At 44.7% G+C, this 499,809-nt stretch overlaps 1 protein-coding gene across 1 annotated transcript; it reads right to left on the bottom strand.

Moving 5' to 3' along the window:
* Positions 1-13,365: 13,365 nt before the first annotated feature.
* NEURL1 (neuralized E3 ubiquitin protein ligase 1) lies at positions 13,366-450,405 on the bottom strand. Its single transcript, XM_086922727.1, has 6 exons — positions 450,194-450,405; positions 325,696-325,940; positions 293,132-293,453; positions 91,610-92,290; positions 53,842-53,982; positions 13,366-15,430 (listed from the first exon to the last, which is right to left on the bottom strand). The coding sequence occupies exons 1-6, from the start codon at positions 450,225-450,227 to the stop codon at positions 15,189-15,191; spliced, it is 1,665 nt and encodes a 554-aa protein (XP_086778853.1). The 5' UTR covers positions 450,228-450,405; the 3' UTR covers positions 13,366-15,188.
* Between the last annotated feature and the right edge of the window lie 49,404 nt (positions 450,406-499,809).

Genomic DNA, 499,809 nt, shown 5'->3' with positions numbered 1-499,809 from the left:
ATCAAGCAGGTCAATTGCTTATTTCTTTACAGAAACCTTTTCGCCCGGTCACATCTACAACCAATTGTATGTGTCACCACATTTGGTGTACACACCAATAAAATTTGCAGTCTCATTACCAAACACTGGAATATAATCAAGAATATAGACCCATCCATGGAAGTTCCCTTATTTGCGTACAAAAGGGCAACAAACTTCAAAGACCACCTTTTCAGATCATTCACAGAGACAACCAAAAATAAAGGAGGTACACTGGAATCCGCCTGGGGTCTCCCACCGGTGAAGGGTCATCAAAAATATGGCAATTGCGTTATCTGTCCCTACACTGAGAACACCACCTCTTTCAAACATGGATGGCAAATGGGAGCACACTCTAGATTTTTTTGTCCAATTGCAACACGCGCAACGTCGTGTACTGTGTATGGTGTCCCTGTGGTTTACCAGACACAACAACCCCTCAAGGCAAGAATAGGACAGCATCGTAGCCACAGACGCTTGGTTGCTACTGCCCCCCTGGTCTCCCATTTCATTGAAAACAATCACACAGCTGATGAGATCAGATGGCAGATCGTTGACTACCAAAATTCCAGAGAGTGGTGGTGACATCACACAAATACTTCAATGCCGTGAATGTCATTGGATTGACAAAATTGACATAATTAATAACAGATTGAATTCCGCTGAATAATGGCGTGGGTTTGTGGCCACCCTTAGCTGATGCCCTACATTCTGTACCACCCTGGTATCCACTGACATCACTACCTGTCTTATGCACCACTGGTTCGTGACACCTTGGCACGCTTCCATATTCCTCCTTCTGGAACGCCAGGCTGCCACGTATGTACACCCTTCCATAGCATCCCAGTGCTAAGTAATATATGGTACCTGGGCGTCCATTGACATAGTAACCTAGTTCCAGCTACATGCTGTTATTGCCAGGCCTATAGAGACATGCACACTCCATTACCGCTTCCACCTTCAGATCACTCCTGTCATGCTGTCAGCATTTACCCTCAACGCGGTTATCCTAGGCTCGCCATTTACCCTCAGTATTGTTCTGTCTAGCCCTTTGAATCCAGCATACTTGAGGCTCCTGTTGTATTAGTTCACCCACTATGCTCTGTAACTCTTGTTTCGAATATGTACTTAATATATACATAGAATTGTACAGTCTGTTTTAATGTATATTGTTAACATAATACACCTTCCTGTGTTGCCTTCCATGCATCTTCTGTCGACGGCCAACTCCCTTGCTTTCACGTGGCCACCCTGTCCCACACAAGATTACTCTCAGCCCCCTGCTCATTCACAATATCCGTGCCATCTTCCCTCCACCTCCCGTACTACTGTATGATCGAGGTTGCAGCACTCTCCTTTTTCCCTGTGCACGTACTTTGGGCTGCACGGTATTTCCTCGTGTACGCCGCCTGGAGCGTTTACCCTGCAACGAACAGTCAGATCCAGTCAGACTGTCACATGCGATCGTAGCAAGTTCCCTAGGTAAGCCTCATTCCACCCTCGGACCCCCCTGTCTCCCCGCTTATCCTTCGCTTCACAACCTACCATGGATTTAAATCTACCGTTTCTATCCCAGGCAATTTCCTTGGCACCACTTTAAAATCACCTCCCCAACGTGGGTTTCTCGTGTTCAGCATGCATCCAGTGGAACTCTAACCTCCGAGTTCGGTGCTCTTTCACCAACATCAGTAGTAAGTGGCACAACTGTTTCCCAACAATTATGACGATTTTGAGGCTTAACTATAGATCGCATCTCATTGTTTTCTCTCTCATTTTCCTCACCCGGGTCCGCACCGTCATTACACAGAACCCGGCTGGGTTCACTGTGAGTAATGTTTTTCACTCTCTGTTGACACACACGGTTGGAACACCTCACCCCTCACTTGAATGAGCATTTCGAAATTCAGGTATCCACTTCTTTTGGCCACCCTACCAGTATCCTATCATTTCCACATGGTCCAGCCCTTATATCCTCTCATTCCCTAGACGTCCCCTACATTGTAGGTCCTGACGAGACCCCACATTCCAGTCGGGTCGAAACGGCGTCGAGGATTAATGGCAGCGAACCATTCACACAGCACTTATGATTTTATATGTTTGCTGTAATATTCTGTATGACTTCATTTCAAACGGTCGCTTTCCTGAAGAATAATTATTTGAAACCTTGTAAATACCTTCACTGATTGTCACTCAACTGTTGCTTTTGGTTCTTACAAATACACTTGGGACACTTCGCTCTAGCAGAGTTTTATTTTGTACATTATATATGTTATATCTTTCTTTGAACAATACAAACTTAATTGTTGTGCAAGCCTTGGTGTCACGAGCGCTCTCTCTCTCTTTGACACCCCTCTTAAACCCTTACTGATATCGCTATTATGCTGTATAGTTATCAATGAATTTCAATGTACTATTCCACAGGAATCGTTGTTTTCTATATACAGTACGCACCCTGGTTTCTGAGTGAGTAGGGCTCCCTTGTTTTTTCCTTTCGACATCTACAACCCTAGCCCGTTGGGTCAGATGGATCCTTTCTGAAGTGGGAATTGATGTCTCGTTTTGGAGCGCATTCAATCAGGGGAGCCATGGCCTCTAAGGCATTTTCTACTGGTTCTCATTTGGAAGAGATTATGGCTCCAGCGAACTGGTCTTCTGACTCTACTTATAAAGTATTTTATCACAAACCAGTGGTTGATGTTGCTTCCAATATTGTAGCACAACTTTAAACTAGCATAATCCAAAGCCTCCATTTCCTGACATAGAATACAAAAATTAAGTCTATTAAGGTCACAGAGGTGAGGAATATCCCACCCGGTGGTGGCTCAGAAGTAATTGTTATTCTTACTGATCATGACTAGATGTTATCTTTAAAGCTAATTCAGTTTTAATTAATAGAAATGTTTCCTGCCCTTTCTAATGCGATATAGAGTGGGTGAAGGCTGAACTACTGCTTTTCCTTTTTTGTTACAGGAGCATAGGCTAAAACATCCTGAAGAACGGAATGCCCTTTTGTGCTGTTCAAAGGATTGTCGAAGGAGAGGTTGAATCTTCGCAGTTCCTATGATTAACATGTTTGAAATATGAATCCAGGTTCCCGGGAGGATTCAAGTAGGAGTTAACCGAGACCTGTTGAAAATGACTTTTGAAGAATCATACCAAAGAAAGAGGAAGTGATATGGTTGCTTTGGTTTATATATACTGTATGCCCCGATGATTGGTGGAGATTGGACTACTGGGGCTCATTGGAAATGTGTTTTTTTATTTGTTAAAATGTTGATTGGCTGCAGTGTTTTACGTCAGTAAAGGAAACAGAAGCATAATCCTCACCTCCTTGTCCTTAATAGAATTGAAAATTCTTGACTTGGTAGCTAGAATTTTTTTATTGAGGGAAAGCTATTTCGTGCCACTTATGCTTAATGCAGTTAATGGACCAATGAAAGAAAATTGTGGGTTATTTCTTAGCACCTCATGCCGACCTTTGCCCGATACGTGTCATGCAACATTGCAAGTGAATTTTGGGACAGATGTCTCAATGGTCAAATGAAAAGTTTTTGCAAGAACTGATAACTAACCTCCAGCTTGATACTTATGATGGAAACATTATTTTATTGATACTCCAAGCAAAACAATGTACAGTCCGAAAATGATGATTATATTTGGATTATGAACATTAGGAAGGATATATGATCCAATTTTGGGATACTTTTATACAATTCTTTTTTGCCCACATGCTAACTCTGGCTATATTAATTACATATAAGATGAGTGTTGGGATATTTCTTTCTTTCTTACAAATGTTTTTTTCCCCATTGGGTTCTATATTTAACAATAGGTTTATGGATTATGTTGTTAGATATGACTCTTGAAAAAGTGTATTTTTAGGATATGTGATGTCAATACATAATGTAGGAACCCCTTATGAACGTAGACGGTCCTATTTCAACTTCTATGCAACATTTCACCATTTTAACATGTCAAAAATGTGGCCTAAAAGCAACAAACTAGGCTGTGGTGAAATCTTCCTTGCCGAAATGTGTGAACCCTGTTTGTTGAATGTTGTACAACTGGAGATGGAATACATTTTACCCTGGCTGGCGTTCTTCTTTCTTTTTATGCATTAGCACACTGGACTGATATATTTTCATACATACACAGACACACACACACACACAGATGTGTGAAATATCTTAAATAAATAATACAACAGATTTCCAAAAGCATGGTATACCTAAATCAACTTTATTCACAATCACAGTACTCAATTTCACAATCAAGATTATTTTGAAATGATCACAAGACACTTGACAATAAATAAACAGAATAAAAAATGCACCAACAGAGAGTGAAACAGCGTCTCATACATTTGGAGCCAACAGCCTGGAGCAGAATCCCCAAACAATTCCAATGGCTCTTATTTCCTTTCAACAGTGATAAGTGTGATACAAAAACAGAAAAACCTATAGCTAATATGTTCTAAGGATGTTCCAGTACCAGCTGACTCCAAGAGTTTGGTCCACAGCAAAAGAAAAACTACACAATCTATACACCAAAACATAGCTTTTATAGAAATATAAAACCTAAATACACAAATCAAATATCAACCCTTTTTTCAGTAGACTTCGGTGGCAATAATTAATACTATTTGACATGAAGACGCTAGCGCAGCTGAAAGCAGATCACAGAGTTTGACTACAATTAAAATTGCACACAGTTTCTTGTCTTTTGGGTTAACCTTTGAATGTTTTTACACATTGATGTTCTATATTTCAACAGTGTCCTGAACTGTGCAGTGTGAAAATAATGGTACTTTCCCCAAATATTTTGGAAAGACTTTTTTGAACCAGTGTTAGAGAAAATATAAAGCTAGTCTCAATTTATATAATAAGCACCTGGTTGTACGTGAACAATCCATCGGATGATTCCATGTACCATAGGAACTCCCAAGTAAAAAATTTCAGAGTTTGGAAATTCATCTAAATGATAATTCTTCATTGGGAGTTTCGTAAAAGCTCCTGTGCAAAACCATGGCCTAACATGCTCATTGGATTGTGAAAAAACCTGTTTATGATAAGTCCGCCTCAATGTGAGGATAGGGCTTGTGAGAGTGTTCCCAAAAATGAGCACTTGAACTACTATTGCTTCCTTCATTATACAGTGGGGCAGAGAGTGACAGCACTGGATATCTTGTAAGTGGTTAGCATCTAAGCTTGATGGCCAAACAAGGAGTATTCCTCTGTGGTGTGCTGATATGCAGAGGGCAGGTCATCTTTGAGGGGGGATAGCTCAGCAAAATGCTGAAACCAATATGAGCAATGAGCACAAGACAGGGCATGCACAAGGCTCACCAAAAGATCCTGCCTCCTCAACTAAAATGGAAATATCAGGAGATGCAGGTTTTTTTTAAACAAATTAATTATAAAAGATGTTTAAATAGAAAATTTGGTTGGGAGTTTTCTGTACTGCATCCTAATCAAAGAATGATAACATAATAGTACTTCTTTACGAATATATCATGTCTCTCTTTCCCTGTCTCTGTATCAGTCTTTATATTGCAACGGCACATTAGCATATTCATTGGATTATCACAAACAACCGTTATGTGCTCCACGTGTTAAAATTGAAACTTCCAAGAGCATAACTTGATTCGTTTGACCCTGGTGTGTTTCGATCACAAGATTTGGCTTGCACCTTCTTCAGGATTATTTAAGCTTGCTTATATATATATATATATATATATATATATATATATATATATATACATTTTTACAGTATTGCTGCATGGATGTAATCCAATAATTTGCAACATAACAAGTGCCCAAAACTCTTTATTTTTATTGCTTTTCTGGAAAAACATAGACCTTGTGAACAAAATGTTTTAGCGTTAGCAAACCCTCTGAAGCTGTTAATCCATTCAATGATTCATGAAAGGTTTTCCGATTCCTTAAATTGGAGAGTAAACCTTTACAAAATGCAAATTGGAAGGGGTATATTAAGGGCGGCCTTTACAAATACCGATTCCTTATTGTATGTATTAATGTTTGGTGACCAAAATAAAGTGGCCAAACATTAATATTTTATCACCAACTCAAAGGAGGTGGTATGCCATTCACAAATGAGAAAGCAACCCAAAGGTAATGTTGACAAAAAGTCTGCCTACTCCCAAAAAGGCTTGTGTAACTTTTCATATTTTTTAAAAGCAAAGGAAAATGGGCTGCTTTTTACAAAAAAAGGCTGCTGTATTTAAAAGCAAATCACAAACATAGCAGTCTGCTGATCCCAGCAGGCCACTATCTTCCTTGTGAATGTGTCCTATTATAGTGGGTCTTAATTTGTGACTTACCTCATGCATAATTATAAAATAGGTAATATTGCGATTCAGTACATATTAGTACATAGGTCGGTTTGTAAAATACCAGTACATTCGGTAGAAGTTGGTGCGCCAATTGGGACCACTTTTACCAAATCCATTTTAGTACATTCCAAATAAGAAATCTCAAATTGTGGATCATTATTATTCACAATTTACGATTTCTTATTTGGAATCTTTTTACATCAAGCCCATCTTTCTTTACACCATATCCTTTTTGGAGTCAGAATTCACAAAACATCTACCATCATCCACCTTTTATAACAACTCTGATCAATAAACAGGGAGTATTAAAGTTCCTGTCACTATGACGAGTAATACAAAGGAATGTTTACTGATAAGACAATGCATGTAAATAATCACAAACATACCTGTGATATGAAATACAGTTCTCTTGATTTTCGTGGCGTGCATTTTTTGTATTCTTTTCAACTATTTGCGTGTAGTGCTATATTTTGTATACCATTTTAGGTCTGGTCATGAAAAATGGACACTACTCTTATAGAGCTCGGTTCATTCCTACAATCGTTTCTGATATGCCACTTGTCAGACTCACTAACTACTCCATTATATTAATGGGAATGGTATGACGAGCGTCTTGTTACCTATACCAACTTCAGAATACTAAGGGGTTTCTGAAGCAGGGAAGGAAGAGTCTGAGTGGAAATCGGAGTAATAGTACTAAGTTGGCAGAGGTGTCACTATGCTATCACAATACTGGAAGATTAGCCACGAAAATAGCATAATTGTCAGAGCCTTCACAACCGTGAGGTGAACACCATTCTCCAATAATGCGGGTGGAATGCAATGTGCACATCTCCCCATCAGCCTCTTTACTAAGAAGCATGATAGATGTAAGTGCCATTTTACAAAGGTTCCCAGACGTGTAGCATGTACAATTAGTGGACAATTGTCCGAATTATTGAAAGTATGTGTCATGAGGGTGAAAGATGCCTGAGACAAGGAATCTTTAACCGTTATACTACAGTATCGGGAAACAGAGCATGGCCCATGCGTCCATTTCCATCAAGATGCATGCATCATTCATGACTGGTTCTAAATTTGGGGATAAACATAAACCCAAATACAACATGATGTAGGAGTCCAGGTCCAAGCCACAACTGCTAGAAGCAGTTCCATCAAGTTGATGCATGTTATGTCGAGAGGGATCTGCCTGCCTTCTATGTTGTTCACCAAGGAAGTAGAGAAGTCTTGTCGAAAGTACAACAACTCAAATATATTAATGAAAGGCCAGAAGGTTCCAATGTCTCTCAAGATTTTCATTGGTGCCAATTTTGAAAAGCAAATGTGGCAAGAACATCACAAAGTCTACTGAAAAGAAGGTGCTCATCATACATTTCTTTAAAATTGCACATGTACATTTCTATTGCTTGCTGCTCCCAGGCATATTTGTGCAGTTGTGTGTTGCACCTGATTGTCTTTTTTCATCATTTGCTTAAAGAACTTGTAACAGGGGAAGGAGCGCATGCATCAGACATAAACAAAATTGCTTTTAAATGTAAGGCGTTTCAACAATCCATCCTATGATTTTGGCATTAAATACACCACAGTCAACACTTTTTTGTGTTCAGATTTTAATCTGCTTTCTATCAGCTATTTTATCCTCCAGAGGCTGCATGTGAGCAATGTGTATAAAGGATGTAAATGATCAAGAGTAATCGAGGATGCCATCGTGTGTGGTCATCGTGTGTGGTCATCGATGACCCTAGAAGCTTGGCTTCAAAAGGTGGGCTCCTGAGCAAGAGGGAAGATACACTGTGTATTAGAACAAACTTGTCTAAAATTGAGCACATTTAGGGGGTGTAGTTTTGAGGAGGATTATTAGGTTATTTCATACTGGTTAATGTGTTTAATGTGTACTTTTGCCTATAAAACTGGAGTGACTATCTCAATGTCCTCGATCTCACACTATTGCTCTGAAGGCAAGTATGCTCTTGCTTTAGTAACAACAAACAGTACACTTTTAATATGGTGTGTGATCACCTGATCAGGGATTAGCACACTGAAAAGTCTGGTAATTCAGTGCCAACCCTGAAGCAAGAGTTGACTGTCTATCCAAATAATTTCTAATGTGCATTAAAAGTGCATTTGTGCTTAAATGTTTTTTTTATTTTTCAAGGGCAGACAATGTTTGAGGTTTTGTTAACATAGAATTGGTGAATCTTTATTATGAAAGCAATTTTTGGGATGGCAGATGATATTAACCTCGAAACTTTATGGCAAATGTACAGACTACACGAAGGACTGGGAAAGTTTCACGGACAATCCCAGTAGACCGTACCTGACAATTTGCCACATGTCTTTCATACTCCACAGCCTTTTTTGTAGTTTTATATAGGGCAAACTCCATCTGAAGGTATTTGCATGAGCACCAGTTAAATTACACATGGGCATATTCATGCTTTTTAGGCATGGTGAGATTAAGTGATCTGCACAGATTCATTGGATTCTGAGACGCCGAGAATAAAACCTGGTTCCCTAGTTCCAAAGTCGGCAGCTCTGGCCCTAACGCCACATCCTCTGCCCATAGCCTTATTCCAATAGTTAATCTTTAGGTACGCTGCCTTTTCCAGACGTCAAGAAGACTGAGGCACTGTCCTAATATGCTCCTTCTACAAGTAGGTTACCACATTTTCCCATTGAATGTCAATTTATTTAAACGTAAATGGTACCTTAATCCTAGAATAAATATTTTGATTGACCAACATGATCTGTTTGAGAAAAACAATTGTTCTTCTGGCGTTTGTAAAGTATACAGTACCGCTTGAGCAAATTCAAGTTATAAAGATTCAGATGTACACATGAGGTCTTTTCTGCGCTAATTCAATCCTGACACACAAAGTCTGAAGAGTGCACTACTCCAAGATGTCCTGCTTTACTTCTACAATATAGTAGGCAATGGCTAACCAGAAGATCTTCAGCGCTTCACAGTACTGTTACGTACTCAGCTGCTGATATTACATGTCTTGTCCACTAACCTGATTCCGAATAGCCTGTGACCTTCTTAGATGCAAGTGTAAAGCACATCCTATGGATCCAGTGATATCAGAATAATGGCCACTATTAAAATCTATGACCACAACAGATGAACAAAGAGATATTTTAATGAAAGATTGTCATATGAGGCGATAATGGCACAGAAAGTGCCTAAAGTGTTCAAGGTTTCAGGCTGAGGTAATTAAAATGTGTAATCCTATCTTTTAAAGAACGTGAAACTATTCTAGCATCATTTCTACCTTATGCCAATGGTAAACAATTTATATTTTAAATACAAGTTTGAAAATTCGCAGAAATAGAACTTGTTGACCCGTTTTTTTTTAGATGTACAGCAGTTGCAGAACAAAGTGCCCTGCTAGCACAGTTCCATAATCGCTGAAAAAATTGGTAACCGAAAATAAAGAGTGACTTCTTATCAATCTTCAGAAGCTGGTTTGATCATCCTATCTCGAGTTAACCTACCTCAACTTCTAGGTCTCCTGCAAGCCAATCTGGTAATTTAAAGAGTAGAAGTGGCTGAAGGTTCTACGCATGACATTGGGCACATTGTTAGCAGCATCATGGCAGCTGCCAAACTCTTCCAATGCATCCAGTGAATATTTAGTGAAGCAGCCTTTACACCTGACATCACAGTCTACTTCATATCTGATTTTCCACTGCTTACAACAACCAATTAGAGCAAATTATTGGCAATTCAAAATCTTTCCCAAGGAATTTTCATGTCAGATATACATGTCAAGCAATACCACGCCAGAGTGTCAATGGCCCTCATGCTCCCCTGCAGTTGCTGAGTTGCCAATACACTAGAAAGGCGACTGTCCCAACTGAGAAACTAGATCAATCGATTTATAAGTGAAAGACAACCTTTTTGCCGTGAGTCCTCACCATGGGTCACATTAGACAAACTCTGCCACTTTACATGTAAGGTTGTGTCTAACAAACACCTTCAGAACTAAAACCTGTATCGCAACTCTTCACAAATTCAAGCACATTAGAGCTTAATGTGCCACAAATTCATGCATTAATCTATGCCATTCATCACAATATGTTTCTTCATTTGTTGACCCTTTTTTAAATTCACATTACACTGTGCACTTCTATCAAACAAAGTAAATGTATCAAGACGCTTTAACACAAGCCTAGGCAACTCTTGTAACACTGCAGCTCACAACTTTTTTTGAAACCATATATATTCTCAGATACTTCCAAATATACAATATACCACTCTGAAAATCAGTGTTTTCTTCCAGGTCCCAAACTCAAGGGCATCTAGCCAGATTCAAATTTGATTCAACCATGTTCCCTATAACCTAAACTAGAATTAACCACTAACCAACTGAGTCATCCTTCAAATCCAAATTGAAACGTCTGCCACTGCTCATGAACTGTTTATTTAGTCCATCAGTAAAGTCAGTGACTCAATGTGCATGACTAGCATGTCAAACTCAATAGTGCCTACTTACAACTGAAGCCTCACCAACCTTCTATAGAAACAAAACCAGCATTACAAAAACAATTAAGAACACCTCCAGAATTTGCATCTCAAGAGAGGGACCTATAATGGAACAGCACTTGGACGGTGCTTTATATCCGATATTAAAATCTAAACAATGTATTTCAAAGTAAATATTTAAGGCTTCCTCTATTTCACATCACAAAACTATTTTGCCCCTAGAAAGCGTCCAGATCAATTGCACAAAGACTGGTTACACCACGACAGGACTTCTGTTACATATATCCAGAAGCATTTTGTGTTTACAATGAAAGGATTTGTTTTCTATAATATGCCGTGCTCAATTTTAGATGTCTTTAAATGCAGACTAACTATTTCAGTGTCTCCCTGTGAAGTGCAAAATTAATTTGAGTCTACCAATTGTCCTGTCATTCTGCCACTGTTGTGATGGCCATTAAACGAATCCACCCTCTTCCTTGTTTTCCGCTCCCTAAATCCCCCTAGGGGCTTCGGCTAAAAGTGCATTGGCCCATCAGTCCAGAGTAAGTTGGTATCATGCAAAAATGAACAAAGCAGCAGTGCAATTTGTGTTGAGGTTGCATTCACACCAATTTCTACGTAGACCGCAATATTAATTTTACATGCAATACTGAGGATAGAGGTTGCACAAGGCTAGATGTGATTAAAACTTGCAAGTTACGTCTACATTGGGAGAAATGGCTGCAGGCTTTTGTTTTACCTTTCCCCTGAGTTGGTTAAATGTTTTTTGGGGCACCACTCTTCACGAGGAAGAAGTGCAGGTAGGACTTATTCCCCTCATACTGGAAGTACAGAGTGCATTCCTTCTTCCCCAGAAATATTCCCACACTTACTAGAGGAAGGAGAATCTAAGAAGGCCACACACAATCTCGTTCTTCAAATTCTTTGCAGCAATTAAAAATAAGGTGTACATGACCAGCTGTTATATACAAGGGCGCAGAGTATGAATAAGAATCATGCTACCACTTTGCAAGCACCAGTGCCCCCTCCCTTGTACAGCAAAAGAATCCGAAGAAATGTTTTTTTCTGTCATGTCTCAGGTATGATCTCTATAAACATGCAGTGTACACTGTAGCTGCCTTTTCCGCATCATGTGGAAGTGTGGTATTTGACACAAAGTCCACCAAGTGTACTACAATCTACAAATTCCGACATAAACTGCAATGCAGCTCCTGACACGTTAAAAAAAAGCTGGCAAGCTTTCATCTCTTTGATGTGCTCTGGTTTGACATAGGTGTGTACTCCAAGCACATGCTGCAAATAGTCCCAAAGCACTGGCTGTAGATCTGCTTTTATCTACAACAGAAAAAAAGAACTCAACATATTTATGAATTGAGTAGAAAGAGTAATATAGTATCTGTCATGGAACTGCTCCACTAATGCCGATTCATGTTTACCCCCTGATATCCTTCAAAGCAGAGTTATTTCCAGAGAACACAACAAGCCGAAGAGAGTCCCAAGCAAGCATCTAGCATCTCAGGTGATGAGGGTGCAGAATTGCATTGTTCAGGCCATTACCACTAGAGGAGTTAAGCTCTGGTTTCTTCGGTCTTAAATGTATTACCACTGAGAGATTAATAAACTAAAAACATAAGGTAGAATACTCTTCTGTCAATTGTCTTGTGTCTGAAAAGTCTGCTCCCAGAAGCTCTATAGAACAAAGAAATGACCTTACAGTGAGCTTCAGGGATTCACAAAGAGGAATGTCTTTTAGTGCATGTGACGTTTACTTGACGTTGGTTTGTTTTTTGCTGGGTGCTGCATTGAATACATGCTGCACCAACTATATTACACTGGGGGTGGAGTATTAACAAGCCTTGCACTGTTGTGGCATGGAGTTAAAATGCCAAAATAGCTAAGCGAAAGTGACACAGACTTGTGCAACAGAACAAACTGGATAATTTGCTTTTACCTGTTGTGAGCAGCTTCATTTATTATAATTCTGGTTTTCTTTTCCTTGCAGTTTATTTCACTCTGTCCAAGTTAAACATGGTCCTATATTTATTGGCTCATAATTCCAAAAGGCCTGATGTGAAGTGGTATTTCTGTTTTGTAACTCTACTTCATCCGAACTGTATAACATATAAAACGCAATTACCTTGAATAATGAACAGTGATGTTCTGCCGCGTTGTTGTATCAGGTCACCATATAAAGATTTACATACACAACACATTGTCCAATCTACTAGTATGAACCCCCAGACTCTGTTTCAAGGGATACTACGAGCATCCGAAACAGGATTCAATCCTGCATCTTTCCGGAGTCAAAACGAAATGCAAATATGATTAAGACACATTAGTTTTTTGGATGATGAAAACTCAAAAAAAAGTTTGTTTTAACATTCATTTCATGATAAACTTTTTCTCACAATTTCACATTATTTTCTTAAATAGAAAGCTACAACCACCAAAAATGAGACAATTTTAAATGTACCAGTCAGTATAGGTTTCTAAAATTAAGCATCGATCAAAAGAGCAATGCTTTTATTTTAGGAATGGTGGGGAGAGGAGAGGAAAAAAGGTTTTAGGTAGAGAAATAGAAACAGCAAGGATAACCCAATCATTGACAGTGCCATTTTGAATCTCATCTGAAAACAACAGCTCATATCAATTTCACCAACAGCACCCACTGGTCATAGCAGAACATGGGAGGGCAATGCCACCACGGGCAGCACTCAAGCTAGGGAAAGGAGCAGGGATGAAGCAAAGCCAAGGATGATTTTTGAAGACTGCAGATTCAGACAACTTTGAGATTGTATCTATGGCCGCCTGGTGTCATTCTTGGAGACAACACAAATGAATCGGAACGTTGTTGCTTTCTGGCAATAAGTATCTACTTGATTCTGTTCCTAATATCTGCAACAGTAATAGATTGTGCCACTGTGTGAAACAGACGAGGCAGCTGGTTCTTGATTATTTTGAAGGGAATGCACATTAATAGTATTCACCCGCTTGAATCCATGACAGTAAAGCCATTGTAATGCTTACCAACAACATTGCCACAGTGGTAGGTGCACCTAACTACACATCACCAACAGGTACTGGGCCCAACAGCATCTAGCTCAGGGTTCTGGCAGGGTGGAATGTCAAATATGCCATCCTTAGAAGGGTCTATATAAAGTCCACACATGCAAGAAAGACTCAATTTCTGCCTTGCCTTATGCATTAAGAAACTTTCTGTGGGAACTTTGTCCATGGTGCCATAAAGGACATCCTTATCTGTGGTGGTGGGTGTTAGGAGCTGAGACCATTGGGATGGTTCAGCTGCACTCACGAAATATGTTTGGTGGTAGGGACCACCAAAACACTCAACATGAGACTGGCAAAAGAACCCCAGTTTTAAATGGGGTGCAGCCTGAAAAAATGCAAAAAATGAAAATTAGGGCTAGGAAATGGCAGAATGATCTGTGTTCTAAACATACAATTTACCAGCTAACAATCACGATTCTATAATTCCCAGTTTTGAATCAACTGTCACTAGTAGCACAACATAAAAGTAAACAAATCATAGAGGAGCCATTTACAAAATGATGTTGCAAAACCCAACAAGACATAAAATACGCAGGCATTCTAGAAACCTTATTATTGGTGAATGAGCATTAGGTGCAAAACGGGTTCCTTTTCACTGGATGGTTCATTCATACAGCCACTTCCTAGTCTGAAGACGTTGCCTAAAAATATTTCAGCTAGGATTGCTTTGTTTGTTATCCATGAGGTTTATAAAGTTAAGAAACGTTCCTCATGATTTTTTTGCTGCCAGACAGGTCCCATAAAATCTAGGTTCTCTATTGATTTTTTTGTAAAAAAAAAAATCTTTACTTTAACAAATATACAAAAAGACCTACAAAAGTACCACAATTCAGCAAAAAGGATGTGGTTGTATATGACCTCCTTTAATTATCTACTTTAAAAATGCCCTCTTTGAAATTTCTGTAGCCCTCACCTCTCACGAATCTAGCCAACCTCCTAAACCCGTGTTGCCCTCTTCACATGACTCCATGTTTGCTACCAATCAAGAAATTCATAAGAATTTGTTGGTACTGATCACAAGAGGCAGAGAGCTCAATTTTAATGTTCAAGTACAATGAAAGGAGATGGAACACAAGGTACTCGAAAACCAAGACTCCCAACATTGTCCCAGGTCCAGAAGTCAAGGGCTCCAGCACGGAAGGGTCGCAGCCTGGTGATCCGGGATGTTGTCTGGAGTTTCACTGCCAAGAAACAACAGTCGGAGGTGACTGGCATTTTAGAAAGGCATATCACTGTCTTCATAGCTGAGCGTTGGGCCGAGTTCTAGGTGCTTCTATAGGTTTTGATGATATCCTTGATGGCTCGTCTGCATATGGGACAGCAGGCATTGTCCATCTTCTTCAGTTTCAGCCCGCAGGTATAGCAGAGACACATGTGTCCACAGGAGTAGATAACCGTGTCCACCATGTTCTCGTAGCAGATGGTGCATTCGTCACCCCAATTCCGTGTGATGGGCATAGAGACTGGAGACTCTATCAGGCTCACAGGCGAATTCGGAGCAGTTCCTAAAATGCAAATAATATTTTTATGTGTCATATAAAGCATTTCCATTTAACACTAAAGTGCTGTGAAGACAAGTTTAACAATATGTCAGGCTGAACAAATAATGCTTGAGTCACATTTTTATACACCCATAACATATTGAACACATTTTCCACTTGCATGAGAAGTTACACCTAATGCCTTTCCCTTCTGTGCGACAGAGACCATTGGCATATGTATCTTTAGTCCTAATACACAATGTTAGTTCACCACTGCCAGTAAATTGCCATCCCTGTCCCAGGTAACTGCGAGCAGGAACAGCTGATCATGTGATATTCACTGTGTCACTGATGCTGTGCCTTTCATAGAATATATGGTACTGACTGCATGATGCTAAGGGTGGGCAAAGTCCATCTGCAACTTTAGAACTATATGTGCCAGCTGTGAAGCTTTAAAAATGTTTTTTTTTAAATGTGAGAAAAAGGGAACCCAGTGCTGCAGCTTGAAGGTGCATGTGGCTGTGGAGGATCAAAAGTGCACTGCTGGTCATTTGTTCTAGTGGTCCACCATCTGCCTACCTTACACACTAATCAAGGGAGGAACTTCCATCCACGGGGAAAGGACATGTCCACGCAGCGGCTACTGGGTTTTTCTGCTGCAATTCAGCTGATAACCAGAAAATAATAGTCTCTGCAGCCTTATATCTTGTCCACGTTGGTGTGGACTTCAGCGGCAAATAATTAGGTGAGAAAAGTTAAATTATGCTGGCCTCGGACAATTTTACTGAACTTCACATTGGTTAATAAAGGCAGAAGCTCCCTAACTGTGCTCTACTTTGCAGGCTTGGCAAATAGCGTGTTGAAAGAGGGCAACATAGTCACAAAGGTGTATCAAAATTATGTACCTCGCTGGTAAGTATCATAAGGCATATATCCTTTTAATGTGTGAGAATATATGTGATGCAGTTTTCCATCAGTCACCTCTTTATATTTTCCAGTTTATAATTGTGTTAATGTTTGGAGTATTTCTAAAGCATGCACTAATATCGAAGTGTAATGGTGCCAAGTATAAAAGGTTCAGTGGGATGGTGTAGGCTAAGATGAACTAATGACCTAAAGAAGACAAAGTTTCTCTAGTCCAAACAGTAAAATGATTAGTTGTTTCCTGAAATGATCATGCACTAGTTGACCGGTCAAAGTATTAATGTAAAATGTAAGCTGGGCGAGACCCTTTGTAGTGCAATGATTTGTCCTACTGTTATGTTGAATCTTGGCACATATTGGCCACAACATGTTTACCTTTGATGGAGCATGCCGTTCTGGGCTCCATCTCCATGGTTTCCAACTCCGACTGAGCCGGTTGAAGTTGGGAACTTGTGGGGAGAGAATCTTCAAGACATTGGCTCCTTTGGCTAAATAAACTTATGTTCAAGCTACATTGAATCACCTTGCTTCTTGAACGTGCTATTGGCAGACTTCACATTTGGTGATGAGCTGGAACCAGAGGCCCATTGCTGACATTATTCTGTGAATTTTGAATTATCCTGCTCTCGCGACAATTTTAATGGTGCCACAACCTTCACGTTTGTGCCACATCTTCTGTAGTCAATCGGTGTCTTTGACTGCCTGCAGCTGTGAGGACTGTCCAGCCTTAGGACCGACCTTATAACATTTAGGTTAATTGGCGTCCCGGCACGAGGTGTGCACATTATCCGTAGTGCATTTGCAGGCCCAGCCCGAGCTGCACATGTGCTCATTGATAGAGACATGCACACTATGTCAAAAGATGCCAGTCAGTGACAACAGACCACTCATTGTCGTAAGCACGTCAGATATGTGGCGGCCATCTTACCTTGGGAGGAACTATGAGCATTTATATTGAGAAGTTCCTTTTCACACGCATTTGTGTTGCACATCATTTGTTTTGCATCAAGCAGTTTTTTAAGGGTTTACCCGTCGTCTCTGCTCGGGTCACGATGCCTTTGGTGGAAATTTATTATCAGCTGCTGAATTGTGGTACTTCGGTATGTAAATTGAGTTTTTAATAATTTTGCCACAGTTATGCTTCTTTTAAACAGTTACTGCGTAAGTCTTCTCACAAGATGAGTAATTTACCTCAGTTGGTACAATTGCAGCCCTTCCTATAACATCCAGGTAAACCACAGTTACCCAGGAAAAAGTGGTTCAGATCGTTTGAAAATTATGTAATTGCACTTGAAGTGGATACATTTGCACCCAGGAGGAAAGCAGCTCTTCTGTTCACTCCTCTAGGTGCAGAAGAGCAACAAATATGTGGCAATTTACTGAATCAGTGTCAAGGCTGGAACATAAGCTCACGGAACAACCTAGTGTTCTCCTTGAACGTTTAACTTCTTCAAAAGGAAACAGACCCAAGAAGAAATTGTGGAGGAATACATTTTGGCCCTTAGAAATGTAGCTGCAAATGGTAATGTTGGCAATGCATTGAATATTTATCTTAGAGATCAGTTTGTCTACAGTTGCAGTTCCAGGAAAATTCAAGAGAGATTACTTAGTTGCCGTGATCCTAGTCTCATTGAGGTGTTGGATATGGCAAAGTCTATAGGATGTTCCATTGTATCTAGTAAACACAAAGCTAGTGATTCTGTTACATTGTTGGCATGGTTCGGGATTGTGAAACTATGATTGCTGTGTCTTCTAAAGTGATAAGCATGAAGTTGCAACAGAGAAAGGCTGTATCCCAATGTTTCAGGTGAGGTTTCTAAGCAACATTTGAGGAATTCTCGCTCTTGCCCAGCGGTTGGAAAGAGATGTGACAGGTTTCATAAAAATGGGGAACTTCCAGTGTGTTTGTACGGGGGGCTAAAGTTGATGTATGATTACACTCTTTGGAGATCAATACTCAAATTGATGAATGTTCATGTGACCTCTATGAAGTGGTGAATCAAGTGTTGAGGTTAGAAACACTAGCCTCCAGACTGGGTACCAAATTTACAACGAAAACGTAGTTTTCTTTTTGAAATTTATATGCGTTTATTAAGTTCATCCAATATATTTTGAATCAAATCATTTATGCAACATTGCATTGTCTTCCTTGCCAACATAATCGTCTTCTTATGTCGCAATGTTATTAGTGCAATAATCCACTTTATCGTGACACCCAATGCATTTCGGGTCAAACAAAACCATGACCCTTCGTCAGGGGTCTGCAAATGGAAATCAAACAGGACCAAATTAGTCACCCTCAATGATCCACAACTGTACAATGCTCTATGCCATAATATCATTAACAAAAACGGAAAGGAAAAGGAAAATAGAGTGCTGTTTCAAAAGTTTCAAAATCACCAAAAGCAAAATACACAATATAACCATATCACTGAGCAGAAGCGTACTACATCCTCATGATAAGTGAACCCGTTATATTATAATGGCGCTTACTCCCCTCCCGACTGCATTACTAACCGATGACCCACATGTAGACAACTTACGAGCATTCGGACGCGTTCGCGCCTCCGTGGATTCTAAAGTTTTACCCACATAGTAACTTCGACAGATCTAATAGGCAGGAGACTAAGTCACATGATCGCGACTGCATATTAGATCTGTCGAAGTTACTATGTGGGTAAAACTTTAGAATCCACGGAGGCGCGAACGCGTCCGAATGCTCGTAAGTTGTCTACATGTGGGTCATTGGTTAGTAATGCAGTCGGGAGGGGAGTAAGCGCCATTATAATATAACGGGTTCACTTATCATGAGGGTGTAGTACGCTTCTGCTCAGTGATATGATTATAATGTGTATTTTGCTTTTGGTGATTTGGAAACTTTTGAAACAGCACTCTATTTTCCTTTTCCTTTCCGTTTTTGTTAATGATATTATGGCATAGAGCATTGTACAGTTGTGGATCATTGAGGGTGACTAATTTGGTCCTGTTTGATTTCCATTTGCAGACCCCTGACGAAGGGTCATGGTTTTGTTTGACCCGAAATGCATTGGGTGTCACGATAAAGTGGATTATTGCACTAATAACATTGCGACATAAGAAGACGATTATGTTGGCAAGGAAGACAATGTAATGTTGCATAAATGATTTGATTCAAAATATATTGGATGAACTGAATAAACGCATATAAATTTAAAAAAGAAAACGACGTTTTCGTTGTAAATTTGGTACCCAGTCTGGAGGCTAGTGTTTCTAACCTCAACACTTGATTGATTTCTAAAGGCACGTTTTGGCTACGTGCGACGACGAGGGCACCTTCCAGTAAATTTCTAAACGTGGATGAATATGGTTTAAAGAGTGCTCGGGATAACATTGTTTGTGTTACTCTATGAAGTGGTGCTCACACTTGATGTTCAAAACAAAGAGGTTAAACATGTTAAAGGTCCGTTCCGTGAGGTTCACAGGGGAGGGAGGGCAAATTACACATTATGGCTGATTCTGGGGCACCCATCACCTTGGTTTCTGATACCTTGTTTACACAATGTTCAGCAAACACAAAAATACTAATTATCCCAGATGTTACTCCCACAGCTTATGGGGACCAAGACATTGATATGTTAGGGTTCTTCATTGCAAAGGTGCAATGTCTTGGCAGAGAAGTCATGACTAAAGTGTATGTGGCCGTCAAAGGTAAACTCATTGTTGGGTAGAGGGATCAGATAACCCTGTGGTGATTAACCAGACATGTGTGGCTTCAATTGCAGAAAACACAGATCTGGCATTCAATGGCATTCAATGTTACTATACAATTTCCAGAGGTTTTCCAGGCAAGGATTTGTACCATGCACAAGTTTGTACATCAAATTAAACTCACAAAACAGGCTGTACCAATAGCTCACAAACCTAGCAAGTTTGTACATCATATTAAACTCACAAAACAGCTGTACCAATAGCTCACAAACCTAGACCTGTACCATTATCTGTGAGGACAAAACTCAAAGTGTTATTGGACAAACTTGTACAGGAAGGTGTCATTATGTACCGCAAATTTTACTTAGTGGGTTAGTCAGAACAAAACTGGTGAGATTTGGCTCTGTGCTGACCTATGACCATAACACCTTGGCTGCTAAGCAGATTTCCCTCCTGTGCTGAAATTTTCAGAATCTCCTTTTGCATGACGAGCTCAGCTCGTCATGAGCACACGAGAGCAAACTTCTGGTGTCAACCTCTAGATCTGTAAACCAATTCCTCCACTCACCAAGTGAGATTCGATTCTCATCCTCTCAGCGTTGGTAAAACGGGGCTTCCCCATCTCCTGGCTCAGTCTCTCCTAGCCACCGATAAGGCCACATTGTAAAAGAGCAGGGCAGAGTAGGGTCTGCTCCCCCCATATACCCAATGACATCAGTTGAGGCGCTAGTCTAATACTGGTCTCCACCACCTCCGAAAGTCTCGACTCTACCCTTTGGCAATATTACTGTATAAGCGGGCATTCCCACAGTGTGTGGAGCAGTGTGCCTCTCCGCCCACACTCTCTGAGACAGAGGTCTGAGTTATATCTTCGCAATTTATATATGCATTCTCTCATAATGTACACCCTATGGAGAAGATTCAGTTGGACCAGACGGAACCCTGCCCTTATCGCCACCTCACGTCAATATTGACAGGCTTTCCCCAGGCATCGTCCCCCAAGATTCCTTCCAAGTTGTCTTTCCCAATGGTCTCTAAGAGGGGTCAGGTCGGAGAGACTATGACCCAATACCTTAGTATACACTAAGGAGATAGCATGCTTATGCAGGGGGGGCAGTAGCACCCTGTATCGCAGAAGGGATTCCTCCAGCAGGTCTTCTAGTAGGGGGCCATAACCCTTAAAGATGTGTTGCATCTGTAGGCATCTGGGATATTGGCTGCCCGACATCTTATAATCAGTATGCATCTTGCCCTTTCTCCATATATCCCCCACCATTGAGATGCCCAGGGTGTACCACTTTGTATGACCCTTAATATTCCTAAGCTCATTTAGTGCCTCAGCCTCTCATAGAGGGGTTGCCAGCGTAATATGTCCCCTTCATCCCATGAGCCTCCTGGCCCTCTGCCATATGTTGAGTTCCTGTGCCGTCGCAGCTGGAAGACCCAGGGAACCAACGCTCTCCAATCTGCCATACGGAGGGCCCTGCCTGATCTGAGAACATCCAGTCATTGGCTACAACTTATTGAGGAGTCCAGTAGTACAGCCTTAGATTTGGCAAAGCCATGCCCCCGTCCCAGGGCTCTATTTTCAGAGGCACCCGTGCCCCTCCCCCCATTCCAGAGCAGAGTTCTTGTGACTTCAACTTCCTGTGCAAAGAACCATGCCTGGTACGGCATAGGGAGTGTTTTGAAGAGCATATAGGAGCTTTGGGAGATAAATCATTTTAAACAATGGGGCTCAGCCTAGGTGGAACAGAGGGAGGTGTCACCCATTGCCCACTCCCTGCTTTTATGCCTCAAATACCCTACACAGGTTGTCCTGAAAGAAGCGCTCATGATCCGACATGACTTAGATCCCTGGTATTTAAACCCTTCTTGTCCTTAATGCGCAACCCAGTGTATTCCCCATATACCGGTAGTATTTCCAGCACTCGTCATTGTGAGTGGGTGAGTTCTGCCAGGTACAGTAAGATGTCATTTGCATATTGGTATATCACGTCCTTCTAGCCTGTGTCCTAATGCAAGGCTCTAATCTGGGCATCGCTCTGGATTCAGCTCGCCACTGGTTTCAGATCCACTGCAAGCAATATTGGGGGCAGTGGACAACCCTTTCCAGTGCCTCTCCTAATCGTTATGTCCCCTGACAGCACTCTATTTACCCTCACTCGGACCACTGGATCTTGATATGACAGTTTGACCCATCTCAGGAAGGGACACCCAAATTCCATCTTCTCCAAGACAGCCCACAGGTTTCACCATTCTAAGGAATCAAGAGTTTTTTCAGTGTCTAACGATAATATTACTACAGGCTCCCTAATCTGTCTACTGCGCACCAGGAAGTCAAATACCCACTGGAGATTGTGCCACCTCACCCTGTGGGGGGCAGAAACCCTGATTGATCTGCCTTCATCAGGGTGTCCACTACTCGCTGAAGCCAATCGGCAAGCACTTTCGCTAAAACTTTCACCTCTATATTGATCAGGGAAATCAGGCCATAGGGAGTAGAATCCTTCCTTGGTTTCCAATCCTTGCAAATGGTTACTATCAGCGCACATCGCAGGTTTCCTGGTAGTGACCCCTTCGTTTTGGCACCTCTGTACAGTTCCCCCAACTGGGGTACCACCTGCACCTGAGGCACTTATAAAACTCCCTGGGAAACCATTTGGGCCTGGGGCTCTGCATTTTTGTAATGCAGGTAGGTGCCTCAGTGATCTCTGATCCAGAGATTTCTGTGTCTGTGTCAACGGCTGCATGATCCTCCTCTGTGAGCATCGGCGCTGGGAGGTCTCGGACAAGGGCAGAAAAACTGTCCATATCCCCGGGGACCTACAAACTGTACACCTCACTCATATGGGCTGCCAGCACTGTAGCCTGGTAGTCTATGGATGACCGTCCGGTACCTCCTGCACCACCCTCAAATATTCTATCCGTGTTTAGTCCTTCCTGGGGTTCCTCTACCTCTTCTCCTAGGTGAGCGGCAGAATCTCTGTCCTCGCCACTCCGGGCTGCCGTGTAGGTCATCCTGCTCGTGTGCCAGGTATCCTTTGCACTCCAACCAGTCCCACACGTCAGCTGCTGAAACAAAGAAGAAAGTCTCTCCCCCAACTGTAACACAGAGCTTTGCAGGTAAAAAGAAAGCATACTCCTCAGGATTCTTTTCACTTTCAGGAATGTTTCCCATTTGCAATTGTACTGATGCAGTATATTCCAGAAAGATTTTCACTGGGTTACCATCCACCTGCCAGGGACACCTTTCACATGCCTCCTGCAGAATGCGATCCCTGTCCCTGAAATTAAGTAGTCTGGCTAAGATTGGTCTGGGGAAAGCCCCGGGGGTTGGAGCGGCATGCCCCGGACCCTGTGTGTCCGCTCCATAGAGTACAAGGTGGGGGCCTTGCCATCAAACACCTCCTTAAGTAGCCTTGCTCCTCAAACAGGTCCATAATGGGGCCCTAAGCATGCTCCCGGAGTCCAGTGATGAGGATATTATTACCTCTAGATAGGCCCTCTTCATCGTCCGCACATGCCGACAGGTTTCTGATTTCTGACTGCTTCTCTCTGATCCATGGGTCATGGTCTTTGACTAAAAGGGCCATGTCTGTGATAGATCTTTCTGCATCTCCTACTTTCACCGCTAATTTATAGTGATCCGGCCGCAGGAGGCCCACATACTGTGCCACAGTGCCAATTTTGTGTTCATGTGCCATCTTTGTGTAGTGGATAAATGCTAGGATATCATTGGTGTGCACCTCAAGTGGTGACCCATGTGTCCTCGCGCCAGCGTCCAACTTCACAGCGAGGGTCTCATCCTCCTGAAACCATTTAGCTAGCTTTGAGCGCACCATTGTACCTGGTCGGCGCTTACTCGCTACCCCAGCTGGGCCACTCTTGACAGCAACACACAGATAAGTCTCTTTGGCCTTTGAGCACAGTATCAGAGATTCCCTCAGCTTTCCCAGACGTGATCAAGACCAGTGACTGATAATCCCCCGCCTCTCTGCCCCACATTCTGTGGGAACTGTATGGCCAGCATAGTCTCTCCAGGTCCGATCAGGCCCTCTGGCACTCTCTGCTCAGGGACCCTCTGTGCCCTTCACGTGCACCAGCCCTCGAGTTTCATCCCCCAGGGGGGTTGTCATCCCAGTACTTCCCCCTCCGCAGTTTCACTGAACCCAGCTGATCACGTTATCTGACACTCAGTACCACAGGCAAGGCTCCTTACCCCAGCTCAGATCCGGGCAATTTCCAAAGGTCTGAGGGAATTCTCTACCAGCTCGGTACAGCCCACACTGTGCACTCCTTGGGGCAGTCTTACAGCATCACAATTTGATTCTCCTTGAAAGCTTCCAAGGGATGATCCAGCAAGGCCTTTGTGGGCGCACCATCCACCCGTGCTCGGACTCACTCACCCTCCTTGTCAGGGCTCTTCAGGAGGGAGAGGCTGTTCTCCTCCCCCTTTCTCCTCACTCTCCGATTCTCTACCCGCTATCTACAAGACCTGAGGGTGATCTCTTCTCTGCTGCCACCCGTGTGGTATTCTTTGCTGGGGGTCCAGCTCACAGAGATCCAGGTTGGCTGCTGTGCTCCACCCAGCCTATAAAGACATTAGGCCGCTGTCCAAATCAGACCCCAGGCCCTGTGGGGCCAGCCTTTCTGTTTGCCACCCTGCCGTTGGTCTGGCGGAAAATGCAATCCAGGGTGAGAGGGGTTCTACTTCTGCTGCCCCCAATGGATGGCCGGCACCCTCCACTCCATACTTTTTTGGGCACCTCCTTACTGCCACATCTCCTTGCAGGTGTCTCGATTACCTCGTGGTGCCCTTACTGGTTTCCGAAGTCCTGTCTCCACAATCAAAGGGCGGAGAGAAGTGCGAATCCCCTTATTCTCTGCACGTGGCCCCTTCTCTATGTCCGGATGCCTGGGGAGCCAAATTCTGGAAGAGCCGCTACAGGATTACGGGTTTTTGGTCCAGACCCGCGGAGTTCAGCGAGAGGCAACCACGCCTTTGTGCTCCAACCCATCTGATACTTTTGACCATCTGATGCCTCCCCGTGTGCTGCACACACAGGGGCTACCTGTCTAAACTTACCCCACTTTCAGGTTAGCTTGGGGAGCTACTCTTGCACAGCCTGGATGCAGGCGCAAGAAACAACACTAGCCCCAGAGGAGTGTTTAGTAGATGGAGTGGAGGAGCCCAGGGGCCTTTGCCCTTCCTCATTGGTGCCCCACATTACAGCGGCTACATCTAGTGCATGATGGTGAAACACAAAGGGACAAGATCCCCCTAACCACCCACATAGGACATATTGGAATATTTGGGCATGCTGTTGCGGGCGACAGATCACTGGGTCACAACAAAACTACACGGGGAAAGCACTCAGAACAGTTTGAAAGAATATTGCAGGTGATACAAGACACTAAAACCACCCTAGAGACCAAGATTGACACAGTCTCACTGGAAGTGTCTTTGCTGAGAGACGACGACTGGAAACTATCTGAGAAGGTTGACAGCACAGAATCTGCCATTACTTCACTGTGGCCCACTCTGAAGAAAATGCAGTCCCAATGCAAATCTTGAGGGCCGACATCATGTCTGCAACTGAGAGCAGTGGGCGCTGAGGGATGCTTGCGATGTAATAATGTTAGCTGCATGGGTGTCCTTTAACAGGCTGGGACACCAAACATGTTCCTCGAGCAATGGCTTATGTCTATGGTCCTAGCGGATAATGTTCCTAAATACTTTTCCATTGAAAGGGCACACTGGACTCCAAGTCAGCCTCCACCACATGGAGTGGCCCCGCGCTCTGTGACTGCGCACCTACTTAATTACAGGGAGAGAGATTTAATCCTGGACGCATTTAGGCCCAAAGGAGCATGGCACAATGAAGGGGGCTGTGATAAAATTCTACCTGAACTACAAATAGTAGGTGCAGCCATGGCACAGTTCCTATATGGCGTTTAAACTGCAACTACACTAGATGGGATTAAAATAGGCCCTTCTTTTCCACATTGAATTGCAAGAGGGGAGCCAACTCATTTCTTGAAGACACCTGAGGAAACCTGATCCTGGATACATACAAAAGGAGGGACAACCTATATAAACGGTGACCCACCTAAAGGCTGCTGGAAGAATCAGAAAATGAAGAAAAGGCATATTTGGAGACACCAGAACCAACCAACAAATGAACAAGCAGCCAAGTAGAGGGTGCAAGTGGCTGCAGATGTGCTGCTGCACAACAGAAAGCCCATCACAGCATTGTTGTTGGATCATGGCTCTGATTCTGAGACTCTTACGAATCGATCCAGAGCATCACAAGTTGGAGAGAAGGGGTACTGCTTTCACTCCCTACCTGGCAAATGACATAGCTTGAGGTGGACTGCCCCCTAGGACACCTTGAGGCAGGCGGGTGCGGGGACACTTTTCACTGCCGACAGAGGGGTTGGGCACAGAAAGAGCTAGGGACTTACTAGTGAACATGCGGCTCATTCGACCAGGGCTCTGCACGGGCCCTACGACATTCCCATTATTTCTGTATTGGACATGAACGCTATGTTAATGGTTGGTTATCTACAGAAGTACTTGTTCGATCTTGATGGTAGGATACCCAGTAATTGACCAGCCTTGGGGAGGGAGTTGGAAAAACTGTTTTATATACTTTTGATTTGTTGTAATCCACCTAACGAGGCACACCGCAATGTGTTATATATTGTATACTAAGGGCAACAAGATGACTCCACGAGGGGGACACAGAGGGAAACATGGATTCATACACAACAGATTAGAAGGGGGATAGCACTCAAGTAATGACCCCAATATACAATCACCAAATGTGGAACGTACAGGCAACACCCAGGAAGCAACAGCTAGTATGCACATATCTTATGCTCCACCACATTCATATAGCAATACTACAGGAAACACACTTGGTGACAATGGAACTGTGGAAAGTGCAGTCACGGTGGAGGGGGTAGTATATAGTACGGCCTTATTGGCCTTTGCCCATGGGGTATTGATTTGGATTTCTCTAGGGGTCCCATATGTGGAGAGGTCAAACCGAACTGACCAGAATGGCAGATATGTGGCCCTAGAAGGATTATTGGATGGGGACCCACTCTCACTAACAATGATTTATGCCCGTAATGCAAAACACTCTGACTTCCTAGACCAACTGAATCCTGCTGTCCATTTTAGCCCACAGGCTTTAAGCATCTGGGTGGGTGACTATAACTGCATTCGACAAGGACAGGTCCACTCCCCCTGCCACCCTCTGCCCCGTGGGTGGAGCAGTGAGTCGTGGGATGACAACACTTCTGACATTGGACAGAAAATATGTGAATACACGGTGTGTGGAGATTGATGCAACTGAATACCAGGGAGTACTCGTTCTACTCCCCGGTACATGACATGCACACACAACTGGACCTATTCCTCTGTAGTGACAAGATATGCCAGTGCACATTGTAGAAAGAATACCTTGCATGCACCATCTGCAACCACTGTCCATTGCTGGTGGCCTTGTGCTGGGGTAGGGACAGAACAAAAATACCAACATGGAGGTTGCTAACGGAAGCATTACAAGATGTACCATACTGTCACGCCATAGCATCACATATTACTCAATACATTCACATTAATGCAGGCTCCACCTCACCTAGAGACCCAGAGTGGGAGGCCCAGAAAGTGTTCATGTGTGGCCACTGCTTTAGCACAACATGGGGGGGTGAAGTAAACTCTGCATAGGGAACTGTTGGATACTCAGAGGGAGCTATGCTGTATCAAGAAGGAAACCCTGACATGGCCCAATTAAGTAAGGCACCTCCAAGAGCTTAAACACACTTACACTGGACTGGCTACCAGACTATAAAAAACTAGATTATAAAGAACACACAGCACGCCAACATGCGGAGGGGGAGTACGCTGGTGAATAGGTATTTGTGCCGAGGATGGGGACATATCCCAAACAGATACTAATTCCGCCTTTGCAGCATATTATCGTACCTTTTATGCAGAGCAAAATTACGCAAGCATGAACCTAATAAGGGACTTTCTATAAGAGATACCCCTCACCTGCCTTGATCCACTACAGCAAGCAGAACTAGATGAACCCATACAGGTGGAAGAGGTACGCAAGGCCATAGCACAGAATAAAACGCGGGGAACGGACGGTTTCCCTATAGAATATTACGTAAACTACAGCACACTCCTCACCTGCTAAATCTGTACGAAGAGGCACCAGGACAGTGGCATGCTCCTGGAAACTCTCAGGAAAGCCCTTATTGTTCTGCTTCCCAAGCCAGGGGAAGATCCACTGGATTTAAGGTCATACCAGCCACTCTCACCACTAAACCTGGACTATAAAACATTGAAGAAGCTCTTGGCAAATAGATTACTGCCAGTAATAGGAAACCTGGTCCATACAGACAGCACTGTTTTATACCAGAATACAAGATATTTCTGAATATCCGCCGACAGCGGTGTTCGATGGAGATGAACCCCAGGGACCTTGACACCTACCTGGTGGTGTTGATAGATACAGAAAAAGCATTCAGCACCTGGTCTGGTCGTGTCTTTTTACGGTGCTCGGGAGATTGGGAGGGGGAACGGCCTTTCCGCAGTAGAAAAAGACACTGTATATTAGGTCTATAGTGAGGCTTTGGACTGGCCAAACAATATCAGATAGATTTAAAATACACAGAGGCACCAGGCAGGGTTGTCAGCTATCCCCACTCATTTTCATGCTTGCGATGGAGTCTCTGACCAGCTGGGTGCGCTCCAGGGTACTGCTGTGGGTATACGTACGTTTGATGAATGGCATATAGTATCATTATATGCAGATGATGCCCTAATCTACTGTCATAATACCCATACATCCCTCCTGACATTGATGGAGATGCTCAGTACTGAGTTATGCCAGGCCTCAAAATTAATTGGTCCAAATCCTGCCTGTACCCGTTCGGGGGATTCTGGAGCATCAGAGAGTTTGAGATGCCCATCAAACACATGTGGTAATTTGACCCACACATTTGGGAGTGAACATTTATTACTCTGATGTTGATTTGACAGAAAGGAATCTGGATAGACGGTAGTTTTGGCTCGTCACTCCCTCCCTTCGTGACTCCCATTGCCGCTATCCTCCATAGGTCGGGTGGCCATACCCAAAATGCTGGCACTTCCCCTTTTACTGTATCTTTTCGGCCTTCCCACCTATGCTCCCTAGGCACCTATTCAATGGCCTTACTAGGATCACTGTGGGTAGCAAGGACCCCCTGATAAGGATAAATATCCTGGGACAGGGTAAACAATATTTGAACAAACACTCCCAGGCATAAACTAAGGAAAGCAAACAATAGATAAAACAAACAAACTAGTTCAGTAAGAAAGAATATTTGTAGTTTAATTTGATATAAAAAGGGATAAAAATTAGACACATTAATCACAATTGATAAAAGGACTGATACATATGTATTCACAATTTAGATAAAAAGAAGGTTAAGTGGTCTTCAGTCAGATAAAAAGAAGGTTAAGTGGTCTTCAGTCAACGCGTTTCGACATATACAATATGTCTTCATCAGGACATTAACCATGAGTAAGCTCTGTAAGACATAGGTCGGGTGGCCATACCCAAAATGCTGGCACTTCCCCTTTTACTGTATCTTTTCGGCCTTCCCACCTATGCTCCCTAGGCACCTATTCAATGGCCTTACTAGGATTACTATCAGACTTGATTTGAGAGACAGGTAAGAAAAGGGTCCGACTACAGGTGAGGTTCCGTTCTTCTGAACCCGTTCAATAAAGGTCGTCGTATCGAGACGATTTTGGTATCAGCGGACCGCAAATGACGAGTGCGGTATGTACGAGTGTTTTCGTCATAATCGATTGATGGATACACTATGTATTCAGGGATTTCTTTCGAACCTTCGGGTTCCATTTTGTGTACGGCAGCCATTTTGTGGTTGCCCTCACATAGGCCGATGACTGCGGCCGAGCGAGTCCTTAGGACACGTACACCTTTAGCTGACTTCTGAGTGACCTGAACGAACTGACTCCCTTGCCCGAAGCTGACCTTGTTGAGCCAGTTCCTTGTTAGGCAGCTGGTCAGATAGAGATCAAAGAGCAGGACATTGCTGAGTTTATGGTACATGCACACACACTTCTATCTTGCTTCTCATCTGTTTCTGTTCCTTCTTTTATGGCCTATTTATGGTTTGGGTTGAGGTCCTTTTATTATGGATTTGTCCGGCCTGTCCGAGCAAGAATGTTGAATTTTGCCTTGTCATTTCTGGTGGGCTGGACAACTGAAAGAGGGCTTGTCGTTATGCAATACTTTTGAAATGTCACTACGTGATTGGATAGTTTATAAATAATTGATGCTAGTCAGGAACGTGATTTTTGGCATAAAAGATGATGTCTCGCTCTACTAAATTGTACAGTCTCTGACGAACCACCCGTGTTGTGCTTCGTAGATCTCTGTTCCTGGTTGCAGCCAATAAATTTGGTCTTTGACGTCACCTAGAAGTGTCCTGTGTCTCTGTTTGCCAAGACAGGAGAACTCGAAGACATCGGGCGTTTCCCCTGGCGCGGCTGGGTTCTAAAACCCGGATCTTCACAGGTAGCACAAAGACTGGGGCTGAGTGTCAGCAAAGTTTCAGTGCTCCGTCCATCATCTTGTGTTTGCTTAGTTCCCCCTAAGTTGGCAGGGTATGCCCAGACGTGGGTCCCTTGCTCACTTTGCCACAGGATTCAAGCTAGCCTGGCAGATGATAGGTGTTACCCAGAAACTGGTCCCAGGATGCCTATTTCCGGTTCAGGGATGACCTGGCTTGGCAGTTCGGGCTTGACTGTTCCAATGAGGCATAGGGTCAAGACTGATTTGCATATAGCTGGGTCTGAACTGAGGTGGCGAAGTGAGCTAAAGAATGATGATGGATTCAACCCAGATCTGTGACTGGGGGTGAGTTTCTGGAAAGTTTCAGCGCTCCATCCATCATCTCCTTGTTTTTGCTTTGTTTGCCCTAAGTTGGCAGGGTATACCCAGTCGTTGGTTCCTTGCTCACTTTGCCACTGGACTCAAGCTAGTCTGGCTGATGAAGGTGTCACCCAGAAACTGGTCACAGGATGCTTGTTTCTGGTTCAGGGAAGACCTGGCTTGTGGTGAGTGTCTGAAAAGTGTAAGCGCTTCGTTCATCATCTCTTTGTGTTAGCACAATGACACTTACCAGATAAAGGACTGGGAAAACCCAAGTATGAGCTGTACTACACAGTGACACAACAGCAGTGGCCGATGCACTGGCTAAAGACCAGTCGCGGCTGGTGACATTTGAAAGTGGCGGGGCGTGATGACAGGATCTATTCCCACTGCATGGCTCAGGGACGTTGCAGACCAGCCCGATGCAATACTGGTTCAGTGCTGGCCCCAGCGCCACAACCCAAGTCACTATGCTCAGCTCCCGGCCTCCCAACAGAAGCGTCCACCGGAGCTCAGTTTCAATCGCGTGACCTCTGAGTCCAGGGTGGGAAAAGCTAAGCATATTGGCATCTGACAGGCAACCACTGCCCGGTAACAGTGACACATTCCAGCAGGGCCTATTTAGTGCAGCACAAACACAAAGTCATTCAAGAGGCACAGAGAATGTCGGTTTGACTCGACAAAAGGAACCATCTGCACAATATGTAATCCTTGAATGTGTCTGGCATACATGCGCATTGGAACAGCCTAGAAGAGTGGCCGCCATCCTCTGCCCCTTCTTTGCATGGCCCCTTCGCTGCTCATGTTCTGTGGGGATGTAAACCGCTTGGAGGCAGAGGCCCACAGCTGTCGCAGCTTTACAGAGCTCTGTGGTATGACCCTTCCTTCAATGTAGAGCTCGTAACACAGACATCGCACCACCACCCTGGCTCCTTCTGTGGCCCTCCGTCACTCGTGATGTCACCGAATGCACGTCCTTCTCGTACTTTACTCCCATGTCATTCAGGCACTCCTGCAGCAGTGCGTCATGGATATCGCACTCACACAACTCTCGGAAAGGCAACGCACCCGCAGTGCTGGGGGTGGGGTCGCCGGGGGGTGCTCGTGTAAGACCACATATCAGATCTTACTGTGTCATCCACACCGTTCCTCTCACCGCCGATAACCTCGCACACTCTCGTACCAGGCTGGTCGTCCTCTCTGCAATGCCACTCACGTGTGGATGGAGCAGGGCGCGCCTCTTGAGCATGGCCACTCAAACACGCGTGCATCTCCACAGAGGTGAACTGCGCGCCCCTATCCAGCTACATTTCACATGGGTTTCCTTCCATTAAAACACGTCAGTAATCACCCCCAACCACCTGGATAAGCGAGCCACCAATGCAACCACAGATTTATGTGAGAGAAGAAAAAACATGGAAAGCGCAGATTACTTCTCTGCATGGTCGCCCTCAAACCCGGACGCGAACCCCCACTTCTCGCCTTGGATTCCTCGTGGTTGCCAAACACTTATCAGAGAGTCTGCACGCCAGACAATGTCTAACCCTCTGCATAACACCCTAATCCACACCTGGCCACCGACACCTCTCTCTCTCCACAGACTGTCGAAGGGACACGGAGGGAAAGTGAGCATCAAAGGGCACTAGGGCAGGAAACGGAGAGGGGCCTCCCGCTTCATGTGGAAAGGTCGGAAGACATTTCAATCCATAATAAAACAACAGTCATAAGTCAATAAACTTAACTACTTACCTTAACCTTCCGGCTTCCCGCCTTCAAGTCAGCTCCGACTCCCGCCGCCGTTCAGTTCTTGAATTCGTCATCAGACTCGTCACGCAGGAAGCCAGGCAGCCTCCCTCCCCTCCGGCTCCACCACAGCACAGCGCTGTGATTGGTTTGGCCGGCTGCCCCAACACCACGTCATTTCTCTGTATGCTGCAGCATACAGAGAACAGGGAGAGTGGGAGGGGTTACCCGAGGGCAGGGGGGAGCGTCTTTCCCTGCTGTTATTAATACAGTTAATACTGTCTGTTTGGACAGCCTCTCAGGCTGCCAAACAGACAGTATTAACAACAGTGGTGAAAACCACTCCCCCCTGCCCTCGAGTAACCCCTCCCACTGTCTCAAGCAGGAACTTCTGCTTTCTCGCTGTGCGAGAAGGCAGAAACAAATGGTAGTTCTCTACTATTTGTTTCTGCCTTCTCGCACGGCGAGAAAGCAGTGGGGCGGCGCCCAAACGCCCCCATGGAGGATCCGCCTCTGCTAAAGACTGCTCCAAATGCAGAGAGGGAAGAAGTTAAACAAACCTTGCATGGTAAAAACATCCTAACCTGGCTGTTGCGAAATACCCACCCATTAACACTTAAAACTAGAAAAATGGTTGTTGCATACAGATGTTGGCTTAAATGCATAGTACTTATACCTTCCATCTGCCAATTTGCTCACTATCGACAGTAAGAGATTCTGAAGGGCGGAGCAACACGGATCCTAGGACAGAAGCAGGGGTGCTTTTCACCAAGGACCTCTATGATGAGGTAGAATTAAGGTCATTCCAAGACTTAAGGGACACAACTGGGTTACCAGTAGAGCGCTTCCTAGAGTATAACAATACAACATGTTATCTGTACCCACTGGGGCCTGGGATATTCTGAGCCAACCGCATCACTGCCCCTTCAAACTAAACTAATACACTGCAACTCGTGCAAAAGTAGTTATTGCATTGTATAACACTTTGCCTACACAACAATACACAAAAGAATTGCCTGCTGGAAAAAGGTGGCCAACCGATCTCGCCATCGTGCTGACCAACAAACGATAGGTAGGTGCGAAAATACTACTGAGAGAGATCTCCAGAAATCCATGATTCTGCGTCATAATTTAACTATCTACACAAGATCTACCTGAAGCCAAGACTTGTTCAACAAATGTTTTCGGGGGCCCCATGGTAATATCCTAGATGTTATTGAGATGCCGGTTTCTATCATATGGTCCAAGACTGCCTCGTGCTTCAACACACATGGACGGAAGTGGCTGGATCTAGTAAACCTCATTATACCATTCACCCTGAGTTCGTCCTTCTGGGTCTGAGGCTCAAAACTAAGAGGGATGGATATATCCGCATGTTCATTGACTTGGCTTTGGTACTTTTTAGTAGGCAAATAGCAATTCCCTAGGGTAGAGGATTTGGCCTAACAGCTAGAACAGTCAACATCGAAGCTAGGGAACTGCTTTCGAGTCTCGGCAGGGACGCTCAACATCCTGTGATTTTAGACAAATCACTAAATCTCCTTGCACCTAAAAAAAAATGAATGTGTCCTCTTGTAACAAAACTGGTGCTCATGTAAAGTGCTCTGATACCTGATAACTTTTGATCGAGTTTGCGCTATATAAATCTCTTTAAAGTTTTTTTAAAAGGCCAGTGCGGCGCCTGACACATAGCGCTGGTTACGGAAAGTTTTCAAATGGGCCAAGGCGGAGTCGGAAGCTAATACCAATACCCTACTGCTGAGTGGAAGGGGTCTAAATGGCGCTACTTGGGACATATATCTTAGGAAACTGGAGCAAAGTGATGAGACACCACCTTGAGAAGCTAAATAAAGCTAGTCATGATTGCTGTGTACCAAACAGTTGCATCCCTAAAACCTGCAAATACTGTAAACTTTGTTAATCACCGTAGATGAGACACTGTGTCGCCCAAGGGCAGGTTTAAGTGGGCCGGGCCTCGCCGGTGCTGAGCACCGGCAGTTTTTTAAAGGAGGCCTCGAAACGTTTCTCTATCGGGCTCTGTTTTGTTCCCTGGCACAGGCGGTCTGTTTTTTTCCAGACTGCACTGACAGCAGCCACATCGATGTGCACGTGCTCACACTGCTCATTTCTCACTAGTGGAGATGTTAGGGCATGATGTCATGCCAGGTGAGCGTTGTAGGGGAAGGGAAATCCTTGAAAGAGTCGTTTTCTCTCTGAATTTCCCTTCTCTTTTTGAAACCCAGGAGCAGCAACATTGTGGGGGTGATTGTCGTGGTGTCACCAGGGCTTTAATTGGAAGCTTTTTCAATATTATTTGTAACAAGCCTTAGTTGTTGCTTATTTATCTTATGCAACTAAGAACCATTCACAAAAGCCAATAGTCCTAACTAGTAGGTATGGTGTTACTTGTTGTATCATATATCTGGATGCAATGACTGAAACAGCAAAATACTAGTCGGGCGACACACTATGCTAAGTACAAATTTTTAGCTTACATGTTTTTAAGCCCTTAATTCAATTGACCACACCCCTTTGAGAGACCCCCAAGTTTTTTCATCCCACTTGAAGCCCTGCCCAAGGGCATGTCAATACGTGAATCTAATGCGTGTTTGAACACATTGGGGCATATTAGCAAGAACCTCGTTAAAATTATTGCTGTTTTAGTGGCAGGAAACTGCTGCTAAAACGGCGATAATGGGCTTGCTAATATGCGTTATAGAATTCCAATAGAAGCCCAGGTTAGATGTCCTGCACATCTAACCTGGGCTTCTTTTGAAATTCTATAATGCATATTAGCAAGCCCATTATCGCCGTTTTAATGGTATCGCCGTTTTAGCAGCAGTTTCCTGCCGCTACAACGGCAATAATTTTAACGAGGTTCTTGCTAATATGCCCCTTTGTTTTCATATGCTTCTGATTGGATACAGATGGCTGGAGATAATCGGTCTTTGTTCAATGGCGAGTCCTGCCAAGAACTTGTGGTTTGACTATCAATGGCGATGCCAGGGAATGAGCCCATTTTGCTTGTTGTCTTATTTTCACATTAGTCTAAAATCTAATCATGAACTACCCAAACAAGCATTTGCAATGCAATAGGTCTCGCATTTGCGAGATTTTGAGCTATTGGCATTGTAAATGACAAAGCCTTTAATTTATGTCTTTAAAAAATTTGCAATGATGAAAGGCATTGTCATTTAAAATACCAAAAGGTCAAATGCAATTGCAATTTAGTAACAGTTTGGTGCATTTCTTCCACTTGCAGTACTTTTAGTAAATGCATAACGTACTGAAATATAAAATGCAAATGCTTGTTTAAAGCTGTGTGTGAACAAAGGGGACGCCCCGGGCCTTCCACGGCTCAGAGATTACAATGCGATAAGGAAAGATCGTTAGGGCATGCAAATGAGCTCTGTGTCGCAGGGGGAGAGGTCGCGGCACCAGGATAAAGGATGTTTGTGTAAGGCACTCATAGGACAGGCGGGGAACAAAAACGAAAACAACACCTTACATCAGCTTGGTTCTTGGACTCCGCAGCCTGAGGAGGCGTGCAGGAAGTGCGAAAAACGGGGGCTGCGCAGTGTGCAGACTGGGGGGGGGGGGGTCAAGCAATTCAAGAGAGAACTAACAACCACGGCATTCCACTGATCCCGTCCCCCAAAAGCCTGCAGTGAGACTCGAGAAGCCGGTGGCATTACCGCCTCGTGTGCTTGTGAGGCGCTTCAAGGCTCCCCTTTCATTTGTTTCACAGACAATCGTCACAGTTCACGCGCCAGTCATGAGGTTTCACTGACCTGTGTGGAGCCCAAACAGCAGCGTGACAACGCATAGGTTTCAAATAGTTTGGAGAAATGAATCTGGAACAATCCTTTCCATAATAAGAGGGCACGTGGAGTAGCTGTATTCACTTAAAAGAGGCAATGAGAAGAGTGCAGTCGCAGCAGATCCCCAGACAACGCCTACAGTCGCCGCATATTCAACCTATTCAAGAAGCCTTACTCGGAACGAACTTCTTCATGCAATCACGAAGTAATACGTATGCGCGCACCCACTCGCCAGACTGCACACATGTGCATGCAATCTCCACACTGTCGACTTGATCGTATAATCTCAGAGCCCACCGTGGGTTAAGGTCACCGACCCCGTGCAATCCATCCTCTTTAAAATAAAAATAAAAACACCTGAAGCAGATCACCTTTCTTTAGAGAACAACGTTGGGAAATTGTGACATTCAGTTAAGCCTGAACGGGCGCCGTGTTTACTAAAGAAAACAGGGCGCGCGCCTCCTGCTGTGGGCTGAGATGACACAGTGTGCATCAAGTTCTACGGCATTGCTATCCCTCTTACAGGACTTCATAGGTCAAGAGAAATCGGTTCTGAAAGGATGTAGACTGTTTTTCATCTTTTTATTTTTATGTATTTTGGTTATCCACTTTAGGACCAAAAACTACCTCAGCTGTAAGTAGGGTGGCACCATTTTCACGTTATATAGCCACATCTCCTTTTGAGATAAATGTGGCTTGTATTCACTGAAGCAGCCGAGGGCGTCTTACAAGAGGAGAAACCCAAACAGGAACAAGTCCCCGCCGGGCCGCCGCGCTGCCTGCGACGACCCGGAAGCAGTTGGGCAGCCGGCCAATCCCATCGCGGCCCCAACTGGAATTCCCGCCCCATCGCGGCGAGAGACAGAGTGAGAGAAACTAATGCCCGAGGAGCCACGAAGGCTCCTGATTGAGTCCCGGTCCCGAGATGGGGGACCGGGTGAAGAGCGGCCGGGGGCTCTCATGTGGTGAGAGAGCCCCGCAAAGCGCTACCGCTGCCCGAGAGGCAGAACCGCCGCCCTGCACCGCCAGAACCGGTGAGTGTGTTGAGGGAGAGGAGGGGCGTCGGGGCACATTGCCGGTGCCCGCGTGTGTCTGTTTGAGTGTGTCTGTGCGTGCGTATGTCTGTCTGTGTGCGCGTGTGTCTGTTTAAGGGGGGTGCGTGTGTGTATGCAGTGTGTGTATGGCTGTGTATGTGCGCATGCGTGAGTGAGGCTTTCTTTGCGCATGGGAATATGAGGCACGGCGACGTGCGCGCTCACGAGGTACAATCTCGGCAAGAAAAAGCGCGTGGCACTTTGGTGTCCACATTCCCCTAAAAGTAACAACATAAGTTGTCTCGCCCTAGACAGCAAAGCTTTGCTTTGCTTTCGTCAAGGCGAGACCTAAAAACGAGCATATTCCAACATTACTGTTTAAATGGATTACCAAAGATGTTCAGCCTAAAGACTCAAAATAATTCTGATATTTAAATCTATGAAATACCGGGGAACTGCTGTGCCACAGTTTTCATGGACGTATGGTGCAGCGGCGGCCTTCTTATTTGGTGACATAATCATTAGCTATGATGATGCGATGGGTTTGTGTTCCTTGCCCAGCCAGCATGCATGTATTTTATTGAGGTGACCATACATAAGAGCCCTATTATGAGTATTGGCATTCCCTTTGTTATGGTGAACGAGCCACTGTCACATTCAGCTGTACAACTGGACTCATTTTGATAATTGTCTGTTTTTTATTTTCGCATAGGTGTCTATTTTGGTCCGCATTGCAAACAAGTCTGTATGGGTAATATGAATTAACAGACTAAGGGCCATATGTATCAACATTCCGTTTTGCGATTCCTAAATAGCGATTTTTAAGGAATCGCTATTTAGAAATCGCAAAATGGTATGTATGTAGAAAATCGCTTCTTTTTAGCGATTCCTTAAAATTCCATAATTGCCATTAGCAAATTGCTAATCGCAATTAAGGAATAATTTCCCATTCATTTCTATGGGCCAGGAGGCCCATAGGAATGAAGGGGAAATTGACAATCGCAATTTGCTAATCGCAAATTGTGAATATTTTCAAGGGTGCAGGGGTGTCTCAAGAACACCCTGCTGCACCCCTGAAAATGACATGTGTGTGCATATGGCGCACATACATGCCCTAAGGGCATGTATGAGCGTCACATGGCACCTTTTGATTTTTAAAATAATGCTTTTTTGAAAGAATTCGCAACTTACCACCAGCTAGAAATTGGTGGTAATTTGAGATTCCTTAATGGCATTTTTAAATGTTTTTTTCCTTGATACATTGCATTTAAGGAATCGCAAAATTTGCAATTCCTTAAATGCAATCGTAAAATAAAGAATGGCAAATTTAGCGATTCCTTATTTTGCAACAAAAATGTTTCATACATACCATTTAGCGAAAATGGGTTCGCAAACACCGGAATTCTGCGAATTTCAGCGTTTGCGAACCCATTTTGCCTTGATACATATGGCCCTAAGTTTTATTTTGTTTATACATTAAATATTGCATTGTTTATTTCAGAAATATTTGAGAACCTAAGTCTTACCAGCTTTGTCACGGATGGGGTATAATGAGGGACACTGGAATTAATTGATTCTGTGACGTGCTATATTCCACATAACTATGAATGTGTGGCATGTTTCACATAATCCAGCATGTGCTGCATACTCTGCAGATTTTAACAAAATAAAAATGTTGCCTCTAGCTCAAACAGATCAAATGTTGCAGTGACAAGTGTTGGTGTGCAGTGAAATGCCCGAGGCAAAATTTGACTGGTTACCTACCTTTTAATTGTTTATTGCAGTATTTGGGTGTAGACAAGAAGTGAAACCTTTGTGTTAACACGTGCAAAAATGACAATGTGACAAAGTAATACTATCACTGAATCTGTCACATTATAACCTTTTTTTTTTTTTAACTGCATAGTTCAGTCAATGCTGCCACATAATTTGGTCCTCCCATGTCACGTAAAACCAGTGGCCATGGGTAATCAACTGTATGTAACATTTATAAGTGTGGCAGGTGGACTATTCACGGACACTTCACACAATCCAAGGCCAGACTAGTAAGGCTTAATTTACGTCTAAAAGACGCACGAAACAGCAATAGTAATTTGTATGTCCTAAATATAGTCTGACGGTCAGCTTATTTTCGCTAACAAGCCTGAAGTCAAGTTCAATTACAAATATTTGGAATTGCTAGAGTCCCTTCTTCATTCAAATAAAGCATTTCCGGTTGACTAACATGGTGAGCCATTTGTTACATGTCAGTCTTTAGATGATTAAAAAGGGATGCAAAAAAAATAAATAACACATGCCTGACTAAAACAAAAGTGATGATGGGTGTAGGAAATTGGATTACTGGTTGAGGGCTGTGAGACCCTACTCAAGCAGCAACCACAATTTAGGTCAGAGTGAAACACATGTAAACCCCAAATTAATCTATAATTAACCCTCTGGTAGCGTGGCACAACAGCTGTCAGGCTCAACGTAGAGGCTATCTGTAAAGTATTTATGCAGCACTTCAAACAGTAATAAAGTGAAAACACAACACAAGAAAAATTCCACACCAACTTAGAAAATTAGAAAATTAGAGTACAACCAAAGATATGCAATTTTAAAGATTTAAGTGAAAACAGTGCTAAGAATCACAAAGCACCAAAGTGTGGTTATCTGGTCGGGCCAGCTGGGACAAAGTCACAAGTTCAGGCCAGCTGCAATGAAGCGCGGGTGGATACATGGACCAAGTTAGACCCACTGAACAAAGTACATGAAATCTGTTTTACGAAGCCTTGTAATTTCCCGCATCAAGTCATGTCATGCAATGACAGTTCCGAAGAGCTGCGGGCTGTGATGTGAGTTCCTGTGATGTGAGTTCCTTCGTCAGAGATACATTGTACAGTGGTGGTACAGATGAAGTTGTTGACGGGGCTTGCTATGCGAGGTCCTGCGTTGGTATCCAGGATGCGTCGTGCAGCGCCGGTTCGGAGGAGCTGCAAGCTGCAATGCGAGGTACTCCGTCAGGGATGTGTTGTGCAGTGGTGTTTCAAACGAGCTGTGATGTGAGGTCCTGCGTCAGGTATGTGTTGTGCAGCAGTGGTTTTGAGAAGCTGTGATGCGAGGTCCTGCACCGAGAATACTTAGTGCAGTGGTGTTTCCGATGCGGAGCTACGTTGCGCTGCGTCAGTTCTGCCCAAGAGACCACAGATGGGCTGGCAGAGCACTTACAGGCCCACTTCCAAGGGTTCAGGACTGGGATGGACCTACTTGGGGGACAGGTCTCATAGCAGACAGAGTCCAGGTGCTGGGTTCAGCGTAGTTGGAGCTTTTTTTTGTCCCTGAGGCTCTGATCAGGAGGCCAGTCAACTAGGAATTGGAGTCACTCTGGTCAGCGACGGCTCGTGGAGGGAGTTACGGTGGGGCAGGAGGGTGGGGAGGGGGAGGGGCAGGGTGGAGGTTGCTAAAAACCGGCATATGGATAATTGCAGGTAAGTAAACAATTTAATTAATAAAACGAATTTCGTAGTGCGCCTTGCATCGCAAAATGCAATGCAGTGCGAGCTACGAAATTCGTTTTATTAATTAAATTGTTTACTTACCTGCAATTATCCATATGCCGGTTTTTAGCAACCTCCACCCTGCCCCTCCCCCTCCCCACCCTCCTGCCCCACCGTAACTCCCTCCACGAGCCGTCGCTGACTCTGGTGGTCCTGGGTTCAAGATGCAGTTCCAGTCCTTTTCACTTAAGGAGCACAGGATCTAGGTTTGCCCTATAATGAATTATGTAGCATCATATTTTAATTCGTATAGGATGTATTCTGGAAAAAATTGTATTGTTTTGTGTAATCTTTTATGGTTATTCTTAACCGAAATAAAGAATAAATTAAATTAAGTAGAATAGCAGCAATCCTCCTTGTAGTTGTGAGGATCGATCGCCACTGTCCCGGTGTAGGCAGGTCATTCCTGGGTTCCAGTGGAGGTCAGAAGGTTGATTTTAAGAGAACTCCGCTCAGATGGAGCCAGCTGGTAGCCAGGTGGTTCTGTTTGCATAGGCAGTAAGTTATATCCTTTGTGGCGGAATTCTAATATGGTGCCGCCTATTAGGAAGATAGGGGTTAGCACTCTAGTTTATTTTCTGCTTGACCGTTTGAGGATTATCGTGCACCTGTGATGCAGCACACTTCAACTGTTGTTTCTGTGGGAGAAGAAGCATATTGAGAGGCGCTCCTGACAGAAGTTTCTTTTCAGCAAGGATTCTTATCGCTTGCTATCAGTTCGAGTATCCAGCTTATCAAGCTTCAGTGAGGTCTGTAGAATTTTTACTATTTTCTTCCGCGAAGCGTCGCAAGATATCCAGGTACCGCTGTTATTGGAACCATAGCTCTTGGGTCTCAGGCCATCGTATGCCATACTGTGAACATTTTCATAGAGACTATTTAGTTACCCTAGAAGAGATACCACGTCTCCTGAAAGCAGTAAGTGTGAAACACAAAGACTTACTGGAATAAGGTTGCGCTTGCCTTAGCGTAATCTCTTGGATTAATCAACTAAGCAACTAAAGTTTACTAATAGCGTGCAGTAAATTCTTATCTCTGTGCACTAAAACCTATCATCAACTAACAGAGTTCAAACTGAATAAGATGCTTATCTGCAAGTAAATATAAACATATATACATATATATATATTTTTACTTACCACCTTTAACGTCTTCGTTCCCGTTAATGAAGCAGCTTCTTAAGAAAGAGTGACTAGAAGGTTACTACAGGAACAGCTATATTCAAGACAATTATATTGCAAGAACATAATGCCAATTTTGGTAGAGAGAGAGGCAAATTCCACTGAGTACGCAGGTATAATTATAGTACATAGAATTGTTTGAAGTCCTAGGTTGTTTTAGGAGGGTTGGTCCGGAGTAATTTTGTGCTTTTGTGCAGGAAGTCCAGTGCTGGGATATTCCAGAAGACAAGCACCTCTTCCTAAGTACTGTGGCAGACTTACCTCTGTTCGCAGTGGTGTTTGGGAATTGAGAAATATACATCAGAGTAGAGGAGTCCAGCCTTCGGTCCCCGTGGAAGATCACATATGGTAGGTGCTTCTCACAGTAGTAGGGCAGCACAACAGCCCTTCTGAGTTTTCCATAGGTCCAGAGATGTACTGAAGAGTTGGATCTGAGGGTCCAAAATTTATGTAGGGTGCCAGCTCTGAAGTATGAGAATGTTCTGGCGGTTCCCGTCGGAAAGATATTTGGAATTTCCTGCCATCCTGCAGGGGACTAGTGTTAAACCCATTGTGAGTATGCTGAGGCAGAGCATTTGTGATGTGCAAGTGTTTTAGGTGACAGTTCCTCCCCCCTATCAAGTCAGAGATGGCCCATCCTGCCAACATCTAGTCCCCCTTTGTCTCACTGTCCGGGAGAGACCAAACTTGACTTCCTACCTGCTCCCAACTGAATGTTAGTACTTATTAAATGTAATAAGCCAATCCAATGTTATCCTATGGGGGAGGTATGCCTTGAAGTAGTAAAATATACATTTATGAGTTTTCGGCTACTTAGACATGTAAAACTCCAAAGTAAATGTCAAATTTTTTAATGACACTGGACCTTGTCATATGAACAATTTGGGGCTTACCCTAGGGATGACTTATATGTAATAAAAAAGGAAGGTTTACACCTGGCAACAAGAATTATTTTGCCAAGTTGACATGGCAGTTTAAAACTACACACACAAGCAGCAGTGGCATGCCAGAGCCATGTTTGACAGTCTACTTAAGTGGATGGCACAATTAGTTCTGCAGGCCCACCAACAGAATTTAATTTGCAGACCCTGGGTAAATGTAATACCACTTTAATAGGGACTTAGAAGTAAATGAAATGTGCCAATTGGGTGGAAGCCAATGTTACCATTTTATTTATTTATTTATTTAAAGAGTTTTATATAGCACTGGCTAGACCCGAAGGTATCAGGGCGCTTTACATGAGAATCAACAATGTTACAGAAAATTATCAACAATTACACAATTGCATCAAAAAATAGGCAATACAATTTGGAGAGGAGAGAAAGGAGAGAGAAAAGTAGTGGATGGGGTAGGGAGGAAGGGAGGGTAAGGGAACAGACAACAATGAGAGACTAAAAGGAAGTCTGTCTAAAGACCGACTGGGTAGGTGACGACCAAGGCGGGAATCCAGGGTCCATCTCCCCTATAGCTAAACCAGGTAGCTCCATCGGCCATCAGACAAAATAGTTCAGTCTCAATAGATTGAGAGAGGAGAGAAGGAGAGACATAAGTAGAGGGAGGATGCGGGAAGAGACGACAGGAGAGACGAAAGGAAGTCTGTCTAAAGACTGACTGGGTAGATGACGTCCAAGGATGGAATCCCCGGCCTGTCTCCCCTATAGCTAAACCAGGTAGCTTCATCGATCGAGCATCAGACAAAATAGCTAGATCTCAATTGACGAGGGAAAATTCACAGATAAACAGAGTGGGGACTAAGGGCCAGGAAAGGTAAGGGCAAAGGTCAGTAGCAGGAAAGCGAAGTAGAGCGAAGAGGGGTAGGGGGTAGGGCGAGGAGGGAAATAAGGTCAGGAGATACGCAGGAGGGTTTGATTGGGGCCGTCATTTTAGGCAGGTACAGTCAGTATTTCAGGAGCAATCACAGTGTGGGGTATCACTGTAGGTCATCTCGGCAAGGTGGGGGGACCATGCAGCAATGCGTTCCAAGCCTCCCTCAGAAGTTCCTGTACTCCTGTACTTCGAAGCAATGGGGAAATGTTTGGCAGGCTTCTGCACTATCAGGTCAGAAGTACGCGGCTGAGTAGTGTTCTCCAAAAATGCAGCTTCAATTGCTGATATCTCCAGGCTAATTCAGGTATTGCCATGTGCAACAGGGCAGCCCACCTCTAGGAGGCTCGTAAGGTGTCAGTCCGGGTGCCATGGATAGGTGCAGCAGTAAGTTCTTGATTGAGCAAGGCAAAATTGCTGACTTTACTGAGAAACATGGGCCTAGATTAATAGTACTAGTTGTTGTTACTTTAAATAGGAACATTGTTTGGGTCAGATTACAAACACAAAAGATGTGGAATGTCAGCTTTCCACTAAGTGGGCGCCATCCTAAATGCAGGAAGAACATATTCTACAATGTTGTGCTCAGATGCGATCATTGTCATACCCAGACAAGAAAAGAAAGCTGGTAAGCAAAGAGTTAATGATCTGGCACGAGTGAGGCACAGCGATATCTGCCTAGATGTGTGCACGATTGAAAAGGGACTGTCAAGGTGCGAGCGCAATTAGTGTGGTCGCCATTTTGGGGTCAGGCAGCGTTGAGGGATCGATAACCCCGGAGCTCGTTTTGAGCTTAAAAGGTAAGAAATAGTTGATTACCTTTAATAGAAGTTGGCCCTCGTTTAGGGGAGCATCTGCTCAGGATGGGATCTGGAGCTCCGTCAGGCTGTTAACACCACAGTCGGAACACCCGGGACTCTGCCAGAGCGTGTCAGCACCGGAGGAGTAAGCACACACTCTTTAACACCAGTTAGCAGTGGTAAAGTGCACAGGGTTTTAAGGCCATCAAAACTGGAGGAGTAAGGCAAAAGGTTTGGGGGAAGACCACCCATAGGCTGGCAGGAAACACAAATTCAAAGATTTTTGCTGGGTCCACAAAAAAACATTTATATGGGATTAAGATGTCTTTACATTGCAAATTAGATTAAATTGACTCCTCTCCGCCTTTCTAATTGGAGTCCTAATTCTATGAGTATTAACTCATCTAGGAAACAGCAGCCTAGTCCTAAAATATTTTTAATTATTAAGGCTAACACTGTGTTTCCCCAGTCACTGATATTAATGATTCTCCTTCTTGTAGCTATAGTTAAGGACTGGACCAAGCTGACTGCCTGTTTAATCTGTTTTATGTCAAAACAGACATACATTCCTAATCCAAGAAAAACTTGATGTTATGTGTTTTTAATGTGCACAGACTCATCCATGTAGTCCCTGTTACTGGGCTCCAGGCAGCACAAGGGAGTTCATGGATAGCTGTTTGAGTCCACGCTTTGGCAGATAATTCTACTGCAGCAGACTTCCATGCCTCATCCAGTCACAGGTAGTTCTTCCTCCTCTAAGTCAATGGTACATCTCCATCCTCTGTTTCTTGAAGCATACCCTGAAATCTATAGTGGTAAAGGAATCCAAGGAGCACCCTAAATGAATATCTTTCCACAGGCTTTCTCTCCCGAAGAAGAGTGCGGCCAAACATCAACGTGGGGTGTACTCCATCCCATTAGGCCATCAGAAGCCAGTGTGGATGGCTGCCTGACCTTAAGAAGGCAGTGGCCTGGCATTAGGCCATGAATGTGTTTCACATCAGACTGATTAGGGAAACCATGAATGCAGAAACTGCTTCAAGGTATTTACCTTGCTGGACTTGTTCAGCAGAGTAGCCTACATAGTTTCACAACAGACACTGTTTGCAGAGCTGGCACCAGTCCTCCAGATCTTCTTTAGGACATGCACAGTATGATTGACTACTGAAGAGGCAGAGTGTACTTCTTCACATCCTCCAGCGACATTTCTGCAGCATCAACTGGAACTAAGACCATGCAGAGCCAGAGGTAGTGCCTTTTCCATTCGATGTGCCACTCGTTGATGATCAAATTGTAGAATGAAAATCAACAATTCAAGGAGCATGAATATTTGACAGCTGCTTGTAGTGAACAAGCATTAGAGATGCATGCTTCCGAAGGTGACGAAGAAAAGAAAAGTAATGATGGCACTTCTAAGGAAAGTATCTCCTCTTTTTAATTTTTTTTTCTATTTTAATTTTCAATCCATAACAAGCAAAAATGCAATACAGAATTTATTAGAAAGGTGTTTCAAAACAGATCAGGTGTTAAAACAAACAGTTCATCCACATGGTAAAAGCAGAATAAATATACATGGTATAAGATAAGTATATAAAACCTTGCACCAGGAAATGCATATTCAATCTTTCATATGTTCAGTCAAAGTGCCCCATATCTGTATACCCAATTTCCGCCTATGTGACCCTTTAAGAGAGTAGAGCCTATATTCAAGATTAAACATAGCGTAAAATCTAGCTCTCCACATCTCAAAAGTAGGAGCTTCCTTCTGCAGCCACATGGAGGCTATACAAATCAGAGCAACGGCTGTGGCTAAAAAGATCAGATAACGGAACGTATGAGCTGGCCGCTCCTCCCTCACGCCATCCTCAATTCCTCACAGCATTATGGGCACTGTGATGTTTAATTCAACCCCTGTTATCTCAAGGAGAAATTTCTCAATGTGCCCCAGAAAGTGAATCAAGTGCCCGCATGTATAGAAGTTATGTAAAATATCTGCCAGCTCTGCGCCACAGCGGAAACACTTCCCATTATTAGCTCTGCCCCATTCAAACATTTTAGCGGGTGTGATAGAGGTTAACCAATGTCTGATAATGCAGTGCCTGGAAATTAGCAGACATTAAAATCCTCCCTGCAATGTCAATAGAGTGCTTCACACGGAGACCATGACACCCCAATCTATTATCCCACTTAAGATTTTGGGCATCTAGATCATCCCTCTGTATATCAAGCAAAAAGTTGTATAAAACACCAATGCACGCTTTACTCCTCTCTGCCTTTTACATAGGGAGTCGCAAATTTGTAAAAACTTAAAAAACTCTGTTTTAGGCAGATGATGTTTATCAGCTAATATTGCATAAGATAAAAGGCCCCCTTCATTATTAAAATTCACCTATTTGTGAGATCTCTTTGTTTCTCCATCTATCTACAGTCCTATCCCAAAAAACAGTCGGAAGTAAAACTGATGCAGATGTGGGTGTATAATGTGAAACCCCTTCAATCTGAAAACACCTCTGTATGACCTTCCAAACCTTAAAAGCAGTTGTTAAAACCTTAAACCAAGTTTTTTAATAATACCTATAGTCCAGCATCTTAAATAAACAGTTCTTGGCTTCAGCACCCAACAGCATCTGATAGATGGATGGGGTTTCAACGATATTGCCGACTTCCTCACCTGTTAATAAGATCTGCATGTTTTGCAGGATACAGGCATAGTAGTACAATGTAAAATCAAGGACTGCCCAGCCACCTTTCTCCCGAGATAGTGTCATAAAACGCATTGCTCTATGGGGTTACCCTTGGGCACATAAAAATATAGCACATATTGATTGAAGCTGTTGTAGCTGGCCCCGGGTAAGCTCTAATGGACTTGATCTAAAATAGTATAATAGTAGAATACTTTGGGCAAAATATTCAATTTAAGAACATTACACCATCCCACCAGCGACCCGTGTAGACACTAAAATCTCTCTAGTTGTTGTCTAACACTGGTGAGAATAGAGCCCCAGTTAACCTCCACCAGTTACTTCAAACAAGTCCTTATTCTGATACCCAGATATGTTGACTCTTTAGTCACCCTGGGATCATCACTAAAGGCTTTGATTTATACAGATAACCTGAGGTTTAGATACATTGAGGTTATAACCTGATATTGAGCCAAACCTGTGCGCAATTTGCTCTATCTCAGGCATAGCTGTAGCAGAGTCAAATGTTCTGACCGCTATGTCATCTGCATAGGCAAGCACACAAAATTGTTCTTGTCTACAGATGACAGGCTTAATCCTAGGGCTCTGATCCCGCATAGTTAAAAAGGGATTGATACATAGTGTGAACAACAATGGGGAGCATGGTCATCCCTGCATTGTGCTTCTAGAAATGCGTACCGGTTCAGACTCTAGGCCCATCATCTAATACAACACCTGAACAGCCTTAATAAAGCCAGGGCCAAAACGCAACTGTTGTAGAGCCGCCCATAAAAAGTCCCAAGCAACCCGTTCAAATGCCTTTTCCGGCATCTAATAATATCAGGCCAAACTTGTTGCCTTGAGCGTTGGCTACATCCAAAAGGGTTACAAACCTATTGATGTGGTTAACTGTGCCCCTGTCGGGTATAAACCCATATTACCATAGTAACACTAATGAAGCCAACCGGGATGCCAAGATTTTTGCATAGATTTTCCCGTCACAGGTTAACATGGATATAGGTTGATAAGATGCCAGTATCTGACGGCTTATCCTTTTTAAAAAAAAAAATAATGTTCACCTCATCCCATGATAACGGGTGTGACTCCCAGCTGTGCCTGTTGAAATATGGCCAACATGTCTCCTTTTAATTCCTGAAAAAAGGTTTTATATACCTCCAATGGCAATTTATTGGGATTCGCCGCTTTATCATTAGCTAACATATTTATGGCTTCTGCAAGTTCTTCCATGGTAATAGGTGTGTCCAGGTTAGCTACTTCTTCCTGGCCCAGTCTTTCACGGCTTAGATTTTTCAGCAGGGTCTCGCTTGCCTACCCAGCAGGGTTGTCTCCAGTATATAATCCCTCAAAGAAAGTGTGAAAAACATTCAAGATCTCAACGGGAGTATGTAATGGATTGCCCTGTATATCTGTCATAACATTAATTTTTTGCGCAGCTTACCTTGAGCAAAGCCTTTGCCCCAGGCAACGCCCAGTAACCTCGTCATTCTCATAGCTCTCTTCTTTGTTGAGTCTAAATGTAAGGGCAATTTCCCCTCTCCAATGTAGATTCATTTTAGCCTTACAGCGGGCCATCTCAGTTTGTAGTGAAATGGTGTCAATACCTGCTTGTATTGCCCGTATGAGGTTCTCTTCAGCTATGCATATAGTTCTTGTATCACCAGTTTCAAATGTCTCTGTTTATGCAACCCAAAGCTTAAAACCTCCCCCTAAACCCAGCCTTTAGGGCATCCCATACAAAACCCCATGTGGTCAAGTTACGGTTGATTATCAGGAAGTGCCTAATCCAATTATTCAAATATGCAACAAATACTTCATCCAGAAGCAGTTTCTTTGCAAACGAAAAGGATCTCAAAGTAGGAAATGTACTGATTGCATGAATATCGTAATGCTGTTGAAATTTGAAACATCTAGCCTCACTAGCTTGTTGTGTGGGTGGGAGTAAAATGTAAAACTCAAGTCAGGGTCGCACAAGGCAGCCCAATCGTCGGTCAAGCCATAATCAACGAAAAGTTGTTGTAGAGCTTTAAACACTTTGGGTTTCCCACTCTTATAGCTCTTTATGCCTAACTACAGATCCCGACAACCAAGATGTATATTAAAGTCACCACATAAGATCAAAGTGGTCGGCCATGATGCTAGTTCTAGATTAAGCCACTCCAATGTTGATACTTCATCAAAATTAGACCTGTATACTGAGCACATGGTGCATTTAAGAGCCCCTATTATACATTAAATAATGACCCATCAACCTTGTTTGTCCGCCAATGCTCTTCCCGATCCATGAATCCTGTGTTTAGCTTACACAGCTACCCATCCATTTGTCGTAGATTGCTGTATGTGTGTCAGTAACAAATTGCCTAGTTCAGCTAGGATCTTCCATTTGCCACACGGTATGTGAGTTTCCTGCAGACAAACCAAATCTGGTTGCATCACCCATAGCTCCGCAGCCACCCGTTGTCTCTTCTCACTATTATTTAACCCACACACATTGAAAGAGCAGATACGCAATCCTAAATTAAAAATCCTATCCCCCATAAAATGTCACTGCCTCTCTTCGGTCAATAACCCTACTGCATAACTGCGAACATCCATCTTCTTCAGTCTTCAACATGTCATGGATTTTTAAAACTTTTTCCTCTCCCTCCACCCCACCCCTGTGCTCCCCCCAGTGCACCTAGTGCCACTTGCTCACACCTTTTAGCCCAGAGAAGAATGCCTGTGAGGTAGCATAGATATCCTAAACAATCAGATTGCCGGCAGCCTAAGACCCCATCTATAAAGATTGCAAATATTCTTTGGCCTGCAGTTCTGAAGTAAAGAACCGAGTTTGCTCATTATGTATAACCATCAATTTAGCTGGGTTAAGCAAGAAGGCTTGAGCCCCCTTGCCTTGAAATGTGGAATTGAGCTGCCGCAACTGCCATCTTTTCTCCACCGTCTGGTGGCAGAAATCAGGTCTAACAAAGAATTCTAACTCTTTTCCAGTTTTCTTTCTATCTGGGCGTGCATATTCATATACTGCCTGACATGCTAGGAAGTTATTAATTGAAATAAGGATTGCTCTAGGTCTAGGAGTGTTTTGTCCTTGTCTTGTATGTTGTATAAATGGGAATCGATATGCTCTCCAATCCCATTGCGAAAGTTCCGTAAAAGCCTCAGAGAAGAGATCGATGATGAATTTACTAGCATCCTGTCCTTCTGCACCCTCTGGGATCTCCAAAACTCTCAGATTATTTCGCTAAATGCAATTTTCGAGGTCTGTCGACTTCCATTGTGTCTCATTTTTTGATGATCGCAATGCTTCTGTTACCACCTTTTGAGATGCCAGTTCATCTTCCGGATTAGAGATCCGGGCTTCTGCCTCATTGAATCTTTCTGCGAATTCTGAACAAGATTTTGCAATCCATTTAACAGAGTTCTGGAATTTACGACAAGCTCCTAGGGTCCATTGACTCTCAGTGCATGTCTCCTCTCTGTGGGCCATTATGGTCTGGTAGATGACAGCCAATGAAATACCCCCTGGTTTCTCCAACGTGTTCTCCCTTGACTGATTAGATGCAGACCCCCCACCTGCCCCAAGTTCGGCTGAAAAGGAGGAGTCCCATAGCATGGCATCGGCGCCTCCAACAAGCGTACTGCTTTCAGGTTCGCACCTCTTGTAAACTGTCCATGGGCTGGTTTCTGATGTATCAGTACTTAGGTCTTCAGGGTGGGTGCAGCTTGTCTCACTGTGGCCACTATCTGTGGATCCTCCCCTAGAGAGAGGCCGTACGATTGGCTCCGTCTCATCTCTTGACCAGTCAGAAGGATCGGAGAGGGAAAAGAAGTTGTCACCCGAATCAATTTCTTTAGCCATTCTCTGACATCTTTTGCACCTGTGTTGCCTACGTTAGAGGAATCATGTCTCTGCCCCTCCCCTATGGTGGTCGTATCCAGAACACCTTTACCAATGTCACCAAATCCTATGTGGCTATTCGAGGGGTCCACCATATCAGGTGTGGCACTCCTGTAGCCTTCACCTCTCCCCATATCCATTTTACGAACACTGTTGCTCCCTACTTTACTCAGGGTGTTGGGTCTGCTAGGCAAGTCCATAGCCTGGCAGACTGTATCCTCCTCCACATTTCCCTGATCTGAAGAGGAATCCAGAGATTTGCCAGCCTTCTCTAGCCTGTCAACGATCTAGGATCATTGACAGGGGTGTGTGTTGGGGGCTATGTTGTTTATTCCCTTTCCCTGAGAGAAACAGAGAGAGCACAGTGTGCTTACCGATGTTCTCTCCTGGTGCGCTCTGTCATCTCTCTCTTGCCGATTCTCCCATGCTGCCATTCTTGCCACTGCGATGTTGAATTGAGATGCTTCTTGAGGCTACAGCTAACTCCGCCGGATTGTGCGGCTTCCCTCACCCGGATTTCGGAGGCATTATCGCCATTCGTACCACCAGGTAAGCCCTGCCCCCACTCCGTGAGCATTTCCCTCCTGTAGGCGAAGCACAGCAGAGACGCAGAGACCCAGAGGAGCACCACACCAGTGCAAGGAGCCGTAGCACCGAAACCCGCAATATCTGCAGGACGCTCCAAAGCCTGCTGAGCCAAGAAGGCTGTAAGTTAGTTTACTGCATTTTGATCCAGGGGGCTTTAAAAAGCAAATGCGGGGAGAGGGGTCCGGAAGCTCGGTCTCAAGCGACCGGCAGTGCGGGCACCATCTTGTCTCAGGAAAGTATCTCCTCTTTATATGACAGTGAGGGAAAGAAGCAAAGAAAGCAAAGATTGTGGATTCTGATTCCCTCTGCAATTTATCCAAGGAGGGTTGTGGGGCTTCACTACCAGAAATGACTGGCCTGGTACATTGCGAAGCACCAACCAAGCAAACCATAGCAAAGTCCAAAACACTGAGGCCCACCTCTGCTTATGTGGTTTCTGGTGTAAATAGGAGCCACAAGTTCCTGTCAGCCATTACAAAACACATGAAATTAGTCACATGTTCGCACTTTTTAGCACTGCTGCATAAAAATGATCCATTGAAACTGTGAGCTGATTAACTGCCCTGTGCTTAAGTTTATTTGTGTGTTACCATCTACAATACATTGAAATGACTTACTGAAATAGTTTGAATTGTACTAATTGTGTAAGAAATTAGTTGTAGTTGTTAATATTCTCTCATTTGAACCTATCATCCATTTAAAAAATGGAATGAACTCTCTGCAAACTGGTTATCATGAGTAATACTTTTAAGGTTAGCTACTCTTTTAAGTAACTATTACTAAACTTATAGGGAACTCACTTTGAACAGAAAAAGACACTCCGCCTTTTGCCCTTAGAACCTAACTTCCTTGTATATTAACTTTGCACACTTCGCCTTGTTGCATTGTGAGTGACGCTGCAGGGCCGGACTTACCGTAGCGGGCACCGGGCATTTCCCTAGTGGGGCAGAGGGGTGGGGGCGGTTTTGTGGCCGTGGGGGCAGGTTTTGTTACTGGGTGCCGGTTTTGCAGCAGGGCTGCAATATCGGCCCCCTGTATCAAAAGCAGGATCTGTGTTTTTTACTAGCTGCTGGGAGTCTAAGGTGGGGGGCACTAAGTAGTAACATTTTTAAACGTTTTAATGTGAGAATTGCTGCTTAGTTAATGGAAGTCTCCAGTGCCAGGAGATAATGACAAAATTACACAGTTAATATCTCAAAAAACATTTCACGGCAAGCTCCTCCAATGTGTGACTATGAGCAACTCATGCCACCTATTATTGACCTTTATTCCTCTTAATCGAGCTTAGCTGAGTCAGACTAGCCTTAAGCTCCCGAAAGCCACTTTTCATTTTAGAAAACAGCTTTACCACACTTTTGTGACTCTTTTAGGGACACGGATATATAACCTAGGACAAACTTCAAATAAGCGATTATGCATTCTCACCAGACAAATCTTAATTTCATTTTTATGCATTAATACAGTTTCATCAATGTTGACCATTTTTCTTTGATCTCCTTGAGTGTGAACTCGTAGCCAGCACTCAAGAGTGGCTTTAAAACTTCATTTGCTTTTGGTTTGAATGAAGGAAAAATGCCTCCTACATCCAAAAGTAAGAGCAATTTTCGTAAAAATGTGGCGTTTTTTTATTCTTGCTCTAGAGTTCTCTAGTCACCAGTTAGGCAAATGGTAGATTCACTACTTTAAAAGATGTCCTATTAACATCACTGTGATCATGTAAAGGTGATACTTACCACTGCTGGAACTTCCTTGAAGCCCAGAAGCCATAAGCATCGGATCAGAACCTCCAAGGTCAATGGCTAATGGAAAGTTTGGAGCTGAGGCTGGTGACATTGGGGTAGAGGGACGTCTTAGACCAGTCACCATTGTGGAACCTAAAAAGGGGACACGTATGTATTTTAATGAGAGACATACAAGCAAATGCTAATCACAAACGTATAGTGGCTTGCACATAAAACTGTGAATTACAGAGACAAACGAATGGCTCCCTTCACCACACCTGAGACACATGTACGCACCCCAAACAGGAGGACGACATGTGCAGGTGATTATGGATATCACTTGAGAATCCATAAACAAGAGCGATCAGACATTTGCCAGGTGCCTTTTGTCAGATTCCTAACAGATACAATTCTGCCTTTTGATTATTATTTGGCAAACAAAAAGACCAAAGACACAATGCAAAACCAATCAAACATACACAAAAAAATCTACAGCATAGTATTCACTAAAAACAAATAATATTCAAAAGGACCATCATGAATGATACACACAAATTTGTTAAGAGCTCCGATGTAAATGAATTATATTTTTCATTCATGCTGGATGCTTGCTCATTAACAGAATTACACAGGTTATGCAACTGCACTACTACCAATACCAAGAGAGCAAAATGTTCAGAAACCAAAGGCCTTAGTTAGAGTTTGGCATAGCAAAAGAAATCTACCAAAAAGTGGCATATTATACAACCACTCTTTTTTAGATAATATACAGTCTCAGAACTCTGAATAAAACATATGAACATCATTTTTTGGCAGATGTCACACTTCCACCAACATGTAAAAAACAGACACAAAGTTTGAAGCAGAGCTGACCCCACACATGTTAACATGATGATGTGAAAAATAAACTGTATATGGATTCCAGATATTTCTAGACATACATTTGTGTTTTGTTGGGAGATGTGCCCGATCGAGGGCTAGGTTTAATTTCTGTGGGGTTGGGCATTTTGAACTCCTGCTGGTCACTCGGACCACTTTTAATCCCGGCCATAGTTCTGTAGAAAAATTGTTGTCTAGAGAATTCCATTTTTGATTTAAAATTTAACTTGGGTAGACATTGCTGATCCAGGCCGAATTTTTCTGGATGACATTTTTAAAAATGGCAGACGTGTTGCAGTGATGATGTAATATTTCAGGAACCATGATACCTATGTACTTCCTTTTGCTGTCAAAACATAGGTTTTGGGGGTCAAGTAGTCATATAGAGACAGAAAATAGCTCCTCACAGCAACCCTTTGTTGAAGGAGTTCCAAGATTTTGTGGTTAGCAACACTCTGTCAGGAGGTAAAGATCCTCTGCTACCACCTGCTTCGCTCATATTTACGAATTTTAATCAACGGAAAACCTGAAACAAAAACAATATTAAAATAAATTACCAATATGATGGCACATCCTTATAGAGCCACGATTTGGGAAAATTGCAGAAGGGTTGCTCTGAGGAGTTATATTCTGTCTCTATATAACTATTTGACCCCATGTTTTGACACATAAATGAAGTATACAGGTCTCATGGTTCCTGAAATATTAGCTAAATTACTTCTCTAATGATACAAAAACACAAATCAAAAATGAAAATTTCTGGCCAACAGTTTTTTTTACGGAGGTATATCAAAGGGTTTGCCCTATTTTGGTTGTTTCAAGTCATTTTGGGGCCCTTATTAAAAGTTTCAAGCGCTTTTGCATTAGTGTGTTGAAGCTGAATCACTCTAGTTATTGCAAATAGTACGTCTGTCTGCTAACATGTGCTTAATGGAAAATGTGTTTGATACACCTTTGAAAAGAGCCTGTAAGCATTCCTGTCTAATCCGAGAATGGGCTAGCATGTATTTGAAGTACATAGCTCCTATTTAAAAAAATGTGGGCCAACTACTAGAACAATATGAAAATGACACCAAATGAGCGTGCCGTGACGGATGACAAATAATAAATATACAACTGTATACTACGAGTGTGCTGAAGTTACTGTTCTCTTAAGACATGGCCTCCCCAAGGGAAGTCAAAGGCTGCTCACCAATGATCATTCCACACAACCACACAACTATGTTTACATAGTTTTAGAAAGCATGGATGCATCACTGCTTACTTAATTCGAAGCCTGTGCTGAGGTGAAGATTACGGAGGCTATGTAGTCTTAATTGTACCTCATGCCTCTTTCATTTAACACCCCATACTCCCTGCCCCTTGATCTCACTCTTGCTGGTCCGATTTCTTCCCTTCTTTCTCTGTTTATCACTGTTTTTCAGCCTTTCTTTTCCTCCTTCTTGTTACCTTATGTGTTTTTCTCTCTCTTGCTCTGGATTGGTGTCTGTTGAGGAAAATAAGTGCTGGTCCCAAAAATGAGTGCCGATGGGCCCAACCTGAAACCACTGGCTCAAATTAAGCACTGGCAATGCATGTTAGAATTTCAGGAAGGCGACTGCAGTTAGATTAATTGTACATAAATGTCCTATTTGAATACAGTGAAAGCAAGGTATGGATCCAGCTTTGGACAACCCTATCACTGCTAAGCAAGTCTACTAAATTAACACACTTCCCTTGCATCCAGCTTCCACGAGAAATGTGCACAGCAGTTACAGGCCTCCCGCATACCGTCTATACATATTTAGTAGTGATTCCCATGGGGTTTCTTACCGAAAGACTACGAAATAGCTAAGTGAACAAACGTAAGTCTCCTCTGGGGCTTGTATGTTCCACGTTTGTAGGATCCATGCTAGATTTTAATTCGAGCTTAATATGGCCTACGACAGAAATAAGACAACAACCAACAGCAAAATGGCAGCCCTCTCGTCTGAATTGGAATTCAGCAAACAAAAATCCCCAAATGACTTTGCTTTGCCATAGAAGACCCACATTGCACGATTGTATGGTACCGTTTCCCAGCGTGGGATTGGTAACGGGGGCATTCGGGCAATGCCCGAGGGGCCGGTGTCAGAGTTCCTGCTGTGGGCTGCTTTTTTTAGCAGTCTGGGGGGCGATTTGGGCGCTGTCTCTATTGTTTCAACAGCCAGCGGCCCAGTGGGTGTCTGAGTGGCCTTTCTATAGGCAGATGGGCGCTCATTACCTCCTGTTTATCAACAGGCAGAGGTATCACTCCCTTTGTCTTGCTGGCAGGTCCATTAATGTGTGCACATAGCGAGCGGGGACAGGGGCCTGAGTGGAAGTGGGCTCACTTGTTTCCCCTGTGTGCATCAGCACTGCAAACTAATGTGTTGATTTCCCCCCCACCATTGCTTTTTTTTAATAAGATTACGCCAAAGCAGTCATTTGAGGAAAGGCATAATGCAAATGTGGGCCGATTTTTTTTGGGCGTGCCCGGGCCGATATTCAATCCCAATCCAACCCTGGCGTTTCCTTTGCTGCTGCCCAGTGCCGGAGTCCTTATCTTTGGTGCTTCTCAGTTCAAGCACGAGTAATGCTGAGGTGTTTTCCCACTTCGTGCAAACGAACATATTTTAAAAGCTACGCAGCAGCAGCTGATTCACATCCTTATTACCTCTCGTGAAACAGCTGCTACGCGCAGAGAATACGCCTGTTTGTTGAGGGCACATCCTTCTTTCCAGGTATGGGAAGTCAATATGTAGTAAGTGAAGTTCCTGAGAAGTGAAATAAATTCATTTTTTTATTTGTATGTTGGAGCCTTCCGGGCTACAAAACGAAGTGCTGACATGAATTGTTCTTGTGTTTGTTTCTTCTGCTCAGATGCTTCGCTAGGGGGCGCTGCTTTCCTTTGGCCTGAGGATGCGGGCACTCTAGCATGGGCACACCCCGAGTGCTCACGCTGGAAGGGACTGAAGTGCGCCTCCCATTAGCTCTACAGGCATACTTAAAACCTGCACCGCGAAGGCCCCCGGAGCGAGGCATTATGCATTCATTAATACAGTCAAAGCTTGACATGTCTACGCATTTTTCAATTCTCCGGAGCAGGCCTCCATGTGCTCAAGTTTCTAACACATAATTTGCTTCATAAGCTATCACTGATCAGATGCCAAAATCAACCTTCCTGGCCCCGGCTTACATCAGAGCACATTCTAGGTGCATGAAAACAATATAGCAGCATCTTTCATATTCTGTGTCAGTCTTTAAAAGAAACACATGCCTACTGATAGGACGGAAAAGTCCTCTGGACGGTAAAGACATGTACCCCTGCACTGAGTGCCCAACGGTACCGTTGTCTGGATATCTAATGCTGATTTTTGTGTCATAGACGAACACAGATGATGCATGTGCGCCATTATATAGGCCTGTCTCACGGATTGTAGTCTTGTTGGACTGGGAGGGGTGCCCAAAGCTCTACCCTCATTGTGGTAGAAGTCTACCACCTTCAACAGGAGTTAAACAGCACAAGCATGGTAGTAGCATACTGTGCAATGATCAGTAGTAGTGAACAGGACATTTTTACCCTGGTCACTGTAGTGAGGCCTACAAGCGCAATCACGTTTAAAAGTTCTGCAGCTGTGTGCTTAACTCACCCTTCACCTATACCAGGTAAGTTGCGGAGTGCTGCACAGCCGTGGCCGGTAGTGGGAGTACCTGCCGGGCGGTGACGTGGGGAGGGGGAGGGGCAAGGTGGGGGGTAGTAATGTATGGATTATGGAGCGTAACAGGTAAGCAAACATATAAATAAATAACATGAATTTCGTTGCGTGCACTGCATCACCAAATGCACGCAACTAAATTCGTTTTTATTTATTTACTACATCCTTACCACTCACCTACCGAATGGGCATGGCTCATTTGCAACACTTGTTCTATGCTCGATGCTTCGATTTTTCAGTATCCCTATGGGTTCAGTAATAACATTGATGGCAGCATTCCGAGTCTGAATATTGTTCCAGCACCACAGCCTACTATGGCTACAGGAGCTCCTACATCACTGGGTGCTTGCTCTTAGCTCCGTCCGAAATCCCTCAGCTGCAGGAGAAAGACTTCATGCAACAGAACCCACTGAAACACTGCAGGAGCACTGTGAAGGCGAATTGTGCATGCACTGAATGGTTGAGTAGTGGGCACTCTCACTGTTGTAAATGCATAGTATGCCATTCTGCTACGTCTACATGCCACCAGCATAGGTCAAAGACGGAGGTCAAGTGGCAAAGCCAGGAATGATCCCAGGCTTGCTGGTTTCACATTGATTCCGAAGTGAGATTGATATCAAACAGGAACGAGATGGGATTCTGAAGTTGAATGCTTTGGCTTTCATCCTTGGTGCATGAGGTTAGTGTGTGGGTAGCAGGCAGAAGCCACATGATTACTCAGCTCATTTTGGGCTCGAGGGCTCAAGTGGACTTTACTTTAACCAAGAGGCTGGCATCTGGCTCGAGTCTTCAGTGGCACTCCCACATCTATAGTTTACCCTGTTTATTCTATTTGTGACCTATGCTTAGATGCTGCTGCCTGTGAATTACCTGTTTTGTATGTGAGGATATCTTAGCTTACACTGCTGCTGACTATCTTCAACCGGTGCTGTGTGTACAAGAAACTTATACAGCTGCCAAATGCTGCACATTTTGTGTGTGTGCTTAAACATAGGATTGGACGGCTTCTGCTAGATGCTGTCCATGTCCTGTGCATGCAGGGGAGCTTGCATTGTTTCTGGCCAGATCGGTATGTGTTCTATGGTTTTGAGGGAAGCGTGTACTCCTGCCCAGTGTGGCACCTGTTCTGAGTGCAGGAATCTTGCTATGAGTGTGAGTCAAGCTTACACTCCTACAAATCCAAATCTGAATGCTGCTTATTCAGTGTATCTAAGGGAGGCATTACATGGTGCTGTCCAGTGCCACACATGTTCCATGTCTTTGAAAGAAGCTTGAGTGGCCCTGCAGAAACAAACGTGTTCCATGTCTTTGAAGGAAGCTTGCACTAGCTGTCCCTGCAGTACCACACTTGTACCATGCATTTAAATCAGGCTTGTACTGGCCAAGCTGTGCAACACTTGTTCCATGTGTTTGAGTACAACTTGCACGGCACTGCATTACCACATTTGTTCAATGTCTATGATGGAAGCTTGCACTGACCAGGCAGTAGCACACTTGTTTCATGTCTTTCAGGGGAGATTGTGATGCTTTTGACCAGTGCTGTATGTCTGCCCGCTCCCTGTGCTCTATGCATTTTGGTGTTTCTCAGGTATAACCAAAACACCATTTTCGCTGTCTCACCAGCATCATGCTTTAACAAAACTAATACATAATTTGCATACAGAAAATCAGCTTTTGACCAATTTAGTAATTCATCAGATAGAGTGTCATTCACATGTCCACTCCAGCCATTGACTTTGTTGCCGATGTTTGGCTCTGCCAAGTAGACAATTGCTAGTCTTTAGGATGTCAGGTTGTCTGATTAGCAGTATTTTGCCTGCTTGCTCTGTATCCAGAGGAGTTAAACCTCAGGAGATATTTCCATCACTTCATCCTCCAGCAGCTCGCTTGCAACTGCAGACTAGTGCTAATTGAATAATGAGAGTACCAGAAGCTCCACTGTTAGTGTTACTGGACCTCAGTTTTCTTATGCAAAGTGCCAGCAAGCTTCAAAATTATGCCACCATCTTGAAATTTAGCATAGTGTATATTTTTTATTGCTCCAAGATGGCAGACTAGTACAAAGCTTTTATTTTTTTTATTTTTTTACTGAGACACATGCTCTCCAGATTTAGTTGGCGTATTTTTTTCACTTTTCTTTCTTTCTTTCTTTCTTTATTTTAGTGTATGCTTACACTACAAAGAAACCCCCACTACCTTGTTTTTTAGGAGGCAAGCAGAACGTTTTTGGATGCCAGGACTCTTTCCCACAAATGCTCACAAAGATCAGACTCACAAAGTCCATAGTGCTGGTCCAAGTACTGCTGAAGGGAGATTAAATAACCTCAGTGGACATTCAGGTTTCAGCGCACCTTACCTCAACAGCTTTGAATTGCACTAGAGTACCTATGTACATGCACCAGGTTACTCTACCTTGGCCTCCTATGTGACCACTTGCCCCTACTCTGCTCCTTCCTAATGACCGGTGTACTTGTGTGTGGGCAATGTGCTTGCACGAGTGCAGGATATCCACCATGTTCTCTGACTGCATAATGAGGGGTATGCCAATGTGTGACTGCGGAATTTACATTGTCTTTTGTGAGAGCAGGATTAGTGGTCTACAGGTTTTAGGGGGGTCCTGTGTAAGTGCAGAGTGAGACTTATGCCTATGTTACCGCAGCATGAGGGTTGTGCCTATAGGAGGGCAGCAATATGAGTGTGGGGTCCATGCACATTTTATTTTTGTTTGTATGCACTTTACAAGGGGCAACCCTATTGGCTTTTGTAATGCTTTTTTAGGGTTATAGCTTTAACTTTCAGAGGTGTAATGCAGGGAGTGTAAATACAATAGTGTGTGTATGAGAAAGGCAGTCAGTTTTGATTTGGCAGATGCAGAATATGTTGAAGGAGGTTGAGGAGTGTAGGAGGCAACTGACAGACTGGAATGGCACCCTAGGCATGGGGCCCCATTACATTTCTTGCGCTAGAGCCCATGGAAACCCAGCTACGCCACCACTGCTGAGGGTGCAGATCAAGCCTACAGTCAGTTCACTTTGTTACTGAATGCAGTGGCCGAGGGTTTATGAGAGATGATGCCATTCAAGCATGGACATGGAAACAGAATAATGAGAGACACAAAATGGACTACGACTCTATGGAGAGTAAGTTCTATTTAATGTCTCTGATCAGAATGAAGTGTCTGTCTGGTTTTCTTACTTAAAATGATGATAGTCCCAAGTTCAAACTTTGCCATGCCACCTACTATGGTCAATATTCTATCAACTTCTTTGTTAAAGGCACCATTTATTTGGGAGAAGAAAACTTTACATTTTATGACACATTATTCTGAAGCAAGAAGTTGGACAATCTCAACACACTGGATTTGGAGTGCACACAACACTGCAATCGAATTGCTGCTCAGAAAGAAATGAATTCATGGCATGAGCCATATGCCAGGCAACTGTGCCCTGCAGGACACCTAAATTCTGATAATAGGAACGCACAGGTAATGCGGACACTAGATGATTCCGCTATATTCACAATAAAGATATGATTTTAAAAGGTACCCAGGGTTTCAGTCCTCGTTTTTATTTTACAAACTAATGGGTACTTAGAGCTGTAGTTCTGGTTTGCCTCATTTGAGCTTTTCAGGGTTATTTTAACGATCCGGGTCAGACTGGCCCATAGGGCAATCTGACAGTGCCAGAAGGCCTGGTCTGACAGAAATGTGTTTGGGTCGATTTTCTGGCTGTTTTTAGGCCTGCTTTATTGTCTGGTGAGTACTGTTGACTTTCCTGAAATTAACACTAACAATGTCTGCTGGAAGCACAAATGCATGCATTTGCTCATACCTTGCAAAACACCTATACAACATGTATTTACATGTTCAAATCTGCACCGATTTGCAAATGTGGGCCGCTTTTTTTTCAGTTATTTGATTCCCTAAAGAGGGTGACTGTTATTTTGGTGCCCAGGCCTATTATGTATACCAGTTCGACCCTGTAGCCAGTAGATTTTCAACAGAAAGGCCAAGGACTAAAAATTGGTTTTCCTGACAACATGGGGCGAATTAGCAACCCTGGAAAATGTAGAGACATCTTCAGTAGATGTGCATTTTCTTGGCTTTGCTTGAAGATAATGCCTTCTCCGGGACGTTTCTTTGTGGCAGATGGCATGTCCAGTAGGGTCGGTAAGCTTTGCCAGCAACATCATAAAGTTTCATTTGGGAGGTGAGTTTGGGAGCAGTCAGGTGGAGCTGGCTCCGAAAGTGCAGCACTAGTGAGTTATGAGATGACTTGAGATAAGGTAAACATTTTTAACTATATTTATATTGGCCAAAAAATGACATTTATGTGCAGTACTGGGTACTACCACAATTCCTTATGCAATAAAGTATTTCCACATCTGTGATATCACGATGGATTTAGTAGGCCTCTTTAATGGCTCACCTCTACAGCAGTGCCGGATTACCAAATAGGCAAAGTAGGCACCGGCCTATCGGCCCCACTCCTTTTAATATTGATTTGATCTTGAAAGAAAATTACAATTAAGCTTTCTTGAATATTGTTTCCAAAAAATATAAAAAAATGAATCCACTCAAAGGAACAAAAACTTTACATTAAAGACTCTATAGAGAAATTACTGTATTAATGTAATGTACCCATTAACAACTTAAACTACAGAAACCAGAGACATCAGATTCACATAGCAGATTGTCTCTTAAAAGGTCATCTTCTTGCAGCTGTCAGTTTGTAAAACAAATCGGGTGCATTGGGTATTAGGAGATAATTTGCGAGGGGGTGCCCGAAATTTAGAGTTTAATCTGGCGCTGCTTTACAGTAAAAACTTTTTCGTTGGCCTTCCGTTCATGTATTTTGCCCATCTGCGCGGGTAACTGGTCATAAATGATGCTCAAGGAGGAAAAACCACCACAAAACCCTCTGACAACCATTGAATCACATTTGCAAAGAAATTTTGAATAACATGAGAAGTCCTTTTCGGAAAATCTGTTCAGCCCACCTCAGAGCGGCAGCAGTTTCCCACTTTTGGCCTAAGGCAGAAAGACCATCTTCATGTTCTATGTTTAATGCCACGTTTATTTCATTCAAATTTGCTTGCCTGAATGGGAACAGTCCCAATTTCCAGAAAACTGTTTTTTGTTTCTGAGTCTGTCAAACGTATACATTTTTACTCTCAGTGGTGACTGACAGGCAGCTCTTGAGTCAATAAACTACTGTAAAGTCGACCTAACAGTACTTTCAAAATGCTTAGCATGTTTCACTGAAAGCCAGAGGGCTTTTGTTAAGCACTCATAAATGCAAATACTGCACAAGCTATCAATTAGAGCACTACTCTATAAAATGGTTTACAAAATATTTCAGGGTAATGCAATAATCTGTACGATTAGGAAGCAACTTTTAGGGGGGTTGTTAAAATGAAATGCAACTTAAGAGCTATAAATCCTCATAAAAATGCATACAACATCGTGTTCAAATGCTCTTTTAACAAGGATTTGTCCCCCCCCAGAATTAAAGAAGACTAAGAAAAGATAGGTATTTAAACACAGATTTGCATTAGCACAGTGATAACTAATATCAACTTTCTGCAAAATCTGACTGGCCATCTTTGCGCTACGTGAAATACAAAAGTCTATGCCAAATGCATTGGATATTAAGCACGTTTTGGGACCCCCTTTTTTCTTTGCACCCCCTTGATCAAACGCAGTGAAACTTTCAGCCTTCCGACAATGAAATGGGTGCAACATGTCTGCAAAGTTGTGCGAACATTCATCAAACAGGTGCAAAGTTATTAATGGACAAACATCTATACTCAGACCTTATCGGCATTGTGGACATTCAAGCTCTAAGTACAGTATGTACAATTAAAAAGCTACGGGGCATATTATCAAGGGGGTTTATCTCTGCTTTTTTGGCTTTAAAAGCCAAGAAAGCGGAGATAAAATTATCTCTCTATTACCTAGCTGTCACTAACACCAGTTAGCGACCGGTAGTAGGAGATAGCGACCATCTTGGGCCCCACTTTGCATGTCAGTGATATTTATCACTAATGACATGCAAAGTGGGCGTGCCAAGATGTTAGCGACTGGAAACAGTCGCTAACATCGCTATCTCCTATTACCAACTTTTGGAGATATTCGTGCTAAGCGCGAATAGCTCCAAAAGCTAACACCTGCTCCAAGCAGTTCTTAGCCATGTTATCCAATGGGAGGTGGATAACATGGCTAAGAGCATTAGCTCGGTAATGCATGAATATCGCTGACTTTTCAGCGATATTCATGCATTGCGGCCGATTTTTATCGCATTTGCGATAAACCTTGGTAATACCAAGGTTTATTTGCGATAAAAATCTCCGCAGCTCAGCAGTAAATTTTTGTCTCTAACCAAGCAATAGCGATAATTATCGCTATTGCTTGGTAATATGCCCCTACATTACATAAATAGAATTGTTAACAAAAGCATCAACAGGTGAATCTGAAGAACGCAAACCAATAATCACTGTAGTGCTATGCTACTGTGCTTAACGCACAACACTTGCTAGAAAATTAACAACAACAGCTAGTGCCCTTGTCAAAGATGGCTCTGCTCTTTACATAGCAATGTAGTTATCCTGATCTCAGTCAATTGCCAAATGGATCAGCAAGAAATTAGATTAGCAGTAAGGAAGAAGGGTTGATGACCCAGCCATCCATTGGCCAAAATTCTTCTAAATGAAAACTACTGTCTGGACATTTTTAAGACATAGTCGAGTTTAGGAGCTTAACAAACTTTCAGAAGTTAACAAAAACAGTTGAAATTAGAAAAAAGGTATGTTTTACACCACCTCCTCTATGATTTGAGTAAAGACAGTAGCAACATTCAGTGTGTCAATCGGTAACTACATTTTTAATTTAGCAAAATACGTTTTTGTTTTTTATTCACGGAACGTATGTATGTAGTGCAGATCTGGCCACACTGGCAGCGTAGTGCTTCACAAATAACAACAGAAGTCTACAAACCCCATGGGCTAGAAAGAAATACCCAGAAAAGAGGTAGAACAAATAAAATGTTCAACATACTAGGTAGACTCTGAAAAGGTGACTCTTTAGGTCTTTTCAGCCAGATAGCATGTAAGGGTAAGGTCTTGTGTATTTGGCTCGCTGATTCCATAAACATCGTTTAGGGTCTTGGTTACTCTGGTTTGAAGAATTCTAAAAGAAGCTCTGATGTGCTTCCAGTATTTGATCCTCCCACAGTGCTTCTTAGTTTAAACTTCAGGCAGGTGGGTGATCTGCGGTGCAGTGTTTCATGAGCTATAGAAGGCAAGTTAAATGCAATTCTTACTTCTAGAGAATTGGGGGGATCATTAATGTTCTTTTAAAATGGGGGTGATGCGGGCTGACTTCTTGCTGTGTTGGAAAGACCTTGTTTCCATGTCTTGGAAAACAGCAGTTTTACCAAGCAATACTAAAATAGAAGGAAGTTAATAGAAATAAAAGAGCCTTTCAAAAACAAATATAAAGTGACATTTGTTCTGGTTATATCCAACATTGTTCCTAAAATCCAGACAATGACTATGATAAAACCACTCATGCATTATTGTGATGACAAATATTTACTGGGAAGAAGAAAGGGATGGGTCTAAAGGGAAACACCTCAGGCTTTAATTCATCTGACACCCTCTGATAATGATCTTATTATTTCAGAGTCGATGCAGGTTCTACAAAGGATCTTGTCCTCAATTCTTGCCCCACTCTAAAAAGTCTTGCTGGGTTTGCACCATGCTTCTTCAATTCTGAGTGAAATGCTACAAGCTCTGGTTAAGATTACAGGGGAGGTTGTAAACCAACACAACTCAACTGGAAAGGATAACGTGTCTACGCAGATGTGTGTTATTCTATCACACAGCCTATAAAGACAACAGCAATGCAAACACACAACTAGATGTATGAGAAAGATGTTAATGGTGAACAGCAAAAACAAAGCCCTTCCTCCAATGGTTGGACCAAGTGATGTAATATTAGAGCCAGGTTTAATGGCACCACTGGTATCTAGAACCCCATTATTGCACACAAAGGAATCGAAAAACACTCAAATGTGGCAATAAGCGAATGGAATAGAAAGGGAGTAAAACGCCTAGAACAGTTAAGAAAGATGTAGCACACTCACTAGAGCAACTGTTTAAGGAGCGAACAGATGACAGTAAAGATTTAAGGCCACTGGCTGTTAATATTTTCCCCCATAGATAAGATGGACACATATCCTATCTTCGGTTGGAAAAAGAAACCCACCAGAGCTGAGTCTATGGGCAATAACAAGAGGAGGAAACGTAGACAGGTTACCAAGAGGAGGGCACAAAGGGTCAGATTTGACCATGATTGTGAGGTAGAAGACCAGTACTTTGAGGGTATTGGGTCATATTTACTAACAACCAATGTGTACCGGCATAAAAAGAACAGAAGCCTTCACCCCCACCCCCTCAATTAGTTCCATTTACATTAAGACCACTTTCAGCTCAGTTTCATATGGTTAACAAAAAGGCCCCCAAGTCCGACAAGGAAGCCAAGATTCTATACACTTAGGTTATCCAAAGAAAGATCTTTGACATCAAAAACTCATATTGGACATTACTGAGTTATTTGCTGTTTCAACAGTTGTATCTACCATTGAGCAGTTCACGTGTACTTGATATTGTCTATGCATTTCCTCCTTTGACACTGCTTAACGCCAAAAATCTGTAGTTTGTGAGTCCTGTGATATATGATAATAAGTATGATTCTGTTGTTGTTTTTGAAAGTTTTCAAGTAGAAATGCATTTAAATTAGTTGAGGAACTAAGACAGGATTACAAAAAAATTAATAAACGTAAAGCAAGCCCATGCCGCACCAAATCATCTGAGAGAATGTCAAACAACCTGCAGTTGAGAAAAATTCTAGAGAAGTTTGGGTGCTTATATCCTGCGGGCTTTATATAGCTCTATGCCCCTGGTGTAATGGAGATGAAACCCCCAGAATGATGAACATGCTATTATGATCCACAAATCGGATAACGCCTCTGGTCTGGACTTTGCCCCGGCTGATTTTTTTAAAGCAGATAAAAAATTATGTTGCAACTGAGTAGCCCCCTGACAGCTTGGGTATCGACCTCTGTGAAAGTAATTAGCCAACAAGGGTTGCAACTAAGCAGATGTGTCACGTTGTAAAGTCCTGTGCTACATTATACCTGTGTCAGGTATAATGTAAGCAGGGTGGGCGGTCCCCCGTAAAAACCTTGCAGAAGTGGCGCCTTGAAATGTTTCAGATTTCACTGCTCCACTTCTATGACGCCACTGCGTCAAAACCTTATGCCTGCCTCAAAGCAGGCGCAAGACTGACGCAGGCCCTTTCACATGGAGCATGCCTCATCTGAAAGGATACATTGCTGGAGTTGCGTCTGTTTTCAGACAAACCCCAGCAATGCATCACTTTCGCGCCAACAGATATGTCAGTAATACTGACGTATCTGTAACTTCTTGCGAAATGGAGCTAAATACATTAAATGCGGCGTGTCGTTAGGAGGGCACAGTGAAAACTGTTACATCGCTGTTTTGTCACAGCGATGCAACAGTTTTCATAAATGAGGCCCTAGTGTTTGCTTGAATGATGACAAAATAGAATTAAACTAGAGTCAGGAATACCACACGACCGACCTGTGAATTAAACAGAAAGGGAGCAGGCGTACACAACATCCGAATTAACAAATTTGTCTATATTCTCGAGACAGAGATTTTCTCAGTATGTGCATTCTTTGTTCCACACAACATATTTGGAGACACCGCCAAAATAAAGTTTTATAGACCTATTTCACAGAACTGTAATGATTTAAAATTGTCAACCAAGCAAATTATCAATGGTACCAGGGGCGGCTCTAGGCTCATGGCGTCCCTGGGCAGGGAGCGTAGGTAGGGGGCCCCGGAAGAGGGGGTGGAGGAACGCAGGCGCGTAGGCCAGTGAAGAGGGGGGGATCAGGGTGTTTGGAAGTGGAACAGAGCCAGAGGCCACCAAATCCCTGCCAGGGGCCGCCACGCAAATATGTATCCATCCTGAGAGGATTATTATATTAAGGATATATATTGGCATGGTGGCCCCTGGGGTTTGGCGGCCCTCTGCAGGTGCACAGATTGCACATGCCTAAGGCCTCCCCTGATGGTACCCATGGAAATGCTATCCATTTTATAAAAATATAAGTTCTCTCAGACAAGACGTGCCTTTTTTCTCAATTAATATAGATGGGCCCTAGTGAAATTCCTAGCATGTGGAAACGAGCTGGGCATGCAAATTACTGCCTTTAATGAATGTTTAGTTTTCTGTTGCATTGCACGATGCAAAGCAATTTTGCTGATTAGGAAAATGGTGTTCATGAATGGTGACATATTGAGATTGCTGAACCACGTAGAACCTCACAACGTTCAATCCTTTTACAGTCCAACACACGTGTATTATTACTCGCCCAGATGAGGACGAGGGAGTTCATAGTCCATTCAAATACAGTTCTTGTCCTCTATGAAGAGTTTGCCAGGAAGAGGAACAATTTTGGTTCCACTATTGAAAGTTGATTTGTAATCATAAGAGATATAAGATACACGTCCATTAAAAGATAATCAGAGGAGCAGCAGTGAAAAGAATAAATAAGAAGTCCCATACATAATGTATGAGGTATGCCTGCAGTGAGCTGTACGCTCGTTTTTGAGTTCATGATCTGCATGGTTTATCCTTGGGCTTGAGATGGGTCACAATGATTTAACATCGTGCTTTTGATCAGTGATCCCCCTAAAAGTGAGCCAAGAAATGTTAGATACAATAAATGGTGATGATGATGATGATGATTTGAGCCTTGTTTAGCGCAACTTTGCCCGAAGGCGTCAAGGCGCTGAAGATGGAAAGAAAAGCTGAGTGTGAAAAAGAGGAGGAATGCCGGCTAGAGGTAGGCTTCCCTGAAGAACCACGTCTTCAAGGCCTTCCGGAACTGAGAATGAGAGGATTGATCCCTAACTTCCACAGGAAGGGCGTTCCACATCCTAGGAACAAGGGAGAAGAAAGTCCTCCCGCCCCATCTTGCCTTCAGAATTCTAGGAACAGCAAGAAGGTTTTTGTTCGCTGAGCCAAGGACCCTACTGGGGACATAGAGGGACACAAGGGAACTGATGTCTTCTGCCCCGAGCCCATGAAGGGCGCGATGAGTGAGGCACAAGGCCTTGAAGCCAATCCTGGCTTGCATGGGGAGCCAGTGCAGATATTTCCTGATTGACTGAGCCTGATGAACGCCTAGAAGCGTCAACAACGAATCTTGCGGTCGCGTTTTGCACAATTTGGAGACGCTGGACAAGTTGTTGGTAATTCCCAAATAAAGTACATTACAATAGTCCAGGCGGGAGGCTATGAGGGCTACCGTGACCTGTTTAAGGGCTTCGATTGACAGGTAATGTACGATTTTCCTCAGGATTCGCAAAACCCTGCAGCAGGTTGAGGCCGTCCTGCTGACCTGCTTGTCGAAGGAAAGCGAGGAGTCAAAGATAACGCCCAGATTCCGAGCTGACTATGTGGGTGTGGGGCAAGCACCGAGAGCAGAGGGCCACAAGTCCGCAGACCAAATCTCCTGCTTTCCTCCAAAAATGATCACCTCCGTTTTCTCCCCGTTAAGTTTGAGGTAGTTTCTTACAATCCACTCGCGACTGCCTTCATACAGGTTTTAAAATTCAGGGCAGTGATGTCAGCGTAGGATACGACTTCCAGACCAAAGGATCTGACAAGCCTGGCCAAAGATGTTACATATATATTGAAGAGCGTGGGCCTCAGGGACGAGCCCTGAGAAACCCCACACTGCACAGGCTTGACAGGGGAGAGGTGGTCCCCCAACTTGACCCTTTGTTCGCGCTGAGTCCGAAAAAATGTTAAAAGGCTAAGCGCCGGTCCGCCCACTCCTATTTCCCGCAGACGCCCAGCCAAAATGGCAGGGGACAGAGTGTCGAATGCGGCGGTGAGGTCGAGCAGGACCAGCAGGGTAGTCTGGCCACTGTCGACCTTCGCACGTATGTTATTAGCGACAACTGTCAGGGTGGACTCGGTACTATGGGCTTTACGAAAACCGTGTTGGGATGGGTCAAGAAGGCTGGCGTGATCTAAAAAGGCGCTCAGATGGATATTTAAGTGGGTTTGCAGTATTTTCGCAGGGGCAGGAAGCAGGGAGATGGGGCGAAAATTCTTAAGAATGCCATGGTCTAAGGTGGGTTTCTTAAGGAGGGGCTTAACAATGGCCAATTTCCAAGGCTTCGGGTAAACTCCCTCAAGGATTGCCTGATTGATCACCTCTAGAAAACGAGGAAGTAGGACATCCCTGCATTCCTTAAAAATTTTAAGAGGGCAGGGGTCAAGGGGAGATCCTGACTTCAGGTTGTCCAGAAGCAGATTAATTTGTTCTGAGGTAAGCAGGGGGAAGTTAGTAAAGTAACCACCCTGCAGTGTAACGGAGGTTGCAGCTGGTGAAAAAGTCTCCAGGTCAGAGGGGGGGCCCTAGATCATGATTAAGGGCTTCTAGGCCCGAGTAAATGATCGAGATTTTCTCATGGAAATAGGTGGAAATTTGATCACAAAGGTCCTGTGAGGCCTCAACAGGGTCAGGAGATTGAAGGACACACAGAGAATCCACAATTTTAAATAGCTCCTGAGGGGAGCTAAGGGAGGTGGTGATCTTGGTGAAATGGGATTTCTTTTCTACCAGCACCGCAGCTTTGTACTCCTTGAGCAGTCTCTTGTGGATGTCTTTTTCAAGGGGGTCAAGGTGGAGTCTCCAGAGCCTCTCCTGCTTTCTGCAGCCCTGAATGGTCACTAGATCACCCAAGTACTGTTCACAAAGCACAACAGTAAGCACAAACAGCAATGTAGAGATATACCCTGAAGACAAACTGATGCACACACTCTACAGAAACAGACAAGCAAAGTCCCACCAATCAAAAACACACCCTACGGAGACCCACAAACTCTACACACTGGATCGCCCAAGGGCCCATTACAAAGCTCAAAGGTAGGTCAAGAACATATAATGCACACTCAACCTGAAAATGTATAGTAACAAACCCAGCGCTGTCTCGGTAGCATACACTTAACTCCAGCACACTTATCGGCCAACACTCCCACAGCCCCAACCGTAGATGTTGCTGCCTGGATCGGGGCTCACACAAGGCAGTCAAGAGAGGAGTCACTTCCATTTGAGAAAACAAGTTAAGGATGCTTCAGCCTGCTGGAGGAGGAATGTAGCGAAAGATCTGGGGTAGAGTGAGGCTACAGACCTGCTAAATGAAGACAACCAGAATGTCTTAATCCCTGCTGCAAACTACCCCAAGGAGTTCATAAAGTTGGTATAGCACACACTGCAAAAACACATAACACTTCACAAAGATGTTGTCATAAAATATACTCACCTACTGCAGAGTCACATCTCCTGCACACCCTTCAACATAGACACACATCTCTCTTGAACAAACACACGCCCTCTACACAGTTTACATCTATATGTACACCCCCTTGAACACACACATCTTTCCCTGTATAGACACATGTGTCCCTTATACAGATATTTCTCCCTGCAGATACACACATGTATACCCCAACACAAAGACTTCCCAACAGACATACACACACTCTGTAGACAGGCACACACATCCCAACTCAAACGCTCTTTAGACACGCACACCATGAAGACACACATACCGAGCAGACACACACCTTATCAGCCCTGCCCTCTAGCAGTCAATCCAACAAATGACTTTTAGCTGTACAGAGACAGTTGCACAGAGTGAATGAGTGCCATTATGGTCATTGGGCTGAGTATGGACTGGCCTGCTGAAATGTGATGTGACTGAAGAACGGAAGAGAATGAGTGGTCTTGCAAAGGCATTCTGCGCTCCCCGCTCTAGGAAAGATTGACCATTTACTTAATCCAGCCAACCTCGAGCCAACCAACTGTATTAAAGTTTTGGAGACCGTCTCCGACTCATTTATGGCCTGTTATGGCTGCTTGAGACTTCCCAATCTGGTTCTCTCTCCGAAACCAAATGATCTACTCATTAGCATCAGCGGCTTTGGGAGAGCTGAGGGTAGTGCCAAAGAGGGCAGGGATGAGTGGACCTGTAGTGGCAGAAAATCAATGAGAGGACCAAGGAGAAGGCATGAGAGTCCTTCGAGTGCATCAGGAGCAGGCAGGAAGAGGACCTTGGAGGCGCAATGAAATTGGGATATGACTAGGAGCCAGTCATGAGAGGCCCAGGAGGAAGCCAAGAGCGGAGGCCTCCTTCATTCCCTATCATTCAACCTTTAATAAGATAGTGGTGGAGCCATGCCTTACAGAGCTGTATTGTCTTCTATACCCTTATTTATTTATTTTATTCCTAAAGTTTTAAACAGCGCGAATAAGATCCCGAAGGATATCAGAGTGCTTTACAAAAGAATGGAAGGAATGTAATAAATGTAATATTGACATAAAAAAGCATAATAAACATGAATAATTACAGTACAAAGGGGTCAGAGGAGAAAAATACAAAAATAATACATATCGGGCTAAGAAGGGTGCAAACAATGAGGTAAAGAAGAGTGGCATCAAATGAAGGTTTAACGGTTGTAGGATCAGAGACTTCGAGCCGGATGATCATAACCCATTTAAGTTAAGAACTTGTTCATTAGGAATCTTTTGGCTTCCAGTTTGAAAGCAGCCGTGGAGGAGATTCTGCGTATTTCTGATGGCAGAGTTCCAGATCTTTGGGGCAGATCCGGAGAAGGCTCGTTGGCAGATTTTCCTTTTGCTATAGATTTGTAGTTTCAGGAGGAAAGAGTTCACACTTCTTGAGGGTCTACCACCCACAGATAGTTCAACTTTTTGTGCTAGGAAACTGGGAGATTTGAAATGTAGGGCTTTGTGTACCAGACAACTCATCTTTAGCTGAATTTGAGCTTCATAAGGCAGCCATTTAAGGGATTTTGGGACTGGGGATATGTGCGCATTTCTTTTGGTACCTGTAACCAGCCTAACCACAGCATTCAGAGAAGCCCTTGGAGGAGCCAAGGTATATTTGGGGAGTCCGACGTTAGGATAGAGTTGAGTGAGATGATGTTGTTCGGGGAGGAGAGTTTCAAATAGAGTTGTGTATTGTCTGCATACATGTGGAAGAGAATGTTCATGGAATTTAGTGCATTAGCTAAAGGTTCCAAGAACAAGTTGAATAGTATAGGCGATAGGGCGGAACCTTGGGGGACCCTTATGAGTACTGGAGAGCGAAGGGAGAGAGTGTGGTTCATCTTGACTCGTTGTGATCTGTGGTGGAGGAAAGACGAGAACCATTGTAGCACCTGACCGGAGAAGCCCATCCTGTTCTTCAGAGTGGATATGATGTTATCGTGATTTACTGCGTCGAAAGCGGAGGAAAGGTCAAGGAGGATTAAGAGACAGGATTTATTTTGGTTGAGCATTTTTAACCCCTTCAATGCTCATGACGAGCTCAGCTCGTCATGCAGTACACTGCTCGTGTGCTCAAGACGAGCTGAGCTCGTCATGAACAATCGGAATAAATGAGAGTCAGCACAGAGGGGGAATTGCTGCAGCACTGATGAGGTTAAGATGTCATCAAAGACATGAATGAGAGCCAATTGAGTGCTATGCCCCTTCCTAAAGCCAGATTTATGCTTGTCTAGGAGTTGGAAGTTCTCTATGTGCACACAAAGTTGGGATTGGACGCATTTTTCTAGGAGCTTGGCTAGGATGGGGATGTTGGATATGGGGCAGAAGTTGTTAAAGTTAGCCCTGTCAGACATTAGTTTTTTTAGTATGGGTAACACCTGAGCTGCTTTTAGGCACTCTGGGACCAAGCCCTGTGACAGAGAAGCGTTTACAATCCTTGTCCAGGTGGGGATGAGCACATGCTGGATTTCTTTGAAGATGGAAGAAGGTCGCTGAAATGATTAGATGGGTTGATACTCTGAAGAATCTTGTTGATGTCTTTTTCACTGAGCAGAGTGAAGGTGCCCCATGATGCATTGTTCCTGGTGTTCAGGCTGAGCTTCTCAAAGAGGTCCGGAGGTGGTGTTGGCCCCAAAGAAGGCAGTAGAGCCTTTTTAGAGGTGAGTTCAATGTTGATGAGACTTGCTATCTCTGTGAAGAAAGCAGCCAGTTTGTCGCAAGAGGGTGAGCTCCCTCCAGAATCAGAGTGGTGTGGAGCTACCACTGATTGCTGTTTAACCAGTTCAAAGACTTTCTTGGGGTGGTTAGCAGCCTGGTCAAGTTGGTATCTAAAGTAATCTGCCATAGCGTTCTTGATTAGTTTGTTGTAGGAGCTCCTAACATCTCTAAGAAGTTTTAGTCGGTCCGAGGAGGGATTGGATATCCAGGATCGTTCAACTGCCCTAAGGTTGCAGCGCCCAGAGTTTAAATCTTTGTTGAACCAGGGTTTGGATATTTTTGTTGAATCATTTTTTTCTTGGAGTGGTGCAACGTCGTCCATGATGTTAGAGATGGTAGAGTTGTAAAAGTGAACCTCAACCAGGTCTTCTACAGATTATTTCATTCTCGAGGTGCATTGTGTGCTGGCCTCAAGGAAAATGGAAGAATGTCTATATACACACTCCTACTGCCAGTAGCAGCACACGATCCAGCCCTCTGGCCTTCCACAGCTTACTTTTCTAGCAGGAACTAATATTTTATCTGGAGCAGGCAAAGGATACCACCAGCCAATCTCAGATTAGACTCCTTATGTTGCCTTCTAGCCAATAACAATACTCTCCACACCTTTCCCATGGTGATGGGATTTGTATCTGCCTTTGTGATTGACAATTAGCACTAGAGTGCAACAGTTCTGCTCCTGCTTACAAAACTTAGGGCCTCATTTATGTTTTGTTTGCCTTAGGGTAGCGCAGCAGGCCGTGTTGCTGCACTGCCCTATGGCAAAAGAAAAGGGCAGGAATGAGCCGAATCTATTAGATACGGGCATTCCTGTTCTTTTCACCTGCGCCGGCTCTCAATGGGCTGACGAGCGATAATGCAGGCACCTTTACACCGTGGTGCAAGGGTTCCTGCACAAAAACAATCACAAGAGGCTTTTCCTCTTTCTATGTGTTCTATAGAATGCGGCACACATAGAAAGAGTAAAAACAAGGAGAAATAAAGATATTTCTCCTCATTGTACCTCCCTTACGCCTCCCCTGGGGATGCATAGGTTTTTGGTGCTGGCTCAAGACTTATGATTTCTCGTAAATCTGGGACAGCGTCAAAAAGCCATGGGTGTTGCTGGAAACGCCCCCAGCAACACCCAACTTTCTGTGTGAAAGGGGTACAAATCTATAAGGCCATGAAAAGCCACATAACATGGCTATGTGTGGCCTTATAAATATGCTTTGGCACATTGCCCCACTGGAATGTAAACAAGGTACTGATAGCCCAAAAGTGCCGGTAGGGCCTCATAAATGAGGCACTTAATGTCTAGGTGTCCATGGGACAAAATGGACATTAAAACGTCTTGCCACCAACAGAAACCACCATGCCTTGCGTGATGGGAAATACTAATTCAAAAACAGTTGATGGACAGAATGCAGAACAATGTCAAACATTCACCCCAGTACAGAGATCTGGGCCTAAATCCATCGTTTTTTTGCTCACCATGCCATTCCAGTTTGAACCTAGCCATATGCAAATCAGTCTTGACCCTGTGCCCCATGGTAACAGTCCAGCCCGAACTGCCAAGCCAGGTCCTCCCTGGACTGGAAACAAGCATCCTAGGACCAGTTTCAGGCTTTCAGCCCTCATCAGCCAGGATAGCTTCATTCCAGTGGCATGGAGAGCACAGGACTGACATCTGAGCATACCCGTCCCACTCAGGTTGACAAATGCAAAAACAGTTGACGGACAGAATGCAGAACAATGTCATACATTCACCCCAGTACAGAGATCTGGGCCTACATCCATTGTTTTTTGCTCACCATGCCATTCGAATTTGAACCTAGCCATATGCAAATCAGTCTTGACCCTGTGCCCCATGGGAACAGTCCAGCGCGAACTGCCAAGCCAGGTCCTCCCTGGACTGGAAACAAGCATCCTAGGACCGGTTTCAGGCTTTCATCCCTCATCAGCCAGGATAGCTTGAATCCAGTGGCATGGAGAACACGGGACTCACGTCTGAGCATACCCGTCCCACCCGGGGTGACAAATGCTGATGGATTAAACCCAGATCAGTTGACTGGGGGTGAGTGCTTGCAATGTTAAACACTCCGTCCATCATCCCCTTTGGTTTTGGGAAATACTAATTCCATATCCTTTGAAAAAATGGCTGAGGGGAATGAACATTTGTCCCTCTCTGGCGACCAAACTCTGTGAGACCGCTATCACTGTCTCAAGCTAGACCTAATAAGCAATGTAACAGAGCAACTGTTCTCAATTTGTTACAAAGAAAAGACTGGGTTTAAATTTGGGTGAAATCAGTTTTCAACCACTCTGATTAGTACCTGATGACATTTCTGATTTACGCATATAGTACCAGAAACTTGTGGTCAGAATATTGTTTGTAATATATATATCATGATTTAAATATTTTTCCCAAAAACGCTGCCCCATTACACTTAAATAGGCGTTACCGATGGGACAATAGTTTTGTAAAAACCATTTAGGAAACATTATTTATGTAAGATGATATATCTGTATACAATATTCCGTCATAAACCCCAGAATAGTGTTTTAACAGTGCATATGCCAAGAACAGAAAATCAGAATATCAGAATGTGAAGCAATACTGGCCTTCTTCAAGTGATCTCAAAGTTAGAAAGACGCAGCACCTAAAAATGCTCCAATTTTCCCTGACCTCTGACACTCATGGGGGTGGGACCTTTATTCAAGTCTCTATCTGGGGCTTCGACTATGGAATGGGGCATTAGGCTTCAAAAGTCTGTTACTTTTCCATTAGCATGAAGGAGCAACACATCCACCTACATACCAACAGTCACCGTCGGGGCAAACAACCTGCAGGCATCAACAATAATCTACAAGCGTCCAACAAACCTCTACTATCTGACAGACACAGGGGCAGATTTATGATGCCCTTGCGCGTCTTTGCGCCGCAATCGCGTCACTTTATTTGACGCAACGGCGGCGCAAACAATGCGTCCTATTTACAATGTGACGCATCTAGGAGATGCATCACGTTGTAAAGCCCTGCGCCATAAGGAGGCGTTCCTGCGCAGGGGGGGGGGCGTTCCTGCGCAGGAACGCCTCCTGAAAGTGGCTGAGTAAAATCTATGAGATTTCACTCAGTCACTTTCAGGCCAATGCTGCGTCAAAACCCTGCGCCTGCTTGAAGCAGGCGTAGGTTTTGGCGCAGCATTGTGAAGATGGGGCACCCCCGAGCCTTGCTGGAGCTGCGTCGCGCTTGCGACGCAACTCCAGCAATGCGCCACCTTTCCGGCACAGATGCGTCACGCATCTGTGCCGTTTTTGCACCATGGTGCGCCGCATTATAAATGCGGCGCACCATGGGTGGCGGAGCTGTGGCGCACATGAACTGGCGCATCCCTGGGGATGCGCCAGTTAACATAAATCTGCCCCACAATGTGCAAATGAGGCACACTGGTCTGGAGCCAAACGCTATGCTCCATCTTTCAGACAAAAGGAGAAACCAATTGTGATTAAAGGCGCATTTGAATATTTTAATTCCAAGTGCCATTCAGGAATTAGGTAAAATTACTCAATGGTGTAAGCAAAGTACTGCAACAGCTTTGGGCATAATTTGAGAAATATAGGTCTGAGTCCTGAAATTTCAAATAAGCTTTTCGCTGTCTGAAGGGGGGTAGTTGAGCAGTAATAATATCCGTTATTAAAAGGTCAATTATTCAGGCACCAAGAGAAAATTCAGTTTACGTGTGTGCTACAGTGTTATCTATTGCTACATTAATGGAAAAACGAAAGTTTTTGTTCACAAAAGCAGAAGCTGTTGTCCTGTTATTTGAAATGTGTTACATGAAATAGGTCCAAGAGGTTAATGGATACCAAACATGTACAGTACACAAACAGCAGCTGGGTGGCGACTGGTGATATGGAGTAATAAAACAGAAGCTGATTTACTGTAAGACACTGGGCTGATTCACTGTAACATACTGAAAGAAACACCTGACGTTATAAAGATCTTAGGCAATTTAGTGCCTTACAAAAACCTCAAATAAACAAAACTCAGATAAAAGTTAACAGATGTGACATGGGTTCCGGGATGTTTTCTTTCTTTTTTGCAGCTCAACTAAATGGCTTCTCTTTTCTGGCATGAAATATCACTTCAGTACGTCAGCCATCATTTTTGCAGGTTAGCCATCCCCTTTTATGGACCTAAGCGTAGCTGTGAAACAGAACATCACCAAACTTCTAAGAAGGATTCCTTTGTGACTGATCCCACAGGCTTTCGTTTTTGCTTTGTGGCCAAAACAAAGAGGCGGCCAAATACTGCTGGTTTTGTATGAACAAGATGGTACCGTCCTGCAGTGCTATTCTTAGCCGCGCTACACCTGGAGAGCATTCCTTATGTTTTGGAAACAACGAAGGCAGTCACCTGCCTGAAATCCCTTAATTCCTTCCCTAGTACTTCTTGATGAAGATGAATAGAATTTGTAAAGCGCAGAGATGCTCCTAGGAGTGTCCCGGGTTCTTCTGTTGATTATTCCATATTATACTGTAATAGATGAATCCATCTGCTCTGCTTCTCGTCTCAAGGGTGTGTTTACGAGCCCGTGTTTTTTGCGAGCAGCGTTCGTGAAATCTGCACCCATGGTCATTTGAAACAGCTCCGCGGCACATCAAAGTCACCGTTAAATTATTCACGCAGAGACCGGGCCGACCGAGACACGAATGCACATCTGTCAACAAAACAGGGCTGCGAAGAGCACATAACAACTATTATCTCGGATGATGAGTACTTCAGGGTGCGCATATATTAGCTGGAATTACGACCGCATTCACGCTGTCCATTTCCGCTCTCATCAAGGCCCGAACTGCGAGTTCTGCTCCGTGTACCTCCTGTGGGAGCCAATCAGCAGCTGAAGAAGCAGTAACGCGTCCTCGACGCTATGATTATGTGAAGCTGGAGGCGCAAGATGGCCGGATGCACAGCTCAGAAGAGACCAGGGGGAGTGACACGCGAAGTCAGTCTCCCCCTGGGTGGCTTCATGACAATAAATCAGGCTAGAAAAGGTCAGGACAGGAGATTGGCTAGGACAGGGGAGGAGCTAGGTTTTTAGGGACAAGGGCCCTCATTTACAAGAAAGTGGAGGGGGGAGGGGGGGGGGGGGGAATTGCAACCGCGCTCCGATTTTGCTACACAAAAACGGTCCCCAGAGGCCCAAAACCGGCCCCCGCCCTTGCGGCGCACCGGGGGATTGCCCAGTGCCTGGCGTTTGTCAGCTTCTATGTGTGCTGCAGTAGCACACATAGAAGTTACAAAGCGTAATTTTTTTAATGATTGTTTATGTGCAGGAAGGGACACCTTCCTGCACATAAACAACCAGGAGATGTGAAACAAGGATAAATTAATACATTTCTCCGAGTCCCCTGGGGAGGCGTAGTATTAAGACGCATTTCCAGGTTTACCATTTTTCGTATATTTGGAAATGTGCCAGGTTCCCTGGGTGTTGCGTGGGAACACCCACATCAACACCCATGGAACGGCCTTTTCACATAAAGTGCTGCGTGTAAAGGGGCCGTATTTACAAGAACAGGAAAATCTGCGCAAGGTGGCTTTTCATGTTGTTCTAAATGGGGCAGGAAAATGCGTCACTGATGCATCACAAATAGTGAAGCACCGGCTGCATTTAGGGACAGGAGGTCAGGTGTTTAGCCTCTTGCTGACTCCTTCATCATGTTGCAGACAGGGATAGTTTGACCGTGAGGCACCCACCCACCCTGCATGTTAAGAGGGTACGAGTGAGAGTCCAAGGTTATGCCACAATAGGACAGGGATTGTGGTCAGTTGTATAGGCAGCAGTTTGGGGGGAATGGAGAGTCACGTGCAGGTGTATCCACCCCTTGGGAGGGCAGAACGGAGCGCAGGGGAGGGGAAGAGGAAATTTGAGACTTTGGACCAGGACAAGGAGACTTAATTTAGGGATGCTTGGTAGGGTGAGAGAGAGACTGGGGAAGCAAGATGGACAGTAAATGAAAGATGAAAGAAAGAGGTTCGGGTATGGGGACTTGGTTGGGAATTGTTGGTACACCTTGAGGATTTGTTTAAGGGAGGAGGTTTGTCAGGAATTTGATGCATTAGTGATGTTGATACCATGTTACTTTTGTATTTAAGTTAATAGCTACAACTCCAAACTGTCCTAATAAAGTGGCCTTTTACACTTCATAATAGTTTGTGGTGTGTGACTATTTCACGGTTTCTCATCTAAAATGCTGCTCACTTATCTATGCATTGGTGGCGCCCAGCTAACCAGTCCTCATTTGATATTCAGTACTCTATGTGCCTCAGCAAAGCAGCTACCATTAACTTAACCTTGCTATTTCAGTGCCTGGCGGTTAGGTACAGCAGCTAATAGCATTCCCCACTGATCATCTACCATTGAAATCCTGCTGTCCTGTAACTGGCGGTAGGTTCTTCTTGCCACAATGTGGCACTGGGCACAAACCGTACTGCCATGGTGGATATAAGCCCAATTAGAGCTGGTGTCGAAGTGCAATGCAACTCCTTCACTGCTCAGCAAAGTCCATTACCATGGTTTCTAAAAATATTTTCTCACTGGCAAAGAAGCCCTTGGCCTTAAGATGTTATACATTCAAATCTATAGTGGAAGGTATTACAATCTTTTCTTTAAATCAGTAATAGTCAACATCACACAAGCTCCAGGTAAGAAGAAAGAGTTCCTGGAGCAATGGGTTGAGCACTTCATAACTACTTAACTCACAGAGTGTAATGTTTGTGTATTTGCTGGTGATTTCACCCTCCACTGTGGGTGTCCCTCATGGTCTTGTCATATACACACTCATGTTCCTGAAGAACAGTGCCTGCGCTCAACAACTTACCTAAACACACACAAGAACAATGCTGTTGTTCCTTGGATCTTATGTCCAGTAACCATGACCTTTAAGGCCATCACCCCATCCAGGAAGAATGGTCTGGCATGTTCACTTCAATTCTCATCTCATCACCTAGGCTTTCCTATCCTGCATCAGGACACTACAATTCCCCCAAAAAACTTGACTTATCAATCTCAGGTGGGGGGTGATGTGGGTTTGTTTGGGGAGGTACTGTATGGTCCGGAGTCTTCTGGGGAGCTGGGAGGAGATGCCGGATCATTCCATCAACTTCCACATGAAAGAACACCAAGGGTTTGGCTAAAGCGCAGCAAGGCCGCACCTCTATAATAATCAACAAAACAAAATGCCAGTACTGCACAATAATTTCTTAGATTTGATAAAACAATGGATCAAACAATTGTCCTGTATAGACCACTATTTCAGTCCTGAATGAATCTTCAAATGAAATTGCTTTTATTTTCATCTCATTTTACAAAAAGTTGCGTTTTTTTGAAAGGATTTAAAAACATTTTTTTTTACAGTGGAAATACTTCAAGACCTATTTACAAAGGGAGCCCCTATTATTGAATTCTAAGGGGAACTATCTGGAAGAATTTATGAAAGGAATTTTTTTTGAAAAAAGAACAAAAAGCTCATTCATACTGTAAGAAAAGCACTCTATATACACCGCAATTGTTCTGTGTTACAGTCATACTCATACAAACAAAAAACACTCACTCATACATCCAAAGAATTGAAGAAAGTGCCCCACCTAGGAAATTTTTAATGGTGCAGTACTAAATGCTAGCTATTTTGTAAAGAACTAACTTAGTCAATAACGTAGGCCATCTAACATAATTGACACTTTATCAAATAATTTGCAGAAGATGGAAAACCAGATTGGCCTAACAAAAACAGAAGGTCGACGCGTTTCGAATCCCCTTAATTGCGGGGATTCTCCTCAGGACCAAGGAGGGATATTCTCTCAAGGCTCTTATGAAGAAAAATAAGGAAAACAACAATGGAGCAGATATTTCAAAGGACACTTTTTGGAAGTGGAGCCCAACCCAACAGAAACTTTTTGAAATGTTAGGATCTGTTTAATGGACACTTAGGTGAACGTCTAGATGGAGGTATTATATTTTTGTGACTTTCACACATCTATATGCAAGTGAGAAAGTATTGAGAACTGCTGCAATGAAAGAGTATGTAAGGCAGTGAGAGAGCAGGGACTTGTTTCATCATCTGAAGTATGAAGCACTTCAGAGGAAAAAAGTTCCTACTGTCATCAGAAAAGGAGTAACTTACCAGAGTATCTGAGGCCATGTGTAAAAAAAGAACAAATCAAGACAGCACAACGAGATACATCTTCCACTGAAGGCACAAAGCCATACGAGGTTGAAGCCTCGACAAGAATAACGTTTCCTGTGTTATCTAATGTTAATCACCCTAGAGAGAAACACTGTAGTCCAACTACTGCCAGCTAAGATCTTGCCCTTATGGACTTCAGTTGTTGTGCTAAATGATTCGGAAGTTGTGTCTAGCCATCCTTCCCTCCTCTCTCTTTCTTCCATGCTCCATTTTCCTTGTTTCGGTGCTAGGACCTGTCCCACTGTTTGATAATTGTTACAAAAACTTTTTAAAGTTTACTTCAGTTTTACCTACTTTGCAGTGCGGCTTATACAGCGCAGTGTACGTTATGATTCATCTTCTTGAACGTGGTGTTGTACAAGCTTTATCTTTTCATAACAAAATGAAATACAGAACATCATGGCAACTCCTTCTCCTGGTGTATTTGTTTTCAGCATGTAGTATCGGTAACTCTGGTAACCCTTCACAATTTCCTTCGCCCTGCCAATGTATCATCAAAGGCAGATGTAGCACACAGGTCATGTGTAATGTATGATCTAATGGTCTGAAGCATACTCGTGATGCTCTTCTAAGCACTTAGAGCTCAATAGGGCTCCAGTTAGGATGAAGTCTTTCATAAAAGTAAAAAAGCTGGATAAGGTTAAAAGTAGCTGTGTGAGAAAAAAGCTGGTGTAGCTTCTGTCCATAAGATGTCACATTTTAATTTTGCACACGCTTCTGACCTGAGGAGCTCACTGGAGTGGAAGGCTTCCACTGTACTACGTGATTGGCTTCTAAGTCTAGTTTTACTGTCTGCAATGGTCGGTTGGCCCGGCCCATTGATCCAGCCCATTGATCCATCCTTGTTAGAAGGGGGTTGTTTTATATGCGGTTCTAGACAGCTCATAATATGGAGTCAAAGTCAAGGCTGGTACTGTATAGCTGCCCAATGGGAACTAATTCATGTAGCTTTTGTAGCCACATGAATCAACGTGTTTGCCAGCTCCGATGAAGACATCAGTTAGTCATCTAGAAAGAGGTGTGTTTCTAGATGTTTCAAATATATGACATCTGAAGATGATGTGCTTCGGTCAGGGTGTCATAAACGACAGAAGTAAGAGTCATGATTGGAGCAGAAGGAGCTAGTGGGCTGTTCCCTCGGGTTGGTTTTCAGTCTCTTTTTCTTGGTCCTATTCTATTGTTTGCTCCTGGGACAGCAAAGGAGGTACAGCGAGGCTCTCTAGTACTTGTCTCACGTCCACAAACTGCAACTGGAGATGGCTAAGATTCAGAGAAAGAATCTAAGTGAAGACAGATGAGATTATGAAGTTGAGTCTCTGGCCTCTAACAAACAATAGGTGCTGATTGAAATGAGGCTAATAGGAAGCAAGAAGTACACATTCATTTTGCGAAATTGTCCATCACTGAAGCTGTGGGCAGAGAATGCAAACTAGGGATCAACATTTAAATATGAAGTATTCTGGTGTGAAAAAATGTGATCCCTTGGAGTGATAAGCGTGCAGTGTTCGAGAACTGTGGTACCCTGCAAAATCAGCAACATAACATAACTGTGTGATTTAAAAGTATGACCTTGCTGACTGCTCAATTCTCCGTTGTTTCAATGCGAGCTCTGACGCTAATTCGCCCTGTAACACCCAGGAAACCGTGTCAATTTGGAAAACTGTTTTCGACAATATTCCACTTGTTAATGGAAACATGCAAGATTTAGTAAAGAGTCAGTCGATCAGGTGGTATTCTGCCACAAGTAATTCAGGAGTTTAATAGGCTTACAAGCGAAATGGTCTAAGATCTGCGCTTATCCCATTGACCCAGCATGGAATGAGAAACATAGCAATTGCATAGTTGGAGGTTCACTTTAGAACAACACACATTCAAAAACCTGGGAATCAGAGTAAGGACATTTTGACAGCAACCTAGGAGGTGCACTTTAAGCCCTGAAGGATAAAATCAACTTCTGAAATTGCTTGAAACTCTCAATGTGGCACATAGCTCTAATTGAAGTGGTTTTGCTGCCCAGAGTCACTTGTCTGGGTCCCAGCAAAGCGGTTAAAGGAATTAAAGGAGCTTCTTTGGAATTTAATATGGAGAGGGGTATAGACAAAGAGTCACCTTGAATATTCTGAAACTGCTTACATCTGAAAGTGGTTTGGGGATTCCAGACCTTGAGCTTTATTACTCGGCAGCTCAAACGCAGTTTATTGTTAAGTGGTGGGATGGCAGTCACACAAAGCTCAATCAGATTCAGGCATGGCATTGATAATGGGTAAAAAAAGCATAGACAAAGAATTAACCAAACCACGGTGGATAGCTCTGTAATGTTTGGAGGAAATATGTGAAAAAGACCTTGCTAAAACACTTCACATTCCCACCACACCACTCGTAGGAATCTCTAGAACTCAATGATTCTTTAGGGCCAAGAATGTGGCTGGGTGAACAGAAGTTGGCATCGCCACACTAGGAAATGGCTTCCAAGCGGGAGAAGTTGTGCCCTTTTTTTAACACTGGTCGAAGAACAAATGCTTCAGGCATCACAATTGACATCACAATTTTTAACATATGGAGCTATAATTCAGAACATGAAACTTAGGTGGGGAAGCAATGGTTCTGAGCTGGAAATCCATGAGGTGCTACAACTATTATTAACCGAAGGGAATGGCCTCAAATTAGGAACCTGGTTATACAGATCATTAATGCTGATGGTTTCCACATGACATGGGGTTACAACCGTATTAATGCTGCTTGGTGAGTATCACAGTGATCCTGGTGATGTTACTGGTCAGGGAAGGCTTGTTAACACCGAAGGCCTGCTTACGTGGACAGTTCACAAAACCGAGACTTCAGAAAGCAGGCAACACATTTATTGACTTATCCCTTGCATTGACGAAAAGATCCATAATAATGCCCTGGAGAGCAGAGGTGATAGAGCCAACAGAACATGGCAAAAACACATTATTGAATGTGCCAAAAGTTAAAGTATTACTTGGCAAGGGGAAGGAAACAGAGGGGTATGTAAAAAAACATTGCCCATTCACGGGATGAAAAATGCTTGCATTTTGAAGAACTGGATGTTGCAGACTTGGCATATTTTAAAGTGACTGATTCACAACAGTGCATGCGGGGACCCCCTCTGATACGTAATGAAACTCTCCAAAATGTTCTACCAAACGAGGATTTGCGGGAATGGAGCAGTTTCGATTTATTTGGTTGTTTGTACTTTATGCAGTAAAGTCTGTGAATATATGACTCAAAATTTCCGAAACTGAGACCCTTGTTGATAGATATGATGATGCATAATCTGTTGTCTGTATAAACAAACTCAATAAAACTGATTTTTTTAAAAGTCTCATGGGCACTAACGTAGGCCATGAATTCGCCCTCTGCACTTGAAGGGTACTTTAGCTTGTGGGCAGAACAGTGCCCTTGAGAGAGCTTCTGTAGAAAACAGCCTGCATTTGGGCAGATTCAGATTCGAAGGGGGCTAATGGCAAGCATCTGGTCATGCTTTGCCGTTTGTACACCGAGAGGCTGAAACACAGATCAGCCGTTTTGTTGCATATAACAGAGTTGTCAAGTCGTCAAGTCAAGTCAAAAATTTATATAGCGCGCTACATACCCAGAGGGTCTCAAGGCGCTTGGGGAGGGGGAACGGAGTTACTTGTCGAATATCCAGGTTTTAAGTTGCTTTCTGAATGCTAGGTGGTTCTGTGTGAGACGTAGGTGGGTGGGGAGAGAGTTCCAGGTTTTAGCTGCAAGGTAGGAGAAGGATCTTGTTATATGCCTGTTATATGCATCACCTAATGGTTTGAGAAGACCATAACTATTATAGATAGGGGTTTTCATGACCCGCATCAAATGTTGCAGCCGTTAGCAAGTAAATAATACGTCTCAACCTCAACATGAATACTTATTCAAACCTTTATAGATTAGAAAATGTAGCCTGCAACTGTAAAATAAATTAGAGACAAAGAAATCCTCAACTATCTTAACCGCAGCGGCAATTCCGCGGCGGTGCAGCGTTTTTTTTGAGCGGGCGGGGCCGCGTCGGCCAACGGACGTGCGCAGCACTACGGAGGTAGTGCCTGCGACGGCCGTTGGCGGACGGGCGCATCGAAGGGGTATGTAATGTTTGGGTTTATGGACAGAAGAATTCTTTTTAGCACAGTGTAATTTATTAAATGGGCAATTAAATGCAGAGAAATGTAAAACTCTCTTAACCAAGTCCTGCATCAATTACGATCACCAGCAATCAGTACTCCAGGATGTTCTGTTCTTTGATCAGCTCAACTAGTATTTTGAGCATGGGCGGCTCCTTCACTACGGAGGAGGAGCGTCACCCCACTGCTTTCTCACAGTGCGAGAAGCGAAACATAAAATGGTAATAACTTTCAGTTATTACCATTTTATATGTGGTTGCGGGTGGGCGGGGTTACTCTGCGAGCAGGACAGAGGAGGAGTGGTGTGTCTGCCCACTCCCGAGTGTGTAAAGACTGCTTGGTCAGCCCCCTGCGGCAGGCCAAACCAGTCATGCAAAATCTGCAATGCAGCCTGAATGGAGAAAATGGCCTCTCGATAAGCCCCTAGCTGGGTGCCATCTTGACCAATCATATCGCTGCTTGCAGCATTGTGATTAGCTTAGGGGAGGGACACTGGCTGTCTGCTTCTGCTTCCTGTTCCTGCTGGAGGAAGGAGAGCAGGAGCAGAGAAGACTTGGCACCCGGCCGGCGGAAAGGCACTTTTAATTTTTGTATTTTTTATTATTAAATTAACCCCTTCGACCTCCCCTCTGGTGTTTATGAGGGGCTTTGATTGAGTGTGCAGGTGCTAAGGATGAAGCCAAACAAAGTGGTGTCAGTGATGTATTCCATTTGCAACTGAAATTCTGTAGATGTATGTGTGAAGGGGTACTCAGATGTCAAAATATTTGCAAGACACAAGTAAGAGACTATAAAGTCCTTAACTTTGCGTGAGTGCAGTGTATGCTTTGGGGGAGTGAAGTGACAGGGATGCAAAGAAGTGCATTCAGGGAAGAGTGAAAAGAGGATGTTGAAGAGGAAAGAGAGGTGGTTGAAGATGTGCAAATGGACACGATATGCAGAGAAAATGAGGATACATTTCTAACATAAAGCGCACATAACTGAAGGCCAAATCTCCTTCCACAGGCCTCACTGATATTTAATTCACAGACTCACCATTTCAGACTTCAAACATTTCCAATGTTAAATATTTATAACAAATCATTGTTGTTACTCATTTATTTTAAACAGCTGACAACTTTTGACAAAGCCAATCACAGTGAAAGGTTTTAGGTTTAGATCAATTGTTATGTCATTCGTCTATATACAATTACATCTCAGAGAGAAACCAGTAAACCAAAATACTGGTCGGTTGGCACACTATGGGAATCACAGAAATGTATTTGACATGTTCCTTTATAGAGAGCCCCTACTGTTTTCAACCCACTTAAAGACCCCTCTGCACATATTTCTATATGACTGGTTGCAGCCAGCAGCTGTGGGTGCTTCCTGAAGCCTGGTGGTTAGACCATTTTTTTTCCAACGTTGATGCTGCCTGCAGAGCAAGAGAAAAAGTTGTCAGGCTGTACAATTTACACATTACATTAACTGCTCAACATAGTGATGCAGTAAAATATGGGGCTGTTTTCAATGTTTTAACATCTCAGAACTATACTTTCCCACTGCTTTATAAGATTGCTTTATTGCTACATTCATTTGCTTTGAAATGTACAATTTGGGAATCTCTTTTTCATTTCTTTATCAGGAGAGGGACCCACTCTGGATTCCAGGTTTATCCATTGAACCTGTTCACATCGCTTGCTGTATAAAAGTCATGCCCAAAGTTTACGCCTCACTACTTTCAAATGTCACCTGCCGCCATTGGCAAGATGTTTTTTATATATGGTTGCCTCATCAAGCAAACTACAAAAACTGTGTTGTGGGAAGGTTACAAATAAAGGCTATCTTAGCTTTTCCAGAAATGCACATGTTTATGCATTGTGTGAATAAGCTAAATCAGCGCGTCTTAAAGCAAGATTAATAGTCTAAAGCATTGTTGGCACATGGCACCCTTGCCAAATAACAGAACTGATGCATTAGGACAAAAAGTGATTTGTCCACAATTACTTAATATGGTCAGTAGATGTATAAGAGTCCAGGTCTTCAGATACCTTAGGTGACAGTATAGTCCCTAAAGAACTTCAGTGCCTACTAGAACACTGTCTGGTACCTCTGTCGCCGAACGTAGCTATATGGCACAAGGCGGGTACAACCATGTCTACCACAATAAGGTAACAATTTAAACCTCTTCTAAAAACTTACATTTTAGAACAAGATATTACATTACAATTTCAAATTTGGTGATTTGAGATAAACACACATACATGAAGTAAAACACAACAGCAACAGTTACTTGAAGGTTCACCCGCAGTCTTGCTTGGGATCCTTGCAAAGGTTTGTTTTAAGATAGGACCTAGGGACATTGTTCAGCACCTTTGCTGAACAAAACTGCCACAAACTGGGCTAATCATTTTAAATATTACTATCAAATAGACAAGGACTTTCACAACCCAACAAGTATCGGCTTGCGACCCACACCAGGGGTCTGGACCCACCTTTTGAAAAACTCTGTACTAGGCGATGAATTACTGTGAATTGAAAAATACATTAATAATGTTATTCTTCATAAATGAAAGCCCTGTGCGAGAGGGTATATTATGCCACCTAAATCTTGCCTCTAGAACAAGATCTATTATTCTGTAACTAAAAACACATATTGCTTGAAAAAATCTATTGACTGCCAGGAGTGTCTTTAATGGACAATCCGAGTGATTCATCCTCAATTTACCCACACAATCTGGAGAATAGTATTATTTAATCTAGCAAATTCATTGACTCCTCTAAAAGGAGAACTTTTTCGAATATATGTTATGCCTCCGACATGGTCACTTCTGAAAGGTAACTAGACATGTGTTCTTGCGAAAGGTCACATAAGAGATCCCTATAGTGATGCTTTAACTCTTGTTTAAAGGACATGTATTAGACCTTCTTCAAAATTAGACTCCAGTGACCTAATAAAAAAGGCACTCCAGAGTCTAGCTCTGCTGATGATCATAAATATAAAAAAAAACATTAACTGAACAGATGTTACTAATGCCCAATTTAAATGTATAGGAAATTCCCAAAAATATCTGGGGAATAGGCCACAAAGGGTTTTGTAAACTAAATGTATGAGCGTAAATAAAATATTTATAATTTGAAATTCCACATTATGAATTGCATAATTAAGATTTGTGGCATTTTCGAAGTCTGCTTATAATCTTCAAAAATGGTGGATTACCACCATCATAAATCTAGGGATAGGGTGCTGAAAAATGCAGTAAACTCCCGAATGCATGAATAAGTGTGGATATTAAAGAATTTACAGGTAGTTTACTACTCTGGAAATCACTGTGAAATTTCTCCAGTCTGAACTAGTTTTACCATCTTTATGATTTTGCCATTTATATTGCATTTCATGAAACTGTGATGTTGTTTATTCATAGCCATTTTATGACCAAATTTAAAGTTTAGGCCTACACTGTACTTGTGCTTCAGACACATTCAGGCTATTTTTTATGTTGGCACTTGTAAGCGATAATTCACAAATGACTTGGTCAGGGTCAGAGAAATGTATTTTATCTGTATCTTTTTTCAGTCCTCTTCATTTTTCTCATGAGAATGCCTGGGACCTGTTGAGACTACCACCCTCTGAGTTCCAATTCCTGGTACATGAATCTCTTCCTTTGCTCTCTCGGAGCAAGAATGCATTAAAAGTATTGAATTGAGAGAGAGAGTTTATAATTCCGAGCACAGTGAATTGGGGAGGCAAATCGCTGCCTTATCAAGTGCTTATTTTTGCTTTAATAAACATGTTTAAACATTAAAGTACGCATAAAGACATTACATTTCTAGTAGATGTTGGAGAAAACAGTATATGAAAATGTTCATTTGCATGTTATTCATTTTTGCAGATTTTCCACCTTTGGGTAAATAATTCTTGGGAAGAGTGAGTAGTCCTGGAAACCTACAACTGCCAGAAATGTTCGCGTGTACACCCTTGGACACTTTGTGAATCTCAAACAAGCTGAAAATATGCTGCAAACATAGGACAAAACCCGTGGGAGTAGATTAATACACTTTGCATTGTAAAATAATTTCTCCTATGAGCAAGACTGTCCATGAGATAGACTCTGAGGGGGACACACAGAGGCTGGAGAGACAAAGGTACTAGGGGAGACACTGCACCCCCCCCCCCCCAACACATCCAGTCAGCAAGCAAGCCACGCACTTGTGGGAATACAGATCCCTGAAAGCTCACTATGCAGAGAGGTCACAACAATGACTGAAGAGCACTACACAAACAATTTGTAATATTTTGAGATTAAATGAATGAATACCTTCCAAACTATCAACTATCAGATAACTAAAAAAATATGCCTCCCATGAAGGTTTGAAACTAGGATTTCCTTGTGAGGTTCCAGAAATCATTGTAAATGCCTCATGGACAACTAAATGCAATCATATTTATATAAAGTTACTACCGGCTCTAGTTTATATGCAAAATATATTTATTTATAGCTTTTTCCCAGTGCTTAGAAGCTCCCGTGGTGATGTAAAATCAATCAATTTAAATAAAAACATACAAGTCTGTCAATTGCCGCTGTATTTGTTTTTCCACATCGTGGAGCTCACCTCTTAAAACTGAGAAATATTAAATTCATACCTAGTATTCGAATTTGCGTAATTGCTCCATGGAGGCCAAAGAACATCCAGAGGGGCTGCGACGAATCCACGCAGACCTGCATGCCCGCGTTAGCACCATTGTGACTTAAATGCAGTTCGCCATCGGAATTCACCACAAATCCCAAGATGTCTCCACTCTGAAGGGGAACAGACACTCTGCACACCGCCCAGAACTCCTTCCTGTCAACAAGCGACTCCGGGTTATAAGGAAGGTCACTGGGTCGTAGGGTACCTGGGTCACAGGAAGTCACACCATAAGACAGAGTCCCTGGGCGTGAGCCGTTCGACTTGTTGATTTTGACAAATATGGTTTCATTGATCCTCAAAGGTCTACTGGTGAACACTAAAGTCCTCTCTTCTCTGGTGTGTTCTAGCCGTGCCACTGTTTGCTCATCAAGGGTTTTGATGTGGGCTCCGCGAAGCAGATGAAAATGGATGTCGCTTTCAAGCTGCGAAGGGAGCAGATGGCAATGCTGGGAGTTGAGGGAGTTCTGTGGTATAGGACACACTGCGGTCATCATCTGAAAGTTCTCTTCCTGAAGGTTGAGATCACAAAGGCTCACAGAGAGACGCGTATCTTCATTTTCACGCCGTAACGAAGGGCGCCGGATTGCAGTGAAGGATCTTGGACGAAGGCAGTCAGGTGGGATGAATTCACTATCTGCAAACCCAAGAGAAAAGAATATCAGACACCAGGCATTTGCACTTTTCTTTGCATACTATGCGAATTACTGACCCTGGTGGTCACAAAGAAGAGCCTTAGTTTTTCTAGAAAGCATTTCTATAAGGAAGAGTAGAGCGACGTACATCAAACATTTTTGCATGAACTTCATATGGTTTCAGTGCAATAAATGTATTCAAAAGCACTTCAGCATTAAAGACATTACAAGTCAAGTAAACACTGTCAGCTCAGATGTAAGACAGGAAAGACAGGCCATTTATTCACCTTACTAGCCATCAAAAACACGAGCATTACAAGTCTTTTAAAAATATTTACAAACAACAGAGCACACCAATGTATTATTGGTGCAGATAAAGACTTTGTGGCACAGTATTAAAAACACTACCAGATAATATTCTTGAATTCGGAGAGTTAAAATGACTCTATCCAACAAACTTTTTTTCTTAAAGATGTAAGCACTTTAGCCTTGCTGATATATTGACAATGCACTAAATTTTTATTTTCTAACAAGGCCGAGGTGATCAATTAATTTTCAAACTCTTTTATGGAAATCACAGAAACTTTAAATATTCAAATATCATTGATCAAAGACCATAGCACAGTTGAAGAGACACCCATAAAATTAATTAAATACTACATCATCTGTCTATTGGGTCCAACCATTCCCAAAGGTACTTGGAGGCGAATGTGGGACAACTCTACATCAAGAAAACGTTGGAAAAAATGTGGCTAATGGTGCCCCTTACAGCACAGTTCCTCTAAGCAATCATTAAAAGACAAAGGTATACTGCCACCTTTTCAGAATCTGGGCGGCATGCATCCGTCAACGCCCTCCTGAAGAAGCCCTCAGCCAAACTTGCGAACTACTAACCGATACCCCTTCTTCCATAAGCATCCAAGGTCCAGGAGAAAACCATTAACAGATGCCTCTCCAACCATCTCACCAACAAACAACTTTTGTCAATGCCACACAATCAGGTTTCAGACCAAACCACAGCACTGAGTCGGCACTCATCCCAACAATGGATGACATCCGGATGATCCTCAACAGAGGTGAAATTGCAGCCCTCATCCTTCAAGACCTTTCGGCAGACTTTAACAGCGTCTTCCATCCCATACTGATCCAACAACTTCATGACACAGACATTCAAGGACACTTCTTCTAGTGGATCTGCATGTTTCTCACCAAAATCATCAGCATGCCATCATACTCCTCGAATGCCAGGGAACTTACTTGTGTGAGTCATGCAGGGCTCCTCTCTCAGCTCCACTCTCTTCAACATATATAGGGCCCCACTGCCAGACGTCATTCGGGTTCACAAAATCAACATCCTCACCTAAGCACAAGGAACACATTCACCACATGCATGGCCTTAACCGCCACCTGGATGAAGTCTAATTGCCTCAAGCTTAACATGGACAAGGCCAAAGTGGTCATTTTTGGGGAGGATGCCTTGACGTGGGTCTCCAATTTACATTACACCTGATGGACCACAGATCTCAGACCGGCTTCCTTGCCCAGCGCACCAGCTAGAAACTACAGAAATATTGTAGCTAGCAAGCTGGACATGCCTGCTCAAGTTAATGCAGTTTCATCTTCCTGTGTTAACACCATGAATATCTTCTAGAAGATATTCAAGTGGCTACCAACTAACACAAGAAAAACAAAACCCAGGTCCTCATCATGAGCAGATTGGACTAAAGGAACACACTATATGGTACCACCCAACTTAGAAAAAGACTCAAGATCATCCAGAACACAGCAGCCAGACTAGTCCTCAATTTCCGATGTTGGGCCCACATCAGACCTCAACTAAGGGAAATCCACTGGCTCCCGACACACAAGCGTGCACACTTTAAACTCCTCACCCAAACGTACAAAGCACTTCCCAACATAGGCCATGCCTACTTGAACAGCTGTGTACAATTCCAAAAGCCCTCCAGGCACCTATATCCTGCCGGATTCTCACTAGCACACACCCAAAGCATACACAAAAGCAGATTAGGAGGTTGTGACTTCTCTTGCATTGCTCCTAAAACCTGGAATGACCTCCCACAACACATCAGAGCCTTCACAAGAAGCTAGTGACCTGACCTTTTAATTAAGCTCTCTCCGGGCTAGCCTCACAGACCAGCTACAGTGCCAGGATACCCTCAAGGGTGAAAGTGTCATGTAAAAATACAAGCAATATAACATATCAAGCATTTCAAATAACTTGTGTATGCATTTTGACGTGGGCGCCTGTCATTTTCCAAAATACATAATACATAATACATGCCTTCGCTTCTACCCTTGAATCTCTTTCATTTTACCTTACTCTCTTTTTTAGCAGTATGACTGAGAATCTAATTTGGCGGTGCATGATTAAAGCATAGAAAGATATGGTAATCTCACAATCTTAGACCTCAGATAGCAGTACCATATCTCAAATCTTACAACAGCAGAGAGAGAGAGAGTACTACAGTTCAGGTTAGAAAGACTTAATATGTTCAGAGAGTAGATCTATTCCTTAAGTTACACTGATCCTAAACGCTTGGGGGCAGATTTACAAGCAGGGCCGGACTGGCTACCGGGCAGTTTAGAAAGCTGCCGAGCTGGGGGGCGATTTCGTTCATGAAGACCTGCATGAGCTAAACGAAATTCGTTTTTCATTAATTATTTCGAAGCACACGCAGGTCTCCATGAACGAAAGCAGCCCCCACTGCAGTGAAATCAGCCCCCAGCTCAGCAGCTTTCTAAACTGCCCGGTAGCCAGTCCGGCACTGTTTACAAGCCCCTTGCGCCACTTTTAAGTCACTTTTAACATGGTAAAGGTGACGCAAAAGTGGCGCAAGGGCCTTGTAAATATGCCCCTTAGACCTTAGACAGAGTTATATCGAGCAAACCTGTAATAAAAAAAAAATCTACATCAAACATGAAGTTAATTTATGCGAGTCGTGGAATAACTACCGGTGTAGAATGCAAGTGCACACCGACAACAATGAAATAATGAAATAGCATCAATGAGTTCCACCAACTCAGCATTATTTAACAGTCAAACATAAATTAATTTGTATGTACTAAATGTACCGAAATATCAATGTCTAATTTTCTGAATGTATACTAATTCTTACCTCGAATACCAAATTTCATTGCAGTTGAAAGAAATATTTTCTGAATATACCCATATTTTGCCACCGAATATCAGCCTTTTTTCTTATTGAATATGCTACCTTTGTCATAAAATATTGTCTTCTCGTTTTCATCAAGTGTACTCTCTGCTACAAATGTCCCTCGTGGACAAATCCTGCCACAAAATATCATGTAATGACTCCTAATTCAATGTATCAAAATGTGATGCAATAAGGTGCTAAGAATGCGCCATATAGCTGAATGACCATCAGATGCCAGGGATGTTCACCCTGCTAAATAACAACAACATTCCAGGAATGTCCGAGACTTGCCAAGGAAAACGTTCAAAGGACATGACTGACCACCATATGCAATAAATTGCCACCATTGGCCATAAATGGAGTACAGACCCAAAAGATTGCCAAAAGATGCCAGTGGAGGCTATCAAATGTCTGACTCTCAAATACCAGGAATGCACACTAAATGAAAGTGACTGTCACCATATACCAGTTAATGCCATCAAATGCTCGATGTACCCGTCATAAATCATACATGGTCACCAAACGCTAGTTATGTTCAATATATTGATTGCATGGAGGACAGCAACATATGGCATCATTAAAAAGAGGCCAACCACATACCTATTGTCACTGTATGCTAGGAATGGCCGTCACTACATCCCCAGAGGCCAGGGATGGCCACCAGATGCCGCAGATGACCATCTTCTGCCAGAGACACCCATCAGATACCAGTTATGTTCGTTATATGACAGGAATGATCACCAGGGTCTGTATTATGTATTGGGCTCATTGTTCCTGTTTTCCCCACAGAGCACCTTTAAACAGGTGCACCGCCACCAAGTACAAACCGGGAAAGTGCCCCCAATTATAATATGACCCCTTATGTTTGAGATGATCAGCATATGCATGTTCTGGTGAGGTTATGCAGGAAGGCTACCAAATATCAGTATTTAAACCAGATGCCACGAATGCCCTTCTTTACCAGAAATGCCCACTAGCAAAGACGGCACAGATGCAAATGGTGCCCACCATTTGCCAGGATTCACACTATGTGTCAATGGCGCGAAATATCCACTAGGAACGTGCATTTCATACTTGTAGTTAATAACACAAGCCCATGCACTTTCACAAAGATGTATATGCTGGATGACCACATGAAAACATACACAAAGAGTGATACATACAAAAAAAAGACATGACTACACATACATGCAGGCACATACACACACATGAAATCAAGTCTTACACAGTCCATCACTTCAATGACTCACATGCATGGTGCAAAATTGACCACACTAAAAATCGTTTGCTATTTTTTGTCTTTGTGAGCACTCTTGAAACGAGTTGCCATTTCAGAATTCAAGAGTTAATTTCTAGTGGAAACTTGGTTGCCTTGCAGTTTTTTATCCGGGTCACTGGTCATATCTTCAGTGGCCTTAAGTTAAATGACATGCACCCTGCCCACGCACACACTGAGAAGAAATGCAGGGACTTGCACAGGGTCTACCTGATTTTCTTCTCAGCCAAGTTATGTTTGAGGCCTTCAGCAGGACTGCACACACTAATGTCTTATCTAAAGGCCTAAATGACACAGTGGCCTGCAGAGTTGAGAATCACTCACCTTGTCGTCTGCAACCTTCCTTTCTCCATTCCTTTTATTTAAACACATTTCTCCTCTCCGACTTCCAGCAGCTTTATCTGAAACCTTTACTTTGAAAACACGCCTCCGACTGCTTAGGCATCCCGCTCATATTTCCTGGTCTGGAGCGTTATGAAGTTGGAGAGGGCATTCAGTTTAAGGACCTTTCTGCCATCTGTACACTTGTTATATGAATGTGACTGGAACAGAGGGCCACAGACTGTCTTTACTCTGATGTGGGAGCTTTGGGCGTTTTGGCAGACAGCATCCCTGGGCTCTATACAGTGCTGGTGTGTGAGAATGAAGCTTTTGATCTTTTACATGCTCCTTAACACAGGAGTCTTGGACCTACACTGTGGCAGCACACTATATATGTAATATGTTGTGAATATTTTGCAGACTCTAATATACAATGATGATGTGACTTGTGCGAAACTATATTTTATCCTATTTTCATTTGAAGCCTCAAAATGTTTTCCCCACAAATGTGTCGTCTGCTACACAAAAGTTCTCTGTATGCTCCGTCCAGGTCGCCTAGAGCTGTTGGGTTTTAGGGAGCTCAAAATAGAATATCACAATAAAGGGATAGAGAAAATAGCTGTTGATGGAGGGCAGAAGTAATGTCCATTAGAGGGCGCTAGGTACACTACATCTATTACATTGTTTGTTTTGCACGACGTTGTGGCTATTGGAGACCAGGTATCCTTGTTTGAAAACAAGGCGTTTTTCAAATACATTCTCACAGATGCACCATATTAAATGTTTGCACATTGTTTAATGACCGTGACAAATAGGCTGTGCTTTGTGCAAATATGGATCCGAGGGGTTTGCTAGTCTTTGTATGTGATAAATACTTCCAAGACGCATTTTTTCCCAACTGTTTCAGGTATGTCTGCGTTTTTAAGTTAGTTCCAATGTATGCCGATTTGTAGCTATGTGTTGAGTTCAAGTGCCTATATTGCTTTCCACATCAGTAGACTCAAGGAAAAGTTTGCATTTCCACTACTTTTTAAAATGTTACCTTTAGCAAACCCACACACACACCTACACAGTCACTCACAAACCCACTCACACACCCACCCAGCTACTAACACACCCACTCACAAACCCATACAGATATATATATATATATATATATATATATATATATATATATATATATATATATATATATATATATATATATATATATATATATATATATTTATATATATATAAATATATATATATATTTATATATATAAATATATATATATATTTTTATATATATATATATATATATATATATATATATATATATATATATATATATATATATATATATATCTGAAAAAACAAAGGTTACAGGGAGGAAATAGAATAAACAAAATGTACAAATTCACTGAAAAGACTAAAGGGTACAGGGACGGTATTGTTAGGCTCAGATTTCACACAAAAACCAAACATAGAAATTCAGCAGTTATAGTTACCAGAGCTAACTATAACTTACGCCCCGCAATACACTGCTTATGACCTCACATATTACATCACTCACAACATGGTCAGTAATATCTCTGATGACATCTCAAATGACATCCCTGGGTCGGTTGAGTGGATGTGTGAGTGGCTCTACGGGTTAGTAAGTGGGTGTGTGAGTGGCTGTATTGGTCAGTAAGTGGGTGTATGAGTGTCTGTATGGGTCTGTGAGTGGGTGAGTGAGTGGCTGTATGGGTGTGTGAGTGGAGGAAAACTGTTCTAATACATATCGGCGTGGTTCTGCCGAAGGTCAAGCACCGCCACAAGAGCGCCGTGAGTCTCCCGCCCTGAACCAGCCTGCTGAACGGGAAACCGCATAGGGAGATTGGCGCCACCGAGGACTGAATCTCGGCATTGGTGAGGATGTCAGTTTCAAATGCAAACTGACCCACAAAAACTCGCTGCCACAACGGAGGAGCACTTTTAACAAACAAGCGCCCACACTACACAAAGCGGCAAAGCGCTCTACCCACTGGAGGGTCTTTAAATTAAACAGCCCTTCAAATTGCATTTCCGGATGGGTGTCCGAAATTAGCAACAGCCTTCAAATAACACCGAGTTGGACACGTAATTAAAGAAAGAAGACCTTGAAACAACACCGGACTGCACATTTGAAAGGTCTAGAACTGATGCGCAACCACAAGTACCACAACGCATTTCGAAACGGAAGTGATTCCTGAATAAAGGCCACTGGAGGCAAACGAAATGGATGCTGCAACATCGAGCTGTGGAGTTGCGTGAAACAGGTCAGAGAGCGAGGCTTACCCTTTGAGAAAGTTCCAGGAGGAACGAAACATGTCAGGACTTAGCCTTCAGTCGCTTGTTGTTCCATAAATAAAGCAGCCTTTTAAAGAGTTTTACAAGGTGTGACCAACTTTCTTCTCTCGGAGGAAAACTGTTCTAATACATATCGGCGTGGTTCTGCCGAAGGTCAAGCACCGCCACAAGAGCGCCGTGAGTCTCCCGCCCTGAACCAGCCTGCTGAATGGGAAACCGCATAGGGAGATTGGCGCCACCGAGGACTGAATCTCGGCATTGGTGAGGATGTCAGTTTCAAATGCAAACTGACCCACAAAAACTCGCTGCCACAACGGAGGAGCACTTTTACCAAACAAGCGCCCACACTACACAAAGCGGCAAAGCGCTCTACCCACTGGAGGGTCTTTAAATTAAACAGCCCTTCAAATTGCATTTCCGGATGGGTGTCCGAAATTAGCAACAGCCTTCAAATAACACCGAGTTGGACACGTAATTAAAGAAAGAAGACCTTGAAACAACACCGGACTGCACATTTGAAAGGTCTAGAACTGATGCGCAACCACAAGTACCACAAAGCATTTCGAAACGGAAGTGATTCCTGAATAAAGGCCACTGGAGGCAAACGAAATGGATGCTGCAACATCGAGCTGTGGAGTTGCGTGAAACAGGTCAGAGAGCGAGGCTTACCCTTTGAGAAAGTTCCAGGAGGAACGAAACATGTCAGGACTTAGCCTTCAGTCGCTTGTTGTTCCATAAATAAAGCAGCCTTTTAAAGAGTTTTACAAGGTGTGACCAACTTTCTTCTCTCGGAGGAAAACTGTTCTAATACATATCGGCGTGGTTCTGCCGAAGGTCAAGCACCGCCACAAGAGCGCCGTGAGTCTCCCGCCCTGAACCAGCCTGCTGAACGGGAAACCGCATAGGGAGATTGGCGCCACCGAGGACTGAATCTCGGCATTGGTGAGGATGTCAGTTTCAAATGCAAACTGACCCACAAAAACTCGCTGCCACAACGGAGGAGCACTTTTAACAAACAAGCGCCCACACTACACAAAGCGGCAAAGCGCTCTACCCACTAGAGGGTCTTTAAATTAAACAGCCCTTCAAATTGCATTTCCGGATGGGTGTCCGAAATTAGCAACAGCCTTCAAATAACACCGAGTTGGACACGTAATTAAAGAAAGAAGACCTTAAACAACACCGGACTGCACATTTGAAAGGTCTAGAACTGATGCGCAACCACAAGTACCACAACGCATTTCGAAACGGAAGTGATTCCTGAATAAAGGCCACTGGAGGCAAACGAAATGGATGCTGCAACATCGAGCTGTGGAGTTGCGTGAAACAGGTCAGAGAGCGAGGCTTACCCTTTGAGAAAGTTCCAGGAGGAACGAAACATGTCAGGACTTAGCCTTCAGTCGCTTGTTGTTCCATAAATAAAGCAGCCTTTTAAAGAGTTTTACAAGGTGTGACCAACTTTCTTCTCTCGGAGGAAAACTGTTCTAATACATATCGGCGTGGTTCTGCCGAAGGTCAAGCACCGCCACAAGAGCGCCGTGAGTCTCCCGCCCTGAACCAGCCTGCTGAACGGGAAACCGCATAGGGAGATTGGCGCCACCGAGGACTGAATCTCGGCATTGGTGAGGATGTCAGTTTCAAATGCAAACTGACCCACAAAAACTCGCTGCCACAACGGAGGAGCACTTTTAACAAACAAGCGCCCACACTACACAAAGCGGCAAAGCGCTCTACCCACTGGAGGGTCTTTAAATTAAACAGCCCTTCAAATTGCATTTCCGGATGGGTGTCCGAAATTAGCAACAGCCTTCAAATAACACCGAGTTGGACACGTAATTAAAGAAAGAAGACCTTGAAACAACACCGGACTGCACATTTGAAAGGTCTAGAACTGATGCGCAACCACAAGTACCACAACGCATTTCGAAACGGAAGTGATTCCTGAATAAAGGCCACTGGAGGCAAACGAAATGGATGCTGCAACATCGAGCTGTGGAGTTGCGTGAAACAGGTCAGAGAGCGAGGCTTACCCTTTGAGAAAGTTCCAGGAGGAACGAAACATGTCAGGACTTAGCCTTCAGTCGCTTGTTGTTCCATAAATAAAGCAGCCTTTTAAAGAGTTTTACAAGGTGTGACCAACTTTCTTCTCTCGGAGGAAAACTGTTCTAATACATATCGGCGTGGTTCTGCCGAAGGTCAAGCACCGCCACAAGAGCGCCGTGAGTCTCCCGCCCTGAACCAGCCTGCTGAACGGGAAACCGCATAGGGAGATTGGCGCCACCGAGGACTGAATCTCGGCATTGGTGAGGATGTCAGTTTCAAATGCAAACTGACCCACAAAAACTCGCTGCCACAACGGAGGAGCACTTTTAACAAACAAGCGCCCACACTACACAAAGCGGCAAAGCGCTCTACCCACTGGAGGGTCTTTAAATTAAACAGCCCTTCAAATTGCATTTCCGGATGGGTGTCCAAAATTAGCAACAGCCTTCAAATAACACCGAGTTGGACACGTAATTAAAGAAAGAAGACCTTGAAACAACACCGGACTGCACATTTGAAAGGTCTAGAACTGATGCGCAACCACAAGTACCACAACGCATTTCGAAACGGAAGTGATTCCTGAATAAAGGCCACTGGAGGCAAACGAAATAGATGCTGCAACATCGAGCTGTGGAGTTGCGTGAAACAGGTCAGAGAGCGAGGCTTACCCTTTGAGAAAGTTCCAGGAGGAACGAAACATGTCAGGACTTAGCCTTCAGTCGCTTGTTGTTCCATAAATAAAGCAGCCTTTTAAAGAGTTTTACAAGGTGTGACCAACTTTCTTCTCTCGGAGGAAAACTGTTCTAATATATATATATATATATATATATATATATATATATATATATATATATATATATATATATATATATATATATATATATATATATATATATATATATATATATATATATATATATATATATATCTGAAAAAACAAAGGTTACAGGGAGGAAATAGAATAAACAAAATGTACAAATTCACTGAAAAGACTAAAGGGTACAGGGACGGTATTGTTAGGCTCAGATTTCACACAAAAACCAAACATAGAAATTCAGCAGTTATAGTTACCAGAGCTAACTATAACTTACGCCCCGCAATACACTGCTTATGACCTCACATATTACATCACTCACAACATGGTCAGTAATATCTCTGATGACATCTCAAATGACATCCCTGGGTCGGTTGAGTGGATGTGTGAGTGGCTCTATGGGTTAATAAGTGGGTGTGTGAGTGGCTGTATTGGTCAGTAAGTGGGTGTATGAGTGTCTGTATGGGTCTGTGAGTGGGTGAGTGAGTGGCTGTATGGGTGAGTGAGTGGCTGTATGGGTGTGTGAGTGGCTGTATGGGTGTGTGAGTGGTTGTATGGGTCTGTGAGTGTGTGTGTGTGTGTGACTAGCTGTATGGATCAGTGATTGGTTGTGTGAGTGCCTGTATTGGTCTTAGAGAGGGTGTGTGTGTCTGGGTGTAAGAGTGTGTGTGTGAGTAGTTTTGAGGGTGTGTGAGTGGGTGAATGAGTTGGTGAGTGGGTGTGTAAATGGCTGTATGGGTTTGTGAGTGGGTGTGTTAGTAGCTGTGTGAGTGGGTTTGTGAGTGGCTGTGTAGGTGTGTGTGTGGGTTTGTGAGTGACTGTATGGGTTTGTAACTGGATGTGTGAATGGCTGTATGGGTCTATGAGTGGCTGTGTGGGTCTGTGAGTGGGCGTGCAAGTGGTTTTGTGGGTGTGTGAGTGTCTCTATGGGTCTGTGAGAGGTTTTGTGAGTGGGTGGTTGGGTGCAGCATGAGTCTATGAGTGGGTGTGTGAATGGGTGTGTGGTTGTCTCAGTAGCTGTGTGAGTGAAGGGGCCAGAACGGAACCTCACCTGCCCCTTTATCCCACAAGAATCCACAGTTTTGCACAAAATGTCTACCAAACTGAAGTACTTTCTAATGGTTAATTAGTAAGTGCTAACTCAGTTAAATGTCTAAGGCATATTCCACACTACAGCTGTGTAAAGGACCAGGAGGAAATGTCTCCAGTGACCTTGGGTGTGTTTAATTTCGGCAATGTGATTGTTTCTCAAGTGTCTTCTTCCAAAAATCTTTGATAACATGAATCTGCCTATAGCGAAAACGACAAGACTACAAAGAGGTGAATCTCCACCAAATAAGGGTACTTCCTCTTAACTACATGAAGTAAGGGGTTCTTTGTTTGGTGGAGATGTCCTCATATTTCTTGGCATCAAAAACACGTCTCCAAAATCAGCGGGAAAGGCGCTCATGGGGCCTTTCGGTAAGCTATCCATCAACATGGGAAAAGGCGGGAAGACCTTTGCATACTACTAAGGTAAACGGGGCAGAGCCAAAAGGGCAAGGCTTCCAGGTGATTTTGCACATTTGGATACTTGCAGTAATTCAAAGAGAGAACCATGAACTCTGCTCTCTTCAGGAGAGGACAAGAATGAACCCACTCATCACAGTCACTACAGATTGAGCTCCGATAGATCAGCCATGCATTTAACTCCACCAAGGATTTCGGATCATTTTTCAGTGAGGAATTGACGAGAAAACACACTTGTTTTGCCTTCGCCAAGCCAAGGAAAATAGGATCATTTGTCTTTCACAGAAGTGGAGCTTCAACTAGTGCACCTGCTATATTCATATTTGTAAGTGCTTCCTGTTCAGGTTTATTTTCTGTGAAATGAGCATAAGGGCCAGAATGGAACCTCACCTGCCAGTTTATCTAAGATGAGTCAACTGTTTTCCACAAAATGGGGCTGTGGGGGTAGCCCAATGCCCACGCAGTCCCTGCGGCCTCTCTACCTCCAGTGGGAGCCAACATTGCTCCTGCACAGAGGGAGAAGCAAAATGGTGCTCCCAGAGTGAAGGAGGAATTATTTAATTTGCTTTCCTGCCCGCTTGACAGCTGGGAGTGGACTTACAGTTTGCTCTCCCTTGGCAGGAGCTCGCCAAGCGACAACAAAACAACTATGTCTGGAGGGTGGGCACCTTGGGACATAGGGAGTCAGCCCTGGGGGTGGCAGTCCTCAGGGCCATTAATGGCTCCATGAGGGGGCCCACTTTTTTATTCTAGGGCCTGCTCCATAGAGGTTGTGGTCCCCGAGACTATAAATGGCCCGGGAGGGGACCGCTTCTTTAATTGGCTGGGCCCCAGGTAGTTGGTGGCCCCCTGGGCCTATATCAACCATGTAGCGGGGGGAGCATGCGTCCCCCTCCCCACAATCTATATATAAATATGCCTCAGGACCTGGCCAACCTGAGGCTGAAACTCAACCAAGCGTGGGAGACTGCACTTCTTTTTTTCAAATTCCCATGGAAAATCTCCCCCGTGACTTGTGCTGCAAACAAAATGCTATTTGGCCCAGTTTGGGTCCCTGGGGGACCCCAGCACCAGGTCTAGGGGGCCAGGTTATTCCTAACTTGCCCCCTTTTCTTTATTTTTCTTGATTGTAAACTTTGTTTTGGTGTGTATATATATATATATGTATATATGTTTTTGATGTTCATTATATACGTCACTATTTATTGCACCACAAGATGGCGATCTCTGTCATGATCAAGGCTGCTGTGTGCAGTCGAAATGTGTTGACCGTTTGTCACTTTTTGGCGCTTCAAAATAAAGGGGGAGATTTAACAAATCTCCCCGCAAAACAGCCTCCTGCGAGGCTACGCTGTGTTGCGCGACAGGGAGGGAGCAGGAGAACGCCATATCTTCAATGATATGGGTCTCTTCTCCCCTTTCCATTGCGCCGGCGCTGATTACAGCTGCTGTGCGCCACGCACACAGCTTAGTGCCATAGCGCTAGGATGTGTGTGTGAGACTAGCATAGGTTTTGTACAGGAAGGGTACCCTTCCTGTGCAAAATACTATTCTAGACACAAGGGAAAGCGTTTCCCATTTTGTATGCGTGCTGCACAGTGCAGCACGCATGCAAGTCGGAAAAGGAAGGAGAAATTAAACCATTTCTCTTTCCTTGCGCCTGGTTTAAAAAGGTCCAGTTTTCTCACGCTAAACCCAATCTACTGTTTTTAGTAAATTGGGTTTAGGGTGAGAAACCTTGGGTGGTTGCATGGGAACGCCCCTGCTCCAACCTTGGTATGCCCCCATGGCGCAAAGTAACATGAAGCAGCGCAATTCGCCGCTTCGCATTACTTTTACTTTATTTACAACGTAAACAGGTTTAGTGCTGAAAAGTAAATTTAAAAAAATTTTGAGTCGTTCTGCATCACTTTTGTGACGCAAACACAGTGTAAAAGCTTAGTAAATCTCCCCCAAAGTTTTCTTGAAACTTTAACTGAGTTCCTCCGTATAGCTCTGTTGAAGTGGATACATTTCTGCATATATATATATTTATATATATATATATATCGGCAGCAAGCACTAAATAAAGATTTGCAGGACATATTGAAGTGGAGTCCGTTCTATTTCTTTTACTGAATAATCAAAGGAAGGTATTTTCGAAATATTACCTACTGGCGGTCGCCAGTAGGTATATATAGTTAGGATTTTTTTTAATAGGGATTTCTGAAAATTCTATGTTGAATAACTTTGGCGTTGATGGACCGAATTGGCTGAAATTTTCAGGAAAATGGCACATTTTGTTTCTGAGCGTCCCCTGAAAGTTTGGGGGGTTTCGTCAAGTGGGGGCCGAGAAAAAAGGGGGGCCCAAAACGTGTTTTTAACATTGAGTTTTCCATAGGGCGGTTGGACTCACTTTTAGCTCGAACGGCTGAATGGATTTCCACAAAACTTGGCAAAATTGTAGGGACTGGTAGCCTGATGTGCCTTTGCTATGTCTCAAGATATATGCTCCAGTGGTTTATACGAAAATTAACTTTGAAATATATATATTGGGCTACATTGGGCTATATATATGTTAGAGCCCAAATGTAGCCCAATGTAGCCCAATGTAGCCCAAAGATGGCCATCAGAGACAAAAAAAAAACAAGTGTAGCCCAAATATCAGCCAGATGTAGCCCAACTATAGCCCAGTGACAGAATGTCCCAGAGTGTTCTAAAGAACAACTAGAGCGCTAACAGTCTTACTTATGACAAAAGTATGGCACACCTGAAGTCATCTTGATTGGAATAAAGTGTTAACACTTAAAACATTTAATTTGCAAAGGAACAAAATGAGGGGTTTCATTTTGCCATAGAAATGTTTTATATGTATATATATATATATATATATATATATATATATATATATATATATATATATATATATATATATATATATATATATATATATGTATGTATATATATATATATATATATATATATATATATATATATATATATATATATATATATATATATTGTCGCTCCAGGTTGTCCACCTCTTGAGTAGCATGCGAGCAGCAGCTTTATTTATGTGTAGGTGAGGACGGGGATCCGCTTGTAGATGCCGCTCCGTAATGGATCTGCCCGACGCGTTTCGAAGCTCCATCTGCTTCTCTTCAGGGGCTTTAACGGAAGGGGTGTGCGCACCCGCTACACTTCTCCAATTTCATATAACTCACCCGCCGATGGGAGGCTCCAATGAGGCTTCTGGGAAGTGTAGTGCGGAAAGCACACAATCAAGTCCTGTATGGACTCCACAAGTGGGCCCGTCCTCAATCCCATGTACGGCTGCTGCTTCACTGCCGTGACCCCCACGTTAACGGGGTGGTGCATACTCCGCGGCTGGACTGCCGCGTATAAATTGTCGCTCCAGGTTGTCCACCTCTTGAGTAGCACGCGAGCAGCAGCTTTATTTATGTGTAGGTGAGGACGGGGATCCGCTTGTAGATGCCGCTCCGTAATGGATCTGCCCGACGCGTTTCGAAGCTCCATCTGCTTCTCTTCAGGGGCTTTAACGGAAGCGGTGTGCGCACCCGCTACACTTCTCCAATTTCATATAACTCACCCGCCGATGGGAGGCTCCAATGAGGCTTCTGGGAAGTGTAGTGCGGAAAGCACACAATCAAGTCCTGTATGGACTCCATAAGTGGGCCCGTCCTCACCGGTAGCGTAACGGGAGTCCGCCATCTTGTATTTCGGACGAATTTAGTCACAAGATGGAGGATAAACAATGTTGGGAATGGGTTACGGGGGCACGGGAGACATATCCTGACCCCCTAGGTTTTCTGAGGGTGGCTGAGGAGGCCCATATATGTATGCACGGTTAGCGCCCAGTCCGCGCACCGGGTAGTGTTCCGGAAAGCGTAACAAGGGGAAAACCAAGGGAAATAGTAAAATAATGTTTTAGAGTGCTTTGAGATAGGGTAGTCCGCCATCTTGTATTTCGGACGAATTTAGTCACAAGATGGAGGATAAACAATGTTGGGAATGGGTTACGGGGGCACGGGAGACATATCCTGACCCCCTAGGTTTTCTGAGGGTGGCTGAGGAGGCCCATATATGTATGCACGGTTAGCGCCCAGTCCGCGCACCGGGTAGTGTTCCGGAAAGCGTAACAAGGGGAAAACCAAGGGAAATAGTAAAATAATGTTTTAGAGTGCTTTGAGATAGGGTAGCTCTGAATAGAGCTGTTGTGTTGTGTGGGTGATGTAAGTACCAACATGTAGGTACCAATGAAGAGTCTAACATTCAATGTACACCGTCTCCTCTGTAGATATTTTGTATGTTCTAATATGCGTTATTTAAATGTAAATGTGTGGAAAAGCACTTCATGCTTTAAAGCAATTGTATTTTTGAACTGATTGTTCTTTCCTCTTAGTCCTCCTCTTTGTTTTTTTTCCCCACACTCTTCTTCAGCATGATAGTTGATAAATTCGTTCCCTCAAAAAATTTATATACATAAAAAAATTATATTAAATACATATAAAATATATTTTTCCTTTAAAAGAAGAATACATTTTACAGCTTTTGATATTTGCTATTAAAAAACCATTGAAATTCACTGAAAAAACCATAGGTTATAGACCATATATAGTTAGGAATTAGCATTTACAAAACCTTATTTTACTCACACAAAACCATTGAAATTTGCATATATAGTTAGTTGCACTAACTATATATCGCGCACCCGCAATCCACTGCTGATCATGTCACATATTACATCATTCATGACATGGTCAGTGACATCACTGATGACATCACTTATGACATCTCAAATTACATCACTGATGACATCACTGATGACAACATCCAGTGACTGTATGTTTCTGTAAAGTTAAAATATGTCTTACATATTGAAGAATGAGTGGATGTATAAGTGTCTGGATGAAGGATTTAGTAGGTGCATGACTGACTGTATGAGTGAGTGATTAAATGTGTCTCACTGAGTGCATGGGTTAGTGACTAAACTGTCTTAATTTGTGCATCATTATGTCTGTTGTTCTGTAAACTGCTGCATGTGTTGATCAGTAGCTATATGAGTATTTCATTTCATTTCATTAGCTTTATTCGATTTTGAAGTATAAAATCATAAAAGCACATTGCAATATATAATCAACATTACATTACATTTCATCTCATTTTACAACTTGTAATATTATGGCATAAAAGTCTTTAAAAGAAAACAGGTACCAAATAGATCATTGCGGAGTATATTAGGTCAAGTCTGGATGTTAGTGCCCCTCACCCTGGCATCATTTCGGCCCAACCAAAAGTGTCTCTCTTCTTTAAAGTTGTATAGGGGAGAAAAGCTTCTCTGGGATAAAAGTCAGATAGACCCCAGGTGTGTATAGGCCCATCTCCTATCTGTGGTTGCCAGGTCTGGAGGTATGGGACAACATTACTGTTTCTAAACTTTATTAATACCAGGTCGCCAGGTCTCTCTTTTCGAAGCGGGCCCAGCCAACCCACCCTTCTAACACCTAGTATTCTACCGTCGATATCAGGAGGCAGGGGTCTATTCTTTGCTAACCAAAACAGTGTCTTGTTTGTTAGTTCTTGTTGACTTTCTGTTTTTCCATTAGTAAGTACTGGGACTCCAGAAAGGACGCACACAAACGGGGCAGCCTCCGGTGGTAGTTGTATGTGGTTAGATTTTTGTGGAATATTCACTGGATGGGGGAGTGATCTTTTGGATGGTTTAGTTACTTTATTCAGCCCCATTTCACGTGGACAGCTATGTGGTATTGTACGTTTTGCGGGCACATTCTGGATAGTTGGAATTAACGTATGCGATGCTACTGGTCGGAGTTGGTTGAGGTTACTTTGAGGAGTTATTTGAAGAGACTGTGAGTGATTAGAGCCGATCGTACTTTTTAAAAGTAATGAATTTGTCTTGGTCATTTCCTCAATTGCCATGATCCTCTCCCCGAGATTATTCATTCTTTCTATCAGGGGATGTATCAAAGAGTTGATCATGGTTTGCATCTGAGCCAAGAGGGTTGGTGAGGTAAGGGATACAGGGACTAACAGTTTCGCGGGATCCTTACATGTTTCCGGGGAAAGGGTAATAAGCAAAGGTGAGTTCGACGACAGTTTTTGCTGCTTTGTACCAGTAAGATCCGGGAAGGACATTATGGGATTAATGTTATGTATAGCAGGTGAAGAAATTGGCGTACCCAGGAGATTTCCATGAGGTGGAGATAATATGCAGGAATGGGGACTTGTAATGATTATGGGACGGGTAGAAGCACTAATTTGCTCAGCGGTGGTCTCGACAGCAACATACTTGGTGTTACATAAGCTATTAAGTTCCTCTAACAGTGATAAGCTTTGTGGGGCGGCAGTTAACTGTGGGGGGGAGGAGTCACTTCTGGTACAGTCTATTGACAGTTGTCTTCGTTCTGTCGTTACTGTTTTTTGGACTTTCAGTGGTGTTGTTTTAGTGAAATGGTGGACCAGCGTCCCCTTAGCCAGGTCCCTTGTCTGTGTGGAGTTATTTCGGCCCCCCTTGCGTGTCATGATCTAAGTAGCAACAGGCACCACCAGGGACAAGGGATGTTTCAAAAACAAGTTATTTTACCTCCTTCTGGTGCACGGCCACGGGGGGTGGCCCGGCCCGTCCTCCTCTGGCCTCTGATGGCCGCAGATGGCCCCGCCCTTGTCCCGGGCTTCTCCCGGCGCCACCCGCGCGCGTCCCGCGAGGCGGGAGGGACCTCTGCCTTTAGTGCGCCTCCGTGCGCGATACCCGGTGGGCGTGTCACCGCCAAGGATGCTGGGGGCTGTAGTCTCTTCGCACGGCTGCCGCGTGGTAGAGGAAGCGGCAGCCGGAGACAAACAGCAACAGAAGAGCAGCGTGACCCAAGGTAAGTTTACGGTGCCCCAGTCTGCTTCAGAGACCCCCGCTCGTCCGCAGGGACCTCTGCCTTTAGTGCGCCTCCGTGCGCGATACCCGGTGGGCGTGTCACCGCCAAGGATGCTGGGGGCTGTAGTCTCTTCGCACGGCTGCCGCGTGGTAGAGGAAGCGGCAGCCGGAGACAAACAGCAAGAGAAGAGCAGCGTGACCCAAGGTAAGTTTACGGTGCCCCAGTCTGCTTCAGAGACCCCGCTCGTCCGCAGGGACCTCTGCCTTTAGTGCGCCTCCGTGCGCGATACCCGGTGGGCGTGTCACCGCCAAGGATGCTGGGGGCTGTAGTCTCTTCGCACGGCTGCCGCGTGGTAGAGGAAGCGGCAGCCGGAGACAAACAGCAACAGAAGAGCAGCGTGACCCCAGGTAAGTTTACGGTGCCCCAGTCTGCTTCAGAGACCCCCGCTCGTCCGCAGGGACCTCTGCCTTTAGTGCGCCTCCGTGCGCGATACCCGGTGGGCGTGTCACCGCCAAGGATGCTGGGGGCTGTAGTCTCTTCGCACGGCTGCCGCGTGGTAGAGGAAGCGGCAGCCGGAGACAAACAGCAACAGAAGAGCAGCGTGACCCCAGGTAAGTTTACGGTGCCCCAGTCTGCTTCAGAGTTATGAGTAACTATATGGGTTATTGATTGGTTGCCCAAGTATTTGTATGGGAGACTGAGTGTGTGTGTGGGTGGCTAGGAGGTGTATGACTCTGTGCATAGATGTGTGAGCAGTTGATTCACTAGATGTATGGGTTCAAAAGTGCATGTGGAAACAGCTGTATGGGCAGTTGACTGTGTGCATGAGTGTATTGGTGAGTGAATGGATATCTCAGTGCTACATGTCAAAGTAAGTACATATGTAAAACACAGTACATGTGAGAGTTGACATATATAAATAACTGTGCATAAGAGCCAGTGAATGTGTGAGTGGCTGTATGGATCATTGTGAACTTGTATCAGGGATTGTATAAGAGAGTAAATATGTGTTAGTATATGTTTGAATAAGTAAGGTGTGTATAACTGTATAGTTGAGGAAATGGAGGTGTGATTGATTCTTTGCATGACTGACTAGGTGTGTGAGTAACTCCATGGATGAGTGACAGTCTGTGAGTGTCTGTTTACACTGAGTGTATCTAAGGTTATATTAGAGTCTGAAGAGGTTCATCGTATTATCACATGAATGATGTCATCAGTGATGTGATCAGTAATGTCAAATGAGATGTCATCAGTGATGTCATCAGTGATGTCATTTGAGAAGTCATCAGTGATGTCATCAGTGATGTCATGTGAGATGTCATCAGTGATGTCATTTGAGATGTCATCAGTGATGTCATCAGTGATGTCACTGACCATGTCATGAATGATGTAATATGTGACATGATCAGCAGTGGATTGCGGGTGCGCGATATATAGTTAGTGCAACTAACCATACATGCGAATTTCAATGGTTTTGTGTGAGTAGAATAAGGTTTTGTAAATGCTAATTCCTAACTATATATGGTCTATAACCTATGTTTTTTTTTAGTGAATATATATATATATACAAACACTTACATACACACTAACTATAGAAACCAGTGGCAGCTGGAGGAATTTGAAAGTGGTGAGGCGTAAGAGCAATAAATAAATTAGTGCGAGTGAGGGAAGTGAACGAGCTGGATGTATAGGAGATAGGCTACAGAAGGATTTTCTTACGAGAATTTTTTATTAATTAGCATATTTTGGTGCAATTTTCAGCACTCTTTCTGCGATAAATGGACCAAAGTTTTTTTTTTAAAACCTTTAAAACCTTTATTTAACATTTGCAATCAAGCACAAACAAGGGCCTACAACCCCCAGGGCTGGCCGCTAATCATAGGATCTTAATCCATAATGCGCATCGGTTGCAAAGGTAATTCAAGTTAGACACAGGATAAGAGGTTTTCATTTTAAAATAATAAGTAGAGAGAGTCAGGTATGGCACAGCGTCTCGGATCACAAAGTGGGGGCGAGCAAAAAACAACATATCCAAGAGAAACTCGCTATCAACTAAGTCAACGGAGGTAAGACGTAAGTCATCAGGATAAACTAGTGCATTGTGATCGTCGACTCCATCAGTAATGTCCGCCCCAGAACGCCAAAACCTCGAACAATCAAGGTACAAATATAGAGATCAGGATGTGTGAAACCGAACCCACTATACTAGCCCGGGAGAAGAAAAAGAGAGGAAAACAAGGGGAAGAGAAGGAAGAAAGAGGCCATAGAACAAAAATTAAAACGAACACCCATCCCCACACCCCCCCACCCTGCACCCCTGCTGATGACTACGGCCACCCCCTCGCAGCGTGCCTGTCGCCCAGTAAGAGAACCCGAAAAATAGAAGATGAGAAAGAAAGAAAAGACAAAGAACCCCACTAGTGAGGGAAATCGGATGAGGGCATGTTGTACGGACTCCCGGTCTCCTTCCTCCGTCAAGGCCAACCCCGCCCCGGACTCCGTTAGATCAGATAAACAATCCCCGGTAAACCTATACGACAATGTGAGATCCAGATAACAGTATCAATCCTGGCCCCGCCTATCAAATGCACAGAAATCATTAATTAAAGAAAGTCTTTTCCACGAAGCACTGCAAGAGTCCAAAGAACAGGGGCAAACAGAGAAGAAAAGTGCGGCAATTCTCGATGTGGAAAGTCGGTGCCAAAGATGCCCCTCCCTGCCTCTGAAGCCAAGCATTACCCCATCCGCCATCTTGTAAGCCCGACAGGGGAGGGGAGTCGACAAAATCCAAAACAACAAAGGATAAGGAATGGAAAGTTCCAGAATGGGGATATCTTGCAAGTGTCCACAGGATACACAATCGGGGGTTCCAACGGCTCCACAGGGTAATCGGGCACAGTACAGTCGGATAGGTCAAATATAGTAGGAGCAAACCCTGCTTCCAGTGCCGGGTCAATACAAGTCTCCGAGGCATAAATTGAAATGCAAGCTGGTTGCCGGGAAGCGGGTGTCGAGTCAGGATCCGCTCTCAGGTCTATGAGTCCATCCGTCTCAGACAGCAAGCTGCAAGTCCGGGCTGCAATGGTTCCCTTGAGTGCCATAAGTGCCTCCAGCACCGTTCGCAGTGACTGGCCAGTTCGAGCCTGCTCCGCTAGCTGCTTTTCTTCCTCCAACATGGTAGTACCCACGGAGTGGCGCCTTCTCCGGGGCAAAATTAGACGGAGCAGGAGTAAGCCAGGAGGGACTGATGTGTAACAAGCAATAATACGCAGCGAGGTACCGACCCGGGGGGATCGACGATGCGAATGTCGTACCCCCGGTCAGGGACCCCCGCGACACATCGCCGTGCGTCACTTGTCGCCTCACCTATTGTAGAGCACCAGGCAATTGGTGGTATCAGACCAATCAAAAGTCCGAATGCTCCAGAGAGCAGACCCAACCACGTTCAGCAGTCCGTTGTTGTTCAACCCGGACCCGGCAGAGCCGGCACTCGAGACCCCGGCTTCCCCACTGGGTTAAGCCTCGGACGACCATCGATGTATCTCCGCTCCACAACGGCGGAGAAACTCCGGGATTGCACCACCGGAAAGCAGGTCAAATCACACACACGGATCCGGTGCGGGTAACCAGGATAGTCGACAGGATAATAGGATGAAAGACAGAGGGCGGCGGAGCCGGGAGACTATGCGGCCATCTTGGTTGGTGTCGTAGCTCCTCCCCCAAAAATACAGTTGTAATAAATATTTACAAAGGAAAACTCATAAAATAATCCATACAATTTCTGGTTTGCCATTGCACAGCACTGGTGCACAAGTTTAAGTTAAGTTAAGTTAAGCTAAGAGGCAAGACAGAAGTCATGATGTGAACCCAGTATATGGCCCAGATTCTAATAGAGGGAGAGCAACATTTGGTCTAGTAAATCAAACACAATAGGTTTTTGTACAGTTGCCATTCTAAACTCACAAATGGCAAGCTGCTTTCATATGCAATAATAAAGAAAAATGAAGATCCATAAAATAAACTATTTGCCTTACATCACACAATTTGGTTAAGTGGGGAAGCCACATTTAATCGATTTTTTTAATGGTTTTACTTTGAACAAATCAGCCACTAAATGGATATCTGTTTTCTCATTGTTACGATAATAGTGAACGCTTTCGCCTCTGTACATGATGGTAGAGCGAGGGTGTGGATGGCAGAAGAAGAAGCCCTGTGAAAGCTTGGCTTGTTATTTATAGGATTCAATGGGGCCAGGCTTCGGAGGAGAGAAAGAGTGCCAAGAGAGGCAGCGAGATAATGCTCTGCACGTAATGGTGCTTACTTTGTTTGAAAAAAAACAAATAATACACCTCCCTGTCCCAACTCGTCACAGGTGTGAGTGGAGTCAGATAAGCTTGATGAACCCGCCCCTCCCAGGGACGACTAGGGAAAGGGCAGGGTTCTCCGAGCGTCAGAAACAAGCAGCCCCTGGAAGTACAAGGCTGATAATGTTCCCAATAGGGGACTGCCTGAAAACACTAAGCTGCCTCACGCCATTATTGGCTGGTCTTTGAGTACCCAAAACATTGCTTATCTCGGACGTTTTGGAATAATTGAATGGTCTTCATACAGTGGCAACATTTTTCTGGGGACGGTCACATATGTGTTGTTGGAAACTAATCACTCAACCTAGAATTTGGGACTTTCTGGAATATCAGACGGTGTGCGGTACAAATGTTCTTTTGCAGTCAGTTTAAATACACAACAGTTTTCTGCTGTGTTATAGGAATCTTATGGTAGAAGGTGCCTTAGAGCTAAACGAGCACCCCGACAAAAATTGAAGAATCTTATTTGACTCACACTGTATTACTATTAATGTCAATAACTTTGTTTGTTTGATTGTGCGGTTCTTTTTCCTTTCTTGGGAAACACTACTACCTCATTTTTTGTATTTCACGTCATTATTGGCTGGTCTTTGAGTACCCAAAACATTGTATGACAGGGCTCATACCATGTCCGCCCGTATTCCCCAATCACTTTTATGCCAGGCGTGGAGCAGCAACATTTTTCTATTTGACACATGCACACTAACGCATGTGTCACAGGATACCTGCCTGACGCCTGTTTCTAAGCACCATCACCCTTCAGGCAGGCAGCAGGAGTCTGACTGGAAGCTGAGTGGCAGCACTGGCAAAGGCATCCACATTTCTTTAGGAAGGCTGCTGATCGCTACAGGTTTTATTTAGCATTCTAAAAGAAATTTCTGTGGATGCCAGCAATTGCTCCTTGCAGTTACCATCCACGTGCATTAAACTAGGGTGGGCGCCACTCCAGCGCCCTTGAGAAGAAACCACCACTGATAGAAACCCAGAAAAGAAGACTCACAAAGGATAATATTAGTAAAATTGTAATGTAGCCTATGCTCCCCTTAAACTACGTGCTTGTGCGCCCGCGCACACTGTGATTTCTCTCCCAGAGGCTAATTTGGTGCGTGCATTACATAGGGCATTCAATAATGGGAGAAGAGCTACTTATGAGGTGTGAAGAGTGATAGAGCTACAACAAACTGCCTGCAAGGGTCGCAAAAGGCATTCAGTCTCCTACTGTGAAGCACTTCTGAAATGGGACCCATTCCCTTCTTAAGGAGCCACTGCCACTGGAATTTCCACTTTAGGGGATATTTCATTAGACTGGGTGAAAGAACGGCTGGTTCACCTTCAGAACTTAGTCTCGCACAAGGCCTCACTTAAAAGTAATACATACTAATTAGCTTTACCTTTGAAACTCAATTAAATCAGATGCAAACCTGAGTACATGGTGGAGCAGATTTTGGTTACAGGAAGTCTTTCACAATAAGCCTCAGAGCAATCTATACTGTATGCTCAGTAGAGTACGCTGCAAAATATTTGTGGCCTCCACCCTCTCCCTATTCAAAATTCTACTTGTGCTGACATTAATTGGTATGCAATGCATTCTTTATCTTTCACACAGTTTACATGCCCTAAGAGAATTAACCATTTCCGCATGTTGTGTTTCTGTATTTTTATGTAGCATATTACTCTTGAATTGTGTATACTTTGAACTAAGTCGACTCCAGGTGTTTATAACTGGCCATGATTGAGCACTCTGGAGCGGAAGCTGAAGTGCGAGTTTCTCACAGGGCCTGTAAGTGGGTCATTAACCGCATCGTTGCTGCAGTGATTTTTGCGCTGTGCGGCTTTTTTCTGAAAACCGCGTTACATGACGAGCTCAGGTCGTCATCCGCACACGTCACCCGTGGCTGATGACGAGCTGAGCTCGTCATCAGCATCGAAGGGGTTAAAGTTGTCAAAATACATGATCATCCAATCCTTGGCCTCCATGCAGATCGCACAGAGCAGTAATCATACATTCTAGAAATGATTGTGATTCTTTGCGAATGTTTGTCTTAAAGAGTTTCACAGTCAAAATATTGACAAGGTGAAAGCAAAGACAATACAGTGCTTACCGGTGAGTGGATGTGTTGTGTGTTTGCGAGGTGGGTGAAGTACAGGAAATGTAAGGAAGTGCATTCAGGAGAGAGTGAGAAGAGGGTGCTGAAGAGGACAAAGATGAGGTGTAATATGTAGATTTGGCAATACAAAGGGTGTAAATGCCTAACAGAGTGGACACAACGGGTGTGATTGAGACACTGGAGATTACTACCCCATTCACAGCCCGCAGTAAAATTGAATTAACAGTCTCACAATTTCCAAACTGAAACATTTTCAAAATCAATTATTTACAACAAAATCATTGTTGTTACTAATTTACCTTAAATAGCTGACAACCACAGACAAAGCCAATAGTCCTCGCTGGTTTTGAGGTGTATATCAGTTGTTATGCTTTATAAATGGAAGCAATAACACAACGCATACAGAGGAACCAAAATACTGGTCGAGTAGCACCGACATTTTGATTATGTGTTCAAGTCCCTCCCTTAATTATACAGGCCAAACTCCTTTTTAAAGACCCTCACTTTTTGCATCCCACTTAAAACCCAATGCTTCACCGGTGTTATTCTCCAGGGCTGTATGATTCCCCCTACTGGTCATGCTCATCTCTGATGCTGCCTGCTGCCCATTCTGATACTCTCTTCCGGTGCTCCCCACTGCCCCCTCGTCTCAGTGTTCAATGATGTTCTGTTCCAGTGCTCTCTGGTCTTGCTCTTCCCCAGTGTTCTCTGTTGCCTGCTCCTCTTTATGGTCTCATCCAGTGGTCTCGGCTGCCCACTCATCTTCTTTTCTAGCACTATATGTTATGCCCTCCTCTCTTCATGCCCTCTTCCAGTACTCTCTGCCCCCCTCCTCTTCGCGATCGCCACTGCTTTTCACTGCCCCCACCTCTTCACGCTCTTCTTCAGAGATGTTCTTTGGTGGTCCCTAGTGCTGTTTTCTAGTACTTTCCTTCAGTGTTCTCCAGCTTCCCCTCCTCTTCATGCTCTCCTCCAGCGCCATCTATTCATGCTCTTCATTAGGAAGTTTCTTTCGGTGCTCTCTTCTAGTGCTCTCTTCTAGTGCTTTCTTGTAGTGCTCTCCTCCAGTGTTCATTGCTGCTCTTCCTCTTCATGCTCTCCTCCAGCGCTGTCAATTTATGCTCTTCATTAGGAGGTTTCTTTTTGTGCTCTCCTCTCGTGATTTCTTGCAGGGCTCTCCTCCACTGTTCATTGCTGCTCTTCCTCTTCATGCTCTCCTCCAGTACTCCCCACTGCCTGTTCCTGATAGTGTTCTAATCACGTGCTCTCCTCTGCCACCTCCTCAGTGCTCCCTGCTTACCCTTTCTATGTGCTCTCCTTCAGTTCTCCTTGCTCCTCTTAGTGGTCTTTTCAGGTCCTGCCAACTGGAGCATGCTCTCTGGTCTGCACACCATGATAGAGACTTGCCTTTTAATTTCAAGTGAATGAAAAAATAATCTGTCTCTTGGTGCATGCTTCTGCACTGAGATGTAGGGATACCAGTTGGGTAGTAATAGCAACAGGCAACTCTTCATAATGGAGCAAACTCCACAGTCAGTTTCTAGGGTGCTCAGTTCTCGAATATTTGCTCGTTAATCAGATGGATAACCTTAAACCTTTAGTGCAGTGGTGGAGATAACGCATCAAGGCCTTATAGCTTGTAGAATTGTCAGTAATCAAATGCTCTTATTGATTACTACTAAAAGAGGTAATAGCCTTTAATCTCTTTTACTGTTTTACCCTTACAATAAACCACTTACTGTCCATAGGAAATTGAATATGGAGTCTCTGAATGTCATCCATAGGTTTATAGTAAACAATGCTGCTTATTTCCTGCATTGATTTTGTGGTGCAGTGCACTGAGATCAGGGTATTATAACTTATCTAGCTCCTGATTTATAATAATCTTAATATAGTATTTGCCAACTTGTTATATAAAGTACGAATGTTAATAGGCACACTTATTTGGGCGCATCAGGCTTTGAAAAATATCTTCATCCTTTAGAAGTCTCCCAAGTTCCATTAACTCTCAAGATTGCATTGATATATTGAGTGTGTGTAGTAAAACTGCCAAATCCTGGATTATTAGACATTCAAAGCAGGATCTGCCATCTCCTAGACAGGCCGGCCAGATGGAGGAGGGCATGGTAGCCGCCTTGTGGCCTAACATCATGATTTCTATTTTAGATCCATTTAGCTTGAGTGAGGAGTCACTCATCCAGGCATGGATCTTAGTAAGGCACTGATGGAAATGATCGGGGCATTGGTCGAGTTGCGAAAGTGAGACGACCAGTTGGGTGTCATCAGCATAGCTGACTATTTTTATCCCGAAAGGGGCGACCACATCCTCCAGGGGGGCCATATACACATTAAACAATGTGGGGCTCAGGGATGAGCCCTGCGGCACTCCACACTGGAGGGGTATTAAGGCGGATTGTGAGTTAACTTTCCCAGACCTGAAAGGTCCGATTGGAAAGGTAGGATGTTAGCCACGAAAGGGCGGACACACGTATTCCTGCTTCGGCCAGGCGCTGGATCAGGATACGGTGATTCACCGTATCGAAGGCCGCACTAAGGTCCTGTAGGATCACTGCCACTGATCCTCCTGAGTCCATAATGCGCCTAGCCTCCTCGATAACGGAGAGGAGGGCGGTGTCTGTGCCCTGGCCTGGGCGGAATCCGGTTTGGGAATTGCGCAGCCGATCGTTGGACTCCAGGAAGTGGGAAAGTTGGTGATTCACCACTTTTTCTGCGATCTTGCTGAGACCGGGGAGAAGAGATATGGGTCTGAAGATGGCCAGCTCTAGAGTGTCAAGCTGGGGTTTCTTCAACAGGGCCTTAACAATGGCCCTTTTCCAACTGGGAGGCACAGTGCCCTGTAAAAGAGAGAGGTTGATGAGCTCAGTTGCCGGGGTGGAAATAGTGGCAGCTATCTGTTTCAGGAAGCGCATCGGAACTGGGTCGCTGGGGGAACCACTTTTAATACTAGTTAAGGTTTTGAGGAAATCCTCCTCGGAGATTTGATGAAAGGCGTTCAATTGAGGGCCCGTATCCTGGGGCAGATTCTCATTCTCGTTATCTTTCTGTGAGGGGCTTTCAGTTTGGGGAAGAGAGGATAAGATGTTTTTTATTTTCTGATCAAAGTAGGTGGCTAGGTTGTTGCACTTGGACCCCGAGGGGCCTTGAGGCACCGGAGGATCGGGAAACTTCAGAAGTTCTTTCATGATTTTATAGATTTCTCTCATGGAGTTAGAGGCATTTTTGATTGTTATCATAGAAAGTGGTTTTGGCATTTCTAAGGGTGACTTTGTATGCTCTAATCGCATCGCGGTAAGTGTCTTTGCTAGCAGTATCCCAATTTCTTCTCCAGATACGTTCATGCCTTTTACAACCTTGCCTTAGGGTTCTGAGCTCGGGGGTGAACCAGGGGGCAGAGCCCGTTCTAGTCTGCTTTTTCCGCAGATTTTTTTTTGGTAGGACTAGATCCAATGACTTAGAGAGCCAGTTAGTAAAGTCGGTGTCAGCTACCATGGGGTCCGAGGCAAGGGGTAGGGTGTCAGTCCACTTCTCCACAGAAAGTCTCGACCACATTCTGTCATGGGTGGAGGTATAGGGCGTTAGGACCGGTTTGAGGTCGACCTGCCAAATGAAGGTCAGAAGGAAATGGTCTGTCCAGGGAAGAGGGGACGGGGGGCTGGTTTGGAGTGACCTGATATTAGACAGTATCGGGTCTAAAAGATGGCCTTTGTGATGTGTAGCTCCTGTGTTCAGGAGGTGGATCTCGTAGGATGCGAGATCGAGGAGCAGGTCAGCGGCTACTTTGTCTAGGGATTCGTCGAAATGGAAATTTAGATCGCCTAGAATGGTGAAGTTGGGGGCGGATGAGGCTAGGACGGTGACCGTCTCTAGGAGAGAACTGGGAAAAAGACCCGCGTTCCCTGGGGGACGATAAACAAGGAGGCCTGTAAACGAAGAGGTGGGGGAGAGTTGGAAGTGAAAATGGCAGTTTTCGGAATCCGAGATTCCGTCGTCCTTCATCCTGCCAGTTAAATGATTTTTGTACAGAATAGCTAGTCCGCCCCCTTTACCTGAGGGTCTGGGCTGTGAATGGATGAGATATCCTGGGGAAAGGGCCCGTACCATATCGGCCTCAGAGTTGGTGGATAGCCACGTTTCTGTAAGAAACAGGATGTCCAGGTTAAGATCCTGGAGCAGGAGGTTAATCTCAAGAGAGTGTTTCGGGAGGGACCTGCAGTTCAGTGAGGCCATACGTAAGTCAGTGGTTACTGGGTAGTGGTGCCGTGATGCAAACTAGTCTGATCTACAGAGATCACAGGGTATGAAGGTGTCCCATACTTAAGCACATAATGACAGTGTTTATTCTTGCGTGGTCTCAAAGAAAGGAGCTCACTTCGGGAGTAGCAAATTGGGCTATCGGGAGGGACGGGCATAGGTTCTCGCCCTGAGCCCGGCAGTACCCGGACAGGCCCAGACGGACTTGCCTCTGGTGCGCCTCCAGCGCGCCATCGGCGCGCCCGCTGCGCCCGCCCGCTGCCCAGACGGGAGGTGTGGTTCATTTTATAGTCCTCTGGCCCCAAATCGGCCGAGGCAACTAGCGCGCTATCCTAACCCTCACCCAAGATGGCGGCCGCTGATTGAGCCTGGGGAGGAGGTGAGTGTGATCCTGCTGGGCCCGTGAATCGGCCAGGGAGGACAGCAGGGATCCCAAGAGGGGATCGTTCAAGTGCTCAGGGAGAGAGAACGTGAGGGGGATTAAAAAAACGGCGATTTAAAAAATTGCACAGAAATACAATTTGCAGCTCTATCTCCCGGCTTCCGCCTCAGGAGTGTTATCTATGGTGTACATTGGCTGCCACCAGTCGACCTCTTGCATTTTGATCCCGCTGATCCCAGAAAGGTATGGTGATCAATGATCAACTGCACCCTATCAGGTGCTTTGTGTCAACAACCCATCTGACAATAAGGGGGTTATTTACTAAAATGTACTAATGATCTGTGCAGGTGCTTGCTTGGTGCAATGCACTACGTCCATTGTGCAATGCCACATGAGCATCCATACACCCTAAACAAATCTTGATATAAATTCAACCTATGTGCACAAATAGCTTGCTCCATGAAGGGCAGTGTTGTGGAAATTAAAAAAATTGAAAACACGTGCATATAGGACAGACTGGGCAGCTTCAAAGAGGCCCACCCTAAAGAATGAATGGCATATGGACCCTGAAAGCTTTCAGATTTGTATCTCTGATTTAACATCAAAGGTATGCACTGTAGGTCAATTCCTGCAAACCCGAAAAGAGTTAAGAATTATCTCTCTTCATCAATTATGTTACACTGTTATGTGCCTATTGTCTAGGTTCTCTAGCGATTCTTCCATTATCTGTTACAGGAAAGCACAGCTGTATCTTTGTGTGCAGTGTGTCCCTACACATTCCACCACTGCTCTGTAATACTTAAAGGGGGGATATTCTCAAGACCGTGGGATAATCAGAGCCAAAATCAGTTAACGCAATGTTTCTTATCGCCGTCTATCACGGGAAAAACTCTCTGTGTTAAGGTCCTATTCGCAACACAGCGGTAACATGCAATAGTTTCCCGATACCGTATCAAATGTGTGTGATAAAGTCACCGGGACAGCGATAAAAATCTAAACCCCAATGTGAAAAAAGTTGCGATGGGCCCAACCGCGATAAAAAAAATCAGGGACAATCTTCGCCAGGCCTGTAATTCACACACGTCAGGCGTGAAAAATCACTACAAAAGTAAAAAAAAAAAAAAACATTAGCAAAATCAAAAAAACTGCGATGCATGGGAACACCTACTCTGCATATCATTAGCGTTAGTTGTCGCTGTCATCCGTGGGGATGTTTTTTGCGGAAGCTATAGCTGGAAACTGCCTTTATCAGCAGTTTGCACCAGCTTAAGAATGGGGCGATAATTCTTTTGCCATTTTTGCTGAGCTAAATTTTCGATAACTCGGCGATAAGTCCTTGAGAATATGCCCCAAAGAGTATTGTGATTCCTGGAGGATAAAAGGTAAACAGTTATTTGCATGGAGCTTTAAGTGTAATGATAAGATGAGTGAGCCCCGTCTCAAGACAAATATGCATATATAATTAAATTTGCTCTAATTTAGTTAGTTTTGTAATAAAAGGCAGTGATCGTATCAGCTGTATCAATGATGGTTTACAAGGTGAAAAATTGTGAAGGCGTAGAGAATGATCTGTTAATTTTTCTGGCTACCCCTTTACATAATGATTATCGGTGTTAAAGCCCAAGATGCCGAACAGCTTATTTGCATACATAGGGAATGTGTTAAGTATTGAAAATAATTACAGCAAGAGTGTTACTGATGAACATTTACAGGTATTTTAATAACTATGCAAATGCATGGCATTTTCTGTATGGAAATTATATTCGATTTTCTATAAACGTCACTTTTTAGTGTTCAGTACACAGTCGTAAAAGAATACATTAAAACAATATTATAATATTTGTGGCATGTCTCACATATTTTAAACAGGAAGTGCGTAAAATTCCATTAAAGAGGAACAACATCACTGGAAAAGGCCTCCGGACTCCAAAGAGACTAGTCACGGGTATGCGACACAGGTTTTCTATACACATAAGACATAAATGTAGAAAACGATAAGAAAGATTGTAGAAAAGAGGAAGTTGGAGAAAGAGGAAGCCCAGAAAACCTTTCTAGAAAGAGGAAGTCGGCTGAAGAGCATAGTGAGCATCATTGTTTGATGACAGGGATTATTCCCAGGTCCAACCTCTCTTGGCACAAGTATCACTCTGACACTGTTAAAAGCTCAGGGTGCAGAAAGGGCCGGGCTCACAGTGAGAGCTATTTGGTTGCTCTTTTTGACAGACACTGCTGGGTGTCAGTCATACTCATGTTCTTCTTGTCACACTGCATTTTGCCAGATTTATGGTTTCTTAGCAACTGTTATTGCACCAGTGCAAAGTTGCAACCCCAGTTTGTCGATGGCGGACTCGAACATGAATTAAGGGGTGATGTCTCCTTGGTCGCTGGAAGCCAGAGCTGATCCTTCTGGGGGTTAAAGTGCAGCAACAGTCTGAGCATTTTCTAAGCTCCCAGTAGAATTGTATATTTGCCATTCAGACACTGCCTTTCCTCTGCAAAAAGGTTATTTCTTAACATATTTGTTGCAACATGATGGACACTTGTGGTAGCAACATTAGGTAGGTAGTGAGAGAGGTCTGAATGTAATACCGTCAGGTCAAAAGATTTCCAAAGAAGAATTTTTCCAAAGGACATGGGTTTTGCAGCAGGCCTCAAATCCAGGGATGGAACATGACATGGAACCAGACCTCTGTCAAAAGAAAAGTTCTTTACACTGGACACTGACGTTATCTTGGTCACACTTAAAGTTGTTCTCTCTATAATATATGGGTGACTTTGCTCTTGATTACTACTAGCTCTATTAATTCCCTGATGAATTGAATCAGCAGTCGGCCCTTTGCTAATGAGGTACCAAAAGGCAAAACTAAAATATCAACAGCAGCAGGTCTTAACCTGTTATGTGAATAATGTAGCACTTCTTTTATTTATATGCCCAATACATTTATATTGATATCCAAAAGTGTAACCATTTCAGGTACTTTCCTATAGTTCACACCCTGGTTAAATCTCCCATGGCCCTCAGGTAAGCTCAGGCATGTGTTGGGCCCTGGGGCTTTGGGTCGCGAATCTACCCGTGTAGAGGCAGCTCGGCTGAAAAAAGGACTCAGGACTCCTCAGGTGCGTTAAACAACTGCTGCGCCCTTCGGGTTGCCCTTATTTGTGGATTCCCTGACGTGGCAAAGACTATATCATATTGTCTATGCCTGCAAGGTAACTTGCTACTTGATGAGGGGCTCTTCCCTCTCCTGTAACGAACTACATGGTGCATACCCTTCACTCCGGGATGGCACCATATCAACGCAACATCCCTCCCACCAACGTAACAACAGGAGTTAACGTACTGACCCACAATGATCACAAACTCTCAAATCATGCATAACTCATACAGTCTCTCAGATGGCTTGGGATTTCGTATGAGACCATAGCGGCCTGGATTCTGTCTCAAGCAGACCTCCGGTGGTCAGGTTTCCTTCTTTCTTGCTGCTTAGGGCCCTCCTTCTCTGCTGGTGTTCTCTGCTTGTACCAAATTGCTCTCACTGCCTTCTCTGTAACTTCTCTTCTTGTACAGTAATTCTCGTGTCCCACTTGTGGCTACCTTTCGTGCCAGGTTAGTAGCAATTTCCAGATGAATGATACTTTGCACTTGCCACAGGTGTGGTTCAAATGGTATATGTTGTTTGCTGCCTGGGTGCCGATCTTTGACCAGAACAGTGTCCCCTGCTTGTAACCCTGACTCCTTGGCCTTGCTGCATATGTTGATTTGTGTATTGCAGACATCCGGCATCTGTAGTACTTGCCGGTCATCAATGAGTCCAAGTTGAAGGTCTGGGTGGTGAGGGTTCACATCCTGCACTATTGTCTTCATGCACATTTGGATCAGGGCTTGGCTAGTAGTTGCATAAGGTGTTCGCCAATATTCTCTTAGGAAGGAATAGATGGTCCACTCCAGGGGGTATCCACTCGTCTGCATGGTTCAAATTGTCTTGTTTAAGAGTCCTCATAAATCTATCCGCTTCACCATTGGCGTGCGGGTATGTCAAGGTTAATTTTTTGTGTGTGATGTTCAATGACCTGAGGTTTTCTGCCAGCTCTTGGCTCTGAAACAGGGGTCCATTGTCTGTGCGGAGGTCTTTCATTATTCCATGGGTGGCCATTATTTTTCCCAGTTTCAGCAGGACCTCCTGTGCGCTTAGGCTGGTGATGATTCCAATTCTGGGTATTTGGAATAGTCATCAATGACTACTAAAGTGTGTCATCCACTTGGTAGGCTGCCATAACCCATGGTTGCACACACCTATGGCATGCTGGGTCTGTCTTCGGTCACAATAGGTGCTGGAGGATCTTCACACCATGGCCTTGACAGACTTGCCTAGTCCAGGGAACCAAACTTTGCTTCAAAGCCTGCTTTTTGTTTTGACCGTACCCTGATGTCCCGCATGAGCTAACTGCACTATCCGTGTTGCCAGACTCGTCGGGATCAGTATTCTTGGGGCTTGCAAGAGGCACCCTTCTGCTCCTTGAGCTAAGTTGTGGAGGTTATTGTAAAGCACTTATATTGTTGTTTGCACCTCTGTGGTGCGTCTGGCCCAGTGCATTTTGAGATTCTCCCAATGCCCTGTGGTCACGGCTTCGAGCGCCAGTTGTAGGCATTCTTCAAGTCTTGTTGCTTCCTGAATGTCTACTAGTAAGACTGTGAGCAGTGGGGATCATTCCACTACTCATTTCACATATTTCTCAGTCTCTACTGCTTCCTGTTCTTCTCTAGCAGTTGCTGCTCTAGGATGCCTGGATAGGTATTCTAACAGGTTGGATGACTCTGGCTGGTATTTCAACTGAAAGTTGCATTCCTGTAGTGGGGGGCACCCATTTTTTAATGCGCGGAGGTGGTTGAGATGAGGTAACTTTGAACAGCGGTACCAAAGGCTTGTGGTTTCTGTATATTGGATGCCCTATTCATAATGATTACATTGGCCGCACCCCTAGTGTACTGCGATGACCTTTCTTTCTATCTGGGAATACTGCTGTTCTGTTGGTGCCAGACTGGGACATGCCTCTGAGGCCCAGGTTCCTCAGGCTTTCTGCTGTGATAGAACTGAACCCAGGCCAGCAGGGCAAGCATCTATAGTTAGTGCGGAGGGTTTTCCTGGATCAAAGTATACAAGCATTGGGTCTGCGGACAGAGCTTCCTTTGTGCATTGGAACGTGTCTTCGGGTGTGGCTGTTTTAAAGTGAATCCTTTTATAGTGCCGAAGACCCGTGTGTGAGGAGTAGTTGGTGATGTTGCGGGAGTCAGGGTTTATCAGCAGCTGATGGTATCCAGACTGAAGGTCAATTTTAGAGAACTACCCTGCTCCGCTTAGCTACCCGAAGATATCGTTAACGGTGGGTGTTAGGAGGCGCTCCTGTTTGATTGCTGTATTTGGGAGGCGCATGTTGACACCCAGCAGACTTTTCTAGGTTCTTTCAGCTTGCAGTTGGCTACTATCGTTGAAACCCAGGATGTAGGTCAGTCCCTCATTTCGATGATGCCTGCATCTTCCAGTTTTGTAGTCCTGCTTCCACTTTAGGTCTGAATTGGGATGTGATGCGCCAATATATGTCACCGGTTGTACGGAACAGTCTATGTGAAGTGAGACCATCTGGTCTCTTAAGCACTCAATGCTGTTAAAGAATTCCTGGAACTCCTGTAGGAGGTAGTCTATTGAGGTTGCATGCACTTTGAATGCAAACTGGATCGGGTCAAGGTATTTTGCTGTGGTATCACTCAGGAGCATCCCTGATGTTGTATTAGTCACCTATACTGGGGTGACGCTTCTCGTTGGTTGTTGGAGATCATGGTTGTGAATTGCCCTGCTATCACCAGGGGTACCTGTTGTCCATATGCAAAGTTACTAATCCATGACAGGGTGAGCCGTAAGGCTGGTTTTAGTGTGGCGTAGATGTCCTTGGCCATATGTTAATCAAGGCTCCTGTGTCAATGAAAGCAAGGGCTTCTGTCTCTTCTACGCTAACTGTGCATCTAGATGCTGCATGGTCATTTGTGCACTGTGGCCTATCGCCAAGAAAGTGTGCTCTGTTGCGTTGAGGTCATCATCGTCCATGTCTTCCTCTTTATTGATGTCTGTGTTCCCTAGCTCCACTGTGTTTACATTTGCTGCTTTCTTTCCTTTACGCGAGTGTCTGGATCTGCTGACTTTTGTGAAATGGTGTAATTTGCCACAGACCGCACGCTTCTTTCCTCAGGCCAGGCTGTGTGACAGGCGGTGGGCTGAGCCTCCACAGTATTCACATGGGTGCCACTGTGGTGGGCATCCTTTTCTTTTGTCTCTTCCCAGGGTCTGGAGGGGCAGGTCAAGTGTTTCTGTTTTTATTGGATTGTGAAACACTGGCTCTCGTATGAGATACTCGGGCCGTCAATAATTTCTTAAATCGCCCTAGCGTAAGAATAACCAGTACCGACTTTCCGGGGACTTCCTGAATCTGCTCCCTCAGAGATGCATCTTTGAATTATTTGAGCCTGGATCTTCTCTGTCTGATCAGCAAATCCACAGTTGCTCACTAGGTCCTTGAGCCTTGCATGAAAACTGTCCATGGACTCTTCGGGCTCTTGACAACCTTGGCAAAACAGAAAACGCTCATAGTCCGGGATCGCCATAGTCTCAATATGAGTAATGATGGCTGCAACCATCATGTTGTAGGTATAAGGTGGTCCAGCTTCATGGAGATTATGTGAGATGGCTCCCCTGTGAGAAGGAGGAGCATTGCCCTCTTCCTATCTTCTCTTACTCCTCTCGACATAAAGAACAAATTAGGGCGTCCGACCCACAACTTCCACCGGGGAGCCTGTGTTGAGGCACCTTCTTCAATGATAAAAGGTTCAACTGCTGGAATATGAGCCATGGTGGGGAGTGTGGTAGAGTACTTGTAGTCACTCCTGGGGAACGCAGTAGGTGGGTATTGCCAGTTGAGTGCCTGGAATTGATATACCACTGAGAGTACGGTACTTGCTAAGAGTGGCAATGGGGATGCTCAGGCAGCGCCAATGTTGAATTGTGGTGAGGTTGAGACAGCAGGGGCTCTTGTCTGGGTGATGTGTGTACAGCACAAGGAGGTATGGGGCCCATGAGGTCTTGGTTCAGTTCAGCAAGCGTTCTGGTGAAATGTGGGCCACTGGTGATAGGGGCGCTGGACCTTGGTGCTGGATCTGGCAGCATAGGTGCAGTGCAATGGGCGATGGCCAGTGTGGCTGGGATCCCCTGAGCAGAGAAGTCTGTGAAAATGGGTCTTTCATAGATAGGGCCTTGGGTCGCAGTCAGGGCTCACGGTTGCCATGATAGCTGGTAGTGCCGACTGCACATTTGGTTGCTGCCTGGGCGATGTTCTGGAGGGTGAGGTTGCCTCGTCACCACTTGTTGGGCCCTGGGGTTTTAGACCGCGAGTCCCCATGTGCTGTGGCAGCTCGGCCGGAATAATGACACAGGACTCTTCAGGTGCGTTAAACAACTACTGCACCCTTTGGCTTGGCCTTATTTAATGATTCCCTGATGTGGCTTAGACTATACCAATGTGTCTACACCTGCAGGGTAACTTTCAACTTGGTGAGAGGCTCTTCCCCCGCCTGTAACGAGCTACATGGTGCGTTCCCTTCACTCTGGAACGACATTATATCAGTACAACAGAATGTACCAATTTACAAGCTTGTGCGGGGAGAACAGATAAGTTATAGCCCACATATCTTGCAACTTACCTGGAGGAAATGCAAGTGCGCACACAAAAGAAACCCGCATTCTTATTTTTGAGGCCTTATTTTAAGGCAATTTTAGTGCAGAATAAATGTAACAAAAGAGCAGAAATCAAACCAATAGTAGCAAGTGAATATGAAAATTATGAAAACAGATGTTGTGGTACATCTTTTCAAGGATTCCTAAATGCCTAATTTTAACATCAAAGGTTTGCTATTTAATAAGAGCTTAGCATTTCGATATAGTCCCCCCAAATATGTGTCTAAACTTCATCTATTTTCCAGTCAAAAGCCTGTCTCCAAGACAAGGACGAATTATGTCTGTGGAAGAACTGCTATGAGACGATGACAGTAATGCAGACCCACGAGGGGCTGCTCTCTCTGTGCTTATCCTAGAATCATAGTCCAGCACTTTCTCTCCAAAACGCTGTCAACAGGTAATATATACCATGCAAATTGTTTATTTGAAGACAAATAAATATTGTGACCCATGAGTTCAGTGGGAGAAATAATGTGAGAATTCACGTTCATATTAATTTCAAAGCCTAAAGCCAGTATGCCTTTACATAAGCATCAACCATTTAAATTAAAACACACATTTATGAACTAGAAGCATGCTATCAAAGGGCACAATACATGTCAAGCACATTAGTGCACTATAACGAACATAAATACATCAACTATGGCAATGGTTTATATGGATTGAGGACAATGTGTGACACATAAGGCAAATCAGATAATAAATGTACAGGGCGGGAGACAAAAGTGGGGGAGAAGGGGGCACCAGCAGAATGATAAAGATAAGTGATTCGCCTGTTTACACTACATATATTGTAGGGTGGAAGGGAACTGTAATCAGTATATACTAATGTAGAACGGGGAAATGCCCAAATACACCTCAATCCAATTTCACTTTACAACGTACACATTGAAAGAACAATAGGTTGCACATTACCTAGCACATTGGTGAGCGAAATATTCATAGCCAAGAAGAGAGGAACTAGACATAAAGTGAAATCATATTTGGTTACACTAGGAAGCTTGTAACAAATAGCCAACTATGACATTGACAAACATTTATAAAGGCATAGCGAGAGGAAGTTGATTGGGTTCCAGATTGGGGGGGGAGATAATTGACAATGCAAATGATTATTGAGAAGGTAAATATGAAATGCAGCCACCACTGTGTGGTGAGGTCAAGGTCAGGTGGGAAAAGTCACAATCCTTCAAGCATATTATGCATCTGTAATCTTAATGCTAAAACGACCAGTGCTTTCATGTTATGTTATGTTATGTTAGGGTTATTTATTCAGCGCACAGCTGCTCCAGCAAAGGAGCGTCCCGGCGCCTGACAAGGTATCCTACACAACACAACAACCAAATGGAGGTAAGAAAGATATTAAGGTATGTAGTATGTTATCTCACATCATAGAACAATCAAAGGAAATTATTTAATCTGCGGAACACCAGTCCTCCACCATGGCAAACCCACAATCGGTCCATGACAAAAAGTGGCGTGCTCCAATGTAGGAAATATCGCCCCGTGGTAGGCTGGCTGGGGCAAATACAGACGCAATAGAAAGGAGCATTATACAAGCCTGTATTTTGATCTTTTCTACCATCCACCCACATGCCCTGACTTGGTTTCCTACCAAACCGTCCTATCTCTGTACACTTAGCCCTACTATATTTAAAGTATATCTCACACGCTTAGCAGTGTTAGCTGAGACCTTAGGGGCTAAGGTAATGTCATATGCTGATGATACCCAGTTTTTTTTCTCCTGTTGAAAAGGTGAATAACTCGATGGTAGGCTCATCGAAAACTGCCTCTATAATGTGTTTCACTGGCTATCCATCAAACAATTAAAAAGTAATTGTGATAAAACTGAGATTTTATTTTGCGGCCCTTCATCACTAAATTTATGGAGGATCTACTGGCCAAAGAACGCTCACCTCCCTGGCCCACAACACGGTACTGTAAAGAATTTAGGGATTAAATTTGACAGTGCGCTTTCTTTTCAACCACAAATCCTGCCAGTGGTTGGTTCCTGCTTTGGGCTGTTACACTCTCTGAAAAAATGTCTTCACTTGCTGTCTGATGAAGCTAAGAAAATGGGGATCCAAGCATTGATAACCTCCAGATTGGATTACGGAAATGCATTATACTTGGGTCTCCCAGAGTACCTTCTTGGTAGACTTCAAGGGGTGCATCTCAATCTTCCCCAGAGAACACATATGTCTTTGCCACTGAAGGCACTTCATTGGCTTCCTGTTAAAATAAGGATCCTTTTTAAATCCTTGTTCATAAAGCCCTGCACACTACTGGAGCCGGCTATCTGAGATAGAGGATCCGTAGTTATGTCCCTTCCATTAACCTCTGCTCTCCCTCTGAGCAATCGACTTGAGTTCCTAAAATTTGTCGGGCCAGAATGGCCGGCAGATCCTTTTCTAATTTCAGGCCAGTCGCCTGGAATAAACTCTTTAGGGAGCTACGTATCACAACTGAACTTCACACCTTTAAGAAAAGATTTAAAACATGGCTCTTTCAACAAGCTTAAAAAGCGATACCAAAGGGGATGATGGACGGAGTGCTTGAGCAAATCAAACACTCACCCCCAGTCAATTGATCTGGGTTTAATCCATCATCATTCTTTAGCTCACTCCACCACCCCAGTTCAGACATGGCCATATGCAAATCAGTCTGACCCTGTGCCTCATGGGAACAATCCAGCCCGAACTGCCAAGCAATATCTTCTCTGGACCGGAGACAAGCATCCTGGGACCGGTTTCAGGTTCCTATCCCTCAATAGCCAGGCTATCTTGAATCCAGTGGCAGAGTGAGCAAGGGACTCACGTCTGGGCATACCCAGCCAACTCAGGGCGAACAAAGCAATACCAAAGGGGATGATGGACGGAGCGCTTGAGAAAATCAAACACTCACCCCCAGTCAACTGATCTAGGTTTAATCCATCATCATTCTTTAGCTCACTCCACCACCCCAGTTCAGACATAGCCATATGCAAATCAGTCTGACCCTGTGCCTCATGGGAACAGTCCAGCCCGAACTGACAAGCCATGTCCTCCCTGGACCGGAGACAAGCATCCCGGGACCATCTGCCTAGATGCGTCACTTTATAAACCCCTGCGCCACATTATACCTGCGCCAGGTATAATGTATGCCGGGTGTGGCTTTCCCCGCAAAAAGCCTCACAGAAGTGGCGCATTGAAATCTATGAGATTACAGTGCACAACTTCTAGGGCGCCATTGCGTCAATATCATACACCTGCCTCACAGCAGGCATAAGACTGACACAGGCCTTTTCACATGGGGCTTGCTCGATGTGAAAGGACACATTGCTGGAGTTGCGTCTGTTTTTAGACACACCCCAGCAATGTGTCACTTTTGCACCTACAGATACGTCAGAAATACTGACGGGTCTTATTTCTGAGAAGTCACTCAACGCTGCCTGAAAACAGCGATGCGTTACTTCTCAGTGCGACCTCCTTGCGACATGATGGATGCGTCATATTTAGTGTATGACGCGTCATGTCACAAGGAGTTACATACAGATACTCTCTCGAAATAAACCGTCTTCAACATGATTTTACGGTCCACTGGCACGCACCCAGCACCCGTATTTTGTACTTGGTGACCACCGTTACAGGTACCTCAAACGGACACAGAGGTCGAAGGTGATGAGAGGAACAGGTGCCAAATGTATTTTAACTACTGCTGGAAGACTAAATACCAATTTTACAGAAACGGGCCAAACTGCTTTACCGCCATCTCCCCACTCGGACAGAGTTCACTTCACTTTGCTCAGCACGAGGAATTTAGGGCCGGCTAATTAGAGTTGTTACGCCTTCAGTTCTGAAATACAATACCTACTTTAAAAGGAAAGGAAAATATTTTTTTTAGTAGGTTCTAAAATTGGAGCCCACTGGCTGGATGAGTTGTAGCGTGCAAGTACGCGTTCAGTGCCCAGTGTGCTTTCACCAGGCAGCAGCTGCTGCAACACAGCCACTAAAGCAAAGGCCTCCGTGTGCAGACTCCTTTAAAAAGAAACTCGGCTAGTGATTAGCTAAACGTCAATCGGGAAAGGTAACTGTTATCTTGAATGCTGATGCACTACCTAATTCTTTTGTGTTCAACTGCACATGCTCTATAGCGAACTAATTGATGACACAACTTCTACTGTCTAATGTAAAGTGACTAGGTGCTTGTTGTCATAAATGCAGATGTTGTATTCCGCAAATAATAAAAATGTTTTATAAAAAAAAAAAAAGAAACTCGGCCATCACACTAACCCTTTGCGGGCAGAAACAAGGGAAATAACCTTCCTTTGTATTAAGCTGAGACAAGAGCAGTCTGATCAGTTCCAAAAATATCGCCGGTGTTGACCTACAAAGGGAAGAGATATTTTCTGCCGGACGTAATTAAGTGTGACATTTCGACTTCAGCAGGCAGATTAATGGGTGAATTTAGGGATTAGGGCATCTAGAATGGCATACTGCAGCCTCACTCGTGCCGAGGGCCGAGAAACAAGAAGGGTGAGCTGCACATAGCAGAAAATCCAGACCGCAACTAACAGATGTAGCATTTGGATGGTGCGTGCACACAGAGACACACAACGGACATGCACGCATTCAAAGTCCATTACACATCTATGTACAACTGCAAACACTGTAACACACACACAGACATTAACACAGACATACACCACAGAAATTCAGCTACCATGCAACCAGGCAAATAGACCTACAGGCACTCGTACACACACACCACCAAATATACAGGTACTCAAGGGCACAACACACACAAACACAGATACAGTCAGACAATGAGCAGGCAAACGCAGACACATGTGGAGATATACAGACAGATGGATGAATAAATGCATAGGTGGCTCTTTTGAAACCACGGAATAGGCAGTGATCTTCAAGTCACTAGTTTGAATCCTAGCAAGGCAGACTCAGTCTGCCACTATTCCCTGGTTGAGAAATTGAGTATTATAATATTTGGAAATAGTACAAACTCTTATTTATAGTGCTTAAAAGGCAGTTGCGGCATATGATGGATTTGAATAAACAAGTCATGATCAGCATTCTGTACATGTAATCATTAGCCGTTTGTGGAGGAAATCAAATTGAGGGTGAAGAAACAACTGGATTGTCAACGTGTCCTCTCCCCTTGCTGAACCCTTGGTCTCTATATGAGAAATCGCTTCCACCTTGTGATGAACACTTCAGCGTTCATGCCAATACAATCCTTACTATACTGGAAAAATCACCTGTTGGACACTACATAGTATTTTCTGAGAGAACATTTGATCTTTGGCCTCTCTGATACGATCATACATTTGTAAAACTGCAATTCAGTACTTGCATCTTTCTAGAACAAAGATCATTTAATGATCTACACGAAATCATACATTTGATATTTCTGATGTTAATTTCATGTATTTTTGATGTCTTGCTTTCAAAGGAATGAAATGTATTTTGGTGTTTAGTCAGGGATTGCTCAGGGATTCATCAGTATTTAATATCACATTCTATTCCTACCACCTCATACTATTCCTAAAGGAACTCTTGCATTAATCTAACAGACGCCTACCATACACTTTTCCTTTTATCCCCTTATAGCCTTTGTGAAAGCTTCATATAGGAATCCAGTAGGAAACATAATACCAAGGAAAATACTACACTAGCTTAACAGGTAACATGTCAGAGTGGGAAAAGTGATACAGGAGCAACTTATTTGAAAGAGCTGAGGGGCGGGGGTATTCCTTTATTTAATTTGTTGTTTTTTGTTTTCTTGTTTATGTTCTATGGTTATTATAACAAAAATTAAAGTGCACTGCAGTATATAGTAATCCCCTACACGAGTGGAGATGGGAAAGTAAAGTGAATAATTAGCTACAACAAAAGGATTGATACAATGTAATATATATATGATAAATATTTAAGATATGCTCTGATGCAGAGCTATCAATAAAAACAAGTTTAAAAAAAAGAGCTGAGGTGCTACAGCGGGTGGAGGGCAGGGAGAAGTGTCAGGAACGTCTTGAGGTTCAGTAACCAAAAGCGAACAGGAGTGATGCATCTCATAGAAAGGAGGACGTTGCATTGTAGATCCCACCAGAAACAAGACAGATGGGAAAATACGATTTTCCTTAGATGACCAGGGACCCAGGAAAAATGTGAACAGCTACTACAAGGAAATCACAGAATTGAATCTGAGTAAGACAGGGTCATCTTTCATTTGTAGAGACACTGTTTAATTGTTAATATGAAGGCACTCCGTTGAGACTTGAATGATATGTGCAGCCCCTTGTTTAGTGACAGGCATCTGCAGCAATTATCATAAAACATGTACTGAAACTTCATTTTGCAACAATATTTATCACAGAACCTTCAATAACCGCATGACCTACTGAGGTGACATGGCGGATCCCCATTGGGGAGAGTCTTTTTTTGCAGCTGGTTTTCTGGGGTGGAGAAACTTTGTCTCCCTGTAATTTGGGGAGATATGTGTAATTAAACAGATGTCCAGGAGAAGGAAGTTTGTGTCTTAGGTTGGAGGTTATTTCAGTAAACAGATATCTGGAAAAGTACCCATGGGCTTTGTGAAATTTAACTTAGACTTTTCATTTGAAATCCCTTTAGGTTGTGTTTTCTTCCATATTAGTGAAAAATGAAAGCCTTATGGAGTTCTCTATTAAAGCCCCTTTGTGAGTTCAGTTGCACAGCAGGTCTCAGATTTCTATTCTCAGATGAGGAGGCTTCCCTATGTGACTTCCCCCTTCTCCTAGCGGTAGAACCTCCACTGTTCCTTATCGTTCTTCCTTTGCAACATTCCAATTATTGCCTGGTCAGGTAAATGTCAGTGCCTGTCCAGGTTACCTCACGTACTGATGGCCGAGCTAGTCACAGTATCCATAAGGTAGCAGGCACCCTTTTCCACCATGCGTCTGTCTGTTCTCTCAATGGCCCAAAGCACTTTACCGACATCAGTCTCCAACTTGGTATAGACTAAGGTTTACTACTGTGCCCACTTTCTACAATCTGCCAGGGTCATTAGTGGCAATATAGTTTCTGTGAACCACAGTCGCCACCGGGCAGGTGCAGCGCCAAGGTTCATCTCTTAGAGAAGGAGGTGCTAGTCACCTTTAGGCTTCCTCCTCCCCCTGCCAGGTCGTGCCCGAAACACCCAAACCATGTGGGGAGAACTTGCTTATCTATGGCAAGGCATAGGTAACACATCTTCCCTGTGATCATTGCTGAATAGAAAAGATTGCTTTTCATAGGGGAAGATAAGCTTAAAATCAAAAGACCAATCAACAAAGTAGGCCACTTGTACTCAAACTAGGAGTCATGCGTCTCCTTTAATCAAGGCTTTTTTTCACAAATAGTACAGATATAAATATGATCTTTGTTTGCTTTCAGCTTCAATTGACAAAGGACCTCAAAGATCTTTGGAACCAGGCCCGGTCCAGGATGCTACTAGGCGGGGGCAAAATAATGTCCACGTAACTATAATATAAAAGCAGAGGCTTGAATCAGAAAGGGGTGTGACCTACGCTCTATATGGCTCTAAACACTGTTTTGAGTGAAAGCTTTGAAGAAAAAGAAGGCTAAAATAATATTTTTGCGAGTGTTTTAGTACATGCAGCTAGAGTTAGACCGAATTCACCTTCGCAGACCTGTGGACATTTCTTCATGATTGCTCAAATTCTGAATTACTCTCCAGTAAATCTGTTAGGTTAAAAAGTCAAACTGACATTTCAAAAGTACATTAACTGGTCCCTGAGAGATACCTCGCATAACTGCATAGTGATAAACGGGGACGGAGGGGCGGACTTAATCTCCACAATGAATGTGGGAAAAAGAAGCCAGAAATATGACCAATTCTAGATCTTAAAATATAAACTGTTATCTTTAGACCGAAACAACTGGCAGAATGAGCTAATCATTTAAATCTTCCACTTTAATTACCACACTTAATTGGCCTTAGCACCTCACATCTGCTGCCACTTCAGTCATGTCACCCCCCCCCCCCCCCCCTCCCTCCCCCCTTCAGCACACAAGCTGTATAGGGAATAGCCAGGACTCCATGGCACCCCAACCAATACATTCCATTATCCTGGCCAATATGCTCCAACTTGGGCACACCGTCTTAGCGTGACTTTCGAATGCATCTAATCTATTACACTAAGTGAGCAGTACAGAGTGCAACGTGAGCAGTTTCGCCAATTCAGTCATTGCACATCAGTAGTAAGTGTAGGGGGGAAATTCTCCTTCGTCTGTGTCTCTTCCACCACACAGATATGGTGAGTTGCTTCTTGTCTTATTCAGGAAGCAGAAATCAAAAAGAATGTATGTATATTTTGTGATCCGAGTGAAAAGGCCAATTTTCTGACACGTATTCATAGGGTGGAAATCATTACACATGTTGAGATTAGAAAAGACCCACTGCACTTTATAAAGTCATGTAGACACTACCTATTGAAAAATATATATTTTTGTCCATTAAGCATATTTTATGGTTCCAGAATGAAAACATAACAACTCTCAAGCTAGGGACTACTTCAGCATAGTGCAGAAAGTGGGAATTTAATGGAAGAACAAGTGAGAGGACTGATGATGCATAATCTGTCAGTGATTAACAAGCAATCATTTGGACAGGGGCCATGACTTCGTAACGAGTAGAACCAAGTGAGCCATAAATTTGAAAATGAATGCAAAGTTGAAAAGTCGGCAGCTCATCGCATTTAATGCAACTTGATGACTTGGAAGCAAGAGATTCTAACGAGCACAGTTTCTTGCAATAACCATACTCCAAGCTGTTTGAAGCGTAAAAGGCCATTTTATTAGGACAAGGTTGCAAACAGTTAAACTTTAATAAAAATGCATCACTGCAAACATAACTTTATCATAACCATACCTCTCATTCTCCCTTGCCATTCTCAAACCATCTCACCGGTTTTACTCCTCCCCTTTCACTCTGCGACCTCCTTCATACCCCATTCTCCCATGTCACTTGCCCTCCAAACAACCTCTCATGAATTTCTCTGTGCTCATTGCATCCCACGCCCCACCATCAGTCACCTGTGTACCCTTAACCCCCCGAGGGGTGGATCTGCCCGTATGTGACTCACAACCCCTCCAAAGTACCTCACGCCTATGCCCTGCAACCTGTCCTAAACTGGCACGATAGACCAAAATACCTGTAACCTTTCTTATAGCGTGTGTTTATTTAAATTAAACAGGGGTCCTACCCTCCCGGTGTTGCTAGGTGTTAGGAAGAGGCTGTCTCCTCCCTTCCTGACCCCTTCATACGCCCCCTACTCCTGCCCCCTTCCTTTACTCTCTGTGACCCCCTCCCCACCTTGTCCTTCCGGCCCTGCGTGAAGTGCCCCGGGGGAAGACTGGTCTGCGACCTTCACTTCCCCTGGTGGCCGGCATTCTGAAGCCAACTAGCTGGTTTTACTTCTATGTCAGCTGCTCTTACTGTCCTCACTAAAGTCTCACGTGCAGTCAGCTCTCTGCTGTAAAAGAGGCCCAACAGCCACTCGGCCACTGACTATCTTATGATGCCATCAGTTGCTGGGAGTAAGTAGATCCAACTTGTGCCAGTTTGCCTCTCAAATGGCAGATCCTATTCGCTGTCAGACCCTGCTAAACACAATTCTACTTACCTCTGCAGCTTTTTTTGAGTTGGTGCTAATCTTCAGTCTGACAATGTTTCAGAACGTGTTTTTTTTTTGTGCTTCATCTTGATAACAAGACGCACTGAGGACGTCATTGACCATTAGAGTTTTTGACGTAGGCTGGAGTGCAATCTTTACCCCCATAACGCCCCACAGGGTCCCATTATGAGCACATCATTAATGAAACCATCCATCAATTCCTGGCTAGTAACAATAGCCCCACTGATCAGGTACAATTATCGATCGAACGGTTCCGCTGTATTTCGAGTGTCTGCCATCAGTCTTTGCTTTAACAGAGCACAATGGTAAAGATAAACGTCTTTCTTATAAAAACGTCTTTCTTTGTGAAATAAAACCACACTGACTGTGCAAAGGTTTTGCTTGACCGTAGATCTTGATGGCTCTGTACTCAAGGCCGTGTGTTATTGTGTTTTTCTGGAGCACAGTCTGCATTTATCAGAAGAAGTACATTGTTCAGAGATCTGTTTCCAATTACAGGAAAACATGTCTTGGCTCTTTCTGGGCTCTTTCAGCACTGGAAGCACATTTGCCAAATTATTGTTTATTTTCTTAACTTTGCCAACTTCATTATTCCCTTTTATTGAATTTCATGGAGCCTTTCAGGACTTACCCTTTAGGAGGGAAATCAAATATGAAGTGGCAAAGTCTACACCATGTCTGTCGTCTCACTCGGTTCCCATGAATTGAAAACTGCTTGACTGTTAGCACTGATTTATGGACTAGAGGCTAAGGATAAGCACAGATATCGCAAATGCAATTTTTAATACACGTGTGCCATCATTAATAAACCAACCAGAGGCCTCTGGAGTTAGCACTGAAGTCTCGGTGTCTGGGACGGTACAGATGCCGACCGTCCTTTGATGTATGTAATCTCTGCATCCTTTCTTTGATTTTAAGACAGTTCACCACACAGAAATCTAACTTTAGCCTTCGCATTATCTTATAGGATCTCTATTCACTGTCCTGACGAAGACCCCAACATGAGGCATGAATAACCCTTAAGCGTACATGGGGGTCGAAACGTAGACTACGCCAATCTAACACACCATAGGATTAAAAGAAAGGAATTTATTTAACCTATGTGTGATGTAACTTGGGAACTTCTATACTACTTTGATTGTAAAGGCGTTTTTTGATTTTAACGCGATGTTCTTAAAATGTCACACCACCTTTAATCAGTCCCTCACAACTTTTGCACTTCCCTTCCCTTCCTCACTGAGAGCACTCTAAATGTAATGAATTCACAATTACATTGAAGTAATGCTGTTGAATATATGAGACACAATATGTTGAACAAACCACGGAAGTAAATGATTGCATAAATAAATGCAATTTGAAATTTGAATATTGTATATCCCTTCTTTAGAACTGCTCAGTTACATTCGGAAATTAACTTGTGGTGTTTGTCTGTATGGTGCAATACAGAACTTACCTCGTTAACCAATTGATTTATAACTCGGACCTCCTCTTTTTTGTACTGGGCCCATAGTGAGGCTACCCTCCCAGCCACCGGGAGGCAGAGCTTCCGCCCCCAGGGAGAAGGTACGGCTAGAAAGATAACAAGACCATCGGATACAGAGGTACACTAGAGCACAAATATCATAGCTGCCAAGGTTTCAGATTGCTGTGTGGGACATTTTTATAATTTCAGTGTAATTATGAGTGACATTTCAACAACTATGAGTGACACTTTCTCGTGAGCAAAATCAAGCAACGATGACAAGGGAAACATATAAATTATCAGAAATTACACCCATTTGAGCAACGAGAAGATCTAAGAAGATGTTAAAATTGCCAGAAAGCACCAGAAATTGAAGGACCCAAACGTAGCTAAGAGTCACAACCCGGCCGCAGACTGTAATTTATTTCAAAAAGACACATTGAGTAATTTAATAAAAATCCATTCACTGATTACAGCACGGCGCCACCTGCTATTATTAACCGGAGGTTGAGTGCAAGTTGCATAGCTAATCTAAGCAATTTAGATTACAATACAATGAGGCATGATTGGGGGGGGTGTCAGGGCAAGCCTCAGAAGAAGAGGCTGACTGAGGAACACATAGGCTAGCTATTTAAGCTGTATTATTTCAAAAGGCACTTTCTGTGACACTGACTGGGAAACAACCTTTACAACGCAACTTTTTCAACGCACTACCATTAAAACGAAACGTTTACAATGCAACATCCATTACAACGCATGCCATTACAACGCAACCATTACAACGCATGACACTACAACGCATACCACTACAACACATGTCATTACAACGCAGTCATTACAACGCATACCATTACAACGCATACCATTGCAACGCATAGTACCCTTACACTATCCAACACTTACCCTACTGTTGCACCCCCTGGAGTTAGAATAGTAATTTTTACCCCTACACTATCCAACACTTACCCTACTGTTGCACCCCCTGGAGTTAGAATAGTAATTTTTACCCCTACACTATCCAACACTTACCCTACTGTTGCACCCCCCTTGAGTTAGAATAGTAATTTTTACCCCTACACTATCCAATACTTACCATACATGCAATGTAATGGTATGCGTTGTAATGGTATGCGTTGTAAAGGTAGTATGCGTTGTAATGGAATGCGTTGTAAAGGTAGTTTTTTAAAATTCGTTGTAATGGCATGCGTTGTAATGGATGTTGCGTTGTCAAAAATGCGTTGTAATGGTATGCGTTGTAAAAGTATGCATTGTAACATCATACATCCCACTGACTAGCATTAATAATCCTAAAGTTGAGCGTCCGACCGCCCTGGCCGGGGTCCGGTGTGTCGCCCGCGCTATGAACTAAGACTACTTGTACCCTGTGTGTGTCATGCAGCAGTTTGTAGGACTAGTCTAAAAAAACATATGGCACAGAATTGTTTACTTTAAGACATTTCAGCTATTTAGCAGAAACATGTCCAACCGCCACTAGCCCGGGTCAGTAACCCGCGCTACCGGCTGGAATGGCAACGTACCCCAGGGAGCTCCTATGCCTGAACCAGCTGCAGTGTCTGTTGCTTTGCTAGAGAGCATGCTTGTGTCCTCAAACTGCTTGCTTCTGCCCACTGGATACCACACCCACTGAGCTGTCCTGGCTGCAGCTGCCTAGGACCCACACGGTTTGCGGGACTCTTTGTGAATTTGCCTTGCCACCTTGCACCAGCCCCTGGCTAGACTCATAGGCTTGCTCTGTTGCACTGTAGTGCAGCTCTTCACCTCTCCCACGTGAGCACCAACATTAAATATGCCTGCTATGATCCCCCAGCCATACCCTCTTGCACCTGGCTGTATCCCTGGCTGGGAATAATCCCTGAAATCATACTTTATGCTGCCCCGACTCCTGACTGTGCAACCACTGAATGCTGCCGGTGCCTGTGCTGGGGATCTGCACCCGACTTCTGCTGTCCTCCTTGTTCGGCATCATTGGAGGAGCCATAATGAATGCACCGCTTGCTGCAGCAGTACTAAAAGAAATACATTGCGTGCTCTCCTATTGTTAAATTAATTTAATTGTATTGTGACTGACTGCTAGTGGCTGGTTTACTTATATTGTTCATTCTGGCCTTCTTTGACCTCCAGGCTGAGGCAGCGTGACTCTGCACTGGTTACGGCCCTCAGTGTTAGGAATCGAGCTAGTCCTGTTTCAATGGCCATGCCTTGTTATCATGTGACCAGGGGCTGGGAGATATATAGTCAGTCCTACCTTTAGTTCATTGCTCGATATTGCCAGTGTTTGGATTCCCTTCCTGGTTGTTGGATGCTGGAGGCTGCAGAGCTGATTTTTCCTCTCTGTGGTCCTTTCCCTTGTTTGCTGAGCTGTACCCTCTCACGGGCTCGTGAGAAGGGTTATTCCTGTTTTTTACCTCGTTCCCGTCCCTTCCCTGTCTTTTCTCTTTTCTGTTAGGTATTTAGAGGTATCCTGGTAACCCCTCCCTTTTTTTCCTTTCTTATCTGAGTTATTCACTTGGGGGTTAGGTTACGTTCCGATTTATTGATAAAGTGAACCGGGGGCTCCCGGTCACTCTAGTGAGCCTGCCAGCGTTTCCCGATAGAGCTGAGAACCGCGCTACTACGTAGCGCGTTCCCTCCTCAGCGCTATCCGCCTCCTTGAATGCGGAAGTGACGTTTCGGGTCACTCCGCGGCGGTCTAGAGTAAACACTAGCGCTGATTTGAAAGCGCACGGAGGTTTCCCTTGTCTCGGCCCCATTGGATTTTTGTAGTTCCCTCACAGGGTTTTTTGGTAGAGGTTGATCGCCTTCCCAGACCTTTTTCCCCGTTTAACCTTTTAGGCGCCAGTGCCTAGCACCCTGCTCCCGCTGTGATACTGCTACAGTTTTAAAGGCAGTCTGATTCTTATCACGTTTGTTTCTTCACGTGCACAGCATCTTTGCGAAGCCAATCCTGCACAATACACAGGTGAGAGGGGACTGGTGACTAAGGCATGGTCATTGGGGGTTGATATCAGCAGGGCCCAGTGTATGTACAACGTGTTGTTTTTCCCTACTTGTGCTGCAGGTGCAAAAGCGCAAAGATCGTGGGAGCAGTGTCCTGGTGCCGTCAAGGGTGGCAGACTTGGTGTCTTCTTCATATAGCCACCCTCTTTTCTGGTCCATCGGTGCACCCACAGTGTGGTTCCTGTGGGTGTCCAGTGGGCAGGAGAAGGGGACTGGTGCATGCTACGTCCCTGCAGTGTTTGGGCCGGTTGGGGATCTAACAGAATATCGAGCCCAAGTTAATATAACACTGCCCGGACTAGCATGGATGAAGATGGGAATCCCCTGGCGGGAGGTACGGGGGGCCCCTCGATGCAGGATATAATGGGAGCTGTTCATACCCTGCAGGCACAGGTGCAAGAGTTGCAGCAGGAGAACGTAGGGTTGAAGCAGGAGTTAGTCGCCGTAAGAGCCCGAGAACAGTCACAGCAGAGGGGCACTACTCCAGTAATCCAGCCAGCTACCTTCCAGTATACCGGAGGAGCGGGTTCCAGTACTGCTAGCGGCGGTTCACCGATAGCGGTAACAGTCTCTACTCCTGTGGCAGTGCCCTTGGCCCCCCCTGAGAGATTCACAGGAGACAGTGACAAATTTGGCACCTTCATGAACCAGTGTCAACTGCACTTTATGTGCAGAACTAATGCCTTTCCTGACGACTCTGCTAAAATCGCTTTTATATTGTCATATCTGGCTGGTAACGCGGCCCAATGGGCAATCCCGTTAGTGGAAAATAACGACCGGGTGTTGTACAACTACCAGGCGTTTAAAGTCTTAATGCATGGTCTATTTGCCAAGCATGCGTTCATGCAGGCCAGCGACGCCGAGCTGTTGAAACTGCGGCAGGGCAGGCAGGATTTGTTATCATATATCGCCAACTTCAATCGCTTGGTTTCCGAGACGCATTGGCCGACTGAAAAGAGGACGTCCCTTTTTTATCAAGGGTTAAATGAAGAATTGAAGGACATAGTGTCTCAAGTGGTGGATCCTCCAGAAGACTGTGCGGCATTCATAGACTTGGTAGTGAAACTTAACCATAGGGTGACAGAAAGGCGAGGTGAGCGTAGCAGATTTCAGTACTCAAGAGGTGGTTATGTGAGACCAGAGGTAAAGGCGGGAGGCGAGAGCAAAACCACACCCGAGCCTATGGAAATAGGTGGTGTACGAGGCCCATTGACATCAGAGGAAAAGAAGAGAAGGAGAGAGAAAAATCTGTGCTTGTATTGCGGACAAGGGGGGCACTTTGCTCGTGATTGTCCAGTGAAACCTTCTGGAGCAGGGTTTGGGAAAAAGGTGGCATGTATCCAAATAGATAGGATCACGGAGAAAGAAAAGACTTTACATTATGAAGTGGTGGGGGCGATTGATCAGGCCCCTAGGCATTTTGTGATCAATGCGCAGCTATTGATATCCGCGCAGAGCCGTGTCCCGGTGTCGGTGTTGCTTGATTCTGGGGCCACCGGGAATTTCATGGATATATCGATGGCGGATAAATTGAAGGTTCCTTGTCAGCTAAAGGAACAACCGGAACCAGTAAGGGCCATTGATGGAACCGAGTTGACTTCGGGGTGTATCACCAGACAGATCGAGCCCTTGGGTTTAGTATGTGATAATGGGCATGTGGAGTCCGTGGTTTTCGATTTGATTGATGCCCCCTCGTTTGGCCTAGTTCTGGGGGTCCCGTGGTTACAAACGCACAACCCTAGGATTGATTGGGTACAGAGATTGGTCACTCTAGATTTGGTACACTGCTTAAAGAACTGTTATGTAGTGGCGGCGGAGCAGATTAACCCTTTGTCCTGTGCGGCTACCGAGAAGTGTAGAATCCCTCCACAGTATGCAGCCTATGAGGATGTGTTTGACAAAGAGTGTGCACAAGGACTCCCTCCCCACAGATCATACGATTGTAAGATCGACCTTATACCGGGTGCCCCATTGCCATGTAGTCGGGTTTATGCATTATCGGAACCAGAAGAGGCTCATCTAAAGACCTATATAGATGAGATGTTGTCGTTGGGGTACATACACCCTTCTTCTTCGCCCGTATCATCGGCCATCTTTTTTATACCCAAAAAAGAGGGGTCCTTGCGGGCCTGTGTGGACTACCGCACCTTGAATTCCGCAACGGTTAAAAATCGTTACCCTCTTCCGCTCATCTCCGTGTTGCTGGACCAACTCCGCAAGGCTACAGTATTTACGAAACTGGACTTGCGGGGCGCATATCATCTTATCAGAGTCCGGCCGGGGGATGAGTGGAAGACGGCTTTTAAGACAAAGTACGGATTGTTCGAATACACTGTGATGCCGTTTGGTCTATGCAACGCGCCCGCGGCGTTCCAGTTCTTCATAAATGAAGTACTTGGTAAATATCTGGACCGAACCGTCATAGTGTATTTGGATGATATCCTCATTTATTCGGAAAAAGGTCTTGATCACACAGAGCATGTGAGACAGGTGTTAAGGACATTACAGGAACAACATTTGTACGCCAAGTTAGAGAAATGTCAGTTTGGGGCTTCTGAAGTGGAGTTCTTGGGATTTGTTATTTCTGCATCAGGCATTCGTATGGATCCAAAGAAGATTCAGGCTATAGTGTCCTGGCCAGTGCCGACGAATGTAAAACAAATCCAGATGCTTCTAGGTTTCGCTAACTTTTATCGGCGATTTATTCTCCATTTCTCCGAGATAGTGGCCCCTATGACTCGCCTCTTGAGAAAGGGCGTTCCTTTTGTGTGGACTGGTGAGACTCAGGAGGCTTTCCGGATGTTGTTGAAACAGTTTGTGTCTGCACCTGTGTTGGTGCATCCTGATCCTGCCCTGCCGTATTTTGTTGAAACAGATGCGTCGTTGTGTGCGGTAGGGGGTGTTTTGTCGCAGAGAGACGAAGCTACTGGCCATATGCATCCCATTGCGTTCTTTTCCAAAACTCTATTGCCAGCAGAACGCAATTATATGGTGGCTGAGAGAGAACTGCTGGCGGTCAAATTAGCGTTCGAAGAATGGCGCCATTACTTATGGGGTGCGCGCCATGTGATCGCCATCTATACCGATCACAAGAATCTAGAATTCTTTCGTTCCGCAAAGGCATTAACACCACGTCAGATGCGATGGGTTTTGTTTTTTAATGAATTCGATTTCGTTATAACATATCGACCTGCAGCCCAACAAGTGAAATCTGATGCGCTCTCCAGAATACATGTGGATAAGAAGGACGAGGAATCCTTGAGTGCAAGTAGGACCATGATAGATCCGGAGAGAATTGTAGGGGCATTGACACGGGAAGACTTCCCTGCTGTAGTAAAAGATCAGTTAAGTCACTTGGATTTGGCCCCTTGGTTATCCCTGCCACAAATTGAGATGAAGGATGGTCTATTGTACAAGGAGGGCAAGTTGTTCATTCCACCTGAGCTAAGGGATGAGGTGTTGGAGTGGTGTCATTCATCAACCTTGGCAGCCCACCCTGGTATACGAAAGACGAAGGACCTGTGCATGAGGTGGTTTTGGTGGGAGTCCATGTCAAGGGATGTTCAGGGTTATGTAAGTGCATGCCCAGTGTGTGTAACGAACAAGCCTTCGCATTGCAAGCCCTCAGGACTTTTACAGCCTTTGGCAGTACCACCTGGTCCCTGGCATTCCTTGAGCATGGATTTCGTAACCGATCTGCCTACGGTCACAGGTCTTACTACGGTGTTAGTGGTGGTAGACCTATTCACCAAGATGGCCCACTTTATCCCGTTTCCCAAGATCCCTACCGCAAAGGAGATGGCAGTGGTGTTCATGTCCTCCATTGTGCGTTTGCATGGGCTACCGGAGGTGATTGTATCTGATAGAGGGGCCCAGTTCGTTTCACAATTCTGGACCGAGTTATGTCAGGTGCTCAAGACCAAGATCTGTCTCTCTTCAGCTTATCACCCCCAGTCTGACGGCCAGACGGAGCGCACCAATCAGACGATGGAGCAATACTTGCGGTGTCTGATAACATCCTTGTCGTGCGATTGGGTCACTGCATTGCCCATCGCGGAGTTTGCCTACAACAACAGTGTGCACTCCGCCTTGGGCATGTCCCCTTTTTTCTGTTCCTTGGGGTACCATCCAAGGGCCATGGCGATTCAACCCACGGGCCGCGTGCCAGCCATTGACAGCATATGTAAGCAATTGGGGGAGGTTTGGACGTTGGCGCGAACTAGTCTCTTGGAGGCGAAGGAGGCTATGAAGATTCAAGCAGATAAGCACCGAGTCCCTGCGCCTACATACAAAATAGGGGATCTAGTGTGGCTGTCTTCCCGCAACTTGAGGTTGCAGGGTCCACGTAAACTGCAACCCAGGTTTGTGGGGCCTTATCCCATCCTCCAGATTATCAATCCAGTGGCCCTGAAGCTTGAGTTGCCACAGGAGTACAGGGTGCACCCTGTGTTCCACACCTCCCTGCTTAAACCCTATGTACCAACTGATCAGGTGCTACCACCCCCCCCGGCGGTCATGATTGACGGACAGGAGGAATATGAGGTCCAGGCGATCCTTGATTCGAAGCGCGTCAGGGGGCATTTGTACTATCTCGTGGATTGGAAGGGGTACACGAAAGATGACAGGTCCTGGGAGCCTGCTGGGGAGGTTCACGCCCCGCGGTTGGTCCGGGTATTCCATAGATCACACCCCTCAAAGCCCAGACCGGTGGGGAGGATTGTCGGGGGGGGGGTACTGTTAGGAATCGAGCTAGTCCTGTTTCAATGGCCATGCCTTGTTATCATGTGACCAGGGGCTGGGAGATATATAGTCAGTCCTACCTTTAGTTCATTGCTCGATATTGCCAGTGTTTGGATTCCCTTCCTGGTTGTTGGATGCTGGAGGCTGCAGAGCTGATTTTTCCTCTCTGTGGTCCTTTCCCTTGTTTGCTGAGCTGTACCCTCTCACGGGCTCGTGAGAAGGGTTATTCCTGTTTTTTACCTCGTTCCCGTCCCTTCCCTGTCTTTTCTCTTTTCTGTTAGGTATTTAGAGGTATCCTGGTAACCCCTCCCTTTTTTTCCTTTCTTATCTGTGTTATTCACTTGGGGGTTAGGTTACGTTCCGATTTATTGATAAAGTGAACCGGGGGCTCCCGGTCACTCTAGTGAGCCTGCCAGCGTTTCCCGATAGAGCTGAGAACCGCGCTACTACGTAGCGCGTTCCCTCCTCAGCGCTATCCGCCTCCTTGAATGCGGAAGTGACGTTTCGGGTCACTCCGCGGCGGTCTAGAGTAAACACTAGCGCTGATTTGAAAGCGCACGGAGGTTTCCCTTGTCTCGGCCCCATTGGATTTTTGTAGTTCCCTCACGGGGTTTTTTGGTAGAGGTTGATCGCCTTCCCAGACCTTTTTCCCCGTTTAACCTTTTAGGCGCCAGTGCCTAGCACCCTGCTCCCGCTGTGATACTGCTACAGTTTTAAAGGCAGTCTGATTCTTATCACGTTTGTTTCTTCATGTGCACAGCATCTTTGCGAAGCCAATCCTGCACAATACACAGGTGAGAGGGGACTGGTGACTAAGGCATGGTCATTGGGGGTTGATATCAGCAGGGCCCAGTGTATGTACAACGTGTTGTTTTTCCCTACTTGTGCTGCAGGTGCAGAAGCGCAAAGATCGTGGGAGCAGTGTCCTGGTGCCGTCAAGGGTGGCAGACTTGGTGTCTTCTTCATATAGCCACCCTCTTTTCTGGTCCATCGGTGCACCCACAGTGTGGTTCCTGTGGGTGTCCAGTGGGCAGGAGAAGGGGACTGGTGCATGCTACGTCCCTGCAGTGTTTGGGCCGGTTGGGGATCTAACACTCAGCCTCTCACCGCGGTCACTTGACTGCATACTGCTTCATGTCAGCTGGCGGGCGGCGTGACCACATAGTTTTTGGGCGGGCCCCACAACGCGGGCGCCGACTGAGCAGGGCAGGTCATAGGGCCCGATGTAGGTAGGGCGTTACCGATCGGTAACGGCCGAATATACCGATTTCTGGCCCTTACCGATCGGTAAACAGCCATCGAGATGTAGGGAACAAAAAACATAAAGAATCGGAGTGAAAACCGAATCGGAATGAGTACCGAATGGGAAAGAATCCGATACGTACATACCGAAAATCGGACATGTAACGAATCGGAAAAACACCGAATCGGATGCAAAGACCGATTCGGTCCATGTACCGATTCGTTAGTGACACCGAATCGGAAAATCACCGATTCGGTCCATGTACCGAATCGTTAGTGACACCGAATCGGAAAATCACCGAATCGGTCCATGTACCGAATCGTTAGTGACACCGAATCGGAAAATCACCGAATCGGTCCATGTACCGATTCGTTAGTGACACCGATTCGGTAAATCACCGATTCGGTCCATGTACCGAATCGGTAGAAAGACCGATTCGGACATGAGCCGAATCGGAAAACATGCCGATTCGTATGAATCGCCGATCGGGAAATTCCCCGATTCCGACAGTTGGGGAGATGTAGGGAGGCACAGAAACACCGAAATCGGCTCAAAATCGGTAGAATTCACTCGGTATTTACCATGGATTGCAATCAGGTGGTAACCAACTCCAACCCATATAAACAGGCCCAAAATGCATTGCAACTTGCAGGATGGCAGCTTTCTATGTCATTGCGAGGCGGCTACGGCTACAGCAGGAAGGACAGAGGGAATGGCTAAGAAATGAACAGGTCTACAGACAGAGGATAACCCTGTTCATGCTCACAGAGGCAGAGATACTACAGAGATACAGGCTGGACTCTGACACCATACTTGAGCTCATCAGGGATCTCAAGCCATTCTTGGACCACCACACCCCAAGGGCACACGCCATCCCTGCGCACATCCAGGTGCTATGCAGCCTACACCTGCTAGCGTCTGGCAGCTATCAAAGTGGTGTAGCAGCAGCAGGAGGGGTGAGCCAGAGCAGCCTGTCAAGGTTCTTCCACACATTCCTTGACGCCATGATACACAGGATGGACCAATACATCTCTTTCCCTGCAACCCACGCAGAACTGCTACAAACCAAAGCTGACTTCTACCAGATGGCACAATTTCCCCAAATCATCGGTTGCATAGATGGCACGCACATTCCGATTTGCCCACCAGCGGACACCGAATACATATACCGCAATCGCAAGTCTACACACACCATCAACGTGCAGGTGATCTGCAATGCAAAGTGCACCATCACAGACCTGGTTGCAAAATTTCCAGGGAGTACCCATGACTCCCATATTTTCCAACAGAGCGGCATATATGCACGGCTGATGGCTGGCGAATTTGGAGAAGGATACCTCCTAGGTGAGACACATCATCAGACCCCCATAACACATAGTAGCTAGGTGGAATACATGTATGCATGTGTCTAATGTGACCCCTTTCTCTTCCAGGCGACAGTGCATATGCCCTCCGCTCATTCATACTCACCCCCTACCTCAACCCCTCCACACCCAGCCAAAGGAGGTATAACCGGGCCCACATACGCACAAGGAATGTTGTCAAACGGACCTTTGGCATCTGGAAAAGTAGATTCAGATGCCTGCACAAGAGTGGAGGTGCAAGGCAGTATACCCCCATCACCTGCTGCAAGATCATAGCTGTATGTGCAATGTTACACAACCTTGCGGTGAAGAAGGGCACTGAGGTGGAGTTGTCTGACTACGAGGACCATGACGACGACGAAGCTGTGCCACTGACACAGCCAGCTGGGGTGTGTACGCCAAGTGATGGCAGATACAGACGTGAGGAGATTACTGAGAACTATTTCTGAGTGAGTACAGATGCAAAGACAGCAAAATGTTGGTTGGAAAACACAAATTTTAATACTGTTGCAACACAGTTACAGCACTGATGTGCAACAAAAAATGGTGAATAGGAAATAAAAAAAAAGTCCAAGGTTCAGGTTGCCTCACCCGCCCTTGCAAGGCTACTTCTTTGCCCGCTTGCCAGACCCACTGGGGTGTCCCTCAGCCCCCTCTGAATGCCCAGCAGCATCAGCGGAGCGCCTGGTGCTCCTACGTGGCTCAGACGCAGCGCTGGCCGGGCTGCTGCGGCTGCTGCTGTCCCCAGCATCACCCAGGTCCAGGGCAGGATTGGAGGCGGTGTTCGAAATAATCATGGCCTCCATAGCAGTGGTGATCCGGGCCATCCCCCTTGTGAGCTCAGCCGTATGCTGACTCAGGCTAGATTCCTGGTTCGCGCTGCGATGGCACAGTTGTGCCGTCGCCGCAGCAAGGCGGCCCATGGCGCGGTTCAGCACCCGGGCATCCCGCCTGCGCACCAGCTCATGCTCCTCCTGTCTGCTAGATGATTGGGTAATGGCAGTAAACAGCCTGCCTAACCCTGCTGCCACCTCCTTGTTCGATTCCACGAAGGCCTGGAATCCCTTGACCAACTCTCCCATCTGCAGGTTGTGCTGCAGGAGCTGGCGTTGGCAGGCCATCGTGGATCTAGCCTGTTGCCTCTGAATCTTCACCATCTGTCCCTCGAGGCCCAGGAATACACTGCCCTCCCGTGCTGGTGCAGCAGTGGTGGTGATGGTACGGCGCCGGGCACTGCTGCTTCCGGCCTGCTGAGTGGGCTGGGGTGCCACTGGTGGGGGTGTGGTGCTGGCCGGTCCCTGAGCCCCTGCTCCCAGGACAGGTAGTACAGGTGGCAAGGCCATGGTTGTGGCAGGAGCTGGTGTAGGCGGAATGGTGTCCCTTGTAGGGGAGTTCTCTGGGGAGAACTGCAAGGGGGGTGTGCTGGCCATTTGTGGGGAGTTCAGTGCATCGAAGTCTATCACCAGGTCTCCCTCCATACCTAGCCCTAGGGTGTTTCCGTCCTCCTCCTCCTCCTCCTGGGCAGCCTGTCTGGTGCTCGGCCCTGCGACTGCAGTGTCAGACGGTGCTGCTCCCTCTGATGTCAATGTTGTTCCGCCTGATGGGGCCCCTAGGTACAAAGAAGCATTTGTAAACTGAGTGCCGATGTATTACAGTCAGTTCAATTTAAGCATTCCACATGTCCTTGCATCTCCTTACACTGTGTCACACTGTTTCCTGTCTTGTGATTCTGCACTGCCATGTTTAGCTAACTACTGCTGACTACATGTACCATGATGCTTGTCTCTTGTATGTTGGTGACAGTACTGTGCTGGGGTTTGCCTATGCATTGTGTCTAATGGGGAGGTGTCTGGTAGGGTGTGTCATGATGCGCATGCTTCTTACCTGTATCTGTAGCTCTTGCAGAGCTGTCCAGGGTCCCAATTCCACTGACACTCCCTCTCAATGGTGCTGGAGACCAGTTCCTCCAGCTCGGTGAGGGGTGGCGCCGGGTTCCTGCCTCCTCCAGTGAGTCCAGCCTGCCTCTGTATCTCAGCCATCTTCTTTTTTGTGAGGCTGCGGATGTCGTAGAATCTCTTTTTGAGTTCTTCTACGGACCTGGGGGTGACACCCGCAGCATTCACCTTTCGGGCGATTTCGGCCCAGATCCTCCTCTTGGTGCTGTCTGGCACATTGAGGGACAGCTTTCCGAACAGCTGGCGGTGCACCCTCACCACCTCCTCGACCAGCACCTGAAGCTCGGTGGTGGTGAACTTCGGCTTCCTCTTCTGGGAGGACTTCTGGCTTTCGCACTGCTCTGCCATGTTCTTCAGTTCAGTTGACAACCTCCTACTCCAACTGCTGCAAACTGTGAGTGTTGAGCTCAGGCTGGCTCTCCAGAAACTTCTTAATTAGCTGCACCTGCCAGGGTTGCCACTCCCTGTTTGGGTGGGGGAGGGGGAGCCACCTCATTGGTTGAATCGGCTTTTACCGAATCGGATAATACCGAATCGGTAAAATCCGAATCGGTATTATCCGAATCGGTATTATCCGAATCGGTAAAAGCCGATTCGGTTTCTTCAATGCATTCCTATGGGCTTTTTCGCCATGGGTGTGTTTTCATGGCTACGAATCTATGATTGCCGAATCGGATTTACCGAATCGGCTTTTACCGATTCGGTGTTGGCCGATTCGGTAGTTTCCGATTCGTTGTTAGCCGATTCGGTACTTCCCGAATCGGTCCGTGCCGATTCGGAATGTACCGATTCTCATTACCGATGACGACCGAATCGGTATTCATTCGCTTTTTTTTCCCTACATCTCGTTTTCCGATTTCAGAATACCGATTCGGCCCGCCTCGGTATTTTGAATTCGGAAAATCGCGTTTACCTACATCGGGCCCTTAGTGAGGTGCGAACAGCAGTGTGCTGAGGGACCGAGCACCATGATTCCCCAGCGCCCGGAAACCAGTGAGTGAGACTTTGCAGCTGGGCCAGTCCTCAGCAATGTGAGTCCTCAAAACATTTAATAACTCTGTGCGCTGCCTCTCTGGAAGCAGGATGTGACGACACACCCTCATGAGGCGCTACTGCAAGTCTGGGACTGTGCCACTCAATGAACCTGGGCCGTGCTATGACATCGCTCAGGCTGTCTAGTGACTCAGAGCCTGGCTGTGTGCCCCGCGAGAATCAAAAAAGATACATTGTAGCAGCACGGGCTGCCACTCAGTGAGGCTGACCCTTAGCTGCTAGGAGGACATCCAAGCCTACGTGAGCAGCTCGAGCAACCACTGACACAGCCAGCTGCCACACACTGTTCGCAGCATTCTTTCTGTGACAGCTCTGAGACTGCATTATGCGTGACAATGCATTTCAGTGTGGTGTGGCGAAGCACCACACTGAAATGGGTTAGTCTAACGCCTGATGCGTGGTACTTGGCAGGATTGGACACACTGCTGCAGGTCTTTTTGAGGAGAAACTGTTACTGCATCACTTCTCCCCTCAGGGTGAATGAATTCTAAAATAGCTGTTGAGGTTCAACCTATATTCGCACCCGGCAACATCATTGCAGAGGGATCAATATCAAAGAACAGAAGAATCTGCTACAGTATAGGGTTGCAGGGCGTGGATAGTCACTGTAATGTTGAGGAGGAGTTGTGTTGTTAAAGTTGTGGAGATCTGCTAGGTGCTGCCCCTGCCTACTCTGTCAGTGGGCCAAGATTTAAGTCCCCCATGAAGTTGCAGCTGGAAGCCTATAGTCGTTACGTGGCAATGCCCTGCATTCATGGCTGGACTGGGCAGAGGGATGGAAACTAAAAGGGTGCACATCCAAATCGAGAGGCTGGGTAAATTGGATAAGAAGGTACATTTGAAGCACTTCAGATTTTAGTACATGTTCTCTAAATGTTGGTGAGAGTTAAACAAGGTGCTCTGCCCGAGGTTCAAGACTTGGAGGAGAGAATGCAGCCTAACGGCTAGGGCGGCCGACCTCGGAGCTGGCGAACCGGGTCCGAGTCTCGGCAGGGATGCTCAACATTCTGTGATTCTGAGCACATCACTTAATCTCCTCACGCCTAACCAAAATGAATGTGTCTGTCTGTAACGTAACTGGTGCTCACGTAAATAAATCGCTCTGATACCTTCGGGTCTAGTTCACGCTACATAAAACTCCACACAAAAAGAATAAATACTCTTTGTGATTCCTGAATGCTATAGGTAAATGTCATCTCTACAGAATCACAGTTTGTAAAACAGGCTTACAGTTCTGAGTAATGAGAAAGTTAAAGACTCATTTCCTAACTGATCCACTCATTCATTCGTTATTCTTCTGAGGCCAATAAACGACTGCCACTACAAATAACATCTATTTTCAGTGTTGAGAGACCAGACAACTTGTAAGGGTCTGGTATTTAACATAAGTAATAGTTTTTTTCTACTTAGATGACTTGCATATGATTATTTCTGCTAAGATGCCTAGGTTGTGGTTGGATCGGAGGCAATGGGCACTATAAATGATGTTGAAATATTGATGCTTAAATTGGCGCCTCAGGCGAGTCTGTGATGAGGCACAATTAGGGCAGACCAATTCAAGAAGACTGGGAGTGAAAACTACAGTTTAAAGCTGAACTAAATGCTTTGTCACAACTGAAGTGGCGATATTGTTGTAATTTGGATGATTGTGTAATCGTCGGAGCTTCGAGCGGGGGAAGTGAGCCACAGTCAGTGTCCTGTAGCCGGTGCAAAGAGCACTTAAAATCCCACCGCTTGGAGACTCATGGTGCCAGATAGCTCTTTAGGAGCAAGTTTCTCAATGAAGTTACGTTGCAATAGACTTATAGGCACACATTTAGCTTTTTAAGAGCACTTTTCTGTAAAGAACACCCCGATAATAATCGGAAGACGTGAGTAAGGCGGGGATCCGTCACCCCTTCCTGAAGAAGAAGCCTAGCTTCGAAACATGTCGACGATGCACACTTGAGGTGTTGTACATTATCATACAAAACATCTCACAATCACCCATTTTAACAGTACCAGCACGGGGCCCCATTAAAGTTTTTTGCAGACCTCACGTGCCAGGTACTTTTTAACCCTCACGTTTATCACTTGTAAGACCTCACCACTCACATCGAAACACAAAAAACTCCACACGCACCACACATAGCCAAAAATGTAAAGTGCCCCCACGTAGACGCCGGTTAGCAGCACGCCGCATCCCGTAGAGGGTTGCGAAGACCCCAATGATGAAGCATGACACCAAGGGTCCTTTTGGTGTGTGAGGGGTATTCATAAAACACAGTGTGCTCCCCTACCTCTGCAGGCCCCTTCTCCAACTGAATCAAAGAGCACCATTTGAAGTGAACTAGACAGGGCTGGCTTACAGGAAGGCATCAATCCATAAATTTGCCTGGGAGGATCTCTCAACCTCCACTCATGCTTCACCATGCAGTCCTGGGAGTCCAAAAATGGAACCTAGGGCCCTCCATGTATTGTAACAGTCACAGCAACACATACATCTGGTGCATGTATACAACATACACACATTGCACAGTATTGTATCCTCCATGTACAGTACCATTCAAAAACACATATACATCCAGCACTTGTATTCAACATCTGCGCATTGCCCAGCACTGTATCCTTTATGTATTTTACCACTCACAGGTACACATAAACTCAGCACATGCACGTATCATGCATGCATTGCACAGCACTACATCCCTCAGCTACTGTACAACTCTCAGGCCCATGCACCTGCAGCACATGCATCCACCATGTATGCACTACTCAGTACTGCACTATCCTTGTATTGTACCTTTCCCAGGCACTCATACACCCAGAACAGATACACAACTACTGCGCCACGCAGCACTTCACACCAAACTGATGTAGCCAAGGGTGAGTTAAGCACACAGCAGCACAACTTTAAAACCTGAATGAGCTTGTAGGCCTTATTCCAATGACACGGGTAAAAAAGGACTTGTTCACTCCTATTGATCACTACATGGTATGCTTCCACCACCCTGCTCATGCTGCTTAGCTGCTGGTGAAAGTTGTAGCCTTTCATAACTAAGACAGTAGTGCTTTGGGGACCCCTCATGGTCCAACAAGACTGCAATCCGTGAGAAAGGTTTATTTTATGGCGCAAACGCATGATCCGTGTTTGTCCAGGACAACATAAATTCAGCTATAGGGATCCAGATGTCAGTCCAGTTTGGCAATTAGAGCAGGGGTGCACGTCAATTACCATGCAGAAGACTTTTCTGTCCCAAAAGATGCCATTGTTCTTCTCCTAATAATAACTTTAAAAGCCTCCTAAAATATAGTCAAGGATGGACAGAGCGCTCATTTAGCTCAAAGTATTCGGTATTTCTGTTCCTGACCCTGAGTTCATCAACTAAAGCATCATCCATGAGACACCACACATTAGATGCCACACTCCCCTCTCCCCACATTCGGTGCATTGAATTGCGGTGAAACGGAGGTTTGATGGAGGATCTTGACCACGATTGGCCGACGAGCAGCCAGGGCCTGGGTCCGAGCTGACGTTGAAAGACGTCTCCCTCCGGCAGGTGCCTGAAATGGGGCGCGGCCCAGGAAGCGAACAAGTGCCGACCTGATCTCCCAGATGTGAAGCGGCGCTAATGTGTGCTGTTGTTGGGGCAGCGGTGGCCCGGGTCGGGCCAGCTCAAGAGCTTCTGTAGGCCCTTGGCACAACTGGGCCTGCCGGATTACCTGTGCGGCAGCACCCGGGCATCTGGGGGCAGGCTGCGGCACCCTGCGGGGTTCCCTTGCCCGCATTGGTGGTCATGGGCATTGGGGCAGAGAACATCACCAGTGAAGGAGTCCGATGGTGGGTTGGCGAGATCCCGGCTCCGGCTAGGGCGTGGGACCGGAGACACGCCAGGCCGCAATGTGCCTAGCTCTTCTGCACCCAGATGACGAGGCCAGCAAGGCCCAGCGGCTAACCAGGAGGAGTCTGCCCAGGGCCTGGGACACGGCGACCGGCAAGTGGAGGCCCTGGCCGGCCCTCATTACATTGAAGTACCTGGAGTGACATCATAGACCGGGAGCAGGACCGGGCCTGGTGAAGTGCGCTGTGGACTGGGTCTAGCCCTGTTTAGGAGTCTTGGATACGCCAAGCGCAACATGGTTATGGTAAGCCCTACATAAAAGACTTACCAGGAATCGACCAGTGTGACAACACTGCTACGGCCGGCACCGCCCACATTGCAAAGTTGGGCCACTGGGTTCCTCCCTACGAATGCATTGGTGGTGGATAGGGGAACACCAACATATGAATGCCAGGTGGATGGCTGGAGTGGCATAGCCTGAGGCAGCAACTACATCCTTGGCATACAGACTCAGAAGGAGTGGCCAGTCTGGGGCGAATTACAGGCCAGGGGTCCGGCGAGTCTGAACCTGCTAGGGGTCTACTTGGCTGGCCGCTTAGGCCTACAGAAGTGGCTAAGCTAGACTAGGTGCGGCTTGTGGTCAGTGGTGAGTCAGATTCCGAGAGGCCTGGCCTGCAGTGTGGCTGCCCAGTACACCCAGCAGAACACCCGGGAGGGGATCCTCAGACAGTATCCTAGACAAATTAGTCACATATTGAAATTACACAGCCATAAGGCCATCACCGCTTGAGTGGCGAGACGCCCACTGTGGCCCCTCCCCCTCCTTGTTCTCACACCTACTGGCATGGGCAAGCATAAGCTGGCGAGCTCTAGCCCCAAGCAAAGCACCCTGGGACAGTTTACTACTGCCCCAGGTGGAGCTAATGTGGGCAATGCTGGTGGTCCAATTCCAGACAATGTGGCACTACTAGCTGCAATTACTCAAGCCTGAGATACCCTTGATGCGATGATTGGCCGTGGGGTCCAAGGTATCATTTCTGCATCAAGACCTCCGCAAAGCTGTGGACCACATCACAGAGGCAGTGACTCATGTCTCGACAGTGGAATGACACAGTAGTTTCCCTGCAAAAAAAGGTGAACAAACTTACTGTGGTCACGCAGGAGATGGCGTCCAGGATGGAAGACGTGGTGAACTAGTGTCAGCGCAATAATCTGTGCTTCATTGGCTGCACGGAGGGGTGCAAGGGCCCTCCCTGGATCGCTTTCTTATGCAATGGCTGAAAGCTCTCCTGCCAGAAGCCTCCTTGTCCCCCTGCTTCATTGTGGAGAGAGCTCATCGGGCACTGACCAAGAAGCCACCCCCAGTGGAGCGCCCGAGACTGGTGATTGCTAAGCTGCTGAATTACGCGGACCGAGATGCCATCCTACAATATGTCAGAAGCCAGAAGGACCAGTTGCTCTTTGAGTCACGACCTATTATGATATTCCCAAATTACACTAGACTAGTACAGCAACAGCAACAGTCCTTTACAGCAACAAAGCGTACCCTTAGAGATTTCAATGTACAATATATGTTACTGTATCCTGCTCCTATGAGGGTTACGTATAACTCAAAGACCTACTTCTTCTACACACCAGAGGCGTTCTTCACCTGGGCGGGCAAGACGGAGCACCTAAAACCACACACACTGCTGCCGTTGGAATCCAATTCTTCTCAAAGATCACAGAGAAACAGGCAAAAGAGGAGCAACTCAAAGAGGAGGTGCAGGTCCAGATCCAATTGGCGCTCTCAGACCCAGGACCTTGAGTGATAATGCATGCCAACCACCTTTGTTTCTCCAGCCTTTGGCCATGATAGGGTCAGTATCCTTCTGGTGAATGCAGCATTGTCTGAAGCAATATTCCAGCTTGGTGTCAATCTCAAAGAACTACTACGCCCCTGGACATTTACGTTCATGTTTTATGGGACGTTGGTGTATGATTGGATGAGGCCTCCTGGGACCCCCTGTTGGGGCCCGGGTTCTCCTCCTCTGGACAGATGCTCCTTGTTGGTGGCAGTATTGGGGTGGGGAGTTGGGGGAGGGGGAATTTCAGACTTTTCAAGTTATTATTGTTGTAGTTTTCACATATTCACAGGGCTATGCCACAGCTTTGCAAACGCAACTGAAATTACACTTCATACAGACAATAGATGACTACACACACGCATAATCCCCAGCTTGGGGAATTGACCATAGTAACCTGGACTGTAGGAGGGCTGTTTAACAAAATGGAAAGGGGCGCCGTTCTTCAAAAAGCCAAGCGCTGTGAGGCTGACATCCTTCTCCTGCAGGAGACCCACCTCCTAGGTAATAAAACCCAGTGCCCTCACTAGATTTGGGTACCACACAGTATACCATTCTGGGTTCATAAGGTGTTCCCAGAGCACAGCTATCCTTATACACTGCCGGCTCCCGTTCATCCTATCCAAGCATTGGTTGGACCCAGGAGGTCGATACACCATCATATCTGGTAGACTACATGGTGATCATATAGACATTGGAAGCATCTACGCTACCCCTCCTCTGGGACATACCTTCATTGACAGAATCACGCAACTTTGGGGGGAGCTCCCAGATGGCCTGATATTGCTGGGCCTCGGCGCGAACCTCCGACGTGCAGATCCAAATTACATCTCCTGGCTACTACACTGGGGTGATCTGATGCATGGCGAGCCTACCACCCCTCTGAGATGGGGTTTACATTCCTATCATCCATGCATGGCTCTCTATTACGGTTAGATTATGGTTTTGTGCCACATAGCTAAATATATAGAGTATCACATATCTCTATTTTGCCCAGGGGACTGTCAGACCATTCCCCGGTTTTATTCAAACTTCGTACGGGATATCAAAAGCCTCCATTTAGGTGGCGTATGTCACCTTGGCACCTCCAGGACCCAGACTACCAAGCTGTTCTTAGTCAGGCCATTTCCGACTATCTCGTGTCTAACACCGCCTCAGTCCCGTTCAGCGTTATCCTTTGGGAAGCTCTCAAACCCACAATCCATGGGGTAGATATTAGCATAAGTGCGGGCGAAAAGCATAAATGCCTCGCTCAGATTGTAGAACTAGAACACTGCCAGAGGTCCCTCGAAGCCCAACTCACCACAGGTACAAGTCCAACATTGCAACGTAACTTACTTCAAAGACAACAACAAGTACACCAATATCTCACCAATGAAGCGTGCAAGATCTGGCTAGCGTCACAACACAGGATTTATCAATGGGGTGATAAGTCTAGTAAAATGATCCATCGGCTGTGCCAGGCCGTGACGCCCCCCACCCCCGTCCTGACGCTTCAGGACGCGGAAGGAGTCCTGTGCTCATTTCCAGAGGTAGGGGCCCAAGTGTCTACAGCGTATTATCCCTCACTATATGAGCATAGACAGCACATTTCGAGCGCCCTGATAGGGGAATTTTTTACCGATATACCCCCCCAAAAGCTTTCACACCACGTATGCGACCAACTAGACAACCCCATAACTGTGGATGCACTCAGAGCAGCGCTGGTCAGCATATGCCCAGGCCTGGCACCCGGCCCCAACGGTTTCCCAAGTGATTTCATAAAGCCAAATATAGCAACATTAGGTCCACATTTGCTGGAGGCCCTTCATGGAGCCCTCGAACAACGCATATTACCCCCTGACTGGCGCCACAATGAATTCGCCATATTCCTCAAACCCAGCCGCCCCCGGGAAGACTCATCTTCGTTCCGACCTATTTCCCTCCTTAACGTTATGCCCAAACTCCTGGTCAAAGACCGTGCAGACCGCCTTCGCACGACCTAATCCATCCTGATCAGTCCGGCTTCATGCCAAATCAGTCCACTTGACAAAACATCCGACGTGTCCACAATACCATCGCGAAGGCCCCAGAGCTAGGCCGCCCCACGGCTACTCTGCTGGCGGACATAGATAAGGCGTTCAATTCCTTAAGTTGGACGTATCTATTTCAACTCCTCATATCCATTAATTTCGGCCCACGTTTTCTGGCATATGTCCAATTGCTTTACACAGACCTTTCAGCCTTGGTCCGGATAGCAGGACAAAGATTGGCACCCTTCCCTATAGGCCACGGTACAGAACAGGGATGTCCCTTGTCTTTGTTGTTAATTGCCCTAGCTGTTGAGCCCTTGGAAGCCTGGGTGCAGCAGGACCATTTATTCGAGAGTTCGAGATGTCGTAGACATTATCTGATAGAATCACACTATATGCAGATAACGTGCTATTCTTTATGACTGACCCTTGGTTCTCGGGACCCCGAATCTTCCAGTTACTCCGGGTGTTTGGGGAGACTTCGGGACTTGGTATTAATCCTTCAAAATCAGTGCTATTTCCTATATACCAGGGACGTGGAGCTTCGGCGGCGGAGCTGTCCCACGTGACCAGCGGTTTTAAATACTTCATCTCACCCTGCCCCATGACTTCGTGGAACACACAACATTAATCCACTACTCACAAGCCTACGCGAAGAGACAGCGATATGGTCCCACCTACCGCTGTCTCTGTATGGGCGATTGGAAATTTTTTAAATGGTCTCCCTGCCTCGGATACTCTACCGGTTGCAAAATTTCCCTTTTTTTTTGTGAACATTTCTTTATTAACAGGATAGATGCATTTGTAGTCAGCAGTGCAGGGTATTCACAATACATAATTTGCACATTTGTATGCTATGATCGCACTGACAGGATATATACATTTCCATTTTTTCGTTAGTTTGAAAAATCACCCAACTTGAACTCCCCCCTCCCTCTCCCTCCCCCCCCCCCCGGCACTATCCTACTCATAGTTACATCCTCTCATGGTGCCGGACACTTTTACACATGGAAATTGCGTGTGATAACCCTGCTACAGCCGTACTAGAGGCATTTAGGATGTGACACTTTTATTAGACACTATTCGTGCACCTGTGGTTGCGTGCAACGGGCCCATCCTATGTGGTGTAAGCTTTATGAGGGGCGTTGTATTTTTGGATTTGTCTTCATTCCTGTTGTCCCATATCTATGGTGTGATCTGAGTCTGTGTCATTCCCTGACTCAAAGGACCCCAGCAACGCATTCCATTCCAGGGAGATGGGGTGCTTCCTGAGCCCTCTACGTTCCTCGCGTTGCAATGTCGCACTCTTAGCCTTCCCCATCTCACTAACTCCGCCCTCCATATCTCAGGGTCTGGTGGCCTGGGTGACTTCCACCTCATGGTTATGGCACGCTTCGCTAAGATCAGGGCTAGATCTGTGAATCGTGTGCCTACACTCTTTTTCCGTTCCACGGGACCCAATCCCAGAAGGGTATATTCCAATGTGGTGTATGGTTTGGCGGGGACTAGCCTAGCCAGGTCGTTCTGTACTGTAGTTCAGTAATACCCTAGTTTAGGGCAAGCCCATAACATGTGTACTAGTCGGGCATCCTCCGCCCGCACCTTGGGCATGTATTGGGAGTATCAGGGAACATAGTGTGTAGGCGGTGGGGAGTCAGATATGCTCTGTGCAGGAGCATGAGCTGTATGAATTTGAACTTCTGGTTTCTCGATACCTTTTTAGGATATTTCAAAATCCGGTCCCATTCCTTATCCCTGAGCGGTCTCTCAATGTCGTGTTCCCACTTATCCTGTATGGGTTGCAGTGAAATAGCCCTGCCCTCTCTTATACCGTGTGTTATCCATCTGGTCAGATGGCCACCAGACCCCATCAGATACTGCATCGTGAGTAGCGAGTTTGTGGGTGGCTCTGTCCCATCCGGGGCCCATACCTGTGCTATGTAACATTTCACTCCTGCGTGTAGCAGGAACGACCCTCCAGGTGTGTGGTGTGTAGTGCGAAAGTCTTCGAATGTCATCATCCTGCCATCATTAAAGAAATCCCCTACTTGCGTCACTCCCAAGTCATGCCAGTCTGTAAGCATATGGTTCGAAAGCGTTCTCAGTCCGGCCGGTAGTCCTAGTAGTGGTATCGTGGGGGCGTAAGTTGACGAGGAGGAAGTGTATTTCACTGCTCGCCTCCAGTGTTCAATCGCTATGCGGAGCAGGGGGGGTGTTGACCGCGGGACCTTCGCCCTTGGGAGTAGCAGGGCATTGCACTCCCCTTGTTCCATTCCGAGTCAGACATGTCAATTTCGTGTAGATTGCGTCCTGCCAGCCAGTAGGCGAGCCATTGCAATTGACATGCGAAGTTATATGCCCGGAGGTCTGGGACCCCCATACCACCCGCAGTCGTGGGGAGCTGCAATTTCTTCAGGCTGATACGTCGCCTCCCGGAGCCCCAAACCAATTCAGTCATCAGGGTATCTAGTGTTTTGAATACGGTGGCAGGAATTCTCAGTGGCAGACCGGTAAAGTAGTACAACAGGCGGGGCAGGACCACCATCTTGTAAATAGTCACTCTGCCCACCACTGCTAGTGGTAGCGTGGTCCAGAATTGCACTTGTGATCTTAACTTCGTTATCGCCCTCCGTATGTTGCCATCAAGTAGATCCCTTGACTCTCTGTATATTTGTATCCCTAGGTAACGAAAGGTGTGTTCCGCCACCTGGAAAGAATAAGGTGCAAAGGGAAGGTGGGTTTCCACTCTGGTTGCAGAGAAGAAAAATCCATACGATTTGGGTTCGCTAATCGTAAGGTCCGACATGGTGCTGAAGCTATCAAATATTTCAGGCATAGGTTCTAGATCCCCTCCTAGGTCTCCGAAGTAGAGGATAATGTCATCCGCATATGCTGATACCACATGCGTCACCCCGCCTCTCCGTATGCCCCTGTGTTGCGCAGACTCGCGGAGTTTGCATAGTAGGGGCTCTAGTGCCAGTATAAATAATAGTGGGGATAATGGGCATCCCTGCCTAGTACCTTTTGCTACTTCCAATTGTGTTGATATGCATCTGTTTGTGCGGATCCGCGCCGTCGGATATGTGTAAAGCAGCTTTACCCAGCTAATGTACTCTGTCGTTATCCCGAAGTAGTCGAGTACCGCAAACATGTAGTCCCATTTGATTGAGTCAAATGCCTGTTTCAGGTCTAATGATATGCATCCCTCCGCTCCTGTCCGTCCCGGTGCATCTAGCATGATTTGGCTGAGTCGCCGCAGATTCATAGCAGTGCTCCTGCCCGGCACAAAGCCGCACTGGTCTGGGTGTATGAGCGACGGAATATATTGGGCCAGTCTAGTTGCTAGTATTTTACTTAATATTTTGTAGTCCGTGTTTAGTAGTGATAGTGGCCTGTAATTTGCTATATGTAGGCCGTCTCTGCCCGGTTTCAGCAGTGACACTATTAGGGCTTGCAGTGTGGACTGTGGGAGGCCCCGAGCTTTAAGTGCCTCTTTATACACCTCTAAGAGTCGTGACGCCAAAAGATCTATGAAGGCTCCATAGAATTCCACTGGAAGGTCGTCCGTGCCCGGGGCTTTGTTCCGTGGGAGTGCGCGAATAGCCTGGCGTATTTCTGCTACCGTGATAGGCCTCGCCAGCTCTTTCCTCTGTCGTTCCTCAAGCTTCGGTAGTTCCAACCCCTCCATGAAGTCCCCAAGAGTCCCATCTAGCATAGGGGTGTGTGGGCCGTATAACGTCCCATAATAATCTCTGAATGCTGTGTTAACACTCAACTGCGTTGTTGCCATCGACCCTCCTTGGTCAATAAAGGTCCTGCCTTATCCGCCTGAGCATGTTGTCGACTCGTGTACTCTCTGTAGTCTAGGATGCGTAGCTCTTCTAGCAGTTCTGCGTGTTGGATGTGTGCTTCTTGTAGTGGCGTGAAGGGTACATTCGTGTCGGCAGCTTCACTCTCTAACATGGCTAGACGCCCCTCCATTTCCCGGAGCCTGTCCATCCCATTGTGCCTCAGGCCCACCCGTGTGCTCATCGCTTCTCCCAGGATCGAGACTTTGAAAGCGTTCCACTCCACTTGGCAGGAACTCGCGGACCCACTGTTTGTGTCAAAGTAAGTTGCGATGGCTATCTCGAGTGTTGTGCGGAAAGTTGTGTCTTCCAAGAGATCTGGTGTAAGGCGCCAAGTTGGTATGGGTGTAGGGATCCTGCCCCACTGGAAACTAACTTCCACCGGGTTGTGGTCCCAGAGAGTTTTACCCATGTGTTCTGCCATCATGACCGACCCCAGTAGTGATGTAGTGCAAAAAACATGGTCTATTCTGGTGTGTAATTTGTGGGGTGGTGAATAGAATGTGTACTCCTTGTCTAAATGGTGTTTACCACGCCATGCATCCACTAGGTGCCAACCCTCTGCCCATTGCGCTAGCGCCTCAGCTTGTTTTCTACTTTCCGTAGCTTGCAATGGTGGGTGGGACCTATCTAGGGAGACATCCAGGACAGCATTAAAATCCCCGCCCATCAACCAAGGAAAATCCGCCCAGTCAGCTAGCACTCCGTTAAGTTTCACTAGGAAGGCCGATTGGCTCGAGTTCGGCGCATATACACTACCCAACACAACAGGGGAACCGTCCAACAACCCTCGGACGAATACGTATCTGCCTTCAGTATCTTTCCTCAGTTCCACTAGTTGAAAGGGGACTGAGTTCCTCAGCCACAGAGCTGCCCCTCTCGAGAAGGCTGAGTAAGAGGTAGCGAACAATTGTCCCTTCCACTTTTTAAGCAACTTCCCACTTTCTGAGTTCGTTAAATGGGTTTCCTGAAGGCAGGCAATTTTGACATTTCTGCGATTTAGTTGAGCCAAAATTCTATGCCTTTTGTGGACTGACCCCATGCCACGAACGTTCCAGGTGCACAACTTGTAATCATTAAGGGTCCCCATTCCGATTAGTAGCAGGTAAAGTCGGTGAGGACCGCACCATGAAACAGGTGTAGTTAGTCAGCCATAAGTCTCGTGCCTGTACAAAAAACAACCCCATAACTACTAGGTCCCCGAATAAAACCCTTCGGGATCCAAACAGTACCGCCCAACGTGGGCATGCCTTACATTGAAACATGTCTATATGGTGGGGAGCTGGGGCCACTTACACAAGTCCAGAGTCAGTTGGTAGCACTCCATTGCGCCCATAGCAAATGGCCCCCCCGATCGCCTTGCATTCAGTTCATATGTTACCATCCGATGTCTTCCCCAGTTACAGTCTTAGGTCATTCGCTTCTTGTGCTGTGATCTTGGGGAACAGTTGTAGACTATCAGCCGAACCCGACACCTCCGTGTGCGTGGCGGAGCGGCTAGCTGAGGCAACAGTGTCTTGAGCATTGTGCTCAGCCAAGGCGGCCGTTGTCAGTTGACCAATCCCCTTGGTCCTGGTCGATGATGACCCTCCTGAGGCCGTGTGTCGGTTTGCATGTCCCATGGTCGCTCCCGTCTGGCTCCGTCCTTCCCGGTGCGATGGTCCCTCATTCCGATCCTCCTCAAAGGGGTCCTGGGTGTGTCAGCGTTACCTCCATCCACTCTGCCGCTTCCTCCGGTGATTCGAAAAAGTAGGACTTGTTGTTGTACTTTGAGCCGGGCCGGAAATAGCAGTGCGTATTTCAGGTTCCTGTCTCGTAGCTTGCGTTTAACTCCCAGGAACGATGATCGAGCTCTTTGTACCGCCGGGGTGAAGTCTGGGTACACAGAAATAGTCTTGTCTTCGTACCGCAATGGGGCTTTCTCTCTCGCTGCCCTCAGGACCGAATCTCGATCTTTGTAGTGTAGGAGGCGTGCAATTAAGGGGCGCGGTGATGCCCCTGGTTTCGGTGGTCTTGCCGGCATTAGATGCACTCTCTCCACACTTTACAATGGCGTGAGGTCCTGGGGGTCTACTATCTTTTTTAGCCAGTCCTCCACAAATTGGGTAGGGTCCTTCCCCTTGCTTCTCTCCGGAATACCCAGTATGCGCACGTTGTTTCGGCGGGCCCGCCCTTCCGCATCGTCCAGCTTGTCCCATATCAGTTTAATCTGTTTGTCCATATTTTCAAGTTTCGCAGAGTGGGCTGTCTGTTGCGGGATGAGGTCGTCCAGCGCTACCTTGTGCTCTTTGACTTTCTCCGCCAGCTTCGTATGGTCCGCCTTGAGTAGTGATAGGCTCGTCGCCATGTTGTCCATTCGGGATTCCAGTGCCTCTCTGGACGCCTTAATTTCAGCCAGTATGAGGTCCAGTTTTGCATCCTGCAAGGTCTTGCCTGTTGGGGGAATCATCTCTACGTTCGAGGAAGCCAGTGGGTCCTCCGAGCCCGTGGATTGCATATCGGCGCCGGCTCCGTGGTCCTGCACCTTGGCCTTGTTTCTGCCCATAGTTCGTGTTTGCAGGGCGGCAGTCGCAGAGTGTCCTCAGTGCCACTGGGTTGGGGCAGCAAAGGGTGTTTCGCAGACAAGTGGTATGCCACCGGCGCCCCCCTGGTGTAGCCGTTGGGAATAGGTCGCTGTTCTATGGCCCACCGTGTGTGATGTAGTTAGGAGGCCTCACCAGGGCGCAGTGCACCAGTGCAACCAAGGTGGGTAGGTTGAAAATGGTGGCCCTTTAGGCTCTCCACTGACTGTTATGCCTCACTGCCAGTACGCCAGCATATAGGGGGGTGGGTGTCAGAGTCCAAACGCTGTTTCCGGAGCACAGCAGCGTGGTGTTATGCCAATGATCTCCACTCCTTCCCCCCACACCGTACCGTCCACCAGGCAGCACAAGGGGCTCGGTAGGCAGTGTCCCCGCAGGCGATGGAGGCCCCTCGTCCGCCGCGCTGCAGTCGGCGCCCGTCCCAGCCCCTCCGATCACTAGCACACGGGGCAGGACAGCGGTGGCAGCGCCTTCAGGGAGTCAGTATAGCGCGTCGGGGGTAGGCGCGTCCAGACGGGGATCCAGTGCGGCCGGCGCCGTCTCCGCTCCGAACGGGCAGGTCTCGCCGGCAGCCCACACAAGCAGCGCCCTCGCTGGTCTCCGACAGCTCGTGGGCTCCGCAGGTCTCACTGTTGTTTCCCGGAGAGCCGGCTGCTGGTATACGCCGGCTCACCTTCCTGCAGCGGCTCGGGTCACACCCGCATCGGCTCCAGCAGGCACGGGCTGTCCCCTCACGCCAGTCCGCTGCTGTACCACGAGGGCTAGGCCGCGTTCAAGCCGCGGTCCGTGTCCGGCCGCCAGTAGTCGTCTGTGATCGCAGATTGCCGTCGGAGGTTCGCATCGCCTCCCAGGGGCCAGGGGGGATATCGTGGTGATCTGGGGTGCAGGGGAAAGAAGGATATTTAGCTGGTGTTAATGGTCATGCACGGAGCCTCTCTAGAGCACGACCGCCATGTTCGGTCCGTGGCCACGCCCCCCGCAAAATTTCCCATATAATAGTTCTCGCACATAGTTTACCCATGTCAACACAATTCTGAATAAGTTCCTGTGGAATGGGGGCGCCATCCATGTAGCATGCAGTATCTGCACACAGTTGACACACAGCCGGGGAATTGCTGCGGCAGATGTGTACACCTACTATGCAGCATCCCATCTTTTGATTATTAATGAATGATAGTATAGCTCACATACAGACCCAGCTTGTGCACTGGAACACCTGACCATGGAGGGTGTTCCCCTCCCGATGCTTCTTTACAGCCAAATGAACCTAGATTTCCTACCCCCCACCAGCAGAACAGTAGTCCTGTTCTGGTAGTACACGGTCAGAAACATGGGTTGGCTGGGCCGCCTGACACAGACGACCCGCTGAGGCACGGCTCACATCTGCGCCCCAACGCTGAACTTTCTGGCTTTCACAAATGGGACCTATTAGGTATTTCCACCTTGGGCGATGTTATGCAGGGTTCTACCCTTAAATCGTTCCAGCAAATGCAAGAAGACTTCAAGCTGCATAGGACGCAGTTCTATAAGTACTTGCAACTGAGACACACTCTGACTGCCCTGACCCGTCCGATGGACGACCTACCAGAATTCCATCCCCTGGAGGGCCGTTTACTGATGGGGGACCTAGGGGCACATAAGATTTGTCAAATCTACCAGACACTGACCACCCATACCTGTACCACACTACATAGAACTATGGGGGCATGGGAAGAGGGCTTACCAGACATAACGGACGATGACTGGAAGGAGGCCTCACCAGTCCCTGCGGTGCTGCAGTCTCCACGTGCTACCGTATTATTCAATCTAAATACCTCCACCACATTTACTTCACACGTTCCCACCTGTGGAGGATGGGTGTCATCCAGTCTCCTACGTGCCTCAGATGTGGGGATGCGGAGGGAACCTTCTTTCATACGGTATGGAGCTGTGGGGCTCTGCAGACATTTTGGCATAAAATCTCGTCCTGCCTGGGCAGGGTCGTGTCATGGGATCTCCCAATGGACCCTAAGCTATTCCTACTAAATAGTACAGAGGGGATTGGCAGGGACCACTGTAAACAACACTTACTCTTTCTGGGCCTCACACTTGCCAAACAAGACATTGCCCAAGCCTGAAAAGGAACATCCCCACCAACAATAGGTAGGTGGAAGATGGCCATGGACAGATGCATGGAAGCAGAGATTGCGGTTTTTCAGGCACGGGGCTACCTACAGAAACACAGGAAAATCTAGTCCAGCTGGGCGACATATCGGGGTATAGATCTACCCCCCTGCTGCAAACAGCCCCTCCATAGAATTCGGCCTATACATCTCCCCGACTACTATGATGCCCAAGTTGTGTAGCTCTATCGTCAGCACATATACACTTAGACATTGTGCGTTCAGTGAACTTTGTGGTAGCCTGTGTCAATTTCCAGTTGTTCGGCCTGCAGGTTAAGGCTGTGTGGTTGTATAAAATAATTGGTACTCTTTATCCGATCTGTCTTTACAATGATTGCGGTTGGCTCCTGTCCATCATGTGGCATTAAAATCTAATAAAATGTGTTTTAAAACAAAGAAAGAAAGGGAGGAGAGGAAGGAAAAAAGGAAACCACTCTCCCACCATGCCCGAGATATGTAAGTCTCAGCACATTGGTGGCACTTTAGGAGTTTGGGATTATTTCAAGAGTGCCTCTTCAGAACCACCTGTAAGGCAAAAGGGCAGAATGGGTATTTTCCTGAACAATGATTTATGTATTTTTTAGTAAGATGTCTTACTGTTTGACTGTTTCCATCGCTGTACTTACTTTGCCTCCTGGAACCACCACTCGGGGGGGGGGGGGGGTATATGTGTATGTAGCTATATATACTTTCAAGAGAACACCCCTTCAGACTAAACTCTTCTTGGGTCTGTCAGACTGCCTCTCACTTAGCTCACATGGAGCTTTGGAGGTGTGGTTCACGGTCGAGGAATTTTAATTTTCTGGCTACTCCCGTGCCTGGAGTGTCTTTACTCTCTACCCAGCAGAATTCCTAAAATGTCACCTCTTTCACACAGCCTGTGACCACAGCACCTTGCATTAGAAAGCCTAGGATTCAGGATGGGAGCAGGCGAATGCAGTGTGCTTTCACCGACTTCACTATCAGAAATATTCCATGAGCTCTTCCTGTGCATTTTGGGACTACTAGACTCGAGGATTTTTCATCTAAACTTGCAAATCAAAAAATATGTTTCCACGGTTTGGAACTCATCACAATGAAACAACATATGGCTCCGGCTTGGAACAAAAAAGACTGTGCAATGCACCCTGCCATCTTCCTGATATGTTTTGTCAAAGCGCACCGAGGCAACAGAAAGTTGGAGTGGCCCTTTACACGAGACCCTTAATAAATGTACAGTTCATGCTCGGCACACACTCAAGCAGATCACATTTCAAACACAATTAAAAAAAACGATATACACCAAGCTCTCTACAAAAAGACTGCACCTTGGCTGCGACAATAATGATAGGAGCTGACACGGCCATGGACAGCTCCTTTTATTGGCCACTGTTGCTATCTCACGTTTGGCAGTATGAGAAACACATATGTTTATTTATTGGCCATTAAAACCCCAGTTTGAGTATAACTAAGAGACCGGGTAATGCATTAGGTTGCATACAAAAGGCTTTCAATTTCTAAAGGAACTGGTAGGAGAGAGCAATAAAAACTGAGCGACCACACGAAAACAAACAAACACGGGAAGGCACAAACTCGAACACCTTTTCTCGCCTCGCTTCTCTTCCTCTCGCTCTGCAATCATTGAATCGCAGCGAGAAAGCACTTATACTGTTCAGAAAGCACGCTTTCCAAGCCCATCTGCCACACACTTGTACATTCACCGGTGTTGCCATGGCTACGTGCTCGCATTCGAATATATCAAATGGGCTCTGTCTTTTCAAGCGCTTTCCTCAATTTATGCACAGAGTGCGCCTGAGCATTGTCTTAAGTACATGCAGTGCCTTATGTTTAATCATTTGCAAATGACTTGATTTATGCCTGCACCTTGAGTACCCAGAGCCAGCTGCCGTAGTGAAGCAGGCGCGGGCATGCCGGCTGGGCAGGCCCACTTGTACGCCGAGAACCTACCGGAAGCTTTGTTTGCAGCACACCTTTACTTCTGCTTCCCCAACACACAATGGAGCAAGGCAAGTGCTAACCGCTCAGGTTCCATTTGTCTCATTAACGCCCCAATCTTAACAAAAGAGGATAGGTAACAATTTCATATGAAAACTAGTTGCTTGGCAATGGCTGGCACTTTTAGATACCAGCAACGTACTATAGAGGAAAACTGCAACTGGAATAAGAAATCATCTAAAAGATTCGCCCGGCTATTGCTGCATCCTGTTACTGTAAACAGCTTGTGGCAAGAAATATAGATTAAATGAAGGATAGCTATAACCTGCACACCTGCTAAATAAGAAACTTAATTACAATGAACAAATTACACCTATGTAATCAGTGTGTGCAACATTGTGATCCTGACTGGCTCCTGTCAGGCAAAATATACAAAAATTATTGTGTACAGTTTCTGTCACATATTACAAGGTGCACTACTCAGGCCCTCGTGGTGCTCTTGATTAAATTGCTCTTTCTCTGGTAAACACAATTATTGAAACTCTTTTCTCATTTTTAACATCAATAATGCGTGATTGCCCCAGTCATACAGATGGCGAGTTAACAGATAAGTGAACAATATGACTGTGTAACAAGATTATCAATATTTCATCTACGGACAGCGTTTGATAAATGCAACATTTATTGTACAATTCATTTCAGCATCATATTCCACAATGCGTGTTCAGTGTCGTTGTTTCAAATGCATTTCGGGAGACCCTTCTTCAGGGGACACTATAAATGCAAATAAATTAACATTTAAAGTCATGATATAATATAAAGTAAGTCTGTGAGCTTTTAAGGACAAAGACCAAAATTCCAAAACGGTATCTGTATTCAAGCTGCTGCCCACAAGGCAGTGCTACCAAAGAGTGCATGTGTATCTAATGTAAATTAATAAGAACTGCCTCTCCACTCCACTGGTGACCCATTCGCAACATTGAGAGTCTGGACTAGAGCCCAGCAGAATGTATCCAGTTGTGCCTTGTAGTAAATGCTTAGTAAGTCCTCCATCTTCCATATATCTCTTTGGCGTTGGCAAAGGCACTCTGCTAAGGCGACCTGCCCACACCAAGGAAATCAGCAATCTATCCAAACATTTAAACACACCCTGATCTATGTGAAAGAAAAGGTTTTGTACCACTTTGATGTGTTGGCCTGCTGCTTCTTTCCTGGGAGTGAGAGGAGTGGACTTTACTCTCTGCATCTTGCTTTCTAAGGTTCTCCAAGACTTGACTGAGCTTGCCTCTTGTTGCTGAAGTCACAAGGACATCAAAGACTTCACCTGCATCTTGCTACCAGCACACTTACTCCTCTGCTGTGGGTCCTGTCCTGCCAACTGGGGCCAAATCCAATCCTGAGCCCTTGGACTCTAAGCGCCAGTCTGGAACCGGAGCATCCTTGTGACATCACCGCTGCCGCACTGAAACCGTGGACACCGTTTGCTAAGTGCGCGATGCACTGCCATCCACTGCCACAGCGCCTCTGAAGAAATGCCACCTAAGTCTAACATGCCCCACTACGACGCAGCCTGACCCTGTGTGGCTTTCAACCGATGCAGCGACTGCAACCCAGTGGTTCGACATAGACACTGAAGAATCAACGCAGCATGCCTTCTACATCGATACATCATCGCATCGCCTTCGGGAACCAAGGTCTCGCCACAGCATCTGACGCCTCACCTCCGCTGCGTCACGCATCATCCTTGATTTTTGACGTATCAAAGGTACTGTAACGGGGTCTGCTTGATTCCTGTATTCGGCCTGCACTCCATCACGGTCATTCTGAACTTTAGGATTTGCCCGAATCAAGCACAAACAGATTGCCACAGCGGGAGCTATAGACTTCTAAAGACTGCATTTTTATTTCATCTTTAAATTCATATCTTGACTTGCGTTTGTTGGATTTTTGTTGTTTTGGTCTTGTTTTACTCAGATAAACATTGTCTATCTGTCTAAACTGTGTTACTGTGTGTGTGTGTGTGTGTGTGCGGGTGTGTGAGTGTGTGCACAAATACTTTACACATTGCCTCTGGGGATAAGCCTGACTGCCATGTGCCAAGCTACTAAGGGAGTTATCTTCGGTATGTAATGTACTAACCCTGACTAGGATTGTGGGTCTCTACTTGGACAGGGTGCATAACTTGGCAACTAGAGACCCTATTTCTAAAACAGTTGAAGTATCCAGGCCAGGAGTTTCCGGATTTGTCACCCTTCCTGTGTAGGCGCAGCCTGTAGTGTGTAAGCGTGTAAGGGTGTTGCCCAAAAGAGTATGTGGCTTCTGCTGTGTCTCTACACACCCCTGCCTATCCTCCATCGCACTGTCTGCCTCTTCAAATGGCCTTCCAGCCGTTCCTCACATCTGGCCACCTCCCACTGTTTCCGTATGCCACATGTGGCAGCTGGTCATCTCCCTTTCGCGCGCGCCCGGTTTGGTGGCGGACAATTTCAGAGCTTGCATGCAAGAACTGGCAGCCTGGATGTCCGCCAACTGCCTGAAACTTAATGGCAGTAAAACCGAGGTGCTCGTGGTGGGGGATGTCCGTCTGTGTGGACGTCGGCGTGGTGGCCATCCTGCCTCGGAGAGACACCAGTTCCCTGCCAGGAAGCCAGGAATCTTGGGATGTGGCTAGATACCAACCTTGCCTTTGAATCACAGATTGGTCGTGTGGTGGGGACATGCTTTGGAGTCCTAAGAACTCTGAGAAAGGTCTTGGATTTCCTGCCCACTTCCGCTCGTCGGACGCTGGTGCATGCCTTAGTCACCTCACGCCTAGATTACGGCAATTTGCTGTATCTGGGGGCCACGGGAAAGGCTCTCAATCGCCTACAGGTACTGCAAAATGCTGCCGCTCGCCTTATCTTGAGGCTCCCAAGAAGATCTCCCTCTAGGGCAGCACTTCAGGCTCTGCACTGGCTGCCTGTGAGGAGTAGGGTGGAATTCAAAGCCCTTGCCACGTGTCACCGGATTCTGGGTGGCAAAGCCCCTGCCCCGCTTCAAAGTCTGGTGACCAGGTATGAGCCCACAAGGACTCTGCGCTCCTCCTGTACAGGCCTCCTGAAAATTCCTAGAATTAGGAAAGCGCGTATGGGGGGAAGGTCGTTCAGATTCCTGGCACCGAAGCACTGGAATGACCTTCCGTCTGAGATACGCCTGGAGTCATCAGAATCCGTGTTTAGAAGGAAACTTAAGACCTACCTATTCAGACGGTAGCCGGTTGCGCTTGCTGTTAACTGCTTACCCCACTTTTATAGCGCGGGGACACGCCTGTAGGCGTACACCAGGCGCTTTACAAATGCCCCTAATAATAATAATAATGCTAGCACCTCGCATTACCGCCTTCATGGCCTCTCACTTAGTGGCTTCGATAGATGTGGTATCCCAATTGTGTTTGATTTAGTCTGTCAGTGCATCTGACAAAGAGGCACTACATACTGTATTCGTGAGGACCTCCAGGCAGAGCCGCCAGCTTTTTCCAGCATTCGCTCTCGTCCACCATAGGAACCGCAGCAATACAGGAGCATGGTCAGAAAGGTACCTACCCAGGTGTGCTGCATCCCCCTAGGTGTCTTGAGTCACCAACATTTGATCCAAGTGGCTAAAGGTATTGTGCTTCAACAAATGAAAGGAGTATTCCCAATGTAGGATGTGTATCATTCTCCAACTATCCAAAAGGCCCAAATTTTGCCTGACATCCAAGAGTGACCTGGTCATCAACAGCTTTGTTCCCATACGGGGCAGATGCATATTCCTATCTCCATCCATCACACAGTTAAAGTCTCGCGCCCAGGTGATGGCGGAACCAATACTATCCTAGAGCAAGTCCTCAACTATCCTGAAAAAGTGGCGAACATCCATGTTAGGTGCATAAGTATTAAATATAGTGTTGGCCTTCCCATCTGGTGTACTCTGCACAACACATATCATTGCTCCACATCTGTCTCACTGTATGTGTGATGAAAGGGCACCCCAGGAGCCATCCATACGGGTACCCACTTAGCATAAGATGAATATGTAACTGAATAGAGCTGACCCCACCATTTTTCCCATTCTTCTGTGTTTCACTGCCCATAACGTTTGTTTCTTGTAAACATGCTATGTGGAGTTTCGTGCGTTTTAAGGACAAATGGACCCGGTACCTCTCGGTGTAACCTTCTAGCCCCCTGACATTCCCGGAGATAATGTTGTAGGTTTCCCCCATAACGGACTATGCGTATCCTCACCATCTGCCCATCTCCCCTTCTCCACTAGGGGGGAACAGATTATCTCCCCAAGCCATGGCACCACTCTGGACATTCAGCAACAACTTAGTTAAAAAGAACTCACTAGAACTCAAATGCAGAAAAGAAGTGAACAACTCCCCCACCTCTGGCAAACTATCACACAAACAACAGTTCTGGTTGTCCATGCGCGTGAAGCTGCCTGGACCAGCAGCATAATCCATCACATAACAAAGAAGAAAAAAGGCGCTTACCAATAAATGTGGGAGTGAGCTCCAGTCCCTGTACACAATTGCAGATTGGTATATTGCAAGAGTGAAAAAAGCATCTTACTGGTAGCAACCAGTAGGCAACAAATGAAATGACTTAACACCCCCTCCGCCCCTCAGATGAAAAACAAAACAGGATTGCAGCAGAATGCCAACAGGACTGAAGTTCTCCAACTGACAGTCGAAGCCACTGTGCCAGTCAGAACAGAGTGAAAACGTGCAGAACAGCAGACAAGCATGTCTGAAGGCATGGATGACACAACCCTTCACTCTACAGTTCAGCTTTGCTCCGGTTCAGCCATCCTGTCAGTGCCACCGCCACCCCCCTTAAACGTCACCGGGGCAGAGTTCAGTGCTATCACTCTGCATCACCACTTGCGATGCTTCATGACTTCCTGCAGAGCATGCGTCAGAATATTTGTATGTCCCCCGAGTATCCTAGCAGCAGCGAGGTGTCCTCTCAAGCGGTGGACGACTCCTCCAAGAGCCTACTGGCTCTTGAGGCACTTTGTCCCACATTTCTAGCCACCACCAGACATCCTCGGGACTATCAAAGAAGTGAGATTGTCCATCTGAAATCACTCGGACTTATGGTCATCCGGCACTCATTGCGTATAATCAGAATAAACTGATATTTTGTGATTGTCGTAATGTGCAGTGTCCGTTTCACATGCAGCCTTGAGGATACGGTCTCTGTCTTTGTAATTAAGAACATAGGCTATGATCACCAGTGCTCCATGTGTGAGCTCAATGACAAAAAATCTGGAGCGGTGTCTTGGTTTCAGTACCTCTTACACCCATTACTCTATGAATTGTTCCATAGATTTCCCTTCAGCACACTCTGTGAAACCCAGAAGTCTGACATTGTTTTGCGTGGCTGCTTTTCGGCATCTTCTGCCCTGGGTTCTAATGCCCCTGTTTTCAAGAGGACAACCGTCATTTGTTTCTGAAAGGTGGCCACCTCCTGCTTAAGCCCATCAATGGTTTCCTCTGCTGCATTGGTGACCTTACGCTGGTCTGTATGAAGGAGGTTAACTGTCACTGACACTTTTTCAATCTTAACCTCCAGTGCCACTTTAGAGCCCTGGATACCTGCCATTACCTCTGCCTTGGAGGGCTCTTCCATCATTGCCTACGGGCTAGATTCACAACGGGTCCCCCCAGCCTGTCGGTCTGTGCTGGGCTGCCGGAGGTGTTTTATAGAACTCAATATTGTTGACCTGGCATGGCCCCTCGGACCTGTTTTTTCTTATATCATGGGTGGTGTACCGGAAACACAGGAGCAAACCAATGTTTCACGTTCTCCAAGTCAGTGCGGCTACCCAGGCCAGTCCCGGATGCAGCATCTCCCAGGGGTTCAGCTCGGTGCAGTCTAACAGATGGCAACCAGAGACAGTGGCCGGGTGAGTGATGATTTCTACTTAGGAGGGAGAGCACTTTCATCTGAACCCAGTGGCCATCAGGCTTTACATGTAGCACCGACAGTTAATGGCACCATCGAGGAGCTTCCCAAAGAGTGCACTGGTTCATGTGCTGACAAGAAGTCTGTGCACCGTGCTGCTGTAGTGAAGATGCGATGTGGCGCAGTACCCCAACAAGAGATAGCACGTGATACATTAGGTGGGAGGAAGGATGGGCTGGGCTGCCCACCCTCAGCTTTGCATTGACAGGAGTTGGTCATCAAGCCGTGCGCTGCCCTTTCCACCAGTATTCATAACCCCAGTGCAGGGGAGCTCCACTGAGCCATTCAGCGGCCCATAACTGTGTCGGTCCCTGATCTCAAACGCAGTCCTCAGCCACAGGCCTCCCGGTATGGTTGCGCCCCCATCAGGGAAAGGGGGTTGAGGCAGTCGCCGGACACTCACATCCACAAAACTCTCTGCCCCTCTTGCCCAGCCGGCAGCAACTTGTCCAAAGTGACCCAGGATCTGCAGGCATGCTCCCCCACCACTTCTCACACTCCTCCGGGTTTTCCCACATGGATATGGGTCCTGACACAGCTCCTGCACAGCAGTCGTCAAGCACGGAAGGCCCCAACCAGGCCCTGCTCTGCAATCAGGCCAGGTAGGCCAAGCACGGCGTCCCAGCACACTGCACACAGCTTCACAGCCTAACTCAATTACGGCACCACCAGGGACCAGATTGGGTCCACAATAGTGTTCCCGTCCAGGAGTCATCAAGATTCCAGTAGTTGGCAACAGGATTGAGAAGGATATTCGGGGGGGGGGGTAAGTGTGGAGATCTTCAAGAACGAGCCCTTTCGGCCATCTTATGTGGCCATGCACCCAATCTGCAACAACTTTAGTGGGTCGCATGAATAAACTCATTGCCAGGAAGTTAAAAACAAAGTTCACAATTTTGTGATGGCTATTCAGTGAACTATGCCATGACTTCTGTGTGTTCTGGACAGTTTCAAGAGGGCAAGCACCCCCATCAGTAACACCGCATTCGAAAATGGTGTTCGCTGGCAATTTAACTGCCAATTACATTAAACCCTAATAATTTAGCTTGAAGCTGTACGCCGAGGAAAGTTGAATGAGTCTCTGCCACTTAGAGTGGCAGCAAGTTGACCATACTGCTGATCTGTGGATCTAAGTAGGGGTGGAATCCTAGGATCTAGCGAGAAGGAAGGCTATATCTCAGAGTTTCAACCAATGTGATGCGTCAACTAATCTGATTGACCGTGGGTAGGCTAATTGAATTAGCAAAAAAAAAGAGATGCTGTCTCACCAGTGATTCTGCAAAAGAGCTGTGTGAAGTAACGCAAAGTTCATTGCATAGCATTAATCTCATCAAGTTGCAGTGGACCCCGTTAACAGAATTTCACTTTCCAAGGGGATGATGCTTGCATCTCTAATATTAAGAATTTTTAAGGGCTTTGGGCGCAGCTCTTTTCATCAGTACTGAATTTATTTATTTTTTATTTATTTATAACGTTTTGTTTAGGATGAACATGACCCTAGAGGGTATCAGAGAGCTTTAAATTATAGTGTAGGTAGGATACAGTTGTAAGAATAGACACTTGTTACATATATGACAGTAGCACGGTAAAGCTGGAGTCTTTGGTTGCACATAAATGTAGTGGTCATTCAGAGCATCAGAATAATAGGCAGGTAAATAAACAATAAAAACATAATGTATCTTAGGGGAAAAACTTGTTTATTTGGATTGTTTTCATTCTTTTTTTAATGAAGAGGTAGATGAGATTCGGGAGACATCTGGTGGCGGAGAGTTCCATAACTTTGGGGCGATACCCGAGAAGGCTCTGTAGCTCATTCTCTTTTTGTGGAAAATCTGTGGTTTCAGTATCAGTGCACTTGCACTTTGTGAGGGTCTGCATCCCCCTGATAACTCTAGCTTTTGTGCCAGCTATATGGGGGTCTTGAAATTCAGGGCTTTATGAGTCATGCAAGCATTCTTTAGCTGTACTCTTGCTTCGTATGGTAGCCAGTTTAGAGTTTTTAGGGATGGAGATATGTGATCATTTCTATTTGTACCAGTTATCAGTGTGGCCGCAGCATTAAGGGAGGCCCTTAGAGGGGCCATATTGTATTTAGGAAGACCGCAAAAAGTGGAGCTTCCATAGTCTAATCTAGGCAATTTAAGAGCTTGGACCGCCAGCTTAAAGTCGTTCTGTAGTAGGAAGGGTTTGAGTTTCCTTAGTATACTCATTCAGTATTTAGCTCCTTTGGTGGCATTGCTGATATGATTCTGCATGATCAAGTGTTTATCTAGTGTGATTCCGAGGGATTTTGCGGAATCAATAATGTTAAGAGAACAGTTGAAGCTTGTTAGACGCTTCATCCAGAGGTCGATCTTGTGAGTGTGATTAGGAGGAGAGAAGAGGAGGAATTACTTTTTGAAAGTGTTAAGCTTGAGATGGTTATCAGTGAGCTAGTTTTGATAGTTCAGCAATGTATAGTTGAGGGAAATGAAGTCTTCTGGGGAGGAGATTTTCAGATACAATTGAGTGTCATCTGCATAGATCTGATAAAGAATGTTCGCAGAGTTCAGTGCATTTGCAAGTGGTTCCAGGAATAACTTGAAGAGAATGGGTGAAAGGGTGGACCCTTGTGGTACCCCCATATTGACAGCGGAGGACTGAGTGAGGGATTGATTCACCTTGACTCTTTGGGTTCTGTTGTGGAGGAATGATGTAAACCATTGCAGTACAGGCCCTGAGAGGCCCATCCTTCATTCCAGAATCGACAGTAAACTGTCGCGTTTAACAGTGTCGAAGGCAAAGGATAAGTCAAGTAGAATCAGCAGACATGATTCAGTATGGTCTAGCAATTTTAATATGTCATCCATGATGTGAGATTCAGTGCTGTGTCCTAGCCTAGAAAATATCTGTCGAAGGTTTCACATTTCACTTCATTAGTTTTAATTCATCGGCCTAAAAACTTTGTATCATACGCTTAATGTTTAGCTTGTGAAATTCCCGACTGTGCAGGAGGAGTTGCTGTGAAGCTGCATTGCCCAGTTAATTTTTTGTTTTTGCTCTCAAGTGTTTGTTTTCCACTTTGTCAAATATTCTTTCATACAGCCAGTGGCAACTGGATCACGATGACATCAACAACTGGTGACAGTAACTTGTTCCTAAAGTTTCTCTACACGTCCTACAAGTTGGTATGCGAGTCTCGAGTTGCATGTGTCTGGCCAGTAACCTGCAATTTTTTCTATTCAGCTTGCTTTTCGCAGTTAAAGTTTTTGTTACGCTTTACCTTTCAGTGAGTTTTATGTAAAGCATACACTTATCTCTTAGCGGCTAGAAGTTTAATCGAGTCTGTGGTAATCACATAACCCATGCCTATTAATGTGGATCATATCCATATTATAGAAGAAGTCTGGCACCAGAAGTACTTCAGTACATTACTTTAAATAGCTCGGAGTGTACTTAAATACTCATTTCTGGGAGGATGTAAGAATTCTGAGGAAAGAGCACTTACCCTCAAAAGATTTTAGCAGCTCAGTATAATTTTCAAAAATATATCAAAGACTTTTAAAACCATATTCCAACATCATTGGCTTGAGCAAGTAGCAAGCCCACCAATGACTATAGTGATGAGTCTATGAAGCTACAGGATGCGGCCATTAGGTGGCACCTTGGTGAAGGGGTACTGTATATTTCTATTCCAGCATAAGGCATATTAGTTTCCAGTTCTGGTCATTGGCGATAAATGAACAAGGGTTGGAAGGACTGAAGAGTGGTTTACAACCTGAAGCTTCACTGATTACTGAGAGAGAGAGAGTGTGTGTATATGTGTGCAAGTAGTTAAATAGTAGAAGTAGGGCCAGATGTAGGTAGGCAAATACCGGTCGGTAACGCCCGAAATTCGGTAATTTCGGCCGTTACCGACCGGTATTTGGAAAATGAGATGTAGGGCCACCTAAAATACAGATTCGGTAATTTTACTGAATCAGTAATTTTACCGATTCGGTAAAATTACCGATCAGTAAAATTACCGAATCTGTACTTTGCGATGTAGGTAGCACTGTAATCAGTGCTACTGGGCTTTCAGAAATCGTTATTTACCACCAACTAGAAGTTGGTGGTAAATAATGAAAAGCCTTGAAAAAGCATTTTTTTTGCTTTTCAAACGCTGCCATGTTGCAGACATACATGCTCTTAGGGCATGTATGGTATACAGTCAAAATATTGAGTTTTTGATATCGAGTTACATTAATATCGAGTAAAAAATATAGAATGGACACAATATCGAATGGACAGAATATAGACTGCAAAAATATTGAATAGAATAGCATAAATATCGAATAAAAAAATATAGAATGGACAAAATATCGAATGGACAGAATATAGACAACAAAAATATAGAATGACAGAATATAGACAACAAAAATATAGAATGACAGAATATAGACAACAAAAATATCGAATTTGAGGTAAGTTAACATTAATTTTTTAAAGTATTTTTTATGTTAGTATATGTGTGAAAAGTGTATATTTATTTTATAATTTATTTTAATTAATTAATTTAATGGTATTTTTTTGCGTAATATAATTCTGCAGCGGGTTGTGGGTTTATGGGGGAATAGGGTGGGAAGTAATGTAATTATAATTAATTAAATATTAATTTATTTATTGGTATTTATTTAGAATTAATTGTTAATTGATATTTAATTGGTAATTAATTAAAATATAATTGATAATTATTTTAATTAATTGATTAATTGATAATTATGTAAATTGTATTATTGTATTTTATGTGGCGGGTTGTGGGTTTATAGGGGAATAGGGTGGGAAGTAATTTAAATATAATTATTTAAATGTTTAAATGTATTTATTGGTATTTACATTGGATTAATTGATATATAAATTTGTAATTGTTAATTAATTAAAGTATAATTTGTAATTCATTTTATTTAATTGATTAATTGATAATTATGTAAATTGTATTATTGTATTTTCTGTAGCGGGTTGTGGGATTATAGGGGAATAGGGTGTAATTTAATTATAATTAATTACATTATTACATTTATTTTTGGTATTTATTTGTAATTAATTGATATATACATTTTTAATGGGTAATTAATTAAAATATAATTGGTAATTAATTTTAATTAATAGTTTAATTGTTAATTATGTTAATTTTATTAATTTATTTTCTGTAGCGGTTGTGGGTTTATAGGGGAATAGGGTGGGAAGTAATTTAATTGTGAATAAATACATGTTATTTATTTGTTGGTTTTGTTTTGTTTTAATTTCTAATACATATTTAATTGTTAATTGGTAAATAATTTGTATTAATAGGTAATGAGTTGTAATAAATATTTTTGTAGTATTTATTTTGATTAATTATTATATTTTATAATTTTTTTATTACTTTTAATTAATTTGTATTTGCTATTAATATTTATTTTATTTTTATTCATATATGAATTATTTACTTTCTCTACTGTTGCACTCTTTGGAGTGGGAATAGTAATTTTTACCCCTACAATATCCAACGCTTTCCCTCCTGTTGCACTTTCTGGAGTGGGAATAGTAATTTTTACCCCTACGCTATCCAACGCTTTCCCTACTGTTGTACTCTCTGGAGTGGGAATAGTAATTTTTACCACTACGCCATCCAACGCTTTCCCTACTGTTGCACTCTCTGGAGTGGGAATAGTAATTTTCACCCCTACGCTATCCAACGCTTTCCCTACTGTTGTACTCTCTGGAGTGGGAATAGTAATTTTTACCACTACGCCATCCAACGCTTTCCCTACTGTTGCACTCTTTGGAGTGGGAATAGTAATTTTTACCCCTACGCTATCCAACGCTTTCCCTACTGTTGCACTCTTTGGAGTGGGAATAGTAATTTTTACCCCTAAGCTATCCAACGCTTTCCCTACTGTTGCACTTTCTGGAGTGGGAATAGTAATTTTTACCCCTACGCTATCCATCGCTTTCTCTACTGTTGCACTCTTTGGAGTGGGAATAGTAATTTTTACCCCTACGCTATCCAACGTTTTCCCTACTGTTGCACTCGCTGGAGAGGGAATAGTAATTTTTACCCCTACGCTATCCAACGCTTTCCCTACTGTTGCACTTTCTGGAGTGGGAATAGTAATTTTAACCCTCCGCTATCCAATGCTTGCCCTACTGTTGCACTCACTGGAGTGGGAATAGTAATTTTTACCCCTACGCTATCCAACAATTGCCCTACTGTTGCACTTTCTGGAGTGGTAATAGTAATTTTAACCTTCCCGCTATCCAACACTTTCCCTACTGTTGCACTTTCTGGAGTGGGAATAGTAATTTTTACCCCTATGCTATCCAATGCTTTCTCTACTGTTGCACTCTTTGGAGTGGAAATAGTAATTTTTACCCCTACGCTATCCAACGCTTTCCCTACTGTTGTACTCACTGGAGTGGGAATAGTAATTTTTACCCCTACGCTATCCAACGCTTTCCCTACTGATTGAACTCTCTGGATGGGGAATAGTAATTAGATGGACCCGCGGTGAAGCAAGAGGCGAAACACTTGAAGAACACATCCAGTTCAAAGAAACCTTGTTGACTAATCTGAAAGCGTATACCCAAGGTGACACCGTGGTGAACTCAACAGACACAAGGATCACGGAATACGGTGTCAAAATATGCACTAATACAATGAAGCTTTGAGGGAAGCAGCAAGAACTTATGAGAACTTTAAACAAAACGATCAAATAGGCTATAAAAGAAGGATTCCACCAAATGTGGTGATGATGTCCCCAATTATTATTGTCCTGAGGAAGGTGTAACCATATCCAAGGCTAAAACACCGAAACGCGTCGACGCACTTTGCACATAGAATCCAAGTAAAGCCGAGTGGTTTCCATAAATACGCCAATCTTGGACATTGGAATACTCATACACATGAGAACAAGGCTATTGGATCTGATCATCTGGGACTAATATCTATTGTTCCATTGAAATGAGGGGTTTTCTGTCTGTTTTTTAATCAAGTTACATGTTTTTATTTTATCTTGTGACATTTGTTGTTTATGCATATCGTAATAGCTTTTCTGTATTGATGTATGTTTAATGAATTTTTATTGTATTAAGAAAGGTGTATATTCTTTGTTTTTCAGAAAAAGACTGTTTTTTCTGAAATTTTTATTTGTCTTTGGGTTCCTTATGTTAAGGATAATACCCTGTCAAGCGAGGAAAAAGATTTTTTAATAAAGAACGTATATACGTTACATTTTAGTTGGTGGCAAAAAATTCTTTTTGCATAATATGTTTGTGTCATAGTAAAGTGTCATTTAGAATATATAACTATTCTCCATTTAGTGAGTCCAGGGAAATTCCCTTTGACTTTGATAGTAATTTTTACCCCTACGCTATCTTCCCTACTGTTGCACTCCCTGGAGTTGGAATAGTAATTTTTACCCCTACGCTATCCAACGCTTTCTCTACTGTTGCACTTAATGGAGTGATTATAGTAAATTTTACACTTTCCGCTATCCTACGGTAAAAATATTGTACATATTTTATTAATATTACATTTATATATATATATATATATGTATTAACAAAATAATGTGTAAATTTTTTTTACTTACATTAATTATTTATTAATTTTCATGTTATTTAAGTAGTTTAAGTATGTTTAAGTTAATTATATTTATGATTTCATTAATTAATAATGAATTTAAAGCATTTTAAAAATTCGATATTTTGACTAATTATATTTTTTACATCGATATTTTTGATTCGATATTTTTGTACTTACCTGTTTGGAGATAGGAGGTCGATATTTTGGTATTCTATATTTTTACCTCGATATTTTAGTAACTCGATATTCTTTACATCAATATTGTTTCAGTGATCCGGCATGTATGTCTGCAACATGTGCACTCATACACGATTGAGGGGTGCAACAGGGTGTCAAAGTGACACTCTGCCACCCTTCAATGTTTCCCCCAAGTACCGAATCAGTATTTACCGATTCGGTAATTGACATTCATTCCTATGGGCACAGGCCCATAGGAATGAATGTCAATTACCGAATCGGTAAATACTGATTCGGTAATTACCGAATCTTACTGATTCGGTAATTTAAAAATATAAATTACCTACATCCCATTTACCTACTCTTAAATACCGAATCGGTATGATTCGGTATTTAAGAGTAGGTAAATCGAGATTACCTACATCGGGCCCTAAGTCAATAGGTGGATCTTAGAAATTGGGTCTCTAGTTGGCAGAGGTATGTACCCTGTTCAATTTGAGACCATAATCCTAGTCAGAGTAAGTCACAACATAATCCTAAATCATCCTGTGCTCACCCTCTAGTAGCTTGGCACAGAGCAGGCAGACTTAACTTAGAAGGCTATGTGTAAAGTATCTGCGCAATATCTCATACAACACAGTAAATACACCACAAAAGGGCTCCACACCAGGTTAAAGAAATAGATTATTATATTCTGAACAAACCAAAACAAAAATTACGAAAATCCATTATGTAGAAGTTGATATGTTGAATTTTAAAGAAATAAATGCAGAAATGCGCTTATTAGCAAGTAGCGCTTAAAAGGTTACTTTAGGTCGACCTGAACCGGGGCAAAATCAAAGATCGGGCTGATCGTGATGAAGCGTTGGCCAGTTACAGAACCCACACTGGCCCTGGTGAACAAAATACCTTTCCTGGTCGCAAGCAACAAGATGCTTGGATCTTCTCCTAGCAGTGAAGGTGATGCGTCAACTCTGAAGACAGATGCCAGAGTCAAGTGGCGAGGTGCGGTGTGTTGGTTCTGATTCATGCAGTCTGGTCAATGCGATGAAGTCGAATCTAGCAGTTGGGATATCGGATTGGTGCTGCGTCATCGCACCTCACAGTCGGGTCCTGCATCGTCATCAAGTCGCGAAAGAATGACTCCGGATCGGCACTGCGTCAGCTTTAGAGAGCACTGCGTCGGTTCTGATCAGCGCAGTAGTGACGATGCATTGATTTTGTAGCAAAACAGCTGCAGGACCCACGTTTGAGGACCAGAACATGGAGAGGGCACCTGAGGCAAGGGGAGGCTCACAGATAGCAGAGTCCAGCAGCACAAGCAGAATTGAAGGCAGTTGTGTGTGTCCATGAGACTGCAAAAAACAGGAGCGAAGCTAACAAGCCCTTGGTGATCACTTGGAGGGAAGGTTGAATCCAGCTCTCCTTTCAGAAGAGTCAGGGAGCAGTTGGAAGCAGGGCAACAGGCAGAAAAGCAGTCCATTCAGAAACTAAGTCCAGTGAGTCCTTTAAGCAGCACAGCAGGCTTTCAAGCAGCACAGCACTCCTTCTGACAGAGGTTCCATTCCAGATCCAGAAGTGTCTGATTTTAGAGGGTCACAGACCCAGTACTTACACCCAAAATTGCCTTTGATGCAGGGAGTGACTTCAAAGCAGCTCTCTGAAGTGCACAAGGATCGCTTTCAACACAGTCCTGTATTCCAGGCTATCTGTGGGGGTGGGGTAATCAGTGATTTGCGTGTGGACAGGACACTACTTATTGAAGTGTAAGTGTCAGCCCCTTCCTTTCCTTCCTGCCCAGGAAGACCCATCAGAATGCAGATGAATGCAGATGAGTGCTCACAATACAGATGACTCATGTTCTGGTGTTTGTGGCTATCTAGAGGAAATGCACAAAGTGTAGTTATCACACAAAGAGCTAAGAGCAGAGAAATGTCCCCTTTCTAAAAGTGGCATTTCTAAAATAGTAATGGTAAATCCAACTCCACCAGTAAAGATGATTTATTAAGACTGTTCCAAACATATGAAACATGAAAGAGCTAATCCTCTCTGATCAGGAGTTACAGCTTAAAAGTGTATTAAGGAATTCCCAATGCTAGACTATGAGAGGAGTAGGCCTCGCAATAGTGAACAATGAAATAGGCTGTTTGTCACTGCCAGGGCATGTAAATCATAAAAGTACATGTCCTACCTTTTAGCTACACAGCACCCTGCCCTAAGGGCTACCAAGGCCCTACCGTAGGGGTGACTTATATGTAATAAAAGGGGAGTTTAAGGTTTGGCAAGTGGTTTTAAATGCCAAGTTGAAGTGGCAGTAAACTGCATACACAGACTCTGCCTTGTCAGGCCTAAGACACGGTTCGAGGGCAACTTAGGTGGGTGGCACAAGCAGTGCTGCAGGTCCACTAGTAGCATTACAGGTCCTGGGAACATACACTCAAAACATGGACAATGGCCACAAGACAACATGTGCAGCACCTATACCATAAATTACTACTACTATTGAAAGAAAAACACAATCCTGTGTGCAGAAATCCAAATGTACCCCCTGTCCAGAGGCACCTCGCCCTCCTCTGATGGGGTAATAAATACAGAACATCCAATTTGGAACTGCACCACTACTAATAGTCCATGAATATTGTAAAATCCTAATTCAATAAAGGAAGTTATTGGAGCCACAGAATATGTATTGTTTTCTTCTTTATTTAGTTATTGAGAACAAACCATCAGCCAATGCGTTTCGTCCTTTAAACCATAGGACTTCTTCAGGCCAATATCAATAATAGCCGACAACCATTCCAATGAGTTGTGGCCAGGTACTAAGATTCCTCTTGAACAAAGGATACAATCAAGTATCTGGTCCGTGCTGTAGGTTATAATGCAAGTCACAATGTGAAGATAAAATGGCAAGATCCTGTGCCCAGTGATGAGCAAGAGTATGGTATGACAGCCATAAACAGATCATGGAACGTGCAAGAATCTAGGACTATAACATAACTTCACACTTATTCCCCATACCTCAAAGTCAGATGAGGTTACATAAATACTACAATAATTAATAAAAAATGTATACATGTCTATTTCAGCAACATCTGAAGAAGCCAAGACTACAGCTTTCAACTAGTGAAACAGAAAACATCAGTGACACACATTCATCATTATAGGCATAGGAAAACCAATTATACAGAAACATGTTCTATTGTGTTTGATGTTCACTAGTCTCTAACATTAGGGGGTATTTTGTAAGAGGGACTGGAAAAAGTATGGCCTTTTTCAATGTACAAAGAATTATAAAGAGCACAGTTTTGAAACAACCACGGGACTGTGGAATACTTTTGCAACTTATGGAGGTAAAAGGGATGGGATGTTGGAAAGAGGGAGACGAGCTAAGAAAAAGTATGATGGTACAAGAGCAAACTTTTAATGCTGTTTCACTGTTTGATGTGCCGTTAGCAGCAGTAAGAAAGAACTACACACAATTATTCAGAGTCAACTTTCGATTGACAGATCTTAACACAGTATGGAATTATCCAAAGTTAAATTGCAACAAGATATTGCAACCTTGCAGTAAAATGCACTCCAGATCAACATTCCAGTAGACTTTGGAAACAGGTGCTATGAAAGCCATGATGTGTAAAACAAATAGAAACCTTTGTTTACTTAGGTAAACGTATGTCTGCTTTGTATACAATGCAATACATGCAAACCAACTAATTTTTGGAAAGAATCCTTAAAACTGATGTGATACTTGTGCTCTCTTCTTAAGGTCGTGACTCATTTACCTAAAATGAAAGCTCCCCTCTGTTTTCAATGGCTAAAGTACAAATGTATCTGACATAACTGGGTTAATGTATGTCTCAAAATAAAAAAAACACTGACTTTGAACCGTGGTTCACTGCCAATAAAACATACCCAATTCAAAGTCATTTTTTCCTTGGTCTTGTTTTTTGATGTTGAGTGGAATGATAACTTCTCATTAAAAAAACGATAGCGGGTCAGTACGGAGCAACAGAGGAGATGTCATGCACTCTAAAGAAGTCATAAGCAACCTAGAAAGACCGTCCTGCTAGCTCGCCCAGCGAGAGCAGAACAGGAGTCGTTTAGTACTGTACGTGGCAGCAGCCGGGAACAACTGGGCGCACTAAACATGCCGTCAGTGAGCTGTAGGAGCAGCAGGGTTTCTTCTGGGCGCTTCAAACATGGCGGCTTCTACACTGCTGAGACAGCAGTGAGAAAGGGGCTGCGAGAGGAATAAGGAGGACAAACTACTTTCTGTGCAATCACCAATGCAAAGTTACAATAGGAACATCTGTGATGAGCTGGAAGCAAGATGAGATCTGGCTAAACGGCAACAGCAATCATTTCTGATGCCATAGCAGATATGTGACAAGCAACGGTGTGCCGGTAGAAATGTTACCATCAATGAAGGTGCTGCACTTGGAAGATTTTCTGGTGACAGCGGAGAAGCTACTCACCGAGCTCCTGGTATCGGCGGCGGCGGTCCTGTCAGAGCTGCAGGCATACAGGCGGCAGCGAAGGGGAGTCCTCAGCGCTCTCGGAGTCGGCAGAGCCCGCGGAGCCAGCGTTGCTTCGGGAGGCGGAGCCAGAGACAGAGACGGAGGCAGCCAAAGCAGTGGAGTCTCGAGAGCCGGGAATAGAGTCATTTTTGAGATCCCTTCACATGAGCAAGCAGAGTGGAATAGTTCGGTAGCCGGTGCCTCTTACTCCGCAAGCATGGCGCCGAAGATCACCCGCGGAGCAAAAAGAAAAGCGGCAGATGGGGAGGAACAACATAGATCGATGCCCCCAAAGGCCCCACTACAGGCAAAAGACCCGGGTAAGACTGATACGATAAAGGAGGTTGGCAAAGAGATCGCGAGAAAGGCTGGCAACACTCCAGGTGAGAGGTTTGAACTGGGGAAAAAAAATTATACCGGGAAACGAACACTGGGGGGGCTCAAAAATATAATGGGCTTTTTTCACCAACCAGCCAGATGGGCTCTCAAAAGAAAAAGGATTCACCAGCCCCAGGGAAACCCTTGATCGCAACAACCTCTGTAGCAACCCCTAAAGGAAAAAAGGCTGAACAGGAAAATCTTAGAGCAACCCAGGTAGCCTCCATCGGAGTAACACAGGACACAGCTACCCCAGAGGTTCAATGGGGGAGATGACCGAAGATTGCGAACATAATGCATATGTTGTTGAGGTGGAAAAAGAGTCAATCGAAGAACCCCCTGACCAACATGAGGCTTGTGTGGCAGAAACAGAACTCCCAAATGTGTTGATCCAGGTGGGGAGAATCTACTAACAAGCATGTTAGTGCAGGATGCCACAGCAAGCAGCGGCCCTAGTGGCCCCGAAGATACCCAGGATCTAGGAGACAACTTTTTTTCGGTTACAGACGGATCAGAAGGTTTCCCCTCGGAAGGTGAAGAAAATGAAAGCGAGAGCGAGAGTGTGTCATCTGCTCGCACCGTCTCCAGCTCGGAAGCAGGAGCTGGTACCCTACAAAAGAATAAGATACAGCTGTCAGGAAAAAAAGGCTGTCAAGGAAGCAGAGGGATTCCCACTCCCTGGAGAAAAATAATATGGCACAAAAACGGGCTAGCAGATAAGCATGGGCGGAAAATCCGTTACGCTCGCGGATTTTGCGGATTTTCGGTAAATTCGCAATCCGCGAGATTCGCGAAATTCCCGCAAAATCCGCAAATTCGCACGCAGCGGATTTTTTTTCTTTGCGGTGTAAGTTCGCAATTGCGAACATGTAGGTGCGGCGGGCAGCAACAATCTCGCACTCGCGAAATTACAAAAATTGCAATTCTGCACAAGAAATCTACTAGCAAGCAGCATAGACCTTCTGAAAATGATTATTTTTATCAGAATAACTCCTCAGGTTGACATTTGCCTGCACTTTTTTAGATTTGAGGCCTTTTGATTTTCTTTGGATAACTTTTGGATTAGAAATCAACTTTCTCATATAAGCTTGGTGGGGCATTAAAGTTGCTGTAATGCTGCTCTGCAGAAAAACGAGTTTTGCAAAAGTGAAAGCAGGTTCAAAAGTTCAAACTCATCATTAGTAACCGTTCCCTGTAGTGCTTCCTGACAAGGGCCCCTCCAGAGTTCAGTTGCTAGTTGCAACAATTGTATGACCCTGCTCTGACCCTCACAGCAGACTCATAGAATAGCTACAAGTAGGCCACAAAGGTCCTGGAAAAAAAAAGTGCACTGCAACAGAAAGCAAATTACAGATAAGGAAGCAGGTGCCAGACTGGAATTTTAAAACAGTGACACATTAATAAATCAACCCCAAATTAATTCATGTCAGTTGAAGCTGGCAGGTGTGCTTGCTTTTTCCCCCCATAATCTACAGTGATGATGAACCAGAGGGTGGCATAAGGCATTGATGTACCAGAGGTTGGCATGGGTGTACCAGAGGGTGGCATGGGTGAAACAGAGGAAGCAGGGGTGAAACAGAGGGTGCTGGGAACCTGTGATGATGAACCAGACGTAGAAACAACATAATCGTGACCATTGCGAGCCGACATGTAAGTTCGCAATTGCGAACTGTTACAAAACCCTCGCGAACTGTCAGAAATCCTTGCGAACTGGCAGAAATCCTTGCGAACACCAAAAAAAAAAAATCCACAAATTCCCAGTTCAGTTGCTAGTTGCAACAATTGTATGACCCTGCTCTGACCCTCACAGCAGGCTCATAGAATAGCTACAAGTAGGCCACAAAGGTCCTGGAAAAAAAATTGCACTGCAACAGAAAGCAAATTACAGATAAGGAAGCAGGAGCCAGACTGGAATTTTAAAACAGTGACACATTAATAAATCAACCCCAAATTAATTCATGTCAGTTGAAGCAGGCAGGTGTGCTTGCTTTTTCCCCCCATAATCTACATTGATGATGAACCAGAGGGTGGCATAAGGCATTGATGTACCAGAGGGTGGCATGGGTAAAACAGAGGGTGGCAGGGGTGAAACAGAGGGTGCTGGGAACCTATGATGATGAACCAGACGTATAAACAACATAATCGTGACCGTTGCGAGCCGACATGTAAGTTCGCAATTGCGAACTGTTACAAAACCCTCGCGAACTGTCAGAAATCCTTGCAAACACAAAAAAAATCCGCAAATTCGCGAGAATTCGCGGATTTTGCGGATTGCGAGTTCGCAAATTCGCAAAATTCGCGAACGCCAGATTCGCAAAATTCGCCCATGCTTACTAGCAGAGCAAACTCGGAAGCAGCCTTGAATTGGGATTACTCAGCCACTAAAAATGTCTACCCAGAGAATACAACACAGGGCCATGCAAAGTCAACGGCAGGGGCAGATGAGGAAGCCCCCTCACTCCGGATGATTCTCGATTCAATCAAGGAACTTCATGAAGCGACAAGAACTGAAGGCTAAAAGAATAGGTTGGCAACCAAGAATCTACAAGGGGCCGTGAGAAAGCTGGCAAAAGTTTGTACAGAGACAAATACGAAAGTGCCCCAACTGGAAAACCGGACGAGCCATCTGGAAGATTGTTAGGCAAAAGACTCAGCCAAACTTGGCACATATGACAAACAATTTGTTGACGTGCAGTGGAAGCTCGAAGATCTGGAAAATCGCCAGAGGCGGAACAACCTCAGGATTCTGGGAATAGAGAAGGGTGTCGAAGGAGATGACATCAGGGCTTATGTCCTGAAACTGATGAAAGGTGCTTTTCCGGAATTAAGCCATTGGGAGTGGGAAAGAGAAGTCCAAAGGGTCCACCGCTTTCCGATGGCCTTGTAGAAGAATCAGACAAGAGCCCAAGTAGGCACAGCAAGACCAAGAGCAATATTAATATTCTTTGGTAACTTTCTACTGAGGGAGGATGTATAATCTAAAGCTCGGCCAAATGCTAAATGATCCTTCGAGAACCAGTCCTTTTTCACCACCCCGGATTATTGCCATATAACAGTAGAGAGGCGCTGGTGATTAAGGGAGCTGGTGGAACCTTGTCGCCAGATGGTCCTACAAGCCTATCTAATGAATCCGGCGAGGCTGAAGATTATCTATAAAAATAGCACCAGAGTCTTCACATCCGAGATCCATGCCAAAGCCTATATGGACACGTTAAAAACAGAGAACGGAGGTACGGCCCTATGATGAAAGGGCGGGTGGTAGCAAAGGATGTTCACTATTAGTTTTTCTCACGCAATAGTAATCTTGTATCTACATGAGAAGGCTGAGTAGATAGAAGAGAATCTATAAGTAATTAAAAACTAAAAGGTTTGGGGGAAGGGGAGTGGCAAGGGAAGTGTAAGACTACACAGCTTAGCACATAATTGGGGGTCGGTTAAGAGGTTAAAGCACTGAGTAGGATTATCTAGCACACCACAAAGTAATAAAAGCACGAAAAATACGGCAGAGGGAAGCCGATTGTCAGACTCCATCATAGAGACCTTAGGTCTGCTTGCTTCATTTGGTGGGAGGGGCTCCAGAGAGACGGGGCTGAGGGTGGGAGCAAAATGTCAGTCATCATTCAGTAATAAAGAAAGCCAGAATGGGGTACACAGGAGGAACAAATGCGAAATCAAGGACATTTTATGCGGATAGTTACCATTAACATATGTGGATTAAATGACACAAAGAAACGCAGGGATGTGAAGGAATATCTAAGAACAGTGCGGGCAGACATAATTTGCATACAGGAAACTCACAGTGAGGGCTCTCACAAGTTTTTGTTAGAGCAATTGGGATATCAGCTGTTAGTATGTACAACTCAAGGAACAAGAACGCGGGGTGGCGATTTTAGCTCGGGCCTAGGCGGTGATAGCAAAAAAACAGCTTGCAGATGCTTATGGTCGTTGGGCTATGGTAGAATGTCAAGTGATGGGACTGAATTTTACCTTGTGCTCGGTTTATGCTCCCACAGTCGATGACCCGGAAATCTTAAATCAAATTATTATACATATGGCCAATTGGCCATTGCCAATAATAATGTGTGGAGATCTGAATATAAACGGGCTTAATGGTCTATGAAAAAATGATCCAGCTAGATTTACAGGTCGGAAAAGAAAGAGCCATAGAGCCCTGGTACAATTAATGGAAGATAATGGACTTATCGATATATGGGAACAACAGAATGCGTTGGGGGGAGGTTGTACATACTATTCTGCACCACATAAGCTGTAGCACGTTTAGACTATTTTTTGATCTCACCTACTTAAACATCCATTTCTAAGATAAAAAGGAACATCTGTGAAAGCTGATCCAAACCATGAAGAAAACACCAGACAATCATAATTGAAGGAAGCTCATCTAAGCAAACCAGAGTCTGTCAGTGTATGAAACAAAACCCTGCTCTATGTATTCCTTTTTAGGTCTCGGCCTGCGAAAGACTGCGCACATGCGCAGTTGAGCTAGCGAGATTTAATGATATTCAGTAAGTTTCACTAGTGAGGTTAAGCCCCGCCCCTCTTTTCCATTAGCTGGCGTCACCGTTTATGCTAAACGGTGACCAACAATTGGAGAAGAGGTTCTAGTGACGTTCTTCTTTCTTTTTAAGCCCCGTCCTTTTCAGACTGGCTTACTTAACTTACTGCTGGCATACAAGGTTTCTTATCTTCTTTATGGGTTCAGATGGCCCCATAAAGAAGATAAGGAACCTTTTATGCCAGCAGGAAGTCAGGCGCTTGTTCTGAGCGCTTGTTTACCGTCACATGGAAGTTTTTCTTCTTAAGCACCCGTGACTAGGACCCTGCTACCGAGGATGGTTATCCCTACATGACCCAGTGTGACCCACCCTGAGATACTGTCTGCCCCTCCCCCTTGATTTATTCTCACTGGGGACCCTCGGTCACTCACCCCAGTCTTCGCTGCTCAGCAGGTTATCGGCGAAGAAGCGGCTGTCCAGCTCGCTGAGGAACAGTTCGGTCCCCATGCTTGCTGCTCGCTGTCGCCAGGCCGCAGATCTGCTTTTGCGGTTACTGCCTGTGACAGACTGCTTGGGGCAGATCATCACAGTTTCCACCATCCCGTCATCCCGTAACAATACGTCAAATTCCACAAACCCAATCCAAGATGTATGACAATACTGACGTAGGAGGTAAACAAACCCCATTGCAAGATGGCGCCTAGTAACCAAAACACTGTCAGACATTCTAGAACTGTTTGCTGAGGTTCTCGAAGCCCAAGCGGCCATCTTATAAAGGGCTCAATTGCTTGGCGGACATTTTGCAGCAGTATATGCACATTTTTAGAAGTGAGTCCAGTGTACTGTTTTGGAAACCATTATGACGCATAGATAACATGCCAGCTACCTGTATAAAACGTATATATATGGGTAAACAGCCTGGAAATCGTCCATCCAACCATTATTTTAGTAAAGAAACGGGCCACCCAAAGTGTGGAAGGTATTTCACTCTATACGAGCAAACACAGCTCTTCGCTCTAATGACAAATTAGTTTGATCATCTTTAATTTTTGGTCTTTAGATGTTGGACCACACCCCTTTGTGACTCTATCTAAGGTATAACTGGGGTTGCTACTTTGGAGTAGATTTTTATTTTTTTTATTTTTAGGCGTCCACAGTTCTGCTTTTCATCCTGAAGATAACAAAATACGTCAGTATGTTTTATGCCTCCTTACTGTCCCTCTCAGTGCACAATACATTCTCGCATTTGCCAAATTTAGCTATTGGCATTGTAAATAACAATGCCATTTATTTATCTGTTTTCATAACCAACACATAAATAAAAATGTATTACCAACTTTGGTGAAACACTCTGCAAAATTTCAAGTAAGCATTTAAATTGAACTGCATTTACCAGGATGCAAAGGGGCGAACTGTGCTGGGAGGTGAAGCAGTGTGCTCCCATCCCCCTTCCATTGCACAAACGTGTCAGGGCTATCACCCCTCACGACACCCTCTCCCGTTACCAGTCGAGAGCTCCAGTTAATGCCAAGTACCTGTACCCCATTCCCAGTGATCTAGATGACTGTCAGTCTGCATTAGAGCCTAACGCTACTCCCAATTCTTGCTCTCAAATGAGTCCAGCACCCATAGTAAGCCCACAGCTAGGGGCTTCTACTGCACGAAGTGTGGATAGTACTACTTCCTCTCCGCCTTGTATTTCTACCTCTGCTACTGTGCTTACTAGGCGGCAAAAGTTAACCCTGGCTCCAGGTGGCGATCACCCGCAAAAAAAAGAGGAAAGCGCGTGGCACACCCAAATCTAGCCAACAGGTTTCAAAACAGGCGAAACATAAGCCCGCGGTAGCAGGGAGGGGTGGAGGTCCAGTTCAATCGCCTATGCCCTTAAATATAAACATGGGCGCTGCAAACACGGATATTACACTTATAGAGAATCAACAGCCCTATTCTTTGCAGGATCAGGATGATTTGCTCAAACGGGTTGAAGATAAGCTATTAGCGCTAATTGATCCCCTATTATCAAAACTGGTAGCAATAGATTTGAAACTAGCGAAAATTGAACAGTATATCCATGAAGCCCCACAAGCCTACTCTGGGAACAGGCAGGACAAATCTACTGATGTTAGTCAGGAGAGCAGAATAGCACTTGGTCCACTCCCACATCTAGCGGCTCGCCCTCCCCCCTCTACAGAAGTCCTCCTGAAACCTATCATAGTGTTAACACCGACACAAAGTGGTCCAATGACATATGGAAGTACCAAAAGGCCCACAGGCAAGAATGCAAAGTATGGGTGGGGGCAAACAAATTAATGTTTCCCTCCACCATCCACCTGAGGCCACTCCTTACACTATTGTATTGGAAAATGTTCCGAGACTTCAAGTCCCAGATCAGGAACACTGGCCTTCTCTTAAGAACAAGGCCCTTCATTTATTGAGTAACAGGACTGGTGTTGGGAACCATCTCTTCTCTGAGTTTAAGATGGTCAGAAGAGCTCCCTGGGTTGGACATTCCAACAAGTTTTTTGATGGTGACTATGTGGTTTTAAGTTTTAGGTCTCCAGGTTTGGTTCAGTTAATTTTGGATAGGGCAACGTCAGGTCGATTATGTCAAGATGTTTACGTACTCCAGATGGGCTTTTTTTTATCAAACAAGCATTAATATTAGAAGGGGAGTACAGAGGGTTTTTGCGAACAAACTTGGCCCTTACAACTATGCGGTCCCAACCTCCAATAGATTTGAGGTATTTGGATCTATGGAGGATATTGATTGACTTGGACCTAATTCCTGCCCCATTAGCCCTGAGACGCACAATATTAGGGAGCCAGGAGCGGACGATTCAATATCTGTCACCTAGGTGCACGGGGTATTTCCCCTTCTAATGCCAAAAGCTCAGCTGGGTGATATAAACGGGGAAGATGCAGTGGGGGTAGTTGCTAGAGCTAGTGAGTCCCCACTAGCGCCCATTGGTTGGTGTAGTGGAATCTGGCTTAGTATCTTGCAATAATTTGTTACCACCTAGTTCAAATTCAAGTCATAGAAATCCAAAGCTTCTATTAGTCTCCTGGAATATTGCTGGGTTAAAGAACAAAATACAGTTGATGGAATGGTCATCATTCGTTGAAGCCCATGACATTATGGTCTTTCAGGAAACCTGGTCAGCGGACCAGGTGTTCCGACAAGGTTATTTAAATTTTTCCAAACCTGCTATGGCTGTCTTGAGGTGGAGACCGATGGGGGTTTAACAACCTGATGAGACAGACTGATAGGTATAAGGTCCAGCAATTGGATATCGACTGTAGAGACATTTTAATAATTAAACTCCAGATCCCGAATGCCCCGGACTTGGTAATCTTCAATATTTATGCGAGAGGATTGCCTGGTGGTAAAGCCACTGGCATTGTTGCTCTTTTGGATTCCTTTCTTGATCAGAACAAAGGTGTGTGTAACCTAATAATAGCAGGCAATTTTAACTGTTCTTTTGGAACGTTAGACATAAATGATGTAAATCTTAGTTTAGTGGAGTACGTTCAATGGAATATTCCGCAACTGACACTAACCCCAATCAAAAAATGGACTAAAGCGGCACTCCAGCTAAAAGTTATATGTCTGGAATGGGGTATTAGGGCTGTAAACAGGAGGGCGGACTCGAATAGGCAGGGCTCTCCAACCTTTAGCAATGGGTTGAGAAGTAGTCGCAGAGACTACATTTTTCTCAACAAGGAATTTTGGGCATCCCTCATAGATATGGTTGTTTTGGAAAGGGTGGAAAGCGACCACAATCCCCTAGTTCTGTCTTTGCAGCTGATAGGATGCCATGCCACCGAGGATCTGGCAACTGAAAGTGCATATATAGAAGTGCAGCTTAGTAAAAATACCAGGAGAGTTAAATGGTCTAATTGCATCATCAATGACGAACGATTGGAGCTTATGAGGCAGTTAGTTGATAGTGCAGCAGCAGATCTCCTAAGATGTGTTACACAGGAGGAAATTGACACCAAAGTTCTTATCATCCATAATGAACTTTTTAACAAGCTCAAGGGCTTTTTTATAACTAATGTAAAAAAATCTAAACAAAATAATGGCCCAATGGTGGATGCATGGTATGGGAAATCATGTAGGGAAGCATATAAAGCACTAGCCAGGGCCATAAGATCTAAGAATAGGGAAAGCATTAAAAGGGCGAGGGTTGAGTACAAGCTAGTACAACAGAAAGCGAAAAAGGGACAGGGATGAGCAACATTGGGATGAGTTATTCAAAGCTAGTAAAGAAAGAAATATGGCTACATTCTGGCATTTGAAGAAATGGGGTAAGGGGAAACCAAGCCAGGCACCTGTTAATCATGTAGCTCCCAAACTGTGGGTATCCCTCTTCAAGACCCAGTTTGCTATAGTAGATCATGGTTTTGAACATGATGAAGATCAATCCCTGATTCCCTTAGCCAAACACCCCTTGCACTTTACCAGGCAGGAGGTAGATCTAGCACTAAACACAGTCCAGAGAGGTAGAGCGCCTGGGTTGGACTGTATACCTGCTGATCTGTTCTTGCAAAACAAAGCTTTGTGGGTAATTTATATCCAGTCCTTAGCGAACGCTATTGCCAAAGGCTCCCCAATACCAGGCTCATGGCAGGTAGCTGAAATTCTTCCAATTTTCAAAAAGGGGGATCGTTCGAACCCTGGCAATTACAGGCCTATAAGCTTAATTGATTGCTTACAGAAAGTGACTGCCAGGCTCATGTTGAGCCGAATCTAGGATTGGATTGACGAATACGATATTCTCTCTCCATTGCAGGCTGGGTTCTGCTCACACTCGAGCACTATTGACCAGGTTTTTAGGTTTGTCCTAATGTACTGCCGTGTGGTGATTTTAAGAGAGCGGTACATTATATGCTGCATTCGTAGATCTTAAGTCAGCATTTGACCTAGTTCCACGTGCCAAGATGTGGAGAGTATATGCTGAACAGGGAATGCCATTGGATCTACTGGCTTTTTTAATTAAACAATAAAGTGTGAGGCAGCATTACGCCACACTTCCAGTGGCACAGCTATGCGCAGGAATAGCGCCATTAAAGTTATTTGAACCATTGTATTTCTTAAATTCTGTGTATTCCTTGTACTCCAAATTTTGTCCATTTTCATCTAATTTACTCCTTGACATACACACGCAGGAATGATGTGCAATTTCCATAGTTTCCCATGTTTCAGTGTGCCCTCCGGGCCTTTAGCAAAAACACAAACTAAAGCAACTTCATCCAAGGCAGTATTTATTAAAATACCCAATGCATTTCAGGCTATCAAAAGCCTTTCTTCAGGGCTGAAACTGTAAATGACAAACATATAACATTATCTCGTTGGTCATGCTACTCGGTTTTACAAATACATTACATTTAATTTTAAACAATACATTTGACAGGACTGAATTCTTGAATGTTACAGAGCTCAATTGGATGTATATCTCGAACCTGTGTCTATTTCTCCATAAATGATACACTGTGGCGGTTGAAGCACTAATCCAGTCATGTTTTAAATCTAGACATGAACTCAAAAATAGGTCACACGTTTTCACTGCTACCATCCTTTTCGAATTAAGTATTCACACACTGACCATTCATGCTCTAGCTCGTTATTTGTAAAAATCCAGGTTCTTTTTGGAAAAATTAGCGCAATAACTATTTTATGGCTGCAATCTCAGAGTTGGTAAAGAAGTTAATCTCATAAATAACGTACCTGCCACAATGTTAAAAAACGGTCTGTCCTTAGCCAGCAACACAGCGTAATTGAACACCAATTACTCCACCCAGCTTTTCTTCGCTTTCCCTCCACCTAGTCCCTCCCTCAAGGGAATTGCCCGATTAACCTGCTGCTTAGCTGTGCAAACCCATGCTTACGTACTGAGTCTGAAAGAGACACCATTTCCCATAATCCAGTTCTGAAACGTAGTTTAAAAAAACGTAGTTTAAAAAACAAAGAATAATGTTGGCGCATATTTTCTGTGTTTCTGCATACAATGTTTGATTCATGCAGTCACCATTAAGCACTCCTTGCACTGCTAATTACCAACATATCGAATAATAAACTGTTTGTGTCCGTAATCACATAAACACCATCGTGTGCGATGAACCAAGATCTTTCACCATGCGTGTGTATCGTAGCGCTCAGTTATTTGAACGCTGCCTCACACTTTATTGTTCTGTTAACCTTGGTGCCTGGGGCAAGGCATCCGTCCAGTGTGCACGCATCCTACGGTCAATGGAGTACATGGATAACTATGAGAAACAGGTGTGCATCCGAATCTTCATTAATCTTTTCAGAACATTCGCCCAACCGAAAGGATAGCACCCGCCAGTAGAAATGGTGAAGAAGTTGAAAATTAAATGTGAGCGCTACGATACACACGCATGGTGAAAGATCTTGGTTCATCGCACAAGATGGTGTGAGAAATAGAAATTAGTGCTCGGAGGCTGTAATTAAAGCCTACCGAGTAACATCACTCGTAACAGGGGGTGCCGCCATAGGAGGTTAAAAAATGAAACAAGGCGGTACTAAGGAGGGACTACTAAGCCTATTGACCAATGAACAGCCAGAGTTTACAGTGGACAATGACACAAGCCAATGAAAAACATAGGCGGAGAGTGGGCGAAGCTTCAAGTCCCTACCTGAACACAGCATGCACCTTTAGGAATCTGTTCCTAAAGGTGAGATGGCACAGATGTATTAACTGTTGAATGGGTTACAGAAACAGAACTTAGAGAAGCATTAAAAGACATGGACCATGTTGCCACCTGCCTATGCACCAATCTCCTGGGCCCATAGTAGTAGTAGGTTCTTGCTTAAAATCATTGTTGGTATAGGAGGCTGTGCTATCAGCTACAAGTTATAACAAGCTTACAACCAGCAAATAATCTAGTTATTATGTGACTTTCATAACCGTCACTAAGCTCCTAGGTTCTCCCAAAGACAGTTTGCAAATGTAAGAGAGAGATACTAATATTTACTGTAGACATAAACATTAATTGACGATATTAGGGCCTAGACTTAAACCTAAACCTGAACACATCTGTAAATACATTGAGACACGGAATCCTGAATGATGTTCTACGCCGAAGGTACCGCCGGCATGCACAGTTGCTGCCCCTCCGTTGACTAGCTAACTAGCATTTTGCAAACTCAGCCATATTCACACCAGCAGTGGAACAGGAATTGGTTTAAAGAAGTTTTACTGTTCAGCCAGTTTGCCGAAGGGGAGAGTAGGTGTCTAAAAAGAGGTACGGTTATTTCACAGGAGATGTTCTTACAACCACATACCTATAAGTGGGAACCCGTGAAACCACAGCACATACTTGCTACATTCCTATTATTCTTCACCCATTAAGCAAGCCTGAAGTGAGAAATATGAGATACTCAGACTAAATGAGGCATCTGCAGGATTCGTGCCTTGCAAAGGGAATTTACACAACTTACAAAACAGTGTAAGTGAACCCATAAAACAAAGGGTATATCTTGAGTTTATCATACGTTAAAAGAATAAGGGTAATTTATTCTCAGTGACACAATGCTCATTTCAATAAGGCTGTAATCTCTCTAAATAAAGTTTATAATATACCGTACACCCTCGGACACGCTAGCAACCACAATGAGGACAAATTGTTATGAACCTCAGTGGCATGGTCTGGTACAGTCTGGTGATCTGCCACTCTCAATAGTCACAAACGCCAGTACTGAGGGGGGTTCAATGAAACAAACTGCTAGACAAAACCTGCAAGATTGAAACACATCCAAATAATGTATCTTCTGGTAAGTGCTACTAATCTGCAATAGGTATTGCAACTGTGTCCTCTGTTTCACTTTGATGCAGTAGTTTGGCTATACACACGACTAGAATACTGCTACTCAAACAGAAGATCTTTATTAGTCATGTCTCATTACAATCCGCACACAGTGCCTTCCAGTGATTGTTATCATGTCCCTTTCCCCAAATGCAGTTTTATGCAGCTGCTCATGACTTTTCATCCCAAAAAGTGTTTAAAAGTGAACCCCCGTGGTGTTTCTCTCCGTTTCGTTTTCACAAAAGTGTGAGACATTCATACAATTAGTCACTGATGATAGGTTTCCCTTGTAATTTGACCAACGAACAACTAGACTGTTCATCCTTGTAAACGTTCACACTGACAGAGACCTGAGAACCCTTAACTTGGCTCATTGTAGAAGTAATCCTTTCTTAAATGGGATATGCTTCTGTTCACCTGCACAACAACCAGGCTCTGCCATGACTACAGGTGACACATTTCAATTTGTCCCTCAAACACAAGCAGCATGTCTCTTGGTCAACTCCATTGCCTCTCTTCCACTGTGTGCAACTTAATTTTCTTTATTTTTTCTCAATCACAGTTAAAGATCTGGCAACATTACAAGTGTATTTATAAAGGGCCTGTATGAGTCGTATCTAACCTGCCTTCCAAGCATCTGCTCACATGGCCTTTGCCAGTGGAGCCTGATGGAGAATTCAGGAAGTCTAGTAGGACTTGACACGACCCTTGCTTTATAAACACTATGATTTCGTTCAGTGTAGTTTTTAATGTACTCATAACCATGCAGCTATTTACAAGCCAGTGGGCGTTGACAAAATATAGCACATGCTTGCTTTAACTTCATCCTTCTTAGTACTGGCGAATATACTCTTTGGAGTGATGTAGCAGTCAAAAATGCAACCCTGCTTGATCATGTCTCAGAATTTTGGTGTTGCTACAACAAGGTCTTTTCAGGATTAGTTTGAGAGTTGCAAAGACAGAGAACTAGGCCCACCTCATCCAGCTCCATATCAATCTTTACCTTTTCTCAGAAAGCAGATGAAGTCACTATAGTTTTAGGTTCTTTTGCTTCTCATATATTACCTTTCTTATGACCTCTTGGATGAGTTACACTGATGCTGACGTCCGAAGAATTGCACTTTTGCATCTGTAAAGGTGCGAGTTTTGCAAGAGGACTCTGAACTGCAGTTGAGCCCTAAATTACGATTGCCCTTTTTGTGGCCAAACTTTGAACATACCAGAGATATCTCATTGCAGCTGGTCATATCCTGATATAAGATCTCTGCCGTCACTCACTTCAATGGCCACACTTGATCATACCATACATAAAAGTTCCATATTTATCTTTTGATGTAAAGTCTCAAATAGAGCCACCAAAGATGCCCGTCCCTGCACCGGTTCAATAAAGGACTGTTCAGTAAATTAGGTATTTCCTCTTGGATTTACGTCTGCTCTTTTATGGCATTTAAGTCAAACTATCTCATCGTTGTGAGGTATTATTGTGGTATCTAATCTTTTCCAAACCATAGAACAATGCTGAGTATTTTTTAAAGATTGGATATCGAGATGATATACTGAAGTTTATTCCCATTACCACAATGCATTTTCTGTAATCAAGCGAAGGAAGCAGGTCTATACGCACTACTCAATCGGATGTGTTTTATCAATTGGCGCTCTCAATCATATTTACAATAGGAATTTTCTCCCAACACTGCACAGGGGTTGCGACCCCTATAAGCAGAGGTGTACGTCCGATTATCCTGTATGTGCTCATGCTCAGCAACACATGTTAATGGTCTACTTTTATAGTGTAATTCTTCAACGACCTTTGTAAAGTTGCATTTGGCTAAAACGACTGGTACAAAATGCAACATTTTGCTACAGATGGTTAGTGCAGACATCAGAGTCCTTCAGTGTTTACTCTCAGTAAGTGATTGATAAATGTAAATCCTGTGTAAATGAATGATTTTGTACTTTTTATAACTTCAAACCGTAATTAAGGTAACAGCGGGTTCTTTTCTTTCATAAAAGAAGTATTAAGAAATTTAGGAGAGCTTCGAACAGGCACAATCTGAGGCAGAGATGAGGGAACAGCAAAAACAAGACAAAGTACCTTGAGTGTCAGCAGGAACGGGAGCTGCAGCCATCAACCCATTCCTGTACTGGCTGTAGGTCGTGTCACAAACACGCAGCAGAGATTATAATTTATACTGCGCTAAACCGAACGGAGGAATGCTTTCTGTGGTGCATTCTCATCTGAGCCCGATTCCTTAAGTGAAGAGGAAAGGGACGGCCTTGACTGGTTGCCTCAGTTATGAGTCCAGCTGCTACTTGAAAGGAAGCTTCTAGAAAGGTTGTCTGAAAAAGTCTCACCTGGAGCAGAGAAGAACGCGGCCACGTCTTTGTATCTGTGCATATACATGGGGAATTGTCCGCAAACTATCTGCGTTCCAGTTACCTTTCTCACTGAATTTGGATGTGGGACACACACATCACACACCTTCATCTCTACAGTTCAGGGCAAAGCCTGAAGGCAATGTAATAACCAGCTGCCTTGAGAAAGGATATTGAGAAGTCATATTGCTTGTACGCAGGTGGCGAAAACGCTTCTTGGTTTCAAGCTTCTAGCCATAAATAATCGGTTAATCCCACACTGGTTATCAAGTTCAGGCTGGCCTAAAATAACTCAGGGAGTGGTAAGTACAGCCATCTTTAGTCAGAGGCAGTACAGGCTAAGCTCAGGAGCCTTAAGCACATTAGCTGGTAAAAATGCTAGTAGCCAAATGGGGAGTTCCCCACTTACTACTTGTCAGGTAATCACACTGAGGCAAAGAGAAAAATAACATATTCTTAAGAAAGATGTTGAAAAAAACAAATTGCTCAGAAATTCTCATGCCGACTACGCCAACTCGACAAAGTCTAACGAGTCTTGAGCTGATATGTAAATGTATAGGCATTTATATAGCGCACTACTTACCCGGAGGGTCCCAAGGCGCTTCGACCGCTGCGAAACCCTTCCTGGCTTCCCTGAGAGATGGTCCCTTAATGGGTATCTCCAGGGTGAGACCAGGCATCCCCGGTCTGGTGGGGCCGTTAGTGAAGATGAGGCAAGCTAATGCCCAGAGTTGCCGAGTGTGATTGCTGATCAGAGTGGGCACCGAGGCGAGAGAATTATCAAGTCCGCTGACCCTGGTCCAGAAACCTGCCACGCCGGGAATCGAACCCTGGTCCCGGGCCGTCCTTTGCTCTTGGGTCTGCCGCCTCTAACCAGTGAGCCACACTACTTCATAGCAAGGCTGCAGCATTCCACAATAGTCATTCATGCATTGATTATGAGGTGCTATTCCAGCTGCTCCGATATGTTGTAAGTGAGATAGATACCCTGTGTTATGCTGTTCAGTTGACTACGGAATACAATTAATGCAGCAAAACAATTCCTGTATACATTGATGAATGCAGATCAAGACAGAACAATGTTGCCTCAATAAAGCTAAAACATTTGTGGCAAGCAGAAATAGAGCATGTTCGTTTTGTTTTGAGGCACAATTAAGAAGCAAGGTAATTATAGTAGTAAAAAAATAAAATTAATTTGGTTGAAATAATTGTGAAGTCAATCAGAACTGCCCCGGGGTTCAACTTCCCACACCCAGTTCTCTGGGGTGCAAGGAACTAGACCCAATTGTATCATCTGGTAAGATCGCATGAGATTTTGTCTGGGAATCTCCCCCAGTCCCTGTCAAGCTTGTGCTGCTACCCCTATCCAGAACGTTTATTTTCCTTCCCAGTCTACCCTCCCAGCCCACTTCACTCTGCCCTCTGCCCAATAGGGAAGTGTAGAATTTGGAAATATTGCCATAGCGTAACTGTAATAGCGCAGTCATTTTTCTGCTCAATGCTACTAACTTGTGCCAGTCTCTGACCTGTAAAGCCTCACTGTCATACCTGGCATTGTAGATGAAAATTCTTGAATAGTATGCACAGCTCTAAAAGATTACATTGTTTGTATCAGTTTAAAGGTTAATTGTGTACTTTCCTGAATTTAGTTTCTGCAAAAGCAAAGCTCTTTTGTTTCAATTTCGTCACACTAGCTCCACTTGAGACCTGTTTATGAACACATATAAATATGATTCCTGTGCATCTGTGCTTTAGCTTTTATGCTCATGCAGAACTAGGGGCGCCCTCGTCTCCTGGTTCTGTGATTCACAGACTATACCTCCTTATGTTAATAAACATTTTCAGACTTCTGATTGTGAGCACAGATGTCTTTGACAACCTGGCGCGTTAATGTCAGAAGTGCCTGCGCATCACCAAAGTCGGGGCAACAACAACCCACGAGAACCCCAGGCGGCATGTAAGAAGGAGAATTCTATGAAAAGGAGGGGTAGGGTGGAGCGTTACAATCACCAACCAATCATGTCAGGTAGCACTATCACATTTTGAAATTCATGATACATAAAATGTGATTGCGTGAAGACTGGCAAAGCTTTAAAGGGAATTTGGAAGGTGTTGTCTGGGCAGGTGACTATGTGGCAATCTGGTTTTAGGATGGGTACTGTATAGTTCTACGATTATGAAGTTGGGGGAGTGAGTGAAATCCATGATCTGGAGCAGAAGGTTAAGGAAAAAGTGAAAGAAGGGGTGAAGGGTTGTCTAGAGCCCCATAACCAACCCCTAGCGAATGAATGCTGGCTTGAGAAAAGGATGCTAACCCAGCTATACCAAAGCCTCTGCAAGCCTCGACAAGCTGCAACTGGGGAATTTTGAAAGCAAGTGGGTCAATGCTCAGGCATGCAAGTTATGTTTCTATCTCCCTCCGTGACAGTGGACATGAAAGAGCTTTTTGACCCCACCCTCATCCTTTTACCCCTTCCACTCCATGGCATGAGCTGCAGCATGAGGCAGTCAATACCTTTATGTCTTTCTGAGTGAGGGGGTAGTCGGGGAAACTGGGCAAAGAAGTAAACATAAGAACAAGCCCCGTACTTCACCCCACATGATGTACCATCATCATGTTTAAAGCATATACAGGTTCACGAAAAAATAGAGATGGACTCACTAACGAGGGTGGGAAGAAACCCTGAATCTACCAGTATATTCTTTGTCCCTGTGGGTATTACAAGGGAAAAGACACTGGGTGCCCAAAAGTAACATTTCAGAACAAAAGCAATATGCAAGGTGGTTTCTGCCACTGAAACGTTTACAGTGGAGAGGAAAAAGCAAAGTGTGTACCATAGCACTCTTCAACTCACAGCTAATACGCACCCTCTCCCTACATGGGTGGTATCTATTTGTCGTAATGAACACACTGAAAGCAGTAATACAATCAGAGCCAGCAGCATACATAAAATGCCAAGATAGTGTGCTCTAAATGTGCTACATTCAATTAAACTACAAAAACTATGACATTTGCAAGTCAAGAATGGCCACTAATCACAAAACTGGCCAAAAACCTTTATTTCAGCCATTTGGATAAAGCATCATACTTTTCATACATTACACTGACAGTGAAAGCTACAACTCTCCTCAATTAGACCTATAAATGATGGCATCAGACTCAGAAGGAAAATTCCACATACCCTGCAAGCATCTGTTGTAGCCTGTAGTAGTTATGCAAATTCACATGCTCTGCATACTCCTGCCATGTGGTGTTATGTTATGTTAGTCCAACTTGTATAGCGCGCCAGCTGCCTCAACAAAGAGGCGTCTCGGCGCTTACTACAGGCAGACAAAAAAATATTAGAGCCTAAACCGCAAAGAAGAAATGAGTTTTTACAGCCTTCCTAAACGTCAGATAATTCTCCAGGCTACAGATGTGCATGGGAAGGGAATTCCACAACTTGGCCACTAAACAGCGGAAAGATCGTCCCCCAGCACAAATGTGTTTTACCCGCGGAACAAAAACAAGGCATGACCCCATAGAGCGCAAGTGGTGCGTAGGTGTGTATGGGGCTCAGACATTATAGCTTGTGTTTCTTAGTGGAAGGTTTGAGTCGCATAATGTGATGCGACTCTTCCCTTAGGACACAACATGCATGAGTACCAACTCCACCCTAGGTTGTAGTCAGCTCAGTGGGTGAGAGATGGAAGTAGAGTATAGAGTAAAACTACTGTGATGCGCCATGTACATTGTAAGTTGTTAAAGAAGTAAAGTGTGAGAAGGATAAACATATGTCATCACTGCCAGCTTCTGGGGAGGTGGGTGGATGCAAGTGAATCTACAGCACTACACACTATGAAAAGATGCTTAAAAGGTAAAATTTTCCACTCATATCATGTGTGACTTTAGAAACACATATGTAGCATCGAGTAAAGCAAGCTGTAAAGCAGTTTCCTCCTAAGTGGTGGCTAGCAGGTAGATGATGCAGATGTTTGGAACAATGTTCTGAACATGGTGTAGCTAACCATAGCCTGCTGATGTATTAACCAGGTAGCTATCTTGAAGATGTCTGCTATTTAGATGTTACCTAGGAAAGTCATGGTTGCCCTGCAAGGTACAGTAAGTAAACGTTTAGCTTTGACGTCGCAAGTATGGATACACTTGACAATCCATCTTGCAATGCAGAAAGGACCTAGTTTGGCAGTACAGATTGGACTGTTTCCACTGGAGCACGGTCAAGACTGATTTGCATATGGCTAGGTGGCATGGTAGTCAACAGAACGAAATGTTGGAATCCTACTCCTAGTGATTGCCAGTGGTTAGTGTCATTACAAGCATCTTCCCATCACTTTTTGTGTGTTTGATAAATAATACGTTCCTGTCATCAAAAATGAGGGCCAATGGGCCCCACCAGCAACTATTGTCTCAAAATAAGCACTGAAGGTAATAAGCCAATTCAGGATGACCAACTCCTTCTCAGTGGCGGCTGGTGGAATTTGAAAGTGGAGGGGCGTATACTGAACGAATTAACGTATGCGAGCGAGCACAGAACTGCTGCTGCTGAGCACCGACAGGGCCCGGTGAACTTAAAGCCCTGGTTCTGTCTATACATCTGTAGCTCCTTTCAAATTGTTTTGACGTTTCCTTGGAGGACACTGAACTTCCTGCACTCCTCTGGAGGGTAAGACTTGGACACTATTAAAATACTGGGATATTACAATTGCGGCTCCCTGTAATGCCAAGACCACATCTGTACTTTCTAACATATACTGCACAATGTTAAATTTGGGACCTAGGTTGGCTACGACTTCTAATTGACTAACTTGCCACAGACAACCCATTCCACCGGCCCATCACTGCCTTCTGTTAGGGGGCTTCATTATCCTAACCTACTCTTCGGGCTCCTTAAATTGCAGGCGAAGAACCACTTCCAACACCAGAGTTGCCCAAAAGGACATTTTACAGCGTTGCGTTACTAAAATGTCTGTACTTGAAAGCATGTAGGTCAACGCACTGTGAAAAAACGAACACGTTTTAAGAAAGCATTGAGCAACCAGACAGAGGTGAAATCCAGTAGCAAATCACTTCTCACGAGAAGCCTGCAAAAAAAAAACAAAGTGCTGCAGGGCCGATAATACCAGCTCCTGCAAATTGTGCGATGCATGATGTAAATACATGTTTCCTGCATTTGCGAGTGCAGGCATGCCATTTATCAGATTCGTGTTTCTTCGAACTTGGAACACAATTATAAATAGATTCCATAGCAAATTATAAAAGGAGGCACTGGATATGTCTAGCTTAATTGGCAAGGTTAGTGCACATTTAAAATCAGCGCAAATGTAATGTTTGCCATCCTTGAAATGTGACTGTGAGGCCTCTCACGTAGCTGATAGGAGTCCTTTTTAAAGCAGCTCCAATACCGTCTTCTCGAGTTCACGCTACACAAAACTGAAAAAAAAAAAATGTAAACCTACTACTTGATTGCAGCAGAGAAAGTGATATTGGTGTCGCCCTGATAGTGAGTGATGTGATGGATGCATCTCTGTCCTGCATCTCCCCTGACGGGCTACGTCCGGCTGTGTAAAATACACAAGCTTTCTCACTGTCTGAAGCTTCCTCTCAAGCGTCACATTACTTCTTATGGGGAGATGGGGAGGGGGGGGACAAACTTGCCCCGCACACTTGCCGTCTCTTTCATCAGATGCCGCAGCCTGAGGTGTGATAGACGTCACTGTTGTTCATAACAGTTGCGGGCAGGCACGCGTGTACACACACACGCGCGCACACACATGCTTGCAATACTCACACTGGTGATCACAGTGCAGAATGTTAATCTGTAAAACGAACGATTTATTTAACACATCGGTGCCGCTGATTGAAACTCTACCCAGATATCGTGTCACTTTTTATAGCACGCTTCTGTTGTTTCCAAGCACTGGAAATAACATGTTACTATTGCCAAAATTATTGGGACCCGCCTAGGGGGGGGGGGGGGGGGGGGAGGGAGTGGGGTTGGGGAATTATAAAACCAAAACTTACCTCGGTCACCGCTGGTCCGGGTCCGCGCCACCTAGTCTGCTCCCGCTCCCCTTGGCGCCTTCATATCAGGAATGGTGGCACTGGACTGGCAGCCCCTGTCTCAGCCAATCCTGGCGCAGCATTACATCGCCACTGCGCCAGGATTGACTAAAGAGCAGGGCTAATACTGCCCATAATGAGACCCGGCTCCCCCGGGTCTCTGCCTGTGTGAGTGCTAGGGGGGAAGGAGGAGGGAAGGGGCTACTGCGAGTGTGCGCATGCGTGGGCAAGTCATAAAAATGACTTGTCCTAAATGCGCACACTGCTGCTGCCCTCCCTGTCACGCTGACACTGCCAGCCTGCCACAGGCCCGCCCCCGACACCCTAACTTGATCGCGATGACGTCGTCACTATTGTTGTGACAGTACTCCGACTTAAATCATGACTTGGGCTGCTGTTGTTGTCTCAGTCATAATTGTACTTTGTGGTGCGTGCAGTCAGTGACAGTGACGGTCGTCTGGCTAGTGGGGCAACGCCCCAACGCCCTCAATGGACGAACCGCCACTGCTCCTTCTCCTCATGTGGCTAAAAAGGAGCGGATCACCAACAGTATCACTCTAACATTACTAGAGTGCAATGCCACTATCACCAGATGCACAAGGATATGCAAACAACTCTTTGCCTTGAACAGGGTCCAAACTTACATGAGAGCAGACGTGGAAACTAGGGGTACAGTACTAGAGTATCCCGGTTTAAATATCATGCTACAAAAATATCACAACCATAACATCAACTACCAAAATACCATGAAGATAAATATATCTCGGTAAGTATAGATTCACTATTCTTAAATCGACAAGTGTAAATCTTAATTAAAGATAAGTAATTGCGGATTTAAGAATAGTAAATCTGTTCTTAACTACACATCCTTACCTTCACAATATTTTGATAGATGATATTCTGGCTAAAATGCCTTTATAACATAATATTTGCGTGTGTGATACTCAACATAGTGGGGTAAAAAGAGAGCGCAAGTGCACCGGGTTATGTGCTTGTTAAAAAGAGGGAAAGAAAACTAATAAACTAATGACTAAAGACACTTTTTGATTGTGTTGATCTGTTTTGATATTTTATTTTTTGACATCTTTTTTTATGAAAATTATTTTTCTGAATTCATTCTAATTGTAATTAACTGTGTATAAAAGTGACAATACATATATACAATGTGGAATAACAAACAGTGAAATAAATTGTTATAAAAAAATACAGAAGTGCATTCCTTTTTCAACGCGTTTCGGCGTGAGCCTTCTTCAGGAAGTCTGTATTCATGCACCAATGTCTTAAGCTAAGAAACAGAGATTATATGTCATTAGTATGATGTAATGTTTTCATTCCTCACATGTTCTATATATACATTGCATTTGATACTTTGCTCGCTGTGAGTAGATCTCTCTAGTAACATCTCATGATGACAACCAGCCAGAACCCAAGATTCCCTGTCTATACACACATTTTAAAATTGACATTTTTGATCACATATTATATCCTTTATATACAAAATTGAAATAGAGAACGTCTTGAACTGATTCTGTACAACTATGTTATCTACACTATATACATTTTTGGTCTTTCAGTTGGTACATATTATACTTGAAAGAACTAAGTCGCTAGTTTGTTAAACTGTGCTATATACATTCTACACATTTCTGTGCACTTCATATATACATATAGTTAACTCATAGTGCAGGAACTAGGAGGCTCATGATTCGAGGTGAAGGATTAAAACATCCTCCAATCCATATTTGACTCACTTATACAGAGTGACCACAAAGTCATATCTGAAGATACAGAAGGGGGGTCCTGTATATGTAAGGACTAGACTAGGGAAATTACATTCCTGTATAATGGCTCTAGGTGCTGTGGTAACTTCTCCTACTTAAGAGCATGGCAATATGGGGGATAGATGTCCAGGATCTGGAAAAGAATATGTAAGCAACTATACTGGTACCTTTATCAGGGGTGACACACGATGAGATTCTGGGGTCTGATGGATAATCTATGTATCTGTCCTTCAGCTAGTTGATGGGTATAATCTAAATGACATGGATAAAACGGAGAGGAGAACTCTAATTAGTCTGGACAGGGAAACCTAACTCCAAACTGACTCCACTGATGGTAATATAGAGTACCTGTTATTGGTAGTTGGATTCCCACTTGATAAAGTCTCCTAGGTTTGTTGAAAATATAAAAAGTTGTGGGATTCCTCCAATCGGGAAGTACTGTTGGGCAAAAAGAAAGCAAAGCTTATATATAGTCTGTCAATGGTTTGTGAATGCTAGATTCTGACCTGGGCTGTGTAGACAACATTTCCTACCTGGGTTGAAGAGTATTGTCTCATCAATGCGGGGACGCCATTATTACTGGGGAAAGATGTAACCCGTCATAATTCCGGCAGGGACACCATCTAAAATAATGGTGGACTGTTAGCTTGTAGGAAAGTGTACATCCTAATTGACGACATTTAAATAAGTGCCTGTCTCTTTCCCTACATGATCACAAAAAACGGAGGTGTGGGCTAAACATGCTTGTGCTCTCCCGTTTACGCTTGAACAAGTTATTCCTGATAAACGAGCTTGCTCCAAGTGAGGGTTTACTCCTGTGTGATTGCAAACGGTACAATAGTATATCTACGAGGGACCCGTGTAAGATGCACGTACTGCAAGCGTCTTTAAGGCTATGGACCCGATGCAACCAAGAATGTTGGGCTTAGACAGGTACTGAGTAATAGCTGTGTCATGCGCGTTCTAAGGAAGTTAAATAACGCGGAAAAAGAGGAGCTCGGACTCGCGAAAGTACTTACCGATGCTTGTGGATTCTCGTCGTGGCCCGTGTGACCGTCTGTGATTCCGCCCGTGGAGGGGAATGAGTATTGCCGACTTTTGAAGTTTAGCGCTGTTGCCGGCTTTGACAACTATCGCGAGACGATAGGTGGGCTGGCGGATTGAAAGCAACTGGTGCGAGTTACTGAGGTCTGGCTAAATTGGGCGCCATGTTGGACTAGGTTACTGATATATATAAGCCAACTGGTCTCTAGAGAATGGTGATGAAAAAACCATAAAAGTCGTGGCAAAAATGCACCGAAAAGAGGGTGTTTGAGAGTGTAACTGGATATTATAAAGGACAGGTGTAGACTGATCAGTTGGTAAATTAAACGGTCCTTTATGAATGACCCTGTGTTTATACTTGTTATGCGGGCCACCCATGTTACTATGTCCGCCACGAACTTGAAATAGAACAGGACGGTGTGAATGTTGAACAATGACGAAAGAGGATGGACCGGTTATACCTAGTAATGTGATATGGCTTGCACTTACATGGGCGCCATTTTGAGATGGGAAAGCCTACAATGTGAAAATAGAGAAACATAATTCCTCTGTAGTCAGTGTTACTGTAAAAAATTAATCATAATGCCGAAAATATATAAACAGAGTCCCAAGTGTCCTCTGTAAAAACTGTACTATATTGCTAGTACAACTGGAGGAGGTGAGGCATGGAATTCTCCATGATAAGGGGAGAGCCTGATGTAAGGGGAAGGTGGGAGGGGGGGGGGGGGGGAAGGCAGGAAAAAGGGAGGGGAGAGGGAGGCTGACCGGGGGGGAGGGGGGGGCAAAAACTATGGTTATATTTGTGCCTTTACTACTCAAAGTATAGATATGCTATGGGGATAAAAGATAATTATAATATGTCCTTTGTGGTCAATATGTATCAGGAATGATATTCATGGCCCAAGTATTGAATCCTAGTGAATTTACCATTCAAGGCTATGTTTACGTATGTACATAACTATTGTTATTACATAATAGCTTGTTCCCAAGGTATCTCCGCATTTAATCCAGTCACTGCTGTTCCCAACAAAAAAATCCAATAGACTTCTCGCAGTTTTCTTACTTTATCTATGTCTATGCCTGATTTCGGGTGTATTCTTTCCAGGACATACCAAGACATTTGGTCTGGCTCATGATTCTTTGATAAGTAATGGGAAACCATGGGGGCTGTGAGTTTGTGTGTCCTAATTGCCGACCTATGTTCTGTGAGTCTTACATGTAACGCTCGGCCTGTTTGTCCCACATAGCCTTTCTGACATGGGCAAATGATCAAATAGATCACGTTGGAGCTTTTACAATTATTTAGGTCTATGGGTTTAATCAGTTGTTTATTAAAGGTCAAAGTTGCACCTTGCAATACTGTGGCACATGATTTACAGTTTGAACATTTGAAGGTGCCTGTAACTGGGAGTGTATTGACAATAGATTGTTGTCTGCTGGGGGTACCTTGTGTCATACGGGAACGTACTATATGATCTTTTAAAGATTTGTTCCTTTTGTATGCGAACATTGGTTTTGATAACTGATTCTCTTTTGGTATGTTCACATTCAGTATTGGCCAGTGGGCACAAACAGTCTGTCGGATTCGTTCATTTAGTACTGAATGTTTAGTAACAAACACCAGTTTAGGATTAGTTTTTTCTTTACTTGGTGCCAGCAGTAGTTGTCGATCATAAAAGCGAGCCCGCTTATATGAATCACAAACTATCTTGTTTGGATATCCTCTTGACAGGAATTTACACTTCATGACTACAGATTTGTCATCGTAATCGGAAAGATTTGTGCAGTTACGTCGTAACCGGAGGAATTCACCAAAGGGCACGCTGTTTTTCTGTATGGTGGGATGAAAACTGTCGTAATGAAGTAGTGTGTTTCTGGCTGTGGGTTTAACAAATAAGTCCACAGCAAGAAGCCCATCCTGATGTTTAATCAAGACATCCAAGTATTCAACCTGTGACCTGTCTATGTGGTAGGTAAACTTGATATTTCCATCACATAGATTTATCCATTGAAAGAATTGATCTAAGTTGTCCTCATTTTCTATCCAAATGAAAAATACATCATCTATGTATCGTGACCAGGAGGTCACGGATTCATAAAATGGTGCAATTTCATTGAAAATGAATTGGTGTTCAAATAAAGACATGTAAATGTTAGCAATTGTGGGAGCGCATGAAGCGCCCATGCTAACTCCCTGCTGTTGCTTGTACAGGTTGCCATTAAATTCGAAAATATTGTCCATGAGGACAATTTTCAGACATTCTAGGACAAATACCGTTGGACATATGATGTTATACCTTGTTATAAACCAGTGGGTTGCTTCCAACGCTCCCATAATGGGGATGTTACTGTATAGTGCTTCTATGTCCATAGTGACTAACAGTTGGGAGGTGGTACAAAAATGTGTGTCTTCTACTAGATTAATGATATGTCTGGTGTCCTGTACGTATCCTGGTATGCGGGAGATGTGAGGGCATAGGATAGCGTCTACATATTTTGCCAATGGCTCTGTTACTGAGCCAATGGTGGTCACTATAGGCCTTAAAGGCGGATCTAAACTGTTCTTATGGACTTTCGGAATTCCATAAATGCTTGCTAATTTAGGATTCATCACATTTAGGTATTCCCATTCTTTTTTACATATTTCTCCATCTTTGAAAGCTTTGTCTGTGATTTTTTTGATTTTATTTTTTGTCTGGGTTGTGGTATCTCTGAATATCGGGGCATAGAAGCGGGTGTCGCTTAGCATGTCTTCCATTTTAGATACATAGTTCGGTGTGTCATAGACTACAATGCCCCCTCCCTTATCACACGCTTTCACGGTGACATCTTTATCTCCTTTAAGGTTGTTTAATGCTTTGTGTTCAGCTATGGTTAAATTGAAAGGTGTTTTAGGGATATGGCTGGTGATGTTCATGAATTTATCGTATATAATACGTTCAAAGATGGCAACTTGAGGGGGTAGTTGGTCTATATTGGGGGTGAAAGTCGATTTAGGTCGTAGACCTGACCGATTTAACACCTCAGATGATTCTTCTTGCTCTAGGAAAAACATTTTGAGTCTAATCTTCCGAAAGAAAGACTGTAAGTCTCTGAATAAATCAAATTTATTCAACCCAGAATGTGGTGCAAATGTCAGTCCTTTAGAAAGGACAGAAGTGGCAGGTATAGTAAGTTTTTTAGTGCTTAGATTGAAAATGGGAAGTTGATCTAATTTCTCCAGTATCGGTTGTTTCTCGTTTCTAGATACTGGTTGTATATCATAGGTTGATGTGCTGGGAATTGGCTGTAGTCTGGCATCGGGGCATTCTGAAAACGTGGTTGATAATGTGGCCTCCAATTGCCCCGTCTCGTGTGGCGATTCCCTAAAAAAGGAAATCTATTTTGGTATCTGGTGTTACGTCTGCCTTGTTGGTACGAGTCTTCATAGTATGCTCCATCCCCATCGGATCCTGATGATTCTGAATAAGACTCACAGAACATAGGTCGGCAATTAGGACACACAAACTCACAGCCCCCATGGTTTCCCATTACTTATCAAAGAATCATGAGCCAGACCAAATGTCCTTGGTATGTCCTGGAAAGAATACACCCGAAATCAGGCATAGACATAGATAAAGTAAGAAAACTGCGAGAAGTCTATTGGATTTTTTTGTTGGGAACAGCAGTGACTGGATTAAATGCGGAGATACCTTGGGAACAAGCTATTATGTAATAACAATAGTTATGTACATACGTAAACATAGCCTTGAATGGTAAATTCACTAGGATTCAATACTTGGGCCATGAATATCATTCCTGATACATATTGACCACAAAGGACATATTATAATTATCTTTTATCCCCATAGCATATCTATACTTTGAGTAGTAAAGGCACAAATATAACCATAGTTTTTGCCCCCCCCCCTCCCCCCCGGTCAGCCTCCCTCTCCCCTCCCTTTTTCCTGCCTTCCCCCCCCCCCCCCTCCCACCTTCCCCTTACATCAGGCTCTCCCCTTATCATGGAGAATTCCATGCCTCACCTCCTCCAGTTGTACTAGCAATATAGTACAGTTTTTACAGAGGACACTTGGGACTCTGTTTATATATTTTCGGCATTATGATTAATTTTTTACAGTAACACTGACTACAGAGGAATTATGTTTCTCTATTTTCACATTGTAGGCTTTCCCATCTCAAAATGGCGCCCATGTAAGTGCAAGCCATATCACATTACTAGGTATAACCGGTCCATCCTCTTTCGTCATTGTTCAACATTCACACCGTCCTGTTCTATTTCAAGTTCGTGGCGGACATAGTAACATGGGTGGCCCGCATAACAAGTATAAACACAGGGTCATTCATAAAGGACCGTTTAATTTACCAACTGATCAGTCTACACCTGTCCTTTATAATATCCAGTTACACTCTCAAACACCCTCTTTTCGGTGCATTTTTGCCACGACTTTTATGGTTTTTTCATCACCATTCTCTAGAGACCAGTTGGCTTATATATATCAGTAACCTAGTCCAACATGGCGCCCAATTTAGCCAGACCTCAGTAACTCGCACCAGTTGCTTTCAATCCGCCAGCCCACCTATCGTCTCGCGATAGTTGTCAAAGCCGGCAACAGCGCTAAACTTCAAAAGTCGGCAATACTCATTCCCCTCCACGGGCGGAATCACAGACGGTCACACGGGCCACGACGAGAATCCACAAGCATCGGTAAGTACTTTCGCGAGTCCGAGCTCCTCTTTTTCCGCGTTATTTAACTTCCTTAGAACGCGCATGACACAGCTATTACTCAGTACCTGTCTAAGCCCAACATTCTTGGTTGCATCGGGTCCATAGCCTTAAAGACGCTTGCAGTACGTGCATCTTACACGGGTCCCTCGTAGATATACTATTGTACCGTTTGCAATCACACAGGAGTAAACCCTCACTTGGAGCAAGCTCGTTTATCAGGAATAACTTGTTCAAGCGTAAACGGGAGAGCACAAGCATGTTTAGCCCACACCTCCGTTTTTTGTGATCATGTAGGGAAAGAGACAGGCACTTATTTAAATGTCGTCAATTAGGATGTACACTTTCCTACAAGCTAACAGTCCACCATTATTTTAGATGGTGTCCCTGCCGGAATTATGACGGGTTACATCTTTCCCCAGTAATAATGGCGTCCCCGCATTGATGAGACAATACTCTTCAACCCAGGTAGGAAATGTTGTCTACACAGCCCAGGTCAGAATCTAGCATTCACAAACCATTGACAGACTATATATAAGCTTTGCTTTCTTTTTGCCCAACAGTACTTCCCGATTGGAGGAATCCCACAACTTTTTATATTTTCAACAAACCTAGGAGACTTTATCAAGTGGGAATCCAACTACCAATAACAGGTACTCTATATTACCATCAGTGGAGTCAGTTTGGAGTTAGGTTTCCCTGTCCAGACTAATTAGAGTTCTCCTCTCCGTTTTATCCATGTCATTTAGATTATACCCATCAACTAGCTGAAGGACAGATACATAGATTATCCATCAGACCCCAGAATCTCATCGTGTGTCACCCCTGATAAAGGTACCAGTATAGTTGCTTACATATTCTTTTCCAGATCCTGGACATCTATCCCCCATATTGCCATGCTCTTAAGTAGGAGAAGTTACCACAGCACCTAGAGCCATTATACAGGAATGTAATTTCCCTAGTCTAGTCCTTACATATACAGGACCCCCCTTCTGTATCTTCAGATATGACTTTGTGGTCACTCTGTATAAGTGAGTCAAATATGGATTGGAGGATGTTTTAATCCTTCACCTCGAATCATGAGCCTCCTAGTTCCTGCACTATGAGTTAACTATATGTATATATGAAGTGCACAGAAATGTGTAGAATGTATATAGCACAGTTTAACAAACTAGCGACTTAGTTCTTTCAAGTATAATATGTACCAACTGAAAGACCAAAAATGTATATAGTGTAGATAACATAGTTGTACAGAATCAGTTCAAGACGTTCTCTATTTCAATTTTGTATATAAAGGATATAATATGTGATCAAAAATGTCAATTTTAAAATGTGTGTATAGACAGGGAATCTTGGGTTCTGGCTGGTTGTCATCATGAGATGTTACTAGAGAGATCTACTCACAGCGAGCAAAGTATCAAATGCAATGTATATATAGAACATGTGAGGAATGAAAACATTACATCATACTAATGACATATAATCTCTGTTTCTTAGCTTAAGACATTGGTGCATGAATACAGACTTCCTGAAGAAGGCTCACGCCGAAACGCGTTGAAAAAGGAATGCACTTCTGTATTTTTTTATAACAATTTATTTCACTGTTTGTTATTCCACATTGTATATATGTATTGTCACTTTTATACACAGTTAATTACAATTAGAATGAATTCAGAAAAATAATTTTCATAAAAAAAGATGTCAAAAAATAAAATATCAAAACAGATCAACACAATCAAAAAGTGTCTTTAGTCATTAGTTTATTAGTTTTCTTTCCCTCTTTTTAACAAGCACATAACCCGGTGCACTTGCGCTCTCTTTTTACCCCACTTGCTTTTCCTTGCTAGGGTTCATCCTATTAGGCAGGGGCCCCATTCTTCCTAAATTAATATACTCAAGGCTTGTCTTTGAGGGGTTCTTTTTGTTACAATTTATTGATCCAAAGGACAAGTAAAACATCACCTAATCAGATAGATTGGATCTCTTCATGTTCACCTAGGTGCAGCCAGTCCTTGAGCTCAGATTTCCCTTCGTTGAGATAATCTTGTACATTAGTGTTTCTTTTATCTAACTGTTAGTATTATAATCACAATCATCATGGCCAAACTACCCACGTTTGGTTTTTCAGACGAACAATTTGCAAATATGGTCGGCAGCACTGTATCTTTCAGTGACTCCACCATCACAAGTCAAAATAAAAATGACGATTTAAACACCCTATTAGGACTCAGAAAAAAACTTAAACGAATAGAACAACATGGACATTTCATGCTCCAGTATCTGAAAGCAGGTGTAATCCCACAGGGCCTTAGGGTACGCAATATACCAGGCCTGTTTGTACACATCAAAGAATTTTTGGAACGCTGGGCATTGATATCTAATCGCTGTTCTAGGGATTACATGATGCTAATTGTCGAAACATCAAAAGGCATTTTACAAGAACTAGCAAAAGAAATAGCGGACCTGGAAGAAAAGATCAAAAGCTCAGGTATAGTGGAAGATGTAAAAAAGAAACTTGAGGAGATAGAAAAAGATGTCAACTCTTATTCAGAATACTTGATCAAAAGAAAAACAGAGAAATTACAAAAGGACATTCACTTTTTCAGGAAAGACACCACATACCCTTATTTAGCAGATCAATATTTTGCTACTTCGGATGGACTAGCAGACCACTGGGGTAATACACAACCCAGGTATGGCAAAAGGGTTAACACTTTTTCAGAATCATCAGGATCCGATGGGGATGGAGCATACTATGAAGACTCGTACCAACAAGGCAGACGTAACACCAGATACCAAAATAGACCTCCTTTTTTAGGGAATCGCCACACGAGACGGGGCAATTGGAGGCCACATTATCAACCACGTTTTCAGAATGCCCCGATGCCAGACTACAGCCAATTCCCAGCACATCAACCTATGATATACAACCAGTATCTAGAAACGAGAAACAACCGATACTGGAGAAATTAGATCAACTTCCCATTTTCAATCTAAGCACTAAAAAACTTACTATACCTGCCACTTCTGTCCTTTCTAAAGGACTGACATTTGCACCACATTCTGGGTTGAATAAATTTGATTTATTCAGAGACTTACAGTCTTTCTTTCGGAAGATTAGACTCAAAATGTTTTTCCTAGAGCAAGAAGAATCATCTGAGGTGTTAAATCGGTCAGGTCTACGACCTAAATCGACTTTCACCCCCAATATAGACCAACTACCCCCTCAAGTTGCCATCTTTGAACGTATTATATACGATAAATTCATGAACATCACCAGCCATATCCCTAAAACACCTTTCAATTTAACCATAGCTGAACACAAAGCATTAAACAACCTTAAAGGAGATAAAGATGTCACCGTGAAAGCGTGTGATAAGGGAGGGGGCATTGTAGTCTATGACACACCGAACTATGTATCTAAAATGGAAGACATGCTAAGCGACACCCGCTTCTATGCCCCGATATTCAGAGATACCACAACCCAGACAAAAAATAAAATCAAAAAAATCACAGACAAAGCTTTCAAAGATGGAGAAATATGTAAAAAAGAATGGGAATACCTAAATGTGATGAATCCTAAATTAGCAAGCATTTATGGAATTCCGAAAGTCCATAAGAACAGTTTAGATCCGCCTTTAAGGCCTATAGTGACCACCATTCGCTCAGTAACAGAGCCATTGGCAAAATATGTAGACGCTATCCTATGCCCTCACATCTCCCGCATACCAGGATACGTACAGGACACCAGACATATCATTAATCTAGTAGAAGACACACATTTTTGTACCACCTCCCAACTGTTAGTCACTATGGACATAGAAGCACTATACAGTAACATCCCCATTATGGGAGCGTTGGAAGCAACCCACTGGTTTATAACAAGGTATAACATCATATGTCCAACGGTATTTGTCCTAGAATGTCTGAAAATTGTCCTCATGGACAATATTTTCGAATTTAATGGCAACCTGTACAAGCAACAGCAGGGAGTTAGCATGGGCGCTTCATGCGCTCCCACAATTGCTAACATTTACATGTCTTTATTTGAACACCAATTCATTTTCAATGAAATTGCACCATTTTATGAATCCGTGACCTCCTGGTCACGATACATAGATGATGTATTTTTCATTTGGATAGAAAATGAGGACAACTTAGATCAATTCTTTCAATGGATAAATCTATGTGATGGAAATATCAAGTTTACCTACCACATAGACAGGTCACAGGTTGAATACTTGGATGTCTTGATTAAACATCAGGATGGGCTTCTTGCTGTGGACTTATTTGTTAAACCCACAGCCAGAAACACACTACTTCATTACGACAGTTTTCATCCCACCATACAGAAAAACAGCGTGCCCTTTGGTGAATTCCTCCGATTACGACGTAGCTGCACAAATCTTTCCGATTACGATGACAAATCTGTAGTCATGAAGTGTAAATTCCTGTCAAGAGGATATCCAAACAAGATAGTTTGTGATTCATATAAGCGGGCTCGCTTTTATGATCGACAACTACTGCTGGCACCAAGTAAAGAAAAAACTAATCCTAAACTGGTGTTTGTTACTAAACATTCAGTACTAAATGAACGAATCCGACAGACTGTTTGTGCCCACTGGCCAATACTGAATGTGAACATACCAAAAGAGAATCAGTTATCAAAACCAATGTTCGCATACAAAAGGAACAAATCTTTAAAAGATCATATAGTACGTTCCCGTATGACACAAGGTACCCCCAGCAGACAACAATCTATTGTCAATACACTCCCAGTTACAGGCACCTTCAAATGTTCAAACTGTAAATCATGTGCCACAGTATTGCAAGGTGCAACTTTGACCTTTAATAAACAACTGATTAAACCCATAGACCTAAATAATTGTAAAAGCTCCAACGTGATCTATTTGATCATTTGCCCATGTCAGAAAGGCTATGTGGGACAAACAGGCCGAGCGTTACATGTAAGACTCACAGAACATAGGTCGGCAATTAGGACACACAAACTCACAGCCCCCATGGTTTCCCATTACTTATCAAAGAATCATGAGCCAGACCAAATGTCTTGGTATGTCCTGGAAAGAATACACCCGAAATCAGGCATAGACATAGATAAAGTAAGAAAACTGCGAGAAGTCTATTGGATTTTTTTGTTGGGAACAGCAGTGACTGGATTAAATGCGGAGATACCTTGGGAACAAGCTATTATGTAATAACAATAGTTATGTACATACGTAAACATAGCCTTGAATGGTAAATTCACTAGGATTCAATACTTGGGCCATGAATATCATTCCTGATACATATTGACCACAAAGGACATATTATAATTATCTTTTATCCCCATAGCATATCTATACTTTGAGTAGTAAAGGCACAAATATAACCATAGTTTTTGCCCCCCCCCTCCCCCCCGGTCAGCCTCCCTCTCCCCTCCCTTTTTCCTGCCTTCCCCCCCCCCCCCCCTCCCACCTTCCCCTTACATCAGGCTCTCCCCTTATCATGGAGAATTCCATGCCTCACCTCCTCCAGTTGTACTAGCAATATAGTACAGTTTTTACAGAGGACACTTGGGACTCTGTTTATATATTTTCGGCATTATGATTAATTTTTTACAGTAACACTGACTACAGAGGAATTATGTTTCTCTATTTTCACATTGTAGGCTTTCCCATCTCAAAATGGCGCCCATGTAAGTGCAAGCCATATCACATTACTAGGTATAACCGGTCCATCCTCTTTCGTCATTGTTCAACATTCACACCGTCCTGTTCTATTTCAAGTTCGTGGCGGACATAGTAACATGGGTGGCCCGCATAACAAGTATAAACACAGGGTCATTCATAAAGGACCGTTTAATTTACCAACTGATCAGTCTACACCTGTCCTTTATAATATCCAGTTACACTCTCAAACACCCTCTTTTCGGTGCATTTTTGCCACGACTTTTATGGTTTTTTCATCACCATTCTCTAGAGACCAGTTGGCTTATATATATCAGTAACCTAGTCCAACATGGCGCCCAATTTAGCCAGACCTCAGTAACTCGCACCAGTTGCTTTCAATCCGCCAGCCCACCTATCGTCTCGCGATAGTTGTCAAAGCCGGCAACAGCGCTAAACTTCAAAAGTCGGCAATACTCATTCCCCTCCACGGGCGGAATCACAGACGGTCACACGGGCCACGACGAGAATCCACAAGCATCGGTAAGTACTTTCGCGAGTCCGAGCTCCTCTTTTTCCGCGTTATTTAACTTCCTTAGAACGCGCATGACACAGCTATTACTCAGTACCTGTCTAAGCCCAACATTCTTGGTTGCATCGGGTCCATAGCCTTAAAGACGCTTGCAGTACGTGCATCTTACACGGGTCCCTCGTAGATATACTATTGTACCGTTTGCAATCACACAGGAGTAAACCCTCACTTGGAGCAAGCTCGTTTATCAGGAATAACTTGTTCAAGCGTAAACGGGAGAGCACAAGCATGTTTAGCCCACACCTCCGTTTTTTGTGATCATGTAGGGAAAGAGACAGGCACTTATTTAAATGTCGTCAATTAGGATGTACACTTTCCTACAAGCTAACAGTCCACCATTATTTTAGATGGTGTCCCTGCCGGAATTATGACGGGTTACATCTTTCCCCAGTAATAATGGCGTCCCCGCATTGATGAGACAATACTCTTCAACCCAGGTAGGAAATGTTGTCTACACAGCCCAGGTCAGAATCTAGCATTCACAAACCATTGACAGACTATATATAAGCTTTGCTTTCTTTTTGCCCAACAGTACTTCCCGATTGGAGGAATCCCACAACTTTTTATATTTTCAACAAACCTAGGAGACTTTATCAAGTGGGAATCCAACTACCAATAACAGGTACTCTATATTACCATCAGTGGAGTCAGTTTGGAGTTAGGTTTCCCTGTCCAGACTAATTAGAGTTCTCCTCTCCGTTTTATCCATGTCATTTAGATTATACCCATCAACTAGCTGAAGGACAGATACATAGATTATCCATCAGACCCCAGAATCTCATCGTGTGTCACCCCTGATAAAGGTACCAGTATAGTTGCTTACATATTCTTTTCCAGATCCTGGACATCTATCCCCCATATTGCCATGCTCTTAAGTAGGAGAAGTTACCACAGCACCTAGAGCCATTATACAGGAATGTAATTTCCCTAGTCTAGTCCTTACATATACAGGACCCCCCTTCTGTATCTTCAGATATGACTTTGTGGTCACTCTGTATAAGTGAGTCAAATATGGATTGGAGGATGTTTTAATCCTTCACCTCGAATCATGAGCCTCCTAGTTCCTGCACTATGAGTTAACTATATGTATATATGAAGTGCACAGAAATGTGTAGAATGTATATAGCACAGTTTAACAAACTAGCGACTTAGTTCTTTCAAGTATAATATGTACCAACTGAAAGACCAAAAATGTATATAGTGTAGATAACATAGTTGTACAGAATCAGTTCAAGACGTTCTCTATTTCAATTTTGTATATAAAGGATATAATATGTGATCAAAAATGTCAATTTTAAAATGTGTGTATAGACAGGGAATCTTGGGTTCTGGCTGGTTGTCATCATGAGATGTTACTAGAGAGATCTACTCACAGCGAGCAAAGTATCAAATGCAATGTATATATAGAACATGTGAGGAATGAAAACATTACATCATACTAATGACATATAATCTCTGTTTCTTAGCTTAAGACATTGGTGCATGAATACAGACTTCCTGAAGAAGGCTCACGCCGAAACGCGTTGAAAAAGGAATGCACTTCTGTATTTTTTTATAACAATTTATTTCACTGTTTGTTATTCCACATTGTATATATGTATTGTCACTTTTATACACAGTTAATTACAATTAGAATGAATTCAGAAAAATAATTTTCATAAAAAAAGATGTCAAAAAATAAAATATCAAAACAGATCAACACAATCAAAAAGTGTCTTTAGTCATTAGTTTATTAGTTTTCTTTCCCTCTTTTTAACAAGCACATAACCCGGTGCACTTGCGCTCTCTTTTTACCCCACTTGCTTTTCCTTGCTAGGGTTCATCCTATTAGGCAGGGGCCCCATTCTTCCTAAATTAATATACTCAAGGCTTGTCTTTGAGGGGTTCTTTTTGTTACAATTTATTGATCCAAAGGACAAGTAAAACATCACCTAATCAGATAGATTGGATCTCTTCATGTTCACCTAGGTGCAGCCAGTCCTTGAGCTCAGATTTCCCTTCGTTGAGATAATCTTGTACATTAGTGTTTCTTTTATCTAACTGTTAGTATTATAATCACAATCATCATGGCCAAACTACCCACGTTTGGTTTTTCAGACGAACAATTTGCAAATATGGTCGGCAGCACTGTATCTTTCAGTGACTCCACCATCACAAGTCAAAATAAAAATGACGATTTAAACACCCTATTAGGACTCAGAAAAAAACTTAAACGAATAGAACAACATGGACATTTCATGCTCCAGTATCTGAAAGCAGGTGTAATCCCACAGGGCCTTAGGGTACGCAATATACCAGGCCTGTTTGTACACATCAAAGAATTTTTGGAACGCTGGGCATTGATATCTAATCGCTGTTCTAGGGATTACATGATGCTAATTGTCGAAACATCAAAAGGCATTTTACAAGAACTAGCAAAAGAAATAGCGGACCTGGAAGAAAAGATCAAAAGCTCAGGTATAGTGGAAGATGTAAAAAAGAAACTTGAGGAGATAGAAAAAGATGTCAACTCTTATTCAGAATACTTGATCAAAAGAAAAACAGAGAAATTACAAAAGGACATTCACTTTTTCAGGAAAGACACCACATACCCTTATTTAGCAGATCAATATTTTGCTACTTCGGATGGACTAGCAGACCACTGGGGTAATACACAACCCAGGTATGGCAAAAGGGTTAACACTTTTTCAGAATCATCAGGATCCGATGGGGATGGAGCATACTATGAAGACTCGTACCAACAAGGCAGACGTAACACCAGATACCAAAATAGACCTCCTTTTTTAGGGAATCGCCACACGAGACGGGGCAATTGGAGGCCACATTATCAACCACGTTTTCAGAATGCCCCGATGCCAGACTACAGCCAATTCCCAGCACATCAACCTATGATATACAACCAGTATCTAGAAACGAGAAACAACCGATACTGGAGAAATTAGATCAACTTCCCATTTTCAATCTAAGCACTAAAAAACTTACTATACCTGCCACTTCTGTCCTTTCTAAAGGACTGACATTTGCACCACATTCTGGGTTGAATAAATTTGATTTATTCAGAGACTTACAGTCTTTCTTTCGGAAGATTAGACTCAAAATGTTTTTCCTAGAGCAAGAAGAATCATCTGAGGTGTTAAATCGGTCAGGTCTACGACCTAAATCGACTTTCACCCCCAATATAGACCAACTACCCCCTCAAGTTGCCATCTTTGAACGTATTATATACGATAAATTCATGAACATCACCAGCCATATCCCTAAAACACCTTTCAATTTAACCATAGCTGAACACAAAGCATTAAACAACCTTAAAGGAGATAAAGATGTCACCGTGAAAGCGTGTGATAAGGGAGGGGGCATTGTAGTCTATGACACACCGAACTATGTATCTAAAATGGAAGACATGCTAAGCGACACCCGCTTCTATGCCCCGATATTCAGAGATACCACAACCCAGACAAAAAATAAAATCAAAAAAATCACAGACAAAGCTTTCAAAGATGGAGAAATATGTAAAAAAGAATGGGAATACCTAAATGTGATGAATCCTAAATTAGCAAGCATTTATGGAATTCCGAAAGTCCATAAGAACAGTTTAGATCCGCCTTTAAGGCCTATAGTGACCACCATTGGCTCAGTAACAGAGCCATTGGCAAAATATGTAGACGCTATCCTATGCCCTCACATCTCCCGCATACCAGGATACGTACAGGACACCAGACATATCATTAATCTAGTAGAAGACACACATTTTTGTACCACCTCCCAACTGTTAGTCACTATGGACATAGAAGCACTATACAGTAACATCCCCATTATGGGAGCGTTGGAAGCAACCCACTGGTTTATAACAAGGTATAACATCATATGTCCAACGGTATTTGTCCTAGAATGTCTGAAAATTGTCCTCATGGACAATATTTTCGAATTTAATGGCAACCTGTACAAGCAACAGCAGGGAGTTAGCATGGGCGCTTCATGCGCTCCCACAATTGCTAACATTTACATGTCTTTATTTGAACACCAATTCATTTTCAATGAAATTGCACCATTTTATGAATCCGTGACCTCCTGGTCACGATACATAGATGATGTATTTTTCATTTGGATAGAAAATGAGGACAACTTAGATCAATTCTTTCAATGGATAAATCTATGTGATGGAAATATCAAGTTTACCTACCACATAGACAGGTCACAGGTTGAATACTTGGATGTCTTGATTAAACATCAGGATGGGCTTCTTGCTGTGGACTTATTTGTTAAACCCACAGCCAGAAACACACTACTTCATTACGACAGTTTTCATCCCACCATACAGAAAAACAGCGTGCCCTTTGGTGAATTCCTCCGATTACGACGTAACTGCACAAATCTTTCCGATTACGATGACAAATCTGTAGTCATGAAGTGTAAATTCCTGTCAAGAGGATATCCAAACAAGATAGTTTGTGATTCATATAAGCGGGCTCGCTTTTATGATCGACAACTACTGCTGGCACCAAGTAAAGAAAAAACTAATCCTAAACTGGTGTTTGTTACTAAACATTCAGTACTAAATGAACGAATCCGACAGACTGTTTGTGCCCACTGGCCAATACTGAATGTGAACATACCAAAAGAGAATCAGTTATCAAAACCAATGTTCGCATACAAAAGGAACAAATCTTTAAAAGATCATATAGTACGTTCCCGTATGACACAAGGTACCCCCAGCAGACAACAATCTATTGTCAATACACTCCCAGTTACAGGCACCTTCAAATGTTCAAACTGTAAATCATGTGCCACAGTATTGCAAGGTGCAACTTTGACCTTTAATAAACAACTGATTAAACCCATAGACCTAAATAATTGTAAAAGCTCCAACGTGATCTATTTGATCATTTGCCCATGTCAGAAAGGCTATGTGGGACAAACAGGCCGAGCGTTACATGTAAGACTCACAGAACATAGGTCGGCAATTAGGACACACAAACTCACAGCCCCCATGGTTTCCCATTACTTATCAAAGAATCATGAGCCAGACCAAATGTCTTGGTATGTCCTGGAAAGAATACACCCGAAATCAGGCATAGACATAGATAAAGTAAGAAAACTGCGAGAAGTCTATTGGATTTTTTTGTTGGGAACAGCAGTGACTGGATTAAATGCGGAGATACCTTGGGAACAAGCTATTATGTAATAACAATAGTTATGTACATACGTAAACATAGCCTTGAATGGTAAATTCACTAGGATTCAATACTTGGGCCATGAATATCATTCCTGATACATATTGACCACAAAGGACATATTATAATTATCTTTTATCCCCATAGCATATCTATACTTTGAGTAGTAAAGGCACAAATATAACCATAGTTTTTGCCCCCCCCCCCCCCCCCTCCCCCCCGGTCAGCCTCCCTCTCCCCTCCCTTTTTCCTGCCTTCCCCCCCCCCCCTCCCACCTTCCCCTTACATCAGGCTCTCCCCTTATCATGGAGAATTCCATGCCTCACCTCCTCCAGTTGTACTAGCAATATAGTACAGTTTTTACAGAGGACACTTGGGACTCTGTTTATATATTTTCGGCATTATGATTAATTTTTTACAGTAACACTGACTACAGAGGAATTATGTTTCTCTATTTTCACATTGTAGGCTTTCCCATCTCAAAATGGCGCCCATGTAAGTGCAAGCCATATCACATTACTAGGTATAACCGGTCCATCCTCTTTCGTCATTGTTCAACATTCACACCGTCCTGTTCTATTTCAAGTTCGTGGCGGACATAGTAACATGGGTGGCCCGCATAACAAGTATAAACACAGGGTCATTCATAAAGGACCGTTTAATTTACCAACTGATCAGTCTACACCTGTCCTTTATAATATCCAGTTACACTCTCAAACACCCTCTTTTCGGTGCATTTTTGCCACGACTTTTATGGTTTTTTCATCACCATTCTCTAGAGACCAGTTGGCTTATATATATCAGTAACCTAGTCCAACATGGCGCCCAATTTAGCCAGACCTCAGTAACTCGCACCAGTTGCTTTCAATCCGCCAGCCCACCTATCGTCTCGCGATAGTTGTCAAAGCCGGCAACAGCGCTAAACTTCAAAAGTCGGCAATACTCATTCCCCTCCACGGGCGGAATCACAGACGGTCACACGGGCCACGACGAGAATCCACAAGCATCGGTAAGTACTTTTGCGAGTCCGAGCTCCTCTTTTTCTGCGTTATTTAACTTCCTTAGAACGCGCATGACACAGCTATTACTCAGTACCTGTCTAAGCCCAACATTCTTGGTTGCATCGGGTCCATAGCCTTAAAGACGCTTGCAGTACGTGCATCTTACACGGGTCCCTCGTAGATATACTATTGTACCGTTTGCAATCACACAGGAGTAAACCCTCACTTGGAGCAAGCTCGTTTATCAGGAATAACTTGTTCAAGCGTAAACGGGAGAGCACAAGCATGTTTAGCCCACACCTCCGTTTTTTGTGATCATGTAGGGAAAGAGACAGGCACTTATTTAAATGTCGTCAATTAGGATGTACACTTTCCTACAAGCTAACAGTCCACCATTATTTTAGATGGTGTCCCTGCCGGAATTATGACGGGTTACATCTTTCCCCAGTAATAATGGCGTCCCCGCATTGATGAGACAATACTCTTCAACCCAGGTAGGAAATGTTGTCTACACAGCCCAGGTCAGAATCTAGCATTCACAAACCATTGACAGACTATATATAAGCTTTGCTTTCTTTTTGCCCAACAGTACTTCCCGATTGGAGGAATCCCACAACTTTTTATATTTTCAACAAGCCTAGGAGACTTTATCAAGTGGGAATCCAACTACCAATAACAGGTACTCTATATTACCATCAGTGGAGTCAGTTTGGAGTTAGGTTTCCCTGTCCAGACTAATTAGAGTTCTCCTCTCCGTTTTATCCATGTCATTTAGATTATACCCATCAACTAGCTGAAGGACAGATACATAGATTATCCATCAGACCCCAGAATCTCATCGTGTGTCACCCCTGATAAAGGTACCAGTATAGTTGCTTACATATTCTTTTCCAGATCCTGGACATCTATCCCCCATATTGCCATGCTCTTAAGTAGGAGAAGTTACCACAGCACCTAGAGCCATTATACAGGAATGTAATTTCCCTAGTCTAGTCCTTACATATACAGGACCCCCCTTCTGTATCTTCAGATATGACTTTGTGGTCACTCTGTATAAGTGAGTCAAATATGGATTGGAGGATGTTTTAATCCTTCACCTCGAATCATGAGCCTCCTAGTTCCTGCACTATGAGTTAACTATATGTATATATGAAGTGCACAGAAATGTGTAGAATGTATATAGCACAGTTTAACAAACTAGCGACTTAGTTCTTTCAAGTATAATATGTACCAACTGAAAGACCAAAAATGTATATAGTGTAGATAACATAGTTGTACAGAATCAGTTCAAGACGTTCTCTATTTCAATTTTGTATATAAAGGATATAATATGTGATCAAAAATGTCAATTTTAAAATGTGTGTATAGACAGGGAATCTTGGGTTCTGGCTGGTTGTCATCATGAGATGTTACTAGAGAGATCTACTCACAGCGAGCAAAGTATCAAATGCAATGTATATATAGAACATGTGAGGAATGAAAACATTACATCATACTAATGACATATAATCTCTGTTTCTTAGCTTAAGACATTGGTGCATGAATACAGACTTCCTGAAGAAGGCTCACGCCGAAACGCGTTGAAAAAGGAATGCACTTCTGTATTTTTTTATAACAATTTATTTCACTGTTTGTTATTCCACATTGTATATATGTATTGTCACTTTTATACACAGTTAATTACAATTAGAATGAATTCAGAAAAATAATTTTCATAAAAAAAGATGTCAAAAAATAAAATATCAAAACAGATCAACACAATCAAAAAGTGTCTTTAGTCATTAGTTTATTAGTTTTCTTTCCCTCTTTTTAACAAGCACATAACCCGGTGCACTTGCGCTCTCTTTTTACCCCACTTGCTTTTCCTTGCTAGGGTTCATCCTATTAGGCAGGGGCCCCATTCTTCCTAAATTATGATACTCAACATAGAACCAATCTATGACATTCAATTGAGTTTGGCCTGAACTGAATGGGGCTTGAGGGAAGGATTCTTGAGAACAGGATAGACAATCCTTGGTTTGAGAGCTTGAAAGAAAAAAACACAAGTAGTGTTAAAACAGTAACAGTGCAGGAGTGTTGAGGGAAGAGAGGGTATCAATCTATTGGATATACAGGTTGGGTCTGGTCTAGAAGAAAACCCCTATATATGGTTTGTGCAAGTCATGAGTGGTCTGGATTTTCCTATGGTTTCAAAGACTGGTGAAAACACATCAACCCGAAAAACATGCTTGTCACATATTTTCAGAGAAGAGGTATGTGAGCTGACAGCAGGAGCAAAGTTGTTTATAAACTCTTCTAGAATTCTGAATATTTCCTTAGAGAATTAGATCCAGCGAATATTATTTTCGAGTAACAAGAGCTTTTCTGTTACCCTTTGCGTCATAAACTGGCATGGTAATAGAAGTTTCCTCAGGTCAAATTAATTTCCACAAAGCTTTCTCCAACGGGTAATTACAGCATTTCGCTTTTTTATAGTTGTGGGTAAGCATTGTTTGCAGAGATAGGAGAGAAGGCAGCTAGATGCAAAGGGAGCGGCTTCTCTCATTCAACCTCACTGCGTGAATTATGGTCACCCACCCACAGAACTATCCATCCTCCAATTACTAATGGATCGCCTTTCAGGAAGGGGTGCTGTGTCACCTCTGATGTAACCCTCAAGAGTTCATGCCCAGCAACTATGGCCATTCTATAGCACAAAGAATATACATTTCTTGCAGGATAGCTTGACAGTAATATGTCCTTCAACTCTCCAGCTCAACATAGACACATGGAATTATTATCTCCATTTCAACTATATAAAGCAGCTAGGGGGCCAGATTAATCCCTATAACAAAGGAGAGGGTCACAGTGCATGAGAAAGACTTTCCAAATGAGGATGCTTCCGCACACCGCAGATGTCATGGAGCCTAGTGAAAGGTGAGCCGCTGACAACCAATGCTCCCTGGGACAAAGGCAGCCATCTGTTAAAGGGCATTAGGATGAAACAGGGTTGCCATACAACCCTGGGATCATTATGTTTGATGCCCATTAGAACCACAGTCACACCTTGTGAAAAGCAAGACTTCTATAGCAGTAGGGCATAGTAAGCAACCATATATATCAATGGAAAGGCCTAGGAATTAGGAATGAGGAGTTCTAAGCTTCAATGGAAATGAGTCAAAGTCCTCTGCCCTAAGTTACACAGCTTCACACAGGCAGCCACAAACCCCAAACGAACTGAGGGGTCTAAAGGCTGAAAGTCAAGAAGGTCTGTAGAAAAAAAAACGCAGGTGGAAAAGCTTAGTGTAGGAGCTCCCCTTGGGAGGATCACAATCTGAATAACAAATATCAGAAGTTCAGAAAGCAGTAAAAAAAAAAAAGCTAGGAAAATCATCGGAAAGAGGATGATTTAACATGTTTAATTTTGAGATTTGAAAGGAGGGTGGAAGAACTGCAAAATATGGTCACAAAAGCGTATCTGCAGGACCTCCTGAACAGAAACCACTGTAGTACGAGGTTGAGATATTGGTTCCCTTAAATTTGCTTAACTGGGAGGTGTGTTGGTACTCCATACCACAATGTTCATTTCTGCATTTCTGGATGACTGTCTTGAATGCATCTGTCTCTCTCTGGTCTCGTATTCCTCCCTTTCATACAACATAAGCATATTCCTGTACGCCCAGTGTGCCTCTTGGAACAGGCATACCCATCTACAGCACCACATAGAGGTTGCTCAATTGCACTCTAAGACTCTGGGTGGAGAACACAACTTACATCCCTTCCATAGTCTGTACTGCCAGAAGCGTCTGGGTTAAGAAGAAGGTTCATCAACATGCAAACATGATATGGACTAGAATGTGGGTCTTTCAGATCAACTGTGAGTTTCTGGGGATAGAAATAGGTCTAACTTTTAATCCATGTTGTGTTAAACTGACCCATTCGGTACCTAGAAGTCTCCCTTATGTTCTCACTTTACCTCATATACCTGAATCTGTTGCCACTGACTTTTTTTTAACGCTAGACCACAACGACAATTAAAACGATTGCACTTCCATGTATCTACTATTTTCAATGTATTTCCTGGTGCTTTTGCGTACTATAATTAATTGAACATGTTTAATAACAAATATTTGGACCTTAATCTCTTTAATCTCTTAACTGTACAGGATTTTGAACTGTGGGTGAGAAACTAGAATGATGTATTCTGTCCCATAGTTCCAATGCTTTATTATTAATGCTTTATTGCATGTGTAGGCCCCTGTGTGTTTTAACGTGCATCGATATATTACATGGCTGAATGTTTATGTCATGCTTATATTAAGAACGCACATCCTTAACATGTCTGCAAAGTGTCATGTTTCTCTGAGGCCTATAAGCCATTTTTTCTGTGCTGTACAACTGCACATTTCCCTTGCATCTCATGATACGTGCTGTCTCACTCTGGAAATTAGCAATAAGAAGCGTTCTGCACCACCTGCCCCTCAAAGTCTTCTTGCATTCCTCCTCATGAGAGGGCCCTGCCTCTTGCTCATTAGTTGTTTCGTTAAGGTAACCCGTTTTTATCACATGATCACGTTTTTATTGACTTGCATTGAAAGAAAAATGGAAACAAATGCGACAGAAATGTATGGATTTTAGCATTGTATGCGCCAACTGGATTTTGAGCTGATGTTCTGGTCCATTGAAATGTCACTATTAGTTCGCTTGCATGTTTACTATTTTTGTACTAAGCATGTTAGACTTGTGTACCTCCTGAAGTGTGTTATACTTGTGTTAGACTTGTGTACCTCCTGAAGTGTGTTATACTTGTGTTAGACTTGTGTACCTCCTGAGAGTCGTTGGCACCCCCAACGCCTCTCTAAATGTATGGATTTAGCTTGGCGCACTTTACTAAAGGATGAGAAAAGAAATATTTGGCTTGTCTGACTGGACACTTCTTGGTCCTGGTGTTGTGGGAGCGTAACTAAACCACTTCTAGGAGTTTCTAACCGATGCTAGATTAGAGGTGTTCCTTACTGTCCACTTTACAGGTGTTTTTACAGACTCTTTCTTGCCAGGGACCATTCTTGTTTCCAGGTGGGCATGTATCCTGCCATGCCCAGTAGATTATATTTTCTTTTAATAGTACATATATCTTTCTTTCACTCTGCTTACCAAGAGCTGAGGATGAGTCAATAGAGCACTTACATGTTCTATGGAGATCATTGGCTCACAGGAGATGGTATTATGAGTTGCACAAAGAATCCCAGGGTGCCTGTCATTCTCTGGTTCAATGTCAGACTGTTTGGCATCAGGGCTCACTGAGGCCCTTTGTTTCTCAGTCAGACATTATACAAAGGTCTTGCTTTGATATTATTGAAACCTCCTCACCCAACACAATGGAAAATACAATAATAACTTTCATGTATTTGTAAGGCAGCCATGCTGAGAGTAAGTCTTCTTGGGTCAGAAGAACTAACTCCCAGCGCTAGAAATATGGAGGATAAATTACTATCATGTTATATATATTTATACAGTATGCATTGCTAAGGCTTCCAAGTGCTGATGCAGAAATGATAAAATATCCTGTTTTTATATTTTTAATAACATTTATAAAGGCTACACATGTTTTTCAGGGTAACACAGAGTTGGAAATTGGCATGAAGAAAGGATGTACAGTTCATCCTAAGTCCCACTTCGGTTCAGGCAACAGCATTATTCTACGTCTCCATCTCCCTGAGGGAATTCCCTTTCTTTAGCCCAGGGAGAGATTAAGGCCTGGTTTGAGGAAAACGCGTTTGAGGCACTTTGTCTCAACCTGCATGTAAAGGAAAGCGTCATGTGAAAGGCTCATTATGTTCGACTTCAGTTCATGGTATGGAACTATAATCTTAGCGATTTTAATAGTATTATCTCAAAAACAGAATGATTTCTGACCATGACCATGATATTTATAAAATATCCCTCTTCTATGCAATTATCTCCAACATCTATCAAATCTGTTCAAACTAATTTTGAACAAGTTTTCTTCTGCCGGTGTTGTGGTGGAACAGGAGTTAACAGCTATGTTAAATTGTAGCACTTCTGGACATTAGCACTTGCTATTGCCTTCAAGTGCAGATGAATCATACTTTGAGCCGAAAGGTGAAGTGGTGTTGAACTTGTTAGGTACATGCCTCTTACTTGGTGCTGACAGCTTCAGTAGGAGTGCCAATGCACCCAACTTCTGTCAAGCATTCAGTTGAAGCGGGTGGTGCACAGGAGTTTAATGGTGTTCAAGAGTCACCAAACTTCCCCAAAGTGACATGGCTATGGCTCCTGCATCTCTGTGGTGAGGAAGCTAGGCGGCGCGCGCTCTTCCGCATCAAGTGGAAAACTGGGATCACAGAACTGGATACACCTCGCAGTGTACACAGTTCTCAAGGTGTCCAATGGAAGTTCAACTGCAATTGCATACTGGTGAACTTTAGATTCCCCTCTTGAATCCTGCTGGAGGTTTACATCCCTTTAGATTATGCTATGTAAAAAGATCTGCATACGAGGACCTACTATTAGTATGGCCCTGCAATGCTGTTGATTTCAAGAATGTTCATGCGTATATATAGAAGATTCTATCACAGGTAAGGTTCTTTTTTTCTTTATTTTAGTTGGCTCAATATTAGTGTTGGTGCATGTGGCCCTCTCACTAGCATCTCAGAGATTGAGTAGCATCAGCAATCTGGAGAAACCTCCCGGCATATGTTATCCTCGCCTCAGAGAGTCGGGCCTGTGACTGCCACTTCACCCAACTCGTCAATATCTGGAAGCCAGCAAACTCGGCTTTTTCATACAACGGGCTATAATCCACCAGCTCAGGCACCCCCTGCCTGCCCGAAGAGGGAACCCTCAGTGAGACAGTTTCTGACAGTTCAGGATCTGCACTCTTTTTGAAGCTTGAGGCTTCAGTTGACGGCCCAGGGACAATCACTGCAGTTGTGAATAATGCAAATTCTTCTGGAAAACGCATTACAAGTAACTCCCCTACGAATACAGTATTGATTCTTTTTACATTTTGCAGTTTATTGCTTTCCATGGTATATTTTATCCCCAGAATAAATTTGTGGAGCACAGCTCAGAGCGTTAAATGCTCACTTACAGCCTCTCACAGTAAGTTACTTTGAACTGTAAGAAGAGGACCTATATAATCACAAAGCAGGATCATATTCAAACACAACAAATCCACACAAATGTTATACATAGATGACCAATGGAACAAGACGAAGGAACCTGAAAACAACTGGAAAGAACCACGGAAGAGGAGCAAGTACACTTTGTAATGATTAGGCCTGTTCACAATAATTTAATTCTTGCATTTTAAGGAATTTCCTATTATGCTTGCTACATAAAATTCACAAAATTCCACCATTATGCCACTGCGTAATTATGTACCATCTACAGTAAAAACGTAATGCAAATGTGACTACTGCGGTAACAATTTACTGCAAACATACAGGAGCAACAGCTTGAGAGTGGCTGCGTTCGTGGTGCTCTCGTTTTTTGCAATGTTTTAGGGCAAAATACGTTTTTGCGTCGTAAATGTCAGCAGGAACACATTCTGCACTTAAATATAGCAATAAATAACAGATTTGCAATTTGTGTAATTATATGTAATTTTGCAGAAATTTGGTGTATTTAGGTAAAAGCAAATTACACGAATTTTGCGCACCATTTTTAATGATGTGATGTGTGTCTACTTGGCAACTTGTGTGAGGGAGCCAAAAGCTTTTGAATTCTAGTTAACAAAAAAAATAGGTAGTGAGATTGTCTGCGTGTATATAGTAGAGAATACTTTGAAAAAGAGGCAATATTTTATTCTCTTACATAAAATCTGTTTATTTTATGATCGCTTCCAAAAATGCACTGTGTGATTACTCACATTTACATTAAAAGACACTTTTATGTACCTCAATCTTTCTTATCCAGGTCTAGGCGTGTAATAAAAACCATACGCTTACTTTAACAGCATGCAATCAACTAAAAAAGCAATACTTGTCAACTGCCTTGTTTAAACACATTTTTAAAATTGTACTCAATTACTTTTATTGCCGAGCAGAACAACGTGATACATACTTGGTATGAATAAATTGAATAATGATGCTCTCCCAGAATGTCAAAATCTTGTTTTATGTATGACTTGCTACATTTAAGTCAATATACATATTCAACAAAAGACTTGACTGCAAATTATCTTCATGTAATCACGTCTTAGTGAGGAGTGAAGACATCCACCTGTGCATAAGTACACACAATGCTGGGTACTCATTCTCTCTGGATATACATCCTCAACGTATATAACAGCGGTCAAGGATGTAGGGACCATTAGATAAATAAAATTAGTCTGATGTTGTGGCTGCTTACTGAGAAACGTTTAATTGCATAGAATTGATGGCGAATGAAGAAAAATTAGACATTATCTGACTATCTCTGAAAAACATATACCTTGGTGCGCTATGTGCAGAATGACTAGATTGTTGCTGGATCATCGAATGGTAAAAGTGATATGTCCTTTTCAAGCAGCCGCGGCCCGTGCAGGTAAGAGCAGTGGAGGGGGGGGGGGGAGGGGGGGGGGACTTTTGACATATGACCATGAGGGAAAATTAATTATTTATTTCATTTTCCCTTGTGGTCGTCAATTAAATACCCCCAACCCAGCCCCACCGCCCGACCACTCTTACCTGCACGGGCCGCAGCTGTTTTCAAGCAATACATTGTGGCATAGAAGCATAGTACTGTTAGTTCAGAAATTAAATCATAAAATCTACACTACATTAGAGTTCTAGCTGCAGGTGAGGACTAATCTAGGATATGCGCAAACCGATTTTGGAGTCCCCTCCTGATGAATCAGGCCTTTATGTCGAACTGACAACTACAGTGTCTGTCAGAAGTCCCATTTAGAGACCTTACTTGAATGCAGAAGAGGCTGTTTTAGATCCAGTGTAAAGTACATTCACATTTTCTCTCAATAATTTTCATTCATAGAAGTGGTTAACAGCATTGCAAAGAATAATGCATACAAATATCCTGCCAGTGAATTGCTGGCATACACACATCCTGTCAAGGGCACATTCCCACCTTCCCACACCAAAAGCATTTTGTCCCTGTCCTGGGAGCAAGTTCACACCTCATTCACTCTTACCGAAATGCTAATTACTGACTGGCAGAAGAGGGTAAGCAAATGCAGGTTTAGCTTCCTGGGATTTCAGGAAGGGCAACGATAACTTTTTAAAAGTAATTTTTCCAACATATTTATCACAAATCAGAATAAGCAGTGAATAGGGTTTCTAGCAATTTTTTCTAAAATTCCAAAAAGAAAACTTGTAACAGTTTTCTAGGTGAAGGTAACATTTATTAATTTAATATTGTATCCCAATGTTTTCTTATGGGACAGCCAGCCCTGCTTCAGTGAAAATAGCTTTTAGGGATTTTTCACTGTAAGGAAATGTTTAACATTAAACTTTTACAGGTCCTACTTTTAAATACCAGGCACTCTGCCTTGAAGTAAGGCCTAATTGGGGTGACTTCATAATATTTAAAAGGAAGGTTTAAGCCTGTCAAAAGGGATTATTTTAACAGGTCTAAATTGCAGTTTTAAATGTGCACAGCCAGTCTATATTGATAGGCCTGGAGACATGTTTTAAGAAACCCCTGAAGTGGGTGGCACTATGTATACTGCAGTCCACTGGTAGCAGTTAATTTACAGGCCCCGGGTACACTAGGTATCGTATACTAGGGACTTATAAGTAAATTAGCACTGCCAACCAGGAGTATACCAACTGCATGATGTTGAAAGGAGGGGCCCAAACTCTTTACCAGTGGTTAGCAGGAAAAATATGCACAGAGTTCTATAGTCAGCAACAAGGCAAAAAAACCCAAGCTGACCCTGCAAAAAGGGCAAATATCCAACCATTAGTAAGTTGGCTAGGATTTATAAAATTTTAACTCATTCCATATTATTAATGTATCAGGGCCTTCTGACAACCCCTCTATTTGAAAGTTGCCCCTCAGCTTTCGAAACTCTGTCAAGTGTGAGTCAACTAGCGACATCATCAATTTAAGTACGATGACAAGTGGTGGAGCAAGAACTATGTAACAATGTTGATTGTGGATTTTTTTGTATTAAAATACATTATTAATGCTTTTATTAAAGATTATTGTTGCTCCATATATGCCATTCAATTGTACATTGAGAGACCAGGTTGAGACACACTGTGATGAAATAAAGCCGGGCAAAGCAGTGATCAAGATAGAAGTGTTTGGATGACATAGATGCATCGCCAGAATGGATCCATGAGGAAAAAGCCCAAACTAGGCATTTTACTGCTTTGCTCCAAGGGTGTAGCAGGAGCGTAACACAGGTCCCTATAGCCCCCGCGGTGAGTGGGGTCCCAAGCTCCAGGGGGTCCCCTCGGCACTGCATTCTGTCCAGAGAGCTCCTGATTTAGCCTGGAGGGGCCCCCTCAATTTTCGTTAAGCCAGTGGGGTGTAGAACTCCTTTCCAGTTCAAATCCACAAAATATAATACATCTTCCGCTTTATTAAACCTTAATACCCTACTCTGCTCTTCAAGCAACACCCCACTGATGACCAAGGCACTGGCGACTGGATGGCTCTGAAGAATGCCACCCCAGAATCCCCACTACGACCTTAGCTCACTCCCACAACATAGTCCTCCGCACATTGGTATACCACCTCCTCGGTTACCAACTAACTTCAGCCCTCTCCTCTTCAGGCCTTCCTCCCCCAAATGTAACCACTGTCCTACATTTACTCTCTTCTCCTCCACTTCATGTTTGTATACCAGCCCTCTTTACAGTGCACCACTTTGCACCTAGGTGTGTGCTACATAAAGCCACATTCATCCATAAGAAAATATAAATTTAAATATCAGCGAAAGATTAGCTAAAAGTAAAGATTTGTTAAAGCAGGGGAATGCCAAGACTATGAAAGACATTTTATAGATGTTTCGACATATGAAAAATTTGATGTGAAACTCATAAATGTTAACACTTTTTTTACAAATATTAGAACTACACGAGAAGAAAAATAACTACACTTAGGTCATATGGCCGGGATGCCTGTCACCCCCTCCCAACACAATCCCCAAGAATGGGAAGTCGGACGCAGTTGCTGAACTTTTGGAAGGCGGGAGGGAGTCACCCTCCCGGCCGTATTTATTAAAATATGAAACAAAATTAAAACATTAAATAAAAGTTTCATAACAAGTACAATTTTCATTTATTACATTTCGATGAAGACATGTTCATTGGCTAACCTTAACAGATCTCTAATACAAAGGTTTCCTAGCCGAGTCTAACATCCTCCAAATGCATACATTTCTAAATTAAAATTGTACATCCTAGCATTAAGGGCCAACGGCAAGGTCGCAACCGGTGTCAGATCCCTACTACCAAAAACTCTCGCCCTCACGGTGTGAGTGGCGGCCGCGCAGAGGACTGTACCCTCTGTGCCAACTCCAATTTCCCTTGTCTTGTTGGGGGCCCCCATTTCCGCTCAACGCCATCTTAAAGGTCGTCCGAGCACCCGTGTGAGGTATCTGTAGGAAGGCAGCGTGGACTCCCCCCCCCCCCCCACCCCACACTCTCTATCACATCCGCCGTCGCGGATATCCGGGCCCCGGGAAATTCATAGGGGGGGCATATAGCCGCCTCCTCCCCTGGAAGGGGCCTATGGCCGTCTCCCCCTTGGCGACCCATTCTTAGTGGGTGCCGCCTCCCAGTGGGAGGGGCCAATGGCCGCCTCCCCCCGGGCGCTCCCATCCATAGTGGGTGGCGCCCCCCCCTCTAGGGACCTTGAAATTACTGCTCACCGATCATGACCTTACCGCCCGACCAAAAAATAAATACGACATTTGTTCACCTACTAAGGAAGAAAATATCAGCATACTTAATTGTATCAAGCTGTTTACTCCTGAAAGAAAAATAGACAGAAAAAAGTCATATAGTCCATCTAGACATTCAATCTCCTGCTATACGGAGGGAAAAAGATGTTATCAGAGAAAAACTTTATTGCAAACGAACATTGCCATAAGGGGCTGGTGGGTGGGTCAAAATGGCTCCTTGTTCCGTCGAGGGCTCACGTGTAACGAGTGGGTGCAGCTTCCAAGCACAGGAACAAGAGGACGCTTCTTCGGGTTCCCGCTCTCTTTATTCCTCTTCAGGAGGGCGTGAACCCTCCGCCGGTACGCCTACTAGGCGTGGCCATCGGTGTAGGTGTCTAGGACAACCCCTCTTGGGCGGGAAAAGGCGCGCCCCGGCTACGCCACTTCGGGCATACCAGCCGGGACACGCCCACCGCCCAAAATGGTTTCCCGGGAGGATCGGGGCCCCCCACCATACGTTCGGGGAGACCGAGTGGTCGCCCCTTTCCATATGGCCGGGATGCCTGTCACCCCCTCCCAACACAATCCCCAAGAATGGGAAGTCGGACGCAGTTGCTGAACTTTTGAAAGGCGGGAGGGAGTCACCCTCCCGGCCGTATTTATTAAAATATGAAACAAAATTAAAACATTAAATGAAAGTTTCATATCAAGTACAATTTTCATTTATTACATTTCGATGAAGACATGTTCATTGGCTAACCTTAACAGATCTCTAATTCAAAGGTTTCCTAGCCGAGTCTAACATCCTCCAAATGCATACATTTCTAAATTAAAATTGTACATCCTAGCATTAAGGGCCAACGGCAAGGTCGCAACCGGTGTCAGATCCCTACTACCAAAAACTCTCGCCCTCACGGTGTGAGTGGCGGCCGCGCAGAGGACTGTACCCTCTGTGCCAACTCCAATTTCCCTTGTCTTGGGGGCCCCCATTTCCGCTCGACGCCATCTTAAAGGTCGTCCGAGCACCCGTGTGAGGTATCTATAGGAAGGCAGCGTGGACTCCCCCCCCCACCCCACACTCTCTATCACATCCGCCGTCGCGGATATCCGGGCCCCGGGAAATTCATAGGAGGGGCATATAGCCGCCTCCTCCCCTGGAAGGGGCCTATGGCCGTCTCCCCCTAGGCGACCCATTCTTAGTGGGTGGCGCCCCCCTCTAGGGACCTTGAAATTACTGCTCACCGATCATGACCTTACCGCCACAGGCCGGATAGTTGACCGGCTATCCGGCCCCCCCACAAACTCCTCCTAAAGGTCATACTTCTTCAAACCCTTTAGCCATGCTATGAAGTCTCCTATGAGTAAGACATTCCCCTCCCGGGACAGGTGAACCCCATCATTGAGATACATGTGACCACCCCGAATACACCCATGCGGAATGCTATGCAACTGCGCAGAGCGAAACAATCTACCAATTTTGTTGTTAACCTTCTTCACGGAATGGTTTAGAGCTGATACTGAAAGGCCCCCCCGCCAAACCCTTCTGGGAATAATGTGGGACCAGGCAATTGTGCACCCCGGGATTCTTTTCGCTAACCAGCTAACGGCCGACAAAACTCGCTCGAGTAATACTCGTCTACCGAGTGTCACCAAGTCGTTGCCCCCCAGGTGTACTATGATTACAGATGGCGGTGACCTCTGCCGCCCTAAGAGACCCTCAATAAAAGATTCGAACTGGTCAATACAGAGCCCGCCCCTGCCGTGGAAGGCCACTCTGTACCCGTATTCCCCAGCTGCGTGAGTCACGTCACCTGCCTTGAATACGTCCCCCGCCCACCTCACGTATGAGTGGCCCACGACCCACACCACTCGCTCCTCAGCAGGTGATCTCTGACCGCTGGTCCCCTGGTGCAGGATCGACTGCCAATTCCGCCCCGCATGACATGCTCGCGAAACTGTAAATCAAACAGAAGACAAGAAGCGTGAGTGCATGTAACTTGACTTCACAACATGTGCAATCGCACATACCTTTTAAAACAATTCGAGGACCATCGTCCTAACTGTTTCACCTCTTCCGCACTCTGACCCCTGGCTGTAGCCTCAGTAGCAGCCCCTATCCTAAAGGAGTGGGTCCCAAAATCGCACGGGTCCATGCCCGCCGCCGCGATTGTCAGTGTTAGCACCCTCTGGAACTGAAACCTTGTCAGTGGGGTGGCATCTATGTGCCTCAGCAAACTCCCCCCCCATGTATCCACCCTCAGTGCCAAGTATTTTTCAATGCACCTTATCGGGCACGTGGGGGACCCTCGCATGCGTTGGACAACAACACTGTTTCCCATAGCTCTCTGGTCTGTCTTGGACCTAGCTATCGTGACTACCATCGAATCACCCCTAATTAGGATGCGATCCCTGCACAAGCCTCCCTCCACATCTTTCTTATTCTTTGCGACCAGTTCGCTCACCCACATAGCCCCATGGAATGCTAATGCGAAAGCTGCCCGGAACAGAACTGCTTCGAATTGGGAGGAGCATGTCGTGGGTAGTTTCGCCATAAGTAGGGACAACCTTTCTAAGCCAATCGGGCGCCTCTCGTCTTGCTTACGGCCCTCAAGGCGCTGCCAGCCACGAAGGGCTTTTCTTGCCAAAAAGGAAGCTGTTGGGTCTTTGAGGCCATGCACCTGCGCCATGAATGAAATGGCGGCCCTGTGTCTATTGGCTGTTGCTGCTGATCGGCCTTCCCTGTGCAATGCTACTAGGAACCCCAAGAAGGAATCCTCCTGACCCCATTTCTGATTCCCTGCCGGACCCAAAAATGCACAATAGGAACAAAACGCTCCTTCGTATGCCTTCCTCGTCCTGGGGGCTAAACTTGCTGCCACGAGGTCTTGTAATCCGGGGCACCGAGTAGCCAGAGTGCTTCGGGGAATGGTGCCGCCGCTAGGTCCGCTGTAGGTAGATAACCCCTGAACGCCTGCATATGTGAACGAGAGAGTGCATCAGCCGCATGATTCAGTACACCCGGCACGTGTTTTGCCCTGAACTGTACATTCAGTCTCATGCAAAGCAGCACAACTTCCTTCAACAATCTCAAGATCCATTTGCAGCGTGCTGCCTGATTGTTAATATATTCGACAACAGTCATATTATCAGACCAAAATACCACGGAGCGGTCTCTGAACTCGTCCGGCCATGCCATCAGAGCGACAAAAATAGGGAATAGCTCGAGGAACCCTATGTTACCTGTGAGACCGCTGGTGTGCCACCACGTCGGCCATGTTTGCGCCGACCATCGATTACCAAAGATGGCGCCAAATCCCACGCTACCCGCCGAGTCGGTCCACAAGCCCAGCTCCTCTGAAGACGCTGGCGGCTTGTTCCACACTACTCGACCTTTGAAGTCCGCCAGGAATGCCAACCAAATGCGCATATCCTGGCGAACCTCTGCAGACAGTCTCGTGCGGTGGTGTCCTTCCTTGAGACCAACCATAGCTTGTGCAATAGAGCGTGAAAAAGGGCGGGCCATTGGTATTACTCTCAAGGCAAAGTTAAGCTGACCCACTGCTTGCTGTAACTGGTGCAGGGTCACTTTCTCCTTACTAAGGCACAGTTCCAGGGAAGCCCTAAATTTCGCTACCTTTCCCGCTGGCAAACGGAAACATCCCTCCACAGAATCGAGCTTAATTCCAAGAAACTCCAGTGAAGAAGATGGTCCGACCGTCTTACCTGGTGCCAATGGCACTCCAAATTCCCCCATGAGGCTGCAAAAATCCTGTAGCGCCTGAGCACATTTCGTGTCGCCGGCTGATCCCAAGAACAGAAAGTCATCTATGTAATGCATAACATGCCTATGCCCTGTGGCCTCGGTGAAAGCCCACTCTAAAAAACAGCTGAATTTTTCAAAATAAGCACAAGAGATGGAGCAACCCATCGGCATGCATCTATCCATGTAGTAACGTCCTTGGAACACAAAACCTAGCAGACGCTGATCCTGTGGGTGTACCGGGAGCAACCGGAACGCCGACTCAATATCTGATTTCGCCATCAGCGCTCCGGGGCCCAGGCGATTCAACATGGTGACGGCATCATCGAAGGATGCGTACCGCACCGAACAGACTTCTGGGTCAATCGCATCGTTCACTGAGAAACCCCTTGTAGCTGACAGATTATGGATCAGCCTAAATTCCCCCGGGTCTTTTTTGGGGACCACTCCTAATGGGGAACAGACGAAATTCGCCACTGGCGGGTCCTGATATGGGCCAGCGACCCGGCCTAGGATGACCTCTTTTGCAATCTTTTTCTCCACCACAGCTGGATTATGTTGTGCCGAAAGCTGGTTTTTACAAAACGGTTCCCCACGAAAATCCCCCGCCGGGATGTGGAAGCCATATAGGAATCCCTTCCTCAACACCCCAGCGGAGACATAATCAGGGTATTTGTTTAGCCAAGGAGTCATAGCCATGATATCAACGGGGGTAGGCAACAGTACACAATGATCCCCATCAGTCTTGTTTGGACCCTCCTCTACCTCCCGACCTGCTATTTTTTGACCTGCATGAACTCTCCGGGTGCGAGGAATTCCCACAACCCGCACACGCATGTTTGAACTTACATGCCCCTTGCGGTCTGGTACAGTTGCCTCTATTGAAGCCCCAACAGACCCCCCGCTTTCCCCCATTCCCGCCGGTTCTCGGCTGGTGATCACCACCGGCGCCCGCTCGAAAGGGCACCGCAGGCTGTTGGCGGAAAACCCCTGATCCACTCCCACCCGGCGAGGACGTCCTCGCCGCACCAGGCAGGAGCTGCTTTTGCCAAGAAATCGAGTCGAGGCAATCCCATGTCAGAAATGAATCGTACTCTTTCGCTTTACGGAATTTCATGTCGTAACCCATCCATTCATTCCCCTCATATGTTTCATAAAAATCCATTATACGTGCCTGATAACAAGACAGTTCGGGCAATACCTCGGGCTTACGCTCGCCAATAATCGCAGTAAACATTGCAAAGGCCTTGGCCTAATTTGTTATCGTCTCATCCACCCTGAATCCCCCATTTTGGCTCGCCAGACACTCAGGTGCCACAAATCTTTCTGCGTTTTAGCATACTCCATCTCGCGATGGTCAGTCAACAATGAAAACATATTAACATACTTGTCTGCCCATATCAATTCTTTTGTGGCCAACGGGATATGTTGAACCACTCTCTCCCGTCTAGAGGGCAATGAGCCCTCCCCTGCCACTGGCAAAGCGAGCTTACCCGGTTCGGTCGCTGTTCCCGCCGTTTTCTCGATGCCAGCTGCCAGTCCTTCCTGGGTCACCTGTGGGGGGACAAGAGGGAGATTCGCCTTAGCGGCATCTCGCGACTGCCGCAACTGCTTTATTAGTAACTTGGCCTCCTCGGCCGCGTCTCCGGGCGCCGTAGCACCCCCTGACTTTTTGTTGAGCCATGCGGCCAACTGGGTGGCCAATTCGGGAGGCATGTCCTCGTCGCTGGCGGGCGTAATCACAACCGGAATCGGTTGACCTGCGTCTGGGGTTGGCACCGGGGTATCAGCTGGTACGTCCGGGCTGACCGGGGGCACCTCAGGGACCGGAACCTCCCCTGCCGCCCTCCTCTTGACCCGTCTCCCTCTACCCTCGGGGACGATTCCCGGCAATGCCGGGCCTATTACCTTCTTCGGGTTACCAGGCTTGTTCATTGCGGCCAGTTGCTTCTTAATGCCCGCCATATCACGACCAAGCTCTGGAACTTGACCGAGGCTTCGTTCTATTCTCGTCATTCTGTTCACCAGCATGCGAAGCACCTGGTCATTCTCGGGACCCTTTCCTGCCTTCTTGCCAGACATGGTTATCGATTATCCACTCCAAGTCGATCAAGACGGTCCGGGACTCTCCTCGCGAAGTCACTGAAAGAGAAACACAAGAATTACAAGTTCTCAAAATGGCTCCTTGTTCCGTCGAGGGCTCACGTGTAACGAGTGGGTGCAGCTTCCAAGCACAGGAACAAGAGGACGCTTCTTCGGGTTCCAGCTCTCTTTATTCCTCTTCAGGAGGGCGTGAACCCTCCGCCGGTACGCCTACTGGGCGTTGCCTTCGGTGTAGGTGTCTAGGACAACCCCTCTTGGGCGGGAAAAGGCGCGCCCCGGCTACGCCACTTCGGGCATACCAGCCAGGACACGCCCCCCCCCCGCCCAAAATGGTGTCCCGGGAGGATCGGGGCCCCCCACCATACGTTCGGGGGGACCGAGTGGTCGCCCCTTTCCATGAAGATTATACAAACAAGAAAATTATATTTAAAAGAAACATCGAATATAGACATGAAAATAAGAGTTAAGACAAAAATAAACTATCCTGAAAATTAATTCTAGGAACAACATGAATACATTGCAGTTTAAGACAGGAAATTACCCCTAACCATATCACAAAAGGCGAATGTGTGTAAGGGAAGCTCCAAAAGGCTCGCCAGCTCAAATCTAGCCTATAATCTGTGAACTATACTGTACTTGTTTATGCACATGACAGATTGTCTAAAATAAGATGACACGAATTACACGAATTCTCACCACCCTCACTGAGCATACTTTTCCTTACTGCCAGCCCACAGGTCGAGCTCAGGGACATTGTTATGATGGCTGCAAATAGATAAGTTTGTCTGGAGTTGTGGAGGTTGTTAACTTGGAACAGCAAGAGTCCTAAATGCAGTCATAACAGAAAAGGAAGTCCGAGAATTAAGGACGGATAAGCAAAGTCCCTCCAATGATACGTAATAGAGACACTGAAGTAGTCACCAACATGACAAGCAATCTTGTGATTGATTGTTGTGCTGCAACATGACCGTCCTCTGGTGGCATTGACAGACCACTTGACTTCTTCTGTAATGTTCTGAAACTGTATAAATTAGGACGCGACCCATGTACGAAGGCTTTGTGCATCACCAAGACCTGGCACTATGCGTAAAGGATAGCCAAGGAAAGCCAAACTCAACCGTTATACAACTGCCCACCGCTATCTTAGGACAGGGCACTGCTTACTGGGGTCTCCATATCTTCTGTATCCATATTCATAGTCACGCAGCACACACCGGCATAAATGTAAATCTCTGCAAAGGTTACACCCACAATTAGAGACACACTCCTTTCTCCCTGCTAATGCACCCCGCCGGCGATCCATGAATTTCACTTAATAGCAGACTACTGACAGAACCTCATGGAGGCATCTCTCACCTAGGGAAGGCTTCACATGGAGAATTATGGGGGGAGGGGCAGTAAATAATTGCCAATCAAGTCTAAAACACACTCGGGCAATTTATTCCATCCATCCTATGCTTAAAGCAAGACCTTCTAACATCCATAGAAAACTCAGGTCTGCCAGCAGGCTCCCGCTGCCTGTGCTCACTTCTCAATGCAGTGCTTTTAGTCGGGAACAAATCGTAGGTTTATCGGGACAAATCATTGGAGGGTTGATTTAGCGGCTATGTGGCATAATCAACCGCTCAGCGTCCCCACGACGTAAACCACAGCAGCCTGATCGAGCGGCCTCTCCCATCACCGTTTTTATTATCTCAATCCGATTGGAGGAAGAGGATATTAATCCCGCAGATAGCATTTCGATTTACACCAACTTCATTCTCTATCCCTGCTGCGGGGGGCCTTCGCCGCTAACAGAAGGCGGGAGACCACAGGGATGCTTTCGAGATTTAAGCCGCAGTTATTTTTAGAGGCCAGCATTTGAAAGAGCACTTTGAAAGAATGGATTGAGAGCTTAGTGCAATCATACCGCCAACAAAGTGCCGCTTTTTGGACACCAGCGTGAGGCTGTGTTTTTATCCCCGGGATATTGCAATTAAATATAACTCGCTGGCAGGATAGGAATGTGCTCCAAGTACAATCCAAAATTACTACTTCATATGGATTACTGAAGTCATCTAGATGCTTTGTTTAGCAGCGCAAAACCAACAACGAAACAAGATACATTACTATCAGAAACAGCAATAAGTAAATGCATACACAAGAAACACGCAGTAACAGTCAAAAAGCAACAACTGCAACTCTCTTTACGAAGGAAACCATCCAAAGCAAATGAGTATATGTTTGCAGAAAGGACGCATAGAATATGTTTTACACATATGTCTAAAAAGCTCAACCTTATATTAGGGACGGATTCTTACTTTGACTGGGAGAAGCTCCATATCCCATCTTGAAACCAGATCAACGCCCTAACCCAGATGCATAGATGAGTTTGTCTGCAGCTAGCCCCAGTGTGGCCAATTGCCTTTACTTAACCCTTTCCATGCTGATGACGGAACCGCTCCGTCATCAGCTGCGGGTGCGCTGTGCTGATGACGGAGTGGTTCCATCATGGCCCGCCCGCCGCTCATGCGCGGCGCGAATTCCGCGCCTGCGCTGAGCGTTCTATTGAGCGGGCGGGGCCATGACGGAACCGCTCCGTCATCAGCACAGCGCAACCGCGGCTGGTGACGGAGCGGTTCTGTCACCAGCATGTGGCCGCCGCGCGGCCGCCCCGCCCACTTAGCGCTGCGGCGGAATAGCCGCCGCAGCGATGTGGTTAATTCCCCAGCAGGCTGGGGCATCTTCCAAAATCCCTGTGAGTCCTGCACTAAAGTAGCAGCCCCTTCAGAGTTTGGACTTGTGTTGGGGGATTGTACCTATTGCCACAGAAGTTTGAGGAAAAGTCCTCAAAGGAACGGTGGTTGGCTGTTGTGTGTAGGGTGAGAGCAGAGGTGCCACTGTGCCTAGTGCAAGTCCAGACGCAACCATCATTCTCCAAAGCCCAGGAGTGGTACACAGATCACAGGCCATCAAATATGTCGGTAAATGCCTGACAAGCACTTTTCTCATGGGCACTGAGCAGCTTTGGGGATGTAAGGGGATCTATGTAGCGAATATTCAGAGGGAAAAGGCCTTCCAATCAGGGATGGAGATGCATAAATGGATGTCACACCTGTCTTCCGTCTACCCCAACAGCCCAAAACAACTTGGCTTTATTATTGCCCACAAAATGTCTATACATATCCAGTTACAAGGATCAGATGAGAAGGTAGGAAAGCAACATACATAAGCCGATCAGGAGAAACAACACAAGTTTCCATGATTCTCTTTGATAAGTTGCCACCCTATTCCAGCCCATTCACAAGGCTGGAGAAGGTGATGTATGAATTTCGGTTTACTGAGTGTTTGCAAAAACTCACACAACCATGATTGGCTAATTCAGGCCAGGCTCCAGGTTGGGTTTTGGAGTTTGACTAAGAACAAGACTCCAAGTTTAACATAATCCTCCATTAGATCTTAATCACATAAAATGGACGGTGTAGTTGCAAGCGAAAGGAGACTGGAAATGGAACCTGGTTGGACAGGAAAGTCAGGAGATAGAATTACTTCAAGAGTGAGAGATTTATCTCTGAGGAAGGATGGCATGTGGTGATGGTCAGGGTTCAGTCACATCTCTACTCATTAGCTGGCAGCCCTTCCACTTTTATGTAACTTGTTCCAAAGACCATTGTTGGGTAACATCATTAAGCCAGTCTTTGACGCTTAATCTAGATTTGTTCTTCCATGTAGGAAATAGGTTTCACCCATGTAGTCCCCCTGGAGTGTTCACATTGTGAATACATGTTTTTGGACATTGATTGTGAGTGGGCCTCACTCACAATAAATATGGTGGAAATGGACTGAATGCTAAGTGCCAAAGTGTTTTTTAAGATAAGTTCACTGCTGCACAGCTAGAGTAAGAGGCTCTGGGCTGGTCACATACTACCACATGAGCATACGCATGTGTGTGTGGGCTAAGCATATGAGAGCACCATCTAGCTCAGCCCGGTATCTGCACACAGAGTGACGCAGAAGGGACACTTAATGGATTGGTGCTGATCTTGTGTAGGCGTATAATATGAGTGGACATTCACAGTGTAGGTCTATAGAGCTTACTGAAAAGCTGTGGGTTCACTGTATTACACTTTATGGATGAAATCAGCGCCAACGCATAGTTCAGCCAAACTTGGGCTTAGAGATACTAGTTAGGTATGAACCTCAGGGTAACCATGTACCTCGGGTGCAGATCCATTGTCACTTTTGTGATAACTGTACTCCTTATGGCCCTTTGAGAATTTCAGTTCCCTGGCTGAGCTATGATCAGATTTCGTCCCCCCTGTTGGGCGAAGTTATTTATCCGGCTTGTCACCAGAAAGATCAAATGCCTACCCGCACAATGGAGCCATTTGACAGTGCTTGGCCTCGTTTCCAGGAAAGGAAGTGGTGGGTAGGAAACAGCATGCACTAACTAACCCTTTGCAATGCACCTGGTTTGAGGATACCCCTGCCCATGGAAAGAAAATAGGAAGCAGGAAGGCAAGACCTCTGGAACCAACCACCGGAGAGGCTTTCCTCTGAAGGTTTGATGGGAAGGAGTCCTTCAGCTGTGTAATTTGAGGCAGGACTGAGGGTCCCAGGGAAGGTCTTTCCATAGACCACTTGAAGTCGCCATGTTTAAATATCCCAGAAGAACGTACAGGAGGGGGCAAGGGCGGAGTGATGATGTGGCACCCTCAGATTGGGCAGAGGTTCCCACCTTTTAGAACTTTCCACCCCCACTTGAAAAACACTGCACAAGGGAGAGACACTTGAGAAGATACTGGACATGGTGCTGCTGCACCAGAATAATGCCCAGCTCGAAGGAAGAAATCCCTGAACTTCAGCACTGGGTGGGAAAATGAGTTCATATTGCTCTGTAGCATTTTCCAAATATGTAAATGTAAATGTAAATTGATACTTGTATAGCACACTACTCACCCGCAAGGGTCTCAAGGCGCTTGTACGAATACCGCTGTGGAACCCATCCTGGCTTTCCCTGTGAGGCATCCACTCCTGGGCACCCCCAAGGTGGAGGCCAGGCATCCTTAGCGTTGTGGGGGCCGTTGTGGAGATTAAGCAAGCTATTGCCCAGAGTTGCAGAGTGGGACTCCATGATTGGAATAGGCACCGAGGCGAGAATTATCAGGTCCGTGGAATTTGAGCCAAAGACCCGCCAAGGCGGGGAATTGAACCCTGGTCCCAGGCTAGACCTCTGCATCAGGGTCTGCCGCTCTAACCATTGAGCCACACTTCTCCAATATTTCCATGGTGCGTGCCATGACCCAGACGTGGCAATACCAAAGGGGATGATTAAGGCCCAGATCTCTGTACTGGGGTGAATGTATGACATTGTTCTGCATTCTGTACATCAACTGGACCTCCCCATTGCTGGGTGTGTTTTCTTCTCCCATCCCTTTGCATGGCAGAAGGCATCGAGACCACAGACTCCAGCCCATGCTGCTCGCTGCTGGGGAAAAAAGAGGAGGCCAGTTCTGTGCCAGCACACTACAGCTGGGCCGACGACAGGAGCCGGTGAGCAGTGTAGGAGTTGGCTCTTAGGTGAATATTCCAAATATTAAAAAGTGCGGTGAAAAGCAGCCTGTGTTCAAAAAAGTTGCAGCTTCCCAAATCAAATACGTACATCCTGGGTTGAAGGTGTACCTCATAAGCACCAGACAGGGGCTAAAAATTAGCATAGGCTGTTTTTGTAGTACCCCAGGAAGGGCAGGGGCGCCAACACTAATTAATGAAAGTCTTTGGGGGCTGGCAGGAGTGCAGCAACCCCGCACCTGAGCAACCCAGATTATATGACCCAAATGTTGCATTAAGTCTACCAGAGAATTAAATTAGGAAACGTTTGTTTCATTTTTAAGCACTCCTGGAGCCTGCCCTTTTGTACATGGGCTCTGGGGTTTGGGGGCCACTGCTGGTTGGTATTACTGCACCGGTAGCTAGTTAAAGATAAAAGTAAGACTTTGATACACCTTGAACTGTTATAAAAATGATTACTTCAACAGTGCTGCATTACAGATATATGGTTAGTTTTTGCCTTTTTATTAATGTGGTGACATCCTGACAAACAAGTAAACCTGACTTTTTTTTTACAGTTGCTGCCTATGATTTTGCATCTAGGCATAGTGTAGGAGTACGGTCAATTACGTTTGTGGTTTGCTGTGGTGCCAACTGCTCCACCAGTATCAACAAAGTTGTTTTCAACTACCTAATTATAAATGTTTTTAAATTAATGCATAGTATTTAGTAGTGTGAACGTAATAAAGTACTTTTCCTTTTTATAAGGAAAAAGCACTGAGTGGACATGGATTTATCGAGTGTGGTTGCATACCAGTGAGCTGGGAGTACTATCCGTCATCACCTACCTTGAGTAGGCTTTGAGGTGCTCTGCTTTGCTACCCTGAGAGAGGTGAGTGTTAAAATGGGGTAGCTGGTCCCCACTAAAGAGAAAGTTGTAGACGTATTACTTATGAAAGACTCACATTTCTTGCATTCCAGTTGTAGACGACAATCCTGCTCTTAATTAGTAATGCTCTTGCAAAACATTGTAATGGCATAAGCGGTTGATCTTTGCTTTGCGATTCAGGATCAAGGAAAGTTGGGCCCAGAAAATAGAGGTTCCTTTCATCAATACACAGAGATACCTAAAAAAGATTGTGATTTTACTCTGCTTAATTTACCCAGAAAAGCTAAGTTACCTTTCTCTAGTGCCACATGGCCCGCATTTCTCCACTCCGTGTTAACACAATATCAGCTTCGCCCCACCGTGGGACCAAATTGAAATTGTCATTTCTTTAGGCAATCATTGTCTGTCCTGAGGATGAACCAAAATGTTGTACGGTTCGAAACGTCGTCGACCAGAAATGCACTAATTGCATAGTTGACAATAACTGTTCATGCATATGTGTATATTGTGGATCATCTGCTTATAATTTATGATATTCAGATGACCTTTCTTTGCCTATTATTTGTGTATGCTTTGTACGTTTGTCTAGTGGGTTAGTCGGACATCGGCTGGTGTCCCACTTCCATCACACCCTGTGTAAAATTTCGTTGTGATTATTTTTTATTAAGACATTAAAACTGTCCGGCTGGACACGTCTTAAAAGAATATAGTTCTATCTAGTCTATATTTATTCCCTTAAATATTCTTTCCTCTGTCTAAGGACCACTGTTCTTTTTAAAATAAGTACCTACCCAAGGTCCTTAGCATATTGCGCCCTGGGTTCCCTTGTTCTGTTTACCTAAACCTTCAACTTGAACCTAGTGAAGGTTGCCCTTTTCGGATTGTTTAGATTTTGGTTTCAATTAAATTTGGGCTTCAAGTACAGCACAAATTTGTGCAGGAAGGAAAAAATCCACCTGGATAGTCAGAACCCTCTCCGTGGTCAAAGCGGGTTTGAGACTAAAAGAGGTGGAAATCTATGCTTTGCCTCCTCATCTCAGGTGCATACAACTAGGATTTGGGGTGCCCAGTTTCCCTTCAGTATCCTGGTTGTGGCTTCTTGTGGCGCTGCAGATAGTGTTTCCCTCCAGCCAGTTTATTGTTTTTGCTCCTGGGCCACACCTCCTAATCACATCCTGATTTTAAAACTAATGCGCATGCGTGAATGCTCTGTGTTTGTTTTCCCCTTGTCTCATTTCTCCTGTCCTCTTTCTATAGTGTTGATTTTGAGCACCTCTTACCAGTTTAATGTTTTTCTTATATTTCCTTTTTTAGGTTGTGGTCCTGGTGATAAGACGGACTGCGGAGGGGGGCCATCTGGTACTATAACAGGTAAGTACATTTTACAGCTGTCTTTCCTTAGATTCTTCCGCCCTGGAAGATTAGAAGGAATCCTTTTGAATAATTCTGCATACTCTTGGATTTACTCTTCTTATGCTTGATTGAAGGCAGTACGGTTGCAAAGACAGAAACTAACAAAGCTGTTTTGAGACCCTGATAGATTAAAGGATCATGATCAATAAAGATAAATTCCCTACCATCAAGATAATATTGTTTCTCAATAGCCCACTTAATGGCAAGGCATTCTTTCTCAATTGTGGGAAATGTTTTCCCCTGTTAAATACATTACTACTAATGAAAAGGATGGGTCTTTTGTCTCCCTCTAAAGTTGTTTGTGACAGAACAGCTGCTATTTTGAGGTTGAAAGCATATACTTGTAAGATGAAAGGTTTTGTGAAGTCAGGGGATTGAAAAACTGGGTCAGACGAGATAATATCATCAAGCCTCTGGAAAGCTACTTTTGCCTCTGACTCAAGCTTAGAAACATTTTGAGGAATTTATTTTTCAATTGATTGGTAAGGGTGCTGATATCTGATCAAATTGAGGTATGAAGTGCCTAAGGTCCCTATACCCTAATAAGGCTCTTAACTCTTGTAAGGGTATATTCTATAGGGTGGCTACCTTTTCTTCTTGGGTTCTGATTTGTCTATTGCCAAAGAGGGATCCCAAGTATCTAACTTGACAGATGGCTAATTTACTCTTCTTTGGGTATATTAAGCCCTACATTTTTCAATTCCATCAGAATTGCCTGTAAATGCTTTCAGTGTTCTGGTCAGGACTGACTCAACATAATAATGAAATTATCAAGATATGAAGGAGTGCAATCTTGGTGTTTGTTAAGCAACAAATTCATTAGTTGTTGGAAGACTGCAGGGGGGGGCATTGTAACCCAAAGGGTAAAATGGTGAATTGATATAACCCCTTTGAGGTAGAAAAAGTAATTGTTTCTTTATCAAATTCGTTTAGGGGAATTTGCCTAAATCCATTTGTTAAATCAAGGGTTTTAATGTATTTACCATTGCCTAACTGCTCAATAAGTTTGTCAATTCTTGTGAACAAATTTTAAGATTAGGTTGATTTTTCTAAATACCTGATTGTTTGATCCGGTTTTGGAATTAAGACAATCGCTTTTGGAAGGCTTAATAACATTTAGTTTTAGGATTTGTGAAACTCCTTCCTCAATGGCCTTTCTTCTAGCTTCAGGAAAATGATAAGATTTTTGATTACTAGCAGGACTTGATTTGGTATGGGAAACATAGTTTACAACGCGGGGATTACATCGCGATGCCATTACATTGCGGTTTTTACAATGCAAGTTGTTACAACGACTTGCGCTGGATGGCGCTCTAGGACAAGGAATAGTATAGTTTACTATCCAACACTTTCCCTACTGTACTTAGACTGGAGTTGGAATAGTAAATTATACTACCGTTAAGTCCAGTGCCCTCCAACGCAAGTCATTGTAACGACTTTGTTGTAAAAACCGCGTTGTAATATACCGCAATGTAAATGTATGCATTGTAACGTCATACATAGTTTGGTATGGATAAAATGGTGTGTTATATGAGTTTTACCTGGTATCGTTTAGGAATTACTGCAAAAATGTTGCAGAGTGCTCTTTAGGCCAATTTTTCATACTTGGAGAACTTAGGGTTGATATCAAACTACTTTAAATTATCAGAGAGGGTGGAGCCATGGGCGTCAGCTGGAGAAGAGGGCCTTCACATTTATCATTACAAGGTTGATGTGAAAACTTTGATTTTCATTTCTTTTTCCATGGATTTCACGTTGATAAGTTAATGTTAATATTTATTGATAATTTGCATCTGTATTTTATTTTACTTCTACCAATGTGTTAAACATTTTTGAACACTGAAAAAAATTAGAAGTACACCCAGTCTGCCTCTTGAAATTTTCTGAGTTTAATATTATGATTACAACAGTGTCCTTGAAGACCATAGGCACTCTCCAAATTAGCGGCTACTAATTCTCTAAACTTCACTATTCTATTTCTTAATTGTGCTACAAATTCTATTGAAATCTTTTCTTCTCTATCCTCTTCTTCCTAAGCTTCTTTAGTAATTTCTTTTAGGGTCCGGGGTTTCCAGTGGAACAGTAGTTCAAACCATGAAAACCCCAGACTAGAGTGGGGTTGATATCTAAAAGGAAAGAGGCCTAAAGGTAGCATTTTATTCCAGTCCCACCCTCCTAATTCGCAGATATTTTTCAACATTTGTTTTAGTGTAGCATTAGACCGATCCACAGACCAGCTGCCTGCGGATGGTATGTGGATGTTTTCAACTGTTTAATGCCTAGTTCATGACAGATTCCTTCATCAATTTAGAGAAGAATCGGGTACCCTAGTTAGTGAGTATCTCTTTTGGAAACCCACTCAGGGAAAATATTTCTATGAGGGCAGCTGCTATTTGACTTGCAGCTGCCCCCTTGAGAAAGAATGGTGACCGCATATACGCTACAAGTGCTAGGACTTACAACATCTAGCTCTATGTGTTGGAATGGCATCTCTATTAAAATAATTCCTTACAGTGGGCCTTAGGGGGTTATAAAGATTAGCGACTTGGCAAGTGGGACTCTCCCTAAAAAATATTTTTACATCAGTTAAGTTTCCGGGCCAGTAAAAATAATCAGCACCTTTCTTTTCTGGTTCTAAATGTCTGCCCAATAGGTGGGTATGAGCAAATAATAGAATCTGTTCCACCTGAAAATTTTGGTGAAAAGCCCAAGGTGCTGATTTTTGGGCTAGCTTCTGTAAATTAGCAGTAGCATGTGCTTTCCAGTAGGTCAGATCACCCTTGATTAAGAAATCTAGCACCACTTCTTAGCCGTTCTCAGATATCTTGGCATAGCCCCAGGCATACCATACAAGTGGGTCTTTTGTTTGGGTGGTCTTGAAGTTTGTGCCCCCCTTTAAAGGCTTGAAGGATAACCCTATGATTGAAGCAGGCGGTCCCTTTTTCTTCTCTTCCTTCCCTAAAGGACATGGGAGGTTTCAACGAAGGGACCTTGAGGTGTTCCTACAAATAGAGGGGGTTCTCAATCAGACTGATCGGCATTAAAGTGAATATTTAGAAAGAAACTGAACTGAGGCGTGTACATTCCTATAATCATGTCCTTTCACAACCCTGGGATTATGCCCATTTGTCTGAACGGCAGCAGACACAAGCAGGGTCTACCGATCTGCACCTTAGCTAGAGGGTATTATTTTACATCCGCATGAATATGCTCAATCTTTACACCTTCTTGTGGGACCATTTGCAATTGGGTGACATAAGACTTTGATAACTGGCTGCTGACAGCCAAGAATCCAGATGGAACAGTGAATAATTGACCTTCATTTGGAAGCACTACAATAACTCTTCGTAAAGTTACTGAAAGGAAGCCAAGATGGAGGTTGTTTGGGCAAGAAATGTCTGGACTCTAAAGATGCGAACACTTCCAATTCATCTTTCGCCTCTAAATTTGTAATTCATATATGCCCACATGCATCAAAGTCAATTGCATTCGTAAACGGTGCGAATCGCAATTTTCAGCCGTTTGTGAATGCAAGTGACTAATTTGGAATGCATCAGGCATTTCGCAATTTTAGGAATCGCAACCATGTTGCGATTTCTAAAATTGCGATTGCATTTAAGAAATCGTAATTTGAGATTTCTTAAATGCAATGCATGATTATTTTTAAACAGCGAATTCGCAATTTGGAAGGGGTAAATTAGCATGAAGTTGAACTTCATGCTAATTTACCGAAAACTTTCAAATATGCACAAATTGCATTTTTGAAAGTTTTAATTTACACACACACATGCCCTTGGGGCATGTGTGCGTGTAAATTGCAATAAAGTTACATTTCAGGGGTGCAGGGAGGGGTTCTTTGGACCCCCCCTGCACCCTTGAAATTGCATTCACATTTTGCGATTCGCAATTTGAAATTTGCAGAATGTGAATGCCTTCCCATTCATTCCTATGGGCCTTTTAGCCCGTAGGAATCAATGGGAAGGGTTTTCCTTAATTGCGATTCGCAAATTGTGAATCACAATTAAGGAAAAATACCGAATCGCAAAAAATATTGCGATTTTTTAATGCATAGCATTTTGCGATTTCTTAATTGCAATTCCTTAATTTTCGCAATTAAGAAATTGCAAAATGTAACAATGATGCATGTGGGCCTAAGAGATTGTTGTGAATGTAGCATGATATCCTGCGATAAATAGATTTTAATTTCCTACAGAATATTTGAAGTGCTTTTCCAAGTCACTTCAAAGTGCTAAGATGCTTTTTGCATACTTGAGATTGCTAGAAAGCCAAAGAATTCTTGAAAAAAATCATATTTAAATAATTAACAAACTAAAACATACAACTTTACTGCTCTAACTGTAGGGATCATAAATGGTGTAACTTCTCCTTGCAACATTTAGGTGAGTCATAAAATGCTGAATTCAGAACTCAAAGGCATAGGTACACACTTATGGCATGTTGAGCTTTCTAGTCTTCCATGTGTAGAATTTGTGTCCCGTACACCTTCTGCAAAAATGTTTAGTGTTTAATGCCCTTTCTGAACTACCAGCACTTGACAATTTAGGTGTATGTTAGGCGTTGAAAATGTCTGTTAATAGCCACATGGTTGCGGCTTTGAAGTTCTTTGCACGATCTTCTTTGCCAGTAACCCTTGCACAACTCTATGAGCACCTACTTACATACCACTTTTCATTTATGACTTCTTAGATATCTGCACACAGGCAACATTCCGCATCGACAAAGGACATAAACGGGCAGCAGGACAATGAAACACATAGTAAGCAATCATGACTCACACACCGGAATCCAAAACTGGAAAACAAAGGGATTGAAGCACTATCAAACAATAACTCAGCTTCAAACAAACAAAGTTGCACTTATTACCCACATACATAATGCTGCAGGAACCCTCTAGCGAGGTAGCAGGTCCAGCAGGTATGAGATTCCTTAATAGATTCCTTCTAGTCTTAAACAGGTGAGCAGTTGCTGCTACTTGGGTTGGAATCCAGTGAGTGTGAAACTAAATGCAAGTAGGCAACTGAGCTTAAACATGATGGCATATCTGCTTTTAGAACAAATTTAGTTAAGAAAGGTCTGCTGGATTAAGATGCGCAGTGAAACTGTGGAGCGTAATTGTCAACTGTATGCATGATGCTGTCTTGGTGGGTAGTAACCTCCTCTGTAGTCCCCTGAAGCATTTGTATGAGTGTGAACAGTTACCACCTGATATCCTCGGACACTAGATATCATCTGCTGTTATGCATTTAGTAGCCTTCTCATGCTTTTGCACACAATTAAGATTTGGATTCTGATGCCTACCTTTGTTTTTGCGTGGCAACAACTGCTCATTTGATGAGGTGCAGTAAATGATCATACACCCCCTGCACGTTGTAACTGGTTGTTTTTGCCCACACTCAAGTTCAGTCATGCTTAATTAATTAGAATTCTGTTATCTATCAATATCTTCTTTTAAAAGGAGCATTAGCATTGTATTTGGAAGGTGATCTTTCTTCTGTTGCAGGCCTGGCACATAACATGCTCCAACTTTCCATGCCCCTGTAATGGAAGGAAATTATTGGCAATTACGCCCTGTGAATGTTGTGAGGAACCATTCAGCTCAAAGCCATCCTATTGCTGTCACTACGGGTAAGTGAAACAATTTAGAAGAATGCAAAACAGGCAAAATAGGCCCACTTTTTTAATCCGCCTGTGGAGATAAATTATATTTACTAAAAACATCAAAATGTACTCCACATGAGAACCTGAGAAAAAGACAGGCAGTTCTGATGGCTGTTGCTGGCAAAACGAAGTCCGGGGAGAATCACAGGAAGTGTGTGAACCGTCCACAACCTGGTAGTTATAAAGTTTTCAGTCGTTCTCAATGAACCTCATTTTGGTGGTGAGAACCACAGGAAGAATGCAAAACTGCCCAAAGTTGTCAGATCTTGGGCTATTTTTTTTCTCCCCTTGTAGGCGGAGGCACATTTTTAAGAATTTCACTAAAATTCCCTCCTGGGTGATCCAGAATTCACCTAGTCCTACTTGTATGGTTGCTTGACTTTATTTGGTGGTTAGTGGGTGAAGGGCACGGAGCGGCTCTGATCCTTTTAGACCTGACTGTGGCCTTCAATCCCATTTCCCCATCCCTGTTGATGGAGCGCCTTTAGGAAATGGCCCTCACAGATCAGGCCCTGAAGCTACTGTCATCCTTCCTCAGGGATGGGCACCAAAGGGTATCAGTGAACCAATTCCAGTCTGACTTGCTCTTCCTCCCATGTGGGGTACCGCAGGGCTCAACTCTGAGCCCTATACTCTTTAACCTCTCTATCTCCCCACTTGCTAGGGTGAACCGCTCCTATGGACTACAAGCAGTGTCATATGCTCAAGACACCCAGATCATTGTGTCGATTGCCAAGGATACGGCAGATTCTGCAGTCAACTTTAATCTTTGTTTCACAACAGTAGCAATATGATGGACAGAAACTTCCTCAAGTTTATTGGTGAAAAGACCATTAATGTTTTGGCTCTTAGGGCCAGATGTATCCCATAGCCCATTCTGTGGCTATGGGAAAATGTGTTCATACATATGGCCCTTAGTCTTAAGCCCCTGTCTGGAACAACAAATGGTGGCATGCCACACTGGGTACCACCTAAAAAGGCCAAGACTCTTGGGATTATTTTGGACAGTAAATTGTCTACGGAATGCCAGGTCAAGCACACTATGTCAACCCGCATCTAGATTATTAGAATGTTAAAAAAAAACCTCTTTCTGTTCATTCCTGTGTTAGCACGGAAACAGGTTGGTCTGGTGCTGGTCATGTCAAGAATTGACTGCTGTAACACACTTTACCTGGATACGAACAATAGCCTCACAGCCAAATTTCAGCTAATTCAGAATAAGCTGACTAGGATAATCCTGGATGTTCTTCAGTCTCAATCAGTGTCCAAATTACTATTTGATTTAGACTGGCAGCCTATAAAGCAGCACATTAATTTCAAATCCCTTGGTACTGTGCACAAGACCCTCCACCAGACCAGCCCAGAAGGAATCAAGGCGATGTTCCACTTGTACAAACCTAGAAGAAATGTTCGATAACCCCATCGCAATTTGGTTACTGTGCCCAGAGTCCGGAAATAAAGATGGGGAGGTAGGGCCATCTCGGCTGCTGCAACCAGACTGTGGAACTCCCTGCTTCATCAACTGATTAGTAGTCAAAAGCATTCTCTCTGCAGGATAGCCTTAAAGATCTGGTTGTTCACTTAATAGGGTGATTCATTTGTGCTTCTCCCTGTGTATATGTGTAGTTGTGCCTGGGTTGTTCTGATCACCTTGATTACAGCGCCTTGACGCCTATGGGCATTTGTTGTGCTTTGTATATTTTATTCAAATCAAATCAAATCAATGCTCAGAACCGGTACCTGGGCCCTTACAGCACCATTAGGCCGGATATCTCCTGGGAGATATCCGGACAGATTTTGGAAGGGTCCCTTTTATTTATGTTTTACCTGACATTTAGCTCTGTTAGCTCTTATCTAATCATCAAAGAAACATGTTAGACTCTGGTAAAAACATCTACAATGTATATACAGTTTGGAGAATACTGCAGTTGGGCATGTTCATATCACGAGTTATGATAATTTCAACAATACATGGCTATCTCGTGTTTTAGTAACTTGCCTTTTCTGAGATTTTGCTACTTAGCTATGGTGTTTCCAAAAAAGCACTCCATGCCAAAGAAATGAACTGTTACAGAAACCGATGTGGCTAGATTTGACACAATGAAGTAAATGCATCACGGCAACAGTTTTTCCCTTGATCTAAAAAAATGGGACTGTGCGCAGAATGTCTACAGAAAACCTTAGCAAAGCTCTTATGAAGCATAGATCGGCCGTGCTTCTCTGGCGTGAGAGAGAGGAAGCTCATTCATCAGGATGTGGCGTCTAATCTGCTCAAAAGGGACTTTGGGCCAGATGTATCAAAGGGTGTACTCATTCTGTGTCCATGGGAATTATTTTTCGTACATATCGCCCTGTATTCTCAAAGGGCGCTGATTAGGGTAGGACATGAGGTGCAGAAAGACCTGAAGGGGGAGTCCACGAAAGATGTGTGGAAAGCATGTGGGTGAAAAAAACATCATTTAATCAATGGACAATTCTGCAAAAAAAGCAGGTCAGCAGTACAGCTCGGCAGACAATTACTCTGTGGTCAATAAGGTATTAATGAGGCAGTGTCAGAGTCAATGGCACACAGTGGGAGGAGAGGCGCCGGGACAACGTTCAAGGTTCACGGTTTTTAACCGAGTGTCTCTTTCCACATCGACCAATAAGCATTTCCGATTGCCCATGTGAGCTGATAGCGCTTTTAAATTTTAACCAGTCCCCTGCTATCCACAAAGGCACACACAATGAACCAGTGTTTCAAGGCAGCGGCCAAACAACTGCCACACACATATAATTTACATGATAAAAAAGAACACAGATCATTATTGCGCAAGTAAAATCAGGGATCGGCCATTTTCCTGTGACAGTTTAAAAACAAGGGGCCTTATTTATGAAGGCCTTGCGTCAGTTTTGCACCACCGGTGCGTCACTTTTTGTGACGCACCAGCGGTGTAAAAAAATGCGCCTTGTTGCGCCATATTTAAAAAGTGACGCATCTAGGTAGATGCGTCACTTTTTAAACCCCTGCGCCACATTATACCTGCGTCAGGTATAATGTATGCAGAGGGGGCGTTCCCCGCAAAAAGCCTCGTAATAGTGACGCAGTGAAATCTATGAGATTTCACTGCGTCACTTTTAGGACGCTGATGCGTCAAAATCTTGTCATTAGGGTTGGTGTCACCCAGTGCGGGTAAAGGTGTCACCCCCTAACGACTTACCCCATGGGCTTGCTAAATAACAAACAAGGGGGCATATTATCAAGCCTGTGCGCTAAAATTATCGCCGCTTTATCGGCCGAAAACGGCCGATAAAGTGGCGATAACGGGCTTGATAATATGCTCTATGGAATTCCAATCGAAGCACATGTTAGATGTGAAGACATCTAACATGGGCTTCGATTGGAATTCCACAGAGCATATTATCAAGCCCATTATCGCCGCTTTATCGGCCGTTTTCGGCCGATAAAGCGGCGATAATTTTAGCGCACAGGCTTGATAATATGCCCCAAGAGCTCTTTATTTCAGATCCCCTTCATGCAAATTAAATGGAGGGAAAGACAGGCAGAGGGGTGTGTACAGGTACACGTGTGAGGGAAAGGGAGGAGTAGCGAAATGATTAAAAGTCCCTTCCTAACATTCCTACATTATTGTCGATACCGGAGTGCAATGGCATGGCAGTAGGGGTCATGGCAGGGGAGGGGGTTCTTATAATTTAAAAAAACTTACCTTTGTTGAGAAACTAACTATCATTCGGCTTACTTTTTGGGATGAGGAGCTGGTATATATAGATCAATGCCTGATATAATTCTGTTGAGGCTTTTTCAATTCTGTGCGTGGGAACACATCATGGGCTGTCTCTGAATGTATGCTGATGAAAATTAATAAACATATTTTAGACAAAAAAAAAAAAACATACCTTACCGCCTGGTCCCGCTCCGTGCCGCCTCAACGCTCCTGACCGGTCCTGGGCTGCCGAGTGTTTCCAACTTCCCTCCCTCCCCTTCGCTAATCACAACACTGCAATGGCAGCGTTGTGATTGGCTAGACCAGAGATACTACTACCTGCTCATAGGAGACCGGGGGTTGCTGCAGGAAGCAACCCTCGGTCTCAGCCCAGAAAACGGAACATGCACACTGTTTGCTTCTGCGCTACTCTGGGCCTTCTAGCAGGTTGTCAGTCAACTCTAGACTGCTGCTGCAGCGCCACCCACCCATCCCCTTAGCGTCGTCCAGGCTCGCAGCGTCAGTGAAGCGCAGCCGCGTTGCCACACTAATCACGATCACCTAATGATCACCTGGGGTGACACCAATCACCTGGTGCGTGATTGGTGTCACCCCAGGTGATGGTGTCACCCAGTGCGGTCCGCACCTCCCGCACCCCCCTAGTGACACCACTGCTTACTTTGCAGTATTAGTGTCTTACGACCCCTGTCTTCACTCTCACATTCATCTCCTGGTATATACATCTTCCTGCTGCGGCTAAACTGTCAGAGTGCACCTACTATTTCCAACCCTAGGAAACCTGGCGGAATCCGGAGTGGACATGGAGTGACGGTCTACATTCATGCAGAAGTAGTGCAGCTGCCGGAGCTCCAGCACTGAAGAGCTGTCTGGAACCTTCTTTGGATAGGTGGAAAGGCTTTCCCCACCAATGGAAAGCGGATTCATTCTTAGCAGAAGTACACCCAGCTCTGGATGAAGCTGATTCTTCATACTCACTGATGGTTACCAACATTGCATGCCAGATCCAACAGAATCAGTGTACCAATAACGCCTCGTCAGGGGCCGTAAGTGCTATATAAATGCAACTAGAAATACAATTATAATATCCCCGAAAATGCAATTGACACACTAGGGGTCAAAGGTAGCAGCTGAAAAAATGAGGGAAGAAAGAGGAAGCTCGAGGTACTCCCCTCATAAAAAGTATGACTTGTGAAGAGTAACCATCTAAGTGCATTGTTTGTGTGCAGTTTGATAAAACGGCAATCTAATCTGCTTCTCCGTCACTTTTCAAATGGAAGTCCAAAAGTTAAGTGGATACATGTGTGATGGTTGACAGTTTCTATAGCTGCTGCCAGATCCAACAGAATCAGTGATCCAATAACGCCTCATCAGGGGTAGTAAGCGCTATATAAATGCAGTTTAAACAGCTGTCATTACCAAATTTCCTCAGTTGATTCAAAACTGAGACCAATAGTGTCTCTGTCTCCATCCCCAAATTAAAGCTGGCCTGCATGGGATGTAGTATCTCATTCGATGCCAGAAAAAAATGGTACGTGCCCCGTTACCTCTTTTCGAGCAGATCTGCAGGGCAAAGGGAGAAGAGATATTTGGCTAAAATTGGCAAAATCAGCTGGTTTCAGGGAGGGTGTTTAGCAATGGCCATGCACTGCATATATACATTTTTCAGGTAGGTCTCTGGCCTCCAAATAACACACAGAGGCCAGTACAGACTGATAATTATTATTGCTATAAGGTATTATGTCCAGATTGTGCCTCAAACAAAAAATGTGTGGCTTTTTTGCAAATAACTTCAAGTTTTTATGTCATATTTTTTCTCAAAGCATTTGCAATTGCAGTGAATAACCTTTCTTTGCGCTTGTTTCTAGGTTCTTGATTATTTTCAATAAACATGTTTCTGCTAATGAAAATTCATCACAATCCCAATTTTTTTTTTCGGCATGGCATATTGCCTCTTATATTCTTATGCATTTACTTACTTTTTTTTAAACATGTGACACCTCTCACCTGGTCTGTTATCCTCAATCTTAGCATAGTCTAACTGGTCACCTAGTCAAATGCAGTGAGATTATATTGCATTGAAATCTGCATGCACAATGCAATTACATTGTCCATCTACAGCTGTAAGTACTCTGTGCAGGAATCTGCTGAGGCTATCTTTGAATGTATATAGTTAGAGTTTAATTACCCCACTTCAAAGGTGGACACTCTAAATCCACACACATCTACGGTGGAAATGTTTTAATGTATTTAGTTATGTTATTAGAAAGCCCAAAGATGGCCGCAAAGATGCATTCACATCTCTGGTGGTCAACTTTGAATATATCAAATCAGGAGGGGGGAGAAGGAAGAAGCTGCAATCCATTCAGCTTCCTTATTTGTATACCAAAAAATCAATTGGGGAATGGATCACTTGTCCTGAGTACCCAGGGTTTGTTAATTTTTGTATAATGTACCGATAAAAAAACCCTCATTCACGTACAAAGGCTGGGGTGGTGGTATATCTTGATTCTCCTCCTATCTCTTAAAAACGTGACAGCATCATCATAGGGTTAGTCCTCATGCTTCTCCACCCGGAGGTAAACCACTGGTTAGTGCAGTAGGGATCAGTGGTAGTGGATAACTGTGTAGATGAAAACATAGGTTAAAAAGCTTGTATAGCCAGATAAAAGAGAATTTTAATTGGTCTGAGTTCGAGTTTCTTTAAAATTGTTTCGTGCGTAGGAAGGGTGTTTAGGGGTCTTCCGCACTTTAAAATGTCCATAAAAAGGTCGACATGTTTCAGCCCTATTTTTTGCCCAAGCGGGTCAGGTAGGCTTTCTTCAGGACTTAGAAAAAAATTGTGATAGAGACCATGTGTTGTCAGGGTCTAGTTAAGTCAAGGTGTGCTCACCAGACTCTATTAAGGTCAGATAGTACCTTATTCTATTAGTGTTTTTGCATCAGATGGCAGCCAGGGGATTTGGTTCCTGCTATTGTGCAGGTGTTGCAGAACTTGTGCTGACTCTACCTCTGGGGGCCCGATAGAGTCAGCATAAGTTGTGCACACGAAAATTAACAAACTCTGGTTACTCAGGACAAGTGATCCATTCCCTAATTGATTTTTTGGTCAACTTTGAATGTCCTTTCTTTAAAACACATATATAAGTACATTCAAGGATTCACACCAAGTATATGAACATGCAGGCAGCCATCTTCGAAAGGCTTCAAAAACATTTGAAAGCAGCTGTCCATTAATAGCTTGGGCTGTGGTGTGAAGGGGGTAATCAAGAAGTAGAGGTGATAGAGTATGGACAGGAAGAGCAGGGAGATCAGGAACAGAGAGGAAGGGAAATAATCTCTTGGAGGCACTGCAATGTAAGATTTGATGTAAATGGTGGAAGTATAAAAGCCATCCACTCAAAACACTGTGAGCCTGTAATACTCAGTGGGTGGGACAAACGCAAGAAAGGAGAGAAAGCCATCTAGTTAGAACCAGGGAGTTGAGACATAGAAAGCCATCCAATCATAACAGGCTGCCCCTTAGCCCACACAGGGATATCTTAAGGGGCAAGGGAGCATCACCCAATGCCAGGGAGGATGTGACAGAGGTGTTGAAGGTGAACTCAGAGGAGCACAGCCTAAACGAAAACATTTTACAAATCCACTGCTCTGGTCTCGAGTCTGAAAATGTTTTCAGGAATTCTATATTTGTGTTGGCTGCAAAGCATGAAAACAACACCCAATGCAACTACACATGGCAAATGGATATGTGCATGTGGTTTGCTGGTATGAGACCTGGGTGCATGGCCAGTCCCAGCACCCAAAGCCTACTGAGGAGGACCTTGGCAGTATGGGGCTGGCTGCAGTGTACAAGAACTACAAGGTGTGGGATGTGCAAAACCTATGTTAAATGTTATGGCTGCAGTGTATCATAAAAAATACTGGAAAAAATGTCAAGGTTAAGTCATAGTTACCTTTTCTTATAAGTAATGTTTCTTTATAAAACTCTCATAAATTCCTTCAAAAACTATTTAAAGTGACTTTGCAGTCACAATGCAAAACCTAAAATCTACTGAAACTCCCCAGTGATAGTAAGCTGTACAAAGGATAACTTACATGACCACCACTTGATGCTCTTGGCCCTGCACGACACCCCTGATGACATCTCAAATGACATCACCGAGGGCATCGTGAACGTTATTACTGTATAAACAAATTGTGTGTACTAAAAAGTATGAGCATGTGAAGGGAGCACAGGAAGTGACTTAATTCTATACAGTATACATCAAAAACATCATAGCCCTATAGTGTGTGCAGTTCATATTTGGAAGAAGAGTTCACATGTCAGAGTATGCTTGAAGGAAATAGCTCTTGCATACCATGTGCTGGACACAAATAGAGTTTGTATGCCTGGGGTTGCAGAGTGATGAATTATTGCGCCCAATATTGCAGACACAATAGTGGGGGAAGGATTAGACTTCAGAGTGCAACTGATGGATGTACTACTTACAAAAAATGCACCACAGGCATATGAAGTCTGTTCTTACAAGACGCGGGGGAAGGGAAACATGGCCAGCAAATGTTTGAAATTCAGATGTATTGCATTGCAGGTAGCGGTGCCGTTTAACCCCTTGACTGCTGGCCCGTTTTCGCCCCTGTGCTGTAAACAAATGAACAGGGGCAGGCCATGACGAACCCCAGCCGTCATCAGCACACGAGCACCGTAGTGCATGACGGCTGGGGTTCGTCATCAGCATGCAAGGGGTTAAGTGCCTTTTCAATAGATGATGGGCAAAAGGTCTGGTCAGGCAGCATGTCCGTATCTCTCACTTGCTGAAAATATATTCACTTTCTATTAAATGGAAGCGCTGATGAAAGGTGACTAAGAATGGTGCTTTGGGCTATTATTTAAATCACAGTCAATGTTTCATGGTACAGGTAAACTCAGCATGAGATCTGAAAGTAAACCACATGGTAAATATACCGTGCATTAGGACAAACTGTGGATTAGATTTAAGTCTACTGGATGTTGAGAATCTGTAAGCCAGTGAAAGTTAATGAATGAGGCTATTTGGTAAACAGCCCCTTCACTTAGACCTTGTCATCATGTGAACAATAAATATAGATCATATTGTGTATGCAATTGACCAAATCTGCAAGTTACTTGTGCATAAAATGAGAGCTATTCTGTCATTGCTATAACCTTTTATCATGAGGATATAATTGGTGATGTTATATGCAAGCTCATCAATGATGTCCCTCGAGATGTCGCTGCGTAGAGTCAAAGTAGGCATCCCGCAGACATTCGGGTGGAGCAGCTGGCTAGCAGCAAGGTACTGTGGTCAAAGGCTGCTTACACTTGGGGTCGGCCATCTGTGGCAAACTTCCATTGGACACGGATGAAGGTCATGTGCTAAGGGCTGTTGGCTGCCTGGGAAGAGTTGGGTGCTGTGACTGTCTGGAAGCAGGGTCATAATGTCAATCCCACTGCCACCCGGCAGAAGAACGTCTCTGTCAAAGTGATGCAGGTAATGTAAAGTGTAATCTCATCTGTAAGATAATATACATTTGTGGTTTCATCTGTTTAATTGAGGGTGAGGTCATGAGCAATAAATGCAATGTGTGAGTTATGGGTGTTGATCAAGTTATGGATTGTGCTCCTAACCATTGGATTGCACATTTCAGTGTTGTTTTTGGTTTTAATTCATAACCATAGGTGCACTTTAGCTTTCTATATTTTTTTTCTACAGAGGACGAAGGCACCTGCTTCGATTGGATCGGCAGTGACCAGGTGGAACACAGGAAAAGTTATATATGTACCAGCATTCACCAGCGAGGAGAACGCAAATCCGGCATGGATTGACGTGGAACTGTAAAGGCTGAAGGTAGTGGAGGGCGGGCCACACTGTTTGCACCAATGAGCAAACTATGATTTCACCTTTAAATTAAGCCCCCAAGTGCAACTCCATTTATGGTGAAGCGGGCACTGAGGAAAGCCGTCAGTCTGAAACGCGTCTGCCCAGCGTTTCACCTAACCTTACAGGACACTTGACCTATGCCTGAAGAAGCAAATAAATGTTCACCTGAAACTCGGAGCATGTGTCGGCCTCATTCTTTGGAGTGGGATTGGAGTGGATATATATATATATATATATATATATATATATATATATATATATATATATATATATATACACCCACACACAAACACATGCACATATTCACGCACACACACCCATGAGGAAAAACAGAACCTTTATAAGAGTTTATATAAAACCATATGGTAGCAAAATGGTTAATATTTCTATTAGCCTTTTTCATGATTACGGTGCAATCAATCAATTTTGCTGCCTAATTCAGTACTCTTAGTCAACAAATCTATTTGCTGAGTTTCACATGCTTTTGCTGATTTGGTCTATTCTGTGTTCATCTCATAAATCTACTTACTCATAAATGAAAATGCTTACCATGCAATACAAAGTACTATACAGGGTGTTTCCTTCATCGGTACAATAATGAACGAATTCTATTATCTAACGTATAAAGAAACCCGGTTTGACTGACTGATTTAGACAATAGGCATGTTTACATCCGCTATGATGGGCACATTTCCGCTAGTTTTTGGCTAATTCCTCATTGTAATAGGTTTGTCAAGGTGAATGTTAAGTTTAATGTGTTCCTTATCTCTGGAAATAATCCATCAAGCGATGTTGCTTTGTCACTTTCAATAATTGTGCAGACCTTGCATATTAAACGAAGAGGGACAGAAACTACATACATACGATTTTTTATGTTTAGAGATTAGTTTAGCTGATGGCTCCAAATTCATTCTCATCAATTTTTATAATTCCGTATTAGACGGAGATTCAACTGAGCATCTCTGCTCTTTACAGCTTTTTCTGATCAATTACAAAGACCGCCAAACTACCTTTACGCACACTATAATCAAGGGGGATTTTAATACTCATCTCTGTGGGCTTTCCTGTCATATTGAAGATACTGATTGTCCCACTTCAGCCCACTACCAACATTTTGACAACAGCCCAAAAGGTTATGCCTTAGAAAATCTTCTATCTAGTGTTGATCTTTATGAACCAGGGTTTAATGATACTAGCGATCGTGTCATGACATACAGCGCTAGAAACTCTGAATCCATAATAGATGACATTTTTGTTTCCCCTGGTCTATTAAGTATGGTTTTCTTTTATAACGCAGTTGTGGCTGCATTTAGTGACCATAACCTAGTCATCCTTGAGCTCGCTAACTCCGTTGGTTTGCTCAAGGAGGGAATCAACAAAACGATAGTGCCGGCTGTGCGGTCCACGGAGCAAGGTAGAAGGGTGAAGTGGTCTAAAGTAGTTCCTGTAGAGTTTTTTAATAATATAACATGTAAAGCTCGCAAAGAAATCGATATCTGTCAAGATAACTCAAAACAGGGGGAGGAAGTGATTATTGCTTTTGCCACTATGTGTGCTTTAGTTTCTGAAGAACTAACTGTCAAATCCAGAAAGAACGCACAACCACATAAGGGCTGGTTTGACAGAGCCTGTTCAAAAGCACACAGTTGCCTCCTGGAAGAACTGAAAAAATCACGAAGGGATAGGGGGGAAGTGGCCAGATTAAGAAAAGAATACAATAACACTATCCATGCACGCAAAGATGCACTTAAAAAGGATGCTTGGGCTACTCTAATGGAAAAGGCAACTTTAAGAGACAGTGCTAGCTTCTGGGCCATTATAAATAATCCTCTTTTTTCCGGTGAGGCTAATGATAACTTGGAGGCCAATATTAGTGAGGAGGACTGGTTAGCACATTTCAAAATCATCTATGGGAGCGATCACGTATGTGAAACTCCCACTCTTCTCACAACTAACTTCCCCAAGTCAGCACTCTCCTTCACAGTGGAAGAAGTAGAGAAGGCCATAATCAATACCCAAGGGAAGAAAGCGCCAGGCCCGGATGGCGTCCCAGCTGACATGTACAAGGCCAACACCTCCTTCTGGGCCAATATCTTGACTAATGTTTTTAACGCCGCCACCAATCACAGTCTGCCTGTTTCCTGGTCACACGCTACCATTATACCCATTTTTAAGAAAGGCCAGCGGGGAGACCCGAGGTGTTACCGCCCCATTTCACTCATCGACTCTTCCTTTAAAATTCTGGGGAAAGTGATACTGGCAAGGATAGATGAGTGGGCTGCTAAGAACAATATTTTATCTAACGCCCAATATGGGTTTCGAAGGGGAAGAGGGACTGAGGATCAGTGCCTCAACCTACACCTGATACTAGGTAAATATACAGTGGCATCCAGTGGATCAATTTACTTAGGGTTCATGGATTTGTCCACAGCTTTTGACCTGGTGAACAGGTCCAGGCTGTGGGAAATCCTCTTGGACCTGGGGATGGACCATTCTTTGGTTTATTTTCTGGCTGAAGCACACCGGGACCTGGAAGCCTCTATTAGGATGTCACAGGAGGGAGTTTGTACTGCTGGTTTCAAGTCCACCAGAGGGGTGCGACAGGGGTGCATCCTCGCCCCAATGTTATTCACACTATATATAAACCACCTTAAATCCACACTGGATCTGGCAACATTAGACGTCCCGCGTTTTGGAGGACTGTCCACCCCGGTCCTCCTTTACGCGGATGACGCCGTGCTTGTGGCACGTACTCCCCTTGGGCTACAAAGATTATTGGCAGCCTTTGACGCCTTTATGACCTCCCTTGATTTAAAAATCAACACAGACAAGTCACATGTTATGTCAGTGGGCGGGAGAAAGAACAAGAACCTGAAGTCCTTTTTTTGTGCCAATACACCAATTTCCAGTGTAACAACTGTTACCTATTTGGGGGTGGTTTACGACGACAATGGCACCTGGGTACCCCAAATAATGGTTAAAGTTAACGCCATGAAAAGATCTGCAGCTGCTATCGCCGGTTTTGCGAAACGATTGGGCGGCAAACCTACGGAAGCAATGCTAGCACTTTATAGAGCTAAATCAGTTGCAGTAGCAAGGTACGGGGCTTCCATTTGGGGCTACACCAACAACGCAGAAGCGATCCAGGTAGAAGAAAACAGATTTCTACGTATGCTTTTAGGTTTGCCGCAATCCACGGCTACCTTCTCCGTTCATACAGAATTAGGCCAGGGGTACATAAGTGACATTATCAAACAGTCCCCAATTCTGATGTGGTTAAGAACGTGGCTGAACTCTAACTTAACCCTGAACCATACAATCTTGAGGGACTGCTTACGCTTGGACAATATGAAAAATATCCCGTGGCTGGCATACATTAAAAATACCCTAAGCTCCCTGGGCCGCCCTGATTTATTCTGCAAACCAGAATGTATTGTTAAAGATGACCTGGAATGGTTCAAAATGACTTTTATCAAACTGAGAGAAATAGAGCGGGAGAGCGGTGAGCTCGTGAAACCCACTGTGAGGGAGCACTATATTTCTAAGTCTACCATGGCCATTGAACCTTATTTAACGGTTGTGTCAATCCCGCTACACCGCTGGTTACTAACCAAACTAAGACTTAACCAGATTTATCTCCTGCTAAATGATTCTAAGGTGTGGGCTAAGCCTGAGGATTTACCCGTCTGCAAATGCGATAGTTATTCTTTGCAGGACACTTTACATTTCATGTTTTTTTGCAGTATTTACGCCTTGCCTAGGAAAAAATATATTATTCCGTTGCTTAAAAACAAGGGGTTTGTCCAAGCCAAACCAGCCCTACTTTACTTAAAAAGGCTAGACTCCCCACTAATAATGTTTAGTGTTGCAAATTTCTTGGTAGCTGCTTTTCGCCTTAAAAAACGTACCGGAAACAGACAACATAACATCACTGGCGATAACTTATGAAATTATTGAAAAACTGTTTTACTTTTTAAAACTTGTAAATATTTTAATTGCTCAATTTTAATAGTGACATTTATTCAATGTAACTGTATTCCCCTGACTATGTATTTGTGTCTGTGTGCTTTTTATGATTTGTTATGAATCGAAATAAAGTTGTTTTGAACTTGAACATACATACGATCATACCTGATTCAAGCGGGAGACTCCCGCTTTTGAAAGCCACAATGTACTTTATTTTAGCTTTCTGCCGCCTGAAATTGTCTCTACTTCAATACATGTCAACAGGGAAAATACATTTCTGCGATTTTTCCCCCCACAATCTTCCACTTTCCATTTCCAAAATGTTGGGTATGAAATTAGCATCTGACTGACTACCTAACATCAGTACGAACAGACAATCTCGGCAGAGGATTTTGGAAGACATGTAGTCTTCATCTGGCAGATGCATAGGGGCATATTATCAAGGGGGTTTATCTCCGCTTTTTTGGCTTTAAAAGCCAAGAAAGCGGAGATAAAATTATCTCCCTATTACCAAGCTGTCGCTAACACCAGTTAGCGACAGCTAGTAGGAGATAGCGACCATCTTGGGCCCCGCTTTGCATGTCAGTAATATTTATCACTAATGACATGCAAAGTGGGCGTGACAAGATGTTAGTGACTGAAAACAGTCGCTAACATCGCTATCTCCTATTACCAACTTTTGGAGATATTCGCGCTACGCGCGAATATCTCCCAAAACTAACACCTGCCCCTGAGCAGTTCTTAGCCATGTTATCCAATGGTAGGTGGATAACATGGCTAAGAGCATTAGCTCGGTAATGCATAAATATTGCTGACTTTTCAGCGATATTCATGCATTTCGGCCGATTTTTATCGCTTAGGAGATAAACCTTGATAATAGCAAGGTTCCTAGGCGATAAAAATCGCCGCAGCTCGGCGATAAAAATATCGCCGCTAAACAGACATAGTGATAATTATCGCTAGTTGTTGGTAATATGCCCCATAGTTCTTAAAGATCTCAGAGGCCATCAGAAGACAGGCGGGCCATGCTCTTGCTGTACGTTTTATTTTAAACGTTAGCTATTTGCACTACAGATGAACAATGGTAATAATAAAATTACAAAAATGAGCGCCCGGGGGTTCCGTTGAGATCTTTCAACTGCCTTGCACTTTGTTGATTGTAATATGAAAAAAAATGTGATGCGCTGATGCCGCCGTGCTCAAGAAAGCGTTTATGGAAATGCAATACTAACGACAGACAATACAGCACATAAATAATGTTTGTCATGAACTGAGGCGAAAATATAGAACTTCTATTGCAAAGTCTCTATGCAATAATACGGACTCAAAATGTCAAAATTAGACCGAGGTCAAAGAGTATAATTTGTCTTTTTGTAAGGCTGGTGGGTACCCCTGTCAGTCCCAATTTCATCAAATTGTACTTTCCATTTCCAAGCTGACATACCTTATTTCCATTTTTTTTATGTCTGGCTTGACAGAACAGCTGTCAAGCCAGATGTAATGTGATCAAAGTAAAAAAGAGATCTCCAGAGTAATACAATGAGGGGCTTTGACACCATCCACATGTTGGTAGTCAGGAGTCCATGTTAAGATTGGACAGAAGTTGTGTGCTTCCACATAAAAAGCACTTCCCCTCCATGCAGCTATGATTATTTTGTTTATTTATCCATCTCTCTGAGCCAGCAGCAGTATGGTTGCCCCAGCTGGAACTTGTAATGCTGGTAAAGAGTCTGAGATAATTATATCATTTACAATGTATGTTTTTCTCTTGCAGTAGAACTGATTGGGGGAGGGCAGTCACGAGGAATGTAATGTAGTCCTAGCACCTTTCTCTTTCATAATTAACTTCTGTTGGACTTGGCCCTTTCTGCAGGGTTATTCCCAAACCTTTTGCTTCCTCCTTCTATTTTTTTCCTGACCTGTTGTTGTTGGCTATAGGACTCTGGGCAATTACGATTGGTAATCAGTGCTAAAGTGCATATGGTCCCTGTGTAAATTGTGAACATGATTGGTTATCCATGATTGGCATATTTGATATACTAGTAAAGTAAAGTAAGTGTGCCACGGCCTATAAATCAAATGCTACTAGTGGGCCTGCATCACTGATTATGCCACCCACATAAGTAACCTGGGAAAGGTATCTCAGACCTGCTACTGCCGTATCTGTGCATAGTTTGTTAACTGCCATGTCAACTTGGCAGATGCACCCACTTGCCAGGCCCTAACCTTACCTTTTCTTACATGTAAAACGCCCCCATGGTAGGCCCAAAGTACCCCATGTACTGGTGCGTGTGACATGTCCTGATATACTGCCAAATTCGTTTTTCACTATTGAAAAGCCAGATATTTTAGTAGAGCTGTTTTTTTAAAATTAAGGGGCATATTACCAAGCAATAGCGATAATTATCGCTATTGCTTGGTTAGAGACAAAAATTTACCGCTGAGCTGCGGCGATTTTTACCGCAAATAAAGCCTGGTATTACCAAGGTTTATCGCAAATGCGATATAAATCACCGCAATGCATGAATATCGCTGAAAAGTCTGCGGTATTCATGCATTACCGAGCTAATGCTCTTAGCCATGTTATCCACCTCCCATTGGATAACATGGCTAAGAACTGCTCAGGGCAGGTGTTAGCTTTTGGAGATATTCGCGCTTAGCGCGAATATCTCCAAAAGTTGGTAATAGGAGATAGCGATGTTAGCGACTGTTTTCAGTCGCTAACATCTTGGCACACCCACTTTGCATGTCATTAGTGATAAATATCACTGACATGCAAAGTGGGGCCCAAGATGGTCGCTATCTCCTACTAGCTGTCGCTAACTGGTGTTAGCGACAGCTAGGTAATAGGGAGATAATTTTATCTCCGCTTTCTTGGCTTTTAAAGCCAAAAAAGCGGAGATAAACCCCCTTGATAATATGCCCCTTAGTGTTTTAAAATGCTACTTTTAGAAAGTAGGCATTTTCTTGTTAAACCCTTCTGCGTGCCTCTGCCTGTTTATGGATTGACTGTCTGGTTTTGGAGTGATGGGGGCTATGCATGTGCATTCACTGTAGACAGCTACTGGGGGGTTGAGGTGTGCCTGGCCCTTCCTGAAGGACTCCAAGCTGAGCTGAATGGGGTAGGCTGCATTTAGAGTAATGGGAGATTTCCTTTCACAGGAACAGAGCCTGTCTCCCTCGCACAATGCTGTCTTTGCCCCCTGTGGTAATACTGCACCAGTGAGGACAGAACTGGTTTGGACTGGGCTCAGAGACCCTTGCACCAAGAGAACAAAGACAACATGGGATATAAGTTGTAAACCTTAAACCCCAGATCTTTGGATCACTTCTGAACTCGAGAGAAATTGTTGCCAAGGAGAAGAGCTGTGAGGTGGGAGTACTTTCCCTTTGCTGTGTGCTGTGTGGGGTTGGCCTGCAGTTTCTGATTCTGCACAGGAAAGGAAAAAGACTGGAAATTTGCTGTGAACCTGCATGAAGAAGAATCTCCAAGGGCCTGTGTGTGCTGGCTGCCTGGTCTGAAGTCTCAGGGACACAAAGTCTTCACTCCCCAGCTCCCCTGAACTCTGCTGCTCAGATTTCTGACCTGCCAGGTGGTGCTTGTTCCAGTTCTGGGCCTCTGGAGATTGCTCCTGCTGCTGAAGAAACCAGAAGAACTGAGAAAATCGACGCATTGCCCTCCTTGCAGCTGTTTTTCCCGACACAGCACCGCCGTGCGAGAAGAATCTTCACGCATCAGCACGCTACTAACATGACCACGCAGCGCCTGTCATGGCTGCAAGAAGCGATGCATCGTGGGATTGCGGCAGAAGAAACTGACGCAGCACCACTTGTCGCCACTGCATCGATTGCCTCTGCATCGATCGCTGATGCATCCTGGATTTCCACGCATCACACCTGTGTGGCAAGTTTTCCGAGCACATCATCCATGGACCAGATCCGTCTTGGAATCAATGCATCACTTCCCCCTGCAGTCCGATTCGACGCATCACTTCTGCATGCGGCAGAACTACTGCATCACCTCACCAAACACTCAGGAACTGACGCATCTCTCTGTTTCTCGACGCTTCCCATCTCTGCAACTGTTTGGCTTCATGAATTTTGATGCACCTACAGGTACAGACAGACCATGCATAGAGCCTACTCCATCCAAAGACTCAAGTTCCATTAGGTGAGCAAGCCCTTGCTATGCACAGTCTGTGCTCAGTGTGCAGACTGTGAGCAGAGTCCACTCCCTCCACAGGCCTAGGCTGCATTAAGTGGGCAGGTCCGTACTACACTGCTTCCACAGATAAAAGCCTAATTAGGTGGGCAAGCTCCTACTACGTACATTAGTGCTTGTTATGCAGAATGTGCGTAGAGTCCAGACCATCCAGGGATCCAAGCCCCATCAGGTGGGCAAACCCGTCTACTATGCACAGCCTGCACTGTTTGTACTGCTCTTTATGGGCTGCCCACTCCCTCCAGACACCCAAGCCCAATTAGGTGGGTAAGCCACTACAGCCGAGAGGCTACGCTCTCAGTGCAGTTCTTCACATGTCATGAGGGATGTAATATACGAGGTCCTAAGCAGTGCCTAGCAGGGGGCAAGTTATAGTTTGTATATTAAACTAAAGTGAATTTCAGTGTTTTTTTTTAGTTTAAAATAATATTTTTAGCTGAAATTTTCACCTAACTATAGCCTCACTACAACCAGTTTTTTTGTGAAAATATATATAAAAACGTAACCAACCTAACATAGTGTAAAAACACCCTTAATTGTGATAAACTTTAGCAATAACCTTCAGAAGAAAGGGGAGAGGCGCAGAATCTTGAATGTGGCCTGTATCCCTCTGAATTGCTTCTACATTGTGGCAGGGAATGGGACATAGGCCAGAGTTAGATATTGTATGTAGCTATTAGATCCATGTCATGTGTTAAATTCATTATTTTGCATAACCTTTCAGCACGTTGTATTTTGGGACTTGTAGATTCCCTTTGTTGTTATGGTCTGTAACCCCCAGTATGCAAAGTCCAGTGATCTAAAAGGCTGCGATAGCTTAAAGTATCATACATGACAAGGGGGTGCTTGGCAGATCTGCTCACAGAAGTGCTAATGCCCCTTCTAGACAGAAGCTCTGTCAGTGCTTATATGGCCAGTCTTTAATACCAGGGGGCAATGGGGCAGGGGCTGTGGCAGAGGGCTTGGAAGGGATTTGTTTGGTGTATGAAACTCAGGGGAGCAGAAGGCTGGAATATATAGGAAGCAATGATGAATGTGCTGTGGTTAAGCAGAGCAGAAGGTGAGTTCTTTGGGGTTGCATTGATAAGGGGCACACTGTTGCACGGGAAGAGGGTAGAACTGGGAAGGGAAAGTGCAGGATGAGGTGCTCTATCAGTGTGTGAAACAGACAACATCCTAGTGACAACAGCTGTGGGAGGGATCTTTGTGGGAGCCTCCTGCTTACACTGATAGGCAAGTATACAGCCTTGCACCAACCATTAGTTTCAAGTAGCAAAGACCTCTGTCAATAAGGCACCGCACCATACACACCTGCACACCATATAACATCGACGTCTACATCCGTGTCCAGAAAGCAATGCACACTGTCATGTTATCACACATACTGATAAACATTGCATTCTCACACTCAAAATGATCTCATGAGAGGACACAGCAGAGGGTAAATCATAGCAGAACTGAAGAGATGTCTCAGTACCAGGTACCAGGCAGAGTTCTGTATTTGGTTAGGAATTCACAAATGCCAGATCACAACTCAGCTGCAGTGCATGATCTAGTGGGTGCAGCAGCTTTGATGGTGTGACTTGACTAGTCCAGGCTCGATTGATAACGTGGGCAGTTGCAGCATTGCTGCCAAGGTTTCGGATTGCTTATGTGGTTTTTTTCTATTTTTTCAGTGTCTTATGAGTGACATTCAACGACTATGAGTGACACTTCCTCGGAAGCAAAATCAAGTGATAAAGAACAGGGAAACATTTAAATATCAGAAATGACACCCATTTGAGCAACCAGAACTCTAGGAAGATTATAAAACTGCTGCCAAGCACCAGATACTGAACTTTTGATAGGAGAAAATGTGCTATCAGTTTGCAGCTTGTCTCCCCTGACAGCCGGGGCTGTCGCTGCCACCTTTCCCTCTAAAATACTTCGTTTATTTGCGCTTGGGTCGTTTGAAACCCCATGTTTTATTCTTTCAGGTAATTGCAGCCCCAAAACTTGAGCATTATAAACAGAGATTTTTATTTCAGGAGGCAGACACTTTGGACGAGTTCCTCCCCTCCATTACTGCACCCTGCTATGAACCCGAGAACAAGTCCTGGTGAAGGGCTGATCTCAAGACTTTCCCTTTCTGCCTGGGAGTCCTGGCCCAAGACTGAACTGGAGGGGCACCGGGCACTGAGGCAGGGCCTAGTCAAGTGCATCCAATGCAACAGAGAAAGCCAAGCAGTGAGCAGGACTGTAGCAGGATCAGCACAGTGACGATGATGCTAAGGATTTAAATGACCTGGCTGAGACTAGTGACAGTCTAGCAGAAGGAGCCAGAGGGCGTACGGGCCAGTGTCATGAGAGGCTGCAGGCACCAACCTCAGTCTCTCTTGGCAGACGCAGCCATGGTCCGGATTCGAGCAACATATTCTGAGAGGCTGCAGGCACGTACCACATACAGGCCGGTGGCACAATAGTGGTGCAAGTAGCGGCAAGCTTACTCCACCAGCCATAAACTTTTAAGAAACATGATAACTGTCGCCTGCTCCCATCGCAGCCCGCCCTAATTATAAGTAACCCTGGGTGTAGTTTGCGTAGTAGCGCTACGCGAAGTGCACTTCGCACTACGCAAGCTACGCGTACTGCGTAGTGCACTGTGCAAACTGCTGTTCACACTGATTGCACAGTGCCGGATGCTTGTCCGCACTGTGCAATCAGTGCAGACTGCATCTTGCACAGTGCAAGCGGTCGTTTTTTGCCACTCGAGTAGATTTGTACTCGAGCGGCAGCTTTCTCAACGCCGACTAGTTGTTTCTCATTGTGTGCGGTTGCGAGCATACGTGACCACTCGCGATGAGAAACCTGACCTCCCCGCATTGAGAATCTCGCCGGGAGGTTTATTTTCCACGCTCCCGATCGGCAACTTGATGTTGCTGATCGCGAACGAGGAAAAAGTCTTGCCGGGATGTTATTTTGCTTGCTCGCAGTCGCCAACTTGACATTGAGGACCGCGAGCAAGCAAAAAATGCCTGCTACGCTACACGTTTTTGCACTGTGCTAAATGCAATTCGCGTATCGCGTAGTTGCGCAAACTACGCGAGCGTAGCGTAGTCCTACGCCCAGGCCTAATTATAAGATCCTGTCTCGGCATTGGGCAAATGAAATCATGGCACATATTGTTGCTATGAGTCTCTGACACGTTAATGCTGAATGAAGCCAGCGAGCACAGCCGAGCCAGCCCTCAGGCCTGCAACAGCGAGAATCTGTTTGTGAGGGAAGCGTCGATCGCGCACTGCTTTGCTCAGTGCTAGTTATAGCACTTTGGCTTCACAGCTTCAGATGGCGCTACAATGCGTGACTTTGCATTTTAGTGTGGTGATGCAGACCACCATACTGAACTGCGTTAGTCTAACCCCTGATGCATGGTACTTAGCAACCTGTGAGTTTTCACCTCTCAAAATTGTAAAGTTTCTACAGGCTGAAAAAAGGACATTGATATAATTTCATGCACAACCTTTAACCTTTGTGGATTTATTGATTATATAATATTTAGTTTAATGTTGTGAAAATGATCATGGATTCATTTACATTTTTAGTTTGATCTGTGGGCATGAGGTAATATTTATAGTTCAAATTGTTTGTTTTTTTTTGTTTTTAATTGGGTGCTAGGTTCTATAGGCGCACTTTGGTGCAGTTTATTTTTGAGTAGGGAATGTTTGGTTCACAGCATGGTGGGTGGACTTCGATGTCATGTGGAAGAAATTGACTTCAGGTGTACACAGTCAAAGTGGAAAGGGGGAGAAGAACGATGAGAATCAGGCCACAGCATGGTGGAGTGTTTTGATAAGCAAGGTTGAAGACTGTGCAGAATGGGCACATTCGCCGTTTTTTCATGGATGCATATTGTCTGCAAGAACTGTGTACGTTTTTTCTATGTTGGAGTAATGTGTTAACTGGCTGCATGCTACAGTGTACGTTTTAGTCTGCTCTGAATAGATGGTTGCTTTGAAACACAATGTAGCAGGGATGTTCAGGGTTACATTTGAATTGTGGTCAATAGTGGTAGTAGAGCTTTAGTTTAATTTATGTGTTGCCAGAAAAAAATATTAATTTTCTTATTCATGGAGGCTGGGTTTTGGTAATATTTGATGCACTGAATTTTTACAAAGGGCTGGTAATTAGAGAGCAGCCATACTGTTTTAGAGTGACTACTATAATGGGGGTTTTCAAACTTTCATGTTACAGTCACCCCTGAAGAAGAGCGTAATTCTCGAAATACATTAGGTTTATTATTAACAAGGATGAAAGATGTATCTTTATACCAAAAGTACAACGTCAAGGAATTATCATCTGTTATGGATCAATACTGCTGGAAGTAGTGTATTGCCAACAAAATCTTTCAAATGTGAATGTCTTCGAGCTCAGCTTGTTTGAACTGAAAAATTGGGACAAGAACGTTAAAGGAATAGTTAAAAGAAATGTTGAAAAGCAATGAAGACTTGGATTGGATTTTGTATTACAAGGGCCTACGGACCCCCTTCAGAGGCTGTGCACCTCTGACTGTTTAATCAAGAGGCTCACAGTTATGCTTGACTTGGCAGGGCTGTGCCAGGCAGAGTCAGTGGCTCTCAGTCCCAATCTCAGTGCAGAAAATGAATGTAGAACTTTCTGCTTCAACTGCATCGATATCAGAGTTGTAAGGAGCCGGTGAGCAGCACAGAAATCCAGGAAGGTTCGGATACAAAACATGGGTCCACGACGCAAGGCAATGTGCGCTGCACACTGCATGCACACCCCCCTCCCAAGCTGCTGAGCTCATCAGTGTCCAATGGGAGGCCAAAGCAGTGGAGACAATACAACAGTCATGGGACCAGCCGGGTTAAGTAGCACACACATATGATATGATTAATATCAGTGTCACTTAAAGGCTGTGGCGCAAGGAGCTTGTCATGTGTGGCTTCGCTTGGCGGGGTAACTAGAGAGGACTAGGGCAGGCAGCCGCTGACCTAGGAGGAAAGTCTTGAAGGGGCAATCAGACTGCCATGGGGGGGAGATACTGAAAGAGTCCTGGTCACCTAAGAAAAGTGCCAGTGCGGGTCACTGACACCCACCAGCACAACTTAACATCTACTTTTAGAAGTGCGTCTGGGAGCCCTCAGCTGTCACAGATTCCCAGAAATACTGACTTGCGTAAACATTTTCACATACAGGAATGTAAGAGGAATGTAACAAGCTTACATTTCTTCATGCGCAAATGAAACAAAATCGTGTATTAGAAATATCAAAAGATTCCCCTTGGTGGTGTTGACCTTGTGCTTTGGGGCCCTTGAACTTTCATACCTGAAAAGGCCACACTGTTCCACTGTTGGTGACATTAACCCAGTGTGTGATGAAGACATATTCAAAGATTTCTTAGGGACCCGGGTAAAATATATTTTAGGGTCCCTTCTTTGGGAAAATTACAAGACCTTCTGAAGAGGAACAACACTGAGTTGCACATTAAACTTTCAGATATATGTTAACCCACAAAAGTTGTATAATATGTGGCAATCTGCAACTTCATCCTAACGGGGTCATGTGACCTGCACTGAACGCCCACTGACATCTTGTCTTCTATTGATCTATAGAGGCACACACGGATATCCGGCGGCGTGCACCGCAATGAATGCTTTCGATACGGCACGAATTTGAGGATCTTGCGCCGTGGAAAAGGTATGTCGGGAATGACTTGGATTGTTCCCCCGTCACGATACCTAGCCGTAGCACGCCAGAGTTTTGTAAAGCCTTTATCAACAATGCCAAAAAAACTCCCTGTTTTGCAGGAGACGGCCAGTAACGGCCGAACTGAACCTACGTTGTACGCGACTTGAAAACCCTCGAAGATACGCTGGGTTGGGCGTCTTCACTCTAAAAGGTAATGCCCGCATCTCGCCCTTCCCGTTTTTACCATGACTTGTCGACTGTGCCATCCTGATCGAACTCTTTCGAACTCTTTCCGATTCTCCACAGCCCCAACCAACTCGTTCCACAAAAGCAGCTGATGGAATCCTGTTCTTCCAGCGCATCGCCCCACACACCCCTGCGAGCAGCCGACTTACAGGTACTTAGTCGGTACTTAGTCGCCCCCCACCCACCCTGTGTTGACAATAGGCACTAACTTTCTAAACAACTAACCGGGGTCTATCTTCTCCTACAGACGTTCACGCTTCCGATTAAGTCACTTGAAGCTTCTCTTTGAACTACTCAGGTAGGGAGCGCCCTATGCCGGTGACCGCTTTTTTGCCTTCCTTACACACTGAATGATCTTGATTGTAAGGATACTTGTCTTTCTTCTTTCAGATTCTCTGTTTGGTCCTGATGAGAATCGGACAAAGGGTCCGGTTCGAAACGCGTCAACCTTTTTTCTTGGGATCCTGTCTAAAAATGTTTGCATGTTGTTATGTTTTTGAATAGAAATGTATACATTTAACTAGGGAGGAATTTCTTCCATATGTACTGATTCATGCCACGACATAGGCCCAAATTTGGTGTCTTTTTGTGTTCTTTGTTTCACGTTCGTTGTTTTGGGAAGTCCGAAGGCGTGATTGTTTGACATGAAGAATATTTGAGTCTGGTTATGCAAGAGATTGTGTGAATGCTTCACATTTTTTGTCTATTGCCTTGTGCACGTCTGTCTTTAAAAACTTTTAGGTGTTTCACATATTTATAAATAGATTTTGTATTGTGTGTTTTTTGGAACTTTTGAGGATAAAGACATAAACAATGATGGTTTAAATCCAATCACATGGTTAATATTTCATTGGTTATTAGCCCGCTGAAATAGCTGCTGTCTAGAGTAGAACTCAGTACTTGCATTCTGTTGGTGTTTATTTAGTATATAGACCCTGCTTTACTGAAGGTGAGTCAAATCCCTTGTGTTGTTTTTTGTCCATCAGGATAGGGCCTTCCGACATTTGTTGTTCCATTTTTTTATTTAGTTTTGAGACTGGGTGGGAATACACACAGTTTCCAGCCAGATCAGCTTCCTTAAAGGTGTACTTAGGCCTGGGCACATTATCATAGGCGGTTTGCATTGTATTTTTTGGGAGATTATTCTCGGACACCTCTATAGAGGAGGGAAAGACCAACCCAGCAGGACTGGCTGAACATTTGATATAGAATGATGCATTGAACACTGAGTGGGAATATGTCCTGTTATTTGAAAATGTCACTTGGAGCTGCTGAGCAGTTTACAGATCAGCTTCTTCTGGGCTTAAAGCTGATGAACCCTGTTGCCATGTGATGGATTCACCACTCTGCAACAGAATAATAATTGATTTCTGGTAAAGAATTTGCCTGAAAGCACCACTGGAGTTGTGCTGTACTGCCTTGCTGCTGTTGCTTCTTTACTTGAGTGTAAGCCCAAGGAGAACAGACCCAGATTCTTTAAACCTGCTCTACCACTCACAACGCCCAGCATCAAACATCTAGCCTGGATCCAGAGACCCTCATGGTCTGTAGCAAGCCCTATATGCATATGGCCTCACACAGTTGGGAAGGTCGCCATTGATCCTTTTTTCCGTTAAGCCCCACATGAACCTTGAAACACTGAGTTGCAGGTGGATCTCTAGGGTCTCGAACCTTAAGCACAACTGAATAACTATAAAATAATCATGTTGGCATGAATGTGATCTCCCTCTGTTGCAATATGATCTATTGTTAATGGTCTGGGCTTCATGAACAGCTTTGTTTGCAGACCCTGTATTATCTTAATACCCAGTTTGGTTGTGAATTGAGTGGTTTTGTGCTTATCCACTACAGGCAGGCACCAAGGTTTCCAAACAATACAGTTTCATGATCATTAGAGCTTCAGAAACATTATAGAGAGGGTTTCAGCAGGGGCCATCATTTCACTGCTGAATAGTAAGACTAGCATATTTATTCACCGTTTTCTAAATGAGATTACAATTCTCATTGTGACTTTACAGGTTTTATTGTGAACTTTCCATTTTACTGTTTTGTACTTGTTTTGAGTATTTTCCAATTTTTTGATTACTGTTTAAACTGTAAATATGGTTAACATATTATGAGTTTTTAAAAGGGTGGTGTAACAATCAACCGTGGTTCAAAATACATACCTTACTGTAACTTAATTGCACCGCTCTATATTTAGACTGGCTCCATCCGATGTCCATCGAATTAGGCCTTAATTGCTCAGACATATCTACCTGGAGAGTCAAAAAGGCTTAGCAAGGTCTACTTTCCACTGCAGATCTTGGTTTAGAATCACTGGATAGGGGCTCTGCATCCTCGATTAAGGAGTGTTTAGTATTGCCTGTATCAGCATGCCCCACTGACCAATTCTGACAGAAGTGTTTTCATAAGAGGCATGTAAAAATATAGCTTCTGGGGGCAGGCAAACTTAGGTGGAATCATCATATTAGCTATTTAACAAGAAAACCTCCCTTTTTCCTGAGGGGGTTGAAAAATAGCATTTTGCTAGGGTTATATGTAACTCTTGCACCATCCCTGACCTTGATGAATTAAGATAGTGGATATCCCTGCATACATGATGTCACAGTGGTCAAATATTATCCAGGTCATAATGTAGAGATTGATGGACAGAGTAATACATTAATATAGACAAAAAGTCAACTCAACACCATTTATCTAAGATTAAATAGGAAGTTCCTGACAACAGAATTAACCTGCGTTTCCATACACGTAATTGAATCAATATAATAGCCATTGGGTTTTTAAGTTTCACAACTGTGGTTATATATATATAACACTTTAATGTTGCTAATTTGTTTTTTGATGTGGAACATAGGTGAAATGCCGTATTTCACAGTAATTCAACTAAATCTAATTTGCATTTGCATTTTCCTATCGATTTCAAGCCACATCGAAAGATGAGAGGAAAATCAATAGCCAGATTTATTTCTAGGATCTTTAAGTTCTCTGAGAACTATTTGTTGTTCTTTTCCTCGGATTGGAAGCCTCAAAAAGATCAACAACTTTCTCACGTGTTGAATTATAAAATGCAATACTGTTGTGTGATACTGAAAGAGAGCATGCAAGTCTTTAGAGAAAGTATAGATTCAATCTGTGACACTGACAGATTCCATTTGTTTGTAGATATGACCTTACTTGGTTTCACTTGGTGAGATTTAGTAGAAATGTTAATGCAATTAGGCAGAGATCATGTCATTCAACTGCGCAAACAGTTGGTGGGGAAATTACAATGTGGTGGGTTCTCATAACCAAGACCCTTGTATGGTTCATTATTATAGATACCAGCTGAAACGTCTTGAATCAAATTTATACTGGATACATTCTTGATACGAGAGCAAGCAGTTTTGCCATGATGAACCCAAAGTCAATGAATAATTTCCATCATGGCTGCCACAACGTTCCATCTTACTTTGATATGGTCAGGGCCTTAACAGGGTTCTATTGCTAGGTTACAGTTGTATTTATCCAACGGCTGTTGCCATTTGAATTAGAGGAATGCTTCCCACTGCTCTTTTAAGAATTACACATCACAATGCAGGACAGGGGCCAAATAACCAGTGGCTACTCTTTCTGTCAGATGCCTAGGACTCATTCGGCAGAGTACGCTTTGTTAATTGCAGGTCTAAGGCATCATCACTCTGCAGATAGGGAAGACTCCTCAGTAGACTTGAGGGTCATGCTGCTGTAAATTAGGGGCCTGATTGAGAAACTGCATTTCGGCGACTGCAAGGTATTACTCCAGTATTACAATTTACTTACCGCTGAATGCATCTTAGAAACCTATAGATGGAGCTCTCCACCTCTCCTATCTTTTCTGTATGGCAATCTCTGCCACTGTGTCACAGATCTTCACACACATAGGTATATGTTTCTGTAGTAAATATGGAACGTGAGAGGGACTAGTGAGAAAATGGGTATTTATTTATAAAAACTGTGCGGGTTAAAGGTATAATTGCAGAGGGGTTTAGTAAGGGACAGGCTTATACAAACACTTCGCACATAAGAATAAGGCCATTCAAATTCACAAGACACTTCTAATTTTACTGTTGCCCTAGTAGTACTCCAGCCCAGTCACAAATGGCCAACCACCAGTACTGCAACACAATCAGGAAGAAAATAAAGTAGACATGGAATTAAACTAACATGCCATAGGAATTAATGTAAATTCATTCTAAATTTAAATTATGTTTAGTTAGCGATAAAAATAAAATATATATATTGTTTTTTTTCAATTAAATATTACACTTAATCTAACCCAAAAAAGAAACGTTCAACCTGTATTTATCAATACAAAAAGGTATTTAACTTAAATATGGAAATTTTAATCAAATTCCTACAAAGAAAAGCAAAAATATTAGTGAGGGTGGGTAAATATTTACAATTATTGTTTTAACATTAATATTTATAAATTAATATATTTAAATTGTTTTTTAATTTATTACAATTTAATTTTTGTTTTGCAAAAGCCTAAATGCTTGTGAATAGGGCCATGTGCAAAATGTATTTTATTCAAGCTCTGCAATCTACCTGCATTGCCACACCTGCAGATTGCAATCTCCCTAAGCGTATTTGAACTTTTGCTCCCCACCAACTACAGGCATAGCTATCAGTTGTGCAGCCACTGCAGTGGCCCATAGGCCTGGGGGGTGGGAGCCCCAATCTGCTCTTTACTTGTTGGCATGTTTCTAAAGTTGTCTGCTCAGATGTTCTTTTTTCTGTGTAAGTCTTTATATTGGGCTGGCTCTATGCTTCCTCTTTGGCAGGAAAGAAATAAGACACTTAAAGAAAATTGAAGTCAAGCCACAGTCAGGCAGCAGATTCAATTCTAAATTTCCTTACCACCATATCTTTGTGGATGATTTTAGGTTATCAGCCAGCCCAGTTTCCTAGACTACATCCTAGGGCTGGAGTGGGAAGCCAAAGCAGACCTGCAATTGTCTCGGTCAGCCCTTGCCTGGCCCCGGGAGGCTGGAAATGCTTGCTTGCTGCTTTTGTTACTGGGGGCAGATACTGCAGCACCATTGCACAACTGTCCCCCAGTAACAAAACCAGCACTCACTGTGTCAAAACCGTCCGCCACCATTCCAGCCTCCTGGGGAAACGCCCGATGCACGGTATGGTCAGTCTGGACCTGCTACATCCGTGTACGGAATCCTAGATTCCTATAAGAACCTATCATCTATGCATTATATGACCTCCCAGTTAAGCTTATAGGACACTTCAGTCAATTTTACTTCTTTAGTTTATGAACAAGCTATTTAGGAACACTGATTTTAGCCCACCGATTGCCCTCTGTGCCTTAGTGATAACAACCTTTTAATGGCTGTAACACAATACAGGTCTACCTCCACCCTTTGTACATGTATGCTTGGATTTGCAATTCTTCATTGTACAAGCGCCAATGTTGCACACAAATCATGCCCTGCATGCCTCATGATTATTAATGAGGTAGGTGCAATTTGCTACTCCATTTGGAATGGCTAGCACCCCCAGGGATCGTGGCCTGCTGGGGTCAGCAGACCACCATGTTTGGGACTGCTTTTAAATTTAGTAGTCTTTTTTTTTAATGCAGCCTGTTTTCCTTAAAGGAAAACAGGATGCATTTAAAAACGAAAAATGAAACTTTGCAGTTAAATTTTTTAAGTGAAGACAGCGGTCTGCCTGGTATTAAAAATATTTTCTCACATACTCACAAAGGGTGGCAAACTGCGAGTGTTTTGCGGCCGCAAATGCGGTTGCAAAACAATTGTACATGGCATGGTGACTCGCTATTAGGAAGGGTTGACCTTTACGAATAGCGGGAGTTGCAAATGCTATTGACTCACAAATTAGCATTTGTACATGCCATCACCTTTTTTTGTGGTCGCAAACGTGAGGATCTCCTGTTTGCGGGATCAAAAAAGGGTCATATATCTGGCCTTTAAAATATTGAGGGAATGCTTCATGTTAATGAGCTGGACCCTGTGTTGCTGCTGCCTTCTGTTGTTCCTCGTCTGGCATGTAGAACTATTTGTAATCCAGAGGACATTAGCTATTAAGTTAGGAACAGCAATCAAGTAGTAGTTGTTTCTGGAGTTTAAACTTTTCTAGCTCTAAATGACTCAGCAGAAAAAACATCCCACTGGCATCACAAAGGTGGATATGTAGAAAGGGTTACAGTGCACATAAGCACACAGGAGGGATATGACAGAGTCAATCAAAAGCTCATTTGTTTACATTGACTTCCGGATAGTAGTATTTTCAAGTAATTTATGGTTTCTCACTTCCTTTTGATCTGCATTTAGCTTTAGATAGCATGATTCACTAAATATTACAATCAATCTTTTTCCAGTCTGAATTTCCATGACCAATTTCAAGAGCAGAATTGTAGCTTCTTCCTGGAAAGCTTCTCTGAGCGGTTCATGAACATCACTATAACACAACATTAAAATACCATTGCTGCACTGCAGGTACCATTATAGGAAATGTAAAGGTTACATACCAAGAAGCTGTACTCCTCGTGTGAGGCCATACACATCGATCAATGCCCAAAGTGACTCTGTAGTCCTCACACCGCTGAAGAACAACATAGCAGCAGAGTCATTGATTCTATAAAACACACGGCCCTTTTTGTCCACCCAGAATGAAATGATGTTTCCTTCATTTGCAAACTCTTCAGGAAGTGCTTTGGCCCAGAAGCCACTTTGGGACACTAGGTCTGGACACGCATATTTGGGAAGAGTGTCCGGATTAATCCGCGAGGGATCCTTGGAAGTAAATCCGAGTCGAAGAGCTCCACTCCAGCAACACTGTTTTTTCGTAATCTGAGAAAAAGAATAATAAACATTATTATGTTATAATATGCAAAAAAATACAGTTCACCAATGGCAAAAGGCAGAGAGGGCCACGATGCTCCCTCCCCAGTGGTGCTGCCTGGTATACGCCAAGCTTACATTATTTCCCTTATGTACAGGTCATGAACAAAGGCATCTAACCAGAACCAAAAGATATTTTACATCTGTGCACTGAACTATAACTACGTTAAATAGGCCTTGTAAGCGTGGGAGTCAGTTCTCCTCTGTAAGTTAACTACAGCATCGGATCTAGGAGACACTAAAACAAATATTTCTTATATTAGGCTGTACTAACGTAAGAAGAATGAAATCAGGTAAGAACATGAAATTTGTTTTTTTAACTTTATATTTAGAGGTGCATTTCATTTAAATATCATTTATTTTCACTAGCATGCTGGCCATATAGGTAAGTTACTTGTTTGGCTAATTTTATTGCACACGAAGTAGTGGTATCAAACCCCATATTTTGAGGGGATGCTGCCATATACATTGAATATTTACCATGATTTAATGATCCCACATAATGCTTGTGAAACAATGATTTACCCAATGGGATGCCCAGTCTCAATGTAATTTACTTCCCACCAGTGTATTAACTGGTCAGCACCACTATGTACTTAAAGATAGCACTGAACAACCTCACAGAGCTCCTCAACCCCCTTTGTTTATTCAGCATTTTCCTCATGGACGGTACACCTGAATTCTCTATTTACAACTACTGACCGTTATTAGTTGAACCTTTCATATATCAATTTAGACAAGCATTGACAAAGCCAGTCACAGAGGCAGCTGCTTTACAAGTGTGTTTGTTAAACACGCCTTTCAGTGACACAATGATTTTATTATTACTTGTGAAGGGACAAGAAAATGCTAACTAACCAAGCACTCAAATCCTAGGCTGCCACAATTTTATAATGCCACTTAAACACTTTATAACAAACTTTAAAAAGAAGTACAGGTAAAATAATTAGCTGGTACTTTATGATAATACTAAACCTAAATTACATTTTTAAAAACTCAAGTTGAACAGATTTGCAACAGCAGAGAAAGATACTATTTCTAGGTGGGTGTGAAAAATGTATAGAGGCTTTGTGCAGTCACTCAAAGTGAAGGGAGCCAATGGGATATGTGGGCTGACCCAAGCTGTATGCTGTGGCGGACAGAAACAAAATGTGCATAACAATTAAACAGACTAATTATTGTAGCCTGCTGACCAAACACCTCTATATGTATATATATTTTAAATTATTTTTTGGGTGGGGGAGGGGAGAATGGCGACACAACCTCGGCTGACTCAACAGCCAGACCAAAAACCCTCTCAGATGCACAGACAGAAAGTGTTGTTAATACAGCAAAATGTGTTTTGAACGTACACCCCAACTTCTGAAAATAAGCTACAACATCAATTATATAACATATAAGGCTTCCCCTTTATGGAAAAAAACATCCTTTTCATGCTAGCTGAGCCTAAGGAAACATTTAACATAAAATATATACGAACAACATGTGTATAACAATTAAGGTTGCCTGTTTTCCATTTTTACTAATTTTTACAGATAAATACAGAAAGAAAATTATTTATTTGCAGTCTGAATTTATATTTAATAATGGATAAAAACAGAAATATGTTTGTTTTTTGAGAGATTCTAAATACTGAACGTCTTGACTTGCAAGTCAACAACTGTGCAGATTGACAGGTAAGAAAATAAAGACAAAAAGTTTCCTGATTAGGCCTAAAGAGCTCTAAATGTATACAACGTTGATACAAAAAAGTAACGTTTTCATATTATTTTATTGGGAACACTCTCTGGTTATTCGTGTGAGTCTCATAATCCTTTATTTCGAACAAGAAAAGAATGTCAATTTATTGTAATAAGCTGAAGAGTCTCTAAGTTGTTTTTGAGTATCTGAAAGAAATAGGATGGACTTTCTTTATAGCCTAGCCTTGTAGGGAGCAACACCTAAAAAGGGTCTTCTCTTGGAACCGGAACACAACAGGAAACTGTCTCCCTTCGTGTAACGAGACCGAGAAGAAGCCTTGACAAAGGGTAATGACCACAAACCACTCAGCCTCTAGGGGAATTTGGAACAGGATCAATGGATGGTTTGGTAACATGGAATAGCATGAAACGACAATATGGTAAACCTGATGGCGGTCGTGCACTATCCTTCACTTTTTGTTTGCGTATCTGTATGGCCATGATAGAGGAGTTACAGGGACTCCTGATAACTTCCTTGAAGAAGCCTTGTTCTATCATGCTCTCAATGATGTGGATGATGCCTGAGATAGCTTCGGGGTCATCTCATATGGGTAAGTCTGTCGAAAGACAGCCATGGATCGAAGGTTGATCTTTTGGGGCTTGGTACCTTTAATTAACCCAATCTCTCTTCCTGTTATTTATTTATTTATTTATTTAAAAGACTTTTAAATAGCGCTGGCTAGACCCAAAGGTATCAAAGCGCTTTACATGAGAATCAACAATGTAACAGAACAAGTTCAACAAATTACACAATACATCAAAAAATAAGCAATACAGTTAGGGGGGGGGAGAAAGGACAGAGAGAAGTAGTGGAGGGGGCAGGGGAGGTGAGAAAGGGAAGATAATGGAAGAGACAAAGAGGTGAGAGGAATAGAATTCTGTCTAAGGATCAACTGGGTAGGTGACGACCAAGGAGAGAATCCACGGCCCATCTCCTCTATAGCTAAACCATGTGGCTCCATCGGGCCTCAGACAAAATAGTTCAGTCTCAAAACGGTGAGAGGGGAGAGAAGGAGGCACATGAAATAGAGGGAGGAGAGGACAGGAGAGACGAAAGGAAGTGGAACAATGTGGTTCAACAATATAACAGAAAAAGATAAACAATTACACATTACATCAAACAATCAGCAATACATTGGGAGAGGAGAAAAGGAGAGAGAAAAGTAGTGGGGGTAGGGGGGTGAGAAAGTGATGATAAGGGAAGAGACAATAAGGAGAGACGAAAAGAAGTCTGTCTAGAGACCGACTGGGTAGGTGAAGACCAAGGAGGGAATCCACAGCCCATCTCCCCTAAAGCTAAACCAGGTAGCTTCATCGGGCATCAGATAAAATAGTTCAGTCTCAATACATTGAGAGAGGAGAGAAGGGGAGACATAAAATAGAGGGAGGATGCGGGAGGAGAGGACAGGAAAGACGAAAGGAAGTGGAACAATGTGGTTCAACAATATAATAGAAAAAGATCAATAATTACACATTACATCTAGCAATCAGCAATACATTGGGAGAGGAGAGAAAGGAGAGAGGAAAGTAGTGGGGGGTAGGGGAGGTGAGAAATTGATGATAAGGGAAGAGACAATAAGGAGAGACGAAAAGAAGTCTGTCTAGAGACCGACTGGGTAGGTGAAGACCAAGGAGGGAATCCACAGCCCATCTCCCCTAAAGCTAAACCAGGTAGCTCCATCGGGCATCAGACAAAATAGTTCAGTCTCAATACATTGAGAGAGGAGAGAAGGAGAGACATAAAATAGAGGGAGGATGCGGGAGGAGAGGACAGGAAAGACGAAAGGAAGTGGAACAATGTGGTTCAACAATATATTAGAAAAAGATCAACAATTACACATTACATTAAGCAATCAGCAATACATTAGGAGAGGAGAGAAAGGAGAGAGAAAAGTAGTGGGGGATAGGGGAGGTGAGAAAGTGAGGATAAGGGAAGAGACAACCGCAGAGACGAAAGGAAGTCTGTCCAAAGACCGACTGGGTAGGCGACGACCAAGGAGGGAATCCATGGCCCATCTCCCCTATAGCTAAACCAGATAGCTCCATCGGGCATCAGACAAAATAGTTTGGTCTCAGGTGTCGAGGGAAGAGGTTCACTCAGAAACAGGGTGGGGACAAGAGGCAGGGGCAGGTGACGGCAGAGGACAGAAGCTGGAAAGAGTAGGAGGCGAGAGGGTTGGGGGAAGAGAGAGGGGGAAGATAAGGTCAGGAGAGACGCGGGAGCGTTTGCTCGAAGTCCGGCTAGGTATCTGATAGTCAAAGGAGGGAGTCCAAAGTTAATCTCCCCTATGGTTCGCGAGGTCACTCCACCGGGCATCATACAAAGGTAGCTTTAGAGTTGAAGCCACAAAGTTGAGATAACAGAGTGTAGTGACGCAGGATCCAGTCACCGCCCATTGGAAGACTTTTTCTTTCTTTTTTACATCGAAGGGCAAACATGGGGAACTCTATGGGAAGGTACAATATTTTGTTCCACCCAGAGAAAATTTTTCATCAAATCTCAAGGTTTCAACTTGAACTCCAGTTGCCTTAGCTACGAGGGTCCGGTCGGCTGCTCTCCTTAAAGTGAAACTTCGGACAGCTCGAGCTCCAGTTCAGCCAGCTGCTCCCGGATCTCCCGGGGCAGGGAGCCCACCTCCATCCACCCTGAGCCCGGCGATTAAACCATACAGGCCGGGAAGCCACCGCGCCAGCACCGCTTGCTGCCGCCCGCCATGCTCCGAGTGCTGGGGGAGGACCCCCCTAACTGTCTCTCTCAAATCCACTGGCAAGTCCTCCATTGTAATGACCAGATATAACCTTATAACAAGTTCAGGAACTGCATGAATTCTGCATTGGCTGCTTGCATTTAAATTCCAGCCGCATACTGCGTGCAATAGATGACCTTGTTGAGTTTGCAGACCACATCCCTACCTAACAGGCTTGCGGAGCCAGAATCACAAATTACAAACTGATTTTGCTCTCTGATGTCTCCTATTTCTACTGTTACAGGGGCAGTAATTTGAATGGTACACTGTTGACTTGTAATGCCTACAACTTGGGCTTGTTTTCCAGAGAGTGCCAGGTTAGGAACCTCAACTGTTCTAACCATTGAAAGAATGGCTCCTGTGTGTATTAGAAAAGATAATGGATATCAGTTCACCTCTCCATCCACTTCCAGGACTGCGCCAGGCATGCTTTCCTCTTTCCCCCTCATGGACCGTCATTGGCCCTGGTTGAAGTCTATGGAAGTCTCGAACATCCTGGGGACTGGACCTCTTTGTGACATCATCCAATTTTGAGGTACTCTGTGATTTGGTTGGAGCTGAGAGAAACATCCCTGCGACTGAGTTAGGTAGAAGCAATTTGGCAATAACCTGGATTTAGGAACTTTTGGGACAGCCATAGGGGGTCTAGGTGCTGGGGGAAGCTCCCACTGGCCTGCGGGACTCATCCCTTGTACCTGTGTCACAACTCAATCTGGATTGTAAAGTCACTCCAGCTTCCAATGTCCCACCCTGCTACAAATGTGTCATTGGGTAACCTTCTTAAGGGTACTTATACTGGTCCCTGCCACATTACCTCGACTTCTCTCCTTCCCCAGGACATTCTCACTGTAGTTCAGAGAGACTCCCTGCATTGCCGCTCTATAACTGGAATCTAACTCGAGTACTTGGAACAGAGTTGTCAGTCCCTTAGCCCCTCAAGTCTGTGCCAATGGTGTTTGGGCTATCATGTACTTCTCCTTAAGCCCCATTCTTTTTGCATATTGTAAGATCTCATCAACAGGTGGTTTGGCTGATTTGATTACTAATCTCTGGCCTTAGCCCATAGACAAAGGACACAAAACACCCTCCCAAGTTATCTCCTAGTGGATCATGTATCCTGCTGTGTTCTCTATACACCTGCATCAGTCTCTCAAAGAAGGCATGCACCTACTCTTTTAGCTCTTTAGGGGTTCTGAAAATCTTGAACAAATTCATCTTCTTTTGAGGAACCTTCATCTTTAGGTGTTTTATGACCTCGTCATATTTAATGATGGCTAAAGGCAGCGGCGGGTTTCTTTCAAGGGCGGCGGGGCTCCGCCCTCCCTATCGACGCAGGCGGCATGCATATAGAGCAAGGGATTTAAAATGCTAAGTAACAGCAATGTGATACTGACAACGGCTATTTCTCCCCTCCTGAGGCGGAAGCCGGGAGGTCTCCTACCTTTCCTTTTTTAGCTGCTTTTAACTTGTGTTAAAATCGTAACCTGCATACTTGTTGGGATTTGTGCACACTTGATTTTAAGAGGTGTGTAGAGACTCCCCTGCGCTTCTTGGCGCTTTATGCTCCTTCTCCTCCCTCCCTTCACCTCCGGACCGGCTCTCGGCTGAGTGTAGACGCCGAGGGCAGGGTTCCGGTTTCGGCGGCCATCTTGGGTTGGGTTGGGCTGGTGACGCGCTCTGGCAGCGCTACAAAAAGGGCTCAGATCAGTTGTTCTAGTGATACTGACAACAGCTATTTCTCCCCTCCTGAGGCGGAAGCCGGGAGGTCTCCTACCTTTCCTTTTTTAGCTGCTTTTAACTTGTGTTAAAATCGAAACCTGCATACTTGTTGGGATTTGTGCACACTTGATTTTAAGAGGTGTGTAGAGACTCCCCTGCGCCTCTTGGCGCTTTATGCTCCTTCTCCCCCCTCCCTTCACCTCCGGACCGGCTCTCGGCTGAGTGTAGACGCCGAGGGCAGGGTTCCGGTTTCGGCGGCCATCTTGGGTTGGGTTGGGCTGGTGACGCGCTCTGGCAGCGCTGCAAAAAGGGCTCAGATCAGTTGTTCTAGTGATACTGACAACAGCTATTTCTCCCCTCCTGAGGCGGAAGCCGGGAGGTCTCCTACCTTTCCTTTTTCAGCTGCTTTTAACTTGTGTTAAAATCGTAACCTACATACTTGTTGGGATTTGTGCACACTTGATTTTAAGAGGTGTGTAGAGACTTCCCTGCGCTTCTTGGCGCTTTATGCTCCTTCTCCCCCCTCCCTTCACCTCCGGACCGGCTCTCAGCTGAGTGTAGACGCAGAGGGCAGGGTTCCGGTTTCGGCGGCCATCTTGGGTTGGGTTGGGCTGGTGACGCGCTCTGGCAGCGGTACATAAACAGACGGTGATGACTCCGCGCAGCGGACGCGCCGGACCTGCGCCGGAGTCGTGCCAGAGTCCTGCCCGTCTGTGCTCGTCCGCGTCTCGGAAGCGGACGGCGCGGCGGAAGGTGCTGGCCTTAGGCTCACATATACCGCAGCTGATCTGCTGTCTCTCAGGACAAGTATAGCCATGTGTCGGCAGGTCTTTCCTGGGCGGTATAAAGGCAAATGCCGTTGTCCCGGCTGTGGGTGGCATCCGAATATATTTTCGGTGCCTGAAGCATCTTGCCCCATTCCCGCTGCCAACTATAAATGCCTGTTACTTAACACCCGTTCCTTGTGTAGACACGCTCTGGATGTCTTCGAGCTGTTAACGACGGAAAAACCCTTATATTTAATGCTTACGGAAACTTGGTTAGGTGAGTCCTCTAATCCGGATATTGCTACAGCTATCCCGCCGGACTATGTACTTTATAGACAGGATAGATCTATAGGTAGGGGTGGAGGGGTTGCAATAGTGGTTCAAAGATCTGCCACTTGTGTGGTCGTGCCGTCGACGCCCATTTCAGGTTGTGAGTCCCTTGTTTTTTCTATTGTTTTGTCCCCCCACCAATCTTTTTCAGGGCTCTTGATATATAGACCTCCTGGCCTGCGGGGTCCCTTTTTTGAGGAGTTACAGACAGTAATTACAACACTTTGTCTGAAGACAGAACACTGTATAGTGTTAGGGGATTTTAATATACATATGGACGCTGAGTCGGACGGTGATGCAATTAAAATCAATGACATCACCGCCCCTCTGGGTCTTACTCCCTATCTGTCGGGTTCGACCCATGATAAGGGCCACACTCTTGATCAAGTGTTTTCCACCATCCCTCTTATCATGGCCTGTCCCGTCCCTGTTCTTTGGTCGGACCATTTTTTGATCTGTTTTCAAATTCAGGGAATGAGCAAATCATCTTGTGTAAAATCTAACCATCTTAGGCACCCCAGCCGGCCTTATCACCTGGTCACTCCTGAAAGTTTGGCTCAGGCCTGCCTGGAACATCCCTGTAATTTATCAGGTGACTTAGATAGTGACCTAGACACGCAACAAAAGTGGCTGGTTGACCGGCTAGATGAACTTGCTCCACTTTCCACGCCCCGCTCATCTACTAAGCAGAGCTCGGCGCCATGGTTTTCGGAGTCTTTGGCTCTATCCCGACGCAACTGTAAGGTAGCCGAGAGGCTTTGGCGTAAGCAATATGATGCGGAAGACAAGACCGCCTACAAGGCCTCTATTAAGATATATCATGCTGACATTCTGGCTGCAAAAAAGAGCGATTTTTCCGCCAGAGTTGAGTCGGCGTCCAACTCTTGTAGGGAAATTTTTACCATTGTCAAGGAGTTTGTCTCCCCTAAAGCTAGTGCAGTTTCTCATGAGTTTTCTTAGCCATGGGTTATCTCGCTGGCAAACTTCTTTACAACAAAAATTAAACAGATTCAAGACTCCTTTCCCTCCTCTGGCCTGAGCGCAGTTTCCAACTCGAGTAACCCATCTACTCTATCAACCGAGTCCAGTCCTGTTCTCTCTGAGTTTCCAGCTATGTCTGTTTCCACCTCTCTTGACCTCCTCCTTAAGATCAAGTCAGGCTCCCCTTTGGACCCTTGCCCTGCTACCTTCTTGGCCAGTTCCACAAAGATTTTGAACCCCTTGATCAATCCAGTTCTCAATCTATCGCTGGCGAATGGCATTGACCCTCTGGCTTGGAAACAGGCAATGGTTGTCCCACTTCTTAAAAAACCTGGCCTTGATCCTGAGAATCACGCTAACTATAGGCCAATTTCGCTTTTACCAAGCCTAGCAAAGATTGTGGAAAAGCATGTCCACTCTGTGCTCTCCACTTTTCTTGAAACTCATGGCCTACTTCATTCTACCCAGTCAGGCTTTCGCTCCAATCTGAGTACCGAGACTGCTCTCCTGGAGGTAAATGAAGCCATTAAGGAAGTATTTGACTTAGGTGGAAGAGCTATGCTGGTGATGTTAGATCTGTCGGGGGCCTTTGACACCGTCCCTCATGAGGGTCTCCTCAGCAGACTCTATGAGATCGGTCTGAGAGGGACGGTGTTGAGCTGGCTTAGATCTTATCTAGCGGGTCGTCGACAGGTGGTCTGGGCCCCTTCGTACTCTGCCAAAGTGCCGCCTTTGGAGGTCGGAGTTCCTCAAGGGTCGGTGCTTAGCCCGACCCTTTTTAACATCTTTATGACTCCCTTGGCGGAACTGGCGGAGTCTTTTGGGGCCCAGATCATATTATACGCTGATGACACCCAGCTTCTCTTCACATGTAGAAAGGGTGCAGAGTTCAACGGAGAGGGCATCCGCGGGTGCCTTGGGGCTGTTTTCGACTGGTTTCAGCGAAACAGCCTCAAGTGCAACCCTGACAAATTGGAGGTGCTTTTCTTCGGGTGTCAGGCTGACACGCCATGGCAGGATTGGTGGCCTGTGAATATGTTCCCTCCTTCATCTTCCTCTTCGGTTGCTAAGAACCTCGGGGTTAAAATTGATAATAGTCTATCGTTGAAGTTTCAGATCATAGGCCTAACTGGTACCTGTTTTGGTCTTCTTAAAATGCTACGCAAGTTTCTCCCTTTGCTCCCTCTGGTCCATAGGAAAACGACGGTTCAGGCCTTAATCTGCTCCAGGCTCGATTACTCAAATGTTTTATATTTGGGTCTTCCGGACTACCTACTGCAAAAACTACAGTAGTCCAAAACTCGGCGGCAAGGGCCATTTTTGGCCTCCCCCGCCATGCTAGAGCCTCGGATTTGTTACTCTCCCTTCACTGGCTTCCTGTCAGAAAGCGGATTGTTTTTAAGGCACTTACATTGGCACACAAGGCACTCCATGGTGTAGGTGCTAAGTACATCCAGAAACGCCTTACCTTTTACAAACCAACAAGATCCCTCAGATCAGAATCTCTTGGTCTGGCAACAGTCCCTACTATCAGGAAAGCTAGGGTAGGGGGGCGCTCCTTCAAACATCTTGCTCCCAAGTTGTGGAACGCCCTCCCCCTGGCACTCCGTTGTACTTCGAACCTGCTGGCCTTTAGAAAAGGTTTGAAAACTTGGCTCTATAGTCAATGATAGGTCTGTTTCCTTTTTATTTTTCCCTTCTGTTTCAGCTATGGGTCAGAAAGCGCCGGGACACTCCTTGGAGTAGCCGAGCGCTATATAAGACACCCATAACATTAACATTAACATTAACTTACCATTTTAAATCCCGAGCGGCACTGCCGATCAAAGCCCCGTCTGCCTTGTGAAGTCCTGCTGCCTGCCTTCCTGCAGTTTAGGACGCACTTGAGCGAGCGTCACTACAGCAGCTGGCAGGCCAGGCAGGAAATGGAGGCAGCGTGTGGGGTGATTTGTGAGACATGCGCTTTGCACATGTGTCACAATTTAAGGCAAAAAAGTTCAAACACCGGGTGCATTAGGTGCCAGCCCGGGAATATAAAGAATTGCCCTTTTGGGGCCCGCTCAGAAATGACGCAAGGCAGCATCATAAATTTACAGCAGCCTCGGGCGGGTACAGTGTAAGCCCGAGGCTGCATTGAAGTCTGTACATGAAGGCTGGGGCATGATGACGAGTACACCCTCACCCCACCCTTTGATCAGTCGTCACTGGAGGGGGTGGGGTCATGCATAACTGACCCCAGCCATCCCTCAAAAATGACTCAGTTGGGAAAGGTCATTTTTTAAATTACAATAATCATTACAATGAATGATTATTGTATATAAACTTTTAACTTTATTAAAAAAAAAAACGCTGTAAGCATTTTATTTATGTCACAGGGTCATGCGACTTAACTCATGACCCTGTGATGTGGAGTCACATGCTGCACAGAGTAGAGCTTTCACTTTCATCCTGAAAGTGACAGCTCTACTGTTTCAACTCTCTCTGAACCAGTAGCTGCTGGACAACAACAGGAGAAGCACAGCCAGCCAGCAACTAGCAGACTTTGTGACAAGCATCACCAAAGTATGGGAATCCATTGACAGTTTGGATTCTACACTGCCACAAGAATGTACATTTGTAAACCGGAGACTGCAAATAAATACTTTGACCCAAGAAGCAAAAGAAGTCTGTGACATTATTGTGGTCCATGCCAGAGAGCGCTTTGCTTTCACAAAGCATCTTGTAAGTGCAACACTATTGCGAAGTGACCTTTTTGAAAGCCATGACAAATCTTTCCCAGCTGAGGTACTCGCAGAAACGGTAGAAGCCTATCCTATGTTAGACAAAGCCAGATTGAGTACAGAACCTTCCGTTCTGTATGGAAGACGAGACTTCCGACAAACTGCTGGTGGTGCCATGGCTTTATTTAGCTTTTTGTGTGAAAACAACTTAGAGAAATCCTTTTCTGAGACCATAAAGCTCTTAAGAGTTGTCATTACTACACCCATGACAACAGCAGAGTTTGAGCGATGTTTTTCCACACTAAAGAGGTTAAAAACGTTTTTGCGAAACACTATGACTCAAGCTAGACTTAATGCTTTGGCTATGCTGTCAACGGAAAAAGAGCTAATAAAAGAAATACCAGAATTCAACAAAAGAACAATCGAAAAGTTTGTTCATATTAAAGATCGACGTGCAAACTTTCTATATAAATAGAAAATATGAATCTGATGTGTGATCATAGTTTCAGGTGTTTATAGCTCAGTTTGTTTTGTTTGATAACATTAGGAAGTACTGTTGGAAATGTTCTCATTCCATTTAATATTCATACAACTCCTGTACAGTTGATATGTATTTATATATGTGTGCTTATGTATCTGTGAATTTATATATATTTGTTTTCATATTTTATTATTATTTAAAATATGTTTGCTGTTAGTGTTTAAAAATATGTTGGTTTTGAGGGTATATGTCTTTATATGTACAACATTTAGTTATTTTCCTAATTTATTTATTTTTAACCGTTTTCTACTGTACTGACAAGGACAAGAACCCTTCTACCTGAGATTGACATGCAAAGTATTTAAATATTAAATATTATTTTTATTTTGTAAATTGTGTTTAAAAATATCATATTGGTTTTGAAAAGTTCTTAAAATGTACATTTATTTATTTCCATAATTTCTTTTTGTTTAACTTTTTCTGCTGTGCTGGCTGAAGGGCACAAGGACCTGAGAGTGGCATTCAAAGAATTTACATAGTATTATTTAAAATAATTTTGTTTGAGTTTACAAATATCATATTGGTTTTGAAGGGATATTTCTTAAAATATACATTTATTTATTTTCATATTTTATTTTTATGTAGCCATTTTCTACTATACTGACTGCCACAAGGGCCTAAGAGTGGCATGCAAAGTATTTAAAAAGAAAGTAAAAAGTTTTTACCTAGCCTGCTTATACATACAAGGTTTTTGTTCTTCTCTTTCTTAAATAAATGAAAGATTTTTAATTGATATTTCTTATATTTTAAGCAATGCATATTACACTCATTTCATAATTTATTTTTATTTAGTGTTTTTCTAAAATACTGATAGACCCAAGGGCTTCAGAGCGCTATATGAACTATTTTAAATACAATATTTACTTAATTTTTTAATTTGCAAAATTGCCTTTCTCAAAAATGCAAAGCTTTTGCTGACTTCCTAAAAATTAAATGTTTGTTTCAAATTGATGTTTCTTATACTTGTAGCTATTTAATATGTCATTAAGATTACTGGGCAATCAACTTTGAATAGCTGATGCAGAAAAGGAAGTGGCCAGTCTTCATTTTTGGTAGGAACAGAAATAGTGCTGAAAATTGCACCAAAAAATGCCAATTTTTTTTAAATTTCTTCACCGGGGAAAACCCCCTCCGAACCCTTCTTATTGTCTTCGGGCTCGCTCGCTCGCTCCCATTCGTTGATGCCTACTTCATACGCCTCACCAGGTTCAAATTCCACCAGCCGCCACAGGCTAAAGGGGCATTTGTCCTACCCAAAGCGGTTCCTGGGTTGGCTAATCAACTGCTCTTTTGCGCTTGGCCCACAGGTCCTTTGGGACTGCCACCTCAAATAATACATTCAAATCTTTCCACAAACTTTAGAGATGGTCACAACCTGTTCTAGCTGGGTTTACCACTTGTCGGGATTCTCCCTAAGTTTTGGAAGGGTGTTTTGGAGGTTAAAGAGGTCGGATTGCTACCATCGGACCTGTACGTAGGATCCTCCCTGAACTTCCTGCGATACACCTTTGCCACTCTTCCTACAACTCCTTCCTCGTCTTCCCTTCTGCTTCACCTTCCCTTTCTTGGACCACAACTCTGTGAACTTTCCAGTACCATTCTATTCCTTATGTTTTCAGTTAATTCCCTCACAAGTTCTAAACCTCCTCAAATTTAACATTCTTAGCTCAGTCTCACCCACCACCCACCCTAGCATTCTTTCTCAACTTCTACTGCTGAGTAATATCAATTCCACATTCATCTGCCACGTTGTCCATCCTTGCAAGTGCCTCTCTTGCCATTCTCGCTGACTCTTTACTCATATAAAGCAGTTAATTTCCCCTGGAATGCTATAGATAATCCATCCCCACATTTTCCATAACAATTTCCTCACATTCTGTTTTCAGCTGGGTGAGTTTGATTTGTTGTGAAGTTTGCCCTGTACTTTGTGAGTTACCTGACAAGTCTGCAAAAGTAGTTTGACCTCTCATCCCACCACTGACTAAGTTCACTCCTGGCATCCTTCCAGGCCCTGGTGCTGAGTTCTGAAGTGTAATTGGGATAGGATGATTTGGAATGGTACTAACAAGTGCCTGAGTCAGGGAAGTAATTGCGGCACTTGATGAAGTGCCTAAGAGTTCAGGCGTGAGAATCTGAGCGGAGGATGGGATGGCAGTTTCTGTATAACTCAGGGGTGAACTGACTACTGTGGAGGGTTCAGCTGTTCTGACCTCAGTTACTGCTGTCATTGTGTCACTCAAGGCAGCGACTGTCTCATTGTATGGGGCGGTCTTACACTGAGGAGTTTGTTTACAAAGGCGTTCTCCTCTTCACTATCCGTGTTCGTTTCCTTCTTCAATTTGTCCTATTCTTTTTTCCACTCTCTGTTAAGGGACAGGCTCCAACAGTGACTCAATGACTTCCCCTCTCCCCCGTCTTTGCCTCTCCTAATCTTGCACACTTCTCCATGAATGAGACCTACTGCAGATTTCTGATTCAAATTTCTTTCGTTTCGCTTGCAATTTGCTTCCACAAATTTAACGCTTCAAACTTTGTGGACATAGGCTGTTGTCTTAAATTGTACCGTCTTCTCCTCAAATTCTGAATTTGAGCAATGTGAAAAGTACCACTTAACGGGAATCGGAGTTCCCCCTCATTGGACGTATATTAGTGCCAATGGCTAAGCCACATGCACGTGTGTAATCCTTTCTTTGCTGCCATTTCCCTAGCTGGAGTACCTTCAGGAGGAAACTTTTCCTCCGAATTTACGTCCTTTTCTTTTCTTTGAAAAGGGATTCCCCATTCTAGCAATGTCTAACTCTCTGTTCAATCTCTCACTCATTCCGCACTGACAAGCTTGCAATCCGTCCACTAATGCTAGCACATCTCTGTCAAAGGTAAGCCTATCACATTGGGGCAACAACGTCTGCCAGCCAATCCCTGTGCAGCACCCTAATGATGCAATGCTCCAATGCTACCAGACCTCTTCTGGACCAATTTACAACGTTCTCACCATTTGCCTGCTTCGACTACACAAAGGTTTCTATAGCAGCAAGACTGATACCTACTTTCACGCAACATTGAACCTTCAACCTGCAAAAGTCACTATGCTCGGCGCATCCACTCCCCGTGCCCTATGGAGCAAATCACCACCGAGACTGAATAGTACACTCATACAAGAAAGATATACCTCTACCTTGGTGTAACTGATAGTGATTCACAGCACACCCCATCTAGCAGGCAATTTCAACAATTCAATATTCTAACTTGAGGTACCTCTCTTTAACTGTTTACCATATGTGTCACAACTTCAACATTCGTCCCTTTCAAAAGTCAGAGAATATCTCCGAAATCATGATAATGATGGTTCCCACAAGTCCAACAATCAAATCCACTTAATAGCTACTCTTAAAATCTGTCCACTGTTTTTCACCACAATAGGCCTAATACAACTCCCAAAATGCACTGTTCCACAACTACTTTTCCTGCATTTTGCATGCAACCTTGATTGATACTCATGTTGCTTCTTCTTGTACAGCCACCTTGTGTATTCGCCACCAGGATTGGGTTGGGACTGAGTCAATTTAGATCTCGGGGGAACTGTCTGGACCATAAAGGTGCCGTATTTGGTACTACTGTCAATTATTTTGTCATTTATTGTTCTGCTCCAATCAGAACCATCACCTCTGCTACCAGGTCTGTCAGTTTGCAAACTTATCCTAAAATCCAACTCATGAGGCACACCACAGCTAGGACCGGGAGTGGTGTGGTCCAGCAACGGACATTGGTACACCCCAACAGGAGCAGTCACTTCTGTCTAATCAATTAATCTCAGTTGCAGGTGATAAACATTCTTAGAAGAATGACAGACCAAGGTTGTCATTTCAAAGCTTTACATAAATGATTGGTTGACAAATCACATAAAACATGCCATAAGTAATTTTAGTAGCAGAGCATGCTGATGATAGGTACAATGAACTCCTTGCAGTTGTAGGTAAAATCCAGCATAGATGTGCCCTCAGAGAGTGGGGGATAAAGTTTCCTGTACATAGAATTCTACACGTTCTTTTGTAGAACTTCTAACAAAGACCTTCATACATTCTACTTAAATACACGGTTCTCATGATGTGTACCAATAGGAAATGAGCAAAGGGAACCATTTTACTACAGAATACATTCGGAGTTTCTCTCATGGTAGCCATACAATGAGTTTGCAGACATTCTGACAGTTTATTTGAGCATTCAAATTGATACATTTTATAATGATAGACAATTAAAGTGCCCTTGGTTAAGTACAGTGAAGTAAGGTCTCTGGGAACACTCTCTGGTTATTTGTGTGATTCTACCAATTCTTTATTTAGAACAAGAACAGCGATAGACAACACATGATATTTTGTGGCATCGGTGCCAGACGGAGGACAGTGTAAACACAACCTAGGTTACAATGGGGACTGGCAGTAACAGTGGCAATTTTAAAACTAAGGGCATTTGAAAAAGGAACCCTCCGAAATGCGTCATGCCCGATGTTTTTAATAAAATGGTGAAATCACGAGCCCCGCTGGTCGCCTCTAATCTTCTTCTGCCGAAGACGATTGCCTTGGGAACAACCTAGGTTAGTGTAAGCTCAATTCATGATGCGTTTAAAATGCAGAAAGAAAACAACTCTCACAGTAATGCCCCGATTACTTACCGGTAATCATCATTACACCGAGTTAGTCTTCCTCGCCACATGACTTACAAAGTGAGCTTCAGCTCCACACCAGAACCCTCCAAAGCAAAAAAAGAGTCAGCCTCCCATGCCTCCCATCCCATCCCAATATGGCCGACCTATGACACCCCTGACCCCGACCCACCTGGAAAGGAAGTGACACCCACCACAAAAAACAAGGCAGGCACAGGGCCAACAGACCCGGGAAGCGCCGGAAGGATACCGAAGAGATTCGCCAAGGGAACCCAGGGCCGCCTACCCACCAAAGGGCGGAAAGGACCAGGCCCAAGGCCAAGACACCAGAAGGAAGGGAAAAACGCACCGAAGGAAGCCCCACACAGGTGCAAACCGCGAAGCGCAGGCAGAGACCGTCCACGGACCAGGGGAGAAGAAAAAAACCGGCGGCCAGCACCCCCGGCACCCACAAGGGGAAGCCGGGGCAGAACACAAAACCGGCACCCACAGAGGCAAAACATGAGCCGACAGGGCGGGACAGCCGCCATGAATATGTACCACACCGGGACACCACGAAAAAAGAGGCCGGCCCTCGGCCAGAGAAAGCTGGAGCCACCAGAGACACCAGACATACCAATGACCTACAGCTCAGAGGTGGAAGGACACCACAAACGTGCCAAGTTAACATGGGCGAACCCCGCAAACACCCCGGTAAAAACAGGGCAGAAAATAGCCCAGGAGGGCAACAGGAAGCCCCTACAGTGCCGGCGCCAAGGAACAGGTGACAGAAACCCGACCAACCGAGCAATGCCGATCGGAGGCAAACGCCCGCCCCAAAGGCTGGGAAGGTCCCCAGCAACCACAGGGCCAAAAAGGAACGTCTGAAGCACAAGACATGGACCCCACCGGAGAGACATCCAAAAGCACCAGGAAGACCCAGGCCACAAGGTGTAAACCAGACCAGACCCGGCCAACTATCCAGAGCAGATGAGAACAGAGGCAAACATGGGAAGAACGGCCACGGGGCCCAGGGATACCAAGGACTGAAAAGGCAGAACCCAGCCCATGTAGCCCGTCCCCCAGAGGCACAAGACGAATGACCGAGCCAAGCTTCATAACGGTCCGAGGACAAACGGCAAGGTGCAGCACCACAAAAAAGGCCGCAGCAGCCAGCGAGAAGAAAAATACACCAAAACCACCGCCAGCACAGGCGAAGTCGGGATGGCCAGGCAGGCCCAAAGGACAGAGATCAGCAGACGGGAAGGAACACCAACGGACAGACCGGGCAAGCATCCAACCAGGCCCGACCATGCCCAACTCATGAGACCAGACGAGAACAGGGACCATCAGGGCGCAAAAGCCGCAGGACCCAGAGAAGGACGGACAACAAATTCCGGCCACCACCTCTATAAGGCTTGTCACAGAAAAAAAGGCACAACATGTGTAATGTTAAAGCACACGCCAACCCCATTGGGCGCAGAATACACACTGGCACACATAGTAACAACCGCAGAAGGATGAATGGCTGAGCAGACCCACCAGGATCTGAACCTGTGATCAAGCGGCCGAACCACAGGCCCCTGCAGTGGATGCATTAGTCCACTGAGACCAACCACGAGGCAGAGGCTTACAGGGTGGAAAGGCCGTAGGCCCCAGAGAAGGACGGACAACGCCAATAGCAGCTCGACCACATCAGATGCGCAGCACCCAAGGGCCCACCCGGAATCCCAGGAGGACGCCCAACCAGGCCAGACGCTACATCACAACGGAGAGCAACCCACAGGACGGAGGGCCCAAAGCCCGGAAGGGAAGAAAAAACCAGGAACAAACACAGCAAACACAAGGAAGCCATGGCCCAGCGACACAACCCCCACCAGGACATGAACACAAATCAAAGCCCAAAAGGACGAAAACTTAGACCAGCACGTCCCTAGAAGGCAAATGAGACAGAGCTGGCAAAAACACTAATAATAATAATAATCCAAACATGTAAAGCGCACAACCACCAGCAAGGGACTCCAGGTGCAGGGGGTCGTTGGGGAGACCGAGCCAGTCATTGAGACAAAAATATAAAGCAGAAAACAAACTCATACCACCTCAGGACACACTGATAGCAGTGGCAGGAGATGAACACCAGACCAGCGAGAGACCTCAGCACCAAAAGCACAAGACCAGCCACTGAGATAGAGCACTACGGGCGGCAGCGGGATACAACAAAGAATAACGCCACAAGCAGAGGGGAATGGAACAACCAGAACCTGGAGGCCACCCCCACACCATACCCCATTGTGGCCCCATGGGCGAAAACACCCACCCGCCTTGGCAAGGAGAGAACCACAGCCTGAGTACCTGCAAGCGAACATATCCTCCAAGGGATGCAAAGCGCTGAATAACAGACGCAACAGCCACCCAATGCAAAGGAACACACATCAACTGAAAGGCCCTGGAAAACTGACAAGTGTCAAGACACCTACAGAACAGCAGGAATCGAACAGACCTGAGAAAATTCAGCAAATGCACATTATGAACATTCAACACCTCAGGATACTTAGAAAGAATTGGCAAGATAGAACCCTCATCCCGTGGAAGTGGCAGTCGGAAAAGACACCGAAAACACCGTCTGATGAACGCACAGGGCGCCTGCGTGCGGGCTAAGCAGATGCATACAGACACCTTAGAACACCAGGAAATGACACCTAACCCAGAGAGCAAGAGTCCAAGACGGCAAACTGTCACAGCGATACTACACACCGCCCCGGGCCATAACGGCCCTAAACGCAGATGCCAACCGTTCCCCGTAGGGATTAACATAACGTGTGCATCTGTAAAGCACACGTATTACCCAAGGGTCACCAGGCAATGAAGAAAACAGAGCAACTGACCTGCAGACACGTACATCCAAGTAAAGCATAGCATGAAAATGTAACATTACAGGATTCCTAGACAGGACAAGAACCCTTGCCGTCTGAGAGCCTGTGACACTAGACTCACCATTGAGCCATAGATATTGGATACCGACAAACCGGAACACCGGCAACCGAACACCCAACACAAAGAACCACAGTTCATCAACCCCCGAAGGATGAAAAAGCCGAGTGGACCCACCGGGAAGTGAACCTGTGACCAAGAGGCCGAACACAGGAACCCACAGTGGATGCATAAGCCCACTAAGCTCAGTAGTAGAATACATTTGCACAGCGCGCCAGAACATGCGCTCGGGGTACCAGGATCGAACCAAGGGAGAGAGAAACCCGAACAGAACCTCCGGAAGAGGAGCTCAAAAGACGTGCCCCCCCAGGCAACCCGTTTAAACAGGGAGGGAAGACCAGGACCCGTAACCGGGGAGGGCGACGAAAAGTACAAGAAAAAGAAAAAGCACTGTTGGAAAATCACCACATGAAAACTCGACAGCTGTGACCAGAATCGAACCCCCTTGCTGTGCAAGCCCACGCCAAAGGCACAAGACCAACTAAGAGCAACAGCTCCATGGGCCAACATAGACTACTGAAATAATTCTGTAAACGAACAAAAATAACAGACCTAACCAACGTCGAACCCTGGTAACGGCTGTATCCAGACATAAGCTGACTCCGTCGATCCACCGAAGTAAAGCCGGAGGCGCCCGGCCCGCCCCCCGGACCGAGGCGAGGAGTCCAAACATGGAGGCTCACAGCAAAAACAGCCCGGACCCGCACAGAGGCCGGGAACGTGAAAACAACCGGCACCCGGCCGCCCATTTGACCCCGTCACCAAACACTCGCAGGATAGACCGGGGGCAGCCAACTCCCTCCGTGTGGAAACTCCAAAGGCCGAAGGTAAGCCCATGAAAGCGGGACCCAGCCGGGGGAAGGGCGCCTGCATCAGGGGAGCAGAGCCGCTGGGGGAGAGCCTCTTATCAAGAAAGATATTGCCGACACATGTAACTCAGCCGACAGCGACACCAAAAAAACAGGGATTTAAACTCGCAATCATCAGAAGAGTCTAAGACCGTATCATTAGGTGCCAGCCCCACAAGGGGGCGGCGGCTGAGGAAACGTGCTACCCGATGCAGACCACTTCCGCAACAGAGCAGGGGCCCAAAAAATACGGCAACACACCGCACGCACCAGAGGCCAGTGCAGGAATAGTAGCAGAAGCACACCGCAACACCAAAAAAACATCCCATTTAGCAGCGACGGCTCGTGGAGGGAGTTACGGTGGGGCAGGAGGGCGGGGAGGGGGAGGGGCGGGGCAGGAGGGCGGGGAGGGGGAGGGGCAGGGCGGAGGTTGCTAAAAACCGGCATATGGATAATTGCAGGTAAGTAAACAATTTAATTAATAAAACGAATTTCGTAGTGCGCCTTGCATCGCAAAATGCAATGCAGTGCGAGCTACGAAATTCGTTTTATTAATTAAATTGTTTACCTACCTGCAATTATCCATATGCCGGTTTTTAGCAACCTCCGCCCTGCCCCTCCCCCTCCCCGCCCTCCTGCCCCACCGTAACTCCCTCCACGAGCCGTCGCTGCCATTTAGTCCCGGGAGAACCCCAACACTACAGTCAGTGAAGTGAGACACGGACGGCCCGGGTGTACTGCCCTTAAAATAAATGCACATTATGAACATTTATCACAACAGGTGACAGAGGCCAACAACTATGACTCTGATAGTGTTAGGAGAGGGGCAGAAGGGCGCATAAACAGCAGAGCCCCAGACCCTGCCCGCCCCCCTTTTGACCCCCGGCCCGCTAAAGCAGAGCCTAACCGGGCCCAAAAGAGACCCGGGGGAAGGAAGGGGGGAGGTCCAAAAGCCCCAGAGTCCGCTAGCGCAGGACCACCAGCCAAGGACCCACGCTCCCGCTACAGCAGGAACCACTTACCTGAAGACCCATCTGGAGAGAATGATGCGCAGAACTAAAAAAACAGGCTGATGGGTTGAGCCGGCCCGCCTCTTATAGAGGTCAGGGGTGTCATAGGTCGGCCATATTGGGAAGGGATGGGCGGCATGGCAGGCTGACTCTTTTTTTGCTTTGGAGGGTTCTGGTGTGGAGCTGAAGCTCACTTTGTAAGTCATGTGGCGAGGAAGACTAACCAGGCGGTAATGAAAAGAGTCCCAAGAACTTGTAGCTCAGATTGATAGGCGATAGATAATAATTAAATTGATGGGGCTTACACTAATATGCTTTGTTCTGTGCGGCCTGGTCAGTATCTGATCTTTAACGTGCATTCAAATGATAACGTTCATTGAAAGCATGGGAAATCACATTAGTGACAGCATTGCATATTCTCCTAAACAGGACATGCTGCATAAAGTCCATAAATGCTGCCTTTGTCCTGAGTAAAAGTGTATGAACCTTTTTTTGATGAGGGGGTCAGTGAATGAATAACATTCTTGAACACGGGATGCAACCCATCATGCACTGGCGATAACAAATTGCCACTACATTTGGCTGTAAGCCTATCAGACAAATGCATGAGTGTTGTGCAATCAAAATGAAATTCAAATATAAGTTCAGAGCTCTCCGAATGCAGAAACTGTAACTGGTTCTCGTAGCATAAGAAGAGGAAGATAAAGCTCCTGGTGCCTACAAAAGTGCAAAGTAGCTTTCAGGAAAAAGGATGGATGATTCCAAAGTACAGTCTTATTCTTAAGGAATACTATTTAAAATAACACAACTTAAAAAGCCCACTTGGACAAAGGAATGAGCCAAAACGGTGAACTAAAAGCAGTTCAATATGACGTCTCCATGGCACCTCACCACAGAACTACAAATTCAATTCCTAAATGTTGCCGTGGCAGCTCCCAGTCGCTGATGGTGTAGGGGATCAGTAATGAAGAGATAGATGCTTAGGTAAGACTGATGCAACTAGTACTACAGTGCTGAGTCAATGAACCGAAACAGAGCGCCAAGTTGCTGTATGGAAGTGGGACAGTGGCTGTATAATGGTCTGAACAGTTGAGCACCAGGTACGTGCACTCCACCTGTTTGTTGCCTCTCTGGTGTAGAAGAGGGTGCTACCCATGATGTTCCCAACGCTGCACTACTTTCCTGACTGTTTGCGAGTGTAGAAACCGATAACTCTTGTTCTAATGCACCTGGCAGGAAAGACCCGAGGTTGGTCCTGGAAGCAGAAGGTGAAGCAGCCACACTAGTGCAGGAATGAAAGCAGCACTGCAAAAATAAGCCTACACACCAAAGAAATCCTAACATTTGACTTTCTCTCAAAGAATGATCTGTTGAGCTGTAACACTACACTGGTATATAACGTAATGCTTTTTTAAATGATGATGTTAAACACTTTACTACAATTACATCAGAATATTCCAAGGGATCTACACTCCTTTTTAGGCACGAAAGTACCCGAACATCCTCCTTCTTCCAGGAGACCATGGTTCTCCGAGCAAAGCAGTAGCTTTCAATGAACGGCGTTCATACTGTATGGATCACCTGTCATCATCCAAAGAGTCTGGTTAAGAATCTTACCTTCTATAAGGGGATGCTCCTATCCTCCAAAACTGCGTAGGCGCCTCTTGTTACAGCCTACATAACGGAGCCATTAAACTGGATGGAAACAGATCCTGCTCTAAAAGAACCAAACTGGCCTGAATTTTCCTTGCATGCTTCTTCAGCATCCAATCACTGTAATCTGTCAAATTTCTCAAAGTCCAATCTGCCATCATATTGACTAAACAAGGTAGATACTTGTATATTGTACTGCTGCCACACTACCTAAATGTAAACTGCAGTCTTCTCTACACCATCAAAGAAAACCTCTCATCACAAATAAAAAAACTTTCATCTTCGAACACTGTACTTGCTGAGTCCACTATTCCAGCCCATGTTGCACTGGCCTCTTTATATCCCAGTGGTAACTTGCATGTTATTCCAAAGTAAAATTCAGGCTTTTGCCAATAATTGCTTGCATATTCCAGTTATTCAAATTCTCCACCTACCAAATCAGGTCCTCTCTTCCCTCTTCTGTCAATGTCACCCTTTCTTCATACCACTGACCGTTCCTCAGTGCTTCCCTTTTAGCTGCTCAAGAACCCTCTAATGGGAATTTTAGGTGAAATATGCTTCAACTGTAGCCAACCCCAAACTTCAAATCCCTTTCTGGAACGATAACATACTTTTCCACATTAATTATAAATCATCTTCACCTACAAATCGTCATATTCACAACCTTCCTCTTTTAAATCTAGAATGCATTCATTTCATGTGGTGTGTGAATAGTGCTTGGGTACATAAGGTGGAGTAGCAGTGGTTTGGGGTCCCCGTACATATATAGCCATTAAGGTGTAAACTGCTGCCCCCCTTATGCTGCTTATCTAGCTTTGCTGATCTTTCCTCTCTCCTTTCCCTGCAGAAACCATAGTAAAGCCAAGAGTTGTCTTGTATAAAGTAATATAAGCTTGAATGGAACAGGAGGGATCCATTTCTGAACTAAGCCAGTTCCAGTAAGTCAGTCTGTGACCTGAGAGGAGCAACACCTGAGCAACAACACTGAAGCCAAGAGGACACAAAGAGGTCAACACATCCTGAATTCAGTTTCACTGAACAAGTCAAGACCCTGCAACAGCCTGTGACTGGCGGATGCTGATGCTGTCTGACTTCAATCTTCTAAATCAGAGTGACAATTCTGCATGATATCGCTTTGGCATGGAGCTGCATCCCATCCAATGGAAATAAACGCTTAAATGACTGCTTCACGCAAGACGTATGGGGTCAACCTCAAGTCTGAGCGATCAGTTGTCAGGGGTCCAACTGACACTCTCTGAAAATAAGCTATCCCCTGTAGATAATTCATAGTTAACCTTTTTACTTGGAAGAGCCGCCGACCACTTTGTAGAGAAAGGCTGAGACAAAAGGAGCAATATACTTCAGGACAGAGGAAAATACTTAGATGCTGGTGAAGAGGATATGCTGCCAGGAATGCAGAGAATCGGACTCGCGTCTGCCCAGAGCTTGAGTCCAGGTATGAAGTGCACTGCTGGGAGGAGGCTGGTGAGACCAGGTCTGCCAAGACCGGAAGCCTTTTGACTGCTGCCCAACAACGGGGACCTTTGTGCACCTGAACTTTGCAGCTGTACCTTTTTTCTGAGACTAGTAGCCTGGCCAACATGCAAAGGGCTGTGAGCTTCCATGTCACTAATGCTCCTTCAGTTCCCCTGCAAGAGGTGCATATATGCATGAGGGTCTGTGTGCTTACAAACTTCCAGCTGCAGCGCTGTACTCCTTAGATCAGCAGGGTAGATCTACCCGAGGGTCTGTGAACTTCTGTCCAGCTGCAGTGCTGCCCTTTATGAGGGAGGTGACAGTCCATGCAGCAGCACCTCTGTGTCTGACCGTCCAAGATAATATCGCCCGCTGCACCCAACTCGGTGTCTGATGTCAGTGCAGAATAACTGCTAACAATTACCCAAAACAGCTATTGATGCAATAATACTTCCTGAAGTTACTAAGCATTGTTATATAACATGAAGAAAGTCTTATTCGTATTTCTGAAAAAAATCCACTGTAAGGACGTTTATTTATTGTGTGGGAAACAAGCATTAACTGAAATAGAAGTTCTAACCCTGCACTACCCTACATGGGTAAAGTTTGCTCGTTTGATCTCGCAACCCTATTAAAACCAAAGCCTGAAAAGGGCATCCTTTGCAATTGAGTGAGCTTGCAGCAGTGCCTGGGCTCTGTGGTTTCAGGGAGTTCCACAAGCCCTGTATTTGTGACTTACAGAGAAGACAGTAAAGAGTCCACTGCATACCTTTAATTGGTGCTCTTGTGCAGTCAGTGGAGAAGTGCAAGGCACAATACAAATGTTATAAAACGAAACTTCCCAAAAAGCAAGAATAGAAAAGCCATTGTTGCAAAAGGAAATAAAGGTCACCAATCTACTCTATTTTTGTTGTTCAATCTGTGGAAATTACAAAACTTGATTTTTTGATGGTTTTCCAAGTAGTGGGGGTGATTATGGGGTAGGAAATTACAGAAAGTGGGATAGTGGGGGTGTATTAAAGTGGATGCATATGGGAGAGAGGATGGAGAGCCAGAGATTGAATGAGGTGGTAAAAGATGTAAAGGTGAAAGAGCAGTTGCGGTGTTAGTGTGTAAAGAGGGAAGAGTATGGATATGACAAAGTGGATTGGACCATATAGCAGATGCAAGTGAGGGTCGATGCCAGATGTAAGTGGGGCGACGGTAGATAGGTGGCACAAGAAAGGAAGGAGAAGGTAGCTAAGAGGATTGGACAGTGAAGTACAGAATGTAACATTCCGCTGAGCACACCGCAAATAAATATAACAAATGTGAAGACAGCCTAGTTAGTTGTTACGTGATGTATGAGATCATTCTGAAGTTTTTTGCGCAGGTTATGTTTTTATGAAGTACGCGTCTGAAACTGGGGATTCCTGACAGACGGATAGGCAACGAGAATGTTTGGTTCAAGAGCCATTAGCTTCTATTGCAAAAAGTTGACCTGGAGCCCTGCTCACCTCCCACTATGTAAAAACACACAGCCGGCACGGTGGCTCAGTGAGTGAAACCCTCCCTAGACTAGTGGCTCCCTATTTTGAATAATTGTATTGTCTAATCACTTTCGCTCTCTTCCAAGGATGGAAAATTGGGTACCAATTTAAAACTGTACAATAGTTCTGCCACTTACAGTACTTAGAAAGTAAATGTGTGCTAGGAGGTTCTATATATATTAAAAAATCGCACAACTCTCACCTCGTTAATATTAACGAAGGGATCAGGATGAGACTCTTTACAACCTATTGCAAAAGCTGATTTAGAGGGCCTACATGGACAGTAGGGTTCCATCCATGAATTTGCAGTCAGAGAATGCTTGTTTTTTAGGGTTATACTACCTGTCCCACAAAGAGCAATTTCCTGGTAGAATAAAATCAAAATAAGCATTCTGCTGATGGCCTTGGGGAAGCAGAGATGCTCTCTTCGAGTCCGAGCCTACATTCACAAGGTTTTGGTTCTCTCTCATGGCCACCTTCCACTGTACAACTCCCATACCACCTCTTTGAGGACTCAGTGTTACATAAATGATTCAGGACAGCAGTACGTTCACAAAACATTGACAAACGCTATTGTGATTCTTAAGAAGGGAGCACGGCCCTTTCACATTTCCCAAATCACAATGTGTCTCGCAGTGCACACAGAGTTAGAATGGCATCTGACTCGCTGTGCGCCTCTGGCACATTGTGACTTGCGGTTTCGGGGTCGCAAAGCCTGAGTTTTAGCATATCTCTGGCTTTGCAATCTGAAAACTATTTAGCACATCAGGCCCAATGTGATTCACTCAACACAAGTGCAGTAAATGTATCTTTTAACCAGACTACGGCATAAAAATGCAAAGGCACATGAGAGCATTTAATGAGGATAAGCGCACATTAAAAGACATTCCTTATGCTCGGCTCTCACTGCCAAAATTAGAAAAATGCATATGAGGCAGGCAATGTTTTGCATTGCCAGGACCAGCACTGGACTACACCGAAAAATCACACTGAATATGCCTGTCTATGATAAAGATTAACAGATGTTATTGGAAAACGAATACTTCCACAGCTGCGGTGCAAGTTTTCTAGAATGGCAACCCACTAGTACTAGTGGATGGATGTAAACTATGAGTTTGACATATGTAATAAGATTGATCTTTATACGTTCTTCGTAGAACCACCAACGTGTTAATTACAGACCTTCCAGACAGGAAATTGGAGTGAACAATGGTTGTCTTACTATGGAGAGTGGTGGATCAGGCAGTGCTTTTAAAGATGCACCATGAGGTAGCATTTGATGCAAACGTAACACAGGAGTAGGAGGACTAATTATCCCTAACACCGCCATGCTATCCTTAGACAATAATACCTGATGTAAAGAGATGCCTTCTTTAGAATGAGAACCTATTCTACTTTCCAGCAGGGTGCAAACAAAAGAAACGTTCTGGCACAGAAACACTTATATGTGTACGCATTAACAAATGAGAAAGACAAATGAACATTGCCTTTGCTTTAGTGAAATCGTCAAATTGAGGGGGGAGGAAGCTTACCAAGCTCCATAATGGCTGCTTTTAATGGGGTGCTCCTGCTTGACTCCGTCTTCTGAGTGGAGTGTGGCAGTAAGACTCAGCTGCTGAAGCAAAGCATGCAATCATGGGGTACACAAAGTGGCACTGCACCAATGCAACCACAGTTGAGCAAATCTGGGCGAGGTTTCATTTTGGGGGCGCGGGAGGAACAGGACTACCTTTGAACATGAGAATTGCGTTCTTCAAGCAGGGGCTGCTGGAGTCAGAATGCCATTGGATGGAACTCAGCCTGAGTGGTTCACACATGCTGTGCTACTGAGCCCCATTGTGAGCATAGGGGTCCACCTTCTCTGAGGCTTGGCCACTCATTTCTAGAGCAATGAAGTTTTCAAGGCCACATAGATGAGTGGGACCCCCCTTGTGGCGTGGCACAATAGAGAACACATTTTTCAGAAGGCAAGTAAGAGGCTAGAAGGCCCATGCGTGGGAGCCCTCGATAACATAATTTGCACTGTGACTTCAAAAAGCAGTACTTACAAATACTCAGGAGCAGCACCAAGGAAATGGAATTCACTGCCGCCAAACATAAGAAAAATTCCAGACACTACGGCCCACATGCATCAAGCATTTTTGGAGTCGCAAACGGTGCGATTCCTTAAAATCGGCCGTTTGCGATTCCAAAAATGCTTTTTGGAATGCATCAAGCATTTTAGCCCATAGGAATGAATGGGAATTGCGAATGCGCACTTTGCTAATCGCATAATATTTGAGAATCGGTAAAAATTGCGATTTTTACCGATTCTCAAATATTTTGAGAAAATGTACATGCATCCCATTTTGCATTTCCTAATTTGCGATTCCCTAAAAATCGCAAATTAGGAAGTGCAAAATGAAACAATGATGCATGTGGGCCTACATCCTTTAAGAGGGAAACGAAAAACTTCCTAATAAAGAAGTTCCTTCCATAGGCTGGACCCAGGTCAATAGAACACTTGAAAAAGGAGTGAAAACAAAAGCTACACAAACAATAGTCATTTGAGATTTTAAAGATTTCTGTTCCACTCATTTTAGCCAGATTCAAACAAAGACCTCATCTTGTAAATATTCTATGTATAATTATTAATGTAAAATCCCAGACTATGTCATACCCTGTATATATTTTACTGTATAACGTCTAATGTATAATGTCCTTCTATTGCTGCTGTATGTATCTACCTCTTAACATTGAGAAAATCTACAAATTCTTATCTATAACTACCTCATGTAATGTGAAGCACTCTGATACCTAAGGGGCTTGTTCGCGCTATAGAAAACTCTTAAATAAATAAATAATAAATAAATAAATATTATTCGTCAGTTTTCTATTGCTCTACGGTTTTGATATTGGTCCATCATTTCCTGAGCATTAAACTTACTGAAATTCTGCGGGCCACTCGGGATCATTGGGTGATAGTTTCATGAGGCATTGCTGGTCACAGGCTCACCATAAACAATATTCCTTTGAGACTTCGATTACCAGAGCTGAAAGTTTCCTAAATTCATTACACAAGGAAGAGTACATTGAATGAGACTCTTGCAGCTGTTCATATTGGAGGTGATCCTTGCACAGAAGGGCAAAAGTTGGTATTCAGTTAATGAAAATTAACAATCTGATTGATGAACGTCACAATTTTCCTGCTCAAGAAAATGAATTTACCTTTTTTTCCACAAAAATGACACCTCTTCTCTTATTGATCATTGCCTCCTCTGAGATTTGCTGATAAATTAGGTAGATGAAATCAGAATACTGTAGCGTCCTCCCCAGCCCGGGAGCTTGCAAATGAACATGCCAGACACGGAGCTCCATAGCCGACCACTTACTTCTTTCATACATGATCACAAATTGCACACATTACGTCAAGATTTTAATAGCCACACCTTAACACCTCCCAACAGATCACTCAACTTCCTTTTCAGAGGTCCACAATCACGAGGGTCCTAGCGCATCCGAATATCAAAGACACTACAAATGTATTAGTACAGCTCAATCTGCCCTGTGAGCGAATATTTCACGAGTGACCATTAATAAATGTAGCTTTTAAGAAACGTAAACAGGGGGAACTTTACGTTGACATGGGACGCGTACATCAAAAGCATACATATTTCACAGGTGGCTGAAATCCTGAAGTCTCATAAGAAAGATTTAGATATGCTTGAAAACGTTTAAAAAGCTTTAGAGAGACTACATTAATCCTCTGGGGTACCTAGGACTAATGCTGTCATTGCAGAGAGGATAAATAAGTTATATTTATCCATCTGTTTAGGAAACAATTCTATTATTGGTCAGTAAGATGAATGCTAAGAAATATGGTAAGGCTGAGAGGCCTGATAAGGACTGGACTATGAAAGAGATTCACACGACTAAAACACGAGAAAGTACCAGGTAGATGAAATAGCACATAATTAATTTTCCAACTTTATTGTGGTCACACCACTTTTGACATACCCTCGGTTTAAGTTCTGCGTGCCATGATTTCTTTACTCCAGTCTGGAACGATGATGCAGGACCCAATATGAGAGAGGGAAGGCTGCTGTTTACAAACATTTTACGATTCATGCCTCATCTATTTAATGTGTAGAAGGAGGCAATTACAGCCACTGACCTATCTCTGACAATGCCCATGATATATTACTTAAGCTGTTAAGCCACCGTAGTTGTGCTCCTGCTGAAGATCATATTTGTGTATCAAAATGGATAATTAGACTGTATATCAAGTTATTTCTTTGATATTGCTCTGGTCCTCCCAGATCAGCCTGGCCTTACATTAGGATGATCGACTGTAATCTGAGGAGGATATTGACAAGCATCCATCAGTTCATGTAATCACTTAATGCTAGACACTGATAACATGGTTTGCCTCCATATATTTGAAGTCATTTGCATTCTTGTGTTTGGGAAATTGGTTCTTTCCTCGATATATCTTCTGCATAGTAGTCAATCCAATTTGAATTTGCTCATAAATGTGTACGCCCTGTCTGATTTCCACACGCTTGGATCTATTGTCGGCTTAGTGTGGAATGGCTGCAGGGGTGTGGCTTCAGAAGCTCTACTCCCACAGCTCCATATTTTGAGACCCCTCAAGAATGCTAATTTCTGTTTGATGGGAATTTAGATGAACTCCAAAGTCAATGGGAATCAACAGCCAGATTCATCATAGTCCCGTTTTGCGAGTCCTTAATAGCGATTATTAAGGAATCACTATTAAGGACTTGCAAAATGGGATTCATGTAGGAATCGCTAAATAAATTGCGATTCCTACACATTCCTTATTTGCGATTAGCAAATTGCTAATTGCAAATAAGGAATAACTCCCCATTCATTCCTATGGGCCTTTCCATTCATTCCTATGGGCCTAAAGGCCCATAGGAATGAATGGGGAGTTATTCCTTATTTGCGATTAGCAATTTGCTAATCGCAAATAAGGATGCGATTTCAAGAGTGCCAGGGGTGTCCAAAGGACCCCTGTAGTACCCTGAAATGTAATCTACATTGGTGTTGCGCACACACATGTCCAAAGGACATATGTGTGCGTGTAACATGCAACTTAGAAAAATGCATTTAAGTGCATTTTTCTAAGTTTTCGCTATTTACCACGAGGTTTGACCTCGTGGTAAATAGCGGCCCAAAATTGTGATTTCGCAATTTTGAAATGGTTAATGAATTGCATTTAAGGAATCTCAAATAGAGATTCCTTAAATGCAATTCCTCGCAAATGTGCAAATTCTTTATTAGCGAATTTTGCATTTGGGATAATGAATCCCAAATGCTAAAATTGCACTCGCAAAGGGACAGATTCTCAGAATCTGACCCTTTGCGAGCGCATTTTTCTTTGATGAATCTAGATGCAAATGCTTTGGGGAGTAATTTCTTTGGACTGTACTTATCACACTGGATAGATTCAATGAGATGTCGGAGGCTTTCATTGGTAAGTATATCATACTACAGCTGAAAACTAGAATTAATGGTGCTGTACTAACAAGAACTCTCATATATATAATTAACAATTCCTAGGCAATCATCGATGAATACATATATACATGTGCGGAGGGTATAGCAAAAATCAAAGACAATAGGGCATCTATAAAAATATATAGTGTATTTATTCTTCATTTATAAAAATTCATGGCAAATTAAAAACATCATAAAAATCATTTCATAATAAATCAATATCAACAATATTTCTTACAATAAACATAATTAATGGAGTGGTATATGTACAAAATACTTCATAGGGTGATGTGTATACAAGAATTAATTGTACACAGCATTTAAAATAATGTATATAGGTACAAGGAGTCACACAGTGGATTATCATAGACTAAGATAATCATGGCTTAAAGCTATTCTTAAGGAACTGTAGCTGGGAAAGATGTTTTAATATTTTTATAAATAAACTCTCTTCTAGGTTTGTGGTAATTTCCTGAAGAAGGCGTTTGATACGCCGAAACGTGCGTCGAAAAATTACTACGTGGATAACAACTTGACTATTATTATTTTAATGATAGTTACATATCGACTGAAATCTTCTGTAGATGTAACCTTATATGTTTATTGTAAGAAATATTGTTAATATAGATTTATTATGAAATTATTTTTTTGATGTTTTAATTTGCCATGAATTTTTATAAATGATTGCCTAGGAATTGTTTATTACACATAATTGTTTTTCCCTGTCCTAGGAATTGAACCATTATAGTTCGGGGGGCCTTTGTTTATCTCCTAACAATAGCTCCCCCCTGCCTCCCAGGAATGACTGGCCAATTTGCTGGCTCAAAATCATGATTTTAGAGCTCCAGTCTAAAAATCGTCACATGATTAATGAGTGGTTAATGCGAAATTGACCAAAAGAAAAGTTATCACTGCACAGTGGCTCAGGACAACTTGTGAGGACACATAAAACAGGTGCTGGTAATATGAGACAAAAGATGAGGAAGCAGGTGGGCACCATACCTTCAGCCTGACTTGCTCGTAGATGACAACTGGTCTGTTGCTGAAGGTGATGGCATTGCAGAAACTCGCTTGCCTCTTTACTGCTTTCTGCGTTGGGTCCATGACGATCTGCGCTCCCTTGGCATGAGGATGAAAAAGCAGTGGACTGACTGGCAAAGAAGCGTACTGAGGAATCGGCATACAATGCTTCTGCTTGTGGTGGCATCGGTGAGCAGTAGAGGCTGGAAATGGCCCACCTATAGAATCTAAATGAAAATTACATTCCTCTGTAAAACTTAATTGGCAGTAAGCAAAAATTTTGCATTTGTCCATTTGACACACTGCACAACAGTGAACTATGTAGTATGTAACAGGTGGATGGCAACTTGTGTCATTGCCTCAGCATATTTTTAAACAGTAAATTAAAATATTAAGAATACAAATAAAGACTTTACGTTGTAGCTTATCGAGTTATTTGTAGGAAAATATGCACATGGGAGGTACAGTGGTCTAAAGAAAGTAATGACTGCGAGAGTCATTGCGTACAGGCTACTGCATTACATCTAGCAGAAAGAGCTTTTCTCTCGAGGATCCAGCATGACCATTTATACTAAGGCAGGAGGAGAGCCACAGTGCTACGTCTGAGGCTACTACCATTGGAGGATGGTGGTGGAAATCACTGCATAATGATTTGGGAATGAACGTGCGAAATTCACAATTTTTCAGGAATACAACTTGAAATTACACAAAATTATGCAAAATGTAAATTTGACACTTACTGCAACATTTTAGCATGAAAATGCATCCTTGAATTCATTTTGGACTTGAGGAAGCATTTCATGCTAAAATATAGCACCAAAAACGCAAACGTCAGCAACTCTAGCTGCTTACATTCTGGTCATTCTCGTTTGTCTGCGCTCCACCGATATAATTTCACTGCAAAAGCAGTGTAATCCTGCAACATGGTGTAATTTTGTCTAATGTGAAAATACCAAAATTAAGACAATTGCCCCACTGTAATTTAAATTATGGTCAGGCCTAGATATGAGCAATCAGGACGGCATCTGACACAACCTCTGCCTATTTATTTAAAATACTATTTATTCATTTCTGTAGAAACGATTTTAAGAGTATCAGGCTGTTGGACGTGGCCCTCTCAGCACGGTCATCCCCAGACATTTTGTCTTCCTCCTATATTTTTTTAATGAATTTGTTTTTATTGGCCTTAGGACTCTGTGCACTTTACCCTTGCAAACCAGTCCCAGTGATTGTGCTCTCTCCTTAAAACATGGTTTCAACTGTCTTACACTCAACTGGAATACTTAATTTTCCTGTATATCCCTTGTTGAGTGGTTTACCATATGCCAATTAAATGCTACTAGTGGGCCTGCGAAGAAAAACCAAAGGTGGCTGCAGCACTAATTATGCCACCCACTTGAGTAGCACCTTTAAACATCTCCCAGATTTGCCACTGCAGTCTGAATGCAGTTTGAAACTGCATATCAACTTGGCATTAAAACCCCCTTGCCAAGCCTTAAACCACCCTTTATTGCATATATGTCACCCCTGAGGTAAACAGTAGGTAGCCCTTATGGCAAGGTGCTGTGCTATTAAAAGTTTGGACATGTACTTTTAAGTTTTAGATGTCTTGGTAGTGAAAAACTAATAAATTCATTTTTCACTACTGTGAGGCCTATAACTCCCAACGGATAACATTGGAGACTCCTTATTACATTTAATAAGCTGTAATTTTCCAAATTGGAGTTGGTTGATATTTCATGTTTGGTGTCCCTGGGATTGGAATGTAAAATCCTCACTTATGGTGAAGTAGGATTTCAAATTACAATTTTGAAAATGGCTTTTAGAAATTTAGATCAAAACCACAATAGTTCGGGTACCAATTGTTTAACAAACAACATATACAATTAAGCAAAGGACAAAGAAAGTGCTCACTAAAGAAATTTCTTCAAAGCGAAAGGTTTTGTTATTGGAGCCTTTACCACTCGTGATTTTGGAAATATAGGTTTCTTTTTATCTGTTTGCCCATGCATTACCTTGGTGTTTCTTGTTGGAGATTTACAGTGGCGTAGCTAGACCTTATACCATCAGTGGTAGTCCCTGCCTTTGCTGCCTGAGTCAGCCGCATGTAACAGCAGGGGGTGCTGGCGGTCTCTACGTTTTCCGCCCGCGACAGCCACATGCAAGGGGGGGAGCAGTGGGGGGAGAGCCTGCTGCCTCCAAAACACGTAACGCCAGGGGTGAACCGCCCCCCCCCTTGCTACTGGAGATTTATTGGGGTCTTGAATGGTAAGTGGGTGCGTATGGCGTGGCACTTGGATTGTTTCAATGGCTTTGGATGGACTTTATCAAGTGGCAACTGTAATTCCACTCAACCAGTATAAACACCGAGGGCATTAAAAACATAACCCCCGTCCCCCCACCAGACAATACTGATTGTACAATCAGAAGGATCCGTCACTTTCCTCAGCTTTCTTAGCCACATGAAAGGGAATGTGTACTGCCCCTAGCCTTCAGCTTCCCACAAGCATGAAGCCTTCCACATGACATTAATCGTAAATCGCTATTTTATCATTAACAAAAGCATATCAAACAGACTGCAGCTGGGGATATAAGAAATGCGTTACTTACCTGTAACTGCAGTTATCCAGTATTAGTGTCTTTCATAGATTCACATGCCTGAATCATTCCCCGTCGCCGAGACGGGAGCCTCCGGTATATAAAAAAGTAATGTCCTAAGACATACATAAAGAGAATAGGTCTAAGGGTCTCACCTTAGTAACCTATCTAGGTCCTTATGCAGGAAGGACCAAATAGAGTAGGCTCCAGGGTCCCACCTTGGTAGCCTATCTGTGTCCTTTTGTAAAAAAGGACCAAAGTAAAAGGAACAACCAATCAGCTACTACCTCCCTCTAGAACCTTCCTGTGAGGAGCCTCAGTCTCTCAGATTTTCGTACGCACCAAGTTGGTTAGGTGTAAACCTGTTAGAGAGAGGTGAGTCCTTCCAGGAGAGGCGGGAGGGTGCATGTGAATCTATGAAAGACACTAATACTGGATAACTGCAGTTACAGGTAAGTAACGCATTTCTTATCCAGTATTTGGGTGTCTTTCATAGATTCACATGACTGAATCAGAGTAGCAAGCAATACAATATGCACATTCTGTGTTGTCACAGTAAATATAAAACTGCAAATAAGGAACATTTGTGACTGTAAAAACAACAGCATACAATGTCATGCAGAATCTAGTAATAAAGAAATGTGCATACCAGTCAAGGATGGTGGGAAGTAGGAGGGCTCACCTCACTGGAATAGATGGCGAAGCACTGCTCTGCCCACTGCTGCGTCTTTCGTCAGCTCAGCATCCAAGCAGTAGTGCCTGGTGAAGGTATGCGGGGACTTCCAGGTCGCCGCTATACAGATGTCCAGGAGTGGCACTCCAGCAAACAGTGCCGCAGACGTGGACATGGCTCTGGTGGAATGGGCTTTGGCTCGTGAGTCCAGAGGTCGCCCAGCCTTGTCATGGCAGAGAGTTATTGCTGAAGAGATCCACCTTGATATACTTTGTTTTGTTAAGGGCATGCCCTTCCTTGGCCTGCTGAATGCGACAAAGAGTTGGGATGATTTCCTGAATTGTCTTGTTCTGTCAAGATAGAATTTGAGGCATCTCTTAAGGTCTAAGGAATGCAGCGTTCTCTCTGCCGAAGTAGATGGGTTCGGAAAGAACGATTTGAGAACCACAGGCTCGTTTAGATGGAAGTCCGATGGGAATTTGGGTATGAATCGTGGGTTAGTACGCAGGATGACTCTGTCCTCTTTGAATTGTAAGAAAGGGTCTTGGATGGAGAGGGCTTGCAATTCACCGACCCTTCTGGCCGAGGTTAGTGCCAGTAGGAGGGCTGTCTTCCACGACAGGAATTTGATGTCCGATTTGTGGATAGGCTCGAAGGGATGCTTCATCAATTGGTGGAGGACCACGTTGAGTTGCCATGACGGAGGGACAGGTTTTGGTCTAGGAAAGGACCTGAAAAGGCCCTTCAGGAATTGTTTGATGAGCCTGTCCGCCCACAGGGAAGGGCCCTCTGAAGTCCGAGTGAACCTAGAAATTGCTGCCAGGTGGACCTTGATGGACGCATGTGCAAGACCTGAGTGCGCCAGGTGAAGTAGATATGGCAGTAGTTGCTGTGGGGTGACATGGAAAGGGTGTAGACCTTGTAAATGTAAACGTACATGTATTTATATAGCGCAAATCGCCCACATCGCAGGCATCTATGCGCTTGCTTAGGGAACCCGTCCTGGTATTCCCCTGTGAGATACCCCAGCAGGGTATCCACAAGGTGAAAGCCAGGCATCCCGCCGCGAGGGGCCGTTGTGGAGATTAAGCAAGCTATTGCCCAGAGTCGCAGAGTGTGAACCCGTGAGTTGAGTAGGCACCGGAGCGAGAATTATCGAGTCCGTGGAATTATTGAGCCCAACCCCGTCGGGGCGGGGAATTGAACCCTGGTCCAGGGCCGATCTCAGCTTCCGGGTCTGCCGCCTCTAACCCCTGAGCCACACTTCTCCACCCCTGAGCCACACTTCTCCCTTCCTTCGCACACCAGACACAGAAGCGTTTCCATTTGAAGGAATAGGTCTTTCTTGTGCTGTCAGCTCTGGCGTTAGCCAGGACATCTCTACACTCCTGCGGAATGTTCAGGTGGCTGAATTCGCTGTATTCAGGAGCCAGGCTGACAATTTCAGAGGGCCCAGGTTCGGGTGGAGAACCTGTCCTTGAGACATTGTGAGCAGGGTCGGATGACTGTGTAGGCGAAGAGGTGGTTGGATAGACAGACGATGAAGTTCCGTGTACCAGTGCTGTCTCGGCCAGGATGGGGCGATGAGGATCAGGGTGCAGGGCTCCGATTTCATCTTCCTGATTACTCTGGGTATCAGTGGGAATGGCGGGAAGGCGTAAGCAAACACGTTCCGCCAAGCTATGGAAAATGCATTCCCTAGTGTTCCTGGTTGGGGAAGCCTGCTTGCGAAGCTTGGGCATTTGGCGTTCTCCCTGGTGGCAAAGAGGTCTATCTGTGGTGTTCCCCACTTCGTGAAGATGTAGGCCATCGCTCCCGCGTCCAGCTCCCATTCGTGGGATAGGGATTGTTCTCTGCTCAGGGCGTCCGCTAGGACATTGTCTTTTCCTGGGACGTACTCGGCTTTCAGTGTTATGCCATGTTGGAGGAGCCAGTTCCAAACTCTCTGAGATTCTCGAGAGAGAGAGAGAGAGCGCGTCCCTCCCTGTTTGTTCAGGTAGTGCATCGTCGTGGTGTTGTCTGTCCTGACAAGCACTGGGGAATTTCTGATGCGTGGGAGGAACGATTGAAGCGCCAGGAATACTGCCCTCAGCTCCAGAATGTTGATGTGGAGTTTGGATTCCTGTGGCGTCCATTTGCCGTTGGTCTGTAACTCTTGCAGGACTGCACCCCAGCCTTCCAAAGATGCGTCCGTGGTGACTATATGTGGTTGCGCCGGAAGCAGGAACGGTAGTCCTTGCGACAGGTGTTTGGTCGACCTCCACCATTGTAAGTTGTTGACCATAGGTTGGGTGACTCGTATGCGATCCTCGAAGGATCCCGCAGCCTGCGTCCACTGCTTTTGTAGTTCTTCCTGAAGGGGGCGCATTTTTAGGCGGCAGTGCGGGATGAGCAGAATGCATGACGACATCATGCCGAGGAGCGATTTGCAGATCCTGACAGTCAGAGTCTTTTTGGATGCCACTAGCTTGGCTAAGGAGATAAGTTTCGATTTTCTCTCCTGTGATGGGAAGGCTTTTGCGCGTCCCGTGTCCAGGCTCGCCCCGAGGAAAGCGATGACTGTGGATGGGGTCAGAGATGACTTCTCCTTGTTGAGGGTCAGGCCTAATTGGTGGAAAAGATGCAGACAGGCGCTGGAAGATGCAGCTGCGGCTGCTTTCGACGGAGCCTTTACCAGCCAGTCGTCCAAGTAAGGGAAGACCTGATGTCCCTGCTGGCGAAGAAAGGCTGCGACTGGAGAGAGACATTTCGTAAAGATCCGTGGGGCAGATTTGAGGCCGAATGGGAGGACACGGAATTGGTAGTGGACTCCTGCGACTGCGAATCTGAGGTACTTTCTGTGTCCTTTGAGGATAGGGATGTGATAATAGGCGTCCTGGAGATCTAGTGATGTCATGTAGTCGCCTTTTTCCAGAAGTCCCAGGATCTCTTGTAGCGTGACCATACGGAACGACTGCTTCTTTAAGAACACATTGAGTGCCCTCAGGTCGAGGATCGGTCTCCATTTCTTGCCCTTTTTGTGAATTAGGAAGAAATGGGAATAGAACCCCTACCCCTGTTGGGCGTGTGGAACTTTTTCTATTGCGCCCTTTTGAAGCATGGAAGCTATTTCTTGGAGAAGCAGCCTTAGGTGTCTGTGAGGGAGCTTGACAGGTGGTGTCGGTGGGGGGTTCGAGAGGAATTCCAGTGAGTGGCCGAATTGAAGAAGTTGTAGAACCCACCGGTCCGTTGTTATTTGTCGCCAGTTTTGCAGGTAAAAAGAGAGTTTTCCTCCAAGCCGTAAAGAATGTGATGGTGGAGGGGCTGGCCAATTGACAGAGTCATTGACGATTGCCTGCAGGTCTCTTCTGTCCATTTCCTCTGTAGGACGATTTGTTGAAGGAGGTTTGACGTCCCGACTGGTTTTGACGCTGTTGAAACTGCGTCTTGCCCTGTGAGTATGAGTAGGAGGACTTGTTTTGGTAGGAACCCCTGTAGGAGGATTGTCCTCTTCCTCTGTTGGTACGAAAGGACTGATTACGAGACTGAAGAGTACCCAGAGCTCTGGCCGTATCGGTGTCCTTCTTGATTGCAGTGAGGGCTCCGTCTATCTTTTCGCCGAAAAGGTGATCGCCGTCATAAGGCATATCAATTATTTTGGTTTGGACCTCCTGTCTGAAGGAGGTGGCCTTAAGCCACCCTTGACGTCTTAGAACGGCGGCGCCTGCCAACTGTCGGAAGCCAGTCATGGCCACGTCGATGGCGCAGTCAATCAATTCGGAGGCCGAAGTTTGGCCTTCGAGGAGAAGTGAGTGTGCCTCTGCTTTCAAATCCTCTGGAAGGTCAGCGAGGTAGGGCGCGATGTCCGCCCAGAGTTGACGGTTGTAACGTCCGAGAAGAGCAATGGAGTTGGCGATCTTCACCGTCGTCGCAGATGTAGTGGAAAAGCGTTTTCCGACGGCATCTAGCTTTCTGCCTTCTTTATCAGGTGGAGTCGATAAAGGGGGTGCAGGGTTGCGCGAGTTCTTCTGCGCCGCCTGAGTGACCACAGAGTCCGCCTTGGGGTGCCCTGTGAGGCACGCTGGAGCCGATGATGTAGCTTTATATTTTTTGTCCAGTCTGGGCACTACTACCTGTAGGGAAGCTGGAGACTGCATGAGTTGTTTGCCCTGTTTCAGTAGGTAATCAATGATCGGGATCGATCTTGTTGTTTTCTTTGTTGGTTCCTTAAAATCGTAAAGGAAACAGTCAGTCTCCTGTGTTTCCATGGACATATGGAACTTTTTGGCTGCCCTTTCCATGAGGTTATGGAAACCTCCAATGTCTGCGGGTGGAGACTCCGAGGATTGTGGCTCCGGAGAGGCTGGAGAGTGAGTGACATAGTCTTGGTCGGCGTCCGCGTCAGTGTCATCGTCGCGAACTTCCCCTTCTTCATGTTCCCTCTCATCGTCATCGGACGAGATGGGGTCCTGTGCTGGGTCTTGCGTCCTAGAGAGGACCAGCGGAGGTGGCTTATGCCGTGGTACAGGCGCAGGAACGGACACAGTTGCCTGCGGGGTTGGAGGAGCAGCAGGAGTGGCCTTTTCTGGAAACCGCTCCTTGTAGTCTTGAATGAGGAAACGCAAGTCCGATACTAAGGATGCTGGCAGGCACACCATTGGTGTCACTTGAGTGTGAACCTGAGTAGTGACAGCTGGAGTCACAGGTTCCTCAACTTCCTGCTCTTCGTCTGTACTCTGGCACTTGACTACAAGATCTGAAGGGCTGGTGGCCTGGGTAAACGTTTCCTCCTCCATATCTTGGTCCTGTAAAAAACAGGATGGGGTTAGTTGCTGCACCTTGCTAGGTGACGTCATCTCCGGCGTTATCGGTTTTTTGGTGATTCTAATCGTAACATGGGATGTTTGAGCGTCCATAGCATGTGAGAGGAGCTCCGACTCCTTCCAGGCACCAGTTGTCATCAACGCCTGCGACGATGGTTTCATCAAGGAGCTGTCCGTCGTCGGCTGTATGTTTGTTTTCGTCGACGGTATGTCCGTCGTCGACGCCTTCGTCGGCGGTGACTTCGCCTTCGGTAACTTTTCCGTCGTCGACTGTTTCGTCGTCGCTGTCGTCGACGGGGTGCTCCTCGTCGACAATGGAGGCTTCATCGACGTTGCGGCTTTCGTCGACGGTGTCGGCGTCGACGTCCTCGTCGACGGTCGTGTCGTCGACGGTGCACTCCTAGACGTCGGTGGAGCGGTGGATGAAAGTGGCCGACCCGTCGACGATGAGGGTGTCATTCTTGTCGACAATGGGGACGCCGACGAGGCCGTCGTCGTCGACACTGTCGTCGTCGACGTAGAGACGGTTGTCAGCGCTGAGGAGGTCGTCGACGTCGTCGTCGCCGTGGTAATCAGTGACTGCTTCCTAGGGGCAGGAAGGTCCTTGCCAGACACGGTAGGCTTGCCCTCTGAAGACTTTTTGGCCTTCTTAGGAGGGGTGTCTGAGGGGCCAGGCAAAGAAACCCTAGGCCTCTTCAAAGAAAACTGCGAGGCGCCAGACATGCTCTCACCTTCAGAGACTAAGTCGCCTTCTGGTCTGTCTTTAAGTCTGTTCAGCCATATTAGAAGTCTCCCTTCCCGGTCCTTCTGGGTTTTATGGGAGAATTTACGGCATATCCTGCAGTCCACGGCCTGGTGGTGAGGATAAAGACAGTATAGACAGGTCTCATGTTCGTCGTCCACGTGAAGCCTCATCTTGCCACAGGAGGCACAGGCCTGAAAAAGTCCTTTCTTTTTGCTATCAGCCATAGCGATAAAGTCGAAAAACTATCGAATTTAGACAATAATCCAAGATTCCTGAGGAGAACTCAGGTGGAGACTCCCTAGCACAACGCACGGTAGAAAATCTGAGAGACTGAGGCTCCTCACAGGAAGGTTCTAGAGGGAGGTAGTAGCTGATTGGTTGTTCCTTTTACTTTGGTCCTTTTTTACTAAAGGACACAGATAGGCTACCAAGGTGGGACCCTGGAGCCTACTCTATTTGGTCCTTCCTGCATAAGGACCTAGATAGGTTACTAAGGTGAGACCCTTAGACCTATTCTCTTTATGTATGTCTTAGGACATTACTTTTTTATATACCGGAGGCTCCCGTCTCGACGACGGGGAATGATTCAGGCATGTGAATCTATGAAAGACACCCAAATACTGGATAATGTCCCGTACAGTTTAAAAAGCATACGTTTTGAAACTATTGGTAAGTATTTTTACTAAAATAAGCTTTGTGTCTTTTAACCGGTATTTAATTTGTTTAGTGTGTTGTTTGAAAATGTTATGTTCTGTATTAGCACCCAAGACTATTATGCTTACAGCAGTCTTTGGCATTTCAGAATTATTATTTATAGAGCGCATGATTATTGATTAACGCTTCTTGATGCTACGAGACCAAATGAAAGAAGAGAGGCCATTGGTTGCCACTGAGAAGTGAAATGGCTTGGCCACCGTGAAAAATTGTCCTGATTTTAGGAGCCAGTAAGAGTCCTTCCAGAGGCATATCTGAGGGTTCTGAAAGGAATGCAAGCAGTGGAAAGTTTATGGAGTCTACATACACTTTTGAAACTTTGTGTAACTTTAGTTTAGTTAAAGATACAGTCTGTCGGGCACCCAGATAGATCCTGACCACATCCTCTCTCAAGCAGTCCCTGGATGGGTATTTCGCTGGGTGTAATCTAATTTTCCTGCTTTTCAAGATGTAATAATGAGTGAACTTGCTTTCCCGCAGGCTCATTCTCTCTATTTTCGTAGTAGATACTAGTTTCCCCTGCGCGTATCCTCTCCAGTTTCATAGTCTCCTTTCGTGTTGCTTTTTTGTGAAACGTTTGTTTAGCCCTCTGACTGGCTGTAATAATATAAATATTTTTTATCAGTCATGAGTATTGCACTGGTGTGTACTACAAGAATGAGCTGTGGGCCATCACCTGAAAAGACGCCCCTTCTTTCCATGATGTTTACTTCATTTCCAGAGCTATTCTGTTGTCTGCTTCAGCAAATCTCTTGATTCTCCTGCATGTTGCTTGGTTTTCATACATGCTCTTGTGATTATCTCTCAGATTCGTCAGATGTCAGGCGATGTGTAGAAGTTAGTGCCCTCCCCTTAGACACTCAGCACCTCCTTTCTGTAGGGACATTAATTTTAGCCAGTGACTCCAAGTAACAGCCCTGCTCATCTTTATTTCCAGCTTGCCACACATTGGTGTGCACCTCCCTGGCCCACCGGACTGCTTCCTTATGCTGTTTCTCCAGGCCCATCTGTTTGCGGCTGAGGAATCCAGCCAAGCCTCCGGGACAAACTCTACACCGTTCGCCATCTTGCATCCACTGTTATTCTGGTGAGAAGGGAGGCCCTATCATTCTCAGCCTGTGAATCGAATTATTGTGAGTTTGTTTAGGGTTGCTTATGACCTGGATTTGAAGGTACTCACACCCAACTACCCTTCGAAACAGTTCTATTGGCGATGCTGAGCTATGCAAATCTCTCTAAGCAAGAACAAATACAAAGTAATATGACGTAGTGTTCACCTAATGTTCGCCTGTCTCCCTGCTCTCATCCCTCAGTGGGAATCCCATTGCTTAATCTCCGGGGCGGCTGTCTTGATCCTGACAGATATGGGTCCTTCTTACATGCTGGCAGATGACACCACTCTTTAAATGGATCCTCGAGGAATCATTCACACAGTATCCAAAATGTTGTAGAAAACAAGTTTTACTAGGTTCATAAAACAGTACAAATACTTAGGGGACCTGGCTAAACCGGAAAAACTGCTGAGTCTCAAAATATTAGTTAAACAAAACGTATGTGGGAGCAGATTACCATAAAACAGCAGTGGCAACCACCAACTGCTCAAAGCTAGAGCAAACAGTATCTGTCCTACATACAGCTTTTTTACGTTGCTAAAACTTCAATTTGCATTCTAATGTATAATGATATCATAAACAGATGATACAAGCAAATAGAACCGCTATAATAATCTGACATTTTTTAAATGTTCAAGGGGGGGGGGGGGGTGGAGGGCGAGGCCCTCACACTTTTTTAAAATCGTTTCTTCAACTCCTTTCCAAGGTGCCTGCTTAAAAAGTTACCATTTTGAATCCCCTCCCTTAACAAGCCCACAGCATCCTTTTATGATGTCATTAAATGAATAAACCTCCTTGCCGGTATTTTAACTATAAAAGTGTAACAGATTGGGAGAGATCAATCTATATTTAATTTTTTTTTTTTAAACGAAAGGAAGCATCACAGATGGTGCTAACTGCTGCACAATTTCACTAATTTCACAGGCCAGGAAAATACTGCACAGGATAATTCAAAGGGAAACTGAGAGCCCTACATGGAAAGAGAATTACTGGATGTGCAAACTGGATTCAGAAAAACCTGAGCAACAAGAAACATTATTGCAGATAATTGAAAAAAGAACAAGGAATACCAAAAACGAATTCAATGTATACTTTACTGACTGCAGAAAGGCCTTTGATGTAGTCGACTACGTAAAATTGTGGGGCCTCCCTAGGAAAAGGGGTATCCCCAGACCATCTCATTGTTCTCAGGCATAACCTTTACACTGGACAAGAAGCGACAATCAAGCCAGAACATGGTGGAACAGACTAGTGCTTCACTAAAACAGGGGCGAGATAAGCCTTTTTTTCTTTTAACGAACCTATTCAATAAGTATGCATACATAATGCGAGAAGGTGGTCTGGACATGAACATGGATTCAAGATTTGAGGATTTCAATATCAACAGCATTCCTACTCTCATAGCCGAAAGTCAAGGTGAACCCTCGTAATAAAAGTCAAGGAGCATTGTGAAAGATTGGGACTATGATTAAATGTAACAAAAAGACCAAGTAGATGACAACAGGTGTAGTAACCAAGTTTAAAGTGGATGGCGGACAGCTTCTCTCTTCTGGAATCAACCATCAATAATAGACGGGCCAGCTATGAAAGCATTCTATGTAGATTAGTACTGGGGAAAGTTGTGATGAAAGAACTGGGTTTTAGCATTATGGCCCTCTCGCCTTTTCCTGGTAGGCTGGACAATATGGGACTGCTTTGGCAGAGGGTTGGGCTGCCACGACCCAGTCATACTGCCTTATCACCATTCTAGTTGCAGCCTCTTACAATATGGAGCTGGTCTAACTATTCTTGCCAGGGCTGATTGTAGTCTCCGGTTCAACCTTGGATGAAAGACTGTGAACATGGTTTCAAATGCGCCGATGTATCTACAAGTCAAAAGGTCAGAATTCTACAAGCGATAGTATTCCTCGTTATACTGTGTGGAGGAAAACATTGGAAAATGAAGAAACGGAACAGGAACAACATAGATGCCTTTGAACTGTGGTAATGTAGGGCACTTCTAAGATTATCATGGTAAGCCAGGAAAACAAGCTGATGTATCCTCATCAAATCAGCAGAACTTTCACATGAAAAACCAATTACAAGTTAGAGCTCTCATACTTTGGAGTCCCTGGACAAGACAGTAATGCCGGAAACATCAAAGGGAAAAGTGGAACAGGACAACCAGCGGGTGACAGACTCAAAAATGAAAGTAATAAACACACCATGGAGGAATCAGAAGACAGTATTCTGGAGACAGCGTAACTATGTGGTGACTGCCATAGACTCGATTGCACCTACTAACTGATTGTGATGTAACTGGCCTGCCGGGAATCAACTAAGCAGTATCTAGACATATTTATGCTGTTTAGGGCTGGCTAGCCCAGAGGCAGCCTTAAGAGCGGGCCAGGAGCTTATTTCATATTAAAAACAACAGAAGAGTAAGAGAGGTGTTTGCGATGCTCCCTTTGTTGATCAGTCTCTTTACATCAGCTTAGCATGTGATTATTTGTTGTATACCTCTTCCACTGAAGTGTTTCCAAGGCATTGCATGTAGTGAAGTATCCCCTGCAGCCACTGCTTTAGTAGTATTCACCTTTTGAAACAGTAAACTCTTCATCCGTTCAGTTGGCAAGATTATACGGTATTTGACCCGTTTGCGAATCATTTCACTGGAAGAGCATCTGTGAGCACTTGTGATACAAGCATTTGTTTCTAATGGCAAAACAATCTGTCACACTCGCAGCAGACTTGTGTAAGGAGCCCCTATGCGCCTGCCCACCAGCAGTAATCCAGCGGCTATTTTAGAGGGTGAAAACCACTTGCACTTCAATAAGATTCACTGCAGGCCTTTGTGGTGGGTGCAGATAATTGGGGTTCAATACGCAAGAACTGTCTTGCAAGCACCCCAAGGATGCTGCAAACACCTGGTCCACGGGAACCATGTATTTATGTAAGGCAGTAACAACAAAGCAAACGGTAGCAACAAAAGTCATATACATTGTAGGAAAGTTGCTACATATGCCAGCAGCATCGTGGTAATTTGCCAGAATTTGTCTAAATAAGGAATCCTACTCATTCCGATTTCATTCATAGAATACTTGAGGATAGCGTGTATAAGGCTGCCCCAGAGTGCATCACATCTAATGATTGCATACTGCCTCCAAAATGGCTGCCTTTGCTTCGCCCCTACCTCTGACCTCATCACCACTGCATGACACTTGACATGAACTTGGCGGCTCCTGTGGATCTCTTCTCATCCTTCCCCAACATGTTGAAGGCTGTCATCTGCCTCATACAGCTGCACACCCTGCTTAAGTCTTGCATAATGTGACTGCATGTCATGCATGCGCCCCCAATCTAAAGCCAAATCTAAGCTTGGGCATATGACTTGTGCCACTGTTGATCCCAAGGAACTGTTAATGGTGAAGGAGACGTTAAACAAAACCATAGAGGAGACATTCTGCTGCCAAGAGCTATCCTCTGCATCTCTTGTCCCGCATTCACAATACAGTCATCCGCGTTTCTATGGCCTCCAACAAAAACAGCAGAGACTTACAGCCTGATTCATGTAGGTAAATTGCACTCGCAAAGGGCCAGATTCTCAGAATCTGGCCCTTAGCGAGTGCGATTTTTGCATTTGGTATTCATGATACCAAATGCAAAAATCACTATGTAAGAATTCGCATATTTGCGTGGAATGGCATTTAAGGAATCTCTAATAGAGATTCCTCAAATGCTATTCATGACACACAACAAAATTGCGATTTTGGACTTTTGGGGCCGCTATTTACCGACAGGTCAGACCTGTCGGTAAATAGCAAAAACTCAGTAAAATGCTTTTAAAAGCATCATTCAAAGTTGCATGTAGCACACACACATGTCCTTTGGACATGTGTGTGCGCAACACCTGTCCAAAAGTGCATTTTAGGGGTGCTACAGGGCGTCCTTTGGACACCCCTGGCACCCTTAAAATCGCTATCTCAGTTGCGAGTAGCAAATTGCTACTCGCAAATCACCATTCATTCCAATGGGCCTCTTGGCCCATAGGAATGATTGGGGAGTATTTGCGAGTAGCAAATTGCTACTCGCAAATAAAGAACATGTAGGAATCGCTATTAAAGTAGCAATTCCTACATGAATGCCGTTTTGCGTGTCCTCCATAGCGATTCGCTATGATTCGCTATTAGGGACACGCAAAACGGCATGTACATGAATCAGGCTGAATATGTGTAAACACTGAACTAGACATTAATGTCCTATTGGGATGAATTGAAACTAGGCTAATCCTGGCGCTCATAGATTTGCGTATTAGTTTTGTGACATAGGCTATGATCAGTAGCGGTGCTCAAGGGGAGGGAATCACCCAAACCCTCCAAATTCTGACCCTAAGGTTGTTTCTTAAATCAAACAACAATCCTTAGTGCTTCTGAGTTACACTCGTCAGAATGATTGTGGTAGAATTTGCAAGAAGTGTACTCGCTTTCAGGAGAGGACCGGGATTATGGGAGTATCATAGCTCATTATAATTGACTGGACCGAATTCAGTGCAATCTCAATCCTGATATTAGGGCATAAACTACTCTGGTTACTTGCTCACTTGGAATAGGACATTGTAGTATGTGACCAGCCGGGTCAGAAGAAGAACCGGCAGAGAGGTGAGAGGAATGGAGTGATTTGAAGAGCCGTACAACCCTGAAGAAGAAGCAGGTATTTTCCTATAAGCAGGGCCTGCTTTAGAGCTAGTGGCGCCCGGTGTGACAATAATTTTTGGCGCCCCCCGCACCCAATGATCGCCTCCTTGGATTCTCTCACTAGCACAGGGCAAACATGCCCCTCATCTCTCCAATCATAAGTTATTGCTAAACACAGTGCCCCTCTAAACTCAGCATCCCCCTCCAAGGTCAGCGCCCAGTGCGATTGCACCAGTCGCACTGCCCTAAAGCCAGTTCTGCCTACCGACGAAACATGTGTTGACTGGGCGACATGAATTAAAGACGAAGAACTGAAAATAACGCATCGCTCTTTCTTGTGCAATCATTAGAATTCTATGTTATATTTTTTGCATGTGTGTGCTAACGATTGTTGTTTGATACTTAACTAGACATTTTCTGGGTGCAGCAGGAGATAGTAGGACTGCATTTCTCTACCCTATGGTGAGAAGAGTCCACAGCATTTTTTTGGGCTCAGTGTGTCCCTTTATTGCCCATGGCTTCAGTTGTTACAGTGTCTATTTACTTTACTGCAGCAGATGTTGTTCCACTGTTGAGCAACAGTGTTGCAGAGGTGGCAACCTCTTTAATGCAATCTCCTCTGAGATACCTTTAATACAAACTAAAGACCGCAGCAGAGCTCTGTCATCCCCAGATCAACACTGCGGCTCCCCCCAATTCCCACTCTCAGTCATACAACCCCATAATTAACGTTATACAAGTCACAAAGGTATAGTAACAGCATTGCCGTACAAAAGTGAAAAATGAAATAGGATTGTGGCATACATGGTGTAAACAGAGACACAGGATATATAGTCTCTGATACAATATTTGTGTCAGAATTGTATTGAAATTTTCCACTTGTGTCCTTTGCAAAACAGCACAATGAACAGCTCCCACAATTGTAAAAGCCTTTTTTTAGACAATCTAATTTAAATCTAAGGACTATTTCTCCCATGATAACTTGGACTGATACTATCTCTCAATGTGGTACCTCTACGAAAAGTAAGTCTCCAGAGTGTTGTTATCCACTGTGCTGTCGAAAGGTATCAGACTAGCACTTGCCAGTGTTTATGAAGCACCTGGATAAACTTTACAATCTTATTGACGCAGTTAATCTAGGGACTTCCTGTTTGTGGTTTACCTTCTCCCTACCTTTAGCGTCCAGTGCAGCTGTCCTATCAATTCGCAGCACACTCTTTCCTGCTCTCTCTGTAAGGTTGTCATCTAGCCCTCTCTTTTTAAAAAAAAAATATATATTTTTATTTGCATTTTCAACCAATACAAAAGAGCTATCATGTCACATTTAATCACAATCGCGCCAAGACATTTACATACACAAGCCCTCTCTTTTTAATCTAATCTTCAGACCACTAACATCCTAAAGGACTCATAATCCTCACTGTAAGCCCTCCTTGCTCTCATCATTTCCCCACTGTCATCGCCTTAAGTTGTGTTTTGGGGGTGAGAAGCATAAAGGATTGGATTGGAAGCTCTTTGTTTCCTATACACCCTGCTCTCAATCCTGCGCGCATGATTGTTTGTTGCTGTTTGATATCATCATCTGTCATGGGAAGTCCGAGGGTAGCAGGAGACATCAGGCATGGGAAAGACTAGGGAAGTGCACTTTTTTATATTTGAATTGAATTAAACATTATTTTAATCAACGGGAACAAGATATCTTTAAAAAGATAAAATAATTGTTAAAAAATCTATCAACAATGTTTTAATTGAGTAATGATGATGGATGGGCACCAGAGTTTTTGTTTCGTAACTGGTGGTTTCAATAATGTATTGATTTTAAGTATGTAAATGTTCCTTCTAGCTCCAAGGCTGTTGTAAGGAAATTAACCCAACTGACGAAACGTGTTGGATGGAGGACCTGTGGAAGGAACAAAGGTTTACTAGAATTCTGTGTCTTGGCATGTGAAAGAAATGTTATAGGCCAAATTTGAAAAATAAATATGATACAGACACTGGTGTGCAAGCAGTCATATTGAAGCTGAGGGTATTGCTGGCTAATCCTGAAAGGGGAGGGGAGCTTGCTGAGCGTGGGAAGTTTGTTACAGCAGGGAAAGATTACATCAACCAGGCCTGGAGAAGCTAGGCAACCTTTAACAACCACAGATAATTGCATTCATTGCACTGACCTCCCATGGTTGAGAGGTTAAGACACTCAGCCAGGAGTGGAATGTGTGCCTTGCAAATTTCTGTGGGTCTCTGTGTATTATTATTACTTTGTCACTAGTATGGCTCAGTGCACACTACTCCCAGTCCCTCTCATGTGGTAGTCAAAGTGACATTAGCCCATATTGTCTTGGAGCAGAAGCTATTTTTTCACTGAAAGCTGAACAAAATTACAGTGTTACAACGTATTGGCCTGCACCAACTCTGCACTGGTGCCTCTTCTGCAGCTCCTCAGTTTTGGTGTTGGGAAAGTTAAAATCCAGGTGTGAAAAATAAAAGAGTTGCAGTGTACACTCCATGCCTCTCTGTCTCAGTCACCCGGAACACGGTGGACCATTATTCCTTTCTAGATATAATCACAGACTGCACCAGGCAGGGAGCACGTAAGGAGCCAATGACAGTCTTCTAGGTCAACTGAACCACAACCTGTCTGGGCATGGAAGGGGCAGTTGCAGTTTTCCTCCTACAGTCCCCTCGGATGATGCAGTGACGGCACTCATTGGTAGAGCTCCATCAGATGTACGCAGTATATAGAATTTTCGAAAACAACAGTGGTCCCATGCATTATTAAAATACAAACAGTAATCAATACAGACACCATGTGTTATATGTGTGTAATGGTGCGACTGGAATTTCTGTTGCATTTTGATCCACTGGAATCTGAAGTTCTTTTGCCTAAAAGCCTTGTGTTTTCTGTTTGTGACACTTTTTACCATGCCAATTTGTATGTGGTAGGGTACAGGCTTGTGCCCTGCTACGAAGAATTGTTGAAGGAAATTCTTGTGTATTCTTTGTGAATAAGTAAAAAGATTGAGACCTCTGTCCGGCTGGACATGTCCAACACCAATATAGTATCCATTGTGTCTATATTGATTACTGTTTGTATTTTAATAATGCATGGGACCACTGTTGTTTTCGAAAATATGTTCCCCAAGGTTCTTTGCTGACTCGTAAGGGTGCCCTTGTTGATTTCTAAATATACGCAGTATATAGAAAGCACTTACCAACAGTTATGGGCATGTGGGGAGAGGCCAAATCCTTTTTCTTAACAGTACATTCCAGAAAAGCCAATACCAATTGCACTGGGTGCCCTACATACCAATCAAAGATGGATGTTTCCCCATCACTCTGCTTTGAAGCCTTTCAAAACCAAGATGCATCCTATGTTTCCTGTAAGTCACTTCCAGATCGTGGTGCTGTCGTTTTCAGTTTTTCCAAACATATAAGACTGACTGTTTTGCAATGCACCACCTTTAGCATCACACAACATTTTCCAGCGAGTTCTTTGCACCCCTGTTGCTTATATTTGTGTCCCCTGGTTTCTGTTGTTTAGCGCCAGGTCTCTGCATCTGTTATCCTATCACCTCTGATATACTTTGTCCTCGACCTCTCTTCCCTAGAAGTGTTTTTTTGCCACAGTAGATTTTTTTGTTCAGGTGCTGTGGGCCTCCTTAGTCGACACCTGTTCTTTCCACACTTCTTTCTATGCCTACCAGGGCACCATGGCTACCGGAAGGGGTTGCCATTTCCTTGAGCAAGCTAAGTCAGGGAAAAAGGGAGCCGTTATTTGGTCATGCACTTGTCTACTTAGAAGGATGTGATGTGGCTGGGATAACAGCAGGGAAAGAAGGTGTTGGCGATTTGCATGCACCCACAATGCATGAACCCTGAAACATTGCACATGTAGACAAACACGGGCAGGTAAACACATACTCTGCACGCTCACATGCGGGGCATATGTAATGACACACATTCTTCACACACACAGTCATACACATGCTATGGGCACTTTCCTTTGCAGTCTGAGGAGCCAGAAAGTGGGAGAAGTGCTATACAAGCACCGACTTGACATGGCTGCGCACAAACATACAAACATAGCATATATTCACAGATATCCTGGGACAGGCACAGATTAAATCCACGTGTATTCAACAATGAAATCATTCCAGTGCCTAGAGGCTTTTCAGAGTGCTGTGCGTTCTCTACTAAATATGTTACACAATTTCCATGCATCTTACCATAATCCAATATTACACCTTTTCATTGTGATCTGCCTGTATTTCCGTTTGTGCTCTAGAGATGCTACTGTATGCGCACGTGTGCTTGTCTGTGTGTGCCTGGCTTGGCGGCGGCGCATTAAAGCCCCATCTCCGGACTTTGCTAAAGCTTGTTAATAAAACTTGCTTTGTATTACCAGCACGATTGTATGATAAGATCAGTCAATTCTTCCGTAAAGGAAATGTTGTTACCTGGGGGGTGGTAGATGACGTGTAACCGGGTAGTGGGGGAGCCCATTATGTTAGTAAGCTCTGAAAGCACGCGCCCTGCGCTGGATCCTTCAATGATGTCATCATGCAAGCCGCTGAGTGGACATAGGCTGGGGTTAGGACTCAGAATCGAAGTGTATTTGTGCTTTTATCAAAACCTGGAAACCGGACTCAGGGGAGCGAGCGTGGCTCTGGCACTTTGAAGGGTACGCCCTTGACCTACCTCTATTCAGCTGCCCATAAGAACTTAACCATAGGTATGCTTACTCGTAACATCATAACCAAATTAATTTACAGACACAACACATGCGGGCTGATACAGGCCAAAATCATGTCGATATTCATACATGGTCAACATTGAATTAATGACACCAAAATATTTATTATTGAAATCATAGTACGCGGAAGAGCGCACCAGCGAACAGCCCTGCGTGGATTATTACATGCTTAGATCTTCATCCAGGGGGTGAGGATTAAGAGACTAGCCTTAGTTTGATGCTCCACCCCTCTAAAATGAATAGCTCTCCTCCCCATGCTGGTGACTGCCACCCAGCAAAATATAAATAGGAGCCAGGAGGTCACAGGCTGTCACTGCTGGCGCTCACCCTTCCCGGGCCACAGCAGAGCTTCGTACTCTTTCTGGTGAGATATGGGGTTCCCTGAACTCCCAGGCTGCCTCAAATACAAGAATGTTCGGCCGGAGACGCCTGCCGAGAAAGTGGCAAACAGTGTACGTCATCGGCAATGCCGGCCTGAAGACAGTGTGGCCACCGTGAGCAGGGCAGAAGGGATGACGCCACTGCTGTCCCATACAACGCCCTGGGGAAGGGACTCCTGCCTCCATGATACTAATAATTCATGCTCCCCGCGTTCATATCACTTTCAGGATAAATATAATCGGATAATCGGATTATGACTAGGTTATGGGTTAACAGCCTGAAGAAAAAATGGAAGCATGTGTGCGTGAAAGCATTTGACCTTCAATGAGCCGTTTAAAAAACTGCAGTAAATGTCATTTGTCTTGTATAAAAGAATGGGCAACACGGGCCACGGCTCGGCGGGTTAATCCCTTACTGGAGAAATCTGGTAGGACCTGCAGGCCACGAATTTAGAACCGGGAAAAACCACTTCAGTTTTCACCCTGGGGAGGGTGATACTTTCAGCAACATAAACGAGGACACATGCTATTTAGAGCAGTGTGGGATTAAGCGCTATATATAAAGCGAGTTATTATGGAACAATTCTTATATTTTTAAACCTCTATCATGGGCTCATGACACACACACATTATTATAGTAACATGAAGAATACACATCGCTTCTATGATTTCTAAGTGATGGACTGCTCTCCAGCAAGCGTGGTAATCAGCCTGAATTTCGTAGGGGAGGGGAGACATGGGCATGAGTATTACGGAGTCCTTGCTTCCAATAAATAACCATAAAAAGTGGAACTGGACCCCGGAGCCACAGAGACATTGTATGAATGTATTGTCAGAGACCTCTCCTGTCCCAGCGATGGGTTAGAGTCTTATCACAAGCTTATGCATGAGCAGCAATGGACAGAAGGCATAAGTGGCATGGCTTCATGAGTCAGAAAGATAAATAGCTCTTTAGGACTCTCTTACCTCTCACAGGAATGTGCAATACATTTATTTCAGGTCGCCCTTAGTTGCAAGCATTTCTTTTTTTCTGTTTAAGATGTTCCTATTGATTTTGACTAAAATTAATAAAGCAGATTGTATACACACATCAATATGACCAAGTGTGAGCTGTGTTAGACACTGAAGGGATTGAAGAACGAAATCTAGTAGAGGTGGAGATTTTAGAGGGGTACATCATCGGCTTTAAAAAGTAATATATATATACAAAATTAATACAATGACAGGTGACAGTAATGATGAGGCTGCCTTTGGTGAGTTTTATCATTTTCACAGCGACTTTATATTTCATATTGGATGGCAGCAGTGGACATTTGCTCAGGTATCCCGCCGGGGAATGCCAATGGTTCCTACTCATCGTGAGTGTGTTCATTCATTAGCAAACCCCATTCCACCAATGGTTTTGATTCTGAAGATTTCCAATTGGCAATAAGCCTTTATATGGCAATAGGTAAGTAAGTAAGACTTGTATAGTCTGTCGCAAGACAATAAAGATCTGCTTCCGATACAAAAAAAGATCTATTGGGAGATCAAGGCTGATCAAAGACACTTCATGGTTGTTTGCCATATCATTTACTGCACTTTTTCAGATATATTATTATGATATATATATATATATATATATATATATATATATATATATATATATATATATATATATATATATATATACACACACACACACACACACACACACACACACACACACAGCTTCAGCCAAGTCAGAGCAAACACAAACTCCACTCGCTACAAGCGAAAGCTGTAAAACCACTCTTGCTTGCTTGCTGTGAAATTTAGCAGTTAAGTTATAGTTACTTGAGCTAACTATAACTTATGCTCCCGCAATGCACTTCTTATGACCTCACATGGTCAGTGACATCAATGATGACATCTCAAATGACACCCATACAGCCATTCAGACATCCACACACTCACTTTAATACATTTAGTCACACAGATTAGATATGTTAGAAATAGTATGACTAGTTACTAGTACACAAAGAATAGAAATTTAACTTATGCTGTAGCTTAGTATCAAATCTTTAACTCTCAGAAACATTTATGAAACACAGTCACAGGATGACCTCATCAGTGATTTCATTTGAGATGCCTCATTGATGTCATCAGTGATGTCACTGACTATGTCATGAGTGATGTAGTATGTAATATGTGAGGTCATAAGCAGTACATTACCGGGGTGTAAGTTATAGTTAGCTCAGCCTAACTATAACACCCCTATAGCCTTTGGATTTTTTTCAGTGAATAAATATATGTATATAAATGCACACACATATATACATAACTGGATAGTTCTAGTTAGCATCATGTTTCTAAAGGAAATGCATTATTTGATTTGCTTATATCTTTAGTACCGTATGATGAATCTTCACATAAGTTTACCCCCACATTTCTTTTTCCTCTCAGCTCCTTCCTGGAAAGTTTCGGGGTGATCTGTCAAGGGGTGGAGAAAGAGGGGGTCCCCAAAACAAGTTTTTTCCAATTAATTTATCTACAGGAACTTTAGACACAGCTACAGCCCAAATCGCTAAATGGATTTAGACCAAATTTGGCAGAAAGCTAGATATTTGTCCAGAAAGAGTGCTTTTTGTGTTCTGGGGTAAATCTGTTCAGTAGTTTTCGAGCAATTAATGCTCAACAACTTTGCATATATTATGCTACAGAACATCCGCAGGACAACAGACCTCATTATCCAGCTCTGGTGACCGCTACCAGCCTGACGTCCTCTGATGTCCCCTGACCTCACCTCTTCCATTTGTGCCTGTATCTTTACTTTATTTTGTTTTATTTTAGCTTCATTTCTTTTGTGCCCTTGTTCTTTATTTTGCCTTACTTGCCCCAGTTGACACACTTGCAGTCATCACCAGCCTCATGCTCTCGCCATGCTCCTTCCCCGCGCTCTCGCCTCCCTACTAGTCCCTCCCATCTTCCAGGACTACAAATGGAGGCTGCTGCACAACTGCACCAAAGGCAAGCCAGTCTGTGCCCACTGGCACCAAGTGCCAGGATCCCTGGCCCTACGGCCACTCTGATACACCGGCAAGGAACTCTTGGACCGAACCTCTGGATACCGAAACATCAGCCACTTCTCTGCTGCACCTAGTTAAACCAAAGGACCTTTCACCTGCCAATAGTGCTCCTTCTCCTGCTCCACAACCAACAAAGGATCCCATGCCACCCGAACCACAAGACAGAAGTACTGATTTTCAAGAACAGCACCTCCGCCTGGGATCACAGCTGGTGGAGTCTCCTCCGCCTGCTTCCATACACTTTGCATGCTCCAAAGAATCTTCAGATGGTTCCCTATCGACACCAGAAAGACCGTCACTCAGGCCCTCGTCACCAGCCGCCTCTACTACAGCAACGCTCTCTGGGCCTGCATCTCCACCCAGCTCCTCAGAAGACTCCAGACCATACAGAATGCTGCAACCAGACTCATCCTGGACCTCCCCAAACAGTCCCACATTACCCCACCTCAAAAACATCCACTGGCTCCCCATCCAGAAGAGATACCAGTTCAAGATACTCATGCACACCAGCAAAGCCCTCCAAGATCAAGGATCATCCTACATCAAACATCAATTGCACTTCCATCAACCTTCTAGACACCTGCGCTCCTCCTCTCTAGCCATCGCACACATCCATGCATCGGCCACAGCGGTGTCCGTTCCTTCTCCTAGATTGCCAAGACCTGGAATGACCTGCCCCTCCACCACCATACAGCACCCTGCCTGACGGGCTTCAGAAAGAGACTCAAGACCTGGCTTTTCAACGAGATACAGCTCCCTCAGTTCCCAGATACCCCTATGGGTAACAGGCTGCGCTATACAAATGCCAATTGATTGACTGATTGATGGAGAGATCTGACTGGCTGCCACCACATCAACAAGGATGCAGCAGTCCACAAAATAGAGTTTAAAAAAACATAGGGGGCAGGGCAGGTATACTGTGATCCCCTAAGGACTTGAGATGGGTTACTAGTGGGACCAAAAACCTCTTTTTTAAAATATGTTGCCCGCAAATTTGTGGAGGATCCACAGCAAATTTTTTTTTAAAGCATGCCCCCCTTCCACCCTGGAGTGTGCACGGTCTAGGGTGCAGCTCAAAATCATCTTTTGGGGACAGGGCACATGGCCCCCTTGCCCAAAGAGGCCCAGCAGACTCCATCCCTCAGAGCTGTTCTGTAAAGTAAGGGGCGGGGATGCCTGACCCCAGGGTACCCAATTACCTTGCGCCTAACGTGAATTATTTTTTGATAATCAATTTTGTAAAAAGGGAGTGATAAAAACTTGATTACAAACAGCGCAGTGTGATGAGCAGCACCACAACATAAGGCTTTCAGTGAATAATACAGTTCGCAGCACAATACATTATTATTCTTCCTCTTACAGGGGGCACGTAAAATGAGACCCGGGGAGACAAGAGAGTCAATCAGTCTAACATTCCCAACCATTTGCCCCAGACCTTCCGGTGTTTGGCCAGGCAACCTCTGGCTTTGTCTAATGATAGTTCCTGTGTAGCGCACCAGTCCACTCCTCAGCACCACATAGTTATAGTGTTGCACTTGGCTACGACCAGAGCGGTTCCTAGGAGTGCCTTATCTGGTCTGGATTCATCCAACCCATCATGTGATGCCACCCAGTGCTAGTCCGGAATCTGGTTATCAGAGCAGATGAGGTTGGCTAGGGGCTCCATGGCTAGGGCGAAGAGGAGGAGTGAGAGGGGGCACCCTTGCCTCGTCCCTCTTCCAATTGGGAAGATGTCAGAGAGCACCCTTTTAACCCGCACCCATGCAGTTCGCCTGGAGTATAGGACTTGGACCATACAGCAGAACTTTGGGCCTAGGCCCTTGACTCGAAGAACGTCTTTCAGATAACCCCAGTCAACCGAGTCAAATGCTTTCTCAAAGTCGGCTAGGAGAAGCGCCAAGTAAGGGGTCAATGATTGACGGTTGGCCAAGGCCAAGTGGAGACGCTACAGGCAGTGTCTAGTACTCCACGCCGGCATGAATCCACATTGGTCAGGGTGGACTAATTTGCTGAGGTATGGTTTGAGATGTTGAGCCAGAATCATGGCATATATTTTGACCTCCGTATTAATTAAGGAGATGGGGCGGTACTCCGCACACGCTGGCAAAGGGGGTTGCGGTTTGGGGATAACAGCTATGGTAGCCGTATCTGTCTCTTTAATGTCAATTATTAAGGGAGGGGGCACAAGTCCTCCCTTCCCAAGCTTAGATATGCCATGGGGACCTCAGTCAATAAAACCCACCACCTACTGAAAGAGATCCATCACTCCCCTACAGACAAAAATTGTGAAGGCATCTCTCCACCAAGGATCCCTCCCAGAATGCCTGAAGATGGGCCAACTATCTCCTCTACTAAAAAAGAAACGGGCACGGACCATAAAGACTTAAAAAACATAGGGGACCAAGTAGCCAGATGGATCCACCTGCCACTGTCTCTAGCTGACCATATAACCCTCCAAAAGATGATAATCCTGCCAAGATTTCTGTATTTATTGATTAACATCCTCATTATGCTGCCTTCATCATTCTTCAGAACCTTATGCTCGCACATGATTACGTTCACGGGGAGGGTAAACAACCTCGGATTTGGTGAGAAACACTTACACTGCACTATGCCCTGGGAGGATTTGAGGTCCGCCTGATATGCAATTATACGCTCTTTGCGCTCATGCGGACTTTACTTATTACTGGTACCCCCCTCATGAGTTCATCCATCATGTTGCTTGAGAAGAGGATAATGCACAGTCCATCCCACTGTACACTATTATTTTACAAAGATGACCTGCTGTGTCTATCTCTGAATTTAAAACTATTCAGTGCACAACTACCACCTGGCGATCCCAGGTACAACGAGCCCATAAGACCTCTATATACACCCGCATTACCCTTCATGCAACATCCAGACATATCTGTAACGCAGGAACAAAAAATGCACACCATGCTGACAGACAGAGGCCCGTGCACAACTGGGGATATGTTTCAGGAGGGCACCTTCATAACCCTGACAGACCTACCATCCTATACACCACATACCACACTCCTCAAGTTCAACTACCTGCGTCGGCGAATGGCCATTAAAGCTATCGATCCAACTTTCTCACTAGAACCACCCGGCCTTCAAGCTCTACAAACACTCCTTACTCCTACACGTGGGTGTCTCATGAATGGCGCAGGGTTGACTGCTCAGAGGTCACGCTACACACAGCGAATTGTGTGCCTGCGGCCAATCACTGGCAATGCACGGGCAAAGGCTGTGCACTGTGGGGGTTTGGCTGACCACTGGGGGTTGACTGCAGCCCCTGCAGTCAACCACCCACCATACATGGGTAAAGGCCATGCAAAGTGGGTGGTTGGCCTAACGTATGGTAATAAAAAATGACTTAATGTTAAATAAAAAAAAACTAGAAATTCACTGAAAAATAAACCCAAAGGTTAAAGTGACATTCTAGTTAGGTGAAAATATAATTTAAAACATGCTGTTTTGAATGTACAAAACCACTGAAATTCACCAGTTATAGTTGTCTTAAGTCAGTATAACTCATGCCATAGGGTAACTATACCTTGCACTCTTGCCCTGCATTGCTAATTATCCCACATATGATATCACTCATCACATAATCTGTGACATCATTGATAGTATCACTTCAACAACTGCAGTGACATTTTTGATGACAAAACTATGCACACCCTCCCTTTCAGAAACTTTATTCTTTTGTAACATAAATGGTGGACACTGACTCTAGACAATCAGATGCATATGTCTGGACACATGGGTCATGGCTCAGTGCCTCTTTCAGTATCATTATATGTCTAATATGGTTCCTGGTCCACTCATCCCTTCATTTAACCAACAGGTCTTCATGTACTAACAATAAAAAAAATAGGTGTGACATTATCAACAACTTTATCAAACCAGTGCATCAGGACTGTACAACTCTAGACCTCTGTTGGTGTCGACCCACAGATCAGGCACACCGTGGAGGCTATTGTGGCATCCGGCAATTAATCAACATCAAGGCTGGAGAGTGGGGGCAACAATTGCTGTCATCCCCATCACTACTGCTTTCAACACTGGAGTCTTTTTGAAACAGCTCCCACCCATTTTCTGACTTCGGAAGGCCTTGCTAACTTAACTTTGCAGTTTTCTTGTTGACTTTTTTGGGCTACGTATCTTCATCTCATGGCAGGATACACATTCTAGCTGTTTTGAAGCTTGGATGGTAGTTCTACAACTGGATTCTGGCATGATTCTTTTCTGGGCCAGACACAGCTGTCTAAAATTATGTTTGTTAGGTCATATTTTCTGCCACTCCCCCTGGTTATTCATGTTGTAAAAAATTTAAGATTGGACATGGGAAGGTTGTATTATTAACTGATTCTGGATTACCTGAGCTGTCGTCTCCGTAGATCTGCTAGGCAGTCAGGATGCTAACTCTGATCTGTGTGTTCGCATAGGAGAATTGCAAAGTTGTTGTGAGTTCCTTATTAAACCAAAGACTACGATAAAAGCCATCTTTCTTTCCGAATGCAATTTATTATATTTATTAATGATATTTTGCATTGGCGGTTGCTGTAATCGAATCTGGTAGTTTGCAGTCGCATGTAGATGGGAACATTGACAAAGGAAGAAGTGTGACAGGAAATGACTTTCGCTTCATCTACAGTTTGAATCGGATGTATCACTCTGCCATTGAAACGCATTTTGTTAAGTTTGAAAGTTTTTGATGTTGACCCTCCCGTTTTTGTCTCTTCAAGTTCTCAATGAGATTTTCAGATGCTCCCTTTCCATAGAAATGTGGTTTAGTATTCTATTGATTCTTTTTAAAGAATGCTGCAAAGTGTTTTTGAGCATTCTGCTGGGGTATGCGAGGTTCCACTCTGTCATTACAGGGCCAGCAACCTTCTTACAAAAGACAGGCAGGAATTTCCAGAGACAACTTTTAAGTGGAAGAACAGGACAATAGGTCTAGGGAAGAAAAGGTCAACGTGGAATTAGCTTTGGGAAGTTTCCAGGACTTTATAGGTAAAGTGAGTGCTGGCTTTAGGGCAGTGAGACCGGTGCCATTGCATTGGGCTCGAAGGTCGGGGGGGGGGGGGGGGGACTCTTTGCATGACAGGCTGAGGTGAGATAACAGCAGCTTGAAGAGATCTTTGTGTGCGCCCATGTTCAGGGGTTAATTACAATGGGCAAGATTACTGTGATGGTTAATGCACGCGATAGAGAGATCTGTGATATGTCTAGTCAGTTTTGAAATGATTAACATACCACAGAGAGTTAATAATCCTGCTGCAATGCACAATATGTGACATGCAGATCACACATTTTTTTTATGTAGGTGGCTGGGTGGGTTACTGCTTTTGTAACAGGTATACTTTTTTTACTTGGAGTTTATAAGCTACAATCCTTCTAACATAGCACACTGAGCTATTAACGGCCATCAAAGTGCTGCAGGCAAATTGAAAGTCATAGGTTTAGCCCCTTGTTTTTCCCCTCAATCTTTCATTATTCTACAGTTGCTAAAAATGGTCTTTTTAGGTAGCAATAAAATTTTCTTAGTAATTCTATTAGTATGACACCCCCTACAGTGTTACATTTCAAATCTTGAGTTTAAGGGAGGAATTTACTAACACTTCGCACCTGGTTTGCATCACAAAAGTGATGTAAATCTGGTGCGCAGTGTTGCTTTGGGATTTCCTTGCCAGTGCAGATCCTGATTTTGCATTAGATAGTTGCCCTAAAGTAACAAAAAGTAGCACTATGTGCTAATTTACGTCAAGCAGGCATATCGTGGATGGTACATGGATGTTTCCCATGCACACACTGATAGGATTTTGATGCTTATCCAGTCTCTACTAACTTTGGTAGAAAGGGATTTGCATAAATAAATTATGCCTTGACACAGGCATGAAATTGGAGAAAATATGTATCTTCTCCAAACCTTTCCAACGTTGTCAAAACATTGAATTTTGTGCTGGAAGGGTACCTTTCCAGAATAAGATCTATGCTTGACATCACGTATGCACCCTTGTACAATGGTGCAAGGTTGTGCACATTGAGGCAAGGCAATGTAAGGTATGCAAGCACGAGAGAGCAAAACTACCATAACTTAGTAGATATGGTGCTATAGTGCTATCATAGCACAGCAACTTTGGTTTCGTATGCACTTAGTTAATCTGCCCCTTCATTTCTTCAGACCAAGCATTCTTAACATATAATACCTACTAGTATGGATGACAAGCAACTCCTACAACCTGCAGTCCTCATTATCTTAAGAAACATTTCCTACACATTGATTTGCATACTTGCTGACTCTGTAAATTTGTGATGTAAAGCACTCCGACAGTCTACATGGTGATGAGTAGCACTATAAGATACATAAATGTGATAGAGGAGCTTAGGCCGATGAGGGGCACCTTTGGACGGTGGAAGTGAGGTAGTCCATGTAGAAGGAGTGTGTTGGCGCAAACAAAGATTGTTGCATCAGGCGCCACCAACTCTAAAGCCGGCCCTGGGTAAAGTCAGCACTAGACAGCTTGCTACCACCTTATCTATATAGCTTGCTACCACCTTATATAGTGAAGTAGTGTGGCTCACTGGTTAGAGGCGGCAGACCCGAGAGCAGAGGACGGCCCGGGACCAGGGTTCGATTCCCGACGCAGCAGGTTTCTGGACCAGGGTCAGCGGACTCGATAATTCTCTCGCCTCGGTGCCCACTTTGATCAGCGATCACACTCGGCAACTCTGGGCATTAGCTTGCCTCATCTTCACTAACGGCCCCACCAGACCGCCGGGGTTGCCTGGTCTCACCCTGGAGATACCCATTAAGGGACCATCTCTCAGGGAAGCCAGGAAGGGTTTTGCAGCGGTCGAAGCGCCTTGGGACCCTCCGGGTAAGTAGTGCGCTATATAAATGCCTATACATTTACATTTACATTACATTTATCTGTGTTGTAAGGTTCACGTTTGTTTGTACCAGTTCACACATGGCATTCTTATTCCTGAACGTGTGCTTTGCTAAGTCCCTCAGCTCCCCCTCGTGTTCAGGGCTTTGAGTAATGCATGCTTGTACTTGAGTAATGCTAAAAAGACGTGCCTGGGAGGTCAGTGCGCAGACTGTTTTTTTGGCTGTTTGTGGGCTTCTTTTATGGTCTGGTGGGCTGTTTTTTTACTGTAATTTCCCAGATATTACTGCAAGCATTGCCTTTACATTTTTGAGCTGCAGTGTCCCGTTCTGTGTTTGGGAGTTGTATCCTGGTCACTCTTGAACTCCTCAGCATCTGTATGTGTGGAAAAAATGGTGAGATTACAAAGAATTGTGTGCTGTGCATGCTGTGTTGGGGTTGTGGTTTACGAAAGATCAAATCCGATGGTCTGATATGTTTTGCAATGTTACAGCCTTCAGTTGTTACTCACTCCCACCTTTTGAGCCCCAACCATACCTACTTAACAGTAAACGAGATACTCTGCCTCTGTTGAATTCAATGTGAAAATCACAGTTTTGCTCCCTACACCCTTCCTGCCCCTCTGGGTTCATACTTAGAAACTAGTTCATAGTCGTGTGTTCGGAAAACATTAGGCAGGAACTTTGGGATTATGTCGCAGCTGTGCAGCCCGATGAGTTGCATGGTGTAGTATCTTGAATGTAAACATAATTCGAATAATATCAAGTGTGCTCCTCATGAGAAACTGAAAGACGACTATGTTAGTGTCTTGTTTTATTCTTCTATTTTTTTAGACTGGAAACAGTTCAGTACGTAGGCTAGATTTCTTTTAAAATGGATAGTTAATGTATTATGCTGTTGGTATTCCATTTCACTTACAGTGTGCGTTGTGGTCTAGGAAGCATCCGTATGATATTGGGAGGACAACAGATTTATCTTTGTTTAATTGCAGCTGGATACCTTGGCATATGCTGGAAGCTTCTTGTGTATTCTGGATCATTTATTAGTACCAGAATATATTTCACACATTCAGCAATATTATATCATTGCCACCAATGTCAGCCCCGCACAGCTCCCTATTTATTCTTTTTCTCTAGCAAGGGTTCTGCAATCCGATATGAAAAGTAATGGAGAGAAGGGATAGCACAGTCTTGTACCTCAATCTATGTATATCTGCCTGATCAAGGGCCATTACACAGTATATTCACGCCCCAATGCTTGTAGAGCAGTAGGCATGTGTCTATAAAGCTTTCAGGTATCTCATGCCATTTAAGTGCTTCAAGTAGCACTTACCATGCGACTCAGTCAAAAGCCATTAAGGGTTAATCCTCACCATACTCCTTCACATTCTTTATCTGTGGAGGCAATGATGTTGGTAAGAAGCCTTGTGTTGGAAGCAGAAGCAAATCTTGGCGGATAATGGGGTCTTGGTGGGAAACTACAATATTTGCAAAAGATTTACAATCAGTGTTTATTAGTGGTATGGCTCAAATTTATTGTGCGCCATAGGTCTTTTCTTCTTCTTTTGGAAGTGTACTTCTAGTTGCTTCTGTGAACAAACCTTGTGGCGGCTCATTGCATATTGAATATCTGTACAAGTATGTTGGCTTTCAAGTTAAATCTTCAGTAAATTGATAGAATTCAGGGTTTAGACCATCAGGGCCTGCTGCCTTTACTTTTTTCAATTTTTTGACTGCCATCTTGATTTCCCTATGAAGTACTTCAGCACTGACCGAGGCCAGGTCTTGTTTGAAGAGTGCCTAAGGAGAATGTTGTGAAAGTATGTACTAAAATCAGTTGCAGATGGTATTGCTTCACTTCAGTATAGCCCTTTATACACATTCTTGAAATACTATTCAGTAGCGTCTATATTTGCTTCAATTTGGCCATTTTTGTCTTTGATACAAATCTTTTAAGTTTTCTCTTTTTTGGACTCAATTTAGTAAGCGAAAAGTAAAAGTTCCTGTTTCTGGTTGTATGGTAGTTCGCTTAGCTCATCAGTTAGCTATAGTTTACTGCATAGGTGCAATTTCTGTCATATTCATATTTTTGCTCCACGTGACAATGAAGTGTTTTGTAGTCTTTTTTTATTTAAATATTTTTTTTTCTTGTCGGCTATCATTATAATGGTTTCTCCACAGAGAGTGGCTTTGCAGGCATCCAGACAGTCCTTGCATATAAATTCAGTGATACGTTGATTCTGAGGAATTTTCTTGTGAAGATTTGGACACATATTATAATCTCTTGATTGTGATGAAGTGATGCATTACATTTCCAGATGTGGGTCAAAGAGTATGATAGGGACAATATTAACTTTGGCTGCACAATTTAGGAGTTTTTGTTCACAAAGATATGATCAATTCGACGTAATGAGCTGTTAGGCTGAGAGAAGAATATATATTCACTTTACTCAGGGTTGGCGATTGTCCATGTGTCCATCAAAGCCTCTTCCTTCCTCAATCTCCTGAATCCTTTTGGAGGATTTGTTAGGAGTGTATTTTGAGTCAGATGTTTGACTCAATGTGGGATCTATGAATATATTGCAATCAGACGCGAGGACTAGGTTGCTAGCTGTTGGAATATTTTATGATGTTTTGTATTTAACTGAAGAATCTGTGATCTCCAGAAACTAGTGCATATACACTAAGAATGTCACATGTGTCTTATTTTAAGAATTGCATTCACCAACTTTCTCTTCGAGTTTGAGGAAAGATAAAAAAAAAATATATTAAATTTTTTATGGGTCAGCATTGCAACATCACCTACAGAAAACATAAATTATAACCATGTGTTCGAACGTATTGAAATCCCTCTTATACAAATGAATTTTCCTGCAAAGATTACAGTTGGGTATCTTGTCTGTAGAGTTAAGACAACATTTTCTGACTTTTGCTTTTGTTATTTCTGCCTTTAAAGTTCCAGAGATAAGTTGATCATTTCCATATTTTACTTGTTGTGTTAGTTTAAGAGCTATTTTTATATATTCCGTTGTTTTCTTCTGTATAGTAGTACAAGTACTAGGTCATTTGTAGGTCTTCTTATACAGCCTAGTTTACCAGAGGAGAATTAATTGGCTAACTAGAACAGTATGTATCTTATTTAGGTGGGTGGTATGCCCTATCTGAAGTGTCAACCCCACTGCTGTGTGGGGAAGGAAGCAATTCCTTTTGTTATTTTATTCCCTCACACACCCTAGTGGTGTCATGCTTCCTCATTGGGACACCCTAACGCCTAGAAGTTAGGGTGGGCTCGACCATATTCCAGGGAGCACTTAGTAAGATAGTTTTTGGCCAGGGGGATAAAGATTAAAAATCACTGTCAGATCCCAGTGCCCCTTTATTCTTGGGTCTGGCAATGATGTTAAAAAAATGTGAAATATAGGGTCTCTCGGGATATTATGGTCCTAGGACCCTATTGCCAACATGTTTCTGTCCTCTGCTGCCCCATGAAGGGTGCGTGGACTTTATTCAGGGCGTGACCCCTGGAAATAAGACAGTTAAGAGAATTTCCCTATACTGTAACGCGATAAGGGCAGATAGCTGCTCCTTTTTTAAAAATGACCTTTGTCGCAATTATTCACTCCATCTGTAAGGGGAACATAGAAAACAAACAGAATAAACACAAATTGGTATTTGGATGTGATTGTAAACATATTTCTTTCTCAGTATTTGTGCTCATACCACCGTGTTTCAATGTCTCTGGTGTTAGTGATACCCAGATGCCAACGCGTCCATGGAAAATTACCATGTCCACTCTGTCACTGACCACATATTTTGCCGGTTGTGTAATCATATGGTGGCGGTCACTAGCCGCAAACTATAGTCATGTATTCACTGGTGAGTGACTATTGTTTTGAAAAATCGGTCTTTGTTAATACACTCATACAAACACAGGCATGAAAACAGGTACAGACCGCACCCTCAGACCAACCTCCGTGATTATTTAAAAGCATTAATTCTTAGGGAGAAATATCTTATACTCGAACTAGAAAATGCGGTAGGGAACATTAGCCAGGAGGAAGAGGAGAAAGTAAACAAAAACCCATACGTTTTTTAAACTTTAATGGCATATCATTAAAAAATACGTAAATGAATTTAACATTGCAAACAAAAAACATAAAAGCATAGACTGAAGTGAGGCAGACAAGAGAGAGACCATTGCATTTTAAGACTTGCAGTACCTGCGTGTTAGAACTGGCTATTTCTGGCTGGCTAGGGCTGACGCCAAAGCTAGGCAGAAACCACCATTCTAGTCAGGGCAAGGGAGTCACACCCCAAGATAACCCCTGCTCACCCCCTGGTAGCTTGGCACGAGCAGTAAGGCTAAACTCGGAGGCAATGTGTAAAGCATTTGCGCCAGCACACAACAGCAACAACATACTAGGCACACCACAAAATGAACTCCACACAAGGTTATTATAAAATAACTTCTGTATTGTAAACACACATCAGATAGTATCACACAATATACATGGTGCCAACTGGCACGGGCAATATTCACAAGGGATTATGTACAGGACAGGGCCACATGGGCGCCTGTCAGAATCAGCACTTAGTTGAAAATAGAATATAGTAAAGCACAAAATAACAGTTATAAATCACAACCAGTAACTACTGGTAAAGGTAGGTACACACTAGGCAATACTAATAACCATAGGCCTAGATCACGCATGGACACATAACCTCTCTAGTATAACTATACTAGGCAAAACACCACCACCTAAGAATAAAATACATCTAGGGGTATAGGCAAGAACACATTACACATGATGCATCACAACATTCAGAGGTGTAGGGAAGGAAAAACACATGATGCATAAAACATACATTCAGCGGTGTATTAACATGGCACATGATGCATCAAAACACATTCAGAGGTACCGGAGGAAAACACATGATGCCTAAAACATTCAGAGGTGTAAGGAAGGAAAAACACATGATGCATAAACCAACACATTCAGAGGTGTAAAATCAAGGAAGACACATGATGCATAAAAACATTCAGAGGTGCCAGTACATAACTCAATAGCGCAAAAACACATGATGCCCAAAAACATTCAGAGGTGTAAGATCAAGGTCCATAATCATATTAAATGCATTACATTTCCTAGCACCACATCACATTGCGCAAAACTCACATTAGGCAATTACTATCATACAGATACACATTGCACCTAAATAAAATCACATACCAGCCCCCATCTAATAAAGGGACTAAAAGAGCCCTGTTGTCCAGAATGTCAGGGCGCGCTGCCATGCAGCGCCAGTCAGGGGTGCGCCACTGGTGCAAAACCTAAACGTTGCAGGTGCCCACTACTTGCTGGGCACCTGGGGACATCACACAAGACCTAAACGGTGCAGCTGCCCACTAATTGCTGGGCAGCTGGGAATCAAAAACTGCGACAGGGTCCTCACTGACCCTAGACCAGCACTACGCCAACTGTTTGAGCCTCACAGGCTCTTAAACTCTGCGCACGTTGGAGCCACACAGGCTCTGAAACTGTTGGGGCGTTGGAGCCATCTGGCTCTATAAATACACATGCCCCCAAGTCCTCCGTGGGACTTTAAAACAAATGGCCAGGGTAGAGCCACGCAGGCTCAAACAAAATATGCCCCATGGTTGGAGTCCCCCCTCTGGGGTCTTAAAATCATTAACTGTCCAGGAGCCTCTCTGGGCCCTAAAACAAAGAACTGGCCCCTCGAGTCTCTCGGGACTCGTGCACAGAATACGGCCGTCGTTGGAGTCCCTCCTGGACTCATAAACACAGAAATGCCCCCGGAGCCCTCTCAGGACTCGTACACACAAATGCGGGCATTGGAGCCTCAGGCTCCGTTGAAACGTTGGGGCGGCCCACTGCCAGCTGGGGCCGCCCTACCTCCACTCTCACCCACATGCCGCTCTCCGGCACCAACAGCAGCCGCACGGAGCCCCCCCCAGCCCTTCTGACTCACCGGGCTGTCTCCTGTGCGGGGCTCCTCCGTGCGGCGGCTTCTCTGCTGGGCGGCGGCTCTCCTTCGCCGGCGCTTCCTTCTCTCCCCGGGGCTCCCTCAGCACACGGGAGCCCCAGCAGCAGGCCACGCTTCTTCTCCCTTCTCTCTCAGGGCTCCCTCAGCACACGGGAGCCCCGCCACAGGCCGCAACACCCCGGCACATCTCCGGTCTCCCTCCAACGCATGGGAGACCGGCAACGAAAAATGAGGCTTCTTTCTCCGGCCGGCGGGTGGGACTTCCGGTCCTTCTCCTGGGCCGGGATTGGCCGGCCAGAAAGCTGCTTCCGGGTCGTCGCGGGCAGCGCGGCGGACCGTACAGGCACTGTAGGCGGGGGCTGAATTAACCGAGGGGTGGGCTCCCTCGAGTTAATAACAAAAACGAAGCGAGGCGGGCACTCGCATTTCCAGCGAACAAAGCGCTCCCAAGCGCTATAATCAGGAATAAAGCGCTCCTAGCGCTAAAGGCAGAAATAAAGCGTCACCAGGCGCTAGGGGTGAAAGCAAAGCACTCCCAGCGCTAGGGACAAGTAAAGGTCCACAAAAAGTCCTTCAGGGGTCCAGGACAAGTCCATCAGATATCCAGGGGCTGGGCAGGGCCCAGGGATTCCCCTGGGCCCAAGCAGCAGCACGCCCCTGGTAAGATTCAAGTCCAAAAACAAGAACATAGAGTGTCACAGCACCCTTTTTATACAGAGAAATCCTTTGTCTAAAGGGTGCAGGCAGTGTGAGGACCAGCTAGAACTGGTTATAGGGAACTCCTTTCAGGGTGAGGGGCAGAGGCGACAGTCGCCCCGCATGAGGTGGAGCCAGCATTGTGGCAGGCAGGCACAGCCCTCTTCACTCCCAGGTGCTATCTCCTCCCACTTCCCTGGCAGCAGATGCAGCCTTTCATCCACGGGCTGACTCAGATAACCTCCTGGGGCTCCCCAGCCCCTGTCACCCTCAAACCAGACAGTCAATCCACAAGCAGGCCCAGGCACTCCTGGACCAGGCTCACCAGCCAATCACACGCCAGACACAAATTACACAAATATGCCAACTTCTAAAAGTGAGAAAAACCAAAGGTGGTGATGGACGGAGCGTTGACAATACAAACACTCACCCCCAGTCAACTGATCTGGGTTTAATCCATCACCGTTCTTTAGCTCACTCCACCACCCCAGTTCAGACATGGCCGTATGCAAATCAGTCTGACCCTGTGCCTCATGGGAATGAGAGAGCGCAAACTGAACGAATTGTATAAATGCACCAAACTTACACGTAATATGCACAATCATGAGAGAAATGCCATGAGTGCCGAGAATATATTCATCTATACTTCGAAATGTGTAGTTAATCTAGAGATTTTATATAGAAGTGGAACTAATGCAGAAACGTGTGAAAATGTATAACCTTATTAGATGTGATTAATCCTGATCAATGTCGTGTAGCTGCTAAAATGTAAGAATGACATGCTGCAAGCACAGAACGAAGTACGCCTCAGGGCCAGAGCTGAAATGGTTGGGAAAGGTATTCATTTGCACGACGTGGATTGCACTAAATGATATTTAGTAACTTTGTTCTCAATAGGTTTATATTTTATAGATGTGTTTACATAATCATAAAGTAGAGTATTAACGTGATGTATTGATTAATGAAAGGATTTGAAGAATAATCACTATGAGAAATGTTGTAGGCCTGAAATGTTTAACCATGCTTGATTTACACGTATTAGTATGAGCCAAGTTGCGCCGAGACATAATGTTGCAAACTTCTGTTAGAAGTTTATGAGAAGTGGGATCCTAGCTGCGGATGTCTGTCTGCGGGTGTGAGGAGGGATCTAATTAAATATTGGATGAATAGGATTCTGTTCAGGAGAATGAAACAGACATGGAGGAGGGTTTAGGAATGTTTGAGGGGTATCGGCGGGCCGGAGAAGAGTCTGAGAAGCAAGGTCAACTCTAACGCACGAGGCCCCAAAGAGGATCATCATGGAAAAAGCCAGAAGCAACACCACGTGAGGGGCGTCTCATGAGGGGCGTCTCAAATGAGATTGTGTTTTTGTATTAGGGACAGCACCCCTGGGTGGAGTTAGAGCAGATGCCTGAGGACCCTTTAGAGAGTGGATGGGTAGGCAGAGAGGGGTCATGACTGGAGATCATAGGTTTTCATCTAGAGACTAAGAGTGAGTGATCTTCCTAGGAAGTCATTCACCACTGACACCTTTGTTAGGGTGGGATTCTGTTAAGTAGGGATACCATCCAGAGTAGGGTAGGGACAGCCTAACCTGAATCTTTCTCCTGCTGTAAATGACGGAGAGATCACAATACGTGTCTATGCTTGCAGCCCTTTTAATCTTAGAACTTGTACTGGTTGTATTCTTTGCTCGCTTAAGAGCTTTTCGGGAGCACATGTATGTAGTGGTGCCCGTGTATCTTTTGAATCTCATTCTGAGATGCTTGTATTTGCAGTTAACCTTAACCTTATAATAAAACTTTAAAAGCTAGAAGTAGTTTGTGGTTTTTCTGAGTTGAGTCCATCATTAGCAAAGTTAACTTGGTAATAGAGGCACTTTCTTTCCTCAATGACAGGCAATAAAGATTCAGTCGACCAGAACGAGGTTTAGATCCAGAGTGATAAGATAGAGATCTGAAATCTCGCCCCGAGCAGTTGGTAGCTATAGAGGATGGTTGCCTTCTTGAGGAAGGTGATCTAGGCCAGGTTAGATTACCCCAAGGCCCCTAGAGATCGATGATTGGAAGAACCGCCCGCCGAAGAAGGTCCGGATGACGTGAGACAGAAAAGCAGCAGTATCGGTCGAGAGTGAGTATAAAGGGTCATGCGTGTTAGATTGCGGTGTTTTTATGTTGTATCTATGTTGTAATGTTTGGCGGAGTTGAATGCCTGTAGAGTGACTGTGGAACAGGTTGTGAGCGCGCGCAACCGGTGAAAATCTTAAGGTCAAGGAGAGCTTAAGTGATTCGGGTGTATCGGACATCCAGAGTAATTGTCAACCAGAGTGAAGGGGGTCATGAGGTACCATTGATCGCCCGCAGAACCGAGATAGGGGGAACGTAAGAGTGAGTGTGTGAGTAACGGACGCTGGTCGGAAGTTACTGTGTGTAAGCAACCTATCAGAGGGACGGAGGACGTTTCGTCAATTGTTGTGACAATTACAGGTAGACTGTGGACGTACAGTCAAGAGAAGTGACGGCTTGGTCGGAAGTAGTCATTTTTCGGTGTATGAATGGGACGCATGCATGACCGGGAGACGAGCTGAGAAAGGAGGGGTGCTGCTGCGAAGCGGAGACGAGTGACGTCAGAAAGTGCTGCGCTGGGATTGGCCGGCCGGAGCAAGACCGCGCTGTGATAGGCCAGCTAGCAAAGCCGCGCTAGGATTGGTGGATTGTCATCAGGAAGTAAACAGAATAGTGAGGCTGGAAATTGTGCGTATAATCATGAAGTGTTTTAAATGGTTAAGAGCGGCGTTTAAAAGAGAGAGGCGGAGATCTTATGAAGGGGAAGAAGCCCCGCCGGAGGGTACGCCGGCTTATTATATGGCGGCAAATGTTGGGCTCCACACTATAATGTGGATTTCGGAGTGGAGTAAAATTACAGAAGGAAATGAGGAATTAACGTTCCCAAAGTATGGGACGTTCAGATTAGAGGTGTTACATAGATTGAAAGCAGTCATGACCTCAATGAGACCTATGCCTAGACCGACCCAATTTGAAGCTCTCAATGCCTGGATTAGGGCAGCGCATGAGAAGAACCTGAATAGACGACAAGAAAGGGTGCAACGATCGGTAAGAGCAGTGCAGGAGGCTAAATGGGATGCGGATGCTAAAAGGTGGAGAGTGCATAACATTGAAGTAAACAAATTGTACCCAGTATTAGAAGTGCCAGGAAACAAAAGCCCATTAGAAGAAGATGATGAGAGCGAGACAGAGGACAGCCTGATAAATAGGTTACTGACAGATAGGCCACCCCCGTATAACAATGAGACAGGAAATGGTGAGACTAGTAGAGAGGGGGGGCCCAGCATAGGGGAGAATAGACCGCTTCCCATTACCGATTGGGATCCCACTGCAAAGAAGGAATTGTCCCAACCTAGTCCGGTGCAGCAGGTGGTCGGAAGGTTTGTGGTACAACGGGTGCCGGAAACGGAGTGTGCCACATCTTACGCACTACCAGACGCCCTGCAAGTACCTGTTACCATAGGCCCTATAGTATCGATTTATGACCCAGAAAGAGAGAGAGGGGAGGAACAGGTACGGAGGGACAGGGAAAGAGCAGAGATGGCAAGGAGGAATGACATGATCAATTCTCCAAGTCAGCTGCCAAGGCCAAGGGATTGGAGCACCCCGGTACACACAGCAGAAGATCAAACAGGAGGTCCGGGGGGCCCTAGATGGCCGGTGGATATGAGGGGATCAGGACGGAAATCCTTTCAGGAGCTAAGCGAGTACATGAAGAAATGGGACGAGGCAGTAGAAGCTCACAAGAGCAACATAGCAGCAGAAGCTGGAAGGGAAAGCCAAGATAGCAGGACCCGGACTCACTGCGGGGCTGATGAAAGCAGTCCGGAGTGGGACGGGAGGGGTCAGGACGGTAGGGGAGACACCCATCATTCCAGGGGTGGAGGTAGACCAGACTTGGAAAATAGGAGCCCTGAGTGTGGGGGGGTGTCCCGCCCAATACACAGTGAAGGAGACAGGAGAACTCAAGAGTATAGAAACAGTTTCAAGTACACCCACTATGTGTCTGGGAATAGTGGACAGAACGGGAGTTGCGAGAGGCCTCGCCATGACCCCTGTGATTACGGAAATGAACACAGTCCGGGGGATATGGGGAGCCGAGAAGGGTCTTACCAGATACTGAGTGACACTAGACTACGGGACAATAAGGACAGAGTAGAGAACCACAGAGAACCTTGCCAGGAAATAAGGGGAGCCGGAGAAAATGGACAGAATGGGATAGGGGGAAACAGGCCCGTGTTTTATCACCTCCCCAGGCAGGATGGCCGAGCATGGGATTTAGAGAGATGGGAGGAAGGGAGGACTCTCCTTAACTCTCCTGAGCGCAAGCGTAGGGCTCGGAGTTGGGATGGTAGAGAGACCAGTGAACCCCCGTCGAAAGAGATACTGCGAGCTGAGATAAAAGCCAAGAGACTCGATGTCGCCAGCTTAAAGTCAGATCTGGATGACATGGTGGATGGTACCCTACCTCTAGAAAGAATGGAAATGTATGAGCAGGATGAAATACTGTTCATGGCAAAGGACATCACCCGAAAGGCGAGAACAATCCATGAGAAGTTAGTCGAACTAGCAGGCAAATATATGGTGCACCTGTCAAGGACCAAAGCATTACAGGGTAACCACAGGCTACATTATTCAGATCGAGACCTAGATGAGAGAAGGACAATAGGATTGAAAACACACATAAGGGAACTGATCGCTGGAATAAGGACGTGGAGGGCACTGGATAAATGGGAAGAAAGGTGGTCCAAGAAAGGGACCGTAAGGAGAAGCACGCTTGGTATGACACCGGGAGGACTACAGAGAATAGAGGCATACCCTTTGCGGGAGGTTGCAAATGGGAACTATGTACATGTGCCATGGAGCAGGGGGGACTTGGCAGCCTTTACCAACTCCTTCCCAAAATTGAGGGAGAACCCAGTCGAGTGGTATAAGCAAGTGGAGAGGTTTGTAAAAATCTCAAAAGTCCTATGGATAGATCTGAACACTCTGTTTGACATTGTGGTACCGGGAGACTTGTGGACAGCATGTAAGGTTAGCGCTGAGTGGCCCACAACCGAGCCAGAGAGAGATGCAAGGACTAATGGGCCGTCCGAGACAGTAATGGTAAAATACGAGAGAGTGATGACTTGGCTGAAAGACAAGGTGCCAATGCAGGATATAGATTGGGTCAAAATAGATCGGACTAGACAGGAACCCAAAGAGACCGTTCATGAATATTACGAGAGATTGCTGAAAGCGTTTAAACAATATAGCGGGTTGGATGTAATGGACCCGAAAGACATAGGGCAGTTCGTGTCTAAGTTTGTCTTGGGTTTAAGACCAGATATTAGTTTAATGATTCAGCAACACTTGATTTGCTGGCAAAATAAACCTTTAGATGAAATTCTGAGATATGCCAGGTACTGCTGTGATGAGATAGACTCCAAGGCAAAGAAGCTAAAGGAGAAACTGATGGTGGTGCAGATGCAGTCAGCTGGTAAGGGTGGACAGCAGCAACAGCAACAGGGAACGGGAACTGGGGGTAAGAAACAGTATAGCCAGAACAAGGGCAATGAGGAGAACTCCACCTTTAGACCAAGGGTGGATATAGCCGCATTGAAGAAAACGACTCGATGCCACCAGTGTAACGAGGTGGGGCATTGGAAACGCGAGTGTCCCTACAACGTTGAAATTGGAGAACAGGAGGTAGAGGAGGAAGAGGTTCAGAGTACTCCGGCGAGAGGGGTAACACCCTACCAAGGAAAGGTGCTCAAAGGGGGGACCCCACCCCCACGAGCCCAGTTCCCCCAGCCACCCAGAGTAGGGACCATGGGTAAGACATATAGACAGATGCCTCTGTTTGTAGGAGGGGAAGAATGCTATTACGTTGATCCATTAACAGGACAGAGAGTGGAAAGAGAAGACTGTACCCTCGGGGCAGCCTTAGATGTGGACCAAAGGGGACCCTACGTTGAGGCCGAAGTGGCAGGGTGCCCCACGACATTCCTAGTGGACACAGGAGCCACTCGATCCACGATAAGATCAGCCGCAGTTCCAGGCCTGCCCATGTCTGGAGAGACCATACAAGTGGTGGGGGTCGCAAACAGGAGAATGACTAGCCCATTGACAGAACCAGTGCAGGTGAAAATAGGGAAATACAGCGATGAGCATCAGTTTGTGGTTTGCGATTCTAGTCCTGTATGTCTGTTGGGAAGAGACCTTTTGTGCAAGTTAAATTGTACAATATATTGCACACCACAAGGAGTGGAGGTATTGACCAATGATGACGATGCTGACTTCAAGGTCGCAAATTCGAGAATATGTGTGGAGCTGTATCCCACCTTGACAGTGGATGAGCTCCCATGGGATCTGAGAGAGACTGTGGCACCAGAAGTGTGGGATTTCACTGGGGAAGAGATCGGACTGGTCAAGGGAGTGGACCCAGTGAAAATTGTAGTGAAACCGCATGCCGAGTTCCCAAGAACACCCCAATATAAATTGACTCCAGAAACGATTGCAGGCATAAAGCCCGTGATCGAGTCCATGATTAAGCAGGGAATATTGAAGGAAATCGTGGGTAGTCCATGCAACTCCCCGATTATGGGTTTGCAGAAACCAAATGGGAAATTCAGGATAGTGCAAGACCTCCGAAAGATTAATAACATAGTTGTCTCATGTTGTCCAGTGGTACCGAATCCATCAGTGATACTGTTTCAGATACCGTTTCAAGCCGAATGGTTCACTGTGATAGATCTTTGCCAGGCTTTCTTTTCGATCCCATTGAACGAGGATAGCCATTTCCTTTTCGCTTTTAAGCTGGAAAATCGCGTATTAACATGGTGTCGTATCCCCCAGGGGTATACAGAGAGCCCATCGATCTTTAACCAGCTATTGAAGAAAAATCTTGAAAGTCTAGTGCTGCCCCAGAAGTCAGTTCTGGTCCAGTACATAGACGACCTACTTGTGGCGTCAGAAACTGAAGAAGCTTGCAGGGAGGACTCCATTGCTTTGCTAAATCACCTAGCTGTAAATGGGCATAAGGTGTCCCCGGGAAAATTGCAGTACTGCCTGACAGAAGTGCAGTACTTGGGGCACCGAATTGAGAAAGGCAAGCGAAAGGTGTCACCAGACAGAATAGAGGCGATCATGAAGATGAATGCGCCTAAAACGCAGAGAGAGGTCAGGATGTTCCTAGGGATGGTGGGGTATTGCCGACAGTGGATAGCCAACTTTTCACTGAAAGCAAAACCCTTGCAAAAACTGACGCACAAGGAGGTGAGTGATCCGGTACCATGGGACAAGGACTGTTTGATGGCGTTCCTGCAGCTGAGAGAGGACCTATGTCGTGCTCCTGCTCTGGGAATGCCTGATTACGATAAAACATTCTTGCTTTACTGTTGTGAAAGAGAGGGTTGTGCTTTGTCCGTGTTGGTCCAAATTCATGGGAATGCCCGTAGACCAGTTGCTTATTTCTCGGCTACCTTAGATCCAGTAGCCGCAGCGTTGCCCGGATGTCTCAAATCCGTTGCCGCAACAGGTGTCAGTATCGAGCGTTGTGAGAATATTGTGATGGGGCACCCGTTAGAGGTGTATGTGCCCCATTCGGTTGAACTGTTAATGACCAGGACCAAAACACAGCATCTGACCAATAGCAGGCTCACGCGCTATGAGCAAGTTATTCTTGCTGCAGAGAACGTGACCCTCAAGAGATGTTCTGTTTTGAACCCTGCTACCTTGATGCCACTCCCAAGTGATATAGATGATGATGAATGTACAGACCATGATTGCCTTGATGTAACTGAACTATGCACCAAACCAAGGCCCGACATCGTGGATGAGCCACTGACTGACCCCGATGAAGTTTTCTTTGTCGATGGCTCATGTGTAAGAGACGAAGTTGGGCAGTTGAGAGCAGCCTATGCTGTTTGTACAATTACTGGAGTTGTAGAAGCCGGATGCCTGGAAGGAGTACACTCCGCTCAGGTAGCCGAAATTATTGCATTAACGCGTGCCTGCCTGGCAAGCAACCAAATTCGAGTCACCATATACACCGACAGCCAATACGGTTACGGGGTAGTTCATGATTACGGGCAGTTGTGGTCTCAAAGAGGTTACATGACGTCTTCAGGCTCTCCCATTCGAAATGGAGAGTTTGTGCGTCTACTGTTGGAAGCTTTGCAATGTCCAGCAGGGATTGCAGTTGTAAAATGTACCGCTCATACTCGAAATATGGACTTCGTGTCACAAGGCAATAGATATGCCGACGAAGTTGCGAGATACTGCGCAGAACAAGGGTACTCTTTCACTGAGGTGGAGGTGGGCGGAATAAACGTAAGAACTGAATTAGCCATGATATTGGAAACTGTTGATACTTGGGATGAGCTGAAAGGCATGCAAGAAAACGCACCAGACTTCGAAAAGCAAACATGGGAAAAGGCAGGGTGTGTGATGGGCGAGGCTCATTTCTGGGTTTCCGCAGATGGAAGGGCAGTGTTACCCAATGAGATGGTGAGCCCCATGGCTAGGCAAATCCATGGTCCAGTACACTTAGGAAGAGATGCTATGCTGAGAGTATTCAGACAAACCTGGTACAATCCTAAGTTCAGAGTAGCAGCCGAAGCAGTGTGCCAGCGTTGTCTGACCTGTCAGCAGTTAAACGTAGGAAAGAGAACACCAGTTGCGTTGAGTCACATAGGGAGGTCTGGAGGTCCGTTCAATAGAATGCAGTTAGACTTCATCGAAATGCCAAGATGCAACCGCCTCCGTTATGTCTTGGTGGTTTTCTGTGTATTTTCCAGATGGGTCGAGGCGTACCCTACACGTAGGTGTGACACCCTCACAGTGGCCAAGTTACTGCTTAGGGAACTCATCCCAAGATTCGGGGTACCGGCCTCTTTGGAATCAGATAGGGGAACGCATTTCAACAGCGAGCTTATGAAGATGATTTGTGCGGCCCTGAACATAGATCAGAAATTGCATTGTAGTTACCGACCAGAAGCTTCGGGAATTGTAGAGCAGATAAATGGCACTATCAAGTCCCGAATTGCAAAAATGTGTTCATCAACGTCTCTGAGTTGGCCCGATGCTCTGCCATTGGTCCTTATGAGCATCCGTAGTACCCCAGACAGAAGAACGGGATTATCACCGCACGAGGTGTTAATGGGGAGAGCCATGAGATTGCCGTCTGTACCAACTGCTGCATTGTTAAACATCACAGATGATATGATCCTGGACTATTGTAAGGGGCTGTCTGACGCCATTCATTCTGTGTCCCTTCAGGTGCAGGCTGCCGAGGTTCCGTCGTGCCAGGACCCGTGCCATGACCTGTGCCCTGGTGACTGGGTGCTTGTGCGAAAGCACGTAAGAAGAAGCTGCCTGGATGTTCGTTGGCGTGGGCCCTACCAGATCATCCTGATCACGAACACTGCAGTGAAGGTGGGAGGCCTGCCCAATTGGATCCACGCGTCGCATACGCGGAGGGTTCCAGCACCTCTGGATGAAACAGCTCCTCTCTCGGATAGAAGTCCAGCTGCGGACCGAGAAGCCATAGAGGGGGCTAGCCAAGCTGTAGATGTGCCAGAAGAAGCAGGAAACGAGTCTGATCAGCCTGAGGACGGTCAGTACAACAGCGAAACAGACGACGCTACTGAAGGAGAAAGTAGCTGGGAGTACGAATCAGATACTGACCAGGCTGAAAGAGAGCGAGAACGAAGCAGAAGGACAAGGAGCAGGAGGGTAAGACGTGGAGAAGCCAGCTGGCCTCAAAGAAGGAGTTCAAGCCTGAGATCGACTCCAGAGAGAACCCTCCCTCCAATATCCGAAGATTCAGATCAAGAAGAAGGTGCTCAGGGCTCTGAAGCACCAGATCTAAGAAGATCAAGAAGAGTACGTGTGCCTAGCAGAAGATACGCCACCCCTGAGTGGACATATCTGGCGACAAATGTCTTTGGAGCGGGAGACAGGGAGGATACGAGCGGTGGTGGTGTCCAGCTCTGAGCCCATCATCACAGTGGAAGTACAGCTGTTAGTACCCGGAGTCGAAGCAGAAGGGTCACTAACGTTCACACTCCCCAACCCTCCCCGCTTAAGCAAGTTAAAGCACATGTTTTTCACCGAATTGCAATTCCCCGACTTTGGAACAAAGATAACCAGCCATGAAGAGCACACTCTTCGCCTGGAAATATTGAACTATGCTATTCAAGCCGCAGGATCGAAACTTATTGTGGATGCTTAAAGACTTTTGTAAATAAGCAAGAAGAAGAAGATTACCTAGCGCCTAAGAAGCAGAGAATCTTAGGGACTTTCCTATTAGTTGACGGAGAAGGGCTAGGGTTGTCTGTGTTGAAGCTTTAAAAGACTTTTGCAAAGGAGTTGCCAGCTTCCAGTTGTGGGGTTCCAAAGGCTGAAGGAACAGAAGAGACTGTAAAGGGACGAGAAGAAAAGGACTTTGCGTTGGAATAAGAAAGAGAATCCTACTGTCTGACGAAATGGAAGCCGGCACCCCGAATCGTAGAGCCAAATGTATAATAGGCACACTAATAGTAGGAGTGATACTTCTAATAGCTTTAGTAGTTACAGTTTCATATGTAGTGGGACATGAGAGGGAGGCAAGGGTATCAGACGAGAAGTCTGTAGTGACACCAAAACCCACTGTTGCTGGTAAGAAAGGAGAAAACATACAGGAGAAAGCGTTATTAGCAGCAGAAGCCCGTAGGTTACACATGGATGAGTCCCAAGGTGACTTTAGGTCAAATGCGTATGCCAAACTTTTATATGAATACGTGGATGCCATGGAGGTTAAGGACTGTTATGTCTGCATGCAGTTGCCGGCGTCTGTAGATGAAGGCATTAGATATCATCACCTCCCGTTGACTTATGGCATTACATGTAGCTTATTGCTTAGCATATTTTATGGGAGAGATAGTTTTGAATACTATTTCTCCAATTATGATTCAGTGTTACCAGAAGTCCCAAATTATAAACAGATGAATAAATGGGACTACTGGAAGAGTGAAGACAGATTGGCCAAGTTCTTCATTCCTTGGATTACCTTAGATACTTCACATGCCCGCAGAAATAACTTGACATGCAAGGTGTCAGAAGTCGAGAAGAAGTTTATAGGGCAGGTGGATGATCGATACAGAAGGCAAAAGATTTTGAAAAAATCAGGACAATGGAAAACAGATTGGACCGAGGAAGAGAAGGCACACAAGAGAAAGGGTAGTAGTGGTCCAATAGCTTTAGATAAAACGCAGAGAGGAAAGTTATGTCTTCATAGAGCTAAAACGTATTACGAAAATGTATACGTAGGAGAAGTCAGTTGTGAACATGCTTTCAATTTAGAATATTATACAAAAGATTTCCTGAAAGGAATGCAAGTGATTCCAAATGTATATTTTGTGTGTGGAAGAAATGCCAACGTGAGACTGCCTGACAACTGGTATGGATCATGTTACTTGGCAATTATCTTCCCCAAAATATACCATGCCCAAGACTTAGAGATCATCGAGGGCAAGGCTTCAGAGAGGGGGAGAAGAGACCTAGGAGATGCAGAAATGGTTGGAGATGTATTTGGAGCTGTATTTCCTCTTTTAGGACTGATCCTCAATGATGTCAAAATTAGACGACTGGCAACAGTCGTAGACAGATTGTCTGCCAGCACCGCTAGGTCCTTAATGCTGGTGGAAGGAGAGATGCAATCGATAAGGGCCATGGTGCTTCAGAACCGTCTTGCATTAGACGTCCTGCTAGCAAAAGAGGGCGGAGTCTGTAAGGCTTTGAAGGTCCAGGAATGTTGCACTTACATTCCAGACAATTCAAAGCCTCTGGAGAAGGTTATCATGAACATAACTAATATCCACAAAGAGATCGAAGACCTGAGTAGAGAAAATGTTTGGGAAAAAGTGGGCCATGGAATGGGTGAAGTTGGAGGTTGGTTCGCCAACTTGGGAAAGAGCTTCGTATGGTATGTGCTGAAACCTATCATCATAATATTGATCTGTGTGATCATGTTGTGGGGATTGGTAAGGGCATACAAATGGTATAGATCAAAGAGATTGGAGAGAGCCCGGAGAGAACAGTTACAGAGACTAGCTGCAATACAAGACAATCAGTATAGGAGCTTGAGGGCTCTAGAAACACAGAAGCGAGGAACACTAGCAATTAGTTCAGTTTAAATGTTGGTGATGACCCCTAGAGGTCATCAAAGGGGGGAACTGAGAGAGCGCAAACTGAACGAATTGTATAAATGCACCAAACTTACACGTAATATGCACAATCATGAGAGAAATGCCATGAGTGCCGAGAATATATTCATCTATACTTCGAAATGTGTAGTTAATCTAGAGATTTTATATAGAAGTGGAACTAATGCAGAAACGTGTGAAAATGTATAACCTTATTAGATGTGATTAATCCTGATCCATGTCGTGTAGCTGCTAAAATGTAAGAATGACATGCTGCAAGCACAGAACGAAGTAGGCCTCAGGGCCAGAGCTGAAAGGGTTGGGAAAGGTATTCATTTGCACGACGTGGATTGCACTAAATGATATTTAGTAACTTTGTTCTCAATAGGTTTATATTTTATAGATGTGTTTACATAATCATAAAGTAGAGTATTAACGTGATGTATTGATTAATGAAAGGATTTGAAGAATAATCACTATGAGAAATGTTGTAGGCCTGAAATGTTTAACCATGCTTGATTTACACGTATTAGTATGAGCCAAGTTGCGCCGAGACATAATGTTGCAAACTTCTGTTAGAAGTTTATGAGAAGTGGGATCCTAGCTGCGGATGTCTGTCTGCGGGTGTGAGGAGGGATCTAATTAAATATTGGATGAATAGGATTCTGTTCAGGAGAATGAAACAGACATGGAGGAGGGTTTAGGAATGTTTGAGGGGTATCGGCGGGCCGGAGAAGAGTCTGAGAAGCAAGGTCAACTCTAACGCACGAGGCCCTAAAGAGGATCATCATGGAAAAAGCCAGAAGCAACACCACGTGAGGGGCGTCTCACGAGGGGCGTCTCAAATGAGATTGTGTTTTTGTATTAGGGACAGCACCCCTGGGTGGAGTTAGAGCAGATGCCTGAGGACCCTTTAGAGAGTGGATGGGTAGGCAGAGAGGGGTCATGACTGGAGATCATAGGTTTTCATCTAGAGACTAAGAATGAGTGATCTTCCTAGGAAGTCATTCACCACTGACACCTTTGTTAGGGTGGGATTCTGTTAAGTAGGGATACCATCCAGAGTAGGGTAGGGACAGCCTAACCTGAATCTTTCTCCTGCTGTAAATGACGGAGAGATCACAATACGTGTCTATGCTTGCAGCCCTTTTAATCTTAGAACTTGTACTGGTTGTATTCTTTGCTCGCTTAAGAGCTTTTCGGGAGCACATGTATGTAGTGGTGCCCGTGTATCTTTTGAATCTCATTCTGAGATGCTTGTATTTGCAGTTAACCTTAACCTTATAATAAAACTTTAAAAGCTAGAAGTAGTTTGTGGTTTTTCTGAGTTGAGTCCATCATTAGCAAAGTTAACTTGGTAATAGAGGCACTTTCTTTCCTCAATGACAGGCAATAAAGATTCAGTCGACCAGAACGAGGTTTAGATCCAGAGTGATAAGATAGAGATCTGAAATCTCGCCCCGAGCAGGAACAGTCCAGCCCGAACTGCCAAGCCATGTCTTCCCTGGACCGGAATCAAGCTTCCCAGGACCGGTTTCTGGCATTACAGCCGTCTTCAGCCGGGCTTCTTGACTCCAGTGGCAAAGTGAGCAAGGGACTCACGTCTGAGCATCCCGTGCCAACTTAGGGCGAACAAAGAATGGCTTGGCAGTTCGGGCTGGACTGTTCTCATGAGGCACAGGGTCAGACTGATTTGCATATGGCCATGTCTGAACTGGGGTGGCAGAGTGAGCAAAAGAACGGTGATGGATTAAGCCCAGATCAGTTGACTGGGGGTGAGTGTTTGTATTGTCAACGCTCCGTCCATCATCACCTTTGGTTTTTCTAACTTCTAAAAGTGGCACTTCTACACTAGACACATTCATGCCACATATATCATTACGCAGCATTCAATCTCACGAGTTTGCACATACCAAACTCGACCCTGCACTCCCCACACATCAGGAACTACCATGGGCATACATATTCCCCATTCACTCCTATGGGAGAGCAGGTCACTCACCACACATACACAGAGAGCTCACGCACTTTACACTGTACCACAGTGAAAAAGTGCGCAGAGGCCTAAAATCACCAACACCAGGTCACAGAAACAGGCTAGGAAAAAGCAAAAAATCTCAGGGTGAACCTGCCAAAAGGGCCGGGGCCAACACTGCGCAACTTTAGAATACCAAGATTGCAATAACGAAATGTTAAACAATGCAAACTAAAATGGAAATCTTCTGTACAATGCATTGGTTGTTCAGGGAAAGATATCTCCCGAAACTCAATTTTCAGACAAATTGATCTAATGCAGGTAAAAAAAAAAAAAAACTACAAAACCTGAATGTTCATACTCTAGCTTGGATGAACAATGCATTAGCCACTTACCCCTAACGAAAACAATAACATAACAATATAATAGGACAGATCACAAGATATTTTAGACTGGTAGTATTTTAAGTCCTCCGTGTTTCGTCCGGCAGTGCCTGGTAAACACGTTTTACCACTGTATTATTACAGCAGATTTGTGGAGATAGTAATGTTTGGCAAGAACGCTTCTGCATATTTGTTGTGCAACATTTTGATGTGGTGGTGGTATGTTGTGTTTTGTGCTGCATTATGCATTGTGTGGGTGTTTTGCTGAACTCTGGTTGCTGTGTTGTGTTTGTTTTGCTGCGCCTAGCTACGTTTAAATTTAGTTGCGTTATTTTGTTGTCGTTTATCACATTCTATAATTCATCTTAAAATATCAACAAGTGTTGCTATATTTCCAGCCAAAGGCAGCGCATTTCTACGAAGATCCAGAGACAATTTACAATTTACCACTAGCAAAGGTTGTAATATACTCGTCAATCTCTGCAAACATTTAAGAAACCAGTCAGCCCAAAACGTATTTATTTATTTATTTATTTATAACGTTTTATAACACTTCCAGGGTCCCCCTTGTGTGATATGGTCTCAATGTATCAAAGTTACACAGTTTAAAAAAAAAACATTTTTATTGCTTTTAAAACAAGCTCACACAACAACACAATTCTGAAGAAGGTGCACTTGCATGGCAGATGATGGAATCACAGAGAATAGAAAGAGACATGGGAAGTCACAATTAAATATGTTTTCAAAGTTGCACAGTTGTCAGAGAAGGTCATAGAAACTTCTGCGGGGGTTGCTTTTCCAAAGTTTCCTGCAGAGCTACAACAGGATGTTCAAAATTGCATAGGTATTTGTTTCTTCGTTTAAATAAGTTCTACATAGGACCAGTGGCGTAATGCAAACTGATGGACCCCCCTGCAGAATGTGAACAGGGACTGCTGAGTCTCCCATATCTCACATGTATTTAGTGGTCTTGGACTGAGTGGGGGCGCACTGAGCGGTGGGGGGTGGTGGTGAAGACTTAAGAGTGGACATAAGGCTCACCAGCTGCTTACAATTGGTTCGCTTTGTCACTGTTGCTTGCTTCTTATTCGATGCCTTGCCATGTCCATCTTTTTTTTTCCCTCCCCCGGAACATAACCTCTGAACTTGTGCCCTTCCACGACTCACTTTTAAAGAACTATTTTTTTAATACTTTAGCACTACATATGCCTTTAACCGATCTGCTGCAGGCTCTTCAATAAGTAATCTGAGTCAGGGCCCTGTCATCAATCATCTGACTCATTAATTTTGGGTATGTATCTCTTTCTGTTGAAGGTTGCTATCCCACCTGAGCTCTTGTGTTTTTTAACCATGTTTAGCGGCTAGCACCAGGATACCAGTTGGTGACAGAGTGCTTTAGAGTGTCTCAGAGGAAATAGCGCCTGAAGAGTTGGGAGCAGTTTTTATTACTGATTTTATTCAACTTCGACCAATAATTCTTGGGCTTTTAATTTGGTTTAAAAGCGAGTTAGAATTTAATATAAAGGTTATAAGTGACTGTTTGAATATGGATCATAGCTACTGCATACCATGGTTAAGTTATGTTAAAACAACTCTAGGGGCGCTGGGTAAACCACAATTATTCTGTGCAGCAGAGAGGATCTGTATATTGTGAATAGCCTGGTTTAAAGAGGCCTATAGATCAACTACAAGAAAAGCAAGGTTCGCTGCATCCCAATACAAAAACAGTTATAAGCAATATGTGATGGTGAAGACCACAAACAAAATGGAAATGTATATAACTCTGGATATGTCGGCCCACACAGAAGACTATTAACGTATTTCCATTTAAATCTGTTCCCACAGTTGTTGGTGGGATTGCATAAACCATTAGATCACCCTTTCTATACATGTGACATGACTTCTGCTCTAGACACTTTACATGTTGTTTTTATCTGGCCCAGCTGGTCAGTTTTAAGACATAATTATGTCCGCACTCTTTTTGTGCCCTTGAATTTTAAGCAAGTGAGACTAGCTCGATTTTATCTGCAATTATTAGATAATCCAAAGTCTGTTGTTTGTTATCTCGTTTTTAAACAGGGGTGTATTTTGCTAGCTTGTGAAATTATTTTTAATTTTAACGTTACTGTAATTGCTATTTTAGTATTATGTTTCAACAATGTGCTCATATGATTGCTTCTGCAAATTGAATAAAGATATTATGATGATGACAGAGTGTTTTATAAATTCTATAAATAAATCAAATATAAATCAATAAGTGCATGTGTTTTCCAGCTGTCTCCCTCATGTGCTTCTCTTCCACCGCACTCCTCGTTGCACTCTCTCATCTGTTCGCTTCTCCCCATGATCCATGTTGCTCTCGCTGCTTCTTTCTTCCCTCCACGCTCAATGTTGCTCTTGCCTGTGTGCTTCTCCCTTCACTCCTGTTTTTCCCTCGTTCATATGAGTCTCTCAAAGTCTCCTTGCTGCTCCCTCTTTGTGTGCTTCCCTTCCTCTTCCCAACCAGATACCCACACCTGCTTCGTTGCCACCCCCACCGCCCTATACATTTGTATAATTTTGCAAATTACTGCCTCCCTTACACTTTCTACATAAAAGTACTTTATCACTACAACAATTTGCCATACTTTTTTGTTTTATTTACTGGCACCATTTCAGAAGTTTGTTGCCTGCACACAAGCCACCCCATCTACAGGCAGCCACGAGTGGAAGGAAATCTAGGCTGTTGCTGCAAGTACCAAAAAACTACACGATAAGTACAGCAGCAGGAAGAGGTTGAAAGATTATTTCTGGCAAATAATTGATTGTCCTGGCTAATAGGTGGTTAAAGAAAATGTCTGCATTTTTGGCACCGTTACAGCAAACACCATCCTTCTTTCCACCAAACCAAGGCACAGTAGTAAACTAACCTGGCCTACCAGAAGAACGCCACCTCTAGATATCCTTCTACCATCAAGTATGTGAGTAAGACAACGGATGACAGTTGGTTGCCCAAGACTGCCTCTAGGTACAGTAACCTAAGCCTGTAAACAGGAGGCGATTTAATACCCTAGCTCATCCTCACAACCCGGAGGTAAGACAGTGCTGATGGTAATGCAGTTTGCAGGCCGCCTCGCAAAAGCAGCCAGCATGGACAGAGTATTTCTGAAGTGCCCATAACTAATCCTAAAAAGTGAGACATGTAACATGTCATGTGCACATGCAGTAACAGGAACTAATTATAACCTTCGCAGTGAAGAGGAGCAATCTGGCACCAACCATGACAAGAGTATATCTTGCAATGTTGTGGTGTCCTACAAGCATAAGTGACCACCATGCTAGCAACACAGACCTTCATCAATGTACCCGTAACACCACTGGTGATAACTGCCCTCAACATCTCTGCTTACATCTTCCGCTAACAACCTTGAAACATCATTACTTTAGTCCTATGGGAGCTTATTGAAGGACCAGAAACTAACAGATAGATGAGACCAAGAGCCATTCCACCTACAGGACAATCAATATGTCCAACTCCTTTGCAAGTAGTCAGCCTAGTGTCCTCTCCCAGCATGACAGTATTGTGACCACAGTGGACAAGATCACCCAGCATCTCAACGCCTTGGAGGTTTGACTGGGCGTGCCAGTTAAGTTCACACAGTAAGGTGAAAAAATGGAGCATGTGTCCTTGGCAAGATTGGATGGTAGTGAATAAGCCACATGAATGGATGGCTTGAGCTTGGAAATGATGTGAAAGAGTTCCTTCTGAGAGATCTCCTGAAATGCGTCTGACTGTGTGAATAATTTCTGCAAATGATAGGGGGTAATGAGTTGAGAGAGGGAGAATTTTGTATAACTTGATATTTGAAGGATGAGGATTTGGCTTGAAAGTTTGCTTTATATGATTTTCTTGCCTATTGGAGAAGAGTAGGATAAGCTTTCAGTCATACTGATTAGTTTTTTTCTGGTCATTTAGCACCTTAGTGTACCACGAGAAGAACACTTTTTCTCTTAGTGAAATAGTGTTATCGGAGTATAATTGAATAGGCTGCACGTGTCATGTGCATGATGAGTCTCTGGAAACAGGAATTTTGTCACTTTGGAGACAAAGTCATCAGGGTTATATTCCTGACAGTTTAGACCACCCCATTTCTGTGTTTGGGCTGTTCCTAGAATGACAATTGTATTGAAAGGCATTGGGAAAGGAATTCTGATAATGATCAAACCAGTCTACTATAAAAGACTCATCACTAAGAAGAAATTCTCTTTTGAGACGATCAGGTCATAAGTAGTACCTCAAATGTGTGTAGGTTTCTGTCAGCGCTGAATAAAAATATATTCGCTCAGGTAGACAAGCAAGAAGGGAGGGTGAGCTGTAACGGGATTGTCGCAGTAGAGGTTGAAGTCTCCAGCGTAGATGTGTTTATTGTTGGATATGTAAAGCGATGTATGACGACGACAAAAAGTAATTTTTGTCCCACCATGGATGGTAGATAATGTGAATGTTGTTAGAGTTGATGGTGAAATCAGCTGTGAGGTACAAAAAAAGCATGGAGGGAGTTTGAGGCAAAATATCAGCACGGTAGGGCAGAACAATGAATCAATGTAACTCCATAACCTAATGGATGTGGTATATCATTAGTTGCAGGGCAGGCAAGCATATCGCCCTGAGCAGAAATATTGTAATGAGGGGGATCTGTTTTGGGTCTGTAGAAAGGATGTGCTGTCATATATACTTCATAGAAAACAAAGTGAAACATTTTGATATTACTTTGAATCTTATCATCATGCATGGATGTGGGAAAAGTTACAACTGCAACATGTCTTATGGAGGATAGTATTCCATCTCATGCGTACATTCAGAGTGTAGAGCACCTTACGGTTCTGATCCACTTGATATGTTGCCTTTATGGGTACCAATAAGATGCAGGTGCAGTCAACAGCCACTATGACATTCGTGTTTTTTTTACCTTCACCACATATGCAGCCTTTGAATTACTAGAAAACCTATTGCATTGGTCCAAATTCCTTAGCAATGCATCCATAACCCATGCCAGGGTTTCTAAAAAATATTAGATGAGACAGGACTGGGCTCACTTCACACTGGACTGATCTACAGTTGATTCGATGCAGTCGCAACCGGGTCTCATGGTGTCCTTGGCTGTGGCCCAGGCCAAGTTAGGGGTAAGATATCTGGTCCATTATCGAGTTATCAAGAGGAATCATGAACCTGAAGTAAAGTCAGACTCTCCTTGACGTACGCGGTTGAGCATCTGTTTTTACAGTTGGTGGAGTGTCGCGGTCAAGATTGGATGCAAGGGAGAGCTGCAGTCAGGTTATGCTATCACAATGCACAGATAACCAACGGGCCGGCTCCTGAACAGCTGCCATCACTCAACGGGCCACAATACAACTACAATATTAATTTGACCATATTTTGAGGAGCCTGAGTTTGCTGCCGTCGCCCACACCGGGAGCAGGACCACAGCCCCCAGGCACCACCACGGCATCACGCCACTAACACGATGTGCCGGGATGCGCATTTAATCCCTGCAGGGCTCCTGCAGCGCGGGAGCCCGAGTTTGCTGCCGCCACCACTGGTAGCAGGACTTCAGGCCCCAGGCACCACCGCAGCATCATGCCGACAATGTGACGTGCCAGGAGGCGCATTTAATCCCTGCAGTGCTCCGCAGCGTCCGCGCCCTTTAGAGCCTAGAGGAGGTTGGGCTGGGCCTACCCTCTTGGTTATTCCTTCCTGACTCTGGGACTTTCAGTGTTGTGTTCCAGCCTTGTGAAGCCACCTGAAAGTAAAAACAATATTTTCCCTCAGTTATATATTCAAGGGAAATTTCACTATGGGGAAATGGAAACCTGCACCTGTTTTAAAAAACACTGACAATACCCTGGATGGCTTCCTTCAAAAGGCAGTAGGGGTGATTAGCAAGGAAATAGAACTGGCAGAACAAAGAATTTCATTAGCCCCACTCCCTGATTCACTTGTTTCTGTTGATTCTGACTCTCATACAGGCATGGCTAAAACAGACATTGATCATAGGCCACTAGCCCCACTTTCGCCCACTGTCGTCATTTTGACCCAGGGTGACCTATGTGCTACATATGATGGAATTGAGCCTACCTCCAACCCATCCTCGGAGAAGATTGGTCATCAGCCCGCAACGGGGGGAAGAGGAAACACACTGAATTGACAGGGGTTGATTACAGATTAAAGGACCACTCGCCGAGGGTTCAGAGAACTAAACAAACCCACATAACAGGCAATGCACGTAGATCTCGAACAGGAGGAAGAGGAAGTGCCCCACATGAAGGAATGGACACCTCTATTGAAAAGTTCCTTAAAATGGTACAAGAGGCTCTGGCACCCATGTTATCTCGTTTAGTTTGTATAGAAGAGCGACTTGCTAGAGCAGTGCAGGATTTAGGAAAGAATTTGGCAATCAACAAACAGAATGAAAGGGCCACCCAAGTTAGTAACACAGATCAAAGTGTAAATGATGCTCTTTCTAGTGCCCCTCTGGATAGGATGGCCCCTAAAAGTGCAACACCTACTTCAAGTACTCTAAGTAAGAGGGTCTCTTCCAAAACATAACCCTCCCATATTAACCCTCCAGTTCAGACATCATGGCAACCTGTGCCCCATGGGAATATCCACAGGAATACCCAAAAGGAGGGACATGGGGTTACAAATCGATCAAGACCAGGCCCATTGTATGGGGGTAGTTCTCCACGAGGAAATACAAATGTTAATGGCCTAATGCATGGTTCCTTAAGTGGCGGGGTGGAGAAAAAATATTAAATTATTAAATCTACCCCCTGACTGTACACCATATTCACTGATCCTGACGGGGATTCCCCATCTTCCCTAGGTCACCAAGAAAGCTGTTGAAGCCTCATTAATAAATTAGCTCATTGGTGCTTTAAGAAAATGCTGTCCCAGATAAATTGGTTTGAATAAATCATCATGGCAAGGCGGGTAAGCTGGTTGGGTCACACGGACAAATCTGTGAATGGGGATTGTGTGGTGCCTAATTTTAGCGACGCCAGGATTAGCATTTTGCCTGACAGCATCTTAGAGATACCCCTGGTGAACTGATAAAGGCTCGCCCATTGAGTTTTTTCTATCACCCATCAGGGGACTATCTTGATACAACAGCCCCCACGGTTAGGCTTGAACATACATTCCTCTTCACAGGCCTCTCCTTTCACTCACCTGAACCATTTTAATGCTCTCTCAGGACTTACTGAAATAGACGGACTGTTCAAACAATCTGGACAGCCAGTCGAGAAGAGAAGATTGGGCTCGCAAGACATCAACCTAGAGAGAGACTCATATAAAGGTGACCCTGTTAGCAGAGGGCTTTTCGATCCAGCTGGCACCATTCCCTATATATCCATCATTACTAATAAGAATCTATACAACCCTGAAAACCCTTCCCTCTCACCTTGATCAATCCCTGAAGGTAATCCCATAGGGGAGGGGCCTGGCCTAGTAGCTTTTGCCACTATGTCTGCTATTAACAGTACACCAGTGGGCTTGGTGAATCAGGGGCATGCTACTCTTCCCCCCCCCCCCCAAATTATTTCCTGGAACATTGCAGGAATTCCCCCCAATCTGAATAATGAGGTATGTCTAGAGTACATCAAGGGTTTTGACATCATCTGTGTCCAGGAAACTTGGTATAGGGATGACGTTGTGTTGGGTGGTTATCGCTCTTTTACTGTCCCTGCAATACCTTCTCCAGCAGGGAGGGCTGCTGTTGTTAATCTCGGTAAAATATGGTCCATAAAAGCATTGAGCGTAGGCTCTTTAACTTGGTATCAAGTTAATTATGATTCCAATTTGCCACAGGTTAAGATAGTGGTGAATTGGTATTATATCATCTTTGACCAAAGTTTCCGTCATTTTATTGAAGCCCTATAGGCTGAATTTACCAACATTTCCGTGAAGTGGCAGCCATTATGTATCATCTGGGTGGGGGATTTTCATTGCACTGCCTGCAGGTTTAGTACCCAATGAGCCTGTGCGCTGTTGGACACAGATGGTCAGCCCCAGTTGCACTTTACCCACACACTACAGGGCGAGGCCTTAAATTCCACCATCATTGAATATGACTGAGGCCTTATTAATAACTAGGCCTGTAGTTCCTCACCCCAGTGTTCTACATATGTTGGAGGTGGAAGGGAAAGTTTTATTGACAAAATGTTTATTTCAAGGAAGTGTTTGCCGCTTGTCAAAGACCTCGAGGTGGAACCCAATAATGCTAGTGATCATAACTCCTTTACAGTTTCTCTCAGTACAACAGCCCTGGTAGGGAAAGGTCATAGTCGCCTGATTCATTATAATCCTAATAAAGAGGTAAGATTAAACTGGGGTAAAATAAACCCTCCCCAATTTGAGGAAGAAACTGTCATAGCAATTTATCACCCGATTATGAGTTGTCTACAACAGGATTTTTCCCCTGAGGAGGTTGCTCGGCAATTTGAATTGATTTGTGCAAATGTAGCTAAGAGATTAACTAGACCAGTCCAGCGAAGGGAATTCCAGGAGGTACAGCGATTTAACACCGAATGCTCAAGGGCTCAAAAGAACCTCAAAATGGCCCTTCACGCTAGCCCTCGTGACAGAAACCAAATCAAAAGTGCGAGGCAAACATACAAAACTACTATCAGTCAAAGAAAAGGAGAACTGAGGAGATTGGCATGGGAAGACCTGGAGAGAGCTAGTTCCCTTAACCCCTTCCGTGCTCATGACGGCCCCCGGCCGGTATGAGTCATGGTGGGCATGTGCGCACGACGGCCGCCTGAGCCACGCCCGCAATTGGAATGTTGAGCACCGCGGCAGAATTTGCGCCGCAGCAAAGGTGTTAAATACACTAAAAGCTTTTGAAACCTTATTGATCGCCCTTTATTTACAGACAATATGAGGCAGATGGATTCACTGATTTTGGGGGATGCCTGGAAATCCCACTTCTTGGCTATATTTAACCCAACCTGCCTGCAGTTAGAGGAGAATAGTGGGGACCTGCCTCTAGATTTAAGCGCAGCCTCCCAATTAGGTTCATCCATCTCAGTATCTGAGGTTGAGGAGGCTCTGACGGGGTTCCAGTTGATTTGTTTAAAAGGAATCCCAACCTTTGGGCACCCCTATTGACTAACGTCTTTAAAGCAGTGGTGATTGGCCCCATCCCAGCAACCTGGAAGGATGCCACTGTAGTTCCTGTCTTTAAAAAGGGTAATAGGAATGACCCGGCTTGTTATATACCAATTTCCCTTATCGACGCCACAGCAAAGGTACTGGGGAGGGTCGTCCTTGACCAACTGGAAGCCTGGGCGACCACTACAGGGGTCATGTCCAAAACTCAATATGGTTTTAGGAGGGGGCTGGGTACTAAAGAGCAGTGCCTCAATCTGTCCCTGATTATTAGCAAGTACATGAGGGCCAGGAAGTGTTCTATCCACCTGACCTTCATGGACTTGTCTAACACCTTTGATACAGTTAATCGGGAAAAATGGGGAAAATTAATGTTGAGGAAGCACTCATTTCCCTCTTGCGTAGGTTACATGCTAACACTACTGTTGCCATAAGATATGGCCCCAAGGGGAAAAGACTAAGCAAATTGTTTCCCCAGAAGGTGTCCGGCAGGGGTGTATTTTAGCTTCTTTTCTCTTTTTAATCTATACTAATGAATGAATGAATTAATATACAATTTATAGAGTGCTTACTTAGCCCAAGGGCGTCAAGGCGCTAACAGCCGAGCAATATGCAGGTAGGAGAAGACACACACGGACAAACATCTAAGGGAACAACCAGGTCTTTAAAACCTTTCGAAAAAGAGTGTGTGATCGTTGTCTCGAAATTTCCTCAAGGAGGGAATTCCACAATTTTGCTGCAGCAATTGAAAAGCTCTCCCACCCCTTCTCACCCTTTTAAACCTGGGAACAGTAAGAAGATGTTTGCTTGCTGACCTGAGTTTCCTAGTGGGAGCATAGTGTTGAAATAAAGCTTTAATGCCATCAGGACCCAGGCCATAGTAAGCTTTGTGAGTGAGGCAGAGGGTTTTGAACATAATTCCGCGGCCCATAGGGAGCCAATGCAAAGAAAGAAGAGAAGCTGAGACTGAATGGTGTTTAGGCAAGTCCATCACGAGCCTGGCAGCGGCGTTCTGCACCAGCTGCAGGCGCCGCAACTGTCCCTGGTTAATGCCCAAATGAAGGGCATTACAATAATCCAATCTGGACAATATTAGCGCAACAACAACTTGATTGCGTGAAGCAAATTAAAGAAACTGCAAAATCTTCCTTATAAGCCTGATTAGCCCAAAACAGGTAGCCACCGTCCTGCTAATCTGCAGATTCATGGAAAGGGAATTATCCACCAAAACTCCCAAGTTTTTTCCATGGGAGATGGGACTGAGGCAAGTGCCCAGAGAGTCAGGCCACCACTCCCTGGACCAAATGTTCAACTTGTCCCCAAAAATAAGAACCTCCGTCTTCTCTCCATTCAGTTTCAGATAGTTTTGCACCATCGATGACGAGACTGCTTGCAAGCAATTTTAAAAATTGAGGGAGCGGATTCACTGATGTTATGAGTGATGGACACCATTATTTGCGTGTAATCCGCATACGACAACACCTCCAAAACATAAGATTTTACCACCTTTGCCAGCGGGGCAACATAGATATTAAACAACGTAGGGCTTAGGGAAGAGCCCTGAGGCACTCCGCATAAATGGGAAGTTGGATCCGAATAGAAATTGCCCAGTTTCACTGTTTGAGGCAAGCGGGAAATAGGACGATGATTTTTCAGTTCCACGGGTCCAGTGAGGGCTTTTTTAAAAGTGGCCTAACTACTGCCGTCTTCCAAGCCAAGGGATATTGCCCCTCCGAGATGGCTAAATTTAGGACAGTGGTAAGATGCGGTATAATAGCAACTTTAGCACTTTTTAGGACCTTCAAGGGACAAGGGTCCATAGGAGATCCAGACTTAACTCCTCCTAATTAGGCCTGGGCAAAGCACTACGCTACACTCGCGTGGTTTGCGAAGTTTGCACAACTTTGTACTACGCGAACCTCACGTAGCACAGTGCGAACACACGTAGCGTAGTGCAGCGGTCATATTTTGCTTGCTCGCAGTCCTCAACGTCAAGTTGGTGACCGCGAGCAAGCAAAATGACATCCTGGCGAGACTTTTTCCTCGTTCGCGATCAGCAACATCAAGATGCCCATCGTGAGCGTGTAAAATAACCTCCCTGCGAGATTCTCAACGCGGGGAGGTCTGGTTTCTCATTGCGAGTGGTCGCGTATGCTTGCGACCACTCGCGATGAGAAACTACCAGTCCGCGTTGAGAAAGCTGTCGCTCGAGGAAAAATCTCCACGAGCGGCAGAAAACTACAGCTCGCACTGTGCAAGATGCCGTTTTCAATGATTGCACAGTGCCGGATGTTTGTCCGCACTGTGCAATAATTGAAAACGGCATCTTGCACAGTGCGAACATGCTACTACGCAGTACGCGTAGTGCTACGCGTAGCTCGCGTAGTGCGAAGTGCACTTTGCGTAGCTTCGCGAAGCGCTACTTCGCGACCCACGCCCAGCCCTACTCCAAATAAGTGGTCTGTAATCTCTGGTGACATACTCAGAAAAGCAAGTAAACTAGGAGTCGCATTCTTGCTGGAACTTTCCATTGGATGAGTTACAAGCTGGGCATCTAGGTCCTTATTTAAATTTAGGGCTTCCAACTGGCCATATATATCTGAGATCTTAGTGCAAAAGAAAGCTGAAAGCCTATCGCGGAGCTCCTGTGAAGACTCCACAGGGTCAATAACCGGGGGAGAGATAAGGAAGTTAACAATGTTAAAGAGCTCTTTAGAGGATTTAAGCAACTCTGAAATTTTTACGTAGTACCTTCCCTTTTCCACCATGATAGCTGCTTTGTATGCTTTCAAGCATTGTTTATGCAGTTCTCTGCCTGAAGATGCTAGGTCAATGCGCCATAGTATTTCCTGCTTCCTACACTCCTGTCTCAATTTACGCAGTCTGTCGGAGAACCAAGGTGCGGAAGGCCTTTTTCTTGCTAAATAATGACATTTTATGGGTGCTAGGGTGTCCATAACTGCTAATAAGTTTTTAAATAGCTCATCTGCAGCTAAGTTAGCGCTTAGATGTCCTGGAAACTGAAAATTAGTGAGAAAGTTAGCGAAAGCCTCATTACTAATCAGATTAAGATTCCGTTTGTCAGCCACTTTCCTATTTTCAGGTTGAATATTCCAAGATGCCAAGACCCTTAAATTAAAGGGAATGGCAAAGTGGTCTGACCAAGCTAGGGGAAGGGGCTCTCCCACCCTAATACGATGATTGTTAGAAAAAATCCCATCTAGGGTGTTGCTCGCCGCATATGTGGGCGATATGATCAGTTGTGAAAAGCCACAGCAATTCATACATTCCAAGAGGGTTTGTGTGTCGTGACTTAAGCTATTTTCTAAATTAAAATTAAAATCACCAAGAAATTTAAAATTGGTTCTTTCTAGGTAGGGCTCCAGGAGATTGCAAAAATCCTGACTGAAGGATGCCCTAGGGCCAGGTTGTCGGTAACAGAGAACACCAGAAAAACTTTCTGTAGGATGCGTGTTTATGGAGAAGCATAAAGCCTGGTACTGGTCGCGAGGTGAGGTGAGTGGTTCAGAGAGACAGGTAAAAATATCCCTGAACAAAATACCCAGTCCCCCCCTCGTCATCCTACTCTGTCCAATCTGGTAAGGCAGTATCCCAAAGAGATAGCCTCAACAAGGTCGGACCTGAGAAATCATTAGCCCACATTTCAGTTAGGAACACCCAGTCCGGTTTTCATTGTAGAACAAAATCTTTAAAAACCACATTGTTTTTAATCAGGGATCTAGCATTAATAAGGAAGCCCTGAACTGACTTTTCAGTAACGGAGGGAGTACCTATAGCCTTGATAATAACAGAGCCAGTGGCGTAACGAACCTTGAGGGGGCCCCCCTGCAGGGTATATGAAGGGGCCCCCTCCGGACTCAATCTAGAGCTGCCCAGCAGAAGTGCGGTGCTGACTGGGCCCCCTGGAGGGTGAGGGTCCCCCCGCACCACGGGGGCTGCAGGAGCCTGTGTTATGCCCCTGAACAGAGCTCTCCTCTCCTCCCCCTATAGTTCCAAAATCACAAAACGCACAAGAAGAAAATCCTTTCCTAGCAAGGGTTTCTGGGTTTAAAGTATGGTTGCAATGAACCTTAACCTTGCACAGTTCCAAAAGTTACTCTCTTGAATACCTTATCCCTACCTTTAAACCGGGCAGAGAAGAACCAGCATCCCTGGCGTGGACTTAGCGAGGACGGGCGCAGACAGGCTTGTCTTTGGCGCGCCGGCAGCGCGCTTCCGCTGCGCGGCGGGCAGGGCATGCTGTTTTCAAAGGATTTGCGCACTAGAGTGCTAACACACCTGTCTCCGCCCCTCGCCAGCCGGCAAAGGAGCAATGAAGCCACCTACACTCTCCACAACAACTGGTAGAGCGCCCCCAAACTCCTTTGTTATCGAGAGCTGGGGTTGAAGTTCTTAGAGGAGCGTAAAGGCATTGCCTCTTTACTCCTATGGGCAAGATTTTGGCTGTCTGAGGAATTAACGTTCTCAAGAGATGTGATTAAAGATTGTACTAAACTGGATAGTGCCCTATCCATCCCTTGGCTTCGATTTGTGAGAGATAAATGTCATGAGTTAGGCTTCAGGCGTTTTTACGACAATCCTGATAGTATCGTCACAAACACGAAATCCATCATCAAAGAGGGGCATTATTCTAGGGCAAATATGCGCCATACACAACCTGAGGTGACTGGTCTCTTATGCTTGATCCATGCCCAACAGCAATTTTACTTAACTTTTACCACCAACGTACAGACATGATTTCTTTTAACTAGACTTCGTTTACGCACTCTGCACTTTTTAGTGGCATCCCGAGACAATCAGGTGGGATGACAAACTTATACCCTGCCCGTGGGACAATTTGCCAGCTCAGTGCACTTTGCACTTTATTTTATTCTGCCCCCTTTATAAAGAGCCATGGGGAAAATGTTTAGCTCCGCTTCTAAGGGAAATCCGCCCTTGCAAATACATTGAAGGTTTTAATCTGGTGTACTCTTTGGCCACTTCTGCTATTTGTATTGTGGTCTCCAACTATATTAGAATTGCAGTGGACATTAGAAAGCGTTAGGAGCTATAGAAGATGACCAGTAACGTTGTAATCTTTTAATGTACAACTTTTATATTCTTGGAATTTTATGATCATTGATATAACTTGGCGTGCTAGGTCATTGATATTATGGGTTATATGTTTTTACCTCTCAGATTCCTATGAACTTTTCTTTTTATTAATTGTAACCACACTGTTCTAAAAATATGTTATCAAATCTTATAACTGTGATGTTTATTTGTTAAACTTTTATGGTCCTTGGAACCAAATGAAGTTATTTTGAATTGAATTTGAATAGATGAGACAAACCCACTAGTTCAAAATAAATTATTATCATCAAGATAACCAAGAGGTGTGTGCCAGTCTCAAATTCGATACTAGGTTTTTCCCAATTGTATTCATAATGTCAATGATGATGGTAATGTAGAGAATATTAAAAATCAGCAACTAGTGTCTGTCATGTTGCTTTGATTTAATCGGTGCTCACTACCAGCACTTTATTGCCAGCACTGGCACTTAATTATTAGCACTGGCACTTATGACAGTCTGTCACATGGTGGGACTGTTTGCTTAATTTTGAGATAAACACAACAGCAGTTGTTTATTATTATTATTATTATTATTATTAATATGTATCTTATAGAGCGCACGGCTACCCCCAACTGGAGTGTCCCGGCGCTAAGCGAAGAAGATGCAGTAAGTGAGTCAGCACTGTGGGGCCCGAGAGAATCTACGGTAGGCTGAAGAGTCATGTTTTCACTAACTTAGGGGAGATAGGTTCCGATGGGGCTTTCCTGATTTGTAGGGGTAGGGAGTTCCAGAGGATGGCTGCTTTGACTGAGAAAGAGCGTCCACCCAATCTGGCTTTGGCAAAACAGGGGATGTATGTTTAACAATTCAATATATTTTTTAATGACTAAAATTGTGCCCAAACCATTTTTATGGCTTTGGGTGGCTTTGAATAGCCTGCATTGTCACACTTGTAGGAGTGTGAAGGTTAGTAGATTTGTTGATAATGTCATTGGCAGCACTGGCAGGGGCAATGGGTGGTATGTGCTGCAGTGCCTCCTGACGAGGCCCCTAGAACTTGAGTTTTTACTTTTTTACAAATTAAGTATTGGATTTAACCAGCTGCAGTGAAACATTGTCAACTGATTCCTTCTGTTGCATAGTGGTACTACCCTTTATTCCTGTGCCACCAGCTCCTCCTCTTTCAGCAAAGCATGTCCAATTGATATGGGGATTTGCTGTAAGTATCCCGCAGCAGTGGGCATGTTTCCAGTTACAGCTAGGTCACTGGGACTACTTTGTGGATTTGATCCCAAACGATCTGCACTTCTTTGAGGAACTTGTTCCTTGTACATGACTTGCATTAAAGTTTCAGATGCATACGACGAAAGCTTTATATCAGCTGACGCGGCGGCATTACAAAGATACCAAAGTATTTGAAACTATTGTTTTTCGTAGTGATTTTATTATTATTATTTTTTTATGTACTGGGAGGTCACTATTTTGTTGGAGATTGTCACTTGCTTTGAGTTCTGACATACATGTATGCTTGAACATGGGTTGGGTGGAGGACAACTACTGTGATGATTTTGGTTCTTCTATGGCGGGTCCAGTACCTCCTAATCAACCTGTTTACAGCCTGCGAACACTGCCAGGTTTTGCAGTGGACCTGGCTATCTCAAAACATGGCACATTTTTAAAAACCTCGTAGATAAAATGACCACTTCAATCAACAAGGTACACAAAATGACTATTGGTGGTATTTTCACCGAAATATACATTTTGGGATACAATCTGCTTCTAAATAAGGGGAGGAGCTACCTACAGACATACCAATATGGCATTAGCGACAATAAGAATCTCGCCCTATTTTAATTAACTAAATGCCCAGACCAGGGCCTCCACTATAAGTCAGATTGCTGCCATGTTGGGGAAGGGCGGTGTGGGGTACTGTAACATCAATTCAGCGGTTTCATTTCAGTCACACGAAATCCCCACACACACATGCTTGTTATTTTCTTTGTACTTACTAGAATTGGCATTTCAAGAAATTCTCGGGAAATTTGAAGACAAGGCTTTTCTAGGTCACTGACATGTTTTCAGCAAACTTTCCGAGTACAACGAAATGTAGCTTTCTCCTAGACAAATGCTGACTTTGTTCAGTTGTGCTAAATAGAGCTGCATCGCCGCTGATAATGAACCCTGAATCCGCTAGACTTGACGCAAGCCTGTCATGTGGCAGGCCATAAACAAAACAAACACACTAACACAAGGAAGCCACATTTCTACAGATCATGCACTGGTTATATGGGTGCAGATCAAAGAGAAGCTCTGTTCAAATGAATGGCTTCTTGATTAATGTGGACCACATGCTACATCGAGAGGCGGTGAGCAAAAATTCATATAGGGACAAGGTGAATGCAAGATTAATAATAATAATAATAATTATTATAAATAATGTGCTACTATGTGGACTTTGAGACCACATAGCCTTGATCTTGCTAATACTGTACGCTACTAGCCAAATTATCTCTTGATGTTTAATACTAAATATATCATTACAAAACCAATGGCCAGGTGTACTATAACACTGGTCGGTAGTTGCGACCCACGTAAAATTTGGGAAAACACCTATGTACTAATAGTTCTGTTCCCAAAATTCTGAATCAAAGAGGATTGGTATCCACTCTACCTCATTTATATTCAAAAGGAAGGTCACAAATCACTGCTCACTCTGATTGTACACAATCACAGGCATGATGGCTACAAGGGTCAGCAGTCCACCATGCCTGTGATTTTGTTTAAATAAAAGAACCTGCTTTTTATTTTCAATACAGCCTGATCAGGGCTGGCTCTAGGGTGGTGCGACCGGTGCTACCGCACCTGGCGCTGACTTCAGGAGGCGTTGTATTTTCATACATATATTATGGATCTAATAACACTTGCTGCAACTTTCAGACAACCATAAAAATGTCAAGATAATTCTGGTGATTAATGGAGCTGCTGGAGAGAGATCAGAGTTTTGTCTAATGAAACGTTTGCCTCAAAGTAGCACAAAATAGTCCTGCTGCAAAGCACGCGTAGCATGCACATCACAGAAATGCATATTATGTAAATAGTTCAGTGGGTTACCACTTTTGTCACAGAGGTGTTTTTGTTACTTGAGGTTTATAGGTTAGGATCCTAGTATAGCACAGCGAGCTATTAACTGTCATCAAACAGCTGCATGCCAACTGCAAGGTATAGGTTAAAGCGCTATGACCCCCCCCCCCCCCCCCAGTCTTTCATTATCTTGAAGTCGCCAGCAGAGTTGATTTGGGCAGGAATCAATTCTTATTAGTAAAGACAACCCCAACCACTGTGGCACGTTTTAATTTCTGAGTTTGTGCTTCTCCACATCAAGCACTCTTAAACTATACTGCCTACCAGTATGGATGACATGTGAATCCTACACCTTGCAGAATTCTGTTGTATGTAATATTTCCCATAAACTGGTTTACACATGCATGATTCATTGTCTGTGTGTAATATGTGTGATGTAAAGTGCTCTGAAGCCTACACTGGTATGAGTGATGCTATAAGCAAAAGAAATTCATATGAGAGAATGTGGTTCTGGAGACTTGAGGGGCACTGTTAAAGGGTGGTTTTGAGGGAATCCATGGAGAAGGAGGTAATTGGGGGCGTCAAGAAACATTGTCTCACCTGGCGTCACCAGCGCTAAAGCTCCGCTTAGCCTGTTTTCCTTAAAGGAAACTGAAAGGCACTTTAAAATAGGTGTTTTTGAATTTCGCCTACCAGACAGCATAAACTGGTTGCTATTATGGGCATACCAAGAACTTGTATTGGCTTTACTGCTACTCTCATTGGCTTGCTTCTTATTCACTGGCTTACCTTGTTCCGTACTGTCCATATTATGTTTATCCCTTCCCTGGAGCAATGACTCTTTAACATCCCTTTGGTTTGCTGACTTGTATACTTCCGCTGCTCACTTATAGTTTTTTTTTTCTTTTTGGTTAATCACTCCATGAAACACAGGTGTTTTCCAGCTCTTTCCTATGTGTGCTCTTCCACCAGGAACTTCATGTTTCTCTTGCACGTGCTGCTCGCTCTCTTGTGTGTAAATCTCCCTGCCTCTGTGTTGCACTTCTCCTGGTATGGTTCTACCCGCCCCAGAGTTGCTCCCACCGTTGTTTGGGTCTCTCCCCTCAGTGTTGCTCTAGCTCACTTTTCTGCATCTCCCCCAGTTCTCCCTGTTGTTCTCTCCATAATGTGCTTCTCCCCACTCCATGTTGCTCTGTCCCTTGCGTTGTTTGATCCCTCCTCCCCACCTGCTCCTCCATTACCCCCTCCATAGTCCATTTTTAGGTTTCGCCTGGGGCCGGAGCTCCTAGCTCCGCCCAGGAGAAATCTATTGTCCCTACAGTGTACTGCTTAGTCCCGCCCTCTGTTCCATTGGCTAGCTCCATAAATGGAGGCTAGCCATTGGAACAGAGATCTGTCCGTCATGGCCGGACCAGATTCGTGGGCGTTCCTGCATTTTTTCCCTCTCCACCCTTTTTGCATCGTCATCGGGCGGTGGGCGGAGTTATTATTATTTTTTTTTGGTGTTTGTTTTTGTCACTATGCCGACCACGGCCGCCGGAAGAAGTCCAGGTGAGTGCCCGCTCCCGACCCCTCCCGCTGTCCGTGTCCGCCCCCCCCGCTGTCCGTGTCCGCCCCCCCTCTCGCTGTCCGTGTCCGCCCCCCTCCCGCTGTCCGTGTCCGCCCCCCCTCCCGCTGTCCGTGTGCCCGTAGGTGCTTGTTCTCTCAGGTTAGATCACTGTGGGAGTTCCCGTCTACGTTCATTTGAGGACTCGGCCCCACCTGACCAGAAAGGAGGGTGGATTCAGGGAGGAAGGCCTGCGGGTGGATTGGAGGGCTTCAGACCGACTGGCGAGGAGTGGGAAGGGAGCTCACAGCAGAGTTTGCAGGATCGCCGAGTGAAAGCAGGCTGGGATCCAGGGTGCGGCCTTCAGCCAGCATGGGGGGCACCGAAGACGAGAATTACTACGGGAAGCACGGTATGGCCTGGGTGGGGACTTTAGTGGTTCAGGGAGGGCGGTAAGGCATGATAGGCATGTGCGATCAAGATGTGCCCCGGAAGCGTGGGATCAGGTCACCCTTCCCTCCTTATCCACGCTCTGTAGAAGACTGATCGACCACTAAGCTACCGTGCCTGGATGTCCACTGACTGGTCTCCGCAGTATGCACACGCACCTACTGAGCACTCTTGAAGTATTTACGAGCCCGAGGAGGCGTGGGCGCAGTTTGCCTCTGCGAGCCTTTGGTGGCTGCTGAAGGATAGGGGGAGGGGCATAGGAGGGGGCTCAGTTTGTCTACCTATTAAACAATACCCGTGGGAAGCCGCTATTACCTCACGTCGCTGCCTGTTCTGCGGTTGGAAGGCTGCTGGGCTTAGAAGGGGGTGTTATGTTCATATGGCGGGGTGTCGCTTGCTGCTCAGAGCCGTCAGATCGCTGTGTCCTGCACCTAATACTGAACCCTGCCCATCAAACAGCACCTGCTCTCGCCAGTCTTGCCAATTTCAAGCAAAACAAACCATACCCCAAAAACCTTCGACATCAAGCCATGCCGATTCATCACTGAGCCCAGGTCAGCGCCCTGGACAGCCATGCATGACCAGCATTGAACCCGCCCAAGCCTGACGCCCGTGGCCTTCTCGACTACACCCAGCACTAAGCGTGGCCTGTTGCATGATTTAACCCAGACAACACTGACCCATGCCCATCCATCCTTCACCCTTCAAACCGTCCAACACGGACCCACTGATAGCCACTCTTCAACCCGTGCAACACTGAGCCACGCCCATCCAACCGTCAACCCATCCCACACTGACCCACGCCCATCTACCCTTCAAACTGTCCAACACTGATCCACGCCCGTCCATCAACCTTCAAACCGCTCAACACTGACCCACTGCTCTCCACTCGGGTGTACTTGTGCTGTCACTATACGGTGCATAGCTGCTATCACAGTGAGAGGTGCACGGTACATTATACATTGGGTCAGATGTAGATGCTCTCACTAAAAGCTGCATGCGTGTCACTACTGTGAGATCTCCACATACATGTGCCCTTTGTCAGATGAATGTGTGCTATCACGAAAAGGTGTCCATGAGCCATCAGTGTGAGATGTTCATGTACCCGGACTCTTTACTTTGGATACTTTGTCAGACGCACGTGCTCTCACTGTACACCCGCCTTCATTGGGGCATGTTCGTGTACTCACTATGAGGTGTGTGTGTGCGTTTACTGTGAGGTGTGTGTGTGTGTGTGTGTATATATAAATATATATCCTCAGTATAAGCATCTTTCTTTCAGTCAGCACTCTGATAGATGTATGTTCGCACTGCAAGATGACCGTTCTCTCCCTGCACAGTGTAACTGTGTCTTCAGCATAAGATACTTAACCCACTCTATGCATGACACGTGCCTCCGTTGTGAGATGTACCAACACACACGGCCTCTTCATAGCGAGGACTGCTTGTCATCTGTGTATGACACGCCCTCTGTGCAACGTTTGTCCTATAAGATGTTTGTGTGTATGTGTACTCACTATAAAGTCCTGTCTGGTTGCCCCCCCCCCCTCTTGTTTTTGTTAGGTCTCGCATTTGCGAAAGATTAAGCTATTGACATTGTAAATGATAATGCCATTTATTTATCTGTTTTCAAAACCAACACATAAATAAATAATTTGTCATTTGCAATGCCAATAGCTCTAACTTTGTCAAAGGCGAAACTGTTGCATTGTACATGCTTGTTTGTGTTTAGCAATCAAAAAGTAAATGAATGTTCCCTAAAAGTGAGCAGTGGAAGGATACAAGTCAGACAATCGAAGAGATGGTAAAGACCATATGCTTCAAGGGAGGGGAATTGCACAAGATTGGACAAGGAAAGCCACTGAATAAGAAGCAAACAAATGAGAGAAACAATAAGTCCAACCAGTGGTAGGCAATGGACAGACTGTAGGTTCTTGGTAAGCCCACATTAGGTCTTTAGCAACTATACAGCTTATGCGCTCTGATAGGCAGACGAAAAAGAAAAGCTGAGTATAGTGGCAAGCCGAAGGCATTTGGCAAATGGCACAACTGGAGGTGCACTAACTAAAAGGCACTTACGTTTTAATCCACAAATGTCAGCTGCTGCTGAAATTTACAAATACTATAGGCTGCATCAAATACATGAGCTTGTGCAGGGCTCATCTGCCTGCCTGTTTTTATTTGATTAAGCCGGTCTAGAGCAAATCTGGTGCACATCTTTTCCAAGGTGGTAGGTGGGCTGCAGACAGAACAGCTCAGAGACAGTGAGCAGTCGTTCACTCCATGTGTTTGTGAGCTGTGCTTTCTGCAACAATAAACAACTTGGAAAAAGGCCTCTATTTGTTTGCTTCTTTGTGGTATTGGGATGGGTGAGTTTGTGAATGCAAGAAAGAGTCAATGAATGAATGAATGTAATGATGAATGAAAGCAAGGATGAGTGACAATGTGTGCCTGCATGATGAGTGATTCCACGCCAAAACTCACCAATCAATGAAGAGTCACTTCAACGTTAAGGCCAGACCTTTTGGTTTTACTAGTGCTGGTTTCTTAATGGACCCACGATACTGTTAATGGAACACAAGAAGAAGCTTCCCAATGAATTTATTTAAAGGAAGCAGTACCAACACTTCTCTAAAGGACTAGTATCATTTTAATGGCTCAGTACTACAATTCTCTACAGAAAGAAGCTATATATTAACTAAGTGCATCTGCCACCACGTGATTAGCACATGGAATAATCATATACAGATGCTACAAATCTAAAATCACTACTTCAGACTGAGAGAGAAGAAGACGTATCAGCAACCCCCCACTTAAAACACAACAAATGTGTTCGTACTGGATATTCCTTTCTTTAAACTGCGGAAACAGAAACTATAAACTGTGAACGCTCTTATTGTTATCATAAAATCCACTTTAGGTTTATATTTGTTTATCATTGCAGCATAACGCAGTTATTCAAGCAGTAAACTCTCTGACGTAGAGTCAACAACTGGCCACCGTCAGTGCTGTTGACAACGTTTATTTTAATGTACAACCCCTTCAACCCCTTCTCCCCCTAACCCTCCCTTCCTGGGTGTTCATAAGATTTTATGCTTCTGTATATCCATGTTTCGTAGATTCCAGAGGGTCCCCTTCATAAAGACATGGTTATTGATTGGTCGGGCGCAGCACTTTTAGGTACCCAGGACAAGTACATTTCTGTGAACTCCTGTGACAAAAATGAGATAAACGGCTGCCACCCCTCTACAAAAGAGTCTTCTTGTAATTTTAAAGTCATTGTAAATGTTTCCATCCCTAGGAGCTAGGAGGTGCCAAATTTGGTGGACCCACCCTAGTTTCGTCGGAAGCCAGTCAGTGCCCCATAGATTTAGGATTGTTTGATGAGCCGCCCCCAACGCTAGCGCTATGTGTCTTCCTCTCTTAGTTTTAAGGGGAAAAGTCAATGGGTTAGGGAGGCCCAGCATTACAAAGGACAGGAACCAGGGGAGTTAGGTACTAAACTGGTGGCCAATCTCTGTCAGGATTTCTTCCCAAAATTGGGTCAAGTGAGGGCACTCCCACAAGATGTGTACAAACGTCCCCAGAGCACCATTACAATGCCAGCACTTTTCACTGCATTGTGGATTCGCTCTATGTACGCGGGCCAGGGTTAAATATCAATAGGTGGCGATTTTTTTTCGCTGTTTCTGTGCTAGCTATATTTGTGGCCCTGTGCCTAGCTCGGTGAAAGATGTTTTGCCACTCCTCGGGGAAAAGCTCCCGCCTCAGTTCCCTCTCCCATCTCAGCTGTGCTACGGATCTAGGATCAGGGGGCTTGTCAGAGAGCAATTTATACATGTCTGACACTAGATGTTTATCTGAGTCTTTTCTCAGTAGCCATTTCTCGAAATTGGTCAAGCGGTGTTGGACCACCTGTCTCGTCTCGGGCTGCATCAGCCAATGCCTAATCTGAACGTATCTGAATCTCTCCTCCTTGGGTACGTCATTATATTTTTTCAAGTCGTCAAAAAAGTGATCTATAGATCTGCATTCAGGCTTCGTCTATTCCCAGAAGGCCGCAAAGCCCTCCTTGACGGCCACCAAGTCCCAGACTCAAAGGATGGGGGCTATTATTGCTGAGAGGTAAAGACTGGGGGGGTGTCTTATTAAAAAGGGATATTCCACAGGGATGTTCGAGCCAGTGCTCTATCCATAAATAGACACTTTTTCTCTGACTCTGGGCGGGCCCTTTCCACCAGGAATCTAGCCTACGCAGCTTGGAAATATTGTAGCACACATGGTACAGCTAGACCCCCACATGCTGGAATCTGCCAGGTAAGTTCCCGATGTATTTGGGAACGCATGCCCACCCATTATTAATTTTTTAGGGCTGTTTGTAAAGTCTAAAGTGTCTCAAGAGGGGGTCAGAGCGGTAGCGTCACAAATATATACAGGATCCTGCGAAGGATCGACATTTTTAGGGCTGCGATCCTTCCAAGCAATGACAGGGGGAAAGCTCTCCACCAGGATGTACGGCTTTACGACGCGTACTTTTACAACGCGTGCCGTTACAACGCGGTTTTTGCAACGCAAGTCGTTACCACGACTTGCGTTGGAGGGGGTGCGGACTTAGGAATTTTTTTATTTACTATTCCAACACCAGCCTACGTACAGTAGGGAAGGTGTTGGATAGTAAATTAAAAAATTCCTTGTCCTGCAGCGCCCTCCAGCGCGAGTCGTGGTAATCACTTGCTTTGAAAAGACCGCGTTGTAACGGCACGGCGGTGTAACAGCCGCGTCGTAAAGGCTGTTCCCCTCTCCACCATGCTAGATTAGCGTGCACTCTGCTAACCAGTGAACGATAATTTATGTTTATCACTTACTGGATAGTTGATGCCAATTGGACACCCATGTACGTTATACTTTGCTCCCAAGGGATAGATAGAGTCTGTGCAAGGAAGTCCTTCAGGTCCTGTGACATCCACAGGCTCAATGCTTGTGATTTAGCTAACTTAATCTGAAATCCTGAGACCTCCCCAAGCCTCCCGACCTCCATTAGAAACTTTGACATCGACTCCCGCGGGCCATCGAGTGAAACAATGGCATCATCTGCATATAGGGTGATTAGATGCTCCTCTCTGCCAAATCGTATGCCAGTAATGTTGGGACCGTCCCTAACACGCTGAGCAAATGGCTCCATATAGAGCGCAAATAAAAGCGGGGAGAGGGGACACCCCTGTCGCATTCTTTGCTCCTTGAGGAAGTTCCTGGATCTCTCCCCATTCACCCCAACAGTCGCCCATGGTCCCCTACACCTGCTAAGGGCCCAGGTCCGAAAGAGTTCTCCCAGTCCGAATCGTTTCAGCACCACTTCTAAATAAGGACAGTGGACTGTGTCTAAGGCTTTCTCCGCATCTATGGAGAAAAGCATGTGTCTCGCTGGAAGCGGGATGCCTTGTCTAAGGTGGAGAATTCTCTTGGTGTTGCCTGAGCTCTGCCTGCCCGGAATGAATCCGGCCTGGTCTGGACCAACCAAAGCCAGGCGCGTAACCAGGTTTCCTGTAAATAATTTCTCGTCCACGTTCAAGAGAGATATCGGTCTATATGATGCACACAGGCGTTGGTCCTTACTACTACTAAGGTTTCCTTCAATGAGGGAGGGAGTGTCCCCCGTAGGAAATTTTATGTCAAGTCAAGTCAAGTCAGAGAATTTATATAGCGCACTACCTACCCAGAGGGTCTCAAGGCGCTTAGAAATGGGAGGAGGATTACTTGTCAAATATCCATGTTTTAAGTTGCTTTCTGAATGCTAGGTGGTTCTGGGTGAGGCGAAGGTAAGCGGGGAGTGAGTTCCATGTTTTAGCAGCCAGGTAGGAGAATGATCTGCCTCCCATGGTGGTCTTGTTGATGCGAGGTACAGTGGCGAGGGCTTGGCTGGAAGAGCGAAGTTGGCGGGAGGGGGTGTAGAAGGATAGTCGTGAGTTGAGGCATTCTGGTCCGATGTCGTAGAGTGATTTGTGTGCGTGGGTTAACAGTCGGAAGGTGATTCTCTTATTGACGGGTAGCCAGTGGAGGTCTTTCAGGTGACCAGAGATGTGTTCGTTGCGCGGGATGTCTAATATGATCCTGGCTGAGGCGTTTTGGATTCGTTGGAGTTTCTTCTGGAGTTTAGCGGTAGTACCGGCGTAGAGGGTGTTTCCGTAGTCCAGACGGCTCGTGACTAGAGCATGGGTGACTGTTTTCCTTGTTTCGTTGGGGATCCAGCGAAATGTTTTTCTGAGCATGCGGAGAATGTTGAAGCAGGATGAGGTAACGGCGCTGACTTGTCTGTTCATTGAGAGTGAAGAATCCAGGATGACGCCTAGGTTCCGTGCGTGGTCTGTCGGGATGGGTGCTTTTCCAAGGGCTTCCGGCCACCAAGAGTCGTCCCATGCAGATGGGGATGTACCTAAGATGAGGACTTCTGTTTTGTCTGAGTTCAGTTTCAGACGGCTTTGTTTCATCCATTCGGCAACTTCTTTCATTCCTTCGTGTAGGTTAGTTTTGGCGGTGCTGGGGTCATTGGTGAGAGAAAGGATTAGTTGAGTGTCATCCGCGTAAGAGATGATGTTGAGGTTGTGTTGGCGGGCGATGGTCGCGAGGGGGCTCATGTAGACGTTGAAGAGGGTGGGGCTGAGTGAGGATCCTTGAGGTACGCCGCAGATGACTTCAGTGGCCTCGGACTTGAATGGTGGGAGGCGGACTCTCTGGGTTCTTCCGGTGAGGAACGAGGTGATCCATTCAAGTGCTTTTCCTTGTATTCCGATGTTATTGAGGCGTTGTAACAGGGTGCTGTGGCAAACTGTGTCGAATGCTGCCGAGAGGTCGAGGAGGATGAGGGCGACTGTGTCTCCATTGTCCAATAGAGTTCGAATGTCGTCTGTTGCTGCGATGAGGGCGGTCTCAGTGCTGTGTTTTGCTCGGAAGCCGGATTGTGAGGAGTCGAGGGATTTGTTGGCTTCGAGGAAAGCGGCGAGCTGGTTGTTGACGGCTTTCTCGATGACTTTGGCCGGGAATGGAAGGAGCGAAATGGGGCGGTAATTTTTGAGTTCGGTGGGGTCCGCTGTGGGTTTTTTCAGAAGGGCGGTGAGTTCAGCGTGTTTCCAGCTTTCCGGGAAGGTGGCGGAGTTGAAGGAGCAGTTGATGACGTCTCGTAGGTGCGGTGCTATGACGGAGTCTGCTTTGTTGAAGATGTGATGAGGACATGGGTCTGTGGGGGAGCCTGAGTGGATGGAATTCATCAGGCGGATTGTGTCCTCAGTAGAGATTGGGTTCCAGTCGTTGAGGGTGTTCAAGGGGGGAGAGTGTTCGGCAGATGGTTGGGTGGGTTGGTCTTCGGGTTGGTTGTTGAAGCTGTTGTGGATGTCTGCAATTTTGTTGTGGAAGAATGAGGCCAGGGAGTCGCAGAGGGCTTGAGAGGGGGTGATGTCGTTAGAGTTGGCTGAGGGGTTGGAGAATTCCTTGACGATGTTGAAGAGTTCCTTGCTGTTGTGGGCGTTGTTGTCAAGTCGATCCTTGAATGCTGTTTTCTTGGCCTTTCGGATTAGTTGGTGGTGAGTGCGGGTGGCGTTTTTGAAGGCGTCCTTGGTGCTAGTGGTTGGGTCTTTTTTCCAGGCCTTTTCAAGGGAGCGGCAGAGTTTCTTGGACTTCTTAAGATCATCGTTGAACCATGAAGCCTTCTTGTTACCAGGTTTGCTTTGACGTTTTTTCAGTGGTGCTAGGGTGTCGGCGGTGTTGGATAACCATAGGGTGAAGTTGGCGGCGGCTTGGTCTGGGTTAGACGAGTGGGCTGGGGTGTTTCGAAGGAGCGATGCGGAGATCTGGTCGTGGTGATCTTGTTCCAGTTTCTTTGCAGAGTTGGTTGGAGGTGGTTGGTGGGTTTTGGCTTGTTGTAGGTGAAGTGAACGCAGCTGTGGTCAGTCCAGAGGAGATCCGTAGTGTGGCTGAAGGAGACATGATTGCTGGAGGTGAAGATGGGGTCGAGTGTGTGACCTGCGATGTGGGTAGGGGAAGTGACCAGTTGTTTAAGTCCGAGGTTTGCGAGGTTGTCCAAGAGGGTGGCGGTGTTGCGGTCGTTGTTCTTTTCAAGGTGAAAGTTGAGGTCTCCCAGAAGGATGTAATCTTTGGAGGGGAGCGCGTGTGGAGTGATGAAGTCCGTGATGTCTTCACTGAATTTAGCGCGGGGTCCTGGTGGTCTGTAGAGGAGGGTGCCTCTGAGTGTGGTCTTGGGGTTGATGTGTATTTGGAAGTGGAGGTGTTCGGAGTTGGCGAGGTTGGCGTCTGAGCTGGTTGAGATGCGGATTGATTTCTTATGGACGATAGCGATTCCTCCTCCTGTGTGGCTGGTACGGTCTTTGCGTGTGATCTTATAGTCTTCCGGGATGGCGATGGTGATGTCTGGGGCGGAGGAAGCGTTCATCCATGTTTCCGTTAGGAAGGCGACGTCTGGAGAGATGGTGTCTAGTAGATTCCATAGGTCAATGGCGTGTCTGTGGACCGAGCGGGTGTTGAGAAGGATGCATTGTAGGTGGTTGGGGTCGGGAGTCTGTGGTGTAGTCGTAGCGGAGATGTTGTCGGTGCCGCTGAATTTGCAGGAGTAGCAAGAGAATGGTCCATGGGTGTGTCCAGGAGCGGCTTGGACGCAGGTGGGGGTGCGACCGGGGTTAAGGGCTAGGAGGGTGGCGGCATCGTAGGTAATGCGGGAGGGATGGGCAGCGCGAGGGGCAGGGGGTCTGGCGCTGGGCGCGGTCCAGGCGCGGACGGGCGTAGACGGGCTTACCTTTGGCGCACCTTCGGCGCGGGTTGGGCGCGGTCGCTGCGCGTAAACGCTGCGCGCGGGAACTCCTGTCATAAATGGATGGTGGAGGGGGAGGGGCGAGGGCGGCTCAGCTGGGAGGCGGGGCGGGCTACGGAGGACAACAATCAACAAAATGGAGGCGGAGGGGTCTGAACGCCGAGAGCGCTTGGGGGAGAACGCAAATGCTGGGATAAAGTTGGCAAATTATAAACAATGCAGATAACGCTGGCAGTTTAAAAATAGGCAAAGCGGCGGTCAGAACACACAGCTGGCAGTCGGTATGGGCAATGCGCTGCAAGTACGATACCACAGTCTCAGGGGAGCGACCACTCTGCTGGGAAGCGGAGATCGAGTCACGGCGCTTCCAGGTACTGGAGCGCTGTTTGTTGTCTGTGGGAGGGCGGCTCAGCTGGGAGGCGGGGCGGGCTACGGAGGACAACAATCAACAAAATGGAGGCGGAGGGGTCTGAACGCCGAGAGCGCTTGGGGGAGAACGCAAATGCTGGGATAAAGTTGGCAAATTATAAACAATGCAGATAACGCTGGCAGTTTAACATGAAAATAGGCAAAGCGGCGGTCAGAACACACAGCTGGCAGTCGATATGGGCAATGCGCTGCAAGTACGATACCACAGTCTCAGGGGAGCGACCACTCTGCTGGGAAGCGGAGATCGAGTCACGGCGCTTCCAGGTACTGGAGCGCTGTTTGTTGTCTGTGGGAGGGCGGCTCAGCTGGGAGGCGGGGCGGGCTACGGAGGACAACAATCAACAAAATGGAGGCGGAGGGGTCTGAACGCCGAGAGCGCTTGGGGGAGAACGCAAATGCTGGGATAAAGTTGGCAAATTATAAACAATGCAGATAACGCTGGCAGTTTAACATGAAAATAGGCAAAGCGGCGGTCAGAACACACAGCTGGCAGTCGATATGGGCAATGCGCTGCAAGTACGATACCACAGTCTCAGGGGAGCGACCACTCTGCTGGGAAGCGGAGATCGAGTCACGGCGCTTCCAGGTACTGGAGCGCTGTTTGTTGTCTGTGGGAGGGCGGCTCAGCTGGGAGGCGGGGCGGGCTACGGAGGACAACAATCAACAAAATGGAGGCGGAGGGGTCTGAACGCCGAGAGCGCTTGGGGGAGAACGCAAATGCTGGGATAAAGTTGGCAAATTATAAACAATGCAGATAACGCTGGCAGTTTAACATGAAAATAGGCAAAGCGGCGGTCAGAACACACAGCTGGCAGTCGGTATGGGCAATGCGCTGCAAGTACGATACCACAGTCTCAGGGGAGCGACCACTCTGCTGGGAAGCGGAGATCGAGTCAAAACTCTAGTGAAGAGAGGAGCCAGTATATTAAAAAACGTCTAATAGAATGAGGCTGAAAAGCCTTTTGGACCTGGTGATTTATGCACTTTCAATTTGGATATGGCTGCAATTACTTCCTCTATACTTATGAGGCTATCTAAGCTCGCTGCTTGCTCAGCTGTCAAGCTGGTTACTTTGAACGCTTTCTAAGTAGTGAGAGATCCCTTGGGATGGGAGGTCCTGCGCAGAGTACAAAGCCTTATAGAAGTCCCCAAATCTTTCTGCCACTGCTTTGTCTCCCATCACCTCTGTCCTGTCGTCCGTCAGTAAGGCCTCGACCCTATTAGACTGCCTCTGGACTTTGAGTTTCTTTTGCCAAAGTCTCCCAGGCCTGTTATCCCCTACATAGAATGCGTGCCTGGGGCAGAGCAGATAATACTCTGCTCTATCCAAATCCAGTCCCGCCAGTTGTTTCCTGGATGCCTCTAGTTGACGCCAGGCTCTGGGTGTCCTGGTTCATTGTGAATACGCTCCAGCTCCCTCATTTGTTGGTGTAGGGGTGCACACTCATCCTGACGATCCTTGTTATCTGCCGCTGAAATCCTGATCAACTCCCCTCTAAAAAACTGCCTTCGTTGCATCCCAGGTCGTCACCATCGAGGTCTCCGCTGTGCCATTGACCTCTAAGTACCTATGAATCGCACTCTTTAACTGCTTTGCTACTTCTGGTGTACAGAGTAGGGTCTCCCATAGTCTCCAGGAGCTGGGTCTTGGCATGTGGGTGGGGAGCGCAAGGTTCAGCAAGACTGCTGAGGGGTCAGATAGGGACCTAAGTACAATGTCTACTACTTTCGTTGCTGCTAAGACCTCCCCTGAACCAATTAAGTGGTCCAACCTCACAAAGGATTTGTGTGCATGGGAGTAGAATTTGTAGTCCCTAGTGTCTGGATGTTTATTTCGCCAGATGTCTTTCAGACCCAACTCCTGCAATTCAAGGGAAACTCCCTGGCTAATCTGCCCTGTTGCCCCCTGCCTCAGGGTCAACTGCATTGTGAAAGAATAGGTTTAAGTCGCAGTCCAGGATCCCACACCTGTCCTGTGTGGGTAGAATATCTGCTGCTGCTTCCTGCTGGAATCTGTCTTTTCCCTCATCTGGGATGTATACTGACCCTAGGACAATAGAATGTTGGCTAAAATGAACTCTATATCCCAGTACCCCCCTATCTCCGCTACTTTCAACCAAATCTTCCCCTGGAAAGATTGTGCGAATAAAAATTGCCATCCCTGCTTTTTTATGTGGTGATGAGGAGAAGATTTGCTGTAGGAAGGCCTGGGACCTCATCCTAGTCCAATTCCTCCATATGAGGTGCGTCTCCTGCAGGAGGCAGACCTCAGCCCGGGACTGCTCCAGGTACGCAAGGAGCGTCCGTCTCATAGTTGGGTTATTTAGGCCTTTTAAATTTAGGGTCAGTACCCTAGGGCTGTTCGCTATGGAAGACATTAGGGGGCTCCTCTTTTCCCTGGTTCTCCCGTCCCTGCTCTCTCCTAATCTCCCCTCTGACCACCCCCTGAGGATCCCTTTGTTTCTTGGATAGATTGATGTGCAAGGTGCGTTTGTTCGGCAAACAAGAACAGTAACAACAAGGAACCATTGTCCCTGGATCGGAGAGGAAAACCCACATTCATTCTCTCCACCAGCAGCAGTGTTTCTGTGTGGGAACATGGCCATGTCTGTTCATTCTCTCTCAGTCCCCCCTGCTGCACAGCCATGGTCGCTCAATTTGGGCCGGGCCACCTCCGGTTCAAGGGGACCCGTTGCCACCTCCAGCAGTAATTTCCTCCGAGGTTGATTGTCGCCTCCTCCTGGCACAGTTCCTCTGGAGTTTCTATCTGAAGCAGCACACAAGCCACAGAGAGAGAGCGTATCTGCTGAAGTTGACCCTGCCAGCAGAAGATTAGATGAAAAGGATGACCCCAGGAATAGGACACTTTCTGCATTCGCAGGAAGTTCGTGACTGGGCGGAACTCTTACCACGTTTGAAGCGTGGAGGCTGCTAGGTCCTTGTAGTGCAGGGTCTGGCCATTGAACAACACTGAGGTTGTCTCCCTTCTTTTCTTCAGGTACGTTCCTTCAGAGTGTAGTTGTGCACACAGGTCAGGATATCTAGGGATCGTGGGGAACCTGGTCCCCAGCAGCCAACTCTATGTGTCATGTCTAGCAGGATCTCCAAGGCAGGGGTATCGCCTAGAATGTGGGCAAAAAGTTCCTTGACATAAGTTTCAATGTCTCCATTCTCAGCTTCTCTTGGGGCTCCCCGTATATGGATGTTGTTACATCTGGAGCGGTTTTCTAAATCCTACGTATGTGCTTGTAGGTCTAGGTGTTGATCTTGGAGGCGGATGACTTTGGTTGTAGTTGCTCCATCTCTTCGTCCCTGTAGGTCTTGCATCCCTTGATAGCATACACTCAGCCTCCAATGTCTGTCACCTCTTTACGTATTGACTGCAAGTCACTGGCCAAAACCTGTTTCACTGACAAGAGGTCGTCCCTCAATCCTGAAAACAGGGCTTCCAATTACGGGCGCAGTGGGGCTTCCATGTCCTCCACCGCCGGTGAGGTCGCTTTGCTGGGGGTCGCCTGGGGATCGCTCTCTTGGGGGCCAGGTTGTTTAAGCAGCAAGTCCTTGATTGATCCCCAGGTGCTTGGCTCTCACCGAAGCCATGTTGTCTCGAGCGTCCGGGGTCAGTAGTGGGCTCAGTACCCTTGGGCCCGTAGTGTGTGGGCTGTGCTTACTGATGATGTGGGTTCAGTCAAAGCATCTTCACCTCTGTCGCCGCTGCGGACAGCTTGGTGCATCTTCCCCTCCCCCTCCAATCTTGCAACAGCTTTTGATTTGGTCCTCCAGGTCACACCCTGCCATCAAATCAGCACTTATTCGGCTTTGGTAGGGGTCCCGGGGGTGTCCACTAATGTGACTGCCTTCACTCTCAGGCAGTACCTTGATAACTTTGAGGCTCGGCTTTTCTGTTGGCCTTAGGGTCTCCTCCTGTTTGGGCTCAACTCCGTCCACGTGTGCTTATCCCCCAAGGATCTAAAGACCGCCTGTCCAGCCTGTGCCAAAGGGGGTGGTGGGGGGGGATGTTTGGGGGGACAGCAACTCTGCGCCACTCCTATACTGGTCGCAATCTCCTATACTGGTCGCTCTGCCACCAAGGACCGTGGCTAGTATCATGCCTAGCTGGTCTGTTACAGTTCTCTCATGTGGGGATTCAAATTCTATGTGCACTGTGGTCGTATGCAGGCCTTTGCTTATTATTATGAAATAGATTGTGGATGCTCTACTCTTCTGTGTGGACAGGCCTATGGCCCCCTGGTCTCTGTCGGGGACCCACTTCCAGCGGGATCAACTCGGACCCCGGCAGCCACCGCCTCAGTTTCATCAGCCCTTCAGGCCACTTCAGACCTCCACCTGTACCTTTCGCTGCAGAGGGCAGCCACGGCTGCCCTCTCCTCTGGGCGGGCAGGTCTAGGCCCTTCGTTGGCTGCCTCCATACATCACAGTCGGGTCCAGGTGATCTGGGAGCGCTCTCCGCTCCAGCCCGGCAGACGCTCCTCGGTCTGCTCTTGCTTCTGGGCCTTGCCATTATGTCGCAGCCCAGGCGGAGGCCGCTCACCACTCTGTGTCGCTTACTGCTTCTCTCGTCACCTTAGCTTCCCTTGTAGCAAACATGGAGCTTCTCTACACCTCCAACTGCTAAGTGCCTCTTTCCCTGAGGCATATCGCTGAGGCGGCAGGGGAGAATCTATGAGGACGAGACAGAGAGACGGAACCCCACGTCACACTCCGTCGCCATCTTGGCCACGTGCCATAAAATCCACTCTAAAAGTAATCCCAATGTCATTAGGTGGCTATTGGATAACTAGTGCCTTGTACAGTGCTGATTTAGAAATGGTATGTGCTATATATCTAGAAATGCTCAGGTGAGAATGGAGTCCATCATAAAGGGCCAGTGTGCTTGACACTCTCCGCTGTGCACAGTATCAGAGCCACTAGTAGACCAAGGCAAAGGCGGGATTTAGACACTGAGGCAGACTCATTGTTCTGCAGACAGGGTCTGCTCTACTTGTTAGAACTGAATTGCATGGCAAGCTCCTCATGGAGTATCTTAAAGCAGACAAAATGCCATTAGAATTACACGTTAAAAGCATCCCGGTTATTTTTGTACACAACACAAAATATAAAAAGAACTTTAATTATATTGCAAACAACTGTTCAGGACACTGGAAGGTGTTGGGGAAAAAACACTGCCCTAGAAGAGCTAACAGAACAAAAAAAACATTGCAGAACGCAAATGGAATCTCAGGGGAGTCACTAGGAAAGAAGGAGCAAGGAAGGTTTGATTTCTGCTCCGCTGCGTTGGTGCCTCAACTTTGAATGAAGACCTGTACTTATATTTGTGAAGATTCATCATTGCAATCTGCCTCTCACATGGCATTGTATCCGAAGCGCTTGCTTGATCGGCATGTAGTGAGGTACTACTGTTCGACAAATGAACAGGATGATGGTGAACTCAATTGAAATAAATAGGATCAGATGGAATGTCCAGTGGATACTTTCGATAATCATACCCGGGATTTGCTTATTGGTTAAGCTGAAATCATTGAACAATTGCTGTAAGAAATGTTTGATAGATCGCAAACTGCCAATTTATCCCTTTGAAGCCACAGTCCGACTATGATAAAATATTTTCCTAAAATAATGATTATTTAGCTGCTGTATTTTCACATTACTTTTGATTGGTTCAGTTTTTAGGTCGAGCCTTGTGCAGCGCGCATGCGCTGGTCTATGGGAGGCTTCTTGTGAGCACTCCCACTCTTCCTAATCTTCTCCGTGGGAGTTAGTTCACTCCCATATACTCTACTGGCCTTTGCGTGTGGCTTTCAGTAATGAAAGCACGCAAATGGCCAAAGACAGCAGCATGTCGCGCCTTTTCTTTTAACGTTAACTCCCCTGGCCTTAGGGGCTCGGGAGCAAGCAGCGGTGCGCATAGTGCCAGCTGCATGTCTTCCTTATCGTGATCTTGGCTCATGTTCCTAAGTAAACAAACAAGCTCGCTTTCACGGCTGCGCTTTTTTCAATTTTGTATTTCACCCTATTTAATACGCTTGTTTTCTCTTTCAACTGCTGGCATAATTAGCGGCTCAGCTTTGACATTAAAGAGCATATTTTTCAAATGGCGCTTTTTCTTTCCAGCTGCATTCTCTCCTGTTCTCTGGTGATCTCCGCTGGGCTCATCTGCTGGATGGCAGAATTAACTTCATAGGCAGGCCTGACTTTGTGCCTACGTCTCATTCATAACATTACAGCACTATCAGCCAGTTCAGGTCCATTGGTGCCAAGAGATCTGATGACACAGAACTTTAAAGCAATACTCAAATAACTAAACTCTCTTTGTTTTTACTTAAAAGGGACATCTGCTGATCTCGCTTTGTTCTGACTGCTGGAGTCACAACGTTCCCTGGACAATAATTTTCAGGTTTATCGCAGATATGGTGCACTCCACAAACAACTAAGTCAGGCGCCTGTCGCTCAAATGCCATGCCTAGCCTTTTTCCAAGAGACACAGATCTGCAAGACTGATAAACTTTCAGGAAGCACTAAGAACATGGGTCTTGCAAGTCTAAATGACCCTATTTAACATCCATCTTGTTCTTTACATTCATGTACTTCCTCCTTTAGACAATAGTTACAGCGCCGAGAGCAACCACAGGAGTGGTAGAGAGCTTTATAAAAAGTCACCAAATAAAGTAACAAAGAGAAGTAATCATAATTCCTTGGAAGTGGAGAGACACCACCAAGACTGACTCTTCCCATTGATGCACCACTTTGCATTAGCGCAAAGCATTGAACCATTAATTCCACATCTATTTGTTACAATATTGTGCAACACGCAAAGCGTACGAGCTTACCAAAAACTAGCTTACAGCTGCAATTGGTGAAATCTGTCTTCCAGCCACATATACAACTATGGTAGGGTAGCAGTGAACTACGGGGATGTTTTTCACTGAGGGGCTCTTGGTGACATGAAATAGACAGCCAGAGCGAAGCTCATGTTGTCTATGATGTCACTCAGAAAGCTGAGATGAAAAACATACCCTTAATTAACGTTTTACCCATCTATAATTTAAGATTATGTATGGTTTCCAAAATCATCTACCTCGGTTTCAACTGCTACATAGGAGCAGAGGAGTAATGGGAAAGCCATACATAACATGGCCTCGGTTATGTATCCCTGTCCAAAAAGTAAAAAAACAAAAAAAACATTTGCAATGCAATAGGTTTCGCATTTGCAAGACTTTCAGCTATAGACATTGTAAATGACAATGCCTTTTCTTTATCTGTTTTGAAAACCTGCAAGTGGTGCGTAAACACGCACTTTGTACTTATAGTCGTTGCTTATGAGAAGCAAGGCTGGCAGTAAAAGAGATGCAGGTACTGGCAGCTGTGCTTCTTGTAATAATAATAATAATACAGCCATTTATAGAGAGCAAAACAGCTACCTCCCAAAGGAGGTGTTCCGGCGCTATAACGACAGGTGACAGCACATTAAAAGGTCAGATCTCAACCATCCCACAGAATTAATCCACGTTAAAAAGACATGTCTTAACTGCCTTCTTGAATAGGCATTCTGAATCAATTTGCCGCAAGGTAGGCAGCAAGGAATTCCAGAGTTTAGCCACTCTTGCGACAAAAGATCTGCCGCCCCAACGCTCCTTCCTAACTCGTGGTGTGACCAGCAGATTCTGATTGTGGGACCGCAGTAGGAGAGATTGTTTGTAGACAGATAATCGTTGTTTCAAATATCTGGGACAGAGCCCTTGAAACGACCGAAAAGCCAAGGTTAGGACTTTAAATTTAATTCTGTTGGCCACCCGTAGCCAGTGAAGTTCCTTAATGTGCGGAGAGATATGCTGTCGTATAGGTACGCGTCTAATCAATCGCGCTGCAGTGTTTGGAACTAATTGCAGTCTCTTAACCATGTAAGCAGGTAGGCCCAGATGTAGGCATTCGCATAGTCCAACCTGGACATCATAGTTGCATGAACTACAGTACATCTGCAGTTTTCTGGTAGCAGGTGTAAAAATGTTCTCATGTACCTCAATTTTCCAAAGCAGGAGGATGTTACTTGCTGAATTTGAGAGGAGACAGACAGGTCAGCCTCCCATTGTACTCCTAGATTTTTAACCGTTTGTAAGCAAGGGCTACAAGTACAAAGTGAGTGTTTACACACCACTTGCAGGTTCTCAAAGCACAAAAATAAAATGCATTGCCATTTACAATGCCAATAGCTCAAACTCTGGCAAAATGCAAGGTCTATTGGTTATGCCAATGCTTGTTTGAAATGGTTGCTCATTCGTTTGTCACATTCCAGTGTTTATGGTCTCTTGAATGCAAATGATTGTGATGTCACAACTGCTGGAAGAGACTTTGGCAAGGGCCTTAGGCTTAGATGCAGTCCAGTTTCAGATACTCAAAGACCAATATCTCCTAATGCTAACAGGCGGTTCATATTTTGCTGCGGGAATGCGTAATGTTTGGACATTTGCTTAAACAAAGGCGAGGCTCCAAGAGCAGAAAATGTGTTTCCGTTGGTTCTAGTTCGAGATGTGAATACCTCGCCATGAGATAGTAGCATAATCCTTGTAATGCAGCTACTGGGGATGTTATTAACCCGTATTTTCTTCTGGAAACGTTCCATCTCTTTTACACGAGTATCTTTGATTGTGTCCGTTTTTATCAGCTGCGTTAAGCTTTGTTTGTATCACAAGGCAAGCATTACACAAATATGGAATCTCATGAAAATTCGTGGAAACATAGTGAAAATATGTCTTTGCATTCTAGAAGCTGTTTCTAGATTTGCAGATGTGCTATATATGAAGGCCAACACTTGAGCCAAGGCCCATGGTCTGCTGTCAGAGGATGTATTCGAGCAAAACCGGCTATATTGTCCTGTAAAACCGACATATTTAACAGCCACAGCCACCAGTCAGGGTCGTAACTGAGGGATTTCCAGTGAATGAAATAGTGGCTCTCTTGTTAATCTGCCTAATCCCACGTGCAATTCTGAAAATCTCGGCTTTCATGGGAGCTCTCACTAGTTTTTACAACGCCTTCCAGACTGGAAATAGCTTATGGGCCACAGCATCCCTTGGAAACCGGGAGACCGGCTGTGAGTTGTATACTTAGTGATGATAAGGGCAGTGGTGACCCTGCGACAGAATGCCTTGGATCGCTGGCCTGACAGCACTCCTCTACCAGGAATGTTGTTCCTACTGACGTTTAGTGAAAGGAGGGCTATCTCACTACTATGAGTCTACAGCTGAAGGACATGTCGTCTTTACAAGTAGAATAATTATCACAACAGTCCAATGGGACTCTTTTTTTTTGGCGGTACATACACAAAATCAATTAGAGGTACCTTGACTGAAACAATGCTATTAATCGTAGTAATTAATACAAACAACAGGCCTCCATAACAGAGATACAATTCTTTTTTTATCTATTTTTTTTTTACATCACTTAGGTAGAAGACATAAATCATAGTGTGATCTCATTAAGTGCAGAAGACTCAGGGAAATTGCGGTGCACACATGAGAATATACAGTTAGAAAGCAGCATTGAACAAATGATCCCTGGCCCCGTTTTCACTCACAAGTGTATTTCTATTTATAATCACATTTCTTCTAGACACTAATCTCATCGATTTATGACCAGGAGCCTAATATTAACGTTTTGACCCTTAGGTTATTTGAAGGGTCTCATAAGGACCATTCAACTTGAGAATGTAAGCCTATGAAAGAAAGCATGAGTCCTAATCAGAATGATGTATAATGCACTCGCCACATGAAATATCTTTAGGCAGAACCCACATAATGTATCCAGTGTCCAACTGTGTGCAATCTACAGAGAAATATGGGGAAAAGCACTCAACAACATATAAGAAGTCGGGACCAACTAACTACCATGGGGTGCCTAGGTCACATCATATAATGTCGCGTCATATCACCATGTTTCATGTCGCAATCCATGCTCAGATAGAGTGAGAGTCTATGTGTGTGATTTAAATGCCTTATTCACAGGGGGTAGTATTGCACGTCTCAATGATAGTAATGAGAGCAGACCTTACTTCCTGATCATGAATCAGTGCCTGATAGCTATGGATCTACCTTAAGGTCTAAACTTAAGTACTCCCAAAGTGTGGTCACATGTGTGCCGACAATTCACCAGGTCATGCAAACAATCCTAAATCAATGTCTACATGCCCTAAAAAGTAACAGTGGAAGAGACTGTGATCAAGAAACATCTCGAACCTTCCCAATGAACCATTGATCGCGTCTAGACCCAATCAATTGCAATTATTGTAATGCTTGTATTCTGAAATAAAACAACCTGATAAAAAGGATGTCTTTTAGGAGAACAATCGTTCGACTCCCGTTTCCAACACTCGCCCACAAAGCAAGTGCATGTCTCTGTCCGCCGCTAAGTATGTCAAGTAATGGACGAGTGGGAAGCTCCCCTACTGATAAAACCATTGTCTGTGGAAGACTATACTGCCGGCCCTGGATTGGGCACCACCTTGGGAGGAGGATCGTGTATTGATGAAGTAGTTAGAGCATAAGATGGATACACACAGGAAATATCTCTCGAAGGTGAATTCAAACGTAATATAATTGATACGTTTTCCCTCCCTATTGGATATTGTGTATTAGTACAACACATTAGGTGTGTAATCTGTCCAACTAATCAAGACATATTCCATGTAGATTGGTCATGTCTTATGATGGATCACTCATGTTTTAACAATGTTATGTATAAAAGGACTATCCCCGAGAGGACAGATGTGCTTTTATTAACACTTTTTATACAAGCAAAGTTTTTTGTTTTCTTCCCACACCCAATGTTTGCTTTTTACAACAATTTTGTCTAAATGTGTGTATTTAAATGCTACTTAACTTGTGGCTTTGGGTTATTAGAGCCCGAATGCTCTTTGTTTAATTTAATTTTAGCTGTCCTCAGAGTTTTTTTGTACAGCACCTCCTAAGAAAGACTGCCAAACAACACTACTTTGTAATGATTAAAGACACCAGTGGCAGTACACAGAAGATGTATGGCAGCAGAGTCACTTTCAAGGAACTACAGTAAATACCTAATCGTCCCACTTCTGCCATTGTGAAAGTGAAAGCACAGTAATAGCCAGCTAATAAAAAAAAGTTTTGTGCATGGTGGCGAGTGAAGCGGGGGCCATACTAATCCATACTAATATAATAAAGAGAGAGCCCAAACCTGTGAGGCGGGTAATCTCAGGAACCGCAGCACCAATGACAACACCAAATACAGCGTTGGAAAGGGCAGTTGCAGCAGAAGGACATAGGCTATGCAGACACCCACCATATACATTTAAAAGGTAAAAGAACCATGCCAGCAAAGTAGTCCCTTGTGGGCGTGTCTGCGTTGTGCTGTGGGCGTGTGCTGGGGGCGTGACAAACGCTGGGGGCGTGTGGTACGTTACGCCCAAATTGCCATGTCTCATATCGTGTGCTAATCCCACCCTGCTCCCTTTAAATACCCCTGCACCCCATAATCATAACCCACCCTTACTCCTTAAAATACCCAAACACCCTTAAACACTAACCCATCTTAACCCTATAAATATACCCTGTACCCCAAAACCCAAACCTATCCCTAAACCCTAAACATTCCCCTGTACCTCAAAACCCAAACCTACCCCTGAACCCTAAAAATACCCCTGTACCTCAAAACCCAAACCTACCCCTGAACCCTAAAAATACTCCTGTACCTCAAAACCCAAACCTACCCCTGAACCCTAAAAATACTCCTGTACCCAAAACCCAAACCTAGCCCTGAACCCTAAAAATACCACAGTACCCCAAAACCCAAACCTAGCCCTGAACCCTAAAATACCCCTGTACCCCAAAACCCAAACCTACCCCTGAACCCTAAAAATACCCCTGTACCTCAAAACCCAAACCTAGCCCTGAACCCTAAAAATAACCCTGTACCCCAAAACCCAAACCTACTGCTGAACCCTAAAATACCCCTGTACCCCAAAACCCAAACCTAGCCCTGAACCCTAAAAATACCCCTGAACCCCAAAACCCAAACCTAGCCCTGAACCCTTAAAATACCCCTGTACCCCAAAACCCAAACCTACCCCTGAACCCTAAAAATACCCCTATACCCCAAAACCCAAACCTAGCCCTGAACCGTAAAAAATACCCCTGTACCCCAAAACCCATACCTATCCCTAAACCCTAAAACCACCCCTGTACCCCATAACCCAAAACTATATCTGAACCCTTAAAATACCCAAACACCCCAAAACATATAACTCAGTACCCCAAAACATATACCCCTATACCCATACTTACCTTATCCAAACATTAATAAAAAAACATTCTTTTACCATTCATGCATTTACAACAAATTTTGTTGTAAATGTATGCGTGGTAAAAGCATATAAAATGTAATGTCATGCGTTATAATGGCATTGCGGAGTCATGGTACTTTCGTAATGAAAGCATGCGGAGTGATGGTATGCGGAAAGAAAGTTGCAGAATAATGGGTGTTTACCCTCCCCCGGTAAGTACATTGGTGGCACGGTGGCCCACATCTCCAGCAACATACTCATATTTTTTCACAACCCATTTGAAAAATGCACAGGTCTCTCTCATTGATGGCCAGCACCGACATACTCTTTTAGACACACCTCCCGCCACAAGTTCTAGAATTGCGAACTTTAGAGCAGGGGAGCTACGTTCGAATCTCAGCATCAGCTCAACATCCTGTGATTCCAGGCAAATTGCTTTGACTCCCCGTGCCTACCACAAATGAATGTGTTCTTCTGTAATGTAAATTGTGCTTATGCCATGTTGTCAAGTTCGCGCTATATAATATTGCAAGGAAATATAAAGTAGGGAAACTCGAGTTCACTCACTACTGAATGCGCACTCTTAAGTGCATCAGCAGTGCACTGTGAATCGGAGCGTTTCACAGGCCTGTCACAGATAAGAAATGCTATCTAAACGAAATCCTACAAAACAATATACTATTGGGCGGCAGCAATTCATACCCGGACAACGTCGGGACGGGCTGCTAGTAAAAAATAACAAAAACAAGCTTTAAAAAAAGAAGCGGTTGCAAGTTGCAGGAAAGCATGTTGTGTCTGCAATAGGAGAAAGTAATTTAAGAAAAGAGTGCTCACAGACTGTAAATAAAACATACAGATTAACAGAACACGTAAGAGGGGCAGTTCTTATGGGAGGTTAGAAAAGGAGGTACTAAGGAGGCACTAGACTACTAAGCCTATTCAGAAATCAAAAGTCACCATTTACAAAGGACAGTAACAGACAGGAGTCAATCGATTCGATGGGTGGAAAATGGGCAGAGCTTCAAGTCCATATCTGAATACAGCATGTCTTGAAGCGACAGCACAAGCGCTGCCTAGACGAGACCTAAAAAACACACTCTGGAGAAGGATGCCATTATGGAACATGTGAATAGCATGATTCAACTATGACCCCTTAACACAGGCACCATCTCTGTTAGATAGCAGACTTACCTTGCATTCCTCAGGCAGCACAGTATACCTGCTGAAATGCAGCTGTCAAGGCATACATTAGTGCGTCCCAGAGGCCAAATAGGAAGGAAAGCAACAGGGGAAGGATCCTAAATACTGTCCTGCTTATGATTACAAAAAACAGAAACACAACCGCTGACTAAGGTTAAGAACTTAAATCCAAATGTATTGTTGTTTAGGTTTGGTGCTACTACTCCCAGCTCCCGCCATTAATAAGAGCCACTGGTACAAAGAAGTTCGTAGGAAAGGGGAGGTGCACTCAATAATTGTTCAGCAGATCCAGTTCAGGCCATAAATCTTCTTTATTAAAAAATATTATATAAATAACTTGAAGCACAGCCAACGCGTTTCGTTCCTGTGTGCCAAAAGGAACTTCATCAGGGCTTTACAGAAATAGTGAATTGGTTATAGTGACAACCAATTTCTTTTGTACTCCGGATGACACGATCCCAAGTGGTTGAAAGAATGTAAAATCCAGATTTCGATTCTTAATATAATGCGACTATACATGCATAATCAACTGATGAAATAGAGAGGTAACATCATATGGTCCCGGAGTTTAACCCAGATAAGGAAAGACTCAGTGGTTACCATGCCACTTTTCCGATTCATTGTTCCATGCCAAATTTGACAGTAAGGATCAAAGTATTCTGTCTATCCTTATCTGGGTTAAACTCCGGGACGATATGATGTTACTCTCTATTTTGTTGATTATCCATGTATATTCGCATTATATTAAGAATTGAAGTCTGGATTTTACATTCTTTCAACCACTATAAAATTGGTTGTCATTATAACCAACCCAATATTTCTGTTAAGCCCTGATGAAGTTCCTTTTGGCACACAGGAACGAAACGTGCTGGCTGTGCTTCAAGTGTTTTATATATTATTTTTAAATAAAGAAGATTTCTGGACTGAACTGCCTCTGCTGAAAAATTATTGATTGCACCTCCCCTTTCCTACGAACTTCACTGTCCTGCTTAAGGTACGCCTGTGCTTCCAGACTGGAGGAGGGATTGAGGTGTTCTTACCATTGGTAAGCCTGTCCCTGGTGTTCTGTCTGTCTTCTCATTGGAAGTCATGCCTTACTGGTTCCTGCCCTGGTAATGCCATGAAAAGACCAGCAAAGAAAGCAAAGTACGTTTAAAAAAATATCCAGTGCTGTTAGTGAGTTTCTGTGTGTGGGGGGGTGAGAGAGAGAGAGACAGTGTGTGTGTTTGTGAGTGAATGAGATTGAGTTTGTTGTATTAGTGTGATTGAGTGTCAATGAAAGTGAGTGAGAATCAATGAGAGTGAATGCAAGAGTGAGTATGAATAAGTGAAATCGAGCATGAAGAAGTTAGTGAAAGAGTGTGAGCTACAATGAGTGAGTGAGGGGGAGTTTGTGACAGGGCATGAGTCACAGGCATAGCTATCAATGGTGCAACAGGTGCAGCTAAACCAGGGCCAAGAGGTGTGAGGGGCTTACTGCATCCTATTTATTAAAACTGCTTGTCTGTACACCAGCAGTTGTGAAGGAGAGTCAGTGATTGAAAGAGTAAGCGTGTTTGTGAGAATCAGTGAGTTTTTATGTGGGAGTGACAGCGGGTTGGAATGAGTATGAGTCAGAATGCATGAGTTAGAGTGAGTGAGGGTGAGGGTGAGAGAGAAGGAGTGAGTATAAATGAGAGTGAGAGAGTGTGAGTGAATAAGAGTTTGTTAGTGTGCATTATGTTTGTAATTCTGCTGCTAGCTGTGACATACTTGAACAGATTCTTGGCTTATGGGAGCACCAAAGGAAAGGTGCTGTTGCTACCATAATGGAGATAATTCTTGGCATATGGGGGAACATAAATTGGTAAAATGCAAACCTTGACATACTGCAAGCAATTCCCGACACCTATGGAAAAATTCTGGCACAAGCATACGGGAGTTAATTCTTGGAAACTAAGCCATAATTGCGGTGAGAGGTTGGGCTGGGGAGGAAGCAAACCATGAGTAAAAGCTGGCGCTGACACACTGGCGATACTTTTTTAAATATAATTCACCGATGGTATATGGACAGTATCAATGACAAAATTGTAATACTGGCATATTGTCTGCAATTCTTGGCATAAGAGGGAATCAAAGTCAAAACAGTGCCTTGGCACATTGGTGGTAATTCTTGAAGTATAGGAAACCCAAGGCATATTTTGAAGGAAAAAAATGGGGTAACCCATGGCAAGTATTGCCACTTTCCAAGATCTTCACCTGCCACTGCTGCAAGACTTGCGAACGTCTATGCGTAACCCCATACCAAAGAAGCATTGCTTTCATACCATTCTCTGCAAAGCTCTGGAGCCATTTAAATGTACAAAACAGTGAGCACACCATTGAACTGGGCATGGCTCTCGGAAGCCTTAGGGGCTGTACAAAGATCACACCCCAACACTTGACCTTGCACATTCTTTTTGTTCAGACCTCAATGGAGTAAAGCTGGTTGAGGCTGTGAACTGTGAACTTGGCTAAACCTGTTTGGCACATGGTTCATTTTCTGACTCCAAGGACATCCCATTTAAGATTTAATCTGTGACCTTGTTATGCAGCAAAGAATGTGAAAGGCTCAGATTTCTTGGACTTCAAGTTCCCAATTAGGTTATGGGTTCAGCTGATGGTGCTCGGAAAATGCTGCCTGGCTCTGCATGTTTGGTTCTAAAGCATGTGCTGTACCCAGTGTCAGTACTTGTGGGGGGTACTTTTATGGTCGTTTCCCTTATTGTGTATGAGCTTGTATTCACCCCTTAGGGATATCACAGCTTTCACTGCTGCATTACATTTAAATTGCATCATTATTTTAATGATATGTATTTAATATGTAACCAGTTCAATGTCAATGAACCTCTGAAAATCAGCTTTAAGCCAAGCAACGCAGCCAACAACATTGACACATTCCAAATCCCACTTCCACAAGGAACGCCAGGTTGTTTTTGTGTTTTGTTTGCAATGGCACTTACATAGCGCTTCGTACCTGTCGTTAGTGACAGGTAGCACGACACCCTCCTTATGAGTTATCCAGAGTGAGAGCTCGGTGGGACAGGATCATAATGGAGCTGGATTCAACTCAGTCAGAAGAAAACACGCTGCTGGGGCAACCTGCTGTCCCAGTGACGTCAGTATAGCGTCTGGTTTCAACATGGTAGAAGGACAGACTGCTGCATTATTTATTCCACCGCAGCCTAACTCGGATGCAACTACTTGCAGCCTGGCCATGGGGAACCAGGGAAAGGCAATTCGTGATGCATGCATAACTTCTAGGCGACGTTCTCCCACCAAAAATAGTGTTTATCTCTAAGGAGATAAAGTAAGCAAGATCGAAATTTTCGAGTTAGGCCATACCAAGATACACACAAAGGAAGTAGGAATTCAATGCACGGGGGACCTTTATCTGGCAGTGATGTGCACCGTTAGCTACGTCACTTTTTTTTTTACAAGAGACCAACCAATGGAGCTTCTTCGCCGCTCACATATCCAGACCCCAGTCTACCTGCGGCGTTGGCAGGCCTACCTGCGCCCCTCTGCAGCGCCCGCACACGCCTCGGCCTGTGCCTCGAGAAGGCTGCGCTTCCCTGCAGCTCCCGCCACCCATAGCCCAACCTGTGCTTCTCTGAGGCACCTGCCGACCCCTGTCTGTAGGCTCCTAGCTGCGCCTCCCCGCAGCACGTGCAGGCTCCTGCCTCAGCTGCGGCTCAGAGCTCCACGTCACGTGACCCAGATGCAGCGCTTGTGGCTAACCCAGGGCTCGGAATATTCCGTCAGCAAAACCAGAAAAACCAAGAACCGCTGATGGTTTACACACAAACAAGTGCGCAGCGCGGGACCTCTGTGAACACTAAACAATGACCATGGGTAGTCCAAGGAGGGAGCAGGTGAGTGTGTACATATAAATAAGCATTACAGATGAGGTAGTGCTTATAAAAACAATGGGTCTGTTTATGACACAACATCAAAGTGGTATGTCAATAGGAAACACGCCATGTTGGCAGGAGATTAAAATGAGAACGACATGAGACTTTACAAAAAGATATTTAAACATTAAATGCACAGCAGCCCGCGCTGCCTTAGGAGGCACCTACATCAGGACAAAGCGGGCCAGGGTGAGTGTGTGCAAGGAAAGTAGTAGTGGGCATACTATTCATTACACAAATACGACGTGCTGCAGATATAAAACGATGCGAAATTATCCAAGTTACCAAGAAAAATGAAAAATGTATACATTCTATTTAACTACCACAACGCACATTGGTAAAGACATCCGCTTAAACGCTAGGTATAAAACTGCACAGGTGTATGGCAGCTACACGTGTAAAGAAACAATGATGAATGAGTTTAGAGAAGGGGAGACAGGTATCTATTTGACTTCTTCCGGTCCAACAACCTAAAATTTAAATTGGAGCTCCACTTGCAAATTATTAACGCACTGACCCTCACCAATCATGCCTTCCTTTCGGTCTGGAAGCCACAACCCACAACACCCGGTCTAGGGATTACTGCTTAATAACAGAATGTTTTGTCATTCTTTTGCTGTCTTGAATGGAGTTGTCTCCTCTAATGAAGATGTGTCCTATTCAAAGCAGAAGTAGGAGTGATTGTTTGAAGGAAGGTGTAACCTCCTACAAGGGAGGACTAAGATGGCTGCCACCTTCAACTGAATATGGTGTCCTTGTGCAGGGGGATTCGGGTGGTTGCCTCCTCTCGTAAATGTTACATTACTAGATGGGATGACAGAGGTTGTTGTCACCTCTGACGGATGTGAGGGTCTTGCTGGTAAAGATTGAGGTGGTTGTCTTCTTTCATGGAAGTAGCGTTTTCCTACAGCTGAAGATGGAACTTGTTGCATCCTCTGATGGATGGGATTAGGGGGAAGGGAGGGGTACGAGAAGAGTGGGGAGACCAAGGCCATGTCACTCTGTGATACAAGGGCCAATACCTTATCCTTCACGCTCTGATGAGGACCTTTTCCTCAAACATTAATGTGCCTGTTGTCCTACAAGTTTGAACCCGGGGCAATACGGTCATTTGTAAGTGGTAGATCCCCAGCCCTCCCTCCCTCCAACTATCGGTAAAAGCTGGTTGTCCGTTTAGGATTCCTTGACTACCTGTTTATGCTGAGGTCTCACTTAAGGGCTTTTTACTTTCAAGGGAGCAATCAACCCAGCGTCATTCAAGAGTCTTCTTGTTTATTTATTTTGAAAGTTTTATGGAGCGCGAACCAGACCCTTGCGGATATCAGAGCGCTTTACAGGCAGTGATGAATAATTATACAAAAAAGTACAAAACAAGTCGAAACACATATATGTGTACATAATGTGCAAACATACATCAAACAAATGATGTAGATCAGATATGAATAACACGTTGTGCAAAATAAAACAAAGAGCAGGGTGCGGACCGAGAGAGCATCTGTGCCATGTAGGTTGTCTGTTTTCACCCATACACTAAAAGAAATACCAGTGGAGGTAGTGGAGAAGTCATGGTATCCTTAGGTAATGAGAATCGCCTTTACTTCCTTTTTTTTTTTTTTTAAAACCTTTATTAATCAAATGCACATTACACAGCGTCTGCCTACAACCCCTTCGGGCCGGCCGCTATGACAAAAAGAGCAAAAAGTACCTCACATTGTACTGCGGTGAAGGCCGCTTAGCCCATCATTATGGTGTAGTGCATAAAACAGCAAATAGAGGATACTGAAGGTTCAATTTTGTACTTTTGTCGAAGTTTAACAAACAACAAAAACAAACACATGGTAGAGCAATAGCAAGTTCACGGGAGGGGAGGAAAGGCGGGAAACAATATATAAGAATGGAGGCAAGTCCATTAGGGGAGGGGAACGTTGAAAGGGATCAAGAATGGAAGCTAATGAAAGGCACGTCAACTATGGGGAGGAGGGAATGGCGTCGGCGTAATCAAGTGGCGGGGTACAAACGTCACCTCGGTATTCATTCCATTGCGCCCAGATTCTGCTCCACTTCCTTGGACGACCCCGAGCCTCATACACCGTCTTCTCCCGAAACATGCACCAATCCATGTTGTCTTTCCAGGCACTGAGTTCAGGCGGCCTGTGGGAGCCCCAAAGCTGCTCTATGTCCCTTTTGGCAACCATGTTGCCCAGGGTGATCCAGAAGGTCTGAGCGGCTGTACAGTCCGTAGGCTCCCACACATTGAGCAGGCAGCGCCTCGCCTCGGGAAGGAGAGGGACCCCAGTAACATGCCCCATCACATCGTGGATCCTAGACCAGAAAGCAGCAACAACTGGGCATTCCCACAAAATATGAAAAAAGGTACCCTTCATACCACAGCCACGCCTACACAAGCCGTCTGTCGTGAGCCCCATTCGTACCAGACGCTTACCAGTCACATAGACGCGGTGGAGGATCTTTAGTTGCACAAAACGGAGCCGAGCCGGAATAGCCACCTCTTTAGGGGAAGAAATAGCCATTTGCCAGTCTTCGTCATCCAGTTCGAGCCCATCCGCCACCCAGGAGGCCCGAAGCTTCACCAGAAGGTCAGCCCTATTGTTAATAAGTTTTTTATAGATCAAGGAAATCGTACTGTCCGGGACATGGCCGTCAAGAATACGATCTTCCAACGGGGACGACTGGGGGATGTCAGTCCCGGGGGGAAAGGCAGAGAACAGGGCATGCCGCACCTGAAGATAACGGAAATACTCCTTGTCGTCTAATTGATATTCTACCTTTAAAGCCTCAAAGGATTTCACTGTTCCTCTGGCCCAAAGATCCTCCACCTTGCTAATCCCAATCATATCCCATCTATCAAACCCTTTCGTCCGCCACAGGTTACCCAGCCGTTCAGATTCATACAGCGGGGTCATGCGCGTCAATCTACCATCCCAACCTGTAGCCACATTCGCATTCTTCCAGGCTCGCACGGCACATTTCGTGGGACCAGTCAAGAGACGGAGTGATGACTTCGAGTATAGAGCTCTATTGAAGTTGCCGCCCGGCAACAGGAATTTATCCATAGCGAAAGCGGGAGCGGGTCCCGGGGAATACGTCACATGGTTAATTGCACTTAATTGTGAGGCCCAGTAATATCGTCTGATATCAGGCAGAGCAATACCGCCATCATACCAGGGAAGCGTAAGTTTTGATAGGGCGATACGGGCTCGTCCATCCCAAATCAATTGCCTCTAAAGGCCTTCAATCTCACGGAAATAGCGAGCGGGGACAGGATCGAAAAAGTTCTGCAAGGCATATAGGAACCGGGGAAGCGACATCATTTTAAAAAGTGCCGCTCGACCCAATGGAGACAAGGGCAATTCACGCCACCGCCGCACATCCTGCTTGAGGCGACGAAGGGGAGCGTAAAGATTACGATCGTATCGCACTAAAGAGTCCATGGAAATAAAAATCCCCAAGTATTTAAAACCATCTCCTGCCACCTGGATAGGAAACCTAGTAGGCAGTGGAGGCAACACCCCTGCTATAACATAGACACATGACTTGGTCCAGTTGATAACAAGCCCGGAGTTCTTACCAAAGGAGGTGAGAACGTCAAAGAGCACATTTAAAGACTTCTGGGGTGAGGTGAAATAGAGAAGGATGTCGTCCGCGTAAAGCGAAATGCGATCCTCCAGATCCGGTGCCCACCGGATCCCTTTAATCGAGGGCTCCCATCGAAGCCACGCTGCAAGGGGTTCCAATGCCAAAGCAAAAAGAAGTGGAGAGAGCGGGCATCCCTGTCGGGTGCCACGTCCCAGTAGAAACGGATCGGAGCCTCTACCGTTCACCACGACCTGGGCTAACGGTTGTTCATATAGGAGCCGCACCCATGCAATGAAACTAGGTCCAAACCCGAACTTGGAAAGGGCCGCCCACAAATATGGCCACTGTATGGTGTCGAAGGCCATTGTAGCGTCCAGGGAGGCCACCACTGCAGGCTCAGTGAGAGTCCCAGCTCTCGCGAGAACGCTGTGGAGTCTACGCAGATTAAGAGCTGTGTTTCGATGGGGTATGAAACCGGACTGATTCGGATGGATCAGGTCGCAGATCACAGACAATAGACGATTAGCCAGGACTTTGGCCAGAATTTTTGGCTCGGCGTTGAGCAATGAGATGGGGCGATAAGAGGTGCAGTGGTCACGAGGCTTGCCATCCTTATAAATGACCACTATGGTAGCCAAGCGCTGTTCAGACGGAAGGACGCCCGCCTCAAATGCATCAAGAAACATAGTGCGCAAATGAGCAGCCATTTTGTCCGGTCGGAGTTTATAGAGCTCGATAGGCAAACCACTGGGCCCCATCGCTTTGCCCGATCGCAAGGACCTAATGGCTAGAGCGATCTCATCCACTGTAATAGGAGCCTCCAGAGCCAATCTGTCCTCCTCTGAGACACTGGGTAGTGCAATGTCGCGCAAAAGTAAACGGGAGTCGGCCTCATCAAGGTCACTCACTGAACTGTACACCGTTCGGAAATGATCCACGAAACATTCAACAATCTCCCCGGGATCTGTCACACATTCACCATTCTCACGGGTGATAACGGGCACCACTCGGTTCATTCTTTCAGCCTTGTCCAGCCACGCCAGGAGTTTGCTAGCCTTGTCACCCACATCATACAGACGGCCTAGCTGATTCATACGCATCACCTTAGCAGCATCAGTCACAAGGGCTCTATAATCTGCCTGCTTCAGTTCTAAGGAGTGTAGGAGTGCAGGCGTATCATCTCCACCCAACTCACTTTCGAGCGTAGTTATTTTGGTCTCAAGGGCCGACACAGCCTCCCTTCTAGCCTTCCTATCAGCTGCAATAAGGGACAGCGCGGAACCCCGTATAACAGTTTTGAAGGCCTCCCACAAAGTCGTAGGGGAAGCTACCGAACCCACATTCTCATCAAAGTAACAATCGATCGCCTTAACCAAATCCGAGCGGAGCTGAGGGTTCCTAAAGTGCCAGGGTGGAATAGGGGGAACTCTGCTTCCGGAAAGACCTCCCACCGAAACCTGAAGTAACAAGGGGGAATGGTCAGAAATACCCCTAGGGAGATGACGGATTTCACGCACCAAGGATGAATTAGCGGTTAACATAAAGAAATAATCAATCCTTGAGAGGCTGCCATGGGCACCAGAGTAAAAAGTGTACTGAGTTTGTGAGGGGTGTAGCATCCGCCAAACATCTACCAACCCGAAGGTTTCCGTCAAGTCAGTCAGCCACATCTGTGACAACGGCAGAACTCTAGGGGGCAGCCGGTCACACTCGCCCGACATCACCAAATTGAAATCCCCACCTACGATGAGGAGTCCATCTGGAAGCCCTAGAAGAGTCTTACCAAGGTCGGCATAAGTGGCCTGCAGTCCCGGGGGAACATAAACAGCAACAATTACAAGCAGCTTCCCCTCCCATCTCCCCGAGACAGCAGCATAGCGACCCGATCATCGAGGGTGACATTGTCTATTTCAAGGGCTAAGGAGGATTTCACCATTATACCAACCCCTCGGGAGCCGGATGTAAAACCAGCGTGAGCAACAAGTCGATAACCTCGGCGATCAAGGGCTTTACAGGCATTGCCAATCAAATGGATTTCCTGGAGTAATACAACATCGGGGGAATGACATCTTATAAATTGCAGCACAATACCACGTTTGATCCTGTCTCCCAAACCATTAACGTTCCAGGATAGCACTTTCAGGTCACCCCCCCCCCCCCCCCCCATCCCAGAAAGATTCCCAAACCACCCCCTCCCGGAACCTCAGAGCAAGGATGCATACAAGCGATACAGTACCATGTGAAAAAGAAAACATAGAACACAAAACATAACCAAGTCCCCACCTCCCACCCCCCAACCATGAACCTGTTACAACACCCCCCACCCTGCACCCCTGCCGACTAAGAAGCCACTCCAAACTGCAGTGTGCCTGTCGCCCCATCGAATCTACACAAAGAACCCCCGAGGAGGAAGGGAGAGACTACCCCAACCCGCCCCACCCCGGGCCTAAAGGTGAAAGCATATAGTAAAAGTTACTCTGCAAAGTTACAATCCAAAATCAGACCTCAGGACCCAAAGTCATTCCTGCGCCGTTGCGCCTCCGGGGCCCCCGCTTTCGGCATCATCCTTCGGCAAAGAGTCTAATCAGTCACTGGCACTGTCCGGTTGATCAAAGAAGAAAGCACGTTCCCTGTATTCGATACGTAGGCAAGCAGGGAACAGCATCGCATATTTAAGTCCCAAATCTCTCAGGCGACGTTTCACTCCCAGGAATCCGGATCGTTGCCGCTGTACTTGAGGAGTAAAGTCAGGGTAAATAGAGATGGAGCTGTTCTCGAACTTCAGCGGGCCGTGCTTGCGAGCGGCCTGAAGAATGGCGTCTCTGCCCCGAAAGTGAAACAGCCTAGCAATAATAGGCCTCGGGGGTCCCCCGGCTTAACCTGTCCACCCGGGAAACGGTATGCACGCTCAACCGCAAAAAACTTACTGAGGCCTGCGGGAGCTAGTTTGGCAACAATTAATTCCTCGACCAGCAAGTCGAACGAGGCAGCACCACTGTCCTCCGGCACCCCGACTAGGCGGATGTTGTTCCGTCGGGCCCTGTTATCGTACTCCTCCATACGTCTGGTCAGCAAGTCCTGCGACGATCGCAGATTCCCAATCTCAGACTGTGCTTCCGCCATATCAGTCACCAGACTGGTAGCTTTAAGGTCCAATGCCTTGACCCTCTCGTTAGTCTTAGCCAAGTCGGCTCGAATAAGGGTAACATCGACCGCCACCGTGTCTATCTTGGACACGATGGCCTCGTATTGCTGACCCATATCAGCCTTGAGTCCTGCAATGGCGGCCAGTAGGTCTTGAAGTGACACCTCCGATGAGGCCGACATGTCCGTCCTTGGGTCCTCTAAACTGCGGCCGGCAGCACTGGGGGAACCTCTTGGCTGGGTATAGTGATCAATCACATTAGACTGGACCTATCCCCCACGATTGGTGACTTTCCTGCGCTTCTCCAGCTCGGGCTTTGTCGCCATGTTGGAAACAGCACCCCGTTGGGGCCTCTCGGGTGCGATAGGATGGCAGTGTCCTCCCGAACTTCGAAAGTCGCAGCCTCACAAAAATCACAGGCCACTGAGCCGGCGCCGTGGTGAAGGCATGCAGCTGGTTAGACCACCAAAACCAGGATTGCAGATCAGATCATAGGCAGTCAGTTCAAGGATGGAAGAGAAACCGAAAGTGAAAGTGACACACCATCGGTTGAGCAGATGCCAGGCAGCCGTTGTTGTTGCATTACTGCTCGGCCATCCAAAGCAGCAGAGTCCCCGGTCCCGTCCGGAGCCAGGCCAGAAAGTTTAGGACAATGTAAATAGGGTTCCCGAAGTCCGATCTCGGCCCCCAAAAGTGCAGCAGCATCAGCAAGAGTAGCACTTCAAAAGCCCATCGAAGTGACCAGGATTTCAGAAGGGTAGACTAAGAAGGGCGGCGCGGGTCTCGGGAGCTCTCTGCTCACGCGACCATCTTGGATGCCCGCGTAGCTCCTCCCCCTTTACTTCCTTTTTGAACAATGCAGTAGATGTGATAAGTCTGGTTTCTGGGGGGTAAAGTGTTCCAGATCCTAGGAGCCATCCCTGAGAAGGAACGTTTTAGTCTTATTAAATCTGTGTGTCTTCAGTAATAGGTTTTCTGCACTTCTTGGGGATCTCTTACCCCCAGAGATAGTCAGTTTCTGTGAGAGATTGCTGGGTGTCTTATGGTGAATGGCTTTGTGAGTAAGATGCTGTAGCAAGCGTGGCCTGCGGTTCAGCATCGGATGGACACTCTTTACTACTCTGACTTAACTTCCAAAAAGGTTGTCAGGTGGCTTGATTGTACATCGAGACATGATGATTCTTATAATAATAATAAGAATCCATATTTGTAAAGCATGACCATATCACCCCTTCAGGTTTCAAGGCGCTGGGGGCCGTCGGGGAGATTAAGTGAGCTATTGCCCAGAGTCACATGGTGCTGAGCTGAGCTGCTGCTGGCGCCGGGGATCGAGTCATGAGCCCCACGCTACAGAGTCAGTTGCTCTGGCCGCCGCGCCACACCTCTCTCCCCAGCCCCCTTATTGGGCTCTCTTTTTTGATTTACTATTCAACTAGCAAGAAAAAAGGCTGCAACTCCAATGAACCTAGTGTTGCACTTGAGCTACATTTTCAATCTTGGCGAATCAGCACACTTTCCAGTCCATAACATCTCATTACCTCAGCTCCCCTTCTTTCTTTGCTGCTTAAGGCAGAGAAGTGTTTTTGTCTCTATATATGCTTTAATTATGTATTGTATTGGACCTATTGTTGTGCCTTGGTGTTACTCAGGAGCTCAAAACAGAGCTTGTAATTTATTTGGCATTATTTAGGTATTGCTTCCCCTCACTGGGAAGGCGACGGGCAGCTGTGTAGTGTGACACACACTATGCACCAACTTCATGCTCTCCCAAGGGGCTAGATAGACACTAAGGGCTGACCCAAGCTGTGCCCTGTACGTCCATGCCGGGGAATCGCCCCTGGCCTTTTCTTCATCTCCACTTGGATCGTTGGGCCTTGGGTGCCATCTTTACACTCTCTACAAGCTTTTCCACACTGCAGCAAGCACAAGCAAGCCACTTCAGACGGGCGCCCTTGCCCATTTCCCGAAGCACAACTAGTTTTTCATAGCACACAAAGCAAGTATGGGCCTCTAGAAGAACTACTGCTGGCGCATACCTCAGGGTGATCGGTCTATTTGCGGGTCTGCACTGTCTCAGGCATTTGTGACTAGACATGTGAGGTAATGCCGCACAGGGGCAGAAACTTTGAGGGAATCTGATGATTTGGTGGGTTTGTGTGCAAATATTTAGTGAGTTGTCCTGCAGCTCTTCGATAACTATGAATTAATTCCATATGATCCTATGACAGTTTAGACCGTGCCCTGTGTGTTTTATGTAAATGCTCGGAATGCTATTGTTATCGTACTGATAGAGTGACCATGAAAAGAAAACATGAGCTACTCTGTTAGTCCCTAACCTTCCGCCTTTCCGTGCCTGTTTGTCTCTGCGACCCTACCGTTGATAGGTTTTTCTACATCCTTTGGTGTTATCCTGTGACTTTCATGTATTTCCTTTTCCTATACTTTCAGGCTCAAAATCAACACTTTAGTTGGCATGAAACCAGCAGGCACTGCAAGGAAGCTTGCATCAATAGATAGGGGACTTCAGCTTGAGCACTCCATTCACCCCTGAAATGTAAGCAGGAACACTGCAGACGTATAATAATGCTAGGATATTATCACAACAGTTACTGATATCCATTTGTAAATCATTAACAATCAGAGGCAATCCAAGCCAATCACCAAAGCACACGGCGCACTAATCTCCGAATTTTATATTTATTGCAAACAACACTCTGGCTTAGAGATCTGCACCTGGGAGCACCCAGCACAGATTCTGCTCTCAATTCTCAAGAGAAGCCTGGCACGTGATGGGAGATCCATTGCATCAGCTCGTGGTACACCATCAAAGGAAACGCAAGGCAGATGGATCAAAACTCTGCATCAGAAGTAGAATGCTGGATGCTGGTCAAACACAACATATTGACTAAGAATGAACTATCCGAGGCATTACGCGGTCTGATTTGTTAGCTTTAGACTGTATCAAATACACAGTGTCACATAAATGTAACTAAGACTCTCTATCGGAAAATAAATAATAAAAGTTGAAAGCAGCAATGCTACCTAGAATTATTCGACCCCCCCCCCCCCCCCCCCCCCCGGACCTTTGTCTAATCGTCTTCTTGCATGTTAGACATTAGCAACTACATAATACTTCAGAAATGCAAATAACTATTCAATCAAAAAAGTTTAAAGCATGACTGACGCCCGCCCCACAAACTTTACATAATGATCTCCTTGCATGTAATAAGATTGAATTAGATTATTTTTTTTGAAATGTCACTGAATTTGAATATTTTACTTTTAAAGGTCTGAGCAAGACGAGCCACAACATATTTATTTCTAGTCTGTTTCCGCGATCACGCCCTCTTCCTTCTCATCATTCCCAGTTTCGAGGACTAAACTTTAAATAAACTCAAACCACTACTGCGAATGTATGTTGGGTGCAAAGAATGACTTACTGACTAAAATACGAAGTCCTTTCCTTCTCATCCTTCCTACCATGCAGTCCAGTACTGAGGTCTGCTGTCATGACGTTAGACATTCACTTCCTGCACCTTGTGTGCGCCCTCCACCCTCTAACCTAAATCACACTGCACGAGACCTTAGCCCCTGGATCTGTGTGATTCCAAATAACTGATCTTTGCTGGCTCCTTCTCTGAGTTTCAAAAAGGACGAATTACTGCAGTATTAAATACTTGAATCAACCATCCCATGGTGCCTCAAATCTGACCAATTCCCACCCAATGTATTATATTGTACTGCAGCATTCATATAGTCCTTAGTACCCCTATATGGGGTGCTGAAGTGCTTGCCTATGTGGGTAGCATGCTACACAGCGTGGGTTTGTGTGGTTGGAAGGGCATTGTCTTTGTTTTGATCCTATGCAGGAAGTGTTTCCATGTCATGTGTGATGGCCACCAAGGTGTGGTTATTGTGTTATGGGATGCAGGGTGTAGCAGTGTGTTGGATGAAGAAGTGAAAGAGGCAGGTGTGAGTGTTTTACGGTTTTCAGTATGCTGGTAGCTTTGAGCAGCTCTGTAAGTCCCTTTACAGGATTTCTTATGATATAGTCTGCTTAGCTGGTTACTGGACTGGGTTTCCCAATCAGAAATGTCGTGCACAGTTCTGGCCCTGAGCTGGCATACTTGGAGGGGGAGAAGGTGGTGAGATCAGATATGATGGGCTTTTTTAAATCATCCCCTATCTGAGTGTCTTTCTGAGGTGTAAAGAAGCGGTCAGAGTGTATAGATATTTGGGACCTGCAGTGATGGACTATATTAAAGTCCAACAATGTGCAACAGACCTCTTAAGTTGTTCCATGCCTGTTCATTTGATGATGTCTGTGTTTTCTGGCTGTACAGTGCTAGTGATGGACAATGTACCAAGAACTTTTTACAAGGCGCAGTCAAAGCGAGCACTTCCCCTGGAGATTTCAACCTATTTCTTTTACCTATCTCCTTCATAATCAGAATTCAAGCGCTCATCACTCCACAACAGCAAACTCATGTCTTGGTGTCCACTGCAAAGTATTGTTTGTAAGCATATTGTGGGGGCCAGAGAGCTGTCTCCGCATCCTTTAGCGAATCCTTGAGCCAATGGGCTCATTTTACTTTCACTGATTTAGTGCTCAGAGGCTTATCTCAGCCCCTAAGCACTGATTCCTTTGGGAGAGGTATCACTGGAAAGGGGAGAATCTCCCCTTTCCAGTGATACCTCTGTCCAGTGGATCCCTACTTGGAGATCACCATAGGAGAGCAACCCCCAAGCAGTGATCTAGCCACCAGAGATAGATGGAGCGGACCACTGGGCAAGGGCTTGTGCTCCCCCATGGCAACCACTATAATTCAGTATTTCTGTCCACCTGGGGGGAAGATGGGGCAATTAACCCCGATCTGCCCTGCCTGGGAAAGTTAAAAAAATATAGGGGCGGGGTTTGCCCACCATGGTCTTGGCTTTACCCCCACCCCACCTATATGGGACAACAGCCCCCCCCCCCCAAGGGGGCAGATGGGGTAATGACCCCCGATCTGCCCCCCAGCAGGGACAGGAAGCCCAATAGGTAACCGGGATTTTGTTTTTTTAATACCAATATAGTGGTGGGGGCTGCTTTTTAAATGCAAGGGTGGCAGCTTTCCAGCATGGGCATAGCCATGCCCCCAGCCCAAGTAAACAGGGCAACAGTCTATCTGCCCATCTCCCCCCCCCCCCCCGGTGGGGGGCAGGAGGGGGTAATCAGCCTCACCCTAAAAACTCAACAATCTTTCTGCTCTCCAGGGAACTAAAGCATCCCATTCCAATGGCAAGCGAGAGGGCATTTGATTCTTTAGGGTGTTGTTTTTACAAATTGGCCAGGATAATGTGGCTAACTCCCAATATCGTCCCACTTGCAATAGTCAACGACTGCAGTTTTTGCGCTTGGGTAGGCTGCCATCTAGAAAACCCTACCATCCTTAAGATCACACTGCCTTTGTAGCTGGTTTGATTTATGTAAATCAGGCTTAAAACTATGAAGCCATGTTAGAGTAATTCCTCGGAGGCTCGGTAACATCGCAAACAGACTTCGGTAATTTCCTTTATCTACTACAAATGGTTAAATTTAGCATGTGAATTGGAAAAATGTTATTCAAACACATGTAATATTGACACTAGCTGCATAACTATTGTGAACAGGCGGTTAATATAGCGCATGGGAAATAAAAAAAAAACGTCAATAATTATGAAACCGAAACCCTAACAGTCCAAACATGGCGCTGTTGTGGTTAAATGAGAGGACGTAAAAAGGGTCCATATATACCACTATGATGGGCGCAGGGATCATTTTTGTAGTTGGGGAATACTTTTAGCCATCGCGCTCATAAAATAATATTGTGGATGTGGAGGATATACATGGGTGGTACACCTAGAAAAATTGTCTTTCCTCTTATCTTTGGACAGCGTCCTCAAAACCAGAAGTAGGACTGATAATCGTGGTGGCTCAGGAAATTCAGATCGGCAGAGTTAAGAAAAGCACAGGTAACTGAACTATGTGCACAACTAATGTAAGATATGACGGTTGAATACTTTAGTCGAATTAGTCCCTAATTAAATACATAAAATGTATTCTCTTGGTACATTTAGGCCCAGAGGAATTTTTTATAATACGCAAACCCTACCAGACCCAGACAGTTCTGAAAAACCTAAACATTGGGGGTGGGGTGCATTGCATTCATCCCATACCATTTTCTTACCCACAAGACCCTGCAAATCTCAAACTTTGACTAAAAACACATTTTCATCACATTTCTGTGAGGAAAGCTTGTGGAATCTGCAAGGTGCCACAAATTTCCTACCACACAGCAGTCACTCAAGTCTCCCGATAAAAATGGTACCTCACTTGCGTGGGTGGGCTTAGAGACCTTGCCATAAATTGCACTAAAATGCTAAGTGGAGAGATCAACAATAGGGTTAGCTGAAGGATTTGGGGCTGTGCTTGGCTGCCACGCAAGGAAACCTACCAGTAACAGACATTTTTGAAAAACAGACAACCAGGGGACTCCAAGGGGGTGTTGCCTTGAGTGAATCCCACGAGGATTTCTTACCCACATGTTCTGCAAACCTCAAAGTTTGCCTGAAATCATGCCTTTTTCTTACATATCTGTTATAGAAACTTCTTGAATCCGCAGGAATCCACAACATTCCTACCAGCCAGCATTGCCCCACTTCTGCCGATAAAAACGCTGCACCAATTGTGTGGCTGGATCCAGTGCCCGCAACAGGCACGGATCAAACCAAGGTCAATGGGAGTCCCCTTTCAAAGGCTCCCATTGACCATTGTTTGATCCACAGCTACCCACTTTGCAAAACAACGGGTCAGTCTTGAGAGGAAAAATATGATGCATCCATGTTGTGTTTTGGATATTACCTGTTGTGGGCACTAGGCTTACCCACACAAGTGAGGTACCATTTATATTGGAAGGCTTAGGCGAATACTGGGTGGAAGGAAGTTTGTGACTCCCCATAGATTTCAGAACTTTCCATCAGAGAAATGTAAGGAAAGTGTATTATTTTAGTCAAAGTTTAATGTTTTGCAAGGGTACTGTATAAAACTACCTGGTGAGAGCCATGCAAGTCACCCCATCCAGGATTCCCTTAGGTGTCTAGTTTTCAAAAATGGACTGGTTTGCTAGGTTTCCCTAGGTGTCGGCTGAATGAGGGCCCAAAATCCACAGCTTCCCACTTTGCAAAAAACAGGTCAGTTTTGAGTGGAAAAATGTGATGGGTCCATGTTGCATTTTGGGAGTTGCCAGTCCCGGGCACTATGCCTATCCACACAAGCAAAGTACCATTTTTATCAGAAGACATAGGGAAATGCTGGGTTAAACATAGTTTGTTGATCCCTGCAGATTCCAGGACCTTCTGTTACAGAAATGTGAGGAAATTTGTTTTTTTAATCAAAGTTTGATGTTTGCAAGGGATTCTGGGTTACACAACCTGGTGAGAGCCACACAAGTCACTCCATCCTGGATTTCAGTAGGTGTCTAGTTTAAAAAAATGTACAGGTTTGCTAGATTTCCCTCTGTGCCAGCAGAGCTAGGGCCCAAAATCATCCTCCACCCCCTTTGCAAAAAAGGGCCATATTTCAGTGGAAAACCCTGATGTGTCCATGTTGAGTTTTGGGCCGTTGCTTGTCACAGGTACTAGGCCTCCCCACACAAGTGAGGTATACCATTTTTATCAGAAGGTACGTGGGAGCATAGAAAAGTAGAATATTTGCTATTACCAATTGAACTTTGCTGCATTAGTTCCTTCCAAATGTAAGCCAGTGAGTAAGAAAGAAGACATTTTAAAAAATACCCTCTAAATCATATGCTTTAAGGGTACCACCAAATTCATAGATGTACAAAAAACACTGCTCCTAAACTCCATATCTTGGGCCCATTGTAGAAACACATAGGTTTAGTTGGTACCCATTTTTCTCTCTACATATTTCACCATATAAATTGTTCTATACTCAGTAAAAAATGAAAAGCCAATGTATGGTGCAGCTCAGTTGTTGGTTCTGGGCACCTCGGGTTCTTGGAGAACCCACAGACCTACAAATCCCTGCAACCAAAAGAGTCTACCTAACGTAATGGTACATTGCTTTTGTAAATTAGCCATCACGACAAAACATTATAGATGAAATCATGGTCACAAATGGTTGTTTTACGACTCATGTTCAATATGTGCTTATTTCAACAGTTAGATTATTTTGAAAAATTTTAAGGGATATACACATATGACCCCTTGGTGTATTTGGGATTGTATCTACCTTTCAGAAATACATATCTTTCCTGGATCACGCATGGGTTTCAAACTGGTTTCCACCACAAACTTGAAGTAGGTTGAAAGCAAAATAAAAAATGGAAAAAGGGCTACCTCTATAAGAAATGCCAAAACTGTGAAAAAATATGTTTTTTTTAATTCAGATCTGCAAGTTTCTGAAAGCTGAGAAGATGGTGACTTAAGCACAACAAATCGTTTTTATACGCCATTGTTAGGGGAAAAACAGATGCTTTTATCAGAAGCACTTTTTTTCCTATTTTTCACCAAAAACTCAAATGTAGCTGTATTTTAACTACTTTCTTGGTCCCCTTCAGGAGAATGCACAACATGTGGGTACCTTCAGAATGTCCAGAATGTTGGAAAAAAAGGACGCAAATTAGGCGTGGATACCTTACATGGACAAAAAGTTATGGAGCCCTAATCTTGAACTACCTTAAATAGCCAAAAGAGGGCTCAGCACAGGGTTGGGGGTAAAAAGGGGGACCAGCAGTTAAGGGGATAATAAAAGACTAGCAGAAATTTGTCAGAAGACATAGCCTGGCATATGACCTCTGTCTCTGAAGCACAGGAAATGTGATAAGATAAATACAAATTTAAAAGCATCTTTATTTATTGATTAGACTTTTGCGACACAACAAACATCAGCTCGCAACCCACAGTTTGTGACACGATGCTCTAGTCAGTTTTTTCAGACATGGGTTGCACTTGTAACTCTACTAGTGGGTTGAATTATTCCCCAAGTCATTTTAACTTTAGCATTTGGGGACTTAATAAAACTTAACCAGTTTACCCATAAGAGTTTTAATATGCAAAAGTTTCCTCTGCACTATCTATATCCTTACATCTAACCGTTTGAATAGCCGCATAAGTTCACATCCCATTAACAAACATCCCTTGAAAGCTACCCAACTTTCCAGTGCGTAGAAGCTTGCACTTAGATGATTATTATCTGTGCCAGGATGGGCCAGAGGATGAAGAATGCCACCTACTAGGTGGGTGAGTGCTTTCATCCAGAAACATTAAGGTACTTAGACCCACTAAGTTCCTTTGTTTTCCTCACTAAAGGCAGTCAGTTCTGGTGTGTGCGTTTTTGATAGTAGGAGGTTACAGTGACTGTGCCCTTAAAATCCATCAGACCATAATGTGTTTGATGAAGTAACAAATATGACTTTTATCTTTGACTGAATTTTAATCAGCTAAAAGTCATCCACTTGTCTTTAGCCCTTAGGATAGATTCAATTTATAGGTGTGTTCTGAAGCTTTTGAAAGGCAAACTAGTTACATATGTTGTCTGATTAATAACGCATATTGAACCTGTAGGATTGAATGGCTATCATCAATGGTGTCAGATTATAAACCGGTAAAGAAATATTGGCAAACCTGGGTCACCTGCTAGCAAAATGGTCTACTCTCACAAAATGTACCTTGTCCCCTGGCATCCAAGATCAATTTAACAGCCTCCAGGCACCACAACTGAATCTTGTGATCCCTTATCGACCAAAAACCAAGGTTATTTGCCCCAAGTGATGGAGAAGGACAAGGAGACCATTTTCTGAACAAGGTCATGGTGGAGTCCCAGAACTCTTCATTGCTTTCTACTAGCAATGCTTCTGTTTTAACAGAGTTTAGCCAGCTGGTCCACATTTCTGCACCGATTCCTAATAAGTATTCACAACCAAAGCAGCATCTGTGTCTCACTGGCCTACAAGCAAAAAAAATTCACCCAAAGACGACTAAATGCATATTTTCAATTCAGATAGAAAAAGAGAGTTAACAGACCCGAAAAAGTCCTGAAATTGTGCTGGCCGCTCTTGTTGGTTCTTGGTAGGCAGCCTTTTTTTCCTGTACCATTGGCAAAGTGGCATATTGAGCACGGCAGGTGTTGGGTCTTCCATACCATAATTGGAAACTTTCAGGGAGTTTTCAGGTTTGTGTTTTTCAAGCCATAACTAACATATGCGAGCTAAGTGGTAAAGCACATCTTTTGAGGACGCCTTGCCCTTAACTTTTAGCTGCATATGCTGCGCGGCTGCCAAATTTGGAACTGATCTGTTCATGGGGTCGAAATTTATTAGCAAATCGAAAATGCCTTTTCAGAGAAAAGTGCGGCTGAATCATAAATACAGAGTTGAGACTGCCGTTTTTACAATAAGGTAGGTAACAGAAAAGAATCTTGTAAAACATGTCAGAGAAGACATCGAGGTTAACAAGCATTTGCAATGCAATAGGTCTTGCATTTACGCGAGTTAGAGCTATTGAGATTGTAAATGATAATGCCTTTTATTTTTGTTTTCGTTTTTAAAACATAAATAAAAGGCATATTCATTTACAATGCCAATAGCCTAAAGTTACGTAAATGCGAGACCTATTGCATTTCAAATGCTTGTTTCAATCACTTTCGAGGTTCTGGAAAGTACCAGCAGAGCAGCGCACTCCACCAGAGCACCAGGTACGCGGACAGAAGGCATTCTCTGCCAACAGACTGCCCACTGCCATACAGCATGCTTCAGTGCCCAATGGGGTGAGACGGGCACTCTGATACTCCTCATAGAAACGCATGGTTTTCTAATGAATAAACATTCTGCTGTGGTCGGGACTTAGAGGGAGGCCTGCTGCAAAGTAGATGAGTTTTGAAGTAGAATTAATTCGGCTTTCAAGCGTCCTTAAAAGCTGGACTGAATATGAAGTAGGTGGGAGGAGGGTATGGAAGACCCTCTTTGGCCCCCTCCCACTATACTCAGTACAGAGCTGCCCATGGGCAGGCTGAGGTTTAGAGTGAAGGGACAGATGTATGCATTTAGAAGTTATTCATTATGGCTGTAGGACACTAAATAAAGGTTATTAACACAGACTGACAATATATTGCTACCACTACATTCATCTGCTACGACAGGGTAAAGTTTATTTTTACTAACTTAACTTCACTCATACGTACTTTGTGACGTATGTAAAAGTGGGAGCTTGATAACGACAGGGAAAAAGCGAACTACTACTAGTTGGGCAAATGGCTCCAGGTGAACGCGTGCACATGTCCTGGGCTGCATGCGCTAGTTAAAAAGAAAAAAATCATATGTGGGGGCATGTATTGTTGCGGTAGGGTGGGTTAGCACAAAAGTAGAAGGGGCCTGAGAGAGGGATAAAAAAAAAAAGTAAAAACACACTAAAAAAGTAAAAGTAAATACCGCGCGGCAACGAAAGCAAAGTGCGTTCATATGTTTTGTCCTTAAGAACGAAAGAAGAGCGTGTGCATATGTTTTGTCCTTAAGAACGAAAGCAGAGCACATGCATATGTTTTGTCCTGTGTGCGCACAGACACGTAAAGGAGACAGGGAGCAACCGAGCAAAGCCATAGGCATGCACATCTCGGGTCACCCATACGCGCACATGTGCTGAGTCTTCAGCTAAGCTGTTAGACAGACGTATGCGTGCACATGTACTGTCCCCCTTCACCCACCAAACCGACAATAGGTCTCTCCAAGGAGAGCAACGCATGTCCTGCTTCCGTAGGCGAGATCTAAAAAAGTGATAAAGAGTGATAACCTGGACTATCCTCCAAGAAGAAGGAACAAACCCAGTCTAGTGTGGTGCCTCTGTAACCTCCTTGGGCTAGGTGTCTGTGCTAACAAATATATATATATATTTTTTTGAAAACCTTTATTATGATCAGTAGAGGTTACACAGCTTGTCGCCTACAACCTGTATGATCAGGCCGGCAGCTTCTGCATCATCTAGGGCAGAGGTCTTCAATCTGTGGGGCGCGACCCACAGGGGGGTCGTGGAGTCCTTGAAAGGGGGTCGCAGATTCTGCAGAGTGCAGTTCCTGGCGTTGGGCTGATCGAGGGTGCTCACGGCGGAGGCCTAATTCACACCGAGGTGTGAAAAACATCCAAGCCTCATTAACAAGTAAAAGGTCTTTTAAAGACCTGTCGAGTACTGGGGTGTGGCTGTGTGTGTGTCCCTGAAGCTGTTTCAGCCGGGCTCACATACACGAGCTGGGCAGGAGGGGGTGGGGGGGGGGGGTTGGGGGCTGGGGGAGCAGGCTGTAGTGGGCATCATGCAAAGCATTATCCTGATATTAAAGGTAAGCTTTAACAGTTTGGGATAATCTTTATCCTTCTGTGCTGAATTACTGAATTGTTCAATTAGTCACTCTTCCTCCACATAAGCAGGGTTGGTGCCTCAATATAGTGGGGTAGGGCAGCAGACTACAGGCGCTATCTAGTGGAGGTGCCAAATAACAGCTTAAGTCCCCAAAAAAATACAAACACATTTTCCTTGTATTAAAAGGTTTTCAGTGGCAAAACAGAATTTTTCTTCGATTGCTGAAAATTCTTGTATTGTAGCATATTTAAAGTTATAGTAAGGTCAAAGGGTAACTAAAAAAAATCAAAGAATGTTGGATCTGAAAAGGAACACGGATATTCTAAGTAAGTCTATTTTGCAGCACGTCTGGTAGATAATAGCAATAGTACGTAATTTCATAGAAAAAATGAATGGACTACAAATTGAGAGGGGGGGGCCTGGGGGAGCAGGCTGTAGTGTAGCCCTTTGAGTTCAATGGATGTTGCACGCCTGGAGCTGCGGGTCCTGTGACACGTGACACCCGCCCAGCAGGGAGGCACAGAGATGCCCTCCCATGAGCGGGAAAGAAGAAGGAAGAAGACGCAGAGAGATACTGACCCCCCCCCCATGAGAGAGGCACAGAAAAGGTAGGTGGATGAATGATGGGTGGATGGATGGATGTAAGGATGAAGGATGGATGGATGTGTGAAATTGTGGGTGGATGAATGATGGACGGATGTGATGAGGTCTAACAGGCGCATTTATGGTTGTCAAAAGTTGATGATGAGGAGTACCAGTTTCTAGAAACTTTTGTTGGAAGGGGGTCCTTACGCCTAAAAAGGTTTTACAAGGGGGTCTCGGCATCACAAAGTTTGAAGACCTCTGATCTTGGGAGTGTACTATACTTCAGGGGAATATTAGATTAACACAGCAAGCCGCCTACAACCCATCAGGGCCGGCCGCGAAAAGGGCTATTGGGAGCTGTATAAGGAAGCATTTGCAAAGTACTGAGAATAACAATGGATATAGGAATTAGAATGCCTGAGGTTTCACAATTTTTCCAGTTTTTCTTCCCTTCCATGCCAACTAAATCAACATAACCTTAACCAAAAAATCCGACAAACTCAGCGGCCTGTATTAGGTTGTTTTCCTGCCTATAAACTATCCCATTAGCTGCATCCTAAGCTGCTGTGTGAGTATGGGGACGGGTTAGGTGCAACTGGTAACTACTGTGTGCAACGTGCATGTCAAGTGGGTCACATTGCACGGGTATAATCAGCTAGGTGGTCCTGAATACTAGGACTGCCACGGGGTGCAACTCGCAGGTGAGAGTGGAATGCAGGTTCCAAATTGCGCGGGCAGGCTACTCTATTGTGGAGGCGCAGGACAGGAGCCTCAGTGTGCATGGACATAGGCGGGGTAGTGTATTGAAGGTGCGATACTTGTAGTGGAGAGGGAAACATCGTACACGATAATTTAGGAGTGGTGTGTTGTGTCTGGTGCCGCAGGAATAGTCGCCCACTCTGGTTCATCGTCTTCCGACTGAGAGTCGGCTTGTAGTCGTTGAAGGTACGCAACAAGTGGACCCCAGATGTCCTTGGGCCTGGACTTGTGTGGAAGCAATTCCGCGTAGTTGTGTAGCTGGTCTTGCCATGTAGACATGACGGTAAGCCAGTCCTTGAACTTGGGTGCTCGACCCCGACCCCAGCGGCACGCTACATGGCGCTTTGCCAGGAGAAGGCCGAATGCAAACAATTTACGATGTGAGGTCAGTGCAGGGCAAGCCTGCCCCAGCAGCGCAATCTTCAGGCAAGGTGACACAGGTACGCCAACCATATCGGACAAGGCACCAAATACTTCCTCCCAGAACGTAGCCACCGCTCGGCATGTCCATGCGAGGTGGAGAAAGTCCGCGCCTTCGGCCTTGCAGCGGATACACCTGTCATTGTCCCGCAGGTGAAAACGGTGCAGTTTGGCAGGAGTGTCTGTGCTAACAAATATTTTACAAATGTTGAAAGTCTTACAAATGATTAATAAAATGAGGGTATTGACACCACTACCACCAAACACATCATATGCAGTACCAACATCAAACTCGTATTTATTAAGCTGGGTAATTCACCTGGGAAGGGGAAACAAATACAGATGCATCAAAAAAGCTACTCAGTTCAGCTTCCACCACCTACACAGACACCTTTTTCACAGCATAACAAAGCCAGTGGATTCCCCCAAACTGAGGGTGGCATTCAGAACGATGGCATGTGATTTGGTAGGAAGATGAGCCATATCTTCAATGGTTCTAGGGCTCTGGTTTAAATAACTTGAGGAGCCTAGATACTTGCTGAAGAGAACATGTGGAAAAGTGACAGGCTTTAAAAGGAGGCGTTGGGTCTGGAAATGTAGAAGCAGCTGGTGAACTAGTGATGCCACTACTAAGCTTGTCTACCCTTTCCAAAAATAATTGCCGAAGATTCTCAAAGTGGACGAAGAGGAAGAAACAGGTGAAAAAGATACTTTGGCAGCAAACCACTCTCAAAACACATTGGAATACTCACCTTAAACACACTAAGTATGGAACTGGAATGTGAACTGAATAATGTGTTCATTAGCTTACAAGCTGTGTATGTCATGCCAAGCAAGTGTCTTTCACTTAAACTTTCCAAAGGGCAGAGGCCAAGTTTACAATGATATTGACCCATTGCTTTTAGATGAATTTCTAAACCAATTTCAGAGGTAGCTAAATAATTTGTGCTGTGACTTGTGGCCAGAGATATTGCATCAGTAGAGTCAGAATATCCTTGACTTTCAAGACAGCCAGTTAGACTGATAAAGGAGAATGGCTAAGTTATGCAGAAGAAAAGAACAAACTTTACTGATGGAGATATATTGTCAGCTGAAAACTTTTTTCTGGGTTAGCCTTCCTTTGGGGGAAATTGTTTGCAATGACTTTTCCTGATGGCCAGATAACATCATAACAGAGAACAATATTTAACATATAAATTGCAGTTAAGGCCGGTCCGTAATCACCTATAGTAGATATGGTGTAAGAAAATTCATGGGAATCTGGGATGGAAGAACCATTCATCTGAGAATTACAACTGAAAAGAATCACTTTAGAATGAGAAATTCCAAGCTGCCCCCATTGCCTTTGCCAGCTCTGCAAACAAAGGATCTAAATTGGATGGTTCATATACGATCATCAGACGTAATGATTATGATTTATGAGATTGCAATTTACTAGAAAGGTTTTGACTGATACCTTCCTGAAATGGGGAAGGACAATGCAACAAATTAATTCTTTAATTAACGATGGCATGTCAATTGTTTTAAAGAGTTAAAAAAAGTATCTGAAGATAATTTGTGATGCCTTCCAATACGACAAATATTTGGCAGTTTACAGTATCCCTCGACTCTGATTCCGCTGACTGCTCTTTTGGGTGTTCACCAATCCAGGGGTGCAAAGCCCAGGTTCCTCTCCTACCTCTTACCACCACCCCTCGTTGCAAAGTCAATGCCCTCTACATCATCTGATGGCCAATGCCCACCTCAATCCCCAGGAGTCATTGTCTGCTCAATTGTTTTACTGTTCTGCTCCTCAGGATCACCAAGCTAAGCTAGTCTAGGATCACACCTCCGTGTATGATGCATGGTGGGGAGATTTACCCTTTTTTCACAGCTAGGTTTCTTTATTTTTTTTAGGTTTTGTATATACTGCGCTGCCGAAATTACTTGTAACTAAAGACAAATCTTGAAAGGGGCTAAGAGCCTGCCCATTACTTACCTTTACTTACCACTGACTGGCTCCCACATCACTCTTGTTTCCTTTCTTCCTGTTGGTCAGTTCTTCCTCCTGCCTCCAGTTTTCTGCTCGGCTTTACATCTTTGTCCTTGCTGTGGAGCTTGGACCAAATACTACTTTGGGCGGCCAGTGCCCTTCCCCTGTCCGCACACTTGTAACATACTTTATTTTTATTTGTATTACTTTCCAGCATCCACAGTCAGTTTGTTGATTGCCTATCCCTACCACCACCCCACTTTTGTCGCTGCATGCATGCTTCTTCCCCGTTTGTTGCCGGCCTTTTCCTCCCACCACCTCACTCTTGTCACTGCATGTTCCTTCCCCCACCCCATTGCTAGTCATAGCTTGTTTTATATAGCGCAAAGTCGACGAAGGACGTGGAACGTTTTACATGAGTGCTAATCACATTACTCAAGGCCACATTCATTTTAATAGACACAGGGAGAATACATGATTTGTCTCGAATCACAAGATATTGAGTTTGCACCGAGACTCGAACCTGGTTCCCCAACTTCAGAGTAAGCATGCCCAAGAACCAGCTAGCTACACTGACACGCTGGTAACTGTAATGGCATTTGTTCAAGAATATAAACTGCATATTAGGTATAGAGAAAATAAAATGTTTAACTTGTTTGTATGTGCAATGCTTAAAGTAAAAAAAAAAACGCTATGACATGGTCTAGCCATGTCGTATTGCTTTAAAAAACAAAATGTTATTTCAGCTATGTAGCCCAGCAGCTCACACCGCTCTGCAACACTTAGACAAAGCATTGTCAAAGCCAATGGATCTTGCATAGGTGAAACCTATTGGCTTGTTATTTTTACTTCCACCTCTGTTAAGGTTGAGCCTATCAGTAGCGCGTATGCACTGCTCGCTCTGCGAGGTATGCTGTAGTCGAGTATGCTGTGGAAGCCTTGCTACTCTCCTTCTATATTTTTCATTGGCTGGTGTCCTTGTCCTTGGTAAACGCTGGCTTCTGATTCATTATGAGGCTTCTAAGACCCGCCTTGTTTCTAAAGGCCGCAGAGTTTCACTAACACTGCAGTATATTGCTTGGGCTGCTGCCTCATTAAGGATCGATGCTGTATAAATATTTTGGAAAGTGAACAGTGATTGCACACTTTAAGTTTAGAACAGAGGGTATATAGACTGTGGGACAGTGGGAATGTGCAGAACATAACTGAGATTCCCATTAATGCAATACCACATTATTACCCACTGTGAGAAAGTAGAGGTACAGCCGCTTCTACAGACAAATGTACCTATCTGATGCGCCAGCTTTGCTGCTGGAATTGACAAACATGAGAAGGACAGCTCTAAAACACTGGCCTTTGCAGACGACGACCAGAAACACCCCGGCTCTTAAGTATATCTGGTCACACTGGCGCTCTGGATAACGCCTATGGAAGCATCCTGTAGAGTTGTGTTCCGTCGCGTACTTTTGGGAAGGACGTTGCTTTGTGAATCAACCTTTTGAAAACCCGAAACCGGTACTAGGATGCTTGTTTCCAGTCCAGGGAGGACCTGGCCTGGCAGTTTGGGCTGGACTGTTTCCATAGGGCGCAGGGTCAAGACTGATTTGCATATGGCTGGGTTCAAACTGGAATGACATGGTGATCAAAAAAAAAGATGGGTTTAGGCCCAGATCTCTGTACTGATGGCATTGTTCTTCATTCTGTCCATCAATTGTTGTTTTTGCATCGATCCTCGATTACCGGCAATGACTGGTGGTGCCCTCTGAAGCTGCAAAGAAATCTACTGCTACAGGCTGAGAGGCCCTGCTGACGCACCTGCCGAGCCAGTCTAACATTCTTATCAATCAAGGCGGAGGCGGAGGAGGCTCCTTTCTATGGCACTTCTTCATTACCAGGGGAGGAATGGCCGCGCTCCAGCCCGGGTCAGGGTCTGTAATGAGTGCCCGTCTCATCTGCTCTACTTGCTCCTTTATCATCCCAGGACGTGTCCGGGCGCAATTACAAGACGTGGTCCCTGCCTGCCCTAACGTAGAAAGAGGTCCAGCCTGGAAAGGACTGTTCACACCTGTCCCGTAATCAGTGTTGGTCCAATTGAAAGAAAGTCCCAATATGGGACTCTGGCTTTGTGTAAATGACATGTCTGACCCTCGAGCCAGCCACTTCAGCCGTTCCCTTGGAGATGGATAAAATGAGTGGCACCAAGGGCGACGGCAGCGCCTGGTGGATTCAAGTACTGGAGTGCTGTGTAAATGCACTATATGGCTATGTATTACGCAGGCAGAGCCGATGCCTTGACTGACCGGGGGCCGGAGGTGCCGCTTCGACGCCCTCCTAGGATAGGTGACGTTCTCTCACTTCAGGAAAGGGCCTAAAAAAGACAGACTGGAGCCGCCTCGGAGCTGCCTCGGGCGCAGAGCGGAAAGAACGCGCACCTCAGCCCAGCTCGGGTTCATCGCCTGGTAACCAGGTGAAGCGCTATACATAACCGGAGCCGAGGGCCGGGCCTCGACTATTTCTGTCAAGACTCTGGACGGAGCCGGCCAGGGGCGCACTCGGGCCCCATAGTCACAGCCAGGGCCAGTCATGTCCCCAGTTACCTCATACTAATGACGCACCAGGCATCCAGATAAATTGATCAACCATGTATTATTAATATTACTATTAAGACTGGGACAGCAAAAACATCCCAGGCCTGTTTTGTCTTATGAATAATTGACGCTGTTCGGAATCTTATAGGAAATGACATTTCGGAAAACACAGCAAAGAATTCCCCTTCCCGTATTCCCAATAGTGCGCTCATACACACCCGTGAGCAAACACCCTTTCCTGGGTGCTCCACTTGTAACGTGCACAAAAAAACAGCATTCATTTTAATTTAGATAATGCATTGCAAAACATACATTGCCTTCCGTTGAGGCTATGCTCTGCACTCTTACACTTAAGGCACTCAGTTAATTTCACGCCTCTGTAAGGGTGAGATCACAGAGTGAACCACACAAAACCATGACTGAAATACCTCAAAGCATCACACAAGCACTCCCAAGCGCACATACACACCTTTTTCACATTTACATTTTTGTAAACAAAGGAGGTATTTGAAATATATGTTTACTTTGAATTAATTATTCAGAAATGTGACCCCTGCCGCTGACGTGAGTGTAGCTCGGCGGCTCCCAGGTTCAGAACCTTAAATTGATTCATCGGCTGCTGCTCCGCCCAGAACAAAGCCCCGAGGAGATTTGCACATTTAATCACGACCTCCCTCCGCGCGCACGCACGCACGAGCGCTTGCAGCCCCTCTCCTGTGCAGAGACCAGGCGGCGCTGCTGTGCGGCTGCACGGAGGGCAGAGCCCGGGAGCTGATGGGGTGTGACGGGGGTTCACAGAGCCATACACCGCTGCCGAACCAGGCTGGGCTTCCGCGCCAGTCACTCCAAATGCAATTAAAAATTAAAACCTCGGGTGACCGCAAAATGAAGCAAGAGGGAGCACGCAGGCTATTCGGGGTCATGCCGATGTCATGGGTGAAAACCAAATACCTTCATAACCACTAAACCCAGTTTTGAACAAAGTGCCTAAAGCGCAGCTACAACAGCACGCTTAGAAAATGAATCCATCCACTCGGGCAGAGGCGTGCACAGATGGCAGATGTGCACTGGGATGTATTTGTCTCCCTGGCCCCTGTGCACTCTCCAGTGCCTGCAGCCAACGCTCTCACACACGGCAGTCTGCTAAATGGAAGCACACGGCGTGGGTGCAGGTGAGAAACACACCGCTGACAGACAAAAGACTAGACCTTATAACACGATGCCTGGTTCCGCTTCTCCTTTTGCCAGTCTGCAATCTCCCTGTATAGAGAATGTGCCTGAGCAGTCACTGCACACAGCCGCTTGCGGTGCAAAGGATGCGAGGGCTTGCCACTTACCATACAGAGTGCTCCTTGTGATCTGTCCGCCCATAGTAATGGCCAAGGTGGCTGCCCGTCACGGCCACGCTCAGTGCAGCCTGGTGCGGAGCTCCCCTCTCGCAGGCATTATTCGTGCGCACAAGCAGCACCCCGGGCTCCCGAGCCCGCACATCCCATCCCTGCACAGGCGGAACCGTGCGAGGCGATCCGGGGATGCCACCCACTCCCGGGTCCTCCCTCTCGCTGGCAGCGAGGGATCTGTCAGCCGTATTTACATAACAGGGAGGGGACTCGGGGCGGCCTGAAATAGCGCGAGCGCCTTTAAAGATGCACTCTCCTTTCCAAGACCCCAGGCAGGCAGGCAGCTCGTGTGCCCAAAAGCTGTGGATTTATGATGATCAGCTCATTCATTATCCCAGTTTCTTATAACAAAGTAAAAGCAAACGGAATATAAAGTGTAATTTTGCGCCTCGCCGACCCACTCTGTTTTTCTCCATCACATTCTCTTTAAAATACTCTATTGTCAGTTGTGCGTTGCCTCTTCAGTTCTCCCACATGTCGGTTGTGTGCAGGGAGGCTTACCAAAAGCATGTTTTAGTGCAAAATACAACCTCCAGTGGTGTTCATCTTTTGGGAATGTAAACAAAAAGTTTAAATAAGATGCACATGATTGCCAAAAAGGCAGACTGGTTTGTATTGTCTGCACATGATCTCCAGTTCCAGTTCAAACCACTTTTTTTCGGCTAACCAAAGCCATAAAAGTACACCACAGTGAAACATTTATATAAAAGAATGAATAGAAACATATGAATATATTTTAAATTCATTAAAATACACCCCATACAAGCAATACAATAATTCCGATAAAAACGAATGGCTTATAGTTCATTATTCATGCAATAAAAACAATGATATCTAAATTTGAACTCAGTCAACACTTTACAATATCTGGCACCCTTTCTTCCTATGTCAGACTGCTGCCACACGAAAATTTGTAACATTAAAAACTCCCATGGGTTGTTTAACAACTGCACATATAGTAGGGCTGGTCTGACTTGCACACATCCCTTACCCTTTAAAATAGGTCTTAAAAACTTTCTCCTCATGGGGCTAAAATGCTCACAAAACATTGTAAAGTGCATGGCGTCCTGAAAAGAATAATTAGCACATGTACAGGGACCTAGATCTTTTACCCTACTCCAGCCCTGTACATCTGCTAAAAGACAATGAATAAGATTAAAGTGGAACCTAATTAGAAGATTTAGAAGAAATCGATAGAAAGGTTTTGTAACAATTAAAAAATACGGTTCTATCAGTGGGACTGTCTTTAACAACAAATGGGCTCTCACCATGGGTTTCAGAGTTTCCAAAGCCTCTCTCTCTACAGACAGCATATTTAGGAATTGGCCTTTAACCCAATCCACATCCTCTTTCACTATCTTTTCCGGAGTGCAAAAGAGTACCCGTTGCCCCAATTTTCCAAGCACTGACTGGGGACCGCCAGGATTTTTCTCACAAATTTGTTTTCAATTTGCTGGAATACCACTGCGGGTTTATATCCCCAAATCGCAGACCCATATGATGCTATTGCAATGCTTTTAGAGCTGTACATTTTGAGCAATACTTCAAGAGGCTTTGCTCCCAATCGGGAAGCAAAACCTTGAATGGCAGCTACGGACCTTGACATTACACGTTTTTTGCCCTTAACTGGGCAGTGCAGGAGCCTCTTTCATCAAGTAAAACTCCCAAATAGGGGAAAGAGGAGGCCCTTGACAGCTCGACCCCCTTCACAATAAAAAGTTTTCGATTGTTTTGGCCTCTGCCCCATTGTCAGCATATGCGATTTGGTTTTATTGACAATAAGGTCCAGGGATTGCATAAAAGATCTAAAAGAATCCAAGAGTTTCTGCAGATCAACTGCAGTGCGGGCCAAGAGAACCACATTGTCAGCGTATAGGAGAGCAGGAATCACCCTGTCCCCTATACGTGGAATATCTAAAGTGCAGGGAGGCTTACCACAAGCATGTTTTAGCACAAAACACAACCTCCGGTGATGATCATCTTTTGGGAATGTAAACAAAAAGTTTAAATACGTTGGTTATGATTGCCAAAAAGGCAGAATGGTTTGAATTGTTGACACATGATCTAACAAAGCAAGAAATCTAATTGGGTGATGCGTCAGCATTTAGGTCAATAGCATGTGAAAGGCGCAAGCTCAACTGATGTCATGGCCAAACTCAGCTTTTCATCTTTACTAGGTAATTAAAACAGCAGATTTGAGTGTGAGTCGCTTTGCAATCCTAGCAGCACTGAGAATATAAATTGCCTCCTCAGTTGCTTACTCATCTCCTCTCATTCCTTACTGCTTTAGGTGGCTGAACCTCTTAGAGCATACCTTACCCTCTCTGCAGTGGCACGTCTACTATTATGGGGTTGGCTATGTTGGGGATCCGACCTGATATGTAGTGTTCTTTTGTCTGATTGAAGCGGGGACTCTGAAACCAAATTGTGGCTTGACTTCCTTACTATAAGCTTCAGGCCAGGTCCAGGTAAAAGGCTAATCCTTGCTGAATGCGGTTAACAGACAAGACCCTGCTTCTTTCAAAGCACATCACAGATTCTTACACTGAGAGGCTTGGAGCCAGGTGGGATGATGACATAGAGCTATGTCTAATTCTGACACCATGGCTAGGTGTCATGGTGTTTGAGTTCCAAACCATCAGCGAACTGACCGCCTGTGAGTTTCATTCTTGCATGTTCAGGCTGCACGTGGAAGTCCTGGACAGTTGTTACACACCATTCCTTGCGCCACTAATCAGCTTGGATCCAAGTGGAGCAGCAACACAAGGCAGACAGCTTCTGCGCGAGAACGGGTCAAAGTGATCAGTGGCTTCAGTGTATGGGCCCAGGCCACAGGGCAGGAAAAGGTACACAGGCAGTACTTGGTGGAGTAAGATAAAAGGCAATGAACAGTTGTCCACCCTTCCTGAACCACCCCAATGCCTGAAAGGATCTCTAGTAGCCTTCTCAGGTGGAACAGATTCTTGGCAAAACAGTTGAATCATAATGGGGCATCCTGTTCAGACTTGGTTTAGGTCCGGGAATGTGTTTTTTTTCTTTTGTTGCTCTTTGGATCTAAACCAGTTTCAAAGCCAGGTGCAGCACAGAAGCAGATATCTGAGACAATCATTTGGGGTCATAGGTCTACCACTCAATGGACCCTGCTAGATCACACCATGCTGACCGATAACTAGCCTGAAGCTAGGGGGGCACGAAGGTTAGTCAGATGCAGCTCAGCTTAAGGCAAAGCCTGGATGATCAGTAAGACTTCTGTCGGCCGCAACAAAACAGTTGAGCAGAAACCCTGGTTCATCTTCCAGGGATCTGCAGTGTTGGCAGGGCGAAGGATGACCGTTCCTGGATACGCCCCTGCCCTTTCTCTGTGATTCTATTAGGTCCCTTGTGTGTTGGCTCAAACCAAGTTAGGAACCATGAGGTCACTGTAGGTTGGAAAACAGAGGGATCATCACTACTTACCAGCAGGGTTGAGTGGATAATGAGAGTATAGAAGTCCCCGGCTAGCTGATACACAAACTATTTTTTAGGATCTCAATCTTAAATCCCTAATCCATACTGGAAATTGTGACAGAGGTGCACCGGTGTTGTGAAGCAAGAACGCCATTATGGCATTCTAGGTTCACGGAGCCATCCAAGTTTTACCGGTATAAGCCTAACCCTCTTCAAGGAATATTTTAGGATGACAAGGTGTTTGGAAAAGCTTATTTATTTCAATAAATCCTTTATTTACCATCTGCAATCCCCCACGTTGCCTTCTCTGTCCTACAAGTTCTTCAGGAAGAGGTGGAGACAGACTGTGTTATCATTTCACATCCAAGATATGGTTGCAATGGATTCCTTTGGCTGCTTCCCAATCCAAGATAGCTCCTCATTTTCTGTGGTATCACTTCCTGTTTCTTTAGTATAAGACTACTGAATCCAGGGAAAGGTGCCGCACAACACAGCCAATATTTATTTGTTGTGTTCTTCATCCTTTCCTTTAGATTTTTGTCCCACTCTTTTCCCCATCGTTTTACTTGAATTCAAATTTACACGTCTTCCGTGCAAGTCTCTGATTTTAGATACTTCACTACTGGGATCTAGCCAGTTAAGCATTGTATTTGCATCAACTCTTAACCACATGGCTGCTAGGCGTTTTCCCGTCCTGCGCTAAAAACAACAAAATCCCATAAATCATGACGAGCTGGCCTTGTCATCCGCGCACGGCAGGTAAGCGCCATGACGAGCCCAGCTCGTCATTAGCTTCGAAGGGGTTAATTTGCTTCTCAGAACTTTTTATTTAATCTGCTGGTGGACTTTTTTATGCCATTGTTTTTTTTTATCCATTGCAAACTTACTTGAGGGCACCTGCTTAACACACATAGTTTTCATGGTGTAAGTGGCATCCTGGTTACAGAAAAGAGTAGTGCAAGCATCAGAAAGCAATGAATTGAAGAAAGATGCCTAAGTCCAATACGGAACCTGACAACCGGTTTCTAGCTGTGTCCTCTAGCTTAACTGTATCAACAGGACCCAGAGGAATGAGAGTTATGAATGCTCCACTCACTTTACCATGGGACTCACTGAAGTGAGTCAGATACCTTTGGAGTGTCTATGACAGCAGAGGCCAGTGTAGGAGTCTTGAAACTGCACTTATCTCTACACATTGGATATTCAGTAGTCTGCATGGGCTACTACTACTGTTTTTGCTATGCAAACTCTTTTCCCGGGGAAGCTACCTCGTCAACCGCACTGGATGCAATGTATTGGGTAAAGGATTGATCCCATTGCACAGGCAAGCAATCTTCACTCCGCTTCTCCCAGAGTCAAGAAAGGGATATATATTTTGTCCAGTTTTAAAGAAGACAGACCCGGGTCAAACAAATTATTGACCCACCTCACTCCTGAAAGTGAGGGCAAAATCGATAACAGGATTTTACTGGTGAAAGTAGAGGCACAAGTGGATAGCTCTAAGTTCATTTCAATTTAGCACACATGCTTGTGCTGTAAAACTAAAACCTTTAAAAACAATTTTGCTCTCTCTCTCTCTCTAAATACATAATTGTGCAAGACTTAAAAAGGCAGATGTTTGCAAATGTTTCTCAGACTTAAAGTCGATATTTGATGGATGTGATATAGATAAACTATGAGCAAAGTTAGTTGTCTGTGATATCCTGTTAAACTTGTTGGGAGCTATCCAAGTTCTTTGTAGCAAAACCTGGGCCACAGTAAAGCTGTCTCTCCAGCGGCGGAGGATCAGCCCCCCCCCCCCCACCCCCCGCCAGAAGCTGCAAAAATAAAAAAATAAAATGATGGTCAACCAGGTTTATTACCATGTATTTTTCTTTCCCGGTGAGTCTTGGGGGCGGGCAATCGTGGGGCCGTCACAGAGGGGGAGTGGTGGGCACTCTTTTCAGTGTGCATGTAGGTTTGGCCAGCCGTCTCAGGACGGCCAAATGGACAAGCGCACTGAAGCTGTCTCCAATCCGAGCGGAACTGCCGGACTGGAGGCAGCGGGCACAGTCTCACTGGGAGTGCAAATCAAAGGCACTCAGGCCAATCCTGACGCTGCTCTTATGCTGCTGAGAGCAGTGTCAGGATTAGCCGCAGGGGGATTATGGGAGCCTATGCTGGTGAGGAGCAGAAGAGCGACGATGCAGCAGGTATGTTATCTTTTATTTGTTTTTTGGTTGTTGTTCGTTATCCCCTCCCTTCCACCCACCCCACTATGACATCAACCACTACTGGGTCTCTCACAATTATGTGTCGTGAAAAATGTACACAAATCAGGGTTTAAAACAGGGGTGTATCCTGGCACAAGTGTAGTTTACTCATTTTTCTGCTGGAATGAGTATGAAGTTACAGATGGCTAGGGCACACCCGTGCGCAACAATCGGGCAGAATGCACTCCAAATTGCTACAGTACAAGGATGGTGTTGTAGTGTAAAACGGTACCTCCATTGGTGTATAGAGGCAACTAAGGAATCTCTAACAATATAATTTAAAGAACAATTTGGAGTTTAACCCATCAAATGCCAACATGGTAGTTTTTGTCAGAAGTCAAAATAAAAAGCTCGGTAGCCAATGGACAATGAATGGATAGAACGAGCAGCCTCTTACAGTTACCTTGGATATGGATGGGAGAGGCCGCCAAAAATATTAAGAAGCATCCCTCAAGCTGATGGCAGGTGCTATAATATGTACTAGATTTTATAAGAAACCGTCTGCATCCATCATTGAGCCAATTCCGACTGGATCAAGTGCACAATTAATGTTTCACATATAGGTATTTAGCATTTGTATGGTGTGAGTCTTCCAAAATGGAAATGATTCGGTCTATATAGCTCATTGTACATTGCTCCATCAACTAAACTCTATTTTCCAAACCTAAATTTGTTAGGATTTGGCCTTGTAAGACAGCCTCTCTCTGATAGCCCAATATCTGAAATGGTGCTTTAGACTCTGGGAAATTAGGCCAGAAACTAGGCCAGAAACACTAAAGGTATATATTTTGGAAAGTGCTTGCTGAACATGTTGCCTTCAGTAACACTCTTTTTGATGGATACCTACCCAGCTGCCAATTCCTCATCTTGTGAATATCCCCAAATGCCAGGCTGGATCCAGAAGATTTTTCACCATAGCCACTGCACGCTGGTGGGTGGCATACTGCAGCTCCACGTCAACTCTGGAAGAGATGACTGGAGCCATACATATGCACCACCCAATTGCGCTGACTTCAGTTTCTTCCTGAATATAGTCCACACCCTAAAACGCAGAGGTTAGTAGTTTTTAGTGTAGGGATCTTTTTCAATGATAAAGAGTCAATTCCACAGAACAGGACGGTGGGAGGAGGATGAGGACCTGCAGTAAGAGTATCCAACAGAAAGAGTGTTAACAAAGATAAGTAACTTGATTTTCGGATGGATACTTCTAACAGCAGAGTCCTCACTTTGTGAACAGATAACAAAGCAGTACCTCTTAAGGTGGTTAATCTGTGGATTGGCTCAAACCAAAAAGTCTTGCAAAACTGACCAGCTAAAATGCTATTCCTGTAGGACCTGGCTATCAAGGCAGTAGTGTTTGGTAAACAATTGCACTGATGCCTATTTTCCAGCATGAAACATCCTGAACAGCTACTCCACGTTGACACTAAAGCAAACATACTCCCCCAGTTATTAACCTCATCTGTGCGGTGCAGATTTACCCCCGGTGCTGGGCCCTAATGTAAATGGGTGTGGTCATGACGGAACGGTTCTGTCATGAGCACAGCTCGACCGATGCTCATGACAGAACCGTTCCGTCATGAGCATCGAAAGGGTTAAGAGAAGTATAGGGTCGTGTGTGCACTGTACAAAATGACACCACAACAAACTTCAAACATATGCATTTAATTTATTAAATGCAGCAACATAAAATACATGTAACTCAGATGACAACACAAACTATATAATTGTTGGAGGTCATTGGGTGTGGATCTTGAGGCAGTACCGCGTGTATTTCATTAGCCTTCATGGATAAGTAGGGTGATTATATTGCCACTAATAAAGAGTATATTGGATGTATGTAAAAAATGGAATGGTCAAATCTGGGATATCCCTTGTAAGAATAGGCAAATGGAGTAAAAGGAATCGGATGTACTAAGTGTTTGATTTTAATAATTAACAGTGATATGCTGTGATTTCTTCAATTAATGAAAGAAGGACAACGGTTTTGCTTACGCCCTTTATGACGGTGAGGACAATACCATAACATTTATGCAATATAGTGTCACATGGATGTATTAGTGTCAGTTAAGAAATGCCATCTTCACATGCTCACATTCTTAAGTAACCTTCTTTCCCCATAAACACAATGCCATTTGACACATTCGTTTGCATGCACACACAGGATAATATTCCTTGAACTCAGTTTCTTACAATACCATTTCATAGGTGCTCTATCAGAACACCTTGAACACTCTGTACAAGGGCTAAGTGGAGCACGCAAGATGTTGTTATTTGTTTTTGGCCGCTTGGCAACAGAGCTATCACAATAGAAGAACAATAGCAGCCTGACTGGGACTTTGACATGGTAACATGGAGGATGTTATTATATATATGACATCAAGTCTTTGTTTAGTCAGAGCAACATTTCCCTGGCACTGAGAGGCTGGTTCATGCTGGAATTCCTGCTCAGCTGATTCCTGTCACCTCATGCGAGGGATGCTGTTTAACTCTACACCAACACGGACACCTTGCTGACATTTACCTATAGATAACAGGGATTTAGACCACCCAACAGGGATCTGGCAGTTCTCACCTTAGACACAATAGGGTAGAATTGCGCTAGTTAGGAGTACCAGTGACTGCTCCTCCACTAAGGTGGAGGAGCTTCGCCCCACTACTTGAAGGCAGTTTAAGAAAAAATAAAATGATAATAACTCAATGTTATTATTATTTTATTTTTTCTTGTTGCAGGCACCCCAGCTTTGCTGGGTGGAGCTGCTCTGCTGAAAGAGCAGGGGAGGGGAGGAGTGTTTTTCACTCCCTACATACGCATGGATGTTTTACCGGTCGTTTCAGGCTGGCCAAACATTCATGCGCACATAGCATGTTCTCCACCCAGGCTGCAATATAGCCTGGGTGGAGAGCATGCCCAGGCCCTGATTCCTTATCTGAGTGCCGAACCACGGCACTCAGACCACTCACAATGATGCATTGCAGCATTGTGATTGGCTCAGATGAGCCTTGGTGCTTCCTGGGTCCTTCCTGTTCCAGCCGTAGGAAGGAGTGGAGAGACGTGATGAGGAGGACGCGGTGACGGGGACAAGAGGTAAGTTTTATGTCATTTTTTATTTACCCCTCTGCCCCCGCCACCCCTGCCTCCCCGCCCACCAACCCCGTTCAGTGCCGGCCGCCACTGAGGATACACTATATTACAGTATTTAAGAGCATATCGTTTTCTATAATCAGCAAACTGATTGAATTGTTTATCTTTTTCACCATTTTCGTAATGCTAATCACATTGTTCTGTTTCCTTCTATTAATCATTGCAGCGCAAGTATTTTACTCAAGAATCAAAATGTTTCAATACATATTGAAATATTTACTGTGTTCTTCTTGTGTATATCTTTGGGTAACAAACCACACACGGGATACCAAGGGTCTTGTTGATTGTGTTTTGTGATTAGGACCTGTTAGTGTCCCAGACCATATCTACCAAAAGGTTAGTCATACAATATCCATCGGTACCATCAACTGGAACCGATGAGAGTTTCAAAAGGCTGAAAGGACAAGTTGCAGTGCTTAAAAAAGTAGTGAAAGAAAAAAAATCAAAAGAAAGAATGATCTTCGTGATTAAAAATACCTGTCTTCATGTCTATAAGAAAACTTTATTAGGTGCGCCCATCAAGACGGTATGATTAAGAACAGAGTGCAAATAGTATGGAAAAAATTACTATTCACCATGAGTGATATTTGGTCACTGCAACTTGCCCTTTCAGCCTTTTGAAACTCTCATCGGTTCCAGTTGATGGTACAACCTATGGGTCTAAGTTTGGCTAGCCTCAGGAGTGTTTCCTGTGGAAGGGCCTACTAGACACCAACTGTTTAAGAAAACCCCAGATGACGAAGTTCCACTATTGTGTGGGCTGATGGGTACACTTTTTCCTCTTACTACACAATACTTCCTTCTCTTCTCCTGTGGATATTGTATGACTAACCTTTTGGTTGATATGGTCTGGGACACTAACAGGTCCTAATCACAAAACACAATCAGCAAGACCCTTGGTATCTCTCGTGTGGTTTGTTGTCTAGTTATGTTATGTTATGTTAAAAAAATTTGTACCGCGCACGTACACCGAGACGGTTTCTTGGCGCTCTAGTTGGGGGACAAGATACAAGCAGGTCTATAAATATTTTTTCCCCTAGGGCCCCCCTCCACCCCTTGTTTTTCGTATATCTTTGGGTGTGCATAAGTAAGTGAGCAAAAGGGTTCTAGATATGTTACCACAATTTCCTTGGGGGATCAGGCTTGTCTTGTTCTGAGGTTGCACATCCATTTGTTACTCTATAAGGTTAGGGGTACAGATTGTGCACTGTGAGCTAGCAGGACTATAGGCCAACATATCCTGAGGAGTGCTTAGAATCAGTCTCGCACCAGTCCAACATTTATGTTGTCCAACAAACGCACAGTTTTACTTGAGAAAATATAAGCCATACAACATGGCACTGCCAACGTTCTAGGTTGGATTCTTATTTAATGGATTGTCTGAGTAGTTTTGTGTACCAAAAGACCTCTACTCAACAACTAACAGGAGAAGTCCTTGGTGTTAAAAAAAATATCCTCGTCAGCTGAGACTGTAACTATGTTATGTTATGTTATGTTATTCTGAACTTGTTAAGCGCACGGGCACCCAGGGGTTTCATGGCGCTGTGAGGAAAGAGTGAGAAGCAGTTAACCTATCCTGAAGCTTACTTGAATAGCCAGGTCTTCAGGGCTCCCCGAAACTCCATAAGATTAGTGCAATTCCTGAGCGACTGAGGGAAAGAGTTCCACACCTTTGGGGCAAGAAAAGCAAATCGACATCCGCCCTGGCGCTTCCGTTTGAAGGTGGGCAGGGTAAGAAGGGACAGATGGGCAGAACGAAGATTGCGGGAAGGCTCATGCTTGACGATTAGGTTATTGATGAACATGGGGCTTTTCCCGTGAAGAGCCTTAAAGGCCAGACATCCTACTTTAAATATTACCCGTTGGACTATGGGTAACCAGTGGAGAGTAGCCAGCAGTGGTTTTGCTGAGCTCCCTCCGCGGTGCTTGAAGATCAATCTGGCAGCTTGGTTTTGCACAATTTGCAGGCGTTTAGACAAGAACAAGTGGAGGCCTAAGTAAATAGAATTAGAAAAGTCTAGTCTGGACAAGACCAGGAGGAGTACCACTTGAATAAGCGCAGAGTGAGTAAGTAAATAAGCAATTTTTCTGATTTTGCGCAGTTGATGGAAGCTGGAAGAAATCACAGCTCCCACCTGGCCTTTCAGAGATAGATCAGAGTTAATGGTGATCCCGAGGCTTTTCACCGAGATAGAGGGGGAGGGAGGAGATCCCATTGTAGATGGCCAGTAGTGGGGCCCCAATTGATCGCACTTTTGCCCGGGAGTACTAGCTCGGTCTTCCCTGGATTGAGTTTTAGGTGGTTCAACTCCATCCACCATTGAATGTGCAGCATGGTTGCCTGGAATTCCACGGCAGAATCAGTAGAGTCCAGTGGGAAAATTAGCTGCAGGTCTTCAGCATAGTTGTAAATCGTTACCCTCCTGTTCTTTAGAGAATGTAAAAGGGGTTTGAGATATAGATTGAACAGGAGGGGGGACAATGATGAACCATGCGGAACACCACATGTGGTAATCAATTTGGGCGCGGTGAAGTTCCCAAGTTTAACTGCCTGGGTCCGATTGCTCAGGAATGATTTTACCTAACCGAGAGCCGAGCCTCGCAGACCAGCCTGTTCGACACGGTGTAATAAGATGGTATGATCCACCGTGTCGAACGCTGCCAACAGGTCCAGGAGCACCAAGGCTTGATGAATACCCCTGTCTGCATTGGACCTCATAGTGTCCAGCACTGCGAGAATCATGGCTTCGGTTGAGTGCGCCTGGCGGAAGCCAGCTTGGTTGGGCTCCAGATAATCCGATGGTTTGATGAAATTGAATATGCAGCTTGCCACATGGGCGCCCAAGATCTTTGCTCCAAAAGGGAGAAGGGATATGGGCCGGTAATTAGAAAGATTAGCCGGTTCGGCCCCCGGTTTTTTAATTAACGGGACCAACATTGCATTTTTACACGCGGTGGGGGCCCTTCGCTGTGCTAGGGACTCATTCAAAAGGGGGAGTATGCCTAGCGGGAGTGCTGAAAAGACGTCCCTTAGGACGTGAGGGGGGCAGCAATCATTAGGTGAACCGGACTTCACTCGATTCATCAGTTCCACTAACCTAGGCTGGTCAATCGGGGGAAAAACCTCGATTTTGGCTGTTGGTTGTTCAAGCTTGAACCTTTTAAAGGATCTCCCATAGAGGTACCCTCTCACATTCCACATATTCAAATGGCTGAGACCAAAGACCACCCAATAAACATACTAGCTAACTGCAGATATGCAGTTACACAAATGCTGTAACTTTTTTTTATATAGATTTCAGTTCAGAGTAAGTCACAGATATGTTCATCACAGTACATACATTATGAATTAGGGTAAAAAAAGGAAAAGAAGCAGAAGAAGGGAGAACCCAGAGATGAAGTAAATACTTAGAGAAACTAACAAGATCCCAAGCTGGTGAAATAGTCTAGTATATGTTTATTCGGAGTAAGCGCTAGAAGAGTCCCAGCAAAGATTATTCCAAATATTTTGAAACTTTTTCAAAGAAGAGGGACCTCTGACTTTAGCCAAAGTCAACTCAGCCTGATAAATCTGTTGAATAAGAACAAACCATTCAGCAGCCTTTGGGTCAATCACCGAAATCCATGACCTTGCAATACAGTGCCGGACACACACCAGCATGATCATTACGAGGAACTTACAGCCTGATTCATCAACGACCCGTTTTGCGAGTCTATAATATCATAAGGAATCGCTATTACAGGCTCGCAAAACGGGATTCATGTAGGAATCGCAAAAAAAATGCGATTCCTACATATTCCTTATTTGCGATTAGCAAGTTGCTAATCGCAATTAAGGAATAACTCCCCATTCATTCCTATGGGCCAAAAGGCCCATAGGAATGAATGAGGAGTATTCCTTATTTGTGATTAGCAATTTGCTAATCGCAAATAAGATAGCGATTTAAAGGGTGCCAGGGGTGTCCAAAGGACACCCTGTAGCACCCCTTAAATGCAAATTTAAACAGGTGTTGCGCACACACATGTCCAAAGGACATGTGTGTGTGTAACATGCAACTTAGAAAAATGCTTTTAAAAGCATTTTTCTAAGTTTTCGCTATTTACCACGAGGTTTGACCTCACGGTAAATAGCCGGCCGAAATTGCGAATTCGCTATTTAAAAATGGATGATGAATTGCATTTAAGGAATCTCAAATAGAGATTCCTTAAATGTAATTCCCCCACAAAATAGCGAAATCGCTATTACCGATTTTTGCATTTGGGATGATGAATCCCAAATGCAAAAATCGCACTCGCAAAGGGCCAGATTCTCAGATTCAATTCAGCTTGATGAATCAGGCTGTTAGTACCTCCCTCATAATCATATTCAACCCCCATCATTTTATCTTTAATGGATAGTGAAACTTGACCCAAGCTGGAGGACATAAATGTAACCACCCCTGTCCTGAATTCTTGTAGAGCGGTACAGAGCACAAACACATGTACAATATGAGCAGCCAGGGGCTTGCATTTGGGGCATTTGGTCTTATCAGAGATGACATTTGTTCCACATTTAGATATTTTATCTGGGGTATAATACAGACGGCATGTAGTGTACAGCTGTTGTAGCTTCAGGCTAACACAGTGTACAGAGTGATCCAGTATCTCTAGAGCCCCCTGACTCTCTGAGACTGAAATCTCTGATAAGAGCAGTCAGCGCTACTTAGCTGCCAATTGCGTTGTATCATCCATGTTAGAATGAGAAAGCCCTTGGTAGGTCATGCTGATCGACGGTTTAATTCCTGGTTTCTAATAGTTTGAGGAGAGTTCAGAGCCTTCAATGTCAAGTGTATTTTCACAACCTGACTGGATATAGTCCCTCACTTGTAAGTGCAGAAAGGACAAATGGCGTGGGAGCTCGTACTATGCTTGCAATCCCAAGAAAGATCTAAAACCATTCGGATCGTACAGCTGACTCAAACTTACAACCCCACACCATGCCCAGGTCCTGCAGGTTGAGTACTGAAAAACCGAAGGAAAGGCAGGATTGTCCCAAAGCGGTGTATCCTCATTTATGAAAGCTAATACAAATTTGGATTGAATCTCCTTCCATGTATAAATAACATCCCTCAATACCTTGAAGCATACCCTTTTATAGTATCTGGGATCCCCCAGACGATAAAGGAAAAGCCTGAACTCAGCTCCCAAAGCTAGTTGGTAGCAGAAAGATGAAGGACCACGATCATCTGGGTTAAGTAAGTTACACAGACGACCGAAAAAGGCAGCCTAAAAATATAACTTAAAATCTGGGAGTGGGAGACCCCCTTCTTATAAGGGAGTTTCATGAAGGACATGGCTCATCTTGCATGCCTCAGCCCCTCCTGTATGGATGTGTTGGATCACCTTGAAAAACTCCACAGCTATTACGTCTTTCAATACCTTTGAATACCCTGTAAAACTCCAAGGGTATGGCATCCTAACCTGCTGCCTTGTCAGTAGGAAGAGCCATCAATGCAGCATCAATCTCAAATATAGAAACTCGACCTGAACGTCGCCCACCTGATCTTCCCCCCAGACAGTGTAGACTACACTGTTGGATATAATCGAAACACTCATTTCTGATCTATATCTTGAGACTGACTACATAGCTCCTTATAGAACCGGGAGTACTGTTCCAGGATAGACACTGGGGTAATGTGGACTTTACCATCCATACCCTTAATTGCCCGAATTGCACACTTAGAGGGTCGGCCTGATATCTGGTGTACTAAAACTTGGCCTACCCTTTTCCGTATTCGTTTTGTAGCTTTCTGTGTTTAGCATATCTGTCAGCTACCTGATCCTTCAACCTACACCCTAGGAAGAGAAAGTTTTTCTAATAGTTGGAAAAAAAACCTGTTTGTCTGCCAATCCTTGAGTAATTTTGGAAGCATGTTGGATTTCAAGTTGAATAATAGCTTGGTGAAGAGAATAGGCATCACTATTTTGCTTGACCACATACTGTAGAGTATTGCCCCGGATTTGTGATTTCATTGTATCCCAGATTATTGAGGGGAATGCCATATCATTGTTGATCTGAAGGGACTCCAGAAGTAGCCCTGATACATATATTCTATACTTGTCATTAGCCAACAAGTGGCGAGGAAATTAAAACTTGTAGCAGTTGGGCCTAACTCCAGTCAAACAGAATGAACACCGAATTGGGTTATGATCTAAGACAATCCTAGCACATACTTTCCTTTCCTTACTACCCAACAAAGATTGCTTAGGGAAGACCATGTTGATCCTAAAATAGTGCTTGTGTGGACATGAATAGAACGTATAGCCGGGATCAGTCTGATAAAGAGTCTTCCAACAGTCACAATGCCTATGCAGCTGCATCAGATCCTTAAGTGATGTCCAAGTTATGGGCTTACGCAGGGTGGCAGTACGATTAGTAGTGTCTATGCTGTAGTTAAGTATACACTTAAAATCACTCAATACGATTGATTCTCCGACCCAATCCAGTAGTTCCAATGATAGCATACCTAATACTTCTGGGTCATCAACGTCGGAAGTCGTTCTTAAAACATGACACGAAAGCTCTTAGCAGAGAGCACTGCAACCTGCGTATTGAAATGGATTGTGATGTACAGACAACTGTATTGTATCCCATAAATGAAGACCGATCCTTGTATTCTAAGTTGGTCTCAGTCAGTGCGATCAAACAGGGTTTGTATAGTTCAATCTCCTCCTAAACCAATAGTCCCTTTCTCAGCATGTTATTCCCAGATACATTCCAGCACATGCATTTAATATGTGCCATGAGAGCTAAACGTTTTAAGCGAAGCTCCTATACCTTTGATTATTATTCCTCCACTTAAAAAAACGAGAATTAAGCCCTAAATAAGTTGACCATTCTCTGACCAGTTAGACCCCCTCAACTAGCCCTTCGCCGTGAAAGCACAGTCACCAACAGGAAAGCAACTGCTGCAATCCTCTCCCCACTTCCCCAATCCCCTCTTCACCCAACCCCTCCCTACCTCCCCATACTCAAGAGAAGGAATCCGCCCCCCATTCTGGCTGTCGGTTGGAGACAGCCCTATGGAGTACACAAATGCTATTGCTACGTGGTCTGCCCCAATTGGGTGGAGGCGTTATCTTTGTGGTTGAGGCCCACAAAGCATTCAGGACAGAGGTATTGTAGTGAAGAAGGTCCACACCGGAGATTGTAATTCAGGAGGATTTATTCAAGTAGATAACAAGTTGTAAGGTTCAGGACATCAAGTAGTTAAGTTGTATAACAGAGCCCCACCAGGAGCTGCCTGTCAGCTGCTCAGCCCATGACCAACTGTAGCTCTGCCTCTCTCAGTCCCAACATTCCGAGGCATCATCAGACTCCAACATTCTAGTAAGTCAGAGCACAGGCACTGGCAGAGCAGGGCAGGTAAAACACCTTACAATATAATATGCAGGATACCACATTTCCCCTTTCGTTATAACAGAAGCATTAAACCTATAGAGAATAACAAATAGCGAAAGAGAACCAAAGAAGAGATAACAAGGAAGAATAGCAGAGGAACAGAAACGTCAAAGAAAGGAGTAAGCAAAGCAGTGCGAAAAGACAGGTAAAACACCTTACAATATAATATGCAGGATACTACAGGTATCTTATTCATGGGTTACATTCCCAGCAGGTATAACAACTTCAAGACAGTTTTACGCATACACTCAGTTCCAGCTCCTAATAACCACACAGCCTATGAAGTACTAGAAATACTATTAACTGACCAAGAACATCAAAATGGGTTAAAGGCGCCCTACCACATACATACAACAACCATAGAGTACGTCCCCTTATCATTGAGGGAGCAATATGGCCAGTCTTAGCCAGATATACACCATTTCCAGGTATAGATAATCTGGGAACTCTAGAACTTTATACATTGTAAACAGATCTGGTTAACACAGTTTGTCAAGCGACCCATTACAAAAAATCCTGTGAGGGCTGCTCAAGATGCGCAACCACAATTGGCTACACCAGGAATTAATCCACAAACTATCAATGCAGTCATGGGTAAGATTACTGTCAGATGGGAGGAAATACCGCTCTGGATTGCACAAAAAACAAACCAGCTTGAAGCAATGATTTACACAGGAAAAACACAGAATTATTACAACTTCCTTGCCAATGGGAGATGGCTCCCCCACTTAAAGACTGCACCACTGGAGTACAGTCTTTTCTGCAGCATATACCAAAACACACACAAATAAAATAAATAAAAAACAGTGTCATCTGATCCGCTTATTTTTCTATAACCACTGCTGTAAAAATATTGTATTACGGAAAGATTTAATGTCTCATGCTTTTAATTTACCCGTGTTACCCCAGACAACAGTTAACTGTTTAGATATGAATTCTTGTTAGTCTTTTTTATTTAGCTTTTAGATTAAGTGATTTTTAGTTTCTCAAGTGTGAGACCACAGGACTTAATTTGCATTTTGCGTATTTGTTTTTATCATTGTGAATTTTTTGGACTTGATCGATGAAAGGGATTCTTAGGATAAAACTCATTGCCCACTGTGTATCTTTGGATTTTGGCTATTTTTCACCTATCTACATTTTCCTTCATGAATAGTTGACCTAACAAACCAAAGTGCTATTTTGCTACCTGGATGGTGTGTATCCCATCAACGGCCATGGGCACAATGACGTACAGGCATGCTGTGACACAGTAGCACAATGGGCAACAATGCTCTGAAAACTGCAAGATGCCAGTAATTGAGAGGCTGCAGAGAGTTTGATTTGGTTCAGAGTGGCATCCCCTCCATGTAGTGGGGTGGCTTCACTCTCTGTCTCAGCTAAGCATGGGCGAATTTTGCGAATCTCGCGTTCGCGAATTTTGCGGATTTGCGAACTCGCAATTCGCAAAATCCGCGAATTCTCGCGAATTTGCGGATTTTTTTTTTGTGTGTTCGCGCGGGTTTCTGCCAGTTTGCGAGGGTTTTGTACAATTTCGCAAACGCGAACTTACCTGTCGGGTTGCAAGTTTCGCAAACTTGTTGTTTCTACGTGTCCAGCCTGTTTGGGACACTCTTCTTCATCACTGCCACTCTCTGTCACCACTGCCACTCTCTGACTACTCATGCCACCCTCTGGCCCACCCATGCCACCCTCTGTTTCATCACAGCACCCTCTGGTTGTCCAGTCAGTGTACATTATTGTGGCAAAGCAAGCACACCTTCCCTGCCTCAAGTGACCTGAATTAATTTGGGGCTGATTAATGTGTCACAGAATATTTTTTTAGCTGGCACCTGCTTCCTTAGTGCTTCCTGATTAGTGATCTTTTGCACTTGCTAAGTGCTTTCATTGTTGCAAAATTAGTTACAACACCTGCCCTGCCCCAACTGACAATAATGAATTAGGGGCTGATTAATGGATTTGAACTTCCAGCCTGGCTCCTGCTTGTCTTCCTTAGCTGTAATTCAGGACCTTTGTGGCATATGTGTAACTATTCTGAGGTTCAGAGCAGGGTCACATAATAGTTGCAACTGGCAACTGAACTCTGGAGGGGCCCCTCAGGAAGCACTACAGGAAATGGCTACTAATGATGAGCCTGAACTTTTGAACCTGGTAAGCAGTTTCAGTTTTGCTAAGATCGTATTTCTGCAATTTTGCGCTTATTCGCGGGGCGCGAAGTTGTACTGGGAAGCCGCGAACTCACGCGAACAGTGCGAGCAAAATCCGCTGCTCGCGGATTTGCGGATTTTGCGGGAGATTCGCGAATCTCGCGGATTGCGAATTTACCGAAAATCCGCAAAATCCGCGAGCGAAACGGATTTTCCGCCCATGCTTAGTCTCAGCCAATATGCATATTATTATTTAAGGTCAGAATCTGTGCAAGGAGTTAATCTGCTCTTGACATTCTAAAAAGTTGTGTGTCTCATCTTGGGACTTTGTGCCCTGCGCTGTCACCTTGCCCGGTCTGCTCTGGCCCTTCTAATTACAAATCACTCCACTCCCATTATAGTGAGATTATGGTTTCGGACTGTCATTCCTCCTATCACATCTAATAGTGGTTTGAGAATTAGCTGCCATCTATGTGCACATATGTTTTCCACATTTCCCTCTTACTGTTTTGTTGTTGTGTGCCCCACAGTTAGCACAATCAGTTGATCCCAGGTGGAATGCATTACTGGCTTTAAGTACACAAGGTTCACATTTGCTAACACTGTGTTGCACTTTGGCATATTCTTTGTGACTCCTCCTGCAAGTAGCTGCATCTGTTTCCTTTTTAGGTCGAGCCTAGCATTGCAGCGCATGCGCTGCTCACTTTGCGAAGCATGCTGTATTAGGGAATTTTTTAGAAGTAATGTGAAAGCCCCGCCCATATTTTTCATTTGCTGGTATCATCGTCCAGCGTAAATGCTTGCTTCCGATTGAGAATGAGGTCCCTCCTTGTTACTGCCCTGTCTCCTTTTGGGACCGCCAATCAGGACCGGATCTTTTACTTGCGGCGTTATATTGTCTCCTTCAATTAGTCGGTAAGCACTTTTTTTTCATTCGGACATTGGCGACAGCTTGTTTACAATGGCGTTGGGCTGCTGGCCGGCGCTCTCCCTTCACCCCTGAGCTCTGGCAGATGTTAACACCCACTTGAACCGGTACCTTTCTGGGTCCAGACTGTCTCTGCTGCTCGCTCGTGCTGCTGCTAGCTCCGCTCGGGAGGAAGCAAGACTGCCTCTGCTACAGACGCGACACCAGGAAAAGGAAAAGCCTTCCCCCCAAGCTGTAGCCACCGGTGCCTGCAATGCTGCCTGCTTCCCCGACAGAACCCACCCTAGGTGGGGAGCGTTAGGGCCCTGCTGCCTGCTTCTTCCCATGCACGTGGCAGCATCCCCGGGCGGAGGCTTTACGTGTGGCGTCTGCGGGGTGCCGGGAGAAGATGTGTGGCTGAGAAGGGAGGAGCCCCTCTCCTGTCCCCGGCTCTGCCCATGACTGTGCCCCTCTCCTAGCCGCCGAGGGCAGCCGTCGCGGCTGGATCCAATCAACTAGCCGCTCCTCTCTGGGTACCAGAGGGGGAGAGCCCAAACCCTGCTGCCTGTGCCAGCGGCCGAGGGGTAGGGAAGCCAAAGTGGACGCAGTGGCAAGTTCGTGGGGAGGCACCATGGGGAACACCTCGTCCTTCTGTGTGTCGTCCTGCTCAGAAATGACCATTCCAGGCTGGAGTGCTACCGGCCCAAGACAGACCTGAGCCGAGAGGACACGGGCTGCAACCTGCAGCACATCAGCGACCGGGAGAACATGGATAGAAAGAGGAACCCCCAGGCTCATGGAAAGAGCACCCCACTGTGCTAAACAAAGAACCTGTGTCATTGTGCCCATGGTATGTGTGTAATAGGTTGCAGGCATGTACTACGACTTTAATGAAGGGGTCGACAGCATGTGCCTGGGCTTTCCTGGGCACCGCTTGAACTGCATCCCATGACGGAGGGATAGGCGGCAAGGTCACAACTTACATTCATTGTGCTGCAAGGACAGGTGTCTTCAGTCTGTGCCCTATGAAACTTCAATTGGCTGATTTGGGGCATGTTTGCAATAGGATAGATAGATTTAGACGTTCCTTAAAGAAAGGCCTGACTGGAAGTGTCCACCCTAGTGTTCGTTTTGTGAGTTGGGCTATTTGATGTGACAAGTTCTGAGCTGTTTGCATGATAGGTTACAGGCATTGTAACACAGTGACGCCTTGTTTGTTAATGTCACGCATGTTTGTTGTTTGTTGTATGTGCACAACATGTTTTTTGCAGCACCTGCTTGTTTGTTTACGTTGCTGTAATGTTATGTGTAATGTAATCACCAGGGTTATATGCCCGCTTGTCTTTTGCTAACGTCGCGCTTGTTTTTGGTTTGTTTACGTGCAGGACTTGTTTTTTGCAGCGCCCCCTTGTCCGTTAAAGCTGCTGCAATGTTATGTGTGTTTACATGCTGTTAAAAGTTATTAATTGACATCAGGGAGGTTGTGTGTTCTGTGTGGTATCTTTCTGTGTACAGATGGAAGAGGTTTTTTGGGTACGGGACAGATTATTTTTGTGTATTGTTTGCATATCTAGATTTAAGTTTTATATTGTAATAATTTGCTAACCTTTTAAACGATGACGTCGCGTTTGTGTGTTTCTAATTTTGGTAAAATGTAAACATTTACTTGCTTTGTAGTAGGATGAAAGGTGGGTCTAATTTGTAGGTATGTTTATACGGTGTTAAATGTGTTTCATTGCCGTTTGGAGAGTACTGTGCCTTTCTATTTGATTTATTTATTTACGGCACAATTAGAAACACATAAACGCAATACCGGCGTTTAAAAAGCAAATGATTTCTTTGGAAATAAAAGGATTTATTATCGCTTTGTTATGTAGCACATCAGAATACTGTTTGTCTTGCCCATGAGTTGTTTTTAGCTTCACTGTTGTCTGTGTCATTAAAGTAATGCTCCCATGCACAAACATCATAACAGTGATAGGTATGACATTTTAGCTACACACTCCTAAAGCGCACGACCATCTCGCGCATGTACGGGAACAATTCTTAATGAGCATAACACTACTCCATGAACAGGGTGAAAAAAACATCTGCCTACCTGTCACTTAACCCGTTCAGCCACCTATTCACCCACCCATTCAACAGTCAATTCACCCATCTATTGGTATGTGTCTGGTTATTCATCCATTAATCATTTCATCCATCCTTACATCCATAGGTTTATTTATGTAGCCACCATTTACTGATTTCATCCATTCAGCCATGCAGCCAAATGACTACTCTGAAGTGTAATGGTCGGATCTTGAAAGCCGCAAAGTGTAATATTTGTTGTTCCTAACCTTGTGCTTGGGCGTTTCACTAATATATAGTTTTATGTCCGCTATACCACCTATAAAAAAAATGAAAATATTTGCGTGCCCTTTTCCGCGTTTTAAAGTTAACATCCAAAAACATGTGCAAAAAGCCCTGCAAATATGGTGTAATACAAGCAAACAACAGATTGAAAGCTCGGGAAGTATTGTTGTGTCTCTGTGTGAAGAATAGCATCCATACATTTGGGCCACATCACTCACTGTTTCTTTTTTTTATTTCAAAAGTTTTTTATTTAGAAGATTTTCCAATACCAATGCAGTACACTAGTAATGCAGCAATGCAGGGGGGGGGGGGGGGGGGGGGGGGCAGGTATTACAGGAAAAGAACATCTACAGATACTGGTCACAACAAAGATACCAATCTTTAGGGCTATATAAATCCTAGAAGCACATTGAACCGAAAATAAATATATTACATCCAAACCTATGCAAACTTTCAAATGCCAATGAAACGCATTTTACACTGTATAAATATACCTAGAAATAACGTCATCCTTTCATACAAAGCAGATAAATCTTTCAATATATAAAAGGAAAATAATTGCAAACATAAAGGCTACGTCGTCGTTTACAAAACATATGGGTTGGGAAGGTTGCATGGCTTTCTATTTAATGTACTAATTTACGGCACAAAAATTGTTCCATACCTAGAAAAAAATACATTGTGCTGTTAATAGATAAATTAAGTACAAAGTCACACAACCTTACCAATGCCAATGAAACACATTTAACACTGTATGCACATACCCACAAATAAAGTTGATCTTTCATCCTGCTGCAAAGCTGATAAATCAATCATTCAATGTTTGAAAAAAGAAAAAAATTTGTAACACACACACGCAATGTCAACGTTTAAACAGCAAATGCTTTATTTGGAAAAAAAAATAATTAAAATCCCTTTATTATGTTGCGTGTCTGAATACTGTTTTTCTAGACCACAACTTGTTTTTAGCTTCACTCTTGCCTGGAAAAGAAAGGACTTACATGGCTCATTTGTCCTGAAGTTCTGTTACTGCTTCACTAGGCTTTGAAGTCACCACGTGAATTAAATGCTCTGCCCTCAGTACAACACATGGTTTAAACATATAGGGGTCTATTAGAAGGTCGGGCGGATCGCTGCCCGCATCCCATTTCACCCCAGCCACATTAGTAGGGCGGGGGTTCTCCGGCGGATGGGAAGACCGTCTGCCAGTTTTCCGCCGGTCGACGAGTTGGGGCTGTATATGGTTGCGGTGTCTGCAAGACACCGCCATCCATATTACAATACATGCGGTCATGTGCCTTTCCATGGCGGCGTTGCCGCAATGGCAAGGCTTGCAGTTACTGTATGCGGGTGCCCGTAGTGGGCCCCCAGGGTATTGAGAGGGTGGGGGGTACCTAAGTTACCCCCCAGCATTTGCATGCCCAATATGGCAGGCACCACGCGGTGCCTGCCACGTTGTGCCTGCAAATGCACACAGTGTAGCCACAGTATTGTGGCGGACGGTGCTGTGAGCACCGCCCGCCACAATGTTGTGGATGGGAGATCATAATTGCCGGTGCGGGACCGTCGCACCACTGGCGGCCGGTCCCAGCACCGCTAGGGTGGTGGGCGGACAAAAGTCCGCCCCCTATCCTAATAGGCCCCATAGTTCAGTGAACCCCATGTAAAAGACGGGCACACTCAAGAGGCCTCGAGCCCTTAGTGAGACGATTGTTCGCAGAAAGTGACTGTATTCCCACAAAATTGTAATTTGCCTCCCTATACCTCCAGCAGAGATTCCCTTTTTCACAGCCGGGGAGACAGTGATACTTGGCACTTCCTAAGTCTGATTCCCAACAGGGCAGGGCTTTTATCGGATGTTTACAAACATCTGCATTGCATTAGGTCGTGGGGGGTGGCGGGGGTTGCACATGGGTAATATATCTAGGCTCCAGGGGATGGGAGCTGCCTGCTCACACATACTGAATACAGTTTCTTTCCTGTGCCTTTTCAAGGTTTCCGTGCTCTCCTAAGGGTGTTTTCTGTGTACACAGGTCCTCCCTCTTTATGCGTCTGTGGCCTGCTCTCCCTTTCTTTCTCTTTCTCACACACTCTTTCTGTTCCTTTGTCTGGAATTATTTGACAACTTCCTGCACAAACTACCTATCCATCTCTATCTTCCTTTCTTTCTATTCTGTGCAGCTCTCATCCCTATCTATTCACCATGCCACTTAATACCAGCACACAAATGTACTCCACACTACAAAATTACTCACCACACAAATCCACAACTAACAATTCCAACATAACCCACAACATTCTACTACACATCACATAGATCCACTCCACTCCAAACCAAAACACCTGGGTAAAAGACATTGTTATTTACATTGCCAATCGCTCTAACTCTCGCAAATGCGCGACATATTGCATTGCAAATGCTTGTTATGTCCTGTTACACATAGCTTTATTTGCCTATATCAGACACATTAGCACCAATACCTTAACATATAATTAGTGTAGAATTTGGGTCTTAGCTTGGCTCATGATTCAATGTTCTTTTCAGCACTCTGCTTCTCAATCAATGGTATTCCTATCTATGGTTGTGATCTTGAAAGTTTTTATTGTGTACAGAAGAAAGGGTGAGCAAAATAGACGCAGTCGCTAGCCACTACTTTAATATTGTCATACTTCTTCTACATAGTTACAATAGCTTTTTTCCTCAAAGGTATAGTTTCTGGATAGACACACAACATTGCAGGGGAAACTCTCTGATTACTAACTGCCTCTTATCCCCTACCTTGAGTGCAACCTCTGTTTTAGGTTCCCTCCAGTGCCACACAATCTCCTACCTAAGCATTCTACCTTTCAATATGGAAACCGATTTCCTGACCGTCAAAGTCAGAGAAATTCATACAAAGGGTCAAAAGACGAACGGTACAGAGTTGGAGAACCACTAATGTAAAGTGCAGCATGGTTCTCACACAGAAGCTGCTCTGGAGCGCTACTGATCATGCTTAGGGAGATCCCCATTTTGTTCCAAACAAAACCGATGTGCTTTGTGTTGGACCGGGGGTCACCCAGTCCAACTAGGGTAGCTTAGCACAGAGTAGGTAAGACTAAACTTGGAGACAAATTGTGTTAAGCTTGCATCACACCGCATACAGTACCTCAGCGCCCATCCACAAAAAGAATAACGCTACACCAGTTTAGAAAAATACAGACTGTTGTATAAAAACTCTCTGTAGTTTCTTTTTGTTCCTTAGCAGAGTTTAGATTTTGTTCATTAATTGCTTTGCATTAGATTATTAGCTTATGCACATTTACCCTTAGCAGTAATGGCACATTACTCCTCCAAATGAAAGGAGCTCAATAATACTTCTTACACCTTCTATCAGCAGTACATATTCCACAGTTTCAGTTGAAATAACCAGCAAATATCAAGCCTCCTTACAGTTATACACAGCTGTACCTTACCCTTGGGAATTCAAGGTTATTATTGGCAGAAGGTTACAGATTTTCAGCAAATATTCCACACTTAGCCCTTTAGTACCTTGGTTCAACAGATGAGTATCTGAATAAAGACAGGCAAGATAATCGATCAATACATGCAGCAAGATCATTGGTCTTATACCCCCAGTGGTTCAACAGGTTATCTCTGTGTCATTCTTAGGCTTTAAGTAACTTCTGCGTAAAAGAACCGCTGTCCCAACCAAGGTTTTTACTTGCCCAGAACAGCCCTGTTAATTCGGCTTCCAATAGTGGTTAAGTAACCTTCCTTCAGGAATCTCTTTCTCTCAGGTGACTTTACTGTGCCGGGAAAGTACTGTAAACCTTGAGTCACGTTTCCCTAAGGTACTGTTAGTGGCGCAGGATGATAGGTGGAGGTTTTCCTAGTGCCTGGCCGTAATTCCAGAGTCATCAGTCACTGACAGTTAGTTTGTTTAAGCCATAAAAACCTGACTATCTCCTCCCACCCACAACTCCTGCAGCAGCCACGGGGCCCGATTAGCCCCTGGGACCCCGCACTTCTCTCCACAATCTTACCGGGTCCTGGACAGTTCACTCGACCGCACTGCCTCCGCTGAACTCGCTACAGCTGTTAGGTGACGTTCCCGGCCTCAGCACTACCGGTTCGTTGCAGCTGACTAGCCAGGAACCTCTCAGCGTCTCCCTCTGTGTTTCCCTCGGCTGCGCTGACAGCGAAGGGGGGGGGTGCCTACGCGGGACTGCCTCTTCCGATGCCCGCCCCCTTCTCCCAGCGCTCATGCGTCGGCTCTCACCGTCTTCCTCGACTCCGCCTCCTCAAACTTGCAGCTCTGCTGATGAAAACTCGGGCCCTCCCCGCGGAATCTCCTCAGTGGGGGCCCGTGATTGAGTCACAGCAATCTGGCGATGGAGTCTCAGGCTACTAGCCGCGATCAGGTAGGACCCGTTTCGCGATCTTTTTGGGCTCAAAGGACACTCGGGGACAGCAGCGGTGGAGATTAAGATCCTCTCCCCTTTCTCCTCTCTAAGCAGGTAGCTCGGGTTAGATCACGAAGGCAAGGGGGGGGAAGAACCACTCAGTCTCCTTCAGGGGCAGTTATTCTCCCTTTTGGATTCCCCAGCCAGGTTCTTGTAGTCCTTCACCAACACTTTAGGGACATTCCTCTCAGGGCACTGACAGGCTTGGAGAACTAGTAGTGGAATAACTATGACAGGGCTTAGTCAAAAGGTAGGCGGCACGTCAACAAGTAGAGCAGCCGGCCCAAGGGTCGATCTATCCCCTGGAAGTGCGCCTTCCTCCCTACGCTATCGCTTCACTCCTGACCAGGTTCTACTCCAGCGCTCTGGTCACTTCTAAAATGGCCGCCCTGGTTCTGACCCTTTTATAGACTGGCCCCAGGCTACTGGAATCAGCTGGAAGGTTCTAGAGCCTTCCCAGTGTAATCCTATGGCTCAGGTCCCTGAGGTAAAAATGTGGCAGTTACAGGCCACCATTTTGTGTGTCTCTGTAGTCACCAGAGCACCTAGGCCTCAAAAAGCTATGGAATAAGGTAGCACCTAACCCCAAGGACAACACCAAAAATTAAAGTGGACATAAAAATGAAAGGAGTTAGGAGGCAAAAAGGGGACAAAAATAAATAAATAAATAGGAGGGACCACCCAAAAAGCTGACAGGTCTAACAGGCGTCCCTCCCAGTTGAAAGTGGGGAGAGCTACCCAACCCCTTGGGAGTTCTCATCACTAAGGCGGAAATACCCGGAGAGACCGTCTGCATTGGCGTGGTCCACTCCAGGCCGATGTTCCACCTGGAAGTCCATTCCCTGTGGGGAGATGGACCATCTCAACAACTTGGGGTTCTCTCCCTTCATTTGCATCAGCCAACGAAGGGGCCGGTGGTCAGTCTGTACCAGGAAGTGCGAGACAAACAGGTATGGCCGCAGCTTCTTCAGAGCCCATACCACCGCAAAGGCTTCCCGCTCAATCGAACTCCACCTCTGTTCCCGGGGAAGCAGTCTCCTGGACATAAAGACAACAGGTTGATCCAGACCCTCTTCATTGAGTTGCGATAACACTGCCCCAATGCCATGCTCTGATGCGTCTGTCTGGACAATGAATTCCTGGGAAAAATCAGGGGCCCTTAGGACTGGAGCTGCACACATTGCTTGTTTCAAGGTGTCAAAGGCCTGCTGACAAGCCTCTGTCCAGACTACCCGTTGGGGTTGCTTCTTGGATGTGAGTTCAGTTAGGGGTGCCACAATTGTGCCATACCCCTTCACAAAGCGACTGTAGTATCCTGTGAGGCCCAAGAAGGCTCAGACCTCGGTTTGTGTCTTGGGGGGCTCCCAGGCCACGATAGCCTCAATCTTGGCCTGAAGGGGCTGCACCGTTGCCCTGCCCACCAAGTGGCCTAGGTACACTACCGACCCCTGCCCAATCTGGCATTTGCTGGCCTTGATTGTCAAGCCAGCCTGTTTCAGGGCTTGGAGAACAGCCTGTAAGTGACACAAGTGGTCCTCCCAGCTGCTGCTGAAGCCGGCAATGACATCTAGATAAGCAGCAGAGAAGGCCTCCATCCAGGAGAGGACCTTGTTCACCAGCTGCTGAAAAGTGGCAGGAGCATTCTTGAGCCTAAAGGGCATCACACAGAACTGGTAGTGGCCCTCAGGCGTGGAGAAGGCTGACCTTTCCCTTGCTCCATCTGTCAGGGAGATCTGCCAGTACCCTGAGGTGAGGTCAAAAGTGCTTAGATATTGGGCAGCTTCCAGCCGGTCAATGAGCTCATCCGCCCTCGGGATTGGATGAGCATCCGTCTTAGTCACTGAATTCAGTCCCCGCAGTCCCCACACAGAACCTAAGTTCTGGAGTGGTGCCCGGTGGGGCAGCTTTCGGTACCAGAACCACCGGACTGGACCAGGGGCTACTTGAAGGTTCAATTACTCCTAGCTCCAGCATCTTAGTGACTTCACTGTGAATGCTGGCCTTCACCTTATCCGACAGCCGGTAGGTCTTAGACTTCACAGGTGGGCTGTCTCCTGTGTCCACATCATGGGTACACAGATGAGTCCTTCCCGGGATAAGGGAGAACAGCGAGGAATATTGCTCCAGGATCTGGCGGCAGTCCCTCCGCTGTTCAGGGGTCAGGGATAGTGAGAGAATCACTCCTTCCACCGCCCCATCCTTTTCCTGAGACGAAAAGAGATCAGGGAGAGGCTCACTTTCCTCTTCCTCTGCTCCATTAGTCACCAGCATCAAGATGACCTCGGGCCTCTCGTGGTGGGGTTTGAGGCGATTGGCATGGAGCACCCGATGGGGCTGCCGGGGGGTCCTAAGATCCACTAGATAAGTGGCCTTACCCTTTTTCCCAATTACCTCAAAGGGGCCTGTCCAGCGATCTTGGAGGGCACTGAGCTCTCCAGGTTCCATCGCCCACACTTTCTGGCCAGGCTCCAATTCCACAGGGTGAGCATTGTGGTCATACCACTCCTTCATCACTGCCTGGCTGGCTTCCGATTTGTCAGAAGCTTGCTTCCACAACTTAGCCATTTGGCTCTGGAAGGCCAGCATATAGCTCACCACATCCTGGGGGAAGCTTCCTGGGAGTCTTTTCCCATCCGTCTTTCACCAGGCTGAGAGGTCCACTTACAGGGTGCCCCTACAGAAGTTCGAAGGGGCTAGAGCCCACTCCCTTCTGTGGCACTTCCCTGTAGGAAAACAACAGACAGGGTAGGAGGACGTCCCATTTCCTCCGCAGGCTCTCAGGCAGACTTCTGATCATGCCTTTCAAGGTTTTGTTGAACCTTTCCACTAGACCATTGGTCTGTGGGTGGTAAGGGGTGGAAAACCGGTAGGTAACCCCACACTCCTTCCACATAGCCCGCATGTAAGCTGACATGAAGTTGGTCCCCCTGTCGGACACAACTTCCTTGGGGAAACCCACTCGGGTAAAGATCCCCATCAGGGCCCTAGCCACTGCAGGTGCAGTAACGGCCCTCAAAGGAATTGCCTCTTTGTACCGAGTGGCGTGATCCACCAGAACCAGGATAAACCTGTGACCAGCTGAAGTTGGTGGATCCAACGGCCCCACAATGTCGATGCCCACCCTTTCAAAGGGGGTGCTAACGACAGGATGTGGTTCCAGGGGAGCTTTCAGCTTCACCCCTGTTTTCCCACTGGCTTGGCAAGACACACATGTCCGACAGTAAGTGTTGGACGCCACCCTCCTCTGAGGCCAATAGAAATGAGGGACAAGCCGAGCAAAGGTCTTGTCCTGACCCAAGTGTCCTGCCAAGGGTATCTCGTAAGCCAGTTCTAAAAGAAAGGATCGATAACGTTGGGGAACAACCAAGGCCCATGACGACCCGTGCACTGGAGTCTTGGGTTCACTGTAGAGGAGTCCATCCTCCCAGTAAATGTGGTAGTTCCCTGTAACGTCACCTGCTGCCTGGGCTTCGGCCTGACGCCTCAGTCCCTCAAGGGTAGGGCACTCCTTCTGGCCCTTGCAGAACTCTTCCCTGGTAGGCCCCCCCTCCACATGCCACTCGGCAGGAATAGGTAGGTTCTCCAGGGAGACAACATCCCCCTCTGTGGACTCCTGGTCCACCACCACAGGTGTCCCATCCATCTCACGGGGCGTGAATGCTGAGGCAGGCTTCTCCTGTACCCGGATCTTTCCCTTTCTGGCAGCTGGCTGTGCCTTTGTTCCAGGCTCCAGCCCTTGCGAACTCCCCCTCCGGGTAGTCGCGGACCTTGTGCTGACACAGGCCCAGTCAGGTGTACCCAGCATCTCAGAATGAGTCCGGTATTCCACCTCCTTCCAAGCATTGTGCTCCATATCATTCCCCAACAGACAATCAACTGGCATGACAGGGCTTACGGCAACTCAAAGTGAACCTGCAACCCCTCCCCACTCAAAGGGAATCTCGGCCACGGGGTAGTGGCCCAATCTGCCGTCAGCCATTGCGGTGGGGTGGAGTACATGTGGAATCACCTGCTCTGGAGACACCAGTTGACTCCTTACCATAGTTATTTATAGGAACTGAGTCGAAAGCTACGCAACAGAGACTACACCCCAGCAGTAATCTCCAAATGCAAGAAACGTGCTAAACATCAGCCCCGAGAATGCCTCCTACAGAACACCAACAAAGAACCAATAAAAGATCTTGTCACTTGTGTCACCACCTTTTGCCCGGCAACCTATGATGTCCAGAAACTCATAAGAAAAAACTGGCAAATACTGACTTCAGGCAAATTCAATTGGCCCAAACCCAGATTTGCGAACAGAAGGACGAAGAACATCAATGATGTCCTTGTACACACTAGGCCAAGGAATAAACCCCTTAAGTCTACCATCAGGGATACAAACATGACCCCCAATCACTGGACACTACCCCTGTGGCACATGTGGAGTTTGCAAGTTCACTAATACCACCAAGACACTGCAATTAACAGACACCATACTGTGGACACAAAGAAGCCACACTAACTGCAACTCAACGCATGTAATCTACCTAATCACCTGTCCCTGCCAACGCCAATACGTAGGCATGACTTGTCGCAAAGTAAAACTCCGCATAGGAGAACATAGGAGTAACATCAGACTCAAGAAAAACAACACCAAACTCTGTACTCACTTTGTTGAGGCAGGTCATACCTGCGATGAACTCAGATGGACAGTCATTGAAATGCTCCAATTCAAAAACCAGAATGCAGAGCAAACTCTTTTTGAAAAAGAGCAAAGATGGGTAGACCGCCTCAAAACAGACACACTGGGGATGAACGATCATATTCCTTGGCACCAGTTCTACTGAAAAAAACAACATTGCCTTGAGTACCCTCCATTTTACTAGGATTCTTCCCAACACATAGAGTTGTCCCTTCTTTGTGTTCAGGACTAGTACAAAAGACTGAATTCTATAGTCCCGCCCATAGCCAGGGGAAGAGTCAGCACAAGGGACACCAAGCTGTACCTCATGGGTAAGAATGGTAGCACACCGCTCTCCAGCCAAACGGGTAAGACAAATCAATGTACTAATCAATGGGCCCATCTTTACTTTGACAGTAAATTACCACATGCGACTCTGGTTCCCCTGTTGAAGTGCTCATCTTGCGCAAAACAGATATTTATAACTTTTTTATTTAAAAGGGTTATACAAGTCACTGTTCACGTCTCCCTTAAAAAAAAAACAAATATGACTCATCAAATAACTACCATCACTGACCATGCACTAGTTCCCATCTACACAGACGATTGCGGGGTACCTAGACTTAAAAATCCCTGTTGATAACAGATCTGCGATCAGACCGATTACCGCGTTGATCTACTGTGCATGTGATACACTTGTATGTTTTTGTAACTATTTGTTGCCTTGGCTATTACGATCTTGGTTTCGCCAATAATGCACTTCCTCCGACCTAATTTGTTTTCCTTTTCCTTAAACTCACTGTGTAATTGCCACAATGTTGGCGCGCATTCTACATTTGGAGTAAAATCAATAGCGCTCCCCATAGAATCTAGCTTGACTGTCTACTCACCTGAACTGAGTACCGACATTAACAATAGTCTGTGTCGGTTTTTGTCTCCACAGCATGGGAAATTCCCATTCCTCAAAATACTGAATCCCACACAAGTTGTGTGAAGCTCATTTCTTAATTTCTTCTTTTTGTTTGTCTGTATATACGTTTTCTTGTCCTGACGAAAGCTCCATAGACCCGACCGGGCCGAGCGAGCTGAAACATGTCGACACGTCCCTTAAAAGATATGGTGATCCAGTAACCTGACCACCTTATATCGCAATTCCTTTTTAACCATAGTGCCTAAACTACCCAGAATAAATAAACCTTTTTTGATTAGACACTATTTTTAGTCTATTTCTTCACCTATATTATTTTGATCTCTGGACACTTCTACTATCACCAGAGGTAGCCTCAGGTGAGGCAGGCACTCAGCACGTCAATCGATCACCCGATGAATACGCCATGACTCCTGATGGCCACCATTATTGGAATGGGGTAACCCAAAAAGGTTCAAGGACCTGGGTAGATAACGTTATATTGGAAACAGTGGTCCCAACCCAATTTTTTTTTTTTATCAACAGACAAATCTGCACAAAAATGAATTAGTTTAGTGAGCTTCCTAAGTCAAACGCTCAGTTGAGTCAATCATGATTACCACTCAGGTAACCTATACACAACATAGTTCTTATGGAAATACCTGACACAAACCAAGGATTTATTTTGAAAAAACGCAGGAGTTTTAATGATTTACTCCATTTCGATATGCTGTTTTTATATACATTTATACAGTTATATACAATTGCAAACTAACGGTAAAAAGGAGAGCAAAAAGCTTCTAAAGTAGTGCAAGAAAATGAAAGAAAAGAACGTGATTGTGGTGAGAAGGGTGTAAGCCTCAAAAAGAATAGTGACAAGTGAAAAGGCGAATTTTTTACAAATACAGCTGTACTTAGGATTCAGCTGATATCACAGAAAATGCCACAATTAGTTGCTGTTATATTTCATACATTTATACAGTCAAGTAATGACATGTATAATGGTTTTCCAAAGTGGTCCTATCTGTACATAATAAGAAAGGCATCGACGTTTCGACCCGTCTTTTGGTACATGGGCAAGTTGGAGCCTCGACCTGCGGGTCTTCCTCAGGACGAAGATTGCACACACGTTTTTTACCGTAGACAATTCACAGAATTGGCCTAAAATGAAAGTTATAAAATTGGTGGTCAGGTTATTATGTTATCAGAAGTGGGTAGGTGACATTATCCCACGTTCTAGGAATCGCTTACCCACTAGTTGTTAATGGGCTGCCTCCGTCCTCCAGTACTGGGATAGACGGGTGGTCTGGTGGACCGAGATGGGACACCTGTAATAATAAGGTATCGAAGGTATTGTAAAACTTATTCAATCCATTGTTGTACATACAATTGAGCTCAAATTTTCAAAAGGTGGGCTTACCATAAACTAGATGGTGCAGCGTCTGTAATAGGTATTCAGGCGTTTAGGTCAAGGACACTCACTTAATATATTTGACCGAGGTGAACCACCTGTAATTAATAAGGCCGGTACATTCAGCTTTTCTGAACTTTATGTGGAAAATGGTCCAATGTAGCTAATGGAATCGTGTTACAGAAATGGGCTTACCCTGGACTTGATGGTGTGGAGTCCGTATTGGGTATTCAGGCTTTAGGGTGACAGACACTCGTGCAAAAACGCCCCCAAACACTGCATAGGAGACAGCAATTGGAGGGAAACAATGAATCCCAAGGACCCCAATTTAGAAATAATTGTGGACATTAATGCGCCACACTACGATTTTCATACCTTTTAAAATGCCGTGTATCACGAATGTCACCCAGGCAGAGCATGCACGTATTTCTCGTCAATTTCCTCCGCAGTATAGCGATAGCAAATCGCGCTGCAAAAACAGATACATTTATTTATTTTTAGCGTAAAATCTCACACACGGATCTAGAGATACTCACTAATTCGATTTCGATGCTTTTTAAGGCTATTTCCTACCTTTGTTATTCCGCGTTGACCGCCTTCAAACACCAGACTGCCATGTTAGAATCAGGCGAGGACGCGGTAGCGTCAATCGCGTGTATTTTAGCCTTCCGGTAGAAAGGGACAAAAGACTACCTAGAAGGATCGGCGAAAAAAGGGGCCGAAAGTTCGTATTTTTTATTTTTTATTATTACAATGGGGATATTATTAATAACACAGACATGCCCTGCCAGGTTGGATTAGCAGAAAAATTGTATTATTAGAATTCTCCCAAGGCGCAAGCTTTTAACAGGGTTGTCCATGAATTAGACAAGGGCTGCCTAGATGGATCGGCGAAACAAGTTCGTGTTACATTACAGTAGAGATATTATTGATGGCAAATACTTGCCCTGCCAGGTGTTCAAGGTTGAGCTACATCAGTTCTTCAGAAAGATCAGATTAAAACACTTCTTTCTAAAGGTTCCACATAATCCCACATTCACGGGCAGTGGCCTCAGGCCACCGTCAAAATTCAACCCTCCTGCTCATCAAATGCCTTCAAAAATTCTGGCATATGAACAAGTGGTTTTAAGAGATGTAGAAAAGACACTATCAGAGAGACAATATGTGAGGTACAACATCACGAAGGCAGAACGTAAGGCCCTGAACACCCTTAAAGAAAACCCAAACATTGTTATCAAACCTGCGGACAAGGGGGGGGCGATTGTAGTACAGAACTATGATGACTACACAAAGGAAATATTGGCTCAACTGAATGTTGAAGGGAACTATAACAAACTTATGAGCGATCCAACTAAAGAGCTAGCCAAGAAAATTAACTGTATAACATCTAGAGGGCTTGAGTTAGGCTTCTTGAACAAACATGAGTTTGATTACCTGAACAACCGTAACCCAAGAATGCCCACTATTTATACTCTCCCAAAAGTTCACAAAAGAATGGAAAACCCGCCTGGGAGGCCGATAATTTCTGGATGCGGCTCTCTTTTAGAGCCATTATGTAAATATATTGACACCTTTTTAAAACCCCTTGCAGATTGGCGCATTAATGTCCACAATTATTTCTAAATTGGGGTCCTTGGGATTCATTGTTTCCCTCCAATTGCTGTCTCCTATGCAGTGTTTGGGGGCGTTTTTGCGCGAGTGTCTGTCACCCTAAAGCCTGAATACCCAATACGGACTCCACACCATCAAGTCCAGGGTAAGCCCATTTCTGTAACACGATTCCATTAGCTACATTGGACCATTTTCCACATAAAGTTCAGAAAAGCTGAATGTACCTGCCTTATTAATTACAGGTGGTTCACCTCGGTCAAATATATTAAGTGAGTGTCCTTGACCTAAACGCCTGAATACCTATTACAGACGCTGCACCATCTAGTTTATGGTAAGCCCACCTTTTGAAAATTTGAGCTCAATTGTATGTACAACAATGGATTGAATAAGTTTTACAATACCTTCGATACCTTATTAATTACAGGTGTCCCATCTCGGTCCACCAGACCACCCGTCTATCCCAGTACTGGAGGACGGAGGCAGCCCATTAACAACTAGTGGGTAAGCGATTCCTAGAACGTGGGATAATGTCACCTACCCACTTCTGATAACATAATAACCTGACCACCAATTTTATAACTTTCATTTTAGGCCAATTCTGTGAATTGTCTACGGTAAAAAACGTGTGTGCAATCTTCGTCCTGAGGAAGACCCGCAGGTCGAGGCTCCAACTTGCCCATGTACCAAAAGACGGGTCGAAACGTCGACGCCTTTCTTATTATGTACAGATAGGACCACTTTGGAAAACCATTATACATGTCATTACTTGACTGTATAAATGTATGAAATATAACAGCAACTAATTGTGGCATTTTCTGTGATATCAGCTGAATCCTAAGTACAGCTGTATTTGTAAAAAATTCGCCTTTTCACTTGTCACTATTCTTTTTGAGGCTTACACCCTTCTCACCACAATCACGTTCTTTTCTTTCATTTTCTTGCACTACTTTAGAAGCTTTTTGCTCTCCTTTTTACCGTTAGTTTGCAATTGTATATAACTGTATAAATGTATATAAAAACAGCATATCGAAATGGAGTAAATCATTAAAACTCCTGCGTTTTTTCAAAATAAATCCTTGGTTTGTGTCAGGTATTTCCATAAGAACTATGTTGTGTATAGGTTACCTGAGTGGTAATCATGATTGACTCAACTGAGCGTTTGACTTAGGAAGCTCACTAAACTAATTCATTTTTGTGCAGATTTGTCTGTTGATAAAAAATTTGGTTGGGACCACTGTTTCCAATATAAAAAAAAAATGACTCCTGATGGGGCGGAGAAAAGATACACCGCAAACGACAATACCAGGATGTCTATGAGGGTTTTCGAATACAAACCAATGGTTTTGTAGAAACTAGTGTCCATTCTATTTTTGATTAATGAATCCTTACCATAGTTATACTGGCTCCTGTGTCTCTCAGAGCCTCCCCTCTTTGGCCATTGATGGTGACCCACTGCCCATACTTAGTAGTATTTGAGGGCACCTGGATCTTAGGAACCATCTCCTGATCTCCCAGGGACACTAAAGTTACACCCGCCCACTCCCCTCCCTTATCTAAGGGCAACTCCTCCCCGAGCACTACACTAGCTACTCCCGGGGCTTTTCCTCCAGTGGGAGGGGGTGGTCTCTTTGGGCACTTGGCGTCTCCTTTATAGTGCCCAATCCCACCACATTCATAGCAGCGGACAACCCTTGGCTGCTGACTATGGTCAGGATGAGGGTTTTTCGGCGGGTTGACCCTAGGAATGAATCCTGATCCCTTTCCTTAAAAACTGTTTTGGGGGCCTTTAGAGAACTCCCTCCTCTTATCTCCCCCCTCTTTCTTCTGGGGAGCGCCCTGACCAGTACTTTGGGAATCCCCTCCAGTCCCCTTTGAGGACACCCGGGTACTAGCCCAGATGTCCGCCTCCTCAGCAAGCTTCCTGGGGCTGGTAAGCTTGCTGTCCACCAGGTGTTGTTGCAGCTCGGGTAAACATTTCTCAAGTAGGTGCTCCTTTAAGATTGGGTAATACAACCCCTCGTAATCCTCCACCTCGCTGCCTTGCACCCAACCCTCTAAGGCCTTTTTGGCATAATCTAGGAAATCCACCCAATTCTGTGTAGCCAGTTTGTGGCTGTTCCTGAATTTTTGTCGGTACTTCTCAGGAGTCAGCCCAAACTTTCTTATCAGCGCCACTTTCATGGTGGGGTAGTTAGTCTGCTCCTCCGGTTCTAGGGCCAGAAGCGCATCCCTTCCTGCGGGAGGCATGTATTAATACAGGCCACCCCCCAGTGTCTTTCCAATATACCATGGGTTCTTAGCGAGACCTCATAGGCAGCCAACCATTTCGCAATGTCGTCTCCTACACTGTAGCTGGCGACTACGTCTTTTGGCAAATAGGGTCTGGGTTCCCTGGTTATCTCTTTGGGTTCGCTGCCACCAACAGGAGCACTAGGAGTCCCTATCTGCAGGGCCTTGAGGTCTAACTCCTTTAAACTCAATTCATGAGCCTCTGTTCCTCCCTCTCCTTCTCCATCTTAGCTAACTCCCACTTCAACTGTCTTTCCTCTCTTCGGTCAGCTAATTCGGCTTCGGTTAAGCTTCTCACAGAGACACTGCTGCCCTCCATCGAAAGTGTCCTAGGACCTTGCAATAGGTTCCCCCTTTCGGTTAGGCACAATTCATCCACTCCGATGACAGTGTCCCTATCCACCTCTTCCTCCTCCTTCCCCTCCGGGTGAGCTGCCACCCATGCTCTCAAGCTGGTTTGGAGTTCCCCCTTTTTAGCACCACGCTTGAAAAACACCCCCTTACTTTGACAGAATTCCCTGAGTTGGGCCGCAGTGTAGGTCTCCAACTCTTCCAAATCGAATTCCATTTTGCCAACAAGGTCTCTGACAGTCACTGGAAAGAAGTCAAGAACGGGCGATAGTTAAAAGCTACCTTCACCCACCACCAGGAAAGAATTTGGAAAAACAATACTTTTAATTAGGGAGTCCGCTAGGAGAAAACTCCAGGTGTAGGCATGTGGTACACACTGCGTTACTACTCAGTGGATGCAAGCACAAGCTCTAATCCCACCACTGAACACCAATTATGTTGGACCTGGAGTCACCCAGTCCAACTAGGGTAGCTTAGCACAGAGTAGGTAAGACTAAACTCGGAGACAAATTGTGTTAAGCTTGCATCTCACCGCATACAGTAACTCAGCGCCCATCCACAAAAAGAATGACGCTACACCAGTTTAGAAAAATACGGACTGTTTTATAAAAACTCTCTGTAGTTTCTTTTTGTTCCTTAGCAGAGTTTAGATTTTGTTCACTAATTGGCTTTGCATTAGATTATTAGCTTAGGCACATTTACACTTAGCAATAATGGCACATTACTCCTCCAAATGAAAGGAGCTCAATAATACTTCTTACACCTTATATCAGCAGTAAATATTCCACAGTTTCAGTTGAAATAACCAGCAAATATCAAGCCTCCTTACAGTTATACACAGCTATACCTTACCCTTGGGAATCCAAGGTTATTATTGGCAGAAGGTTACAGATTTTCAGCAAATATTCCACACTTAGCCCTTTAGTACCTTGGTTCAACATATGAGTATCTGAATAAAGATAGGCAAGATAATCGATCAATACATGCAGCTAGATCATTGTTCTTATACCCACAGTGGTTCAACAGGTTATCTCTGTGTCATTCTTAGGCTTTAAGTAACTTCTGCGTAAAAGAACTCCGCTCCCAACCAAGGTTTTTACTTGCCCAGAACAGCCCTGTTAATTCGGCTTCCAATAGTGGTTAAGTAACCTTCCTTCAGGAATCTCTTTCTCTCAGGTGATTTTACTGTGCCGAGAAAGTACTGTAAACCTTGAGTCACGTTTCCCTAAGGTACTGTTAGTGACAGAGGTTTTCCTAGTGCCTGGCCGTAATTCCAGAGTCATCGGTCACTGACAGTTAGTTTGTTTAAGCCAGAAAAACCTGACTATCTCCTCCCACCCACAACTCCTGCAGCAGCCACGGGGCCCGATTAGCCCCTGGGACCCCGCACTTCTTTCCACAATCTTACCGGGTCCCGGACAGTTCACTCGACGATCAGGTAGGACCCGTTTCGCGATCTTTTTGGGTTCAAAGGACACTCAGGGACAGCAGCGGTGGAGGTTAAGATCCTCTCCCCCTTCTCCTCTCTAAGCAGGCAGCTCGGTTAGATCACGAAGGCAAGGGGGGGAGAACCACTCAGTCTCCTTCAGGGGCAGTTATTCTCCCTTTTGAATTCCCCAGCTAGGTTCTTGTAGTCCTTCACCAACACTTTAGGGACATTCCTCTCAGGGCACTGACAGGCTTGGAGAACTAGTAGTGGAATAACTATGATAGGGCTTAGTCAAAAGGTAGGGGGCACGTCAACAAGTAGAGCAGCCAGCCCAAGGGTCGATCTATCCCCTAGAAGTGCGCCTTCCTCCCTACGCTATCTCTTCACTCCTGACCAGGTTCTACTCCAGTGCTCTGGTCACTTCTAAAATGTCCGCCCTGGTTCTGACCCTTTTATAGACTGGCCCCAGGCTACTGGAATCAGTTGGAAGGTTCTAGAGCCTTCCCAGTGTAATCCTATGGCTCAGATCCCTGAGGTAAAAATGTGGCAGTTACAGGCCACCATTTTGTGTGTCTCTGTAGTCACCAGAGCACCTAGGCCTCAAAAAGCTCTGGAATAAGGTAGCACCTAACCCCAAGGACAACACCAAAAATTAAAGTGGACATAAAAATGAAAAGAGTTAGGAGGCAAAAAGGGGACACAAATAAATAAATAGGAGGGACCACCCAAAGGGCTGACAGGTCTAACACTTTGTAAATGCTTGTTTAAGACTTCCTCCTGGTCTATTTCTGGGCATTAATTATCCCTATCTTTAGAACGTGGTTTCTGGCAGAATGCCATTTCTCACAAGATGTACAGCACAACAGGACTGCAGAAGTTATTACATTTGTGGAATGCTGATAGCTGTGACCAAATCCCTACTGATGCTCCTTCAGTAACTCCTGAGTGTGGAAAGTCAATGTCACTGTATTATGGGCAGTATGAAATGGCCTAAGGTCAGCAATATTTCCTGATATCCTGGGTCCAGCCAACAGTAGTTCCCAATCAGCAGTATCCCTACAGCGCAGTACAAGAGAAGAAGTGTGAAAACGGGGCACTCAATTTTTTGTTAGAACCTTTTATGTTTTACTTTCAAGGTAAAGACTCTGAACTACTCCAAAAACTGCAATGCCAATAATAGATTCTACTGAAAAGACAACCAGAGCAGCAGAGTTGCAGCTTTCCCTGCATGTTTTCCATAACGTCCCCATGAATAATTCATATCTGCGTTTCAGTATAGTTTTACTTTTTTAAGCAGTATATTTGTGGAAGTATGCTGGACCTGGCATCCACCCATAGGATACTGTGAGAATATATAAGTAGCCAGTGCTGAATTTGTAAAAGAATGAGTGCCTGTGGCCAAAGCTCCTCCAAGAAGCCGGGGGGGCCTGTGCAGAAATAATCTCTGCTCCTCTCTTGTAGGTTCCTGCTTTCTCCCTATGAGAAGGTTGTTTCGTCTTTCTCCATCTTTTCCCCGTGCCCTCCCCCGCTCTCGGTCAACGACTGATGAACATACATACACATACATAAATAAATACTCATTGTAAAAGACAGGCCAGAGGAGGTGAGGCAGGGGTGGGGATATCACAGACTGGCTGGCTGCACTCGTCACACAGCGCCGCCAGGACATGCGCTTGAAGGGTATGTCACAGGTATAACAACACTTCCTCTATTGTGCAACACGACAGGGGTTGGCACCTCTCTGCTTTTGCAACACGCACACGTTGAAATGGGACACCCGCATGGCTCAAGAAGTGCTGGAGTGTCCGAGTAGTTCACCACCCACCCATTTAATGCCCCTCCACCCCTTCACAACCCCCCCGCACCCTGGTGCTGGGATTCGCGTGTATGTGACATCTTCGCAAGGAGTGGAAACAGCCTCAGTGAAGGAGGGGGGGGGGCGTCCACGTCGCCCCCACCGCTCCTCAGTGACTAAAGGACCCGCACAGAGCGCACCCCCTACAGAAAGACCTCCCAAGCAGCTGGGGCTGGGCGCCCAGAAGCCCTCTTCCCCGGACAACTCAAACTTGTGGAAAAAATTTAACCCTTCCAACACCAAATATCCTAAAGTGCCGCCCAGTCCTGTGTTTTCAAGTGCCTCGACGCTGACCATTAGATTAAAAAAACAAGAGTTTCACACGAGGTTGCGTGTATCCAACCCTCCGGACCCCTTCTTTTTGTATAAGGTGCAATGAGAAACAAAGCAATGGCTACCGCCTGGGCACGCTGCCACTACTAGTAAAAGAATATACAACAAGAGTGACGCGTGGACCGGCAGACGGGACAACACTTTACCAGCAGCTAGAAACACAAGTCACGTATTGAGAAAGTCACCGCCGCAGCCCGGCTTGGACAGGAAGCCAGGCAACCTGTGTTGGGACGGGGGCTGGGCCGCAAAAAAACAGGAAGCAGACGGGAGCCTACCCCACGCTCTTGTGCCCCTGAAGCCAGCCGAAAGTGAGCGTGTGAGCTAGCGGGGCTCCCGTGCTCATGGAGAGCCCCGTTTGCTGCCGACACTGACCCGCTGACGAGGGAGAGAGGGACAACCAGCGTGGTACGCTGATGCGGCGGAGTGACGGAGCCTGTAGCGGAAAGAGCCCGGTGAGTGGGGAGGGAGGGGATGTGTGTGCGCGTGTGTCTGTGTGCGTGTGTGTCTGTGTGTGCGCGCGTGTGTCTGTGTGTGTGCGCGCATAAGTTTCCGGCATGCTGTCCGCGCGAGACCTGATCCGATTCCGGCATGCTACGCGTGCCCATCTCCTGTCTCCTTGGAAACAGAGCCGGTGACTATAGGTCTCGCAGGCGAGACAGTGCTTTCGCGCTGTAATCGCCAGGTGCAAGACCTAAAAATAAGTATTAGCCTGGTCCCTAAGTCAAGTCAAGTCAAAGAATTTATATAGCGCGCTACATACCCAGAGGGTCTCAAGGCGCTTGAGGAGGGGTGGGGAATTACTTGTCAAATATCCACGTTTTAAGTTGCTTTCTGAATGCTAGGTGATTCTGAGTAAGGCGAAGGTAAGTGGGAAGGGAGTTCCAGGTTTTAGCTGCCAGGTAGGAGAAGGATCTACCTCCCATGGTGGTTTTGTTGATGCGAGGTACAGTGGCAAGGGCTTGGTTGGATGATCGTAGCTGGCGGGAGGGGCAGTAGAAGGACAGTCGTGTGTTGAGGCATTCTGGTCCGATTTCGTAGAGTGCTTTGTGTGCGTGGATTAGGAGCCGGAAAGTGATCCTCTTATTGACGGGAAGCCAGTGGAGGTTTTTCAGGTGACCAGAGATATGTTCTTTACGCGGGATGTCTAATATGAGCCTGGCTGAGGCGTTTTGGATTCGTTGGAGTTTTTTCTGGAGTTTAGCGGTAGTACCGGCGTAGAGGGTGTTTCCATAGTCCAGTCGGCTCGTGACCAGGGCGTGGGTGACCGTTTTCCTAGTTTCGGTGGGGATCCAACGAAATGTTTTTTTGAGCATGCGAAGAATGTTGAAGCAGGATGAAGAGACGGCCTTGACCTGTCTGTTCATCGAAAGTGAGGAATCCAGGATGACGCCCAGGTTCCGTGCAGGGTCTGTCGGGATGGGTGCTTTTCCAAGGGCTTCTGGCCACCAAGAGTCGTCCCATGCAGAGGGGGAGGTACCTAAGATAAGGACTTCTGTTTTATCTGAGTTCAGTTTCAGACGGCTATGTTTCAAAAATTACTGCTGGTGAGCCAGACCAGCTCAAAGTAAGTACTGTATGTTGGGCTTCAAGAAGTAAAGTATTAAGGAAGTTTTCGTTTTATTCAGTTTAAATACATTTAGATTATGATTTCCACCATATGTAATCACAAAAACCAATGCCATACACAAATATGTTGGCAAACTCCCAACCTTAGTCTTTCCCTAAAGTTTCCCATAGTTTACTTATTTAGTGCTTGTAAAGCGCAAACTATCACCCAATCCAGGGCACGTTAGCACTAAAGAACTTCATAAATAGGTGGGCCCCATGTTTCTTAAAACATAAGATATTAAGGACATATCGTTTTACACAATCAATATGAGTATTCAAATGGGAAAATCCATGTTTTTATGCTTAAAAAGATTACTTTCAATTCTGATATGAATTGGCAGTGGAGAAGGTGCAGCTTTTTGGAGCGGCAGGACCTTGGTGTCTTAAGTAGAGCTTGAGAAGCTGAACTAGGCACATGGCTAGGATGGTGCGACAATCTTTTTTTGGCACCCCCACTGGTAAAGGATGGCTTTAATAATCCACTCAAATACAGATTTGTTCTTTGCAGCAGGCATATGAACTACTATATGGTGAGTCAAAACTGCCACTAGACAAAACTTTGATCTCTTTAGCACGAACAATATTCACCTAAGTTCTTGACATTTTTATTGCTGCCTTAAAGTTGTACGCACAGGGAACTCTGCAGTTTTTAAATCATAAGTTATTACTAAACACAGTGCCACCCCTAAGGACTGTACCCCTCTACCAGGACAGCCCCCAGCGCGGCTGCACCAGTTGCACTGCTCTAAAGCCGGCCCTGCCTCTAACCTACTTATCAGATAATCTGGGAGCCCTAGGTAACATGCGTTACAATAATGTAGTCGTGCACAGGGCTCAGGCCCGGACTGGCCATTGAGGGCACCGGGCAATCCCCCAGTGGGCCGCATGGTTGGGGGCCGGTTTTGGGCCCCTAGGACCGTTTTTGTTACAGGGCCGTTATGCTGCAAAAACGGCCCTGTAACAAAAACTGCCGAAAACCGGCCCTGTCACAGAGCACGGTCGCACCTCTCCCCCCTCCCCTCTCCTCCCGGAGGGGGGAGGGGGCCGGCCGAGCACTTTGCCAGGGCCGGTTCTGGTTCCCAGTCCGGCGGGCCGCACTAGCTGGGCAAAGTGGCGGGTCGGGTTGGGAGGAACCGGGGACAGACAACAAAATAAAAAATAAAATAAAAAAATAACTTACCTGTATCCACACTCCAATCTGGCTCTAACACTCCGATATGGCTCTGTGCACTTCAGGCACAGGCTCTCAGAACCCCTGCGGCCAATCCTGATGCTGTAAGAATGCAGCATCAGGATTGGCCTGAGCATCTTGGATTTGTGCTCCCAGGTAGACTGAGAGCCTGTGCCTACTCTCTCCAACCCAGCAATGCATCCAAGGCCGGACACAGCTTCAGTGTGCATGACCTGAGATGGCCGGCCAAACCATCATGCACACTGATTACAATGCAAAGCACTACTCACCAGCTTGTCTTCTCTGGCCCGCCCCCAAGCCTCAGCTCCCACAGCAAAAATATAACGATAATAAACAAGAGTTTATTATAAAAAAAATTAAATTTTCCGGCTACTGCGGGTGGGAGACTTTCCTTAGCCATAGCGCGGGAGCCACCGCTGGTGGGCCAGGTCCTGCCCGTGCTCAGAACCGACAGCTCTAAAAAGTAGATGCTGAGACGGGTCGCTATCGGGCTCTCCATTGTTGCCGTCACCCTCAGGGTGAAATACAAAATTATAACGTTGCAGCAGTACCATCCTTCACTGCGTTTGATGTAACTTCAAAGAGACTCGTCGTAGTTCTTTCACAGTCGAATCATTTCAGAACTTTTTTCTGCAGCTTAATATAGCACAAACTCAACTAAAGTTCCTGGAGCGTTTTACACGAGCACAAGTTTCATTACACAAGGACATTTTCTTTATTTTAATTATAGGATGTTGAGGGGAAGTAGAGGCTCAGCTCTAGCAGTTATGCCACAATCTCTCGCACAAGAACTAAGATATTTTCAATATTATAAACAATGAAGGTATAGTTGGTGCTTATTTATCTTATGCAGCTAACAACCAGTGACAAAACCAATAGTCCTGGCTTGTTGTAGGTGTAATGTTACTAGTATTATATATCTGGATGCAACTACAAAAGCAGCAAAATACCAGATGGGCTGCACACTAGGCTAAGCACATATTTTTTAATTAAGTGTTTTTAAACCACTGTCTTATTTATATCATCCTTGCCCCTTTGAAAGACCCCCCAGTTTTTTCATCCCACTGAAATCCCTAATGGTACAGATACATAACCATTCGTAAAATCCCCTTTTTGTGAAAAGGAAAACAGTTGTAAAATTCTCTATTGAGTACGCAAGACTTAACAACTAAATTCACCTGCTCATGCAGAGTTAAAACTGACTCAAACTTGAGGCCCAGATTTTTCAGTTGAGAGACAGGTGGTGGTTTGGGCCCTAAACGGAAGGGTTCTGGAAACAGGACGTCCTCTTAGGACAAAGAATCTCTGTTTCATTTCCAATTCATTTTAAATGTTACTTTAACATTCACTGCTCAATATTAGCCGGTCACTTCTAGAAATTGTCTCTCTATTAGATCTTTAGAAGTTTATTTTTTAAACACAGTCTCGGTGTTGTCAGCATATATATACAGAACAAAGCCCTGAGTTTGAATCAGATTAGCGAGTGGGGTCATATAGAGATCGAAAAGCTGAGGTGACAATGTATAGTTAAGTGGAACTCAACAATGTAGTGTCCAGGCCATGGGTACTCACAAACGTTCTCTTGGGGGCCAAATTTACAGTGTGGTTTGTGTCTGTGGGCCGCACCAGTGGGGGCGTGGTCAGTGGGGGAGGGGGCAGGATGCTAGAGCAACAAAAAAACTGACCATGAGGTTGATCACTGGTCCCTGCAGCGGACGCCTTCATCCACTGAGCCACCAAACCCGGCATACACACATCTCTCTCTCGCTCTCTTTCTCTCTCTATCTCTCTCTCTCTCTCTCTCTCTCTCTCTCTCTCTCCCTCTCTCTCCCTCTTCCTCCCTCTGTCTCCCTCCCTCTGTCTCCCTCACTCTGTCTCCCTTTCCCTCATTCTGTCTCCATCACTCTGTCTCCCTTTCTCTTTCTCACTCTGTCTCCCTCACTCTTTCTCCCTTTCCCTCCCTCCCTCTCTGTCTCCCTCTCCCCTGTCCTCCTCTCCCTCCCTCCTTCTCCCTCCCTTTCCCTCCCTCCGTCTCCCTCTGTCACCTCAACCTCTGTCGCCCTCTCCCTCCCTCACTATCCCTCTGTCTCCCTCTCCCTCCCTCACTTCCCTCTGTCTTCCTTTACCTCCCTCACTCTTCCTCTGTCTCCCTTTCCCTCCCTCACTCTCCCTCTGTCTTCTTTTCCCTCCCTCACTCTCCCTCCCTCTCCCTTTCCCTCCCTCCCTCTCCATCTGTCTCCCTTTCCCTCCCTCACTCTCCCTCTGTCTCCCTTTCCCTCCCTCACTCCCCCATTGTCTCCCTTTCCCTCCCTCACTGTCCCTCTCCCTCCCTTTCCTTTCCTCCCTCCCTCTCCCTCCCTCACTCTCCCTCTGTCTCCCTCTCCCTTCCTCGCCCTCCCTCTCCCTCCCTTTCCCTCCCCCTTTGTCTCCCTCCCTCTCCCTCTGTCTCCCTTTCCCTCCCTCACTGTCCCTCCCTCTCCCTCTCTTTCCCTCCCCCCCTCCCTCTCCCTCTGTCTCCCTTTCCCTCCCTCACTCTCCCTCTGTCTCCCTTTCCCTCCCTCAATCTGCCTCGTTTTCCCTCCCTCACACTTCCTCTGTCTCCCTTTCCCTCCCTCATTCTGCCTCTCGTTCCCTCCCTCCCTCTCCCTCTGCCTCCCTTTCCCTCCCTCCATCTCCCTCTCTATCCCTCCCTTTCCCTCCCTCTGTCTCCCTTTCCCTCCCTCCCTCTCCCTCTGTCTCCCTTTCCCTCCTTCCCCCTCTGTCTCCCTCCCTTTGCCTCCCTCTCTCTCCCTCCGTCCCTTTCCCTCCTTCCCTCTCTGTCATCTCACCCTGCCTGTGTGTGCCCAGACTGAGACTGCTTCCAGCAGGCACGAGACAGCTTCCGGGCACACACACACACACAGCCGCACCCGAGCACTTCACAGGTCTTTAAAAGACCATTCGCATGTTAACGAGATGGAGTTGTATTTCACCTTTTAGCGCCGCAGCTCTACTCTGACTATGGCTGGGAAGGCTTGCCGGGCCGATGGCGGCCCGCGGTCCGTACTATGAGTACCCGTGGTCCAGACTGAAGAGGAGAACTGAATATCAATCTCCGTCAAACGATCCAATAGGATCAGGTGATTGACAGTATTGAGGGCCGCAGATGCGTCAAATAGGATCAGTGAAGGCAAAGAATCATGGTCTGCACACCTGCGCAGATCGTCTAATACACTGCTACTGCTTTCATAAATGTCACCCCTTAAGGAAACTGATTGTGCTGAGTGTAGTAGCTTATTTTGACACATAAAAACCTTTGTGTGGAAAATGACAACTTTCTACAAAAAAGTAGATGGATATGGCATTTGTGAGTTCAGGCGATAGTTAGTCAGGTCATCAGGATTCAATTAGGGATTTTTTTAATAAGTGGTATTACTGCTTCTAGTCTCAACTCATTTGCCAGTATAAGAAATTGGATTATTATTTGGGGTGTACGAAATTGGATTAAAATTTGAGGTGGGTGACTATCCATCTTAAGGAACAAGCACAACCGCTGTCAAGGTGAAATCTCAGAGTCACTACGTCAACCTGATCTCAACTAACTGGTAGGTATGGCACAGAGGAGACCGTCTTAATGTAGGGGAATGTGTAAAGAATGTAATAAGTACCTGAACATTCATAAAATCAAAATGTGAAACAATAAAAATCCCAAACCGAATTAAGAAAATTGAGTAAAATGTAATAAACAAAACATCAAAAAAATCCAATACGAGGAAGAGGAGATGTGAATTTTTAACTTTGCAAGTAGGAATGGAGCCAAAAAGCACAAACTGCCTATGATAGTCAATGGTCACATTAGTCCGGAATCTAGGCACATTTTGAAGCTGGCCACGATGGAGCACAAGTCGGATCCGACAACCAGGTTCATCCTGGTCAAAGACTTTAGCCTAGCCCAGGAGTACACTTCTAAAGCCCCCCAGGACCTCAGCAGAATCACTTAGAGACTTGCAGGGTGTCAGACAGAGGCAAAGAGCAGGGTCTAGTCCAGGGTCACTTTCCAGTGCTCAGCTGAGCAGTTGCAGGAAAGGCCTCTTGTAGCTTGATGCACCCCTGTAACTCTAACAAGTGGTCAGCCTTATGGCCCTTTGTTAAAAAAGGGATTTCTGGTTGACTAGGGTAAGCACCTAAGCCAGGCAGAAACCGCCACTCTAATCAGGGCAAGGGGGTTACACACAGAAGATAATCCCTGCTCATCCCCTTGGTCGCTTGGCAGAGCAGTGAGGCTTATCCCAGAGGCAATGTGTAAAGCGTTTGCACAACACACACACACAGCAGCGACACACTAGGCACACCACAAAGGAGACTCCACACAAGGTTATATAAAAATAGCTTTTGTATTATCATAAACACATTAGATCCTCATCACACAATATACACTGTGCTAACTGGCACTAGGTAATAATTTACAGGGGATTATATACACGACAGGGCCAATCTGACCGCTGTCAGAACCATTAGAAAGCACAAGTAGTAAAGGTGAAACAACCAGTAACTACAGAAGCTACAAGACAATTGACTGATGAAGAATGCTATCGAAAAATCACTTACGACCCGACTAAGGAACTCCAAAATGAACTTTCAAAAATTTTGACTGCAGGACTTGAGCAAGGATTCTTAGGTAAACATGAATACAACTATCTTGCTAATAAACATCCACGTATCCCCTTGTTCTATGTACTCCCCAAGGTACATAAGAACGAGCAAACACCACCAGGGAGACCGATTATTTCGGGCTGTGGTTCATTGTTTGAACCGGTCTCTAAATTTATTGACTTCTTTTTAAAACCTTTCTGTATTACAGTCAGGTCATTTCTCCAAGATACAACGGACTTTCTAAATAAATTACAAGAACTTCCATTCAATTCAGAACAGGATCTTTTAGTCAGTATGGACATTGTTTCATTGTACACTCAAATCCCTCAAGACCAAGCTTTAGAGGTCTTAGAAATTTTCTTGAATAAACAGGAAATGCCATCGAAAATTCCGACTGAATTTATCCTGGATCTAGCCAAAATGGCCCTTACTAAAAACTATTTTAAATTCAAAGATGACTTCTACTTCCAAATCAAGGGAGTTGCAATGGGCTGCCCATTTGCCCCGGAGCTGGCTATATTATACATGAGCCAGTATGAAGACACATTCATTTACAACAACAACCCTTTTCAACAGTGGATCGGAGGTTGGGTCCGCTTTATAGACAATGTTTTTTTCACATGGTCTGGAAATAACGAACAACTTCTACAATTCCATGAATGGCTCAATAATAGAACGAGAGACATCCAATTCAGCCTTGAGTCATCAAAAACACGCCTTTCTTTTTTGGATGTAGAAATATATTGCTCCAATGGTCAGTTAGTAACCACTTTATACAGAAAGAAATCTGATCGTAATAAAGCTTTGGACTATTCAAGTAGTCATCCGAGAAATTTAAAACAGAACTTACCAGTGGGACAATTCCTCCGCATCCGCAGGAATTGCACCTTCAAGGATGAATATATGATCCATGCTAACACTTTGAAGGAAAGACTACTGGATCGTGGTTACCCGGCCAAACTACTGAAACAAGCTATTAAGCGTGCTTGGTGGACCCCACGAGAAGAATTGCTCAAAAAGAGAGAAAAGAAACAACTAAATCGTACAGTGTGCGTATCAACCTTCTGTGCTTCATCAAATTTTTTGAAAAAGATCATTCATCAAAATTGGCACTTAATCAAAGAAATTGATG

The sequence above is a fragment of the Lissotriton vulgaris genome, chromosome 5, assembly GCF_964263255.1.
Source record: "Lissotriton vulgaris chromosome 5, aLisVul1.2, whole genome shotgun sequence".
NCBI lineage: Eukaryota > Metazoa > Chordata > Amphibia > Caudata > Salamandridae > Lissotriton > Lissotriton vulgaris.
The sequence above is the reverse complement of the archived record's forward strand: the minus strand, read 5'-3'. Positions and strand labels throughout refer to the sequence as shown.

Coding starts and splice junctions, on each gene's coding strand:
- NEURL1 (XM_086922727.1), bottom strand. CDS start 450,227: ATGGGCGGACAGATCACAAGGAGCACTCTGTATG. Junction 92,291..293,131: donor ACGAGGAGTACAGCTTCTTG/GTATGTAACCTT, acceptor TTGGGTTTGCAG/ATAGTGAATTCATCCCACCT. Junction 53,983..91,609: donor TACGCAAATTCGAATACTAG/GTATGAATTTAA, acceptor TCCCCTTTTTAG/GTTCCACAATGGTGACTGGT.